The sequence below is a fragment of the Serinus canaria genome, chromosome 2 (assembly GCF_022539315.1).
Source record: "Serinus canaria isolate serCan28SL12 chromosome 2, serCan2020, whole genome shotgun sequence".
Classification (NCBI taxonomy): domain Eukaryota; kingdom Metazoa; phylum Chordata; class Aves; order Passeriformes; family Fringillidae; genus Serinus; species Serinus canaria.
This window is the reverse complement of record NC_066315.1, coordinates 114,273,008-114,831,534: the sequence shown is the minus strand read 5'-3', so window position 1 is coordinate 114,831,534 and position 558,527 is coordinate 114,273,008. Positions and strand designations below refer to the sequence as shown.

Genomic DNA, 558,527 nt, shown 5'->3' with positions numbered 1-558,527 from the left:
GGGTAGTGGCTGTGTATGGAAACAGATGTGAGGTAGAACACGAGTCTAAGAGAAAGTAAGAGTGGCAAGTATCCTGGTTTGCATCCTGCAGGTTGACTCATCTGTGTTCCTGACTCTCAGAGGGTTATTGAAGACTACTGTGGCTGAGGAGATAAAAGTGCTTAACAGCCAGGCAACGTAAAGAAAAAATGATTTTACTGAGAAATTTCAGCTGAATTTCGCTGAGAGTGCAGAAGGAACAAGGAGAGGAGATCCATGCACATGCAGCTTCACAAGAAGTCATACCAATCAGCATTTTCCAGACCATGTCAGGATGCAGCTGCTGGAAAAGCATAGACTCACCTTCACTGAGTCTGACTGGTGGGCACAGCACTTGGTGCAGTGATGGCCTAGGGCAAATTATTCCCTTCATGGTTGTCACATCCTCTCCAATGAGAATGAAAGGAAGCTTCCTTTCTTGCAGAAATGGGGGAGTCTCAGGGGGAATGATGGCTGTAGAGGAAAAGGAAAGTTTTCTAGGGGTTGAGAACTGTGGAAGGAGTGCAGACTTTGGTCTGCTTTTTCTTTCTTGGCTGGGTTTCATGGTGGCATCATCAGCCATGGAGTTTGCTTTGAGATATGTTCTTCCTTGATACACCAGTGCTGCCTGCTGAAATGTCAGCTGGGTGGAGAACCACCTGGAGAACACCTCCTGAGGCTAGACCATGCAGGACGTGTTTGGAAGTGTTCATGTGCACATTTATTTATGAAACTGTAGCAGCCATTGTAAGCACACCTATGTGTAGGTATTTACCTCTTTAGAATACTGCACATTAAAAACTATTTTAAAAACAAAAGCAATTCAAATTGAATTGTAGAACTTCTAATTCAAGTTAATATATTTCAGTAAGAAGACTATCTGCCTAGCATCAGTTCACCAGCCCTTTTGGTATTTGTATGATTTGTTTTCTCCCTTTGCTTAATGAATTTGTGTTAAAGCCCTATTTTTTTTTCCTTTTCCCCCATTATTCATTTTACAGTCCCTGGTCATTTATATTGAATGCCCCTAGTCATTTATATTGAATGCTGTTCAAGACTTGCTTTGAAGACATTATTCACTTCTTCATGAGCCTTTCTCTTACAGTACTTGTTTGAATGCTTCAGATGTATTAAAGAACTTTCAATCCCTTTGCATATGCCTTCTCCTCTCTATCATGTGAGGATTCCTCTTTGATCACAGATTATCTGTAGGATGCCAGGTATAAGAAAAAGACACAGCAATCAACCATGTCAAAGAGTGACTCTTCATATGGACCTGCAATGCATGTAGTCCTTGTCCAGGAGAACTTGTTATACCTTAACTTAGCCTTCTTTGCAAATTAAAAACCCAGCATTGACTTGGTAGTCAGATCACCTCTTAAGTCTTCTCTCTGATTTGCTGGGATAATTACTTCTAATGCAAGGTTTGCTTTTCAGGGCTGGGTAATTTTTTGTGATTCTTCCATTCAGTATCTTCAAAAATTTCTCACCAGTGTTCTTCCCATGCTGTTTACAGAGACAATGGCAGCTTTTTACTTCTGCTTGACCTTCCCCAGAGCCTGACCTCATCTTGATCCAAAGGGGCCCTCCTCTCCCCAAATATCAGAGAAAAAACCTGAAGATGGGGTAAAAGAGGGAAAATATTAGATAAATTTGGAAAGAACTTGCCATATAAAATACACAATGAGCTGCTTAACCCTTGAATAACAAAGAAAAATAAAGTATAAAGATAACAAAGTAAAAACAGCATAAAGAAACTTCCTTCAGTGTCCTTTTCATTAGCAGGGATGTGGTTGGAAATATTCCTTTTCTATTTCCATCTCAACTTGCTTGCCTTGGAGGTGATCCATTCTGGGTTGTGTAACACCAGCTGACTAACCCACAGCCAAGTCCCAAATCAGTGATCAGAAACCACATCCAGCCAGCCTTATTCCCTGAGACTGCTTCTCTCCTGCACCTTTCCCACCAGTGACAGGGAATTGGCTGCTTGTCCTGGGACAGCAAACCTCATCCAAAACCTTGGCTGTTCACCACATTCCCTGTCTTGGGTTACATTCCCATCCCCACTGCATCTCCTGAGATGGAAGATGGTAAAGAAATAAAGTTAAAACACAAACTCCATTCTTTTATGGAGTAAAGCACTCGAGAAGGCCGGAGCTTCAAGTGCATAAACAACTCCAGTGCTTATTATTAAAGGTGATGTTTGTGTCTGAGATGGAGACAAAAACAACATGATCTTACATAGAGATAAACTCTTTTCCTCCCTTAGGCTTTAGTATAAATATACACTACAAAAGGTGCTTTCTGAAGTGCCTCCCATGTAAACATCTGACAGTGGTGAGCATGAAACAGATGAAAGCTGCGATAAGTCAGTGAACACATAACAGCTGAATATGATACATCATGCCAGCAATATTTTAAATAGCAGGTATAAAGCAGTTCTAGAAAAAGTGTGTTTAGCCCCATGTTGTGAAGATACCAGGGTTTTTCTAGTTGGTGCACTATAGGTCAGTATGAAGTAAGTTTCACCATCTTGGATCTTAAGTTGACAATGGCTTGGTCTCTTTAGCTGGGTAATCATACATGCAGCCAAGCAAAAAGAAAAAAAATGCAAACCAAAGGTTTGCTAAGATTTATTCATGGCTTAGAAACATGTAGTAGTTCATATAGAAAAGGAGATGTTTACTCAAGAGAAAAATAGAAAACAAACACAAAAGGGTCTGAGAGCTGTTTGCTCTTAGCAGGGATGCTGCTAATGATTACCAAGAGCATTAGTCTCAGTGTGAAATTATAGGCTGTGATTAGGTGGGTGTGCTGAAGCATTTTGAAACTTTCTGATTTTACATTTTGACCAGCACAGTTCCACACAATTTAAAACAGAACCCCAGAAACACATGAGGCCAGAGTATCTCAAAATACCTGTGACTAGGGCTGTAATGAATGAAAAAAAGTTCTTGCAGAGCCAAAGAATCTCTTTTCAACAGGACCCACGTATCAGGCCTTCAGATGATGATATGATGGTGCAGAACTTTTACAGGTTTCCTGTTATGTTAATTGCATTATATTATCCAGCCACTAGATGTCTGCATACCATAGCTTCAGGCAGGGTTTGTTTCCCAACGTAAAAAGCAAACAAAGAAAATGTGTATGTGCAGATGTCTCTGTATCATAATTTGGCCTCTGTTTTTTTCTGACCTATGCCCCTTGTCCAAGGAGGGATCTGTGGGCAAAGAGATATTCTACAAGAAAAATTGTATGTATGAAAATGACTGTTTTCTGTTAAAACTGGAAAGTAAACAATAGATTAGGCCAAATGTCAAGATCGCATCTATTCAGATAAAATTCACAAATAGCAGAAATTAAATACAGCAGGGCCAGCAGTGATTTTAGGAGCACTGTAAGTCCCGGTGCTGGTTTGACTTCAGTCCTTCAGGAGGTCCCACCAGTTTTTGTTGCAAAATGAAGCATCATCTGTTTGATTTCAGTGAAATCAGAGCTGTTAGGAAGTGGAAAGTGAGCTGTGAGCAGTGAGCCCACAGATACTCCCCCAAGTGCTTGCTTTGTAGTAACAGTGTTGAAACAAGGACACATCTTCCCTGAACTGTAGGACAGCCCAGACTAAGCATGCTCTGCATGGGCAGTTGTTTACAGACTTGTTTGGCATGAGCACTTTTCTCGCAGGGTTTCCCCAAGGCACAGTGATCGGCAGCACTTCCCAGGTGTTTGCTGTGCTGAAATGCCAAGAGTAGGATGGGAAAAAATTCCTGTGCTTTCAGGGCCTTTGCTACTGCCTGGAAAGCATATGCTGCTTGAGTTTAGATACCCAGCTTCAAAGGACCCTCTTATCTGAGTTAATGGGAATAAGTGAAGGCTGTGAAGTTTTCCAAAAATTACTGTTTTACACAAGGCAGCCCCTGCAGTGTCTCAAGTCACCACCACCACAGAGACAGAATAACTGGGTCCTGTAACTCTTCTTCCTCTCTCCAAAGGCCTCCCCACATCTTTAGCAGGTTACTTTTATTTCTTATTCCAAAATTCACCTTCCTCTTGCTTCTCCTGATCTGCCACCTTTCCTTGCTGTTGCGAATTCTTTCCCAAACACATTTAGTAGTGGGTGGCTGCAGACCACAGACATTTCTTGTGTACTGCTTGTTATTACAGTATTCCTCCTTTCCCAAAAAGTTTTAAATAGTGTTCAAGGCTTTCCATGCTTTTTTACATCTCTTGGCTAGTTAATAAATTAACAGTTCCTAAATTCAGTTTCTTATTAACAAAATTGAATCTAATATTAAGGATTCGTTCTCATTTTAGAGTTGATGACCATAATTGTGGTTAGTGTTACATCACAATTAACTTTGTTTTTAATCACTAAGAGGCTAACATGCTCATTTCACAGCACTTTCATTTGGGTTAAAAAAATCAAAAAAGGAAGATCCAATAGGTATCCTGCACTGAAAAACTGCAGAAATTTTCTTTCACTGTCCTTAATATTGAGTGTCAAATTTGTGAAGCTTAGGGACAGATTGAGAGGAAATTTTTCTCTTTTTAAGAAGTGGAGGAATCGATAAAATGTCATTGCTATTTTTTTTTTTTTAATTAGAGCAGAATGCTGTTGCTGTTTATGGGAATGCTAAACTGTGCAGTTCTTCACTGTATTTTTTTTTTTTAATTCACAAAGCCCCTGAAATGACTTTGTGAAGATCATTTGTCATGAGACAAACGTGTGCTGAACCTTAGGGTCTCAAAAGTAAGGATTCAGTGAAGCCCTTGGAAGATGAGTCTTTGTTCCATGAGCAAGAAAAAGAAGTGCCCTTCTTGATATTTTTAGAAATTTTCTGACATCCAATGAAGTTTTACTTAGGTTAGAATATGCTAAGTTACTGAGATTTTAAATTCCAATCAGTTTTAGCAATGTTTTTAGGGCTTCTCTTAAATTAGCTAAAATTATCTTTTCATTGAGCCTGCAGCTCCTGTATAGACCAACCTGCATTCTACATTTGTTTTGTTGTGTAATTGTTTTTATTTCTCAAAGAGAGAGAAAAGAAAAAGGAATGCTTTTTGAGAAAGTATCTGTCAGTTGTCCTGTAAATGAAGAGAGTGATAAAATGTGGTTACATTACCAGCTCTCAATAGGAGAGACTTTGTGATCTCAAATACACACCTTCTCTTGCTAATTAGCCAGTTAAAAAAGAGCAATCTGGTATTACTTTGGGAATATTTTTGTATAGAAAGAACTTTAGTTGGGCATAGATGGAATTGATTTTACTTTTTTAAAATAAGCTTCTTTCTTACCAATTTCTATGAAGGAAGAACTAAAATATGTTCAATTTTGAGCAACAAGAGACCAGGTGAAGAGACACCCCTCTTCCCCTCACTTTCCTTATGCCTATTCCTTTTCCCTGATAGCCAGAAGAATGAAACAAAAGAATCAAAACATGGTGTCCTTTCCAGCAAAAAATTCCAGCTGACATTTTAGCTGTAGTGCATATCTGCATGCAGGGATAAGACTGTTGTCACCCAAATCAAAGAAGTTGTACCTGTAAAAGGAAAACCTTTGGCTAGAGCAAGTAAAAAATTAGAGTAAAGTCTACATCTGCTCTCAAGGACTTTTCAATTGGTAATTTAATGAGATCATGTGGGGTTTTATATCTCCTTGTCTTTCATTAGATTTTAAGTAGATTTTTTTCCACTTCTCCAGACACAGTCCTCCTATTTTGTTGTTACATTTTTCTTGTTTGAACCCAGCAGCACAGCCTTGCCTTCAGAGCTTTAGCAAAAACACACTCAAGTCTGTGTGTGCAATCCAGCCTGCACCACCACAGGGACTGCCAATTACTTATGACCAACCAACATTAAAGTGGAAAGGTTTACTCTGTTAGGCTTGGTCTTTATATAACAGACCACAGAAATTCACCCAGTAGTTCCTTCATCAAGTTGAGAAGCTTGCACTGACCTTCTGCCTCACCTTGAGTTGCCTTTTATGTGTATCCTCAATGTTTTACACCTGGCACTATGTGTAACCATATTTGGACTACCTGCAGTGTTTGCGTGGTTTCAAATATTTTGTTTCACGTGCTATGTTTATTTTGTTTATTTATTTATTTCCCTTTCAAGTCACGTCTCATTTTTTTTTTTTTTTGCTCATCAGCTTTCCTCCAGCTTTTCTACTTTTTACTTTTCTCCTGGATTCGTTCTGTCACATACCATTTCTGTCAACAGGCCTCATGCAGGCTGTGCTTCCAGTGTATGGGATTTGTGTGCTCCTGGATCAGCCTGTGGTACAAATCCAATCTGAATGAGGCATGGGCACATTTCTGATGAATTAGCCAGAGTACAGTACATGGATATATGCCAGGCTTTATCCCAACTATGGGTAAACAGATGATGTGTATTCGGCATAAAATTAGAGTGGGCAGGATGAGCTAAAAACTGATCTGTCAAGACAGATTGAAGTTGTACTAAGAATTCAAAATATTTGGAACAAATTTGAACTGACAGACTGAAGTTGTTTTAGTGCTTTGTGTCATATGGCCACAGGGTTTTTGATCTTGTAATAGGCATCTTAAAACAGGTTTACCATCTTGTCTATTTACAGCCTCAATGACACTAATGTCAGCAAAGTAATGAACTTCCTGCTATTAAGACCAGAAAGAGTCCTTTGGGTAAGTTCACCTGATCCTTGAGTGACCCAGACAATAAAATTTCCTTCATTAATCTACACTGTGTTCAATATCCTTCTGTCATTCTCTAATATCAAAGCCCCATGGCAGAAAATAAGTGAAGCATCCAGCAATATAATGTTGTTTGGGCAATACAGTCAACACATCATCTGGGAAGCACCTGTCTGAGATTTGTACATGGAGTCACACTTCCACACAGAACCTTGGCAAACCTCTTAGCAGAGAAACAGGCATCCTAGCCTGGGTCTTGGCTTGAGTCCCTGAGGAGCAAGGCACCAGCTGTGGATAAGAGAGAGCTGTGGCTGGTAGTTTCCACACTGGCTAACTCCATTGCCTGCTGCTTGCCAGCTGAAATCAGCTTTGGCCACTGGAGTCAGAGCATGCTTGAGAAGGGTTTACAGGCGTGGCACATCCAGGGCTTGTGCCTCAGACAGAGACAGGATGGAGATGGATGGAGATGTGATCTAAGAGAGCACCTACAGCTGCAAAAGAGAGCAACCTAAGGAAAAGCTCCTCCATTCCCACCAGGGGAAATCCAGAACTGAACTCTGAACTTTATCAGATAAAAGTTTTTTCTGTTCATCTCTGTACCTGCAGATCAGGTATACAATTAGAGGGGGGGAGTTGAGTGAGAAAATAAGGAGTAACACAGATGCAGAAATAGATGGAAATAAATCCAGAATTTTCCTGACAGTGAAATCAGATGACAGGTCTTAAGTGAGGAGCCAAACACGACTGCTTCCAACAGGGACACAGGAATCTCCTTGTGGACGAACTGAGAGTGACAAAGATCTTTTTACTTTAAAAAGTTTTAAATAAATTGATAATATCTATTTATTATATAGATAATATTTAGGACTAAAAATACAGAGCACATGAACTTCTTGGGAAAAATATTACTTTCTACCCACTTCATTGCATAAGATTCAGTGTATCTCAAGTTAGAATGATTTGATTTGGCCAAAGTGTTTATGCTTTTCTCCAAAAATTACAAAGTCACATTTTTGATCTAGTAAACAATGTGTCTTTGGACACGTTCAAATATCACCTCCCAGAAATAAGTTTCCTGTGTTTTTTACTCCTGTTTGTCCTTCAGCTCCAGCTACAGGACAAATGTGTTTGTTCTCTTCTCCTGACTCACAGATCTCCAGAATGCAAAAAATATCTTTCTTTGATGTTTTTTAGGTACTGGACAATCAGTAGGGATGGTCCAAATATTTCATGTCTTCAAACCTCTGTTAAGGACCTATATACCCTACATACCACTCCAGCCAAGTCATCTCTGAGCAGTAGGAGATGGCCGGGAAATTATTTATTGCCTGTTTGTCATGTCTGTTGTATGCTTGCACAAGTTTCCCCCTAGCCAGGGCTGTAGTAAGATATCCTAGTACTCAGAGTACCCAATAGTGTCCCCTTTTAATAATGCAGATTGAATAAGTATAGAATCATAGAATTGCTTGGGTTGGAAGGGACCTTACAGGTTATCTTGTTCCAGTTCCCCTGCAATGAGCAGCAACACCTTTCACTAGACCAGGTGGTTCAGGGGCCCATCCAGCTTGGCTTTGAGCATTTACAAGGATGGGACATCTACAACTTCCCTGGGCAACCTGTTCCAGTGCCTCACCACCCTTACAGTGAAAAATTTCTGCCTAATATCTAATCTCAGTTTACTCTCAGTTTTAAGCCATTATGCCTTGCTCTATCACTACATGCTCTTGTAAATAGTCTCTCTCCCATCTTTCTTATAGTCTTTTTTCTGGTAATGGAAGATGCAATTAGATCATCCTGAAGTTTTCTCTTCAGGCTAAATAATTCCACCTCTCTCAGCCTTTCCACACAGGAGAGGTGCTCCATCCCTCTGTAATTTTGTTTGACCTCTTCTTGACTTGCTCCAGCAGGTTGTTGTCCTTCTTGTGCTGGGGACCCCAGACCTGGAATCAGTACTCAAGGTGGGGTCTCACAAAGATGGAGTATGGAGACAGAATCTCCTCACTTGACCTGCTGGCCATGCTGATTTTGATGCAGCCCAGCATACAACTGGCTTTGATATTTTTCCAAATACTTAAATTTTCAAATAAATTAGTCAGTATAAGAGTTGCAGGCACTTAATACTGATTATTCACAAAAAAGTTAATACAAAATGGAATTGCTTCTGCCTAACTGTGTTGTCATTCTCTTAAGAACAGGACTGATGGTATGGCTGGGCCTCAAGGGTCCCGGCACTGAGATCTCACTTTCTTTGGAAGACAAAGGCAGGGCTACCCCAGTGGCCTTGGAAGAGTCCTGAAGTTTCACTGCTGGATCCAGGTGCTCAGGTCTTGATCTAGAAAGACTAAATGAAACTGCTTGGTCCTTCATGATTCACTGAAGGAGAGATGTAAAGGGGTGGGCAAAACGAAGCTTTATCCACCCTGCTATGAGCCCTACTTGGGTGAAGCTCAATGAGGTGTCTTGAAGCAGGCTCAGCAGGAGCATACACTCCCAGAGGAGGTCTCCCTTTGCTGTGCATGAGCCTGTTGGTGCTGTAAAAACACTGGCATGTTGAGCTGCCATGTCCTGTCCTATCCCAGCACTGAGGCAAGAGTGGCTGGTGGGTGTAGGTATAACTTGCTTTAGAGACCTTCCCATGTGAGCCTTCCCCATCTCCTTGGAAAGCTTCTCCTCCAGCCTAACTGCACTCAGCTGCAGTGACTATGTCCCCTGGCTTTGTCCCCATCCCTCATGGGTTCTTCAGGATATGGCAGTGTAGTAGGGAACCACGAGAGCTGAGGGCTCCCTGGGGTGGCAGGGCTGAGCCTGGAAGGTGCTCCTGTCCCACCACCTCATGCAGGAGCAGCCAGGGGCACTGGGGCACACTGTCCTGTATCAGGCACCTCCCTGGGGAGGAATAGCGCTGGAAGTGCCCTTAGGCAATGACACAGAAATTTGTTCTGTGCTTAATAGCCTTTTATCTGCCTTAAAGCTGTGTGTTGCATCTGTGGACAGTCCTGTCCTCTAAAAAAAGCCTGGTGTCCATCTCCACCATTTTCTGCACCAGAAATTTTCCCAGGTTTTGTTGTGCCTGTCATCTCTGCAGTGCAGAGAGGACACCATCCCACCCGAGGATTGAGATGCAGGTGTCCACCACATGTTACTGATTCTGCTGGTATCACCTCCTGGTGGTTGCTGATGTCCCTCTTTCCTCACCTCTGTGGCTCCCTTACGGGGCTTACCTCGCCAGACAGAAATTTAACATTGGCACTGTGAACTCTGCTGAATTGTAAAATCTGCACAACTTAATGTCATGGGCCTCATCAACAAGTATTGGTTCTAAAGCAGCTGATTAAACAGTAACTAATCTCCCCTTTGCTGTTGAAGGGAAAAGTAGAACAGTAAAACAACTTGCATGTTGCCCATCTCCTGATAGTAGAAGGGTGAAAAGGAAGAAAAGTAAATAACTATGCTTTGGATAAAACAGAAAACTTCCTGATTAGAAAAGGAGTGATTTACACATGCTTCTCAAACGATCATGTTATAATCAATTTCAAATCAATATAATTTCACACCTGTTTTATAGCTCTCTCTTCATTCCTTGTGTACATTATTAGTCCAGAAGTGGCATCCAACAGCTCACTGGATTCTAGCAGTGGGGAGAAGTTTTGCCTGAGCACTCTGGGAAGAAGAAGCAGAGAGAGGTGAGGGAACCTCATGGTGCTGCTTCTCAAAGGCCAGGTGCTGCTCTTCTACTCAGTCAGGCTCATCTGTCCTGGTGGAAACTCCTTCAATAGTCCTGTATTAAACACAGAGAGTCACCTGCACCTTCCTCCTTGGCAAGGGGTTTTACCACCTGTCCAAGTGCCAGTGCTTCACAACAGCTGTGGCAGTTTCTTTGGGCATGAGGAAAAAACCCCACAACCAACCTCTTCCACAATTTTGCTTCTGCTCCATAAAAACAGTGGCTTGAAGTGGCAGGATGGCATGGAAGTGTGAAAAAGATGATCATGCCATGAGCCCTCTGAACTCTTGTGGTGAACAGCTCTGTGACCCCATCCTGGGGCAACCCAGCCTGGGATGAAGGTGTCCTGCTCTTCAGCAGCTCCTCCTGAACACTCTTGCCTGCTATGTTTCCTCTGCCTAAACAGGGAAAAAGCAGCTCTAATACACAAAGGCAGAAACTGGAGTCAGTTTTTTTTTGCACATCCGACTGATGTTTCCAAGTGTTGCCACCAGAGGATGTACCAAGCACATTTTTTGCTGTATCAACACATAAACATACAAACAGATTAAAATAGCCAGATTTACCAGCAGAGGTAGCATAACTTCTGTATCAACACAGGAAGTATCAGTGTAAACAGCAGTTCTTGAGAAAGAGAACAGAGAGAGGGGTAAGGAAGTTACACACCGCGTTTTCGGATGCAATTATCCTACCTACGTTGTATTTAACATATTAAATGGTAAATGCATTTCTGATTTCTTTAATGCATTGCTAATACTGGCAAAGTCTAGCCTAAGCCACTTTCAGTATTTCACTGAGTTTCTATCAAGGACAGCAGCCATTTTGATGTTTGAATGTTTTTCATTGCAGTAATTCATCTCCTAGATCTGGGGTAGTCAGCAATTTAGACACCAGACAGAACAGAGTGCTCAAAGAGACAATGGCTACTGGATGAGGCACTGCCTCAAAAGCCATTTGAAAAATGGTTGCTATAAAAAGGAATGGTAAAAGGATCAACTTAGATAATTAGACAGCATTTAAAACTGGTGTTTTAAATGCAATCTTCTCAAAGACAAATTTCAAAGATTTCTTAGTAGTTACACTCTGTGTCAACAAGAAAGTATACACTTTTAACAGAAAAAAAACCAAGTTGATCTCACCCTGGCATTTCCCCCCTTATTACAGGCACTGACTACTTCTAGGAAGCCACAGATATACTTCAAATGTACATTCTAAAAGTGTGTAATGTTGTGAAACATTCAGGAATAGTCACCCTGCATTCAGGAATAGTCACCTTTACTGTTTTTAGACTTCATGAATGATCTGACTCTGACCATTCAGTGTCTGGTTCAGTGACAAAACACCCTATTTAGTGCAAGGGAATCAAGCCTTGAAAAATAGATATTAAAGTTATTTGCCATCATACTCTGAAATAAAGATAATGCATTACAGGAGTTTTATCTTTTGTGGATAAACTGAGTTATGTAGTCATGGTCCCATCCTGGAACCAGCTCATTTATGTCTCTGTGTTTGTTTAGGCACCAAGTCTCAACAAATAACTCAGGAGTTATTAACTTTCTAAGACAACCAGTTTACTCAGCACATGACCCCTCTGTATTATGATAAACAAACATGAAAACAGACGGATTAAGGAAAGATTCACAGCTCTCTGTTGAAGGCTTCTGAGAAGAAATATTCTGGATATGTGGTAAATTGCAGTTATTATTTATTTGAATGGGGCTTGTCAGTATAAAAATTAGCAGAATAATTTCTCTTCAGTTACAGCATTTGCAACATCTGCAATTGCTGTGTTAGAGAGCCATGGATGAACTGATTCATCTTTCATATTGTAAATGTGATCATGTACCTTCAGCTGGTAGTGCACTAGGGTTCATTTTTTGACCAATCATATACCTTTTTTAGTTATTATTACTATCACTAGTCACTTAATCCTGTCCATTTGAACTCCGTTTGCAAGTGCAATATTTGAATATTGTAATAAATTTGTTTATTGATTATCCAATTATAAGACAAGTATTTTTTATTTCTTCCTAGTGGCAAACAAGCAAATTCTGAGGAGTTTTTTATACTCTTGTATTCTTATGGCCAGTATTAAGTATCAGTCCATGACTGCTAGAGACCCTGGCAGACCTGTAACACATCAGGTGCCTGATGATTTCTTCTGAAAGTGGGAAGTCACTCCTCCCTCATCTCTGTGAAAGCAAACAGGGAGCTTGTAGCCCTTGGCAGCCCAAGTCCCTGTCACACTTTGGCCCATGCAGTACACAACCCACCATCTGAAGGTTCTCGCAATACTTTCTTTGAAATCCCTTAGTTCTAAGAAGTTAGGATACGAAATTCCTACTCTTGACTGCCTTTGAATGTTCTGTTTCCTTTATTTCAGTAGCACAAAAGAAAATCAAACACACCATAGAAATCTTATACACAACTGAACAAACAAAACCCAGTCAACATCTAAGGCATAGAGGAAGAGAACAGTTCAAATATTAGTGTACTTTTGGTAGAGCCTGACTGACTCCTCAGTGCCCATTCACTCACCATCTCCAGCATGCTGGTGTGGGGAGGAAGGCATCCTCTGGATACAGGATCCTCTGAACCCAGCTGTGCTCCAAGGCAGTCATTACAGCTAGAAACACCAGAGTAAACAGACACCAGAGAGTTCACAGGGCAGACTGGGGAAGAAGCTACTTCTGAGAGCCCTTTTTATGAAGAGGCTGGAGACCCAGGCATGCCTGGTCAGGTCAAGCCATTCCTTGTGATGAAGTCATTGCTGCTATCATGGACCCAGCTGTGCAGTCCCCCCCACCTCTGGAGTCTGCACCTGAGCCTCAAAGAAGCACAACCTCCAGAGGAGCCTTCAAGCAGGGGTCAGGACTCTTGCAGCCCCCTCCTCTCTCCTGCTGAACTGTCCCTACACTCAATATAGGATCCAGTTCCCTGTCCCCAGGAGCACCTGGCACATGCACTCTTTTGCCCTTCTGTTTTTAGCACGGTGTCTGGAATCACCTGTGACATCAGGTGATTCCAGACACCTGAATGAGCAGCTGAAGTGTGGGCAACTCCCTGATATGTAACAGGTAGGACAATGCCTGAGAAACTCCATCATTCAGTGAGCAGTGTCAGATAGGGCTGGTTAGAGCAGCCTTTAATCCTGGCAGCACTCTTAGCTCTGGTATTTGCACACATGCCCCTAAAACTGAATTTTTGTCACAGCTGTGATGTCAGAAATCTCAAAGGCATTTTTGATTAGCTTGTTGTGGGAGATTTCAGCTTGTTGTGGGAGATTTCAGCTGTACTTCACGTGGTCTTCTCCCCTGTAGTGGACAAATCTGGAGCCAATTTCTGGGGTGCAGCTTCATCCAAAACTTCGCTATAATTACTAGAGCTTCTGAGACTTCTCAGATGGGTGGCTGACAGGAAGCTGCCTGGTTACATGAGTTTTAACACATCTTTCAGCTAACTCTGAGACTCAAATGCAACATCTGCTAGAACACACCAGGATGTTGTGTGGATTTATGATATTTGTTTAAGGATTCTGGAGCCATAAACCAATGAATGGACTACAATGAGATAAATACAGTATTTTTTCTCTGTCAAAGGCAATTCTGTCCCAATACTTTTCAATGCATTATTTAATTGAAAGCAGTTCCTATTTTACTCAACCTAGTGATTTAAAAGTTTAAAAGATAAGCTACATTTCTTTGTTTGACTATACTGTCAAATGCATTTGAAAATGAAATTCTCAATCACGATAATGTTAAGACTGCTCTTTATGTTTGTGGGTTTAAAATGTTAAACCTAATAATACTCCTTTTTTGAAACTGGGCCAATGCTACTTCACTTGAAGTCAGTGGGAATTTTGCCAATGACTTAAATGAAAGCAAAGTTGGGGACTATATATTAGCTTCAGTCTTTAGGACTCCACAGGAGCCCAGTACTTCCACTTTGCGAAAATTAAATATTTCCAACTGCACTGATCTCTCTGACTTTAATTTGCTGCCACATCTCCAAAAATGCATTAAAATTAACACTGACAAACAGGGAAATATTTTGTTATATTGCTGCCAGATTCTAAAGTTTTAAAGCAACAATATACTCTTGCTTTTTTTCCTTCTTTCTCCCCTCCCTGAAACATTTGCATTTCTCAAAGGCATGAGACACAGTGCCAATCCTCCAGGCAACTCTCCACACAAGGAGAATTGTGAAGCCCAGGTAATGTCTGCAAGTCTTCAACAAGCCTGTGCACAGCCTGGGAGCCCACCTACACACAGTGACTGAGAAGCTATAGCTGCTGTAGAGACTCAAAAGGTTTTTTGAAGACCATTGCCTTTTAAAAGATTATTTAGAATATTGATGTGTTTTTCTAGTACTCATCTGTCTTGTTACAGTGGCTCAAAAGGAAGGGTAAGAAAGGTTAAAACATTCTGAGGCCAATTCTAACTAAATTGATTAAATAAGCTTTTTCAGTTATTATGAAATCCTAATGAACTCTGTAGGCAGATGGAAGGTGGACCAGATAAGTTTAACCTGATGTAGAGAATGAATCGCCCTTTCAGCACTCAGTCTTTGGAATGAACCTTTGATGTATCTCACAGAAAAGTTTCTGCATTTGGACCAGTACTCTATGAAACCCATATTATTGGACCAATTATATACTGAGGTTGCAAGTAAAAATGAACAAAAGCAAGAAAGAGACAGGACAAAACTCACTAGCTTACTTACACATCAAATTTGAGATGTCAGTCTCCCCGTACACCAAACTAATCACCTGGCTTAGGAGAGACTTCCTTCCTCTCCTCATTTTGATAGCTCAGCTACAAGTCAGGTGGCTCAGTGGCACAGAGTCACTGACCCTGCTTGCCTGATTTCCTAGAACCAGCACACCTTCCATGCTCAAGCTGAGGGTTTATCTGCAAAGGAATTCAGAAAAAGTGTGAATCCACTTCTGAAATCATAGAATCATGAAATGGGTTAGGTTAAAAGGGACCTTTAAAATTCAACTAGGTCAACACATAAATATAGTAAAAATATTGTATTTTACCCACTATTTCTTTTTCTTACATCATTTCAGTACAGAGGAATACTAAGATTCATGTTGCTGTGGCATACTAGAAGTCATGGTCTGTCTACCCAGCAATTTTGAGGAACTAGTTTATCCATCCCTTGAAAAAGATCCCAGTATTTTACAAGTAACTGAACAGCTCTCCATACTTTACAGGGAAACACACAGAATTCATCCTCTCCTTCCCTCTGCCTGATTTAGAGACTCAGAATATCTACAAGACCCAACAGACTCTGAGCACTTTTGAACAGCAATGCTTCCTGAAAACCAAAATGTCTGCATGAGTTTTTTCCACAGCAGGGTGTTCATTTGCAAGTTCAACCTGAAGCATATTAAAAGTGTGTTATTATGTCTTTCTATAAATTATATGTATGTGGTAATCATTCCTTCCTACTCTGGATGGATAATGACAGATTCGTTTTATTTATCTGAGAAAGATGGAGTTTGGGGTACAATGTAGTGCTTAAATAATTGCCAAGTCACCATAAAGACATTACTCCATCTAATGTGCACAATCTCACATTCAGTCAACTGATGATACAAGCCAAGCAGAACTAATCAAAACATTGAAGGTGGGTGCTTGCTGCCAGTATCTCTCCCGCATTTACCAGACAAGCTATTTACAAACCTAGAATGTGAGCTACTTAACTGTGAGTGAATTGAGTTTTGAAAGTAAAATGTAGCTAAAATTAAATAAAAATGTTCACTTAGAAGAGCTGTGGAGTTGCAGGCTGGCTGCAGATTAGATTTTCAGTAGTCATATCTTTCACCAGTGATGATATCTTCACTTTTAGGCTTTCACTGGCCTTCTGAAACCATTGTTTCATAGAAATGGATGTTATCACTAGATTTCCCAAAATCTTAGGATAAAACACAGCTGAAAATAAGCTCCAGAGATCCCTTTTTCATCTCTTCAAAGGGATCAGCTGTCCTAAACCTTTCCTAAGGGAAGTTTATGCATCCTTTTATCATTTTTCTAATATTGTAGCCTAAGACCCTGAGCTGACGCTGATCTCTTCTTCTGATTCCTCCAAGCTGCCACTGGGGCTTTTCCTGTTAGGTGATCTAGTATTTCAAGTGTACAAACATGGCTTTTTCTCTGTGTTATATCATGACCAAAGGCAAAAAAAAAAAAAAAAGCTAAAGGAAATCAATTAGTGAAACTCACCAAATTAGATGTAGGATTATCAGGCTTAGTTAGATCTATTGACCTATTTTGCTTTCTGTGACAGCTTGTTGCCCTTTCATTTTGATCAGCAATCTACTGATCCCTTGGTTTGTTGCCACCAGGTGCCAGCCAGGCTGCTTGATCACTTCTCCCTCCTCAGCAGGAGCAGAAAAAGTCCATAGAATGAGACAAGGAGAGGGAGATCACTCCCCTTTTACTGTCTTGGGCAAAACATAGTTGACTTTGTAAAACAATATGATTTATTAAGAAGTAATCAACAGAACAGGATAAAACCAAAAGTAAGCCCACTTTTCTCCTGTGCCCCCCTTCTTCCTCAACCATTTTCCCAGTTGCAATTTCACACACAGTTCTTCTGCCTGTTTCTGCCCCCTGAGTGGAACTGGAGGGTTGAGAATGGGAGTTGCCATGACTTCAAAAGTTGTCTTCTTCTTTGCTGCTCCTTCTTATACCCTTCCCATCCAACATGGTGGCCCTTCCATGGGATAGAATCTAATCACCAATGGGGTACAGTCTGCCACCAGCTTCTCCAATATGGTTCCATTCTATGCACTGCTGTCTTTCAAGAACCACTCCAGTATGAGTCCTCTCCTCTGGGTAGGATCTTTGAGTAATGGACTGCTCTAGTGTAAAAATGGGGTAAATAAAATGGGTAAATGGGTAAAAAGTAAAAATGGGATATGAGTAAAGTAGTGCAAGCTATGACTTGATTACTAAAAAAACCTGGATTCCAAAATATCCGTGAAAATATCAAAGTTATAATATTCATAAAAATATGGACATTTTCTCTTCCAAAGTCTTTCGGTATCTTAAAATATGAATAGTAGAAAAGACTTTTTAAAAATTGCATTTGTGTACATCATGCACATTAAAATCACTGTTTTAAAATTGAATATTATGTGCTTATGTGTTTAATTGTAATGAATGGACCCAGAACCACTACTTAGTAGACTTAATTTCAGAATTTTCAAATTTCTGAGTATTTGAAATAGAATTTATTATTCCATTGTCTTATTTTTTATCCAGGAATATCTATTTTTAGTAACAGGCAATATTTAATATGCCTTTACTGCTAAGAGCTAGAAAAAGAGCTTTATCTAGATGAAAAAAATGTCAAGAAAAATGGCTGTGGAATATATATACAGCATTTGTCCAATATCGCTACGTAGACAGGCTTCATAAAGCTGCTAACAATTTGTGTATAAATCTTGACATTTGGTTTCATTATTTGTTTGCTTTTTATTTATATTCCTCAGTGAGCTTATAGATGTTCTCTAGTGTGTACTTTCATCAGCTTTCTTCCTGACCTGTAAAAGCTCATTTTGATTCTCCTAGACAAAGCATCTTCATCTGATATCAGCCTTCTCATATCAGTAATTCTATTTTCTTCTGTGAAAGGTCTGATGATCTGAGTGCCTGGTTGCTACCACGATTATCTGACACACACACTATATCTGTACTGCTACTTCATTGCTTCCCACCATTAAACTGGAGAGGAAGGTGATGTCGGGAGACAAGAGGATGAGCGAATTATTTTGCATTAATAAAGCCCACAACCATGACTGACTGATAAGGAACTAAGTGGTGATTGTGGAACTACAGCTTCACTCTCTTGATGGATGGAAAAACGAAGCTATGTCTAAAAGTCATCACAGGAACTGCAATGGGTCTTAATCAGGCATATCAGTACCTGATAAGTGAACAGCTTAGTGAAATGCTGAGTGAGGAATCTAAATTGTCAACATCTGCCTTGTTAATTTCACTGCATGGTGACAAGCAGTTCAGAAAGACAAGCACTGAAAGACCCTATTTATCTCTTTAGTTTGGATGTTGCTGTCTCCTTAAACAGAGGCTAAGCTGAAAATAATAATAAGAACTAAATTTTTTAACTAAAATGAATAAACCAAGTATTGGCCATATGAGAGAAAGAGGTGCAGGATCCCACAGGTTTCTGATAGGCAAGGGAAGACTTGGATAACTGCTGCAAAGACAAACATATATCCTCTTTGTTTTATATCACCTATAGCAAGATTATATAAGAACAGGGAGCTGCTTGAGAATAAAATATTAGTGTGGGGTTTTTTTCCCTCTTCATATTAAAACCATAAATAAGCTTCACCAAATAGAAATTTTGACTACTCTGACTGGTGATCATAACTAGAGGTTTGGCATTCACACATTCTGTACCTAAATTGGGAGCACAAGGACTGCTTTCAGGCTCACGGGCAAGTGTGTGAGTGTAGCCTGTGTCCTGGATTCAACTAACTCAGCAAAGATGAAGGCAAGAGCACATAGACTGCCCACAACCAATGCTCTGGTTAGGTCCCCAAGCTAGGGACCCACATGCATGTGTGCTCCTCTGACTTCTGCCAGATACAACCACTGATGTGAATCCACCAATACTCATGCTTTTACTCATATTTAAAAATTAAGTCATTTTGGCTGCATGAGTGAGTCAAAAGTTTCTTTTGGTGGATCACCTTTCTTCTGTAGCTTAAATTTGCAACAAGAGTTTAAAGCAATACCCAAAATACTTTCTGATCTATTTCCCTGCAGACTTACTTTTATGTTTACCATTTACTCAATTAATTTGTTTCTTTAGAGATTGTACCAGGTATTGCTTTACTCAAAGGATGTCCTCAAATGAATACTAAACTGGTAATTTGGGCAGTCTCTGCTGAGAGTCTTGGTGAGGGCAGACCAATTTTCACCAGGAAAGAACAGGAAGTAATGAGTAAGTATTTACCTAAGAATAGCATCTAGAATGTAGATGTTTTTAGGTGAGAAAAGCAAAGAAGGAATCCAAAATACATTGTCACAATAAATCTAGCCTTCTCATCTGTTCCTGCTTTAGCATTTTCACTTGACAGATTAACAGAGATGTGTAGCATATGGATTGCTGTGCTATGAATTATTGCATGTAATATTCAGGCCTAAACTACATAACTCTTTTACAATGATCTACAATGGAAAATTGTAAGTAAATTTTTCCTACTTGGATCAATGCTAGTATTAGTGATGGGAAAATCAATTTAAGAGTCAGCTAAACTCTGAAGTTCCTTGACATTCATAACTATATGGCTAATTTTATTAAATATTTTGTTTTGTCATTTCTGGTGATCCTGGTTATAGCTCACACAAAAACAATCAAACAAATCCCCACCACCCCTGCAAAGGACCTCCCAAAAACCCCCCAAAAGCTACAGAAACCATGCCCCAGCCGCCCAGTCCTTCAAGAAAGACTTTCCACATACTGTTTATGGCTAAAATCTCAATGAAATTAAAGTCAGTTAGATACAGATGCATACTGACAATGCTATGATGATAGTTCAATTACCATAATACATTCAACACTGCACTTGTGAATTTGTGACATGCTTTTTTCTTAAATGACCCTACTGAGAGGTTCCATAATTTTTAGCAATGCTTAACCAAGGCCCTGAATAGCTTTTACTAGTGGTTTTAGACAATGAGTAAAATCCAGGCCTTGTGAAGTAAATGCAACTTTTATTATGAGGTAGTGAGTCTCTGCATATTCAACTTACTGGATGTCTGCTGAAAATGCAGTACTGAAGAGAGAAAACAGTCCAGGAAGTTCCAGGGTGTATGGAAGAGAACTTCCTGACACAGCTGTAGAGGCATCCAGCTAGGAGAGGTTCTTACTGGACCTGCATTTTGTGAACAGAGAAGGACTCTTGGGTGATGTGTTTATTATTTAGAAGGTCCAAAGCCCAACTAGAATTTAATCTGTATAGTGCTGCAAAAGAACTAAAAAATATTTCAATAAATACATCCACAAAAAAGGGAGGGCTGAAAAGAATCTCCATTCTTTTTGGATGTGGTGGGGGACATGATGACAAAGGATAAGACAAAGGCTGAGATACTTAATGGTTTCTTTGCCTCAATGTTTAGTAATACCAGAAATAAGACCAGTTAATAAGACCAGTTTTTCTCTGATTGCCCAACTCCCTGAGCTGAAATACAGGTGTGGGGAGCAGGATGAAGCCCTCATAATCCAAGGGAAAATAGTCAGTGACTTTCTACAACACTTAAGACACTGACAAGGCTGTATCAGAATGGATGGGATTCACCCACGGGTACTGAGGGAGCTGGTGGCTCACTGAGCCACTTTCCATCCTTTGCCAACAGTCCTGGTTCATCAGGGAGGTCCCAGGTGACAGGAGGTGACACCCATCTACAAGAAAGGCAGAAGGAGTAGCTGGGGCTCTACAGGCCTGCCAGCCTGAGCTTTGTGCTTGATAAGGTCAGGAAGGATGGAGCAGATTATCTTGACGGCCATCCCACAAAAAGTGCGGAACAACCAGGAGATAAGGCCCAAAAACACGGTTTAGGAAAGTCAACCAACCTTCTATGAGAGTGTGACCCATCAAGTGGATAAGGGAAAGGCTGGGTATTGTCCATCTGGACTTTTGCAAAGCCTTTTGCACTGACTCCCACAGAATTTTCCAGGAGAAACCGGCTGCCCATGGCTTGGATGGGTGTTCCCTCCCCTGGTAAAGATCTGGCTGGATGGTAAAACTCAGGCCCAGAGAGTGGAGGTGAATGGAGTTGAATCCAGCTGGTTGCAAGTGGAGTTCCCCAGGGCTCAGTACTGGGGCCAGTCCTGTTTGATGTCTTTACTAATGATCTGGACAAGGGGATTGAGTGGATCCTCAGTCAGTTTGCAGGCAGCACCAGCTGAGGTGGGAGTGTTGATCTGGAGTACAGGAAGGCTCTGCAGAGAGGTCTGGACAGGCTGGGTAGATGGGTCAAGGCCAGCTGCATGAGGTTCAGCAATGCCAGGTGCTACAGGCTGAGGCAGAGTGGTTGGAAAGCTGCCCAGTGGAAAAGGACCTGGAGGTTTTGGTCAGCAGCCAGTTGAACATGACCCAGTTTGTGCCCAGGGGACTGAGAAGGCCACTGGCTTCCTGGCCTCTATCAGAAATAGTGTGGCCAGCAGGACCAGGACAGGGATTGAGGTGGTGAAGCCGTGTTCAGTTTTGGTCTCCTCTAGAAAGACACTGGGGTGCTGCAGCATGTCCACTTGAGGATCTTGAAAAACTTTTGCAACACATATAATTCAATGATTCTATATTCAGATTCTCTTTCCCCAACAGGCAGTAAAGTGAGATGCTACGAGTTCATGTGATTGTCAAGGAATGTTCCTGGCATGATCCAGAGAGTCCTTCACACTGGATTACCAGTGCTGTGGTCTTGTGCATTATATCATACTTTCTTAATGACTAAAAAAAAAGAGTAGGTGAAATCTTTATTTGAACCCTTAGGGGAATCTTGTCTTTCAGCATTACTCTTTCATTTTACTAATTTCTAAATTTCATTTCACTATGTTTATTTTAAACCCAAAACTAATAAAAGCTATTGAGTGGGTAGTCAGGGTTGTTACAAGAATTTTCCAAGTCTATATTTAAAATGAAGTATGTGTAATTCAGTTAGAGAATAAATTTCACAGTTTTGAAAAAAATTCATTTTTGATATGACTCATGACTATGAAGGCAATTCCTGTCATTAGATGTACTTGAAATAGATATGGTTTTATACCTAAAATCACTGTCATTTTAATCTGCTGAATAAAATAATAATAATAATATAATAATAATAATAATAATAATAATAATAATAATAATAATAATAATAATAATAATAATAATAATAGTAGTAAATAACTGTGAAAACATAAAAATGCTCCCATTTACATCTAGGATTCTTTTAACCCCCCCAAAAAAGATAATGAAAATGTTATTATATTGATACATACTGTGTTTTTAAAACTGTTTGAATATCAGGACAGAGCTAAGGTTGTAGGTTGCTGGACCATTTAATTTTTTACATGGTGAGTCCATGTTGGCTTGTTATAAGACATGGAGTCTATAAAACTTCATTCATGTGCAGCATCTGTCTATTGAGAAAATGCATCTAGACTGCTCTTACAAAGCCTTAGATACATTAATATCTCTATCCAGGTAAAGGTGAGTCTGTTACAAGAATGAGAATTGTGTAAATATCAAATAAACCATGCATGGTTAATTGCATGGTTAATTTGCATTCTAATAGTTCTGGGATTTTCGTTTGGTACTTTCTCATGAACATTTAAGTTTAGCATCTGCTTCTTAAGCCTAATATCTTCAGATAATAATATCTGAAAAAAATTGCTTTTTGGACTATACAGCAATAACAAAAAGGATTATCTCAAGTCAACACTGGCTATTTGAAGTGCTTCTTGCAGTGCAGTACGACATGCCAATATTGTGTTCACCTATTGTATCTGAAGTGTGCTACAAACTTTGGAAATCACATTGCCTCAACCATACAAAGCATTTACTCTTCCTTCCTGCAAAACAACTCAAATAGCTCCTTAGATAATGTGTTTCTTCATTAAGGAAGGAAAATTTGGGATATTTCTTGCCACTGCTGATACCTGCCATCTATAAAAATGTTGCCTGGCTTTCTACAAATTCTTTTCACAGGCTTCATTGCTCCTCTCTGGATAGACATGTTGCCCATTTCTGACAACAGCAGATGCAATGCTTTCAGACTCTACAGAAAGTAATGGTGCCTGACATTTCTAGGGTGAAAGTCTCTCTATGCTTTTAGTGCTAATAGAAACAGACTTTTATTCCTCTTGAAAATCCTAAGCCAGAATGTAAATGGCTATATAGTAAACAGAACAGATTCGTTTTTAATCACAGAAAATAAAGAAACCTTCTTATTGTAAAGTTATAGAAGGTTTGAAACAGCCCAGACTCTTTCTATTCGGAGTTTGTTTTCTTTGGTACCTATTAGATAACATTTATACTAAACATCTACCAGTATTTACATTTTATACATAAGGGAATTTGAGAACAGTTTGCATGACATCACCGGCAAGTATTTATAAATGAGAACAAATCTCAGCCAGATTGGCTATAGAGATTCACAGAACCATTTTAGATTAGGATGGTGTGTTCAGATGGCTTATACTAAATGAAAATCTCAGTTACTTTGAATTAGTCCTATAGGACTTCTGAAGTAGATTCTCTACTTAGCAAAAGACACTTGATAAATAATATTTTGTTTCTTTTCATGGGAGCTAAAGATCCAGTGTAAAGAATTCTCTATGGTCCAAAACAGGCAGAGAAATTTAAAAATATTTTAGAGGATAATTTGAAGGGCAGAGAGTTTTCATAATGGTTGTTTTCCTACCAGTGGTAAATGTATAGGCTTAGCATCTGGGAAATGATATTTTGTGAATAATTAGTACTGAACAACAGTCCTTGAATATCATCTAATATCATCTAATTCATGTAAGAACATATTTTCAGTGTATAGAACAGCCTCTTTTGAGTTCTTGCTTCAGGCCTGAAAATCTGTGATACTCTGTGTTTGGCTACCATCATATTTACATCAGGCTGAAAGAGGTTGCTGTAAAATTGCTGTTATGGTGCTAAAGCCTCAACACCCCAACACACACGTGTCCATTCTGACACACCTGTGTGATGTATGTGAAACCGGACATGATGGGATTCACCCACACTTGGTGTAAACCGAATATTTCACACTTTGTCAGACATTGACCTAAGCCCTTGAAAGTCATCCATGGTCAAGGTTTCAAGCTGAGCATAAAGTCTTGAGTTTGCAGAGGTACTAGATTTTTGTGTGATGCACTCAGCATCATGTGACTGGGCCTTTGCCCATAGTTGTCAGCCTTGTTGTACTGGCTTCTGGAAAATGTAGTTCTACAGAGGCCAGTTCTCAGACTCAAAGAAACTCTTCATGTAACAAAGAAATCAGGTCAATGTCAAGAAGTTTTTCAAATAAAATGTTTTAGGTTCCTTATTTCAGTGAAATGTTTTAATCTGGGCAAAGCAATCTGCAATGATTCTCAATGGGGTTGGAAGACATAAAACCTAATTGAAACAGCCCCATGAAACATATTAATTTACAAAAACTGCATGATCCATCAGAAAATTGTTTTGATGGAAAAAAATCTGTACTGGTCTCTTTGAAACTTTACTTCAGGTTATATAGAAAATATTTCCTTCCAGGTTTTGGCCTTTTAAGAAGCCACATATTGATGTCTTAAATCAGAGTGCCACTGATATCAGGGCAATAGTTTGGTACCATCAGCAATTGTTCAGAGATGTAATTATACAGTCATTAAAGAGGCAGGTTCTGAACTGATTTCTTTTTAGTTTTGCTCTCCTGGAAGGTCCAAAACCACATGAGTTCATTAGGTATTCTTCATTTGAAAGCTAGGAGTGAAACATCTTATTTTAATATTTTTTTCCACATAAGTTTTCTCTGGTTTTGTTTCACTTAGGCTGTTTCCTTCTGGCCCCTATAGGAACAAAAGTCTCCAATGATCATCTCAAAACATTGGGTCCATGATCATCTAAGTCTTCTTGGCCTGTGGAATGACTCTTTAAAAATCTATGTCTTTTAATGCCATGTCTGATGCTATTTGGAGTAATTTTAGAAGACCATGGCCCACCTCCCTATATATAGAAAATAATTGCCCCAGGTATTAACCAGATGCTGAGCCTCTCTGCTGCCTTTAAGTCCCCCATTCACTTGACTGCAGAAGTCAATTTTTTTATGGTAGCCTTGATTATGTCCACAAAGTAAAGAGTTAATCTCAGCTGGGTAACTTCTGATACAGATGTCCACACACTCAGAGTATGCAGCAGAACAAGAAGAGGAAAGTTACACAGATAGAAAGTCATCAAACTCCTGAACACTGTCATTAACACAGATTTTTGTCACCCACAGAAGTTTTGGTTTTGATCTGAGTTACAATGCCCATTTCAGGTCTCAGTCTTTTTGGTCTTATCAGATTGTAGGTGGCAGTTTATTGGTTTCCATGGACTTGGAAAGTTTCCATTTGGGAGTTTTACACTGTACTTTTTTGTTTGTTTATTTTGGTGGTTTTTTTAATTTTTAATTTTTTTATTTTTATAATATTCTGATGAAATTTCAGCAAGAAGTTTCAAAATTCAGTTTTCTCTTGTCATCTGAGCACAGAATTCTTCAAAGTTAGCAACCATCAGCAGAGCAGTTACATCAGAGCTCGCCAGGAACAGTGAGTCAGAAGGTGTCAAGTTCCTGCTCTCTCAAAACTGAATTAAAGGTTAAAACTAGACAAGAGCTTACCAGAAAAAATGAGATATATATATTAACACATATGTATTCCACAAATGGTCACATCACTTTAGTTCAACATGGATCAATGGAACTCATGACATCAATCCAAACAAATTTTGTGTGAAAAGAACATTTTCTCCAAAACCAGACAAGATTTTCTTTTGAATGCAGTGACATTAAGTGGTCCCAGAGCCATGTGAGTAATAAACATTCAAGCATTTCAGTACTTTCAGGGGAAGAGAAAGGGTATTTACTGTGGCAAAACTCTGCAAAATATAGTGACTAGGAGTTAAAACAACTTAAAGTAGAAATACAGCAGTACTTTTTTAACAATGAGGTAATTTATGATACAGGTTACCAAGTGTAATGTGAAATTTTTTAAGAAAGATTTTGTTTCTTTCCAGTCAAAATTTAGCATCAATCTCTGGAAGAACCCTCACTCCAGCACAGGAATGAAGAAAGCATCCATTTTGATCCAGGAGCCAAAACAGGAGTATCCAGTGCCACCTGAGATGCTCTAGGAGATGTGATCTGGTTTCCAGACACTGCGCAAGTACAGGTCTGTCTCTAGAGCAGTGTCACACCTGCTTGTCCTGGATGTGTGTCTTGCACCCCATGGCATCTAAACTGGCTCTAGGTGTTTTTGTGTGAGCAGATTGTACAAGAGGAAATGGAGCTTATTTGCTAATAGTTGGCCTTCCTGCATTATTTCTTACCATTTTCAGATGAAAATGGAAACCAGATTACCTTTAATTTTTCTGTTTTGTAATGTCAAATTTCCAAATCCATGAAGATAATCCTGTAACCTTAATTCTGGAAATTTACAGGAAGGTATATATGCTTACTTTCTCTGAAACGGCTAATTGGGTTTATTCTGTGCTGCCTCATAACAAAAGTAAATTTCAAAAGAACATGCATTGTGAAACTGTTTGAATTTAGCCTTTGTGTTTTGTCTTCCAGGACAGTTCAAAAATCCTTAACTCACTAGCTACCTAATGGCATAACTGACTAAAGATCAAGCAATGGACACATTCTTTTCCTGTTGCATCTCTTATCTGGATTTTTTATTCATTTCTGAGTACTGCTATTCATCCAGGAGAGCTCTGTGAAAATGTAAGTGTAAATGCTACACAGTATGAGCCAGGGATAAAGAGAGAAGCAGTGGATTCAAGGCTTTTGGGCTATAATGTGCTACTTTCTAGATAATGGTCTCTCAGTGTTATAAAGAAAAGCAAACATATCATTAAGAAAGAGCTCCATAAAAACTGCCTGTCAAATATCTTAAGCTTCATTAGTTTAGATTAATGACTCACTTGATCTACATGACAATAGGTGAAGCAAATCTTTGTTTATTTATTGACAATTCAATGTAACTGTGACATGCATAAACAGGCTTCCTCCTGATTAGTTCCATGTTTTAAAGTAACTTTGTGTTATAAAACTTGTTAACTACAGTATCATTTTATTGAACTCTGCTCTGTGAATGATGTGATCTACATTGAAAGGCGTCAATATTGCAGCCATTCCTGGCAGGCATTGGAGCATTATGTACACAGATTGGAGTAGATATCTCATTGTACAAATCCATGGACCCAGAAAATGTCCAGTTATTGAGACTGCACTGAAAGGACAATGTTTTATTCATAGGATCTGTGATGCAAGGTCAGAGAATGAAACCTGAACTAAGTGTAAGGTTCAGATTAGCTACACGGTTTTGCAGAAGACCTCCCTGCAAGTTAGGTCTTTGAAAGCACCAGTCCTTTCCCAAATATCCAAAGCAAGGGTTTGTAGCACACAGCATAGCATTTGTATGAATAAGTGTTTGGGGAGTGATTTCCAGTGTGAAGCTCCTGTAAAGCTCTGCAAGAGGGAGACAGAGTAGCAGAAAGTAAGTTATATAAGCCTTTTATAACAACTTTTCCAGAAAATGCTTGTGGAGTAGCTGCATGAGGACGTTGAATTTTGTCATGTGTTTTTGTTTATATGAAATAATTTATACTTTGTTTCATTTACAGTTTAGAAACCATAGTACTATTGACACCCGGTGGTTCTCCCTTATTCATGCTCCTGAAATCACATAGCTGAAAGTGATTTTCTTCAGCAGTAGCTATTTTAGGCAGAACAGGTCTTGTGCCACTTTCATGTTTTCAATTATAAAGGTCTGTTTTCACTGACTTGTAAATTTTCCAGCTTGCTTGGGCTGATATTTTATAGATTTAATGTTGACTTCGGGTTGCAACTCTTGGAAAAAGCCAACCAAAATCTTTCAAATGAGCTGACATAAAGATCAAGGTCAAGGCAGAGAAGAGGTCAGAGAAGGGAGGAATGAGAAAAAAAGGCTCTGCTCAGTTTGCACATGGCTGGGTGAACACAAGTGTCCTGAGTCTCACTATTGTTCTGCTGCTGGAAAAATTATAAAGTAATGGCAAACTGTTGTCTCAGGGTTCTGCAGCTGACCCGCAAGAGCTACTTGTTGCTACCTTCTCTCTGCTAAAATCTCCAAAGTTCTTCTCCACCTCTTTTATTTTTTGTCACAGGAAAGAATTTCTTCCCTTTTCTTCTTTTAGAAACACTCAAGAGGTCACATGTAAAAACACACATGAGAAAAGCTAATAGGGTAAAAATATTAAAATAATTTTTCCTCCTAAATTGTGAAGAAAATGTCTCCAGTAAAATATGTAGGTCCAACAGTTAATCAAATTATAAAGGGGACATTGACTAAGGTGAGGCTATTGGAGAAAATACCCTCAAAATTAATTCCTTGTGTCACCATTCATTGCAGAAGAGGCCAGAGAGATTCCTACTCCAGAGCCACACTTTGCCAGAACATAAGCTCACAGGATTGCTTCCATCAGGAATTCTTAAGCAACAGGATTAAACAACTACTAAACTATTTTCTGTGAATAACAGTCTGTCATTTAAATGACTAGTGTTACCTGAAGAATGGAAAGTGGCAAATACCTCCCCAAAATTTTAAAAGATTTTCTAGATTAACTCAGACGACTACAAGCCAGTAAATTATATTTATGTAAGAGCAAATCTGTAGGAATATTCCATTTCACAGACTGAGTAATAAAAGAGAAAAACATGATATACTAGGAAAAACCCAACCTAGCCTTTGCAAGGAGAAGCCATGACTCATGTATCAGTCATCTTCAGAGGAGCCATGGAGCATATGGTTCAGGTGAAAGTATAAGAAACAGATGGTAGGAGTGGGTAGCTGGTTTTCAGAAAGAAAGGAGCTCAAACAAATTCTACATGTGAAAAATGTGCCATTCGACATATTCATAAATGGGTATTGCTTGAATGATAAGGAGAGAAATATCTGAAAATTATCCAGAATTATTTGGGATAATCTAAAGCTGATTGTGAGGAGTTGTCATGGAGCTCAGACTTACAAGTAGGTGATAAACAGTTGGATGAAATCATATGTTAAGAAGTGGAATTTAAAGCCTAGGAAAAGAAATAACCTACAAGTATCAGTAAAGGATGGCCATCAGTGTAATTACTACCATTCCAGAAAGAGATTTTGTGGCTGCAAACTGTTCTTCAAAACAACAGCTTAGAATTCAGCAGTGTCTATAAATATATCTAGAATCTGAAGAATAATTAGAAAAATAATTAGGAGCATAACAGCATATATAATCATGTCCCAGTGTATATCACTTAACTATTCATATTTCAAGATTTCATATCTAATTAGGACGGGTTCTAGAAATGCCTGAGCAAAAGAAAAAGGTATAATAGAATTACCAAAGATCCAGACAAAGAAAACCAAAATAAGCAGAGATGTGGATTGACTTTCGCAAAGCTAGAAAGCAAATAAAAATACAAATAGAAATAAAAATAATCTGGAAAAATAGGTTACAGCACAAGTGATGTTTGTAGAATGGAGATGATCAATAGCAAACAACTGACAGTGCAAGTAATACCACCAAATGAAATTGCCAGAGTGCACTTTGAAAGAGACAAAAGGTGTACTTCTCATGCACTAAAGGTTTGATTTTAAACACAAGTGTAGAAGGGGACCTCGGAAATTCAGGCAGGTTAGATCCACTGCTGGCCACCACATATGATGAGCTGTAACCCCCAGAATAAGTCAGTCAGGTCTTGCTGAAGGCTGCCTCACTCTGCTCACTGCTCAAAGGAGAGTGAGTCTGGGCTCACCTGCAGTGCCACCCCTTCTGCCTACACTTACAGTCAGAAATGTGAATACTGGAAAACTAAAGTTCTCTGTGCAACTCTTCCTGAAAATTCCTTTTCAAATATGTGTTGTGACATAAGCATTTATTACTGTTTATTATTATTGTTTTGCCCTTTTCATCTCATGCAACACTCTCCCCCTCCTGGTGGCCATGGCAGAATATATTTTCACCAGCTGCAGTTGTCTGGTGATTGTCACAGGGAACTTCATGGAAATTGCAGATCAAATGAAGTCAAAATCCCTTGAATGCAGCCTGCAGAACCCTCTTCTATCGTACCTTAGCTTGTGTGCCAAGGATGCCTTGCAGGTAGATATCCACAAACTTCCTGCCTTTGGACTGCACAGCATCAGCACTGGAGTTATGGCCAGGCTATGGGTGTTAGCTGGGGACGTGCTTTCCATGCTCTGCTCCCTCCTTGGGATCTCTTCTTAAAGAGGGACTTAACTCCAGGCGGTTTGGTAGAATTCAAACTCCCAGCCAAGAGGACATACAGCCATAAAACATTAGGAAGTCACATCAGATTAGTTTTTACAGCTCATCACAAATTTTTCCTGTAGTACCAGGGAATCTGATAAAGGAAAGAACTATGAACTTGCAATTTCAGCTAAAGTCAATAAGATTATATAAGCTGTTGTATGGTGTTAAGTGCTGTGGGAGGTCTGATTTTCCTGTGTCTCAAATTCTGCTTGCTAATCACTGGAAAGATTTGTTTTCACTCTGGCTATTGCATAATGTTCATGCCACTCTTCAGCTCACAAAAGACTGGTGAAAATAATTAATTAATATTTATGTGTCACTCAGTTGTGGATATAAGGGGTGTCACTGAAAATAAAAATGTTTTCTTCTGCCTTTAAATCTATGTTTTAGCAGCAGATATGGCCAGATGTTGCAGAATGAAGGGGAAAAACAAACCCAGAATATTGACTAAATTATTCTTACGACCATTTTGCATGTTGAATGAGGTAGGTTGCATGTAAGGAATCATTTTGTAATTCAAGACAGCAGTAAAAGACAATAATAAAAATATATGCACACAGCCATACAATGGCAATCCTAATTTTGACATTTCCTAGCTACTGAGAAATTGCATTGAAAACCTGCTTTTTCAGATGTGTGATGTGTGTGTAATTTAAATCATCAGCTTTATATCAGCACTGATTGTTAGAAATTTCATATATATATATATATATATATATATATATATATATCCATCTCACACTTTCAGTGTAAGATTTTTATATTAATTGAAAATAAATGTATTCTAAAGCAATTTTCAGGATATTCACATTTTATGGTTTAGCCTGTCCAGAGTAGTGCTAGATTTATGCATAATAATGTCATCACATTCAAAGGAAATAGAGAGTTCAGTGGTGGATGGGTTATTGCAGATCAGTGAAAACAGAAAGATTGCTTTTCCCCTTCATATAAGGTCTATATTTAGCAGAGTGTGACCATGCCATGACACCATACAGAAAAAGTGATAAAAGCAAGGCTGTATAACCAGACTACTTTTCTTGAAAATAATTCACTTTCTATTATACCAAAGTGGTGAAAATATTGTTGCCTAGGAATTTTTAATATTTCTAGACCATGTTTCCATTTCCAGTGTCATGGGCAGCAGAAGCACATAGTCTGTTTCAACAGGTAGAGTCTGAAAAATTTTATTTGTAATTTTTTTAAAAAATGACAGGTACTAAAACAGTCACAATAGCCCAGAGTAGAACTACAATATCTGATTTTAATTCACCATTCTCCTCAAGAAATTGGCATTCTTCTATGACTTCATAGAATATTCTATGTTTTCTGGGATTAGGACAGAAAAATTAAATATTTCTCCTGTTCCAAGATGTGATGAGAAGAGTGGTCATTTGCTGCCTTTATTTCCTTCATGGGATGTTGGTCTGAAGGAAATTGTATTCTCAACACTTCAGTTTTTCAGGAAGCATAAAAAAATAAAATTTTTATTCTTCTGTCCTTCAGATGGGAATCCTAGAGGAAAGTGGTTTATCTCTGTAGGAAGCTGTCAATGGGCTTGATGGAGAAATGATCATGATTTTTAATGTATTGCATGTATTTTTTCCCCTTAAATTAATAGCTGCAATCTATTCTTTCTTTCTCTAGTCATCTTTTATGTGGTAGCTAGCTACTTTGTATCATGAACTTCTGGAAGAGAAATTTCTGGAGCACGAAACATTCCTTTCATCCTCTATCCATGGTGAAGATCATACATCCAGGTTAATGTTAACATAATACTCTGTATGTAGAGTCAGGGAAGCAATCAGAAGGAGCTGCTTGCAGGTCAGGAACAGATATGTGGAATTTTCCTTGAAATTTGTGTGTGGTGAAGGGTTTCAGCTATGCAGGCTGTGCACAGAGGTTCGGTCCGTGTATTCTTGCCTCTTCTGAATTGCACTGAGTGCTGCCCAAACCTGATGTGCTGTGCTGTTTGCCTGTTAGCCATCCTCTGAGGCAACATCTGAACCAAGTTACTTCACTGAACTCTTGGTATTGCTCTCAGTAGGTACCAGCACCAGCAGGAAGGCACAGAGTTGCCTATATGGCAGGGGCACAGCATCTCTGTTCAGAAGAAAACATCTTTTTCCAGCTCCAGCAGCTACACATTTGCTCATCTCAGAAGCAGTAAGGTTTATATCCCTACCTAACTTAAAACAAATCCTGTTTAACTGAATTTAAAGCACACTTACTGCCAGTATAAATGCATGATCCTTTTCAAATCCTATTAAATCACTGGTCTCAGTGATTTCTCTGGCAAGGAAAAAGCCAATGGAAGCATGGTGCAGATTAGGATGTGGATCCTGCCTGTGAAAGAATGGTCTCATGGATCAGGCAATAGAGAAAGGAGTGCATTAAAAGGTCCAAGTCCTCTCTCTGTCTGGTTGGGAATATTCCCATTCCAGGATAGCACAGAGGAAGAGATTGAGGTAAAGTTAGATGCCTAAGACTTATCTATTGAGTGGTCTGTAGACAGATATTTTGCTCTACATAGCCCAATTCCAGGCAAATAAAACATTTTTCTTCAACTTGATAACCCCATATAACAGGACATCCATGAATATCCTTTACTCTAAAGGGAAGTGAAGATTGGAAGGCTCAGCGAGATGCAGGGGAATATTTTAAGGCCAACTCTTCATCTATTTAAATTAGCATGGCATCATTGACTTCAAGAAAACAATGCCAATTTACCGTAGCTAAGGGTTCAGTATCTAGTGCTGTATTGAAATGAATTTTTTCCCCCACAACTCTGGTGTCTGAGTCAGCTATCAAACTAGGAAAAAGGAATGTCTTCCCCTTAAAGGGTGGCTCTGAATATAAACCTGACCTTGCTGTGCCAAACTTTTGCCCAATGGATCCTATTCCTGTCCCTTTGTCAAATCTCAGGGGACCTACTCAACTTTGTGGGATATAGCAGGCACCTAAAGCCAATGGGCATTGATTTATCCCATAATGAATTTTATCCCATAATTTTTGAGTGGAACTTAGGTAAAATCATCTCTTTGGTCAAAGAACATAAAAATATACATCAGCCAATGACCTGATCTCATAGCCTCTCATCACACGAATAATCATGCTGAAACTTGCAGAGTTCTGTAAAATGGCCTACTGGTTAAAGGCCATTATATTTAATAACATTTATACATGGGGGTTTTTTTCCCATTGAGAAAGAACAATGGAATACACCTAATTCATATCAGTTTTAAATAAAAGAATGACTCAGAAGCCACAGACTGATTAGCAAACAGGAAATGGAGAAAGACCTCTGAGTTGTAGCTTTGAGGCAATATTCTACTGTAATATCTTTCAAAAATAATGGAAACACTCTTTAATATTAACCTGTCATTGCAAGGATGTAGAGAGAAAAGTAAGCAGTATCAATGAAATTAATCTAATGACATTTTATTGTTGCCACAGACTAGAAATCCAGAAATTCGGCCGACAAAAGAAAAATATTCTAGAATTTCTTACTAAATTATGCAGTTGCAACAATTTTTTAGATTATATTATGGGGTAAAAAAAAAAAAAGTCCATATTCAAATTTAAAAGCTCAATTTTCATAAGTCCTCTGCTTATTTTGGTTTTGTGAACTTGCCTTGCTGCAAGAAAGAATTTCAGCAGTGACCTTGGCAAGCCGGATGCGCAATAATTTTCATTGTGCTGTTAAAGCTCCCTACCACTACAACACAGACATGTAAGAAGTGTAAGTTAGGATTCAATCCAAAGCTTTTACACCCTACTTTAGCTCAAGTTTACCTTTATTGAAATACTACATTTGTTTTATAAAACAACAATTAGTGGCCTAATGTAATTTAAATTGCTGCCTCCAAATAAGATGCTAAAAGAAAAAGATATTGTTCCTTTGAGATAGTGAATAAAAAACAAATCTCAAAATAAGAACAAATGGAGGTATTATCCCATGAGGAAGAGACTTCTGAATCGATCTATTATTTCGCAGCTTGAAATGTGCCACTATTGTACTTCCACTTGATTATGAGTCTTGTTATCACTTCCTCCAGTTGATCCAAATTGAGTGCTTCTGACATTTGCAAAGCTACTCTCATATTCCACTGCACAGCAGGGAAAACCTTGCTAATGAAGAAATAACAAGCAGAAGAAGTGAATAAATATTTAGCTGATGGTAAAGAGTTACATTTGCTGGTATGCAAATGATGAAAATAACAAAAAAAACCAAAAACCAAACAACTCAAGCCACAGTAACATGCTTGTTCATGTTCTCTAAAAAAGGGTGCTAGTGGTGTTTTTCTTGGTGCCACAGGGCACTTTCATTTCCTGATTCTATTTTACACTAAGTGGCCACCTGAACCTGCCAATGAACTTGTTCTATTGTGTTTTTCTATTTTTAATCCAAAAGGAGTAAACACATTTCTCATCAGATGTGTCACACACTGCTCTACATTGGTGAGATTTATGAAGGTGTCACCGAGTTATTACAGAGCCATTCATTTATAAATAGTTGTCCATTCTTCAGGAAATCATAAATGATAGGAGTATTGCCACCATTTCACAAAATCTGTATTGTAAGAAGGATGTCCATTAGTGATTATTTTTGACTGCACTACACAGGTGTAATTTGTTTTTTATCCCTCTGCCCTTACTCCAAGGCTTTTTCTCTACTTTATGATTATGTTCAAGCAGATTCCTGCACTGAATGGTCAACATTAGTAGAGCAAGGATCATAATAACTATTTCAATAGTCATCTTTACACAAAAAATAGCACTTATAAAATATTCTCTTTTACCAGGCAGACTTGCAGACCCTGAGTCAGCTCTCCTGCTCTGTACATATTTTTTTAATGGTCTTCAGAAATTGATGCAGAGGTACACTTGGCAGATGCTCTTCTTAAAACACCTACACAGCTGCCCAGGAGTGGATATGAATGCTGCTGAAGCCACATGACAATGACATCTCTTAAAATCTCTTGTCAAGTTTCTTACTAGTGAAGAATCTTTAATGTGTCATTAGTGGCATTTTAAACTAACTTGAGAGAAAAACTTTTGCCAACCATAAGGAAAATTTGCTCAACAAGAGAATTGCTCCAGAGACATGAGAATCAAAGGCAAATTGTAGAGAAAAATATAGATATATTGAAGGGTTCTGGAAAAGCAAAAAAAAAGAGAAAGAAAAAACCAAAGTATCAGCATCCTCTAAATTTACAGCTCTTTCCAATTTCATATGCGATATTACGGCAATGTAATTAAGTCACTTTAGAAAAGAGTGGAGCATATTTTCTGGCTTATTAATCTTCCTTTAATGTTCATTTGGCACATGACACACCCTGTCAGATTTTTCATTATTCTGATATTTCAAATATCATTTTTACAATCACCAGCACCCAAACCCAGAAGAAAAATGTTTGGTTAGTGTGTTGGATGTCACTAGATTTTGAATATGTCACCTGACCGTGTAAGCTAAAATGAAAAGTCACTTTTACACTGTAGGTTTTTGTTTTGGTTTGGTTTGGTGGTTTTTTGTGTTGGTTTGTTTGGTTTTTTTCTGTTTTAAGTTTTTTTTGATTATGTGTGTGCATGTGCTTAATTTGCTGTGAATGAGTGAGGGAAAACCCAGAAAAAACCCAAAACCCCTTACCTTTGCAGATATCATATAATTTCCTTTTAAAAATAGAATAATGGGCTGTTTTGAAGGCTTTGAACTCTTCAAATTTGATTTTCATTTGATATAGAGGGGTAACAATGGTATCTTTGTTATTCTCTTCTATGTCCTCAGCAGAGTTATGATTTTGTTCTGACAGCAGGAGCTTTGTTCCACTTTTGAAGTTCTCTTTCACGCATATAGAACATTGTGTTAGAAAAACAAATGCTTTCACTCTGGCACCAACTTTAACAGCCAAGAAATAACATGAAAAATCCACGTACAGACTCCAAACAGCAAATGGGATTGATTGACATATGTTTAAAATAGATCCCTTTCTGCACTTTAACTGATTTCCATGCCCAATCTTTGGAGTCTAAGAAGCACCCAGGAGTGTAAAGTCTGCCTGGGCTCCAAAATGAGGATTGTGCCTGCGTGTGTGGTGTGTTAGATGAGAACTTTCTACTCACCTTTGCAAGGGACTACCCTTAGATACAGAAGGATTTTCCTCCTTATGCTGAACTGTGTTTACAAACCACTGCAAAAATATGTGTTGGCAAATATATTTCAAAACTGTAAAAGAGCTCCGTGGATCTTCTCTAAACATTTGAGAGGACAGAGGTTTCACAGACTCTCTGATAGCACAACTATTAGCACAAAAACCTAACACAATAGATTTAATGAAAGGCAAGAGAGGAATTTTTTTATGCTTCATCCACTCTCCATCATGAAGCCATGTTCCTCTCCACATATTCCCACTGCTCCCATTCATTGCAGAAGATGTAGGTGTCTTTTTCTCTGCTGCAGTGCTGTGTCCCTGTGTTACCAGTGCTGTGTCTCTGCTTCTCTCCATCTCCACCTTCACATTTTGGTGCAAATACACATTTTTATTCTTCTCCCTTTCATGCATTTTTATTTATACTGATCACTAATAAAGTGGTTTCCCAGATTTATGCATGAAAATATTACCTTTTCTTTGCTCGTGTCCCTCTTAAAACACCCATCTCCAGCCCCATCTACCAGAGTTCTAATTCATCCATTGAAAAAACAAATCAGACTATTCCAATGGAAATGTGCAGTCACATTTCAGCTGTTGGTCAGGATCAAAGAGACAAACCCTACTACACTTGTCTGTCTTTTTCTATCTTTTTCACTGTGCTTTGAAGACAAGAAGGCAAAGCTCCAATAAGTACACTAGAGAGAAAGAACCCAAACAAACCCACAAAGATTCCTAAGCATCATTGCATTAAAAAAGTAAGTCAGCAGTACCTTTAACATGAATCCAGCTTTGCTTAATTGTTTCAGGTTGTAGCAGGGAATAGGTTTTAATAATGCCTACATCTCTTACTTGCTTTTCCAGCTGAACATATACCAAGCTCCTCGGGGCAAATACAAGTTTCTTGTTCTGTATAGATCTGCTCAATAAGTAAATAATAAATGGTTTGACTCAGGGGCAATAACAGCAATCAATTCTACCCTATTTTTAATGTGATGATATTAGCTATGTTGTGATATGGGCAAATATCAACCTCTTACTAGTTATATCTGATAGATTAGACATTGCTCAAAGCATATCTATGGGAAAGGAAACCTAGTTCTGGGGTTTTTTTTGTGCTGAGTGTATGGCATATCTGAATCTTGGTCTGTGCCATAGTTGAGTAACTGGCACCTGTGGTACCACTCCCTGCAAAGGGTGCTACTTTCAATCATTATTATTTCTTCTCTCACCTATACCTAGCACTAGTTTGCATCTAGTAAGGGGAGTGTGATAAGAGGTTTTGTATTTGAATTTTCCCTCTTGACCTTTAAACTTCTTACAAAAACAAATTACTTCCTTTTCTCTTATGGAGTAGCACCCTTCTAACTGACACTAACTCCCTGGGGGAGCAGGATGAGCTGATAGCAGCCCAGGCCAGTTTTCATCATGTGGTGCTGAGCCCTGAATAGAGTATTTTTAGTTATTATAGCAGTATACAAAACCAGTGACCTGAGTACAATAGCTGTGACCCATAGATTGCGGTGTCAAGGAATTTTTCCAGGATACAGTGAGAACTGAGTAACTAGCAGTATCTTATTTTCTGTGCCTGTGTACAGACAAAACCTGGTAGGTGTGACTTAATAGAACTAGGCCATAATTTGGAGAATTAATCCAGATAATTAGAGAGCATAGTGTCACATTCTTCCGTGCAGAGGGAAAAACAATATTTTAAAGGACAGGATTCACATACCAAAGGGTTGCAGGTAATTTAGGTAATGCCTGCCCTTATTTGCAACTTATGTCCACGGGGTTTAAGGAAGCATACAATACATGAATTGTTGGAAATGATGGTCTTGTAATTTTTGGATCATTGCCTGGCCTGAAAAAAAACACAGACCTGCAGAACAGAAGCATCAGCATCAGTATTGATGGTCCAATATTGCTGGCAGCAGATGATCTACTTATATCTCCATAGTGATGGTGTTGGAGGAATCACATAAGGAGGATTGCAGGCCATCTGACTGCTTGTCTTTTTACTTTGCTTTTGCAGTCCCAGACATTTCCATTAAAACTGACATTCAATTGAATAAACAGAGGGCTTTAAATCTGATGTTTGTCACATAAAGAAAGAACCCTGTTTTTTTTTTTTCTTTTTTGCTTACAGACTTTTGCAACTGCACTGAGGCAGAGGAAGACATGGATGCTTTACCAAATAACTGCAGGTTGTGTCCATATGTCTAAAAAAAGGGAAGAGTACATATTTTGTGTTGCAACGTGACCCCAGAGGATACTGCATCATCATCTCAGACTCTGTATGACTCACACAGTGTTTAAGCACATCTGAACTATGTACATTTTAATTTATTGGGGAAGTTAACCATACAGCCTACTGGAAAAGAAAAAGTCCATTATAAGAAACTTGGACTTGAAGAGCATTGGGACAGAGTCTGAGCAGACAGCTGACAAGATAATCCAGTGTTTGGTTCCTTAGGTCATCCAAAATTCAGGTGCTTAGGGCTCTGTAGAAAGTTATGTTCTGGAGAACTAATATATACTGTAAATAAATCAAGGTAGAATGAATTATTTAGTTTTTTCCCTGATATTTAGCACATTCACCATCAAATTTCGTGGAAGCAGCACCTTCTCAATCTTGGAAAAAAACCCCTGACTCTTCTCTAGCCCAGCTGTGAGACTAATTGTATCTGAGTTGTATCCTATATGTAGGATATGTAGGATATTGTACCCTATGCCCTGGACCATTTGAACCCCTTTTTGCTCCTGGTGATTTGAGGGGGGGGGGGGTCCGTGGGGGAGAGGGGTTGATGATATCATACTGCCATCTGGTGACCACTGCCAGAAAACTTAGCCTGGAGGAGGAAACCCCAAATCCCGGCGAGTGAAGGATTTAACTTGTAAGTGGGTGAGGAAGGGGCGAGAGAGCAGGGAGGGGAAGCTGCCAGGGCAGGGACACATCGACAGCCGCCTCTCCCTCCCAGCCTGGAGCACGGGCTGCCTCTCCTCGCCCGCAGCTCCTTACAGTGGTGCTGTACAGGCTTGGCTTTAAATTTAATTATCAGGAGAGCTCATTCATTCACTCACTAAGAGAACCTGAATATTCAGAGCGTAGGGTTTCTCTCTCTCTCTCTCTCTTTTTTTTTTTCTTTTTTTTTTTTCTTTTAAGAGAGGCTTAAATACAGTTTCCATGGCAGTTAATCCAACTTTGACCCAAATTAAATTTCAACGTCTAAAAATTCATTCAGCCAGGGAAGGACAATGCTTAGCCCTATCTGAACGAGGCACAGAGCTGTGTGAGAACATTTCTTCTCCCCTTTTTTGCTCTTTGCAGCAGGAACCTCTGTAATTGTGAAGTTGGTGCTGCTGAAACCCTCGCCTGGGTGCCAGAAACGGCCCAGTGACCTTCCCAGGGATCCTGTTCCTACACATGGTCCACTCAGGATATAAGGATTTGGTGGCATATTGCAGCCTCACAAGGTAGAGCTAGGAAAGGCAACCACTCAAAAATACCTTATTTCTGTTTCAAAATGAAGATTAATCCATTTTGTGTCCTTCTGAGGAAATAATATTCTCATTGATGCTCACTCTCATAAAATACTATTTTATGACACTATCAGTACAAAACAAGTAATTTAGGTATTATAGCAGTATTTTAGATGATACCTGCTATCAAAGATAGTATCAAAGACTCTCTCACCATAATGGTGCTGAAGCACAATAGAGCTTTTATAATATAAAAGAACTTTCCCTACCTCTTATCATGCTGATGGGAACACAGTCCCTGTTTCAGTCCTGGCCCATAGTGGCAAATTACTTTTAACGTGCTATATATTTCAGTGATATCTAGTTAAGATTTCATTATGACATTTCAGTATAAAATATAATGTACATTTCTACAATGTTTTCCTAAAACATTACCGTGGGTGAGATTTTTCACATTAACCACAATTGCAGAAATGACTGATGTTTAAATCTGAAGGCAATTTTAGTCATTATTAAACTTCATTATAAAATAAAGTGCGTGGGTGGAATTGTGGTTTGATGCTTTTGTAATTTGCTCTACCTTTTCAACGTACTTTTCAGTTACATTAACTGAATCATTTTGTCTTATAGATGCAAAGATGAAGGAGAAGAACAAAAACATGCCCATTAACTGAAGCAGTGCAAATGTGCATAGTTAATGGAAACCATTTTGACATTTTGTATTTGATTCCATGGCGTGTCTACTCAAACAATTTCAATGGCATATTAGAACAGAATGCTACATTGTGCTCTTCACTAAGAATGCAAGTAATAGACTTCAAAAATTACCTTTCGACTGAAAGTATTATCTGTTGGAAATGAAATGTTTTACATTATGAAAGGCTAATAGCAGTAAGGGGGAGCAATGGGCTGCAGTGAGAATTGAGGCAGAGAGGGTTTTTTGACCCTGTGCTTCCCAAATGCTTGTGTTTTTTCAAGTTATGTCAGAATTGCTTAGAAAGTGACATAAACTCATCTGTTTAATGGCAATTATTTCACCATGTTGCAATTAAAAGCTTCTTATGCAAGATCATGTTAAATATTGTGGCAGTATTTTTTCTATCACAGATGAGATAAGTCATTGCTTTTACAAAACCAGTTGGTTTTTTTCCCTGTGATTGAATCAATTCAAAGACCAGATGCTGTCTGAAACATATTTCCACTCTGATGCCATAACAAGGTTTACCTCTTCAACAAATTCTGTGTTTCACCACAGGATAATTTATTTCTTGGCAAGCATTCATAATTATGCAATAGGTATTTAATCCTGATTGACTAAAGTATTTTTAATTTCTTGTCATTTTCAGGCCAGGTAAAATCTCTGTTTTAAATTTCACATTTGAAACCTCATAGAGGTACCATTCCACAGATTGCCCTAAAAATATTACCCTATAACCACTTCTCTGTAGCAATACAGCCACTAAACTTACAAGCAGCTGAACTGCAACTCTGGAATGCAACTAGAAAAACAAAAACCTCTGCATGTACATTTCAGGTAAAGTGCTGGTTTTGGCATTCCAATGAAATATTTGGCTACAGATTTTTGTCTCATTCAGATACACAATTGAGTGTTTGGCTGATGGAAAGACTGCAGGCCCCTGTAAGCAAATTCAGTTTTACAAGAGCTTAGGCTATGCTTGCCTTCCTTCTGTCCTCCTGCCTGCTTTTCTGTGTCAGGTTTTCTTTCCAGGTGATGTCTGGAATTCTACAACTGGCATCAAAAACTTGTTATAATTTCTAGTTGTTATCCTGGATTCACTCCAGGGAAGAAGGTTGTCACTTTTTGGCTCCACTTGATTGCTCTACCATATAGGTACCATATCTGGTGACTATTGCAATTTTTCACAAGAATGAGATATCAGAATTTCAGTACTCGTTATGCATTTCAAAGGAGAACAAAACTTCATTCCCTTTAGCTTCCAGGTCTTCTCTAGTACACTGTTCTCCAGCCTTTGCTCTGTAAGTCACTTCCATCTGATAGACATTTAGAAAGTGAAAAGATCACAAATTAAAAAAAAACCAAAGAAGTAAATCCTACTTTTGTAAGCATTGACTTCCATGTAATAAAAAAAATAAACAAGTTTAATGAGGTAAAACAGAGCCAAGAGACAAATATTTAACATTTAGGCTAGCTCTTACCATATCAGTATCAGCTGAAAGGTGTAGGTAGGAGCCAGCCACTGATTGCTATCAGCTCCTGCCTGCAGGCAGAGAGGCCTTTCTTACTAATTAATTTTTTATCACAGCACACATATAATACTCCTAATCCTTGCATAATGGTAAGTGTTTCTACTATGAAATATTTGTAAATGGAAGAGTGAAATTAATATCTTTATAAAAGGGGACTGTTTCTTCTTCTTACAAAACTAAGCATGTTATCTACCCTCTTCTGCCCCATTACCATCAGGATTGGGATGAAAGATTATTAAATTATTAAATAAATTAAATTTTTAAATTTAATTTATTAAATTTTTTTAAAATTTTTTTTGCTAAATACTTAAACTATCCTTCAGCTGTAAAAGGAAGGAAAAAATATATGCTTTCCTTCTTATAGATAAATCCCATTAATTGAAGATCTGGTTCTCTGATTTTACTGGACGCTTACTTCTTTTATACAGTGTAAGACCCAGTGTAAAATAGAGCAACTAAGCAAAACATCACATATTCAAAAGGTTGAGGCAGAGCATCAGTGCTATTGGTGCTTTATAGCTTTTTTCTCTCTATTTGTGCATGTGCAGGCTACTGGAAATATTGCAAATGTTGCATCTTGCAGTCTTAGGTAAAATGATTATAAAAAGATTTGAAGATAGAAGAGTTCCTAGGCAGTGCATCTGCAAGCAGAGTGTATCTGAATCACAGAGACTGATTCACCATGGTGTCACTCATGTCATATGCTACTGAAATTCTACTGGCATAAAACTGGACTATCAAACAGGAAAATTAGGTCCTCAAACTCTTTTTATAGAAGCTGAGCTGTTTTGTTGTGTTATCTTTCTACCCAGAGTATAAAATATGTATGAATAAGGCAGTTTCTGTTGAGTCATTGTGTTGAAAACACTTTGCTAACTCCAGCCAGCTTAAAGATTTGTTTCCTGGACAAAGGGGAATCTTGGGGTCAGGACACAGGTGGACAAGTGGGAAAAAGACTGTAAGGCAAATTTTGTGGGACAGAGGAAATCTGCATTTTTGTTATTATCAAAACTAATACCAAAGTCAAATTCAAGCAAAATTATCAGAAAATTATGCTCATACAGGAAAAAAAAGTTAATTTTACATCAACCTGCTAGGGATAACTCTAACACAAGCCCCAGACAGACCTTCCAGACCCCTAATTGGGACCTTCTAGTGCCTGAAGGGAGCCTGCAAGCAAGATGAAGAGGGATTCTTTACAAGGGTATTTACAAGACAAGCTGGAATGGAAACTGAAAGAGATTGGGTTTGGATTTGATGTTAGGAAGAGATTTTTTACTTTGAAGGTGGTGAGGCACTGGCACAGGCTTTCCAGAGAAAATGTGGATGACCCATCCCTGTCAGTGTTCAAGGCCAGGTTGGGTGGGACTCTGCATAACCTGGTCTAGTGAAAGGTGTCCCTGCCCATGGCAGGTGGGTTGGAACTGTACCGCCTTTAAGGTACCTTTCAGCCCAGGCCTTTCTATCATCCTATGATCAGTACCACAATTCTAGATATTAAATTGCTATTATCTTCTTCATGCCCATGACAAACACATGACAAGCCTTACTGGAATATGAATTTTGGCAACCCAATGGAGTCATCCTGGATTTAGGTCACCCTGTACTGGTTTCACATTTAAGGTTTTGTGTTATCAGCAGTTCATTTCAATAAGCTAGAAATAGGACTTAAAATCCTACATATCAGCTGAAATATTCCTCATTGTTGCAGCTATCAGGGAAAACAAGCATTTAAGAGTTAATGCTGCACAAGACTAAGCTCCAAGAAATCCCATTCTCAATAACACCATGTTTTTCCCTTTGAAGCCCCTTTCTAGCTACAGCATCACTGCAACTTGGCTTTTGACACATTATGACAGCTTTTAGCTGGAGTATCATTCATAGTGTCTGAATGCTGTGGACCTCTAATTGCAAGGGATCCCTGCTCTTGACAAAGATGAATCTGTAGCATCTTGAATCACAAATTTGCTGTAGTGTGAGCAGAATTTTCCTGTGAGGATCCACCTCAGAAGAAATGCACTCTTTTGTATCTTTTAGTGCACACTTATACACAAAAAAAATATCTTTTCATAACTGAAACTTCTGTTGGAATGTTGAGCCATGGTAGAAGGGTATAAGTTTACCCTGTGTGAGTGGTGGGGTAGACTTAGAGTGAGTTCCATGTGGAGAATTCAGATGTAAGCCATGCTAAACAATTCTGAAAGGCTGAAATTCAGCTGGGATGTGTGCTGTGGGATTCACTAAAACCAACACTAATCAGGAAATCATGTTTTGGGCTTATCTTTCCTTATTTGATAATACTTCCTGAGTGAAGATTTTCAGGAGATATAGAGAAGTCTCCAGTTTCTAAAACAACAAGAGTATTCTAGATGTAGAGCTATTCATTGTAAGGCAGGTCTTATGGCCTGGTTTCAAGGGGAATTTATATGCAAGAGAAAGAGAAGGCACCCCTGATATCAAGTGGTAGGTTTTTTTTCAGATCATAATTTTGAGCTGAGGCAATCTTTACTGGATACAGACTTAAATCAGAAGTATTCTACATAAACTTAAAAGGCTCTGCAGCCAATTCTTTAGAATCCATTACTACTTAAAGCACATAAGATTTCTAAAAGACATATATACATATATATTTATTAAAAAAATCCATACAAAGGTTATGTGTTCAGAAAACTTGTATGTGGGGATATGTTTTAGTGGTGAACACAGCAGTTGAACTGGTTGGTCTTAGAGAGCTTTTCCAGCCTTATCGATTCCATGATTCTATGATTCTATATGCTATTAATCTTCACTGGACTAGTTAGAGAACTATTAAAAGCAGTATTTTATAGATACAAAGAAGAAGATGTTAAAAATAAGGAGAAATGTGTGAAATATTGTTCTTTGAGGTCAGACATGCCTCCTAAACTCTATGACTCCTAAATTTAAGAGTTCCTTCATTAAGTGAACAGAGACCAAAGATTTTAAGTCTTATTTCAACTTTTTGTGCTTATGGAATAGACTGCTGTAACATTTCCAATAGCAAGTTTTCCTGGTTTTATTCCAAAACAAAATACTTATAAACCAAACATATAGAAATTCAAAAAATAAATATTCAATTGTGCACTTATGCTGTTACTATCTTAAAACTATGCTGCAATCAATTTTTAAAGAAAAAAGAGAAACATCAAGCATTTTGAAAAAATATTAAGTTAAATATTTGCTCCTGAAATTCTTACAGAACAAATAGAAATGACTTTATAAATTAATAATATTTTGGAAATCCCCATATTTTGGCTTTCCACTTTCGTATATGTAAGAAGCCTTCATCTTCATGGTATTTCATTAGGTAATTTCTAACAAAGCTGTTCCATTTTGGTGATCCAAACTGGCATTTTAAAATGTCTGAGCTTCAGAGTACAAGCTATCCAAGGAGTATTCAAAATTAATCATGTCTCCACCTTAGAGAAAAGATTAACTGTAAAGAGATGCAGTTTTCAGGGCTGTTTGAGTAGAGGTGACGCTCTATGCAGTGCTTTATTGGCACAGTCTTGCTAGTGAGTCAGAGCTTTCATTACCAGAAAAAGGAGAGCAGACATGTTTCTTTCATTCTGCCTTTCAAGCTCTCTGTTTGTTGCTTTGCCTGTTAAAGACTCACTTAGTTTCAAGCTCCAACAGAGATTTCTCATTAGCCAGTGCATCAGAACACCACAATGGTGCAACTTCCATGTCATTAAATCTTTGATGCATCTGTAAAGACTGCTGACACCACCTGTCATAGCTGTGAAGAAGATATTCATCCAGAGGAGATTTAAATAGCACTGTGAATTTCTATCATACAGGTCCTTTTACAGCCATCACTTTTGGCTGCCATCAAAGATAGGTCAAATGGATTGCTGGATGTGAAACCTCTTGGCCTATTACATCTACTGGAAACTCAAATCCAGGTTAAACTACAGCCCTGTCCATAAAAAAACCCAAGTGTGTTTGTGCTCACTACACATCCAAGGCAAATGTCTTCTAATTTAAAGTACTGAACTGGAAGTTGGGTTGACTGGTATTTATACCAGGACTTTTTTATCCTGATGTAGACCTTCAACAGCAAGTTACTCACTTATTTTCTATGTATTTTTCACCTTTGTTTTTGAAGTTCATAAATTAGATTAGCTAGGTAATATGTTTTGCATATTTGCAACATCTAAATTAGGAGTAAACTCGCCTACCTTTTTTTCTTGCTATTGAGTTTCCAAACTCGTAGAAAAGCAGTATTTTATTTCTAATATTAAGTTGTATGTCTTGAATTGGTATTGATTTTGAGATAGCCTCAGAGGCAGCATAATAGAAGTGGAAGTTTTTAATATCTTTAGCACTAGACTATCAGACTATTTTCAGAATATAAAAGATTAGAGAACATAGAAAAAACCTGTATAATAACTAAAATTTACAGGATGTTCACCTTCATCTGGTTCTTACCTGGAAAAATAATGTGGTTTGAAAAATCATATTAGCTGCAAACTGGAAAATGGAACTAGAGCTAATGAAAAGTATTCCTGAAATAGAGGGAGAAATCCACAGCTTTCAGCATTTGAAAATGCACTGTTGGCCTTACTCTGACACGCACTGAAGAAAAACATAAACCAAACAAAGGCATAATAACCTTTGAGAAAAGCAAGATGACTCAAGAAAGGAGTTACTGTGAAGAAAATACACCTGTCTCAGTCTGAGCCCATGTCCCACTAGAGGACACCTTGTGTACAATCCCAAGGGCTCTACTGGACACAGAAGCAGATTCCATGTTGTGGGCACAAGATTTTACTAAACAAGGGCATGTATTTACATGTACTGTATTCATAGTGTGGAGTTGAATTTTGAAGACACCTGAACACCCCTGTCATTATTTCAGTACCTTGCTTGCACTTTCCCCAGTGACTTACGCACCCAACATTTACTCCTACTTTCCACCCACATAATAAACAAATGACATTTGGAAACAAAAATGTTCCTTCATACAGAAGGGTTTCTACATACAGAAGGGTATTTCCCACATCCTTCCCCATGGTTGCATCTGCCTACAGTGGCACAGAAATGATTCCTGTTCACAGAGAATCAATTGTAAACCATTTGTACTTTTTTCATATGCTCCAAATATCTCATCTTCAAGGATGAATCTGCTGTTGATTCAGGATAAGTTTGAGCAGTTTATTAGAGGTTTTACACTAACACTATTCTGTGTTGACTCATACCTGGAGGAGGTAGAGGAGTTCCATTTTAAGGGTGCTGTTCTGCTTCTCTTTCCTAATCTGCCTCAGGGTTCATTTTGATATGCATATATGACACTGACAGGAAAACATTATCTCCATAATCAAGGACTAAATCCATCAAGGTGCTTAGACACCTCACTACCAGCCAGTCTAAACTTAGATTGTTGGAAGTCCATAGATGCCAATATTTCTGGCTATAAAATCCACTACATTTCTGTCATCATGCTATGATCCTGTCATCAGCCTCAGGAAAGGCATCTTCACGTTTGTAGAAGGAGGAAATGTCGAACATAGGTCCCTCAAATCTCTCCTTTTACTGTTTTGCTACTGGGGATTGAACAAAGTTTCTCAGAAACTGAACTCTTAACTAGATTTTTCCAAGAGTTTTCTTCCTTTCCTGTCCCTAATGAAGCAGCATGACTTCATATGTAATAAATACTAATCATCAAAACATTACAATTAGAATTAATAACACAGATAATTCAAATGTCAGAAATTATCAATGCTATAATGTTGGAAGCTCAGTTGCCTGTTGGAAATCAAGCATATGTGAAAAACTGAAAATTACAATAAACAAATTTTTTTGTTTTTCATTTGGTTTGGGAAAAGTAGTAGAATCTTTCTTTAAAAAAAATTTAGTAGGATACTGGGAATAGGCTTTGTAAAAGATTATCACAATGGCAAGCTCCATTTAAACAGAAGAGAGCTCAGTTCCTGGGAAACAACACACTACCCTTACAAGTGCTTGATCCTTGAGATCAGTGATAAAAGTCTTGCTCAGCTCACACTTTGCTTTTCTGTTTGAACTAAGTACCATAAGTGTACCCAAGTGTCTTCTCTCTTCTATCATTTAAGTGTTGCTATAGCTTGCATTATGGCCCTCAGAGTTGGACCTCTTATTTATGAAGCCTGTGACAGCTCTTCCATCGATTTATGGATATGTTTGATTGGCTTTCAAGGAAACATCCTGATAGGCAAAGTAGATATGGTTTGAAATGAACCGACAGAAAAATCCCTCTTATGGTGTACATTACCAATAGAACAATGGACAGTCTTCCTGCCTATCCTGTCCTGCTCTTCACAGATCCCTGTAGTTAAAACCTATTAGTTTTTCCTTTCCAAATACTATTCAGCAGCTTTTACTTATCCATTTTTTGTGCCACTCCAGCTGCCATGACAGATGCTCTGACTAACTACAGGCCTCAGATAATTATTTTAAACATTTTTCAATGATTTTTCAGTGAAGGGGATCCTTGATACATCTTAACATTATTTATAAATTTTCCCTTGTAAGTTCCTCTTCCTTTGCAATAGTAAATAAATTATGACAGTGGGTTGTTAGGGCATTTTAGCAATGTCAAAGATTTCTTGGCCTAGATGGCTGAAATCATCCTCTTGCAACACGGTCTATGACCAGCAGCATCCTATTCCTATGCAGGTAACAGCAAGTCACATGAGAGCACAAAGCTCCAAGGGAAATCTCCTCATCTGTTTCTTTGGAATTGTAGCTGAAAGTGTATGAGGCTTGTACTAAGTGGATTTATAGTGATATTCTCTACAGGGTGGAGATGGAACTGGAAGAAAGAGCTCATCTCTGAAAGGTTACACAGGGTTACAGAGGTTGTGAGGGCTGGCTCAGCTGTTCTCAGGCTACTGAGGAAAATTTTCATCTCTTTCCCACCTTTCCCCTTTGGCAATTGATAAAGAGCATAAAATTCGAGAGTCAGATTTTAATAGGCTTTTTTTTCACTTCTCTCTCTATAGTTTTTAGTATAAAATGTCATTGGCATTGTGGAGTTGGTCCATTTCATTTTTCCACTTATCTTGAATGTCTCTACCCCACACAAGGTGCACTAGAGAAAAACCTTTTGCAAATGACATCTAAACATCATGTTTCCTGAGAGGTTTTCCTGTAGGTATAACAAGTTCTTTTTGTTTGGCCTGAATAACTGGGTAACTCCCCAGAAAGAAAAAGAATGAGCTCTCCAGCTCCTACTGGATCTTCCTGAAAATGTTAGTTTCTGTACCAGACTGAAAGAAAAGGCTTTCCTCCTAAAAATATTAATATTCCTAAAAATTTTACTACCAATATGGACTGCATATCTGGATCTAAAAGTTACTTTTTTGCTCCTAAAAAGTCATACCACATGGATTGCCTTTTGTACTTCCTCAAGAAATCAGGATTGATCTGTTAGCTTTAGAGAAAATTTGGGAGGTATTGGATGAGTGGTAAATACATTGTCAAGAATCCATAGAACATTTGCAAGCCATTTTTAACCACCCTATAACAAGTTTAAAAACAGCTGAAAAACTAAAGTTGGAACTATTGCTGTGTTTCAGGAAGAAGGCAGGAGGGAATTATGTGCTATGTCCCCCAACCAGGACAGTTTTCTTTAGCTAAAGTTCCACAAGGATCCTCCTGTAGAGAAACCCTAAGGTCATTTCCATCTGAATTTGTGGGAAAACTCTCTCCTCTTAAAGCTGGCAGCAGGTAAAGTCAGGAGTGGGTGGGAGAGCTGCTTCAGTTAACATCTGCAAAGCCTACCTGGACAGGTTCACAGGTGCCCTCCGTTCTGTGTCTTTCAGGGGCCCACTCCCAGTGACTCTTAGAAAGGTGTAAATCCCCCCTGGTGGAGCAGACCTATCACCCTCCATATTTCCCCCTCCATTATCACCAGGTGCTGAGACTTTACCCAAGCTGCAACTTTAATAAAAAGGTGTTTCTAGAAAGGGGAGCTAAAGAGGCCACAAAGATCACAAGGGAATTTATTTGACATTAAAGCATGTTTTTCTGTTTTCAAATCTTTGAAAAATCTCATGCTTCCCTTTTCACAGAATAAGCTAGTAAGCTACCTGTTTTATTTATTTTTTTAAAATGGTCTACATTTCCTTTTGCTGAGAGTTCTTTTTCCCCAACGGAAGTGAAACAAAAGCTGGAGCAGTAGATCATTTGGATATTCTGGAGGATTTTCCATATCTCTCACACAGTGGATCAGTACATTTGGAGGTGGTTCATGGTGACAGGGGACCCTCAGACATGGGAATGTTCTCCACAGCCAAGACCCAAGAGGGAGGGAAGCTCTGTGCAGGGATCAAACACTGCACCAGGCTGGCAGCCAGCAGCTCCATGTCTGCTGCTGCTGAGGGTCTTCCCAAGGGCAAAGGGGAGAGATGACTGATACAAAGGATGAGACATCTCTGCCTACAGGCTGCGGAGCAGCCAGGCTGAGCAGGGACAAATCTTGTGTGGTACTAAGTGATGGGGTTAAGGACAGGAACATTATGGGCCATATGGCAGTCATTTTTGATTGATAAGAGGTGTTTATACATGTCATGCTGCCTCTCTGGAGGCATGCCTATAAAGATGAGACGACAGGTCCTAAAGGAATAGAAATTTGGATTTCTGCCTCAGCCTGCCTCTTTATTAAGATTATGATCTTATTCAGCACAAGTATACAAAATACCAGAGAGAAAATGAGTAGTTAGTTAAGTCCATAAAATTACATTGATGGCTCAGAGCCTGGATATAGATATAGACCAACTCTATGTATTTAAAAATATTTTCTTCCTTGTTCATCCTCAGATGTTGGGATATTTGAGCTTTTGTTTTGTTATATTTAGAATTACTTCCCTCATTTTTTAAATATGTTTATCTTTTTTTTTAAACTAGTATTACTGAAGCAGGTAATGCATAATTTATCTAAAGAATGATCTTCATTTAACTCTTAGAGAAGCAAGAAAGTTACATGCAATCACCAGTTTTTCTTTTTGTTAGGCCTTGCAACCAGCAGCTGTGCATTAACCAGGCTTCTGTAGGTGTGTTTCTTCCAAAGTAAAGGAAATGACTAAAAAGGCAACCCCACTGACCTTTGTCTCTGGGTTATCTTTTGTAGCCTTTTCTGTCCCATCATTTAGTGTTTCAGTATGATTGCCTGAAACTGGATGCATCTGAGCTGCCAAAGCCACCAGCAAGGTTACATGAAGAAAGAGTAGTTGCACTGTCTTCCTCAGCCTACACACTGACTCATTAATATGTTTTTTGAAGTCCTGGGAGCTCTGTCAAGAAGTCTGTGAAGGAATCTTCAAAAAGGAAGCTACTAGAGATAACCACTGAGAGAATGTGCAAAGCAAGTACCTATTTGGCAGACTGGCAGAAAGAATAGAACAGTTTCTTACTAATTGCTCAGATAACACAAAGTTATTCAGGAAATGATGCTGGACTAGAATACTGTAAGATAACATGCTTTTCAACTGGAAAATAATTTCTGGGAAAAATAATTTTGGCAGCCATAACAGTTTCATAAACAGATTATGTTCTGTTTATGTCCTGTGCTAAAGCAAGGTGTAAGGAGCAAAGACCAAGGTTTGAAACATAGGAGAAGTAGATAAAATTTCTGTATAGTTCTGAAAATGTTTTGTTGTATCAATTTTGATGGAATAAAGAGGCTTCAAAAATATTTACAGAATGAACACTAAATAACCAAATAACATTCAAATTTTAATTACAGAAGACCTGACCTCTTTAGTCCCATAATATAAAATTGCCATTACAAGTATTTTAAGCAAAGCTAAATATTAAACAAAAGAAGGAACAAGAGACAAAGTATTTGTAACATTATAATTAAGCCTTGTAATAATTCCTTATTCCCACTTCCTTCAAAAGCAGAGAATGTTTGAAGGAAAAATCCTTTGACTTACAGAATTTCAGATGGCTGATAGAAAAGAGAAATGCATTCAGGCTTTGTCTACTTTATTGGTGTTAGAGTCCTGAAGGCAGAGAATAACAAATGCAAAGGTGTAGAAAAGAATAACCAATGCTGTAAAGAGAATATTAGCTTGAAAATCTAATCAGAATAGCATAGGTTTTTGCTAACTGCTCTTATACCTAGCAAAATCCATACCATCATGAGGTTATTTAAAGACCTCATTGATACTGTTTCATTTTTTTTATAGATTTATGCATGCTGATGTATTAGATCACTAAGTCAGACTTATGCTGAACAGTAGATAAAAAATCCCCACAACTGAGAACCAGTTCTATGTTGTGAAGTTTCTTCAGGACTAAAGTCACCAAGAGAGGTGGTGCTGTTCTCTGGATTGTTCTCTGTAGCTCAGGGTGGACAGAGTTACTGTGTAAAGCAGTGTGATGGAGGAATGAAGTTATTATAGTGCACTTAAGCATCTATGGGAAGGATGCTATAATTCACTTCTTACTTTGCCCCTTCCCTAGGCATTATTAGCAAAATGAAATGCACTGACTAAAATAGGCTACTTTGTGTTTATTTCCCCATTAATTATGATTGATTTCTGACATAAGAATTTTGGTCCATGTATTTCCAATTTTAGTCTCTTTTGTTTATGATATATCTTTTGAGAACTACATCAGAAACATTTATGTTTCATTTGCTTAACTCCAGGCTCCCATTTTTAACCTCTCAGGTTTATGTCCTACAGTGTTTTGTGCTTTTGTTGCTTTAGAAAAAGTTTGTGAAGTTCTATGTGCTATGTACCTATCCTTTTGGATCAGCATGATTTTTCTGAAGTTGTTGATTGTATGGGTCCATACAACTTGTTTTAAACAAGATGGGATGCATGTAATCTACATAATCAACTCAGTGTACTAATTAGAGGAGCTGCTACATTCAATATCCCAGAAAAATGATGCCATGCTAACACAAGGATATTGAAAGCATCTGCTTCTCTAATTAGCAGACATGGGCCTTATCTGCCATTTATTCAAAGTGTTACTGTGTCAAAGGATTTTGCTGTGCCAAAGATTAGTGGCATTTTGATCTAGGAAGGTGAAAAATAAGATACCTCAACTAGTAGTGCACAGAAAGGTGTCTTTTGCAAAGAAAACAAGACACCACAATTAATTCCTCCTCAAATAATAATGTACGGGCCATTTAAAGCTGCAGAATATAGTAATAAGAAAATAAGCCACATATGGATGTTTTTGGTGAAGCTATTTAGAAGAAATTGTCAAAAAATAGTCTATTTAGAATTCTGTGATGGTGAGTAGATGACATAATAAATGGTAAATTTACAATTTCTCTTGTTCCAAGCATCTATATGCAGCATATTGAGGAAAAATTGCCAATGTTAATTTCTATGTCAGGAAATTTTGGCCATTAGTTCTTGCTAATCCTTTATTTCTGTATAAAGAAATTCATGTTGATTGCTTCCTCCACCAGAAAACACACACCAAAAAAAAAAAAAAAAAACCATAATTAGGCCACTACAACATTATTACTGTTTTTTTTTTAATCAGACTTTTAAAACATTGACTACGAGACAATTTATCTAGGCATCAAATTTTTTTTCAGTGATTTTCTGCTTCCTAACTAAGCTTTTCAGCATTCTCCAAAACTTGTGGACAACACAGGATTCCAGCCTAAGTTTCAACAAAGTCATATGTAAAGAAAGCATCAACACAGTTTTAAGCATGAATCCCCAGATTCTGCACTGAGAAAAATAACATAATTTGTTCTTGACTTAATATTTGATGTGAAATTCAGATGGTGAATAATCAGCTGAAAAACACAGACTTTGCATAGTGCTGGTTTTGTTTTTATATTATGCTATGCCATTGCTATTTACCAAGTTGCGCAATTTACTGTGCATTTTTGCCTTTATTGGTATTTAGTATTCTGCTCAATCTATGAATTGAGAAGAAAATGTATTGTTTACTTGTGGATAATTTGAGGAAATATGAGTAGAACTGGGTTGGTCTAGAGGCAAAGGGGATATTATACTGCCCATAGAGGTCCTCAGATTGTAGTCAGCCCTATTGAAAATAATGCATCAAGATGTCATTGAATAGTTTGTCTCAGAAGAAAGCTTAAAGACCATCTGATACAAATCCCCCTGACATGGTCAGGAATGTCACTCACTAATAAGGTTGCCCAGGGTCCCATCCAGGCTGGCCTTGAACTCTTCCAGGGCAGTGTCTCTGACTAAAGCATTTCTTCCTAACATCTATTCTAGACCTTCCCTCTTACAGTTTAAAACCATTGCCCCCTATATTAGCTCAGAGAAAATCTTGATGTGGGGTAGACCTAGAGACTGTTACTGGGATGCCACCCTTTTCACCTTGAAGTCACTAGTTTTGTCTCTTTTTTCCAGTGGATAAAAGGAGTTTTCCTGTGGGTGAGTTTGTGTTTCACTTCCAGGCCTGCAAAAAATGTAGTTTTCTGCACTCAACCAAATATTTAAGTTTCTCTTTCAGCAGACTGAATGGGGAGAGGACCTGAGCCTGCCTGGGAGACCTCAGCCTTAGTGGTGGGACAAGGCAGAGGGGAGTGTGTTTGTGAGGGAGTGAGTAGGCACCAACAAACCTCCAGCACTCCATCTGCTGCAATACCTGCTGCAATTTGCCCTTTTAAAGTAGGGAACGATACAAAGATATTTTTGATTTTTCTTCAACCCCTCCTCTGTCTCCTCCCTGCGTCTTATCTGGACTTGGAAGGAGGGAGAGGAGGTGAATGCTCCCTGTCTGCCAGAGCAGTCTCACACTGCTTCCCTTCTACCACGCTGCACCTTTTTTTTATGACTGTTATACAAAGACATGAGACAGACGTTTCTTCTCTGCAAGGCTTTCTGTTTAATTAAAGGCCTATTGTGCCTGAGCTAACTCTGGGTTTTAAGGAGGGCTCTGTTTAAAATCAGGGTAATAGGTTATTGCAATTCTAGAGAAGAGCATTTGAAGAGAAATATTTTGCTCTGGTTAAAATTTTTGTGGAGTGCCACAAAATGCAAAATAGATCCCTTAATCTCAGTGGATATCTTGAAAACTTATTACTAAAATATATATAAATGTGTAAGTAGTATTAATTTTCTGAATGTTGGTGTGTTGTAAAATTCTGTTTTCTTTTCATTTCATGCTGTTGTAAATAAACTGAATCTGTACAGTAGGTTTTTGTCAGACTCCCAGAAAGACAATTTTATTTTATAGCACATCCTAGACTGACAGCCAGAAACTGTTCTGCACCACCTCAGTACAAACAAAATTAGCTTCTCACAATATTTTTGCAGATGTTAGAGGTCATTAATAGAATGAAACCAGATGACTAAAGCAATACATTTGGAATGATTGGGTTTTATTTTTCTCCCCAGCTTAAAGACACAGAGTCCTCTTTTCTTGACTACTTGGCTGCATTTCAAATGTTGATTTTTTTTTTCTCTATTTAATGGTTTCTGAGATCATAAAAGTGAAAGTAGTGGGGATATGTATTTTTTGGCTTATGCAACCTTACTTGCATGAAAGTTTTGGGATTTTTTACAGAGATGAATATAATATTAACTGTTTAAACTACACATTCCTGGAACAATTGCCCAATCATTACATTTTGATCAAGGTCTCACTTTTGTAATAATCAAAAGATGAATAGCAGATGCAAGAAAAATCATCTTCAAAATGCAACTATATTGAGGAATAAAAGGAAAATTCCCCTTAAAAATGAAAATAGTTCTACAGATTTTGAAGTGCATTGTTTAAATTTGAGACAATGTTGATAACAACTGAAAATTAACTTTTTTCATTTCTATGGAATGGCTATGCCATTGTGTGATTACTCTTTTGTGGCTTATCTAGATGATAATGGAGAGTCTTATTTATCTTCTAATTTTAAAATTTTGCTGTTACATATTCAATACTATACCCATCAGTTTGAGCTATACTAAGCTATTTAGGTGCTTCTGAAATGAAACAAAAATAGCAATTAATTACTTGTCAAGCTATGCCAGTATCTTAAATGCTTTTAAACTCATGGAGTATGTTGATTATCTTGATTCTTTCAAAGATTTTTCAATACAAATAAAAAATTGCAAATCAGACCCACCATGAAAGCTAAGACAGATGATAATTCCCATATCCCTACTTTGGAAAGCTTTTAAAAGAGGTGTACAAAGAGAGAAGTGTGGCCACTCGGTCTTTGCAGAAAGGGATGTTATTAGGACATGGGGAAAATGAAAAGACAAGAAGGTCATGCGAGGTAGTGATGTGGTGGGTTTCAAAGGCAAAGTGAAGAAATACTGGTGAAGAAGAGGGGACATTTAAAGGCCCAGAAATCCACCAGAGGGAAGTGGTAGAATCTGCCCTGTTGATAAGGATGCATTAAGAAGCCTTTCCTTAGCTTAATAAAACTAAGAAAACCCTTTCTTAGGCAGAATGTAGGCTACAAGCTAAAGAAAGAATGATCAGTGGTTTCCTGTCTTGATTAATTAATGCAAATTCTTGAAAAAGACTCCAACTCTATATTCAGGCAACAAGATAAAACAGAAATTTTTGAGATACTGGAGAGAAGAAAACTGAGGCTTGAAACTAAGCATGAAAGAAGTATCAAGCAAAAAATTATTTGTGAAGCTGAATGAGCTGCAAAACCATGAATGCATTTGAAATAGGAGAAAAGAGAAAGGGCAGGCTAAGTTTTGATGAAGCAAGGGAAGTAATTTCATTTTAATACAGTCTGTTTTAGATAGTGTTGGGATATTCAGTTTGAAAGCCTGGGGAGACAGCCAGGGAGGCTCCAGTGAATGACTAGAGACAGGATTTGGCAAAGAGAAGTAAAACATTAATTTGACATCAGAGGACTACAGAACTGGTAGTTGAGTCCTGTTACTAGTTAGAAAGGGGGGCTACAGAAGAAAGGAGGCCATGAATAAAAAGCTTTGAAAAATCTTTAAAACCTTATCTTATCAAATTAAGGTAGTTGAAGGTACAAGAGCGAAACACATAAGTTAATAAGCATAGTCTAGTGAAGTAGCAAAAGAAAGAAATAAAAAAAAGCTATGGAAATGCTTTATTCACTTTCGGAAGAATTAATAGAACAATGTGCTATTTATCTGTCTAAAAATAAATAAATAGAAAAAAGTCTTTCCCCATGCTTTATTTCTGGGATGTTGACAAATAGGGGCTAGAGGTTCTGTGCCTTGAAATATCACAATTTGGCAAATTTTCTACACTGTTATTATAAAACAACTCCTTTGAATTTTGTAGCACATACCAGCACCATCCTGATGCAGAGAGTTTTATTAGGAAATAATAAACTTTTTTTTTTCATTTTTTTAGTTGCTTTATTTTTCTTCGACTCTCTTAGGAGAATTGCAAAAAACTTTTGTCTGACTAGATCTGGCAAACAACTAGGCTGCAACAAGGATGAATAACTGAGGTGGGTAGGGGGAAATCTTTAAAGGTTAATGCAAAATATATGGAGAAATTTTATGAGGTAGACCTTTAAATACCATTGCTCTTTAAGCAGTTATGGCAGAAAGCATATCAGGAAATAAACCTAGTGTATTAAACCAGTGGGTACCATTCCCCAGCATGTTAGAGATGGCAGGATTCAGTAGCTTGTCTTGTCCCCCTCAAAGAATGTGTGGGAAGCTGGATGAGCTGTAAATGCAAGCATACTACCACTGTTTTACAGGATAAAATATGATGAGGTCAGTTTCCATTCTACCTAAACAAATTTTGATGGATGAAAACCTCAGTCAAGAGCAATTGAGTTTCATCAAAGTACACAAATTACAGAGAGACTACCTCTAACTCACCAATACAGCTAAGCAATTTCTGAGGGTAGGATTAGAGGAAAGTCTCCTCAAAAAGCGTTTTTTTTCATAGAGCTTAAATGGCCTGAATACTGAACAGAGTGACCTCTTCTCTTCTCTTCTCTTCTCTTTCTCTTCTCTTCTCTTCTCTGCTCTTCTCTTCTCTTCCCTTCTCTTCTCTTCTCTCTGCGTTCTCTATCTCGGTTGGGGCTCACGAACTTCTTTCTCGCTTCTCTTCTCTTGCTCTTCTCTTCTCTTCTCTCTTCTCTTCTCATTCTACTTCTTCTCTCTCTCTCTCTTCTCTTCTCTCTCTTCTCCTCTTCTCTTCTCTTCTCTTCTCCTTCTCTTTCTCTTGCTCCTTCTCGTTCTCTTCTCTTCTGGTCATTCTCTTCTCTTCGCAAGTTCGTCTTCGCTCAATTGCTCTTCTTCATTCTCGTTCTCTTGTCATCATCTGCTCTGGTCTCTTCTCGTTCTCATAAGTCTCTTCGGTCTTCTCTCTTCTCTACTCTCCTCTTCCTCTTCTCGTCTCTTCTCTTCTCTTCTCTCTGTTTCATCTCAGGGAATACTATTTAAATTTAGTAAGGATGCCACATGTCTATTGATCTGCTGGAGTGTTTGTCCATGTAGACTTCTGTGAGTGATGCTTTTCTGGTACCAGTCTTAATCCTCCACATTATCAGAAGACTCATAAACTCCATCTCTTACAGCATTTCTTTATGCAAAGCCAACCAATGAACTTCTCAAGCATTTCCATTTATATTTTCATGTCCATTCTGCAGATCAGCTGCATTCTGGTGTCACATGCCAAGGCCACAAACTGACAGAGCACTTTGAGTCCTAACTTTTCTGGTCCCCTAAAAAACAGCCTGTCAGTGTTAAGTTCCCTGTAAGCAGGAAGTCCATTGCACATAATGCTAATGATGAGGAACAAGTTTAACCAAAAAACCTTGGCTAATGTAGCTGTTTTTTCCTTACTTTGAATTGTCAGAGTGAATCACATGTTCTATTAAAAGAAAATAAAACAAATCTATCAGCTCTAAGAGGCATTAGCCAAACTGTTCTGTTGTGGTTTCCTTTAGAAAGTCCTATTTCAATCAAGATTTCATGTTTTTACAGTAGTTTTTCACTCAGTTCTGAATGGAAGGCATTTGTGTTAACCTTTGGTAAATGTTGACTTGTTAAGTATCTTCTTCAGCTGCCAAACAGTAATATGTGTTACAACATGAAAGTAATTTAGTTGAAAAGGAAGCAATTCAGATATGATTCTTTGTGTGTGTGAATGGGATTCCAGTAGTCAATTATGTAACAAAGTAAATATATTTTAAAGGTATTGAAGGTAGACAGGTTCCATTTAACTCATTTTAAACAATGCACAAAAGATATTGTGTACAATTTTCCTGTACCTTTAGATATATATTCATACACTGTATGTACACATTTATCTTCTTTTAACATTTAGGGCTATTTAGCTAGCAAATTAATTTAACACAATGAGCTCATACTGCAAAACACCATGGAAATGGAGTATTTACATATGCTAATGACTTCCAATTAAGAAGCATGCAAATAATTGGGAGAAAGCAAAATTAAAACACTGAGCTAATAAGCTGACAATTACAAGGAAAACTGTATTATGCAAGACTGCAAACATAATTGCACACACAAGATCTATCTGACTACAAGGGTAGCTAAATCTGTAATACAAATTATGTCCCAAATTGTCACTTACTACAGTCCTTGACAGACTTCTTGCTGTAGCACTACAGCCTGTTTTAGTGCATGGTTTAGTGCTGGGTTACCGTATGAGGGTCAGTGGCAGAGGCAGGATAAGAATCAGGTCAGAAAATTTATCATCATGATGAGCTTTCACAGCTCCCTCTTTGGTGTAAGAAAGAAGTGGGACCGCAGATGGCTTTTTGAGCTGTCAAACTAAGATAAGCTAAGTAGTTGCTTGGTGGCTTGTGATGATTAAGGATTTTCCCTTTCAAGAAGAAAAAAACACAAACAAATTTCCTTCCACCAGAAGATCATATTTTCAGAACTTGGTTTTAATTCAAATTTTGATGGACTATGAAAATTTGGAGAGTTTCAATAGAAAGTAATTCTGAAAACTGCAATTCTGTTTGAAAAGTCAAAGTGTTTCATTTAGTAAGGTAGAAGTCTGTTTCAATATTACCACAAGATTATAATATTTTGTGGGCCCATAGTATATTATTAGCACTGTAAATTAATACCATCTGATTACTTAGATATAAAATCTATGTTATGTAAAGTGAGGAAGTCATTCTTATCTTTCCAAAAATAAAATTTTCAATCCTATTTTACCAAGAAACAAACTCTTTAGAGCAGGCCTTACCTTATCCAACAAGAATTTGGTTGTTGGCTGTATGTAATTTAGGAAGACAAAGTCTTTTTCAGCTTGCACATTTCAAAAAATGAGTGCAGGGACTTTCTTCCCTGTACTTTTTCTGACTCATAGACCCAGTAATCTTTGTGTGCTACAGCTTTGCCCCACAAACACTGAAGTGAGGACGCCTCTGCAAGGACAGAGCTACAAATTCTACTAAGAGTCTCTGAAGGTTGACTCAGATATGAACACATTTTTGCCAGCTGTGTACTTGTTCTCCAGAAATTAAGGCAAATTGGCTCTTAACTTAAGGGATGAACCAATGCAGGAATAGAAAGACTGACTTTCTCCAACCACTTTTGTTACTTCCATCTAATTTTTAATGTTTGTGTTCACAGTGCTTCTAGGTTTGTCATTTATATAGATAAGATTTGATCGTTTCAATGGACAAAACTCTGTATTGCCAGATTCAAACCCTGAATTTTATCTACAAGGAAATAACTTCTAATCATGCAGAAAATGCAGGTAATTTAAGAATTCTTCTTAATGGTAATACTAATGATGCAGAAATAGAATGGATTTTGGGTTAACATATCACTCTTCAGACTTCAGAGACTTTAAATGTGGTGATGATGATGACAGTGGTGACTGTCACCAGTGTTCCAACTGGCAGATCCTTAGCTTGTGTAGCACTTTGCCTGGTACCACCTTCCTTCAGAGAGGGGACGTTGGTTCCCATTGGGTTTTGAACTTGGTAAATCACATATTTTACAACAGTTCAGGCATTTTTGCTCAAGCTTGGGTAGATACCAGAGTTAGGGTTCTTCCCTACCAAACAACCATTAAAACCCCTGTGAAGAAGATTTCTATATAAGATCTACAAAAGACGAGCGGAATAGAGGTGGTCCATGCAGACTCCACTGCACTAAAATCACACTACTCCAAGGGAGATGTGCCCTTTGTATGAATACTACAACAAAGTCCTTATGTGAACACTTGCAACCATATCCCTAACATCTCCTCTGACAGACTAATAATTAAAAGTCAATACTGGTTTATGTGACTACCTCTGCCTGGCCTTAAAGTTTTTGGCATTGCTTGAAGTTGTGGTCTTTGAAAAAGGATCTGTCCTGAGTTAGTGACGGGCAGTCTTCAAAAGATTCAGAGTTGTCATTTATTCCTCTGAGGTGTTTCATTCCCTTTCTTTGCTCTTTTCCTTTCTGCAGCTTACAAATAATTATTGTATCCTATTCCCAATTATTTCTGTCATTTGTCCTTTCCTCTTGTTTTGTCTTTTCAGTGTTTTTCTATCTTAAGAACAATGGAATGCTGCAAAGTGTGAGGATTTTTCAAGCTCTCTGTGTTAAATCATGTTTGGACTTCCACAAAGTTTCTCAGCCCTGAGCAAGATTTGGCAGTGTCCTATTGTTGGTCAGCCAGGGGAAGAGGTCTCTAAAGACTGAGTAAAATTACACAACTGAACAACCCCTATCACATACCATTTGACCACCCTACAAGTTGAAAGAACAAGCAACACAAGCAACTGAAACCAAAATGCATAAACACAGTTCTGAAAAATTTGTTATCACACCATAATCCTTTAGGAAAATAAAGAAGTGCCATTTCCAAGCCTTGACCACTGTAACTCAACTGAGTAGAAAATATAGAATCAAAAGGAAGGTGTTGTCATCCAGTGTTCAGCCTTTTCTTTCCATGTAGTGGTTTACTCATGTGGGAAAGTAGATGAGTTTGGTGTTTGACAGGCAGACAGGGGAGAAACTGCATGAACCAAAGGACTTACACCAGGCAGCACACTTGTGTGATTACAGCTGTTAGAGGAAATGTCTGTAGCCATGCAGTAATCTCCTGGTGCCAGCTGTTCTTCCTACAGAGCACAGACATTTGATTTTGGTATATGAGACAGAGAAGACAACTGTAAATGGAAGATGTAGTGGATGGATGTCACTAAATGTAGCAATTTCACTGGTTGCCGGGTCCAGCTAAATGTATAACCAGTTAGCAGACATGTTATGTTACCGAAGAACCCTGGACACACCATTAATTCAAATGTTTTAATTTCTTAATTAATTTTTAATATTTTGATAATTTTTTTTTCACCCACTCAAGAGGAAGCTGAATGAAAGGATGGTGAAGTGTGGGAGGAGAGTCAGGGCTGGCAGAGTGTGCTCAGCATCCTCCATATTCTCTTATTAGTTTAGTCAGACACATTATTTCACATTATGAGAAACAGATGAGAAACTGCTAAAACATACATTATGAGAAACATCAGGAGAAGCTGCTAGGCTTCATCTAAATAATGTTAAACCAAGCTGAGGGCCAGCAGACTCACCAGGATCTGTAAATCTGAGCTTCCCAGCACTTGCACAGAATGCACATTCCCACTAACCATGGGACAGGTTGAGTTATAATGCTGAGCAATCATTGCATAAATCCTGTGTAGGAGAGATGAAGGAGACACAAATATAGGCAGCACTACTTCAGTGAAAGGAATTACTGACAGCAGCCCCATTGCCTGCAGGGAACAGTTAGACCTGTTCTTCATCAGAATATGCAAATTTCAGCTGCTCCAGACGCTTTGTTGGGTGAACTACATCACAATTCCATATGCATTTCCTTTCCTTGAATTTCCTTCTCAAGTTGCAGAACAGTTAATTTAAGTTCTGTGCAAAGCAATCACCTAGAATGTGTCAAATCTAATGAAGTACTAAAGAAATAAAAAAGGATATTTCATAGGATCATCCACAGAAAATCATCTGTGGCTTGGCAGAACTGCAGAATAAATGCTTGTGGTTGCATGACTCATCTTTGTTTAGAGCTGACCTGTGGAAGGCAGTAGCAGGACTGGTATGATATTCAGCTCTCCTAATACTTTGATTATTTCAGTTAGCCTGGCTTGATGATCTGTTCTCAGCAGAATGGAAAATGCAGAGTGTGTATGAGATGAGGTCACTCTCTGTCACCCAGAATGATTTTTCCATAAAAGTCTTTTGTTACACTTGGATTCAGCACCTCAAGAATTGCCAACCTTTGGAGTATCTTTAGGTAATAAATTTTGCAAACCTTTCAAGTAGGATGGCTCAGATTTGTGTGCAATCCTGACAAAACACAAGACAAGTTGCTCCTCTTCACACAGGCATATTCATGCCAACAGCTTGATTTCTAGGAAAATTCCATCTCTTGTAAGGCAGACTTAAACACAGTTTGCTTTTGGTGTTACACAGAAATTTGCCTGTGACATATTTTAACTGTGTTTTGTTTTGTTGTTTTTTTAAAATTTTACTTTATTGTTGATGTGTTCTTTTTAGATACTTTGGAAATGTGAATAATTTTATGATAACCATTGCCAATAAAGAACTAAAATACTTACTAAAATATAAGATACTACATTTTCCTTGTAAGGCATGAATAAATATAAATATGACAAATGTATAGCCTCTGGTAGCAAATGTTGGGGTTTTAATAATTACTAGAGAGAGAGAAATCATTCTTAATAAATAATGTACGCTATGCAGTAGACAAGTCCCCTAGCAGGATGGCAATTATTTTGAGTGTACACGAGTGTGTGAAATCAGGTATCCTCCTCTTCCAAAGCAGGCAAAATTAGAAAGCAATGCAGGTTTACTCTTCTCCTGGCTTTGGCACCCTCTTTATTCATGATTACAGGCTGTAACTTGGTTATTTTAGCATACTGGTTTTGCGAGTTTGAACTATGTGCAAGATGTTGCTCTCCAGACAGGAATTTTTTTAAGGCTGGATTCTTGTAGCATAAAAGGAGTCTGTTTGTACAATGTTTTTCAGGCAGAGTTCCTCTCAGTAAGTTTTTCCCATCATGCTCAGTTTTCTTAACTTCTTTGGTATCTCTTCATGAATGGATTATTATTTTCTCATTCTTCATAAAGTGTCATAAATATAGCATGGACTGAAATGCCCTGCTGTGTGTCTAAAACATATTGTGCATGAAATTACAGGTGCCTGTTTACTGTTTTGCTATTATAATTTTTTGAAATTTAGTCAGGCTAATATAGAAGGTGGAACTAGACTGCTACTTTTGCCCCACAACTTTTCCTTCACATTTTAAATGGGTTTTGCTCCAGCCATTATTGAACCTCTTCTGCACTGATTTTCCATTAAAACTGCTGCTAATGAGAAAACACTGACACAAATGCAATTAAAACAATTCTGAAATTTCCAGATGCAAATATTTGCACCAAATTTGGTTGTGAGTAATAGGGAAGCAGACAATGACACATGATTTATTTAATAAGTGATGACTAGCTAACATTGACAAAACAGAGGTTATTAAACAGAGAATAATTGCAAACGACTTTCTGTGTTTGATCTGCAGTTAAACAAAATGTAGTCTCAAAATGTGATTGGTTAATTTTGAGCAACAAATGTAGTTGATTGAGAAAAAGCCTTTTGTTTGCTTGCAGATACTGCACAAACAGAATTGGAGGTTAAGCAGGTTAGGTAAATAATTCGTTGTGAAATATTTGCTCAGCAATAATACAGCTCCACATTTTCCTGTTGTTGTTACCTTTAACACTGCCTCCTTTTTTCCATTCTCAATTCTTCTAGAGAGGCAAAATTGATAGCTACACAGGAGGAGTAGCTGACAGCTTAATGAACAATTATTAGAGTCTGTGGCATATTTTCCTACAGTTTTTCATGAAGGGATGGGTGGTGTAATCCACTGCAGTGTTTAAGTGGAACCTCTTTTGTCAGCACCTGCTATTAGAGAGTGTAACACTCCATGGGACTAGAGTATTCACATCTCTTTTTAGGGAATTTGCAGTAGTAGGTGGCTGGAAGTAAGGCATAGCACAATGGGGACCTCGTTTTCTGTCTCAGTGGATACAGACAGGCCATGCACTCTTTGGAGGAACTACACATTGGGTGTGTTTTGGATGGATTTTGTAAGTTAAATAGTATCTCAGTAAATTACCTCTCTGTTTAAAACCAAGGGAAAGTAATGGTTGTGGAGCTGCACAAGATTTATAAAATAAATGATGTAAAAGACGACATAGTCTTAGGGTTCATCTTAGTAATGCAAACCTGTCCTCTACCTATGAATGGTCAAAGCATAAGAGGAAAGTGGAGATTCTTCTCATTTACTGAGCCACAGTCAGTAGGCGTTTCCTGTTAAGGGCTGGGAAGCACAGCTCCATTTTTTCAGTTAGCTCAGGCAGTTAAAAAGAGCTTCAAGGTTACTTGTGAGTGTTATTACCCAAATTGTAAACTAGAAGGGCAGAAACTGCTTATTCTTGTATAGACCCATCTATTTATCCTTCTATTGAATAGCCCAATTTGCAATATAGTCCTGGTTTGAGTGGCACTAATGGAAGCTGTGTGCTCTCAGGATTGTCGCCTGTTAGCCTACAAAATTACTATAGATTCACATTTATCTTGGTCAGGCTAATTTTGTGACTGTTACTAAGACCCTTAAGACAACATAAAGCAATATCCTATATAAATGCGTGTATGGTCTAGGTGAAGCTTTTATAACAAACTTTTATGATAAATTCTTCATTTAAGGCAAGGGCAATTTCTTTGGAAAGGTAAAATCTATGGATTTTTTGCCTTACTTTACAGTCCTCAATTAATACTCAGAAAGTACTCAACAGAAGGGCTAAAGGGTGTGATCTGCATGGTTTTGGCAAGGTTGAATTGTGATGGTCACAGTTATGCTGTGGAGTTGTTAATGTATCTACCATCAGGGGCAATCAGATCTCCAGACATAATTTTCAGAATGAACAGCATAGGAATATTTGGTACAAGTACCTGCTCAGCCACATATTCAACTGCATCAAAGAAAATAGCATCAGTAATGATCACCTAACCTCTAGTGAGCTTTAGTTAAAGGAAACAATATTGTCCATAATTATAATAATAATTCTTGTAATAATATTTTAAAGAAATTCTAGCTATTTTATAAATTATCTTTCTAATCTAAATGTTTATGCTTGGTGGTAATGAGCAATTTTAGTACATTATTTCTTAAATAACATCTCCAGGAAGCATGCTTCTAATGAAACATATTATTTTTTCCTCTAGTAAGAGAACGTGCACTGCACTTTTCTTGGATTAGGAATATAATCAAAATAAATACAATGCATGTAAGTCACAAGAAATGTCATCCTGCCAAAATATAAGTTAATATTTCAGCATCACAGTGATCAAGTTGTCAGTTTGTATGAAATAGTGCTTTATATAAAAGGCACTGTTTGGAAACAACACTGTAGCAATTATAAAAGACAGAAACAGAGTCCTGTCATTTCATGATTTGAAATATTAATGCCTTAACTCAAATACATGAAGAAATGCTAGCTAGTGCAGAGGCAATTAACACTCAAAATATGGATAGCACTTAAGAAATGAAATGTTAAGATGTACCATGTTTTGTCAAGATTGATTTATGCAAAGTAATTGATAACAGTCAGTCAGAAGAGATGTGTCATTTGAACAGCCAAAAAGAATACTAGGAAATTTTCATTGGCAGGGCATGCCTTCTTATTTTGTTGCTCAAATCAAAGATTTCTTTACCTAATTCTGTTCTTTTTAACCTCATCTGTATTTCAACATGAAGGTTTAGAATAATTTTATTTTTGAGACAGCAGAAGAAAAATCTGAGGTGTGGTTAAACTAGAAATCATAAATATTTTGTGCTAACAAGGGAAAAATTCAAAGTATCACTTAAACACTTGTAATCCTAATTCATGGTGCAGTCTGTTTCTCAACTTTCTGATGTTATTTACTTTAATTCAAATAATATATTCTATATTCAGCAAAAAAAAAAAAGCATTATAAGTTCAGAATGGAAGCTTTAATTTTCTGTCATGTCAGTATTTCATTCTAACCATCTGAACTGATATTAATACTACTTTTTTTTATGTTGAGTGACTATCCTTGCAAGCCTCGAGATAGATAGAAAATCATCCCTAATCTCATTTTATATCAAAATCCTGATTCAGAGAGCTGCTGAGATACTTGCTTAAGGTTACATACAAAGAACTAAATCTAGCAAAATAAGAGAAAGTTTGCACAAGTACGCTAACACTGAAGTCATAATCAGATTCAAATTTTAGGGACTGATCAACAGGAATATAGGAAGAGTAGCAGCACTTAACTGGAAACTTCTTATGAAGGGTAAAATGTAGGTACAGGAATACTTAAATTTTATTTTATCAGACTTTTTTTTTTTTTCAAGCTTTACAAAAACTTATGATGTTTTCATGCAATGGCTTGTATGGTTTTTGCTTTATTTGAAAACTTTCCTTAATTTTTTAAAAGAATTTTTAGGAGCTGTCTGATCTACCAAAATTATTTAGTTATTTGGGGTTCCAGGTGATCATTTTTAGAGATGTGCTAAATTATGACTTCTGACCTCCGTATCTCATGTGTGTGTCTTTCATCATGTGCCTCCAGTTTCATAGCCTTCACAGTAGAGATGACAATCCAGGTGAAACCTGAAATATCTTCAGGAGACATGCTTTATCCTCTTCTCTCACTACTGAGATGGTACCTTCTGATGTCAGAATTACCCAGGAGTTTCCATGTGGTTTTCCCTGTTTATCAGTGGTGGCAGTGGTGGAAAGAGGTGGTTGTGCACAGCCTAAGTCAATGTGCTTGCCAGAGGTGAATGCCAAAAGTACACCTTGGAAATCTCATCTGGAAACTGCCAGGCCAAGTCACTGCTTTCTTTTCTTTGTTCTCCTGTTTTGAATTCAGGAACTATGCCTTAAATGTACTCCATGCAGATGGTAAAACCTTACAAGGTGAGATTTGTTAAAGTATTCTTGCTCCTTTTTTATATTGCTGTGGATTAGACTAAACGTTGATGGCTGGCTGCATTACCCAGAGAAATTGTTATTTGATCACTGACAGGCACTGCTGAAGTCTTATCACAATTATAAAATGATTTCATGACAATATTACTAGGAAGAAGTAGAAACCATTGATTTATTTAGCACTTCATTGAGTTTTATCCAAGTTAGAATCAGATGTGCAATAATTCACTATAACACCACTGGAGACTTACACAAGACCTACTTTTCTCCGATTGTTCTGCCAAGAAATAGAGAATTTCTAGTTAAAACGAATGGAAATAAAATGTAAAAGTAGGTTAAAAAAATGGCTGATATTTTTCTCTTGTAAGATTTCCTAAGGTTTTTCAAAGTCTTTTGAACCCCCCCTCACTCTTTCTCGATCTCTTCACCCATTGTTCAGTCTTTTACTCCGTCCTGGTCCCGCCCAAAGTAATAATTTGACTCAGTCTCTGAAAACATGTGTGGAGCCAAATGCATGTAGCTGAGTCCAAATTTATGAGGGGAGCAGGCACAAAAGTCAGATGGAAATTCTATAGGTGAATATGTAAAGTGAGCTCATAGCTTTGTGCTAGATACTGAACAACGACTAAAAGGCTTCTTGAAGTTGCAGAGACCATAGAACAACAGAACACTTGAGGTTGGAAGGGACTATAAAGATCATCCACTTCCAGCTTCCCTTGCTTGGACAGGGACACCTCCCACTAGACCAGGGTGCTCAGACTCCATCCAACATGGCCCTGAACATTTCCAGGGATGGGGCATCCACAACATACCATGGCAACCAGTTCCAATGCCTCACCACCCTTACAGGACATACATAGACTATTCAGAGGGCAACACTTCTTCTTTCTGTAAGGTAGTCAGATCTGCTTTTCTGATCTTCGTAATGGAAATAGCATCTTCTCAAAAGGAAGACACAGAGTAAGCTGGCAAAGGAAGACTGCTGGAGAGGGGGGCAGAAACAAGGCCATGGGGTAGCAAAAAGGTAATCAGAGCCTTTCATGCCTAGAAACAGAGGAAATCTTCAGACTGGTCTCTGGTTTAGTCTGAAATTTTCAGTTTGGGTTGATCTTTTATAGGCTCAGAGAGCAATCACATGACTAGAGTTCATGCTTTGAATGCGAAGAACCATGGTGAAATCTTTTCTTACTCCTGAAACTACCACAGTCTAGGAAAGAGTGTGGTATTTTCCACAAGGGTTCCAGGATGAGGGAAGAGACGAGAAAGTTGACTCCATGTTTCAGAAGGTTTGATTTATTATTATATGATAGATAATACATTAAAACTATACTAAAAGAATAGAAGAAAGGATTTCACTAGAAGGCTAAGTTAAGAATCGAATAAGAATCCAAACAAAGTCTTGTCTCTCACTGAGACAGTCCGGCCAGGTGATCTGTGATTGGCCCGTAATTGGAAACAGCCTGATGAGGCCAATCACAGATTCCTCCTGTTGCATTCCACAGCAGCAGATAAGAATTGTTTACAGTTTGTTCCTGTGGCCTCTCAGCGTCTCAGGAGGGGAAAAATCCTAAGGAAAGGATTTTTCATAAAACATGTCGGTGACAAAGAGTACTTTTGCCTTCCTACCACAGTGTCTTTGAGTGTAAAAAGAAGAATTGCTGCACAAGCAGCAATTCAAGTCTGGTGAAAATTTGATTCAATTCAAGTGAAAATTCAAGTCTTTTAGGGGGGCAAACCTTAACAGGGCTATCAAAGAGAGTGGTCAGCCCATGAGCCAGGTTTGGCATCCATCACAGTGAGACAAGGGGAGCTGGTCACTGGAGCACCTTTCTGTCTCAGGGGTCACAGCCTAGGAGAGTGGGACTCACAGGGGGACACAGGGGATGAGGGCTTTGGGGTAGCACAAGATGTGTTGTAGGTTGTTTAGTGAGGAACCAAAGGCATGGAAAGGGAGGGATCTGATGGAGCTGTGGCAGCCTCATCTGTGTTATATGCTAACAAATAATATGTAAGTAATGAATAGCTTTGTTGTAGCTCTTGGAGGGAAAGGGATTTTTTTTGAGACAAAGTATCATGCTTCAAAACAATTGCTCAAAAATATTTAATTATAATGGAGAACAAACATAAACATGAAGGGCAATTTAGCATCTAAATATCAATGAAATTAAAATAAAAAATTATCAGTTAGTATACAAGGAAAAAATAAAAGCTGATCCATGCCTTGAGTAACCGGGTTTGTGGGAGATCTGTTAATCTTCATGCCAAATTTCTAATACTTCAGTAAGAAAAAAATTTAGTCATACCATTAATGAGAGAAGGCCTACATATTGTTTAATTTCTACTTGTTTTATTTTTGAAGTGTATGGGCAGGTATAAATGTTGCTGCTTATACTGCGGTGAAATTGCATTATACTTGTGAGAAAGTGATCAACTCAGCCTTTACAGACTTAATTTCAAAATAAAAATAAATGCCATCATTATTTTTTATTACATTCTTTATCCTTACATGTATATAATGCTTTCTATAACTGGAGAATAGAAAACATACATTCTGTACTTAAGAGTAAAGGAAAATGACCTAGCTTATCATATATTTCTCAGCTCAACATTTGCTTTATTCCAGCTGTGGAAAAAAGTTTTGCAGAAGACACTCATTTAAAACCATGGCAATGAGATGAGATGTGTTTATAATGAAATGCAAGTTTACTGAAAATATACTGTGTCAGAATAAATTGGCATCTTTCCCTTTTTGAGACAGCAGATTTTTCCAAGAGAGAGATCTCAGCAGTATCAATGCCATGAAGTATTTGATGTGGTACAGTATGGAAAACTATAAGTAACATTGGAGCAGGCAGAGTGGAAAGATCACGAGACATCTAAGGAGCTAGCTAGGAAGGATGACAAGAGTCTGCTGATGAGAGGCAAGCATTGGCCAGAGGGAAATTAGCAGTGGGAGCCCCATCAGCTCAGTGTTGGGAGCAATGTCACATAAAATTTCACTAATGACTTTGGCACAAAGACCAGGAGGTGGCTGATGAAATCTGCTGGCAAAGGTAAGAGGTGCTAGAAAGCATCAGAAGATCCCCAGTATTCGAATAATAGCAACGGGAAAAATCTCATTAATAGGAAGTGGTAGTTTTTGCACTTCAAGCACTGAGAACTAGGAGTCCTCATGTGGAAATGCCTGAGGGAAGGACTGGATAAATTACTTTACCAGATGATGTTTCTCAGTTGCCAAAACTGTGTAATGTAAACCAACAACAGAAATAAATAGAACAGATGCAATTGTAACATTCAGTAATAGAGGTAAATACCAGTAGAAACAAAAAGCTGTGAATGATGCTGTACAAGACACTGGTGGCACCAGATCCAGCATATAATTTTTACTTTACATTTCCCAGAAGAGGTAGTAAGAGTTAGCAGAGGTGCAGAAAACAGCTACCAGGGTAGTGAGAGGAACAGACTTTTTTTCTCAGAAGTTCACTGTATAGGATTTTCCTAGGAGGCTGTGATGCATTAAAAATTGTAAGAAGAAAATAATTTGGAATTTTAAGCAAGATGAACAAAAAATTAAAGTGTTGAAAAATGGGGCAATTTATCACATTCTTTTCATCTTCTTCAGATGGAATTCACTCAGACGATAATGGAAAAGCATCTGTAGGAAAGCTGCACAGGGATTAATTTCCTTCAGCATATGCAGCCTCACTCAGAAGAATATGAATACATTCTAGCATTTTTCAAGATTTCTCCTGACTTTAGAAAAAAGATGTTAATTTATAAATGCCTCCATATTCCCATCTATGCTGCCTGGAAATGCCCAGTACTTTAATATTTAGGCACAGTTAGATAAAGGTGAAAGAAAGCATTTGGGAGGAAAAAAAACAACCCAAAGGACTGAATTTTGAAAGGTTAATTCCAAGTGCTGAGGGTGTAGTGTCCAAAATCATAGAATCTTTTTGACTGTATCTGATATTATCCTTCTTTATAGCTGACAAATGTTAACATTAAAAAAATGAAAATGCCCTCTAGTTCTCTTCCCTTAATCTTAACACTGGATGACTGCTCCACTACATTAATACTTGCTCTGACTGTTCTTTTGACTCCCTTGGTGATTTGATCCATAAATCGCTTCTCTCTGGAGCCTAACAAAAATTACATATTTATTTTTCTTCCTGGAGTTTATGTTCCTGAATTTGCAATGCCATACTGATACAATGGTTCTGTTTTGCCTACTGTCTTATTTCCTGCATGTAAAACTTCTGCAGTTGAGGGTCATCATCTCTGATGAGGGAAATAGTGACATTTACAAAATGTATATCAAAAACATTTGAGCATCCAATTTACAGTTTTGATATTGTTCTGAGATATTTGTTTCAAATGTGCTATATTGACAGGACTTCTGTAAACACACACAAATGACATATTTTCAAATCACTGCTTTTTTTTTTTTCTTTGTTCAGTAAACAAAAAAGAAGTACAAGGTTATGGCTCTATAATCTGGTATTAAATCAAACTAGTGCATCAACCCACACAGCATAAGAGAGCACCACTGGGAGATGTCTACCACTGATCTCCCTGCCTTGGAAGGCTTAAGATTACATAAATGCATTCTCTTTCATTTAACCTACTCAAAGCCTGTCTCTTTGAATCAAAACTCATGTTGGCCACTCCAAATTATCAAGACACAACTTATCTACAATAGACTGCTCCAAAAGATTACTGACAAATTATAAGCAATTTCAGCTGCCTGTAAATGTTTCCTGTGGATCATTTTGACTGACCTTGAGATCAACCTTCAGCAATTCGGGTATTTGTCTTTCATATATTTCCCTAGTGGATATGAATATCAGTTGTATAAAAATGATGGATGGTGGCAATTTCCTATTAATTGCTACTGAAAAAAAAATAAAAATCCTAGCACTTCTGATAGGTAGCACTGACCACAGAGAAAGGGGAACTGTATTTCAGGTGAATATTTTCTCTGGCAATTTTTGTGTAAACAAGTCTTGAATGATGCCTTTGAATAGTAGTGAAAATGTGTCATTGGCAATTGTCCTAGAATTACAAACGGAGTGAGGAAAAGATGAAATCACCTATTCAACAGAAGCAACTGTCAGAAACAAGCAAGAAAATATGCTATTCCTTTTTCCTCTTGCAGTTTGTCTACTACAGGGAATCTGAGTCTGTGACCTAAGTCTATCAAGCTCAGTGATTATTTTGGTTTCTGAATATTGATAGACATATCATCATCTTAAACATTCATAGTCATCATATTTCATTGCCAACATTTTTATCATCTAATTGCATTTTCAGGCAATTCTAAAAACTTTAAAAGCGAAAATTTAGGGACAAATAAAAATGCAGTGTTTCCACTGAAGAACAAGTGAGCCCCAGTGCTATTCAATTTCCAATAATGTTGTTTGAGTGGTCTTTTATTGAACAATGTTATGTAAATGGTTCTCACCTGGTATGTACACACTTCTGGATACAGAGGAAATGTTCTTATGAAATTTGGTGTTATCATGTGCAAAAGTATACTAAATTGTTTAACCTTTGCATTACATGCTGTTTTCTGGAGTGGATTCATTATTTTACGGGTTTATAACAACGAACTTTCCCAATCTATCACAGACCCAAATAAGTATTTGTAGAATATTTGGCCATTAGTAGTACTTGTGACCTAGAGCATAAGACATGTTAGCCGCAGCTTGAAAGTCCAGTTCATATTAAGGGATTTTGTGGCCTGAAGGATGGGAAATGAGGACAGCTTGAAGGAATGTGCTTCACAGTGATGGTGTCAGGGACAGTGTTTTAAGGTGTTTTGATGCCCAAAGATGCAGACAGGTACTTGATAGTACATACAAATAAGACTGAGTTCCTTCTAGATAGGACACTTTAGGATCTTTTATTATTTTTTTTTAACTCAGCTGGGCATCTATTTGCACTCTAGCTCTTCACTACTTTCAACTAAATTGTCATCAGTGAAAACATATTTTCTTCTTTGAAGCCTCTGTTTCTGCTTTTCAAATTCAGTTGCGTGTCTGAGAGTGAGTTTTGATTCTTCCTTTTTGTCCATCACAAGCAATGAAGGTTTTGCAGGCTCAGAAATGCCCCTAGGCCTAGTTTTGGAACAGAGTGAGCGCTTTTTATAGCGCTGCTCAAGAAATAAGATATTGCCAATCATGTTTTGTCTGTGTTGCTCACTCAGATGAAACTAGAAAAGTACAGAGGAGCACAGTACATTCAGATGGTGACATGCTTAGTAACTATTATGCTGAAACCTACTTTAATAGGCAAAGTAAGGAAGTCTGCTTACAGCAATGTAAATCTTTTTTATAAGACACATTTTCTCTCTATTAATTACTTGGAGAGAGACCCTAAAGAGTCGTCTGTGGATTTTAGGGTGCCACATTTCCACACAGGCACTGAAATGGTTTTTAAAAGTGATTTCCTCATTCACAATAAAGTCAGCAGTGAACTTACATTGTCAGGTTTTTTTTAAGATTTCTCTACATCAGTCTTCCAGCTCTTCCATTCTTCTGAACAGAGATTCTCAGGGATTGTTCTCTGCCATGCAGCGTGGATATCTCTGGATTTCATATGGATCCCAGAATCCTTTTCAGCCCACTTATTTCAGCACTTCCTCTTACAGTCCTTTCACAAACTGTAAATCAGAAGCAGAAATGAAAGGTCCAGGTGAGTGAGCAGAAATAAATGCTTTATAGGAGAAAAAGACACAGCAGGAATACTGTGTTGATAGCTGAAGCTGTTAGGTGTGGGAAAACACTTGGTTATGAGTGGTGAGATGGGAGTTTAGCCCAGATTTTGCTCAAGACACTTAGTATGTGTAGTATTAGTATGTTGGCCTTGCCTAGCTGACCTTAATTACATTATTTTTTTTTTCTGTGCAATCTAAATAAGGCTTTTAATAGTTTAGTTTCAAGTAATAAAGTGCCATTCATGTGTGTAATTTATTACTAAGAACATTAATATTTATAGACAGAGCTGAAATTCTTTAGTCAACATGAGAGAATTTTCTCAGTCAAGAAAATCATCTTTGGTCCAATTTATTTAGCAAGTGAAGAACTGTCTAATAGAACCCTTTTCATGGTTCCTGTAGGTCAAGCTAAGCTGATAGAATAATAAAATGAAGTTGCGTTTTACTGCATTCTCATCCCTTTCATAAACCTTTTGGCTCTGAAGTCTGGCATAATGTTTCAAAACAAATCCAAGTCAGAATGCAATTCTTAGAATCATAAAATGCTATGCAACTTAGAATTATCTTAACACGCTAATTTTAAAATTCGGTGGGGAAAATTCATCTGTGCTCTCTCTTCATTCTGGCAGAGATCAGTTTGGGTGAATATTTTTCTTTAGTTTGTTTTGTAAAGAGTGCAACTGTGATTTTTTTTATATATGAATAAGAATTTGAGAGTATGAAAATTGTCTTGCACTCTCTTATGAGTTGCAGAGAGCAGGATGGCTCCTGTGTTTATGTCATTACTTCTATTGAAGTAAGTCAGCATTGACTAAGCAAAGTCACAGCGTGAAAGGACATTTGTTTCTATGCTTTTAATGTACTCAACTGCATAGTGGAGCCTGTGAAGGATTTATCAATTTAAGGAGTACAAGTGACCATTAAGTGCACACATAAAAGATTTCTGTACATTAATTAGGTACCTGCAATTGAGTTAGAAGAAAAATGTCAACTCTTTGTAAAACATGAGAAACATTAGAGAAAAACAGCATGTGTCTCTGCATTAAAATGCCATTAAAATGATTATGACTTCAACTACATTAAAAAATTAATTTTATATATGTTTCTGAAAGATGTTGAAGTCTGTTGTGTACAAAAACAGAATGAATAAATTTCCAGTGCTTGACATTATCAAAGTAGCATCTCCTATTTCCCACTCAATTGCATTCTGTATATATAGTTACTGCAAGGTTCTTTTTCCAGCTTCACTTTGAGTCATGGCTGTGCCTATGAATTTTGCAATGCTTATTGTGGAAGATGTACTCTAAATCCCTGAGTCATAAATGCTGCAAAATGATAAGAGTTTGAATGTTACAATTGAATGTCCAAACAGCTCATAGGTAATGTGGATGAACAGATTACTGCTAATTGGCACAGAAAGGGAGTTTCCCTTGTGTGAGAAACTCATGGTTTCCAAAAAACTGCTGAAAGTATATGTAAGTGCAGGGAATGACAGAAGCTCTGAAACAGCAAATGTGAAGCTCATGCATCACCAAGTTTCTTAAGCTTCCTCTATGTATAAATACATTCGTAGTCTTTGTATTTTTCTAAACATGTGGGATAGAGACCTGACTCCACCCTACAGACAGACCATGTGGCTGCAGAACTCAGAAGGCAAGAGGGAAAATAAACCATATGGCCTAGAAAAACAAACCAGAGCTGGTTAACATAGAAAAAAAAAGCATTGTTAAACATGTTATTCCAAATGTTGGAAAATTAATATCTGATTTCAAATAAACACACATTATTTATCCAATTTAAAAGACAGCTGAAATTCTATGAGCTTGTATCCTTCCTGAAAGGGTTTTCAAAGTCACACTGGTAACTCCATTATATCTAAAGTTTCTCCATGCTGTAGCCCTGTTTTGGGACATGAGATCCACTTTCCAGTCCAGTGGCCTCTTGTCTGCATTCTTTCGCCTTCAGAAGTCACCAGGTGAAGCCCAGCCCTCGGTGGCTCAGTGTACTCAGGCAAGAGACTTGGAGTCTAGAATTCATGTCTTTGCTCATGCAAATTATTCAGCAAATCAGCTGGGATTTGTGCAAGCCATGGCACTGAGGAAGGACACTGCTCAGCAGATAGAGGGTGAAGAGTCATGTTACCTCATGGGAAAACTTTTCCTGTAGGGAGGACCCTCTGTGGGGTGCAGGGGTGCAGGTGTGTGAATGAGGGGTTGGGTCTATGTGGGGAATTATCATATCATGTGGGATGCTGGTGAATGGATACTGTGTGGCAGGGTACTTGGGGTTTATGCATGTAATGTAATTATCCAATCAAGTAAAGGTGTGTAATAATTTTTGTAGTATTTGAGAGGTACTCCAATCAACAGACCTGTGTAGGAATCTTCAGGAATATAATATACCAGTGTGATTTTAAAATAAAGATTGAGATCTTTTTTGTGTGTACAAATAAGGCTTGTAGAATGCCTAAAACTCAGATGCAATTCTTTATTAATTATCCAGGAGTTTCCTAGGAAGGAGAGTGAACAGACATGATGACCAATGGGATGAAGGGAGCAGTAGCTGTTTGCATGTTGCGCAGAAAAATTAAGATCATGTGCTATGGAGTTGCCAGTGCTGGAAAATACCAGGTCTGTGCTGACATGCAGATCTACAAAGGACAATATGGAGGGATAGCTGACATTAGGAGAGCCAAGACTCAGGGGATTTTTGTGTGGAAGGCACTGAACAAAGAGGGAGTCAGAAGGTGGAGATAGCTGGTGAAATTCAGAAAGAGGAATGCATTTTATTTTTCACAAGAATAAACCTGAAGGGAAATATCAAGAATCAGGATGGACAATGTATGATCAGATATGCTATTAGCAGAAAGGGAAAGGACTGTGGGAAATAAAGAGAAAGAGGATTCAACAGAAAGGTCATATACAATGGCAAGCTTTATATAAATGTTTCTTAGAAGACATTTGATCTCAGTATGTTAAGCTAAATAAGAAATTCGGAGGGAAAAAAACTGAAATAAAGATAAATGTGAAGAGTTAGACCAGTGTGCTTGGAGGACAGGGGCCAGTTCCTGCAGTGCCCAAGGCTGGCCCCAGGTACCACACAGCATTTGCATTAGATGGTGAGTTGTGAGCAAACCCATCATTATTTTAGCCTTTAGCTCTTGCATCCAAGAATTGTCATGTCTTTTGAGATGTGTTTACAGCTTCTGACACATCCTGTCATTGTTGTGTGACTTGCAGTAATAGGGGTAATTCTGATCCAGGCCTTTGCTGCTAACAATAATGAAAGTCAATATATGGGCATCTTATCCAATCAGCCAGTAATGCTCTGTACTGAGTAGTGATTCATAATGACTTTGTGTAACATTGGTATGTTTCATGGCATTATTACAGATTTTTAATTGTTATTTGAATGAGTTGTACTGATTTAGACATCAGGAAAAGCTTTGATTTCTATACTGTTCACTTAGGCTTCATGCTGTATTCCATTTTCCTTGGCTTCCCAATATCATCTGTCATTTCAATAAATGTCACTGATCCAAAAGTCATTGACCAGAACTTCCAGGTAAATTGATTGAAAGAGAGAAAAAAACCAGCTGAAAATAAATCCACAGACTTCCTGTAAATAAACACATCAAACTCTTCCATTTTATATGAGCTTCTGTGTTCCTTCTTTTCATTTTAAATGGGTTTTACATGTTGGAATGAAAATGCCATTTGTCAAGTTATCAAATAATATGGAAGCAAGGCATAATACTACTTACTTAAGCTAGGTTGATTTTTCCAAGGATATCTCTGCCCTTCTTTCTTAAATTCTTGATATCTTTCTCAAAATGACTGTTTAGTAGGTAAAATATTGGGTCTAAAAATACTATATGCTCTTTCTCTTGGTATAATATATCCTGGCAAAGGAGATGCTCAAGCTTGTGTTCTAGGAAAGTTTCTCCCTGTAATGTTTGTACACCTGCCTATATACAGGCCAACAGGCTTTATGATCCTTTAGAACTACAAGCTGAACTGCAGCACTTAAACTTTATATGAAAAGCCCTGAAATGGTTTTAAGTGAATACATGTAAGTAGGGGGAGGGCAACTAATCAGTATATTGTTATTCTGACACATTTGGTTGTCTTTTAGAAAATGCATTCATAATTTTCTGTTTGACGTGATCTCAGCATCCAGTAAAAAGCTGAGAATTTTTCATCCTACTGACAGGACTCCATTAATAAAACAACAATCTTTTGTGTGTAGTAATCTTTAATCTTATTTTGTCACACACTTCTCAGTAGCATTTCCACTCGTTTTTACAGTATAATTTATGGCACTGAAACAACTCTCTGCCCTGAAAAAGGTCAGTCTGTCAAGGTTTACTTGTCTTTGAAGAAAAGTAATAGAGCATTATTTATGAAGCAAAGAATCCGCTTCAATACTTTAATCAATCAGAAAGATACTTGCATTATTGTATCTTTTGCCAAAAAATACCATGAGCAAAGGATACATCAACCTTGCATTCCCTTTTATGTCACAAAAAGCCTTTTACCTTTTATGTCTCCTTGTCCTTTTGTGTTTACTGCAGTATGAAAATAACAAGGCTGATGATGTCTGATATCTGGAAACAATTTGTAAATTATGAGAATAGGCATTGATTTTATCTGAGGAGGAGGGAGTCTCCAGACAGATTAACTAGAGCTATCCACTGTGCTCTAATAACTGTGCACAATAAACTCATTTTGGGGATTTGGGTCATCTGCTATAAACTTGCATTTCTAGAGTGAGAACTGCAAAAGTTTAAAGGATATTTATGGTACCTCAAAGATGATAGGCAAGAGGTGCAACCACATGTTGTATCCCTAGGTTTTTAGACATCATTGAGAGGACAAATTAGAAAATGTGGGGAAAAAGAAATGGTATTTCATTAGAGAAAATACTGTAAATTAATACTCTCAAATAAGAATTTAATTCAGGTTTAGTAAGATGTGTGAATGAAATGCCAGTATATTAACTGCTCTGTTGATGTTTAACAAGTGTGTAATAAGATACATATTACCTCTTAGTTTTTAGATACTATCAAGAATTTTTTCCTAATTAGTCCCTATCTGCCATGAAACCTCTCTTACAACTGGGATGAGTTGCTTCTTGCCTAAACCTCTCTGTTTCCTTCCCAAGAACAGCAAACACACTTGTCACAAATCTCTACCAGTACTTGGTTACTAGCTGAAGTCCTCTGCATTTTGCTCTTGGTCAGCTTTACTGACTGAGTTCCTGTTCTGAAGAGATGGACATTATCTCTCTCCTACATCTTATTTGCAGCCTAGACAAGGTTGACAGAAACCTGAACTCTGCCTGAACTCCCATGTTAAGTCAAAGTAAATTAGATGTCTGTAGCACATCAGTTCAGCTGATGATCACATGGTCCTTTTTAACAAGTTTGTACACCTGGACACTTGTAAGAGAAGCAAAGGTCCTAAACAGTAAGACCAGATCCAAAGTAAATGGAAAATATGTGCAACATCATCCTCAAGGTTCCTCAGTATTTTTATAACTTGAGATGATTAAGAGGTAAAAGCCCATGCAGAGACGTGGGTTAATATCTCTACCAGTGTGCTTTATATTGGATTGATATTCAGAAAAGAAGCACTGATAAAGTGTTCTGCTGATGTCAATATTTCTTCATTTTTTAATACTTGGGGGATTTATGGGGTCTCAAGGTGAGCAGCTGGTCCTTTCACAGTTACTGGAAACTGCCATTTCTGTTAAGTCTGACAAGCTAAATTTTGGATGGCATACTGCTTCAATACTTTAATCAATCAGAAAGATACTTGCATTATTGTATCTTTTGCCAAAAAATACCACGAGCAAAGGAAAGAAATCTAGACCCACCATACTCACTTGAGACAGTTGAGTATGGTGGGTCTAGATTTCTCTCTCTGGTTGGTTGAAAAAGATTTAACAATATGACTTCTGATAAGACAGGTTTTAAAGTTTAGCATACTTGATAAAGCATATTATGTCTTTGTAGGACAGCTGACTGCAACTTATTTAAAGTAAGCCAAGTGTATTGTCCTGCAAAGAAGAATATACACAATGAACTTTATTTTCTGCTGCTGATGGTATTTTAATTTAGCAAATTTTGTGAACACAAGGAAGTGGGCAATTCTGGTTGCTAAATAAGCATGGGGCTATAAAGAGCATGTTAGATAAACAGTGTCATAAATGCTTGTTTGACTGTGACCAGGTAACATTTATGAAATAAGAATTATATGAAGTGCACTTTAAGTGCCCCAAACACATGTGTACCCAAAATAGATCTGTATTAGAGAGTTAGAGTCCAAGGAAAGGGAATTTGTTTTTGGAGTATAGCTTCTGAAGTCAGAGTAATATCATGATGAGTTTTAGTAGCCAAATAAAAGTGAGCCAAGAGGGTGTTTAAAGTGTGACATACCTGAGCACTCTCTGGGACAGAAGGACCACAACAATAGTTACCAGATCTCACAATGGAGTTTCATATGAGCAGGTTTGTGAATTATTTTAAAGCACCAGTTGTGACTAAACAGGACCTTGTAGTTAAGGATTAACATGTGTTAAATTGATTTGGTCTAATGATGACCAAATTGATCTGTGCTCTACAAGAACAATCTCTAAAGCCCAGTGCTAATACAGAGAGCTGCACTTTCAGTACTGGTGGCATGGGGCTGAAATGTCATGGCCCATGATTCCATGATCCAGTGGTCTGCTGTTCTTTTTTCACAGTTCTGTATAGTTCCTTTGCAAGCCAGAATCCCCTGCAATGAATGAAAATCTTCTGGAAACTTGAAAGACACTTGCTTTTCACATTCAAATTAAAATGGGAGAGAGAGAGAAAGGGAGAATTAATTACTTTAAAAATCTATTATGAAACAATTTTATAATTATTTTCTTAGGTTTGCCTTCATGTTTGTACACCTCTTCAAACATGCCCATTTAGATCTTCCAGAATATGTCTCTGTGAAGCATTGCCAAACTTGAATTTTCATTTATTTCCAATTACAGACTTTTGCATTTTAAGATGTAGTCTGTAGATGTAATTCAGATCAGGACTACGTGTTAAACCATTTTCATTACGATTTTATCCTTCCTGTCCACCTCTTTTCTATTTTGTACTAGGCAGAATTTTTCTAAGTAAAACCAGACATTTCAAAAGGAGAAATTATTACCCTCTGCAAAGGTGTGTTAGATTTTTTTTGTTCTATTGTGCTTTCTGTTTAAGAAAGATATACCAGGATCTTGTGGAAAAGAAATAAAACTGTGAATGACACGAGCGAGGTCTGCATTCAGTGTGATAAAGATAGTAACAAGAAAGGGTCTGTTGGTTTATACTGTTTCCCAGTCTTGATATAATCATTGTCTCAAGAACAAATTCATATTCTGCATCATTTTCTGTTACCTTTATAGTCTTTCTTATGAGAATGAGGAATGAAAATTTTAATGCCTCATATATTCTTTGAATTACTGTAGGCGAGTATGCTGTACTACTTTGATCTTTCCTATATTCCGTGGTTTGATTGGGTCGTGATGTGAATGGAAAGCAGCACAAAACAAATCACTTTCTGAGAGAACAATTGCAATGCGAATAGGTGCAGAAAAAAAAAGGTACCGGTTCAACCTGTTCTATTATACAGTAGATTGGGTAGAAACAGAGTTCAAATATCTGCTTTTAGAGGTACTAAATATTATCTCAATTTTTGGGTTAACCAACGTATCAATTCCCAGCAAAATTTTTGGCTGAGTGTTCATAATCTGAATGTAACTGTCTAGACTTGGATTCAGTATTGCTTTATTAAAGTCCAGCAGTGCTGTAGCACAGAAGGAAGGGAAAGTGAAGTAATAAAGGAAATTAAAAAATCAAAAAGAAAATTAAGCAGCTGAAAAATTGAACTCATCTTAATAGCCTAAAAATTCTGTGTCTTGTGTCTAGTCATAACTGGAAAATCAGCAAGCAGGAGGAAAATCAGGGGGAGAAATTGAAGAGAAGTGGAAGCTTAGGTTGCCCAAGGCAGAACTAGTGCTATACTTTCCAGTTGCCTTTAGCATAGAAGTTTTTCCCACACCAAATAGCACAGTTGTCCTCCTAGCCCATGCCCTGCTCTCCGTTGGCTGACAGAGGAGTTGGGAATTGTGAAGGCTTGTTATGGGTAACAACACTTCCAGCAGACATCAGAGGCATCCATTCTTCTTTCAGTGGACCTTTTCTCCAGTCAGCCCTGATTTTTTGCAAGTGATATGTGGTTTTGTTACAAACAAATGTGCCAGGATACACCATAATTAGGAAATTTTTAATACTGGGGAAGACCCACCATGAAGCATTGTTTGGGGTTTGCTTGCAGTAAGAAGCAAAGCAAAAGAGGGGTAAGGAGGCAAAAATTCATGATATTCATGGCAACAACCTTGCTACTACTCACCATACTCATGTTTAGCAAGCTACCTTTGAATAGTGCAGAAAGAATACAATGCTCTGTGTTAGAGACATGAAAGAAGCTTTTCCCTCTGTCTGAAACCAGCAGATGGCTGGGCCAGTTTTCAGATGTGGCACTTACAACATTTTTACGTCCATCCCCTGCCACATCCTTGTGCTTACACTCCATATCTCTTTGTGCTCATTTCACTGTTCAGTAGGATTTGCATAAGGACATTTTAAAGATATAAGTTTGGCATCTATATTATAATGTCTAAATCTATGACATACAAAAGCTAGAGCTCTGAAAAGAATTGAAAAAGTTCTTTAAATGTGAGCTTCACCACTTATATTCTATTATATATCAACAAATCAAAACTGTGCCATAATTCAGAACATATAACTCAGACTTGATGCACAATTACTTTACATGGTTATTTTTTAAGAAATCTCACAAACCCTGTTTGCTAGTCTTTGTGAAAATGGTACAATAAAGTCTGTCTAACTCTCCTTGAACAAATATAAAGCTACCACACCTCCTGTGAAACCAGTGTCATGTTTGACTCTTCTCTTTTCACCCATGCACATGTACTTTAATAGTGAAGAGAACGAATGCTGTATCAGACACAAAAGAGATTATTTCTTCAGGATGCTGAATGAATATAACAAATACTAGTGGCTCTGTAGTTGCAGACTAAAAAGCAAATAAATGTCTGTATTAAAGTGATGGATTGCAGACACCATAATATACTACAACAAAGCCATGGGTTTGTACAACATTCCTAATACTTTTACTTTCTTTGCCATGTCTGCTGCTAAAATCTGTGAATACTAGTAGTTTCTCTATTCTGTCTTGCCTGTGACATAGTTTTCTGTATTTCGGCTTTATAATCACCTGTGCATATTGCTATTCATGCAGAGAAATCTTTCCTTAATTACTCTTGACTAAGGCATCATGGCCTAGCAGCTCAACTCATCAGATATCCACATTGTGCCCAGGTTGCTGTTACCAAATAACACAAATAAGGGCTTTTACTGTAGAATTAGGGCTGCTTCCCTGAGGAGCCTGGTCTCTGCAACATTTCTTTCAGTACAAACTGAATGATATTTTCCTGGCACTGTGTTACCTACATACCTTGACGTGTCTACATTTCCTCCAGTTTCCTTTCAAAGATTCCTCTCTTGTTCCTTCATCTCATCTTTTACTTTTTGCATTCTCATGTCTTATTATGCAGTCTTTCCTAACTACCATTAAAGCAGCCTTTGCAATTTGTGTTTGCAAAAACCTATGGAAATTTATATGAGAAAAAAAGGATAAACTTGGCAAACCTTAAACTGAGAGTTTTTTGGCATGATGAAAAATAGATGTATTTTCACTTCTCTCTTTTGTTATGATTCTGTGACCCCAGAGAGGTTCTGACTTTTTGTTTTACTTTTCCCATCTTGTTTCAGTCTTTCCATTTCAATTACTCACCTCAATGAGGTGATTTGCTCTTTTTTCCTCTTTGTTTCAATTCACCCTTGTACCTTTACCTTTTAGCTTTATTTTGACATAGTGATGAAATATTTTCACTACTCCCTCATGCTGCACTATTTTTATTTACCTTTTATTTAGATGAATATACTTCATTTAAAATTGCTTCAGTGTACCCACTTGAAATCATACTTGAACTGAGTCTGTCCTCATGAGGAAAAGCTTATTAATTTCTTTGAAGATATGCCTGGCTGAGGCCCCATATCAGAGAAAAGAACATGTTTGGTGAGAACAATATAGAAAGTGAGAGCAATTACAAAGATTCTCTTTACATAGCAGGCAGGTATCCTCTCTGCAGTGCTGGGCTGATTTTTTTGTGCTGCTTACAAGTCAGAAATTATCCATTTTATTCACTTTCCTATTCTAAAATTAGCTCTTACCCTACTACACTGGAAATATTGCAGTAAAGCAGGACAGCATCAACACATCCAAAGGAATTTTCTTTCTCCTGGTGCCAGCTCCAGCAGCAATGTCAACATCTTGCTTTTCCAGCCACAGCCTGGGTTATAACAGTGGTCCTGAGAAGCAGCTGCATGAAGCTGGGCAGCAGCAGCCGTGCTTAGTGGACTGTCCTGACTGGAAGCTGGTGAAGCAGAAATAATCTGTTGGGATTTCAGGGCAAAATCTGAAAAATGAAGGTACAGTAGATCCAGCAAGTGAAGAAGAAGAAGAGTAGGTGTGGTACAGATTTTTGGGTGCAGCAGATAATTTTGAAGAGGGAGAAAAAAAATAGCAAAAAAAGAGAGTGATTCTCAGCTAGCCAAAAGAAATTTGCTTCCTTAAACCATCGGAGCAGCAAGCCATGGTCTGGGCTATCCAACCACTGGATATGCTTATTTTGGAAAGGACACCTCTATTAGCCTGAGGTCTCATATTGAATAGTCTCACTATCTTTATCTCCAAGGAACATGTTCTTTTTTTTTGTTTTTTTTTTGTTTTTTTAACATGAAGAGGAGCCAGGTAGTGCTTCTATGGCATATTTAACTTTGACACCACCTCTACAGCTTTTCATTGCTGGAGATGCTGGGGAAAAAAAAAGTAATACATGAGTTGTCCAAATGCAGTTAGTGAAGGTTTGTGATCTGTTGTTTGGAGATAACAGAAGTATTAAAACGCATGAAGGGCAATTCCAAGGCAAACATTGTAAAAAAAAATAGCTCAGGAGAAAAATAAAAGATGCACAGAATTTTTTCAAGGGCCAAAACAAGCTTCTCCAACTCTCTCCAGAATTAAAGTCAAAAGACTTGGTGGAAGCTGTTCAAAATGAACAAAAACATCACTGCAAATGTACTACAACCAACTGGGAGCAAAGAACATGGAGGCAGTGAAGTCCAGATCCTCTCGTGTTGGTAGAAACAGGGACCAGATGTCTGTGATGCTGTGTGATCACATGGCCTGGATAAGTGATAACAAAAGGAGAAACAAAAGGGTGCTCTGAATGGCAGTACACATGTGAGGTGCTGCAGCTGTGCAGAAAGGTGTCACTGCCTCCAAAAGGTGGTGCTCAGCCCAACCTTCCTGTGCAGAGCTGTCACTCTATGTTTTCCAGAGCTGAACAGAGTTCATTCAGTCCTAGATTCTGGATCCTGGTGCTGCATTGGGTTGCAGTGTAACTGTGATGTCTGTGAGTTAAAAAGAGCATTACATGATGGAAGGCTGAAGAGAGGTGGGGTGGGAAGCAGGGGTGGTTCATAACCATCAGCAGCCCTCTCCAACCTGAGCTGTGCTAGGCAAGACCAAGGGACACTAATTCTCTTTGCCTGTCCTCTGAGATACACAGGAGACAATGGAATGTGGCTGGGTGCCCTGTGAGCTGCTGCAAAAGGCTTGCACATATCCTCTTGTCCCTCAGACTACTGTCTGAGGGACAGGAGGAGGGCTCATTCCGTCTCTACATTCAACAACCTCCTTGCCTGCTTTTCTGTGCCTCTTCACCTCACCTGTAAGGGATATTACTCTGTATCACTGAGTGAAAGAGACAAATTCTTGTACCCTTCTCACTGTCACCCCTGCACTCCACTGAAACTGTAAGATAAAATGGATACCTGCCAGTTTCTGTATTCTGAACTCAAAGTCAAAGAAATTTAATTGTTAATTTTCCAGTAGAAGTCTTACCTACATACCAATGCTGATAATTAAAGACAATTGAAGAATTAATAAATAATTTCAATATATGAAAAACAGCTAGTAGGGAGACATCCCAGTTTAATCAAAAAATCCAAATTTCTGATTCTTCACCTTCTTTGATACTGTAGCAAGATCACCTTTTTGAGATGAATATTTCAGCTCCATTCTTGGTAGCATACTTCTCCCAAGCATTCTGGAATCATTCATTTATCAAATATAATACAGTCATTGCATGCTACATTTAAAAATCAGCTCTTAAAGAACCTAATTTGCAAACACTTTTGCACTTCACAATTTAGTCATATAAGTAGTACACTTGAAATCAATAATAGTAACCTTGTAAGCCATGTTTGAGATTAATCACCACACCAGACCTGCTGATTTTATCTCAAACATGTATGCTGTTCATGGTATAAGAGTGTTTGAATTAGCCTACAAGCTCCTCAGGGCAGGACACGTGTCTTTGTCTACATCTGCAGAGTGTGAACAGACAGTTGGCTCCTGATAAATAATACAACACAATTACCTAACTATAGGATGCAGAAATTTGCAAGGAAATGAAATTTCAGGTTGCCCGTAGACAAATGCACAGAAAACACATTTCAAGTAATATAAGGTGGAGGATGAGTAAAACAAAAACTTTATGAAATCCTGAGGTGGGAGGTTCAAGGATGAACATTGTCAAAGTAATTCCATTTAGTTAGCATGGCATTAAAATGAGCTGTGCAGATTTCTAGGGATTAATAGTAAAGAAATGGAAATATTATAATTTTTACATTTTTTTTTCTTTTCTTTTTTTTTTTTAAATGAGATTAAAACTTTTCAGATTTGTACCTTTACAGATTTGTACCATTCCTTTCTGCTAGAGATAAGCAGTCTGCTTTACTGGCTGTAATCAAGATGATATGACCTTTACTGGATTAATATCTCCCTCTTTTTCGTAACTAATCTTCTGTATTAGCAAAGGAAGATATTTTGGGGTATAAAAAAAAAACTCAGAGGGTTTGGAACTGGTCATAAGAAAAAGTAAAATCATTATTGCAGGATATATAAGGGTGTTAACATCTTAAACACAAATTCATAATCATGACATATGAAGAAGGTTATTTTTTTCCTACTGATATGGTTTTAACTTTATTACTTTTTTGCTAAATAAACTGTGATACACTGCTGTAAAATTTACACAGGAACCTGCCAAAAAAAAATCATACACCAAAGCCTGCTCATAGGTATATAAGTAATATCTCTCCAAATCAGCTGCTTGACCCTCATATCCCAAGAAAGGACTCATCCTGAGAGAATAGAGCAAATTTCAGATGGTACTGACTTTCAGTCTTTCCTCTGTGGAAAACAACCACATTCCTGTTGGAAATTAAAATATGCCCTCCTGGCAAAAATACAGTGCAGCCTCTTTATCCCAGAAATGCCTCTTTCTTGCCCATCTTTGCTCATTTTTTGACTTTATAGAGTTCTCTCTTTAAAAGTTATCACTGTTTTTATCTTTTGACTAGATCCTCTAGAAATCTTCTGCTCAGAGAGCTCTTTTGTTCTATAAACACCTGTGTAAGATGTCATGGTTCTGGAATTAAGGTAGACTTCACTTTCATTTTATCCTGCCCATTTTTTCTACTTTTAAAGGTTTGCTTTTTTCCTATCAGAATCCTAAGGGTTTGGCTTGAATGGATTAAGGATTTGGCTTGGATGGATTCTATCTATCTAGCTATCATCTGCATTTCTCTTCAGACAGTAAAATCAACACAGTTTCTTCTGATAAGGTCAGAATTAGACAGCTCCTATACAACTGTTTTGGTACCTACTTTCAAAGAGGGATAGAGACCAAAGAGCTGCCCACAGGACAGGGGCAGTGAGAAGATGTTCAATCCCAATCATCATCTAAAAAGGGGAAATAGTGTCACAACTAGTGTTATAACCAGAAGTTGCCAGAACCACGACAACTACCAGCACAGATATACAACACAACTAGCCAGAGTGAAATCAGCCCAAGACAGACTAATTTGTACTAAGCATTCATGGCTTCCTAGGCTTGCCCAGTGCAGAAATTTACCCTCAAAGCACTGGAGGACCCACGTTGTCTTAAAGGCAGGAAGAAAATGGATTTTTGCAAAGAAGTGGTGATTTGTAGCATTTTCAGAGGTTTCCTTATAGATTCATAGCATGTGAGGTCAGAAGGGACTGTTAGATAGTTTAGTCTGACCTCCTCTTCTAAATCATAGGCCACTAAGTTTCAGTCAGCTTTCCCCCATATCAAGCCAAACAGTTCTGTGTTTTGCTAAAATACCTTTCTTGTTCAAGTTTTGGGTATTTGTTTAAAGACACGCAGAGACAGAAAAACACCAATTCCTCTTAATGTTTGGTTTTAACAATTTATAATGTTCATTCAGGAGCATTTGTGCTTTATTTTTAATTGGAATTTTTCTTGCCTTATGCTTTGAGCCCTTTTGTTCCTGTTATGCCTTTCTCTGTTAGATTAAATTACTTTCTAGTATCTGCTATTTTCTACACAGGACTAGGGTCTACGATCAAGAACCTTGAACTCTATTGAAGTGAATAAAACAGACTCTAAATGTCTCACTGTGAGGTAGCTTCTCAAGACCTATAACACTTTTGTATTCCAATCTTGCCTTTTCAATATCAGTAATTTTATGAAGTGTGGAATTAAGGATTAATTTCCTATTAACCTCAGTGTGACTGTACTCTAGGCTGTCACCTGACTACTTTAATTACTTTTCCCATTATTTATCCCGAGTAATAAACAGCCCTTTCTTCCAACATGACACTTACAAACTTATACAAAACCAAATATACACTATATTTTAACAGCTTTAGAGTATATATATATCTGTCCTCTGGCTCCCCCTCTAATTTTTTTGCTTCTGAATGTTCAATTTTGCACTTAGCTATATGAAACAACAATATTTGGGGAAAAATCTTTCTCATACAGTATGTATGAGAGCCTAGATTTCATCTTAACAACGTGTTCTAAGAGCAAAGACAAAATTATGATGATTGAAAAATAACCGGAGATCACATGTTGACTGCTGCACGAAATAAATATTAACAGTATAGTGACAAAACAAAATGTATTAAATTTATAAATTAGAATCACAGTATCACAGGTTTGGCTTGGAAGAGATCCTAAAGATCTCTGGTTTCAATCCCCCTGCCATGGCCAAATATACCTTTCAGAAGACCATGTGGCTTAAAAACCCCTCCAGCCTGGCCTTCAACGCTGCAACTACATCCACAACTTCTCTGGGCAACCTGTTCCAGTGCCTCCGCCTCACCATCCTCACAGTGAAGAATTTCTTCCTAACACCTAATGTAAACCTAACCTGTTTCTGTTTGTACCCAAGCCCCTTAGCTTAACACACAGTTCCTAAAGAAGAGTCTCTCTCTGGCTTCCCCGTTGGCCCCCTTCAAAATGGGAAGGTGCTACGAGGTCTCCAAGCAACCTTCTCTTCTCCAGGCTGAACAACCCCAATTTTCTCAGCCTGTCTGCAGAGGAAAGGTGATGACAGCCCCCTTATTAACTCTGTGGTCCCCCTCTGGACGTGATCTATAAGGTTGAAACCTTTCTTGTGTTGAGGACTCCAGAGCTCAAGGTAGGGTCTCACCAGAGTGTAATAGAAGGAGAAAATCACCTGCCTTGGCCTGCTGGCCATGTTCCTTTAGATACAGCACAGGATATTGTTGTCCTTCTGTGCTATGAGTGCAGGCTGCCAGCTCATGTTGAGTTTTTTTGCCAACAAATTATATTCATATAAAAACAGATGCAGCTGTATTGGGTTTTTGTAGAAAGGTTTTGGTAGCAAGGGTGGCTAGAGGGGTGGTTTCTGTGAAAAGCTGCCACAAGCTTCCCCCATGTCTGACAGAGCCAATGCCAGCCAGCTCCTAGACAGAGCCAATGCCTAGCCAGATCCTTGGACCTGCTGCCAGCCAAGGCTTAGCTCATCAGTGATGGCAGTAGTGCCTCTGAGGTAATGTATTAAGAATGAGGGGAAGAAGCTGCTGTGCAACATCAGTCATGAGACAGGACTGAGAATATGTGAGAGAAACAGCTCTGCAAATCTCCAGGTCAGTGAAGAAGGGGGAGGTGGAGGGGAGATTCCCCTGCAGCTAGGGGTACAACACGTGGTGAGGAAGCTGTGCTCCTGCAGCACATGGAGGTCCATAATGGACAGAGATCCACCTGCAGCTCGAGCAGGTCCCCATGGCAGAGCAGGGGAATGTGCTGGAAGGAGGTTGTGACCCTGAGGAGAGCCCATGCTAGAGCAGGCTCCTGGTTGGATCTGTGCCTCTCTGTGTGAGGAACCTGTGCTGTAGCAGGTTCCTGGGGAGGAACTGGTGGGGAACCCATGCTGGAGCAGTCTGTTCCTGATGGATTCCACCCCATGGAAGGGACTGATACTGTAGCAGCTCCTGAAGAGCTGTAGCCCATGCAAAAGACCATGGAGAGGATTGTGGAGGTTTGTCTCCTGTGGGAAGGACTGTGTGCTGAGTTAGGGGCAGAGAGTGAGGAGAAAAGAGCAGAAGAGGCAACCTGTGACTGAGCATAGCCTTCTTCCTCATCCTCCTGTGCTGCTGCAGAGAGCATGTAGAGAAACCATAAGTGAAGCCAAGCTCTGGAAAATGGAAAGGGTTCAATTGATTAAATTTATTTACCTAAGTTGAGTCTGTTTTGACCCATGACAGTACTTGGTGACTGATTTCTCCCTGTTCTTATCTCTAAGATGAGAGTCTAGTCTTTAATTTTATTTTCTCCCCTCCGTCCAGCAAAGGAGGGGAGTAATGAAGCAGCTTTGGTGAGCACCTGGAGTCCAGACAGGGTCAACTTACCTCAACAACCTCATACTGGAACAAACATAAAAGCAGTAACATCTAAGTGGACTTTGAAATACTTGCAGATTACTGGGAGCTTGGTTGAAGTTGGTTTCAGTGTTGGTTTCCTCTTTCTGAAAGCTTTAGCCTCAAAAGGCAGCAACAGAATGTCATACCACAGTGTATATATCGGGATGTACCTGTGAAGGATGGTGAGCCCAGGAGCTTGAAAACATGGTCAGATCCTCATTTTTGGACATAGAATCACTGAGTCATAGAATGGCTTGGATTAGGAGGGACTTTAAAGGTCTTCTAGCTTTCCAACCTCCCTGCCAAACACTTACAATGCTGTCCAAAGACCCAGGACTGGTCTGCTAGCCTTCCCATGCCTTCCCATGCCTTCCCACATCTGGGATTGCTCCTTGTAAGTGTTGTTTTAATTAGCCATTCATAGCTGTTCACCAAGGTTAAATCCTCATGCTCTGGGCCTGGTTTGTTAGTCGACTTTATTTCTAGCTCTGTTCATTCATTTGAGAAATCTTCAGCTCAGATCAAATTTTTATCATCTTTGAATCATCATTCTCTCTGATACATGCAAGGCAGCTAATTTTACAAACTGCATAATTTGGAAATTGAAATGTACTTAGATAATTCTAAGAACTTGTAGAAGTTCTAGAAAAGAAAGTCAGTCTTGAGATATCTTGGAAAAATAAAAGGAGAATTTCAGTAACACAATGAAAATTTTAGATGCATGTTCGAATGTACCACATGAGGGGCATAATTCTCTGCTTTCCTCTCAACACATCACTAATGTGTCACTTTCTGGATTTCCTCATTCTTTTCCTAATTACCTGGCATTTATCTCATACTTTCTTCCTTATGGGAGTGTCTGTTGTCTTCTGCCCTGTCTTTTCAGCTAAAGACATCCTGTTCAGTCGGTTTCTCCTATTTTCCTCATGCAATGAAACATGTTACCTCTTCTCCCTCTAAACACTGTGCTTGCTTGTTTACTTGTGTGTATGAACATACTGAGAAATGTCTGAGGATAAAGAATTATATTCTGTCTCCAATTCTGGGAAATGATAATTCTTTCAAACTGTAAGCTGATTTTACAACAGATCTGATTTTCACCACATTTTACTTGTAAAAACACCCTTATTTTTAATATTACATTTTTTAGTTTTACATTTTTACAACTTCTTTCCCTTTTAGAATTAAATCAGAAATAGAAAAATGTGAGTCATTATGCACATGAGAAGCTTTTAAAATCTTTGAACTTTTTTTTGAGTGAAATTGCCCAATGTTTCGTTGTGTCCTGAGCAGTCAAATCAAATTATCTGGCTAAACTCTAAAAATCTGAAACAAAGGAAGATACAAACACTGTCTTACAAGTATGTCTGGAAGAATGGGTCCTCAGCTGGCTTTGAGGTACTAAAAAAGAGAACTGTGTTCTAAAGACAGTCATAGTTTTAAACTAATGTGCAGCAGGACTGTCGGAAGGTAACAGAGACAAAGAACAGGAATGAACACAACACCCTCTTGATAGTGGGGCCCTGGAAAAAAGATAAAAAACTCTGAAATGTTAAGCTTTGTGTTTTACTTGCCTAAGTAATATAATTGCTAGATGTGATGATTGTTTAGTAATTAAAATAATTATTGTATAATCATAAGAAGAACAATGAGAAACTGTATGTTCCTAGTCTAAGGTGGCTGTGCTTGGCTGAAATCTATGTATACAACAGAACAGTATAAGTTTAATAATTAACATGAAAGTTATATAACGGTAGAATATAAAAGCATGTTCATCCCGAACTTATGTCAGAGTCAGATTTGGGTTTGTACCCCTGACACCCAGTGCTCTTCAATAAAAGCACCTGCATGTAATCATTTCTTGTGATTATGTGTTCCTGAACGCTAACACTCTTACCTTTCACTGTCCAAAGTTTCTTCCAGTTTGGATCCCTTGCAGCCAATTCATAGCTCAGCCTGTGGAGCCAGCACTGAATTTAGGCCTGACCTCAACTGGAATGAGGGCTGAGCAGAGATCACCTCCAAACCCTGATGTTTGTGCTCCTGCTCTCACTTCAAATCAGCTTCTGGACAGCACAGGGGCTGTGCTGCACTACCCTCAGCACTGGGTTTCACAAGGAGCTTAGCCTTTGGAGGTGATGGCAGTCACTGACTTGGAAATGAGCTGGGTAGTTTGTCAGGGATGGAAGGGTGTCAGCTGTTTGTGTGCATTTTCAGGTGCGTCGATGCCACAGTAATGACATTGTTCTACGTGTGTTCAGAACTCAAGGCCTTGAAATGAAAGCAAAATCAACTGCCTCATACATGTGTCAAGGGGATCTAAACATCCAACAAGATACAGGCACAAAATAAGCTTTAAATAATGCAAAAGCCACTAGAATTCAGAGTTGTGTGGAGGGAAATGGAAGAAAAGGTGTTAAATTTTGTTTTGGTACCTTTATTCAGTTTGTCTACTGCTAAACTTTAACCATTGAGATGACTTTCTTAGAGCCCTTTGTACGTTGTAACAAACTGTTTCTGCCTTTATCTGACTGCTGGAGCTAAGATAAGAAAGAGACTGCCCAATAAATGCATTAGACTTTGAATGTGCTGTCAACCTTCACTCCATTCTGCACATAAATATTAGGATTTTTTTGTTTGCTTGTTTCACTATAGCTATTGCATGTGGGATCTACCAGGTTTTCTATTTTCCCCAGAAATCACTCTAGGACTGTTGGATTGTTTTGCTTTCCTATTAGAAACAGACATAATGTCTGTCTTTGTGTTACTATTTTGGTATATTAATTTTTTCTATATCTGTAAATGTACCACCCATCTAACCCAATTACCTTTTAATTCAGGAAATTCTACTGCAGCTTAAAAAGAGAAAAATTATCCTCACACAATCAGAAAAGCATGCCTTTTTATTAAAAGAAAACAAACAGCAGGCCTATATCAAATGTAATCAGCTATACTACTAAAAATCAACATAACTACTTTGGAATTTTAAAGGAGCTTATACTTCTGCATAAAAATGATTTAAAGTAATTTTAATAAAAATTTTTCCTGTATGGGTAGGTATAGCTCTGCTTGTCAGCACATCTGTATTTTTCTTTCATCTAATAAACTAGCTAGGACAGTGCAGCAGAGGAACATTATAATATTAACAATGTTGCGGAAAATCTCTGTGCTTTAGAATGAATTAACTTTCGCTGCACTGCAGAACATACAAAGTGAAATTGGCTCAGCTCAAAATAGCAAGTTTAACCCCTTAGGAACTGCTGAGCTCTGCTTACGTCTTGATGGTGGTTTTTGAGCAGCCTTGGCATGTGAGTCAGGGAGGTAGCTGACATATTTGGCAAATTCAGAAAACAACTGCTTAGGAAAAAATCTGAGAAAATGTTTTTATGTTATTCAACAAAACAAAAAAGAGTTGCAACTTTGCTTGCCAGGGAATTTGCCATGAGACAGTATTCAGGTTTCAGAAATACCAGGGAGTTAATATCGTGGGAGTAGAACTGAAATATGTGTCTTGTTATCCGGATATTCATTCACAGTGCCAGAATGAATAATCCTTTTCTGTGGTTGCACCCAGGCTTTGATTTTCCTCCTCTTAAAAATTTACCAGCTAAATGGCTAAAGAATGATTAAGTGAAAATCTGAGAGCCCATCAGCACTGTGTCCCTTCTGCACTGATCCATGCAGGAAAGTTTATTGGAAAGATTTCGTCATCCCACTGACTTCCATGGGATCCACTTAAGCAATTTTTTTTCAGGGTGAGAATTCTGCACAGGGTAGCTGCTTTTGTGATATGTACAGGAAGACATAGACTTGGACCACTTAGTGTCTTTTACATAGGTCATAAACCAGATGATAATCTTTTATTACCACCATATCAATGAATATAGTCAGTTTAGAGATCTAAAAGGAAAAAATTCTGCATACCAGATTTTTTTTCTTCTTAATTTAAATAAAATTTTTTAAAAAAGCCCAAAACATAAACAAGGTTATCTTTTCAAAGAATCAAATAAAATTTATTGGAAATATAATTTTTCTGCCTGTATCATGGTAGGAATTTACTGTGAGTTTGGGGGGTTGGTAGGCTGTGGGGTTGTCTTTTTACATTATAATTATTTTTTCCGTTTCCTAGTCAAAAATGTCATGTCTCCAGACTGAGACATATCAAGTGGATTTTTTTTTCCTCTTCTTGCTTTACACTACTAATTTTCTCCACTTTTAAACAATTTCTATTAATTTTAAATGCCATGGGAAATCTGAAGAGGGTGATACACTTAGTACTGTTGAGTCGTTCCTCCTCTTTAAGATATACTATGCTGTGTTCTTGTCTTTTTTTAAATCTGTGGCTTTTGTGTTTTCAAATACAGCAGAGTAAATATATTCTAATGTGATGCTTTTACTTGGTCTATTCACTCAAAAAAGTTAAAGAATCCAGTTGTATATATGAGCAGGAAAAGCAGAAACTTACTTGGTAAAGTGAGTTGCAAAGAAACTCTAGTGCAGTAAATAGTGAGGAGAGAAAAGAGAAAAGTAAGGGTCAATCTTAATCCGTTTCTGCTAAAACTTCCAGTTGGATATTTCCTACTGTGTTTTCCTTTAGCCAGCTCACAGCCCTACTATACTTACAAAAATTCAAACTTCTAATGCTCCACTGATTTTACATCTCCACAATTTCTCACACATCCAATGAAAACAATCTCTCTGCTCTGATTTCCTACCAAGGGCCCAATTAAGGGACCACTAAACCTGCTGTGCCTTTCAAGAAAGCTCTCTAACCCTCTTTGCTGACAATTTCAATCTCACTTTTTCATACTAGACATACACTTTGGTGAAATAATTCCTTGGACAACTTACTTGATTAATTTGATTACTGTTTTAAGATCTGTTCTCCATTACTTGCATAGATCTAATTGCAACTCTATTTTATTCCTTGTCATATACTAATGGCCCACTGCAAAACTAGGAAAGCTGTTTGCTGGATCTGCTCCACTTCCTGGTGGATATGTTCTGCTTTTAACAGCTTGAGAAGTGTCTGTGCTATACATGTACAAGTATATGTGCATGCACAAACACACACATACACACTCAAGCTACAGAATATATGAGTGCCTAATATGCAAAAATAGATGTAAGAATTATTTAATATTTCTAGATTACATATCTCACCCAAAAATTCCATTGGGTCCATAACAATGTGTTTTGCTCAATTTTCTTTGGAAAATATATCTAATTGTTTCCTTCCTCATGCTTTTTTATTCTCTTCTCTACTCACTTCATTTTCTTTTCCTGTTTTTTCTGTGTCATGTGAAAGAAATGGATTTTCTCCGAAAGTAGTACAAATTCTCCTTTATACCTATATCAATGTGCCCTCAAGAAAAGTTCCTTATTTCAGCCATATAAAACCAAACACTGGAAATTTATTTTACATTTAAAGTGTTTTAAAGGCTGTAGATGTCTTACCAGAAGAGTTTAAGCACACGTGAAGTTCTGAAGAAAATACAGAGAAGTTGTATTTTCTCAGGATAATGTTGAGATGAAAGAATGGTCTCTCTTCATAGCTTCTGGAATTGTCTTAAACCGAACAGTTGTTAATGTCATAACTGAAAACTGATGTAAGAATTGTATCAACATTGTATCTTTATTGCAGCATTGCCACAGAGAGACACTAATATAGTCAAATTTTAAAAAAGAGTTGTTGAAAATACTTTGAGTGTACTGTCTCCAGTAACTATCTGTTATCACTATGGTTGCAACAACAAATATTCGTGGTTGGAATGAACTTCATAAGAATAAAAGAATTAAGAGGAATGAAAAAGCTTACTGCATGCATTAGGATAGGACTTCAGCAATTCGAGGAATGATGAAGCAGATGGGATCAGCTCTGATCTTCCTGAGGCTCTGTGATCCAAGTCCTGATTGTGTGAGTGTATGTTCCTAGTCTGCTGTGTACCATTTTATCATACAGCAATTCATTTTGCAAGTTTAAGTTTAGTTTTGAGGAATAAGCTCTGTAACTCAGAATTCAGCACATTACTAAATTTTTGCTAATGACCTTGGAGTCCACGTTGTCCTCTGGTCATGCACAAATAACATGTTTATACACAACAGTATGATGGCTAATGAAAATTGGTTGTTTTTGTTTTGGTTTTTTTTCTTAATTTCAAAAGCAATTTTGTAGTATTTGCTTAATTCTTTTTCTTCTGAGACTCTCATTACCTTACAGTGCAAAACTGATATCAGATAAGAAAGCCTGCAAATTTTTGATCTCAATAATGAAATAATAAATAAAATGATTCTAGATTTTCATCTGTCTCCCATATCTCTGGTATCAAATTTTGTTCTGATCCCATTTTCTTATCCCATGACCTGTTTTGCAGCTTAATTGTGTTTAACTTTGCTCCTAGGAAACTCCAAGATGCCAGTGAACAATAGACTTGAGTCAGTCATGGAGTCACTACTGCATTTGAAAAACATTGCAAGAGCTGCTCTGAACACAATGTACCCTCCAAGAATAACCCTCAACAATGAAGAGTTAATTAATATAGCAGAATGTAGTCAATTGGTTGTCAGATGACAGGATTATCTTGTTTTTTACCAGATACCTGTCAGTAACTTTCTACCTCTGATCCTCAGTGACTTTCTATGTTGTGTCTCAGAAATGTTTCTTATGCTGGTGTCCTAATGGAGCTTATGCTTTTTGGTGTTTACACACTGTGATAATCAGTCACTAGAATTTATGGGTCTTCAAGACACAAAAATCAATTGTTGTTCCTTTTTTTAAAGACTGACTTTTCAGTGGAGTAGAAGATATTTCCCATGTGAATATAGAAAAATACAAATAGAACTGAATCTTTCTTAATTCTGGTTGATTTATTTCAGCCTCAGACAAAAAGCTATTGGGAAATTCATGTGGGTTAAGATGGACTTTTATACTGTAGTTGTGTTTTCTATCTGTTTTCCATGGACCCATGCTATTTCCTAACAGTACTTAACAATTGTATAATATGCACAGATGATTCTTATATACTGCAAACTGCAACTGAATTTAAATATCCCTGTTTTTCAGCTCTTGACACTGCTCACTCTAGTTTTGCTTTATTTATTTTGTTTGGTTTTTTCCCCACCATCTATTAAAAAACCCATTTAAATTTATTTAATATTTCCTAATTTTCAATTCCTCAAAAATAACAGTCAGAAGAGGAAAACAAATAGAAACAGAATTTAAATCTGAACAAAATATGTCATTTGAGAAAAAAGATATGGAAACTGATAGTGCAATTTGTTACTCACCTAGAGCTCATCTAAATCCAGAATCAAATTTTCTAAAAATATCTGGATAGTAATGTTCATTTGGCTGTATGACTTTCTTTTCTTCAATGTAAGATTCAGGGAGGAGAAAAACTGGGAAAAAATGCTAAAGGGATGTGAACACTTGAAGAGCAATAAACTTTATAGTTTGACTCTTTGCCCTAAGGATGCATTGGCATCTGAAGGCTCCTTCCTTGTAGGTTTGATGGCAATCTGCATTTTCATGAACTGTCAGACATGACTGCCAAAGGTGATGATATTACAGCAATGAGATTATGACAAAAAGATGACAAAAAGATTTGATTCTGTGTTAGAAATCTTCATATGCATTGTCAGGAAATTTGAAGAATTTGGTACTATAGGCAATGAGAAAAGACATAAAATTTTGAGCCTAAAAATCACAACTGTGTGACATTTGTTTTGTATTACCATATAAAGCCTCAGCAAAATAAACTGTAACGAGTGGACAGGATGTTATCAGACAGTAGTTTTGAATTTTTCTCTAGCTCAGAGAGCTACTGTAAATATTATGTTTTAAAATGGCTACCTGAGATACTTGGAGCTTAGAACATCTCCTTCCAGTTATGCCTATCAAAGCAAATAATAAGCAGAGCTCTTGCTGTGCCACTTTTTCCATTATGCTTGTCAATGAAGAAGCAGAATAAAATTCTCAAGATGTGAGGAAAATGGAACATATTTAGTTAGAGGGATCTTGGATTCACTTATAAAGTATATATTTTCTTAGAAAATGTTAAATTGTTTGAGAGACGGGAACTGAGAATAACAGCTTTTATTTTCTAAACATCAATTACATATGAGTGAAAAATATGTATCTGTGTGACTCAAAGAATAGGTTTAATTTTTTGAAGGATCACACAGATAAGCACTTCAGGGAAAGGTACAGATGGTTACATGTACATCCTACAAACTCATGGCTGTTATAACAAAGGCTAAATCCTTTGACAGATATTTGGTATATACAGCTATCTTTGTGTTACTTTAGAATTCTGCAGGCATAAAGAACGCAGTTGCACATAAGGATAGAAATAGAGGCATACATTGAAAGACATTGCAGCATTTTGTATAGTAAAATGCAAACTGTGTTACCTCAAACTCAATAAAATCTTTTAAGAAACACCTAAATATTCCTGTTATACTGAGAAAATATTTTTAATACAGGTCTGATCTGTAGCAACATATACTGGCTGATATGTCTGTGTTTTGTTATGGTTTCTTGGTTCCCAATTCTTTTGGCAGAAAACCTGTGCTTGATTTCTGAACTTAGCTACACTGGCAGATATTCCTGCCTAGCTTGTTAAATCAGCTTCTGAATAACAGCTGATTTCACATTTTAAGCATCAATATGTAACCACGTAGCTGAAATCAGAATCAAGTGTCTTCAATCAAAAATGTGAAAAATAAGAAAAAGCAGTCATCCCCCCACTCTTCAGCTTTCTGGCTGCCTGCCATTTTGTAAAGATATTTCAGTCTCTGCAGCTCAAGCCTTTTTTATCTAATGCCTCCTTGTGCAAATGCATGTTCTCATGTGTCTTTCTCTTTGCTGCAGGCATAGTGCACCTGTTTGAAAGGAGCACATAACTTTTTTTTTTTTGCCATTTCCCAACTGCTGGCTCCTTTGGCAGAAATCTGTCTCCAACAGCTGAGAAGGCAGAAAAGTTAAAGCCCTTTTTCTACTTACAAGAGCTACCTACCTTCAACTCTTTGAAGAGCTGTGTGACACTACTGGAACTTGCTTTCCTGGAATTCTTGCACTAGGACTGAAATTTACATAGTAGTGGAGCTTCCCAATTGTTTAATGAGAGGGACACGTTTCTGAGAGACAGTCAAGGGCATGGGTAATCTTTTTCTGGCCTGCTGCTTAGCTTTTCAATGTTGTCAACACTCCTTATAAAAATATGGTTCTATTCCATATTGCAGAATTTGATATACCGATTTCTGTTTTACAGAGCTCAAACCCATATGGCATTTGCTTCCTGCTGAGACCTCCACACCAGGCATCTCTTCAGCAAAGCAACCAAGACTCAAAGAGAAATGTATAACATGTTTTTTTCCCCTTGTGCCCACATACCTAAGCCCTGTTCTCTAAATCAGAGGCCCAGAGAATCTTCTAATGAAGATCAGGAAATCCTACCCCCAGTTCAACCTGGAAGTTAGAGAATTTCTCATTCTGGGAGTCACAGGAATGAATCACTCCTCCATACTAGATGCCTAAAAGCAGTACTTCTCTCTAAATTTATACAGATCCACTTGATGAAAGTCAAGTCCCAGTGCTTCTACCTTCTCTGCCACCAGCAATAAAGAGGGTGAAGTTTGGGTGCAGTTTGCAATCTTGAAGATGATGCACGAGGCAGATTGTGCTGCTCAGTGTCCCACTGTTCTTTTATGCCAAAATGTACTTAAAACTTATTTCAGCCAACAAAAGACGATGTGGTTTTGAGTACACACAGGAAACTGCTCCTTTGAATAAGAAGTTATTATTTGATTTGGTCACTCTCAGCATACACTTGCAAACGGAACAAAGACAAGCTAGATAACAATCATGCCGTTCTGTCAAAGGCATTCATGGAGAGAAGGAAAAACAAAAATTATGCTCACATTTTTTTCTGAAATAACCCAACTTGCTTTCCCTTCTCTCCCAGTTAATGTCTGTCCTTTTGTTCTTGTCCCTGTCAATTCTTTGTTTTATATTTCTACATTAGCTGTATGTTTTTCAGTGTATCTTATTGTATTTTAGCCCATGCAAAATGAATTTTAGGATGATGCCCCCCAAAAAGATTTACAAAGCTGCCTCTGTGAGAGATGGCTACTTCCAGATGTGAGTATAAGGCTAGTGCAGCCACCTCTGTGTTTAAATTTTAGAAACATGTGGTTTCGATTTTGGTAAATTCTATATGTCAGTTCAAAAGATGTGATACATTTTATATTTCTGTTCTTCAGTAAAAGTCATTGTCCTGGCCAATCACCAGCCCAAGGGCAAGAGAAAGTGTTCTGAATATGTTGGGATTTGCTCAGCTCTTCTTCTTAAATCTACAGCACACCAAAGGGCTATATACACACATAGTAGAGTCAAGATTAGTCACAGTGTGATCCTCAGGTACTGAACATCAAAAAAAAAAAAAGTACAAAACACCCAACAATTAAAAACATTAAAAAGGAGAAATAATAAAAGAAAGAAAAAGAAAGAAGAAAGAAAAAGAAAAAGGAAGAAAAAGGAAGAAAAAGGAAGAAAAAGGAAGAAAAACAAAGAAAAAGAAAGAAAAAGAAAAGCCAAGACAAAAACCTACTTATGGAAAAAACAATATGCTTATCCATCTGGGGTTAAATCATAACACCATGGTAAATATGTCGTTGCATCAAAACCTATTCAAATTAGGCATTGCCAAAGGTAATGATGCATTGGAATTAATTACAATTAGTGAGCATTCATCAGGAGAGGCTTTTTAGAGCAAAAATAAAAGAATTAGAAAGAGCTGATTGTCTTTGGAAGAGGAGGGCACAGTGGATATTCTCAACTTACATATAGGGCAGAGGGCATAGTCTCAACTTCTATTTGGTCATAGATGGAAGAAAAAGGGATTATGGTTTGGATGCTGCCTCAGAGGCCTAGTTAGAAACATCTTGTTTACCAAGAACCCCTGCAATGGCTGGAAAGTGTTTAGAACTTGAAAGGCTATTTGGCATAAACATTTATTATTAATCCTTAAATTTTCCTAAAGTACATTTTTTTTGTCTCTAGAGAAACAAATCATATGACTTTACACTTACATGTTTATGATGTTTAAGGTGAAGAGAGATAACTCTTGAAAATACATTGTACATGTACACAAATACCACCTCATGCAGAAGAGCCACTCAACTTGGTTATGGATTTACTTCTTCAAAAATTACATGAGAGATGGACACAGAAAGCTTGGGATTGCTCCCAGATTGAGAAGTGACCATTGCTCACTACATCTAAAACATTCCCATTCTAAGGAAGTATCGGTTTCTCTGGGTCTGGATTGAAGGCACTTGAGATGGTGGTTCATGTTCGGACTCAGGTGTTTAATACTTCTTACCAGTAAAAGTCTCACAGCTATGAGTTTGGCAGCTTTTCATTAGCAAGGCACAAAATGGCTAACTATCTCTTAATACAAGGTCTTTTAAGACCAAACTATCCAATTAAGAAGTGAGACCTAGATTATTTTCCCTTTTAACCCAATAACTGATCCCTGGCAGCCTGCAATGCGGACTTTTCTGTCTAATTACAAAACATCACTCAAACCTATGAAGGAGAAGGAAGAAGATGGTAAAGAGGAACAACCTGCCTCCTCCCTAAAATCTCCATCTTCCTTCATATTTACTTCTATATTCTAAAATCCCAAACTCTAAGTTTTCCACCTTGTGATATCACACACTTCTAACCCACTACACACCCATAATCCCAGCACTATCAATCAATTTTGGAAGCCTTCTTCACAGCCTCAAGTCAAATGCAGTGTTCTCTTGTGGGTCTGTGCCTTTAAGCCCAGAAAGTTTAAAATTCTCAGCATCCAGGGTTCCAACAGGAAGAAGAATGTAGGTATGATGAGCACCTAGTAATACAGGTCGGAGAAGAGGCAGCATCAAGGCAGGATTTTGTTGTATATGGCCCCAGCTGTCTCCAGCAAATGGTGAGTGTTTGGTGTTGCTTACATGCCAGTGACTCACCTCTGCAGTGCAGAATTTTACCTGCTGTGGCAATATAGGCTTTTCATTTATTTAAGCTTGCCTATACCTGCCAGCATGTCCATGCATTGCTCATGGACGAGTCACTCCAAATACAAGCACACAGGTAGATAGCCCAGAGAAGCTATAACCTGAGACATGTTAAAGTGGCTTTTTATAAGCACCAGGAGTAACTGGGGTGTTGCTGGGCATGTGTTTCCTCTGGCATGCCCAATCCAGAACCCTTTTGCAAGACAAAAGTGGCAGAGGAGCACTTTCAGGAAAACACATGGACGTTCCCAAGCATGCTGTGCAATCAGAACCTCTTTACACTTCATATTACACTGCATTATTTACAGCTCTCTTATCCAGTCATTCATCTGACATTCACAGAATTAAAAAAGGCAGGATAATGGGAATATAAAGAGGTGAGGTACAAAGAATGACACAGAATACAAAGCACTGGAAGGAACCCACAAGGATCATTAAGTCCAGCTCCTGAGTGGATGCCCCAAACAGGGATCAAACCTACAACTGTGACATCATTAACGGTCTAACCAGCTAAGCTGGGTGACCATCTTTGGATTTCAAGGTAAGAAAAATAGTCTTCTGAAGACTAATTTTACCTCTTTATTCCTAAAATTGGGGAGTGATATGCATGATAGTGAGCTGGCCAAATATAAAATTATGTCTACAGCTGGATTCTTACGAGGATATATTTATGGACACTGAAGAGAATAGAAAAGAGAATGCAAAAAATGAATTTTGACACAGCTAGAGCAAACCAATGAGGTAATGTTTTTGTCATTTATATTTAGTCATGGTATTGCTGACCTTGTTCAAAACTTTCATTTTTTTCACATTTTTATTACTTAAGGCAGCAAGTTTATTTTTAAGTTCAATTGCTTTGGGTTTTTTTTAAAAATTAATTTTAAAAGGAATGTTTTTCTGTTTTTTTTTTCTTTTTTTCTGTTTTCTTGTTTGTACTCTTGTGTTATATTGTGCCATTTTTTTATTATAAAATCATCTAGGATATATGTTCTTAAGACCTAACACTCTAAGAATATCTAAGAGAACTCACCTCAGATGACTATCACAGATAAAAATAGGATGGCAGCTAAAGAAGCTTGGCTTACTTTTTTGATTCTTCATTAACAAAAAACCCCAAAAAGATCCTTCATTTTTGTGCCATAAAAGTTATGAATTTCTGTTTTCAGACAGAAAGGAAGTTGCATTTTGAATGAAGGTAAAGGTTTTGTAAAAAACTCTTTTAAAAAACCCTGTTTGATCAAAAATGCATCTTTCTGTCAATGAAAATAGGGAGTAGAAAATTCTCAGCCACCTCACTTCTGTTTTCTACACATTCTCATGGGATTAAACTTCTTATTTCAAATAGAAGAAAGAGATCTAAAATCCCCAAATCATATATTTCAACATCCTATCATATGTCAGTCAATTTTTCCCTCAGTTTTCTTTCACTGCAATCAGCTTGTATGTTTCCACTTAGGCAAACAAGACTAAGAAATGGCCAGAAATTCATCATCAATCTTTATTGCAGGACAAAATAATTTTGAATGGTCTGTAATTCCTCACAGATATCTCTCTTTTTATCAGCACTTCAGGATCCCATTACAAGCAACCTGTTAATATGATATCTTCTGTTTTCAGTGGTTTTTTTGGGTTTTTTTTCAGTAAAAAAGCCCAAACATTCCCCAAAATAAAATGCAATATCTTTCCAACAGGGGTAAATATTTCCCAGTCTTTTTCCCAGTAATATTCTTTTATATGACTTTTTCTTAAACTCAGTATAAGTAATGAAAAGACAATCATACTGATTATATATTCTTCAGGCAACTGTAACCACAGAATATCAGGGTATTTGACTATAATGTTTGAATTACAGTCCTTGTTTTTGTGTGTAGTTCTGCTGAGATTTAATAACTAATGGGAAGAGTGGTCATGTACAAAGAGATCTTAATTTTTCCCATTCACTTTATATTTCTTCTGTTCCTCTTCCTGTCTTTACACAATTTTAAATACGTGTGGTTTCACTTTGTCAAGATTATAGGAATGTTATACTTAAAGAAATTGCCTATTTCTTTTCTCATAACTGTAGGTACCAATTTTTGTCTCATAGACCAAAATACTGAGGAGTAAAAATTCCTTCTGTTGTGGTTTGAGCAAGTGATATTCTGTATTTTATTAATTCAGAAGTTCAATACTTAATGAGCTTTCATGGTGCTGCAACACCATGAAAGGTTTGTTCACAAAATGAATGTGATTGAGGGTTTAACTCCTTGCTAGCTTTAATAAAGATGTAGCATTTGAGACTATGCTCTCAAAACACCCCTTTAACAATATCAGCCATTTTAGAAAACAATTTTCTTTAACTAGGTGTCTACTGGATCTCTCGGTTGAATTCCAGGAGCCTGTATCACCCGAGGAATGACCCAAGCATTACAGTCAGCATAACCCCAGGATCATGAAGCCTTGTGGTAAGTTCTCTGGCAGCTGATGGATGTATGACAGGAAAAACACCCTAGAGTAGTTATCTGACATAAGACTGCAAGTACATGAGTAACCTTACAGCTCTTCAATTTTAAAACAAATATTTCTATGAAGTTGCATTTCCCTCAGAGTCATGTTGTACTGGGTTGCTGGCATCCAAGTAACATCAAGTTCACATCATAACCTTCCTCTCCATGGGGATGTTCTCCCCCTCTAGCTGATTGTTCTCACAAACTGAGTCAGAAATTACTGAGTGTCAGCTGAGCTCTGCCAACTGAAGTCTGTTCAGCTGAGACTGAGCAACAGGTTCAAAAGTTAGTATGGTGAGCTCACTCAAAATTCAGCAGGGACAGGTGCAAAGTGCTACATTTAGTAAAGAGTAATCAGCTACCCAAAGGCAAGCTGAAGAACAGCTAACTATGTAGCAAAAGAGGAGCTATAGATTATAATTGATCACAGTGCCTAAATAGTGCTTTGTTACGAAGAAAATCAAACACTTTAGATTGAATAAATAGGAATACTTCCTGTAAAACAGTCTGAAATATTTTCTTCACCTTAAGATGATTATGGAATGTTTGAAAAAAATCTAAAGAGGAAAATGAAGGATCAATCTTTATAATGCAGCCTCCAAGGAAATACTGAGCAGGTGATGCTATCTGAATAAAAAAGGAGGCCCTAAGGGTAAAAAAAAAAAAGGGAAGAACAGAAAAAATTTGTATCAGGTTTTGGGTGGGACAGAAAGCAGTAGACTGAAATTGCATCAAGGAAGGTTCAGCAAAGGTGGTGTGAAATGCTTTCAATGCTAGAAAAATGTAGGACTGCAATAGATTGCTTGGAAAAATTGCCATTAGAGAAAGTCTTTAAGACAGTACTAGACTCAGCTGAATAGGAATTGTTTAAGGAAGAGCTGATCATGCCTTGGAAAAGGAGAATGGTTTACATGAGCTCTGGGTAGCTCTTGCTACCCATATTTTTCTATTGGCTTGTCTTTCTATTGGCTAATCTGTTGCTGATGCACAGACTTGCAAACAGTACAGCTGTTGATCCTCATCTTGTTAGGAATCTGGGATAGAAATAAAAGCTGAAGCTTTCAAGACTGTGTCATCTTCCCTCTATACTGCTTAGATCTGCTCTTTCTTTGCAGTCTGATGTCAGGCAAGTGATTAAACTCAGATTGTTGGGGAGTTTGGTGTTGGAAATAGGGATGGTTTTAATCCAGAAACATGAATGAAGCAGTAAATACAGCTGGAAAACAATACAAACAGTGATTGATTCTGAATATCTTTGTGCTTTAATGTAAGGAATCCTGTTTCATAGTTGTTAAGGGAATTCTTATTTTCCTCTAGAGTTTATAAATTCTCAGGCATGTTGTTCCCAGAGCATACACTAGTTTGAATACAAAGAATTTAATCTGAATTGGGAATTTTTTGGGGGGGATTGGGGGGGGAAGGAGGGGTGAAATGACATTGTTACTGTTTAATTATTATTCATTGTCTTGCCAGGCATCCAGGTAGGAAGCAGGAATCACACAATGTAGTTGATATGACTTTGCTACATGCCATGAGCAATAACTAGTGAACAACAAACAGCTGAAACAATTGTTTGCACAAACCCCCTAGACTGAAATGTGTGCATATGTTTGAAAATAATTAAGACAAATACAAAAGTGAATAAATTTATAAGCCTTTTACAAAACCCAAAAATTATATGCTTTTTCAGCTAATTTAAGCCTAACTGAACAGTGAGTCAGTCCTTATGACCAAATTAGCCAAAAAAATCTTTTGCTGAAGCAACATGTGAAGCCTTAAGTCTGCATTTTGCATTTTCTATCAGCTCCATAGAACAAGAGGGAGCACAGGCAGCGCTAAGGACATAGAGAAAGAAGAAAGGTAATGTCTTCACCTATCATTATTTGAGTGTGACTGCTGCTTTGGTTTTCATCCTCCAATTATCAGAAGTGATCACACAGAAACTAAGAGCTGATGGAACATCTTTAAGCCAGGTGCTGCCACTTATCAGCTCTAGTATCTACTTTTTGCTCCCACACTAATGAAAAATGATTTCAAAAGAAATGAAGATCCTGTTTCAATAAGATTGGGGGAAAGATGTAACCTAAAAGCTGTCTACAGACTCAGGAATAAGTGAAATGTTTTGACAGCGAAAAATATGTGTTGGCAACATTGCTCGACTCAGATTTCAAAAGTAAAATTGAAACCATACTTCTACAGGGTGCAGACGCTGACAACTGGAAGCCTGTTCTGCAATATATAGTAGTTCAGAATATGCCAGCCAGCTCCTCCTCTCTCCTTTTTCTTTCATGTACAGGACAAATACATTTCAAGGAAAAAAACAGTCTGACTTGGTAAATTTTTGAAAACAAACAAACAGAATTCAAATCTGACTCTGATATGACTCTGAGGGGTTCAAAAGAGACGGAGAGCATCTGCATCTAAAACAGCAAGGAAGGCGATATTCTTCAGATATCTGTGGTCATTCCAGGCTAAATCTGGGCTGAGCCCATTTCTGTGTTGTGTCAGCCTGCATGAGGTGCAAAACTGGGCCCATGAAAGGGTCACATCCCAAAAATCCAGGCTTCAGTTTTAAGAGGGGTGGTTTCAAGTAAGATTTTGAGGGTAGGATTTTGTCAGTTCAGTAGATCAATTTGACCAACAGCTGTGAAAAGTGAAGTCCTCAAATTCATATGGGCAGGGAAGTACCCACACTTAAAACTAATAATGAAGCCCAGAAAACAAACATTTCAAATTAAATTCAAAGTGTTTTGTTCTTAGTTTCTTGGCCATGGCCAATGCAATATATCCATGCAGCACTTTTTGCAATGAGTATAACAGTTTTGGACCAGAAACTGAATGACAATCAGCTACTTCACTGGATCATTCAAAAATGAAATCTAAAAGAAAGACAAATAATCCCCTCTGTCTTCTTCTGTTGTTTTTATGTGAGAAGATCTAGAGAAAAAGATTTCCTTTCTTGAAAACTATTTCGAATAAAAACATTAAATAAATCTAGAATTTTGATTTTTTCTTTTATTTTGGAGATATATAAGTTAATTAGATATTTTTACCTCGGTTATTTTTTTTCATTTTTCTCCTGTAACATTATACAAGCTCATATAAGGTCAAACTCCTTGAGGAATTTGTTCCACAGCCTTCCTCTAAGGTTTCCCAACTCTACATATTAACTTCCTGCTGACATCTGAAGCTTTGTTTCTCAGGGCACTTAGCAGAGGAGTGAGCATATGTCTGAATCTTTTTTCAAAGAATCCATTCTGCAGATTCTGTTCCCAAAGAAGTGTATTTATAAGAGATTCTTCGGCACTTCTTGATTTGGTTTGCAACATAGATACTGTTATACTAAATCTCCTGTCTACACTTTTTGCTGCTGCAGTGCACAGGACATTTATATGCACATATGGCTCTTCCCAAAGTATGAACTTGACACGGGAATTGAAATGATGTTGTTCCATGTGCTGGTCTAGTTAGACTCCCCCAGAAACCCTTGGATGATGCTCCTGTCTATCTCAGATACAGGCAAGGCAGAGCAGAGCACCCTTCTGTCTGCTCCAGTCACATCCCGACCAGTTTTGTCCTAGAGGAGCAGGCATGCAGTGGCTCTGGTTTTGCCTCCAGCAAAGGGGACAAAAAGGGCTTCTAGGAGGCAGCAATAACCCACAGCACCCTCCTTTTCAAGTCAGCCATTACAACACCCAGGAAATCCTTTAGTGTGACTCTGAAGACAAAGTGGTGCCACACAGCAGCACCCTGAAATGCTGAGATCAGTGTGTGGCTGTGGTGATGGATGTGCTTAAGAACTACACCTGTGTGAGACAGCAGCCTGGAGGGTAAATGTGCTGCTACATTCCCCACACTCTTTCTCTTGTTTCAATTTCTCCCATGGCTTTGTGGAGTTTAGATGTGTACAGCCTACCTCACCTTTGGCCTTATGCTCTGCATTCAAATTAGGTTAATAAGGTGGATTTCAGGTGCCTTACAAGCCTTATATTCATCAGCCACCAAAAAATGAAAAGTGTGAGGGAACTGGCAGGAGAGAAGAGAAGGATGTAAAAATGAGAAAATGCAGAGCAAACGGAAAGCAGGGAAGAGTCAGGAAGGAATGAGAATATTCTTCTCATTTTAAAGGTCATTTCCTCCCTCTGGCTGGCTTCTGCAACAATAGTAATATATACTACCAACACCAACCCTTCAGGGGTTATTTTTTAACATATTGAAAGGATAGAAACACTTTTGGCTGAAAATATTAAAGCATTTCAGTGAAAAAACCCAAAAATCCTTCTGAAATCATCTGTCATCATGCTCGTTGCAACAGTTCCTTTCACTTTCTCACACTTAACATTCAAGACTTCTGTGGCTGAATAGGTCCCTGGATAATAGGTAGGGATGTGTGAGGGATTGGTAAAAAAACTAAAAATAGGGATAGAGGGGAGGAAAAAAGTATAAAGAAAGGTGAGGAAGAGGGATGGAAAGGATTGAAATAGAGAAAGTGAGTAGAGATAAAGAAGAGTAAGAGATAAATGGGAAAGAACTTGGCTTTCACTTGTGCTGACTTCTTTGTACAAATCTGACACTGAAAAGTTGCTCTTATTCTTTTTTACCACTATTCCAATAAATCTAAATTGCAGATAGACCTTTCTGATTCAGACCTACAAGGAAAGAGAAGGAAAAAAGAAGTGTTAGAAAAAGGAAATAGGAGAAAAAGACAACTAGGTCTAAAAGAAGGAAAAAAATCTCAGAAAAGGCCTGAACTTCAGGCCTTTTCTTTTTTGGTTGTTACCCACAGCTTTTAATAGTTTTCCAAATTTTGAAGTGATTCAATGAACATTTTGAAAATTTTCCCCCAAACTGAGCTAGCGAAAAGTTTCATTGCTGTTGCTAGCTTTCAGTCATTTCCACCTTAAATATAAAAGTAAAAATGTAATTGAAGGGAAGAGACTATGATTTAAAGAAACATCAAGTTTTAGAAAACTGAAGAGAAAGGAGAATAGTGAAAAGCAAATGAGATTTTTGCTTTAGAAGGACCTTAAGTAATAACAATATTAACAATACCGATGACAACCAATCACTCAAGTCAACATTTAAACAAGAGGGTGGCACCTTATGAAAAAATCAAATGTTCTACATTTCACTAGAGGAAAAATCATGAGTATTCTTTATAGAAAATATGAGAAATAGGGAAACATAAAATTAAAAAAATGATGTTACAGTAAAAGCTATAAAAATAGCTGCATATTTTTCCAGCTCTCTGGCTGAAACGAAGACAATATTTTGGATCCAAATAAACATTTTGTTTGAACCCAAATGAAATGCTTTATTTCACTTTGATGTCCTTAGTTTACTTGCAAAATACGTCTAAATGCAAATTTAGATAAATTTTTAAGCAGAATAACATTTTTTAAAGTTTTTAAAATGTCAAAATAAACTACTTTGAATGTTTTGCAAGTCTATTCCAGGGTTATTTTTTCCTCACGTCAAATCAATTCCATAAATTTGACACTATTTACAAATAGTTACAGATGCTCTTGTTTTGCATCTCCTGCCTTGTAAAACAGATGACCTTTTCTGACAGGCACTGGGTACAAAGTTTGAGACTTATTTTAGATTTCATTTTTTAGCCTTTTTTTTCCCCCTATATTTTTCATCATCTTTATTCATCAATCCACTGAAAGCATCTGGAAAACCAAAAGCTTTCCAGATTTGAGACTTTGATTCAAGAGACCTCCCAGACCAAGCCCAGTGCTTTCTTCCCTAAGCAGGCCAGCACAGGCTGGGTGCAGTGGAACATCCTGGTCTTGGAGGACCAGCAGCGTTCCCTGCTCTGACAATGTCCTCATGATGTTCTGCCCTGACTCGATGTTAGCTAGACCTGAGTTAGCCCTGACAAATGTTTCTTTGACCCAGATGACAGAAGCATTAGTCACTGTTTCTCAGATTTGCCTTTGGAACTGCCTAGACAATGTCTGCTACATGCAGAGCCAAAGGTAGCTTGCAGCTGCCTGCAGAGGACTCAGATGAACATAGTCTCTTCTACTTAATGAGGGTGAGGGAGCAGGTACCTCTAGAAAACCAGATTTTATTCTGGCCCTTAAAAAGAGAAAAACATCATTTGAATAGACAGAAACAGTAGGAGAGGTGATTGTGAGTGCCTAGTGATCCACATAGATATTTGGTCTTACTAGAAACTTGTTCTTCTCTGCGAGCTGGCTCAGCTCCACTGGTTACATCCTTATCCAACTGGTGGAACTGATAAACTGTATTGATATAAATCCTTCTGCTCTTTGTCTGTAGATCTGTAAGCTGTTAACATCATCAATATCCTCACTTAAAGTTCATGGAAACAGAGCCTGTGAGAGGGAAAGTGGCTTGCTGAAAGTATTTTGGCACAACTGCAATCAGAGCTGTAAGCCCCACTACAGTGGCCTAAGCACCAGTTAGCCTTTATAGCTCTGCCACAGTCTGTTGGGGGGCTATTATTGCCACACTCAGTTGAGGTCTTCTAAAAAGTATTTTCTGACCTAGTGAGTGGTTTGAAGGTGTCTATCAGTTTTCAGGGCAATTGCTCCTTTAAAATGAATAACATATTTGAGGTTTTTAAGAGGGGTAGGCTCAAGTTTGATTTGTTACCAGCTTTATGCCAGCTTGTATTGAATTTTTAAAAGTAACTAATGATTTACTATGGAGAGAGTGGGTACAGGATCAAACGTACTGGGTGAATGGTTTTTAAATTGCTTGTTTTTCTCTTCCTTGCCTTTCAGTTCTTATTTTGTTAATCTCATGTTTTAAAGTAACCATGTATTATATTTTCTGAAATCCACTATGAGATATATCCTACTCTGAATGTACACACATAGCTTTTCCTAATAGTAGAGGAAGTCATGAACATATTCTGAATAATACAATGCAGTACATAAATCCTATGGGGAATACAAGTCCTGGCTAGAAGAAAAAGAAATCACAGTATTTCAAAATGCCTGTTGTAACATTGCAGTGAGTTCCAGGCACATGTTTGCCAATAATGAATGGAGGAGTGGAGATACAATATTGGAACTGTCTCCTGCAGAGTGGTATCATATATAATCATACATACTGTCAGCTTGCTTGATTATGTTAGGGATTGCAACCAGCATACTCAGAAACAAAGAAGAATTTATTATGTCCCCCAAATTTAATTTTCTTGAGAGATATATGGAGGAATTAATCGGTGATTACAGCACAGGAGCAAAAGCTCCTGTATCTTGCTATATTTACATAATAAACACACATTTGTGGATTCCTTTTTGCAAGATAATCACACATTCAGAAAAACTACTTCCTTAACTCAGGAAAAAAACATTTACAGTGTTAAATTTTTATTATAGCAATTCAATTAATTGCCACAGTGTTTAATTTAATGTACAGAAGCAGCACACCTTACTGATTATCTTAATTTTATAAAATCCAGGATCTCAATTCAGTCTTTAATCAATACATCAGAACCTTACTCCATTAGCTGTTGTTTGTAACAGGGCATCTCAATTGATTATGCTGTAGATTTTTTATGGGTCTTGTTTTATAAATTGAACCTATTCAAGTAAACATAACATTTGGTAATAGTCTTCATAGCAACTGTCAAAATGACTTATTGTTTTTACAGCCCTGCATTCCTTCAGAATTAATAATACCTTTGTGCCCCTTATAACACTTATTATTAAAGTCATAAAAGTTCTCCATATTTAATGAGTGGATGTTTCATTATATGTATGGTTTGCTTGACAGACTGAAAATTTTTCTAATCTGTTTCTCTTTTCCTCTTGATTGAAGGATTGTAAATATGCAATTAGCAGCTGGAGTAGAAGTAAAAGCAGAAAATGTCAACTGTCAAGTAGGTCCATTGAAAGACACATGATGCTTCCAGTTAAGACAGAAAGACAAAAGCATCTACCAACAAGGATGAAGATTGCAAAATCTCTGTTTAAACATTCCATTAATCTCTTCCATGAAACAAATATAGTCAGTACATCCTTGAATGAGGAATCCACTATCAAGTCTGCAGTTTACTCTTGTAACAAAGCTGTGGGTGGTAATGCTCTAGTCCATTGCCAGTAGAGATTGTGGATCCGAAGGCTGCTGGAATTCATAGCATGTATCCCTTTATGTGACATATGGCCGTATCGCAGTGACGCAATCGACTTCCCAAGAATACACACGCAGAAGGGTGCAATGCATCGCTGTACTCTAGAGCATATTTCTCTTTTAGACCAAAACATCTGCTTCCAAACAGTTGACTACTTCTGTGTTCTCTGTATCAATATCTGGATGTGCCTTGACTCTTGTATGCAGTGGCTGAGAGAACACTTTTGTCCAGTACTGCGGGAGAGGAATGCCGAAAGGAGTTAAGAGAGACATATAGAGATATTTGTTTTCACTGACAAGCCAAGAATAACTATTTGCAGCAACATGTTACATTTAAAGCCCCATAAAATCTCTAAATAATTAAAGAGATTATTATCTAGATGTTCCTGGTTATCCATATCAGTAGGAGAGGTTCAGTGTAAGGCACAATGAACAGAATAAGGCTGTTTTTAACCTACAAAGTTAAAGACATTGCCAAGCTATACTATGCAGAGGCATGAATTCTTGACTGGACAACTGGCCTTTTAGACTGTAATATTAGACCAGAATTAACCTTCCTGCATTTTCTTAGCTACCATAGAAGTCCTCAGAGTTTAATGCTGGGAAACATATGGTTGTTCAATGTGTGTCTTAATAATACAAAGTTCTGGGATTAATCTGCTTACCAACAATTACAAAAGCTTTTGATGTTTTTCTGGTCAAGAGGCTAGTGATTCAATCCCTTTCCTCACCTTCTTCATTTATTTTCTTAAGAATTTAAAAAAAAGGGAAAAAGTGCTTCTATTATCTTGCATAGTAAATTTCCACATTTTACTGGTCATACATATTCAAGTTTATCCCAAGTTTTCACAGTTCTTAACATTTTAGTTTTGCCTGTCATATGCTAACTAACATGCTTTATGTATATAATCTAAAAATGGCATGCATATCCTGTCATCTGAGAGGATGACACAGAGAAATATCTCAAAAAACATCTGTACAATGTGAGACAGCTCTGCTATTGATCAAAACAGAAATGGGTCCACTGATGTTGTCCCCATTATGTTACAAGATAAAATTTATTCCTAAAAATCCCACTGATGTTTCTTTGGTGATTCAGCTGTTTCACACAGGTGGGGCAGATGGAACTGCTGAGCAGTCTTGTGTGCCAGTCTCCCATGGGATGGGGCTCCAGCCTGCCCAAGGCACATCTGCATGAAGCATGAGCTCTGTCCCGTGGGTCTGTACAGCAGCTCTGCTCTGCTCCCAGGGAGCCCCACTGGCTTGATCACAGCTTCTGACAGAGCTCCATGGTAATAGATATGTTGGCTTATGGTCTGCTTCTTTTGGAGCATAGCTGACACAACAGAGAACAGACTTTACAAAAGGATTAACAAAAAAAAAAAGAAGCAAAACCCAGAGCAATGAGAAGTTTCTTGACCTATGTTATGTAAAATTTTAAACACCTGTCAGAAAGTGTCTTACTTTTCTCAGAACTTATTTCTCACATATTACTTAAACTCTGAGTAGCAGGAATGTGGTTTGATATGCTAATTAACACTAATCAAAACACAGAAAAATTGTTAATAATATGACACATAGTAAAGAAATAAAATGGGACAGAATCATAATCTAGTTGGGTCCAAGTTCTCCAGGGAAAACTGTCAGAAGAGAAACAAGCAGGAACAGGTTGTTTAGTGGCTGGTGAGGGCTGGCTAGGAAGAGGAGCCAGGCAACTGCATCCAAGTGCCACGATAAGTCTGTCTGAGGCAGTGGCCTCACTGGCAGGGACCCCATCCCACCACCTTGAGTAGAGCAGGGATGGGGATGGCAGCCAGGGTTCCTGCAACAGAAACTGAAGGGTAATCCTGCTTCCTTCACAGGGAGCCATGGAACCACAAAGAGGAGAGACCACTGGCCCCACATCTTGCATTTAGCCAAACAGAAATTAACCTAGTTTATGTTAAAAATAAGAATTAACCAAGTCAAGTCTATAAAGCTGCTTCTCAGTTTCACCAGGGAAAATTTTGCCAATTGGTTAATGAGTACTGCTGTCTAAGTAGTCTGAGAATGTACATTCAGAGACAACTTGGCATTTCTTTAGGACAATGTGCTGAATTATTGGGGTTTCTATTCAAGCAGTGGAAGAAATAGGGGGGATTACCAAGCTGATCAGGGACATGATCACCTGACAAGTTATTAGTAATGAGGAGAAATCATACAAGAAAATTTAAAGGCCTGAAGTAAAGGTCAAACTGGAGGTCAAGAGTATAGGACTTTATAGAGAAATCCTACAAGTTAGATTGATTTGCTTTCCAAACAAATAAAAAAAAGTTCTGTATGTGTAGAGACAACCCCCTCCCCCTCCATCAAAAAATGCCCTTGAAGGATCACTATTTTACCAAGGTGGGATAGAGAACAAACAAGACCTAACTGTACCCCAAACCTATCTGGGTAGCTCCAACTGATCCTCAGTAAGAATGCTGCCATTTGAAAGAAAGGTTTTGGTCCTGATAGTATCTCCTGAACTGTCGTCATTTCAAATCTGCAAGTGACACTAACATATGAGCTTCAAGGTCCAAGTATATTGCTAGGTTAGGAGGAAAATCAGTGCCAATAGGTAGATTACTCTGCATTTGTGGTTCCTTTTCATTTCTTGTTGAGAAGTGTAAGACACTGTCCCTTCTCAAAGCCAAAATCAGGTATAGTTCACATTAGTGTGGCAAATCCCACAAATCCTGTAATTACTTTATTAGATGTTACTTAAACAGGCCTATTAAACATGCAAGTAAAATATTGTCCTGCCTGAGAAGAAATAGGAAATTGCCCATACATGTAATATGTGTAATATGTATATTACATATAAAGATATCTATAGACAGATGAGGGGCTATTTTTGGGCAGAATTATCCTCTTTGTGGTCCGGGACTTTTGTTTTTAAGGAAAGATCATTTAAGGAAAGTGCTTGTGAATAGAAAAATGGATTGGAAAGGTACTCCATTTTTCACAGTTTGTATTGTCTGTTTCCTTAAAGAAAAAAGTCTGCAAAGGAATGCAACTTCCACCAAATTCTCTGAAGACAGTATTCTCCATAAATCAGTCTCCTGCATGTGACACATGATTTTGATGAGATATTTTGGGACTTTTTCTAAGATCTGGTTTTAAAATGTAAAGTGAACAAGTAGGGAAGTGGTCCAAAAAGAATGAGAAATAGTTTGAAATTGTACCAGAGAGGATAATATTTTGTCTTTCAATGCAGTTTTACTTTTAAGGATCTCAGAGAAGGGGCATCACCAGCTGAGCATCTGATGGATGTCAAGGTCCCAGCACCACTGCATGACCACCCTGTTGGAGGTCAGCAGGCTGGGAAGGGTATCCCTCCCTTGTCCAGAGTACCATCACCTCCAGCCTACCCCTTCTGTGCCAGTCAGATATTTGCACCATGCCTCTCTTTTTCTCCTTCCACCAGGATACAGACAAGCAGAGAAGAAATGGTAGGGAAAGGGACAAAGAAGAAAAAATATTTTTTCCTTGTCACAAGAATTTGTTCAGGAAGTAAAAGTTTTCAAGTTCAGTTTCAAAATTCTGGAGTCATTCTCCACAATAAGAGACATTTGATCTGGAAAGCATCCCTTTTTTTCTTTTGTTCTAAAGGAATGCACTTTCTTTCAAGCTACTGAATTTTTTGGCTTTCACCAGTTTATCAGTACAGTGTAAAGATAGGAGGTTATCCTCATTTCCACCTCAGATAAAACATTTGTACAAAAAGTCCTCCTAGACAGCTTTCCTCTCCATCTTTTTTCCTTTTTTTTTTTTTCATTCCTTTTTTCTTTTCTTCTCCCCACCTGTCAGAAGATGGAGCCAGTTTTGGCAACCTAATCAATCACAATTGAATGAGTAATTTTAAGGACATTTAATTTAAAACTCTACTAGATAATCTTGCTTAAACCAGTGGAAAAAGGTGTACAAGACTGGAAGAACCTAATTGAAACTAGCAAGGGAAACACTGTGATTACAGGATTCCAAAATGCCTGACTACAGAAGATATGACTGTGAAACAAAATGCCCTTTGTTTCACTCTCCGCTGAGTGCTGCCACCAACACTGCCAGAACCCCCATTATTATTCATAAACAGAATTCTCCAGAACACCATATAGCTGTCATACAAGCAATACAGATTGTATTGTGTCACAAGCAAATTTTTTTCCTTTATAACAGCTTGGCTCAATCTTTCCTTGTCCTTGGCACCAATGCCCATTTTCGTACAAATATATGTGGAGTAAAAACGAAGCCAACACCTGTAGCCACTCATCTGCTGAGCTTTCACAGCTGCAACATCCATATGCCAACCTCCAGAAAAGGTCTTTCCCAGGAGTGGCTGTGAGTTTGGGGCTGCCTTGTTCCCAACTGCCTCTGCTGTTTTTGGTTAATCCAGTGTTCAGGAGTCCCCACCATCAAAGGCAAACACTACTTATACATTGATAACCTTAGCACTAGACTACCCGAATTCATCAAGCTGCTTACTTTGCAAGGGGGAGAAAGGAAAGTCATTATTTAACTATTTAAAGGCTACTTAAATTAATTCCTTCCCACCTTTCTGAAAAGAAATCAAAAAGCTTAGCAAAATGGATGACACTCAGTGACAGGACCAAAACCATATGAATCTTCTATTTGACACTCACTGAAGTGTTGGCAGCCCAAGCCAGATGAAGTTGTATTATATTTAATGCAGATGTGTCTTTCACTTTAAAAGAAACAGCTGCTTTTAATTTAAATTTCATTTACAATGGAGTCAGAGATTATCAAATGCCATTCCCCATTCACATCCAGCCCCCATAGGAAGCAGTATTAGATAAAATCCATGCGAGGTGGTATTCTTTGCTAATGCTGGCTACACATGAGGGAATGTAAGGAAAAGTAAGAATGATAGACAAAGAATCAGGACACAGTGAGAACAGGCTCTATTTGAAGCTAAACTTTCATAGAATGATAATCAAAGACTGCACAGGCTCATAGAGCATAAGATCAAAGGTCTATCTAACTTGTCTTTAGCAGAGGGCCAGAGACTATGAAATGTCTGTGAAAATCAGAGGTTGTGGGGAGGGATCGTTCCTGTTCTGAGTTTGAAAGACTTATGATTTATGGTCTCCTTGACACAAAGGACCATCCAGGCCATCATGTTTAATCCCATGACTAAATGATGGTAGAAATACTATAGGATTTGTTATTTGAGTTGAGCTATGATAAAGCACTCAGATCTACAATTTTAAGCTTTCTTTAAAACACAAGTTTTTCCCTGTGACCTGCAACTCCAGGCCTTTCTACAAAGAGCTGTTAAAAATAAGGCCACAAAGAACAATAGCTATATATCACTGCTCTGTATATTACCCTACAAAATATCTGATTTCTGCTCTGTCATATTGGCGTCTTTTTTTCTCTGAATATTATTTACTTAGATTGCAAATGCCCGTCACCAAAGACATTTTATTTTCTATTATATCCCTAACCCACTTTTGTGAATATAAATAAAATAATACACCCCCCCTCCATCCCCTGAACAACCCCAAGGAGCCTCAATTCCACTCCAGGTTTTGTTCAAAATTGAGATCTGTTAGAGACTGTGACTGATGTCTCTGGTACACCAAATCCAGAGATACCTGGATCCAGGGCTTTAAATCATTTAATCTGTTCTTTTTTTTCATCTGATCTCAGAATTATAGAGTCACAGAATGGCTTGAGCCAGAAGGGATGTTAAAGACCATCCAATTCCAATCCCCCTGTTGGGGACAGGGACACCTTTTAGTAAACCAGGTTGCTCAAAGTCCCATCCAGCCTGGCTGTGAACATTTTCAGAGATGGGGCATCCACAATTTCTCTGGGCAACCTGTTCCAGTGCCTCACCACCAATTTTTCCATGTTTCAGGATGAAGTCTCACTGTGATTTATATTTACACATTGAAAAATAATAGAACTGCTTGTTAAAGTAGTACTTGTGGTTTACAGAGAATGCTTTATCAAGGCAGTCTTGGAAATGTGTCACAAATCTTTTTGATTGATGATGTATGGTAAATAAATTAAATTTGCTCATCTGAGTAAATATAGGATAGATGCTTTTTTTTTTTTAGTGGGTGCTGTGTGAAAATACATATAGTCCATTAAAAAAGGAAAGCAAAATCTTTTGGATTTGCCACAAGTAAAATGTAGACATTGTAGTAAACTGAGTCAAACTGAATAAATTCACTCACTGCTCCTACCAATGAACACAGAAAATAATTAACATAAATTTCCCAAAAGAGTTTTATTGTAGAAATCTTGTTTTTATGATGAAATTTAATGAATCTAGGAAAAAATATTTTTGCTTTAATCTTTGTTGTAATTGGATTCTTCTTATGCGGTAAAACTGATGACAAAATAATCAGTATGTAAAAAAAATCGAGAATATGGAAAAATGTTTTCAGTTCACTGTTAGCAAGACTGATGGAAGTATAATCGTCAATAAAAACTAGTAGCTTTAAGCCTAAAGGTTTCAGAGGAGCCCAATAGTCTTTGCCTATGCAACTAACTGCTGCAGCATTTCAGCGGGAGCTGTGCAGTCACTCACTGTTTGGCACTGGCAAAAAAATTTTTTGTTGTTGTTGTTGATAGAAACTTGCTGTCCTGTTAAAATGAAGATACTTTTGAATGCAAATCTTTGAGTAGAGAAGTTAACTTTTGTATTTGCCTCAAAATCTGTGTTTTTTCAGTGAAATTATTACATTTTACTTTGGAACAAACATAGAAAATATGCGCCAAAACCATTAAAAACTGTCTCTGAACATTTGCAGAGTAAAAAGAAATTATTGTCATAGAAACTTGGGCCCCAAATTTGCACACCTAATTATACTGATACAACCCAGAGACATTTCATTCTTTGCCAGGTAATGCTTGACATTGGTGAAATGTGAGATCAGAATTTAGCCCAGGGACCTTGAATTAATTTTTAATCCTAAAACAACCTTTAAAATCTCATGCAGGGCAGGATAAGTATAGCTCAACAGAAGTCACATTTTACATTTCACACAAACTTGCTTTAAACAAATCAGAACAAGTAATGTGTCTGCTGAATAAGTTATTTTAAATTTTGGTACATCTTAAGACTGAGTAATATTCAGGGGAGAAGTTTTGGCACTTTGGTGAAAGCTTATTCGTTATACGAGGTGAACAGCATTCAAGTGCAGAATATTCTATTCATTTATTGTACTCCCAAACCCGGGGAGTAGTTGCTGATAATGATTTTAGATGAGGCTTTATCAGCCTCCTTTATAACTGTTCTTCATTCATAAACAACATCCATAGAATGAACGGCAGTGAAAGCTGGAAGAAAAGAAAATATTGCTGAATCCTCAAATTCTCTAATAGTTGTAAGGGTAATAAAATTGAGAACATGGTTCTGCCTTGACAGCACTAGAATAATTTCTTTTGAAAAGAGCAAAACCCTTCAAAAATAATAAAAACAAACCCACAAACAAAGCACAGGTACTTTGTGACCTGATTATGAAACAGCCCTGTACTTACCTGCACTCCAGCTTTCACAAAGATAAGAGTTTCAGCCTTTACAGACTGACAGAGACTGATGGTCCTGAAAGGAGCCTGAACAAGTTGTACACAGAATTTGGAATGCAGCAAGTTTTACATTAATAAAACGAAATCCTTTTCAGAGAATGTACAATGGGCCCTTTGAACACATTGTTGCATATTTTTTAGAAAAGATTGCTAAAGCCATATAAGGCTGAACATGCAACAACTTTAGTACTCGGCACCTAAAGGTAAGATTTAAAAGATAAAGCTATTCAAACTCTCAATATTCATTGAGGATTAATTAAGAAACTCTCATTGCTACATACTTTTTTTCCCAACAATTTACCTCAGGATTTCCTGTATTTAGATAAGAATCAGCTGAAGGATCTGATATGGTTACAACTGGAAATTGAAAGTTGGATAGATGGGCTAGTGACATATTTTGGTGTGCAGTCCCTCTATCCCTGGCTCTCTGTTTCATACCTGAGCAGCATTTACATGCAGTCAATACAGGCTCTTTGTGTGAGTGCTTTGAATCACCATCTGGAGCCTCTGTAGACTCAAATCAGATGTACAGAGCTGGGCATTGCACTACACTCTCATGTTAAACTGAAAAAATGGAAAATGGGCATACTGTTCTTTCTTTTTTTTTTTTTTTTCCCAGAATCATTTAATTTTTGAAATGAAAATAAAGTAGAGAAAGCTGACTAGTTTTCTGCCTTTCTTTCTGGTGACAAAATTTTGGATCAAGCAGAAAGTGAGACATGAAGTTTAAATTAGACACAGAGACACCAGAGCTAGAAAAATTCAGTAACTACAGTCATGATTTGACTTGATATAATGTGTTTTCAAGTTTACAGCCATGGGATTTCCACTTCAAAATAATGAGAAGGGAAGTGGATGCAAAGAAATTTGACTGAAGAAAGCTGCCAGAAGAGCCACAGTTTGATGGTGTTTTCCCCAGAGAGAGAGCTTGCATCAGTGAAAATATAGAGCAGCAGTCCTGTAAATGTCAGCAAGGCCAGATACCATTAGAGATTTATACCAAGAGACGAAGCCGCTTTCCATTTAATTCAGAATTGAATTCAAAAGCAGCCAATTTAGATCTTTGATGTGAAGTGTTCTTTCAACGTCAAATCCCATTAGAAAATTAGGACCTGATTCTTGTTTGTATGAGAATATAAATGAGAATGTAGGACACTGGCAAAGGAGAAACTATATCCATGACAAAGCTAAGGTTTGGGATTAAATCTTTTTTTACTGTTCTGCAGCAATCTAAACTGTACTGCACAGAGATAAGGATCATGCTCCCAAAAAGCCTTAAACACTCAGGAGCAGGAGCAGTGACATACACTATGGAGACTGTGCCAGAAGAGAGGCTGTGCCAGAAACAAGTTCTAGGTCTAAGCACGCGTACCTGTCTCATGCTTTCTCTTAAGAAAACTCCTCTCAGATAAGTAAGATTACTAGTAACAGCCATAAGGGATATCATTTTGTGAAGAGCCTTGCCTTATTCCCGCAAAATCTATGGATATGAACTTGGATTGTAGATGGGGGTCAAACCCACACAGGAAAAAAAAAGTATCCTTTTCTAGCTCAGTGACAAAATGTGGAGAGCTGTGATTTGGCCTAATATAGTGGCCTTCAGGTTTGATGAAACCTTTTGAAGCTAGTACACACTAAAATATGTTTTCTCTATAATAAATAGAATATAACAGATGAGTAAACTTTTTTGAGTGGTACAAACAACAGGAATTCATCAATCTGAACAAGCTTTGTGTAAATTGACTAAGGGACTGAGCTCTGTTTGAAGGGGAATTTCCCATTTTACTGCAGAGAAGGTGGTGGGGGGTGTGGGGGTTGGATGTAAAAGAGCAGAGCAGATACATTGCAGAAGAGTGCAGAGCAGTCAACAGGAAGCCTCACAGAAATGAAGCAGAAACCTGAGGAACAGCTAGGACTGGAGGAACTTCTGGGCAAAGAGCTGTTCAAGAAAAGGCTTGGAAGAAGGAACAAATAATTTGTCTCCCCTTGCTTCATCCCTGCTGTCTGCAGAGGCTTGGACCTGAATAAACAGATGGCACTATGGACAGAAATGGAAGTCCTAACCTGAGGAGGAAGCAAATTTCAAACCTCTTACTTCCCTCCCAGGCCCCACCAGCTACCTTTGGGTCAAAAGGGATACAAATGATGAAAGGAGATGAAGAGAAGTCTAATTATGTTAAACAAATTTCTGGTCTGCTAGGGCTGTATTAGCTGTTTTGGGAGGTATTCATTTTTGAAAGTTGCTGTGTATTTTGGCAGTTAGATACCACTTCAGAGGAAGTTTCATCTCCCACTCAAATTATGTTGCACATACGCACAAAGTACAGCAGAGGGGAAATGCAAAAAGTGTACTGTCTCTGGGAGCTGGTGCTGTGTGTATAATTCCTTCCAATGAGTTAGCAACTTCCTTCAGGACAGACATGCAGAAAGCTTCTTGTATTTGTGATGATAAATGCAGTGATCTTTATTACTAATAAGGATAAGAGTCTTTAACTAAAGTAAAAAGCAAAATCAGTAGTGGAGAGGTAAACAGAATTAGATAAAAGAATAAATTCTGAATTAATACTTTTCTGGGGGTTTTAGAGGTAAGAAATACACCCCTTTTTTTTTCCCAAGGGGCTTTTTGTCGTTGTGGTTTTTTTGTTGTATCTGCTTATGCATGTGATAACACAAATTTTTGGAATCCTTTTTTTACAGGATACATCATTTAGCAGTTAGGCTAAAACAATGTCAGGACCAGGACATCTGTGGTGGTGTAGAACTGTGCTTTTTGAATTGTTTTCTCTTTATTGCAGGCCAAATATCGTGGACCTGAGACTTCCCAATGCCTAGAAAACTGTTCTGAGGGTTGAAGTCATTGTCAGAGAAAGCTCTTTGTAACCAACAGCCAAATTCATCCCTGTTGTAACTTGGTTGGAGTCACTCAGTCACAGCTTATTGTTTATATGAAGCAGAAGTGTAGCTGAATGAGATTTAGGGGTAGAGAGAACAGTTGGAGAAGGTCAATATGAGATGCTCTTTATTTTTTCCCTGGATGCTAGTTTCTCCTGCTTAAAAATACTATTATAACAGTGTATACTCAAGATGATACTGTCAAGTATTTTACTTAATTTCAACACAAAATTAAATCTATTGGCTAAAAGGGAAGAATTCCAGAGCAAACATACTCTGTGTCTAATGTTGACTGTAGCCTGCTTGCTTGTCATCTATCTTTTTAGAGTTTTTTGTGTTCATTATCATCAGAAGAATATCATGAAAAGTGGTAGATGAATGGTTTTCCAGGATAGTAACAAAACTGGCCTATTAGAAGTTATTATTTTTTATTCTAAAAAAAAATCAGTATTTTTTTTAGTCTTCAGAGGATCTAATTGACGACTTCACAAATTGTATTTCAACCACTCTAAATTGCAGAGGGAAATTCTGGCCTCACTGGGTAAACTCCAAAGAGGTCTGTGGGGTCATGGATTCATGTGTGGTGGCTATCGTAAGGCTCTCTGCAATATACAAAGCTAGTAGAGTGAGGCTGCCTGACTTTGAACTTCTTGTTATAAACAGATCCATACAAAACCAGTCATGTTATTGTAAAAACTGCCTTGTCTGTTTGCTCTTTTCTTATTCACTGACATGTCCAAGTGTGAACAGGAAGCTAAATTCAGATGATCTGTGTGTGAAGCCAGCCAACATAGAAAGAAGCTGATAACCTATCTATCTATCTATCTATCTATCTATCTATCTATCTATCTATCTATCTATCTATCTATCTATCTATCTATCTATCTATCTATCTGTTATCAGTGATAGCAAATGTTTAATGATTACAGCTTTTTAAAACATCACACAGAAACTCCTCAATAGCAGTGCAATACCATGTAGCTGCTGCTCCTCAACAATGTTCTGCTTTGAAAGATCAGTCCTTTGATTAGGAAGAGGTCTCAAGAAGAGGTGAAATTGCAGGCAGAGGAAAATACTTTATGCTGGTATGAAGCCGTATTTCATTTTGCCATGGCAAGTGCCGTGCAGTTCATGCTAACAGGAAGTATGTTAAGAGAGAGACGAACAATAAAAATGCTTCTAAGGCATTTATTATAGTAAACATACATGCATTATGTTCAAACACTCAGTATAACTTACTTAATGCCACAGGCCAATTAGATCATCTCCAATTGCATGTGGAAAGAGCTTAAGCTAATCTAATTTGCCCAAGAATGCTCCATTTATTTCTGTGTTTCTAATGTTTTTATACCATTACAAAATGATCACTAAACATGCCCTCCAGTATGGAGCCTCTGTGCAATCAGAAACGTAAGTTCAGAGGGCCATTCTTCTAGCAAAACAGTGATAACTGACTGTACTTCTAAATTATGTTGCTTAATGGTCAATGGACCAATGGATGCCAAAATAAGGAACACTTGGTTCTAACACCTGAAAAGACTGCTAATAGTCAAATGCAAGTGCAGTCAATTACTTAGTTTATCAGAGGAAGAAAAAAAAAAGCAAAACACTGAAAAACCAGTAATTTTCTTAGTTCTGTGACTTTTGTCCTGTGGCAGTGCTGATCTTTTTAGTGGATTGGATGACTCAGGAATTTCAGTTCTCAGGATCCTTTGTTTCTAAATTAGTTTTTTCCTGCATTCAATGTCCTAACTTTATGAAAAATAATCAGAGGCTATAATATTGTAAAACTGCCCAATACCAGCAAAAACAATAACGAAAACCCAACAACAACCAAAAAAACTCCCACAGCCAAATGCCCCCTCTCCATTAAAAAAGTCCCAACCAAACAAGAAAACTCTGCACAAAGAAATGTCAGATCTGATATTTGGTATTTTTGCATGCTTTCTTATAAGAAATGTTTGCTCCACATTAAATAGGACAATGGAGAAGACATTGGTGCCATTTTGCTATACTGTCCTTAAATGAGTGGAAATTTTACAGTTGAGAATTTTGTTATGCTGCATGTAAAATCATAATTTGAGTGATCGTAATTTGACAGACACATCTAATTTATAGGCAAGGGGTACACATCACTGCATAACAAGCTGAAGGCTTAGGTCTTATGACAGGAAACATTTTGTTTCTCCATGTTTCACATGGGTTACATTATCACATTATTTCTATCTACTGGCATCAGGGTTTATCATATGGATCAAGTTAGCCCTAATAGTCTGTTTTACCCTTCTTGTCATCTTCACTCGGAGCATTCAATCTGTACACTCACACAATCTGAACCACTATCTCAAACTTGGATTCTTTTGTCATTTTCATTTCATTTCTCATAACTTTAATGCATGTAATACATTGTATTTCACTGACATTGGGGAGTGTCATAAACATCCAAGAGACTCCTACCCAAATTTCTCTAAATATTTTCTTGGTAAAACCAAGACGGAGACTGCAGCCATCAAAACCCAGAAGTATTCACTGCCATGTGAGGCTCATTCAAGTGTTCTGCAGCTGTAGTTGTAACTGCATTAAATGTCTTCAATAAAACTATACTTTTCCCTGGAGTGATTGAAGTAAAACATAATATTTTAGTTATATACTGTATAGCACATGAAATGTAATGATCTGAACTTACAGTATGTTGAAACCCTTCATCACAGCACAAATTGAACAGTAGGCAAGGTCTAGTGTATGTTACAGGACATTAAAATGAGCATTCAACCAAAAGAAAATCATAAGCTGACTCTGCCATAAATCTTGTGCACCTCTGGTGGCTATTAAAATTCCACCAAAATTCACATGCTAACGATGTGATTCCAATCAATCCAATTTATCAACCTTGCAGGCTGATTAAAGCTTTCTCACGATTATGATTAACTCATTGCTGCTGGAAGCAGGATTTTGCTAAATGTAAAACAAAGTGGAAGGTTTGGCTTCCTCAATACTGAGAAGTTAATAGGAAACTGTAAACCTTAAGAAAAATGTTGTGCCAGTTCATAAAAATATCTGTGTTCAGGAAGGACTGACCACTTTTCCCTCTACATTTTCAAGCACTCTGTTGCTCAAGCAGCCAAATCATTTATACTGTAACCATTTTCAAACACCATTGATTTATACCCCTAAAAGCTGGGAGTTTCTTCTTCATCCCACTCCCACTTCTGCTATGGGCTTCAATCTCCTCTTTAACAAATCAGGGAGGTGTCCGTTTACAGACAGGGAGAAATAACTCCATTAATCACAGAAAAGGATTCTGTACGTAGAAATAAAAGCACGCACCACACTTTTTCCACATAAAGACGTGATATTCATGTGGAAAGGGCCTGAGTTGGTTTTTATGAATAGGGCCCTTGGTGACTAATTCTTTTCTGGGGAGGGTAACAGGCAAATGTTGTCCAGATGCATTCCTCTGGAATTATTCCCAGTTTCTGGAAGTGAAAACAACTGTACCTGTAGTACAATGCAGGGTAGTCAGTGAAACTTGATATCAGCATAAATAGTGCAATACTGCTCCCTTTGCTTCTCGTCATTGCTATAAAAATCAGATCTGTAGCAAACATCTACCAAATCACCTTCCAATCATTCAGCAATACCTGTGCCTATTCACACACTGGTCTGTGTATGGGAGGGGAAAGTAACTCTGTGAGGTGGTAATCCACCTCAACAGTCTGCTCAAAGAAAGATGTTCTAGCTTTGAAAACTTTCGAACTCTGCCCAACAAATGGAATTTTTTCATCTATTTAAAATGATTTTTAGAATTGAAATGCCATACCCATCCTCTTTAAACAATGTTACTGTGGGGATTTAGAAGTCTAATGCTAGAAATAATCACAATGATGCTGACAAAAATACTCCTGCAACATTCTTTTTACTGTTTACTCATGGTGTACTACCTTTCAGCCATAAAGATCAAAACATTTGAAAGAAATAGCAACCGCTGCTACATGGACATGGGGCAGGTGGATGTGAAGGGGCTTGCACAAACCATTCAACAAACATCTCCAGTGGCAGCGTCAGGGATTACAAAAGTTAAGTATAAGAAAGTCCTTAACAAAGAGTTCTAAGTAAAGACCAACCTTTCAGTTATTCTTCACTGTGGTGATAAGTGGGTTCTTGAAAGTGCTGGAACAGTTTGAAAATACTCCTTCAGAACTCACAACAAACAGTGTTGTCGTAACACACTGTCCAGCTATTTGCCAAACTAAATAAGAAAAATCTCACTTTCCTGATATTAAAAAAGCCCATTTTTAACCCTACATGGTGTATTTACTCTTCTGCATTTTAATATTTCTTTGTAACTATAAAGCAAGAAGAGTCAGGTATATGTATTCTATATCTTGTCAGTCCCTCTACTCTTTTTAACAGCTTGTAATTACTTCTAGTAATTTATGAGATATTATATTGAAATTTTAAATATTTTAAAATATATCAGTTGCTCTCCTAATTGTAGCTATTGAAAACTCTTGTCTACCTCCATAATTAGTAGACAGATATAGGGATTTCCAGGTACTGTTTCACCAAATTTAAGGCAGGCATCTAAGATAAATATTCTTTTTGAGCTATGGTGTTTTCCCCACTTCCCATAGAAAGAACATAGGCAACTATTTGGTAATAAAGGCTTGTATTTTAGATTGCTGAAGTAAGGGAAACTCTCCACTAGGGTACACCTTGTCCTCTCTGAGACTTCCTGGTGAGTCATACAGAGGACAAGATACCTTTAACTGACTCACAATCAGAAAAAAGGCGTTCATAAGTATTTTAAAACTTCTATTTACAATTCGTTAATTCCAGAAGAAGTTCTGTTGTGATTTTCTCATTAGGGAAATATTTAAGAGGCTCTATATTTGTGGTAGCATGAGTGGGTAGAGAGTTTATTGTCACTCCTATGAGAAAAGCTTGGTCACCCTGACTCCTTACACCAGACTGGCACTCAACAGCACATAGCCATCAGACCTTTGTAGCAGAAAATCATTCTCAGAGCATTGAATGTTCCAAAGGGCAACAGCAAAGGCTTTGATTCTGATTTGCAAAAATGCTCTACCCTTTCCACAGACAGATATCTACTCTATGTAATTCAGATAAATATGTACATATTTGTGACATGAAAAATAAATCAAAGCCAACCACCTCTTCTCCTACTCTGCCAGATACTCCTTGGCTGGAAATTACCTTCATAATGTCAATGTTCTCCTCCAACACAAGGATAGCTGTTTCTTGAACAAAAGGCAATCCAGGATAGAGGTCAGAGCTCCTGTGATATTAACTGAGATGATGATTTAAAAGCTTTATGTTATAATGTCTTCTCTAGAAACTATTGTACCTAATTATTTTAACCACAAAGCAATTTATTAGGCAGGTTCCAAAAGCTTCTTTTTTAACAAGGCAAAGAGTTGATCCTGTTACTACTCAAACTGAAGATATTTCATAGCCTATGCAAGTAACAAGTCTTGTATTCAGGCACTGTTAAATTGCCCTTTTGTTTAGTGCAATAGAAAAAGTGGAGATTGATCTGTATATCATTATTTTTTCACTAAAACTAATAGATATTTGGTAGGGATAGCAAATATAAAATAATAATGTTTGCTGAAAATAAAGTACTGTGAAATGAATGTGAAAATAAATTTTAACAAAGATGGTTAATCCTGAAAAACCCTAAGAGGTGTGTGTTTACTAATGAAATCACTGTTTATCATGTGCTTAAGTATTTGCAAAAGCTAGATCTTAAGATAGCAAAGGTTGGACTTTCGGTACTTAAGAAATGTGAGAACCCACACTTGTATAAGTTTTTTGAAACACGTAGCCCAGTTCCCACAAATACTGTTTGCTACCACTAGAACAGAACACTAAGGCAGGACATTTTTCCAAATGTTCTTATTTGCTGGAATACTGAAAAAAATCCCAATGCTAAAGGCCACACTAGATATCTTGAAAGAACGTCACAACTTTTGTAATAGCAACAGAAATAAAAGCATAACACATTCTGCTGACTAGAGGAAAATCTGCTGATGTTTTCTTCAGTTCTCTTTCCCTTTTGCCTTGTTCATTTGTTTTATTTATTCTGTTTCTAGGAATAAGAAAGCTATAGACTAATTTCCCTGAGAAGATGATACTCCAGCAGCCGTAGTCATTTGGGCTGGAGAAAATCAGCTGTCATACATGCTGTGAAATGAAGCAAGGGTTTAAAAAGGCCTTATAAATAGATCCACTCCTCACTAGCATTGAAATGGATTCCTCCCCTTCTCTGACTTAATATAACCTGAATTTGACCTGCAGGGCATATTGCAAGGCTCATCTTTTTTCACTCTGTTTGAAAATGGGGGTGTACGATGGCCATTGTGAAAGCAGAGCATTGATTGAGCAGGGAAGGAGGATCAGTATGTGAAGAGATGCTTCTTAAATTGCTCTATCAGGAGGTATTTTCAGATTACATCAATGGCATTTAGGCCATATGGAGAGTCTAAACATTTGCAGGAATTTAAATAAATAAATAATCCTGTTGCAATGAGCTATGAGCTGTGAGTATTAATTTTTCACGCTGCCTGTTACTAGCCTCTCAAGTCCTCCTCCTCCAGCTGAGATTTTTGGGGTCATGAAGTCATCCTGACAGTGTGGGTAAAGTGCTCAGTTTGCCAAAGAATATAAATAGGACTAATTTACCAGTATACTGTCCTTGCTTACAACTAAATCTCTTTCTCTTTTTTCTTTCTGAGCTGTCAGAGAGCATATCCATCTACAGCAGCACACTTCTCTTCAGCGTGTGATGCAGACCTCTCCTGACTGCTATTTGCAGGGCTCTGCCTGTTGAGTGGGTCAGGCAAAGCTCTCACACACCACTCTGGCACTGGCAGTGGCAGACAGTAGCATCCTAGTTATTCTAACTTGTAGAATTGCCCTTGGTATTTTCCTCTTGCACAACAATTACAACAAGCTGCTAATTAATGAGGGGGTAACATTGATCTCATAGTCAGCATGAATCAGAGATCCATGCACAAGGTTCAGTAATGCCTGGACTGTAAGTCACTGTGGAGTATCCTGTGAGGAAATCTGGCAGCTCTTTCCCCTCAAAAATCAGGATGTTCCATCAGCTGCATTGAACTGAGCTATGAATGCTCAGGTGCTGCATGTGCCAACAACAGCACTAATCACTCTCATTTCAGAGTTGGTATTAAAGACTCTATTCATGCCCCAAGGAGTGCTGTGCAGCTGTTCAGTGCTTTCTTTTAGAACATGCGTGTGGGAGGTAGGTTGCATAATGAGACATAGCCCTATATTATGTCCTCATCTGTATGTGGGAGGGTTTGAGCAAGCAGCAGCATATCTCAGTTTAAAAAAGGCCTTGAAGAAACACCTCTTTTGGCTTGTAGAACAGATCACATGATCATTTCAAGATGTTTCTGCAGCACCTCATGAACAGCAAAACCCTTGATTTTCTTTCTTAGGGAAATGGAAGAAAGTTGCTTCTAGGAAACCTGTGCTGCCAAAGCAGAGGTCTTACTGGCCACACACACTGACACTGCTTAGAAATAGCTGCTTGCCATCTGGGCTTGTGCTGATAATTGGCCAAAGATGTTGGTGAGATCAGTTCATCTAAGGGAAAAACATCCTAGTTTCTGTAGGAGTATCAGTGCTGACTACAAATCACAGGGCTACCCTTTTTAGGCCAAATATGTATCCTCTGATATCTCCTTAATATGTCAGAGTGAAGCAAAGCAAGGTATCTGTAGGTATCAGAACTGAAGTTTTGAACAGAAATAAATTCTTACAGTGAACAAAATGAACAAAACCTGCCCTTTGTTTGTGCCTTTTTGGGTGACTTGTTCTTAAAAATCTCTTGGGCAATACCTGTGCCTGAATGTCGTGGTTTCAGTGCATTTTATTTCTTTATTTTATATTTTTTTCTTTGGATGACTCAGAAGCCTGAGAGCTCTCTACTGCACCTCTTTCAACTTCCCTCTAAGTACCAAGCCCCATGCTTAAAGGTGCTCTTGCAGAGTGATCACCTCATAAATCAGAAATTAGCACAGATCTGTAGTCATTTTTGCTCACCATCACTGTTATGCTGGCTCCTGCCTAGTCCTCAAAAACTACCCCAAAAATTTCATAGTAACAGAAGAGAACTTTTTAAAGCATCTGAAGAAATTTACACTAATTCTTCACTTTAATACTTATTTTCTCATTTTGCTGTCTCTGTGAGATATTATCTTGGTATATAAAATGTGTTATAAGAAAATTTTTTTGAAATGTAAAGAGCTAAGTTTCTTAACATCAAAACCACCAAATAGCCAAATTAAAAAAACCATGAACAAGTAACATGAGAAGAAGAAAAAGCCAAAATTATTCCTGATTTTGATTAAGAGATTTCCAGTAGGTTCTATATGTAATCTTTTAACTACTTTGAGATAGGATTAATATCTTAACTTTTCTGAGAGCTTTTCTTAACAGTGTTGCAGAGGTCTGTGTATTGAAAAGTGAACTTTCAGAAAAATTGAAGTTTCTTAATGCAAATCTTTATTTCTCTTAAAATTACCATTTTAATCTTTGGAAAAAAACCAAGCTTTTTCACATAAGGAATCTGATGAAATTTATGACCAAAGACTAGAGCACTAAATGATCTGGTTAAAAACATTCAGGCTCAATATTTTAATGACTTATAACTTCTTCCCTTGGCTGAATAAATTTAGGATTCTAGAAAAAGGTCTTTCTCAGAATGAGGAAGAAAATGAGAAACTAATGATGTTTAAGAGGCTTCAAAGCCTTCTTTATTCCTCTCAGAGCCATACTAAGCACAGGATTTGGACACACAAAACACACTTCCTTCATGATTTTGGGAGATATTTTCTGGAACTTCCTTCATGTTAGTTTCTCCCAGACTATCATGCTGTCCCGAGAAATCCCTTTCCCTATGGACTGAACATCTCTCTCATGTTTCCTCATACAAAATATTCTGCTATATGCCCATCACCTTGGCAATGGGCACAAAGCTATTTCTTCAAGGTTCTGTGATAAAGATTATGATTCATGTCTACAAAATATGGCTTCCAGGGACAGGGAGAGCCATGGGGGTATGCAACTTAAGAGTTAATATGTGGAAAGTATATGAAAAAATGTTCTCTGGATATGTAGCTCTATTATTTGTTTTTATAACCTATTGTGTCAATTTAAAAATTAGTAAAAATATCCTCAGCATTAATGTATTTTTCATGCTGATGTTTTACATATAGTTGTCATAGGATGACTAGAAAATTTTAATTACTGCTATTGAATTTCTAACCAGGCAGTTGATCCAATATACATATGCCATTAGTATGAGCTTATTTAGATAACACTGTCTTGTTCCACAGGCATTGATAAAATGATCTACATTGAACGGCACAACCTCTCAGCTGTCACCTTATCAATATATTGATTTATTTATGAATAATTTTCTATTTATCTCTTCTAGAAGTAATCAGAAAAGAGTCACTTTAAATAAACTTCTCTTCAGAGATGATTGATTATAGAAAATGTAATTTCCTATCCTTTCCAAAGATCTAGTTTCACATACAACTAAACATTTAGCTATATTGGAAGCAAGTTGATTTTACTTTTCTCATGACAGAAGGGTTAAATCAATGACTTATAGCTGGACATTGAATCCTCTCTTACTTTAAGTATAGCTCCCTTTGCAAGGAATAAGCAGGAAAGAAACCATCTGAAAACATGGATATTTCAGTCAAAAATATTTGCGTGGAGAAATTGTGCAAGTGCATGTATGTGTCTCTGTGTAAAAGGATTCATGCTGCCATTTCTAGCCCAAAGCACTGAAAAGTTGCATAACAATAAAATGTGCTTATATTGGACATGATGTGCTTTCAGCTACCCTGGTGCAACCCACAGAAAACAGTGAGGCAGCATCTAAACAAACAAGCAAAAGATGTCCCATTACCTCTTACTCCTCAAGAAGAAAACATATGGATATTCAGCAGTTTTCAATTTGTGAAACAAAGGAAAGTTGCAGAGGTCCCCCTGGGCTGAATGGGCTGACCAGCAGGTGAGGCTCCAGGGGTGAGCCAGCAACTCTTCCTTGTCCCTGCTCCCTGAACCATCCTCAAAGTAGGACGTGTGGCCCCAGGAAGCCAGAATGGGCAGCACTGCAGCCACAGGGACAGCACATCTCATCCAGGCTTGTCAGGCCTTGTTATGGTTTTCCTGCTGGGCAGCAGAGAGCTTACCCTGCATCCCTTCTACTGACCCATATTCAGCGTTTTCTTCTGGTCTTTGAACATTTCTTGGCTTGGTGAGGATTCAAAAAATTTTTAAAAATTATTTAGCAATATTAAGGTCATGTCTTGATCATTGTCAAGTGCACTGAGGCATAATTTCATCTCAGTGCCTAAAAGGTTTATGATTTCAGGTTCCTAACCACAGAAGTTTTCCTGCCAAAACAGAGTAGATTGTAGCTCGGGCCTTTAGAGAAGGGAGGGATAAGCCATGCCATGTGATGAAATAGCGTTTCTTTGTCAAACATTGTTGGTTTCAGTTATGACTCAATATGAAAAGACAGGTTCCTAAAGAAAGTTTCCACATTTCAGTGCCATTCATAAATATTTTAACTTGCTTTTACTTAATGCACGAATGAAAAAACCATAAAGAGGATTTGACCTTAAACCCTTAATTGACAAAGACTAGTTTAAATCCTCTGCAATAGCCGACTAATGCAGTACCATTATGGATCATAAGGAATCTTAGCATGATGCATTCCCATTGTCACTGAACTAGTTAAAGCCAGTGAAGCATGACTAAATTGTTGTGACATTTTCCCAGCCCTACTATTACCTGTCAGATGGGAAAAAATCAAGGCGTCAGGACAAGCTTCCATATTGATGTGCTTGCTGTTGATATTAATTGATGTAAATGGATAAGCTTGTCCATCAACAGTAACAAGCACATCTGCTCATTGTAAAAAGAAATCTTCTTAACCTTCTGTTCTTTTCAGACTCCTTTGATATGAAAAAAATACTCACTTATATACTCAGCAAATATGATGTCTATTGTGTTTGTTTTTATATATTTTTTTCTTCTAATTTGCTGACAAAATGAAATATGAACTATTCTGGTATTTCATGTTTTTGCTCACAATGGATTGAGTTATATAAAGTAGGACATGGACAAATTACAAAAGCCAGAACAAGCAGGGTACCTAATAGTCTTATATAACCACAAACAGTCTGCATCTGCTTTAATCCATCATATTCCTTAGTGCTCTTTGGAAAAAAAAAAAGTCCTTCTTTCTCTTTATTCATTTTAGGTACAAAGAAGTTTTCCCTTGACTAAAATAACAAGAATTTTCCTGAGAAGTACTACAGACATCTATAGCAAAGAATCTTTGGGTTTTTTTCCTTGATGAATTTACTAATTTGTGATGAATACTACATGTTGTGATACAAACAGAATTCTCCTAAAGATCTTATTGGCAGAATAGTACTTGTGACAACAAAGACAGCTCATAGAGAAAATATATTTTTTTCAAATGTCATCCTCTGTCCTATGATTTCTTTTTCTTCTGACTGGTAAAAAAAAAAGTAATAATGATTAAAAGGACAATATAAATAATAATTCTGAATTCCATGTATTTTCATTCAGTTATGATTTGAGTTTAATTAGAAATGTGATGTCTCCTAGCAGAAATAAAGTATGCACTGAGCATCATGTTTGTTTTGAAATCATATTAATGAAAGCAGCCACTGCTGCAGACTATATTTAGCATTTCTGTTGATAGAAACACAAAATAATTCAGAAATATCTTCATGTTAGTGAAATATTTACTGGAAAATAAATTCAAATATTGAGAGAAAGGTAAATGTAAATGTAATCAAGTTAAACAAAAATACTTTCGATACAGTACATAAGCAAATGGGTATACCTTGAAGAGAAGGAACTGTAGTGTTTTTAAAAAGCTAAATATTGTCATTGTCTAATAGAAACCTTTTACTTATTTTTTTAATGTTCTACCTAACATAGCTGTACTATGAAGCTCAAGTAACCTGAAAGTAATGCTGAGATCTGAAAGAGACATGAAGGCTAAAAGAAAGCCAAATTAAACCTCAGCTCATTATCATCTTTGCTTTAAACTCTGTTGGCATATGTCTTTTTCCAGAAATGTCTTCCAGTCCTCCTGAAGCTGTGGTTAGAAATCCAGACTGTTTGCACTTCCTGGGAATAGTTTAAACAAAGGGAACCAGTTAGGCTATTGTTAAATTGTCTTGGGGTTTTTTTGCACCTTTGTATGAACAACACTCCCGCACTAAGTCCCTAGCAAATGAAACCTTATTCTGAAGTCTGCAAGTTGCAGTTAGCCACTATTTATAACCCTCACACTCCAGGGAAAGTGTAGAGATTTCAGTACTGTCCAGATTACAGCCTGGAAGCTTTTGTCTTCCCAACACATCTGATACAGGCGAGTCGCTGGAAGGCTCTTCTCAGCTGTTTAAGAGCTATTTGAAATAGCCAGGAAAATGTCAGCTAATGCAAACACATCACAATGCTTGATGTGATACTTCTTTTGAATCATTCTTCCATTTCAGAACAGAAAAACAAAAAACATGTTGAAATGTAATTTCAGTGTGATATGCCTTTTGATCATTCATTTCAGCTGGATCCTATGGTATATTTATTTGTGAGCCCCAAATTTTCTGCTGATGTAAACAAATGAAAGAACATTGAGGAGGAGCCCCACTGGCTTGTAGTCATTTACCAGAGCAGAGATCATATCCCAAAGACTTCACAAGGTAAAAGTTCATTTCCTACTATTAATCAGTTGTGTTTTCAGCAATTATGCTTGAAATAAAAAATATTTTTATATCAGATCCAAAGAGACAGAAAATTCACTGCAGAGTTATAATTCACATTGAATGTAAATAAATAATGTATTATGGTTTCTATTTTCTCTTTCTAATGCTTTAAAAGAATGGAAAGATTTCCTTATAATTTAAAACTACATCAGCCAGTAACCCTTCATAATATTTTACCTAAGCCAATTTTGGTAACAATTCAAACAAATACTATTGATAGGCAATAATGGAAAAAGTTGTATTAAATGAAGCGGATTTAAAAAAAAATACTTTTTATAAACAAAAGAGGATATAACATTTTTTAAGTCTTTGTATTTACATTTTGTACAGAGACAATGGAAGGTATTTTGTTCTGACTCATCTGTAGGATGTTAACTACCACTTGGCCAAATTTCAAGAATTAGCAGCAATTACATTAAGTTCCCCACAGATACTAAATAACAGCTATGATCTAATCAGAAATTATTCCTCTCAGGATTTGATTTTACTCAAATACAAATCAGATATATTAAGAAATACACGAGGAAATTACAGGCTCAATCTGAGTAATGATTTTTTTATAATCACTGATCTCAATTGTATTTTTACTTAAAACCTAAAATTGAATGCTACCTCATTTCCTTAGCAGTCCAAACAACTCTTTGAAAACAGATATAACATTATGAAAGTATTTAATTTCTAACATAGAAACTATATCATGTAATACAGTACAGAGAGCATTGCAACAATCATTGCAGTAATTATTCAGATGTTGTTGAGCACTCAATAGCTCATGCCATGATTTATCACAGCTTTCTCAATAACTACAATTTCCAATAAGCACAATGATCTCAATGCCTTACAGTCTGGATTCTGAAATAACTCAATCTAATTTAGAACATTTATTCAGTTCTAAGCTATTGTAACTTAGAGCAGAAATTGCCCCTCTCTTTGTGTGTGTTTGTGGGTATTAAAGTGTCTATGACTGTAAGTACTTCTTTTCAGTGAAGTCAGATATGCTCCTACCACATCCATATGGTTAAAGTCTTTGAGATTTATGATCATTAAATATATTAAATTTCAAACAAATTAAAATTCAAAAACTGGGAAAAAAAACCCACTTGATTTCTTAGGCCAGAGACATGATGTTAAAAAAACCCCTAACACTATGAAGGGAGCTGTAACTTTCTTTTAACTAAAAAGCATATTTGAGATGATGAAACAATTCAAAAATTCATGTATAATTTATCATTTTTCAGCAAAAACATTTTAAGAAGTCAAAACACTTCACTCTGACATTTTCAAGTGAAATGTTTTGATTTTTTTCATTTCAAAACAACTTTTCATTTAGAAAAATTTAGCACCTTTTTAGATGTTCCCCTGAATATTTAATATTTTGGTCGATCTGAAAGTAAAGTCTCAGATCTCTTTACTTTGGGAATATTAAAAATGTTCAAATTATTTTCCCAATTGATTATTCCTTATCCAAATGATCAAAAAAATCAGTTTGTCACACAGCTCTCCTCCAACACTCCTGTAAGCCTCAATACCTTTTCAGCTCCATTAGATGCACATGAGAGACATGTCTAAGTTTCCAGCATTGGTGTTACTGCTCTGTAAATGTTAAAGCAGATTTGGCCCAGAAAATATCTGGGGAGGAATGAGACATCAGCAACCGCAGTAGATGGAAGCAGCAGACTAGTCCTGATAAATCTCATGCTACTGACATCTCTCCTTTTGCCACAAGTTTAACAGCAGGAAAAAAAAAAAAGAAAATAAGTAACTACATAAGAGGTAAAAAATATATGCATGGATCTGGTCTATATGGATATACTGAATATGATTAGTGCAGTAAGACACTGTGGGTTACACTGTTATCACAACATGACTGACACCCACCAGGTTGTATTGCACAGGTCATGCTCTTCTCTCTTTGCTATCATGCAAACTTCTTAGCACAATATTCCCAGATAAAGCTGAAGAACGAATCAGAACATGAATTTTAAATATAGAGAAACTGGATTTTGACTTATTCATTTCTTTTAATGAAGTCTTGACTGTTATCCTGTTTGTTTGGTTCCACATCCACCATAAGAGGTCAGTTTTGTGCTCTAAGGATGATATGGAAGTGAAGCTGAACCTGCTCAGGGAGCAAGCATGCTGAAACTTCCATGAGGATTCAGATGGACCTTGGCTTTAGAGCTTTTTTCAAGGGGGAATTTAGCATTGCTGGGGTAGATAGGTAGTGGCACAGAAAATGTGGAAGTAGGCACTGAAAGATTGAATACTTTGGTCTTACTTTTAGAATACATACTTGAAGAAATTGGCAAAATCTCACACATTTCAGTTACCTGTAACTGCAAGTCCCTAATATTGGTAGGTCTATTATAATTCTTCAAGGTGTTGAAAGAATCAGCACCAAAGAAAGCAAGTCTTCCTTTTGTCATGTTTGAGCCTGAAGCACCCTGCGTCATCGTATGAACCTAGAGAATTCTCTGCTTTAGAAAAGCCCTGGGAAGAAGAGCCTTCCTCCTGAGCTTGGGGCTGCAGCCAAAAAGCTAAGAAGCAGCTCTGTGTGTACCAATATCCCTGCATCTCAAGCACTGTCCAGATTTTTACCCACTTTTCTTGTTTGTTTTTTTTTTAAATACTTATAAAGAAATAAAAGCAGAAGGCAGAGACTTTTCCATAAAAGAGAGCTGCAAGAGACAATGGGTTAAATCTTGACCAAGTGAATCAAATGTACAGGGAAACATCCACCTGCACAGGCTAGAAATAAGATAATTTCAAAGCTTATAACTGAACTTGATGCTGTCCTTTAATGTGCAACTAAACAATTCATAAAGTTCATGGTTGGACTTGACCCCTGTTACTGTGCTCCTTCCAGGCAGTGTTCTTGGAAAAAGCTATTGCACAGCTCAGTACAGGGGAACAGAGGTTTATTTGAAGCAAACCAAGGATTATCCTGATCAGATCCCTACAGACATGCTGACCGTGGACTAAAAAATAGGTTAGGTATCAAACTGTACAGACCTGAGATATTTTAGACTGGGAGATCGCCAGACTTATTTTTCCCCTATAATTCAATTTTTCACATGATTTCTTCCTTAATTTTTTATATAAAGGTGTTTAAAATTACATTAAATTATACTCATAGCAATTGAAACAATGTGTTTGCATCTTGGTGTTTTGAAACTAGGTTTATTTTGTGTCAGGGAAAATATTATCAAATACATTTGATTAAGCAGTTAGGAGTTACCAGATTCAGTTATCAATCATCTTCCTTTTTGTGTTTCCTATGCAGGTCCAGCTTACTTATAATTTTTTCTTTATTTGATAACTGGTGGAGGTGGAGGAGGGGGCTTTTAGGTGTTGTGGAAAACATGTAAGACTTTCATGATGCACAGAATACTCCAAGCTACAATAGCTAGAAGAACTCCTGGAGTGCCATTAGATGTCTAAACATACTGAAAAAGACAAAATCTGTCAGCAGAATACTTTTACACTCATTGGAGTAGCCAAGGCATGAAAATTAATGAACACGAGTCATTTTGGTGGCAATTTATGACCTTCATGTTTCAGATGATGCAGCTATTTGTCTTATGTTCTGAGCCAGGATAAGATCTGCAAACACAAAAACTGAAATCAGATTTGAAACCAAAGAACTTGCATACATATATGTAGCAAAAACTTTGCTCTTAACCAGGTCCTTCAATCTGGGAAAAATAAGCTATTTGACAGGGACAAAAAGTATGAACAATCTGACTCTGTCAAGGTTTGTTTTTCAGACTGCCTAGCTTTAGGCATTGAACTAATGTGAATCTTTAAAATAAGAAGTTAAATGTTCAGTCTCTCTCAAGTTCAGCTGAGAGAGGTGGTTTTCTATGAGGTGTGATTTGTCTAAGAGGCTTGAGACACTAGAGTCATATAAAGTTAGTGTGTATATACTCCAAAGGAAATGGGCCAATGATAAGGGGTAACCAGATCTCTAAAAAATATTTCTGAAAGTGGAAAAGATCCTGTTCTGATGTGTACTTTGAAACAGAGATGAATATTCAAATCCTTTCTTTTTAAGAATTTTTAAACTTTATAATGCAGAATTCTTTCCCAATAAATTATAAGAATCAAATAGTAAACAACAACAGACATCACTGAGGTCAGCATCAGGACCAAGAAAAATAGTAAAATGCAAAATAGTCATTTATGAATGTGAAGAGCACATGGTACCTGGAACTTTTCTCATCACTTCTCTGTGAGGCAGAATTATCTGTTTTAAATTAACTTGTCTCTGTGGCCATGAAAGTGTATTTCTTTTTTTGTCATCTAGACACAATCATCTCTTCAGGACAGAAATGACCAAACTAACCAAAGGCCAATATCCACATATAAAATTTCTGTTTCAATTTAACCATATGCAGCAGTGCACTGTACCCATGGTGATTGGTAGTATTGTCAGACACAGTACAGAGCAGAATGATCTGTTGGAGAAAAAAATCAATCTAGAAGCTTTCCTAAGATGTATTTGTCCATTGTACTTGAGGAAGAAAAGAACCCACTGTATATTAATAAAGACAGGTAAAGCTGCATGTGTGGTGCCAGCAGCTCTCTGTCTGGCCTGTCCTGCAGTGAGGGGCTGCTGCATGGCAGGTGCCTGCTGGAGGTGATGGATCCCAGAGCTGGGTCTGGACTGTGAGTGCTGCTGCAGCCCTACAGTCTCTCCTGGCACAGTCAGCATTACTTCAGAGTCAGATCAGGAGGTAAAAAATGTCACAGTACATCTAACAGGAGCATTGCTATTTCTCTTCTTCCTGCTAGGTGACCTGATTTTTCCTTCTCATTTTCCTCTTTCTCTTGCCTTTATTCCGACAGAAGGAGTGGTGTAGCAGCAATATCAATGGTGATGCTGCTGCTGTGACAAAATGTGCTGCAAGCCTGTGCATTTTTAGACTGACTTAAAATATTTGATCTGTTCTTTTCTGGATATGAGGCAACTTCTGCTTCTGCAGAAACTTCTCCACTCAGTTTTTAAGCAGTACCTGAAGTCAGCTGAGAGCTCCCTGTACGGTCAAAGGGAAAAATAAGAACCTCCAAGATATCATTTAGATTTTAGGTGGCTGATTCTTTCTCTACATGAGCTTCCCTCATCTCACTGAATACTGAAGAAGCCTAGTAGAGATATTCTCTCAGTTTAGTTGCCTTGAGAAGATTGGATCAATTCAGGATTATGGGACAATATAATTACTCATTTGAGAGGGGAGAAGCAAATTATTCAGTACATAAGCTTCACTGAATGCATGGCAATAATACAGAACAGCAAACTAATTAAGCAATGGAATATCCCTGTCACATTTACTTTAAACATAATAATGCTTGCATATTTTTGTTTAATTTTACATAAATGTAATTCACCATCTTCATCATGTAGAGAAAAAACAAGTAATAGGCAACCACTAAAGGTCTGTACCCTAAACTACAAAGATATTAGGTGATGGTGAAGGTGAATGAATTTGAAAAGTAATGAAACTAGTGAGAATGTGGTGATGTACACCATCTATCCTCTGTCCTCTCACATCAAACGTATTTTCATGCTAGACATTTCAGCTGCTAACTGATCTTTTTTTGTTTTGCTTCAAATGGAGTTTCAGACTAGGTTAGTATTATCCACCTAAAGTGTTTTCTGATGTCTGGACTAAAGAGAATTGCAACTCCAGCTGTCAGCTTCCAGCAGCCAATAACAGCCCTATTTACTTGGAAATTTTGCCAATTTTAATTAGCTGTTATATCTACTAGAATAAGCAAGCACTGCACTTAACTAGCACTTTGTCTGAGTACGTGTTCTTTACCTTAGAATACCAGTAAAGTCCTATGTTCTTATAGTGGAATAAAGAAAATAAAGCTATTTGTGTATTCCTACCACCCCCCTGGTTTTTCAATATATAAAGATTTGCTCGTTTGCTTGCTTTTTTACCAGGCATGGATCTACTCTGGAAGATAGCTAATTAAGACTGAAAAAGCATTTGCAGACTTACCTGCAATGTTAATAAACTATTTTTATTTTACGTGTGCATCTATGTGAGTATACATATGTACTCACACATATGGCTGAACATATGCTTAGGACAATTAAATTACAATATCAAGCAAAACCAAAAACCAAGACACCTCTCTTTTTTTATGCTTATTTTAACATGTACCTTTGATTTCAAAAGGGAATATTTTAGTGGCATTTTGCAGATAGAGTAGATAAGTAACTTTCCAGTGAGGCAGAGGTCGTAGTCATGCTATTTTAATTACCCAAGTTGGTTCCTTTCCAACATGATTAACACTTGAAAAACCATAAAGGTCGTGGATAGTGAGTTTGTAAAACCTCAAACACTTCTTTTAGAGTCAAAATTAACTTGGGTTAGTTTTTATATCCTGTCATTGCCTGTTCTTTTTTTTTTTTTTTACATCTACAAACAACAAACTGGCAGTAAGAAACAACTTCCATAAGTATGCCTTGACCCTGACCCCTGTGAAACGTATCAGAACAATGGTGGGTATTTCTAATCACACTGTAGGAAACAGCTCTCTGAAAGTGGCTGTCACAGCATGTCACTTTGTCATATTTACAGGCATACAGGTATTTGAAGCACCCCAAGGTATCTGCAAGTAATTGGCGTGATGATTCCAATCCATTGCTAGCTATGAATTAAATATCTAAACAGTTTTGGTTAACAAACTAATTATCCTAGTGGAAAATTGTATCTTTGCTTTATTCAGTGAGCTGGAAACAGAACAGGAGGTAGACATTGCTGTTCCCAGTGTAACTATGATTTTTGATGTGAAAGGAGAAGGCAAACAAGTTAAGATATATCTTACTGATGTACATCGTGGACCGTTTAAGACCCCTCACCTAATCTGAGTCTGTCAAAAGAATCTCTGCATTCAATAAGCAGTTTGTAGCAAGAGGGGTGTAGTACTGAATAAAGAGGATGGTAAGAGGAGTCTGACACTTGAAAGGTCTATGACAGCCTGTGGCTGGCTGCTGATAGTGTTTAGAATAGACTTATTATCAGCCCTGGTGTATCTTATCAGTATGAACATGGTTGTTTGAAAATTAAACAGCGTGGAAAGAAAGGTCTCACACTCGGTATTTTTAATACCTTTGCATTTAAATATGGATTTCCAAAAGCTTAAAAACCCCAACCATTCTTCTAGTGTATTTTTTAAAATAATTTCCTGCAAATAACAGGCACATAGTCAGGCCACAGACTTATTTAAATGCATTGTTAAAGTACTATTTAAGCTTGTACTTAAATTCTTATGAGATCAGAATGAAGCATTTTTATTTAAAATAAGGAGTTTTGTAAATGGAAAGAAAAATACAAACATCTTTTTTTTAACCTCCTTTTGTTTGTTCCTTTGTTAATATCTTGCTCTGCTAGGTTTACAAATCCTAAATAAATAGAAATTAGTGCTCCTTACTTTGCAGTCCATTTGCTTTAGATGTTTGCCTTGAGGGACATTTGTGTATTCTACTAATGGCTGCAGCAGAGTGCTGTCTCATTTTCATTCTGGCAAAAAAAGGCCGTTTCCATGGTTACAGTTTCATTTGCTAGAGAGAAACTGATGGCTGTTAGTGATCCCATCATAAGCAACTTCTGTCAGATTTCTTATCAAGTAGACATATTTTGACAAAGTGAAAGATAACACCATAATAAGAGAACTAAGTTGCTACTCTATGTAATGAACCATTTAACATTAAATGAAATGTGAAGCCATATTCTTAAGGCTGAAGGTGGAGAGAAAAAAATTAATATTTATAATTTACGAAAATAAAAAAATATTCAGTGCTGGAATAATGACACTAGTCACTTTTTGTTGTCAAGGTAAATCTAGTAGCATAACATTGATTTATATTTTAGGGTCATATACAAACCTTCATCTCTGCCACAGAGAGACTGCATGGAGTTGTAATTACTTTGAGATTTTCTTGTGGTACTTAATTTGGCCAGGTATGGTCCAAGCCTGAGATGGGGCTAAATGTGATGGCTGGTAGGCCACACCCCACATACACATCTTCACCCAGACCTAGCTCAGACTAGGTCCAGCATTTTGCCCCACAAAATACATGCCACATCTGTCCAGAAAGGATATTGTGGACTTAGAAACCTGGAAGAACATGCCCCTACCCTTTGTTGCTGTGAGCTCGGCAAGATGCCAGACAACAGACAAGATTTGCCCCAAAATATTCTGTTGTGCAGAAAATGTTCATTGGAGCCCTGTGTACCCTGAGAGCTGAAGTTAAATATGGTTATTGAAGGGAAAAGAAAACAATATACTGTTCAATTTTAGATGTTTATGTTTCAGATCTTTAAGTATCATATAAGAATAGCACCACCAGGTCTCCAGGCTTTCTTGGTTCACTGTCACAGGAAAGCCTAAAAAAGCCCTCCAAAAGCTAACCACAGAGGAGGAGTAGAATACAGGGAAATAAAGGAAACACATCATTGACATATTAGGATAAAAAGAAAATGCCATGAAAATATATATCACAAGAGGTTGTGGAAGAGGAGTGAAATAACAAAGAAAGTAATACTGATACACTTAAATACTAATATACTCTACCTGAGGTGTATGGTCTGGGGTTAAGCAGAAGATTTGAAAAGTATATTTGTATTAATTCATATAAAGGTTTTTCTCCTTAGACTCCTCTATAAATCTCCATCTATATACAGATATTTGTTTAAAATTTAATCTCAGCTGAAGCAGAGTATCAGTTCATTGTTACACTTCACATCAGTAGTTGTTCAGCTCTACAAGTGATGTGAAATGCTAGCAGACTGCAATGATAGTGCCTGATTCTTATCTAAATTGATTTTTTTTAACTTTAGATTTCTTCAGCACATTTAGAAATGGGATGTAACTGTTTAATCAGTTTTAAGTAATTTGTTATCACCCAGAAAGGTACTTTAGAATAGCTAAGAGAGGCCAGTAAAATGGTGTAGATCTACTTTGCACTCAAAATGCACTCTCATGTCAGGGCTATATGTGAATTTGAATTACTTCCAAAAAACTTACAATCTCCCAAAGGTTTTTCTAAGATACAAAAGCAGTTGATGTCCTGTAGATTCACATTTAATTCTTTGTTATTATAAATGCTGTGTAGTCCATGGAGGTTTGAAAGAGTTCACTTGCCTGCCCTGACTTGTGTTATGCTTGAGCAGAATTTTAACTTTAAGGTACCCATTGAGCACTTCTGGTAACTTTTGACATTTTAACTATTACTTACAAGCACAGTGTGGGGTATCTTGAAACGTGGGCAAAATGAATGGCACCGAGCTCATTCTTACAACATACAGCCACAGAATCACAGACTCATAGGATGGTTTGAGTTGGAAGGGACATTAAAGGTCATCTGCCAGGGGCAGGGATACCTTTCACTAGACCAGCTTTCCCAGAGCCTACCCCATCCTTCAGAGCTGAATCCTACAGTAAGACTGTCAAGGAGACAGCACATGTGTTTCTGGAACCTGAACTAAGAAGCCTGTGTCAGCATCTATGAAAGCATGGCTGAAACCAAAGGACTGCTGTGAAGTCCAGTTGATGAGGTCCTGTTCTTTGCACAAGAGCCAGCCATGAGTTTCTTTCATACCCAGGATTCCATTGAGTTGGATCTAGAATGAGTTCCTCTCTTTTAGCCCTTTCAATAAGCTGAAAGGATTGGATCTTCTACAGAAACTGGTGCTGACCTACTTCAGCTTCCACTGAAGTTAATGATAAAACTCTCTGGTTTGAACTCGAGCAGAGTTAGGTCCGTGGTACAGTCTTTTGAAAAACCCCACTCCATATGGTTTCTAAAGAGTTAGTGATGAACAAAAGGCACTGAAGTAATCTATACTTCTCAGATGGGATTTCTAACATATATATAATAACATCAGTGATGCAGGAATTGAATGCATGGCACTCTATTAAATTCCATAAGCTATAATACCATATTTCTAAAGCTGTGGGAATGTTAATATCTGTGTTTGCTCAGTGGCTGTGCCTCACCACAACCTCAGGAATCTATCATTTATGAGTTAGAGGCAGGGTGAATGCCTCCATATCATGAAGAGGAGCTGAGTGGGGACAGATGCAGGGGCTGAACAGCTCAAGAGGTATCACTTCTCAAAAGACATACAGATTCCTCAATGACTCTAATAAACCAAAACAGACAGAAAGACAACAGAAAGGTTTGCATAAGTACTCCAGAAAGGCCTCCCTGGAACATAATATTTTGGGTTGGAACACATTTCTTACTTTTTTCCTTAAACACAAACTTAAGCTAATCATGCTTCTTCATTTGCTGGTGGTGTGAGGAGCATAGATGAATCTCTCAGTTTTATTTTCATTACATACCTGATGTTCACCACAATACCCACAAGGATTGAAATAGTTTTTTTTTTTTCAGAAAGAGTGGCAAAGGTGACTTAACTGCTTTGCCAGTTCTACCAGAAATGTAAACTTAAGATGAGCCTTTTTAGTATTATGATTAAAATATCTAAGTGTTTTAGAGTCTGAGTTGCCACTGCAGTTCAGTTCTTCTCTGAATTCCTAAACAAGAGCACTAATTTTCAGCAATGCTTCACTTTTACAGTTTGTAATTTGAAAAACAGTTGTTATACTGTCAAGTCTAGGAACAGCCAGTCCTAACATTAAAGTGCCTAATTGTTTTATATGTTTGACTTTTAGTGGGATTTGAGAACTTCATTCCCATTGCTCTTTCCAAAAAAATCACAGATGAGGAATTTGTAACCATTACTGATTTTTTTCAAGAAGAAAAATTCTTGTGTAGATATATGTATTTGTTATTGCCTTAGTGAAAAATGCCATGTCACCTCTTGGTGCCAAGGATCTGCTTGGGCAAACTGACAATGTGAGCAACAACGAAAGCTGACAACTTCATAACCTTGTCCAAGCATTAGGAGAAAACGGCTGCTCATTCTGCCCATGGTCCATAAAGGGCTTTTCATGGCCCAATATCCAAGCTGCTGCTCTGTAGGAAGAGGAAAGGTCCTGACTCAAGCTGCTTCCTGTTCAAATAAGAAATAGTAAAAGCAAATCTAGTAGCATTAGCAATATACAAACACACCCTGGGTCTGAAATGTGAGTCAAGAAAGAAAAGCAGAGAAGCTCCTCCAAGATTGCATTGTAAATACCAAGGTGCAATTTGGTGGTAGGGTGTATCAGAGACAGGTATCTCTTAAGAGACAGGTCTCATTCTACAGAAAAGACAAAAACAAAATTTTTGAAATTTATGTTTAAGTCACTCTAGGTGCATTGATGTATCTTCAAAGCAATTTGCCATTCGATTGATGTCATCAATTCAGTTTTCCCCATACATATCTCAGCATTCATGTGACAAATCGAAGGGAGAGCAAATGCAGAATTCACCATTCCCAAAAGAGTTGAGCTCAGATAGATACTATGTAAAGCATTCTACCTATAAGATATTCTTGATTTAGTGATATTACATGAATTTACAATGTATAAATTTCATTTTTCACTTTATAGCTGATCTCAGAACTGATGCCTTCAGAAATGTCAAGAATGGAAAACATAAAAAACAGACAAATAGACATATTCTGTGTTTAAACAGTATTAAAAGCCAAGGCAACATGTATTTTATCTACAAGGATGCTCAGAAGATCTGTTCATACTACACATACCAAAAGTTGGAAATGTTTCCCAGCAGCAGAAAGCAGACTGGGCCAAAGCATAAAAGATTTCAAAAGGTTCCTGCAAAGTCTGGCATGTAAGGTGTGTTTCCTTTTTATTTGGTATAAAGAAACCAAACTTTTGGAGTGAAAAGGCTTTCCAAAATCTTTCTTATTGAAAACACCATATGTAACATTTTCCCATTGTACAAAGAAATCACCTTTTTAAAACCTTTTTTTATTCAGAAGCTTCAGCAAGACAGACTTTTTCCTATAAGTAAACAATAAGCTTAGAATTTTCCAATGAGAAAATGAAATTTCCCAGGCAGCTTTCATGGTTTTTGATTTTTTTTTTTTTTTTCTCTAATGGTTCAACCATTCCTGGAGTGGAAAGAAACCATTTAGCAATGTAAAGCAATACTACAAAATAGTTCAGCAACAGGAAGTGAAAAAGAATGTATCTTGTGGGGAAATTACACAGTCATCTAATTAGACAGGATATTGTGACATGTAATTAGTTTATGTTTGCTGAGTACTTAAGTACTTAAAAAAATGCAAAACTCTTTATAAATGCTAACGATTAATATTTAACCTAGGCATGTATAATTAACAAAAGCCTGTTCTAGGCAAAGCATTAGGGCTAATTAATAACCCTATTTTCACATCACATTCTACATTTTCCTAAGATGCTAGAACCTTGCTTCAAATAATGAAATACTGAATCTGTAGAGTGCTCTTAAATATCAAAATTCAAGGAATTCAAGTTTTTGTTTAGGTTTGGGGGTTTGGTTTTTCTTTTGATAAAAATGCATCCCACATAGTATCATATAGTTCCTCTTTTCCAAAGTACTTGCGGGGTTGTTTTTGGAAGGATTCCACCTAACCAAGTCTTACTTGACTTCTGAAAATTAATGAGATTGAATTACAGAAGAGTTTGGCAGCAGCCTGAGCAGCCATCAATCCCATTTCACTATCATAGATAAAAGTTGGAAATAATTCCACAATGTCAATGTACTCACAACAGCATGAGCCATGGCACATAAGCATTGAACCAGGCCTATCATAGCCGAGGGAAAAGTCAAATTTGGGATCCAAATTAGGTAATGTGATGGAAACAAGTAATACTCTTAGCTGATTGTAACAAAAGTCCAGTTTTTTTATTCAAACAACCAAAGTTCAATTCAAAAGACAGGGAAAAAATAAATCTTGAATTGCAAAAATGAAGTGGCAGAGGTCTGATACATAGCAACCCTATATTTAAGCCAAAAAAAGTCTTTTATGATATAGGATGTTTATATGAAGAATAGTGGTTTCTGCTATTTCCATCCAGCTTCTCTGCATAGGTTTGTACAACTGTAAATTTTTCTTGTTACATGCTTGAAGTTTAGAATCACATTTTAACAACAAATTGTTGTGTATTGACATTTTTGTTTTGCTTTGGTTCTTCAAGCAAAGTTTTTGATTTTTGGTTTTTGTGAAGGAAGTAGAATCTGATGCTTAAATGAAAAAACCCCAAACAACCAGCCATAACAAAACTTTGATTTTGTGGTCTGTACAGTATGAATTTTTCTCAAATAGAAATGCATTCTGCTGGTCAATATGCACCTTAATTCATGCAAGATGAGCAGTACCCATATAATTATTAAATACTTAACTGAGGAAAAATTGAGTTAGAAAAGTCTTCCTAATCAGTAGGATTAAAATAGAGACAGTCTCCAAGGATATACTTGCAGGCTGTTTTACTGAGAAATTGCACAGAACAAACTCAAAGTGGGACAGAAACAGAAGGAAAAACATGGGGTAAGTAGCAAAAAAAATCCAGTCATGACACATATTAGTGCAATGTGAGAAAATGAAAAAGCAATAAACAAAAATAGATATTGTATAAAATCAGTGCCTGGAAAGCTGAGGGAACAAAATGTGCCTAATGACTGTCCTGCAAACCTTTACTGCAGCAAATGTTCTGTGCTCATGCAAACAGCTCTATTTTTGTTAGCTGGACTGTCCATGTAAGGATAAAATTCTGCAGCTGAGTTCCTGAAAGACTTGAGCATACTTATTTGCTTGTTCATGTCTTATGAATATAATATAATCTGCTATCTCTAGTTACTTATGCTGGAGACTCAAATCTTAACATTAATTTCTAAGATCCAAAATCAGCAAAATATATTTACTATATATACACTGAGACAGAATTCTCAGCTTATTTTGAATGAGTACTTATCTAGTCATCTTTTTTCTTCCTCTGAAGCTAGTAATTGAGGACATGACCCTTTAAATTTCTATCCATTAGGTCTAAGAATAAAAGCAATATTTTAAATTATTTCACAAAGAGAATCCTGCTAATATCAAAGAAACCCCGAATGGATTCAAACTTCCAGTTTGATCTCTACAAGTTTTCCTCTCCCAGCCCTGAGGATTACATACCAATGTTATTTTTCAAATTACTGTTTCCTGGACTCATGGTAACTTTAGATAAATACATACTTTCATTCCAGCTGATGCATGATCTTCTTTTAGACTGCAGCTGAATTAATTTAAAATTACAGAAATACACAGAAAGTGGAGACACAAACCAAGTGGTCTTAACAGATGTGATCTCATCAGGGTTCCATTTGTTAAAAGAAATCATTGAATAATAACTAAAAGTTAATTAGATCTAATTGCCAATTAGAAAGGAAAAGTAATTTGAAACTATCCACTGCCAGTGTCTTATTATTAACTTTGAGAAGCTTAAATCTTGAAGAGGTGGTGTTACCTGTTATTGTAGAGCATGCTACCTGCCCACATATTGGTTCTAGTGTGGTAAGTCCATTGCTAAATTCTGGTTAATTACAGGTGATCTCACAGATGTCAAGAGGTGCAGAGGGAAAGACAAACTACTTGTCTTGAAACACCAAACATGCTGAAGGACTCAGAACTTGCTCTGTTTAGAAAAAAACATATGCTTTTCTTTTATTTTTGTTTTCCAATTTTCTTAGCCTTGAGAAGCAGGTAAAGTGAAACCAGTCTATGTGGGGACACAGAGGTAATTCTGAAAGTGAAGGGATTTGTGTCTGTCCAAAAGAAGTATCCTCAGGAAGGAGACAGCAGGCCAAAATGTTTTACACACCCCCTTGGCACTCAGGACCATCAGCTGGTCAGTGAAGGTGACTGAAGTACAGAAACAACTCTGTGTACTTCCTCTAGTAGCTACACTCAGTAAAATAAACCTCTGGAGAGACAAGAATTTTCCAGGGGTCATACACTTCTTACACATATTTAGAGAAATAAAAGCGTACTATGACATACACCATAGCTGAGAAAGAAGGGTTGACAAGAATGCAAGTCCATTTGGGGTGTTGAGGTCAATCAGTGACTCTCTTCTGCACTGAACTATTTTGATGCCTCTTTGAAAACTGATGTGGGCAGTGGTGTGAGCAGGCTGGAAAAATACTCCATTATATCTCCTCAAGTTCTCTCCAAACTCAAGGAAGCTCAAGATATGGTGGAATTGACACAGCAAGTCACAGAAAATAATGCAAAATATAAAATTTAGGACTTAGTTCTTAGGGCCTTGTTTTTTATTATTATCTTGGCCCTTAATTTTTCAAATGAAATATTATTTTAATGATAAGTAGCTCTTTAGATAGCACAAGAAACCACAACTTATCTTTGAACCCACCTCATATCTAAAACATCAAATTCTTGAAGGGCCATCATTATTGTTAATTATTCAAGTTGCTTCATCTGACTTCTAAAATTCCAAACAGAAGAGAGAGTCAGCATATCCAACCAATTCAAGCACTTAGGACAATGTTGGAATAGTCTGAAATTTCTGTGTAGCCTTCAAGCAAGGTTCTGCTCCATAAAAAAAAAAAACCTCATAAGAATTTTAGTCTTGCTGCTTAACAAAAAAATCCAAAAAAATCCAAATACATTCATATTCTGAGCCTTTCCACTTGAGATTTTCAATTGTCTTACAAGTGTTTTTAGGTGGAATTAGTATAACTTGTCTTGGATTTTTTTGATTTGAAGGCATTTGCTCTGAGCTGATATCACCTGTGGTTTTTTTTGCAATTAAAGTATAAATGTCAACTTCTACTTGTGAGCCTACTACATATGTAGTCACTCAGCAGAATCTACTGATACCTTTTACTGCAAAATCCACGTGATGGACTGGATCTTCTTTTCCAGAACCTTTCCCAATGTAGCAAATTTGTCATCACTTCAGCAAAGCATTGTTGTTCCGATCCAACAGGCTGATTTTGAAGATCTTTAAATAAGATAATATTACATTGTCTGAAGTAAGAATTGATGGATATCTCCAGGCACCCTTCACTAAGTTTATGTTCTGGATTCACATTACAGAGCACACTTTTATTAAAAGAATTATTAGACCCAGCCTTAAGGCTACTATGGAAAGTTTTGAAAGAAGAAATAGAAATTCATATCTCAGGTCTCACTATGAAATGTAAGACCTACTGAGATAAAAGTGACATGTAAATTCCTTCCCCCCACTTCTACACATTAATAGTATTTCTGTCTTAGGGATTTAAGGAAGTATTTATTGCTGTTGTCTGTCATGACAAAGAGTTATTTATTTTTTGTTTAAATCTCTTCTTAAACAAAATGTCTATAATCTGGACATTTACCAGTTCCAATATGACCTTTTTGTAGCATAATGTTTATTCTGAGCAAACAATTGTTGTCAGCAGCCTGTGCAACTCCTTAGTAACCACAAAGACATTCTATGGCAAAGTATCTAAGCACTTCTGTATTTTATAGTTTCTGAGCATAAATACAAATAAAACAGCAAAAAGTCAGTAAGAATGAAAGCAACAGCAGAAATAATATTGACAAAAATTGCAGGAGGAATGAAGTGGTAGTAAAAATTCATCTATCAATACATTGCAGAAGATTGCCCCACTGAATCTGTCTGGTTTCATAAATACCAGAAATACAGAAACATATTTGGTTTCTTCTTTTCTACCTTTGCTTCATGCTCTATGCCCTCATTCAGCACATATTTACTTATCTTAGGCTGAGCAGTTACATTGCCCTGTTGATCAAAAATAACTCAGGATATTACAAAGCATATTCTGATAAAACATTTTCATATTATGAAAGTACCTTCCAATTTGTTTTTATTTTTAAAATTTTTTTCTTTGCAAATGGCACATACAATCACTAAAAGGTGGGATGGAAAATGAGGAGCCAGGGTGCATCTGCTTTGTAACAGCAATTTTCACTATGGAGGAAAAACCTAACTCCTTGTCTCTTGTCTTCAGGAAAACAAGGGAAAAGTTTTATTGCTTAACTGAAGATGCTATTTAGAGCACGGAAAGTATTCCTAGTACTTATAAGAGTAATACCACCAGATAGCTAGCAAAGTCACCTACCAAATGACCTTATGTGAAACTCTGTAGCTTGTCTATACTATCAATATTACATTCTTGTTTGTATTGTGCACAGTAAACTTCACAGATATTTTCTAATCTCAAAAACCATGAGGAAATTCTTAACCACATGAAATTCCACAAACACTGTTTTGTTGCACTCGATGGGAAAGACTGACCTTTTTGTTGTCATAGTACAAACCTCTCCCTTGTCAGCAAACAAAAATCCATTATCTCTTAGTAATATAGGGCCTATGGCACAGAGGCAGGACTGGTATTAACCCTTCTGTCTTGGTCCTGCATCCAGCCCAGGTCAAGCTTAAAATGTGACTGTTAAGTTCTTTTGCACAGAGACCACATCTTTTGTGTAAACAGTCATGACAAGTTGTTTAGGGTGAATGATACATAGCAGTACGAGAAGTAAAAGAAAGCAGACATAAAGTATTAATTAACTGATTAACTTATTTTATTCATTCTGATTAAATTTCTACTATCGATAATTGCATGTTCACCTGGAACTTGCTGCATTATTTAGCACAGCAGTTAGATTTCCCACCCCATTAGTTGCTGAGATAAAGCTGAACAAGGCTTAAGAAATGCCCCCCTCATCAGCTAGTTTGTTTTTTTTCATCCTAGTGTTAATTCATAACCTAAATTATCACATTTGCATGTTTTATGCCAGGATTTCCAGTCCTTGAGGCCAAAACTGATCTCAAGTCACAGGCAAGCAGTTCTTGATCTTGCAGACCCCCCAGGTGGTGTGCAGAGTAGGAGACCACAGCCAGGCTGTGGTGTGGGTGGGGAAGCTACACCCTGGGCCACTGATGAAAGATTGACCCTGGTGCTGTCAGTGGCACAGTGACTGAGCTAGGAAGCTGAAAGGCATCACAGGACACCAGGCAGAGCTTTTGGTGTTAAGGCTCAGGCAGCAGCACCGTGAGTGAACATCTAGTTCAAGAAAAATTAAAACAAAGTCAGGAGTTTGTGGCCTGATGCAAAATCCATTAAAGTTGATGGAAAGATGTCTGTGTAGAAGCATTTGAAAACCCCAGATGACAGTAAGAAACAGGAAGGCTCTACAGTTCCTAAGAATAAAAGAGCAAGATCTGTAACTTAATGGACCTTACCAGTGGCAATAAATTTGAAGAGGTTCCACTGAGAAAGTTGATGCAGAAATTACTATGGGATGATTGACAGGATCTTATCCAAGTCTGGGATGAAAGTCTTAGGACAGTCAAGAAGAGAAAAAAATATATATATTTCACTGGACGATGATTATGCATCTTGCCCTCTTACTTTGTCCCTATGTCTCATAAGACAGTAAGTTCAATAGGGGCAGACATTTGATACAGGGTAAATGCTGAGTGATATTTTAGCTCTTTGGGATCTGACTCATTTTCTTTTTGTTTTGCTGACTGAGTAGCCTGTGGCTTTTGTTCTTTAAAGCTTGATATTTGCATTTGATAGACAATTTCAAGTTGCTAGTGTTATTTGCATAATGGGCAAATTTCTCTTTTGTTTAGTGGCTAGTTTTCAATTGTTTTTTAAATTTGGTTTCTTTTACCTATGATACTGGATTTTGACAGCATGATTCCCTCTTGGGGAAATTGGACATACATAGCTTTTAATTTCTTCTGGAGAAAGGGACAGCTAAATTAGAAGTATCAGTATGTTTATCACAGAAGGACAAATTTTCTACTCAGCTTTGAGTAACTTTGAGGGAGAAATCTCACTCCTTTCTGGGGAGCAATTGCCAGTAGTTCAGCACATTCCCAGTAGGCATGTCATTTTATCACAGTTTCCCTAAAATTCCCTTAATTCCATAACAGAGTAACCATGGAGTTACAAGAGGATTCGTCTAAGAGAGAAGGTCTCAGTCATTCCAATGAGGATATTTTGGGTATGAGGATGTTTGGGTGAACAGCTGATGGTTCAAACAAGAATGATCTTTTAGGTAAGATATTAATGAAACTGGGTTTAATTGCAGGGTATCTCATAGCCTCTTGTGAATAAGACTCCTTATTTCTCTGTGTCTTGGTTATGTGCTAGCAATGTTTCCTTCTCTTGCAGAAGTGTTCTGAAGAGTTCATTAATATTTGTGAGGTATTTAAATGAAGAACTTACCGAAGAAGAAATAATTCAGGGCTGCGCGCCTGGGTGCACACTATTATTCCCAGCACAAAAGAAAACAAAACAAATCCCTAATTGATTCAGAGTGTTGAGGAAGTGTTCTTCCGTGTTCCCCAGATGGCAAAAAAATCTCAATGTATACAAAATATCAATAGGACAAGCAATTGTGCTTGAAGCAGTAACTTTGACGCTGTGCCTCAACTTAACTAGAACCATCTGCTCCTGCATGAGCAGTAGTAAAAGACTTGAAAAAAACACAAAGCAGAGCTCCTCCACAAAACCAGGTGATGAGTAAGTACCAGCAGAGTGCAGTTCATTGCAAAGTGACAAGAACAAATTTATCAGATGTACTCAAGAACAGGCAAACAGGTCCAATTAAAAAAAAAACCCAAACTCCTTAGCAGGTCTGACCCTGCAATGAATCACCATAGTTTAGTGATGTAACAATTAACTGCAGCCTAAGTGATAGACCAGCAAAAGGCTTTCTGTGGGATGGGGGCATAATCTGGAAAACAAAATTTTTATGAATTTGATCAATGTTTACTGCAACTGGTATTTCAGGAAATAATGTCTGTAGTGTCTTGCAGAACCAACATGGCTAGCTCAATTATCTGGTTAGACTGAGGTTCCTTTGAAAATCTGGTTTACAGTGCATTTGAAAAGATGCACAGTACATAACCAGAGGGGAAAGCAAGAGATGTGAATGTAAATATAATGATCAAAATTTTGATGTGTTTATTACTATTTTCCCTTAGATTGTCTTCAATGTTTTAAATCTCCAGCCTTGCATTTACAGAAAAAAGTATTTGCAGAGTGGAGGTAAGGGAGCAGTCAACATATATTACAAAATAAAAGTATTTTAAGTTTTAGGTGGATCCTCATGAGATGCAAGTGGCAAGCGAGCTCAAATGAAATGAACACAGAATCTGAATCACATACAATTTACTTCAAGACTCTAGCAATATTGTCAATGTTCTCTGGTACATTTGATTTCAAGTAATACATTTTATACTTCATTATTCTATTACATTAGAACAGTTGCTCTGCAATTAATAAGAAAGGATTACTTTCACTAATGAGTCATTGTTTACATTGTAGACTATTAGTTTAGCATAAGGTTTTGAGCCTAAAAGTAGAATTTTTGCAAAACACTTAAGGCAATCATAAGTCCATAGAAATCTTCCGTATAACCTATTTTACTGACAAACAATTACATTTTAGATTGAAGAGGTGAAATGATTAAGAATATTTGACTTAGTTGCCATGACAGCATGCATTTTTCATCAGGCAGAGTGTAATTACTACAATTTCAATGATGTAAAATCAAGAAAGATGATAACAAACAGCAGAACCATGGAGATATTGCCATTGCAACCAGGTTGCCATGGCAACAGTGATAATAATCTCAGTGATAGATGTTTTCTCTTGCTCTTTCCATTTTGTACGGTTATAACATTCAGAGCCAGTTTTTACCACAGCTTTTTATAGTTTATTAGACTGTCAAAATAGTTTATGAGATGTTGTTGCAAAGGAAATGACTGAGTTCCGCAGCCTAATAAAAATGCCAAATACTCTGTTTACATACTGCTCCAGCATTTAACAAACATTAAAAAATTGTATGAAAAATGATTTGATATTGTATCTGTATTAATCAATTTGCAAGGCATAAGCTCTGTCACTGAAGGTCAAATGAATACCTTCCAAGCATTACTTTTAGAGAGTCCTTTTAAAGTTTATTCTTGACACCATGCTGCCAACTCATTTTACCTGAGCAGTGCAAACCAAGCAGCTCACAGGAGATGCTTCATAATACTAGTAGATAGTTAGTTAGAAAAATCATATTAATGATTTAAATTATTTAGGAACATTTATTTCCTTGACATTGAAGTAGTGGTCAATGCAGATTAAATAATGCTTTATTATTTATTCCATAGGCAATAATGCAAAAAAAGTAAGATATTATGTGCACATTTTTTGTAGGTGTGCATAAGTATACATACAGACAAACTATTTTGTGCATGTGCTATTTTATGAAACATGTTTGAAATGTATATAGAAAGACAGAGGATAAATAACATCTCTCTCTGTTACCTCCTACGCTATAGAGATATCAGAAGGCATTGATTAGTAGAGGAAGCATTGAGATTTACCTCTGAAAAAAAACCAACCCCCCTTTTTATAGTTCTAAAGACTGACTTTTTAAATCTGAGACATTAACTCTTAAGGACCAATGTAATTTTTGATGGGAATTTTTAGAACTGTTCACAGAAAATTAGTTAAATATCTCTTTTTATTTTTCCCTATCTTTTTCTCCCAAAGCTTAGCAACAGTCACTATCCATCTTAAAAAAAAAAATTATATACACATTCTGAGAAATAAACACATTCAAAATCTGAATAATGTCTACAAAAAATTATTGTTCTTCATTAGTTACCCCGGATTTATATCCATAACTAAAGTAATTGCTAGGACTGTAGCTTTTCCTACCACCCAGTTTGGCCAGCTGCTTTATTAATTTGCTCAGAGTCAGACCGTCAGTACAGAACAAAACCCAGAGAGAGGAAGGGAGGGATTCCTGAAATATTGTGGTTAAACAGGTGGATAATGGGACAGGAATATACAAAAAGGACATGAATGATTATGAACTGCTTTGAGGTGTTAATGTGGATTTGGGGACCAACATGGGAGACTGTTGCTATAATAACAAGACAGCAGTGACTGATGGCATCATTTTCGGTCTTGCTGCTCCCCAAAACTCTTGTGTTAAAAAGCACAGCTCCTTCATCATTTGGACCTGACTCTGCTCATCCCATAATATGTAGGGGCAAATGTGCATACTGTATTTCCTCAATGAAAAAGGATATATGTCCTGTTTAGAGAACTTTTAGTAGCTTCTAAAGTTTTTCTTTAGTGTTTGAGAAAGCTACCAGTCACTCTTCAATCTTGGTTATCTCTTTTGAAAGAAAATTAAAAAAGCAAAAAGTACTGAAAAAAGCCAAATATCTTGTTAATAGAACACTGTTAACTTCTACTGACCACTTATTATTTTGGTCCCTATACTTTTGATAAACTATAGGGTTTTTAAATTTTAACTCCCTCTTGGGAGAAAAAAAAAATCATAGATATTGATCTATCCCAAGCCAAATATTAATTTAAATGCACGCATGTCATTATTTTTAATGAATAACATATGTTTACATTTGCTATATTGCTTGGAAACTTTTGCTGCAGATGTTAAATGTGTAACATGCAAGTGTGGGTGAGAGGATGAGAAGGAAGTCTGGTCTCTAAGAAGACTGTAAGAGTTGACAAATTATATGGAATATCCAAGATTCAAAACCCTAGACAAACTCAGAGATATTTTAAGACATACTAACTTGGTTGAGACTACAGGACCAATCCTAACAGCACATTTATATAATTTTTCAGTTCAGTATTATCAGATTCTGAGACTGGAGCACTTTTTTTATATCAAAGTTTTTGCAGTTAGAATTGGGTCTTGGTTTCAAATATAATTCCCTTCTCTCAATTTCATATTATTACCCTTAATTATGGTTCCTTGTAATGAAATAATTTAGCTTTAAGTCTTGTGTTGATGATAAAATATTTGAAGTTCAATTTTGTATTTATTTATGATTTAATTAAACTATATTCTCCAGAAGACAATGTTGTCTCAAGAGAATCTTTTTGCTGGATGTCCTGTCACTTCATGTACTTATTAATACTAAATATAAATTCTACTCCAAAAACCCCCAAAAATGAATTAAATAAAAACAAAATCTAACTTGTAGGGTGAATCAAGTGAAAGAGTGAGAATACTTTAAGCTATTTTAACTCTTTTTTTGAAACTAAACAGTTTTCAGGCTGGTGGCATCTTTTTAAATAAGCTTCTCTAGCCAAAGATGCCCATCCCTCCAGCCAGCTTACCATTTCTGGTGCTGCTCTTTACAGCTCTTTCCAGATTCATGGTATCTTTTCTTGACAATGTGCAGCCAAAAAATCCCATCACCAGGCAGTAGTCTAACTGGGATGATGTAGAAGCTGCAGAGATACTGCTACTTGCCTTCTTTACCATATGATGACTTTGTGCATGCAGCCTAAAATTGCACTGCCCTTTTTCTGGCAGCTGTTACACATTGCAAACTGATGAATACTTTGCTGTCCACAGTTAATCTCTTGTGTTTCTTGCACCACTATTACTTCCCAGGTTTGTCTCCTTCATCAAATGAACATTCTTGCATTATGTCTGCCAAATGTTATTATACATCAGGCCAAAAATTTAATTTTTCTCTCTTTTTGTTTATACAGTTACAGAACACAGGGCTTCTCATATATTTTTTCTTGGTCTCTGAGGTGTTTAACTTCTTCCAGTCTTTGAATTTCACTAATAGACCTGACTACTAACAACTTAACAAAAATTATAAATAACTTCCAGTGATCATCAATCCTGCTTGTGCCCTGCTAGACTTTCTTCAACTCAGTGCATTCCATTTATCATTACTTTGTATTTATTGGTTTTTTTGGTCACTTTTCAGATCTCAGAACAGTCTTTCTTTTCGAGCTTAACTACATTCTCAAGTCTTGTTTGTGTCAAGTGCTAGGTGCAAATGCTAGCTATCACCCACCCGCCAATTTTGCAGTTTGAAGGAAGCAAAGAAAGAATGAAAGAAAAAAAAAAAAATTCATCTGGAAAGCCATATGCTTGAAAGTTGTCTCGTTTTTAAAGTAAAATTTCTTGTGAATTGGGATTATGTTGGAGATTCTCAGATCTTCTGTTTGGAATACATAGGAAATTTCCACTAATCGTAAAGAACATAAATTATGGCCTTTAAGGGTCTGCCTCTGCTTTCTGACATGGCAGAAAATTCAGCACATATTGCCTTTCATTCTATAGACAGCCTCTTGTAAGGCATGTCCTAGGAGATTTTACATGGTGGGAGGGCCTTTTCCTGATTTTCCAGACAATGTATAAATTGAACTAACATGAATAAACAGACGGAAATTTAAACAGAAATTACAGCTTTGACATCTTATTTTTTGCACTTAATTGAAAATTCAGAGACATTCTGTGAGCTTTAAGGGTTCCTGAGTGCACAGATAGTAAATTGGACTGATCACCTACAAAAGAATCTGGAAGAGATTTCCCAAGATTTCCCTGCATGCCAAGGAATGGGATAATCCTCTGCCCCTCTGCCCCTCAGGTTTTGGGGCTGATTGTCAGTTTTGGAGTGGAGATGAAACAATTCCTTTTGCTGGGTGTCTAAGCCATTGCTGTTTTTGAATGGAATTGTATTATAGAATATGGGATCATCACTCCCAGCTTCCCTTGAAAAGCGAAGGAATCGAAAGCACTGAGTCTCAAGAAGCAACATCCTTCTTCAAACAGAGGAAATTAAGATTCCTGAAAGAATGACACAAAGCACTGAAAAAAAAGTTATCCACACTAAAAGGGTGATAACAAATGACAAAATCTGCAGGCTGCTGAGTTGCTCCCACTGTATCAGCCTCCATCCTTGCCTGTGAGAGCCTGTCAGAAAGGCTGGTGATGTTTTGCAGAACAACATCTAACCACCTATATAGCACTGTGAAGGAGAGATGCTGTTTGTCCAGGGCAGTAAGTGACCCTTTGGTGTTGGGCACCATGCTGACAGCTGATACACCTTGAGGCATTTTAATCTTCTGGCCATGTGCCAACACCTTTCTCTGTCTAAATGCAGGACACATCTGCTTATGGTGGGCATGTAACAAAACCTGAGTCGCAGTAATGGAGTAAGATAGTGCTGCTAAAGAGCTTATACTGGATTTTCTTTTAGACAGAATTTCATCTGTAATAAAGTTCCCACCTGTCCACTGTCCCATCTTTTGACAATACCTGATGCCCCTTAAAATGGTGATATATGGAACCACTTATTGTCCCTTAATTCAAAGATTAATTAATTGTTGCCTTTGTGTGCTATCTCATTACTAACACGGCAGGAAAAAAAAATTGCAACTAAGTGTAAATAGAAATCCTAAAATGTTATAGGTGAAGTTCTCTGTTGCACTGAGCTCATCATTATTGAGCAAAGAATTGCTGCTGTCATCTATAATGATTTATTTGGAAAAATATGCGAGCTAAATACATTCAGAAAGAAGGAACCAATATGTTGCAATGTGTTTCAAAGCCTTACTAGATGCTTTGCTATAATTTTCCTGAATGAAATTCTTCTTCCTGCCTGTCTTTTCCTGCACCACTTAAAACACATGAAGGGTGGATGTTGGCATGAATGATAGAAACACTTTGTGATGACCCTCTGCACCTGAGAGAATTCTCCTTCAAACAATATTTGGATTATTTTTAAAATAGATGTGCAAGTCTTAAAACCCTCATCCCAATTGCCCAAGATATAGAAGAAAAACGAATTAAAATATAGATTGAAAATATCTTTTAATATTAAAAATCATTTTCTGAGGAACATTTTGGAGCAATTTTCTGTCTTATGCATTTTATCTTGCCACTTTTCCAATTGACTATTATTTCCCTCGCTCTCATGTGGATATATCCTGAATAACATTCTGGAAGATATTAAGCTATGTAACAGTAAGAAAGAGCTCAAGGAAACTATTGCAGCTTAGTCTGCCTCTCACTCTACTTTGGATCTAAATGGCCATGGTATTTAATTTTCAGGGATCCCAGCTCAACTTTCTTCTTCCAGCTTATAGAAACTTTCCATGCTTTCTGACTGGTAGCCTCTATAAAATGATTCTAGTTGCCAGTGTATTTTCCAGGCATTTTGTCTTTACTTGTTAAGGTTTCTGGAGTTTTTTGTCTTCATCTTTCTATCAGAAAAAATGGAAATTCATTTAATGCGCAGCCCATAGAAAGTCTTTTGCATTGGGATTAAATGCAGTCTGTTCCCTTTTGTGATCCTAAATCCCTGTACACTTGATCAGATCTATCAGTTATGCAATAGGCACTTTTTTTTTTGCAAAAAAATTGTTTAAACTTCTGAATTCAAACAGATTTAGCTGAACCATTCTTTTAAAAGATCCCAAATTAATAAAACTGCTTGCAGTGTATTTTTATATGAAGGTTTTAAATTTTCCATTACTGGTTTTGCAAATGATATATCTCTAAACTCTTTTATGTAGCATGAAAGCTCTGTTATGATTTGATGTGTTTTTCACTACCAAAGGTTACCTAGGACAATGTACACATTGCAAATTCTAAATTACTTTCTTTTGAAACGATGTAAAACAACAAATTTAGAAAAAATGTACATCACACAGGACAGAGTAATCAGCCTTTTAGTAGCACTGCATGAGTCACGTTTGAATTTATTTCAGGGGCTGTTTTTCCTGTTGCTGCTCTACATATATTTGGAGATTACTTGTGCTGTGTGTCAGTAGACCATGGATGCAAGTATGCCAAGGGCACCTAGGGAGCAATTTTCAGTGATCATATATCCTTTGCTCCATTCCAGCAATCTGGGATGTCTATGACGTCTTCTGTTCTCACACTGGAAGTTTCTGTGGGGAAGAGTGAGCACCTCAAATACTTCTTCTACAGTTTCTGTAGAAAGCTTCCAAGCAGTTACACTGGGGAAAAGGACAAAAGAAATACCAGATGAGAAGAAAGAAAAGAAAATGGGTGTGAACCTTTCTGATAGCAAAATTTGCAACACAGAACACACTACAGAAAAACTATAGTAGTAATCAGGTAGCCATGCAACCTCTGAATTACATCATGCAAATTGCTGTGACGATTGTCAGTCCTTGGCTATGTCTAGAAGACAAAACATTTCTGAAATTGTTCTGAACATTTCTTCTACTTCTAAGACACTCAAAATCTGTTCTCATCCACTTGAATTGTACACACTCGTTAGGCTTCTACTGGAAAAATGGAATGAGGTGGATACACCCAGGAAGTGACCCAGGTCACCTCAGACACAAACCATCATTTTAAAGGTCTAGATCTTTCTTTATGTAGGACATTGGGTTGGATTGGGTTGGGCTCATTGCTTCTGGTTGGGTTTTTTTTTTTTTTTTGCCAGCTGTCTGCAGTCTGGATAAGCACTGTTACTGAGGAAAAACTTGGAAGCACATTTGCTTCCAGATTTTTTTGTAACTTGAAGTTCTACACACCCTATAGACACAGAGAAGTTAAAATACCAGCGCTGCCTAAGGAGCAAATCACTGCAAAATAAAAGAGTAAGGCTAAAAGGGGGATGTTCGTCACAAGAGCTTCAATTAGCAACAAATGTTGCAAAAATCTACCACATTCAAACATTTTGCATGCAATCTCCTTACCCAAGCGTCTCCTTACCATGGTCATGGCTTTTTTCTCTTCTCACAACCTCTTCCTTTTTAATGTGCACTTCTCAGAAGCCTAAGCTCTTTCTTAGGACTTTGCCCACAATTATCCTAAATTATTTAACCTGGAGAAGGATAAGCTGTCTTCAAAACTGCTAATGGTTTTGTAAACACTTCTATGCTATTTGCCCAAAAGCAGAGCTATCTGACATCAGCTTGAAAGCCATTTGTTCACAATACATTAAAACAATGCACTTAAAGAGCCTCTTCATTAAAGCACTGGAGAGCAAAAGTTTTATTTAAGTGACATGTTTAACTCTGCCTCTCTTTTAAATCTTCTATTTGTTGCTGATCTCTTCCCAACTCCCACTGTTTATTGCACTAAATAGGGTGCAGAGATAGAGATAAAACCATATTCCACTCTATAGGCTTTTTCTAAGATTTCTACATGCAGCAGGAGGTAAACAGAAGAATTGGATAAAAAGAATTACAATGGGATGTTATTTATGTATTAAAATATGAGGAAGAACAGGGGCACAAGAAGAATACACTTTAAAGAACTGAAAATTGAGCTTGACAAGAAATACATGATTCTTTAAATGTTTTTGCCAATCTAAATGTTGGAGATAAACTCCCCTTTCAAAGAAAAATGATACTTAGAAACATTTTTCCTTCACAATAAAATAAAAATAACCTGTGGGAGGTGAAAAGTTATGGTGGAAAAGCATAACTCAGAGTTTGTAAGGCACAATCCCACTCAGACAAGGAAGAGGGAGGCTATTCATCAGATACCAAGTGGGGGGGAAGCATGAAGAATCTTCACCTCAAAAATAACATAGAATCATGGAATACTTTGGGTTGGAAGACACATTCAAAGGTCCTGTAGTCCAAATATTGCAGCTTCCATAAGAATGTTTCACAGCATTCAGGATGTAATGTAGAATGTTACTATCCTGTTCCCCAATGGCCTATATCTCTACATGCCCTTACAATCTAGTTTGCCAACATAAGACACTAGAAGTTATATACCAGCATATTCAAAAGTAAGCAACAATAAAGAATAACTTCATTTTAGATGTTCTTACTTTTATTTTATTATTTATTTTATTTATTTTCTCACTCAGAGTGTTATCACTCTGAGTGTTTTATCACTCAGCCTCGTTAGCCCAATTCTCTCCATGGGTTCAAGGAGGAATTTTCACTGCCTTTCCAAGTCACTTATTACTATTTTCATTTTTTCTTAGTCACTCACTACCAAGAGAGATTGGGATGAAAACCACTCAATATTGTATTTTTAGTTGTTTTGTTTTTCTTTGATTTTGGCTTTTTGTTCATTGCAACTTCAAACAAAAAGACTTCATAAAGTCCTATACAAACAAACAGGGTCTGAAATTCAACTTCGCAGATTTTTTTTCTAAATATTATCAGTTAATCCATTTACACCAAGAAAGTTCTGAGACCCTGGGGGAAGGAGTACTGAACTCAGTAAAATCCTATCTGACAAAACCACAACTGTTTTTCAAACACATCTTTTTTTTATGCACATCTTTTTTTTAAGCAAAAAAAAAAAAAAATCCATCTACTTGCATCTCTAAATGACTTTGAAAACATATTAACAATCAAAGTTTCTTGTTTTATGAAACTTAAAGGGAATAATTTCTTTTTTAAATATAAGACTTCTCTTATATTCCCTCCCTTTTCTTCTTCCCTCCTTTGCTTTTGTTTTTTTGTTTTATTTAACAGAGATGAGATTTTTCAAAGTCAGACAAATCTCTGATTTTGATACTTTCATGTCTTTCTTGAATCTCAAATTTTGTTGTGGGAAGCCTGGTCTCTGTGAGGTCAGTGGAGGAAAGTTCTTCAGTTTGCTTGGGGTTCAGATTTCTGTCTTCTGCCATGTTGCAGCTTTTTAATATAAACAAGTAAATGCCTTGTTAAGTAAATGAAGGACAAGTTAACCAATTATAAAGACTGCATTGCCAGCATTAACGATTTTTTTAAATTTTATTTTGGTATTAGGTTACATATGAGAAGCTTATTAAAAGAACATTACATTTGCAAAGTCAATTTCTGGAAAGTTGCTCAGTGCCAGGACGAGGGCTGCATACAGAGATTTAGTCATAAGGAATGCTATGTTTTAATGCTGCATTAACTGAGAAATGTTTATAACTCTCAGAATTCAAAGTCCAGCACAATCTAGTTTTTTGCAGGTCTATTACCCTATGCAGACAAATTAAAAGTCTCAAGAATTATTCAAGTAGGCACTATTTCAAGCCTGAATGGAAATACTTCTCTCAAGTGATGGCTATGTCTCAGTTCCTTGACAAAAGAAAAAATGACAATGCCATTTTTTTACTGTAATTTTCCTTTCCCTTGTATGTGGTTTATTGAAATTACAGACTTTGTGGCAAGGACTGTATTTTATTGGTAGGTCTATTAAAGCAGTACCCATAATTTAGGTAGTCCTTTAATACAGATGAACGAATAAAGAGCAACTTGTTACAGCAACACAATTTTTCAAGATAAGAAAAATACAACTTAGACCTCAAGAACTATGTCCCAATTCATGCAGTATATGGTACATTTTCAAAGATCTTATGACTTTTCAATGATTTTCCTAGAAGTCACTAGGTACAAGACAAACCCAAAGGTCTGCTTGCTGCATTAATGAACAAGGGCTCCATCAGCATTTGCTGTTAACTGTTATAAAGTCTTATTCAGTGTGAAACCTCATGAACCAGACACTTAATCAAAGCAAGCATATTAAACAACTATTCATTATTTTAATTCAGTTGGAAATTTCTGAAAAGCTGGTAATGATAGCATACATGTCTATTTATGCTAAAATAAATCTCTGGACATTTCACAGTGTTTCTCTGTGTCTAGTTTTGTTAAAAACAGGTTTTTAATGCCAAACTTCAAAAACTAATTAAAATCCAGGACAAATTCAATGAGCAATTTAATTATCAATGTTCTGTTCAACTAATTGTCTCATGGAGACAGTGTTCTTAGCAAGAGGAGACTGCAAACAGATGAGTACACAGATAGCAGAGAAAATGCATTCTACTGCCTTAGCACCTTGCCTAGATTTTTGGCATTTGACTCAGGTTTTACTTTAAGTGTATCCCTTTGCAAGTTCTAAGAACCACAACCACGCCTGAAACACATCTGAAAATTCAGCAATTCTGAGAAAATTCCGAGAATTATTTTTTTTAATGGACATTCTTGAAATGCTTGTAAAGGTACTTTTTCTAGAACAATACAGAGACAGAATATAATGACCTGAGAGCTAGATTAGAAATAGGTACTTTCAATCTGATTTCTCTTTGCATTATGTCTGAAAGGGGATATGAAACACCTGAACAGTCAGGTGGTTCTGGTCCTTTCTGGACACTTCTCTGTGGACCTAGCTCTTGGCTGTTCTGAGCAAATAAACAAGCATGCAAGGAGACTGATAAAGAGTTAGAGTATCTTTCCTGAGCCACTGTGTTTGACAAAATACAAAGTTTGATGAAATCTGTTTGAGGGCATCAGCAGGTGGGCATGTACAAGCCATCAGAGGAACTGTTCGACCTAATTCTGCCAGCAGATGACAGGACCAAACAAAAGAACAAACACTTCCCAAACCCTTCCTTCCCCCAGCCTGTAGTTCTGCCAGAGCCCAGCACTTGTTGCCTTGCTGGATCTCATGCAGTTTGCCTTGGCCCATGGATCCAGCCTGTCCTGATCCCTCTGCAGAGCCTTCCTGGCCTCCAGCAGGTAGACACTCCCACCCAGCCTGGTGTGTCTGTGACCTCACTGAGGGTGCCCTGGATCCCCTTTTCTAAATCATCAATAACTGATGATATAGAAATCATCAGAACTGAGCCCTGGGGACACCCCTTGTGACAGACTGCCAGCTGGATCCAACTCCATTCACCACCATTCCCTAGGCATGGACATCCAGTCAGTTTTTCATCCAGTGAACAGTGCACCCTGTCCAACTCATGGGCAGCCTGTCTGTCCAGAAGAATGCTGTGAGAGAGTGTGTCAAAGGTTTATTAAGTCCAGGTGTACATCCACAGTCTTTCCTTAATCCACTAAGTGGGTCACCCTCCCCTTAGATTGCTCCATGGAAAGCAGAAGTGGATGTATAATGGATATATTTTGCTGGGAGAATATGTGGCCTTAAGGCTAGGAGGACCTGTGTGACAGAGCAGAATCCTTCAGCATATTTGTAACATGAGAAGTGTTGTTTTCTTGAAAGTAGTATCTCCTGAGAAAGAGTTGTCAGTAGCCAATTTTCTGCTTGGTAAAAAGAACAGGCAATGTTTGAAATTGTCAAAATATCCTATCTGAATTATTTATAAAGATTTTTTTTCTTGTTAAATTGCAAGCCTAAACTGTCACTTTAGAAAACTCTTAGGAGAAAGAAAAAAATATATAAATTCAAATTATTTTTTTTAAATAACCATGAAAATATTTTCACTCATATAAAACAATAGGGTGGGGTTTCTTTTGTTGTAATTCCCCAGAAATATTGAATATTATTCTTTTTTTTTTTTTAATCTCTAATGAGATTGGAAGAACATTTGCCTTCATGAATTTTCACAGGATCAGAAAATTCCTTGTCCTAGAAATCTGCAGATTAGAAGACAGACAGGCTGAGGATGCTCTGTGAGAGGAGGCGATGGTATTTTTCAGTGTCAGAGTTTATTTGTAACAAGGAGGTAGGTATGATAACAGTTACATTTATTGGGCTTTCAGGCAGAGAGATGTAGATGGATGCAGGTAGTGATCAGATCATTTTCCAACTTCTGCAAAACAGGAATATATTTTATACAGTTTACTTTAGAAATAGTAAAAAGAAAATATGTTTCATACCCTGAAGAGCTGGGACATTCATTTCCAAATACACTAAGCAAAAAATTTTACATATAGTAGCTCCAAGAGTTCAATCTCAAAACAGCCTTGAGTGGCTTTGTTTGCTTGTTTGCACATATTATTGGGATGGAGATTTTCGTCATCTTTTTTCTTAGGCTGGCAGTCACTGACAAAGCTTCACAGAAGGGTTTGTTAGGGGGGATTTGCCTCACAGGGAGGCATGCTGGTAGGAAAACAAGGGAATGAGCAAATATAGGGCTGCATGGCCCTAATCCCTCAATCCTTAAATTGAAAAAATAAAAAAAAAAATTTAAAAGACTGAAATAAGGTTTTTTTCTAGGAAAGAGAGAGAAGGGAAAAAGAAGGACGTGGGGTACACTGCATAGGTGATAATGGAGAATATTTATTACCCAGAAAGCTATTTTTATTCTTCTGCTCCTCTCCCACCCTTTACTGTAGATGCTTTTCTTACAACTGTTTTCTTGATCTATAAAATCCCATACTCTTCTTATCCCCAAGAACATTATTTAATCAACTCTTTACAGCAACAAACACATACATTCCTTCAGCATAATTCAAACAGACATTTTGTAATCCACAACACACCAGAAATAATGTTGCCCATTCCCTTGTATTCAGCAGTCATCTTTTTTGTAATTATGAAGAAAAACTGCTGGAAAGAAATTGAAAAATGTAATAATCAGTTTGCTTCCCATGATTTACATGAAGGGTACCCTGACAGCACAACAGCATTACTAATTATGATGATCCAAATCAAATTCCTTTTGAGGCTGGTCTCCATCTCACTGCAGCCAACTGTAAGAGGGATATCAGAGAAAATCACCTATTGTCACTTCAGTGCAACCACAGCCAGCACCCTCCACTGGACCAGTGGCCTCTCTGACAAGCTCCCAGACTACACAAACTGCTGGTCAGCACCATAATAATTCAGCTTGCCGTTGGCTCCCCATCCCACCACTGTAATTCAAAAAGATGGAGTAGCTGTAATCTCTTACAGGAAAACACTGCTCAGGGAAGACATTTCTCCAGGTAGATGTTACAAACTACCTTGCAGTCCCCCTTCTAGATCTGCTGTAATTGACAGGTGTAGTGACTGCCATGGTAAAAAAAAAAACCAAACATCCTGGTTGATGGCAGGTTAAATATGAGTCAGCAGTGCCCTGGCAATCAGGAGGGCCAGGTGTGTCCTGGGGGGAATCAGGCACAATATCACCAGCCAGCCAAGGGAGGGGATTGTCCTGCTCTGCTGTGCACTCACCTTGAGTTTTATGAGCAGTTTTGGGCACCACAATATTAAGCTCCTAAAGAGTGTCCAAAGGAGGGCCACAAGAATTGTGAAGCACTTGAAAGGCAAATCTTATGAAGACTGGCTGAGGTTTGTTCAGCATAGAGAAGAGGAGACGAAGGGGTTGTGGTCTTCAACATCCTCATGAAGCAGAGAGGAAGGCCCTGATGTCTTCACTCTTGTGACCGATGACAGAACTGGAGAAAACAGCATAAAGCTGAGTCAGATGAGATTTAGGTAGGATATCAGGAAAAGACTCTTCACTCAGAAGCCTTTGGGCACTGGAACAGACTACTCAGGGGAGTGGTCACAGCCCCAAACCTGACAGTGTTCAAGAATATTTTGGGCAATGCTCTCAGGCACCTGGTGTGACTCCTGGGCTGTCCTGTGCAGGGCCAGGAGCTGGACTTGATGATCCTGATGGGTCCCTTCCAACACAGCATATTTTATGATTCTTTGAAAACTGAGCTTCTATACCCAGGCACAGACCCAAAGCATGTCAGCAAAAGCTTGGGCTGGCACAGGAATGCAAATGAAAACCACATCAGGTCTGTTTTCTAGACAGAGAAAGCAGACACTGCACACCACAGCTCCCAGCTCTGACATTGTCAAGAACATTTGTTCCTCAGATTTTTTACTCCAGCTCATCCTCTCTGGAGTGCTGCAGAGCATCTACTATATCCATTGTTCTTCCACATGCAAAATTGAGGTTCAATTCTCAGGCTTTTATTTAGGAATATAATTCACAGAAGTCTTTCCTTTTAAAGAATAAATGTTGCAAGATTTGGCTGTTTGTTTGTTTCTGATCTACAGGTTTGCTAAGCACTGGAAACACTTTTTCCAGGAGACTCTAATGGACTCAGGGTGTTCTCACTCCAAAGTGGCACATAATTACTGTTGTTCTAGAAGATTTTTTTCCAGATTATTTCTTATCCATATATGTGTTCATATCTATGCAGTGCAAAGTAACAGGATGACTAGCATTTGAAGAAAAAGACACTATTTTCGGATCAGATACCAGCTGTCAAGTTAGATAGAGACTACTGCATCAGAAATTTTACAGCCCAGTTCACAAAAATTTTATGTGTCTGTAATTCATGTTTTTGTGTGAAATAGTTGTTCAAATATGCCATGCACAGTGTGCCAAATAACTACATGCATAAAGACCAGTCAAGGATTGTCTTGGGTCAAAGAATGGTCAAATACATCCTAAAAAAAAGAAATACATAAAGTTAAAATGCCCTTTATTTCACTGCTGAAAGGTCTGTATTAAATTCTTAAATTGAGTTTAACTAGATCTCCCTTATTTATTTATTTTTAAAAAACCAACCCCGAGGCACACAGACATAAACATACTTTTTCATTTAATTGAGTGTCCCAAAGAGAAATGGAATAGAATGACCAACAGAGAAGTCAATCAGTTTTAAGAATCTCAGATTTTAGGACCAGATCTTTTGTTTATCACATGTTGTCTCTGGAGCTTTCTGGATCAAAAGCCCCTGCTGAACAAGCTTCTCTATGAAGCCCAAATGAAGTCTAAACTCTGGCATATTTCAGGAAAAAAAAAGTTGTTTAAGGTAGTTATTTCTTTGGCAAACTGATAAAGTGTCTGGCTCAAAAACAAAGATATCAAGCTCAGAAAACCTCAGCCACTTTCTGTTTTATTTTTTGAGAAAAAGACATTCACATTATATACAGAAGCATGCAACAGGTTTCAATTAGGAAATTATATATTACTTCTGTTGACCTCAAAGGTTAGAGCAGTCTTTGAATTCAAATCACAAATAGTTTGAGCTTAATAACACAAAGACATTTTGAATGCAGTGGACAAGGAATAAATTAATAATAGGGGGTTTATGCTGAGTGTGATTTTTTTACTATAACCAGAGCATGCATTTAGAGCTACAATAAAAGTGCTGTACCAAACTTTTTTTTTTCCATTTGCAACAGAATAATATTAATCTCATCTGAAAAGTAATGGTTATAACAAAACTAACTGTAGAGCAAGCAGTCAGCATTTTCTAGTCTAGCAGTTCCCAGAAGCACAGTATTTTGGAGGCAGTCTTTGTAGAATGAGATCAGAAATGCAGAGACAACTTCCAAGTTCTGATAAAGGAAGGGTAACAGATTTTGTGGGTGTTGATCACTTACAAGCTCAGCTCTAATGAAGATAAACCTGTAAACTTACATCCAAGCAAACTTGAAACTGGCATCAATATGCCCACATGCATTTTAATTTCAGCTCTCCAGCATGCAAGTACTGGTTTACTTGACTCATTCGACTGTCTCTGTTACTGCCATGGGTCAGCTTTTGTACCCCAGGTCCTTGCTCTTTGCCCAACACTGTTGAATTTTCAGTCAGCTGCTCAGAAGAATTAACCTGACATTTAACCCTCAGTTATGCAATTAAGAAAAATCAGCATTAGAAAATATTGTAAAAGACTGAAGGAAATATATTCCTGGGAAAAAAAAAAAAAGGGTTTTATTGTAATACTAACACTGTATTCCAGTAATGATATTTTTGCTTTTCTAAAGTACTTGAACAAGACAAAGTGAGAGAACTGGCAATTTATTAATTATTCTCAATAGAGAGAGCTCCCACAGCTACAATCTGTAATGGATGCAGCCACATGTTCAAACATGCTGAGCAGTAAGAATTGTAGGTCAAATCCAGTAACACACACTGGTTTACACTGGAAGATGAGGTCTGCTGACAACTGTGAGAGCATGCCTGTGTTTAAAGTGCTTTTCTGGACACCAGCCACCAGTACATCCTACAGGAGTAGCATGCTCTTCCTTTCAGGAGGAAAACGACAGATAAAAGTTTCTAAATATGAATCTTAATGTTAGATGGTATCAAATCAGAGCAGCCCCACTCATGTGAGCAGAGATGTCCTGATTTCTATATTACCAGCTGAGGCACTAGCTCATTGCATCCATCCACTTGATGCTAAAAACTTACCCATATCTAAGCTCAGTTAATTGGATGCAGAGCACTCTATGCATTTAATTTTCTCTCTCCTTTTTCCTTATTTGAAATTCTGTTTTCCCCTTCTCTTTTTGGCAAAGTGCCCTTATTATTTTGTATCCTAAAGCACTGGAAGTTAATAAAGAGAGCAAATGGAGAAGGAGATGGAAAAGGAGTTTGTTTGTACTTCACTCTCCATTGGGCCATTATGTCTAAATCCATTATATAGTTTACCTGATGCTGTGTTCAGAGCAACTGAATGCTGTAGTTCTTTTTAATACTGGTATTTTCTTAACACAATTTAAATTAAACCATTTATTAGTCCAGAGAAGGCTGAACATGAAACAATAGTAGCTCTGGGAGAGTAATCATTTCTGTTCCATTGTCTGAAATGCTAGGGCTTTTGATTAGTTACACTATACAGTACTTAACAGCTAACCAGCCTCACCATGGTTAACAATACACAAGATTTCCCCTGTCCCAGCAGCGCTCCAAGTGCTTCTGAAATGTTGGCTCTGTCTTTAATCTTGTTATTCACAAATACCTCTAATTTTCTGGAGTGTGTGTGAAAACTACTGTACTGCCAGCAGCACAGAACATCATGCGTCAGGCTCTGTTGGGAAGGGATCTCTGTAAAATGGATGCATGAAGCTGTGGGTTGTAAGCCATTAAGCTTTCTCAGTACGCTTCTAATGAGCTTATGATAGCCTCACAAAATGACTGCTTTTACTGCAGCCTAGTAAATTACAGTATGTACAAATTAAATCAGTGGGACCCAAAGCAAGCTGTTCCTCATCAGGTTCAACACTTCTTTTAAAAAGTGAAAAATTATGACATACTAGAACAGCTATATGTTTCAGTCATGTCATATGCTGAAAGTGTGTAGTGTACTCAGCTAATTTCTACAACTATCTGTATAACCCCTCTCACTCTGTCCCACAGAAACCAAGTACTTCCTCTCTTATGCTGTTTCTTCATGTTTCAAAATTGGTGTTGTAATGCACGTGAATAATAAATTTGTCTCGCCTGTTAAAAGTTAAAAGCCAACAAAGTAGCTCTCTGAGGCCTTGATCCCTCTCCCATGGAGGTCAGTGGCAAAATCCCAACTGATTTTTTTTGAACACTTACAAACTTCTGCATTACATTAAAACCACTTTTCTATATTACCTCTTTGGCAGTCACAGGGCACCATTAAAAATGCTAATAGAAGTTATTTCTACATCTTCACATATTGCCTCGATTCTTTCTGCTGTCAGTTTTATTTTGGTGTGACCTGAGTGGATTAGCTCCTGGTGTTCAGCACTCCAAGCAACACCCCTATGAAAGAAACCTTTTGGGGCACTGGTGTATATATTAATGGAAACACGTCTCTCTCTTTCTCCAGCTTTCTCTCTACTTCTCTTTTAGTACCATGGCATCTGAACAATATGAATTATAGTTTGCTAAACAGTCTGAACAGTTTTAAAATTACTACTTAAGCACTGCTGGAAGTGGAACTGACTTGGCCCTGCTGAACCAATTTACCACACCTGAAGACAGCTTTGTGTATATGTTTTACAGAGCAGTTCATGACATCAAGGCATAAATTCCTCAGAAAGTATCCTAAGATCAATGGTGGCACTAATACTCTATAAACATGATGTACAATTGTTAACACTGTGCAGAAAGCAGGATGGCTTTTACTACATGGGCTTGAGTCTGGACAAGAACCACCAGACATCCTCCAGGAGGTGATTCAGAAGTTTTCCAAGAGTCGCTCTCAGAAGCATTTCCCGGGCCCTGGGGCATGTGCCTCAGCTCTGTCCAAGTGTCCACAGGAAGGAACACTGGCTGTTCCTGCCTTCAACACCACGCTCTGGCTTCAGAGAGCTTTTCCATCTGGTCACTCCTGGGTGCTTCTAAATCTTCTGTGGCTTAGCGGAGTGACTGTGTATGGACAAAGCAACGGGAAGCTTGCTGAGTTTCTAATAGTAGCCTCATCCTCAGAAAGCCCTATGTGTGTTTCTGGACTCCTACTAAAGATTATAAAAATCAGCATATATCCCTAAAGAAATTTTATGGGTATTGATGACTGTTTTAATAATGGCAAAAACTGATGAAGTTGTGGATCAAGGGCATCATTAGCAACTTCCAGCATCTGAGAAAGAGTAACAGACCCCTTTTCCCACATGAAGTAATGAAATTTAACTACTCACAAAGAGAATAATGGGTTTTGCCTTCCATGTTTTCAGGTCTTCTGCTGTCCATTCTCAAGTTTTCTCTAAAAGCTCCAGAGTTAGAACTCACCTTTAAAAATCTAGCAATATGTTGTCTTCCTATTCAAGCATCAAGAAAAACAAAAATCACAAGTAACAGATTATCCATAAATTTTCTGAAATAAAGAAGCAAAGTTAGTTGAAAAAAAAAGGAGCAACTAGACTGTGAATACTTCATTAAAGCAGTGCTGACTGCAATGAAAGGGAAAGATAAAATGAATATTGTTGCTACATTGCCCTATCCCCACCACACTCAAAATTAGCACATACACGCCAAACTGGTACCCTGTTTAGAAAACTATTTAAGATTGTAAACAAAAATATCAAACAGCCAACCAACCAAGCAACCAACCAACCAAGCAACCAAGCAAGCAACCAAGCAACCATCAGTACCATTAATAATATCTATACGTTAAATTAACTAGTGAAAAGAAAATTAATGTCAAGTGATTTTATAAACATCTAGGAAAACTTGGCATGATATCAATTTCTCCTCCTATTGAAATGACAGCACTTTTCAGCAACTGCATTGCAGATGGCAGCAGTATTTGTGGCAGCTTTTTAGCATCCACAGCTTTAAGCCAGAAGGATATATTAGGTTTTTTCATTTTTCATTTACATATTGATCTGAATACAAGTAAAAATATTGGAATATTGACTACTGTGTGACTATTTTATACATTTTTGAAAATATGCATGCATATATGCTTATATGCAGCAAATAAGGGAGGGGGAGGGTTTCCTTTTTTTTTTTTTTTTTTTTTGTATGTCTGTCTCTCAGCTACTAGACTATCTCTGGCTATAATTGACTTCTGAGGGATCCTGTCCTCCACCACATATAATGGGACGTCATATAGACACATAATTCAGCCTTCCTGCCTGCCTTCCTTTCTTTTCCTCCTTCATTTCTTCTTGCCTTTTTTCCTTTCCTCCTTTCCTCCTTCCTTCCTTATTTCCTTCCTCAGCTGTGTTTTAAAACCTGGCATCATATACCATGCATATGTGAAACATCAGAGATGATTAGTACAGACAGGAGATCGGAAAATCGCAAAGCACTTCTGAAATCCTGATAGGAAGTGACTCTTCCTGGTTGTTGATTTATTGATGCTGACAACATTAGTTTTTTTCTCATTTCTAAAAAAATGAAAGTACCTTGGTACTTGGAAAAATACTGAAGCTGAGTAAATAATGGAAAAAAACTCACAAGCCTCTGTAGGATTGAATGTCCCTGCTCCTGAAAGAACCTGCATGTGTAGCTTTAAAAAAAAAAACAAAACCCAAACAAGCAAACAAACAAACAACAACCAGAAAAAAAAAAAACCTACCAAAAAAAACTCCAGAAAAACAGAAAAGGTTAAAAATGAAAGGCTTTCAGAGATCCTTCTTTACAAGTATCCAGTATAATTTTCAGATGCTTACAAAGATCCAGCCCAGAAGCTATTTTGTTTCTTTAGAACCAGAGCCAGTATTTTTCAACCTTTACCAAGTCAAGGTCTGGGAATAACACCACCTTTTCAAAAACTGTCTTCCAATAGCCATACACTGATAAAGTGGCTAGTGAGGACATTTGAGTTTAAAGTGTTTAGAGAGAACTGGACACATGAAGTGGTAATTTTAAAGGTGAAAATTTTGTAGATTTTTTTTTTAAAGGACATAAGATAATTGCCCTTTTTTAAACTAGCCCTTTTAAAAATCACTTGCAAACCTGTTTTAAGTCCTGTTAACAAACAGAAAAATAATGAATGTGTCATAGGATTGTGAAATCTACCAAGAAACTAGAAGAGTTTCACAGATTTCCTGTTTACTCTGGTAAACACCCTGTTTACTCTGGTAATTAGGTCCATTCATGAGAACAACACGGACATAAAAAGTATGTAATTTTGCCCTATAAAAAAAGATTAGGAATGAATGTTGTGAAGTAAAGGATTAAGGAAAAAAAAAATCAAGTCATTTGGATAACTCAAGCTTTTATAGTATTTAAACAAATAATATGATTTTTTTAGCACAGACAGAAAAGCTCAGAATCACAGACGTTTGGGAAGGGTGTTGCTATGGCTGCAGTGGTGACAACCATACATGCCTTTCCCAAACTTCATCTCTGGTGGGCTTTGAGCCTTAGACTCTGATTATACCAGCAGTTTAAGGAGTTCCTGACCATCAAAGTGCAGCAAATATTGCTGCATTTTTCAAGTCCTGGCACTGTCCTGGCCCTGGTCAACTGAGTAGTCCCCAGTCAGTCTTCTCAGGCATATCCTGTGAGTTAGGGTGTTCAGGGCAGCTTGCACACACCCTGCTCTGGATAGCAAGAGATTTGTAGTGTGGAAGTAAACCTCAGAATAGGCAGACCTTTGAGCATTATAGAGGCAGCCAGCTGGCCTCCTTAAGAAAAAAAATATTTGATTTGGTAGCACAGACAGACCCTGTAAATAACTGCCACATACTCAGGCTTGAATGCAGCACCAGTTCATTAACAATTTGCCTTAATATACACAGATATCTCATCTGTTTTATGGGTAGAAGAACTGCAAGAGACATCATCATAAATATATTGTCTAGGTTTCAATTATATTCTCCATGAGATTTTTATGACAAAAATAACAATTTCCCCTTTTTTCTGTTCAGGTGTCTGAAGAGCATGTTTAGATTTTTAGTGCAGCCAAAGGACCCAGCTAAAGCCATGTTTGCTCAAACATATGCATATTCTTTAGTTGTTATACTATAGCTTAATTCTGCAGATAGCTATAGCAGCAAAACTGTACAGCTCTCCTGAACCTTCCAAAATGTTTTCCCTTTAGGAAAAAGCCAAGGGGAATTTCTGGTGTGTTCTCTACCTTGCTGATAAAGAATCCAGAAAAAAAATTCCACTGAAATCAGTGCCTGAATTCATTATCTCCACTGGGTCGATGAATTTGCACATGCAGCCAAAGCTGCTGAGAGAGCCAAATTCTCAGCTGGTGTCCATTGACTTTCATGGAGATCGGCCAGGCTGCATTGGCTGGGGAATTTGCCAGAGCTGTTGACAAAAAGACACAGATGAGGAGTCAGTTATGTGAGGCTTATAGTTAACTTGGCAAATTTAGGAGTAGCCAAAGCACCACTACAAGGGATATATTTACTGCAAAGTACAACAAAGAAAAAAAGTGTATTCAGAAGATGAATATTTCTAATCCTCTTAGAAACCATAATGATATGTTGGAATGAGATTTTCCCATGTGGAAACCACAGCAATGATGCCTTGGTTTTCTTCTAAATGACTGTCTTTAAATTGCCGCCTTTCTTTGTGCACTAAGATTAATAACCATAGCAGTAACCCAAGCAAATCACATGTTTTTTTTGGGAAAAATCACACTCAACAGTACAGTAGACCACTTCAGTCATATGAACTTCATGCCTCAAACTCATAAACAATTTACCCTCTAGTTTAAATACACTGTGGAATAACCAAGCCACCCATAAATCCTTGATACAGACAACGCTCATAAGCATTCTTAGTAATGTTTTATAATTTCTTATAAATATATAAATAAAAACATCTGCTGAACTCATAAACTCATAAAATTATTGCAGAATAACTATCACTCTTAGTTGCAATTAAATGTCGTGTTACTAATCTCAAAGACCTCAATTTTTTTTTTAACTGACAGACAGTGCTTTCTAATGGTCAAAGTATCAGACTAAAAAGTGAGACCCACTTACATTTCTGGATAGCTTTGAAGCTGAGTCATTCTTTTAGGAAAGCACTTAGTCCCTTTATAACATTTTCCCCTATATCTGATACCAATTTCTTGTTGATTTCCCAGCAGTACAATTCCATCTACTTGAGTAGAAAGCTTTATGATTTATGCTAACATAAATGAAAATACAATCAGGTTCCTCATTTTAAAGATGAAAATCACAGTTATCATTCTCCCTTTGGGCAATGTAGGAATTAATTAGTATTACTCTGAGCTCATGAGGTGTTTTAAAAATATATAGTGGCAACAGTGATAAATATTATTCCTTTTGTGCTGAAAGTTCATGCTGACTTGCAAAAATGTTTCTAAGTTAGGTCAATGTAGCAGTAATTTGAGAAGGTGAAGGTCTAACTTCTTGATAATGGAGATTTACAGCCTTGTGGGGTTTCTCTACCTTGAAATAATATCAATTATAATAATTCATTCATTAAATTGTACTTATCACTTCTTCCTATTTAAGAAGGTAATAATAAATCTATTTTAAATACATCTGAATAAGAAATAACCATATAACTTAAGGTAACCTTCTCTTCCTGAATTCAAAGGCAGTTTTTATTCCATTCTGGAAAAAAGCCTAAAATTGTGAATTATTAATGCCTGCATCCATTTTGAAATCTCTTTAGAAAAGAGATATAAGAGGTCTTGTTCTAAATGACAATTAGATCTACCACCTATGCAAGATCATAACCTAAGTGGTAGTAATCTTCAAGAGGAGAAAGAAAATGAACAATTTTGAAAATAAATTTTTAAGATACACACAGAATTTATCAATGAATTTTCTAATTACTTTAGAGAACAAAATGTCTCTCGACATAAATTTGGAGCTGGGGTGAGTTGAAAATATAAAAAACTATCAGGATAGCATACAAAATACTGAAAATAGTGGTTTTTACTGTGAGGAGTCCTTACAAGGATTTAAACCTGACTATCTGAAATTAAGAGAAATCCTCCATACTGCAAGTGAATATTAAAAGTCATGAAGAACAAGACACAACGAATGCGGTGGCCCTCAAGCAAGATTGCAAACAAGCCATCAACGCCTACAGTTACCTGCTCAAAATGAAACTCATCCCTGGACACATCATTCATTTTCACATTTAATTAACTTTATCTTAAGTTAAACCAATCAGAGAAGCCATATGCAACTGTGCCTGGAAAATATGCAAAAGCAGTATTCTATTGTAGAGTCTTGTAGTAGTCATTGAAACAGAAATGGGAGTTTTGTGTAAAGACATCCAAAAGAAATAAAGTGAACTTTGATATTGTTTGTACCACGGGATACAGGAGCTTTGTAATCAATTTCCTGGCTTTTGTCCATCAATGTGTCAACTGATGATCAGGTAGGTGCTACTTTTTCAATTTTGCCCCTTTGAAATGGGAATCTCACATACCAACAAAGCTTTGTATTAGGGTTTTGCATTAGTCTTATGAAGATGAGTATTAAGTCAGGAGTCATGCTCTGGGCTACATTCTGCACAGCTCCCAGGTTAGGAACATTCAGTTGCAAGTAATGGAGAGCTATAAAGACAAATTCTGAATCCTATCCTGGTTTCTGAGTCACTGAAAGAAGCTAAAACACACTTGCATAATTTTCCTTTTCTCAGCTGCACAATGCTGAAAAGCTGGACCTGGGCTTTATATTTTTTAAAGTTCTTTACATATCAATCACCTCATTAATTTAAAATTCATATTTTTGCAACATTTTTTTAGTTTAAATGGCCCTGCAGATTTTTATATGCTTCATTAACTAAAGTATGTTTTAAACTTTTAAAATGTAGTAGACATGCCTACAAAAATTTTATATTGATGCATAAACACATGTCATTTATAAATGAAATTCATTCTCTCAAGCAAGAGTATGTGTCCATCATGACTGAGATTAAAGTTGCATCAGGATCGATTTCTTTCACATGCATTGAAAATCTTGGGCACTAATGCAGCCTGAACATTTAATAGAGTGCACATACAAGGAAAAGATGTGCAAAATCAGTTACTGTGTGATGTCTGAACCTTGGTCCAGTTCATCTAAGAAACTCCTCTGTTTACATCCTGCCAATAAGAAACAAATAAAAATAAAGTACAGCATCATGAGAAAATCAAACATCCTCCCCTTGGGAACAGATGTATAGAAGACAGAGTTGTAAAAAAAAAAAAAAATTCTTCCAAAACTCAGAAAGTGTGGTTTATGACACCACTGAGGATAGGTGCAGACTGCATCTTTAATTTAAATTTCATTGAGTATTTCTGTTACACAACTGGTTTTTCCCCCTCCAAATAAAATATATGTATGAAAAAAATAAACACTGACATGTTTGCATTTTATTATCTTCACATTTTCTCCTACGAAACGTTGACTGAAAAAAACTAAAAGCTACAAAATACAATCATAGAGGCTCATGAGGAAGGTAATTCACATGTTGAATGCTTTAGTTTTCTTCCATGGCCAAGTTCATGAGCTGGGCTTTGGCTCCCATGAGCTGCTTATTAAGGCTGGGAAAGGAATAGTGTGGGCATCAGAGCCTCTGCCTACATGTTACCCACAGCCACTTAGAATCGAGTTACGTAACAGAAATAAATCTTAAATCCTAGTGCCACAGAGTGTCATAAGAGTATGTCAGCAGGGAGTTTTACCTGTTAGAGTCTAGGTCTGCACAGCTGTAATAGCAAAATACATGAATATTTGGGAGCCATTGACAGACCCGGTGCTTCTCTGTACTGCCCTGTTGCCAGGGCTCTGCTTCTTGCTGGGAAGGCATTTACACGGTTAGGTAGCTGTACATTCCTCTTTTAGGATTGTCAAACATGGGTTTCATCATACAAAAGAGAAAATTGACCTCCAGATACGGATGATAGAGTAGGTAAGAGAGAAAACAAGCAACAGAAAATGACAGATCTATGAAATAAAACTTTAACCGTATATGGTGTTAAATCATTGAAAATATACATGCATCGTCAAGGAAGAGCCATAAACCTCTCCTGAGTTGCTGAATGTTTTTATTAAATATTGTAATTATTATTCTCTATCCTGTTCTTAAAAGTTTATTAAATAGTACTTCAATCTTTAAGTATTTAATTAAGTGAATAGATTTATTGCACACATTTTTATTAATTGACCAGTGTCAGGTACTCATAAGGAAAAGGCAGGTGTAACATACAGCTCTTCAGTTTTTAAATGTCAGGAGTAGAATGATACATCATTGCAACACTTAGCAATTTTTTTATTAACTTCTGTACTCTACCTTAGCCCATAAATAAAACAGGAGTTAGCCCTAATACATAAGAGAATGAAATTTAACAGTATTATGAAATGAGTAAAAATATAAGCTAAGAATAAGGAAAGAAAAAGAAGAAAAATAAAACAAATTAAAATAACATGATACTCTGATTTATATGACATGTTAATCATCTATTATTCATCCTAAGTGCTTTTTGAGTTCTCATCTAATTTCACTATAGCATCACAGATAGACTTTAGTCACCTTTTCCTGAATGTTAATAATTGATAAGCGATATTTAGCTTGCAAAGTTGATGCATACTATTTGGAAAGCTATGCATTGCACTAGCTTCTCCCCTTGGGTGAAATCTGCTCCATCTGCATAAAATAATTGTATAAAGCTTTGAGGGCTTTGGGAAGCAGAATCCTTCCAACCAATATCTACAGCCTGCACAGCTGATTGTTAAATTTTGTTCTTGGCTTACCTTCTTTGTGGTTTACCACATCCACTTACAGAAAAAGAGTAATGTTTTGTCTCATCCTTTTTGCTTCCAAGGGCCTAGAAAGACTGAACACTGCAAAGAAGACTGTGCTGGATGTTTGCACTAATATAAATTTCACTTCACATTTCACTGTTTGTCAAATGGATGCCCAGAGCACTGCCTGTTATTCTGGGAATCACACTGGAAATTACTGATGAGGATTATGAAGGCTCTAATGAGTAGAAGTTGGAGTTAACAAAGAGCTATCCAGATTCACATCAGCTGAGAATGCACTCAGCAGGTTGGGGAAGGCACATCTATTCTGTGTAGATGTGACCAGTACATTTTACAAATTCACAGTATTCTGATTGAACAACAACGATGTTCAATAAACATTATAACTTCTCTGTTGCTCAAAAGGCAAATTTTCACACTTTGACAAAGTGGATTTCATTAATTTTCACTTTTCAACTCAGAGGCGGTTTTGTTTTCTTTGTTATCTCATCCTGGGTATCAAGGAGAATATAATTACAGAAGTCTTTACAATGGTTTATTGTGGTTACCTGCTGCTAAAGTTCTAGATAATTACATGGTTAGGTCTGTCCTGGCAATATTTCAATAACTATGTGGACAAAAATCACCTCCAGGAATAAAATTTGTAATGCACAAAAATGTTCTGACTTTCTAGCTGAGCTATTACAATTTACACTACAGAACTCCATTTGTGATAAATGCATAATAATAAAATCTTGTGCTTGAATTCCATTTTCCATATATGACAGTAACTACTTAGCCGAATATTTTTTCTCTTGCCTAAGTCTTTTTAATTCAAGTGACTTCTTGTCAAAAATTTATACAGCTTTTTTATAATTCAGTGAAGAAACAAACTCTTCATTATAAATATTTTTTTTCTCTCTGTGTCTCTGTGGATTTACCTTTAGAACTTTCCATTCTGCCTAAATTTTGAGTCATACGTTCACTGATGTTTACTGGCACATTGGCAATACATAGATTAGCTGGCAAGCATATTGATATTACTTTTTTCTATTTTTTTTTTTTTGTAAAGAGGAGGAATGGTTCACTAATTCTGAAGTAATTGTCTCAATTTGTGAAGCTTATTTTGATATTTTACTGACATGATTAGACTGCCTATCAGTTAGTCTTTTATCACCATTCCTCCTACTAAATATATATATTTAGTAACAATGTCCCCAGATAATTTGATTCAAAACAGTCATTGTTGACTCTAAATATGAAAATAACTTAATTTCTCAACATGAACTACTATCATAATGAACCAAACCCAGCTTAATTTAGTTGTATAAGTATTCCCATTCAAATAATTTCATCAGTAATGGCTGGAAATGAACCATGAAATTTAGCTGTTTTCCAGTCAAGTATAATCTAGTGGAATATCTCATGTAGTTTTAGATCTTGATATAGATTTTTCTGATCCAGTTTATTGAGCTGTTTCAAAGTTTATGTGCCAACCCGACAGAAGGATTTGGAGATAATTCCTAATAATACAGATTAAAATTGGGACAGGAAATGTCATCCAGCCCTGTGGAGACTGAGAATGATTCCCAGAGGAGTTAAATGCTTCCCTTTTTTATACAAACTCTTAAAAAGTTATTTGAGTATTACAAAATAATTAATTTCAAAATTTGAAAGGTAATGGTGAGAAATAATGGAGTATTCTAAGCACCATAAATAGTTTAATGACTATTTATAAGCAAGTAGTTAGTAAAAATAGTTTATTATTTCTTAAATTTTAAGGAGCTTAATAAGGATGAATACGTGGATCACGTATTTAGGTCTCAACGAAATGCAATATCTGCTGTTTATAAGTTTATATATGTCAGCAATTACTACATGTAATAACAACTGAGATGCCATAATATGTACAATTTGTTATACAAATAGGATTAGTTCTCATAAACTGATGAAAGGTAGAACAGGAAAGCCAAAACCAGTCACTGTCAAAATGATAATGCAGATTGAATTGATTTCTTCAAGAGGTATTAACTTCAGTTGTAATATTATGAGAAGTTACTTCAACATTATTTTTATAGTTGGCCATAGGATGAGTTTTTTAGTCTCATCATGCATTATTAACAGACCAATTCCACATGAGGAAAACCAGCCCTCTTCATGCCACTTATGTATTTCTGATATTTTACACAAAACCTGTGTTAAAAGAACTTTACCAAAGTTTTAAGTCATTCCTCTTCACATTAGGTAATGCCACAGTTACAGGGGCCCGGACAGCCTTCCTTCAGTTCCTGGTGTATTAGTTGTCATTATTACCATCACATATTGACATATGAACATGTTGGAAATAACATATTTAGTTCCTTGACCACTGTATATCTGAGCTTTCCACAATATTCTTGCCCCCTTCTCTACATAGGTTGGTTAGGCCTCGTTTAATAAGTATTCAATATTTGTTTGTTTGTTTGTTTTTCTCTTTTCATCTATGACCCAAATCTATGCATATATAAATAAACCAAGCACTAAGAAATAATTTTTTTTTTTTCCCTTGGGAGCATTACTATAGGAAAACTTCCTGCATTATCAAAATATCTCTCAAATAGGAATCAACCTGTTTGCAAAAAACCAGAAGAGTTCAGAAGAGTTCATTGTGCAACAAGCAGCTTACAGATGGGAATTTGAGGTATGCAAGTTTATAATCAACAGTGTGACTTAAATTGAGACTAATTTTTAAATTAACTGCTTTTCATATTATTGAACAATGCATAGAGCTGTTCATAGCTGGTCTCATCTTCTGTCGACTTCTTTCATGGATGTAAGTAACATAGATCTTCAAGAAAATATTTGCATCGTAGAAATTCAGATTTCTGGCACCCACATGCAGCTCCTGGGATTTCCAAAAGGCAGGTCAAAACGGAGGTTCATACAGAGGGCAGATGATTCTCAGGTTTTGGGAGGGAAGAAGAATCATAACTCTAGTGGAAGATCTCCAAACAGCAGGGAGAGCTCAGGTCACTGAGAGAGTGAAGACCACCATGACAGAGTGAAGAACAGGATGACATCAATGAAAGCCAGAAAAGGAATGAAGGGATGCTGACAACAAGTGACAGCACAGACAGCCCTAAAAAGCAGACAAAAACATGAGATGAGTGAGATTCAGAACAGCAATCACAATGCTGCAGCTATTCAAGACAGAAAAGGAACAAACTTGCATGTGTGTAGGAGAGCTTTCCAGGAAGGAGGAAAGAGGCAAGGAAAAAGGTGTGACTTTGAGTGCTACAGACTCTCAAGGTTGACATTTCAAACAGTGCTAGGCCATTATTTCAAGTTAATTCAAGCATTTTATATTGCATCATATGCTGTTGTGTTTATATTGTGCAAAAAGGTTGCGCAGAGGACCAGGAAAGTGTTCAGTTTACCTTGTCTGAGCCAATGCACTTCCTGAAGCAGTTTCTCCTGAAAAGCACAATGAAGAGAAGGATTACTTCCACAGTAGCCCAAATGAGCTTGATGGGTTCTGGAAAACTTTCTGGAGTGTTGGTACTGGCAGAGAGAAAATGGGGTACTCAAAAAAAATGTCCCTTCTAAAAACGGAAGCAGTCCCAAATCAGGTCTCAGGAGTTCCAGGTAAGAGACTTTCCTGAAAAGTCAAAAGCATGATCTGTAGTGAGACAAATTGGAGTTTTAATTGAACTGAAAAATACTGATTTTCAATGTGATATGGAAAAAAGGTAAACACTTTAAGGACATAATGGTTAGGAGGTTGATTTGTTTCCAAACATCTTCAATCTGTCTCACTCAGGTCTTCTGGGGCTTCTTCCCCTATTTAGTGAGTGATTTTTGCTGTAGTTTAGTTGGGTTTTTTTTTGTTCTTTAAATAAAACACTAGCTTTAGAAATTGCATGTCATTACTGTTTTTTTGGCAAGCTCACATAAAAAATGAGAAGAGGGGTAAGGGTTTTCACTAGGCCAAAGATGTTTGCCTGGAGCCAGCTGCAATGTGATTCTCCCCAGCAAAATATGAGAAGTAGTGGGCTAGGAAACTCTGATGAAGTGCGCTGTAAAGCAGTGGCAAATCCACCTTTCAAATACAAAAGTCCCAAAACAACATAGTTCAGTTTATGCTTCAGGGCAGCTGAAACCTGGGAGGTCTGGTCATAACTGCAGTGCACAGTGTAGTATTGGAAATCTATTTTTTGTTGAATGTCACATCCTAGTATAGTATTCCAACAGTTTAGTGCTGTATAAGGAGGTAGGCTAAGGAAAGGTAAAAGTGGTTCATCTTTTGATAGAGTTGATTAGGCACAAACCTGATTCCTACACATTAAGTCAGTGACTAGGTTTGGTTTTGCAGTATAAGAAGAAGAAACAAAGGAGAACACAAATGGGAAAAGTACAAAATTCCTTTTCATCAGTAGGATGGCAAACAGGTGAACATTAAAGAGTGGTTTTTGTCCATTGAGTATTTGAGGATTTTAGATGGTCTACAGCCAGACACAGAAATTGAAGACAAGTAAAGAAATACCAAGACCACTAAGGAGTCCAACAATTTCTAGTAGAGGTTGACTATCTTATCAAATGCATAGTCACTAGAATTTTGAAAATACCAATTGCTGAGGCATTGGGAAAGAGGAAATTCTAAGAATGGGCTTTGGACAAGGAGAGATAATAATAAGCAAGGAAACAAGTCAAGAGTGGAGAGAACCAAACAGAGCTGTTTTGCAGCAGACCCAAGGGGACACTGATGTAGGCACTGAGGAAACTGTGTTCAGGTTGTACTGAGCACATAAGGGGGTCTGAAAGGTTGTCCTTAACTGCTCCACACCTGCATGGACAATTTGTCTTTGGGCCATGCTCGGCAAGACAGCAAAAACTTTCCCAGTAAATGACTCACCTTTATTTCAAAGTCTTTATTTGACTCTCCTACCACCTAAGTAGTTGTCAATGCTGGGATCTCACAGAGAAGATTTCCACCAGAGGATAAATCAGAACTGCAGGACCAGTATTTCCTTCATAAATCTTGCTTTCTTTTAGTTACATGAAACGGTCATTAAACTAAATACAACAGCAACATGATACAAGAAATTATTCCTGTCATTTCAGAATGATAATGCCAGGTGTCAACAAAGCAGCTTTTCTTCAAGAAATGTCTCTATAAAGAGAACTAAGAAAATATAATTTTTTCCAAAAATTCTTTCTCAGAAATTACCTTAAATCCTGCATCTCCCCCATCTCAGCCCTCAAACCCAGGAGGAGTGAAGTATTTTCTCAAAGTCAATATGCTATTCACATCAAGAAAACAAACAAACAAACAAACAAAACCAAAACTAAACAAAAATCAAAACCAAAACAAAACATCAAATAAACAAAATGAATGAGGAGGCTATGTATAATTATGTCAACCAGTAATACTTGCTTTAAAAATATACTTTCAGCAGATACACAACTCCCAAAGAAGAGACAATTTAATCACCTATCTAAATACACATTGAGATATACATTTAATATACAACTTTTTCTTAAACACTGTCTTAAATTTTAGTGTTTATTTGGAAGGTATAAAACTGATTTGATGATCTGAAAGAAATTAATTAATATTCTGTATAATTTTAAAAAATCTTGAGAAAAATTGTAGGAGCTTCTTTACTGTTTGAATAGTTTAATACCTCACTGCATGCTCTAGACTTCTTCCTACCAATGAACCTCTGAAAAAGGCTTTATTCTTTCTGTGTTTATTGGGTTTTTATACTCAAATTTAAATTCAGAGCAATTGATTGTCTTGATTGCCAGAGATTCTTGCCCCATGTCAGTATTACCTGATATGACTAATATAGTCTTTATCTTGGAATCTCAACACTATTGTCAAAAGAGCTCAGATTTGGTCCTTTAGACTCTGTGATGAGGCTTTTTTAATATGCTCAAAAGGTAATTGAACAAGATTTGAACAAAAAACATATAGTCTATACTTTCAATTTCAGCAAGAGTACAATGGCTTCTGTTTTCTAATTTTCCTGCTTTGTTCAACATTAAAAATCAACACTCTGTCTCAGTTCATAGATCTCTTTGTTTCATCTTCCCTTTCTTCAGTGTTGCTTATTCCTTCCCCTGTTGCATGCACACGTTTGGTTAATTTATCCAATTTAGCATCCATTGCATCTCCCTTTTATTTAAGTCTCTCCCATGCTGTGCAGAATGACTGTCCAGGTCCATTTTATTTCTCTAAATATTGCTGTAATATTTGTAGGAGCTTCTTTTTCCCCAAAGAGCACTAGGACAGATGCTGTGTTTTCCATAATATCTGTGAATTCTTTTGAGCAGCATAGGTTTCTGTGGACTAGATGACACTTCTAAATTGCAGCTATTCTTAAGGATCTGTTCTTCTACAGTGATATTTTGCTCACCTCTCTTCAATGCAGGCAAAAAGTTAAGACACAGAAAGAAAGGACTTAAACATCTAGTAATTGACTTGTTTGCATTTGGCCTAAAGTAATGGGAGACAAGCTTATCAAGTATTTTGGCACCTACCTCCAGTGCAATTCACAGCCAAGCCTGCCAGGGTGGATGGCTGAGTTTGGTGGGCACCTAGCTCTTGAGAGGGCATTATAAATAGGTCACATTTTTCAGAAGCAGAGTAAATCAGCCATTTTTGGTCAAGTTTTTCTGTGCAGAAAGCATTGTTATGTTTATTCTTCTTGCCCAGGCAGACAGGCACTGCATGCCATATGTACAGCTGACTAGATGAGGGGGCAGGGGAATAGCTCCTAAATTCCTAAAGAGAGGCAGGCTAGGACAATGAGAAAGTTCAGATCAAATTTCATAGTAATGCATGTCTGGATTGGAATTTACCATTTTAGTAGCCTTCCATTAAAGCATGCTTATTGTGTTCCTATACCTAATATTGACCCTGACAGAACAGATAGCAGTAACTTCTTTCTGGTTTATTATAAGCTGATAAAACACAAACCAGAAAGATCTGAAGGTTTTCATGATTAGGATTTTTTTTTCCATCAGCAGCTTAAATTAAAAATTATTTAAAATATTTATCCCAGACAAAGTCATATCTTTTTGTCACTTTGATTTTTGAGAAGTTTCTGGTCCAGTTCCCAGTGGGTCAGTTCCTACTTCAAATGTGATACCTTTGCTACAATTGCCCAAGAAGACCAGAAGATGATTAAATATGCAGAGCTGAAGATATTAATGATCAAGGCTGAGTCCTCAAAAGAGAAGAAGATGTGAAATAGTTATCCACATCCCCAACTTGTTTTTATTACTGATGATGTGGGATTTTAGGGCATTTTCCTGTCATCTTTCAAGTACCAGATTCACTTCAGGAAAACTATATCATTTTTCTTTCTGTACTCATCTTTCTTAAAATATTCTGTTGTTTATTTCTTTTACTTGTGGCTTGACCATGAACTGAGACTTCAGCAAAATACATAGATTATTACCAGGATTAAAAACAAATGGCACACTATGATGGCCATACACATTTCAGAATGCCCATTCTAAGACTTCTGCAAGAGGTTTTGAACAGACTAAATATTTATCCTGTGAAATGGGGTTTTTAGGGTCTTTCAAATCATTGAACACTGTTGTAAATTGTGGTCATATGTACACATTTATCAGCATGTAAAAGTATATTATTGGAAGAGTTTTGATTTTCTCTGACTTTCCTGAATAATTTTCTGAAACATCTTTTCTTATCACATGTAGTAATCTGGATTTACCAAATAATTAAACAAATGGTGATATATTTAGTTATACAAAATATTGTTTGTCCAATTACATGTCCACTGGGTTTCAGTGAATGTTTACTGTATGTCTAGGTATCTAATTAAGTAGCTGATGAATTTCAATAGAGACATTCTAGAAACAATTTGTTTTTTCTAAAACCTGATCAGTTTTAAAACTTTTAAATTAAATTCCTATTTCAGTGGCTATATTTAAAGTGTGACTTGAATTCCCTGTTGTTCACCTCAGAGGTTTTTTATTTTTACTCCTGGCTAATAAACTAAGAGGCATACCATTCATACCAGTAAAACCCCAAGCAAGCTGCCCTGTATCATACTTCACACTTCATCAAGATTCTTCCCTGTGTAGTAATACTATTCATAGGGTTTTATATTTGTTTGCTTTGTTTCTATGGTTATTTTTCCACTTACATTAGGATGTGTGATTGGTTTTTCTCAGTTTCCAATCTGCACTAGAACATTTTGAGTTGTCCAGAAAATCACTTAAAGCTCTTAGTGGTCAAATACAGCTGAGTGAACAGACAAAAGATTTATTTACATCTGCCTGAATGAGGTGAAAACAGTCTTTCAGTCTCAGAGAGAAATATACAGAAATGTTTCACCTCCTAAAATTTTCAAAATTATTTTGTTATTTTCTTTATAAATGGCATACATCTACTATTGTACGTAAAATACATATCTTGCATCATTTTCTAGAAAATACTTACATAGAAAATGTCAAATTGAAAAAGCCATCTATTCTCTCTCACCCATCCCATGTTCCAGTTCAAGCTATGTTATGTCTATGTGTTATGCCTACAAAGCCAGAGGACTCTCACAGCACTGTAGGACTCTGACAACTGAGCAGCAAATTGAGTTCCAAAGGCATGAACTCAGCATGATGGTTGAGAAATGCCACTGCAGCTGTGTCCCTTTCATATCTTCATTGAAGGTCTGGAAACTTTAACTGCTCCAATCACCACAGCATGACCTCTTGTCACACTAGGATTATGACTCAAGTAACAAGGATGCATAAAGGATGTGAAGGACAAAACAACCAGATCACACCTCTTTGAGTTTAATGAGAAATTAATATGTCTCACAAGCAAAATGGAATTTTCCTCTTCCATGTACCACGAAACAAGGCCAATATCCATAGTTAAAGCATGATGAAGGCTGTTCAGTCACAATGAAGTGGACACTGTTTTAGCCACAGGTTTCTGAAGCATTTAATCATTAGCAGACCTCTTCACATCCCTTGGACTGTGCCAACTCCTACTTCTCAAAATAGTACAATGCCTCAGATCTGCAAATGGCTGAGCAGAGACTTTGTATGAGGCTGCCCTGTTTAGAAAGGAGGAGAAGTAAGCATGAGGCAGCATGTGGTGCCACACCACACAGCTGTGGAGCAAGGGAGCAGACATTACGTACACTACTGAGCAACAGCAGTGACATCATGCACAGCAAAGTATTCTCCTGGTTTTAACAAGAGTCCCGTCTTTTCACAGGTTATTTTGCCCATTCCTAAATTGATAAGGAATCCAATACCTATTAAAGAATTAATTAAAATTCTCCTGCCAAGAAGAGGTGAAATATACTTTGAGGCTGCCACCACATGGACAATCAGAAAGACACGGAGATGTTACACTGCAGGAAGTAAAAAGGATGCAGATAGACAAGCTTCTTCAAATCATATGAGAGAGATATCCTCTAATTTCACTACCACCTTTTCAAGTCCATCTTAGACATGTGGAAAATATAATAGAATTGTCAAATCCTAGAATGGTTTTAATTGGAAGGGACCTTAAAACTCATCTCATTTCAAATCCCTGCCATGGGCAGGGTCTCCTTCCACTAGACCAGGTTGCACAAAGGCACATTCAACCTGGCCTTGAACACTTCCAAGGATGGGGCATTCACAGCTTCTCTGGGGAACCTGTTCCTGTGCCTCACCACCCTCTGAGTAAAGAACTTATTCCTAATATCTAATGTAAATCTCTCCTCCTGTAGTTTAAAGCCATTCCCCTTTTCCTATCATTATCTGCCTGTGTAAAAAGTCTCTCTTTTTTTATAAGCCCACTTAAGATATTGGAAAGCCACAATAAGATCTCTCCAGAGCTACCTGTTTCCCAGGCTGAACAACCCAGCTCTCTCAGTCTTTCTTCACAGGTTAGGTTCTCCATACCCCTGAACATCTACATGGCCCTCCTCTGGATTACTCTCACAGGTCTAGTCTTTCCTGTGCTGAGGACCCCAGACCTGGATGCAATATTCCAGGGGGTGTCACATGAGGGCAGAGGGACGGAATCACCTCCCTTGGTCACACTTGTTTTGGTGCAGCCTGGCACACCACTCTTCTCCATGATACCCAGTGACGGGACCCAAGGGAATGGCCTGAAGTTGTGTCAGAGGAGGTTTAGGTTGGATATTAGGAAAAGGTTCTTCACCCAGAGGGTGCCTGAGCACTGGAACAGGCTCCCCAGGGAAGTGGTCACAGCCCCAAGCCTGAGAGAGTTCAAGAAGCTTTTGGACAGTGCTCTCAGGCACACGATGTGACTCTTGGGGTGTCCTGTGCAGGGCCAGGAGCTGGACCTGATGACCTTGTAGTCCTTTCCAACTCAGTTTAACCTGTGATTCTGAATACTTCTCCCAATCTGCACTCATCTTGGTTTAAGACAATTTAAAGAGACACTTAAAAACAATTGACCTCCCCTTAGTTTCAACTGATCCTTTTCCACCAATAAAGAGACATTAAATACGGTTAAAAGTGAAAAAAAATAACAGTTTTCTAACCAGTGAAAGAGCAACAGGCAAAAAATAACAGTGAATAACTCCTGAAATGCCATTTCTGGTAATGGGGCCGGGTCTTAAAAAAACAGTAACAATTTTTGGGGAAGAGGTAAATGTGGACTACAATAACCTTCGTGTTACCCATGACAGTATTCACGCTTGGGATTGCCCTGACCTAGGTGCAGCATCTTGCACTTGGACTTATTCAGCTTCATGAGGTTATCATAGGCCCACATGCCGTTTGTCCAGATGCCCCTGGAGGGCAACCTGCCCCTCTGCTGTGTCAGCTGCACTGCTCAGGCTTCACAGCATCTGCAAACTTGCTGACGGTACACTTGCTCTCATTGTCTGTGTCATCAGTGAAGATATTAAAGAGCACCAGTCCCAGAACAGAGCCCTGAGAGACACCACTCTTATGAGGTAGTTCATCTAAAACCAAATCTTCCACTATTCTTACTCAGGGTGAAAGTAAATCTAGCAATAGCACCCAGAAGATGTGAGGAAATAATGGTAGAAGTGCTTGCATTCAGCACTACAGATCCTAGAATTGTCTCCTCTCCATCTTCTCTAGTGGCGTCCTCTATATCCTGAACAGGTAAATAACAGCTGCAGGAAGTTAAGTGTCACTAACAGCTCAGTCCTGTGTTTGATATTAAATTACTCAAGCCCACAGAGACTTATTTTGGTTCTGATTTTCGACGTGTTGGCTAAATAAATCTCATGTTGACAAGAATGAGACCAAATCGGAAGCTAATTTATTGCTGCCTGACATCAGGAAAAATATAACTTACCCATTGATGCCACACAAAGAACTTTATTCTGAAATAAAACACTTTGATAAAAAGCCATCCTCCTTGCGTAATTAGGAAATACAAAGGGCAAAGTGAGAATTTGAGTTTAAATGGTGAAATGGAATAAATCCTGTTTACAACCCTTATGACAAAAGGTTTACTGTAGCACAAAAGAAATGGAGAATTCTGTTTCAGAAGTATTCTGAAAGCATGCCATCTCAGAGCTATAAATAATGAATTGTTTCTACATGCTAAGGAAGTAAAAAAATGTCAACATAGTTTGGCAATTTCAAACAATGTGCAAGACTTTATCCTTCACAGAAAATGCATAATTAATAACACCCCAAAACATGGTCTACAACCAGAACATATATCAACTACAGAAAATCCCATATGGCTGTGTTTAAAGAAAAGAATAATTTTTCTTTGATTAAGATCTTTAGGGATGTAATAGGCTGTCCTTGGTCTCAGCACAGAAAAGCACTTAAATTTCTACCTGTCTGAAAGTGTGGTTGTCACCCTTTTTGTGTTGAGTTGAGTAACAATTGGCACTATGGCCTACAAGGAATATCTTAAGTACTAGAACAGGTATCAGATCAGGTATTAATTATCAAAAAACAATTACTCAAATATTGATTGGATCAATGCCTCATCAGAAGGAAATGTAGAGAACATTTTTGAATGCAGTGAATGGCTACTCACAAGAAAATTAAGTCTTAGGATCCCGGAAAAGATTTGGTTCTGAATTTGGTGGTAGTAGTAGTAGTAGTGCACACAACACCTCAAAAACTACCAGTGGGATAGCCTTTCTATAATAGGAACCATAATACAAGTAGTTTTAGCACTGTGTAGAAAAGTATGCTCAATACACTATGTGGCTCTGCAATGTCAAGAAAAAATATTATATATTAAAAAAAGGAAAAAAAAAAAAAGAGAACAAAAGTAAGAAACAAACACCAAAAGAAACAAACACAAAGAAAGAGTAGAACCCCAAAATCCAAAAGGGGACATTTCAAAGAGTAAGACACTTTAAACAGCCTGGAGTCTTTAAGAAATATTGTATTGGGAGAAGGGTGAAATACACACCACCATTTAAAGAGAAAAAACGCACCGCAGAAAAAGCTGCCACGGGATCAGTGGGAAAGCTTCAAAGGCAATCACAGGGAAAAGTGTTTAAGAAAATGAGAGCTTGCCAAAATGACGAGAAACCCATAAGAAAATTATAGGTTAAACATAAGCAGGAAATTGAGAGGTCTAAAAATAATTTCAAGTATACCTTATAAAGGATTTTCAAACTGATAACAAAAGTTCTTTAAATACTTCAGAGTGGAACTGGTGGGAATACTGATGACAAGTGTGTAAAGCAGCACTCATCTGACAAAGGCCACAGCAGAAAAACTCAGTGCATTCCTTGTAGAAGGCAACACTTTGTTGGAAACTGTCTTTGATGCAGAGCAGTGAGAGAAGATAGATATGTTTGAAATAATTATAAATCAAGTACAAGACCAAACGGATTACCTGGAAGTCAGTAAGTCACCCAGCCCAGGTAGCATCATCCAAAGCTGACCTTTATGTGAAACTGCAGAATTGCCACCCAGGCATGTGGCCATGGGCTACATACAGCCCCTGAGATGGCTGGCAGATGGATTGCCACCATGAGTTCCTTATAGAGTGAGGGCCCAGAAGGGTATCCTGAAAATTACAAACTGCAGTGCTATCTGTACTAGCAAAGGTGCTGGAGTACACATGTCAAACAATGGGATCAAGGACTTTTCAGTCTATATTAAAGAACAGGAGCACTGATGTGGTGCCAGATATGGTTACTTGATAAGGAATCAGTGTGACTTCTGTGAAGGAAAATCCTATCTCCCTGATGTATCAGAGATCCATATGGATCTTTCTTAATTTCCCCCAAGGGACTTAAAAGAAAGGGGGTGTGAATGTGACAAGTTTCCAGATGAGGTTAAATTCTTCTGGGAAGTAAGGTGCTGTGGCAATGGTAAGAAATTCCAAAAGGACTTCATAAGACTGGATGAGATAAAACATGAGAGATGAGCTTCAATACAGATAAAAATACTTGGCAAAAATACTCCAAAACCGTTTCTAGCACAATGTAGTAGAACTGCAAACTGGTAAGGAGATCTTATAGTCATTCAGAACATTCACTGAAATCATTGGCTAAATGGGCAGAGTAGCCAGAGGAGACAAGATGTTTTGCATCATCCAGAAGAATCTTGAGAAGAAAGAAAATAATTTTACTACTGCATAAAAATCTGATGAATTCATATCTTGAGTTCAATGTGCACTTCAGGTTCTTGCTCTTGCATCTTGGGTAGGAAGATGACTTTAAGAAGGTAGAGAAGGTGTAAGATAAAATGACCAAGGATGAAGAGCAGATCCCCTTACTCAAAAGGCCAGGGCTCTTCAGTTTGAAGACAAGAGGGATGGATAAGAGGTTTATAAAATCCTGAAAGCAGGGAACGTGGAACTAATCTTGCAGGCCCTCAACATGAGAACAAGAGAAGGTGATTAAAATATCACAACATCTATTTAAATCTATTTATAAAAGAGCTTCCTCACACAGGCAGCTTGGAATTTACTACTAGAAAAACAGAGAGTGTCATTGGGATCAAAAGTGAAGTAGGAAAAGTAATAGACCACAGCTTCAGGGCTTGGAGTATGATGTGGTATGGGGACAGGGAGTAGGGAGCTATGCTGTGCACCTAAATTTCATTTCAACATGAAATCAAAATACTGTCAAGGTCCACAATCCCATGCAAAATGCACACCTGGGAACAAGAAAAAACTCCCAGCTTCCCTCTGCCACAGGGAGCTTAAGTAACTTTCTCTTAAATGTTCCAGAGCAGCAGATTTGATCAAAAAATCTCCCGTATGTGAACATATGAAGGTTTGCTTAAATCAGTTTTCCACAGGGGACTTTTAAGCTTGTGCCATACCTACATTTATCTGTCTTGAGAAAGTAATAAAGTTCATTCTGAAAGTAACTCTTTACCACAGCCGTTTCTACACAAGTGACAGTCAGTATAATGCTAAGCATAAATATTATTGCATGGACTATGTTTCCATTACTCTTGAGCAGTACTTTCACTGATCATTTTTCATCATTACTAATAGCATTTCCAACATGCCAGGCATTGCATCAAAGGAACATTTTTAATAAAGTTTCCATTCTGTCCCTATAAACAAATTTTAGGAGTTGTAATAAATGAAGAATTATGGCTACTTTGGTGTTTATAATGTGAAGTTAAGAATTTCCATAGTTCTTTGATGGTGCCCAAAATAAAACCAAATTATAATGCCCACAGGGGAGAGAGAGATTAGTCTGTAAGTCTGATAACTGTATGCATTACACCTATTTCACGTATCAAACTCCTTTCAGGGGCCTCTAAAACTAGCCTTTTATGAAACTATGCTTATCTCTGCCTTATTGCTATGTTCACACAAGATGGGAAAGAAATGGCCTCTATGCCTAATACTATTTTCAAGATTTTCAGCCAAAACCCATGCTTTGCTAGAGGTAAAATAAAGTAGCAAATGAAGCACCACAGACAGGACATGTGAGGCTGATGTTCACTTTGAGCTTGCAGTGATGTTTGCTTTCTGCTACCCTTAATTAGCACTGTTGCCTCTTTCCAGTGGAAGACCTTGGAAGGAAGGGATAGACCATGAACTTTGGAATAGGGTATTTCAAATTCATCTAAAGTTTCCTTGTTGCACAGTTGTTGCTGGGGTTTTTTGTTTGTTTGGAGGTTTTTTTGGTGTGTGCTTGGGTTTCTTTTTTTTTTCCTTTTGTTTGTTTGGGGTTTTGCGGGGGGAAGGGGTGGCGGTGTTGTTTGTGTTTTTTGTTGATGTTGTTGTTTGGGTCTTGGTTTTGGCTGGATTTTTTTTTCCCCTGAAGTGCTTATGTTAGTTAGAATGATGACTGTCAAACACTCTTTATAGTGATCAATGACAATTATTATTGTTGTCTAACAAACCTACAGAGAGACCAAGGGAGGGCTTTGCTAAACTCAGTGAAGTGCAACAAACACAATATGATCCAAGCCTTGCAGAATTACGTTGTACTGAACATGTGGATAAAATAATTTATGCTACACAAAACTGCCAGAAACAGAGAAAGTGTACGGATAAGCACATGCAGTAAAGTTCAATGTTCCTTACATATAATTACACCCACTGGCAGAACAGCCCTGGCTGGTAGAGGCTCCAGCGTATCCTTGATATCAAGTTGACATTAATGAATTTGTCAGTGGACCTTCACGGATGTACAACAGGAGTTTGCCTTGAACTTCCTACATTGGAAAAGTAGGATATAAGTAGTTACATCAAAGTAAAGGCAATCTCCAGCTGTTCTTTGTTTTCTGCTTACCCCAGGCTGCTGTAGGTCTGCTGTAAATCATCCCAGTTTCAGCAGAGCATCTGTTGGTGTTACAATAATGCAGAGTGGAGAAGAGCCAGCCCCAGTGTGTGCCACCTTCCAGACAGCAGCATATTTGGTGGTGGATATTTTCCATTTTGTTTGACTGATCTGTACTGAACTGTGTTGCAACAGTGGCACACGTGTATACGAAGTTGTATACTGAGAAAGGCTATTAAGCAAAACCTAACTTTTTGTTATTTAGAAAATTGGAGGTATGGCAAGAAACAATGAGAAACACAAGAGAAGACACTGGTGCATTTTCTCTTGCTTCCCGCACAGTGCAAAACTCAGAAAATAGCTTTCTATATTTTTTGTTGCCTACTCACAGGGCATTAAGAGAGGGCAGTGCAGAGTTAAGATACAGAGAAGTGTGCTTATGCTCTAAGCATATTTCATCAGGCAGTATCCATTTCCTGTAAACATGCAAGCTTTCTTAAATCATGCCTCCCTTACAACTGTACTATATGTGTTTTGGTGAGACATGGAGAACCACAGCAAAGTCTCTTGCCCTGCCCCTGATTGCACTGCCCTTTTTTCATCTACATGTTCACAGGTGTATGGTTCTTGGAAGAAAGCTCCCTCTCTAAGGAATAACTCGGAGCAATATCTGTCAAAACATTGTAGTGGATGACACTGTTAAATCCTGCTGTTTTATGTCTCCATAATAATTTCACCTTCTCTAACCTATCTAGTAACAAAACCCCACCTGAGAGAGAGGAATTTGCCTTTTGGTTATGATGTTACACATCATATCTCAGGCACACTCTGAACCAGGAAACATGGCAGCTAGGTAAGCCTTGAAGTTTTGTGCCGGTTAGCTCCATCTGGTCCCTTGGGATTATTTAATTTACTTGTGAACTGAACAGCCATTTGTGGCCTTTTGTCAGAGGATATTGATATATTTGATGGCCAATACAGTGATGAGAATAAAGGTGTTTTGTTATCATGTAGTTTAAAGGCTAGATATTTTCCCAGCATGATCTTTGTTTTAGAACCGTGGAAAAGAGCACCAAACATGGAATACAAACAGCAATATTATTGGCAATATTCTACAGTAACTAATATTTCATAGCTGCACTCTTATTTTTGTCTTCAGAAAAACCTTTTCTAATATATGGTTGTCCTCTGGAACATCAGAATTGCCAGCTAAGAAAAATACTTTTCTGGAGCTAATTAATTCTGCTTATGAAGTAGTGCAACTAGACTGAAAAGTGCTGTCCTTCCTGGTGAGCATTCATGTTTCAAACTTGAGAAACAGGGGTAGTGTTCTTTCGAATTCATTTTTGGCACAATGTCCTCACTTAATTAAACTGCACTAGACAAGCTGGATTAAAAATCTTGACTACCTCTCAAACTGTACACAAGCTTATTGTACATGTATTTCAGAGACTGCGCCTCCAAGCAGCTCATAATTGGAGTTATTTTCTAAGATCTTTTCTTCTATTATATCTGATAAATGAAAGATTAGATATTTTGCACATTCCTGGGGAAAAACTTTTTACTTTGAACTTAAAATCTTTAGAAAGTTGAGGAACAATGAAGAAAAAAATAATAACAGCTAACTAAGATGAGGGAAAATAATTGAAATGCTAAACATCTGGTTTTGTCAGAAAATAGAGAAGTTACAACTAGAAAAAAACTTCAGATATCTTATGATAATTACTATGAAAATCTGAACAGAAAAAGTCAGCAGAGTCAACTTTTCTGGGAACTTCAAACACACTTTGAAGAAAGTCTGTTTTCATCCTTGATCTGAGTGAGAGGGAAATCTAGTAATTGAGTTTAAGATTAGGAATGAGCATTACGTTTAGAAATGCTTAAGTGTGTAAACTGTCTCTAGATGATAAAACTTCTTTGGTTGTATAAAATGAGATTTTTTTTTTTAATATTGTATTTTCCTTTAACCTAGTCCATAATGATTACTGTTTAGTCTGCCCACACAGAATTGTTATATCATCGCTAATACTTTAGGAAAATAAAAATGAAGATAAAACAATTTCAGATTTTTTTTTTTTTCTGAGAGGCAAGGAATCACATTTGCAGCTCAGAGGTTCTTTCCTCCTCCATTTCTGTTTCTCTTCTTTTTCCAACATGAAGCTTGTAAGATGAATCCAGTTTAAATGCTTCAGGAAGTATCATCTCATCAGCTGACAAAAAAAATTTCCTTATCACTCATTCTTCTATAGCATAAACTGTCTTTCTTTCCTGACAACTGCAGATGTAAAATATTTTTTTAAATTAAATATAAAAAATCCAAAATATAGAACTAGCTTGTTGATATAAAAATGCTGCTTGATACAAAGTTTTAATCTAAAACTAGGATGCATTCTCCATAGCACCAAACATATACATATGTCTTGGCAAGGCCAACTGCGCATCAGGAAGAGCACATGGAAGCAAATAGAATTAATGCATAGGTAGTAAACTGCTAAAGTCATGAAAAGAACAAACCAAACCAAAACAAAACAAGCAAACAAAAACCAAACAAAACAGCACACACACAGCCCAAAACAGAATAAGCTGAGAGGAAGCATCAAACAGCATTCCACATTTCCAATGAACAGGCAGTGCTTTGCTTCATTTGGCAGAGCCACCAGGAAATTCGGCGGGGTGGGATGGCTTCAAGAATGCACCCACACCACCCAGGGATATTACTGAGAATGTGTTTACTTAACAGGACAGGTATAGCAGAGGAGTGGCAACTCTTATCCTACAACATATCCTCCATGCCCACAATGCACCAGCCACTCCCTCTGCCCCGTTCAGACAAGCACAGGAGCAGAACCATCTCCCCTCCTGCTGACATGCCCTTGACCTCCTGTTTGCACTATCTTGATCCTAAAAAAGTGGCATATATGGTGGTAACAAGGTGCAAATATACCACATTACATACTCTTTTCCTACATACCTGCACAATAAATTTATTTAGATTTTAGAAAGCCTGAAGATTTCTCAATGATTTGTATAGAATGAAGGAAACTGAGGTCAATCTTTGGGTTTACTACTACTAATCAATTATGATTCTTTCTCTTTCTTTCTCATTTCTTCTCTTTGGATTGCCAGTTTGGTAGATTTTTAGGGAAAAAATCCTTTTTTACTTACAAATATTTTTATGTACACAAATACTTCTATGACTATGCTGCCCTCATATTTCATGACTCATTCATCAAAAGCTTTTTCTTGCTTTACATCTCAACTATTTGGTGTAGTAAGAAAATTAAAATGAACAGTGTCTCTGTGGTCTATAAAACCAGTGGGCCATTGGAGATCAGCAGATGATCTAAATACATATGGGATGGGTCAGAGTGGATCAGGTCACAAGTACATTTAGTCCCATATCCTGCTCCAATTTAGGAAGGAGAATGACATTGCTGTAGGCAGATATAATTCATTACCACACTTCATTCTTAAACTTGAGGCTTTCAAAGCTCAATGTTATCTGTAACATATGTCTAATAACCCTGAATTCATCCATTCTCTTCTTGAAGCCATGTAAGCTTCTAAATCAAATCAACAGAGAGAATTTTTTATATGCTCCAATGTCCAAGTGTACAAAGAAGCAAGCAACCAAGTGGGAAAAATAAATATTTAATAAATATTTAATTTCACTTATAAAATATACAATACATAGTCATATACAAGTTGAAAATAAGTCATAGCATTTTTATAAAATCAATTTACAAAATATTGATAAATGTCACTAGTGAATTTGTTTTATGTAATGTTGTTTTGGTTCTGATGCTTCCTCAGAAATCGTCCTGTAATCTGAAATTAGCACCACTTAATACTTAGGGTTAACAAATAAAACCCAAAACAAAGCCTTGCCCAAGCATTTTCAGAGACTTATATCTCAGAAATATCTACAGATGTAGAATTGCAAGCACAATGCATCAGAGCCTGTGCTGTATGGAGCTGGCATTAATGAGAAACAAAGTAAGAGCCAGTGCCTGCTCTACGTGAATAGGATGTTAGAGATTCAATAATGCTACTCATGAAAAAATATCTGATAATAAGGGTGACAATGAACAATTCATGTTAAAATCTTAAAGGGGCGATTCACAGATGAACTGAAAATCTCAGCTCCTTAAAAACTCTTCTTTCTCTCCAGAAAGAGAGAAAAACAAAACTTTTGAACTCCTCACAGCTGTCACAGCCATTTGGTTCAATTAATGCATCCCCCTTCGGGACAGCACATAAAACGTTGCCACACACCCCAGCATTCAGGAACACAAGGAGCTCTTCACAAAGACAAGTTTTACTGTACCTTTTTATCAGCTTCATAAAGTGGCAGCAACTATTTTATTGTTGTTTAAAGTACACTATCAGCTCGAAAATAAATTTATGTGCTTATATGCTAGTACAAATGGTAGTTGTTGTTGTTGTTGTTGTTGTTCTTGCAATTACTGAGGCCTGTTATCACTAAGATTCCAGTTTTCCACATGACAATATTTAACATTCCACTACTTTATCCTTATTCCACAAGTTTTCAAAGCAAGTAGCATTAACCCCTCAGTTTAAAAACAAAAACCTGAAGTGATGGATAAAAAATTTGCATGAGTTGTCTCGAAATTACAGTAGTAGCCAAAAATATCTGAATGTGTTTTTAGGAAACAGAAAATTTTTAGCACATGCAGGTCATCAAATCACTGGTAATAATAAACCAGAGGACCCATAAAATGTAAGAAATACAGAAAAAAATATCAGTTAAAATGTCTTTCAGCTCTTTGAATAATTTTTCTTGGTACAAAGAGGGTAAAAAATTGTTAGACTGCAATAAATTACATGTCAGTACTTATGGATAGTCCATAACTTAGTTAGGGGCAGGAAATACTGGCAAACTGTTTTCTTGCACCAGCCTTCAAAGGACTAAGGAACCTCCTCAAAAGCATCTTCCAGAGGTGACTTCTGTGTGTCCCCTTCCCCTCCTCTTTGTTCCTTGGTGAACCAGCCACTCTTGTCCAATGTGCCTATGTGCAGGAAATTAGTCCCTTTCCTAGAAACCTTAGAATTTTGCTTTTTGAGTCAGAACTGATTTGTTTGGCCCTTTGTTTTCTGTCTCAGTCCACATCAAACTCATCTCTACAGGGGGAAAAAGGAGATAGTCAAAGAAGTGAATTGTGTTGTCTGGGCATTCAGCTTCACATTCCTCTTCTGGTCCATTCAAGCCCTCTGTTTCAGGCAAGAATTTAAAGTGGTTCACATGTGCCAAACCTATTCAGAATGCAACTGCAACACAGCCTGATCTCTTTCTCAGTATTATCTCTTGATCTCAGCCCCTGTATTGTCTCCAGCTTCAGAAGAGTGTAATTTTTCTGCTGACATTTTCATAGAAACTTGAGAGATTGTTAGATTCTGAGTGTTCATTGCCAGTACACAAAAAAGGAGAATGTTGGCCTTGCAATGGGGAACATGACAAAAAGGCAAGCTATTCATGATTTTGTTGGGGGTTTCTGGTCAGAAAATTGTGTATTTTGGGCAAACAGCTCTCTTTGTAAGCTTTAAACTTTCAACGTAGAAGGTGAGGCACTTGAAACAGAGTGCATTCAGAGGTTTTTTGTATAAAAATTATGGGATTTTTACCATTTGGTCAGGTGTTATTTTTAAAAACTTTTTTAAACAGAAAAAAAAGGAAATCTCTCTCTTGTGAAAATTTTTATGCTTATTTAGATTATTATAGGGTACTGAATATATTAGGACTGTGCAAGAGAGTTTTGGATTGAGTTATGTTGTGTAGGCTAAACACACATCATTAGAAAAATGAAGTAAAGTTATGTGAGATTTTATGGTAAAATTGTCTCATGTACAAATATAGTAAGGGTATCTTAAATGAAAATTTGCTACAAATTGATTATGGTAAAAAATAAAAGAAGTAAATATGATAGTGTATATGTCATATTATGCAAAAGCAGTAAAAACAAATTCAATTTCTATCTTTTGGCGCAGTGATTTGCCATATGTTGTCTGAAACCTGTTGAGATTTGAGATTTGACTGTTATAAGTAATATGAAGAGAAAATTAGTTCACCAGAGACACCAACAAAGAGTTTGGCCCTGTATTGCTAATCTACAGTATCTAGCTCTCCCAAACTTTCTATGAAACTGCAGGTGATTCAAAACATTACATTAGGAAAGAGTAAACTCATTGATTTCACTGAATTAATATTTTTCTCCTAAAACAAATAATAAAATGATTGTGTTAAATATACTCTACCTGTTAGAAAATCCTGCCTTATTCATTTTGAACACACAAAAAAGGTTTTTCTAAGGACATGCATTAATATTTTATGCTCTCTGTGCATATCTGGATAAGATTCAAGGCATTTAGAACATCCCATCTAGCTTTTTCGTTTACTAACCTCAAGATATAATAAACTTCTATGTAATGAATTCTGAAAGCAAGGCTTGTATACAACTTTTGAAGTCCAGTGTACAGAAACAATAAGCTGCAAACTAAGATGGTAATAAATTATTGAAGGAGACAAATCCAGAATATATGGCCTGGCTGAAGTTCATCCTCTTTGCTTTAACCAGTCATTATTTCTCAGTAGCAATTACTCAACATGTCATTCTATACTGAGTGAATTCAAATAAATTACAAGTGATTGCATATTACTGTGCATCAATCACAGGATAATTCTTGATTCAATGAGATGCAATGGGTGATGTCAATTATGTTTTGTTGATGTTCTTTGATTGCATATTCTTTTGCAAATACTGTAGCACCTGAATTGTGACATGCTGACTAACCTTGCTATTCTGTATTTCTCAGGTTATGTCTGAAGTTATGAACATGGACAGAACTAGTAAAACATCACCTGTACGGTGTATAAAAATCAGCAAAAATACCAGAACATACTATGACAGATTGCATTAAGACAGAGAGGGATGAAAGGATCTATTGCCATATAGTCTGAGGAAAAAGAAAGAAAATATAATTTCTGCTTTTCTTCTTCTTGTTTTTCCTTTAAATGAACTAAATGTCAAGTTCTTTGCTTCTTTTTGGGCATCATCTACTTCCATAAGCCTGTGAAGGCATTGTTTATATAAGCTTTCCTAAAGGAGTGTGTGTGTGTTACTCATTGAAGCCTTACATGCGCACATTTTATATACTTAATCCCATGATGTTCATCAGCCTAGTGCCAATGGAGGGTAGGCTCAAGCTATGCCAGTCCTATGGGAACAGCCCAAGTGTATTATCCACAGCTCCTGAAAAGGCAAGCCCTAAGTAATGGAGGTGCTGCAGTCTTCTCTCACTCAACAACACACTTAAGGGTTCTTGAGCTAAACAAAGGCTGCTTATCAGGCCAGGGAGAAGTACCACAGTGTGAACGTGCAGAGATGTTTCCTCATTATTTATTTTCTCCTACAAATTCATTGTTTTGAGGACATGGAATTACAGGCTTAACTTAGAGAATTTCTTTGGGTTTTCTCTAGGTACCTTCCTTTGGCTGGATGAAACGGAGCCACAGACATGTCATGGGTTTACTGTTTTAGTGTGACATGTGGGCAACAGAGCTGCAGTCCAGAAGCACAGAGAGAAGAGCCATTATGTCCATTGATCCAGAGGGAAGTGGAGATAATCTGTGTGCTTGAATAGCAGTCACAGCAGAGTAAATGACTACTGTCTTTCTAATCATAACTGAAGGGTAGAAGCAATGCATAGAACCAGTGAGATCTACTTCAGTGCTTATTCAAAGAAAAACAACCTTGAATTGGTGTTGTACACTGGGAGAGTGCTCTTACAACCAAACTGATGGCTATCACCAAGTAATGCTCAAATGAATACAACTTCCTTCTCACAGCAGGATTTATTCAGAAATTAGTCTTTTTAGTGGGTTAATCTTTTTATTTAGGAAAAAATATTCACTTACACAGAGAAAAGCCAAATCAAGTAGATTTTAGACTGAGAGAAAAGCAGAGGCATACAAAAAAGACTGACATGTCAAATGCTGGCATAAAATCTGTGTCTTTATATAGATTAAATTCTGTAAAGAGACAGTAAATTACAAAATGAAATGCGAGATGAGGATGATCAGCAGATGTAAAGGCTTAAGTCCAGAGTGTTCCTAAAAACACAAAAATGACACCTTCTTGCCAGTACAGTTGGTACAGTTTGTACTTCTGTCATTCTGGGATACAGGAACATCACCATAGGCCTTTCCAGATGACTGAAACACAAACATATTATATAACATAATGCTATTAATATGACATAAAGGTTAATGCAGGCAAAAAGGAGACCTCTTCAGATGACTGGTTTCCAAAAATTAATTTCTTTTTGAATATTGAGAAACTCTGGCAGTCACACTAATATTCTTACTCTTGTTTCCATTGTGAAGGGATCCAATGCAACTTCAGGACTGAGAAGCAAATTTGGGAGAGGTCCTCCAGAACCCATGAGCACAAAATATTCTCAGCAAAGAGGAGAATCCCCAATATTTCAGTCTCTAATCAGTAACTTCTATGATGCACAAAAAGTAGGAAATAAAAGTAGTAAAAACATACCGAAATTTCTGGCACAAGAAGCTTGGTATCAGCATCAAAACTGTGGTTCACTGACCCTGAAGCCCTTAAATAGGTCAGACTGGGAGACCACTGTAGCACAGGCAAGAGCAGAGTGAACTAAGCAACAGCAAACCAGGCCTCTTGACTCCATTTTTGTAGCTGCCACTTCTAGCATTTACAAAACTTAATTTATTTCTGCCCAAAATATCCACTCAGCAGGTTGAAATTTCTTTGTGGGAAGACAATCAGAATTGAGCAAGGAAAAGTTTTTGAAGGTCAGTGAGGAACCTGTCCTGAAACTATCTGCTGAGGAGTGCAATGTCTGAGCACTCTTAACTAAATGGCTTCACACTCTCAATCTGTTGCTCTTTCCACCAGTGCATTATACAACATCAAAAAGCAAGAGTAAAAACTGAGACCTGCAAACAATGACAGAAGTCTTTTGTGCTTGTAGGCAACTCATCTCAAGCTTTTGATTTAGACCAAGCAAGTCTTGTCCTGCATGTCTAGTAAATTACAGGATAGCTTGGCATAGCTCATCTCCTTCCCTTTCATTTGGCATTTTGGGAAGTATCTTCAAGCTTTTTTTCTCATTTCAAGTTTTATGATAGATCTTTGACCAGGCAACAGCTATGAAAGATGGTTTTACAGCCATCTAAACACTGCCATGTATCCTATTTGGCCATGGAGAGTGTCTGCAGACTGAGCTGATTATGACCTCCACAAAGGGTCCAAGGAATACAATCTGGGAAAAATGTAATTAATCCTTCTGTTCTCTAGCAGAGTTCTTATCAGATTGGAGTAGTTTTCTTTTTGGCATTGGATGGATGGAGAGTCCCTAGATAGAAGTGAAAGCTAGTGTTATAAAATGAATTAGAAAAATCTAACAAACACTAGGTTTGCCTCCATATTATTAAGAGACAAAACTAGCAGGGCAGGAAAGTTTTCCTCATTTGCCAGCAGCCGAACTGTGGCCAATTTGGATCCTCTTCTTCTCTGGTGGAATCTCTGCAGATTCACATTTCAAGCTTAAAAATCACTTAATTTTTGTTTTTTAAATGCTTCTTTGTGTCTTAAATGTGCTAAATGAAGCCCTTTCAAAATACGAGAAGATTTACAAGCCTTAGAGATAATCACAATGACTGGTGCCTTGCCCAGGAGAGCTGGAAATTCAAATGAGTTGCTGGACACATCAGTTATTGGTCATGACTAAAGAGAGCACAGTCATCAGAGTGACTCCAAATCCTCTTGCATAATGGAAAATATTTTATAGCTAATTCCAAATGTGAAAGGGTAAAAGTCACATTAGGCTCACAAGCATGTGAACACTTGCTCACTTTGAGTTTTATGTTTCTGAAATGAAGCACTGTAATAACAACCAAAGGGTAAAAATCCCCATGTTCCTTTGAAAATACTTTGAAAATAGCTCAGATTTTTAAATTGTATTTGATCTAGGATGAAACTCTGTGTTTGTGTGAAGACATGAGTACTATTTTCTCTGAAAAACAGAGGGCAGATTCAAAATACATTTTCCCCAGGAGAAGATGTCTCACTTTTAAAAGACAAAGTAGGCTTTTCAGCTTTTGATGCCTGTCATTCATATAAAAACTAAATACATCAAAATCATTAACTAAATATGTCAAAAATTGTATTTTGAAGGCAATAGGATTTTCAGCAGATCTCTTAACAGTATCTTAAATGTATCATTTGTCCTACCAGCCTCCACAATACATAGTAGCTGGTATCAAATGAAAAATGTATTTTACATTTTACATCTAAAAGTATGAGCAGCATATAATTAAACAAGTGCCTCTGTCAGCAGGGAAATCTCCACTGACATGAGGATCTGATCACACTAGCAGTTAATTTTGCAACTGTTTTCATGAACAGAAATGTTTCCGGTTATGCAAGCCTCAAAGCTGCTTCTATTCAAGTCTGGGACTATTGGAATCAATGAAACTTCAGCAGGAATAGAATCTAAGTCATTATTTGAGCCTCCAGCAATTCTTGAAATGCTAGTGTCTTTTTCATTTAAGTAAAATGAAATTTTTGGAAGAGTGAAAAGTCAATATTTAGGGCACACAAACTGGACAAAGAGTTGTGTACTACAAGGAGCTGTCCTAGTGGAATTTCATGCACTTGCTGACCCACACAGCTACAGTAGTGTATTTACTTGTTCAAAAAGAATGTTGGTTTTAAGAAGGCAGTACACGAATTTAATGAACATCCACATTAGAAATTCTCTTTGCTTTATAAGGATCAGTTTTCCTGAGATTGTAATGCAAACTGTAAATGTTGATCTGAAAGGGAAAACATCAATATTTAAAAATGGCTGAAGTAGTTTTGTTTTGATGGGGCATCACTGAGTTGAAGAAGGAGAATAGTATTGCTCCCCCCATAATTTCATCTTAAGCAAGTGAGCTAAATTCAGCAAATAAACTGGATACAAGGTTCTCCATGCTTGTCAAAATATGGTGGCAATTAAACAGGCATCTATTCTGTACCTCATTTTTTTTAAGGAATATATTTTTCAAGGCTTTGACAGTTAAAAACTATTTAGATTATTTATGACATTTCCAATGAGTTAGTAACATTTTTTTATTGCGTTGCATTTTGCATAATATAATTTGTCACTACTTCTTTATTAAGCTTGTTTTATATTCATAGTTGTCCCACAACACTATATTTTCCTCTTTGTCAGCTCAGAACTTCATTATGAAGGATGAGGTTTTATCGTTTCCAAGTGATGCAAATGTCTACAGTGAATAAGTGTCATTATGCAGGAACAGAAATTTAGTTTTCCTCCATTAAGCAGCCAGGCTAATGACTCAACAAGTTTATAGCCCACCACAAAATTTGATAGCTTGGTGTGAGTTAAACAAATGATGGTTACATATTTATATGAAAATGAAAGTGGCTTTTTGGAGCCTGATGTTATATTTTTCTCATTTACAGCCTAGACTTCCCTTTTTAATTTAAAGAAGGGACATTCTCAGTTAAAACTTAAGATGAGCATGCCTTCTGTTTCTTATTCTTGACATGACTCCTGTACAACAACACCATCATAGGGAAACAAAAAAAATATCTATTTCAGGGCCAGCTTTCGAATCCCATTGACATCCACAGAAACATCCCCATTTAATGGCTTTGAATTCTCATTATTTCCCATTATACGCTGGGGGAAAAAAAGCTATTCAAAATAAATATTACATCCAGCTGAAGAAGATAAATACCATATCCTAAGCAATGGAAGGTTTCTATTTGGGTATGACACTCACTGAACACTTTCTCGGGGCCAGTGGACAACTATGCCAGCAAAACCACTGCCAAGCTCTTTCTTTTCTTTATACAATCAGGTATTACAAGTAATTAAGAGAATGTGTGAAAATGACCTATTGGCTGGCTAATTCATCTCTCTTCCAGTACAAATTTGTCCCCACAGTATATTTTTTCAATGCTTTGCCTAATCTAATTCCAAATATTCAGCATTTCCCATTGGAGACTGTATTTCAGTTAAAGGTATCGTGCTGTCAGGATTCTTATTTGGATATTTAGCTAAAGTTTAATTTTAGCCTGATTTCAGTCTGTTTCTCCTGGGGCCAGATTCCTGGCTGCCATAAACTGTCAGAGCTTCTCTAATTTCCTTTGAGTTTGGGCAATGTACACAAGCTGACAATCTGGTCAAGGCTTTTTCCCTTCCTACTATGCTAACAATTTTTTTCTCATCTGCTACATTATACTATTAATCATCATGCTCACACTTACTCATTGCAATTTTTAATAATGCTTTCAAACACTGCTTTTTTATACCATATTGCTTGCTGTGTCAATCATTCCATTCCATTCCATTCATTAATAATTCACTTATTAATCCATACTTTATGTTGAGATAAAAACCAGCTGGTAAACTAGATGAGACTTCTCCATAGAGATGGTAAAACAGCCACCATGATCATATGACAGGATTTATACTTAGAGCAATGAGGTAAGATCCTAGTTCTGATAAACTATGCATTTGTTTTCAGATAGAGGTAAACAGAACCAATAGTATGATAAATTGGTTTTGAAGTTTTTTTTTAAAGTACAAAATTTCCTCTGTTTACATCTGAGTATTTGTAAATGAAAATGTGTTGCTATGGATCAACTCCATTCTTCCAGTGGTGCTTCCTACCTGTGATCTGCTGTGTGCACTGACATAGACTCATATTACTAGCTCATATAAAATGACCACATCTCCACTAGTTTGTAAATCTAACAGTTCCACAACAAATGGAAAAATTTAAAATAGTATTGTAGAATCAGGGTTGGAATACATTGGCACAAACAGATATCATTATGGAACTGACCTTAGATTATCATACACATTTTCTTCTTTTGTAGGTACCAATGAAAAAATCATCAAGTTTGGAAGAGACCTTCAAGATCATTTAGTCCAACCAGTGTCAACATTAGCACCCCTAAACATATCCCCAAGTGCAACATCTAGTCACCTCTTGAACGCTTCCAGAAATGGTGAGCCCACAACCTCCCCGGAGGTAGAGAAATTAACTTTTGTGAACTTCTGGACTACCCTATCACTGCAGCAACCCACAAGGCCAAAACAAAACAAGGCAAAACAATCTTTTCCATTGGCAGAGTGCTGTGGTAATGAGGTGATGCTTAAGAGATATTCGAAAACTAGCCAGTGTTTCCTATTCTTAATGAATCATAGCTCTCCTGTGCATCTAGACATGACAAACTGATTTCCCTGAAACCAACGATCCTTGACATTTCCAAATCCAAATCAAAATAGCTGAGTTGTACTCTTCTAGTTCTCAGCTCATTTGGACAAGTAGATACAGGCATTTTTTTCTTTTCAACAATTCTTAGAAAGTGACAAAACAAGAAAGCTTCTGAGTAATACTGAGCACACATTTAGTCTTAGCTGTATCCCTTGTTCAAGTCACTTGACATGCTGCCATGGCCCAGGCCTGCTTGATCTATTATTGCTCATGCCATCTATCATGTTTTATAGTCAGGACTTGAGAAGATGACACCTACTGATCTAGGAGAGTCTAGGAGACTGTCTCATTGAAGACTTCCCACCATGTTGTTAAGAGCCCATTGTCAAACTGACACATTCAAGAAACTTGAGCCCAGCAGTCAGTCACTAGTAACATACTGAAGACTGGATAAATGGCCAGACATCACTGTTGTGATGTGGCCAACCTATTTTGAAAGTCAGATGTAGATTGAATTTTTTAACAAAGCACTGATGCATCATCAAACAACATGTGATGAACTTTTCTGTATGTGATAAGTATTGCTAGCAGGAGCTGGGAGTTTACATTACTTATTAGAAATACTGCACAAGCAATGTCTATAAATGTTAAATCTGTGCAATTCAATGCTGCTGACAATACTTATCTCTTAACTAATATTTACAGAGGTTCATCTATAACAAGAGTTACAGTGGTGGTATCAAGGCAGAACACAATTTTGTGCTACGTTCATGATGAGACCACATACAATTACTCTTTGGTTCTATGAACGTCTTCAGCCATTGTGCCATTAGTGCTGGGATCCCAAATAGTATTTCAAGGGTTTAAACAATGTACCTTTAATGGATATCCATGGCATTGAGAAGTACATTAGATAAAATTTCAAACTATTGGTTCAGTAGCTTCTTGTAGCAGTAGACCATTTGATCATGTTCCAGACTGTAGGCTTAGATCAGTGACATTCTTTTTTGCAAGAGTGGAAATAAATCTCCCAGGTAGAACACATAATGTTAGTTTTTATGGAACAAGAATAAAAGCATGCACTAGCTCACAAGTTCACTTTCAGTTAGTTCTACATATTAACAGTCATGGAAATGAGGTTTGTGGCCTCAGGCACTGAATTCAATCACTTCATCTTTCCGTGTAGCAACCTTATTTTTGCTTCCCTCCAGGCACACACTCACAGGGCAATCATGCTGAATTCTCAATTCAAGTATGAATGGTTAGCTAAGCTCTTCTCTCAACAAACCATATTATAGAAAATTTAGGGAAAATCAGGCAGTGACAGAAAAGCACAAAAGCTGGATTTTGTTAATATAATAGCTCTAGGGTTTGAAATATGAAAATCAAAGAGCAGATCAAGCCTAATCCATGATACAGAAGGCATGCTTGATGTCATCTTCTAACAGATGTTACATACCATGTGTGAAGTGAGGAATGGTTCCACCTCTGTAACTTAAATTCAGGGGTCCAATAATGAAGCTGAAAATGCAATTAGATTTTTTCTTGTAAGTTTTAGAAGATAGATGACAGATATGCTAGAACCAATGAACTGGAGAAGGTAATTCCAATTCAGGTTGAAATATTAGTGAAACATTCCCACTGATGATACTGTCCTGGGCTGGCAAAGATTTCTGTTTCTTTTTTCAGAGTTGGATTTGCTTTTTTTGTATGAATAAAAGAACATATATTTTATCAAAGAGGTTTATCATTCACTGTCGATGCCAAATACATGATAACCAGCTGTCATCTTTAGTGCCAAACAGGTAGGAAAGGAATGTACGATTTGAGGCCCTAAAAAACTCCAGGAAATTTTCAGGAAACCTGAAAAAAATCCTCGCTGACCTTCACAAATGTGCCAGATTCACTTCAGCAGTAACATAATTCTTTTGGTTTTCTTTAAACCATAGTATATTGTAAGGTGAGAATAGTTGTAAAATAAATTCTAGGTGTAATAATGTGAGAAAAAAATGTAACCTTCATAACACATTTTTTTATGCGCTATAACAACATTAAAAACCTTCTACATGTGCTATTACTTAAGTTCAGTGGGTTTTGTTTTTTGTTGCAGAATTATCGTGTCCATTTTATTGATTGAGAAATCAAGGTCTAGAGAGACAATGTGATGCTTTTCAGGCATGCAGAGCTTCTCCACCCAAATTAATTGTTGTCAGTTCTCTTCTCATAGGTCAAGTGTTCAGCTCATTAAAATGTTCCACCATCACAATTCACTGACCTGGTGTGCAATCTTTGAAGAGGCTAATAACTTATTTAACACTAGCATTGATCTGCCAGGTATGATCTCTTTGAGTTAGAAGATCTATAAATACGTTTTAATTGTTCAAAGGGCTTAATTAGCTAGTGCATTACTGCAGTTTTATATTGATGTAATATTATTTGGTTTAATTGAGATTACTAAAAATCACAGAGTGATTTAGTATTACTAGATAGTCTGTCAAGAACCTCAGAATCATCAGACTCTCTTTCCAAAGGTGCTGCTATCTAGTGCCAATGGGCTGCATGAACATCATCTTGGGCTCATGGCTAGTCAGCATTTCAGTATCTTAGCATGCTGTTGTGAACACTGCATGCACAACAGGCCTAGATCAGCATGTATGTGGAGAAATACCAAGGTGCAAAAATAAATCCACACTAGGAACTCGATACTGCTAAACACACATACTCACATTCCTGGAAAACTGACCTACTAAGATGGTCTCTCTTTTTAAAATCTTTAGGAATATGTAAGTTAGGGAGGTCACTGCTCTTTTCCTGCTCCCTCCTGTGTGAACAATCAGAAAACCAGTATCTAATTTACCTTTGACAAAACTAAAAGTATGTGATTGTGTTCATAATTCTCATACTTCAATTAATTTTCATGGGAATATTTGCTACTTAAATATTATGCAAGCTGTTCACAGTTTAATGACTGTTTGCTCCTGCTCACAAAATTTCAAGGTAAGTGCAAGGTCAAGCTGCACTTTACTGAAGAAGCCAGTTATAAATTTTACTAATGTATTTCATCATGTGATGTTTTCCTGTACTTATTGGTGATTGTTCTGGAGTAGGAAAAGGTTAACTGAGCATGTATGATACAATGATTTCTCCTGAATTTATTCTTTTCCTGGATAAAATATATATATTGTTACTTCTCTACATCTCTTTCCTGTTGTTATATTTGAACTAAGTCCTTACTTAGACATAATGAGATATTGATTTAGTCTGATGGCAATTAATAAAATAGATTTCCTTCTGAGAATTTAGGTTGCTTCTGGTGTATCTGTGGTGAGCAGTTTTTGTTACCTCTTTGCTAACAGATAGGGTTTTGATTATTATATTATTATTATAAACTTTTTCTGCTAACCTGATTCTTGAATAAAAAGAATACATCTTTAGTCCTATCTGCCTGCTGAGTAGAGGGTAGCTGAGTGCGGGAGGCTTGTTTACTTAGTAAAGTGGGGGATACAGCAAATTGAGGCTTTGGGATTTTGTGTGGAGGGCATCAGAAATTGCTTCAAGAAACGTGGGAGCAGCAATGGAGCAGCAATGGTGGTTATGGGCAAAAGTGCTCAGTCCCCAGCCTTGAATAACAAAATCAGTCCTGGAAAACCAGAAACCCTGATCCAGGTTTACCTCTGGGGGGGAGGTGCTTCTGCACAGGTCTCAGACAGCATCAGTCTCAAGTATCTATAGCCCTTTGTTATGAAAACCAAAAAATATAAATCCTTTTTCCATTTCACTGAATGGAAGATATCCTGAAAAATCCCAAAAAACAGCCCTTGAAATATCAAAGGATGAGCAGGTAATGATTAATTTGTTAACTCCATCTCCAAATCCGGAGATATGTTTGTATGAAATGTTACTCTTTCTCATGGATGTGACAAGCCAAAAGATGTACAGCATTGCAAAGTACAATAAGTTGCCATGCCTGCATCTTGCAAAGCTAATTCCAAATTAAAGTCTGCTCATGCCATCACCTGGACACGATGAGGACACAATAGAGAGAGGTAGCCAAGATGAAAAATGTCCCTGAGGCAGATCTCTCTCAGTGATGGAGCATGGACAAACTGACTTTTCTTCTAGATTCTTCATGTGTACTTGCTTTCAGGGAGTTAAATCCTGAAGAGAAGCAGGAAACATTAATTTGCTAAATGGCCCTTTGGTTTGCCTGTTTTCCATCTCTGATTCTTGTTCAATGGTTCAGGACCAAGTTAATTATTTTAGAATAGTTACTTTATATGCATGGTTAAATACTTTAAAACATTCTCCAGACATTTTTGGATACTAATAGTAATTTATTTTCCCACTAGCAATGTTGATTCTACTGTCCATTGTGACTACAAAGAGTCAAAATTTTTGATTGAGTCAATAATAGAGAAATTGAAGTATTTCTTAATACTATTCACTAAATAATCAAGGTCAAATTATGACCTGTCTGGTAAATTGTTCACAAATTATGGAGAAATAAAATATTGGGTAGGCTTTAAACACCATCACAAGATACAATGTGGCAATATCATGTCCCCAGCACAAGAAATTACTCAAGTGTGAATAGAAATGTCTGAAGTTTTTAATTACATTCCTGGTTTTTAAATATTTACCTGGAATGCTGCCATCATTTTCACCAAAGGGTTTGCAGGATCTTTGCCTTTATAATTTGTATTAGATGTTCCAGCTCTAGGAAGAAAATGTTGACTAAACTTGTTTAGGAGGCAGAAAGAAGCATGTAAAGTTTAAAACAGTGCCAGTGTCTTCCATGAAGATACACATGCTAGAAGCAGCCAGGAATGGGCCAGATCAGAGATTCCCCTAGAAGAGATGCTGGAATAGCAGCATATGCCTACATGCTCCCTGCCACAGCTCTGTGCAGCAGGTGCCTATTTATACAATAAAAGTTCTGACCCAAATGTTCCCTGAAAGAACTCTTTGAATTTCTTCCCCAGTCACATGAACTGTAGGCTCATGATCAAAAGGTGTGGAGCTGGCCTTGTGCCTGTGAGAGCCTGTGAACCAGTGGAGTCAGGTTGTGAAAAGGTCCCCTTAGAACATTTCACTGACAAGTGCTTGCACTGCCTCAAGCAGAAAATCACTAGCCTAACTACTGGCTCTCTGTCATCATTGCTAAGCAAACCCTGAGAGACCTTTTTAGGTTTGTGTTTAAGGTAAAAAAGGTATTAGCCTTGATGTGAAATGTTGAGGTGTATTCTCTAAAACACAGCAATCTTCATGCACTGCAAAAAAAAGACTCTCATATTCCTAAAATCAAATAGATTACAATTAGATATTGCAATATAAATAATTTCTTCTGGAAATCATTATATGAAAGTCCAAAAGGACCTGAGGTATTTCTTATAAGCAGGTTGTAACCCATGATAGTTCTCATATTAATAGCACCTTATCTCTGAAAGAATATTCACCATCATTAATGGGTTGGGTTCCAGGCTTCTGCGATCATTGCATTTCTGGTTGCTGAGGACTCATAAAGATGCATGTACTCTGAATAATGAACCTAACTAATCTTCAGCCAAATTTACATAGATTGGAACTTGCAGATTTGGGTAGTCTGCACAAATCTCAGTTATCTGAGATTTGAATATATTATTTCAGTTTTTAATATCGTTTGACTTAATTGATAATTGAAACCACTGCACAGTAAAATATATATGAAAATATGTATGTTATGAAGTTTATATATTTTAACTATTTGGTAAGACTTCAAGTGTGGTTTTTCATGCAGTACAAGGCCTTTTGTATCTGGACAAATAGAAGTGGAGAAGACCACAAGCTGTATTTCTCTGAGCCTCACATTAACTTTAGCTAAATAAATAGGTTTTTGCACTAAGATTTTGTTTAACCAATTCCATGGACGATTCAGTTGTGAAATTTAGATTAGGCTTCAAAGCAAACTTTAACTCATCTCCAGGCAGAGTAATTTCCTCTGGTGCTCTAGGCTAGTCAGTTAGAAGCATCCAATAACTATGCCATTTCTTATCCATGTAAACATAGCCTTTTTAATAGAAAACAAGAAAAGCTGATGGGCATTGACTGCTCATCTTTCCTATTAACAGAGAAATACAAGCCTTTAGTGGCTTTTAAAACTAGTATAGTAAGTTTTTCTAAGTCTAAACTAAATATTTAATTTTCTTCAGTATATCCATTTTAAAGAACTAATGATGATTTAATAAATTAATTGCATGTGTCATTCACTGAGGATGCATTACATGCAAGTATATTTAAAAAATAGTTTTTCAAAGTAAGGTAAGTTACAGCTCTAAGTGAGCTGACTACAAAGTTTTCAATTAGTTCCTTTGTGTCTATGACATAGTATTTAATTACAAGATCACCTGTGATATTTCTCACAGAATAGATGCTGTCTGACTAAGGAGCTATTCAACTCTCTTTGCCTTCTTTTCAATGTGTGGCTCTGTTGCCATCTCCAGCACTGTCCCAGGCTCTCAATCACCAGAGAAAGCCTTGACAGCAGTGAAAAGCAATGCCTTTTCCCCAGTCACAGCTTCGGGGATGAAACAGTAGTTTTAGCTATAGATTAAGAGTAGCACATAAGGGGCTGATACCTGTCGTGAAGAAAATTAACCAGAATTCATAGAAGTTGTCAAATAAATAAGCAACAATGTCTTATGACTGTATGGAGTGATTTAGTAACAATCAGGACTATGAGTCCTTACTGCAGTCTATTCTCTGTTACACAATATTTCAGTGCAGAGCTAGCAGGGCCTGCAGTGAGGATGTGGTTTTCTGACTTCCGAGCAGGAAGCCAGGTCATGGCTGAGATAATTAAGGGAAGCCTTTGAATGAGGCAGTAGACCAAGCTAAAGGACAGGGGTCTTTACCTTACTTATTGTGAGTATCTTTACTGGTAGAGGAAAAGTCTGAACCCCAGGTTTTGCCACAGAACATTCACTGGTTGATGTTTAAATAGGATCCAGAGTGTAAAACGTCTTTGAAAGCCAGTTGGAAATTGCTTCTCCCACCATCTACTAGGGGAATCTTTGTTTGCCTTCAAGGCTGTCTCTACTCAACTGGAATGGAAAGTGTGCAGATCAAAATGCTCACCAAATGAAAGACCTTACTGTTGTAGCTCAGTCAATCAGAAATCTGTTTCCTGGAGGACAAGCATGTTTTTTTCTGATATGTTCTTATTACAAAGGAGCTAGGAGTAATGACAATATCACAAAGACTAGGAAGCTATAATTTGAAAGAATTCATGTGTCAAAGATGCATCTATATATAAAAAAGACAAATAAAAGTATTTTTCTGTCCCAAACACAATGCAAGCGGGCTTGTGGGTGCTATTGGTTATCATAGCAGTAACATCTCGTTGGGTGAAAATACATATAAGTCATGTATTTCTCAATCAAAAAGCATGAAGATTGCATTTCTTTGAAGTTCTGGGGGGCAAAAAAAGTAGAAATGGGAAAAGCAACTAGACTTTCACTGAAACTTGTAGAAATAATCAAGAAAGGAATTTAGGTCACTGCTGCTGAATATTACCAGCAAATCAGCCACTTGGGTTTTTTAAATGATACATGGGGGTTGTGAGCCATGGAAACAAAAATTTGCAAGCATTGCATGAGGAAGAGCATGCCTGATACCTCCCAGTCCTGGATCTGGGGTGCCCACAGAGATGCACAGGTTTCACACTGTGTGCATGCAGGTTGGCCAAGACAAGTTCAAGTATTCCACAGATGGAAATAGGCTCAGGTCAGATGAAATGTCCGGAAGACTTGAACCTAGTCCAGAGACCAAAGTATTGGAATAAGCCAGTTAAAAAGTAAAATTATTGAAAAGCACATGATGGGAGGTAAAAAGAAATAGTGTAACAAAGAAGGAATCAAAAAGTACTTCGAATCCTAATTTCAGGAACTAAAAAAAAAAAAAGTAGACAAAAACATCTTGGTTTATATTTCCAAGCCCTTTAAATTTTCTGGGATGGCAGAGCCATCCTCATGCATTTTCACTGTTGTATATGCAAAAAAACTTCTCTTCCTTGTCTACATTCTGGCTCCCCACTACAAAAACTACCAAAAATTATTTATTTCCTGTGTAAAGAACCAACTTCTTCTCTGTTCTTTATGACAATCTTTTGTAGATTTTTGAAGGCAAGGCCATGTTTGGCCCCATCTATGTTTGCAATTTGTCTCAAAGTTTCAACATTACAGACTCAAAGTTTACCTAATAATATCAGATTTAGCATGATAAAATCCAAATGATCACATCTGCCTTTGTGCTCTACTATCACCATCACTTTTTTGGTCTCCATGGCTGCCTGAGATAAGGAACTGTTCAGTCTTATGTCACTCTTGTGGAAAAATGTTTTATTAGAATAATGCAATCTGTCCTGAACTAACTTGCAAGAGTAAGAGCTTTTGATGATGAATTTGCTCAGTGATGGTAAGGAGATGCAGCTGTGACTGTCAATGTATGAAAAAATAACTGATATCTGTATAAATTATTTTTTAAAATCCCACACTGTCTAACTATGTGAAAATACATGATAACACACTCCAAAATTGACTTTGTTCACCTTAAGGTGAAAAATTTCCTGACTCAGCTCAAACACATACAAATTGTTCTGGAGAAGTAAAATTTCAAGACAGGCCATAAATACATAGTCTTGAAAACCCCCAAATGTTTCCATTAACAGCTGAAAAGTTGGCTGACAGTCTTAGAAGGACTGGAATAAACAGTGTATTAATTAATAAACTGTGTAATTAATGTGTAAATGAAATAAACTGTGATTCCTCTGATAGTGTTAATCTGAAACTTATTTTCTCTTTTTTTTTGGTTGATTGTTGCTCAGAATACTCCCACAGAATTGTTTCTTATGATTTCCAGTTCACATATCAAGTTTTGCAGACTTTCCACTTCTGCATCATGTGTATTTCTTGAATCATTTGGTTCCTTCAGTTAATGGCTACCAGCATGCTGTACATGCAAGAGTACTGTATTATAGCTTCATTTACTTCCTTCCATGTCCTAGTCATTTTTAATTTTAGATTTTTCTAAATGCTTTTCTAAATTTGTGTTGATGCCTGGTAAACAAGCTGTGAAGGATCAGTCACCATTAACACAATCTGTCTATCCTGCACCAGAGAGCCCTTGCAGGGAGTTTCCAGTGTGACACTGCAGGGTGTCTTGGCTTTTTGGAATGCTACAAAGCAAACTGTAAACAGTCTTCACTATGCCAGCACAAGCAACAGCTTTGGTACCATTTTCGGCTGAATCTGCTCCACAAAGATTCAGTGAATGACAGTTGTTTAGGAATAGTAGGCACTGTTTACCATCTTGCTCTAACACACTGTAGTTTCCCTAAAAAACTTATATACCAAATTAGTTGTCTTAATCATATTATTCTGGTTTTCAGCCTTATGATAAGAATCATTCAAAAAATAATCAAGTCTGTTTTAACTGTTGTCTTTCCATTTCTACTTCAATAGTTCTGAGAATGGTCCTCAGCAGCAAACATTTTCTGGATACAACAGATTCATCATCAGCCTCAAAGGCAGCAAGCCTGTCTGATCTGCTTTCAAGTAAATGTGGCATAACATATTTCTGGTGAATCCTGTCTTGGCACACTTTCTATTCAGGAGCTGACACTGATGACTCAACCTCACAGTCACTTCTTGGCTTCACAGATAATCATCTTAACCCTCTTCAAGGAAATTGCATGAACATCAGCATATCTGATTTTGTATTGTTCTCCATCACAGCACACGGTATGTCTTTGTTGTATGACTATCAAGGATCAGGTGAGTCATTTTCTGAAGACACACTATTTTCTCCAGATTTTTTCATCAGCCTAAGGTCTAGCTGGAACTGCCTAAATAAAATTGCTGTAGTCATAAGAGAGCCATACAACCCAAGGAAGACGACTGGTTTCTTCACATACATTTTATATGGGACAACATGGGAATGTGACCAACCTATTTCTTCATCACCACCTGAAGAGGATGATTCAGTAACTGAAATCTGTTATGTTTTTACTTGCCACATTTAAATACATAATGCATATAAGTTAGCTGAAGGATCCAGAACTGCTTAGTATCTTTTGGGTCTCTACATATCTGAGCTTCAGCTCCAATCCCTCTCCATCACCCTTTCCCTGAGCTCTGATTGTCTGGATAGGGAAGATGGGTATGCAGGCAGTAGAAGTGTTTTGATACAGTCAGACAGTCCAGACAAATTCTCAGTCTAGATGATCCTCCAAGTCCAGCTCCTGAATGATCAAGATGTGCATATTAAGCTCTGTACAGCTTCTTCTTTTGCTGTCCTGAAATATGTCCCAATTCAGATATTAAAACTGTAGTGGCAAGAGTGCAACATAAGCCCTCTTGCCTTTCACAGTATTTAAGTATTTCTTGCCGAGTTACAAAAACAAGTTTAAAACTTAACAAATGACCCTAGAATTCAAGCTGCCCTTTTAAATTTTTTTTTTCCACCATTCTGTCTAGTATATTTGCCACCAAAAATCACGTTCACTTAACGGTTGTAGAAACCTTTACTTGATTTGGAGAAGTATACCAATGGCAAAGCTGAGCTGGGACCATTTTGCCCTCAATCCTCTGTTCTAGCTGTGCAATATATATAACTCTGACATTATGAAGAATGAGCAGCTTTAGAGAACAAGCAGAATGCATTTTTGGAAGACTGAACTCCTCTCCTTCCACTATGTGTGCATTTGGCTAACAATAATTTTAAATACAGAACAGTCAACACTAAACTAGTGCTCATATTTTATTGTTTGCATTGCAGTTGCATAGGCTTTATGGTACTATTATTCAACATATTCAACTAATAGAAGTTTCAGATGCTTAACCTACCTGTGATTTTGCTAAATTAAATGTAGTAACTCAATTTTTTTTCTAGCTTATAATTTTTCATTAAATCCATACAATTCTTTAAAATTTAATAATGTAAGCTTTTTGCAACCATTTGAGAATTTGGTTTATGTTGTTAAAATACTATGCAAGTAATTTATATGATCACACTAATATATAACTTTAGTGTTATAGGCACTTTTAAAATTTTGAGATTGCAATTCAGCTACCAGAAATCCATAACCAATTGTCTGTAAACGGTTCTGGGTGACTGCTCCTTATATAATGAATTACTCAGTAAATCTCTTGTTCTCAGAATACATTATAGTACACAAAATAAATTAAGTTTTTCCTGAAAACTTCATTAGTACATTTTCTGCTGGAATGTGAAGGCTAGGTTCTGTTTGCAATAGAGTATGTGTTGTCTACAATGCAGGGAGAGGGTTCAACAGCTCTTACATATATATGTTATATTTCACATATAACACAGTTATATATGAAATATCTTCCTGATAGATATGAAAATATGTGGAATTAATTTCATTGACATAGGAACTACCCCATCATTCTTGAGCAGAGCTACACCCAGTGATAATGGGACCATTGTTATCAGGTGAAGATTTACCCTGAGTGCAATATGCTGCCTTTGCTTTTCAGGAACCACTTATTGATTTCAGAGGATATTTCTGAAATATCTGACAGTCTTATACAGTTTCTTCTTTCGAGTACAATTGGCAGCTTGGTGGTATTGAGCACACCGGTTGTCTTGTGAAAAAAATAAGCACAGTATGTTCAGTTTTGGCTATCAGCTTCCATATTAAAATATACCTTATGCTATTCAAAATACTCTTACATTTTGCCTGGATGTACATTATAAACAGACAGAAAGAAGCCGTGGGATGACCCTGCTTTTTAAACATTTATCTAAATAGATACACATGCAGCTGTTGTCTCATGTGCCTGATGACCTGCTCATCTTGACTGAGTAAAACTAAAAGAAGGAAAGACAGAAAGAGAGGGGAAAAAAAGAAGAGGAGGTATGGCTGTGAAGATGAAGAAAGGGTTGTGGGCTGGCTGGATAATACTCACTGCTTTCTGAGTGAGTCAGGAGCTCTCTGAAGAGCCACTTGAAATTGGGAAATCCTTTGATAAAATGGCAGCCCCATTGCTGTGATACCATGCACTATCATGCAACCAAGGACAAGGAGATCAGAACTCCTGTGACAGGCCTGCCAGCCAATTGCCCCAAATTTCCCATTATTAGTGAATATTGGATGGCTTAGGCTTTGAGGACAGATCTTAAGCTCCATCCTTTAAAGAAAGTAGATTTCAGAGAGTTAACACTCAGATACAGTAATAATTGATATTTTGTCTCACCCTTGAAAATCTTTGCTGTAACATGTCTGTCTCCTTTACTTCTGTAAAACAAAACCAGCATTTATTTGATCAAGTTATTCTGAAGATTGCCTAGTGCCTTGAAGGTTCTAAAAAATCTCATAAACAAGAAGCAACCCTGCATGACAAGTGATAGGCAGTGCACCCATATTTTATACCTGTAACTTATTGTTTACAAGTCTGATGATCATAGAATTTTCTGAAATTCTTTCTACTGTGGATTAACCCTGTAGGCAGCCAAACATCACAGAGCTTTTCTCTCTCTCCCTCTGCAGTGGGATGTAAGAGAATAGAAGGGCAAAACTGAGAAAACTCATGGGTTGTGTTAAGATGTTTTATTAGTCAAAAAAGACAAAAAACCCAGAAAGAAACAAGGGGCACAAAAATACATTTTTTGTGCCCCTCACTACTGGTAGATGAACATCCATCCTGAGCAACAGCAATCTGGCAAAACTCCTCCTCATGGCAGGAACTAAAATAAAGAAAATTATCTCTACCACAGCCACAGCTAGTACACTTATCAAAAAAGAATTAAATCCCACATACTTGTACAGTTATCTGAGTACAAATCCATGCAGTATTTGCAAATAAACATAATGAATTTTCACTTAAAGTTGACTATGCAAAATATTTTATTATTAAATTATTATTTTAAAAATGCCTGCTTGTTAAAGTGTAGACTTCTAAGCATGACTTAGGCTTTTAATAAAAACAACCATTAGTTAATTAGGCAAATTTTGCTTTGGCTAAAAGATGTACCATAAAACTTGGCATAAATAATATATTTGGAAGATTTTAAATACATTTCTGAGTGAAAAGAGAAAAAGAAAGGAAAAAAAAAAGCTGGGATCACAATCCCCAAATAAACACATAAAACATCAGAAAAATATACTAACATTGGAGCAGTGAATACTAACTCATGCAAATTCTGAGAAATGCTAAATAATGTTTAGTGGAAGGAATTCTTTACCTTATTTGTAATCACTGATGGGTTCAAAAATATCCTGAAGGAGACGGTGAAGCATAATGACATTTACACCTTACATCTGCAAAGGAATAGAGGCCTAAGAGATGAGACAAAAGTAAGTACCAGAAGATATTTTAACATCAGTAGTGTCTCCTTATTTGTACCACTGACAAATGTCTGGCCTAAAAAATCAAGTGTCAAGAACTTACATTGGGTTTAACAGTAGCAGAATCTTGCTCATTTTGTTATGTCTCTAGAAGAAATAAATAGTGTTCAAAGACAGGTGATGAAAATGGTTACAGACTACATGCAATTCCTAAGTAACTGAGGAAATCAAGATTATTTGTAAAAAAAATTAAATTAAAAAAAAAAACTCAAACAAACAAATCAGAGGAAATATATTTGATTCAGCTAAAACAACAAATGTTGTTCAGAAGGTCAATAAGAAGATTCTAATAATCCTCTAACAATACAAGAACAAAAAGTTTTGAAGAACTAGAAAAGCAATGCACTTTTGCACAGTGTGCAATTAACCTGTGGAACTGTCTGTCATGAAATATCAGTGCATTCAAGAGTTTAAGAGCTTTTGAAAAAGAGATGACATTTTATCTGAGTAATGAGAACGTCCACAGTTACTCTGGTAAAAATATATTAATTTGAACAAGATGCTAGCTTTCAGCATATTAACCAATTTTCATCTAAGGGTTTGAAAAAATTTTTTGTCTGGAAGGATCTTTTAAAAAGTCTCTCTTCATTTCACAGATAATTTTGTAGTGCCCACAGCCAGTCAGACTCTGTAACCACAATTGTGCAGTGTTTCATAGTAGTGACTAGATGGTCCACTAGCAGCGTCTTGCACTCATTGTACCCAGAGATCAAAGATTTTCACACTGTGTAACATTATTTTTTATTAATAGTATTATTATTGTAAAGCACACAGATCCCTTCTGGAAGGCTTTCCAGGCTCTAATTTGCTACTGGTTTTAACTTTCTAGTATTTTATGGATTTCAGATTTTAATTAGACTTCTACATGTAGAATTAGTCTCCAAAAGCTAGAAATTTCTATTCCAGAGTCTTAATACATGGAAGATTTCAGTCTCAGACTGGCTTTCTGCTTACTACAAGAAAAATAATATTTCATTTTTTCTTATCAGTACAATTCACTATTTTACCTATTGTGTCTCTTATATTCTTTGACATGACTTTTTACTGCAACTATTCTTGCTCTAAACTTTTTGTTATTGAACACAATGGAAGCTTTATTCAGTCCACTCTCTCTTTCCATGGTATTTCATTGCCTGGTTGTTTTGTGAGGAATGGCAAATGTGAGAAACTGTTCATTAAAATAATCTTTTTGCTTCCTACATGCTTCAGCTCTACAGATACACACACACATAAATACAGAGACACACATTGTACTTGCAGTTATCAAGCTAAAAAACCCCAAAACTTTCATAAATCTCCTCTATCCCTACATAGAGTTGTTGAGGTGTTTTTTCTTCGTGAAAACTAAGGGTAGGGTAGAGAAGTGAGAAAGGGAACAAAAAAAGATTTTCTACAAATTTCAATATTTTCCTATTGAGCAGGGAAAAAAATAAAAAAAAAGGGTTTCAGAAGTCATTCCTGGAGGTGAAAGGCTTGAACAACAAGCCAAAATTACTGATGTCACACTACTTTTCCTTTTTTGAAACTAAAGTCTTGACCTTTAGCCTTTCACTTCACAAATACCTGACTTAACTCTAACCTTATGAACTGTTCTGGAAATGGTTGTCTACCCATTTAATCCAGTTAAACAATTTGAATAGCTAACTAGCTAACAGAATGGAACCAAGCCCATAAGCAAGGTTAGGACACTTGCCTGTTGCACAGGATGACTGAAGGCTTCTGACTATGATTCCATCTTTGCCTTGTTCTCTAGTTTATTGATTATTGTGTACTTGGGAAAAAGATGCTGAGGTCTTTAAGCACACGTGTTGAGCTGTTGCTCTGACTTAGCCTTTTTAAAAGTCCATTTCTAATGACATTTTATGGAAAGCAGGCTCCTAAGACTAAATTACTATCTTTGTTGCTGTTTCTTAACATCATATTAATTTCAAATCTCAATGAGAGCATCAATTTGATGAAATTATCATTGAAATGGCATGTTCCTTAACCCCATTAAATCTGCATTTGCAGATAAAAATATTCCGTTGGAAAATTCCCAAATGACTTTCCTTGTCGATACATCCTGTTTTATTTTAGAACACCTAAAAAGCCAATACACTGCACTCTGCATTTTGCACACTCAAGAGCTCTATCCCAGTGTCCATAAGCCAGTATTTTCATGTCTTTTTATCTGTAGTACAGGCATTTTAATAACCATTATATAGAATAGCCTTCAAATATAGTATCCAGACTGAACATACTGTGGCAAAATTCTGCAAGAAATTTCATTGCAGCAATGGTCCTAATACTATTTGGTTGTAATGACTTGATTGAAAAAAATGAACATGTGTTCATGCAAGTGATTGTTGAGGACTTGAACTCATATCATGACCAGGCAGATGCTGAGTAATGTGAAACTAGACAGTGGCACGAAGGCATGAGCTGTCTAAATAACACCTCCCCTGTAAGGATTTTCTCAACCTTTAGTTGCACTTTGGACAGTAAGGGAGATACATTACGATAGCGTGATGGCAGAAACGCCTCTTTCAGTAAGAGCTATTTTCCTATTTTGCAATCTTTTGACTGTTATCTCACTTAACACAAAATTTTATTGGTTTGCAGGAGTTAGGTGCTACTGGACATGAATAAAGTGGTAAGACTGTGTCTGGTATGAATTTTGGAAAAAAAAATCCTATGCTCAGCCATTTACTTTGGCATAAATCTGAGTCCTTATGGTCATATGTAAAATTAATACTACATAATTGGTCAGAAGCATCCTTCTTTAGCTTATCATCAAGCCATCTATCATGTAAACCCAACTGGATATAGGGAGATGGACAGAGATTCTCCCCATCCCTGCTGCTGCCTTTATGGAGAGTCTCTCTAGAACAAGCTCCCTGGGGTGCTCCATTAGCTTAAAACATACTGCATAGCTCTTTTTTCCCTGTTCCTGCTTTTCTTTTGTTTTCCAGCCAAAAATCTTCAAAAGCTTTTAAACAACAATGAGACCAGAAGAGATTGTTGTCTGATTTTAAAGAGAATAAAATTCAACAGAGAGCCTCCTGCACACATGATTTCTTTCATTCTCTATTTCTTGCATTAAGCCAATTACTTAATGGACAGAAAGTTATTTTACAATCCTTCAGAGTGTGAGGCAGATTACAGAAAAATCTCCCTAAGCAATGGAAAACAATGTATAAATAATAAGAGCCTAATCATTCCCTTTAATGAAAAACTGCTCACAAGGGAGGAAAGATACTCTTGCATATGCACTAAAATTAAGTCATCCTACTTACATGTTCATGTCCCTGTGAAGCATGCTCCTCAAGCACCATTCTGGAGCTCAAATGCTGCTGCTATGCCTCATGACCCAAGACATATGTAGGGAGAAGACACTGCTGTACTTGTTTCAGCTCATTTTGGCAGCACTCCTGACTATAGAAAACTAGAGGAAACTTTATCATGCTATATCTGTTTTGACAAATTCTACACAGGCCAGACATTTTTCCCACAACCAACCCCTCCCCCCCCCCAAAAAAAAAAAAAACAAAAACCCAACCAACCAACCAACAACAACAACAACAACAAAACCACAAACCATCCCACCAACAAAAAACAACTAAAAACCAGAAAATAAAAAGGAATACAAGGAAACACCAAGCAAAAAATCAACCCAAACCCAAACAAAGAAGACCCAAAACAGCTGAGGAAGCCTGACACATACTTAGGTGAAGGCGTAGAGAAGACTACAAGAGTTTAAAGTCTTCTGATATTTAGCCCATTGTACCATTGTACAGTTAAGGTAGCTTACTGCTACTCATTTGGAGTTTCAACAGTCCAATTTTAAAGTCTCTCTATATCAGATAGGGTAGATTTAAACATTCAGCAGCTTTCCCCTGTGCAGTATTAATAATCAGTTTCTGGCTGTAGAGAAGCAGGAAACAAGAGATGACACAAACACTTTATATGCTTACCCAATAGCACTACTATCTGTCTACCTATCTTCCAGCTAATAAACACAATAATAATTCCTACTGTTATGAAAAATCATTTCATGAAAAACATTCCAATACTAGCAGAGACAAAAAGCTTGGAAGGACTCGATAGATGTTAGCTGGCTATATATATTTCTAGCCATAAAATCTGGATGCCAGTTTCAGAGTCCTTTTGTAGTTTGAGTTATTTACTAAAACAGTATGAGAGGGCAAAAAGTTACCATTATGGAAAAACACTGATCTAAACCCTCACAAATACTCAGAAAGTAGTTCTTGACCTCTTCTCTTCCCTGTACAGTCAAATTATGTCTTTAATTTACACACAATTTATACTGAATTTCAGAATATTTCAGTCAATTAGATTTCACCAACAGCTCTTGTCATTGTGCTTCATGCTTTCTTAGTGTCTAACAGCAGCAGCTATTTTGTTGGCAGATGAGATTTTCCCTAACATCTTTTTGAGTTGCAGCTCCTTCCCAGAATGGGCAGATACTTTCCAAAGTAATTTTATGCAGATCTATCAAACTCTGTCCACATTTTGGCTGATGAAGTGAATTCTTGACAGAAATGCCTTTTCAAGAATGATATTTTGAACCATTCCAACTTCTTTCAGGAGTTGCATCAGAGTTGCTTTTTATACCTTAACAGTATAAAAAGCATGACTAGTGAGCCATGGAGTGCAACCAGGGCATTTTGGTTTTGACAGCTTTAAACACATTTCAGAATATATTGGTCTAAACAATTGATTGTTTTAGTACAAAAAAAATTGAAGACGGCAGGTGGAGTCAAGGAGGTGGAGGAGACAAAACTGGCATCTGTAAGATGAAAGAAGGTGATGTTCTTCAAGAGCATGCTGTCCACAAAAGAGTGAAGGTGTGTGGGAGCTGCATTTCACACTTTAAAAATGTTAAGTATCCTGTTGTCTTGAGTCCTTTCAAACTAATAGGGGAGCTCCCACTTACATCAGCAAGTTTTTAATATTATTTTCCTTTGGTATTTCTAAAATGTATAATTATTTAGTGCTGAAGATCTAAAGGAAGTAATATTTGATTCAAAACCTTTTTCATTAAGCTATTTTGGGACTATTAAATAAGTATTTGGGCTGACAAAAATGAGTTTCTCTTTTATGTCATCATACCCAGTTATGCAGTGAAATTAATTCTGTGTTCAAAAGACCTATTGAACACACCAGTCCACCAGTGTATTTATTTTGTGCGAAATGTCTGGAAGTGATTTTCTATCAATCTGTTTGTGCTATATATGTAATTTGCATTCACTACCACCCCTCTTTTAGGAATGTGAATACAGCACATAATAATGAAGTTTGCAGCTCTCAGAAATTACTCTTTATGGAAGATGGGAAAAAGACTCCCACCTAATTAACCAATGTTCCCTAATGTTCCCTATTTTGTTCCCTAAATTCTCCTTTAATGGTTAGTGTGCATTTATGAAAAGAAGTTGAAGCTGCCATAAGGTATAGTATATTTCATTTGAACACCCTCTGAATTTATCACGTGGTAAATGACACTTTTCCAATCTGAACACAGCTGTAAAATCCCCTCAGCTGTCACTGTTGCCCAAAACATTGTTTAGCCTATTTTCCCTACAGCTAGACTGGTTCCCTATGTTATTCTTATGTCTGATTGTTTTTCTAGCAGGCATCCCACTTTTTGGATCATATTTCCTATTTGCTCATTTGATCATGTACAGTGTGTATTGCATACCGTATTTGGTTAAGGAAACTTTTTTACTATTAGAAAAAGCACAATTTCTTGTATCATTCTCTTTCAAATGTATTGATTATACAGTCATCTAAACCTACGTTTGCTATATACATAATGAACATTTATGGAGCTTGGATAAGAAAACTGTTTTTTTTTTTCTTTTCTGGTATTGCATCTACTTTACAGAATGATATTAAGCTAAACAGAAATTCAAAGACAGCCCTAACATATTTCTAATTGTTATTTGATTCTCTTGAAGCATTCTTATATAAGAATAATTTAGAAGATTTCTTCACAGCTCTTTTCAGATAGCTCTAAAAGACAATTAAGCAGCTGTTTTTACTAAAGAACAAAGGCAAATGCAATGTCACTCAGAAATTCAGGTGCCCTGTGAAAGTTTTTTTGCTTGAGTACTGCTTTGGCTATGAGAACTAGGGTGGAGAGACAGGCAAAGAAAGCCTTTTTCAAGGGTCATTTCTATTAGCATCAACACCTGCTCAGTGGATTCTGCTTCTCTCCCCACTTTCAGCTGTTTTTTCCTGCTCCCAGATGCCTCCTCAGCTCATTGAATCATAGAATTTCTTGGGTTGCAAAAGACCTGTAAGATAGAGTCCAAGCATTGACCTGGCACTGCCAGGTCCACCACTAAACCAGGTGCTTAATTGCCACGTCTAAGTGTCTTTTAAATACCTCTGGTGACAGTGACTCAACACTTTCCCTGTGGAGCCTGATACAATGATTAAAAATCCTTTTGGGGAAGAAATTTTTAGTACTATGCAATCCAAGTCTCCCCTGGAGCAACTTGAAGTCTTTTCCTTTTGTCCCATTGCTAGTACTGGGGAGAAGACAGAGGCCAGAAACTCCCATCTCAAGAGTTTCCACAGTGAACCAGACCAGAGACCTGGTGTCTGTTAAAATTAGCAGGTTATTTTTCACCTTTTCCACCACGTGATCATCTTGCTATGTGGCCTTCCAGCTATGGTCCCCTTAGAGAGGGGGCAGTGCAGGAACAGAGGATGAGGGGCAAACGTGGAGGACAAACGTGGACAGAAAGAGCTTAAGCTGATGTTGCTGCTGATGTCTGTGGAAGTTTGGCCAGCCCCAATGCAGACAGTGTCATACCACTGAATTTCCAGCAAAAAGAAGGTATTGGCTAAAAGAAACCTGAGTACAAAACCTGGAAAGTTTGTCAAGAGTCATGTCTTTGTCAAAAGAGTCATGTCTTCAGTCACTTTTGCAAAGGAGCCGACCTGCATTGGAGAAATTTCCCTCTGCTATCAGTTTCTGGTGATTTTAATTAATGAAAACTCAAATCGATGAAAATGTCGGGAAAACAGTTGAAATAAGTACAAAATTTAGAAGCCCGAAAGATCACTTTGTCCATTCTTCTGCTTTTCTTCATAAAGTAGCATGAATCAAAAAATGAGATCAGCAAATTATGCAATTGAAAACAGTGCCCCTTACCATCTTTCTTAGTAGGCCAGAACACCGTCACACTTGTTTATGAGAAATCTTCCAGGGGATTCATTTAATTATACAGCATACTGCGTAGTTCATTTGGCCAGTCTTTCAATATTACATTTTCCAGTAGCCAACCTGATTTAATAGGTGGCAACTGCTAGTGGCAAGAGTGTGCTTACATAATAAAGGTGAATGCTTTGGTAGGTGGTTCCTCCTTTGAGAACTCTACCTCCTTCAAAACCCAAGAGCTGTATTTCAGGCATTAGACACACAAAGCCATTACTGCAGCTGAACACAGGGCTATGCAGCAGCTGACTGTTAACTGTTAGAGCAGTTTAAAAATAAAAAAACAAATGTGAACTGATGTAATGCATCTTTGCACTCCTTAATTATCTGCAAAATAATGTTAAAATAATTTTTCATGTCCTACCAAGAGCTGAAATCTGATTTCAATGGGAATATGAAAAACTCTGCATTGATTTTTTCATTATTCTTGCCTGGTAACCCCTTCCTCTTCTGTCAAAATATTGCTTGATTCCTTTTATTTTACACAGCTGTTATATCTATTATACATCTTAAACAAAGGCATGCTTCTGTTCTATAAACAGTGAAGCACATACTTAACTTTAAGTTTGCAAGCTGGCCACAGAATTCCAAGTTGTTGCAGTTTAAGAACCCGCATAACTATCCCAAGGATTGGGTCCATAACCATGTAAAGATAAATATCAGAAACACAGATGAAAATACTTGAGCATATGCACAGCTTACTGTGGCATTACTAAGTCATTAGGGGTGATTGCTTGTGCCAGGAACCTAATATAAACATTAGATGATTTTGCATCTCCCTGATTGATCATACATTTGTTAGAGATGATGAGATGAATTTCATATTTCTGTACAGCCTGAGAAAAACTAATAAAATGGAATAGGCAGCTATGAAACAGAGAAGACCTTCTTCCAAATCCTGAAGGTCATTTCTTCATGAATACAGAAATATACCGTCTCTTGGTAAAAAGTACAAATATATTCTGTAGCATAATGCTCTGTATTTATATTTTAAACAATATAATGAAATATTAAACAGATTCAGTTTGAGATCCTGTTATTAAGCTATAGGAAAGGTCATGACAGTAAAAAGACAGCAATAGCTACTCTGCACAAAGTATCTTGTTATTCCATAATAACATGAAGTTTTTAACCTAGAGCTGATATGCAGTAACTAAAAATCATAAAATCATAACTTTTTTCTTTCCTATTTTCTATCAGATATGTTTTTCTCAGTGGGGGAATGTGTGTGCGAGGGTGTTGTTTCTTTAAAATGTTATTTTCTCAAGCTCATTTCTTTCTTATCTTTTCCTTTATTCTTCCTTTCTAGCCCCTGTTTTTTCCTCTGCATTCTCCCCTCCCCCCAGTTCTTTTCAATTTGATCTCATCCATATGGTCTTAGACAAATTGGCTGCAAAAGATCTGGGTAAGGTGAGCAGATGTCCTGTGAAAAAAAGTCATCAGGGTGTCCATTTTTTCCCATTTCTTCATATTACACTACTCAGTTGCACAGTAGGGGAAAAATAATAGGCAATTTACATAAGAAATCCTTGGATAAACCTGTGTTAAAATACTGGAAAATAAACTTTTGCAGGAGTTTGTCAAAATTAAAAAAGAAAAAACAAAAAACATTGTTCATTCTTTGCAGTTATGCCAGCAGGTTGTCTAAAACATCTGCTCTGGTAATATGTCACAAGAAATAGCCTGTGCAGGTTAGGCCAGTACATAATAGAGGTAAATGTATTTTTAAATGCCAGGTTTTAAAAGAAGACAGATCTGCTTGGTATCTCATTATAAGGGAAATGGCTTTTCATGTCACCCCATCAGTAGTTGTGCAGCTTTGGGGAAAGTTTCAAAGGTTACGATCCATGCCTTTTAACTCTTAACTAGCTTACAATTTTTGCAGTGAAAAAACTCTGGTTGGTTTTATTTCTCAAGTAATAAAATTGACTCTTTGTTTTTCTTTAAAAAATGAAAGGGAATTTGCATTTTATCTGCATATGGAAAATATTCTTCCTATTTCTGGACTGGAAATATTCCCCTTAAGGGAATATCTTGTGGGGTTCTTACTGCAGGTATTTGCTGCTCTGCATGTTCATGTCCTTATACATACATGGCTTTCAAAAATCTTTTTGGGCTGATTTTGACTTAATGGCAGCATATCACTGAAGTAAAATTACTGATTTCCCTAGGAGTGCCTAGTCACATAAATGAAGCATAAATTCAGCTTTCATAAAGCTCTGGCTTTCTCTGAAAGGTGCAACACAGATTTGTCAGAAGTCAATAATTCTTGCATAAACCTGCAAATTTTGGGCCTAAATTCAGTATGTTTGCACAATTTTGCAGAAAAAGAAATATTTATGGATTTATGGATATTATATTTCATATAATTTCCTAAATAATGGATTATCTAGCAGAGCACAAAGAACTTTAAGGTGATACAAGGTTCCTGACTGAATTCAACATTTGTATACTCAACTCCCTTGGAAATACTTTGGGACTTGCAGTTAGGGAAGTAATTAGAGATTTTGTGGAATCAGATGCATATCCTTATGTCTACAATACCAATAGAAAAAAATTTCCTTTTGCTTACACTGGTTGTAAGCATATAATGAAAAATAAAATACAAATTATACTGACCCAAGTAAGAAGGTGATATCTTCATGAGTGGACTATGGTTATCTCTGAGGTTAAAGTGTTGTTAAACAATTGCTCATGGGGAAACACACCGATTCTTACCAGTTTTAACTAACTTTTTAGTGGGAGGTCATGTATATATTTGTTATTAAACACTTAGAAAAGGCTGGCTCAAAGCAGAATTAACCTGCACAAAATTTAATTTATTACAAAAAAATCCTTGCTCTGCCCATTTTGGAAAAGATTTTTAAGATATCCCAGTGCACTCTTATTGACTGTTGTGGAGGGGTTCCAACTCTAGCTTTTCAAAGGAAAAAAATCCTACATTGTAAAAGATTTTTCTCTTGTAGGTATATACAAAATAATAAAACTCAAAACATTTTTCAGAATAGGATGACTATTTCTTCCTTGCTTGATTGAAACTGAAGAGAAAAATCTTCCCTATATTTCATTTGTATAGGTTAATTCTAACATTTCTTTTTTTTTTTTTATACAGCACCATTTCCTATGTTAAAAAAGTTGAACATATTTTAAAACCACAAATAAGAAGTGTGAGAAATAAGGGAAATGAATCATGAAGTACAAAAATGTGTCAGAAAAATAGGACCTGATTATCTGGGGAGGCTTCTGCTTTGCATTGATATTACATAATAGTACTCTGGTCTGAACTACTCTCAATTTCTTAACCAAATTACCCTTTAAATTACCAAGCAAGGGCCATATGCTTTCCTCATTTATGCTGCGCATATCTCAGATTTTCACTTAATTTAAACAAGAGAGACATGATAATTGTCTCTTTAGCTTAAAGGAAAACCATGTGCTCTTCTTTTAGTGTAATTTTCTCAAAGTTACCATGGTGAGAAACACTATTTCACAGAGTCCTCCTGATCTCTGACTCAGTCCTAGAGTTGTTCCTTTTTAACTTCTTTACACCATCATCTTTCTAGTTAGGGACTAGTAAAGAGTTTTTCAGTACTTCACAATGGCTGCTTTATCTTTCTAAGGACAGTTATGGTTGGATGAGTAGCATTTGAGAGAAGAAAAAAACCCAAGTTTTAAAAATTAACTTTAATTTGTTCCTCAATTCAAATACATTGATCACTTAGCAAGAACACAAAGATTAATAATGTGCCTAAAATTATGCCTAATATTTAGGTAACTCACTAAATCTGGGCTCATTTCCTTGAAAATGTTGTAACTGCACAGGCATCACAATGCACAATTTAAGACTGCTTATGTCCATACGTCTATAATTTGATCAAGTGAATTTTTTTTCTCAGTGTATTTTCACATGATTTGTGGTACTGAAACGTTTGGTCCACTATTTCATAGGGTGCCAGGATTGTTTTTCTAGTGGTGCTGTTTTATGTGAGAGAACCAAAATGGTGAAATCTCTAACAAGAATGGATGTTAGCACCTTGCATAAATGATATTAAACTGTTGGGCAGTATTAGGTTTGTTATGCTCCATTTCTTGCCTCTACAGTACAACTTCCAACTTTAATTTCCAAAACATTAATAAATGTAGTGTAAAAGGAGCATGAATAAGCTGAATTAGGATTTAGCTGCAATGGTTTATGGATAGCTAGAGGTTTGTCACAAATAAGCAGGCTTGAGAAAATAATTACTACTACTGGGTGTAGGGAGAGGGAAACAACAGCATCTACTTCTTGACTTCCAAAATTTCTCATAGGATAATATATGAATCCTATTAAATTCAACCAAAGTGGTGACATGGAGCACAGGTCGTTCCATACCTGTACCTCCCTTATGCCAGGTCAGAGAAAGCAGAAGGCCATTATATCATGAGGGCTTCTATCTGAGTGTGAACATGGGATGGTCATGCTAGAGGTAAGACCAAATTCTCCAAATATTTCTTTGGGGAACTGACAATTCTCTTTCCAGAAAGACTAGATTAACATGAACTAATTAATTAAGGTTTTATAAGACAGAGCAAGTCCTCACATTTTCCCCTCTAGTATACAGATCTGTCATTCATCTATGGCACTGTAACAGAAATATCTTTTGCTCTACAGTACCACATGCCACCATGCTCTGGGGTCTGACATCCAGCTGGACCTAGAGCTTTGGTGCAATTGCTTTGCTGTTAGCAACGTGCTCCCTGGTAGAAACTCACATTTCAAAGGATGGTTTCCATCCATTCCTTCCCTTCTACTGCAGCCCCTCCATGGGCAGCACTGACCTACTCTCTGAGTTATGAAAGGATCCACCTCTTGGCTTCTCACATGCTGGAAAGGAAACATGTCTCTCAGGGACAGACAGCGAGAGGAGAGATAGAGACAGATGATTTTTGAGCTCAATATCTCATTTAAATTTGAAGACTAGCCAAACAAAATGTAAACTGTAAGATCAAGAGAAAGACTGAGAAATGGAGGAGAAAAAAGGCATTCAGATGGGTTGGATTTGCAGGTGTTTTGTTTTTCTGCCTCAGTGTAACTTTTCAGTAAGCTAAAGCAGAAGGATATTTTTCAATGATACATTTAAAGCTTCAGTGCCCCTGAGTTTTAGTTATCCATGAGCAACAGAGTGTATCTCTATGGGATTGATAATAATCTTGATGTCACAAGTGATGTTTCTAGGTTTGTGTATTTTGCAGGGGGTGGGGGCAGGGTGGAATAGGGGTGGAACTGTTCTGTGGGCCTGAAACAGTTGAGTCCCCCATTTTATACCAGGCTTCAGGAGGACAATCTGTGCTCATAAATGTGTGGCAGAAGTCAAAGGATGCCAGCGTTGCATCCTATTGAGCAAAACCCTCAGTAAATCTTAAGAGTACACACAGCAATTTGTTGGCCCCCAAACTGAATCCACACGAAGAAAGAGATAAGGGACAGTACCATATCTGTGTGATGAGCAACTTAAGTTGTATTAGAGCTATGGCTATGAGGGCAAATCAGTAGCAGAAGTCTGAGTTTAAACAGAGCCAACAACAGGGTTTTGCATCAATTTTTTCTTTGTCTCTTTCACAAACTACATATAATTTCCTACTTTTCTGTCCATTCATAGTATCCTTTGTGCCCACTATGAAAATCTGATGGCAAAGGGCCAGTTCAGTGTAACACCTTAAAAATATCCTCAACAATAATTTATATTTTATCTTAATTTTTTATCTTGCTTTGGGTTTACTAAATTCAGTTGCCTTGAGCAACACTTTGGTAGATAGCAGAGATCTCCATGCCACATCTAGAGAGACTATCAGAGTGCCATTCTTATTTCCATCCTCAACAATCTTCAGCTTTCCTCTTTCATCATGTGTGTTCAGCCCACACATGAGGATAACATTGTGGCACTGTTCATGCAGTGATGTGTGTGTTTGTGCTGTTCATGTGACAGTTGAATATGTCTGTCATAGTTACTCAACACAATGCAAAAAAACCACTAATTCAGTTTTAGAATTTGAGTGTCAATGGCTGGCAGGGAAAAATTACACTGAAAGGGTTCAAAGAGAGCAAAAGGCAGCAAAAAGGATTTATATGCTTCATTTGGTGCAACATACTAATTTCAACAATCAGCAGGTTCATTCAGTGTGGATCTGTGGCACAGCTGCAGCACCTGTGTAATTTACTTGGTCTGTCTTTGGTGCTTCTTACTTTCTACCATGATACAGCAGCCTTCACCTTGTGTACAATAGGCCTTAACTGCTCTTTTGCATGTGGTCAAAAGGAGATAAACTCCTTTCACTCTTTGTGAAAATCAATATTATGGCAAACAAAATGACATTGTGTGACTATTCTGTATAGTACTCCTATAGTAATTATTTTGTCTTCTGATTGCCTCAAGTAGGACATAGACAAACCATAGGATGGTGGATCTCCAGCACATGCTTGTCACACACACACACACACACACACACACACACACACACACACACAGAGAGAGAGAGAGAGATGACAGCATTATCAAACTGATGGCAGAATTAATTTTGTTAACTTTATCTGTGGTGGAGGTGGAAAATATGCAGCTGGTGAATAAATAGCATGAAGAGATAATAGAATTACTCAGCCTCATTAAATGGCTACACATTGTGCTATTTAGTAATTCATTCAATAGCAAGGTGTCTTGAAGAGCAGGTACAATAGATTATTAACTGTAGGGGGACTGCACACATAAAGACATAACTGTTAAGGGGAATCAATGCATTCTGCTCAGCACCATATGCATAGAGACATAGAACAGTTATTATTAAAACATCGTCTCAGCTTGTTTAACACAGCTATCCCTGTCCTTTCACTCTGTCCTCTTTTCTCTGCTTTCCTTTTTTTTTCTTTTTACAGAATATAACTCTATAAAGGAACATAACAAAATCTTTCAAATAGAAATCTCACACCTCTACACCCTCCTTAAGGAAGGAATGCATGCTATCAACAATACACATTAATCAGTTACAAATGAAAGTAATAATAATCTGCCATGCTCTTCTGCCTATTATCATAAGTAGCATGAAATGATAATTTAATAGTATGCAGTACTTCACTTCATCAATAAAAGTATCCAAGCAGCAAAGCACAAACACTAACAAGTGTGCAGCACAGACAATTCTCATCACATCCCCGGAACCTGGTTCATTTTTCATCAGCTGTAATGCCAGCTTGCCAAGTCACAGAGGGAGGAATGAAAGATGCTACTTCAGCCTCACTAATGTGTGAGAGGGAAGAAGGCTGCCACTTCCTTAGCACTGCCTACCTGAACAAATGTAAAGGCCCCATGGTGTCACCAGCAGGAAGTCTACTATCCCCTTCTACTGCTCCTATAGTGGGTTTTTTCCAGATCTGTTTAGAGAACAACTAGCTCTCCCTTTTCTCATGATCTTACCTCACCTTGAAAATGATGATTCTTATGTCTGTCTCTCACTGCATGGAGGTGCAGTGCACCAGTCAGCAGCTGGCTGACACACCATCACTGCCTTGCTGGGTCCCCATTTGCAGCTTGGGTGTCCCTCTGTGGAATTGCCGCCCTTGGAAGTGGTCAAAAGGTGTGTGGATGTGACCCTTGGGGACATGGTGCAGTGGTGAACACAGTGGTGCTGGGTTAACAGTTGGAATTTATGATCTTGGAAGTCTTTTCCATTTTAATGATTCTGTGATTCTATGAATGCTCGGGTTTTTTAGTGGTTCCCACTCACACAGGCTGTTGTCCTGGTGAAAACTTTCATCCTGGTGAAGCTGGATGGAAATCCTCTCCCAAAGTGTTCTGTGGAAATTGTAATTTCCACAACAAAAATGTTTGCCACAATAAGAGATGTATTTTGCCCAAAGTGAAACAAAATAGAAGTATTTTCTTACAGGGAAATTGTGACTTGTATCTCACCCACCTGTCTCCTGGGGGAAGACTCTGCCCCTCAAGGCTTATTGCAGTCTCTCATCAGCTTGTGCTGATGGTGCCCTTCTTGTAGGTGCAGACCAGGCCACAGAGCCACAAAGCAGAAGGCAGTTTTTGTCACACAGCTGCTATGCAGCGCCCTGGCAGCTGCATTAACTCTGAATCAACTGAAAATATTTACACATTCCAAAACTGAAAATGATTTTTATGCTGACAGCCCTGCAAATGGTTTTTCAGCACATTTTCATTTTTTTAGGGTTATCAAGACACTTAAAATAATAATATAAGAAGATGAAAAAAAATTTAAAAATTGACACTAGAGTCCTGTGTTTATTTTACTTTTGAGAAATAAAACCATGTCAACTTGTCCACTCCTGTAGTAGTTTCTAAATATGACACAGACAGTTCCTACATACGCAGTAACATTGTGGCAACCAGCTCAGAAGAACAATACTTTTGTTTATTTAATTGTTGGGATTTTGGCTGCCTATAATCTTTTTCAAATAAGAAAACATAACACCCAAGGGTGAGTTCATGTCACCTCTGCCATTTACATGTGCCTGTAACTGAGCCATCTAGGAAATTCCAGGCAAAGATCTTCCCTGTAGTCCTACAAACAGGTTGAATGTCAGATGTAAGAATAAAAGTAATTTAGGAAGACACACTCATAATCCAAAAAAGTTACAGGAAGTGGATGAAAAAATTTAAGAATATTTCCTTCATAATTCAAGGCTCTTCCTTCCAACTGACCTGTAAAAGACCCTGTTAGCTATCAATCCTATAGTCAGTTAAAAATTATGTTGCAGGAGTTAGAAGAAGCTTTTTCCTCACCTGCTTTTAGTGACTGGAAACCTGGAAAAATTAATAAAATTTAAAAAGCTTGATGCTCAAAAAGCCAGATTTTTTCCATTATTAATTTCCAGTAAAAAAGGGCTTTTTAAATGCAAAATACCTAATTGTGTATATAAATGTATTTATATAAAAATGTGTTAGTCCAGGTTTGGTAAGACTGAAAAATAGCATTAACCTCTACACAATTACTAACAACACTATATATTTTCAAGTTATACCCTGAGTGAGCCAAACTACTGCAGCTCACATATTCAGTTAAAAGTTGTTGTGTAGACAATTGGACACAGCCTGTGCTACGTTCACATCATGCCTGTGACATGATTTATGGGTGCCTTCCAACTCGAGATATTCTATGATTATATGATTTCTAGCTGTGCTGAGTTCCATGATTGGTGCTCAATTCTGATGCTCAGCACAGATTTGCAAGGCCTGGAGCTCAATGACACTTTTTCAAAAACTCCATTCTCCTCATCCTGTATGAGTACTAATAGCTGCAAAGAATCAAATCACCATGCTGCTTAGCCATTTGGCCAGTAAGGAGAGCATATTTTGTATTTGCTGCTTGAAAGGAAATTCTCAGAGGATTTTAGTCTGTGAAAGGCTGGGCACCAGTGCTCAAAAATATACGAATTGGTTTAATATGCTTGGAAAAGGGCAGATGTGATTATATTACTCCATTACACATGGAGGAAAACTAAGGCATAAAGATATAGAATGACTTCATAAACCCAGAAATAAGTACTGTGAACATTTCAGTTCTTTTTGTTTATCACTTCAGCCACCTGGTTCTCCCGGCAGCTAACCCAAACTTTTGGCTAGATGAAGAAAAAGTATTCCTTCTGGAAAGCCATGTTAGATTAAATGCCCAATATGTAACCAAGTGGTTGTGTCAAGTGGAAAATAACAATTTTATGACAGCTTTTTCTGTACCATTCTCTCATAGTGCTCAACAATTTATTATATGTAATATATTAAATACATAATATTGAAACACCAAACGTCTTTTCAATAGCCACTACAATTACTTTTTTACTTTCCATCTCCATCATTTGGCTTCAATTTTAAAGTGAGAACTTATAGCAGACAGTTCTTGTTTTCACTATGTTGGTTTAACACATCATGCCTTGGTTACTTTCAAATTAAACAATCTTAGTTAATTCTATTAACATAATCATAGCTAATACTTAATATTGTAGGTTTTCAATATTTTTAGGGTTCTTCTAAAAAATCTGGTTCGTACTGATATAGAAGTAATTTTCCAGATTCCCCTGGGCAGAACAACTCAGCATTTAGTGCAGATTTCAATGCCTGGGTTCTAGATGAAACCCATCTGTGGTTTACTGAAGAAGTACCCTGCCAACATAACTTTGTTTTAAATCAGAGTATTATGGGGAATTGCACACCAATGTCTCAAATCTACGCCATGTTGGTCTCTGACACAATTAGGATCATATAGTAACTTAGGCTGAAAAACACCAATGATTACTACAAACAATCCTTGTAAAGCTGTCTCTTATCCTGATAATAACTTGATGATTACCCTTAGCCAGTCACCTAAAGGAAATTTTCTGCCAAAGTTAAAGCAATCCTTTTGCAAACAGATTTCAAGTGAGAATATTACCACTGTAATATTGAACCCAATATATAACTGAGGATTTTCTGTGCTGAATGCATGCATCGCCATAGCTAATTTGTGGAGATTTTGACATCAACCAAGGAAGTGGCACAGAAACATAAGTCTGAAATAGCATATCCATAAGACATAGAAGAGAAAAAGGAAATCTAATGATGTTTTAGTATTCAGCTGGGATCCACACATTTCCTGTGGAATAGGTTAGTGATGTAAAAATGCCCCCTTAACATCACTTTTCCTCTCCAGCATGCAAAAAGAAAGTAAAAAATTATATTTTGAAAACATTGCCAAGGTAATCTGAGCAAGCAGAATTGTAGCAGAGGTACTGTTATGTTTATCCTGACTCCTGCTTTTATAATAGCTGCAGTGGGCCTATGTGTGTTTACACTGGTCTGTTCGCAGCGCAGACAAAGAACAGTTTCCAGGTACTGTGTCAAAAGGAAAAACTACACCATGCCTTCTTTACAGTCTCCTGCAATTGTCATTGTCACGAGTTAGAATAAATTTTAAAATAGGGCTAAGAATTTATAGAGGCTCTGTGTGGCTTCCAGTAGTCCTTCTGTATGAATGAGAGTCATTGGAAACCTCTGAGAATGTCAGGGCATATAAGCATATATGAGTGACAGTTATCTCTTAATATTTGATGGTGTTGGCATTAACCATCAAAGCTTTGCTGTTCTGCTTGTACTTCATCACCTCACTTTGCACTGAATATTCTTCTTCTTCCAAGACAATCAGTTTGTCCATAAAGTCCCATTTTAAAAGTCCACGTGCTCATGAGCACAGTTGCATGCTGCTTTCACAAAAGTGCCATTTAATGCTGCTGCAAGCCTTTGGCTGTTTAGTTCTTCTGATGGCTTTAACCCTTTTGTCCCCATGCTAGCTCTTCACAATGGATTGCACTTCTTCACATCTGGGGGCTGCAGCCATAGGCATAAGTTCATACAAGTACTGATGCAAGTGGAGTTTCCCACCATGAAATACAAAACTGGGTGTTTTGGCTTCACCGTCGAGTGTCTTATTGCACATAATTCTCACTCTTGCTAAGCTTTCAGTGTAAGTTTTTTTTTTAATGCTGCCTTGAAAAATATCCTGCAATTTTCAGCTAGACAAGAGTTTTCAGTAGAAAGGATTCCTCTGTGTCTTTCTGTGTTGCTTTTACTGGCTGCTTTGATTTTCTGCTTTTTTTCCTTGTTTTCCTGGACTACCATCAGGGGATGGCATTGATAAATGTAATGCTTGGCTCTCTCATGACATTAACACCATTAAAAGTAAGTTCTCATGAGCAACTCATTGCTTTCTCCTGGGGAGTATTGTCACAATATGGATTTTCAGACTCTATGTCAAAAGCAGAACAAACAGAAAAAGAAATCAGGAACAAAATAAAAGCTTAAGGGAAATGCTGGGGGCAATCAGAGACTCTTGTTTACACATTACACTCTAGTGTTGTAATGAAGCTTCATTACAAACAAAAAACCTAGTTCTGTAATAAAATTGAGGGGAGCCCTCTGCAGCACAATGCCTTTTTACCATCCCTAGCTGTCCTTGGTGCACCAAAAAATTAGAGAATGAAGGTTTTACCATGTTTGGCTAAAAAGTAAAAGTAGGTTCAATGATAAGGTCATAGCTTCTGCCCTGTCCTGTTCTAGCTGACAGAGCAGCAAGAGAAAAAAGTAGCCACGTCTGCACTAGACTAATAGGAAGACTGATCATGTTAAAAATCTGAGCTCAAGTGAGAGAAGAAAAAGAGCTGATAGTTTGATAAAATAAAGCCAGTACTTCATTATTTCTTTTATCAGTCTTCCTTTTGACTGAACTGTCAATAAAATGCTCTGAGCACTCTGAACAAAAGCTACTTCTTGCAGAATGCTCGTCAAACTATTTTTTTTATATGGTATCTCTAAAGAATAAAAGAAACAGTTTAAGTGATACAATAGCAGGCTGGCAAACAGAGTAAAGTTCATCATTCCCAAACAAGCTCTGAGCTGCTGCTCTTTAGTTTTGATGTCACATTTCTGTTTCTTCATTACAAGGACCCTTTCCTATCACATGTGGATGTACTGAACAGTAGGGTGGTATAAAGATTTTCAAAATGGTTTTTACCAAGGGCTAGTGCTGCCTTTCATTTTTAAATCTCACATTGAAAGCTAGTTACAGACCACCTGCCTAGCCCAAGTAATCAGCAGCTTTTCTAAGGAACATTGTCTCCAAAGGAGTTCAATCTACATTGTTGTACACTGCTTTTTACATTTTCTCATGTGTCTGGGGACATGTTTCTCAGCTCCTTACCCAGAGATTTTCAAGAATTCCTAATAATAAATTCTCTCTGCAAAGCTGTTCCCCTACCATGAAAAACACCATACAATTTTTGGGAGACTACTGACACCTAAGTAATTTTTTTTTACTGTGAGGATTGTCACAATCATGATTAGAATGAGGTTCAGCTATGTGAAAATAAAACCATGTTTAAAACTACTCTAAGAACCTATAGCCATTCCTCTGTCTACCTAAAATGGGGCTGGACTGAAAATCCCATTCAATTTGGATTAACCGTGTAGTAAAGATTTATGCTTAAGTCACAGCTTGCTTTTAACTTGTTAGTTTGCATGGGGGTGGCAGGCCAGCCACAATCTGACCACCTGGAACTTGGTATCATGTGCAAAATCTTTCCAAGAAGATTTAAATACTTTGAAAATCTGCCTCTGCTGAACACTGGTTATCTCAACTAGATAGAAGCAAGAGTGTTAATTATTTGCAAAGCTGAAAGCAAGAAGCTTCTATATTACACTTGAACCACTGCAACTTCTGCAGAAAGCATATTGAGTCAGAACATGAACAGATATAACTTTACAAGATAAGTATATATAAGCAATATAAGATAATTAAATTTTAGACTAAGAAGTCACTGGACTCATCAGTATCTGTATATTTAGCAACATTCAAAAATCTGTACTGTTGCAGAATGCAGAGTGCTCCACGCAATTCTTAAATTTCTGTTTACATTGAAAGATAAAAAAAAAAAAAGAAATTACATCAGAATATTTATATGTATTATTAAAAAGTTATACTTATTTATTTTTTTCAAATTCACATATTAAAGAAAAAAAAACGGTGCATCTGTTATTGCAACAGTTTGTTTTGGACCTGTGACTTTGATAGTTTATTTCAGTGATTCTCAAACTCTGAACTATACATGTTAGCCAGCACGCTTTTAATTCTGAACAATAGAAAGGTGGTATTCTTCTGCAAACCACTGAAGACCATTTGTTGTTACAGACCATCATTTGAGAACTGATGGTTTAGTCTCCTGAAAATAACTTTGTTGTACTAATGTAGTCTGCTGGGATATGGAATTGATGGCTTTGTTAATGGCTGTCTCCAGATGTTTAGTCTCCGTGTTTTCATACATTTTGTTTTGGAGCTAATTACTTACAAGATAGTTCAGTTTTACAAGACTGCTGACAACAAACAAAGAAGGGAGTGCAAATGATGGTACGCCAAAAGATACTGCGCTGATTGGAGCTTGAAACCAAGCTTTTAGTGAATGCAGCACCTGGACTCTTGGAGCATCAGCCTCTAACATCAAAAGCTCATTGATTCCAAAAGCACTTTGGTTCAACAGAAACCACTCCTCAAAAGTTAAATTTACAGTGAAACTTATTCTTTGTCCTAGGATATAATTATTGTCCATGTTAACAATTATTGAGCAAGAAGGAGGAGACCTTCTTTTAGTTGCCAGTGTATTTTGCAATTTGAAAACTAAGTTTATGTTAAGAAGAAAATGAACTCTCTTATTTATTGCCTGACCAGATTAAATGAAATGTGTATGTAGATGCACCTTTGATGTGCAACTTATTCTTGTATTTATTTTATGCTTTAAAAGGTTTCAAAATAAAGGACTACACATTAATTTCTTTCATCTTTATTATTTATTTTTGTAAGCTGCTAAAGCTGTGCTTTATTTATTGCAATTCATCCATACATAATTCTCTGTAGTTTAGAAAACTGGATCTAACATTTTCACCCCAACTTTATAAATTGCATTGATTTATTTTCTGTCTCTAAGGCCTACGACCATTTATTACAACAACAAAACATCCTCCATTTCTGGTGATCAAGGAACAAAGTCTACTCATTTACTGTGTAGTGAGAATTGACAGATGGCCAAATGGGGTGATAGATTTGATTTTAATGTGTCTTAAGAGAGTAAATGAACCAAAGGCAATCTTCAACTCATGTGAAAAGTTGGATTTTTTTGTGGCTTTTCTGCAACAGTGAGGTACAATTCTCACAGCACTTCATTGATTTTCCAATCAACCATGAGCATTCAGTTGGCAAAAAGCAGGGTCAAAGAATTTTTATAAAGGGTTTTTTTTTATTGTTTTTCTAGAACTGCACAAACAAGACCAAATGTAGATAATATAAAATACCCTTCAGTGTTTGGTGGTGGTTTTTTTCTCGTGAAAAATCTTTGCGAGTTTCACAAGGTTATACATTTTTAATTTTGCATCAAATGAAAAGATTTTGTCAAGAGAATCATCTGCACCATAAAGTTAATGAGAATAAAATTTCCTCATATCTCTCCACCTGTTGTTTTAGCATTTATCATTGATAAGAAAGCACTTTTCGGTTCTCCCTTTTAATTCTGAGTTAATAAATTCCCTATTTCAGAACATGAAGTAATACACAGAGCAATGCAATAAAGCCAAAATGCAGTAGATAACTAGAGTTTGTCACTATGCTCAAGCAGCAATATATTTTTAAGTCCTTACACATAATTAGGGACACAAAAAGTAATTACACCGTGTGTGTCACACAGTGTGTTAGATGGACCTCAGTTTGGTTGGGGTCTGGTGAAAAATCTCTAAGGCATCCTTGAAAGTTGTCATATGAGAGGATTTCCAACCTCAGGCAGCAATATCTGAGAACAAGTGCATATAACACCATTTCAAGATCTGAGTGTTTACCAGAAATGAAAATATTTACAAACTGCCCTTGAGATAATTGGTCACTTTGTAACATCACTGCAGGATTTGTGAAATATTTTTAAGTCAGGTGATCTATCCCATGGTACATCTTTACGAGATAATGCCACCTGAAATGGTGAATCATGAGCACATGTGCACTTGGCTGAGAACTGAAAGCCTCTTTCTTTTTCATTTTGTACACAAAGCACTTCACAGTACCTTCACCATGTGCCTTATACAGTGTGTCATACACATTTGCTGCTTATTTAGCAATGCCTAGTATTTGACTTCTGTTTGGTATAATCCAGTATTTTGTCACAGCTTGTGCAGCTAAGATGAAATCTTCCCTTTCTAAGAGAGAAATTATGATCCTTTTACTAGCTGGACAAGCAGGCAAACTACTTTTTTCTTGGTCTGTGGAAGGAATTTAGACATTTTCTCATGTTTCATATATGAAAAACTTGCTTTATAAAAATTGCCTTTGCATTTCAAAATTGAAGGTTGAAATTTGGGCTTTAGAGATGAGAATTCATATAAAGAAATAATTTTTCTCTAATTATCCATCTGCAAGTGGGATCAAGATACTTAAAGAACAGTTCATAACCTTTTCTAATTATCAGCTGAAAGACCAGAGCTGTCAAAGGGTACTTGCTGAATTAAAGTTGCTACATATTTTGTCATCTGGTCCTAATTTTCCTTTTCACCCTTATGTAGGAATATTCATTTTTTTTCCTCTGAATTTTTAAAGGAAATTATGTATGCAAAAATAAAATTCTCTTTGTGTTGAACTCTTTAGAAACACAAACTTTAGAAGAGTTTTGGATCAGGTTCTAAGTGGTTCCAGCGGGAGATGGAAAGAAAGCATGAAAAATTTGAGATTAAATTCCTAAATAATTTATTATCACTGAAAACAACAGAAGGAAGTCTGTTCATTTCCTTAAATACTACTTTGTTACTGTGCTGTACTGAAGAATTTGTAGGAGGTTCAAGTCTTCAAGAATAAAATGGCAACTCCTCCTGCCCTGCCTGTGCCTGTTTTATCACTGATGAATCAGAGTAAGCTGCTCTTTAAAAGGAAAAAAATGGGTAAGACTGGGTAAATTAGAAGAAATAATAATGGCTAAATAAGTCAGCTGGACCATGAGAAAAAATACTTAGGACTGGATTTAGCTGACCAAATCAAGGCACAACTATAGACATGGACAGTAAAGATAACTCCAGACATTTCAGATTCCTTTTGTCAACAATGTAGAAAAACAGGCTTGTCTACAAAGTAATTTATTGAATCTTCAACTCAGCATTCTGTATAGATGAGAGCAACCATCCCCTAAACTATCTTGTCTCTCTCTTTTACCTATGAAGATATTCTGGGTCTATAAGTTTCCATGTGGCACTAGTGGGTTGCCAAGATGGAAACCTACTGAAATCTAGTGACGATCTCTGGAGTACGGGATCTCAGGCAATAAATTGCAGTTACTATGTCTTTCTAAAATCAGCTTTGCTTAGGTTGTGAATTTTTATGGTAAGGGTTAAGTCTTACTGTGCTCTATACACACCAAGAGGCAGAACTTTGCATCAGACAACTTACGAAATGTCAATATTTTTGCTATGTCTACTTGGTTACATCCAATCCATCTTCCAGTTTAAAGACTGTGCTGTAACCATGGTCATAACGTTCTTGAAAAATTTCTAGACTCCACCATTCTTGAGGCACTGCCACAATGAAGACAAGATGCTATTTTGTTCTGTAGCATATTTTATAGTTACCTGCTTGTGCTTTTCAATTTGTCTTGGAGCAAGGTTTTGCTACTCATTTGGCAGAATTCACATATAGTTTGGAACAATGCACACTAATGCCATGACATTCAGACTAAGCAAATGGCAATAATTTTCAACCTCACTAGTTATTTGGATATATCCAATTATTTGCATGGGCAAATGTGTCCATGTGTATGTGTAATAGTGACTAATAATCCCTATATTCTTATTGACCCATCATACACACTGTGATTAAACTCAATAGGAAATGTTCATGCAGAATAATTGTGAAATCAGAATAACCATATAATTAAAAATAATCTGTAAAAATTAGAAATTTAATTACAGAAACACATGTGTGAGTTGTATTTACTGAAGTAACTGTGCTGTTGACAGGAAGAAGAATGGTGGTTCCAGATGATTAATTTTGAAAACTCATGTATGAGTCCATCTTCCCTCGTCCCTTTCTTCTGTCTGTTGCTGTTTAGTGCCCTGAATATAAAAATAATTTTCAGATCATAGTGTAAGCAATCTTCCTAAGAAGATAGTTTATGTCACAAGGCATTTTTATCTCAGATAAACTTTCTCCAAATGCTTTGGAAGCATTAATGTGGTTGTTGTTAATGTTTATTTACCCAACAATAATCTCTACAAATCTTTAAAAGCTGGGTGTTACCAGTGTGTAATTTCCTATTTGTTATTTAATCATCCTGATAAAATATCTAGCCCACAGAAGCTCTAATAAATGAGTTATTAGCTACAGTAAATGCTGGCTTAAAAGGAAACATCCTGATAATAAATGGAAAACCCCACCATATTAATAAATTGTAAAACCCTCAAATTATTTTATTTTTAAAAAAGGGAAAAGAAAAAAAGGACCAGCCTCATGGATCTGTGATGCCCATGTATTGCATCATCTGGTTCTCCTGTTACGGGTTTAAAGAGAGACAAACATGTAAGGGGGGAGCTGAATCAGTCTTAACTGATTGAACTCAGTTTGGACTGGTGGGATGCTACCATCCCTCTTTTGGTGGACTACAGCCTATACTTTCATATAAAGGATTTTGGCTTCACTTGACCCACATCTTCACCAAACCTGTTTGATTTCAAGGACAAAAGCTATTGAAGAGGTTGCTGCTGCCAGAGCTGGAAGAATTTGATGAGCCTTATTTAGAGAAGTGAAGATTCAAGAGAGGATAATAGGCCTCAAATGACAATGAGATAACATTACGAATGAAGGAAACAACTCAAAAAAGAGCAAATGGACTGGCACTAGGAAAGAAGAATATTGAAGAGAAATTGAGAAAATGTTTTAAGATAAAAGCAGGAATGGGGAACATGTGCTGAAGTATTGTAACCTTGTTTAGACAAATTATTAGTGGCCTTACATTTTACAGGACTGTAAGAGAGTTCTGCAAAATGCAGAGAATTAATCAAAGTCACACATACACAAGTCTGGTTTTTTCCTCTTTAAGGTTAAGACAATAATTCCCTACTATTTTATAGGAAAAGGAACAAAAAAAAGTTGTGTAAATGCTAATCCATCTAGTTTTGTTACTTTTTAGCACGAGGTAGTATAAATGAAGTCAACTCACCAAAAAAATTCTCTAGGAGGTATAAATTGATAAGAAAACCACATAAAAATATTGGACTCATTTTTATTGGACCTTCGTGTGAAAAGGTGGTATTACATATTTCTTCATCTGCAAGGGTTTGCAAAATTGAAATTAGTATAGGTTTAGGTCATATACTAGCTTTCTGTTGGCTTCTTCCATTCACAGTACCAAGTTGTCTGGAATACAAACATATCTAGAAGGAAAAACAATGTGTTTAGTAACTAAATCAAATTAAAAGCATCTGAAAAACAGAGGAACGTATCAGGAACAGATCAGCTTTTTTTTTTAATATCTCCCACAAACACAAACATATGATACACTATGCATAAATTTGTAATAGGACAATTTTAAGTTTGCATGTTATTTACACAACATAACTACTCCATTGGAAACATTAGGATTTCTCAAGTATGTAAGTATTTGCATCATTTAAAAATTGTGTATTATTTACCCAATAGACCATAAAGGCTCCATGCAGAGCAGTTACGGAGATTCAGGACATAATAATGTCTTGGATAAATCTAGTTTGGAGTCATCTGAGTGCATTAGATGATTAAAGAAAATATTTACACATGGGCATTCGTTTGGTTTTTAAACAGCAGTGGGGGAACCATTTTCCTTACCCTTCACAGCCACCTCAAAACAACAGAACAGACTATGCTAAATTATCTCACCACATGCTTAAGGGAGTCCTGCATGCAGTGTAGAGAAAATGTTATTCTTCATTTACACTGTAGACTTATACCCCAAAATAAAAGACCATTTTTAGTCATAGGGACACAGAGTCTCCAGAACTACTATCTTTCTTTTGCTCCCTGCTATTGCTCACTAGCTTTAAGTATGAATTTCTGTAGAGTTTGCAGTGAGTGTTAAAAACTTGATGATTCATTAGGTACTGTTCAAAAGGTTCCATGAGATGCAGGGCTGTCTGTGCTTGACTCTCTTGGGGTGAACAGTTCCTGCAGATAACTGTTAAGAGAGCTGACTTAATATATTTCAGCCATTAAATATTCACACCAAACTACTTTCTAAAAATTAAAAGAAGTAGGAATTGTCCACAGAGTTTGGTAAATAATATTTTTAAATAAATTTAAAATATTATTTTAAAATAATATTTTTGGCACAGTTAAGTGCCACAAAAATTGCAGTTAGCTCATTTTTTAGCAAAGATGAAGAATGAAATGTATGAAAAAAACTAATTCCAAATATGAAAATAAAAAATCAAGATTAATTTTCCCAGTTACAATTAAAGTCACTGAAGTACAAAAAAAGCTCACTAATAACTGTACCAAATGCATGCTATCTGAAATGCAGAAAATGACTGAATTCTTTGTACTCCCACAAATGGATGTCTTCCATTTAGTTCCCATATGATGAATTCTTATGACTTCATGTTGGTTCTTGTGGGATTTTTTTAAGGCCTTATGCTATTAAGGTGTGCCTTCAGACAAATATTTTCTTTAATATTTTGTTAGCTGTTAGCACAAAACTATGCTTACTTCCCACTGCAAAACAACAGTGTTGGCATCAGAGTGATGTGGGAGCAGTTTACCCCTTTCACAGTAAGAAAGAACAGGTCAGAGCATTTTCATTAGAGCACAGCTGAGATATGACTGCCTTTTTTGGTAATCTCTGCCACAGCACACGCAGGTCAACATTCAGAAAATGAATAATGATCGTTGTCTACTGGTAGAAAGATCTTCTCAGCAAATCAGAACAGACCCCTTTGTGCCTCTTAAAAAAACTACAATAAAACCAGAGAAAACCAGAAAAACATCAGACGCACAATATTTTGGCAGCATACTCAGAGAATTGTAAGATTGGCCCTTAAGGGAATTCTTATTCTCAAGTGGATGTAAATGTATTCATCAATGCAAAGAAATGCATAGTGTGTTATATACACAATACATTAATAAATAGCCATGCATTAAAAAATAATGAGATTTTCTACAAAAAAACATCCTGTGGTGTTTAGGGTCATTAAAAAAGACAGTAAAGGAAGGTGGGGGGGAAGATTATGTGGAAAATCTGATTAAAATACAGAAACCTCATCCTATATATAAGATAAAATAAATATTTTATTGGCTAATTGTAAACCAAAGAACAAATGCAGTAAAATGTAATTAAAAATGTAAAAGTGTGGGGAGTGATTTATCTTACCACAGTGATATTAATATTAGAAATAGTATGTAAATACGTAACAAGGTTCTGCTGCAGAAACAGTGGAAAATGGCTGTTCATTTTCTGTAATGAGCTTTCATCTTTTTGATTTCCCCTTTAAGTACTTCCAATGATTTATTAGTAATGATGCTCTTAGCTGTTGGAAAGCTCGAGCAAAGCTTCAAATTCTGGTACCACCTAACAGATATTACTCACAGCTTTTATGGTTTTTTTCAAGCCCGGTCAATATGTTTAACAGAGCACATTTTGACAGAAATATAGACTGTTTCACACTTCTGCCTTGTCATGTAAAGATCAGGAGGCTTCTGGGTGGCTTGTGAGCCACAGGCCACAAGATCAGAAGGCAGAGATGTGCTCTGGCTCAGCAGCAGCTGGCACTCCACAGGCACAACAACAGCTCTTAACATGCTGCCCCCACAGGCGTGGCTTTTCTGCTTTCATTTCACCATACTTGGGTCCATCAAACAATTTCCTAGTGAAAAATACTCTCCATGTGGCCTGTACCTTTGAAACACATGCTACTACTGGTGAGAGCAAGCTCTGGTTTTGCATCTGGGCTGGCATTGTTGCCGCTACAGAGTACCCCAGGCCTTTCCTGACAACTAACAACAAGCTGGCTTAATGAGTTAGAGAAAATCATAGGGAATTGTGGACCATGGTAAAATAATTGCATTTCTGCCAGCCCAAGTGTTAGGCCACTTATCCACAGCTTCAGGGTTGCATAAAGTTGCAGAAATTCAGCACCTGACCCCTGTGTTTTTGAGATGGTTAAACAGAGATCCAGAAGGTGGTATGTGACTCCAACCAACAAGTGTTGTCTGTCAGTTTAGACATTATAGTTACACATTTGGATAGAGTTCTACATTTATACTGGAAAGGATTCATAATTCCTATGACTGTGCACATTATATTTCAGTTAAAAATGTATCACAAATAAAGTCTAATTATAGAAACGCAATTTCAATATAACCACCACTGCTGATAACAGGCAATTTAATACATCAAATTCCTTCTTTTTCCAATAACTTCTTATCTTTTCAGCTCCAACTCGTTTTCAAATACCCAAGGGAAAAAAAGACTACACAGCATGACCTGGAAGGGTACAAATCTGGGCTATTTTAGAACAAAGTAAGGTGAGAGGAACAGTACTTTTCCTATGAAAATGTACTTTCATTGAAATCAAAGTACTGGAAGGGAAAAATGTCAATGGGAGACTGCTGAACTAGATAATTTAAGTTTTCTCACTTCATTATAATTCTTTGACACTACTGAAATAAAATAATTCAACACGGCAAATATGCAGTCTCTTGATTCCAATTGAATTTTAAAAATATTTTTATTCCACAAGAGGGAACTTACAAATAATCTTATTTTTTCTGTTCTAAATATCTTCTTTAAGGTACTCCTACTTTATTTCAAAATACTGGTGAAATTTCATCTCCAGCTTCTTTCTTGATACCCTCGATACCATCTACAAGTTGGTTGTATCTTGCTGTTACCTTCTCAATCCCCAAATAAGCAGAACTAAACACGGTAATTTTCCTACCTGTTGTAAGGAAAAAATATAGAGTTTGACCCACAGACTTCAACACATTTACTAGAACTCCTTGGAACTCAAAGGCAGAGAATTTTCAAGGCATGTAAGGCTGTAGGTGAGGTCATTGGGTCACACTAACAGGTCACATGATGAGACCAGGACTCTGAAAGCCCTAATGTCCTAAAAATGTATTCTGCTCTGGTAGAAAAGACTGAAATATCAAATTCTTCATAACATGCCAATTACTAGAAGTTACTTTAACATTTTCTTTAAAAAAATGGGAACAGCTTATGGGTTTTAAAAATTTTACAGGCTTCATAGCAAAAGTTGGTAGAGAAACTAATATCTATTAAAGAGATACTTTTTGTTTTGCTACCTTTTTGGTACCATAAGTATAAAACATGATAATTGCATTAAAGTTTTAAAAATCAAGAAAAGGAAGGAAGGAAGGAAGGAAGGAAGGAAGGAAGGAAGGAAGGAAGGAAGGAAGGAAGGAAGGAAGGAAGGAAGGAAGGAAGGAAGGAAGGAAGGAAGGCAGGAAGGAAGGAAGGAAGGAAGGAAGGAAGGAAGGAAGGAAGGAAGGAAGGAAGGAAGGAAGGAAGACACAAACATTTTGATAACATACAAGATGTACAGCTTGCATTGCATTTTGTTAGGCCAAAGAAAAAAAAGAAGATTGCGCAAGAAATTTCCCACAATGTTTTCTTCAAAATAAGTAGTAGCAGATAAATATCTATCAGTGCTTATAATCCTCCTGAAGACAATTCAGGGTATGTTTGTGACATGCTACCATGCTATAGAATGCATAAATTATCTAGATGGTTTATAAAAATATGATACATTTTGTGCAAAATCTGTTATTATAAAATATTTGCCATATTTGGCTGCCAAAAGCAGAAAACACTGGAATATTTTTCAGGAAATTAATGTCTCTCTTGGAATAAGAACAATGCCCAGTAAAATCCATCAGCTTGTTTCAGTTGTACCACCTAAGGAAGTGGTTGTTCAAATGATGGTTACAATGAAAAACTCAGTGAAATAATTTTCTTCCATGTGTGTTTTCATATTATGGCCCTGAGATTAGCTCAGCTGGTCAGAGCATGCTGCTAATAGCACCAAAGTTATTTAATCCCTGTATGGGCCATTCACTTCAGAGCTGGATTCAGTGATCCTTGTGAGTCCACTCCAACTCAGAATATTCTGTGATTATAGTGCTTTATCACTTTGCAGGAGATGCATTCCAGGGCAGTACTGCATGTGAGTGTCACTCTCCCTGTTGTTCCCTTGCCATGACAAAGAAAGGCATTCAGTGTTATATTCTGGTTTGGTAAGGTTCTTGTTCTTCTTGCTTTGTTTTCAATATGTGCTTACTGCTGTATGTCCATAATAGAAAAAGTAACATCTAACACAAGTTCCTGGCACTCATTGAGACCGATGATAATACTCAGCCTTGTGGACAGAAAACCCAGTGTCAAGGGTGAGCTCCCAAGACAGTTATAAGGTGTCAGCCATTGTGTTCCTCTCTGTCTCTGAGTCACTTTTTGCAGATTTGTAAAGCTGAGGCAACTGAGTGTCTTTAAAGAAAAAGCCACAATCTCAAATAGAACAGATGTTGGTTTTTTTTTTTTTTTGTTAGAAGCAATGAAAGTTTGGTTTCAGGGATTTAGACTGAACAGTATTGAGGGGAGATGTTCAAAATCACAAAAGATAACACCTTTAAATATGAGTATTTAACTCCTCTGCTTATTTATTTTGATATCCTCTTAGAAAATCACATTTCAATAATTGGAAAATATTTAACTAATGTTTAGTTTGTCCAAAAGCATGCAGAAAAGAGAATGGTATTTTAAATATCTAGATTGACATGTAGACCAGCTAAGAGTTTTATGAGAGAATACTATGCTTAGTTATTTCAATGTAATTGCAAAAATATATGGGCACTATGTAAAATAATAAATTTACAATTGCATTTTGAGTCTTTTATTGCTTTATCTGACTCCCATCACTACCAAGGCAAATCTATTAAATGTCACCAATGGTATTATGCTGTTGTGCTAATATGAAAAGAATTGGTTACTACAAATTAAGATTGTATTACATAACAAAGATCTCCCTAGAGCAGACAGTCAACATAAAAAAGGCTATAGTGTAAACCAGATGTTTTGATATTATATTTCAGGGAAAGCATTTTGGGGAGGGGAAAAAGGAAAGAAAGAAACATCATTCATAATATATTTGCATTAAATTAGACAGGGAAAACAAACAGATAACCTCTTTACTAAAGAAAAAATGTCCTCCAAGTACAATTTGTTCAGTCTTTTACTTTTTGTATGGGTGTTTTGATTTGGTACATCGTATTTATTGCAGAGCACCAGAGCAGCAAGAGCATCATGTTGTGGTGCTCTTGTCCATTTTTGCAGTGTCACCTGAAGCTAACCTGTGCTACTGTTCTCTTTTTTTAGCAAATTTTTATATATTTAGAGTATTTTATAAAATGTCAATATTTCTCATTTCTAGAGATTTATGTGGCAAAAAAAAATATCTTTCAATTGAAGAATAAATACAATTATAAAGAATGGGAACAGTGAATATGGTGACCAAAGATTTTGAAGTTTTATATATATATTTTATGTATATTTGTAGTTTTGTAGACTGCTAATACATGGTTGTAGCTTCTAGTATTTTTCCTACCCTTTTTTCCTAGATTTTAGAGCAATGTGCTAACCTTCTAACACATTCCTACAACACTGCTTAGTTTTATTTTCAAGAAGAGAACCTACTACAGGGACGTATTTTTTTCCAGCCAGAATCTAAGACACAAAGAGAAATGGGACAAAGAAGCCCCTGGACCAATTCCAATGGGGCAGTACACGGCGGGAAAATCACCTAACCATCTGCTGTAGGGGGATACAGTATGGGTAAATGAAGGTGATATAGAAGGTAATATTATCCCCCAATGAGTTGCAGCTGGACCAATTACTAAAGATTAGAAGCAGGTCTGATCTTAGAAGGCCACACCTGTAGCCAATAAGGACAAATGGTATAAAAGAGTAGATTGGTGGGATCCGGAGTGAGAGGGGCTTGGTAACTGTTGTAAGGGCCAGGAGCAGTCAGTACTTAGAGGAGCTGCCTATGAGAAACATGAAGGCAGTATAAAGCTCTGGCAATATGAAATCCTTGTACTATAATGATATTAGAACTTGTGCTATCTAAGACAACATCTACTTGTCTACCTGGACAATATTTTGTAGGTATACTAATCAACTGACCTTACAAAAATTGTAGAAACACTGCATCATATGTGCATACCACCATACTGCACACTTTGAAGGCTTTCAATTTAAGATTTGCTTTTATATTATTGTCTTAACACTGTTTGGAAAAGTTTTGTGCTTTATTCCAGACAACAAATGTTTGATCTTTCGCATATTTTTGGAATGACACTTTTTATGCTTGAAATGCTTATTCATCTAGAATCATAGAGTGGTTTGGGATGGAAGGGACCTTTAAAGGTCAACTAGTATATATACATCACGCGTATAACTTTGTCCTCTTAGAATCTGAACTCAGGTTTACTTACAAGCTTGTAGTAATGAGCAGTCATAAATATTTACAGCATCAGAGCTTAGTGATAAGTGGCTGAATTGTTAAAAAATATAATTTTATTGCCTTTAAAGAGTGTTATTAACTTTTTTTACCAGACACTTACTTTTATCTTCCAAGGAGGCATAGAGTTTTCTTCCCTGAGAACTCATGCAATGAGGCTTTCCTTGACTACTACCCTCTACTAGGACAGAAAAAGAAAAGGCAAATTCTTAAGTTACTCCTGTCTGAAAGAACCTCCAGACACTTCCATCTCTTTAAAGGGGCAAGAAGTAAAGTCAATAATTGTTTCTATACTTCTGTAATGTATAAATCAAATTTCATATATGGACGAATTTTATGATTTCTTACACATTCTGTTTGACAGAGTGGTCTATGATATCTGATAGCTAGAGCTTCCCAAGAGCCTGAAATGTCCACTTCTTATGAGTAAAAAATATATTTAGAAGTAGCAGGGATCAGGTAATGCTACTTGTAATTCCTCATGATTTACAGTATGATATTCTGCAATGCTACAACTCCTTACAAAATTCCTACTGCAATACTCATTAAGCTGCAGGTTGTTGCTCCTGCACAACTTTCAATTTGGACTATATTCTAGAATTTTGAAATTAAGTATGTAAAGTCATGGATTATAAAGCAAAAAGAAACCCCTCAGCCAAGACAATGGCCAAGCTACCCAGTCACCTTGAACTGAATTCAACAGGCAACATTTGAGCAAAACAAGTCAGGAGGAAGAGAGTTTAAAAGTGTTAATTGTCGACCAGTCAAGGATGCATGGAAATGATTTTCAAAAATTTTACAAAGGCATAAATATGTGAGAGCACAGAGAGCAAGACATTCATGAAGCTGGTGATATTACAAAGAGAAAAAAAAAGAATATGTAGAAATAATATTTCAACATCTTTGTTGGACAGGTTCTACCATGAAATATAGCACAAAGGAAGCATTGCTGAACTTACTCTATTAAAGGCAGACACTTTAAAGAGGTGCCTGGGGCTCATGGAAATTTTTACTATTATCATTATAATCATAATTGATCCAATATCTTCATGTCCTGATATGTTTTTAGCTCTGCAACTTTTGCCCACGTAGGCTGTAAATGTGAAAAGTCCCATACTTGCAGCAAAAGACTGGAATAAATTTCACTACCTTTGCCCTTTACTGTGCTTTGCCATTTGATTATCTGTCATTCTTTGATTCCCCTGTACAGGCCCAACAACTTTGGGGAAGGAGGAGGAATGCCTACTGGAATGCCTTGTCAGTCACAATGCTAAGTCTATAAAAGGTTAAAGAAGACTGGTGTTCAGATGTCTTCATGGGCATGGGTAGCTACTCATACTTTCATGTTTTTCTCTTGTGACAGCATCTGCAAGGAGAATACCAACTGCCACAACATGATTCTGTTCTCATGACAGCAGCTGTAACAAAAAAGAAAACTAATACAAACGACTCATTCCAGACTTGCCATTTTTAGGCGGTAATCACTCCACCAATCCTTTCTTGGATTCTGTAGTCAAGAACTGCCTGGCCTGGTCTCTCACAGAGAATTCATGCCCTGTCCTTAAAACTAAACAATCACAGTTCAATCTGTTCTCTCAGGATTCGAGGTTTCATCAGTCTGGTCTATAAAAGGCGACTGTTTTGTAAAAGAAAAAGATACAGTGCAAGACTTTCAATATGCATTTTTCTTGGCTTACCCTGAAGACAACTGTAAAAGTAGTTGTACAAAACAGAAAGGAACCAAACTGACAATTCACGTTATCAGTTACCATTACTGAGCAAATGTTGCTCTGGAGAAGACTAAGTGTACTTTTTCAGTGCTACTACGCAGCAGAGTATACAGCATAAAATAGAACCATACTTTTAATGACAAAGGAAAAAAAAATCATAATTTTAAAGAATGCAATGCTCATTGAAGCTGTGAAGCTTCTGTGTTTTTGGATTCTTTTAAAATAGACCCTCAATCTGCATGGTAAAGTTTCAGACATCTTTAGGTCTGGACAGTGCATGTCTCTTATATTGATTTTCATTAATGGTATCCATACATTCCCAGTAGTGCCTTTTGCAATGTGACTAATGTGAAAGTGACAATGTGACATTTGTGAAAGTTAGTTAATCTCTATCTTGTATTATTCTGTAACAGCGTGTTTTACAGATGGATTTTAGAGATCGTGTTTTAGCAAGAGCAAGAGACTTTAATAGTCTGTTGTTAGTAAGACTCAAATTTTGACAAGTTTGTTTTAAGGTTTGAAAGCAAAACAGAGAATTGAACTTAAATTTGATATTCAAACAGTCCATCTTTGGAAATCCAATGCCTAAGGTCTAGTCAAAGGTATAAACATTATTTATTTATATATAAAATCAGGGTTATTGGGTATTAAAAAGAGGGTACTGCCTGCATGTAGTTGGTGTAGCACAACTAATTGTACAAAGTGCAAAGCAAGGGGCAGCTACATCACAGGTAACCTAGTTATAGTTGTAAACTACCACAGGGAGCAGCACCACGGAGCCAAGGAAAAATATACTTCCGAGGCTTTTTGTATATCCATTACGGTGACATGATAAAGAAAGAACTAAAAACAACAGAAATTAAATGGAACTGAGTAATGTCTAGATCAGATAAGTCAGTGCAACATTTACCGGGTTTGATTGGATATCAGTAGTAAGATGTAGCCTTGAGAAAGTTGCAGTAAACAAGAGCATTGTAAATGAAGGAATATGTGGCCTGAAGTAATTCTATCAGGACTGTTTTAAAGACTATTTTTATATTTGTCTTAATAGACCTAAATTTTTGTCTGCATACAAATTCAAGCAGGCAACGAAAACAAATATTTTCTCATATTAGTAGAAAAAGAAGAATAGGAAAACAGTTGTAGATATAACAAATCAACAAGCATTTTTGAGAGGAAATCATTATGACACAAATTGTTGGCGAATTTACAAAACAAGCAAAGATGTATTGTTAAATTATTCATGGATACACAGGGTTTAAGGCCAGACAGTCAATTGTACCAGTAGCTTGACCTCATATGTACCATGAGCAATCAAATTTCATACTTACACCAAAGTGAACTCAAAGCTTGTGTTTGTGAAAACATTCCTCTCAGAGACACCTAGTTTTGATTTAAAAACGCTTCAGGGGTGGAAGTACTTTAAATATTCCTTGATAGTTTGTTCCAATATTTAGCTATTTTTCCTGTTAAAATAGAGTGAAATGGGGTTTTTTTCCTCTGAATTTGCATATTTTTAAAGACTACCAACTGGCTTTTATTATGCTGTGTCTTTTCTGCCCCAGACTGAAGAGCCTTTAGCATCAGTTATTCTTCCTCATGTAGATACTTGCACACCATAATCAAATCACTTCTTGATCTTCTTTCTGATAGTCTAAGCAAGTTGAACATCATAAATATTATACTGCAACACATTTTCAACTCGCAATCATTTTAGAATACCCTCTCAGCAGTTATAGGAACCTTATGTATCACTGGGTAAAAATTTCTAAGCTATTTTACTTCAAATAAGAGAAATAGGATTTGGGCAATTCAATCTGTTGACTTAGGACAATTTCAACTGTGCAATTTAAAATAGGATGAGAACATGTCATGCTGAATACATTGACCTAGAATTACATCTCTATTCTAAAAAATATTCTGTGTGTATGTTATTATAATGTTAAATTTCACAAGTCAGACAGGTAACTCTGAAAATTACATTACAAGCAGACCTTTAAAAAGAATAAAATTCACAGTGTGGAAAAGAAGGAGACAATAGCTGACTGTGCAAGGTGACAGATAACCTGTAAGTGCTAGCTCTTATGTGTTGTCTAATTCCAAGGGGAATTTTTAGACAAGGAAATAGATCCAAATGTTTCTAATTCAGGATCATTTCCACACAGTCTGTTCCAAGATAATTGAAGCAGGTGGTCTGTTGTATATTCTCATCAGACACAGGGGGTTTTTTGTGAGCTGTTAGAAGCAAATGGTTATCAGGCAGGTACAGTAGCTTCACATGGCTTTGCAAACTCTAGACGGATGTCCGATTAATAAAAGCATTCTCCTCACTTGTGGGTGGCCACTGTGCTTCCATACTGAGTCTCGCACAAGTCAGTCAGAAGATGAGGCCCCTGAAGGCAAGGGCCCTACAGCTGTAAAGAGGAGAAGCACAACAAAACTGTTTCCTTTTGTTTTCTCTCTGGTATTATTTTTCTCCTTAAAAGTGCCTTCTTCATTAATGATAGTGATTGGAAATTTTCCCATCAGTCATTGGATGCAAGAATAAAGTTCTTGTGTATTCAGCTAAAAGAATGTTAACTAAAAAAGTTTGCTGATGGTGTAATTCTGATTTGAGAAGAATCACAATGGATCAAAAAAGAATTTATTTTTAAAGCAGGAGGAGGTGTGCCAATAAAACTGTGAATGCCCTAAATAATGTAATACTGAATTTATAACTGCAGTTCCATTACAGATATGTAAGAGTGTCTAAGGAAAATTTCCTGACAAAGTTGTGGGGAAAAATTGCAAATTAATTGTCCACCATCCATTCACTAGAAGTAAATTATTTCAATATGCAAACACCTGCTTTGTCTTTTGGTGGTTAATTTGTGTCCTTGGGTTTTTTTCCTATTTTGTCTCACAGGATTACAAAATAATAAGCTGTTCTTGAGACCAGCTTATAACAGTATAAGAATTAGATAATTTTAACAGTGTTTAGAAACAAAGGGCTTCAATACAAAAAAGATGAGGATCACTCAGTCATATTCAGAAATTAAATCCAGTCTGGTCAGTTTTCCTTAAAATTTAGTTGCTTGTCCCCAAAAGCCATTCCTCCAACAGACTTTCATTTTAAATGGACATGCATATGTCAGAGCAGAACATAACCTAGTAGGATACCTTCCACTTAAATTTATTGTCATTTTCCAAATATCTTAAAAATCAGTAATATCAAGAGTTAACAAAAGGGATTTTGGAGATTATACCACTTCAAGAAAAGCAATAAACATTTTAACAATTTACATATCCTATCCCAAAGAAAGGGAAAAAAAACCCAACAATAAGAAAGACTGCTGTGCTATGACAAATTAAGGCAGCTATTGTAAAAGCACTGTTAAGAGGTACTTCCCTCCTCGCTCACTAAGCACAATCAACTTCAGGGGTTCCTGGATAATCTCTTGGTTTAGGACAAAAAGATTCTTAGTCCATTAATTTACTGTCATTATTACTGGCAGAAAATTATTTCAGTCCCTACTAGTGAGAGAGAGGCAGAGATTACCAAGAAAATATCCCACCAGACAAGTTCTTTTTCTTAAAATAATGATATAAGTGATAATTACAACATTTGAAGTAAATAACTTTACCTCTTACCTGAAAGGTAACATTTCATGAGTGAAATGATACTTTAGTTTTTTGGGGGTAGATATTAGATGATACTTTTGTACCTAAGGGTATTTACAAGGGCTCCTCCCTTCTCATTGAAGTGAAATATTTGAGTGGGATTGTTTAAGAAGCAGTTGCACTTGATTAAGAGTTATCAGGGTGATCAGATATGAAGTGGGAATATGAAGATATTAGATGGAAACTTGATTTCCTTTATAAGAAAAACATGGGGAATCATGGTGGCTATAGAGTTGCAAGAGTAATTATTGGCAATATAAACTAACTGGACAGAAAAGTGCCCCAAACACATATTGAGTGTAATATTCTTGTTCCCCTATTATCTGTTTCATAAATAATGAGTCACTGGAGCACACACAACATAGACAACCCTGAGGAGAACTCAGCAGGGGTAAGTCAGGTTTCATAGGATGTTTTTTTAGACCACATGGTGGAAGAAACACTAAATAGCTCAGAGAAGAGAAATAAAGCAGAACTGTTCATGCACAAGTAGACTCCCTGAAGACACTCAAAAGCCTGTCACCACCAGGTCTTTTTTCTGGCTAACATTGCAGAATATAACAATTTCTTACTGGCATAACTTGCAATGCGTATTCTTTACAATAAATATTTCGCCCTGAGGCAATACCCTGGACTTCAAGAAGCTAACAGAACGCCAGAGAAAGTACAACAGAGTGGTGAAATCTGTTGAAACAAAGAGTGCTTGTTATTGTATTTAATTTATTGTGTTTAATTATGTCAAAATATTTCATGGCACATGTGCTTTCAAATGTTTTTAAGTTTATTAAAGAAAATCAGAGTTCCTTATATATGCATGAAGTATTTGAGGATTTGCTAAACATGTCCTCAGGATACCTACCTACATAAATACATAGGTATACATTCAGTATATAGTTTATTTCACACATTGAGAAATAAGCTACAGCTTAACACTTCTCTTAGATTCCTCTGAATCTCACAAAGACAGTAGCATTATTTTTCGTAGAAGGTTGTCATAGCCAAGAAAAAGAGAACTACTCAGCAGATTTGTTTCAACTTATTTTCTCAAAAGGGGCATCCAAAGGAAGGCAATGAGGATGGTGAAGAGCCTTGAGGGGAAGCCATAGGAGGAAGGTCTGGTCTGTTCAGCCTGGAAAAGAGGAGACTGAGAGGAGTCCTCACCACTGTCTACAGCTTCCTTGTAAGGAGGAGAGGGAGAGAAGACAATGATCTGTGGTGACCAGTGACATGACCTGAGGGAATGGCCTAAAATTGTGTCAGAGAAAGTTTAAGCTGGATCTCAGGAGAGGGTTCTTAACCCACAGGGTGTTTGGGCACTGGAACAGGCTCCCCAGGGAAGTGGTCAGAGCCCCAAGACTCATAGAATTCAAGGAGTGTTTGGACAATGCTCTCAGGCACATGGTGTGACTCTTGGGGATGATGATGTGCAGGGCCAGGAGTTGTCTTGATGATCCTTGCGGGTCCCTCCCAACAGGTGCTTTGGTCTGAAATGAAACTTTCCTGGGTTTGCCCTTCCTGATTCTTTGCTATGTCTTTCTTAAAAACATACTTGCAAGTAAAAGAATTATTACACTCCCAGTAGGCACAAGTAGACTCCTTAAAGCAATAATAGCACTGGAAAACAATTTGGTTTTGGGTATCTCATCATAAATTGCACTGAACTTCATCCTTATGAATAACTTGTCTTTAAAATGGGAATCATATTCCAAAACCTAATTAATACAGAGCGTATTTCGCTTGGCTGTGTTCAAAGCACCCTGCCTCAGTAAATTAACACTGGAATAGCAAAACATTCAGCCGACAGAAAAAAGTCTCAGATTTCAGGAGGGGTGTCTTGCAGGGATGTAATGTTCACCCCATCCCCCAATTGATATTTTCTGAAAAAGTAAAACAGACTAAAAGAGATTTTAAAAGCTTGAGTCCATTGCCAAAGCTGTAATTCTTTTTTCCCACAGGACCAAGATAGTGCTGCTATGAAAGGTGTTGATTACACAAAGGTATCACCTCTTGTGCATCAGCTTGCCATACACAAAAACCATGACAGTCCCTCAGATAGATCTTTCAACTTCTTTATGTCACAACTATCAACAGATGTTCCTCAAAATGATTCAGGGAACAAACCTAGAAAATGTACTTGAATTTTTTCTGTATGCATAACGATGAAAACAAAGTATGTAAAGCAAGAAGAAGCATTCTAAGTTTAACTTACTTTTTATTTGATTGTACATGAGAAATATCCTGAGAGAAATAGACTGGTGGATTTTTTCTTAAAAGGTCAAGCAGTCTTTGAATGGAAACACTGCAGCAACAGTCTCATATGACTTTCAAGAAGATTTGGTAAGTAGTTTTTTTTCCGCTGTTGATCTAAACCAGGTATGGCACCAGCATATGGTATGTTTTTCCCAAGAAACTTTCAATAGATTTTCATAGTAGGATTGTGCAGAACATGAAGTAAAACACTAGCAGTGCAAAAAGCCCTGTTAAATCTGTTAACTTTTCTGCGATTTATTCTTCTCACAGAAAATCATTCAGCATCTTTTGTACTTAAGTTTTCTTTCCTACTGTAGATTCAACTGCTTGCATCTACCTCTGACATGACTACCTCTCACAATGTTTTTCACAGCTTGCTTTTTGTTTGAAATCAATGGAATCATTACTGCTACACACAAAAAAAAAAATTAAAAAAAGGAACATCACTTTCATGAAATGTCCCCTCTGGATACTTTTCACTTCTCTGCCTAACATTTGTAGATGATGCTTTGCTCACATCTGCTGAAGTAATTTTTTACCACTTTTTCAGCTCAGCTGCATTTTCCCACGTTCTCTCATTCAAATTTCATTGGCTGGTTTGCCTTCCACAGATAAAGCTTCCAACAGCTAAACTCCTATGTCACCAGCTGAGAAGCCTGCTGATTTGATTTTTCATGAACACATGGCACATACTCATTTGCATTGAGTGCAAATTAAATACATTCTTATACACACTGGTAAGACTTCAGTTTAAATTCAAAAAGACTGTCAGTGTAAGATTATAGCTTTACATATAAATATGTCTCCTTAAAAAAACCACAGGATTTGGCCTTACCCCTTCAACTAGTATATTAACAATTCACAATTATCCAAGTGTTGTCATGTCTTACCCAAATATGTCTTTTATTTTAAGCACTTCCAATTTAGACTTTGACATGTCAATTTCTTTTAGGGATACATTTTTTTAAAAAATTGAAAGTCCAAGAGAAAAAAAGTCAAAGGTAACAGCAATGTTGCACTTAATGGTGGCTAATAATCTTGATTTCCTAATTTTACTGAACTTCCTCCAGTCTCACAACTGCTCTAGGAGGTGGTTTTACAGCCCTTTTGCATATCTCACCTTAAAGTACAAGTGACTAGCAGTCATTTAATCTCATTTTCTAAAGTACAGCAGCCCTACATACCTCCTTAACTACTTCAAACTATTCACTCACCTAATAAATTACCTTAGCAAGCTCAGGTCTCCCTGTGCTGGTTTTGGCTGTGATGGAGCTAATTCTGTTCATAATGTCTGGTGTGGGGCTGTGTTTTGATTTGATTTGAAAACAGTGTTGATAATTCAGAGATGTTTTAGTTTTTGCTGAGTAGGGCTTACCCAGAGCCAAATCTTTTCTATTTTTCATGCTGCCACGCTGGTGAGGAGGCTGGGGGAGCTCAAGGAGTTGGGAGAGGGCACAGCTGGGACAGCTGACCCCAAGTGAACAAAGGGATATTCCACACCATATGGTGTTTTTTCTCCCTTCATGAAGACATTTAAAACAGAGGTCTTCAAACATTCCCTGATGCTTCTGAAAAGTTTTGTGGAAAAGCATCTTGATCCCCACCCACTTCAGGATATCATCTACTATATTCTAGCTCAAAACATTTCTTTCTAAATATTTAGAGGGACATCTGATGTGGAAATCTTAACATGAGGCAGACCATGTATACATTACAATGTCACACAAATCAGAATGGCTAAGAATTACTACTGATCCTCTTTAAAAAGGGAAAAAGAGTAAGAATTCAGGATGTACCTTCACAGTTTCATACAACTTTGCAGCCCTTGGTTTCACTTTCATTGGTTGAGAAGGTTGAGTTATTTTTATTTCTTGAGGCTTTCCGGCTTCTTACATAGGTGAGAATTTACTGCTGCACATCAACCAAAATGTTTTTAATTAGACATGTTAGACTGCTTTTTCTAAAATAGAAGCTTTCATAATTTTCTTTTAAAAAATGGGTCTAAGGCTTCTACACAGGTCATCATTTGTTTTAGTCACACTTGCTAAGATTCAGTATTTTAGAATCATTTTTTAATCTTTCTTCCCAAGATTTCTTTATTGGCAAGTCACAACAAACTGTAAAATTTGCTACATTTACCATGAACAGCTTGTGAAACATGTCAACTTTCTCTATAATTTTCACAGGGCTTTAATTATGAATCAATGTGATGTTATGAATAGGGGTATTCATAGTTAATGCTTTCAACAGGCAGTAAGCAATATTTCTATTACTTAAACATTGCTCATATCCACAGGCACTACATTCTGGATTGCTTCTTTTGTGAATGCCCAGGCATGTGCATTTTACTCAGTCCGATGGTCAGGTTAAAAAGGAAATGATGCATTTTCCTTGGAATTTTACATTGCAAATAAGGATGAATTTTCTAACTGGAGAGTTGCAATTCCCTTGGGACAGTTTGTGACTGACACTATATTTTATCTGCACATTGAAACAACACACTTATCATATAGAAAAGAAGAAGAAAAATTACAAGAGATTTGATCTTCTTTACAGCTTCTAATAGTAAAATACACTATATGATTAATGAACCTGTCAACTGTAATGGGAAGAATATGTAACAAGTAACTGTGCATTACTTGTTTGTGATTTTTATCTTTTATAAATGCAGCCATGTGTAGGATGATAAGATTAACTCTTTGTGCTTTTAAGTGAACATTATATGCAAGAATAATAAAACCTCTGCTGTTTCTTGTCTTTCTGTCAGTTTTCAGTCTTTAGAACTGGAGCTTTTCCTAATTCTAAAACAACCATATTATTATTTCATTTGGCATGTCTACACATCTACTGCTGGATATATTACTCAGAAGGATGAAAGACAAAAAAAAGCCCACACAGCCTACCTGTCTCTTTCCATTTAGCTTCTTATGCTTTGTACCCTGCAGCTTTTCTGTGTCAAACAAAAAGATTTTAATAATTACTTCAGGATTTCTACAGGGCCTACAAGGGGAGAGCCCTGGATGCACACTGTAACCTGCCTGGCATTGAGACAGCATGACATGAGGGATATATATCCTACAGGTCTACATTATTTTTGAGATGCCTACTATGTAATTTTGTATCCTTATGTCTTGTACTCCAGGAATAACATCAAGAAAAAAAAAAAATCTTTCATGTCCCACTAACTCAAAACTTGAAGAGTACTAATATTGTTTAAGTTTATTGCAGAGGTATGGCCTTGAGATGGGAAAAAATCAGGTATTTCTGGCAGTTTTCTCACCAGCTATCAGGAGGGAAAAAGAAGGGCAGGGGTTTTGCATCTAAGACTCAGAAACTTCATCAAATGATGGTAGTCAAATATCTCTAAGGAGGACATTAAAAAAACAAGTTTATGAAATTTCCATGTTATCAGAACATCTTCATTAAATGTCCAGTGGCATTAAAGTAATAGGAAGTTATTTATTGCCCTTAACTTCATTTTTTATTTGACTTTCAACTATCTCATTGTCTTTAATTGCCTTGGGTAACTTGTACCACTGAAAGTAATACTCATATGTTCCAGATGTACAGAAATTCTGAACTAGGAATATGGGAAGTGTTTGCAATTGTAATCAAATCTCAGTCAGTCACTTTGTTGTTCACAAAAAAAAATATTTTAAATACATTTTAATGAATTTTAAAATGGGAACACAGTGTAAGAATATAGTCCATTTACAATTTAAGAAAAGAGTCCATTTCATTAAGCATTTTGGAATTTGAAGTTTTATGTTTCAAAAGAAAGTTCAGAACTGAAGTTCATTTTGAAATCAGACCTGGGCATAGAGAAAAGCATTTGGTGTGGTACAAAAATTGGGAAAATTACTTGTCATTTAGTTGAATGTCATTAGGAAAATAATTTGTCACAATATACATCTTTTATTGCAAGACATTATTTATTGTAATATCATTCCATCAAGTTAGCCTACTAACATGAAAAGTGCAGTATGATCATATCAACTATATAAAAATGTTTAATATCAGTTCTTATTTTTGTGCTGTCTTTACATTGGTATTGGGAAAACAAGAGTCCTATCAAGTTAATTACATGTTCAAGGTGCAGTAATACTTGTAGAGAAGAAAGGAGAAAGTTGTCATCAGTACCATGATATGTCCTTTATATATCTTAAGCAAACTTTCTGCAGTACAAACTAATTACACTATATTTTTATAGCTGTCCCATCTCTCTGAATTCAGGCAAAATATTAAGCAGAAATGAATCATCAAATATGATTTCTCCTGGATCTCCTTTCACACATTTGAACATCTCCAATGAAATTTTAAAGTCCTTTGGAAGTTAAAGAAAAACACAGGCAAATCAGGTCCATTTGTTAATAGAAAAGTCACCTTATGAAGAAGTGCAGGATGTACTACCCAGTGCCATTTTGTCCAGACAAGAGGTTAAATTCGAAAAGATACCCAACAAAACTTCAACAAATGAAAAGGTATCAGGACAGAAAAGGAAGGTAGTAGACTAAAACCAGAAAAGTTAAGGTTTAGTAAATGCGCTGAAGTTCTATACATAGAATACTAGAATTATAAAAGAAACCAAAACAACTATTAGAGATGCAGAATGATTCCACTTGGGAGAAAATGTGCTCAGTAAAATGAAGTACTCAACTTGCAAAGGGAACAAAGCAGTTTTAGGGTGCTGCTCGTGTGTAGCTATGATATTTTCTGAAAAATCTTTTTGCTAGGATTTTTTCTCCTGAGAAGCTGAGAGGCTTCAAGAACAAAATGTAAAGAATAACTATTTGCTGCTGTGGAATGCAACAAGTCCATCTTTGATTGGTCTATATTAGTTGTTTCTAATTAATGGCTAATCACAGTCAGCTGGCTTGGACTCTCTGAGAGTTACGAGGTTTTGTTATTGCTTCTATTCTTTTTTTTTTGCTTTCAAGATTTCTGATGAAATCTTTTCTTCTATTCTCTTAGTATAGTTTTAATATAATATATCATAAAATAATAAATCAAGTTTTCTGAAACATAGAGTCAACATTCTCGTCTCTTCCCTCATCCTGGAATCCCTGTGAACACCACCACACTCATGAGACAAACTAGTGTCCACAGTTGTCAGAACATATACAACAACCATTGATGCTACCATTATTCTTACAAAATATCCATCCAAAACTAAGTGTTGAAAGGATAAGTTGACAAGAAACACAGATTTTGAGGAAGTAACATGTCAAGCCTGTATAATTTTCCTCTGTGAGAGAAAAATTGCTCTTTTTGTTGGTGGTAAGTAATAGATCTAAATTAGTTTGTTATTAGTAAAGCTTTTAAAACTGTCTAAACAATGCATTAATAAACACACAAGAGAAAAGATAACCCAGACGAAAAGACTATGAGACAGAAAGTAATAAAAATTTGACTCAACAAATTAAACTGCAAGGACAGACCAAGGATAATTCAGCAATCTCATCACCCATTAGAAAAGAAAATTAATAAAATATGAATCCAGCAACCAAGAATTATAAAATAAGTAGAAAGTATAACATAAAGAAAAGTTGAAAGAAAAATGATTGCTTAGCCTGAAAAGTGATATTTCTTTTACTAAATATAAAGAAGACAGTGATCAACTTTCTATATATCCAGTGAGAGCAGTAGAAATAATAATCTTTGTAACATGAGACATTTATGGCAGCTCTTAGGAGATGAAAAAATTGTTCCACCTAGTATTAAAATAGTTGACCAGCCTTTAGCAGCGAAACACTGTGATTTTAAGAGACCTTCTGTCCTTCACAACCTAGTTTCAGTAAGCATCTGTCAGCAATGGTCTATGTGTGCATCTCCAGGCTAGAAGGAGGAGAAGGAACAAGATATCTTCAAGGTAACTTGAACACACAGTTTTTTGCATTCTGCCTAACTCCAGATTTATCAATACCAAAAGAAAGAGTATAAACCCTCCCTTGGTAATGTCTCTTATGAATTAGGAGAATCTTGGACAACCTTGAATAATGACTATTACCCTGTGGTACCTGTACACCAAAGAGGGCAAAGGAACTTTTTTCTTCCAGAACAAAGAATGGCAATGGGAAGTTGTAATTGACCTCTACCAGTCTACTTTTGTGCTCACTTCTTAATTCAGAGCGAATTTTGAAGGGCTCAACCAGTTTTTCATGCAGGAAGTTTAATTTATATGCCATTCCAAGCTCATGCAGTGGCCGCTTACGGAGTACCAACTGTATCAGCAGCAAAGGTATTTCATGTGACAGAATCACTCAAAAGCAGTCCCCATTGCCTAACAGAAGATGCAAATATCTGAATCTGTGCTCCTTGGTCTGGGTCAACAGGCAGCAGCTCCCCAGACTGATCTCAGCCTCCTTTCAGCAGCACATACTGACACCGGTTGCCTTCACAGGATGTTAAATTTGACAAGATATCACTGACATGATTTGTCTGCTGCAAATGTCCTGTAGCCAAACTGTCCTCTTCTGTGTAAATGCTTACTGAAAGAAATGTCTTAAACTCTAGACTAAGTGCTGATGTAGCACTTGAGAGGCTGAGGGAATCAGGCATTTACCAAGTTGTCTGAGTTGGTAAGTAGCAGTTTATTTTTAGTGCCTTCAGAAGTGGCGTGAAATGCCTTCCCTGGTTAACATCCCTGCTCTGACTATGTGAGCAGTCAGTTAATATGTTAACATATTACACTTGCCAAAATAAAACTCCTAAACCGCACCCACTGACATTAATGATAGGCTGTGGAAAGGTTATTAATAATCTGAGTTCAAGTTTTGCTACCAACTGTCACATAAAGTGTTATGCTACTGAATTAATAACACAACACTGGAGTGAGGGAATTCTCTACATTTAAAAGATTTATTATTGTAACTATATTAGTTTTCCATTGTGTATTTTATGTCAAACAGCAAAAAGTTCTATTCTCATTTGTACAATTATTTACTGTTCTATCTATTATCCCTGGAAGAACAAAAAAAAAAAAAAGACGATGAACAACATCTAGTTAATCTTTTTAACACTTCAGTATGTAAGGAAATTGAAAATGTGCTTTTATGCAAAACGAAGAATTAGGGGTGAAATGCACCAGTTACCAAACATTTAGATGGGAAATTCTGCAATGTAATGCTTGGCTTCTTAGCTTAGTCACTGATACATGAATTTGAATTTTCCATCTGCACCACCAGTCCAGATATTAGCTTGTTTTGAAGCTGATAGTTAATTCTTGTCCAGTACTCCTCCACTCTGGAGATCACTGACCAAAGTGATTGTCATTACAATTCAGGAGCCACTCTGTCATTAAAAGCTGGACTTCATAGTTTGGTTTTCCACACACCAACTCTTCCATCTTTGGATTTAAGCACACAACCACTACTCTGTTTGGAACTGTTCATCCTTTTGACTATCTGACAGTGTCAGTAAATGGTTTTATTCCATCTAGCAAAAAGGCTTAGGTATTCTTATTATGATTTTCTATACTCCTCTGGGAATAAAGCATGAGGTTTAGGGAAGGAATGAGCCATTTTTCAACTTAGAGGAAGGGTAGAGAAAATATTTTAAGACTCTTTCTGTTGCATCAAAAACTTTCTTATTGTATTTTTTCTTGTTTTATAGAAGTTGCATTTAATTAATTGAGTAAAAGCATCCTCTTTGTTTTTCTCAGCCATTTACAGCTTTTGACTCTGAGAAACTCCTTTGAGGAAATGACAGTAGACCTTTGTTTCTGCTCTAGATACTGAGGCTATTCCAAAATATTTTTCTTATTGATACTAATGGAAAATCCACCACTACCTGATTCCAACACTGTCTTGGGTTTATTTCTTAAACAAAACAAAACCAAGCTCCCTACCTCATCTCCACAGTACCTGGGGGCCTGTCAGCTAAAAGAAGTCTGTGGAGATATTTGTAAATCATAAAAAAATTAACAGAACATTAGCTAGAACAATGAGGACTCAAAATACTTCAATTTTACAAAATTTGTCAGTGCTAAATCATTTTCAGTAATGCAGATCAGATGCAGGAGAAATTTCTGCAGGGAAATGTCAAGGTTGGAATTGCCGAGGACGATCATCATTTAAAAGTCTGCCACAGCATTCCTCACCTACTGCACTACAGACGTGGTTAGTACTTGTGGATATTGGCAATTGTTACATGCAATTACTCATATTACTTTATAAAGTGCTCTGTAGCTGCACTGTAGTGATTCTGACAGTGTTTTTGTGTCCCTTGGCTGTTTCAGTGTCTTATTGTATAACCTCATGGTGTTGTTTTTGGACCAATCTGTGTAACTGCAAAATGCAGAAATGTTCATGTACTTAAGGTGACTCTGATGAGTTTGTTTAACTTTCAACACATCCCTTTGAATACAAAACTCAGGTCTCAGGGCTGAATACTCATCCACAGCTGTAATAAATTTATTTACTCTCCTGATCATGGTCAAGGCTGCAAATTAAAACATCAGAGAAACAAGTTATTTAATAATTTTTAAGCTGCATTTAACCCCTCATTGTCATCCTAGTTTGAGATTTATAAAAACACAGAGTAGAGCGTATACAACTTTGTAACATTCAACAGCAGAGCATTGGCATTAAAAGGCCAAAAATCATACCATTGGTAATAAATAAACATATTGTTAATATAGAACAAGTACTGCTTTCACAACTTTGAAAGGTTATAAACATAAAATGTGGATTTAAACAAATGGGCAATAAAACACTTCTGAAAAAATGCATGTATAGGCTACATTTATTGCATATGATGAAGAGATGAGAGCATTCTGGCGGATGAAAATGTCCAGGTGTTTCCTAATTCTCCAAGTGGGCATTTTCTGAGCTTAAGAATTTCACACTTGACAGATGCAACTTCCTGAACCTTCTGGTAACACTGCAGATATACTAGGGAACCCCAAGAGGCAACACTGACTTTTTTTTCTCTGCACTCCATGCAGGGTCTTTCAGGTCAGCTGCCTGCTAAGTGCCTCCTCCAGACAGACTACCAGGTCTGATACTGTGTACATACAAAATTCAAAAAGCTATCTGGGGGTGGAAGACACTGTGTAAAATTGTAAAGGACTATTATAGTTCAGAGACACCAACTATGAGTGCCAGGCTTTTGGTAAAAAATACTGATTAGTTCCATGGCAGTGGCTGCTGACAATTGCAACCTAATTAAACAGTATTATCATAATTTTTTGCTGTGCTATGAACATGTACTTTTCTGGAGATTTGATGTTCCAACAATGGGTCTCTTTGTAAACCTTATTAAGAGAAAATAAGGATCATCATCAATGTACAGTCTACCTTGTAGAAACTCTTGCAAGCTCTTCTTTACTCCACCAGGGCTGCCATTCTTTCCTCCTAATATAAACAGATCATTTATAGAAAAAAAATCTCTAGTTTTTTGACTTTAGTTCTGCTGTTACAGCAATAAGACATACATCTTTACACTTAAATTAAGGTTTATTTTGCTCCCAAATTTTCCCCTCAGGGGCACAGACATCAAGAAATCAAAAGGAGAGTAGTTTTTCTGTACTCTCAGCTTAGACAATATACGGTCTCTAATAAAACATGAGCAGAGCCTCTACTTTCCTACCATTGTCTATGAAGCCAAGATGAGCAGGCATTTCAGATTTGTCACTTTGGAACATTATTTCACCTATTTTTTCCAATTTTGTCATCTTCTCTTTTGCTTGTATGGATCCATGTCCTCTCCTCCAGTCAGTCATTTCCTTTGGTTGGTTTGCTTTTTTTTCTGGGGGGGGTCAGAATTAATTTAGTTTTTTCAGTCATAAAGACGTAATGTTGTCAAATCTGTGCTTGGGGATATTGAAAATGCTCATTCTGTAAGAGCTATAGCAAGCAGAGGGCAGCACTTTTGTGACTGTCACCCTCATTTCATCTTAGCAATGGCTCAAATCCAGAAAACTGCTGCCTGAGTACACCAAAAAAAAATTCCCTTATACTTCTGCACACTGTTAATAATTTAAATAGAAACGGTGGCAAAATAATAAAACTTGATGCCACACCCTCTTCAGTCCTGAAAGTTTTACACATGGCAGCTGCATTACAAAATCAGGGAGTATGCAGTAAGATATCTACCCTTTTTAATGTATATCTTTTTAAAGAAATGTGTGATTATATTCTGAATAGGTCAGTCTCTGTGCCTGGCATTTCTTCTCTTTTTCCTATGACCTTTTACTAAACAAGTGGGATATTTGCAATCTTTTTGGAACTGTCCATCCATTTGAGACAGTGAATACGAGAGGCACAGTTTGACTATATCTGAATTACTGCAGTGGGTTATTGCAAGGGCAGAAACCACCTACTGCGGGTGGAAATGTTTCTTCCATAACAGCATGTCTCCAATTCAGGTTTAACTTTACTTTGTCTTCTGTTTGTTCATCCACATTTCTAAAGATTTAAATAAATGTGCAGTCACATTTGTTCATGGAAAGTAACAAATGAATAAAACTGCACTGGACAGATTTGAGTTTCACAATGTATGCTGAAACAGATGTCTTCTTTTCAATGGCTCTGGAAAGAATTATTAATATGGACCTTTCTTGGTTATGAAAGAGACAATTAGGAGCTTTAATCCAATCTCTAATAGTTCAAAAATGTTATTTTTTATTAGATTTCAGCAGCAAAGAATACCATTTAGATAGATCACCAGAGTAATAAGCAACATGATGCTGGGTTCCACCCCATCTGTGATATTTTAAAAATACAGGCTACTGGTGCCAAACTTCAGATTTCCCATGGGAACATTTATAAGAATACAAAGCTCAATGGGCAGCACTGATGCTGTATTAAGGATTTGTGTCGTTTCCCCTACAGAATAAACATGTGCTATAAAGAGGCATGTAGGATTTTATTAGTAGAGAACTGAAGTTTGATTTACATGAAAGATTTTATTCTGTTCAGTGCAGCACAGAGCTACCACATTTTCAGAATTTTTTTCTGCTGCACCAAGACAAAGGCATGGGGAACATTTAAATCTTTTGTTAATGAACCCGATTTTAACCCATGGAGAAATAGCTTTAAATATGGTTTATAATCTGTTCAATGAATATGATAGCTTTAGCTTGGTCCCTACTGGATACTTTTCCATATTTCAAAACCTACTCTGCTTCCCAAATTTGGCACAGTAGCAATTTTTGGTGATACAAAGCCAAGAACTGAAATTCTAGGGTGTTGGAGATTGGGTTTACGGACTATTGGAGAAGCTGTGAAGAGGAGAATATACAAGGTCTGTCACAGCCATCTGTCCCCACCCAAACAATTTAAGGAGCAGAAATGCTAAGTGATTTGCTCAGAACGAGCAGGCCTATTCAGGCTGCCATAGAGGGATTCCAGAACTAATCCTGATCTGAGAATGTGCACTCCTATAATCCAGTGTAGGACAACACTAAAGCATCATTATTCAAGACACACAAGGTTTTATGCTCATTCTTTTTCAATAGGGCCAAATGCTTAAACAGTCATTTCTTCATGGACATGGATCAAACAGCTGCAGTTAAGCCAAGGTTAGGGAGAGTTGGGTTTCATGAGTTAGATTGAAATTGTAATCCTGAAAGCCACAGATCTAACTGTCAGCAGAGCAAAACACTTCTTCAATTCTGTGTCTCCTTTGGATCAATGAGTATTATAAAATCCTTCAGCTCGGTCTCTGGTGAAGAGAGTGCCAAATACAATGTGGTGTGAGGACAAATCTAAGAAATCTTCATTTCTAGAGTAAGTGCTGCTCCTGATGGGAAATATCCCTTTGTAAGTTCTTTGGCACAAATGACTTGCTCATGGGACTAAGATGCAATGACAAGGGTTTGACAGAGCAGAGATTACAGTCACTTCATTGAATCACAGTGACAAAAATGGTCCTCAACTAAATTCTAGCTCTTAACAGCTAGCTGGCTCCAGCTCTCATCCTAGTTTCTTGCCTCCTGAATGCAAGGAAATAAATCTCTTGTTTTCCTGAAAGGTGAATCTAGCACAACTATAGACAGTGATCCATACATAACTCTCATTTGACCACAGGTCATGAGCAAGAGCCCCCTATCAGTCAGGTTTCATGTTCAGAATATCAGAAATCGGTGACTTTGGATGACTTGTGGATGGATGGTCTGAGACTGGGGCCATGGTTAGTTTTCAGAAGACCAGAGATGAAAGATCTGGACCTGCCATTAAGTTTTTAAAAGACCAAAAGCTTGAATGCAGGCAAGAATCACTTCACAAAAAGGTTTATTGATGAGAGCTCTGATAGATGTGGCTTTGGCCTGTTAAGTAGTTAAGTGACGGGTTTTGGCAATTTGGATAGAAAAACTGACTTTATAGTTTGACTCTATTAAAAGAACTACAAATATTTCTGATGAGGACTGAGGAAATTATATTCCTGCAATACCTGCAGCAAGGAGGATTGTTGAGAACAAAGTAGAATTTGATAGGATGCCCAAAAAAGTTGAAGTCCTTGGTTTTTCTACATTTTCTAGGTCTCTTGTGGACTAGGAAGAGGGCTTAGCTTAGTAACGCTGAACAGCATCTAAAACAGAGCTGTTTGTCTTATATCATGCAATATAAGTCTAGGAGTAGGCTGGGGGTCAGGCAGGTGCCAAATAGTTCTGAAATGTGTCACTGGATCTTGAAAACACACTATATTTAAGATGATCATTCTTAGCAGACAATGAAGATCATTAATTCTAAGAGGCATATAGATCACAGGGCTACACTTATTCTTATGATAAGTTGATATCAGGGTGAGTGTTTAGGACACCATGTGAGAAGAACTATATTTATTGATAGAAATTGATGAGAACTATGTAAAAACTCACACAGAAGAAAATGCTTACAAAGAGGTATAAAATATAATTTTCCTAGATCACTGATAATGCACTTCTGTCTTAACTACCCAATTTGGTATCACAAGTGGTCTAAACTTGCCACAGTTCGTCAGAGCTGCCCCTCTCCTTTGCTACTTGTATTGATTAGTCAGTGCTACCTCCATATTTGTAGACAAAGAAATTTGGCAGTATTTACAGTACCTTCCTGAAACAGAAACAAGAACATATTACACCATATAATTTAGAAAAACATCCCCGTGGCTTAGATTGGGTCTGTCCTTCCCTCCTCAAATGATATTAGGTTATACCCTTCACCCTTAAAAGCTATACCTCATTAAGGTTGCAATAAAAATTATATAAGGTTAAGAAAAGTAGTCTGCCACCATGCACCATTATGCAGATAAAAACTTCTCACATGTATCTGACCTTCTATATTAGGCAAGTTTCCATTGCCAGAAATCCCATAGTTGCAAGTTTTTTTCTCAATGCACAGTAGAAAATTGGCTGTACATGCTGGGCTCATAAAGCAATTTCTGTGTACCTAGGACAACTGTATTTTAAGTCTGACTGCCTGTTGCTTCTCTTCTTGTTTCTATTTAGTCTACAGCCAGATTTACTGGTTTTCTTCACATGAAAATTGCAGTGCTTTCTGTGCACTGCTGAATGTGTAATGTCCTACAGGTTGGCAGACACGGTAAGAGCATTTCCCTGGAACAGGTCTGACAAAACAGCTGGGGGTATTTGTAACAAGGAAGGGCTTAAAGGCTATGGTCAGAACCATGGTGGGCTTGGCTCTTTGTAACTGTGCCTGTATCCCACACTGAAGACAAAGGGAGCCAAATTCTCTTTCCTAAAGCCCATTTAAGTATTTGTGTAAAAATATTAGACACAGGAGAAGTACTAGAGTTGGAAGGCCTCCAAAATATGAATTTTTGTCAGGACTGATCTATGCCTATGTTCATCAGTCCTCCTCACCCTACCAGTTACTTGCCAAAGCTCACAAATACACTAGAGTCTTGTAATGTATTTAAAACATCTCAAAAGTCAGGAGAGGAGAGGGAACTAGTACCAGCCTCAGGCTGCCCTGCACAGAGGAAAACAGACAGCTCTACACAGGGAGGTCTGCATCATGTGCATAATACAAAGTCCAAGTCTGGGAAATGCGCTTGGACTGGGCCACATGCACTTCAGAAAAAGACACCACAGCTACTAGGGCAGAACAGTGTACAACAGTGCTTGCTAATAAAAAGAAAACTGGAGGTTAGAGTGAAACTATTTCTCTTTTAAATCTCATTTTAGCAAGGGTCTGGCTCCCCTGAGCATGGTGAATTACGTGTGACTGTGTGCACTGATGAACAAAAAACACATTGAGAAACACACAGGAATCACTTGTAACTGCCAAGTCCCACTTAAAATTAAACACATGCAGTGGATCAGTAACATTAGATTAAGATTTTTCTCTGTCCTCCATTTCAAGCCATATACACAGTATATGGTTTAGGAATACAGAGTATAAGCAGTTTCTTTCATGTATTTTGCAGGTACTAAATGGCTCTAAGAAGAAAATTGATTTATGTTGGAATACTAGATAAAGATCTTGCTGAAGCTTATACATATAATCTCTAGTGAAATATTAATTATATATATATATAAATAATATTAATTTTTATATATGTATATAGATAAATTTGGATTTCTGTCTAAAAGTTTTGCAGAAGAGTACATTATACCCAACATTTTACACCAAACCTTTAATGTGAAGGCAAATTCATTACTCTCAAAAGTAAAGTAAGCCTCAGGAACATCTTTTCAACAGCTGAAAGTTGCTTCTTGAAAAATTCTGGACTATGTAACTAATTTTTCTCCTAATATCCATTTCCCCTTCACTGATGCTTGACTCAGAAGGGAGTTGTGAGTGTTTTGTGTTCCAGGAAAGAGCAACTGACAGGGTCTTGACTTTTGTAGCAAGAAAACAAAATTGAATGAACTATTTTGAAACACCTGAATGCTTTCAAAGTGTCAATCTGTATGAAAAAAAACCCATATAAATTACAGAATGAATGTTGTGTTTATTTCAATACTGTGCACACATTTTGGATGACCTTAATAATTTACCAGCAATGTAAGTTCTTAGGAGTGACCCTTTTTTTCAGAGTCAGGCTACTCAAACTTTTCACAGTAGGCCCAGTAAAGCAAACAAAGCAGAAAAGGCATTAAAGGATATCCTTGAAACTTATGTTGAAGTGATTTCCCGAATAGAGTGAACCTGGAGACGTGCTTGAGGTCTTTCTTGAAAAAGGACTTACATCATACTATGCAATCATGGAATCCCAGTAAAAGGATAGTGATACACAAAGAGAGACAGATAAATTTCTACATTATTTATATTAATGTAATAACCATATCATTAATCAATGAACAACTGAACATCTCAGACTTTCAGTCCACAAGTTTCATTTCTAAGCATATAATTGCATTTCTTTCTTAATGCCCATCATATAAAAATTCCATGCCCTTACGATTTTAAAAAAGAAAGTAATGTACTGAAAGGAAGGAGAAATATGCTAAATTCCACACTGAACCTCATGTATTTTCTACAATAAAATAAAAGCTTTATGGTAAACTGAAAGGAGAAGGAAGTGAGTAAAGTGGGGAACATATAGGTGTTCCCAATGTGAAGAGTGGAAAAGGGCCAGGGATTATAAGGAGATCACTGGACAGATGCACAGGGATGAGGCAGGTCCAAAGTGGAGCCAGGAAGTCATTGGCAGTAGATCCTGGGTTCAGAGGTCTGTGGCCAGCAGACATGGCCACAGCACAGCTCAGGTGAGAACCATGGTCTGGGGCCTGAGTTAAAATGCAGGTAAATGCAGTTAAAATGCAGTTCCTGAGCAAAGCAGGAGAGGGCCTGAGGAGGTTTTTGAAGGCTCTTTCACAGCAGGCTGATGACAGTCACAAGTCCAGGAGTGGGAGCTGGTCCTCACACTGGCAAGCCAGAACTCCTGCGTGCAGAAGAGGCTGCTGAGCTTGTGGGGTACTCAAGTTTCTTCCTGGATAGATAAGGATGGTTTGGTGCCAAGGAATGGGATTCACCTAATTACCCTCCACACCTCATCTAATCAAAAGGAAATGCCAGTGACTGGATGAGTCTGAAATCTTGCAGAGTAGGCATCTCTCAGAAATTCTGAACTAAGCCTGGTGTATAAAATTGAGACTCATACTGAGCCCCAAAACCTTATTTTCCTGGAAGGACTCACGTAACTTCATGGCATGGTGGCAGTGGTGCAATCTCCCTCATATTAAATTTTGCTGCACATGCTGATTATTTTTTACTTCATCTGTTTAAAATGTACACTATTTCCCAATGATGCCTTTACTGCTGGTTTAGCAGCACATTCCCCCTGCAGTCTAACTGGATTCTCAGATCCTGAAATTCCTCAAGAAACTCCTCAATTTTGATTGAAAAGTCTTCCATTTGGACTGAAGAGAGATAGTAGACCTTTTTTTCACCTCTACTGCCTTCCAGATGGCCCAGGAAATAGCATAAGCTTTGAATTCCTGAAGGACAACTTTCCAAGGGAGGGGCAAAGATAAATAAACGCCAACATATCCCTCTCTAAAGCAAGGTCTAGAAGCAAAAACCAGCTGAATAAAAGGTAGTCATCACTGACCCAATGGCTTCCCTTTAAGCAAAAATCTATCACACAACTTTTACACTTTATTTCATTGTGAGAAGAGTGAAAAAGAAACCTCTTCATGTTACAAACAACTCCTAGGAAAAAAAGCCACCAAAAAATGTTTGGTAATTAATGATTCATGATGAAGCCAATCTAATAAATGTGTGAGTGCATGGAAAAGAAACTAGGACACTGACAGAAAGGCTTTGGTAGGCCACTTAAAACAGAAGACAATGCATTTCAGAATGCAGGAGCTCACTGGAGACTGTCTGAGATGGGCAAAACTACTGCTGTCAGAAGAGCAGAATGAAAGGAGTCAGGCACAGCTGGTAGAAATACACAGTAAAATTTCTTGAGGATAATTAAAAATTATATTTTGACGGTCACAAGAGAGAGGCTGAACTCCTGTCCTGATGGAAATTGATTACCCTCCACAAGGTGTCCCTAAGAGAGCCTCCAAACAGAGCCAATGTTTCAAAAGGCAGTCTGGCTTCTAGTCATGGCAGGTTAGCAATGTCCTGTCCTTCTAGCAGTGTAAAAGCCAATCTAATCAGGTGTGAAGCATTTGATGTATGGAAAAATTAACCAGCATCTAGAGAGAGAACCTGGCACAAGATGAAGAAACCTGGCAGCTTAGACGATAGACCTGGCAAAATCTACAGGAGTTTCATTCCAGTTTTGTTGAAGTTAATTCTTTTCTGCTTTCTATTCTACATAGCTTTTCTTTCATTTTCATTCTAGGCTGTAAATCCAGACAAGTAAGCAAGCTTGCTGTGTGCCAAGACACCATTCTGTAGAAAAGCACAAAAAACCTTTCAATTTATTTATCTCTAAACTCTTTGTTTCAAAACATGGCTCTAAAACTAATTTTACAAGCATCTTTTTATGGAATGCAAATAATATGGGTTAGAATATCTGAGGATATATTAATAACAAAGTAAAAGCAAAGTAAAGTCTTACTAAATTCAGTAAATGTTCTCACAAGCCAATGGAAAATAGTGTTAATTTTTAATAAGCACTTAGCTAAAATCAGTGTCTTGCATATTGGAGAATTGCTGAGGAAGTCAGGCAGCTCTTCCATATAATTATTTGTCTACCTCAAGAATGTGTGCAATATTTTGTTTCAAACAAAACCATAACCAAGTACCCACACTAAAGATTTAGCTCATGTTTTACCCAAATACACTATTTTTAGCTCTTTTTGAGATTTTCGCCCCTTTCTGTCTGTCCTTGGATTTCCACCTTCTTCCTTGAAACGTCTGGGGGTTTTCTGTTGTTGGTTTTTTTCCCTCTATGTGCAATGCTCCTTCAGAAAAAAGAAAAGAAATTACACCCATATCTCTCATCCCAAACTCTCCTCATACCTTTCACCTTCCTGAGTATGGCCAGAGTTTTGGGAAGGACTTTGTTCTGTGTTGTCTACTTCCCACTCCCCAAAGAAGTTAATTGCATTCTTCCTGACTGACTAGTGGTGCTACCATAGCGTGGCCTAACTGGGATTTTCATATAAATCCTAGAATAAGAAGATATATTTAGAGAAAATAACCCTTTCTTCATTGCAAAGCTTACCACGACCAAGGTGCTCAGTGATAAGTAGTTTAGTTTTATAAACACACAAATGAACATCCACACTGCAGACCAGCTTGATTTGTATTCATGTATTTTCCTCCTAAAACAATGACCAACATGCACTGGTAATTACCATCTTTAACAGGATGATTGGAGCATCATTTTTCACTCTCTACTCTAGAAGAAGCTGATGTCCTTTCTACAAAAGCAATAATATAAACTCCAAACTTCTCTCAGATACTGCTCTCACCAAAGGAGAATTGTGTTGTACTATATTGATCCTCCACTGACAGTAATTACAGCAGCTGGCACAGCTGGTCCCACACATGGTAGATGTGCATCCACGTGTGCACCTCATCATCTTCTGTCACAGAGGAAGTGTGCTGCTGTATTTACTTCCAGGTATTGAGGATACAGGGTAAGGGGATTGTCCCTGGGGGTGCATGTGTGCCCCTGCCACTGGACACTTGTATAAGAATGCCACAATGTGGATCCATTGTGGAGCAAAAGTGCATGGGAGAAGATAAACATGTGGAAAATGCTGAGAAATCCGAGTATATTGCAATCTCTGCATTTTCTCTATTCATATGCCAAGAGAAGGTTGTGGCAGGACAATTAAAGGCATGATGATATCATAACATCATTTTGACTAATAAATAGTAATAAGAAATGCTTCCAAAATTTCTGTGAGACAGTTTTAATGAAGTTGTGTGAACAGCTGCCTCTAGCCCTCTGCCATACTGGCACATGAATACTCAAGGATATGTCCACCTACTCACGAGCTAGGGACTGCTGATATCTGAAAGCAAATCACTACAAGGCAGCAGCTGACAAATTCTACACTAACAAGGAAACTGTCAATATTGAGATAACAGAAGGTGGAAGACAATTGTTGATGTGGTTTAATTTTGAATGCTGAATTTAGCTTACTTTGTCCAAATTAAAAAAAAAAGAAAAAAAAAAGAAAGCAACCATCCCATTTCTGGTTCAAACCTGAGGCCCTTCCCACCCCTGCCATTACTCAGGGTAGGTTCAAGGCAGAAAGTAAGAATTATGTACATTTCCTTTAATTATGCACATTACCTTTAATGAATCCAGTCATGGGCATGGAGATGTGTGATGTTACAATGGGGCAAAATGATGCTTTGCTGTTTTACCATTAGACTATGTGTTTGAAATTATTTGCAAAAGAAGCTCTTTTAAATGTACAGGTTTTCAATGGCATCATGGAATTATAGACTGGTTTGGATACATGATTTAGTTCCAACCTTCCTGTCGTGGACAGGAAGACTTTTCACTAGACCGGGTTTCTCAAAGCCCCTTCCAATCTGGCCTTGAAAATTTCAAAGCATTTCTTCTTAATATCTAATCTAAACCTGCCCTCTGTCACTTTAAAGCCATTGTCCCTTGTTCTGTCATTACATGCTATTGTAACAAGTCCCTCTCCAGCTTTCCTGCAGCCCCTTTAGGTACTGGAAAGTGCTCTAAGGTCTCACTAGAGACTTCTCTTTTCTAGGCTAAACAACCCAAATCCTCTCATACTATCTTCATAGGAGAGTTGCTCCATCCCTTTGTGGCCTCCTCTGGGCTTTGTCCAGCAGATTCATGTCCTTCTTATGTTGGGGAATCCCAGATGTGATTGCAGTACTCCAGCTGGAGTCCCAAGAGGAATAGAGGGAGGGCAATCCTTTTCTTCTGCTATTTTCTGCTGCTGATTGGTACACAGGTCTGTGGTGGGAACTTCATTCAATTCACTGAATTTTTTTGTGACTCTTTCATTTCTTTCTGTGTGGATTGTTATTGCTTTACATTATAGGCTGGGACAGAATGTCCTACCAAAAGTACAGTCATTTCTTCCACAGAAGAAAGAAAAGTTCCTCCTTGACATCTTGACAAAGGCAGACATTGATACTTGTTCTCATTTTGTGTGCCTCTGTTTCATTCCTGTACAACAACTTCTCAGATACCACCCTTACCAGTATGGTAGATGCAATTAATTGAAAAGAGGCTGGGATCTGCTGCATTTGGGGGAACTGGGTATCAGGAGAATGAGCCTCACTGTGTTCCACTGGTTATATTTTAGTTATTTCAGGCTTGAGATGCTCCTTGAAATGTCACATAAGCTGGAGAAACTTGGGCAGGTCAGGCAACAGTTTCCAAGGCCTTCAATTATAAGGACACTCTGTGAATGAACAACTGGAAAAAGACAGCTATAGGAACAGTGGGAGGGAGTAGGCAAGAATCTCTGAAATCTGGAATCTAATCTGTAGAAAAATCCTGAGATTTGACAGCCAGGAAGGAGAACAGACATTTTGTGGTAAAAAGAAATAGGGTATTGAACCAGTACAGGGAGGTTGTGGATAATAATGCCTTCTCTGTTGCTTGGGCTCCATATCCTGGACAATGTCATGAAATACAGTTATTGTGCTACCAACAGAAAGTGCCAAGAGGCCCTGAAGAGACCTTTTCACTTGATACTACCACTGGGATTTATAAGTCAAACCCTTATCCCACCTGCACAAGCAAACCCAAATTCCAAGCAGAGATAAGCCCAATTTTAAAGAGCTTGTGGCTGACAGGTACAATCCAAGGAAGATTCCAAAAGGAGCATGAAAGTAAGTCATAACTGAAGAAAACTTCCTTTCTTTCAAATTTCTACTTGGAATATACTTTTTAAACTTGGATTTTCATTGCTTAACAGTTTCTCTGCTTGCATTGTCCTTTTTCTTCCTTCTTCCCCTAAGACTGGCTGGGAATCCAGAGCGCAGCTCAACAAAAGACAGTAAAATTAGATCATACTTAAGCTTGGTGTGAAAGTGTTTTAGAACTCTATGCACATCTACGAGAGTACTTAATTAAAATAAATTATACTTTATTGCTCATTACAATATCTATTAAAAAATTAGTAACAATAAGGTTGTGATATCTTCACAACTGCATTTATGTGAGGATTATTGTTAGGTACACTCCAGACAGGGAAGCTTATCAACAAGGGAGAGAGGTGTCAGTCAATACCTTTCATGTAAGAAGTAAAAAGAAGCAAATGCAAGTATATAGTGTTATGTTTTGTTCTGTTTTACTTAAATTTTCTGGGAAGTAATTTTCTGGGTGAAAACTGGCATTCAAAGCTTCCCTTTCAGAACACTGGAAGTGTCATTGAGGCAAAATGAAATTTTACAGCTCCATGAAGGCCTAAATGTGTCAGTCTGTGTAAAGTAAACTGAGCATTGCTGGGTCCTTGATGGGGAGGACTGCTGAGTAGCACATCTACTCCCCACTGCACTGGGTGCTGAGTACAGCTATTTGGGAAGGGCATGGAAAGAAGAAGGTGCTGTTCCCTTTTTTGGTTTTTCACCCAGATTGCTTAGATTTGAAGAAGTCCTCTGAGCATATTACATGCTCAGTGTTTTTGTCAGACAGACACAGTTCCTTCAGACACTTGCAGAGGCCCAGAATAGACCTGGATCAATTCAGAGCCCCCATATTTGCCACACTCCTGCAACAAGGGTACACCAGGGTGGGCCAAAGAGGGGCATGCAGCCCCACAGAGCTGAGGAATTATGTGTAAGGAAGCTTGGGCTTACACTGGGTTTATGTTCTTCAGCCTCCTGCTGTGTGAGCTCCAGAGTGATTTTTAAGGGCTGCTTCATGGGAATTGTGTTGTCATGGCTGGAGTCAAGGTATGCAGCACTCATCTGTTTGAAGAAACAATGAGGGAGAAATCTCTAGTAGATGAAGCCCTTGAAAGAGAGTTTCTTTTGACACTTCCTAGGCTTTTTAGAACTGAGAAATCAAACTTAATTGGAATTTAAAGACATGATATGGTAGGAATGACCGATGACACTTGATAGTTGATCCTGAATCAAATTTACGGAAAAAGTCTTTTATAGGAAATATTTCAAAACAGGGCACTTCAATATGTTTAAATATTTTTTCTTAACCCCTCATCTCTTTAGATCATTATTCATAGTTCATAATAGTCTAATGCCCACTAAAATACATATGAAAAAATGTGCTTTTCCATGGGGTTGCAAAACCTAATGTATTTTTACATCTAGGTATATTCCTAGAATAAATCAAATGTTGCAAAATGCCATTTAGTTTAATTTAATGTATAAACATAGAGATCAAAAGAGAAAGCAACTGATTTTACTCATTATCTTTATCATGACAGCTGTGGGCAAAAAGATCATAATAGTAGAAGGGTAGTCTTACTTTATTGATCCTTAGTAGTTTAATTTTATATGTCGAAACTAACTTTTAAACTACAAAAAATAGTATTAGTAATTAGTAATAATAACTATACTCTTTTAAAAAAACCTATTTTTCTTTTACTCCAGCTAGTCAATTTCTGACAGGTAGTGTAAACACAGAAAACTGTTCTGTAAACTGAGAAATAGCCAGCCTAAAGAGTACAGTCTTATATCAGACTTCATCTGACAAAACTCACTTTCAAAAGACTTAAGCAATCATCACAACCTCAATGAGGTACTGAAAAAAAGGTAAATAAAAACACAAAAAAACCATTTCCACTGTGGATTACTTTATAAATTCTGTCAGTCCACTATGTATTGTATGTTCTTCAGAGATTATGACTGATCCATGACATTTCTGAGACAGCCCATTGCAGTTGCAGTATTATGGCTTTAAATGTAATATCAGACATCACCATGAGAAAAGAATACCCCCAGGAGTCGAGGACAGAAGGTAATACAGTGGCTCTTTCAGTGGTGTGGGAGACATGGCAAACTGCTGCATAGCTGAACAGTTCCCCTTTGTTTTCTGTTCAGCTATGGATCCGATTTCTCTGAATTGGGCTTATTACAATAAATATAGATGCACAACATGATTATTTATGGGAAGAAAACAGACAAAAGAGGTTGAGTTGCTGGTACCTAAAACCTCATTTTCTGAGCTTCTCCCCTTGAGGCCCTTTTCATTTGTTGCACCATTGTATTTCTCATTGTTGCTCAATGATACAAGCCTAAGCTGTTCATCAATTTACTCACTCCCCCAGTCTCTTTCTCTCTCATGTGTGCTTCCTCTCTCTTCCCATGTTAATAGTTCCCCTGAAATCCTATCACTTTGCTGGAGGATTGATGTAAGTCTCCAGCAATTAACATAATTACAAGCCTGATTATCTTCTAATTGCATTATGAGTATTTGGTTATTCACTACACAAATTAGAGAAAATTAAAGAGGAGCAAGATCCTGTGGTGTGGGCGGTATGCTTTCTAAACTGTTATGATCATCTCAATGCTGTGAGATAACAAGAAGGTGAACACGTTTTATATTCCTATTGGTTCACAGTTCTTCTTGTCATTGTGTAATTTCTTTTTCCTCTTTCAATTGTGTTTCCTGTCACTGAAAGATGCAGTCCTACTTCATTTGTTTACTGACAACATGCAGTAAGCTACAGTAAATGCTGTATTTTTCTATATAGATTTGGCAGAGTAAAATGATAGAAATTCAAATAAAAGGCACTCAGATGATAGGGTTCTCTACAATTGAGCAGCACCAATAATTCAAATACATAATTGAGGGATACTCTTTGTGGTGGCAGAGGAACATAAAAATAAAAACCATCAAGAATTGCACATTATTAACTCTCTCCTTGAGTTTTTTTAGGTTTTTCCACCATTAGTTAAAAAGTCAGGGATAAATTCAAATATTGAGTAATTGCTAGAGGACAGTTTTAAGTCTGAATTAGACTTTGATACAGCATAACCGATATAGGACAAAAGTCACTTTACTGTCACCAAGGCCAGCAATGAAAAGGTGTTCTTGAAATGAACAGAATGGAATTTCATTAAGAAATAATTAGGTAACTGGATGTATTTTAAAATTTTATTTTAAAAAGAAAATAATTGGAGTTTGACCAAAACATGGAGAGAAAAACTTATGACAGGGAAAGGGAGAAGGCTTACAGAAAACATTGTCACTTTTGCAGTTGTTTGGGTTGAAAATTGTGAATGCTGCTGGAAAAACAGCCATCTCATGCCTCATGCAGGACTAACCACGCTGTTACACACAAAAAAACCCAGTGAGGTAGGAGGTAAACCAGCTGAACTCCCCTAAGCAGGACTTTGAGCATCATTTGCTGACTTCCACCCTAAGTAACTGCCAACTCTTCCTGTGTTTTGGGATAACTCGGTACCTGTCTGGTTATGAGCCAAATCCTGCTAATGTTCTTCATCTTACAGATGTGCTGTCAATATAAATTAACTTGGCAACACTCAAAAGTGGTGTCCCTGAATGAATTTATAGCATAATTTACATATTAGTGATCTAATATCAGTGAATATAACTTTGTCTTCTGTATCAAGGGACTTGTAGTACCCTCTTGGTCATAACATTCCGAGATGCAAATGGCACTCAGACACAAGGGAATAAATGGATGACATTTGCTTATTTCAAAAGTGTCAGCACACAGTCTTTGGTCAGGAATTTTTCCTTCTGATCTAGGAACTGCATAGCATAGAATTCAAAAGTATGACTTAAGGCTTTGTCGCTGTGAAGTGTTCACTATGAAAACACATTTCTATTCACATAATTTCCTTGAGTATACCTGAGGCATTCAATTGCATTCCCCTCTGGGTTTGGCTGGAGAATTAGGACCTAATGAACATAACTTTCTCAGCCAAGCAAAATGTACACTGCAAAACTCACTGCTATTTGCATGCAAATGGGAAATTTTAGCTTTGATCTCTTCCCTGTACCTCCTTACGTATCACCATATGATTTGCTGTCCAGACTATTCCCAAAGACTTTCCATCAAAAAAATTACTAATAATACTCCCTGTCTGCAAACATCACCTATGGCTTAGACAGAAGTTGCAAAACTAGAAGTGTGGATCCTAAATAGGGTCACAATGCTGCAAGCAGGTCTTACTGACTTATTTGTCTGTCTTATTCTAACTTCTCTATTCATCCTGCCTTAGGTTGGGCAGGAAAAGAATGCTATTTTTCCACATCCTTTAGGACATAAAAGTATGTCTTTCTTTGTAGAGCTCTTAAAGTCCTTAACTTCTGGACATTTACTGATGAAAGAAGCTGGCCATTATTATAACATCAATCTAAGACAAAATTTAGGGAGAAAAGAGAACAATCTTAATTATCTATCACTCTATTATGGTCATTAAAAAAATCTCACAACAACAGAAGAATTTTCTTATAAACAGATGTATGGATATTTTCATTTGATGCTGCCAAGTGTATACAGAAAACTCTGGGAACCAATCACCATGGGTTTCATCTGATCCATCCAGACAGAAAATAAAGAGAGAAGCCACACATCATATGAATCCTTAACAGGATAATTTAAAAGTGTTTTTCAAGTTGGTTTAAAATAGATTCAATATTATACTGAACTTTTTCAAGTACATTACATTTCATGTAACTTCTTAAATCTCTATAACTTTAATAGGTGTAGACAGTGGGCACAATTCAGCCTTAATGTAAAACATGCTGAATTTAATGAAAAGCGTCACTGAATTTACTGGCAATTTGCCCAGTTGCCACAGAATTCAGTTTTGCACCGTCTTTCACGTTCCTCCCACTGCTTCTCAAAGCTGTCATATGTATGTAGTCTAGAAGTTTTCAGAAGTCCAAGACTAGTAGTGAAAGTGGATTTAGTAGTCTAATATTAAAGGGCCCATGGAGAAAAGCCACCTGCAATTTTGCCAAGGATAGTAAACAACAGACCACCATTTTCACTGCTGCCTTTATAAAAGGCCATTTTTAAAATTCTACAAATACTTTGCTCTGAATGGCATCCCTAAAATTTAAACTGAAGCCTGGATTCCCAAGTGAAACAATGAATTAGAAGGAAATAAATGAGGATTTTTCTTTTTCTTTTGCACTTGACAGTCCCACTTTAACAAGAAATTCTGAGGATCTGCTTATGGAGAGAAGACAGAAGACAAAAGCATTTCCTGAAAGAAATCCTGTGTAGTACATAAATAACATTTCCACTACAGAGTGAAACTGAGGCCCAAATAAATTCTCCATATGTGTTCTTTACATGTAATGCAAGCAATTTCTAGGCGGCAATACTCATGACAGGATAGTCTAGAGCCATTTCAGATTTTTTAAAACAGAAAGCAGGACTTGACTTAGAAGGCAGACAGCAATACCATGCCACAGCTATCCTCAAATTTGAGATGTTATCTTCCTTTTTAATGCAAAACTCCTCCACCCCAGTGAAAAGAAAACAAAATATTGTTTCCTTGCTTCATTACTTTAGTAAGAAGGATTGACGATATGCTTAGCTGGCGGGAAAAAATAATTTATTTCACTGTCACCTTATTTGTTCACCTGCTGCAAGGTAAATAAAAGCTAAGTCACTTTTTATTTATTTAGCTTTTGCAAGACACCCATACTGAAATAGCTGGCATTATCTATTATATACAATCACTCTATTATACTGATCACAGAAAATAAAAACAGTGTGAGACAATCTATAACTCTTAACTTCACTCTTAATAGTTAATACTTGGTGAATGCCTTATTTTTTTCACTAACCACTTTTCCAATTTATAATGTGTTTTGGAAATAACAGCAATTTAACTTATTTCATGTTCAAAATGTTCCAGGAAAGTACACGGTCCACATGTAACACTTTCCAGTGTCTGGCTTTTATCTGTTATCACAAACCTATTAGTATTAATTAGTAAAATCTCTTTGCAATAATACTACAAAAAAACCAATAAATATATTTGAAAATGCAGTTAAAAGGTGATTCTCATGTTAATTTCTCAGAGAAATTTCCCACTGGGGTGTGGCTGAAAGCAGAGAAAGTGAGTTGGGATTGTACAGAGATTACTATGCATTAGCGTAAAGCGTATCTTTCCTGTGAAGTGAAGAATGGTATAAGCGCCACACTCAAAATGAGAGTATAAATTTGACTCAACAAAGCAGCCTGCTTGCAGGAACTTGCTTCACTCTCTCATTTCATAGCACAAATAAAATGCTTTTTTATCCTGCCTTTTCAAATAGAGTAAAACATTTTAAATAAACTAAAACGTTCTATCAAGGGGACAAGCAAAGAAATAATGTTTCAGGAGATTTCCTGATAGTGAAATGAATGCAGGGTAAGAAGGTAATATGGCAAACTCAAACGAGGCCACAGAAGTAAATATAGCAGCTTCATTTTTTTTCTCCTTCATGTTGTCTTTAGCCCATGCAGCCCTGAACTCTTCATTGCCACTTTGGTGGATTGGCAATTGGCTTTGACATTTGGCTGCCTGCTGCATGGGCGGACCTGCCAGAGCTGGCATAGTGGGGTGTGCTTTTCCAGAAGTCTGTAGAAAGTATTGAATTTGTACTCTTCTTAGCCACAACAAGAAGAGTTGTGGAGACAGTGACAAACATGTTGCCCATGTTTGTCACTGTCTCCACAGATTACAAACATGGGCAACATTCTGGTATGCACTGCTACTTCCTTTACAGTAAATAACGAGGTTGCTTACTGTTGCAGTGTTTATCTATTGAAATACTGCTATTTCAAATGCATGAATATCTTTCAAATTTTCCTTTTTTTTTTAACTTTCAAACCCTTGTTACTTTCAAATTTGTCAGAACTCTGATTTTGGAAATATGCAAAAGTTTTCTGAGAACATGAACATCATTTCCTCCCCTTGAGTTCCCCTGTTGCTGTGCTAGAACTGGTCTGAGGCTCCACCTTTCAAATGGTCACTTACGTATTTAAAATGATGGGAACCCATTTGGTGGGGGAAACTGAAACTACCAGGAAGAGGGAGGGCATTCACCTATGTGGAAAATCCAGGTTCAAGCCTCTTATGTAAAAAAGAGAGAAGAACAAACTGACCTTTGTTCCCTCTTGGTTCACACACATCCATTGGCTGGTTTTCCGTGTTAGGTTTTATTCAGGCTTAACCAGAAAATCCTTCTTGAAACTCAAGTTTTGCTGAAATTGGTATATTACTGGTAAAAGAAAAAACCCTTCTCATTTCAGCTAACCAGCATTTTCACTGAGAGTCTGACACAGTTCTCATGGTAAAGAGGTATTTTTAAATTTATATTATGATTCAGTAGTGCTATATTTATGTACAGTACATTACATTCTGTGTTTACTTAATCTCAGAAGATATAACAGTAATATATGGAACAGTTATGCACAGTGGGAAGACTTTATGTATACATTTGATATATTAACCTGCTATTATTATATGCTTATGGAAAAGCAGTGTAAAAATATAAAATACTATAACACTTGATCTTTGATGACATTATTATGCTAATAGATCACATTTTTTGTCTTCTCAAGAGATTTTTCCTTTCCACTGTAAAAATATCACCACCTCCCATTATTTTTTTAACACTGTTTTATACACTTTTGGCAATAGCAAATTCTTAATTTACCATAAAATTCTGAGGCCAAAAAGGCACGATATGTTCTGTGGTAGACTTGACATCATACTAGACCACATTTATGTGTGCACTGTGAAGAAATATGAGCATCCTCAGCTTCTACCAGCCATGTTTGAATGCTGGCTTTGCTATATTTTGCAGCTCTGTACCAGCAGCCATGACTTTGGTCTATGCTTTCAAGCTAAACCAAACATGCAGAAAGCTGTCTCCAATGTTTCTGTTGGATAAGTATATAAGCTTGCTCTCAGTATTTTTTAAGAAAGACTGGATTTTATTATACCATAGTTCTGGACTTGCTGTTGTCTTTCGGGCTAACAGTAAAGGACAAAAAAAGACAAATTAAACAGGGTAGTTGAAAATATTTTGGCATGAGGTCCTTGAACAGGAGACCAGGAACTTGAAGTAAGAGTTTGATGTTTTCCTCTCACTCATAATGTCTTTTTTTGTCAGGACTGAAAATCTAGTTAGCTGTCTCCAGAGCAGTCGTGTTGGAGCACATTTACAGAAAACACCAATGAGCTAATGACAGCTGGGAAATAATATCCTGGCACCCACATTTTATCTCAGGACTGCAGCAGGTGGCAGTCACTGTTGTGCCATAATTTTCCTCTATTTTCTAGAAAGGTTGTTTCTCCAGCAATCTGCAGAATTCAACTTTAGCATCAGTAGTTCTGAGCAGAAATTCAGTTTTCTCTGTTCACTGCTATTACCAAGAAACTTCCTATAGACTCAAAAATGCATCTTGCATTAATGCTCATTCTAAACCACTTCAGGCATCTTATTTGTACACATTTTCCTCATCTCCAGCATCTGGTTGAAATGCAAGGGAAAGCCTGAGCAAAGTACTAAGAAAACCTCTAATTTATTTTTTTTTTAATTTTAGTTATTTTAACATAAAGGATGGCTGCAGCTTTTTTTGTAAGTTTAATTTTTCTGCCTTCATTTGTTTTCATGCTGTTTACACCTTCTTTTTGGGTACTTTAGTTGATGTTTGTCACCTCAGTTGAGGATCTTTAGAGCTGCTGAAACCCTGCAGGAAAGGCTTATGTAACCGTGGTTGACTCTTTACAGTTTGGTGAAGGAAGCATAAATATTTCTCACTTGTAAAATTCTGTTTTTCCATTCCACCACTTCAGTGGACAAACTTTCTTTCTGTGACACACTTGATAGATGTTGCAAGAGATTAGATGAGGCTTATGGAGGTTAGGACTACAAGAAGCAACTGCCAAGCATACGTGGACATATCAAATGAAAGACCATGCTGTACTCACAGTGTTTGCTGGAATCTACTGCTACCGTCCATGGGTTATTTTCAGAGACAAAGGGGAAGTGTGGTCCAGTACAGGAATTCTTAGAAACTAAATTTAATATCCAGAAATTTCTTTTCTGTATTTTGAAATTAGCTAGCAAACTTTCTGTCTTACTAACTAGACCAGTATTTTCTAAACGGCATCAGTTTGCTTCACTTTCAAATTTACTTATGGAGAATTACCTAGTGCAAGTGCTCCAGTATATTTAGGTCCCTGCTCACTACATTTTCTTTCTAGTTATTTTGATAAATGGACATGCTGACGTTTCCTAACCACAGTAGATGATTTTACAGAACATCTTTGAGGTACAGACCAACAATTTTCACATATGGTAAAGTTCAAGTGAAAAACACTGCATATAATTCATTTATCCTTTGGAGAACACAATTTAGTGGAACTCTGGGCAACAAAAATACAAATTTATTTGGAAAAACAAGTCACTAGCCCAACTTATAACTACCCCACTGTGATAAAACACATCCTTTAACAAGAACAAAATGCATTTAGGATTACTGACAAAAGCCAGTGATAATTACTTCCATGTATTTCTTTTTTTCCCGCTCTAAATCTCAAAACAATTTTAAAACTGTATTGCTGCTTTCTTCTAGGTACTGTGGTCCTAAGGGAAACTTTAATAATATAATTGACAAAAAAAAAAAATTAGAAAGGTGAAATGTACCCTTCACCATCATACACTCATTTTTATGTCTTTCCTCCTACTTTAAGTCAATTTTAATCACACTGACTAAATTCACTTGAGTCCATATTTCATTCAGATAACTTTAGAGCATCTCTCTTTTCTCCTCTCCCCCAAAATTCATTTTTCACCATAATTTTTGTCACAGGTCTTTATTTTTAAACCCCACCATTTTGCCTCATTTACCATAGTAATATGCCTGAAAAAAATCACACTAACATTTTAATAATTATTAATAAATTAATAATATTATTATACTATCATTTCTGATCATCCACTTTAACTTGTCTGACAAAGAACTGCTGTAATGAAATAGTCAATAAGAATGAGGCTTTATGATGGCATAGTCACTAATTTGTCTAGAAGAAATGGCATTGGAGGGCATCTTGTGTCTTTCCCATTTCATTTGAGATAAAAAAGATTATTTTGCTAGCACAAGATCTTACAATCCTTAAATGGCTACTGGTCCATTACGTTTGGAAGCACTTCCATAAATAGGGCATGAAATCATATATTCATTTTTTACAGAGACACTAATGGCGGGCAAACAATGACAGCTGAACTTAACACTACTCAACATTTAAATTTAGCTGAGGAATTTCCATCCTAAATTCAGAAAATATCTTTTTAAAGATAAACACTGAAATATATTGAAGATGCATATTATACATGAGCTATTTTATTATTAACCTTGTCTGACATCTAGTAAACACTTCAGAAAAGCTCTTTTGGTCTCTCCTTCATTGATTTTAATGGAAACCAGAGACCTCTTCTATAAAGTACATATAGAAGGCCAAATACCACAATGCAAGTAATTTGGCATACATCCATAAGTCTTGAAAGGAGAGGCACTTAGAAGTGTGAATGTGAATTGCTTTGCAATCTGCAGTGTGGTAATATAGCTGTCAACCATATTTCATGTTGTGCAGGACTAGGGATAGAAAGCATCTCTGAAAGACATGATTTTTAACTAGCAGGGACTCAATGACTGACATCCAAATACCTTTTTTTTCCCTACTGGGGTCTAAAAAGCCCTGTGAAGAAGTGCAGTAAAGACTACCTTCCACAGAATGTGAGGAACTTACCTAAATTTTGGCTGAAATATGAAAAAATCCTTCTACAGAGTGTGCCTACAATATTAAAGAAAAAGAAGATCAATGTACTTGAATACAGCCAGAAATGTGAAAGTTGGTGGTTTTGGAATGGAGGGTCTGCGACTCCCTAAAAGGTTTCAATTCCTTCTGAGTTTGCACCCTTGAGTTTTACTTTGGGTTATGGGGTGAAAAAATTATACTCAAAACAATACCTATCATGCTACCAAGATGCTCCTTTCTTCAAGATGAAATCATTAATAACCACCAAGTCTTGGCACCATTTCTACCTGAAATTATCTGTTCTATAAGATTCTCTGGCTATTTAGCTTCACAGAAAAGTCTACAAATTTTGGTATATCTCATCTGAGTTCTAGTTTTTTACCAGATCATGAACACATGAAAATCTCTACTTGCTTCTGCTTTCATTATGAAAGTTTCCCCACTATTTATATATGGCTATCTAAATCAGAGAGTAGTGCTGAATTAATGCATTACAATAATCTGTAATGTGTTAATTCATTTGTAATGTACCTACATTCATCTAGAAAAATATAAAATTGACTTCTGTAGCAAAATAATATGAATTATGTGAAAACCCTTATTTTCTTGTACAACTGGTTATCTCACTTTCAACTACTCTTTGATATGTTACGTGTTCTGAGCAAGCCATCAGATTTCTCTATGGTGCAGTTTCTTCCTACTCTGTAATATCAGCACAGCATTTACCTACCTCTGTAAAGATGCATAGACAATTTAGGACAAATGACTTAAATACAATTATTACTTTGTGTTCCAACCACTGTACAAGCCAGATATATAGGAAAGGGTATAGCATTCACAGAACAGGCATTTTTAAATGAAACAGGTTTTAAACACTCTGATTCTGGAATGAGGGGAGGTTTTGTAGTTATATACCCAGTAATGCACTGAATGCAATCTTGCTGCATAGATGGAAGTAATCTTTCAAAAACCTCCTCACCTCTAGAAGCCTTAGAATTTAATAACCAGTTCAAATTAGTCCAATTCAGGATGTAATCCAAATTAACTTTCCTCAAGAAACGATAAAGAAAATACTCCTGCATGTTTGGTGTCCTGTAGCTTCTACCACACACTCATTACATGCTTCATTTTATATGTCCCTGCTTTTCAGAACTCAATTATAATTTAAACAAAAAAAAAAGTTTCAAATTGCTAAGAAGGAACCCAATGCATTTGATAGTGGATAAAGCCAGGGTCAGTTTCTGATTCACTGGCGCTTTCCCAGGCACGAGACATGTTTTCCCCTGGGGTCATCAGGTCCAGGCAAGCTGCATTCTTTCTGCCAGGCACTTTGTAATGTGCAATGAACAGTGTCATTTATTTTCATTTCCTCATACTTAATTGCATGCTTCTTGCTTCCAATATTAAGTCAGAAGGCAGGTGGTAGAAGCAGTAAACTAAACTACTACTAGCTGTCGGAGTTACGGACCATGCTACTCTCCCTTTGAAACAACCTGATTGTTTACAATTCAGCAGAAACTGCTGAACTGGAAAAAACATTTGCTTCCATTGCACATTCAATAGAGATTTTTTTCTTTTATTCTGAAAAAAAAGAAAACCAAAAAATGCTTAGCAAACACATGCTACTAAAATTTTTCAACACTTTAGCACTCTAGCAGGAAGAAATATATAAAGTTACTAGTTTTTGTAAATGTATCAAAAATACTTTTAAGGTATAGATGGATGCCTGCTTTAGCCAAATAACATGTCAGTAATGATACTTCTGGAATTATTAATTCAGTAGTAAGCTAGTTAAAAATTTAATGATCATGCCTGAATATAGAAAGACAACATTAATTAGGTCTGTAAAATTTACGGTTATTTTATTTGGAGTTAAATTATTTCATTCATTGCAGAAGCTAGCATTTATTTAATTTTCTGATAATTAACAAAATAAACTTTAATCAAAGACCTCACTACAAAACTTACTTAACTTCTCCTTCATGATGCACCCAGAGTTTATTTCTGATGTATTTTACAGATGGGTATTCCACCTAGATTTAGGGTGATTTAGATCAAGTCAGATTTATTGGCATATTTATGTCACTTATTGCATTCATAAGTAGCACTTTATAAAGTACAAAAACTTTTTCAAGTAGTAACTTTTGCAACAAGATGTGTGTTATTGTTGAAATATTCTGCTGAAACAGACACTGAAATCACTCCATACTGCTATTAAAAAATGACATAGGGGAAAAACTAGAGTAACAATAAATATATGTATGATCCTTAAAAAAATCATTACATTATTATTTTCTTTGTTTTTATTTCTATTTATTTTATTTATTAATTATATTATTATATTTATTATATTCAAAATCCTTAAAATAAATTATCACTCCAATGATTACACAAGTGTTTTTATAAGAAAGGAGGTGCCAGCTACTCCTCCTGAAATTATCTAATAATGCTAAATCATAAATATAGGATTTCGACAAATATTTGCTTATTTGCATAATAATGCAAGTGTTAGTAACATAACCAGCAAAAATTCACTATATCAGAACACACTCTCCATTTTAGTTCATAAGTTTTTTATGTACATATCCTTCTATACTAATTAATTACTCTAACAGTATACAATTTCCTGTTTGTCATAAACATAGTGCTGTTCAGTTTCTGTAATACCCTACTAAAGGATTACTGATGCTGTTATCACTAGATAGCATACTTCAGCTGCAAGAAATACAAATACAACCAAGTTCAGGCCCAACCCTGCTAAACTTTTCATGCAAGGTTCAACATGGAAGACTTTACACCTTGGCACTACACCCTCTTGATGTCAGTGGAGCTCTGAGCTAACGAAGGATTGTCTTGCTTGCCCAATAAAATGGAATAGTGGAGCTTCATATTACGAGGAATGAGACATCCCATCTAGAAATAGCAGCAACATCACAGCAGGCACACTTTATTAAAGCAAAATCCTTAACTCGCATGCCTGAAAAAAAGATATAAGCAGGTGGGCAAAAATTAAGTTACTTTTTAAACTTTTCCTACTACCAACAAATCTTGACTGATTTTGTTTATTTTTATAAAAAATCTTTTTCTTCATAGAATCTTATGGTGTATCCAGACCATCCTAAAGAAACTGAAGAGACAATTACTAGGAAATGAGTAGACATAAGTTTAATATTTTGAAAACGACTGACCTGTCTAAAACATCAAATTTTGATTTTCTTATATGATGTAACTTCTAAAATATTTAATTTTATTTCTTTTCAGCGAAACTCAGGTTTGCAGACATAGTTTCTCAAGATACTCAGGAACATCATTAAGTTCCAAAGCATTCATATAGTCCCATTGAAATCAATGAAAGCTAAATGTCTTCTGAAAATCCCAATCAGTCTTTTTTCTTTCCATTCTTTAGCATTAAAATATCATAGGAAATATGATTTTTAAGGCCAGAGTTTTAACCTTATCAAAATACCTTATCAAATTTTCTAAGTGGCAAGCTCATTTGTTCTGCCTTACAATCAGGGGTGAAGGACCAAGAAAATGTGTGGTGGGGTGAGCAATTTGGAGTTTACCACCACTTTCAATATACAATTGGAAAAATTCAGGGTGACCCCCTTTTTTCCCCTTACCAGGGGCACCTGAAACTAGGTGAGATGCATCAGACCCTACAGACTAAAAATAATTTCTTTTGGATGCAACTTCAAAAAATGGAAGATCTTTTTCCAATCACTCTGACCAATGTTTTTTGCTCCACCTCCCAGCTCCTCTCTTATGACCTGTACTTTATGACAAATTAAAGACAAACCCAGAAAAAAAAAAAAAAGAAAAAAAAAAACGGGGAATCCCAACTGAATATAAGGAAAGCTTTTAAATTCTGAAGAATAAAGGGATTAAGATGTTTCTCTGCCCGCAGGATTCTCTGCTGCCAAGTTCTTGCTAACAAGACTTTTGAATGATTTTGCATTACCAAAGTCCACCCACATAATGAAGAATGAACATAAGTAGCAGTTTCAGTCTTTCCCTACTCCAGTAATGCACTGTATAATAACAACTTTTAAAACATAAAAACATACCTTTTTTTAGTGGGGAGAGGTGGGGTATGAGGAAGAGGGGAGGAGAGGGGAAAGGACAATTTACCACTTAATAGAATTCCTGGCATCCAGTTTAGCTAGCAAAATTTCTTAACAAGTCCTGGGGAGACCTAGGTATGGTAAATGACAGAAATTACCTAGGAAAGTCAGTGCACTCAGGAGAAACTGGAAATATCAAAGGGAAGGGACTATTAAAAGTCTTTAATCTACAAAGTTATGTTGCATTTAGTACGCATAGGAGAATAGACCTCCATCCACTGAAGAGTCACAACATACATTTTTATTATAAGCACTGTTTTCATAATCCAAAGGGGAATGAGTCTTTCCTTACAGCTCACACTTTGCACAGTCTTTCCTCCCAAAGACAGCCAGGTGCAAAAGTATTTTCCAGCTGCTGTCCTGCCAAAAAAATTTCATTAGGAGAGATGGAGAAAGGAAGATGGTAGCAAGGTGAGTGACATGGATTACAGCCTGAAGCAGGAGAGATCCATACAGGATCCATCATTTGATTAAAAAAATAAAACAGTAAGCTTTTCAAAACTAAAAGCCTTATACCGAAAAGACAACTCCATTTCCCTTTCTGCAAGAGAAGGCCATAGTTACTAAGCCCCTAGCATTCCCTTATCCCTGCAAACTCAGGAAACCATCAGTTGGGAAACTTTCTGAAGTGGGAATGCTGGAGGGCAAAATTTACACACATATAATTGACAGACAACTAACAGCTACCAGTTAAGTTATATAGGTTAGTTGGGGAAAAGAATGCTTACTTTGAGAATTCAAATAGAGTTTGAATATAAAAGACTATGCTGCTCTGCATGGTTAATCCATGGTTAATGCATTTGCATTTCTCCTGGCACTATCTAAAAAAGACATGTCTCTGTACTGCAGACATTGATAACTCAGGATGAAAATGCTCCTGGCCTTATCCTGCAGCTGATCTGGGGTATTTTGAAATTAGGCAAGATAAGCACTCAAAGTACTAAGCATAAAAGTCTGTCTGTTGAGTCCAGCCTGACATGGTTTTGGAAATTAAGGGCCTTTCCCAAAGGACTGCACTGTTTTTATTTTTAAAGTCAATCAAAAGTGTTGATTTTTGCAGACTCAAGACCAAAGTCCTCACTGAAAAAAATCATACCATTTAGACAAAATATGATCGTCCAAAGATGTATTTATCAGACTTCAGCCAAGAAGACTGCTGACCATAACTATGACACTAGCAGTGACATGCTGGCCTGCCTGCAACACAGATTGGTTAGCGCTAATAGAGCCAAACCATCCAAAAAAAAAAAATCAAAAGTGCAAAATCCACTTCCTTATACCTTTGTGGACTCACTCCATATTTTTTTGACTGCCATTGTGATACTGCATTTGGAAGCATCCAGAAGTGTTTATGGGCTGTCTCTAACTAAAGGTATCTTTAACTTTAAAAGAGACATCTAGCATTTATGCACAGAAATGCCTTTCATGTTTCCATTTAAAGAACATCCAGTTTGTAATCTTGCAGATCCCTCATTCACAGGACATGTCTATGTATCTACAGATTTCCAAACTGCACTGTTTTCTTTTCGTCGATCCAGATGAATACCCCAAAAAATACCACTTACTCTTTGACATGATATTTATTGCTGAGATGCAAAACTCTGGACAGTCATGCAATCTAATTAGTCTTTTAGATGGTGAAACAACATTCAGGGGAGAGATACTTTACAAATAATATTATCAGGATTGTCTTTTCCCTACCTCTTCTCTAAATTTTCTTCATAGACATAGATATACACAAATACACTGCCATACACTATCCAAATGACTGTCCTGGATAAGATCATTTCTACTTAGACAGACAATTGTTTTTTGCTGACTTTCATTTAGAAAGGCTTTTTGAGTTGCAGACAGAATCTTTGCAGAATACACATGGATGAGTACATGTTGAAAATGCAGGGAAAAATAGTTTTAAGTTCTGTCATTCCCTATACTCCATTTCAATTTCATTTTTTATGAAGGCATTTGAAAGCAGTGGAGAATCTAGTTTGAACCTTTATTTTTATTTTACTTTTCTCATGTCTAAATTATAAAAGGCAGATCCCAATTCTTTGGGTACTGCAATTTCATTTACCTCCAAAGATGCATTTTTTTTCTGCTTTTTGCTGTACAGTTGCTCACAGCTGAAATTGTTCAGTCATAATGAAAACACACTTACTGCATTCCAAATGCTTACACAAGTATGCATATGGGGAATAGTTACCTTTTATTTAAAGTTATCTGCAAGGAAAAATATTGGTAAAATATACCATTCTTGAGAGAGTTTTCAGAAAACGTTAAGCAGAGTTAAAAAATATATATTTCAGGTGACTATTCTATTGAGCTTAAATTTGAGTAACTCTAGTGTAATACTGATGTCTAATTTTGCTATCATTTCTTCTCAAGATTTTCCTCTACCCTCTTATGGAAGCTTACAAGAGTACCATGCAGTTCTATAAGAGGGCTGGATATGTTAACTCATCCCTAAATTTCTTACCCTTGCCCCTAGCAAAAAGATTGCAAATTAGGTAAAGTAACTACTTTTTTCAGACTTATACAGAACACGTTTCAAGCCATTCACTCATCAGAAAAGAGTATTACTTTCTTGAGCTGTATTATCAGAGCCAAATGTTTCATAAACTACAAAATGACATGTTTATTATGTTTGGGTACTTAATTCTTAAATTTGCTTATTCATTCATGCCTAACAGAAAAACTAGGGTATTGCCTGCTCAGTCAGAAGCAACAATTGAAAAATAATTACACTGCAGCAAAGGCACAAAATTCTTAAACTTTGATGTGCCTTCCAAAAAGTTACCATGAATTTCTCAATTTTCTTCTTTCTTTATCTCCCCTAAACCCTTTTCTCAGTATTGCAAGTTCATTTACTAGAAAAATGTGTGCTGAATGGAAGCAACCACTTATTCTTTATCAACACCTTTGCAGCTAAATTATACTGAGGGTAAGTATACTTACTAAAACACATCTATTGAACAAAATTTGGATTAAGTACTTTTCTGTATACTTTAAAGTTATATAACTACAAAAGATAATGTTAGTAAATGAAACATATACTTGGCTAATTAATGCACGCAATTAAAAGTACATAATTGTATTTTCATTCCCATTTAGGTCTCTATTCAAAAAAGCACTTAAGAATATCCTGCTCTTTAATGTGCCTACTGTACTCCTTTAGGCATATGACCAACCAAATATTTAAGGATGCACTTAGGCATGTGTTTAAGAGGTCTGCTGAAACCAGATGTTAGCGTACAAGAGCATGCAAAAGAGAGCACTCATCCCCCTTGGATTGAAAACTCTATTAAAAATGCTTCTGAATCAAAAAGAAGCACAGTAAAACATGAGTTCAGTTCAGTTCATCCCAACTGAAAGGAAACGCAGGAAATGCTCTCAGAGGCTGACAGAACCTGCTGTTTCTATCACTAAGTCCAAAGAAGTAAATCAAAGTAAGGAGTAAATGCAGAAATTCACAGCACTTGCTGCACAACCCTCTTCAGAGTTTCTTGAAATCAGTGTTTAAGATCTTCCTAAGTGAAGAGGACAGAAAAAGCTGTCATTACACTAGCTGTTATCACAACTAACCTCTACATAATTAAAGCCTTTTTTCATATTCACTTTGTTACTTAGAAGACTGTCTGCTTAGTAAACTCATAATGTAGTGTAGACTGTTTGTTCATAGTTTTGCTTTTTTCACTACCACAACACCATAGCAACCCAAACACCAAATATTTATTTTCTTTCTCAAACACTGCGAGTTATTTTATGAAAAATTTTATGCAAATTGGGCAATACGTTGATTCATTCTGTTTGTCTCTCTTGCTTGTATCTAAGGCACCTATCACCACGGTGCCTAAATGCTATGGCACCGTAGTTATTTGCCAGCTTTCTTGTATCATAAGTGGTGTCATCATTTTTGTCCACTTTTATATAGCCTTTAAATATAAACTCTAAAAAAAGTATCAGTTAGGACAGAACAGTCATGGATTAAATGCAAAGAGATGCTTTCTGTAGCAATAAACAGAAATTAGTAGTAAAATTAATCATCCTGTTTCCTTCCGTCTTCATTTACTCTGAAAATACAGTAGCTACTAGTAGAAGGGGCTCTTTAGATGAAAGCTTCTCCGATTTCACAAATCCTGGACTCTACTTAAAATCACTTGCATTCCACCTCCAAACCAGCTCTTATAACCCACATCTGCCCACACAACACTACACTGTCCTAACAATTTTTTGTAGTACATAATTCAACTTATTTCCCTCCTTAGAACTCATTCAGAGTGTATCATCCCCTAAAACATACTGTAATCATTTTAGCTCTAGACCAATGTCATCCTACAAACAAGTTATGTTATTGTGAGACCCTGACTGTGTAAACAATCCTGCAGAGCTTCCATGCTACTACAAAACAGACGAGGGACGAGAAACAGTTATTTGTAAAGATACACCTTCTGCTGATGGTAAAAGATCTGTTTCCCCCCTCCTCCTCCTTTAACAGCAGTCAAATGGAGAGCACAGGAAACTGCAAATAAACTTTATATTTGGAAAAAACCTAACATGGGCCAAAACCTTGTGATGGTGTATTTGGCTCAACTTAAAATAGAATGATTTTTCTCCCAAAATATTAAATGGAAAAAGTGTAACAAGAAAGAAGTGAAATAGAAAATTGCTAAAGATGAAGAACATTACGAAGAAAAGAAAGCAGCATTTTTTATAACAGCTCTGAGATTACATGAGAAAGAGAGAAAGGATGTGGAGGAGGGGGAAAGGGATAGAGAGGTAAGAGAAGGGAACATGAAGCAGACTGAAAACAGAATAGAAATAACTGTTATGAAAAGACTAAAAAAAAATAAGAGAGAGCACAAAATCAACAGAGGCACATTTAAGACTAAATATTCTGTAGAGTAGATTTTCCACAAAAAACTTAAATGTAATTGGACTGTTCATCATTTATACAACTGGATTTTTTGTAGTTCATCTTGCCACAGGCCAGACTGCTTCCACTTCTCTTACCTACAGCATGTTTTACTCTGCGGAGTTTATCTTACTCTCTGCAATTCTACATCAAAAGATATCATAAGACATAATTTTTAGCCAATGTTTTAATTTAAAACCTTTTTTTAAAACCATTGATAAGACAGGGTTATTACTGGAAGGCAAGTGCCTCCAACAGAAAAATGTCTCACTTTTTAGTTGTTCTCAGGGATGGCAACAAAGTTTGACAGCTGACATTTAGGGAAGCAAAAAGAGCTTGAAATACTACATTAATAAAGCATATTTTGTCTTTCTTAATGAACATATACAAGGACATTTTAAAAATAAAATACTCTCCTCTAACTTTAATATTCAGATTCTTCATTGATCATGATACTTTATCACCAATGAAATGTACTGCACTTTTAGCTCATTAAACTCCTATGAAAGTGATGAATTATATATATACAGCACCTTACATCTTCAAAGAGTTTCTAAATAGCAACACCTTCATTCTCATCCTATTTTACTAATGCAAAATGTAAGAATTGACATCAGAAATATGTAAAACAAGAAAATTTAGATTTTTCAAAGTACAACTGATATTAGAGAGATCTAAAATTTCCACTGATATATGAGAAACTCTGCCGAGATAAAAACTAGGTCTCTGTGAATTTCCACTCTGTGGAGGTGGGCACAGGCATGAAACCTCTTCCTTTGCAGAAAATAAATTAACAACACCATTTCTTTTCAGTATTAAAAATTTTTTTGTTGACTGAATGTTCACAACCTCTGCCTTCCAAGGCATCAAATAATATCATTGATCAGATATAAATGAATCAGTCAAACCTGTTCTGCTCATAACTGACCCTTTTTCTATGTTCTAGAAAAGAGTGGCTGCATTTTTATCTAGCCCATGGCTATACATACAGCCATATTGCTAAGGCATGGCTTAAAATCCTGCCACATATTACAGTTTTATATGACTGCATACGCTATATTTCAATATATTTTTGAAATTACTTAACTTGATGTATCTTCTTGCAGCTGGCCTACTGAATTTCAAGATTGCTAGCACAGCCAGTTGCTACGAGTGTTCAACCCTTTTGTACAACTCACTGATAACTCTGTGACTGCTGTTAAATTCCTGGACAAATTAAATGAAGCTCACCTCCCCCTAGATCTGAATTCTCTTCAAGCTGCTTTTTAAAAGCCACATAACAAGTGTTTTGTCCTGACATTACCGTTCCACTTTTTCTTTCCTGTGTTAAAGGAATTTTTGTTCTTCTAGTTCTCATGGGAAATTGTGTTAAAATTCAGGAACCTGACCTTAGGTTGCATTGAATATTCCCATTGACTTCAGGCCATAAAAAAGGAAAACTGTGAAAAAGAGTTATATTCTGTCAGGAAGAATATGGCTCCAAATGCTGGAATCATCCTGACAGCTCTATTTCAGAAGTTAGCCAAGGAGAAAGAAAGGGCCAGATCTCTTGAAAATTACATACACATATCTCACACACATGTATACACATACAAAGCATAAAGGAGAATGGAAAAGAGAACCTGGAAAGAAACCCTGCCAATTTATCAAGTGGCAGATGAATTATCCCCAAGACTTTCATAGAAGCAGCAGCCACCCCATTTTAAGGTGAAATTTTATTTCAATCTCAGCTGCAGCATAATCTCAGATCCACCCATCCATGTTTCGCCCACTCCCCCTCCTTTCCCCTCACAGTCCCCTGGCTCCCTTCCCAACTCACATGTTGAGTAACTTTGCAGCATCACTTCCTCTCCAGTACCACAGGTTTCATGAGCCTGTCTAGGTAGGAATTGCAGGAAGAAAGATTGGATTGCTTAAAAAAAAAAACAGATTAGTAAAAAAATTATTTCAGTAACTTTTCATCCCAGTTGAAGCTTATGAATTGTGTGTGCCTTTTTGATAATTTTTGGTGTGTTTCAGAGTATTTTCAGCATTCTCCCCACCAAGGAGCATTTTAGGGAAAACTAGTGGAGTTATACGGAAAAAAATTGGAAAACTGGGCTTATGTGAGGTGTCTAGCTCTTACTATTGTTCCACTCAATATCTACTATTTATTTTTCCTGCATGATGGCTCTGCTTCAAGCTCTCTGAAAATTACACTACACAAAAAGTTAAAAAAAAAAAAAAAAAAGCATTGGAATTTTCCAGTGTTTGATCTTCCCTAATACCAGAAGCACATTTCACCTCTGAGTTTAGCAAGCAGACTCTTAGGTGTTGTTTCATTATTGGCTTAAGCTACCCTAAGTATGGACTGTGCCAAGAGGCAGGCCCACTCACCACCTCCCTCCCCCTCCTCTCCTCAGAGCTAGGTAAATACTCCTCTCATTTCATCATCAGTTCTCATGCTGCCTCAGGATCAGCCAGATCAAAAATACAAAATGATCCACCTAAGATCTGAGACACACACTAATTTTCAGATGGTTCCTGACACAGCTGACCTTGAAGCCAGAAGTATGCTCATTCTCCCTAGGGAGACAGCAGAAGATGCAGCTGGAGCAGGAAGGGAAAGAGAGCTGTACGATCATCTTCAGCAGCAGCACAGATTTAAATTTGCTGAAGCCTACTGCAAAACCACAGCTTTGTTATGTTAGGAACAACTCCCAAATGAACCAAACTGTACAAAAGAGAAAAGCAGACCTTGACCCTTGATTTAAGTGTTCAAGGAAGACAAGAAAATACAGATATTCTCCTGAATCAGAAATGCCAGATGGCAGAGAGGCACACTTGAGTATGTTTCCAAAGCAGAACCAGTAATAACACCCTACACCTGGATGCTGTGCCTGCATAACTCCTGACTTACAAGCAGTGCTAGTAATTATGGGAGTATATGCCTTAAGCTGTGTGTGAAAACATGTGTACCTCAACAAATTTATTTCCAATAGGTTAAGGGGAAAATTGTCTGGTCTTTTTAGGTGTGCATGGAGAGCACTTTGAGAAGCTGATGGAAGACACACAAAAATACCCATGGGCTGTAGTCCCAGTATTCAGCAGTAGAGATCTCATGAGACCAATTGTACTAACACTGCTGGTTTATGCCTTTTGATGCCCAGTCAGCTCAAGTTTACTGCACTGCAATGTTTGAGCTGGAATGTTAGTAAACAGCATCTATTAACAATTTGCATAACCACTGCAGTACATTCAAATGTAAGAAATGCCTTTTTACCACCTAAGACAGGCAAAAAGTCTAGGGAAGTAGGGCAAACACAAGCCTGGTCCAGCCTGATTTTGTTGCCTTAAATTGTGCCAGTGAGTTGTTTGGCTTCTGGGGCAGGAGGAAAGCAGTTAATTACCCTTGTGCATTTCAATGCCACAAGAATACCTTAGTCTGATGCACAACTATCCAGAGAACCTGAAATGCTGCAGAAATACTTCCATTTTTAACAGCTGACAACAGCAACTCTAAGTATTCCATTTATATTTCTGCTATGATACTTCAGAAGATCTTATCCTGGAACACTTGTGTCGGGTGACTAATTACATAAGAATTGTTCATTTTTGTCCTTTCTACTGCAGGAGTATGTTCACAAAGTTAGTCCTTTATCTGTGACGCACTTCTGAAAGAGAAAAACAAAAAAGACAGAGAAGCCTGGGGATTTGATTAGTTTCTTCCAAGATATTTAATTGCTATTACAGCCAGAAATATGTAATACACTATAATGTAATTTTCTTTTTGAGAGTAAAACTTGGGTTAAATACTAGCACAAATTCCATGTCATAGCAACGTAATCTAAGGAGTTTCAAAAAACAGAACATGGCAAGCGGGACTTCCACTGGTTATTGTGGTTTGCTTTATAAATTTTGGGCACAGAATCAAACTTTAACATTCTATATAGAAAGCCAGAATCTTTCTAAAAAATCTTTTACAAATCAGCAAGACTGGAAACAATTTGATAGAAGACTTACTCTGCATGCTCTTTCAGCCATTTCACTAGAAACTCATTTTAGCTTTCTCTGAGGTAGAGATAAACCACAGCTAAGAGACACTTATTAAATTTTCTTTATACATTCTGTGTGAAATGTATTCAACTAAAAAATACTATATTCAAATAAGGTTAAGGGTCTGATTTAAACGCACAAAGACATAGAAATTCAGAAATTTTGTGTCTTCCTACCCTTTACTCTTGTCAGTGTGGCTTTGTATTGCAGCAAAAATGACTTGTGCTCAGGTTCTTTAAACCTCTTCCTTATGTTACATTTCTCCTTAAAGGTACTTTCTATTTTAAGGTTATTTCAGTTTGCATTCTCTTTGTGGGTTTAATTCTGCCCTGGACAGTCTGGGAGGTTTTTTGTTTGTTTGTTTTTTGTTTTTTTTTTTTTTTTAATAGTTTCATTTTTTAAGTGATTACAGAAACACAGATGTGAGAAAAATGAAGCAAAAGTATGTATGTATTAGTCTTGGCAACCAGATATTCTTACTTTTGTTTTTCAACACATACCTAACAAATCACACTCATGAGAGACAGGCAGGCAGATGTAGGACATGCATGACTCTCAGCAAGTGCAAGCACATGCTTCAGCTCTCTCCCTGCCCCCCATGCAGTTCCACTTAAACATATGTAAATACCTATTACATATTTCTCCAGTGAACTAACAGGAACCTTGCAGTTGACACTGCAAGACTTTGTGCCATAAAATGCCTTGGGGCCTTCTTCCATGATGGACTTTGCCCCCTTTTCCTGAATACAACAACGACCAGTGGAGGTCACACTTTATTCAAAAGAAAGAAAGATGCTTGCAGATCCTCCTTCTAGGGGGCTGTCAGCCTTGAAACCATCTCCTACCCTGTGGTACAGTAGTTTGGGCCTGCTGACCTCTTGGGCAAATTGCAAATTGTGTCTTCTCAAGAAAACTTCAGAGCAGGGAAATTCCACTGTGAGGAGGGGGAGGGTATCTTAGGAGGATGGTGGGGTTTTTTTTCCTATATTCTACAACTGTAAACAAGCCTGAGTTTCTTTTAATTCTCTTTTATTTCAAATTAATTTTTGTTTTTATTTAATTATTATCAGTGTATTATGCAGCCAGGCAACTGTCTCCATGCAGCTATTATAAATCTATATGCATTCAACCAAATGTTAGCAACTTGATAATTTCAAATGTGGTCTGGGAGATCCCCTCCATGTGTTTCATATCATCTGATATGTGTATTTAAATATATATATTTAATTCTGTTATACTTACACATGCTACTGAAGAGTCCATTTTTAAAGATGAACAGCTAACACAGATGATTCATTCCCTTCAAGCGGTACTCCTGCCAATTGCTAAAAAAAAAGGACAATGGCCATTCCAACAAGAAAACAGTGTTGATTACACTCTGCTAGCCAGAGTAAAGGGAGATGATTTGGAGGATGTCCACAAACATTAATCTTTGCAGCCTGACTGTGATAAAAGTAAACCATTCAAAATCCTCAAACAAATAATCCTCTACAAAATAGTGTAAGACTATAAAATAATACCAGTGATGTAGATTTATCCTAAGATACCATAGAACAAGACACAGGAGATTGAGAGAAATTCCTTAAACAGATAATACTTGACAGTAGTAGACAATCTCTGTTAAAGAGCAAGAGAAACAGAAAGCAGTAGCCTTGACCCAGAAAAGGTATTTCTGCCTTATACAGCATAAAAGACAGACATTCAAGAAAAGCTCATCCATGAGAAATGGTGATCTCCTATTGCTGCCAAGGTCAGTCAGACCTGTTGTGATATGTTCTGTAAATGCTGACTCTATCACTTACAGTTTTCCAAGGACTTCCTTAACACCTAGAGCTTTTTTATTTTTATTGTGGAACAAAGTTATAACATGAAACTGTCAAACTAGAAAGCCCAGAAAAGGAAGACAGAGAGTTTTTATTAGACTTAAGAGTGACAGCTCCATTGAGGAAAAAAACCCATAACAGTTATAAGGAAGGGGATCTGATGTTCCTAGAGATCCACCAGAAAAATGCCAAAATCTCAGCAAGGAAGTAAATTTTGCTCTCAAGTCATCAGACCCAACAGTTTATCATGCCCCTTAAAAACCAACTGCAAATGACATGCAGATGGCATACCTTTTTCAGCCTATCAAGTGTGAATGGGATGGGATTTATTTGCTACAACAGGAAGCTCTAATGGAAACCCCCAACATACTTATACTATACCTCAGTCACAATCTTTTGCACTTGAAATGCCAACTGTGCCCGTTGTGTGGTGCTTTTCTGACAGCAATCATAAATCCCAAAGAGAGAAAAATAAATTCAAGCAAGTAATTTTATTTTCTCTAGCTAAAAAATTAAAAGAGATAATAGATAAACTGTAATACCTTCTAGCCCTAGAAATAATTTTTTTACTCTGTGAACTTTACTATATTTATATGTATTTGGAGAGAATAGAGTTTGGACCCCTCTCTCTACTAACGTCTATAGATCTGAGCTTGAATTAAACTACTAATTTAACCCCCATAGAAGAATGTACTTAGACTACTTTTTTGCCCCACTGCTTTTGGCTGGGGGCAAAAAAGTAGTTGAAACACTCCTGTTGAAACACTTACCTTGCCTGGAGATTTAAGAAACATTCCTCTCTTCACAGAGACGTTGTGAATATAAATAAAAATGAAAATTTTCTCTAGCAAAAGACATCTGAAACAGAAAAGAGGTTTTAAGTAAGCCTGTAATGATCCCCTCATGTCAGGGGAGCTCATGCAGAAGCAATTCAGCTCTGTTTGGGGGTTTATCAAATAGGACAACGACAACACCACTGTTCTGAATTGAAAACTGATTAATAACCTGCTTGATATCTTGTCTTGCAGATGAGAATTCCCTGTTGAATGCTATGGATAAACTGGTGATACAGACCCTTTCTCTGCTTGTGACCAGTCCTCTGTTCAGTCATTTCTTTCTCCTGACTAGTCAGCTGATCTATTAATATGTACATCTGTAAAATATCTGCAAATACAGATGGGTATTTTTAATGGTACCAACTATGAATACAGATTTGTTCTCAAGACATCTGTATATGATGCAGTCTCCAGATAACATTTATACAACTTATATGAATCCTCAATTTTTGAAGGAGAAACCAAAATGCCTTTAGACAGCTTTTAAACTGCCAAAAAAATTGTTGAAAACTAAGCTTTCCTTTAAAAAAAATCTAAGTTTCTGAAATCCAAGTACAGGCCTCCAGTACACTTCAGAAAAAAAACAGCATGAAACCAAAAATTCCTGATTCTTTATACTTCTGGATGTTTCATGATTGACCTAACAAGATAAGTGGAAGAGTGGAAAACTGGCAACATTAGCAGTTGAGTACATCTTGCAATTGAGAACTACCATACATCACACTGTGATGTATTTTTGAGCCTTCCCTCCTTCATACCATGTGGACAGTGTAGCTCATATAAAAACCTCGATAAGACAGAAAATACAGGAAGAGAATAAAAGGAACTTCATGTTTCCATTTATTTCTCTGACCACGTGAAATAAACTAAAGCCCCGTAAAATGTTTCCTTTTGAGACTGGCCTACCTTCCTCATGTCTACAAGGCCACATTTAATTTGGTAATTTGAACTGAACCAGCTGGCAGTATCTTTGAGACATATGGGAATGGATCAAAGCTGCAAATATGCAAGGTGAATGTCAGAACTCAGGACATCCAGAGGGATGTCCTGAGTTCTGACAGGTGAATTTTACATTTTTATATTTCTTTCATGGTAATTTAAGTTCTTGATTCTCTGAGATATTTTGTGCTTAATTCCTACTGTGGACAATGGCAGATAAATTGTAAGAATCCTTTCTGAGATGCAAAACACAGTTTGGTTTCAACCCATGTGTCAATTTCTCCTCCAGTGTTACATTGTCTATGTATCTTTTTTTTTTTTTGGACTAAGAAGATATGGCAATACTCAGGTTTTCTCTCTACTTTGTAGCAAAGGGAAGTCAGGGGCTTTCTTTAACTTTTAGAAGTGATTTGTACTTTAATATAGAGAACAATCTATTTTCATACAAGTGTGATAATTTGGGGCCCATCATTTTCACCACAAACAAATTAAATAGGACAGGAGCAATAGCTAAAATAATAAAATAGCCAGCTCTTTCATTACACGTTTGATAACACTTTGTTTGACACACTATCAGGTAGCCTTACAAACTGTTTAAATACTCTGAAATATTTATTACACCTGTTAAGTTTTTATACTGTATTGAAGATCTCTTTTTTTCACATTGATTTATGCTCACTTATAAATGCACACACAGAATGTCAACACTTAAAATGAATCAATTTTTTAGAGGATTTGAGTTCATTCTGATGAAACAACCAGATTAATTACATTGTTTAAAATATACTGCAATCTTAATATATTTTCATTTTCATCTTCCCAGATCCAAGTGTCATATCCAGTTTAAGAACATGAAATAGGACATCCACACAAAAAAGACAGACCCTTTGTCCTATTATTATTTAATTAACTATTATCTAGAAATGGATGAGGGCTGGCCTTTGTTATGAATGGTAAACAGTCCTGTGAGTTAGTCAGTAAATCAAAAATTTCAGCAGGAGGGATTTTCTTAGCAAAATCTTATTGGATCCCTTTTAGCTTATCTGTTCCTCCTGGCTACCAAAGTATAGCACACAAAGCAAGAAGCAAAATGATTTTCCAATCCAACTCTTTTTAAAAATATGCGGCAGAAAACTTTTCTTTAAAAAAGAGCCAGCCTCATGAAGAGATTCTTGTGGTGCCTAGCCTAAGTATAATAAATACTAAGCCATCATCACAGTCTCACATTTCCTTCTTTCCAGGAAGACCAGGAAGTCTGCTCTTTGTAATAGATGATCAGATATCTAGTGCTCTCAAATAAAACTGGGTATATATGTGTGAGATTTAAACAAAGAGATGTTGGACTATTTTTTTTTTTTTTACTAAAATACTTTATTTCTCTTTGGCTGAGAACATTAGTCATGTCTGTGGATGGCCCCCCAACACACTAGACAGACCAGCTGGGTCAGACAGTAAGATACACAAGAAATAACCTGTCATATCAGACACAGTTACTTGTTACACTGAATTCTGCTCACCTGACCACTGCAAAAACTGTGCATTCTCAAATGAGAACGTGCCAATGGCCAGACTGGTTCAGACCAATGGTGTGTCCTAGCAGTACTCTGCCTCCAGTGATGGCTCTAGGCGTGACAGCCCAAACTGAGGGTAAATACTGCCATTACCTACTTCCACGTCCTCTACCTCCAGCTGTTTTCAGCCCAGAGGAGTGATGGATCCATTTATGGTTTGTCTATCTAATGACCTTCTTAGGTCTCCAGACTGCTGTGTAAACCTCCTGCATCCACAATGCTGTTTGGCAAGGAATGCCATACAAGTTCTCCATTGCATGGAGAGTTTACACTGCACAGTCTAACTCCAGCAGACAGCATTTAAAAGAATAACTTTTTTAGTATTGGCAGATAAAGATCATGTTCCTCAAGGCATTTGTTCCTATTTATACGAGAAAGGCAATAACACTCTTCTCATATGCTGGTATAGCAACCTCTTTCAAGACTTATTTTGGAGACATTCACTTGAATGTTGAATGGCTTTAAAAACTCAGTGCCCTTCTGAACAAATGTTCCTTCCTTTTGAGCTTCTAAAAATTGATTCATTCTTTTAAATCTGTTTCAACTTTTTTTTTTTTTTTTTTTTTCTGGAAAATGCACTTCCAGCTAAAGTGGCCAAGTTTGATATACCATTGAATTATCCTGCAAAGGCCCTTGCTTTCTCAGTCCATAAAGGCAAAACCTACAATATTATTAACAATTTCAGTTCTGGTCTCCACAAATGCATTATTCTGAAAACCCTAGAGAACATGTTCCCTACAAAACAAAAGAATGTTTTAACAGATTAATATATATATAGGCCTTTAATTTTTACCAATTGTACAGATAACTGCCACAAATCTCAGGTGTTTTACCATCTCAATGATTAAATCATCTCTGTAAGTAGCAGCAAAAATTTTATAACTCTCAGGGCCTGCATCATTAAGTGCTGAAAATAACCTGAAGTGCTGCGCAAAGCAAACGGTACAGTTGTAAACTCCTACAGACTCCAAGGAACCCGAAGCCCGTCCTAAGGCAGTAGTCAGTAATATTTCACATAAATAAAAAGCCAATTCTCTACTTTTTATTATCAGACATTCTAATCATTCTGGTTTTGACATCTCCAGCTCTGTATTAGCATTTCTGTACCTGTATGCACTTGTATGCACCTGCACACACTGGTTGCCCAGAACAGCTCATCTCAAATTGCTGTATTTCTACCACCTCTCTCCACAACAGGCTGAAAACTAATCCACTGTCCGTGAATAACAAGTTTCTCAACAGCAGCTTTTCAATACAGAGCTTGCAATCTGTTTCTCATTCACTTTGTCAAATTATGGTCCACATATCAGCCATTTGCAGCAGTGATATATCTGTCAGGCGTCAAGTACATCTCTTGCAAAGGAAAATCTTTTTTAGGATTTTTTAACTTTCAAAATGTCTAATCCCAAGCATGTAAATTAATGAGTCAGATGCCAAAAATAATGAGGGTTTGGGGTTTTTTGTGTTTTTTTTTTTTTTTTAATATGTTAATGTCTTTTCCTTTGCTTTCTGGAGCTTTTTCTAGGTCATGTTTTCAAGCTTTTCTCCAAGGCCAGAAGGGTTTCAAACATTATTAAAAAGAAAGCAACCGAGATCCTTTTGTAATTGAATGTTTAAGAAAAACATTTATTGCCATCAAACTTAAATTCTGTTGAACTGACAACCAAGTATCTTCAGAGATGTTTTTGATCAAATAATCTTGAAATGGGAATATTGCTTCAAACCTGTTTTCTCTAGAGTTTCATTTGCATTACTTACGTATTTTTTCAGATAATGAAGCTTTAATGAAAGCGGGTTGTTAGACATGGAAGAAAGCCATGACAACACAATCTTGAAGGACTCTACAATATCAAAATATCTGAAGTGCAGATTATATAGCTTTGTATATGTATATCCTCACACTGTGATTTTTTCACCTGAAATTTGCAATTTGCTCCCCCACAATACTGAGTTGCCTTGAAATCTTTACCGTGGAATTTTTTTTCAGTGATGAGAAGACAGTTTTGTGTGACAACACGCTTTACAAATCTTCTTAGATTCTAACTGGTTTGTGATGGAAATGTTCATGAGTATTGATAAATGTAACCATTCCTGTTAATCATCATAATCTCAGCTTGTTTGTGTGGCACTCAGTAATTCGTTTTCATTTAAAGAAGGAAAGGCATTCCTTTCTCTTCATAACACAATTCCTCTGTTAGGCATTATCTAAGCTCAGCATAGTGTCCTTCCTGTATTCTTTCTCTTCCATCCTTTCTGCCCTGATTAAGACTACTGAACACTCAGCAGGAAACCCAGTGGGATTGCTCATGGTGTCTTGAAGTCACCTTTTCTTTCATTGTTTTTGCCTGTTAAACCTTGTTATGCTCATCAATCCCTCTCCCGCATCCCACTGGATTCCGAACTTTCCTTTGTCAGCACCCTTGTTTGCTCCTAATTGAGCTCCTCTTAATTTCCCCTACCCCATTCGCTTGTCCTTCCTTCCTCCTCTCACAGTTAGGCCACCTCCTCAAATCTCCCTCCTTCATCCCGTGCCTGGTGTCACCCTGTGCGGCCAGGCCTGAGCATCACGATTAATGGGGTAGAGCCCAGATGACGAGGTACTCCACGGGTGCGCTTTACTTTCAACTTGTTTCCTGTTTTCAGGGACACGATCCTGGATCACAGCCTATGTGAGCCACCACAAACTCTGGGCGATAGCTTCCACTCTGCCGGGACTGGAGACGACGGGCTCTGCTGACAGCTCGACCCACACCAGCCTCAGAGGGCTGCCAGGGCAGAGGGGACGCCGGACCCCAACTTTGCCAAACGTCCGCGGAAATGGCTCCGAGGGTCTCACAGAGGCACCTCAAGAGACCTGCCCGCGGCCACACCGCCAGTCTGAGCCCGACCCACCCCAGGCAGCTCACGGCGCTCCACTCGCCGCCGCCCCCACCGCCTCCCCCTGCGGCCCGTCCCGGCCGCGCGGAGTGAAGGGGGTGCCATAGTAACGGGCGGGGGCCGGGCGGCGCCGGGGGCCGGGCGGAGGGCGCTGCGCGAGGGCGGGGACGGCGGCGGGATGGCGGGCGCGGGAGCGCCCCCTTTCCGCGGCTCCGGGCCCCGGCGGCCGCAAATGGCTTTTCCCTCGCCGGCCCCTTTGTGTGAGGCACACTCGGAGCGGCGGCTCCGCGGCGGAGCGCGGTGCGTCCCCTGCCGCCGTCAGCCCAACACAGCCCGGCCGGGCCGGGCCGAGGCAGGCCGAGCAGAGCCGAGGCGAAAGAGCCGAGCGGCTCCGAGCGGCCATTCCAGCGCCTGGGCGCCCCGCTCCCCTCGGGAGTGCGCGGGGGGCCCGGCTGCTGCCGCCACCTCCCCCTCACCGCCCCCCCGCCCCCCAAGGCCCTCGGAGCGGTGGGCGACCAAAATACAACTCCACAAAACCAAAGCAAATAAATAACAACAATATTAAAAAAAAAAAAAAAGAGAGAAAAAAAGAAAAGGAAAGAAAGAAAGAACGGGAAAAGAACAGAGGGAGCGAACGAGAGGGAGGGAGGGAGAAGCGAACCAACTCCGAGACTCCCATAAAGAGCGGCACGCACGGAGCGAGCGCCCCGGTGCCGATGCGTGGGGGAAACAATAACTACTCGAAGTTACCTGCCCTGCCGTAGAAGAAGGAGGGTTCGTGGGTTCTCTTGCAGACATCTGCAGACCGGTGCTTTTTTGGAAGAGATTTTTTTTTTCCTCTCCTCTCTCTCTCTTTACAAACCACAAACGGATGTGAGGCAGGGAAGGTGTTTGACTACTGAAGTCGGGCACCTCTTTTTTTATTCTTCTCAGTCTTGTGTGTCCCCCCCCCCCTTCCCTCTCTCTCTCTCTCATACACACACACACACACACACATACACACACACTCTCACTCACACCCCCCTTTTTTGCACCTACATTAACGACCAAAAGAAAAGGAAAGGAGTTTACTTGATGTTTTAGTGAAATGGACGTAAGATTTTATTCACCACCTCCTCAGCCTGCAGCCGCTCCTGATACGCCTTGTTTGGGACCTTCCCCCTGCCTGGACCCCTACTATTGCAACAAGGTGACTCGTGTTTTGTGTCGTCCGAGGTGTTTTATCTGTGCTGTCGGTGTGTGCTGTTGTCGCGGCGCGTTGCATGAGCGGGCGCTGCGCTCTGGCGAGCCGCGCACCAAGTTCTCCGGCGAGGCGGAGGGAGGGCAGCGGCACTTGCCGGGCTTTGGGGTTTGGGGAGCGCAGTGCCGCCCGCCGCGGAGCGCTGCCGCCGGGACACACACCGGCTCCCCCTCAGGCACCCCAAATTAAACCCCCGGAGAAGTCTGGGGGCGGGCGGCTGGAGCGGGGGGGGGGCGGTGGTGGTGGGGGGTGGGTGGGGGAGGCATTTTCCATAACATCTTTTCGGAGAAACAGGGTGGACGGGGATGTTGGTGCGGGGGACTTGAATTTCCAGGGCGCTTATTAATGAGAAAGATCGCGTCCGCCACAAACCGGCAGAAACTCTGCCCCTCAGTTCATGTGTCAAAGAGCCGAAAAGCACATTTGTGTACGTGTGTGTGACATATGTGTGTGTATACACACACACACACGCACACACACGCATACACCCCTCTCTGTGTGCATAATAAGTCTGCATAGTGTTTACAAGTCGGTTCTAAACATCGGCTCCACTTTGTCCCGGCTGTGCAACTGCCTTACTAATTTCTCTGTAACTTGATTAAACCTCTACAAATAGGGTCAGTATATGAGGAGAGCCAAGTTTTAGGTCCCCGAGCCTTGGGGAAGGCGGAACCGCAGAGCATACGTGCGCTAGCCCAAATCCTGAGTCCGGTTCCGAGAGTTTGGTGCTGCGATCCCGGAGCACTCTGCGTGACTTTTGCTGCCGAGAAAGGGGGTTGAGGTTCCTGCATTGTTACTGCCGCTGTAGCCCGAGCCAGCTGGTGCTTTATGTATGAACTGCACTTTCTCTGCTGTTACGGAATGGGCTTTGCACGTGAATAAAACGCTGGCCGTAGGAAATGATCGGAAAATGCGAGTTACCCAGAGTACAGCCCGGCCAAGGGGAGCAAGCCGGGAGAGAGCGATGCGTTCAAACCTGCGCGCTCGGGCTCTTGTTCAGAAGCCCGCCGTGGCAGCCCGTGGCGGGCTGCAGCAGCAGATGGCTTTTCGGAGGGCAAACCCCGCCGTGCGCAGGCTCCGCAGGGCCGGCCGCGGGTGCGGAGGGCGGCGGCGGGGCGCGGTGGCCGGCGGGGCTCTGCCGCGGAGGAGCAGCCCCCAGCCCAGCCCGGCCCGGCCCGACCCGGTCCGGCGGACAGCCTGGTCCCGCGCCCGGCTATTGTCGTGACGGTCTCACGTGTCAGAGAGACGTTCCGAGCCGTCCCTTTCATCCCGGGCAGCTGCCTCGATTCAGAGATAAACAGCAAAATAGAGTGTGCTTGTGCTGAGGCGCGGAGGCTGCGGCGCCCGGGTGAAGCCCTCTCAGTTTTCAGGAAAGGTTTCCCACATGGTCGCATCTACCAATCACAACAGAAAGGACCAAATTCATCCTGGCTGCATTTCACATATACTCAATGGAGTTATAGAATCCAGGGATAAATCGGGCCCTTTGTGGTGGATGCCCCAGGATATTTCAAGAGAGATCCCAGAGGTATGCCTGTTAGCGTTGTTTTAAGTAACTATTTTGCAGCATCTGGCAAACGTGCGCTATATTTCGGAAGTTTGTGCCAGGAGTGAACTTGGTTCAGCAGGAAGAGTTCAAATGCAAAGGAGCATTTATGTGTTCATTAATTTTCTGTTAGTGCTCTGAGTAATCATGAGGCTACCGCTAGTTTTCATCTGTGGTTTGCTGTTATTTTCTCTATTGTCAGTTTTGTAAATTGTTGAACGGTGAAATGTTGCCACGTGAAAAGCTTGGACTGATATTAATGCCATAAGAACCAAAGTGTTTGAAGACCTGTTTGGCAGTGAAACTGGACAAACGTTATTAAACCTATCAATGATTTAAAGCTTCAGAAGGAAGGTAATGACTTGAATACACATTTCACTCATCAGTCTTGAGATAGTGGCCAGATTTAATTTAAAAGTTAAATGCTTTGGAAAATCAGGAATTACTTTAATATATTAAATCATTTTCCAATTAAGTTCCTTAAATAATTTTTGGTGTGTTGCACTCCAAATCGAATAAATTAATTTAGAAAGTCGTTTTCAGAATTTCTTTACTAGCTGGTTAAAGCTTCTTTCAAGTCATGCCATGTATGAGGGAGCAAACTGTTCTTTTCAAATGCAAATGAGACACTCATTCTGTAGACAAGTTGCAACTCTTCTATTTCACTTTGCCTGAACTGATAATGTGCTTAAAAGTGCACAGTCATAAGACATATGTTTTATGCTTGGAAAAGACTTACCAGGAATGTTTCAATATAAGATATCGAGTACAGAACAATTGTCTTTCTCAGATGTCTTTACCACTGACCATTGATAACATTAAATGGACAGAGTAGATGTGCCAGGCCTCTTGGAGGTGTACATTTAGTGAACATTTCGTTTTTCACCCCTTCACTCTGTCCCTTTGCCCAGCATGATTAACATTGCTGTGAAAACTTACCTGACTTCTTCTAAACATGCCATCATGTTACAGTATTGCTCTGTCACTCATTTTCAGGCTGTGTGCATTAAGGGAGTTTGAAGGGCGGGAGGCCTGCAAAATTTTCTGTTCACTAGGTTTGGTTGAGTGTTTGCTTTTAAACTCTCCCGGGAAAGAAGATGATGGCTGGAGTGTGATGGATTCTTGTTCTGCGCCAGAATGGTGGTCTTCATTAAGAGTCTACTTGCAAGACTCATTCAGAACTCATTCAAGATCCTCTGGGCTCTTGTTTCTTGTAAAGTTAGTTAAAACTTACTTTTGGCACCTACTAGCGGATTTGGCCCTATTTTTCATATCTAGGTTTTGGTGGTGTTATTCCTTTTACAAAATTGCCAGACTGTGATTCTTCTTTCTTTGAAGTCTGCTTGAGCTGCTGGTAATTTAGAATGTATTCCACAAGTACTTAGGCTTTTAAGTTTTCTTGTTGTTCTGTTAGCATTAGTTGTTTTCCCTGATCAGATGGTTGTTTGTAGCATACGAGTTCCCAGGCACATGCATGGGAGTTATTGACTGTGCATTTTTCATTTCTCTGTAGCCAGAGGAAAATAATGTAGATTCAAACAATCACTTCTAATCTTACATTTTTCAGTTGGCAGGCTTTGTTTCAGAAGACTGCTTAGATCTTTATTTTATAAACCTAAAATAGCATTCTAAGCATCTTAGCCTAATATTTCTCTATCTGCTGTGAAAGCTCATTATGCTCTGCATATATTGTTATGCAGGCTTTTCCTTGTTTCTCTTGCATTACCCATGGAGAGAGTAAAGTGAAGGAACAATGCAAACAATGTTGGTTATGACAACTGTGAGAGGTATCTCTTATACAAACAGACAGAATGGACGGTATGCTTTGGTATATAGGTCAGCCTTTGAAATAACATAGTGGAGCTCTTATGCTGGACAGATTTAGGGTTGGGGTTGTACTGTTCGCCCCTTGAAACTTGAAGCATAATTGCAGTTCAGATATGTTCAGGCTAATGTGCGTAGTCTGTTCAGTTGAAGTTTATTTTAGGAAATGTCACATTCTGTAATTGAGTTGAATTACATAAAAGAAATAACTTTGATAATCCAAGTGTCTTAATTTGATAGAATATGGCCAGTGATTTCAAGCTGCCCGAAGAAGTCGGATAAGTTTAAATGTTTAAGTAGAGAGAAGTAAATAACAGCCTCATGGCTTTCCCTATTGAAGTGTCACCTGCAAAGACCACTTTGATCAGTACTGTAAGAAGGATAGGTATATTTTAGTTTTCATATTTGCAACTTCACGGTGTTATCACTTTATGTGATATCTGCTCACATAAAGTGCAGTTATATAATTGTAGTTTGACACAGCTAATGATAGGGATGCTGACCTATGCCATCAGCAGGCAGAAAATAATGGTCTTTACTGCTCCCAATGGTTAGCCTTGCAGAATTATGCACTGGATTCTTCTGTGATTTGCTACCTTGTTCAAAAATACAGGAGGCTACAACTCATCTTTCTTGTATTCACTGGTAGTTGTCAGTGCAGTGGAAAAATACAGCCAGGCTGCAGAGGTAAAATGATAGACTGTAGCTGTTTTTAAAAAGAGGAATAAAGAGGTGAAAGGAGGGAGAGGGAAGCAAAACCTTTCAAATGAAAAAAGCAGAGTGACATTGGGTAGAAGTGGATAAGGAGATATAATACAATGCTTTGTAAGCAGGTAACAATCCCGCTTGTAATCAGAATTCCATGGAGCAAAAGTGCATTTATTTATACTCAGCGTTTAGAGTAATTTATTGTGTAAACTTAACCCTACCATAGAGACTACTCTAAATAAAATGTTCCATGGCTGTTTACAAAGTGTACATTATTTCCAGGGGCTTGCTTCCATCCAGTCTCTATCTCAAACTCAGAGTTGTGGCAAGCAAGCTCTCTTAAGGACAGCTCTGAAGCTGAAATGCCATGTTACTGTTTTGACAGCGTTTTAGATTATGCTGATATTGTTTATCCTGAACATATTTCCCCTCCCCCAAAAAAATACCTTGTCCTCTACTGTGTTAGAATCATACTTGAAATTTGTTACTGTTTCATGAAGGAAAGATTAAACAGTTCCATTAGGACTGACTGTTGATTTTCAAGTGTTAAGTCTTTTAGTTTCAAAAATACCACATATGAAGAACGGAAATGGTCTTTTCTTTCATATCTTAGTACGTATTCTCAGAATTGTGGGCAGGTCTCAAGTGTGCCTCCCTAAATTCTAGTATTTCAGAAAAGAAGTGGTCCCAATTTTAGAGGAACATAGAAAATTATTTATGTATGTGCTTTTGAGAAATCTTACTCAAAGATTTCCATAAACCAAAGCATTTGCAGTAATTTATTTTTTTTCTTTCTGCCAAATATCAGTACCCAGAGAGGAATTTTTATTCTTATACCAGAACAATGTGTTTCATCTCTTGAGCATTACCCTCAATCAGCCTATCATGAGGTCTTATGAAAGAGAAGTGAAACCAGTAAATTATTCAGAATGCTGAATTAACTAAACACTACAGCACATGCAGTACCTTTGGTGTTTACATTAAACTAAAGAGGAACTGGAGCAGATTTTGAGAAGCTGATACTGTGAAAGACTGGGCAGTTCCATCTTCCATTGAGTTTGGGATGTGTTGGAGATGATCACACTTTACTGTGAAGAACTGAGTACCCTCTGGCCCTCAGATTCCCACATTAGCAGGACTTTCTTGTCTTGCTAAAAATGTACAGAAGCATTTAAAAAATGGACTGTGTGTAAAACATAACTTCTATTTAAGCAGAGAATTGTCCTAATCATGGTAGGATTTAGATTAAAATTCTTGTATATATAAATCCTGTATTGATGGTAGATAGTAAAAAAGCTTCCTTTGAATTCGCTCTCAGCACTGCTCAAGAGTGACCTGAAAACACCACTTTGTGTGGTGAGAGGGTAGTCCCTGGATCAGTGCAGACCTTGGCTTCTGGAACTGACAGCAGAGGCAATTAGTGGCAGCTTTGTTTATCTTTTTGAAGAGGACACATGCTCTTTGAATGTCTAGCGTGGACTGCATACAATAAAAAGACTTATTTTAAATATAACCTAAATTTAAAGGTTTTGTTGTTGCAGTTGGACTGTGTGATTGTTGTAGATCCCTTCCAAATGAAATAGTCTATTCTGCTGTTTTAGCTATGCAACTACATACCAACTTTCTGCCCAAAGAATGATTTCTCATTAAAAGCATTGAGTTATAAACTGCTTCAAAACATGGTTTATAGCAGATTCGCCAAATGACTCCTAATTATAGCAATGCTTCCAAAATACTTTCAGGCATGGAATTCACATAAGCCCAAATGAAATTTTCTTGATCATAATGCTTTTCCCTACAGTGTTCAGTTGGAAAATGGCAGCGTTGCCTTATTCTACGGTTAGGCACAGATTGTGTAGCCGTAGCAGCAGCAACAAACTCTGCCACTCCAGCGGTAAGTGCACATAAGGAACTCTTTTACCCCCTTCTAATGGAGTATCTGCCATTTATGTTCATTGGTAGCAATTAGTTTTCAGTTTGCAAATCATCAAATAAAATGTTTAGCTCTTGATTTAGACCTTCAAACTTAAAATTGTTTTTCAGCAGGCATCTTGGTGCATCCCACATTTGTAATGTCTGTGGTTTTGTTTTGCTTCTTATGTTTGCAGCAATTTATTTTTAGCATTTGAATTTCATATGGCTCTAATAATATTTATATCTTATCCTTCAATTGCACATATGCTAACACTGTTCTTGAACTGTTCATTTAGTATTTCTCACTGGGCTGCTATTTGATTTGCTGCAGACCCTTGTTGAATGGTTTCCTCCCAAGGAACACGCTGCTTTCTAAGTTGCAAAACATACTTGAATTTCATGAGCATCTGACAAATCCAGGTTAGTGGAAATGTCAGAATGTTTTAGCATTCACATTCTTGACTGTTAAACCACTCTCTACCAATCAAAAGTGGCACAAGTGGGTTTTTTCAAAGGTACTGCTGGCTAAGCATGGAAATTGAGCTGCTGTGGTAGTACTTTTGTCTCCTGCCGTTGTTGTTGATGATTATATGGTCTTAAAGGTTAAACAGAAGTTACTGTAGCCGGTATGTATTTTTGTTATATTAAGAAAATCTGCAGTGAACCCCAGTTCTTATTCTATATGCAAGAATTCAGAACTCTGAAATCAGGCAGTGATAACCTGTACTTAGGGAAATGGGTCAGTAAAGGAAGTATGAAGCCTGCAATGTAAAAGAAAAGACTTATCTAGACAGTTCCTGCTAGAAGAGAAGATTATGTAAACATGTTAATGTCTGTTGTATCTATGCTACTGTGTACGTATATACACACATGTAGATTTCTGCTTCATTACATATATTGCTGACTTTGAAAGAAGTGAACTTACTCTGGGAATGCATAATTTCTATCCTGTACTGTAAGTAATTGGCTTTGAAGTCTTGTTCTGGTCACAGTTGCCAAAAGTGGGTAGGTTTGTGTTCATGAATAAGAGAAAACATTTGTTTCTCTTATGACCATCGTGTTTGCATCGATCTGAAATAATAATAAATAGTAAAAGGAAAAATAATGGTAAAAAGGGATGATAATCTTTCAAAAACATATAATTGATCGTTTGGCAGACAAAGTTGTGAACATTAGTCATAGAAACCTGCAGATAGTAGAGGCTTAATATCAAAGCTAATGATTTATTTTATGTTAATGACTTTCTGCTAGGGCATAAAAGACTGCTCATAATGGACTCTCAGTGCTGTGTTCAGTTGCGAAGGCTAATGGGATAATCTTACCCAAAACTAAGCTTTTTGAAGTAAATTATGGTGCTGTTTTTTCAAGTTAACTCTTGAAGATGATTCTTTAAGAACTGCTTGTAGTCTTTATAGGGAAATGTAAGGCAAGTTCTTTTTTCTTCACCAGCAGTTTTCTTAATTGTATTGGAAATGTCTGTGCTTTTTTTATGGTTCTGAAAAATAATATTCAAGATATGGAAGTCATTCAGTCACTTCAGTTTTTTTATCATAGCGCAATAGGTTTTTGTGAGGCACAGTTGTTTTTACAGGTTGAACAAAGGGAAAGAAGAATTATTTTTTTAGTGGCTTAGCCACTTATTAGGTAAATGGCAGTAAAACTCTTAGTTTTGCATTGAGAAGTTTTTAAAATCATGTTTACAATTAGTTATGACCAACATTATATTTCAATAAGAGATAATTTGCCTACTAAAGTTCACATAATGTGCTAATCATGTGTAGTGGTTAATAAAGGCCTCCTATCTCACTCCCCTGATGGCTATAAAAGGCTATTATGTTCATGGCAGCAGTTCAGGTACAGCTGCTGTGTGTTAATAATGCATCATTGTCCCACTAATAAACACAGCAAAGGTCAGCAACCCTGAGCACCTAAAACACCCATTCTCTTTCCAAAATATTTATTAACACCTTAATGGTGTATCTATTCATTTTGGTTTGGATTATATCAGTTAATGACCCTCACAGAATACTCTGTGCTCAGGTTTTGCAACCTACATGCTATTGTGGGCTGCTGCACTCATTTTCCTCCTAAACACTTTTCATCACAACTATGTGTTGTTTTTTGAAGACTAGGATGAAGACTAACACTTCGTGGTCACCTTAGGATTAACTTGCTTTGTTACTTAGTTTGGCAGTTTTCTTTTTCTTTCCTCAGCTTATTTAATATTCTGTCAAGAGGCTGAGTTTTCATGACTTAAGACACTTTGTAGAAAATTCTGTATGCTAAAAAACTCTGTGACTGTGTCACAGACATTGATGCATGCACAGAGACATGCATGTATACATACGTGTGTGTACATGAGCACTACTTCCCCTGGGTTCCATGCATAATTTTGTACTAGTTACTTATGTTTTCCTTTTTAGCATAGATTGCTCTATTCATAAAGGTTTTTTAAAATGCATTTTCTACAGACAAAGAACATACTCACATGGGATTTCCATTTTGCCAGGGAAACATGCAAATCAATAGGCCAGCACTTATCTACATTAAAATTAGGTACACTGTAATTTATGGGTGTAGTGATATTGTATTTGTCTTGCATAGCCTCAGATATTATTTAATGTAGCCTAGTTCTGTGTCTGTAAAGAAAAGCAAAAGTGTTAATTGAACAAAATCTCATTTTCTCATCTTGTAGTATTGTCTTTTGTTATCTGTTACTCATTTTTGAAAACCTGATTTTTTTTCCTTGTGCTGTGTGATTTACAAACAAATGTTTATTGGGCAGAAAAATACTACTACATTTCCATCAAGAGCAATGAAAAAGCTTAACTAGCTGAAGGGTTTCTTTTTGGGGTAGCACATAGCTTCAATGACACATTTGTCATGCTTTAAATATATAATACATACAATAAAATATGTACAGGCACAGTTGTGATATATGTAGTGTTTGGCTCCATTGCTATTGTTTGTAGTCTCTACGGTTGTCATACATTGTTCTTTGCACATCATACCATTACAGCAGAATTTGACACAATTTCTAGCTTTCAGTCCTGCACCATTTTCATTGCACAATATACATGAGTTTGACAGGGTGTGTTGAGGACAACTCTGGCAAGCAATTGATATTTTGAAGTGGCAAGCGTTTCAGCAGCTGCCTGCTTGTGAAAAAGGAATGATAAGGTATACTGTATTGTTAGTTTCAGGCAAAGCATTAAGGTTTAAGCTCTGTAAAAATGTACACATTATTCGTCAGTGGTGAAGCAAGCCTTTTATGTTTTTTAGAGCTTAGCTCTCTGGCTGATGTGAACTAGAATGACATTGGTTTAATGGTCAGTAAATGAATAGGAGTACTTTGAATTTGAACCACTGCCAATTTTGCACCGACAAAGAGACTGACAAAAGAAAGATTTTATGTGAAAGCAAAGCACAAGCAATGTTTGGGGAGGTGGGGAGAGGGGCAGAGGAGCCCAACAGAAATATTCTCTAACACAGCCTTGTAATGATTCTAAAATTGTTAAAACACATCCATTTTGCATGGCTCATCGGCTACGAACCTAAGCTGTTTCATCTAATGTTCTTTAAAACCTGTTGTATACACATAGTCTTTTGGAATATATTCATATGGAATTTACAGTGTGTTTTTCTAAATACCACACTGTGCCCTGAAGGCCTGCTGGCAGAACATCAGAGTTGTCCACCGCTGGAGTTCCCAAGTCTCTCTCTATCTGGTAGTGGAAAATTGTAGTTTAATCAGTTATGGCACTTTCAGTGTGTAACATTCATTAGTAAGGCAATTTGTCATGACTGTTAATAGTCAGGATGCATCTGCTCTCTCTTCAGTTATGGAGTGTGATAAGCAAGAGGGCAAATATTTCAATATTTAATAATATTAGCATATTTGAAAACTGTAATTCAAGGTTAGTGCTCAAAACACAAACATCATATTATTGACAATCAATGTATTTTTACTGGTTTTACCTTCAGAGAGTGGATTTGAAACTACCCTAATGCTCTTACAACTTCTGTGTTATGTGACTGGGTATTAGAAAGTAAATGTTAGCATCTTCAATGTTTATCAAAGACTTTTCCTCTGTTTTCCTCTGTAAATTGAAAGGTAGGATATTTTCACGGAGTTGCAAATACCTATAATTATTTTCCAGTATATCAGTAATAAATTGTTCACAGTATCATTTTTGGCAGTAGCAGACCTTTTTCAGTGTTAGTTTTGTGTCTGGGCAGCTTATAATGTCATGTTATAAAAGATACTCGATGCCTACCAAATAGACAACATGCAATTAGAATAATGTTCTCTTCTCACTAAAAAACAGCTTGTAATCATTGTTCATTGTTCTAAATATGAAAGGATAAATTGTTTCCTACAGCTAAGAAAGGTTAGGGGTTTTTTTTCACCTATATCTGATAACCCTCATGTATTACATAATATGATAGCTTCATACACAATAGCTTTGTGACAGATTTTAATTTTTAATGAAAAGCCCCCAAAATTTTAACATAATTATTTCTTTAGAAACTGAGCCCAATCTTGGTAAAATCCGTTCTTGCTAGTAACAAAAGCTGTTACTGTTTAAGTTCCTGTTCAGCAGTTAGTTGGTACGCTTCAGTGGTTGTTGTCAAAAAGGCTTTTCTCTTGATTGACAACCCTGTAGGAATGTGAATGGAGATTTTAATTGCATATCATGTGTGCATATCAGAGTGAGTGGATTCACTGACTCTGCTTAGCTCTGTATCTCTACAGGTCAGCCATGCCAAAACACTTCTTTTTTTAATAAGCAATTGATATATGTTCCAATGTGAGAGAAGGCAGTGTAAAGCAAAAAGGTTCCTGTGAATTTTGGGAGAAAAATGTGTGCAATAAATTTTTAACACAATTAAGAGGTGTTTTGATGAAGTAAATTCGTATTAAGTCTACACTGACCAAATACTGCTAGAAGTGTGTTTATCTTTTTCCTTTTTTTTTTTTTTCATTTTTCAAGAGTACTTTGAAGAAAATCAGTTTAAAAAAAAAAAAGTAAAGTGAGTGGAAAAATTTACTGAGGCAGGCTGACCTTGAGTGTTGTCCCGTTATAGAGACAAGGGGAAATGATGGGAGTTTTCATTTATATTTAGAGCTAGTGGGGTTTCTTTTTCATACTGTATTTGATGCACACTTTCTGGGCAACACTGTTAATTTAGGGGGAGATTTATCTCAATAAGGACCTCAGTTTTAAGTCTGATACTAAAACAAGTTCTGATATGAACTGTAATGCAACTTTAATAATTTTTTCCTTAAGAACAGTAAATGATACATAACTAAAAAATAACTCTGCTAAACAGAACCCGTTAGGTTTTCCATAACCAAGAACATAAAAATATCCAAACCAAATACTTTTGTTATGAATAATAATTACATGTCAATATCTTAAATTAGATTCCAAGTTTCATTTTGCTTTAAAAACTACACCACTGGTTGTATTCTTTTTAAAGCTCATAAAGCATCAGTGACTGAAAGCACAGCTCTAAGACAGTTGTGAAGAACTTTTAGCTGAATTTGTGTTTTGTTCCAGTACAGGGACGTGAAAATTTAAAGGAGGATGACAGTTGCATTTTTTCTGTGAGGACCCCTGGGAAGAAATTTTTACTTAGTAACAAAGTTTCTTTCCTCTTTTCTCCTGGTTTGTTTTGAATGAAAAGCAGAATTGGCTCTTTCACCCTTTGGCCAACTCTGACTTTCAGGTTATATTTGTGTAAAAAGTGTAGGAAGGAAGGATGCTCACCACTTGTTGAAGGCACATCAGATGGTCTGAGAACACGCTGGCACCTTTATGGAGTCTGTTTGCTCCTGTGTTGGATTAAAGTGTATCTCACCCAACTGCATCTTGAACATCAGTAAACCTGCAAGAGTGCTTAAAATAACTGAACACCTTAAGTAGAAAACCAATGAGATTTACTTTATTTCTAATGAAGCAGATCACGTCTGACTTAATATATGACATTGATGTATGGTTGGATCTACTAGAATCTGACACTGCTATGGGTTGTCAAGATTTGTGAGTTAAAAATAGAGCACCAGTGCCACAAGACTCAAGGGAAAATTCCAGATTTTGAAACTTTAAACCTGAATGAAATGAAGAATTTAAATTTTTTTATCAATGTTGAGGAAAGAATCTACTTAGATTTTGCAACATTAAATACCAGAGCCATTTTTGTAAGTCACAATTGTAGCTCTTGAAATAAAGTTAAAAAATTGCAACATTGGATGTCATGAGAACTTCATTTTTCAGGACTTTGTTAGGTTACACTAAGGATGTTAAGGATGTCTTGATTTTGCTCTTTAGTATGTTATAATTATCAGGAATTTGAGCAAAACAGTGGAATGAATGATCATGCCATTGCAACTTTATCATTAATGCAGTTGCAGATTGCATCAGAGTAAGACTTTTGGGCAGCCTCAAATGGGTATTTTTTACATTTTGATCACATGACTTTCTAACCCAAATATTGTTTAAAAAGAATTTTTGTGTGTGTTTTGCCCATTCATTTGATCATATCCATGTCATTCATTGCTATTGTCTCTTAAGAGTGTCTGAGTCTTTTCAGCATTGCCACACAGATTTTTCTGCTGCAGATTTAACTCCTTTTTAGTAGCAGAGAGAATTCTGTCATGGTGAGTGAAATGAGGACCAAGTCTTGGTGTGGCTAGGAAGATCTTGGGCTCTCTCTTACCAGTCCTTTCTTTCTGATACTTTGGTGCAGGCTGTCATGACTCATGCATTGCATTCTACAGGTTTTGGATTGAACATGAGAATACCTGTTATTATTTTGTCACAATGCCCCCATTTTGGGCTGAGGAACTCAAGCATAAGTTAAGGCCTTAGTATTTTCTGAACTTTATCTCTGAACAAAAGGCACTTCTCTATCTCAGTATCTTTTCTTTTCCTGAATTCAAAAGATGTCCTGCAGATAATGGAGCCGGTTGAATTTCCTTAAGGCTAAAAATTCTCCAACTCTACAGATACTGTGACCAAAATTGTGGTCACATATACAATAGTCAAACCTAAAATTGTAAGTAAGAGAAAGCCTATTGTGCATGTATTTATTATCATATATATATAGTTACTATGCTTATGGAAATAATTAAAGAGGTATCTGTTAAATATATGCTTATAGTAAACTTTCTAAATTTGTATAAATTATTTCAATTCTAGTAAAACCAGGGGATTTAGTTTAAAAATCCTTAGGGTTCATCCTATAACATTCGTCTTTGGACATAGAAAGGAGTCCATGTATATAATAATAAAAGCTCAGAGAAAAAATATTTTTGAAAAGGAAAAATATGTTACTCAGCAGAATCCAATGCCCTTTTTAGAATGCTTTCTCAGACAGAGGACTTTCTCAAACAGAACACTACAATGGAAATACTAAAGTAGCATTCTCAAACTTGGCTGTGGTTTTATTAACTCTTTTCAGAAATTCATAATTTAAATGTAAATATGTACTGCAGAGTAAAATAGTTCTGATTTTAGGAGGAGTTTAGAAGGTTTTGGCTGGAGCAGGTGACTGCAGACTTTCTAGGTAGAGGTTTATTACAACAGAGCCCTTAACCTGCTGCTTTCTACATGGTTGTCTGGGATTCTAGCAATACTGGAAGCTCTTTGTTAGATGTGTAAGCATATTCTGAAGCAATGGAGCCTGGAAGGCCTGGAAGTTAATTTTCTACCATTTTCCACTCATCATGTTTCCTTATTACTGCTGAGCTTGTAATGGACCTGTACAAAGATTAGTAGTTAAAAAAAAAAGAAAAATCACATAATCACAGAATATTCTGAATTGAAGAGTGTCATAATCTTCCGGTCCTACTGTCCTGCATAAGGATAAAATGTTTTGAGGAAACCTGAGCTTTTCACACACACTGGTAGTGAGTGTTCAGTCACGTGTGGGAGAAGAAAGCAGAGAAGGAGAGCACTGATTGTTTAAGGAACTCATGTAAGAAAAAGAGCTGAATCTGTGGTCCTTCATGCTGCTTCAAGAATGTGTTTGTATTTCACCATCACTGAACACCAGTTTCTGTTCTGCCAGGACCCTCATTTCTCCCTTTATGTTTTGAGTATTCACCCTACAGCGAGGCTGAACTTTGAATAGACAGGTGAATTGCAGCCTTAGCATATCTGTCACTCGGAGATTTAGGAATTTATACTAGAACAGAAGAAAATATGGAGATATTCTGTAGAAAGAAGATTTTCTGACTGGTCTTGGCTAAACCTGGATACCATTTCCACCAGTATGGACACCTAAACTATTTCCAGGAAAAACTGACCAGCTGACTCTTAGATGAATAGGGACTTCACCAGAGGGTCCTGAAGCACCTGTACTGACAGTGGAGAAGGGGTGTGTGGAATGTGCCCCAGACGGACTAATTTTCACTCTGAGTCGTTTGGGATGAATTGAAAATCTCAGGTTCACAGACCTAGTGTGACAAGATGTCTGCTTTAAGGAAAACAGCCAAATTCAGATTTAAATGACAGCAGGGCTATTAGGACCAGGACAGATCAACTGAAGTAGTGCTGAGTGATGTTAAAAGTCATGAGAATGTAGGTTTGCAGTAGTCTTCGTGGTACAGATATTGCTTTTTCTGCAAACTTGCATGATTCTAGGCAATATTTGCTGGCTCATGAGAAGAACTCCCCATGCTCTTGGGGTTTCTTTGTGAAGTGCTTTTTGTCCTAGTCCATGAAATGTCATATTAGCTATTCCACTGCCGCATTCATCTGCTACTTTCCTCACTCATGTTCTGTAGAAAGTCCTGACCTCCTGCAACAGAGACTGATTTACCACTTCCTACATGGAACTTTCTTTTAAGAAGATAAAATCCAAAAAATCAGGAAATCATTTTTTTGGACCATTATATAGATGAGATCTCTTAAGAGAAATGGGGAAAATTAGTATAATCAAAAATAGATCATTGTGAGAGAAAGAGCAGAAAGATCAGTCTCCAAAAATGGATGTAGAGATTCTTCAACACAAATTTAATTGTGGAGTACAATTAGAGAAACACTGTGAGATGCTATGTCATCTCCTGTCCCATTCCCCGCATCCCTTCCTCCTCCATTTCTGAAAAAAAATCACTCTTCTCCACATCACAATTTGTTATCTTGTAACTTGGATGAGAACCTTGTTCTTCCTCAACAGCAGATCTTATTTCAGTCCTTATCTGGTGGTTCAATAACTTATGCCTCTAGCACTTAAAAAAAAATTCTGATGAGTTTGAAGTACAAGGAGCAGACTGCTCAGATATGTGAATTCTTTTTCCTTCAGGGCCACTCCACAGTACTCCATAAAGATAATTATACTATTTGGATTTTGGTTTGCCCTTTTCTTGGGGTTGACTATTTAGCTGAGTAACTGGCAAAAAATTCTGCTATGCAGAAATAGTTAAAAAGAATTAGCCTAAGATTATTAACCACACAAGTGCTGAAGGATTTGAAAGGACTTGTTTATACCCATAAAAGTAAGGAAGAGAAAGGTAAGAATTAGAGCTGGAATTCCATATTTAGTTTATTTCTAGTGATGGCAAAATATTTTGTATATAGGATTATTACTTTTTGGCAAGCCCTGCTATATTTAAACACTTTTGGGTGGGCTAAGGATGAAGTTTCATTTTAACTCTTAACTTAAAGAATTTCCTTGCTTTGTGGATTTAGATTGTATTAGCATTTAATGAATATCAATTTTTATGGTACAGTTCCTTTGTAGAAGATACTTTTTTTACACAGAAAAAAAGTATCTTCTACAAGTCTGTTGCATTAGATTTTACAAGGTAAACTTCATTATATTTGTCTTGAAAAAGATATGTATAATCTAGCATATAGAACTGTGACAAGATGTTTGTGAAAGAATTAAACAAATCTTGTATTTTCTTACAATTTTTTCCCATTATCCTAGGAAGTAATGCCAGCATGTGAAAAACTTTACCCTCTTGGTGCTTTATTATATGGGCTGAAATACACTCGTGAATATCTCATTACATTCTGTGTGCACCACTTGTATAGGACTGCCAGTGTCTGTCACTAGTCCTGCCCTTTATACAGCTCCCCATTCTTAGTATCTTGTGTTTAGACTCAGTGCAGCACAAGTACAAAGCTGCTGCCTTTTTAGTGTCGAATTTTTAATATGTTTCATCCTTTTTAATGATTTTGTTACTGAACAGAATTGGACTTTATTTTTGCAGATACCACTATATTTGAAAAAGTCCCCAGTCTTTCCTGCCTTGAAGTGTTTATAGTACATTGTGTACTTCTACATGTATCCAAGTCTCCAAATTAGTTCTCTGTGTGTCTGACTCTCCAAATTAGTTTGCATCACCTCTGTTTTAAAACTCCTTTTCTTTCACCACTAGTCTGAAATTGCCTTTCATACTCAGTGTAACCTATGAATTGGTCCTGCAAAGGAGTCATTCCAAGGTTGTTATTCTTCCCTTATAACTATATTTAATAGAAAATACTGTGCTCTATGTTATGTCCATCTTGTTCAGATAGAACAGTGTCTGAGATGGGAAAGCAAAATGCAATATCAGAATACATTTAAATGTAATAACATCTCTGGAAAATTTCTTTTTATGGTACAGAAATAACAGCTCTTCTGCCATTATCGCTACTTTGGCTTTTAGAGCCTTGTGGTATCAGAGTATTTCAGTGACTGGCTTGGCCTTGCAGCTTTTACCCTGGGAAAAAAGCTACTAATGTTCAGAGGAGTTTTGCATTCTTCAAGGACTGTGATTTGGCCTCTGGTGGGCTATATAGCCCTGTATTAGGAACCCTTTTCCCCTGCATAAAACATTACATAAAATTTAGTGGTTTATCTATCCTGCACATTTCTTCTATTAACAAAATGATACACCTGGGGTTAATTTTCAAGATTACTGCATTTTATACTTACTGACCCTAAAGAAATCTTACTGAGAACATTAAATTCATTTTTTACTGAGTGTTGTTTTTCCTATAAGTACATTAACCCAGTATTAGCTATCACACTTCCAAGATCACATTTTATCTGGCCCTCCTGCAGTTGCAAAACTGTGACTGAAGTTCATTTGAATTATTCTTTCCTCAAAACATAATCAGTTAGTTTTATTTTCCCTGTGTAGTGGGTCAATTCAAAGGGAATTTCATTAGTAAGACAGAGGCCCACACAAGCTGTGCATCTGGGGTAAGAAACAAATGCACAAACCCATAAACCTGCTGCCTCTCTGCAGTAGTCCCTGTAGGACTCCCTCCAGGTCCTTTCCCTGTTAAGTAGGATAAAGAGTGTTGGTAGTTATAAGGGAACTTGCACTTAACTTCAATAGCTGAGGAAAGCTCATGCCAGAAATCTTGTTTTTGTTGTAAAATAATTACACATCTTTCCATCCACATGTTCTCACCGGATCTTTTGGAAACATGTGACTCACACTAAGCTGTGATGCTCTCAGTGTGATTCAGGCTGCTGCCTGCCTGGGACATCTCGAAGACCAACTGTTACTACTTGTAAAAATTTGCTTTTAATGTTTCCTTTAAATCCCCATTTCAAAATTCAAAATCCTTAGTAGATTAGTATCTACATGCATTAGTAGATACATGTAATTAAGGAATCAGTGTATTTTCCTGATACAGGGAATTTGTTCACTGTTCCTTTGATCTCTTTCTTGACCTTGTTCTATGTTACAGTTTTGTTGCTGTGATCTACAGCAGACTGTGGGTGTGGTTGAGTGCTGGGTAATGTGAATTTGTTCTACTCTGCCTGTTGTAGGGTAGCATTCCATACAGATACTTCCGTGCCCACACAGGATGCCTTTATGGAACGATACTCTGCTTTGAAAGCAAATGGGCATTACAGCTCTCTAGTCTTTCATACTAAGTTCTTGTTGTAACTGGTGATCTGCTCTGGTTTGTCATGTGTGTGCAGGAAAAATGCCAATCAAAAAGAGAGGGCAGAATTCACATTTAGTTACAATTTTAAATGGGGTTTAGTCAGTTCTAAGACTGCACCCTAAAGTTACATGGGGATTTTTCAAAATGGAAGACGTGCTTCAAATTCATATAGGTGCTAATGTGTTTCTGTGTGCAAATCCCATGTATATGTCTGTCTTAGGCATATATTGAAAATAATCTATATATGCACTATTAGTGCAGATAATTCAAGAATGAAACATCCTAAAATTCACCAGTGGATGTGATTCCAATGACAAGCAGTTCTACTTAAAAAGTGAGATTGAATATGGTTCGGCGTTGGCAGGCTTGGCTAACTGGAGTGTGTAGCAACCATTCTAGTTTGCAGTAGTTCTAAGTCTGGCTTTAGAAGTGTTTCAGGAATCATTTTGAAGTAGAAATCTGAGAATATGAGATACACAGAAGGAAATGTTTCTGTCTGTCATGAAAAATCTGTATCTAGCTAGAGGCTGCAATGATTGTGAAGAATGATAGTATCTCAGATATGCAGTATGCATTTTTGACTGTCAAAATTTGCATATATTTAATGCATTGAACTGTTTTAAAAACAGTATTCTTAGAATACTTGTCAAAATATTTTCTATAATGGATGAATTTAAATCTAATTAACATATTCATGTTTTAAACTTATTGGCTTTTTTTTTGTCCGAAGAAGTGCATAATTCTACTCATATATAAATATCTTATACATACTATATTCAGAAGTAGTATATAGCTCAGGTTTAAATTGAACTTGGATGATGTTCAGTCATAATACATCTTACTCATCGATACAACTTTCCGTGGTTGTTCATCAATATTCTCTGAAAGAAGAGGATAAATGTTTTATACCTGCAACCTATCTCTTATAGTTGGGGATTTTAATGGTGGAAGAAAAAAATTGAGGTAAAGCTGCCTCAGATACTTGTTTTGTGCAAGACTTGTTCTGTGTGTGCAACACTTAAAAATAAAGGTGCAAGAGCAAATAGTTTAGATGTCAGGTAAGATGACATCTGTATAAGCTCTCTGCTGAGTTCTGAGTAATCTTTTGTTAGTTCCCCCAATAACTCAGTCTAATCTAATACAGGGATGTAAGTGATATCATGTAATAGGTTTTTGGAATCAATAAATATGCCAAGGGTTTGAATTACTAGCAGTGTAGATGTGGCTGATAAGCTCAATTGTTGGAAAACTGATCCCATAAAAGTGAAAAGTGAGATCTTTAAAAGAAAAAAATCAGATGAAAGCCAAATCTTATATGAAACAGGAATAAAATGTGGCCAAGTTCTACATTGCACAAATTAGGCAAATAAGTAATGAAATGATAGAAAAAAATATGCAAGTTTAGCAGTGATATTGTTCAGAATCCAGGTTGTTAACAATGGATAAACAAGAATTTTGGGTTTAAGAAAGGAGATATCAGTTTTCTCAATATTGACAACATCTTCAAAAAACTGCCTTGGTGTTAATATTTAAATTAGAGACTTAGATGTGATTGTGCCAAGGGTCTGTTTACTAAAGCTTAAATACAGGCAAAGCTTTGGGATAGGAATCCTCCATAAAACTGGCATGGATAGTTTAGCAGTAGAGATAGGTAACATATGTTTCCTCAAAGTATCCTTTTCTTTGTTCATCTGGCTTGCTTGTGTGCCTTAGTTTGTGACTGCCAAGCATCTAAAATTAATGTAACATCTTATTAAAAAGATGGTGAAGTTTATGCATGGTATGCTAAACTTGTGCATAACCACTGGTACATAAATTCCATATTGAAGCCATCTACGTGCAGCAAAGATTTTTCTAATGGTAAACACCTGGGGTTTCTGGTGTGTGCTACTTGTCTTCCTAGGCTGAGGTTCCGTGTTGTAACATCCCATTCTTTACTGGATATGGATTGAACTGTGGGGCTTTTGCCCCACTCTTCTCCAATGAGTTCTCCATCTGTTCCATGGATGCTGGTATTTCTGTGTTGATGATTTTATTTCTACCAGTGCATGATGTGGAGGCTAACTCAAAGGAGAGCTGTTGGGGTTGAGTGTGTTGTCAGTGCATTTGTTGTGGAGAATGGATAAGAGTTCCTCCAGAGTATATATTTTACTGGAAACTCTGTGTAAAGTGGCATTCGTAGCACTGAGACATATTTAATGAAGATAATATATTTTGTAACTTTGGCCGTTTTGGTTCAGTACTCATCATTTATTTATATGCTGGTAGCATCCATATTTAGTGCTGTATAAATTAATAGCACTATATTTAGTAAATATGAACTATAATCATTGTGCTATTTAATTTGGGTCTAATAAGTACTTGCCAGACTAATGTGTAGTCATGTAGTTGGGCAGATGTACAAAAATGTCATTAACTTGTTTTGATTTGCGGACAGTGATGTATGTGGCAATGTCTGTGAATACTCCTGCTTTTCTTACACCACAGCTACCTCATTTGCCAAATATGGCTATGATCCTTTGTCCATGTTAATTGAGAATGGCATCCTTATTCATCATGTGCAGGGGTTTTTTTCAGCCATTAAAATGCTGTCCAAAGACTACTCAACTGAGGAAAACTACAGAATAATACAGAGTGCTTGTTTATCTGTTGTTGTAAGCCTTCTGTTTTATCCCATTGTAATGAATGGGAAAAGGAGCTCACATGTGAATGCAATGCTGTTGCCAAAGAGTACAAATTCCTTTTGGAACATCAGCATTAATAATTGCACTGGGACTTGCTTGAAATATTTTCATCAGCCATGTCTCTGTTCAGTGTTTCTTGTTCTTTTCTTTGACCTTCTGAAAAATAAGTGAAAAATGGATTAAGATAATTTACATTAGTTGTCAAAAACTGTGTTTATTTCTTTGATAATAGGAGTTTCCATTCCTTGATTAAATTTATGTTTATATTTGACATTTTCCAGGGATGCATAAATTCATATGACAGTTAAAGTCTACATACTTATAGTACCTAGTGCCAGGTTGAGTTGAATTTGGACACTTCACATAAATAAAAGTGGTTTTATGTTTCACCTTCATCTGGTAGGTGAGCACTCCACCTTTTCTTGTGAAACATAATCGGTTTTGACATGGCAAAATTAGATCCTGGCTATTTATTATCTGCTGAAATCAAAAACCATAACTGGGAAAGCATGTGGTAAGTCCATTGGAACAGCTTGCATGCAGAGAAGAAAAGAGGAGGCATTCCAATTTTATAAGCTCAAGGTGATTTTCTCTAACACCTAAACCGTTTTAATTAATTACCCTGAAAGATTGAGTAAATTATTATTTGAATACTTTATGGCATTACATGTTAGCATTTCAAGGACAAAGTGCTGTACTTAGCTTTTCAACAATGCTTCATCTGTCAGAATATATCTTCTGAATTTATGTAGTATACTGCAGTGTAAAGGGTAGTCAGAATTTGAGTACTATGAAACATTACAAGGAACTGAAATAGGAAGCCTAATATTTATGGAAACCTGATAGGCACCTACAAATTAAGAAAACCAGGAATTAAGATTTTTTAAAATATTTTCCCTGCATTTTTTTTAATGTGAAAGTAATAATGGAATGCTATTAAAATGTTGATAGTATTGCAATTATAGGCTTTGCTGCTAACGTGTGTCCATGGAGTACAGCCTTGCATATTTTCAGGGTGAGATGCTGTTTCAATTGCCCTGCTTACACAATACGCAGAGCATCTATGTTTTCTCTTCCTTTATGACTTCCACTTTTGACACTTTAGCTTTAGAAAGAAGGTTTATGATATGAAACCAGTACCTTCGTGGTGGATATACCTACATGTTTGATATAGTCTTTTTGAATCAGAGGAGTATGTAAAATGTGATAGGTTCTTTAAATGGTGTTTGTAACCAAAACATCAGCTGTACTCCACAAATATAATCCTTTTTGCACAGGAAGAGCATACAACCTTTTAGTAACTTCAGCCTAGCATCAGTAGATTAGATCAAATCCCCATTTACTGCATTATATTAATATTTTCAATGGCACACTAATCCAAGAAATAAATGTGTCAGTTTCTATGGCTACCCTGTAATGGCCATGGCCATAAGACTGTGCCTTAAGGCCACATAAAAGACTTAATGTACAGATTGAATAGAAGCACATTATTTATTACTAAGCTATCAAGCTGAGAAAATTTAGTGATCTCATTTTTTAGATTTGCTCATTTGACCTGGGCCAATTTGCTTGGATGATAATACTGAGTATTTAAAACCACAATGTTTTCTCAGTTTTAAGGATAAAGCGATTCACACTAATCTTTCAGAACAATTTGGTGGAATTAATGATTTTATGTTCCTATGATACTTACTGATGGATCTTTGCATTTTTTGTGGTTTGAAAATTAGGCAAGACTCTTTCAGACTTTGAATGAATGCATTAGAATTCAAGTGTACTGCTATACAAAGTAAGGGAGATGCTTCTCCTCTCACATCTTCCCCCCAGCCCCATGATTTGTTGAGACATTTGAGCTGTAAATAACTTGAAGTAAGATGGAGTGATCAGCAAGAGTCACAGGGCTTTCCCCGACCCAAGAGAGTCTTTGCTTCTTCAAAGATGGAGCTCTGGAACTGCAATGTGCCGATTTATTTCCCTTGGTGACCCACACATACAGCTTAACTCCCTGAGATGTGTGATGCCAATCTCTTCCCCCTCTGCCTGGGATGACTTTAATACATTGCTCATACGGTAAAAAAAGCCCAGTTACCCTTGGTGTACATTAATCCCCACCCCAACTTGGCTTCCAGAAGGAGTGATGGTATGCACAAGTGAAGGGAGAAGGTGCAGTCCAGGGCAGTTCTGTGCTCATTCATACTAGAAGGATCAGAGTACTTGGAGGTGGATTACAGGACTAGAACACTCAGGAGACTCTTTGGCTGAAAATGAGCATAAAATGACTGGAGGGGCTGTTATTAGAGAAGATCTGGGGTCAGAGCCCTCAAATACTTACCTAGCAGATGGGAGATGGTGGGAGAAAGGAGGCAGAGCTCTGTGAGAGTGGTTTCCTTCTCAGAGTGTTACTCCCCTTTGCAATACTTTGGGCAGTGGGGATTGTATCAACTTGAATTGAGACTACTGAGTCACCAAATAATATAACTTTTCTAAAAAATTGTTTCTTAAATATGATTTGAGGAATCTACAGTTTATTTTCTTTCCTGTGCAGAATTTGTGGTTATCACATAATTTCCAAAAGGTTTGTTGAAAGACAAAATTGTTCTTATAAAATACTCTTTTACACTTCCTAAGAGAACTACTAATAACACTTTTAGACTGTGACACTTGCCAAGAGCTGACATTTTCAGAATTTCAAATGTCAATAAAACTACTTAAAACCTTGTAAGGAGGCTGAGTGGAGACAAGAGAGACTTAGCAGAACATATTAGTGGTTTTAACACGTGTCTGCTTAAGCCTTAAAATTTATGTTCTGAAAAGGCCCATTTCTAGCAAGTCACAACAACCTTCATGACAAGTTTCATCAACATAAATGCTAAAGATGAGTGACAGATATGTATGGCATATAGCTTACATGGAATGTAAATAAAAGCTTTAACCCATTGCAAAAAAAAAAAAAAAAAGTGTTCATGAAGTAATATAGACCTAGAAAAGCAGCAGGTAACATTTTTGTCACCTCATAATGACTAGCATTTACATAGGGTTTTTGGTGCATGTTTGCCATTACAAACACTACATTTGCTCTTAAGTGTGTTTGTCCGTTCAGGCACACCTAGCATAACTAACAAATGGTTATTACAAAGTCTCACTTGAGGTTAGAATATCTGATAGGAAAATATCTGGAAGTATTTACAGTGTAAATGTTAGAGGAGAGAGGAGACTTCTGGGCCTATATGTGTTGAGCAAAAAACCTAGTAATGTGGTAGTTTGTGTTATAAAACAGCCCCTGCACTGTGTGAGATGTAGTGTTTCCAAACACTAAATTTACTAGAGACAAATGTTTTGTCCCTCCTGTGCAGCACCTTTATGCAATGTATTCTCTACATGGAAAGCACCTGGTGTGCTGAGTAGGTCATTATGTTAGGGACAAAGGCTTATGCAGCAATGCAGTTTAAACTGCTGTAGCTTCTCAAATTTTGTTCCTTGTCTCAAGAGAAAAAAATATTCAAGATTTCATCAGCTGCCTGTAAAGAACTAGCCTTTACATTCAGTCCCAGTAAAGTGTTATTACAAGGGCAGCCTTTCTGAAAGAGTTCAGGTACAGAACCAGTCTGTGGTCACAGCCATTTTGGCGGCGCTTTTCACAATTAGTTCAGATGCTGTCTTCTGCTTTCTAGTTTAGCAATGTTGGTAGAGAAATGAATGGCAAAGAAAACAATCTCAGTTAAGGCCTTCTGTTTGAAAGAAATGTAGTGCTGCTAGGAACAAAATTATTTACCATGTGGACTAAGTAATCTTGTTGTGTTAGTGTATTCTGTAAAATACTGTGTATAGCATTATTATAAGCAAATGAGACTTTCCAAGTAACAAGTGCCTTCTGTTTAAACAAACAATTTTCTATGCAAAGGTTAAACACTGAGATGTTTTTCTTGTTCTAGTCATGCTCATGACTTTGGAAAGTCACCAAGCAAGTATGCTTAAAAAAGAAAATGTGAATGGAAAATTCTGAAGCATTTTGCCCTTTTGGTTCCTAAGAGTGAGCTATCGTTTCTCTCCACTATGGTCATTAATAATGACAGATGTATGTGGTGCAGAGTTCACCTACATTATTGTCAGTAACAGGGATAGAGAGGGAATATTTATTACAGCAGAAGGAGGGAGGGGAAAGACATGATGTTGAACCAGAAGACAAGAGCAGAGTTCAGTGTTTTTTGTTTGGGCGGGGAAGAGGGTTAGCAGAGAGCATGCGCAAAGGTTTCTTAGAGACTGTCACAGCTCTCACTGAAATCAGCTGAAATACTGCTACAGGCTGCTGTGAGAGGTGGATTGATTGAGTCTTTAATATCTTGTGCTTTACAGTACTTCAGTAGCAGATTTATTTCACCTCAACGAAAGCTGTTATTGCTTTGGGTTTGCAAACAAGTATGGTAACAACATTGTATTTATTTATTTATATATGGTAAACTGGTCAAGCATTAAATCATGATCATAAACTGATACAAGGACACTCCCAGCTTGACCTCTATTAATTTTGAAAATATAAAGAAGTATAGTTTTGGGTTGTACATCTGTTTTGTAGCACAACTTACTTTTTTTTAATTATTATTATTACATTGTGAAAAACAAACATGACATCCCCCAGACTGGTGGGGAGACTCATGAGCTTCAGTGTGTGGGCATCATTACATGCCCACTGGCCTACATTTCATGCTACCTGTCTTTTGTCATTTAACTGTGCCTTCAAGAATACTTGGAAGTCAAGGAAGAGAGGTTGCATCTCCAAAGTGGCCATTTAAATATTAGGAGCTTGAGTTGGTGACTGAACTTGGCCTGCAGGTTGGCATACAGTTTAAAAATGCATTGAGGAGGTGGGCAATAAGTCCAAAAGTTCATTTGGTAGCAAATGATGTCTGGATAGAAAGTTTGAGAATATGAAAGCATGGTGTAATTTATTTATCACCTGAAAAATTATGTTCTACTTAAATTATTCACAGATGAACTTAATGTAACATGAAAAACAGATGAAACTGGGATGTCTGACTTCCTGCAGAAGATCTCACCCTTTAAAGGATTCATAAATTGACCAATTTTAATACAGCCTTCAACTAATGACTGTATCACAGTTTTGGTATAGTAAATAACAATATTAAGTTACATCGGGTCTGGTATTGTTTTAATATGCAGACATAGAGTTTTGGGCCTATAAAGGAGGAAAAAAAATCCTTAGGACCCATTTTCCTGATGGTAAACTGTTACTCAATGTGTGAAAGTTTGAAGAGACCCACAGGGATGATAGAAGTCCAACTCCTGGCCCTGCACGGGACTACTTCAAGAATCACACCATGTGCATGAGAGCATTGTCCAAACACTTCCTGAACTCTGGCAGGATGATTCTGTGACCACTTCCCTGGGGGGCCTTCTGGATGAAAAATCTTTAACAAATACTGAATCTAGATCTCCCTGACACAGCTTCATGCCATTCACTCAGGTCCTGTCAGTGGTCACCAGAGAGATGAGATCAGTGCCTGCCCCTCCTTTTCCTCTTGTGAGGAAGTTGTAGACTGCAGTGAGGTCTCCCCTCAATGTCTTCTTCTCCAGCCTGAACAAGCTAAGGGATCTCAGCCACTTTTGATATGTCTTCCTCTCTATGCCCTTCACCATCTTCAGATCCCTCCTTTGGATGTTTTCCAAGGCTTTCCAAGGCTTTACATCCTTCTTTTATTGTGGCACCCAAAACTGCACAAAGGGCTCGAGGGGAGGCTGCCCCAGTGCAGAGTAAAGCAGGACAATCACCTCCCTAAACCAGCAGGCAGTGTGGTGCCTCAGGACCCCCAAGACATGTCTGGCCCTCTTCATAAACAACTTGGATGCAGGACTGGAAGGGATACTAAGCAAGTTTGCAGATGATACAAAACTGAGAGGAGCTGTTGAGTCCCTGAAATCCAGGGAAACCCTACAGAGAGACCTCAAAAAATTAGAGGCCTGGGCAATCACTAGCTGTATAAAATTTAACAAGGATAAGTGTCAGAGACTGCACTGGAAATGGGACAACCCTTGATCTATGGACAGACTGGGAGTGAGAGGCTGGAGAGCAGCATTGAGGGATGGGATCTGAGGGTCCTGGTTGATGGCAAGGTGAATGTGAGTCAGCAGTGCCTTGTCAGCCAGGAGGCCAAATATTTAAACTAAAACTTTTCAGTCTTTTAAACAGGAGTCTGGGTCCTTCTTCAGACTACTTTTTCACTCTCTCTAGGAAAATGACTTATGTCCTAATGGTGCTTTCCAATGTGAGACTGTTGGTTGAGGTGAATTCTATGAATCAGTTCTCATTAATACAAGTACTTCAATTTGAGTATTTCTCAAGCTATAGTAATACATAATTTCTGACAAAATTGATGACTTTTGAATTTTCTAGTGACTATTTAACAGAGAATAACATAGGAAAAGAAAATGAAATAATTATAGTGCTTCATCTTTTATTAATGACAGTGTAAACAACACTATAATTGAAAACAACATTCAGAATAAATAGTAGAAAGGGGCTGCATGAAAAAATAAGTAGGTCTGTTACATAAGAATTCTCTAAAAGAATTTTGAACAATCATGAAATATTTCTTATACTTCATGCATTTAAAAGAACTGTCAGTAGTTCTAGAAATTGAAGAAGAGCAAGAATCAAGACATGCACTTCAAAGATTGAATTGTACTCTGGTTTGTAAGGAAGCAGGAAGAGTAGATCTTGCCTATAATGCAGATGACAATAGTTGGGGATCTTGAATTTCCCAGGGTAGGTAGCTGAACACATCCTAAAACCTGTCACTGACACTGCTGTAGACCTTCTCCTTGTGAATATTCTTACTAAAAACAAGGCTGGTGAGTGTGTGGGCTGGGAGATGGATGTGTCTTTTCATACCCTAACAGGGCCCCATCAGGTCTGAGTAGTAAATGCAACTTTTTCTCTGTTTCTCTGTCTCTGTTTCTCTCTGTTTCTCTCTGATCCAAGCTCAAGAAGGGACTTCTGCATTCAGTTCTCAACTTTGTGCCCTATCAGCTCTATCTTCAGGTACTAGGGCAGCAATGGATCCCTGTCTCCTTTTGTACCTTTTAGCTTGTGTTCACTGTGTGGTTGAGCCCACTTCTTTTCATTTATCTTAGTCATGTTTTACAATTCAAAACATTTGCTTTTCTTTGCTGCTGCTTGACAGTCAAATATTAATTCCTAAGCTGAGTGAGTAATGAAATATTGAGTTGAGAGTTATGGTGATGATATAAGAAAAGTTAGAAGATGATTACAGTCATTGCAGAATCAGCTTTGATGTAATAAGCTTTGTCATTTACATAGTTCTGATAAATCTGGAAACACATGAATCATAATTTCTTTTTATTTTGGAGAAAGATCTAATGTAAAGATTTTATCTTCTTTATATTAAAGAAGCAATACAGAGGTCAAGTAATTCTTCAAGTTGTGTACATGTTCTTATATTTTTCTGAAGTAAAAAGGCATTGTTTTCTTTCACTGTTAAGTGAAAACCTGCTCTAAGCTGTCTTGCCAAGCTGTACTAACTTTGGTAGTAGTTCTAAAAGCCTATCATCACAAGATTTTGCCAAGAGTAGGCATAGGGCAGATCCAAATGAGTAAGCAGATCTTGATTTCAGTAGCTTAAAATATCAGAATAGATACAGAAGAGTTATCTGACCTTCTCTATGTTTTCTTGGTTAAATTTGTGTACTGACGTATATTTACACTGCATTCAAAAGGAAGCATCAAAAGGAAGCATCTCCAAAGTAATTCAATACACAGAAACCCATATAAACTGTAACCAAACATTGTGTTACATTATGTCTACAAGGGAAAGGTAGTGAGTTCCAATTCTGGAGGAGTCACCTTCTATTAGGGTTTCTTTCTATCCTTATTCTGTATGTCAGATGGATCGCTACATTTAATTAAGCAGTAACAATTGAGGTGCAGATTATTTCCTGGGGATTAATGACCAGCTGGACAGAGTTGATAGCCCAAGGTATTGGATAGATTATGCTGCATAGCCTCATGGATTAAGTATGAGCTCTATATTGTAGATGTAGTCACTTTGAATAGTGTGGGAGAAAACATCACATTGAAGATAAACTCTATATTTTTAACTTTTATTCTTTCAGCATGAAGTAGATCAGTACATATCCAGTTCTTGATCATGGCTTTTTTCTGAAATAACCTGTGTTTAAAATGACTCTTTTCTCAGCAATATAAGCTACTGATTCAGTTTCACATTGTCCTGTTGTGGCTAGAAGTGACTAAGGAAGTGATATAGAAGCTTTTTGGTGCAGAAGTGATTTTCCAAGTTTATTCTGGTTTGCAGGTGGCTTAGGAATAATTTTGTCCTTGTTTTGCACTAGAGAATAAATTTAAATTAGGTTTTGTAGATGTTATTTCATTACTTTTTCCTGTACATTTTGACAGGGCTGCTATTTTCATAAGAATGTTGTATCTTGACTGAAACTATACACATCTAGATGCTTTTTACTGGCCACCAATGTTTGAGGGTGAAAACTTATACTGAATCCTTTAATTTTTGTTTGTGTTTTTAGTTTGCCTGGAGTTTGGGAGAGGGGTCATTCTGAACATATAAACTGGAGAACCAGTGGCAAAATCACTACATGCTGTTTTGTGCCTCCACATGCTAAAGAAGGAAGAGCATATCTAAGGATGGCCCAAAGACCTGGTTCATGCTTTAGAGACCTGATGGAAGATCCAGTCCCCTCTTTTATCTAGATTTCCCTATGGGTTCATTCCATGAGCTGGGAGTTGGTGACACTCATCTGTCTTTCCATCTTGAAGCCAGGACACATTTGAGGGCCTGCACTGAGATGAACACTGGAGCACACTTTCTTTTGTATTTTGTTGTACCCAGGAAAAATTTGCCTTCTGCTATTTGCAGTTGTACCCCAGATTAAACTGATCAGATCTAGGAGTTTCTGGACTGTTTGTTCTCCATGATGGGCTCATTCATCACCACTTCTCCTGAACCGTACTTTCTTACTTTTGTCAATGGTTAGGTATTTATTGCTGCTGTAGAGAGGTAGTTGAATTCTCAGGGTCACACATACCATAGTGCATGTAATTTTGTGTCTACTTCCTTGGTAGAATTAACAGAAATGGAGGATATAATAAATTGTCAGAATGTTGATAAAAACAATTTTTCCATGAATACTTTCCTCTCATTCCTTTCATATTACAGTTGTACTGTCAGCATGATGTCTGGGCTCAAAATGCAATATGTAAGAGAAGCACATCAGTTGCTGTCTGTAAATTAATGATTTTCTTCACTCATTTCTTGATAGAAAATGAAAAATTAATAATGTCCTAAATATGCCATAAAATATTCGCAGCACTTTTTCTGACTTGCAAAAAGGAGTATGGTATATAGTAGTTCTTGTCAGCTGGTGTCTGTCCTGATCTCTTTTGTGCTATAGTGGGAGCAATGGTGTGGAGGCCTTAGATGGTCCAAGGCAGGGTCAGCTGTGACTCCAGCTCCTCCTCATGCAATATGCCTGGGACTCTTCACATCCAGGGTGCTCTGGAGACACTGCTGTGTCCTTCTGCCAGCACATTGCCATGGAACAGGGAGTGCCTCATGTACTGTGACTCTCAATCTCTGAGCGCCCAAGAGCAGTTGAGACTACCCATTCTCAGGGCATAAGGCCATTTATCTTTTGTTGTGCTTTCTGTAAAACACCACACTTGAGCCTATGTTACATCTGAGTAATTGGCTGTAAGGTGCAGGCTTCTGAAGTGTGCAAACGTGAGAGCCTCCGTCTTGCCAAGCAGTAGGGATTGAACTGCAGATTGCCAAAGCTGGAAAAAAATACTGCTGGAGTGAATCAGTCAGGATCTGATACCACATACAGGCCAATGTTCAGAAGAAAATTTCATTAAAGAAAATACTTTAAAAATGAAAGGAAAAGGCTTTATGTGACTTAATGATTTTCTCCTGTGCTGTTTTTTTTTCACATACAGTATATAAGCCACTTTATTTTCTTTAATACATGGTAACTTAATTAACCAAAGTCTTAATTTTAGTTTACTAAGTGCATACCTGTTGGGGAAAGCCGCACTTTTAAAATTACTTTTTGTTTCTTTACTAAATAAACATTGGACATTGCATTATTTACTTTAATTTAGTGGTAATTCAAATAAATAAATGAAGCGACTGAGCACATTATTTCTCTGGATAGAAATGGAAGGCAACTTGCTGTACAGAGAATGTGAAGTATGCTCATTCAGGCATTAAGAGACCTTATGTAATCTTATTTCATTCTCTATGTGAATTTGTATAATTTGATTTTCTTTGTAGTTTATACTATACATTTCAAAATCCAAAACACATCAGACAAATATCAGATGGATGTATTAGCTAATTAAAACATTCCTCTGTCTGAACATTTGAATATTCAGGCATGGTTTAGTTTAGCAGTGAATAAATTAAACATATCATTCTGAAAAGTAAGGTCCAAAGGAATGAAAACTCCTAATTGTAAAACCTGTGAAAGAAAAGAGATGAGGAATGAAAGTGCATGCCTGAGTGCATGGCAGGTCAGATGAGGATGTGAAGGTGTGATGAAAAAAAAAGGGGAGAGAGTTAAGTTGCATGAGCATCTCCAGATCTGCACGTGTCTAATGGGCAAATGCATCTGGAGGGACCAGATTTTCTGGTTGCAAAGAATGACCCCTTTGCAAAGCAGAGGAAGAAATCTAATAATGGGGAAGAAATAAAACTAAGATAGGGACTTGGTGTACTGGAAATAAAGAAGAGAAATGAACAGTCAAAAGATAGCTGCTCTGCAGCAATTTTTTGATATACTATCTCTAGAAAGCAAGACTGAGATAATAGGGGGGCTGGGAGCCAGAAACAGCTAGAAATTGCACAAGATAGGAAACTTTAAACTACAGACTGCTAGATGATCTCCACCAGCATCTGAGAAAGGCATGAGATGCAGTTGGATGTTCCTTCTCGAAAAGAATCAATGCATTTGGCACCAGAGGAGCTAAAACCAATCTACAGACTAGCGTTCATTTTGAAACAGGTAATGCTGTCATCTGCCATAGATCCCTGCAGTGGTCTAGGGAAAAAACTCAGAGAAGACAATATTTCAGTAGATCAGCAGTATTGACTGGATGGTCATTGGTGGAGTCAAATTTATTGAGAGATCAGAGACAGAAGAGGTTTTTTTCTTGAAGAAACTTTGAAAATCCCAGTGAACCAATGAAATCTTGCTGCAGAATGAGATTAAACTAAAAATAGCCTATATTTGTGTACAAATAGTAGTCTGTATGTACACATACACATACACCTAAAGTACCTCTGTACACTTATTTTCAAGTCTTATTCCTGAAATTTTTTTTCCAATTTGGAAATGGGAAGATTGATAAGAAAAGAAATCAAACCATGGCTAAAGAACAATTGCAGCCAGGAGCAGTAAGGAAAATCCAGAGAAGCCAAATCAAAGCAGTATGTTGAGCAGTTATAAGCTGGTAAATTGGATTGCTTGGCTTTTTTTCTAAAGAAAGAAATACTGTGTTATTACAAGGATTTATTTGAATAAGAGAAGTATGTGGAGACAGTAGTTCTCATTTCCCATTTTGATAGGAGAAAGATAGTGTTTTGTAGTGTCTTTAAAACACATCTCAAAATAAAGACCTGTGAATTGAAAAATTAAATAAAACAGAAACTGGGACATTTTTGCAGTCAAAGATGTAGACATTGAGCTTTATTTCTAAAGCAGAAGCTAAAAATAAAAGTTTTTAAGTTCTGAGAATTCCAGGCCTGACTGAGGAATCATAGAATATCCTGAGTTGGAAGGCACCTACAAGGATCATCATCCCCAACAGTCACACCATGTGCCTGAGAACATTGTCCTAATGCTTCTTGAACCCTGTCAAGCTTGGGATTGTGACCACTTTCCTGGGGAGCCTGTTCCAGTGCTCAGCTACTCTCTGGATAAAGAACCTTTTCTTGATGTCCAGCCTAAACCTTCCCTGATGCAATTTCAGGCCCTTGCCAGGGACCCTGTCACTGGTCATCACAGAGAAGAGTTCAGTGTCTGCCCCTCCTCTTCCCCTCACCAGGAAGCTGTGGACTGCTACAAGGTCTTGCCTCAGTCTTCTCCAGGCTGAACAGAACAAGTGACCTCAGCCACTCCTTTTATGGCTTCCACTCTAGGCCCTTCCCATATCATCCCAAGAAGACTAATGCCACTAGGAGAAGTAATAAGGTTTGTTAGGGGGAGAAATGGTTTAAAAATAAAACATGTTTGACTTTGCAAATTATATTAAGACCAAGAGTCAAGGTTTTTCAACTTTATAAATGAAAACAGAACAAGGAAAGAAGTATAGCAGCTGTGCAGTACAGATAGGTATAGAGCAGAAATTGTTTATAAGCATCTCAGCACTTGAACAGAATATGTTATATTCGGTCAAGAAAAATAATGCTGAGTAGTTGTGGGGAGGAGTATGAATATACACTGCTGTGCAAAATAATCTTAAGAGAGGTTAGGGGATTACAATCAAGTCAATAGGATTCTGAAAGGACTGGTAAAAGAAATCACAGGACCTGTTAGATTGATTTTGAGATCTTATTTAATATTTTCTTGTTGAATGCTGTGATGATTCATACAAATAAGAGTGCCTAATTTTGCTGATAACCAGAAATGGAGAGGCAGCATTGCTACAAAAAGTTCCAGGATATCAAGAGGTGTGTGGCACTAAAGGTTGGAGTGTGAGGGGTGCTGTGAAAGGGTGGGTCCGCGGAGTCTCTTGCACCCAGCTGAACAGCAGAGCTGGCTGCAGGGAGCAAGGAGAAGAGCGAGCCACCTGCTGAAGGATGAAAGCTGGCAACATGAGCCATGGCAATAATTACAGCAAACATACACAGATTTGTCTGGGGACAGATTTCTGGTGGAGATGTGTAAGATGCTATGCTAGACACTGGTGTGACCACCTGTATTTGATCAAGTGAGACAAGATTTGAATGAAACAAGTATAGGGAAGGTCTGTTGGGATGGTCATAGAAGGAACAGGGTTCAAACAATGTCTGGTTTTATGCTGACAGCTGTGTCTAACAAGGGTGCTTTGATCCAGTCCCCAAGAGCAGGGGACCTGTCGTAGTTCCTGAGCAAGGCAGTGTACCCTGAACAGAAAGTGGCTGAGGTGCTACCACATCTAGACTGAACCTGAAACTTGAGCTCATGGGGCATGCAGGAAACATCTCGGTTTGTTTAGTCTGCCAAAAAAGAAGGATGAGGGAGGAGATTATTTTACCCATAACTATCTGATGGAGGAGAAAATAGAGAGGGAAAAGAGCAATTTAAGTGAAAGGACAATATTGATGTAAGAGCAAATAGTTATCAACTGCTAGTGAATGAATTTCCAGTCATCAGAACAAGGATGTCTGACCAGCTTGAGTAATGTTGAGCAAATTAACTAGGCCTTTACAGATGAAATTGAAGACACTGGCTTCTGTGCCTCTGTTTCCTGAAGTTTTGCGTGCCTTCTCTTTCTTTCTGCAGGCAGTGAACTAGTTAAATTGCTGAGTAACTCTAGAAACAGTGCAAACAAGCAGCAGCTGCACTATTGTTTCCAAATAAATGTATATTTGAATGACCTGGTGAAGGATGAGATTGAAATGATAATGCAGTTGGATGGTGAACATGTAAAATAGAAAGTGTTACTGTAGACTTTGTAATTTTTTCCATTCCAAAGGTTTCTTAATAAGTATTAAAACTAATCAGTGACACATGCCTAAAACTGATCTGATATATTTTATCCCCATGATGAGGACCTCAGGAATGTAGGCATAGGTTTTAAACTAAGGTAGCTTGCCAGCACGCGGATTGAATGATCATGACCATTTCATGGAAGGATAATTAGCTTTTTGTTCTGTTCTGTTTTTAGCTGCTTCTATTATTTTAATTGTATGTCGTCACCCTTGTGTTGACAGTGAAACCACTTCCCTGTCTCTGACCTCATTGCTACCCGAAGTGCTAAGAGAAAACCTTCATAGACAGCCTTTGATTCCTATGATGTAGTGGCCAGTGACAGGGGTCTTACAAGAAAGTGTCTTTCTCTTCTTTCTCTTTACACTTTGAAGAGCAGAATGAAATAAATTAAATCTTCTTTTCCAAAGTACGGTCCAGCACTTTTGTTGATAGGTGGACTTAAAGAAAAGACATGCTTGATGGGAGCAAGAAATTTTATTTAGAAGGAAAAAATGCATCCAATGCAACCACAGTTGTAAACTCTGTATGGGTTACAATGATTTCCAAACAGAAGTCATTTTCTTTGAGTTACTGTGACTGCATTGCATAGGCTTGCCCAGCATAAAAAACAGACTATCGTTTTTTCCTGACTCACGTCCCATGTTAGTCAGACAGATTTATTCACACAATTACATGTTTTCTCCATATATTTTAGCTTGCTGTGCTTTTCATAGGTCTTTAAAATGAATTGGTTATTTTTTCTTAATTATGAAAATGTTATTGCACTAAATGCAATTTAATTAAAATAAGAATTTCTGCCAAAGCGTTTAAATAAATACAGTATTCTTTTACAAGTATGAAAGGAGTTACTATTTGCTGTTTCATTTCCTCACTAATATGCTGGCATGTTTGGTTTGAACCTGAGCTTGTGGAAGTTTATTCTTAACCAAAGCAGTTCCTTTTTCATGTAAGTAGGTTAAATGTGAGTTGTAGAGCCCTAGGGCTCTTTTTGTTCAGTTTTAAAGCCCCCTCAAGTGGGCCTCTTTTAGAAACCTGGAATCATATGTTTGTAAGGTTGATCCAAATTACCATTAGAATAGCTCTTTTCAACTTTTTATTTATACAAAGAATCGTAAGAAATGCACCAAACTGACAAGGTATTAAATCAAACTGAATGAAGACAGTTAATTTTCTTTTTGCTCAACAACTTCTTTTTTTTTTTTTTCTTTTTTTTTTTTTTTTAATTTAATGGAAACTCTCAAATTGAAAAAATTGTCTGTACAGTATGTTAAGGTGCCATGCAGTATAATAAATTGCTATTACTGTCAAAAAAGTACATGATAAAGTGCATTTGCACAAAAGGCACATATTAATGTCAATCATTTTTGTGTGATTTATATACTGACTGCAGTGTTTTAGGAAGATCAATATTCTTTGTTTTGACAACATTTCAGAGCCTTGAACGTTCCTGACAGTATTAATATTTCTACCATAGTACGATAGAATAATTTTAGTAGTTAGTGAGTGGTCAGTTTAGTGAAAGGTACTCAGTAAGAGTGCATTTAAATATAACCAGGTAAAAAGCATAATGCTTTTTGAGCAAGATAAAAATAGTAATAATTCTAATTTTAGTGGAATAAAATGTCATGTAATTAGTAAAACCTATAAAAGTGGTGATATTTTCCCATCCCCTTAAATGGATATTCTGTGTATGTATAATAATTACTCCCATTACAATTCTATCAGTGTCCCCTAAGACATAATAATAGACAGAGTTACAATAGTTTGACATGTAATTTTCTGGTCTAATTCTCAGAACAGCTCAGAAACACTTTTAAAGTTTTTCTTTATTTTCTTTCTTTTCCTTGTTTTCAACTTCTATGTTTTTATCTTTTTATGTTTGTTTAACCCTCTTGTTTGTCATCATGTTTTCCTTAAAGTTATTTTTTTTCTTTTTTTTTTTTTAAGTAGTAGACTGGCTAAACAAAAAATATGTCCTTTCTTATCTCCTCTTGTGAAGAATTATTAGCTTTTCCCTCTGCTTGTAAAAACCCATCACTCATTCTTACTTGTTTAAGAAGGTCCACAGCTCCTGGAGAGCTCTCAGAAAGTTGCCTCCACAAAAGAAGAAATCCTGAAGGTATTTTTAGAGACTTCTGAAGAGGTACTGAAGAATTGTGCTTTTACTACAATCTGCTTTCACCATTACTTACCTGTAAGGGCCTGGCCCAGCTGTCTTTCACATCATATACTTCTAATTTATGCAGGATGCTCAGTATCTGTACCACTAAGGCACTAACTTCAAAAATTGATAGCAGTAATTTTCAAGACTTTTCATGACTTTTAGTCCTACTCTGTTTTAAAAATAACTTGAGACACCATTTGGTAAGCATCTCCAGTACTGCAGTTATTTTCTTATCTAAATAACTGAAGTAAAAGTGTGGCAGATAGCTGCTGTCCAATGATTTGGTCTTTCTGATAACAGCTGTAACAGCTTTGGAAAAGCCAGGCCTATGTTCTGTATTGCATAACCTAGCATTCACTCTTAACATTCTGGATATTTTGTAAATTTTTAGTAATAATACTAAAAATATTTCTAGTAATAAAACTCATTGTAAACTATAGCAAAGGCTATGGAGTTAATAACAGCTAGCAATTATGTGTTTTTCCCTTGAACATTTCTTCCTATTACAAATAATTGCAAATTAGATATTATAAATAACAAAATGTACATACACAGACTTTCATCACAGCCTTGATGGCCAGGCTTAGATTGCCTACCCCACCCCGTGTGTCCTGATTCCTGAAGGACAAACTCTTTTGTAGTTTGCAGTTCTATGGCAGCACATTAACAGGGAGACTGATAGCTGCATTTTAGGGCTTATCTTCAGCATGCAAGTTCCCCCTAGGCTGGGTCAGAGTGGGTCTTGGTCCCTGTGCTGCAGCAACTCAGCCTCAGTGCAGAGTAGAGGGAGAGGAGCCAGAGAGAGCAAAGGGTGTCTGTGCATTTGGGGAAGAAATAATCCTCTGTGTGCACAAGATAAGTTCATGCTCAACAGCAGTTTGTGTATTTCATCAGTGACTTGTGGAAGCAACTTCTGCCTGTGATGGAAACTTCATAGATGGAGAATTCATAGAGAAGAGTAACCACTCATAGCATATTAAATGTGAGCAAAGTTGCCTTTTCAGCCCTGAGAACCTAGCACAGCTTTTGTGAAGTGTGATGACTATTATAGATTCCTACGATGAGCTACTGTGTTAGGATGGGGACAACAAAGGCAGCAGAGTTTGTGTGGAGCATGATGCTGCATAGGAATTCCCATGGGTTTTGAAAGTTGTACCTAGATTGTTTGTGGTTGTGATCTCACTCTACCATGTTTTATTGTTTTCTAAGGTTTTATTTCTCATCTTGGAGTAAGAAAAGTTGTAGGATAATCTCTTTGGTTTTCATAGTGAGTTCTGTAGTGCTCAACGGAATATGATGAACTGGTGATGGTAATTCAGGCTTTTAAAATTATTGGGGGAAAACAGAAAACATGAATACTTTCAATTGGCAGCTAATGCCCTATCTTAAAATAATTGGCTTTTATGTTACAAAACTGGAAAAATATCATGAATCATTAAACAACTACATGCCTTTATAATTTTCCTTTAAATTCTGCTCATCAGCTTCCATATGCCTGTGAACAAATGAAAGTTGATGAGGCTATAAAACTAAGTATACTGGATAATATTATTTTTAAACATTTTATCTGATAAGCAAAAATTCACTACATGGTAAAAGTCAATCACTGTAAATATGTCTTGTTAGAGTTAAAATCTCTGTCTTACATTTAGTTCATTTCTTTAGCTGAAGAAGATTAAAGGTTAAGTTTTAGACATTTTTATGACTGTATTCATGGAAGTTTTTCTCCTTTCTGTTTGAATTCTGGCAAGCAGAGCACTTCAACAGCACTTTTCACAACCATGCACCTGTTCATTTGTATGGTTAGGAAAAAAAGCTTAAATTAGCACTGAACTCTTTGGGAGGGTGTTTTCTTTCTAATTTAAGGTTGGTGTCCTACATATAGCAGTCATATCATTTAAATTTTCATATCAGGTATAGCTGGCAAATTATTTTTCAAGGTTATCTGCTACTGTCTAGTACTGCTTATTCCAGCCTATTCAGTAATTCCAGAAAAGACTGTGATTTGATTGGATTCTGTAAAAAAAGCTTCCTGATCTCATTTGGATTGCTGGGAGCTAGAGTACATCCCTGCCTTTCTAGTTAGGCTTGTATCTTCTGTGCTTTGGAAGTTCTATTTAAGTCCTTTGCAGGAAATTGACTTTTTTGGGTTTTTTTTTCCTTCTAATAGAGGTACAGCTACAGTATTATTTATCATCTATCTATCTATCTATCTATCTATCTATCTATCTATCTATCTATCTATCTATCTATCTATCTATCTATCTGTCTATCTATCTATCTAATCTATCTAATTTTTATTTGGGTTTCAAGTCTTGGCTCTTTTCCTGAAAGGTTGATCATGATTTTTTTCTGCAGTAAAGCCAGTGCTGATTGCTTGGTTAACTAATTGCTTGGTTAGCTAGATAAGATCAGCTGAATTGAAGGAAAGTCACATGTTCTAGGTACAATACAGTCTAAAAGAACATTTTAACTTCAGGCTTATTATGTGGGAAACAAAAGAGTTCTGGAAATTACCTGTTGGAATCATTGCACTACTACTGAAGTGTAGTCACATTTTGTATGATGTTGGTATTGTATAATAATGTCACCTGAAGACACAAATGCAGTCCATGTGCGTTTTAAGCTAACAGTTTGCAGAACCAAAGCTGAAATTTGTCTGCAGTAGTATGGACTGCTTGCTTTACTAAAATTATTCACATGAAGGAATCTGATTTAGCCCTTGGATTATGAGCTTTGTTATGTCACACTTTGACAGTATCAGTTTAACAGTGATGTCTCAGTGGTTTTCTTTGTTGAGTAGAAAATCATATCCCAATGTCCTGGTGAATTTAGAAAAGTGTATTCTGTATTTCTGAAATGAACAATATGTCTTCAAGTGCAGATGAAATTCTTTTTCATATTCATATTTATGAAATTCATATTCATGTGAAAATTCATATGCATTCACATAACTCAAGCTTGAAAAAACACACAGAAGTCCAAGGATCTGCTGAAGACTTGAAAAGCAGCTTTCCCAGATAAAATCAAGCCCCTGACTCCATCTTATCTGCAGTTTACTTCATTTGCAGAAACACTAGTTAGAACAATATTTGAAACATGCTTGCAGAAGAGGTTGCAAGATTGAGGCCCCAGACAAATCACCTTCAACTGTTAAAATTTATCACCAACTCAAGCAGCAGAGCCTTCATAATCCACTACCCTGCCACCAGGGCGTCCATCAATAAAGGACAATGCCTTGAACACAAATGAAAATTTGTCACCATTTGAATCATTATTTCATAGAGCTCTGGCATTTTCCAGATTCTGCAAATTACAAAGGCCTGATTAGTCTGTATAATTTGAAAGTTAATGTTGGAAAGGGTGAATGTACTTAGGTTGGTTTCAAATTACTTGTTCATACTAGACTTTTTTTTAGAGTAAACTTTATCAGAAACTAGCTGCCTGAAGAGATATGCAGGCACAGAAGAAATAAGTCATCAAAGACAAATGCCAGTCTGAAGCTGACCAGACCCAAGTCTCCATTATCAGGTTTAAAAGAGGCAGCAGACAATTGGAGAAAAAGTCCTTTGAAATGGAGCCCAGGTTTAGCCCTTCCAGTACCACGTTTAGATTTCCTGCATTTTTCTTAAGTGCTCTAATTTGACATACATTTAGAGATGACATGAGGGCATGATTATGTGTAATTCAGCTTCTGTTTTCTTCCTCTGCTTAAGTTTCTAAAAATTTCTCACACTAATTTAATTCTATGTATCCTAAATAGATCCTCATGTATTTAGGTAATTAGTGAGTAGTTCTTATGTTTAATTTAATTTGAGGTGTTCTGTTTACATTTGTTGTTTTTTGCCTACTTTTTTGTTTATGTGATACTTCACTTTGGGATAGTTTACAGAGTGAAGTAGGATGTTTTTTGCTTGGGAGCAAATTGGGTTTGCTGACAAGAAGAAAGAAATGCAGTGTATTCCCTCCCCTTTCTTGGCATGAGTGTTTATCCATTGCACAAGGTTGTATGTGAAAGCCATTGAAGTATGTGAAAGCAAGCTTCCAGGAGCCATTGTTTTTCCCCATCCTGTTGGAAGGAACCAGGGCTGCCCCACTGTGGGGAAGCAGGGCATAAAAAGTTCCAAGTTTGCCTCTCACTGATTTCTATCCCACTCTTAAACTGTGGGAGACACAGGAAGGAGCTGCAATTCTTGAGTAAGCATTTATTTCCTGGGCATCTCACAGCTATGCACTATGCTTCACAAGCAGAAAGAGGCTGAGTTAATTTCTAGTCTTAATTTGAATTCAGTAATCATAAATAGCAGCAAATGTTAAATTCATAAAACATACCCAGTGAACTTGTAGAAAAATAATGTCTCTGGCGTGTATTCACATTTTGTAATGAACAGGGGTGTGTAATGTCTGTAGGTCTATTAAGTCCTCTTGCTACAATAATTATAGATATTTTTAAATGACACTTTTTTTTTCCTCCATCAAATACATGCTAATTCCTTAAGGTGCTAGATCTCTTACATATGGAATCACTAATTCTGGAAGGCTGGAGAAGACAATTAGGTAGTAGAAGTATCATCAGTGCTTTGAAGTCAATGTAAAGACTCCTGACAAGTTCAGAATCCTATGCTTGGATTTTATAAGAGCACCTCTCCAGCCTTCTGTGCAGGCAAGCTGCCTGCTGCCAGTGGATAGAGATGGGTTAGTTGTTTTTTTAGATACCACAGCTGGTAACAGTAAAATTTTCATGCTCATACTTAATATATAATATTGTACATAACTCTTGTCATAGAAAGCAATGTCATGGATGTTATTGGTTTTTGAAATTTAAAGCCATTTATAGTATTCAATACTAACAGACTGAAAACATGAATTCCATATGTTTTTAGAACAAAATACAGTGTGAGTGAGCAGTTTTCATAATGCCTTTCATTTGCTGTGCACTGTCCAATATTGCTCTTTTTCTTATGCTGCCATTTTTTAAAAACTATTTTTGGTGTTGTGGTCATGGTTTTTCTTCCATTTTTAACCTGCTTCTCATACTACCTTTTTTTAACTTCTTCGTTTCCTAGAAATGATTCTCTTCCTTCCCTCCCTCTCCTGAAAATATTACTGAGGTCTTTTACTGAAACAATAAGTCTTGTGGTGTCCTCCCCTTAGCATTAAAGGAGTTAATTAACTTTAGTTTTAGGCAATAAAACTTTGTAATAAATATGTTGATCTTATAGTTGCCAGAGTTGCACTATGTAAACCAGAGAAACTTTGAAGTCAACAGAAATATTAACTGAGAAAATTGTAGCTGGGCTTTTGGAGATAATTTGAGACTGAAAATAGCTCATAGTATATCAAAGCAGGAATTATATGAGCTATAATGATAAGATTGCTAGCTGGGAAGACTAAGTGAAATAGAAGGAATATCCTGATATCATTGTATTGGCTTTCATGAATTCTGGATAATATTGTGCTTTTTGGTTTCAGCAGTTAAAAGTCTTGTTTGAGTGTATTTATAGACCAAAACTTGTAGTGGTTTTTATATGCTAATGAATTTCAATCTTTTATATGTTTATAAGAAATGTTATAATTGAGTTAATTACATCTGAGATCATTTATTGCTATTATAATACAGCTATTTGATAATTTATTAAAATAGGCTTTTTTAATAGTCACCTTAAAATAATACTGGCATATCTGCAAAAGTTTGTATTTTTGTCTACTTGTTTTTACACTTTTTTCAATACTTTGATCTGTAATCATGATATTACAAATATTCTAATAACCAAATGTCTCTGGAAGTAGAGTTATTTTGTATAGTTCCATGTCAAAGGAGGATAAAGAAATAATGTTTAAAGTAGGAGACGTAAGATTTTAAATCTTGGACTTGTCCTTTCATGGTCCTTCGTGTAACTCTCAGTAACTCATAGAAAATGCACAAAAGCAGTGATTGTTGGCTTACAGCAGTTCTTATATCTCAGCCCCAGAACATTTATTACTCCATCTTTGTAAATATGCAGAAGTTCATGCTTTCAGAATTGCTTGTAGTCCAGGTGAGAGAAGAAGGCTGTATGTTTGGGACCTACATCATGCCATTAAGGCTTGAGTTAGAATTGTCTCAGAGCAAACTTGATTAGGTGACATTATATTGTTACAGATTTTATCCTTCATTTAAACCATCTCGCTGGGATTTTCTTTCAGTTGGTGGTTGTTGAGTTCCATATCTGAAAACTCCAAAGGTTAATCCACAACTACAAACAATCATGTTCCTTCTCTTATTACTACCTACAGATTGATGCATGTGCTTCATATCATACTGCAGAAATGCTTGTTCGAACACAGTAATTCATTCTGTAAAGCTGTTTGAGATACATGACACCTGAAGAAAAATGGTCCAAAAATGCCAGTACAAACCAAACTATGTTATAAAGGCTGCATTGCCAGATATAAGAAAACTGAGTTATTGGTCAGTATAAAAGGAATGAAAACAGCAGCTGAAATTATGGTTTATATGTTTTCTAGTCAGGACAGGCCAATATATTTTCCTAGACAAACCTGCTGAAATTCTCCAGGCAGCGCAGTAAGGCTAAGAGAATGGTTATTTTAAAGTGCTTGCAAACCTATACCAAGTTCTTAATAATTTTTTGTCCTTTTGTTAGCCTAGTGATGAGAATTTTCAGAAAATAGATGCCTTGTTATCTTTATGAATCAAACATATTAAGAAATGAGGAGGAACAGGCAATTGTCCCAGTTTATACGGAGATTATGTGATGATATTATGGTGTCTATATTTCAGCAGAATTAAAGTTACTCAGTGTTACAGCATTATGTCTTTTAATTTAAACACTGGGAAAATCCTCTTCAGGTTACAAAGCATTTTTATTCAAGGCTTTTCTGGGTTGTTGTTTTTTGGTTTTGGTTTTTTCTCTTACCATCAATAGCAGCTATGTGTATGCAGCAAGAGTAAAACTTGTAGTATTAAAGTCCTGTTTGGTCTTTTTGCAGAAAAATACTGATATTAATATGGAAATACTATATTTGTGCATCCAGATAGATTTATACATGTTCCTTATACATACATTTGTGCAGAAATATCTTACATAATACTCAGAGGAGGAAGCACTAGTAAAATATTCAGTACAGTTAATTGAAAAGGAAAGTGTTGGTTTTCACAGTGTTGTGTTTTATATGTATTTATGGGCTATAAAATACAGAGTTCAGATCATGTAGCAAAGATAGGTAAGAAACATTTTAAGTCCTAGAGTTTCTCTGAAACTTTTTCTAGAGCTGTCCTTTTCTGTCTATTTCAAGTGCTCCATGTAATCATGTAAAACCAAAATTTTATTTTCTGTTATGATGAAATAAAAAGCCAACCAAGATAGAATGTCAGTTGTTATGAGCTATATAGCATTTCATTTTAGATTTAAAGAGCTGATATAGATTTTATTTTGAAAGGTTGACATCATTCTTGGAACAGGTTATGGAATGTTCACATCATACAAAAAAAATAATAACCTTTAGATTCACCTAGGACTCAATTTTACCTATATAATATTTTTTGTTATGACTCTATACACTGCAACTTCAGAAAGTTACAGTAAGTATCACTGCAAGTATGGGAAATTCTGAATACCTCTTTGGATTTTGTAAATATTTTCACAATTTGCTAGTGAAAAGGGGTAATTATTGCAAAGCAAATAAATTGTAAAATATTTTTAAATAAGTGTAAGGTTTAGATTATGTAACACAAGTTTCTTGATTTAATGAGCTATATCTCATTTTATAGTTAACTTAGTGCGCTTTTATGTGTGTGGTCTTGTGTGTGCATGTATGTGTAAAACTGAGGCAGTACAACACATCAACGACAAGTTCATGACCAGGCAGGTCACTTGAGAATTTATGACATGACATAAGAGTTTAAATAGGAATCATATTAGAAATACTTTTGGAAGTCTTTTTAAGACTGTTGTGCATTACAGAGGTGTACGTGAGAAATGCTTCAATGTGATCTCTACAATACTGTAAAGTTTAAAGACACTGATACGTGGGTATGTTCCGTTGCCTTGAATTTTTTCCCCAGTTGTCACCAGAATTGCTTGAATTCCAGTCTGCTATGGTCACTTTAGTCAGATTTTATCTATGCTAGGGTATAATGCCTAATAGAGGGGTTTGTTTTTAAGTCTAAACTGTACACATTGTCAATGTCATGGAGTCCTTTACTCCATGTCAGAAAGGGAAAATACCTTTTTGAGCAGTACACTGAAGATAAAATAGTTTTCAGTAAAGAAAATTCACTTTCAATGAAGAGTTTTCACTTGTCATGTTTAGTTTTCCAAATGGACTGGTATTTTGGATCTTTGTACACATTGAAAAGGTGCTTACATTGATCAACTGCTTAATTACCATTGATTCTCAGTGTGAGTACATAATCTCATGGCACAGCCTCAGTAACAATTGTTAACATTTGACTAATCAATTAATTATTTCAGTATTCATGAAGGCAACAGATAAGACCGATTCTCCATTGAAAGCTAGCACTGCAGGAGAAATGCAAGTTTTCATAATTAATAGTAAGCATGTAATTTTCTTTAGCTGAAATACATGAAGACATTTTGACTTTCTGTGTTTGTATATAGCCATACCAAATACTCCAATCCTCATGGGGAATCTGTAGTTCTAGGGAAATGTTAAACAGCACCATGTGCTTAATATCATCTTTCCACATGTATAATATCTTCATTATAACACCCCATGTTCAAATATTGCAAATATTCAGCATTTCTGATGAGGTACATTTAGGGTCTGTAGATAATACATTTTGATTGACCGAAATGGAAATTTAATCTCACTGCTTGGCTGCTAAATGCATGACCATGGGCAAACCTAGACAAGAACAACAACACATTTCTTCCAGTGGTGTGTGTGGCTTAGGAGGAACTCTGCAACAGGCCATGAGTAATTTCCAACTGCTCCTTGACATACATTTACAGCAGATAACAGATGCTGCTCGAGAGTGTTTTGGCCACTTTGGTGTCTGTTTCTGCACATACCTTTTCTGGACATTTCACACATCTGTTTCTACCCCGTGGAATGGGAAAAAAGCCATATTTGAGGTCTACCTTGAGATGCTACAGTGATCCTGCTGGGTGGTCTATAGCCATGTCAATGGTGGGAGCACAAGCTCTTGATATGAGAGCTCATGCTGGACGGCGCTAATGGGGGCAAAAGCCTCTTACTCCCCTGTCAATTCACAGCACAACTTCCCTTTCATCTGTTAACCTTTCTGTACTGGTGACCTGGAGATGGCCGTGCCTGCCATTTCCTACCAGCTTCTTTGTTCATTTTGGTTTTTTTGTTAACAAGTTCTGTAATCATGCATTGTGAAAATACTACAATAACACTGCCTGTCATGAAAGAGTTGCTGGGAAATAGGATTTCAGTGAATTACTGAAAAATATTTTTCTGTTTAACATAACAATACCTTCACTTTGTAGTAAAGTGGAGATGTGGGGGAATTATCAGTGCATACAATTTTATCAGCTTATATACAGCTTGTTTTCCTCAATATGTTTTAAGAAGCTTTGCTTTTCTGAAGTTAAAACTTCAACTGTTGTTTAGATTGCCTTGTATCCCCCAGAGTTACCTTTCTTTTAAGCAGTTAACTTAAAAAAATCCAAAACAACATGCAACCAACAACACTTCTGGAGAGAATCAAAATTCAATTTTTTTCCTCTGAGCCGAATAAAATGTATTTTGTTGTTTTCTCTGGCTAATGGTTCATTAATTTTCTTGATAAATACTGCACATAATGTGTTCATCTTCAATTTAATATTTCAGTATGTTAAAGTTTATGATCGCATAAACATTTTCTTGTCAAATAGTGCCTGTGCGGCTGAGGTCACTAAAACAAGGGTCCAGATCTCCTTCACAGTTTTGTAAATCAGGGAAATTTTGTTTTGAGTCAGTAGAATTAAAGTTGCATGAGATCACAGGGAAGTCCAAGGATACTACTAGCGATCATTACACAGAATATAGGCTGCAGAACTGGATCCATCTGTGCACCAAGGAGCCATATGCTGAGACTAATACTTGGAAATGATGGATGGATTGTGCAGACTTTAACATGTAATAACTAGTACATACTTAGGTGCCAGTGGATGTAGCAGAATATGAACGGGAGTGGCAGGCATAGCCAGCTGTTCCATAGCCATGCTGTATTTGGCCGAGTAGATTTATAGTGTCCTCTCATTCACTGGCATGTCTTCATTTACCTTCATCAAGTATGGGACACATTGTTCCTGCCTTTACTCCCTGGCTTCCTCTTCCTCCAAAAATGAAAAATTCCTGCAGGTGCTGAAATCCTTTCAAAGATGATCTCATAGCAAAGAAATAGCTTGTGAGGGTTGACATCCAAGCAAATCGAAGCATTTACAACAAATTTTGCCCATCACAGTTTCTAATCCTAAACTAAATGATTTTAATAGTATTGGAAGTTTTGAAATAAAACATCCACAATACATAGACTACATTCTACCTTAAACAAGGATCTTTTCTAAGTCATTAGGTAGTAATAAATTGAAGCTTTTTTGTAAGATGAAAGCTATGTTAAAGAACCAGCAATGGAAAGAAATACCAGCTGTAGAAAAACACTACCAATAAAATAGAAGATTTGTTTGCTTGTTTGTTTGTTTTTCCCAAGAATAGTAAATCTGATCTTGAACCACATTTTATTGTAATTCAAAGATCAAGTTCCCAGAGATGTTGGAAAAAAAAATATTGTTAATTTCTTTTTGTTCTCCTTGTGGATTTATCATGAAAGCTTTTTTAACAAAATACTTTTAGGGCCTCCATTTTACATTTTATTTCTGAAACTTTATAGCTGAAAATACTTCTAATGCATGATCTTGTAAATTTATTACTTTTTAACTGCATTTGGAAAAATTACTGGAATACTTGTATCAGGCAACATTTCTGAAAATAAGTCAGACAAATTCCTACAGTAGAAATACATTTTGCCATAATACATGATTTTGAATTTGCTTTAGAGCTTAACCTGTTGTCAGCTCCTGAACTGGGCAAGAAAAAGGTGTCATCTGTCAGATATTTGTGTTATTCATTCAAAGTATTGCTGCAAGCACTTCTATTTATTTTCTCCATGCTGTCAAGCTGTGATTTCTTTTAGCAGTGACACTTTTATCTATTTATTTTGGAATGCTCAGACTTGAAGTTACTAGTTCTTCAAAATTCTCGGTTTCACATTTTAAAATAATTTCTGTATCAATGTAGCTACAGATGCAAAATGAGTGTTTTTCTCATTCAGATTGTAAATTTTAGTCTCCAGCAATTCTTTCTAGGCATTTTTTTTGTTGTCCAGAAACACGGTATGTGTAAATATGAAGTAGAAAAAGGTTGTTATTTAGGGTGATTCAGCCACTGTAAATAGAAATGAGAGTATGGTGAAAAAATGGAGTGGTACCTTTAATTTCTTCTTGCATAGTGCATTTGGATGACAAGGGGGACATGGATGCAAAATTCTGCAAATGGCTCCAACCAGGAGCTATTCTGGTCTCATTCCCAGGGATCTGATAATGGGTCTCTCGCTGGCAACTCTGTGCATCAGACTGGCAAATCCAGAACTGGGAAGCATATCCTGGGATTGAACAGGGCAGTGTCTTCAATCCCTATTCATTCCTAGTGGAAGCTAAGCCTTTGTAGAACTCACCCCCATCCCTCTGGTAATGGAGTAAAGTTATTTTCAGTGTGCTTTTATCATTCTGCTTCTGGAGACAAAATAATTTGCTTTCTGATTTAACGTCTCTCTTCTCTAATTCAGAAATGAAGCTACAGGCTCAAAATAATGGAATTTGGTAGTTACTTCAACTTCATGTTGTTCTTTGAACTTTTGCCTTGTATTTCAGAGATGTCACATGTTTCTTTCAAATGTTTTCAAATTGAGGCAATGCCTAAATGGAGACTCGGCTACCCTTTGCATGGGTAGATGGATGAAGTATTGGTTAGTCCACATTCACTGAGAAGCAGTGAACTTCCAAATATTTAGTTAAGGAAATTGTCTATGGTTTTCTTTCTCAAAAGGGAATGTTCTCATTTGTGGTCCAGATCCCCTCCAAGGTGGTGACAGCAGTATCAATGTAATTAAGGGAAGGAAGGGAGATGGTATGACAAGCTCACCTAGTTTTGGCTGAGAAAATTTTCTTCCTAGTAGCTGGTACAGTGCCATGTTTTGGATGTAGGGTGAGTATAATGTTAATAACATAGTGATGTTTTAGTTGTTGCTGAGCAGTGCTTCCCCTGAGTCAAGGACTTTTCAGCTTCTCTTATCATTCCACCAGCAAGGCGGCCAGGGAGTCACAGGAAGCTGGAAGGAAATGCAGCCAGAACAGCTGATCCCACTGAGCAGTGGCACTGTGCATAATTTTTTTGAGATTCATAATTCTATTATTCTCTTATTATATTTTTTTCCACATCTATTTCTATTAAACTAGTCCTATTAAACTATCTTTACCTCAACTCATTTTATGTGTTTTTTTCCACCAATTCTCTCCCCATCTCTCTGGGGCAGAGGAGTGAGTGAGCAGCTCTGTTGTGTATAGCTACCTGCCAGTTAGTCTTACGAAACTTTTGATAGGAATGTACATTGTCCTGCTGCTCATATGGATGCCCTGACCTGCCCTTCATCCATGATATTAGCAGAGTTCAAAACTGCTTTTTCTGGCCAAACTGGAACACTGAGTGAGGATGCAGTAGCCAGGTAACACATGCAACTGCCAAATATGTGGCTGCCACCTTTGCCAAATGTGTGCGATTGGCATAAGCTACTTATATTTTCAAATCTGTTAATTATTGACACTTCTGGCAGTGTTGATGGCTGCAGTCCATCTTTTTTGATGAACCTTATGTAAAAAGAGAGAATGTTTGCTTTGTGTGCTTTAAGACTGTGCCATGTTTTTTCTTAAAACATTCAACTCACTATTTTTCATATAATCTCTTTGAAATTTGCACCAAAATAGTTAGATCTGTTTTATTTTTCCAACATGCTACTTATATATTTCCTTATGGTATAAAAAAATTTTTTGCTAGTGCTGTGCTGTAAGCAATTGCATCATAGAAAATAGAAAAAAAATGAAACAATCTTCCCTCTTGTAAGCAGTGTTTATTTACAAAATTTATGTGAACTCAGGAAACAAAGGAGGAAGAAGAAGTGTAACACACTCCCAAAACAATGTAGTGTTGTGTAAACTATGGCTTACTGCAACAGGTGTTAGGTCCCATGTTTAGCACAGGAGAAAGGAGGTAAGAATACAGGACTAAGGGCTGGAAATAAAACATTGCTCTTCAAAAAGTCACACGATTTCCAGCATAGGCATTTTGGTAAATGTGTGTTTTGGTAAAATGAGCACTCTTGAATTTTAAACTTGCTCTGATAATTAAAATATTTGTATTTATTCCTGTTTTAGATTTTGTTCTAATGCTACAGTGGGGGTTTTTTCCTGTTTTTTTTTTTTTTACAATATATTTATTTTTCCATTTTAAATGTATTAGCATACATATAAACCACAGTTCATACTTGAAAATAGAAATATGTTTAAAATTAGTCAATCATACTCCACTTTTAACTGGTCCTACTGTTTGTTGCAGGTGTTTTATTGAATCTAAAATAAATGCAGACCTCTTTCTGCACATCCAGTTTTACTATTCCTTGAGATGCCTCAGCTAATAAGTGAAAGTGGAGTCAGGTCAGTTTAGGAACTGGGTGGTAAAAACTCTGTCCTACTACTGAATAAGTTCTGGATGGAACTTACAGAGCAGCCATTAAGTCTGGAACTGGAGATGCTATAGCCACAATAATAAAAGTTTTAAAAATTATCTGGGTAATAATTCTGATAAATGGGCATATATACTCAAAGGATAGTAAGGTTTCCTCTTGAGTTATCTCAGTCAGTTTTTCAGTCTTTCAGTTGAATTCATTCACCTTAGCTATATCATTCAAGGGTGCAATTCATTGATCTGCTTTTATGATTTCTTTACAAAGTGAGAGTTTTCTCATTATTCCTTCGGAAATATAGATCTATGATTATGAAGTTTCAGGGACCCAGAAAAATTCTTGAGTGTCCAGTGCTAGCAATAAATCTCACCCAAGCACAGACTTACCCCATGGACTATCTGATTAAACACTACAGTCTTCATTCTTCACAGCAGTGGCTGCCTGTCACCTCCTTTTTCTGAATGCCTCTATAGACAGGGATGAGTTGTGCCAGATGAAGCATGAAGGCAGAAAACAGCCAACTAAATGACACAAGACACACTTGGATGTCAACTACCAGGAGCACAAGAAACTCTTTTATGAGTCTGTTACGTCTTTGATGTAACCCAGAAATCCTTTACTCTTTACAAGAGAAGCTACAGAATAGTCAGTGATAATATATCTTAAAAAGATTTATGCAGGATAATTCCAAAGCAGAGAACTGAAATTATCTTAGCTGTAGGATTCATCCAGGATATTTTTTTTATAAAATTTGACATTTTAGAACTCTTTTTTGACTAGTTCTGGCTAGACCATGGGAAAGGCACTAGCTATACAAAGTGAGGCCTTAGTCATGTTCACGTTAAAGCATTGATAGTCATTCTACCTGGGGAGTTTTCATCTCTGAGAGAAATATGTTATTTATTGGCTGTCTACCACACATGGTTCCTGTAGATCACAAGTTGGCTTTACCATCTCCTTTCAGAGAGATCTAAAAAGGTGAGATCTTCACAACTACAAGTTATAATTCTACTGCCAAGTATTTTCTGATTCTTTAACAGTGACGAAAACAAACTGCAATGGTCCAGCATATCCAGTAATGTTTACATTATGTGATCTGCAGGAGTCTCTTACACTTTTGGATCTGATGTCTTTATTAAGAAGGTATTATTGATGTTACTGAAGTCCAACATCAGATTTTGCTTTTTTTTTTTTTTAAATTTACCTTTAAAATATAGAAACTGATTTGAGAAGAAGGTTGCCAAAGTTCAGCCAGATAAAGGCAGTGGTGAATTAAAAGATAATTTTGAAGAATCTGAGTAAGTCTTGGTTACTGGGAAATGGTTCCACAACTGAAGAGCTTCCTTGCATAGTCCATAAAGGTAAATGCCTTGAAGTACTCAGATCCATGCATCTAATTCAAGCAAATAATGACCTGGATTACTCAAAAGTTACTAAAATTATCCCCAAAAAAGAGTATAGAATGGAAGTAAATCTCATGATTTTTGCAAATAAACATTCTTCCTATGCTTGGACATAGTGTTGATTTAGGTTTAGTCAACCTTCACATTCAGGCCAAGGTTACATTCCACATACTTTCCTTGTCCACAAGTTCATAAAGAATATCACTTCTATCAACAGCAGATCTTAGGTAGGCTTTAACACATCTGTGGCCTTAAAAAAAGTAGAAAGAAACAAATGTACCACAGAAGAATCTGTTCTGTAGTGTGCTTTCCAGGTAGTGAAAGTTTGACCATAGGCATATGAAGGTTGCTTAAAATACCTTTGTTTCTGTGTATCCACACTGGAGAGTTATATGGAGTAAGTCCAGTCCCCAGGGATGGCTATGGTTCGATTTACATACAATACAAGTTTTTTTTGGCTCAAAAGGGGCTCTAGAGATAACACTACTTAGAAAAAGAGTGCTAGAAAGCTGACTATTCTTCCTTTGCTCCCTTTAGCTTGTATCCATGTCCTCCCAGATGTCCCCTCTAGCCTTGGATGGCTAGAAAACCACCAGTAACAACAGTTTGTCCATGCTTCTTTTTTGGGCAGTTTTTAACAATGCTGCTATAATTTCTGGAGGCCCAGTGAGCAGAGCTGAAGTTTCGATCCATTCTGAATTCTGCATGGCTTTTAATTTTTCAGATTGTCTATCAGCCTGACTAACAGTCTTTCCCAATAAAACTTAGCCTGTTCCAAGCATAATGAAATTTCAAAATCATTAACTTAATACAAAGGTTTGCGAAAGTACACAGCGCTTTTGTGAAAAGGTTTGTTGGTAGACCTGATGTACTGTAGAAAAATGTAGTGATGAGGGCACAAACATACTTTTGGTGCCTGAGAATCCACACAGACCTGAGCTGCCAGAAATCGTGTTTCAGAAGTTCAGAATTGCTGGGACTAAATTTTTTTGGGTTTGTACCATGTTCTTTTATAGTAAATTGTTGACATTTACAGAGTGATGACATTTCCTTTTTCATAGTCACATATTCAGGAGAGTATATTTACACAAGAAAAGCAAAATACCGAATCTTTAATGGGTCGCATGTACTAATATTTTTGACTTTAGAAAGAGCAAGTTTTACAGCTCAGTCAATACTTAATCATGAACTTTTAAAATTTACAGGGGAGCAAAAATGAAGTAAGGGGTCTGATCTGTGTTTCACTGTTGTTTTTTCACACTAAGGACTTTTCTTTCATGATGAAGTCAGGATCTGATATCTCAGTCACATGGGTTTTGACTACAGGTTACCTAGGAACAGTAGAGCAATTCTAAACATAAGAAAGATGAACTTCGACCTTCTTTGTAGCAGATGGAACATTTTGTGAGCAACTGGTCATGTGTAAATGTTAACTTGTTTGCCTTTCTTAGTAACCAACAAATGAACAACATATGCCTTTATTTTGCAAAGGCTCTTTTTTTTCTTTTTTTGTTTTTTTTCAGGAGGGGGGTGGTGGTTCGTTGTGTTTTGTGCAGAAAATACTATTTTCCTTAGAACAGAGCAAAATCTGACTGTTTGCTTCTATATCAAATGCACAGCATGTTTGGAAAATTAACATTAACAAACATTACTTATATCTGAGTTCATCAACGCTTAATTAAGAGGGCCCTCTACATTTTAGGAAGCTATTGTTTGCATATATATTATAAAAGGTTCACATTTAAATACTGTACAATTAGTTTCCATGAAAAAAAAATGACTTTTGCAGACCCCTACAATGGACAGTTTAAAGAAATAACTATTCTCTGTTTAAATTGTGCTCCTTAGTATTTTAAACAGATGGCAATGGCTTTCCTCTTGATTATAACTTTGAGGCATGCTTTACTAAATGGAATCAGCGGGGTTCATTAAGGTCCCATTTGATGTATCAGTATTATAAAAATACCATGTTAATTATCCTCAAACGTTGCAAGTTACCTCCATTTTCCTGCAATCAGAAGATGAGAGAAACCCTGTGAAGCAAATTAGTCCTAATTGAAAGAGGACTGATTAATATTTAAATAAGGCATTGTGTGAGGGATTCTGCCATGAGAAAAATAGGCTGAACATCTGAATTAATTGCATAGCAGGTTAAATTAAATTTCTTATAATGGGTTGGAAGATGAGTTGGCACAGTGCTTTAGCAGGGAGCACAATGGCTGAAATACCAGTCTTTTCTTTCACTCTTGGCTGGATTCCACTGAGGTCCTTGTAGCCCTTACCTCTTTGTTGTCTTTCTTTCAATACAAACAAAGGTACTAACAGAAAATTGCAACTACATTTTAAAAAATGTTAATCCTTTTTGGGAGACAGCACCTGTCTACATTTGCTCAATTTTTCTTCCACCTTGGCTGCAAAATTGGGAAACATTAGTATCTTTTTCCTTGCCAGATTTAATGAGAATTGATGTCATAAAATGCTAATGGCTGGAATATAGTTAGAACTGTGCTATTAGTGGGTTATCACTGTCTGACATTTTCACTGCACAGGAGCATACATGTGGAGCCTGTTTAAAGTGATTGGGTTACTTAAGGGTCCCTGTTAGGGATATTTAATCCAACATAAATTACTTATGCACTTTGTTAGTGTTCAAAGGAAGAGTGTCACGTTGTACATGTTGGCAGTTTTCCAGTCAAGAGCTGTTAATTACTGTACAGCTAGTGAATACATTTTGTGGCAATGGAAGCCAAAGGGGGGAAAAAAAACTATATCTATATTCCATCTAACTGAAAATGAATAGATGGGAGTGCAGGGGAAAAAGTAGACTGAAGTCATTTTCACCCTTAGGAGTTACAGTGCCATTTGTTTTCATTTTGAAAATAAAAACAAATGACAGTATGATTCCCTGAGGGGGAAGTACTTTAGCTATAAAGAATCCCTGCCAAAAACAAGCTATTATCTATTTGTATGCTGATAAGAAAAAAGCATGTTCTTCAAAGCTCTAATTCATCTACATCTCTGCAGAGTTCAGGGTTCACTAAGATACTCTTTGCTTATCATATTGAATGCACGTGATAACTAGGAAAATGGCTGATAACTATAGTACTCATTCCTTTTTGACATGCAGTTTAGTATAGTCAAATTACTTTATATTCCCACTCTTATATTAACAACTGCTGTTCTTGCCAAGGCTGGTGGGATTTTAGTGGTGGAGAGACACAGTAAATAAAAGTATCTTTTGATATTATCATGTGGTTCAACTTTGGGAACTAGCCATAAGAAATAACTTTGAAGAGCTAAACACATTTTCTATTTGGAAGCTGGTGGATCATGTAACTGTGCTAGAGGAAAAATGCATAGTTCAGTTAGTAAAGTTACTGTATGGTCTACAAATAAAGAGCCTGTTATACCCTTGATCTCTGCAAATGGAAATAAGGTTTGAATATGGCCTAAAGTGCTATCTTTATTTCATTTTATTATCTAACTGCAGTGCTACTTATGAAGTTGTCCATATGAAGTTCATAACGAAGATAACTCCATTTTCTGTCTATACTATTGAAATTGCTAAAGGCACAATATATGCATGATTGTAGTTATGTAAACATTCCATTTCTCAAATACATCATTTATGAAGCTACAGGGGGAGAAAGAATATCTTGCTTTTGCATAATAATACATCCTACCAAACTTTTTTTTTTTAAAGCTAAATCCAAAAGTTTTACTTTAAGTGTTCTGCTAACATTTTCAGTATAGGCATTGTGCATTTGACTAAACTTCTCTCTCCTCCTTGGACATCAATAGATCTTGAGTTTGTGATTTCTATGTATGTACTTAAATACTCCAAAAGCCTTGACTCTCACGTTTTCCAGGTGAGGGCTGATACTCGGAGATAGAGAGGTAGATCTGGAGACTGAAGTGTGTTTTGGGGTTTGAGAAAATGCTCACATCTACAGATTGCTTTTCATATGATGGCTCTAAGTGGATTTGGGTTTGTTTGTGTTAGATGCAGATTATTATCACAATAAATCCTATATATGTACAAATAAGAACACATCATTATATAAGCAGATAGTTTATGTAATCAGTCATTGTCACTAGTGCCCTTTGCTCTTCCTCAACTCTTTTGATATTTTGCAACACCACCGCTTTGTAGTTGGTCTTCATAGACGCTGCAGATCCTCAGGCCCAAGACTTTCTTAATTGTTTGCACCACACTTCTAAGAACTGAACTGCTTTGGCTTCCTGGTAGGGGTTACTAGAATAAAAATGCTAGGTTATATGTTTTGTACCATGCTTATCCCACAGTCAGGCAGAGACTTAAGTAACTACATTTTTCATGAAGAATCTCTGAATTGTCACCCAGACACTTTGCATCTTCAGCATCTGAAAATGCACAGGGAGATGCTCCATTCTTGTCCTATTTTTAGCTATAAAAGCAACTATTTCTGTGAAAATATCACATTGTTCCTACTTAAGGTTGCTCAGGGTTTGCAACCTAGGCATATTTTACCCATTAGTTCAATTTTAAGGATAAAAAACATATTCCTGGCTGAAGGGACAGAGTCCAAGGTTCACTCCTGGTCACATCTGTAACCATTAGGAAACAGAACAGAAACTTTTGGATTCAGAAAGATAATTTTGGGTGTCATATCCTATTTCACTTTGTACACCGTGACTTCTGTTTTGGAAAGCTTTGCTGTAGGGCATGATAAGAAAAAGCTGGCATAGCCCCACCATTAATTTAAATATACTCAGAAAAAAAAAATGGATGCCTGACCACAGGTGCAACTTCTAAACTGTAGACAGGTCTTAAAAAAAATTAAATTTCTGCTTAATCTATGAAAATGCTGGTTTTTTTCTGAATTTCATCCTTGCATTCCTGACTTTCATAATTTTAGGAAATGAATAGGCTACTCAGTTGAAACTTGGGGTTTCACTATGGGACCTCATTCTGGGTTTGGCTGGGATGGAGTTCATTTTCTTGCTAGTAGCTGGTACAGTGCTGTGTTTCACATTCAGTGTATGAAAAATGTTGATAACACACTGATGTTTAGGTGTTGCTAAGCAGTGCTTACACTAAGTCAAGGATATTTCAGATTCCCATGCTCTGCCACTGAGCAGGTGCACAAGAAGGGAGGGAGCAAATCCAGGACAGCCAACCCAAACTGGCCAAAGAGATATTCCATTCCAGTTTAATCCCCCGTATACAAGCTGGGGCAGTGGGTTGGGCATTGGGCAGCAGATGGTGAACAAGTGTATTGGGCACCATTTGTTTTTCTTGAGGTTTATCAATCTTTTTTCTTATTTCTCTTTTCATTAAAATTATTTTTATTAGTATTAGTAGTGGCATATTTTATTTTGTTTCAATTATTGAACTGTTCTTATCTCAACCCACAGGTTCTACCATTTCCAACTCTCCTCCCCATTCTACTGGAGGGGAAGAGGGAGTGAACAAGTAGCTGAGTGGCACTTAGGTGCCAGCTGGAGTTAAACTACAATAGACCTGTAAACCCATCTTTTTCAATACTCAGTTACATTTCCTAAGCATAAATTTGAGAAGATTAAAGCTTAAAATAGATGAATTTAAAGTGAATAATTAGATCATGCATTTTTATTAAAAGCAGATTTTTTTTTTGTTATATAGTTCCAATTCTGTTATTAAATTCAATCTTTGTAAACAAAAGAAAATAATCTAATTAAATAAACATGACAATGTTCAATATCTCTACTGGTTAAAAAAAAAATCTTATGAATCACTCTTCCAAATCATTGATACCGATTATTTTCATGGCTGTGAAAATTGAATAATGCTTTATACTCATGCCATTAGTTAATTTGATTATCAAAATATTTTCCCAAACAAATAACTGGCACATTAGTCTTGCTTCTTTAAATACAAAATTAATAGTAATTGTAATTATCTCAAAATCAAATACTTCTTTTACAGGATTTATTGATATTTTTCTCAAATCAATAGTTACATAGAAGCAAATTATGTACTTTGGTTTTATAGTTCTTTCAAGTGATCTTTTATTTCAAATGAAGGTACAGTGAAATACTTTAAGTGAATAGCAGTTTTTCCTTAAAGCCTGTCTTGCTGACAAATGCAGTCCTGTGCCTAATAATTTTCAGTTTAAGGAATTGTATTAAGATGGGCTTCATATTTCAGTTTTGGCTGTCCAGGGCCTCTGTCTTAGGTACATTTTCATGTGGGTCTCAGGGCTGTCTCTGGGAAGGAGGAAGCACTAGGCATGGTGGTAGTCAGGTTGCATTTGGACCTTGGATATGAATAAGCTGTTTGAAACCTTGGCAAGACCCAGCTGAACCTGAACAGACGAAGGGTTCTGCAGCTTTCTTTCCCTATTCTATTGTACATGCAACAGGTACATATAGATAGATTAGGCAGAACCTGTGACATCCAGGAAAGTGTTTTCCTATTTAGGCTACTTCTGTTCTTTCAGAATGTGAGAGCAAAAATGAACTCCTTCTTGAAGTCAAATGACAAGACAGGATGCTTTTAATTGTTGATTCTGTGTAACTGACTAATGTAGTAAACTCAGATCTCTCATCTAATAAAATGGCCGTTAATGACTGTGTGCTACTAAACAAATAAGGAATGGCAGCTTAGCAGTGTTTTTGTCTCATACAAAATAGTTTTTGGTTTAATCCAGGAAAAAAAAGTGAAGTGATGCAATGTGTTAAGCAGAGGGACTTATTGATTGTTGACTTTTTAGAACTACACATGAATTATCAGATAAGCTGTTCTCTTTATGAAACTTAAGAACCTCTGTTGTATTCAGAGATGGAGTACTACACATCTGGGTATTATCAGAAAATAAATAGATACCTGAACTCTCATTGTCAGACATGAACTGAGTAGACATTTCTCAATGGCATATCTGTTTTAAAACCTATTAAGTATCATTTTAGATACTTGATTCATGATGTTCCAGCTCTCTGAACATTTTTTCTCAGATTCTTTTTAAGCAGCAAAGTAGAGACCTAGTGAAGGAATATCTGAGAGGAAAGACCATACAATATCAAGATGAGGATGAGGGTCTATGTGTGTGTTTCAGTATCTGGAAATTAATAAATCATCATGTCTCAAAAGGAATCTTAGAAAGAAGTGCAGCTTTGACTGGGAGCAGGTGGGCTGGGTTTCTGTAGAAGTAAACAATGCTTTTCAAATTACCCCCAGATTTCAAGGTTAAATAAAGCTAAGAGTAAAATCAAACGTTTCCTGCTGGACTTAAATGAGCTGCATGATCCTTGCCATGTTTTTCCTGCCAACAAAATAAACCCGAGGGGTATTAGCACAGTCCTTAACTATGATCAGGCTATTGATCCTCAAAATCTCATTTCTCACTATATTTTTTTCCGCAGTTGACAATTACATCATTAAAATAGTATCTAAAGTTGATTTAAGGATAACATGTCAGTTAGACAATGAAATGTTAATATCTCATATTTCAAGAATACATACAGGACTCTTTTTGCCAAAGATGCTTGGATCTTCTTGATGGCATTCAATCTTTTTCATGGATGATAGCACATCATATTATAAAAAGGTTTTATATCTGCATTTTTAATCAGAAAACATGAAATCAGCTAAATATGTATGTTACATGAATCTTAAGGAGTATTTACATTGTTGTGATTAGTGCATTTTAGAAGTGTTACTATGTAGTTTAAAATAAATTAACAATCTGCTCAAAAAATGTTGGTATGTAGATCAGATGCTTCAATCTGTCATTCATATTGTATCTATACCCATATATACACACATTTATTTACATATAGGCTTACATACCTTCAGCAACTTTTTGTTTTCAGAATTTGGGCTATAATTTCTCAAACTGTTTCTACTTTTTTTTTAATTTTATAGTATCTTTTTATAGTTCTTTAATACTATCACTCTCTTTACAAACTTCAGTATTGAAGGCTCTTCTGCCAAATGTGTGAATCTCTCTGCAGGCTGTCCATGTTTGTTTCTGAGAAGCTCCAAACTGGTAGGAATCAACTTGAAAGTGTGTAGTAGCTGTCAAATCCTCAGAACAGGCTGCACATGATCTTATAACTGATTTAGCTTGCACTGGGAGCCAAAGTAATGCAACATAATTGGTTGTTCCACCCATTCATGTTTGATGGCTAGGAACCTGATCATCAAAGACAATGGCTCAACTGGGAGAGTCTAAACACTTCTGACTCCCAGAGCTGCTTATGTGCTGGGACTAGTCCCAGCTCCATCTCAGAGCAAGTCTGGGGGACTCAGCCTTTTCTCTGGCTCACTGCAGTCACACAGGAAGGGTCAGTGCACAGTCCAGCTAAATGAGTGGCCTGAAAATTTGGTAAGCAAGGCAAAAGCCTGAGGCGAGGTGTTCATCTGGGTTTCAGTTGCTGATTCTTGGCTTTACCTAGCTTTCCCTAAATATGCATGAGATGCATGAACTCTCTAGGAGTAAGATTGATCCCTTGACTGTGCCACACAACCACTGTCCTTTTCCCCGTCGTGGTTCAGCAAGTGAGGGAGAGAAGGGCTACTCACAGAGATCACTGGGTTGCACTGGAGAAGATCCCTGGAGAAGAGGTGGCTGCAGACATGTCACTGCCTGCTGCCTTAGTGAAAACTGAATCTGTCTCTTAATGAGCTCCATCTAGGCTGCATAGCATGTGATAGTCCTCCAGCCCAATTCTGGGCTAGCTCTGCTAAAACCAGTGAAGTTACAGGTGGAGGTTCAGGCTTCACCTACACATTTCGTGATGAGTAGCTGTGTCCTGATTGTATTTGGTCTTGCAAACATAATGTTAAATGGCAAAAGGAAACTAGACAGTTCATAGACAAATCAGGAAAACCTTACTAATTCCTGTCTGCTTGTGTGGTTTAACCCCAGCTATCAACCAAGCCCCACACGGCCACTTGCTCACTTCCCCACCAGCAGGATTGGAGAGAGAATTAGAATGGTAAAAGCTAGAAAACTTGTGGGTTGAGATGAAGACAGTTTAATAAGGAAAAAAAAAGACCATACATACAAAGAAAAACAAGGAATTAAGTCACTGCTTCCCATGGGCAGACGGGTATTCAGCCATCTCCAGGAGAGCAGGGCCCCATCAGTTACTTGGGAAAAATGCCATCACTCCAAGCCTCCCCTTCCTTCTTCTTCCCCAGCTTTAACTCCTGAATATGATGCCTTGTAGTGTGGATTATCCCTTTGGTCAGTTGGGGTCACCTATCCCACCTGTGTCTGCTCCCAACCTCCCATGCCCCCTCACCAGTGTGGCAGCAGGAGGGAGTGGGAAAAAAAGGCCCTGGCTCTGTGTAAGCCCTGCTCAGTAACAACAAAAGCATCTCTATATTATCAGCTCTGTGTTCAGCACAAATCCAAAACACAGCCCTACACCAGACACTGTGGGGAAAATTACCTCTACCCCAATCAAAACCAGTTGTCTGTTAGTTTTGGGTATGGATGATGAACTGTGGTAATTTTCTGAGGCATCAAAAAATCAAGCATTATCCATAATGAGTCTCAGCCTCTGTTGAAACAAAGTAGTAATCTATAGCAACTTATTTTGGTTTCTGATGCATCTGAGGCTCTCCTATCTAAAGAGGCATGTGGTTTGGTTATGCAGGAGATGGTCTAACTGAAACTTAGTAAACTGTGGGTGATTCATTGTGTGACAATGACTATAGGCACACTGTTTGAGGCTTACATCCTGCAAAGTGCAGGGAAAGAAAAGGGTAGAGAGGGCCAAGGACCCAGCAGACTGTCCTTTGTGGTGTGTTGACAGGTGGATGGTGCAGCCTGCAGTAAGCAGCTGTGTCTGGAGAAGGAGTGTGATATGGAAACCAGGTGTGAGTTCATTCCATGCTTCTGTGGAGCATACACCACCACTTTAAAATCCTTTTCCCTGGCAGGTGTTTGTCTCCATCAGGTTTGAACAGAACCTCCCTGACTAGAGTAAGCTAAGTCTTTATTAACATGTAAATATTTGCCTTGTTGTTAATGCATATCTGGAGACTGGACTGTCTTCCAAATAAAAACAATGAAGGAGCAGGGCAGAAATTCTGCTACTCTTGTGCACCACAGAGAAATGTCTAAAACATTCAGCAAAGCATTTTCTTTGTTAAATCAAAGTGCACAGTGTTGACCCTTTGTAAGAACACTGTTATGCATTTTTAATGGGAATATTGTGAGGAGTTGAGAAGCTGCATAATGAATTTCATGCATTTCACTATGTGTTTGTTCTAGTTTGTGCCCTCACAGTCAAAAGAGGGGAATCACATACCTTGAAAATAATGTTCATAAGTAGTAAGGAGCTCCAGTATGCATACTGTATTCTAATTATACCTTGTATATTAGCATTTAATTTCTGCTAAAGGGCTCACTCAGAATGAGCCATGGAATTTTATGGTGAAAACTTGTTCTGATCTCTAACATAAATTTAAACACCTCTACAGAGAACATTAAGATTTGCAATATGACAATAAATAAAGAAAAGATAATTTTAAGTTGTCATGTAGCTAGGTTAAATATAATGCTCATTTCCCATTCAGCATTTTTGTATCTTCTCCAAATAAGTAACTTATGCTACCTTTTTTTTTTTTTTTTTTTTTTGGCACTTCACAACAAATAGCAAACGACTCTCCCTCTCTTTTTCTTGCCAAGATGTAATGTGATTTGGTTACCTCAGGTATTTTCCTACTGGGAGGAGCAGTTTATACTGTGCTGAAGCAAAGTATGAACAGGCAAAGACTGTTGGGTGCATGCCTTCCTTGGAATGCTGCTGCACTGCAGGGTGGAAGAGCCATAGTAAAATTGACAACCTGACCAGCAGTTGCATAAGGACAAGAGAAGTTGTTGTGGCTTTGGTGGCTAGCACGTACAGTAGTTCCTGAAACAGCAGGATATGGGCTGCTAGATATGGACTGTTAGTGGTATAGAGCACTAACCTTGCTCATAATGATCTTAAAACACATTTCTTTTTTAGTATAAAATAGCAGATTTTAATCTCTAGAAAACAGTAAGTGTTGTCATTGAAATCTGCAATGTATAGAGGTAGTTTAAATTATTTTTAAAAATACTTTCCATATTTAAATAAATGCACCAAAGTCTAAATGTTTAAAAATATTGAACCAAGCAGGCTGGACTTTGAAACTGGCATTTGGCATAGACATTAACCCCCATCAGGAACTGCAGCTTTACTTACTGTGCAGAGAAACAATAAAAAAATATCTCTGGCATGTTTGTAATCTCCACCTAGTAGAATTAGGAGAGCCTAATGAAGCCATTCCTTTTGCAAACTTACGTCACAATTAAAATTTCTTAATTCCAGCTATGACAGTAATGTGACATACTTCTTTCTCTCCAGGAAAAGTAAATGGAATGGCAGCTGTCCTGAAAATATTTCTTTGTCTCCTTTTATGTGTGAGACTGTTAGTATTTCCTCTCAACTGGAGGGAAGAGAAGGGAATGGATACCGCTATGCATGAAATGTTGAAGATGTAAATAAAAGATTGTAGTGTTTCTGAAATGTTTTTACAATTGCATTATGCTGTGAAGCATTCTGTCTAATTTACCCTTCCCTCACAGCAGCATTTACTCTCCCTATCTGCTGGAAAGATATTTCTATTATAATGACATCTAGGAGTCTGAGTTCTGTAAACTGGGTATTGCTTTCAGTAGCTTTCAGTAGCAGCCCACAATGCACAGTGTGGTTTGAGGCATCATTTACCTTTATCTCATTCACTTTCGTAAAAGACATTTTACAGATTTCTTTGTGAAGGTGAAGAAGGCTCACCATAGGTTTATGTCAAAGCATTGTTGAGGTTGTTTGATTAAAAAAAAAAAAAAACAAACTAATTCTAGCCCATATAGGGGAAGACAGGAAAGGGGAAATAGCTAGTTTATTTTAGGGTTGTATAGTATCTCATTTTTCCTGGAAGAAAGGAAGCATGAGGAACATGTCTTCCTGTTCTTTAGACCAAAATCTCATTGTGTATTTTGCAGCATGTGGCAAGTAATTTGTACAGAGCCTCCACACCCCCTCCCTATTCAAGTTAAAAAGAGGGGCAAGAAGAGGCTGATATCTTAGATCTCTTAAAGTGAAGCAGTTGCTGTCTGTACCCACAACGGCTTCATCTAATTCAGCTCTATAGAAATCATAGACTGGTTTGGGTTGGAAGGGGTCTTTAAAAATCCTCTCATTCCAATTTCTCTGTCATTGTTAGGGAAACTTCCACTAGACCATGTTGCTCAGAGCCCCATCCAACCTGGCCTTGAACACTGCCAGGGATGGGGCATCAACAGCTTCTCCAGACAACTTGTTCTAGTGCTTCACTGCCCCCATAGTCAAGAATCACTTCCTAATAACCAGTCCAAATCTACCCTTCCTCATTTTAAAACTGTTGCCCCTTCTAGCATCTGAAGCCCTGGAAAAAACTCTCTCTATCTCTTTTACAATGGAATCACACAGAATCAAAATTAATTAGGTTAGAAAAGACCTCAAGGCCAACCTATGGCCCAACCTACCAGGTTCAACTAGACCATGGCACCTAGTGCCACATGTCCAGTCTTTTCCTTAAACACCTCCAGGGATGGTGACTCCTCCACCTCAGTGGGTAATTAATTCCAAAGTCTCATCACTCTTTGTAGGAAGGAATGCGTCCTAAAGCCCAACTGAAACCTCCCCTTCTGCAGCTGAAGACTATGTCCTCTTGTCCTGTTGCTGGTTGCCTGGAGGAAGAGGCTGAACCCCACCTGGCTGCAGCTTCCTTTCAGGGAGTTGTAGAGAGTGATAAGATTTGCCCTGAAACTCCTTTTCTCCAGGCTGAACAACCCCAGCTTTCTCAGCTGCTCCTCACGAGACTTGTGCTCCAGACCCTTCACCAGATTCACTGCCCTTCTCTGGACTTGAACCATCACCTAAAAGCCCTTCCTGAATTGATGCGCCCCGAGCTGGACTCAGGACTCGAGGTGCAGCCACACCAGTGCCAAGTTCAGGAGGACAATCACTGCCCTGCTCCTGCTGGCTGACACTAATTCTGATCCAAGCCAGGATAGCCTTTTTGACCACCTGGGCACACGCTGGCTTCTGTCCATCTGGATGTTGATCAGCACTCCCAGGTTCTTTTCCACTCAGCCTCTTTCCAGGCACTCTGCCCTCAGCCTGTAGTGCTACAGGGGTTATTGTTGCCAAAGTGTAGGACCCACCACTTGGTCTTGTCAAACCTCGCATAATTGGCCTTGGTCCATCTGTCCAGCCTGTCCAGATCTCTCTGCAGAGTCTTCCTGCCCTCCAGGAGATTTACACTCCAACCCAATTTGATGTCTTCTGCTAATATGCTGATGTAGCCTCAATCCCCTCATCAAGGTAATTAATAAAGATATTAAACAGTTTTAATTAAACAATATATTATTATATTGAATGGCTGAAAAATGTCTCCTCAGAGCCTGCTTGACTCTGGCCTGAGCAACCTCAAATCTGTCAGTCCATCCCAGGGTGGAGAAGTCACATTCTGCTTTCCAGTCTACAGCAGCAATGTCTTTATTGCTTTGGCTTGTGGCAGAGCTCCTCTGCGCCATTAAGTTTTGTACTCAAAGCCAAACAAATTGTAAAGGAAATTGAAAAGTTAAGTTTGCTATAGGTTTGCCAACTTGGGCACATACTTCTGCATCCTGTAGCTAGCCAGATAGCTGATCTTTTCCTCTCAGTGTGATATTTGAATATATCTGTGTGTTTTCTTCTGGTTAAATTTTGAAAACTTCATTAATATGGATTTTAAATCTCTGCTGAATATACTATGGACAAGATACAGAATAGTTAAATGGCAAGATTCTTCGGATTTTAAGTAGGTACTTTCCAAATAGATTTCTTATTGACTTTTCAATGTTACAGGTTTTTTTTTTTTTAAAGTGCCAATTAGGCATGGAAATAAATTTTAAAACATTTACTTGTCAGGAATGTGGATTTTTTTTTTCAATTTTATTCCAAAGATTCCTAAAATTTGGTAATATAAAAGAGATTTTGACTGCTTTTGTGTCAGTAATCATTTTTGTGTTGTCTTCTACTTCTGACGGTCGTTTGTATGCACTAAGTAAAAGGTAGGATGAATGGCCTATTTCTGTCTGTTTTCATTACTGTGCTCTTTCTGTGTGCTCCATCTTATTCTCTGTATATGCCTACTGGGACATTAAAGATTCTGTAATTATTTCAATAAGATCAGGGTTATAGATTTTTTGTTCCACTTAGTTTTGTTCCATTAGTTGTTTGCTAATAAACCTGCCTCTGTGCTGAAGGCTAACAAATTTCTTATTTAATACTGTACTTTTTTTTACATGATATATTAGAGAACATTTTAAAAGGTCAAGATTGTGAAATTTACTCTTTTCCTTTGCTGTTGTAACAGTCTCAAGGTAGCTCTTTAACTCAAAATTTCAAAGTCATCATCATCCTTTTGAAAACATAAATATTAAAGCTGTTTTGTTTCTTATTTCAGAATCTGAAGGAAATTGAAATGGTTTGAGATATCACAGTGCTTAAACCCTAGAATGATTTTCTCTCTAGCAAGTTTGTTTGTGGTCTCACAAATAAGAATATGCTAAGGGAGCAACAGAAACTGGATAAATTGGAGCAGTGCAAAAATAAATCCTTCAGATAAGTGCACAGGGGTTTCCCTGATATCAAGTTCTTTGACATCTGTGGTGTAAACCAACATCTTTTACGCTTTTCACTACATGGTTTCAGCCCAGAGTAGGACGGAGGCCTGCACAGGAGGAGTTCTTCACATACTCTCCCCTAACACTACAGACCCATGCCTGAAGCTGGGATCCAGCTTGACACTGCTGCTATTTTCAAATTTTTCTACCTACTCTGGAAAATTAGTTCCCTGGTGCCTAAAGTGATACTTATTCTTACATTCAGAAGGGTTCATTTTTTTCTAGCGTGGAGTACACCATTGTCTTTCTCAGGCCTAAGTACCATGAAATCATTCTTGGAAGAGAGCACCTTTTCCTGGTGCCACTGGTATTTCGAAGAGTGATCTCAGGTATCAAGTCCAGGGGTGTTGATTGTCATGGTTTTTCTGTAGTTGTTCAGCCCTTGTGTTAGGAGGCAATTGAAAGCTACTCAGTCCGTGTAAGTCTGATTATTTATTTATTAATTTATTTATTTATTGCCTGCACAAAGCAAAACAATTAACATTAAATCTGTCAGTTGTACAGGGCTAAACCCTTTGTTTCTCAGGCTCTCTAACTGGACATTTTCTCTGACATTTTCGCCTGCTCACAGTGACAGCATAGCAATTACCTTCTTAAAAGATTTTTATCCTGTGTACCTATGTAAAAACTGTTCCCAATATCGGCCTTATAATTGTCCTGAGTGTATTTTTTACTTAAAGTTTGAATGAACAGAGGACCTTGTGAACTGGCCTTGTCAAACCTTTGGGAGATTTGTGGTGAGTTTAGCATGTATCGTATGCTTTATAGTGTAAGCTGTTATTAGTTCTACTCAACAGCTGAAGCAATTTAGCCAACTGCTCTACAGATAAATTGCTTCTTTGCACTCTGGTCTTTTCTGAGACCAGATGGAATTCTGGGACTTGACCTCGAAAGGAATATTTTTACTACTTCTTGAGACCAAGCTTCACATACCCTCGATCTTCAAATTATTAAGTGTCCAGTGCCAAGAGACTTCAGTAAATGTTAAGTTTCTTTGGAGGATTCGAGACTCCACGTTTCTGTAATTCTTTAGGTATTTCCTATCAAAAACTATACAACTGTAGTTAGCACTTCAAACACATCTGGAGTATAGGGAAGGATGAAGACAAATTTTACACTGTCCAGGAAAAAAAGGCAAGAAGAATGAAAGATCTAGATTATTAACTCATGAAGATGAGAGTTAATTACCACTCTCAGCTTGTAAAAAGGATGAAGATACAATGCTGGAATAGGATACTTAGAAATATTGTGATAACTCCATTATTACGGGGCATTTTCTTTTAGAATAGGTTTGATGGTAATTAGTGGAAAACCACGTACTTAGCTCTGCTTCAGTGAAAGAGGTTGGAAATCGTTTGAGACATGGATTGCCATTACTTCTGAGCAAACAGTTAAAGTACTGAGGCATTGTCATTGGTCATATAATTATCTACCCTATGATGACATAGGTGTTTAAATCAGGCACTTAAAAGACTCACTGAATTCACCCCTACACATGTCACAGGGAAAAAGCAGATGTTAGAACTTTTTAAGATGATCGATTGCTAAATAATATCAGGGCTTTTATGTGCAGTCTCAAAGGATGCAAATTGCAACTTTTAACCCTTGGCTTTCTAACCTTGGCTAAGGTTCTGTCTACCTGACCAAACTCTTGTTGTCTTGAATTTGTTACGCTCAGCAGTACAGATGAGCTGCTGTATATCACCCTGGATAATAGATCAGCTTTTGTTGGTAACTCTAATCTGTGGTTTAGCCATAGACTTTTAGAATTATAAAGTGCTGTTCTCATACATAGGCTGACCTCGAGCTCACACAGAGGCCAAGAAAACAACCACAATGGGAAACTTCTGCATCAGAACTTCTGCTTTGTACGTATTGTCTGAATTTAGAGGTTCTATTTATGGAAAATATTTCACTTTCCTAGATAAGTTGCTTCTGTGAGATGTTATTCTCAATCAAATATTTGTGTTTTCTCTTTGGCATGAATTACCTGTTCCAAACATTCAAGTGTTTGTCTTCCTCTGTTGGTCAATAAAAAAATCATCAGTAGCACAGATTTCTTGAGTTGATATTTGCAGTTTGTGTTGAAAGCATCTCATAACCTTATTTCAAGGTAAATTATTGAAAATTAGATTCATATGGTCTGACAATGTGCTATTCTTTTGGCTCCCAACTGTTTCTTAATGCTTTTGAAGCATAGACGTGTCAGAATTGGACATGGGATTCTAGTACTGGTCTTGCTGGTGACTTATTGCAGAGCTACCAGCATTCTTTACTCCCTTTCTACAGTAGACTCTTTGCTTGCTCTTGACTGCTTGGCTCTTACTTAATTTACACAGGCAGTTCATGTGCAGGTGAATTTACATGTTAATCATTTTCCAGTATGCCATTGTTCATTTATGAATGCAGCATGTACAAAACTGTGTTCAAATGCAGTTCAGATGAGTGCACTGTTCAGATGCTTTTCTATGGCTCATCTTCCCCATTTGGTATCTGTGACTTCATCAGCTCTTTACATTTCCTCCAGATTTTACTGGGTGAAAGATAGAGATACTTCAGAGCATCAGGTTGAGAACTTCATGCCTTAAAGCATTTCTCACAATGATGTTTCCACAACTGCAGTTATTTTTAGTGGTCTGTCAGCAGGGTTTTGCTGTATATTATGGGTTATATTGAGTTTGTACACTATTTAAAAAATGTGGGCTGAAATCTAAATGGTACAAGAAATACATCTACATTATGTCAATTTGGTCCTTTCTAGTCAGGCTTGTGGGGTCATAAAAAACAGATTTTCTGGGAAGACACTTTTTCTGTAAAATAAAATTCAATGTCATTGGTTCACTTGCTGTTTTACTATTTATTGTTGTATTGTTTAATAGGGTCTAATGATTCCAGATTCAGGGTAACCTGCTTTTTATCTTATTTATGCTTCTGAAATGCTGATGTATTATGGTTTTTGTCCTGAGTCCACTGGAACTTCTCCAGTGTTTCAAAATCTAGTAAAAAAATAAGTCAAGGAAGGGCTCAAGATCTCCTGAGCCAATCCTTTCTAAACCCTTGGGTGTAAGCTCTCTGATCCACTATCATTATATATTTTACTTCACTTTACTTTAATGTTTAGTATCCTACATATTTAGAAAGAAAATCACAATTTTTTGGTTGTCACTGCAAATGAAGACTGTATCACTTTTTGAAATATGTATTAGATTCCCTTATCTTCTGTACCACAACAGTTAATCTTATTATCAACGTTTGGGACCAGAGCTGTGCTATTGCACAGATTTCATTGGTTACTGGCACTGTTTGATCATACTAGAAATTACTTTTCTTCTTCTTTCTTTTCAGCTTCCCTTATCAATATTCTGTGTTTGTAAACTGATGATTTTCATTTACTTCTATAAGATTCCACATTTTCACTTTCACCATATCTGAAAGAAAAAAATTGCTCTAACTGCTTTTCCTCTCAGTTTAGATGGGTATTCACCAAAAATTTTCCTACTTTCATGATACAGAATTTCAAAGGTTTTATAGTTTTATTTTCAGATTTTTTTTTTTTTGCATTATAATAACTACTTTGTTCAGTTTTGTTTGTAAATTTCTTTTAAATTATTTTGGAATACTGAATTCTTTCAGAGAAAGAAACCTATGTCACAATTCCTGCATGTTGTAATTGAAATTAATTTGTGAATGTTCTAACACAGGCAATTGCCAGTTAGAGGCAATGATCTTTTATCTACCACAATGAGATCTAGCACAGAATGATTTTAAGTTGCCTGATTTGCTTTTTATGTTTGGAATAGATGTGTTATTTTTAGCGATTTCAAAAATGCTTTATCAGTAGCATCAAAAATATGTCTTCAGAAACCTGTGTGAATTTCTACATATTTATATGCACTTAGAAGTACTTTTTAGAGGCTTGTTCCTTCTATTTTGTCATCTGTGTTGGCAGCTAAAAACAACACAATATTTTTGTCAATCACGCACAGCTATCCTGAATTAGCCTGTAGTTTTTAAGCTTGTAAATAACACTTTTAAAGTGGAGTCCCACATTCCTGGCTCCTGGCTCCTCCTGGCTGTCTTTCCTATTAGGTTTTACTGATAAGTTTCTGTCATGTGAATTGTCATACCAGGTTTCAGTCCTACCAAATCATGTCAAATTTTATTTCACAAACATATAACTGTAGGTTCTAATTTGTCTTTGTTGCTCACAGAACACTTTATAGCTCTCCTCACTTTGATTTGTTTTCAGTGATTTTCCATCAGGTCTTCACCTTATGGCTAGGTATTAAGGGGCCCTTAAGCATGTATTTTAGATGGTAATTTAAAGTCCTTAAGTCTCTTGTTCTGAAGTTGTAATGCTTAGAAAAATGACAACTGTAGGAGTTCAATCATGAAAACAAAACTGTTTTATGGTGTTGGGGTTTTTTTTGTTTGTGTAGCTTGTGATTGTTATGTAATGAAGAATATATACAGGCTCTCTTCTCTTTGCTGAAAACAGATCAAGGTAAACAGTTAAAACAGAAGGAAACTAACTGTTTTTCCATTCATCTTATTATTGAGCTGTGGTTAAAAGAACTTCCTTTTTGTTGCTATCAAAAAGATCTCAACTATAGCTTCAGTTGAACATGGAGAAGAAATAGATGCTTTCAGGGATGGGAAAATACATAGAGACACTTGCCTTTGCCTAATGAAGTCTGAAAACTAATGTTAGTTGTGATTGGATAGTTTTTCTAAATTACTTTTTGGCATGGTAGAAGACAGAAATGTTCCTTTTTGTTCCTTAGCTTGATTTAATGTTGAAACTTCGAGCATACAAAATATTTTACATCATTGGTTATCACAGTTTGCAATTTTAGCAATAGTAGTTTAAAATAGAAATACTAAAGGAACTGAAAACGGAGTATTTTAGAAACATGAAGTGTGAAGCCCTGCCCTGTTCTAGTTGAGAGCAAAACTTCTGCTTACTTTATGGAGGCCAAAATTTTGCACAAACTTTACAATAAAATAAGAAAGAACAGCCAGCTGAGTATTTTTGGGTAGCTGTTACATGTTTCAGGAAGAATTACAAGACATGAAACTAGAAGAAGCATGAATTTAACCACCTGAGATGTGTAATTATCACCCAGGGGTGGGAGGAGGGCAAAGCTGAGTTCAAGTAAAAAGCTGATTTTTTCACCGTAAAACAAATATCCATTTACTGAAAAATGTGGAGAGAAAATAACATCACATAAATTCTAGATTTTTGCTGGTGCTTGGAGTTCCTGGGTTGTGCCAGAATGCAGGAGACAGTGAATATAGAGGTGGGAGACCGGGACCTGGCTCCCAATGAGATGCAGAGTTACCCTTTTGCAACTCATCTATGGCCTTATTAATCTTGGGGATTTTTTTTTTTTTTTTTTTTTTTTTTTTTAACACAGCTTAAGCAGTGAAGGAGGAAAGTCCCTTGTCCTTTCTTCCCTTTTCCTTCCTCTTTCCCCAGGACCTAAGTAACAATTTCAGATGTCAGCTGCAAATTATTTCATGCTATCAATCCTGCCTTTTTTCACATGTTTATTCAGACAGTAAGGTTAGGAGCTGAGGTGTCCTGATCCCCTTTTTCTTGCTGGATAGAGACATACCATTTGTAGAGGAGCTGGGGTGGAGCCAGTAGTGCAAGGGAGGCCAGGTATCATAATGTTCGTTATGACAAAAATAGGCTTAAAACACCCACTTTCAATCTGACTGCAAAAGTTCACTTGTAGAGAGAGCTGCCAGTATCAACAGGCTTTGGTGTGTGTGGAGAGCACGCAGTCAATCTGAGTTGGAGCATCCAAATGTAGTCATGGTTGCATAATTTTCTTGTCAGGTTCAAGTGTTACATTTGTAGAACATCTTCAGCAACCACTCACTTCATCATAAGGTTTTAAGAGCCGTATTCTCCATTATACTTTAAAATGTGAATAATCCTTTCATTATTGAGGAAAAAAATGCCACATTGGTTCAGAAATAGGGGAAATAAGATACTTAATTTTTGAGATGTGCTTGATTTAACATTACTCAGGAAAGCCTTACATAATATTTGTAATATGCTGTGGCTAATATCCATAAGTACTTTCTTAAATAGAGGTGCTTCCTTATTTCTTAACAATAACCACCTGCTTACGCTCTTAGAAGTGTTTCATACATTGATACATATTTACTAGATTTTTGTTCTGTGAATACTCTTGGGGAGGGTCATAAAACTGTTTACAGGTTTAAAATCAAGCACATGCCTATGGAATTTTAGGTTTAATTTAAAATACATAAATTTAAGTCTAAATTAAATTAGAGAGCTGTATTCACACCATCTCAAGTGATTGGTATGTATGTCTGTACTACTAAGAATGTATCTGAAGCTGTAATTTTAGTATTTTATACAAGCTTTTATCAAGAATGATGCTAGCATGTTCTTTTGCCACTTGGTGACCTCTGTTCAAAAAATGGTCCAAAAAAATGACAAAAAAGTAAAATCCAATTCCTATTTTAAAAATGCAGGGTTTTTTTATTAGTGTTATTTTATATTGGTTTGGGTTTTAGCATAGAAAGAAAACAGCTTTCCTGTTTAGCAAAGAACAGCCTAAGTCCTGCATATTTGATTGCTATGGTTATACTGTGTAAACTAAAACTATTCATAGAACTGCCTCAGTATTTCCATACAGATACCCTCTGATTTCTGCTTTCCCTGTCATAGATAGTTGTCTTGAGAAATTACCACTAACAAATCCCAAAATATGTTGGCCTGGAATATTTGAGAATGATGGCTGGTAAGTCCCATGATGAAATGACACAAATTTGTCAACAGCTTCCACAAAACCCAGCATGGTTACTATTTTATGGCTATGGATGTAATTAATTAGTAGGTCATCAAAATGAAATGGTTTGGAAAAGACTATTGTCATTTTTGTAAAAAGCTATCACCAAGCTGAGAAATTGCAATTCTCAGCTGTATTCAGCATTTTCGGTATTGTATTAGCAGCAGCATTGAGAGTGTGGGGGCTGGTTAGAAGTTAAATGACTAAGCCCTTTAACCTCATCCTAGTTTTGGTCATGTTTCTGGTTTCTGGTAATTGCCTTAGATTGTACATTTTTTGCTCAGGTTAGATTTTCAGATTATTTCATTTTAGGTGTCTCCCCAGTTTTTATGTTTCTACACATTCTCTACAATGCATTTTCTACACATTCTCTACAATGTCTGTTTTTATTTAGGGGTTAGTTGGCTGTTTCCTTCATTAGTAAAGAGCAAGTGAAAGCTGTGGATATAAAGCTGCCTTTCTTAAATCTATGCCTTTTGTTATTTTTTCTTTAGAGTAATACATTTACATTTCATAATCATAAACATGAAATTGAAGAGGAAATCAGTTCTTGAAAGATTAATTCAGTCCTGCTCACAGCTGCGAAGACTGTGGAAATAAATATCATTTTGCAGTAACATATTCCTGACAAAGGGCATAACAAAAGACTGATTTCTATTCAGAGATAGTGGGTATATTTATTTTGCATGTTGGGGGGAGGGGCTGTGGTTGACTGCTTGAGACCCTGACCTAGTTTTGTAGCTGCTTATTATTCAGCTATATGTTTGAGAAATCTCTGTAATTTAATTTGGCAACCTCTTCTGCATGTCTGCACGTAGCAGTAGGTGCTGTTAATATTAGTCGTGCCCCATGCTGAATCATATTTATTTAGAAAAAGGAAAATCCTAATGCACTCATAACTCAGAAAGAAACTGTTAATTGTTAGCAGAGAACTGCCTGATTACAGACTGGATGTCTCGTCCAGGGCCCTGCCATAATTAGTAACCACTGTTGACATTTAGATTTAAATTGAATTTTCTTCTAATTAAACCCAGAGGGGGTTGATCCTCTCAGATGTACAGGTTAATAAAATTAGTCAGAAACTGTTAAACAGTAAACTGAATTCTCCAAGAGAGCTTTCCCAGTGTATTGTTAGGAATTCTGTAATTAATATTCAAAGGATTCATTAGATTTGGAGTTGTCCTTTTTTGTTTTGGGTTGCATCTGGGTTTGTTGCAGTTATTTCTTTAATTAGGTCTGTTTGCTTTTGATATCTACAGTAATACTAATTTCCATCATGTTTGTGCATGTGTAATTTTAAGTGCTGTAGCACCATTCATCCATACAGTGCAACTGTTACGTGTAATAACAAGCTGCCTTTTTCTGGGCATATTCAGCGAATAGCAAACCCAAAAACTAAAAGTGGTGTAAAATATATTTTAAGAATATAGCCTAGATTAACTGGTGTCTATTTCTCATCATCATACAAATGTTATATCTGCCACAGGGTCGTTTACTTTTTTATTCACTACTGTGTTTTGCTGATCCTTCCCAAGCTTTTTGTTTAAATAGGATTATTTTTCTGATGAAATGGAGATGTTTGTATTTTTCCTATTGCTTTTTCAAGTACCATCAGTTGGATTGAGATCTCAGCGTACTTGAAATTAATCTGTGGTTTTGCTTTCTTGTCCTGCTCAAAGATTAAGAAGTTAAGAGTAGGAAAGCTATTAAATATGTGTGCCAGGAAATCGCAAGAGTATCAGTGATGTAAGTAAAAGTAGAGTCAGAAGTAACACAAGGCGATCTTTGAACATTAAACTTTGAGAATATCACAGATTTTGCAAAAGTGCTCTATGGGAGTAAAGTTTCTCTAACAAATATTTCATAGCTGAACTCACTTGGCTTTTCTTTGTAGCTTATAAAGAGAGGAAATCCTGTAAAATATTGGTGGGCTCTGAGAACAATTTAGTACCTGTACTAAAAACTTAGTATCAGTTTTACAAACAAGAATGAAGAATGCATTTTACCATTTAATGAGCCTCGTGAAAGTTATGGGCTTGCTTTAAATCAATTTATGCCCCAGTGTAACTTGAAAAAAAAGGGTTTAGAGAAACACAAAATGATAAATGAAAATGTGTAAGGAATGCTTTCCTGGAAGATACCTTGAAAGCATAGAAGTTGTTCAATACTATTGAATTGAATTTACTCCCAAAAGGAATATCATTTCTATTCCTTTCTCCTTAATCATGTAAGCCAAACAAACACAAAAAATCTAGATGACTTCATTTTTCTTGCTTAGTCTGACTAAATAAATTGGATTAGGTAAAGAATGCTTCTTACTCAGAATTGGCTTCAGATGGTATAAAACCACTAAAAATGCATGGAACAATTCACTGCACTGGTGCACGGGTAAATTCCTTTCTCCTGCAGGTTTGTTTTGTAGAAATCACAAGACAGATCAAACCAGAAGTGGCTGAAACTATCAGGTCAAGACTATGAAATTTTAAGCCATTTAAAAGTGTTGTTGATCTAAATGAGTCTTTAATGGGAACATTTTGTATGGATAACAGCTTCCGGATTCCGGTACAGTTCTCACAGAAACATCTGAAAAAATCTGAGTAAGAACAGTGAAACGGAAAACAAACTTCTTTAGCCCGCAGTCCAGACCTTACACTGAAAAGAGACTTAATATTGCTATTGATTTTACACAAAAGATGTCTGCTATGATGATGGGCAGCAGTTCTGCTGAAATCAATAGGTAATTAAACCCCCAATGAGAACGCAGTCTGAAACTGAATTAAACTAAACTTTTGCAGTGGCCAAATCATATTACCCTGAAAATATACCCCAAAGTCTCAAAAATTATCTGTAATCCCATTAAGAGCCATAAACTCAATTCTAAATTTGGCAGCATAGTAACCTTATTGCATGGAATCAGAGTGTTCATGCATGGATGAGAATATGCTGATGCATGATCCTTTCATGAGACTGGGAGTGTCATTGAGAGCCCCTAGTAAGTGATCTTAGATTTTTCCTCAAAATCATATACAAGCCTAATCACTGACTAATAATGTAATATACATACAAAACGTAAATTTGTTTCTTGTGTGATTTTTAGATTATGAATAAGGAAGAGCAAGTTTTTGATGTCTTGACAGCTAGGCAGAGCTGTTACAGCAGGCGAAAGCAGATGTGTTATCACCGTGCTTTTATTAAACTACATGCACCTCATTGGTGCCAGCAGGATGCCAATAGAGAAAGGAGAGGAAACAGCAGTTGCCAAAGAAGCCACAGCGTGCCCATGTACTTTGGCGTGAAATACTTCAGGTCAACCATCAGCAGTCAGGAAATGTAAAAATGTCCATGTTCCTTATTTTACAGATGAATGGAGCAAAATGCAGACTTGGTAAAGAGCAGAAGGTTTGGACTGTGTTAAAGACTTCTGCCACTGAGCAGGGAAGCTCTTTGCCCAGAAGTCTGGAACCGGCGTCCGATTTCGGGCACTACAACCTGGCCTAGCTCAGTGTCTGACAGCCCTTTTAGAAACAGCTACAAGGAGAGCCAAGGAAAGTTTAACTGGGCTGGTTGGTAAAAAAGTCCAGGTCTTTGCACACACAGTCACAGAACATGGCAGATTTCAAGGAGAGAAATATTCTGTTTGCATGGCCATATGTGGTTTCATGAGCAAATGTGATGAGATGATGACAAGGCTTTTTGGAGTAAAATGGGCTAGAAATTGCAAAGGACAAATAGCTGAGGTTCTTTCAAGAGAGTCTGTCACTGGAAGCCATAATCTTTTATTGCTGCCTGTACAAGTAAATTTTTGAGCCTGTTGCAGGGATACAGAGAACAAAGAAATACTTTTCTTACTGTTAGTTGTTCTTAGTGTCTCACAATGTAACTTTTTACATCTTTCATTTTTCCACATGGTTTTGACGGTGAACTAAATAAGTATTCAGTACTTAAACTTGTTAGATGTAGGACGTAAGCTTTTCTTTTTTCTTTGAGATATCATTTAAGACACCTAATTTCTGAAGGAAGAAGTATATTTCTGGAAAGCACATAATTCCTGCCACATAAACATAAACTCGAAACCTTCTTCATTTTATCTGTTTCAGTCAAAACCCCACATTCTAAGTCACCTTGCCAAGTATTTTTATTGTGAAAAAATAACCAGTACTGACAGTATTCTGTATTATCTAAAAAAGGGGTGAAGTCACAAAAATCCATTTTAAAATTGTGAATAATATATTGATAATATTTCTTTTTGTACGTAGTGCCTATGGCAATGCATGTGTTGTGAATGGGAAAAAGAATAGCCATTATTTTGCATATGAACTCTTGTACTTTAGGTTTGAGTTGTCTGTTCCCCAGATGCTCCCAGTCAGCTATTTCCTATGTTAGGTAAAATATTTCCTCTGCTGCAGATTTTTGCATACAAACTGAGGAATGCATTCTGTACTTACTCTTTGTGTAAAGCTTTCATTTGTGTCAGTGGGAGCTCAGTGTATAGCATTAGGATTGTATATAACTCTAGGTACTTGTAAGAAATATCTCCCTTTATACTCTAATAGATTTGCCACTAGTAATTTTTTTCCAGTTATATGCTAGTTCTACCAATTCAGCAACAAAATGAAAATAATAAAGATAACATGTAAAGCTGGATAAATTGCATTTTATAAAGCTTTTGCTTTTTATCCTCAATTTCCCATCACCTGTATGTGATGGCTCACTCTTCAGCCTTTATTTTGTCATTGAACAAATTACTTGTGCAGGTAAGCCCCAGTGAGACTGCTTGCATTGGTTACTTTTCATGGATAGGAGAGGGCTACCCCGTGGGCCCTTTGTCAGAAGGTGCCAAGTTCTCCTAATGAAGGTGGTGGGAAGTTTTCCTCAAGAACTGGGCTCCAAGAATTCATGTAGGAGAAAAAGTAGTGAGTCTGTTCATTCAGTATTTCTCTGACACAACTGTCCCCTCTCCTGCAAAGTTTTTGTTAAAACTAGCTGCAAATAGAACAGCATATGGAAGAATTTCTCATCCACTTTATGGGCAGAAGGATTTGCCACAGAACTGTTAGCAAGTGATGAGGGACTTGATAATGCAAAGTACCTTTGCCTTACTCTGTGAATACAGTAATTTTTAGAATAGAGATAATTTTTAGCATTGTATATTAGGAAGCAACTATGGAAGCCAGTGACGTTACAGGATTTATTTTTGTAGCCTAAGTAGGTGAATTCTTTGATGCTTTTGCGTGTTCACAGATCCAGTGTTAGGTGGAGATTTCCAAAATCACTGGGACGTCTAAGGACTGGTGTTTCTAAATTCACACAGCCCCTATCAAAGATATGTACCAGCCTTTTACAACTTGAAGCAGCTAAATTTTGGTAAATCCTGGCTATTTATGGCAATTGGTGAAGCTGATGTATAAACTTTTTCAAAACTCATCCATCTAAGAAAACTTTTTGGAACTACAAAACTGAAAAAACATGGATGTTTTACTTTGAAATGCCATTGGGACTGTCCCTCGTGAGAGAGGGTTATTAATATGCATCACTGCCATCCAGTCAAAAATAGAAACAAATATTCAAATATACAGTAAATTTTTCCAATTAAAGAAAAAGAAGTTTTACGATACTCCTACTAGTTCTGATAATGTTAAAGTTAGTATTTTAATGTTTTTAAATATCCACTTACAAATTATAAGACATCTCTTTATTCTTAGCATAGAGGCATAGTGTGTATGGGGGGATAATTTATGGTTTGGAATGGATTACATAATTATATTGGATTTCAAAAAACAGACTATTCATCAGGTTAATAAATATTTTTAGGTGCATACCTATCCTGTTCCACAACCATAAATTACACTGTTCTTTCTCTTCCATGTAGTTATACGTGTGTCCGTGCCTTGGATATTTTGAAACTGTTGAGTGTCCCCATAGTTTTATTGAGTTTCAGTGAGAACTGAGAACACTTTGCATGTCGTCAAGTAGCATTCAGCAGAGGAACAGTTGGAAAGAAAAGAAACATTTCAGTGGATAGAGATAAGATCTGCTAATCTGCTTTTATGTGCATGCGTGTGCACACACACACGCCTTCATTTCCTCTACGTGTATGTGCGCACGCACATGACAAATCAAGATTTTATGTGGAAATGTGTGAAAAAATGTTGCCTTTCTAATCTTGCTATGAGCTAGACCATATGACTATGTTAGAGAGTTGGAAAGAACCGCTGGTGCAAATGTCTGAAATCTGATTTAACTTTCTAGGCTTCTTGGCTGACAGCAGACTGTATTTTGGGAATGTGCAAGCAAGTATTTAGTAAGAACAAAACAGTAAATGGGATAACTTCTGGACACCACTGCAGCCAGATCTCTGAAATCTGGTTTTGGAAGCTGGGATTTATAAAACCAAAGTGCAATGGCTGTAGAATTTACAGACAGGTTAGGGAGACAAAGTCAGCAGATGGTGTGTATGTGCATGATAGCACATGCATGTAATAGTGCGTTTGAGTATTGATTAAAACCTGAGTTTGCTATCAGGTTTTAATCAATAATATACCTTATAACTACCAGTATATGGTTTGAAGGAGAGATAGTGCATTTAGCCAGAAAATACAATGAGTTTCCCTGGGGTTAATTGCAGGTTCACTGAACAAAAAAGGATAGCCCTAACAACAGGTTGAGGCAGGCAGTGCTGCTCATGCTGTACTGGCTTTTGGGTGTTTTTTTCAGGAGCACTCCTGAAGGAAACTTTTGAGGGCTGTGATTCTGCAAGTTACCAGATGTGTACATCTGACTTGTAATTATTAAATTTGAAACTTAGGGATGGCTTCCCCGCTTCATTCATGTGTGGTGAATTAAGTGAGAAGTTATGTTGACATCTAGAAAACATCTTATGGAATCAAAATTCAAGAAACAGTGCATTACATGGGAAAGGAAGATGATAAAATTCTCATAGTCTGCATACTTATCTCACAACACACTTAGACTGTTTTAAAAACTAGTTGTACTACCTGTCATTGGAAAACTGTTCACTTATTCACTAGTAAAACAATTTTTTGCATTAGTATTGTTGCTTGGATGAAGTTCTGTGTGAGAAGGATTCTTTGATACTTTGGATGAGTGCATGCTTGTAGAAATAGATTCTGGAGTGACTGACTGGTAGTTTAAACGTGAGATTCTGGACATTGGTCTTCCAAGGGTAAAGCTCATGTCCTTCCCAGAAAAGGGGTTGTGCCCAGAAAAATAAGTCTGTAAGTAAAGTAAAATAAAATTGAAAGGAATGTGATTTTGTCTTCGTGTACGTTAGGAAGATTTTACAACCTGGAAATGGAAAAAGCTATTCCTGGCTCGTGCTGGACTTACGGATCTTTAATGTGCTGCTCTGTTGCTTTCTGCTTGCTGGCAGTTACCCATGTGTGGTCTATTGCAAGATCATTGTGTCACTTGTTGTGGTGATGGGCCTATTCTTTACGTTTTCATTAGCCATATAAATGTTTTATTTCTATTGCAAACACTAAGACTAAATACTTGTGGTTAAAATATTTCACCTCCTTGGGCTTTTTCTTGTTCAAGAAATATTTGAATCCTAATGCATGTTGTGATCTCTTAGGTGCTAATAATAACAAAATATGCCACTTGCAATAGTCATGTTCTCACTTCATAATTAAATGAAGTAAATCACTGAAGGTTTGAAAAACTGTTTTAGTACTTTATGCAAATTGAATATTGGTTTGAATAATAATTAGGTTGACAAAGTAGCTATAGGAAGCAATTTAACATCTCTTTCAAGGAAGGATCAAGATACTTGATACTGCTTTCTTTGGTGAGGAATGGTGCATGTTAAAAGTACCTTGTGCTGTGATCCCTGCTATCAGTGTTGAAAAATGCATGCATACATTCTTTATGAGTGTGAATGCAGATGTGGTGTAACACAAAAAGGATTTTACAAGTATTTGAAAACCATTTAATATGTTATGCATTTTTCTTGTATTTTTACACTTTAAAATGATGAATTTAAGTCCTCAGAGTCTCCACAAAACACTGCATGGAAAAGGGTGGGTTTGGGAGATCACTTAAAGTCAGTGCAGTGAGGGGTAAAAAAGATAAAGCTGGAGAAAATTGCTGTTGACTGGAATCAAACTACACTAGTTGCTTACAATTGATTGTGTGTTGTTCAACCAGAAAGATAAATCAGAACATAGAATACTGCAGTAGAAAAGTGGTTTAGATGTCATAGAGACAGTATGACTATTTTTATCTCAGTTGTAAACCATAGCTTACAGTGGCTGAAATGACATTGAACTGTTTTTCTCTTTGATGATTTACAGCCTGTGTAGTGAGTTTGTAGGAGCAGATGTCACGTTTTATGTATTTGAAAGTGTCAACACTGATGACTTATGTCTGAAGATTCTGTGCATGAATCAATAGAATGTAGTGATTTCCATTTCTTAAAAGGGTTTTTTCCAACATAATAAAAAACACATAGTGAATTTTGGTCATAATGCTACTCTTGAACTCTCGTTGCTTTTCCCTGTATTTTACACTACCAGGAGATCATTATTTTGCAAAATCCACTTTCCTTCCCACCCCGTAAGCACAAAAATCTACAAGTAAACTGTCTTCTTTTTTACTTTACCTGGAAAGTGTACAATGCATTTCATTTTCTTTTCAAAAATGAATGAGAAAAAACTTGGATGAATTGATAAAAGAAAATGCACCAACATTATCTTACTAAGAATTATACCAAGCAAATCTAGACAGATCTCATACTGCCGACTCTCTCCCATATTTCAGAATGTTACTGAAAAATTTTGGAAATAGTACTTATTCTATTAAAACCAAAAGTCAAATTTACACTTAAATGAAAAATCGATCAGTAATTTAGTATCTACAAACCTGGAATTTTTATTTTATTATTAAAAAAATCCACGTAGACTTTAGCTTGCATATTTACATTATGTGTATATGTGGAGGGGCTCCTTTATATAGTCATACAGTCACAAAAGCATGTGGGAAAATATTAGCCTCCTTTAACATTTTTAATTCTCTGTGTGGAATGTCTATCTGTATAAGTAAGATTTGGTGTGTAAACAAAGGACAGAAAAATGCTTTTTAGAATTTTAATACTACTTCTTTAATAAAGGAATGACACAGATTTGAGATGTTCTGGTGGTGTCCAATCAAAATTTTGATTGTAAAATATACTTTTAAAATTACTTTTTTTACATCTTCCTAATTCCATATGTCCCATCTAGAAAAGCCTAAGTTGAAGAGCAACAAAGCCTGAAATCTTAAAAGATCCTTGACTTTCTTCAGTAGGATTCTCAGTTTGCATATCACATACTTCCATCCGAGCAATGTCTTCACACTGAATGTAAGTGTCTTGCTTCATACATGTGAGAAGGGCTGATATGGGCCTCAACCTTTGACTTTGTCTGCATTTGCTCAGCCAGTCCACTCCATGCTGCCCTGGGTTTGGAGAGCTCTAATGGATGATTCTGGAAAAGGCAGTATGCTTCTCCTCTTTGTATGCACAGAACGAAAGTCTGAGTATAAATGATGCATTTCATGCCTAGATCTCATCTGGGGACTCCTATCTATATTAGTCCATCAAAGAGTTGTCTTGCATGAGGGAGAAATGGAGCAGGGAATTGTGATTTCAGTTTGAACTGAAGGTGGTTAAATTGCATGAGGAAAGATCTGGTGCTTTTAATTTTGGGAGCAAATGTGTTTGCTTTTTAGTCATAATATGCATGGAAGCTAAGAGTTTTCCTGATGAGTGATTCCGTGTGATGTCACATGTTAATTGTGTGAACACATTTTTTCATTCTTGACAGCAATGGGGCCGTAGATTATTGGTGTCAAAAGTGCTGCCTAGCACTGCAGGAGATCAGGAAAACTGATAGAGCATTTCCTCACATTTCCCAAACCTCTCTATTGAATTCAGTATAACATTATTATACTGACAGCCTTACAGAAATAAGAGGGTAAGGCTACTGAAACAGCTATGCCACAGTGTATTTAATAGCAACGGTAATTATTAACTCAGAGCTCCTGTGTTGTGCTAAGTGTTTAACAGGCTCCTGCCCTGAGGAACTTGCAGCCTTCATGGTGCTCATGACAGACGGGCAAAAATGTGATTCAGCTTTACACAGAAAAGTGTCAAAGCCCTACAAGCACAACATAAAAATTGTTTCCTCTGCTATGCTAGGCATTCCCCAGTCTGCCTAAGGTGTCTGTCATTAACTGGGGCTTGATCCTGGCCAGGCTGAGCTTATAGAGCAGCAAGCACTGAAATAAGACCTAGCTGAAAAATTACTCTTCTGATTCCAGACTCATGTGTGCCAATTTTAGTGCCTGACCTGGTTTCAGCTGGGATGGACTTAATTTTCTTCCTAACAGCTGATACACTGCTTTGTTTTCACTTTCGTAAGAGAATGGTGTTGTTAACACTGAGGTTTTAATTCTTGCTCGTAGTGCTCACTGTAAAGCAGTGAATTTTTCGTTTCCCATGCACTGCCAGTGAGCAGATGCATAAGAAGCTTGGGAGGGTAGGGTAACATGGAAAGGACATGTGATTCAAACTAGGCAAAATCATATTCCAAATGACAGAACATCGTGCCCAGTGTGTGAACTGGGGGGAGCTGGCCAGAAGGGGCTGATCACTGCTTGGGGATGGGCTGGGCATCCGTCTTTGGGTGGTGAGCAGCTGTACTGGGCATCATTTATCTGTCTTGTTCCTCTCTTCTTTCCATTACAAAAACAACAACAAAAATAATAATAACTATTGTTAGAATATTTTGTTTTGCTTCAATCTTTAAATAGTTCTTATCTCAAACCACAAGGTTTAATTTTTCTTTTCCAATTCTCCCTACCAAGGAGGATGGGGGATGAGTGAGAAGCTGTGTGGTACATAGTTGCCAGCTGGGGTTAAACCATGACAGCGCCATAACACAGAAGGTCTTTCATGGTTTTATATTAGTCTTTATAAACATAGCTAACTATGTATTCGCATAATTTTTTTCTGCGAAAGTTGTTTTTTCCTATCAAAAATGTCTGCAAAAGAACTGAATGCCTGGAAACCCTAATATGGTGCTCTAGGGATATTTGAAAGTTAAAATTAATGAACTTTGAATCCGTCTTTTTATTTCTGCATTTATCTTAGAATTCTGGAGTCCAGAGTTATCATCATACACTTTCTGTTGTCACCAACGTTGGCTCATGCTGGAAGATGTCTTTCAGCTAAGATTGTCAGTTCTGTACCAGACTTGTGAAACAGTATCTCTGGCAATCACTGTAGTGATTTTTGCAGTTCACAATTTTTTTAATTTTTTTTTTTTTTTTTGGGTAGTAATTCAGGTTTTCTAAAGGGAGAGGCATCGGTCATTCTGCATGACAGCAAATCTCTGGCAAAATATGGGTGTACACCTGTCTCAAATGGGAGAAAGAGTCTTTGCACAGGAGTTAGCAGGGCTCATTGAGAGAGTTTTAAACTAGATTAGAAGGGTGAAAGGGCTAAAACCTTCCTCACTAAAGCTAAATCTGGGGGCAGCCTGCTGAAGTTTGACAGACAGAGGGCTAGTGAGATCCTTTGGTCTGCTGTCTGGAGGTAGGGAATTTGGCAGCAAAGACACAAGGATTACTTTATCACTCTCTAGAACTGCCTTAAAGGATGTTGTAGTTAGCTGAGGGTCGGTCTCTTCTCCCAAGAAACAAGCAACAGGCCAAGAGGAAATGGTCTCAAGTGGCAACAGGGGAGGTTTAGAATGTATATTAGGATAAATTTCATCACTGACTGTGTAGTCAAGCATTGGAACTGGCTGCCCTGATGGTGGATTCACCATCCCTAGAGGTACTTCAAAGATATGTCTTAATGGAGCACTTGTAGACATGGTATAGTGTAGATGGTTTAGTGGTGGACTTGGCAGTGTTCAGTTAATGTCTGGACTTGATCTTGAAGGTCTTTTCCAACCTAAACAAGTCTATGAGTCTATGATTCTGTTACTACTAAAAAATAGGCATTTTGGACAGTTAACTATTTTCCCTCTGTATTTCTGTGGAAAAATCTCACATAGTTTCACACAATCCCCAATAAAACCACTCAAAATATGATTAAAATATTTGAAAATAATTGTTTAATGAAGGGAGTGTTTAAGCCTGAGTGGGACACAATTCTTTTTTACTGATCAGGCTCCATCCTTAGGAAGCTGTTCCATATGGCAATTAAGTTGAAAGGGTACTATTTAGTCACAGATCAGACTATGCCAGAACTATAGGTTCACATTCAAACTTTGTGTTCTCTCTTCTTTTCCAAGGAGAGGGGAGACCTTCCAGTGACTCCTGCTAACAAAGCTGAGCATTTAATGAGGTTTATTATTAATGTAGAAAATAGAAAACTGTAATCTCAGCAGATGAATGTATGAGACAACTCAGTATTTGTGCAAACTGATTTTTAGCAGAGCTGCAATTGCAATTCATCCACTTAAGCACAGAATACTTGCAAGGCTTTGATGAATATGATCAAACTAAATTTAAGACTAACCACTTCCCACAAATTCTTGTCTTCATCATTTGGCAGATAGTATTATATAAAGTATTATAATGTATATTTCACTTCTCTTTTCAGGTTGATTAGCATATAAAATAAGAGCTATTAATTTTTGCAAGATAGACGTTCTCTTGGCTTTTACTGTGTTTTTCAAATTTCTATTATGGTGAGGAAGATTCAGACAAGGCTCTTCTACTATTAGAGCTTAAAGATAGCTATGAATAATTTCCTCTTCTTTGCCTTGTTTTGTTCATTAATATATCATAACTAAGTAACTGAGTATTATTTTTCTGCCTTGCACAATGATAAGCTGTTCAATGAACTCAAAAAAAAAATGCTGAAGTTCATTAAATCATGGTAGTTCTGTATCTTCTCTCAGGATCTGCTAGAACATGCCCAACATGTGTCCTAACAGGACTACAGACTGCAAAAGGGAATCATCATGGATATAATTTCCAACACCACTTTTTTCCTTCTCAGAGCTTGTCAACAACATTATTCTCATATAATTAAAAGAAATATTGTGATACCAGCTTTTAAACCAGCTGTAGCATGCTGATTAACATCACCAACATTTATTTCTTTTCCCCCTTGACAAAACTTCGAATTGTTTTCTTTATTGTGAGTCTAAACCAATAAATGAATCTTTGCTAGCAGTTGCAAAAGCTGTTTAGAAGTGAGGATCAGACATTTATATGGGTCACATTCAGAGCAACTGTAGCAGCAAGCTCCTGTATTAAACTGGGGAATTGCATAGGTCCTTCTACCTGACTCTAACTAGAATGCAAATGTGTGGCACTGGCAAAAGTACAAAGATATTGCTGTATATGAGCTGATGATAGAATGAGCATGTTGAATTTACCCAAACTGTAATTTAGTCCTGACAGTCCATTTTGTTTAGCATCCAGTTTCCACTTGCAGTGAAAAGTTTCTTCATGGTAAGAAAATACTATCTTTTCAACACTGTACTTGTAGATTCTTGTCATTTCAAACTTTATATATTAAAAAAAGTCAAAAACATTTTAGTCTCCCAGAAAAATAGAGCTGAAATACTAATATCTGTGTGTTTTATAGTACATAGTTAATTTCAATTTAAAATTTATTACATGTGATGAAGCTAATTGTATACTTTTCAAATTGAATAAATAGAATTTTTCTGTTCAGAAAAAAGGACCTGAAAATGTTATAGTAGTTAATGCAAATTTAGAAATCTATACAATTTGCCAAGAGTATGTCCATAAGATGTTATTGCTATGGAATTCCTATTTCATAGGAATAATTATGTGAAAATTTTAAAACTTTTTTTAATTGGGATTGAGGATATAGTGTCAAATCCAAGACCTATTTTATATTATTGACTCCCAACATCTCAAATTCATCAAATCTTTGGGACGTGTAATGAGCTGATTTATAGGGTTCTGCATTTTATTAAATTGTATGTGTACTATTCTGTGTTTAGGAGTGACCAATTGTCATATTGCTATTTCTAAAACTTAACAGGAAAGGCTCTATTTTTATCATAGAAACAAAAAACAGAGGTGATATTTTAACATAAATTTTAATATTTTCATTCCTAGCAAGGCTGTGTTTCAGAACAATGAAAGTGTCCATTTTCATTGCCCAAAATGACACTTAACAAAGGTACAGGCTTTTTGACATCAGAAAATGTACTTCAAAAACTTAGTTTTAAAACATGAATAATTGCATGGGATGCATATTTTCTAGGAATAATCTTGAACACTGAGATGTTTTAAGGGAAAATCCATGTTTCTGTGATAGCATATGACTTCAGAGTCATCGGGAGTGGCAAGAGAGTGCCTTAACTTTACTGCTCTCAGTCTAGAGGGGTAGATTAAACTATTAGAGCTTAAAAAAGCCCTGCAGCAGCAGGTTAACAGGTCTGTGGAATTAAACAGATGGTGCTCAGGACCAGACATGGACTTGCTGCATTTTGTTGTTACATATGTTTTTTGGAGATGTGTGACTTTGTATCAGCTCAAATTTGGCTGGTCCAAGGGATCTAACACTCATTAACAGTTGCAGTACATCTGGCAGTTTTGTTTCATCCAAGAGTAATATGTTTGTGTACTTTCAATACCTTTATGCTGAGCAATTGCTATGAAAATACATTTCTCATTGGAGTTAAGCAACAAAGTAAACAAATCCTGTGCCAGCTTGTGGAGAGGGCAATGAAGATGAAGTAGGAGCTAAGGAGAATGGCATAATTAATGTTCATCTTCTTTCTTTGCGCTGAAAAGGTTTGGGAGCAGTTCCTGATGCTTTTGGTGGAATTGCTGCAGACTGCCTCTGTAACCTGCTGCTTAACACCAAATTGTGCCTCTGTGTTCCCATGTACAACCATTGCATGCAGGGTGTATTGATCAACTGTGAGACTTGCAATGATGCATTTGCAAGGGAGATTTGTTGGAGAACTTGCTCCTGTTGAAAAGTACTTCTTCCACCGGTCATTTATTTCAATTGTTGCAGTGTGTTGGTGTTAAAGGGTTTGAGTTTTTCAAGAGAAAAAACAGTAATACAAGTTTTGATTCAAGAGTTTTATCGGAACTATCTTGGAACTATCTAAGCTTTAGTCATTGAATTTCATAATGAATATGTTATGGATTCTTAATGCTTCCTAGAATATCTCTGGCATTTGGTGGATACTTTTAGGAGCTTATGCTGCAAATCTCAAGAGGTATTATGAGTGAGGTACTGAGAAAAATTTAGTACACCTAAAGTGGCAAAGAGTGACAGCAAGAAGAGCTTCTGTCATTGCAAGAACAATAAAAAAGAAAAAAAAATTGAAAACCCAAGGAAAATGTGGGGGTGCTGCTGGATCCTGATTGTGAAAGTGGATAGTAAAAGTGAAGGAAGATGAACCTGTGATCAATGCTACCTTTACCTCAGTGTCCATTGACAAAATCTCATTGCCCTTTGAGGCTAGAGGCAGGATTCAAGGAAAAGAGGATTTACCAGCATTAGAAGAGGATCAAGTCAGGGATCTCTTGAGAATTTGGATGCATAGAAGTCCATAGGATTGGATGGGGAGCAGTCAGGACACAGAGGACTGGCTGAAAGCATTGCAAGGCCATACTCCTTTGTTGTTGCGGGGCTGGAAGAGGTTCCTTATGACTGGAGACGGGAAATGTTGCACCCATCTTCAAAAAGGACAAGAAAGATCACCTAAGGGACTACAGGCTGGTTAAAGCTGATTTGATTCCTGAGACAATCATTGAGTATGCCCTCTCAGAAGTTGTTTCTGCACACATGAAGGAGAATAAGGAACTTTGGAGTAGCAGCATGGATCTCCTAAAGACTAATCATGCCCAGTCACCTCTCTGCCATCTGTGGTGAAATGACTGAATCTGGGAGTGAAAGGAGAATTCAAGATTTTTGATCTTGACTTCATGAAGGCTTTGACGTGATCTGACTCAGCATCCTTTTACTTGAGTTGGAACAATACAGTTTAGATGGGTGGAATGATAGATCTGTGAGGAGCTGGATGGCTCATCAGACTCCACGTGTAGCAGTTAATGGTCCACATAGTACCTTCAATTTCATTAAAAGCAGAGATCTTCACAAGTCTCTTCTGGGCCCTAGTCTGTTCAGCATCTTTTTCAAAGAGCTGGAGGGGTTCATTGGCACAATCTTGTCAGGTATGGAAATGGCACAGAATTGAAAAGGCCAGTTGATATGCTTGGGGGCAGCATCAGGTTGGAACAATCATCCAACAAGAACCTCAGGAATTCAACAATAGTAAAATGCAAAGTCTTGCACTAGGACTGAACCAGCCCCTGCATTGGTACAGGCTAGGGACTCATAAGCAAGGATCTGGTTGATTGGGATGCTGCTGAAAATGATCTAGGGGTCCTGATGGGCTAAACACTAGCCAGCAATGTGCTGTAAAAGTGGGAGAGGCTAACAGGTTACTGGGCTGTACCAACAAGTCTGTTGCCAGTAGATCAAAGTGTGTAATTATTTGTTTTTCTTCATAATCATTAGAGCACAGCATAATTTAATAACTTGTCCAGGTTTGGGCTCATCAGTATAGAAACACTTTGTAAACTGGAACAATTTTGATGAAAAGCCACCAAAGTTGTAAGAGAGAGATCTAGAGACCAAGATTTTTTTAACCCAAATAAGAGGTAGGTTTGAGGTACCTAAGACCAGCCCCCCCCAAGAATCCACAAAGAATTTCCACAAAGAACAGTGGGTTGACAGGGTGTTTATAAATTGAAACATGGGATATTCCTATTGGATAGACGAAAGAAAATTCTCTGTGGGGATAATTAAGCCCATGCAACCAGTTATTTGGAGATACTCTGGAATCTTGATTGCTGTAGGTTTTCAAAACTGAGCTGATCAAAGTTCTGAGCAACTTCATCTAAGTAGTGTTGACCCTGCCTTGGGCAGGAGGCTGGACAAGTTGCCTGCTGAGGTCCCTTCCAACCTGAATGTGTGTGTGATGTGAACCCAGACAAGTCTGTACGGATTCTGGGAGCTTGCCATTCATATTTTATATTGCCAGCACTTCATGAAGCTTACGTTTTCTTCAATGGTTTGTAATTAAACATAGTCATGAGAATTTCCAAGGACTACTGTGGACATTCTTGGGACTAGTGACAACAAAATACAGTGGATTTGGGTGTTTTCAAAGATATCTTGCTTTAGTCAAATAGTCAGTCAGTAAATTTTATGCTGAGTGTCAGCTACAAATCCAGAGATTCTTTGCACACTTTTTAAAGTGATCATTAATAAAAGAAGCTATTGCAGCCTTATTCAGTATATGACATGAGTAAATTGCTGACTAAATAATTGCTGTGAACATTCTTCAAATAAAACTTATGACTGGATGAATATTTGATTTAGTAACTTAATACTGTTTAACTTAGGTTTTTGAGTATGGCTTTTTTCTTTAAGAAATGTTTCATTTTACTGTTCTTTCCTGAAATCATTTCCTGTTCTTTATAACTGTTAGAGCTGATTAGTGTGGGTACCTTTGCTAAAGGATTATATGAAATGGGCACGTTTCAGGTGTGCAGTTTGAGTGAAAAATGTAATGGAGAAGAGAATCTGACTTGGAGGTGGAGAATGGCCTGTTCAGCAAGCAAGGTTTCTGCTGCTAAGTAGTCCTTCATATGCCTGCTGTGCTTGCCGCTGTTGTTTGCATTGTAGAAGAAGGTGGTAGGATGGGAAGCAAAGCCCCTCTTACTCCAGGTGGAGTTGAAGAGGAACTGCAGTGAAGTTAATGTGAACGCTGTAGTCTGTTTGTATTGCTGCCAAATAGCATTTATTACTTGCTACCCATTGTTCTTGCAGGTGTAAGAAACCTAAGAAACGGCTTAGACTTTCAGCACTACACTTTCTTGTTTGTTTTGGTTCTCATTCTATTCTCATTCTATTTTGAACATAGTTATTTCTCTTTTGAAAAAGAAAATTATATAGGATGATTGTCATTAGCAGTGATTCAGGAAGGCAAAAGACAGTTTACTTTACACTGACTCTGTTAACCCTACAGGCTTGAAATTGCAGAGATGCTGTTTTGATTGGTAAATTGAGTAAATGTGACATGGGAGTGAGAACAGAAAATTCCATACAGCTTTTACAGTGGCTATTTTTGTGTGTGTGTAGTTTTATATACATACATACATACATATATACATATATATACATATATATATATATATATACACAAACATACAAACTACAAATAATGTATGTATTAGCTCTTTGTGGACAATACTCTTAAAAGCCAAGGGGTTTTTGGTTTATGTCAAGTTGACTGATAAACAGAACCTCTGTAAGATTTTGAGTTAATTGCCCTCAAATCTGTGGCTGAAGCGAATGGTGGTAAAATTCTGTCTGAATTTGACAATGTTGAAATCTATAATTTGAAGCCAAATGTTATAAGCAGAACTCACTGGAAGATTAAATTTACATTGATTTCTTAGTTTTTATGAGTTATAAATTAGCAAAACATTTTCCACTTTTTGTATCCTTTTAATGATAATTTTCCAGTGAATTTACTTTCCCCGCTCTTCACTGCATAACTATAAATTCTCACTGTTTAATTTCTTATGTCATCCTTTGAACAAATTGCTGAGAGTCCATTCTTCATAAGTATTAGTTTAATTTTGTTTCCCTGCAAATCTGGTTAACCTTTTTAACATTCAAGACTTTATGTTAAGTCCATAGAAGTAAATGTGGGAGTCTTTCCAATCATTTAGCATATGCACTAGATGCAGAGATATTTTCTTCTCACTGCTGTAGCATTGAACAGATTCATGATCTAAGAGTACCCTGGTAGCATTTGGCAGCAGATTTGAACACTTCTTGCTAAAAAAAGGTTAAAATATTTTTGTAGATTGGATGATCCAGATCTCAGAGGCCTTATCTGCAGTCATGCCAACAAAGTTAAGCTTGACAAAGTTGGAGATGACTATTCCTCGATATCATCAAATGTTACATCTTCAAACACAAGATGTAAAGGAACACTTTCTAGCTATGATCTGTAGAATAAATTATTGGTAAGTGCAGACAAACAGAGAGGCTCAGGGGCCATTTTGGAATCTGTCAAAGGGCATGATGCCAACTACTTTTCAGGAGCCATTATTATTCCTTTTTTCAGGAAACAATCCTTGACATTGTTAAGCCTCTCCAATCTTTTTTCTGATCTTAATGTTCCCTTTTGTGGAGACTATAATCTATCTGTCTGTGTTTAATTTTGGAAACATTAGTCTTACAAACCCAGAGTGAAGCTGGCCTTAATCTCAATGTTATATGAGTGCATATGTGGGGTGATGGAGGCCTGTTCTTCTTCTGTTTTGAAAAATGCTCATGGTATTTTATATGTTATAGCCAACTACTGCCACAGCCCCTGGTTGTGCTACAGTCATGACTGGTCCTTGCTTGGGTGAATCCTTTGCTTGTTTGCCTGCTCTGTACCATAGAGGGAAGACACCCATTCGAGAAAAGGCCCATGTTTCACCTTCTGAGTCACTTCCCTGGGAGAGTGATACTGCTTTTCTTTTTATGTCTGTTGCAGTTTTGCTGCTTTGTCTTTTACAATACATGTTTCACTCTCTCAGTGAATGTTTTCTTTGCCACCTAAAGTTGAGTTTGTCCAGCTTTAATTAGCCAAGCTGGATCCTCAGACATTACCTCCAGTGCACTCACCTGTAATGATTTACAGATGTTGCTAAATACTAGCAGAATAGATAAATACACCCATTTTAGACAGTGCTAACACCAAAGGAAAACTAGTAACAGGGTATTTTTTTGGCATTTATTTGGCTTCTTTTCTGACAGCTTGGCACTGGAGATCAAAAAGCTTTCAAAAGACATTTAAAAATACGTCTTCCACAAAGCACTCAAAATAGGGATTGATGTTGTGTTTTTATATTATTTTGCTGACATTGGCATAAAGAAATATTTAACCTAAGTTCACACTGGGAAATCAAAAACAGGATCAAGAATGGAATTTCCAAATTTTTCACTGGCTGTCCGGTGGCAGTATTTATCTCTTTAGAAAGAAGGAGCTGAGGTGCCTTTTAAAGCAACCAGAACCAGGTGTACAGCAGTGTAACTCAGCAGACCAACAGTTTCCACTGGAATATTTAGATTTCTGATATATGCCATCATTTTTCTATAAAATATTTGACAGCTTGTAATTTATTCTTAAATTGAAAGTGCACTTACATTTATCGCAGAATATCTAAACTGCATTAGAGGTAATTTATGGCAGGGGTCCGAACCAAAATTGACCATATCAAACTATGGCTTTTATATAATCTCTCAGTGAACAACAAGAAAAAAAATATTTTTTCCTCATGATTTTATTCTGAAAGAGGTTTTTTATCGTTCTTGTTTCGTATGAGAACTTTGTTTCTTTTGACGTCTTTTTCAAATTCACACACCTAGTAGATCAGAAAATACTCATTAACTTCTTCTGTATTGTGAGCAATAAGAGCTTATTAAGTTGTAATAAACAGACATTTTATGTACATTGTGCACATGAAGGCTGTAGGGTCCATTTTGTGTTTTGAATCTATATGCATATAGATCATGTGTCCTATACTTGGATACTTTTTGGCTGTTATTTTTCCAGAAGTGTTTTAAAGGAAATGCAAAGCTAATGATCTGTTATTGTGGGAAACTCTCCTACTACATTGGAAATCTGCTCTTACAAAATCAAGCATATGGTAACATTGCACCATATGTTGACTTTTATATTTAGTAAATGCATAAATATGATATAACCTTTATAAATTTCATTTTATTTTGACTGATAGGGCTTCATTTTCAAATGGAATTGAATGCACTCCTTCCCAAATGTGTCATATTGTTGTATTTGCTGAAAAAAATCTATGAGAGTTATTAGTAAAATGTGAAAAATATTTCCTGTATTTTTTGTATGTACACATACCTCCTAAGCTTGCACAGTGATGGACAGAGGGAGAAATGCATCAGATCTAAGAGCCACTGAAATGTGCACTCCTAGAATGTGTCTTTTTCTAGAAGTAGAATCCTAATGACTGTATGGCAAAGATTTAAATGAGATGTGTGATATGTGAAAGATCAGTTTGAATGTCTGATCTCCTTTTTTATTGTATCTTTCTTAGTGAACTTCTGAACCCATTACATTATATCATAAAAATAATTTGCCTTACTGTTATCCTTATTATTAACCTTCCACCCTATCCCGTAGCCCGTTTTGGGCTTTTTTCTCATGTCTCTTTAGAATTTATGGACATGTTTGTCCATGTTTACTAGTTCATTTTCAGTGTTATGTTAAGACTTGAAGACCTAACTATAGCTTAATGTGTATTCAGTTTTAAGTCCTTATCTGAATGTGTTCTTGTGGAAATTAGTTTTCCCAGAAAATGCAAAGAGTTACATGCCTTCCACTGAGGAATGAAGAAAAAGACAAGTCAAGGAAAAACTTGATTAAAAACAATGGTTTAGATGTGTCAAGCAAAATAATTCTCAGTTCCCACTATAAAACCACACCATGATTCCTTTCTCATTTACTTTACTTAGGGTGTGTAATGGTTCACACAAGGATGAACACTGTAGCAGATACCACAATTCCTATTGTGCAAATTCCATACCTAAGTACTCCCTGTGGTTTCCTTCAGAAAATGTTAACCAGATTAGAAGAGAATTTCACCTCCTCTCTAACAAGCCCTTATCCCATCATTCAGAATGTGTTGCTTAAAATCCTAAGATGTATATTATCTTTTTTAGTAACTATCTTTGTAACCATTTCTAAGTTATCTCCTGCTTTGGAATTTCTTCTGCCTTAAGTGATTTCACTGCTTGATTTCTGTTTTTAGCTGAATAATGGAGCATGCAAAGGTTATAAAGGGGAGTTAAATGACCAAACAGACACATAAAACCTTCATGGCAGCCTTTAGATTTGGTTAAAGAGTAACAGATACACTGCAGAACAGTTAAATATAAATATAGTGCTTCCTTATAGTTAGACTAAAATTTTTTGATCACTTAGATTGGCATAATTCACTGACTTCAAGGTCATTAATAGGAGTTGCTATTTGTTCAATACAAAATAATGTAATTTCCAAGTGAACCTTTCTCATGAACAGTATCTTTCAATTTCTTGATACAACTTTTCACAACAATATTATTGTCTTACATAAGTAGTTCTGCATTCTGGAGTGACAGGGAAAAAATTGTTCTCCAGCCTCACATGACTTTCTAGAGATAGACCTTTTCTGTTTGTATGGTGTGCCATGTATTTTATGGGTTCAGTATGTTAGCTAGCATAGGCACGTAAAAGTATGAATGATGCAGCAGCTTCAGGTAAGCTAGTCAGGCTGTGAATAAATATCTGCTTTACCTGTATTGCAATTTGGGCAAGTGGTCGTTTGTGATTGCAGAAGTTGTCCAGAAAACACAAACTGTGTGGACAGGTTTCTTTTTTTTTTTTGGTAGTAGAGATGGGAAATGGATGAGCTCTGTGAAATACTTAAATTATTTTAAATGCCATTTTCAAATCAGGGAACTCGGTCAGTCATTAGATACACTGTGCTTACAGTAGTAGTCCTGGTCTATAGGTACTGAGTGAAAGGAGGCAGGAACTTATCAATTGCCTGTAATCTCTGTTTAATTGTAATGATCTGAGAGACTGAATTTTTTTTTTCTTAGGTTTCAGTAGCATAATTCTGAGGTAACCCATACTTGTCAAATTCTGTTTTAATTCCATTTTACTTTTGTGAAAAAAACTATTTTTACATGTCTTTGGTGAGCTGTATCCACTAGTTTGAGCATCAAAGATGGATAGCCTGAGGTTGTCCTGCAAGTTTTAATTTTATCATTGCACAGGCACAGCATGGTTTGCCAGGCACAACCAGCGTAAGGAGGATTCCAGCATCTCCATCATACGGTAAGCTCCTGTCAGCAAAAGATCTTCTGCAGCGATACACTGCTTAAATTTGACAAAGAACATAGATTGTGTAAATCACACTGTTTTCATTTATTAGAGTCTGAGAGTGCATTAACCTTCCTTAAGGCTCCAGAAATCACTTTCATAAAAGTGACTAGTACAAGAAAATGTTTACTGAAGCTTTTCATGGATTAGCTCTTTGTTAGAGGATAAAGTATCTTTACACATACAGATATGAAAGTGATAGTTCTACATGTAAACTTTTTTTTTTTTTTTGCCTCCATTGAACATTTGTTTACTATAACCCTGTGAACTTTAATTTTCATTTACATTTTACAGGGATATAGGGACAAGAAACTTTGCAAGATATCTTGTCTTATGCCAGCTATTAATTAAAGCTCTACTTTGACTGGGGTGAATTTTCTGTGTAGGAAAGAGAAGTCCAAGTTTAGAATTTGAAAGTGATTCCCACAATTACTTTAGGCTTATCACTGTTGGGGTCTAAAGAAATATGTTTACAATTTAAGGGGTTTTAGAACTGGTTTTGTTCACTTTTAATGTGTATCTTCTGATTAGTAAGTTGGACTTCTGTGTTTTAACATTTGTGAAAGTTTTTCCCCATGAAAAATGAGACTCCCTTTCTGCTTGAGGAAATATGTGATTTAGTTTGGTTTTGAGCTTCAGGGCCAGTGCCTAATTTTCTTTTTATCGCATTCTTAGTTCCATAGTAAGCAATTTCCTTTGGCTTCACTGAACTGAAATTCTTTGGATATTGTAATTATAAACTATACATTATGACTTCCTACATTTATTTTTAAGGAGAGAGATTATAGCATGTAATTTTAGACTGCTTTTACTTTATTGTCTGTGAGTTTATTAATGTTTGTGTGTGTAGAGTCTTCAGCTGATAGACTATCAACTGAAAAAGAGCCAAACTTTATATATACTGGAATTCAAAGACACAGCATAAAGTTGCCAAAATAAAATTGCTAGAACACCTTAATCACATTTTTATTGCCTCATACTTCACTCTAAGAAACATATTTTCAACCAAGTTTTATATGAAACAGATCAAAGCATCTCATAGCTCTGCAAAAACTCATAAATTGAGTGCAAATTATCCTATAGCAATTCAGAAGTCCATTTTACTTCCAAGAATTGTGCTAAATTGTTTCTTCTTCCACTAACAGTCTGAACTAATAAATAATGGGTTGTGTTTGCAGGCAGGGTTGCAATATTTTCATGCTGCAGTACCATTGGCCTGTCCATAGATTGACTGCAACTATGAAAATTTTTCACTTCATGACTTCTTTTTCAAGTTTGAGTCTGCAGGTACTGCTGCAAAAAATGCCTGCATCCATATCCCACAATCCAACCCACTCTTTATTTTTTCCTGCTCTTGGGAAAAATGGCACGCGTATAAAACTGTCCCCCTCAGACAAGGGAATCCTTTAACACAGTAGGCAAAACCATCTCATGGATTCGTCATAATCCCTAGCCCTGATCTCCAGAATAAGCAGAGAACTGGATTCTGTGTGGTTCTCAATGCCTCAGTGATGCCATTTCAGCTCCTCTGGGATGGAGGCCACAGAGGACACCTGGTCCTAGAGACAGTTAATGCACACTTTACACCATCCCATTCAGTTTGTCATATGCATTGTTTGGGGTTTGGCTCCCAACTTTTACACGTCTGAATTTTGATACATTTGCCCTAGAGTATTTTTGTACTTAGCAGAAGAAAAATATGCAAATCATATAGACAGTTCAGCTGGTCTTTCATGGAAACCTGCTTCCAGAGATGGAAAATCAGCTCTAAATCAGCTCTGTCTTCCTTCTCTTTTCATTTTTTGTTTCACTCCCCAGGAAAGATGTGGTCTTTCCTATCTAGGTGTGCATCCTCCTTTAGTCCAGCTTGCATGCCAGTCTTTCTGCAGGCACTGTGCTTGCATTAGCTGTCATCTGCCTACTTTGGGGAGGCCCAGCATGAACACAGGAGGAGGTTCAGGAGCCCATAGGGATGATGTTCTGGGTCCAAGAACTAGTTTACCCTGTAAGCAGGAGGGGAACATTATTCTTCAGGCTCTGCCTATCTTTGTACAAGACATAAAAGTGGATTTTTAAAGGTACTCAGATGCAAAATGGAAGGACTCTTCACTCAAATTAGTCTGGAGTAAAATGACAGTGAGAATTGTTGAAATTGTCCATGTTGTTTAACAGAGGCACAATGGCCATGGAGTGAAGTCATCACAGATTTCTTCACTTCATCCACATTACTTTTCCATCTGGCAAGGATATTTATAAATTCCTGAATATGTACTGCTCTGGAGGGTATTCTGGGTAATGTCCCCTTTTCGCTACAGAAGTGGCTGTGTTTCACTGATAATTTACATTTCCATTAGCAAAGCATGTTAGGCTTTAACTCATCTTTTCCATATATCCCTGAAAATGGCTACTGGAGTCAAGGGATGCTGAACACAGAAAAAAAGGCAGAATTTTGTCAATATTTGCAAAGCACTTTGGGGTACTTGAGCATGAAAAACATCATATTGGGTAAATATTTGTTTCATTCTGAGTTAAATCCTGAAATCTGTACTTCAAATGTTCATGATTTCTGAGCCGAGGCAGATATGTGCATATGAAAAGATTTTGTTTGGACTAAGTTTGCTTGATTACTTGTTGATCCTAAATGAAAAGAAGACTTTTTAAATTTTGTTTTGCTTGGCTGAGGGGGAAAAAAAAGCAACAGTCCTTCTTACCTCTGGTTTTCTTGTTTTCTGTCTGAAAAGTGCAGGGCAGCACAGAAAAGAAAATCTAATTTGAGTTTGTTGATAGTAAAGAAGGACCAAATGTTCTACATTTTGATATTTAACACCATGGATTTGCCTTTTAAGACCTCTTGGTGTTGTTGTGTAAACCAGATGTAAGCCTGACTGCTTTCATCTACCCTTTTCTAGGAACTGATGCATCTAAATAGTAGGACTGTACCACAGCAATGCCCAGTGGTGACGTTACACACTGGGAATTACTGTATTTATGTAATTTTTATTACCTAAAACTTGCAGATTAAGTTGAAGTTGAGGCATTGTAGCCATTATGGAAAAGTGATATATATTTTTCCTTAGACAACTGATCAAAGAGCAAAGGAATATATTTGTGTTTCGCTATCAGAAAAAAACCCAGGTGATTCCTGGTAGAAAAGTGTTGCTGAACCACCTTTGTCTAGACATCATAGCTCAAAATGGAGAGTTGGAGAGAATGATCAAATCCACAAACACACTGAGGAGTACAGTACCTTCCTCTCCCTTTTCAGGTCTTTCCTATCTTTACATATCTCCCCTTTTTACATTGTCTGCAGTGAGTATATCATTTATCGGTTAATAAGTTGTCTGACAAGATAGCCACTTTGTACCTAATTGTTCAGTTTATTTATGTATTATTGATGAGCCTAGACTTGAACTCTGCTTTCCTTAGAGACTGCTTGATAAATCTGTTGGCTAATCCTATCTAAGGAACTGAATTACCTGCTGTAGCATAATACATGACATTGCTTTTGCTGTGTATCCTTAAAAAGGAGCTGGTTATACATTTGCAATAAGATGTGTTTAACAGTAAGAAATAAAATCACATGCATAATTCACATTGCTGTCTGTGTTAACAAAAGATCTTCAACGATGCCCTGTAATGCTTAAAGTACTTCCCCAGCCTTCAAGTCAATGTTCTGACTATTTTAGCTTGTAAGGTTCTGGCTCATGTAGCTAAAAGAATTTCTGAATGGCAAAAATCTTGATTATGAGTACAACTATTAGGCATGTCAAAACACTTGTGTATTGCTAATATGATCTGAATATATTGGAAATTAATCACCTTATACTTTTCAAAGCAGTAGTTACTATTTCAAACAAATGAATAAAGCACCAAATTAGTTTTCTATCAAAACACTAATCTAATGACAGCACATATCTGTACTCTGTTATTATTTCTGAACTTTTGACTTGTAGGCACTGACATAAGGGAAATTGGGGAGTATTAAATGATCTCTAAAGCACAGGAAGAAGCAGTGATACAGTATGGCTAGCAATTTATGAATACAACTGTTAAGACTCAGGAGCCTCTGCAAAACCCTGGAGCCTCTTAATACTTCTCCTAGAAGAAAATCACAAAACAGATTGTTGCTGACACCAAAAGAGGCTGTGTGCTTAATGCATGAGCCCATGTAATGGCTTTCCTAAAAGTGAGGAAAAAAAACTTCACCTCAATAAGAGTTAAATTTTCTGAGACTGATCAGTTTCAGTCTTGAAAGCAATTGGATTATACCAATATAGACCCAGACCAGTGTCCTGGTACCGGCGCCATCTGTGAAAAGGTGTTTAATTCTGAATTGCATTCAAATCAAGGACATTTTGCTCCATCAGGAAATATGTGATTATTTCAACTGGTGCTGTATTTGCCTTTTAATGTGGGAGGGAAGGAGCCAAATATGGGTTTGGAAATATTTATGCAGCTGTTGTGTTTCTGCTGGAGTTGTATATCTGCAAATCTGAGTGCAATGTGCCCATTTGATTTTCTTTGTTCTCTCTTTACTGGTTGGCTTGGAGGGTTTTTTACCTAATAAACACAGAATTAGGTTATTCTAGATTGGGAAAGTTTAGTTTGGAAATGAGCTTGACTATGTCAAGAAAGCTAGTCTGTGTATGTGCAGCAGAGACATAATCTTGGGCATGACCATTGAAGCTGTAATTTTTAGTAGGTTCTTCCATAAAGTTAAAACCTTCACTATGCATTTTAGTCTTCCAAACAAAAAGAACACACTTAAACAATTACTGAATAAATTTATTTCAGGTTTAATGTGTGCTAATTTAATGGTCTTTAGGCATAAAACATTATGATAATTTTCATCACACGTTTTATCAAATCCTGAGGCCAGTGTATTAATATTTCAGTAGCTTGTAGAGAAAGGTGAGAGAATATAATATGGAACACTAAAAATGATAAGGCATGTTTTCCATGGCATTACTGTTATAGAGTATTTCCATTGATTAATCAAATGGCTAGAGTCTGACTAGGTTATGAGTTTGCTGAATTTAAACAACAGTTATTGCACAATTGGGTAAAACAGAAGCAGATATTGTGATGCTGTGGGGAAAATGAAACATCAAAAGCTAATAAGAAACTATTTTATATCATAAAAGGATAAGAACAGCTCCATCAAGCTTTAATCACATTGTTATAATACACACTTTTAAAAAAATTATGTTAGCTCATTAGCAGGGGTTATAACATAGATTGTTATAATTAGAGTAGGATTAACAAATACCCAGTTCTGCTTCTATTTCAGTGCACTGAAGCACAGGCTGCACTGGATGAATCATAGGATTATCTGTATTTCAAGAGGTTTGTTTTTACATTGGTGTCATGGCCCAGTTCAAAACTACTGGCATGCATATTGCAAGGGATGGCTAGTTTAATTTCAACCAAAATGAGGGAAGGCTGTGTCCACCTTGTCCATAACTCCTCTTCTAGCCATGGGGTTTGGAATACCTGTGTCTCTCTGGGCAGCTGCAGGTGGAGAATCACTGCCAGTGAATCAGAGCCCTGGCTGGCCAGCAGTGAGCCCAGCCTGGTGCTCCCTTCATGGTAAGTGGTAAAAATGAAGCACTTCCCTCATGTCTCTGCATGGCCAGGGTAACAGAATTCAGCTTGTTTCAGTGTACTCAGGGACTTCTGAAGTAAATCACACTGCAAATGTTGAAGTGACAGAGTCTTGCCAATATTAATTTGACAAGATGATAATTGCCAATTTATTTTCTCTTCTTAAGAGGAATTTCTGAAGGCCTGAAATTATTTCTTCTGAAAGCTGGAAAGACTGGTACCAGTAAATAATGTCCTGTGAGTGAGAGGACTGCACTAGATGGGAGAGAGATTAATTCAAGTCTTCATCAACAGATATTTCTGGGACGTTGACAGCCACATAAGTGGTACGGGAAGACCGAGCCCATGGCCTTGGTGTGCAGGTGATGTGTGAAGGAGTGGCAGAGTAGGACTGAAGCAAGGTTTCCCACAGTGCTACTGTGTGCTTGAACTGCCACATTCTTCTGATGACAGTGTCTTTTTTGTTTCTCATGTAAATGTTTAAAAGTCATCATAATCATAAAATTCATCTTGAAAATGCTTTATTTGAAAAATCCATAGAGCTCTGACTTAGGCCAAAATCTATGGGGCTTAAGTCTTTGCCATTTGTCATAGATCATGCTATGTACCCTAATTATCTGGCAACTTTCCATACTACTGTATAAATCAGGATAAGCTTTCAAAGATTTCATTTATTAAGGACTGGCAAAAAGCAAAGCATTTTCTAAATAATAACATGTACAGGAAGAAAGAGGCTGATGAATTCCCAGGGTCTGGATGAAGCCTGGGAATGAAGAACCTGCTCAGGATTATCCATGTCTAACTGAAGCACTACATTCATTTTGGACAGCACATGAGATGGTGAAATGGACATCAGTAAAGGGAAGCACTTAAGCGATTACAAATGAAGAAATGCTTGGAAAAAAACATGTTTCCAGAGAAGGTTGAAGGAATTTAAATTGGTTTTCTGGAGAGAAGGACAGAGTATCTGTCTTTGTGCTCACAAGGGTTAGTAAAAGGTAGAAGTCATTCATCTCAGCAGACTGGAGGGATGGAAAAAGACCTTGAGATAAAACAGCAAAATTACTGAAGAGTTTGAACCAAAAGAGGAAAATGTATGAAAGTGCCATTGCTGGAGTTGTAAGGCAGGAATAGACAATAAGTTTTTGTGGATGGTCTGTGAAACTTATTCTGCTGTTCATTCAGGGGATGGCTTTGCTTGCTTGAGGAGCTTCCTCCCAGCATTAATGTGACTGTCTCATGCTGACATGCACAGCCTCTTAGAAGGACCACAGCCATGGTGCTGGCAATGCCAGGTTTGAGTAACTTTCTGATTTGCCACGAGGAGTGCTCAACACTAATAGATTCATAGCATATTGATGGGGAAAGTAGCAGCCAGTGCTGAGCATGGTACCTCTTCTTCAAGCAGGAGGGAGGAGGAGGTGGGACATTTTTTGTCTTTAGAGGGTTTAGATAACAGAGTGGCAGGCACAACTGTAGCTTTATATTTTAGCTCTTTACCTTCAAACCTTAGAAAAATTAAAATTCATTTCCATGGACTTGTCTTCTTTTCTGTTAAAAAATATATCAATTGTGTAAAGGAAACACTGCAGCAGACTCTTTAAAAAAGCTATTATGAGTGCAACTTGGCAAAATACAAAGAAAAGATGAAAACAGTCATGGAATAATTTAGTCATAAAGTGAACTTGAAGGTCAAGTTTTATCTTAAAAGGTGTAGAGAACACTTAGAATTTTTGAGAACAGATAAGTGATCTCACATCAAGGAAATGTCTTCTCTGAAGTTGGTAAGAAAAAAAAGTAAACCAACTTTTCCTCGTCTGCTTTTGAGTAATATTTTGAACATTTCTAACCACATCTACTCCCAAATGACCTATTTTAGGATAGAATACTGCTAAGTTCTCTACATTGCTCTGCCAGGGTATCTCAGTTTGATCTGTAGACAATCTTAGCAAAGGAGTAAGTTAAGCTACAAGTCTTGTCAAGGTTCTGAATCTGTTGAAACTGTAAGTGTAAAAATCCATGTTGGTTCAGATTCTTCTTATGAACATTCATGGGGCTCCCTCTTCGTATTTAATGCAGACAGAGAAATAAACCGGAGTGACATTCTTAATGAAAATAATCCTGTTGAAATTAAGGAAGTACCAGAGTAACTGTGGATGGAAGTGGGATTGTCCACATGGCTGCCATAGTAGCTGTTTTGGTAAACTATGATTGTATATCAGCCCTACAACACTCTTGTCATTTAACAGATGTCCATGTTTTCCTAAGTCCTTGCAATTAGTCATTTCTGTTATCACTCTCTCCAGGTCTGAATTAGTTCTATCTAATGAGATCCCATCAGAGTGTGCTAAATAATTTGGTCTGTCAGAAATTTAAGCTGATTTTTTCCATCTGAGTTTGGTACATACCTAAATATTTTATTCCTGCTTCTGTAAATGTCTGAGTTCTTGGGTCCAATTTTATTGCATATTTGAATAAGTGCTTGATTTTAAGTATTTTTGCATTGTCGTTTCTTTCAACAGGATAATTTTAATACATGTTGTACATGTGATCCAAATGGCCTGCTGCATTAGTCTAGAGCACTTAAGTTCTTAGGTGATACTATTTAAAATTGGATTTTTAAATATTGGCATAGGTAAAAATAATTTCTACATATGCATGTGTTTTTTCCCACATACTCTTTCAAACATGAGTCATTCAGGCAAGGTTGTTTATTTATCTGGCAATGTCACCTTTATTTACCTCTCAAGATCCTCTTTCATGGGACTTTCAGAATAGTAGTGGAATTTTACTTGTGCTTTTTTGGTTGATGTTGTTCTGTCCCTTTTTAATTCTAAAATTCTACTGTGCAGAAGGAGATGTACTTATCCTTAGGAACTATATGTATCCCATTCACTATAAATAACACAGTAGATAGAACTCTTGTGGATCCCTACAATATTTCAACTGTACTCATGCAAGGCAATGGTGACCATGGTCCATGGAACCTCTTCTGCTCCACTCCAGTACAGGGGTTCTCTATGTGGATATATAAAATCTGCTTTTTAGTAATCTCTTTGCCCTCTGTTGATCCAGTTTATTAGGCTTTCAATTAGTTTCATTACATAATCTACCACTTTACATGATGAGGCAGAGATGAACATTGACAAAAATTACTCTGAAACTCAAAGAAGATCCCTCTTCCCTTACCAGTCTACTGGTTCATGATCCAGTTCCTGTCCAACTGGCAATGGCACAATTCCCTTCACCTTCCATGATGCAGGATCAGACCTTGTAATGAAATTGACCAGGTCTGTTGGTGTTGGAAAATGTTACCAGCCTACCAGGTTAAACCAATTTCCTCAGCTGCTATGGGCAGAAAAAGAAGGGTCTTATCTTAGTTGTTCAAACCTTTGCACCTTATCACCCAATTTTCCCAGTGGGTGTCTACATCTATAATTTAGTGTGAATTGAGTAAAATAATAACAAAAGCACTTGCTACTTTGATCTCGGTATGTTTATTTAATGAGTGTTCAATATGCAAAAAATAGCTGAGCATAGGAGTCCAGACCACAGTGTGCTGAGTTTATTTTATTTTACCTCATTTCTTTTTTAGTTTTTTATTATTATTTTATAATATTTTATTTTATTTACAGAGCCAAGGTTAAAAGGAGCAGGAGCCCAGCTGAGAGAGTTCAGAGTTCATCTCTGCATGTTCACTGTCTTCCATTTAAATGTACACAAAGGACTAATACAGTACCCGCTCTCCCCTGGGCTGTCTTTGATACACTCTGCTGTGCCTGGACTCTGCCACTCCTCCTATCAGTCTGATCCTACTTCTTTCAGCCCGCTGTGCTCAGCACTGTAACCTCATTCAGCTAGTGCTCTGCATGCAGGCTAACAACTTCAAGGCTCTGTCAGGCATTGACACATGCAGGCTCCAAGCGGGAAGCTAAACACTCCCCTTCACCTTTCCTGCAGTTTCACATTAACCTCTATTAAGTGCAGGGAAAACACAAATGCTGTAGTGCCATTATTCAGGTTTTAACTACCAGTGTATATTTAGATATTCAGCCAGCTCTCCACCTATGAGGACATACTCAGCAAACATTCTGTCTCCTTCCTTTCTCCCATGAGAGAGAGGTGAATAGTGAGTGAGCTTGAGGAATGCAATGGCGGATTGGGCATTTATGACTCTGGCATGAAAATCTGAGAGAAAACTTTGACAGCACTGTCTGTACTTTTTTGAGGCAATAGCAGGTGTTATAAATGAAAAATGAGAAAAAAATGGTCTTATTTGAGGAGAATCAAGCAGTGTATTTACGAAACATTTTGTCTTTGAAAGTCAGGTGGTAGAAAACGCAGTGCTAATCTGCAAGCCCTATCACACTTGGATCCAAGCACCAAATGGGTCCAAGTCTGTTGGGTGTTGTGGGCAAAGAGAGTTTCGTGTCTGTTTCTGGCTTTTTCTAAGATAGGAAATGTCTGACAGCTTTTCCTTGTGAAACTGCTCCCTCACTTCCTGCTCTGAAGCTGCTTCCAGTGCTCTCACACACCTGGTGGCTGCCCTTAAGACCGGGGCAGATTCCTTCCCAACTCCAATCTGCCCAGTCCACATGTCACTGTACTCAGACCACATAAAGGCAGCATACCCCATACTCCTGGTTCAGAATCTTCAGCAACCTGGACTGGAGACATAAAGGATTTTCCTGATACTTTCTGTATCCTGGAGGGGTCCTAGTGTTCCAGATGGGACAGGACTCCTCCAGGTCCTGCCAATCTGCACTGATCACCTCCCTTTGGCCACAGAGGGACATCCAGCTCTGCAAAGAATTTGGCTTCTTTTTGCCATTCAGGCATTTTCAGCCAATCTCGTGGTTTTTTTCAGTACACTCCTCTGCTGATAAACAAGGTTTATGAAAGGAGGGAGGGAAGACAGTAGAACAATCAAAGTTGATAGTACTATATTGTTTTTTGACAATTTTCCTGAGATAGTCCTTCAGTGAGGTGTCAAGCCTCTTTCCTGGGAAGGGTGCCTGTCTGGAATGCATTACTGTAACCTGTCTTGGGCAAATTTAAACGTGTTCAAGTACAGAATACAAAATGGAGTTTAGGAGACAAAATGGAGTTTCAGTTTAATACAAATGTACCGCTTTGCCAAACTGTGTCAAGAAAGGGATTTTCCACCGTGTATAATGTCTACAGAGGATCTCTGGTTTTATCTTTAATGGTTGCCATAACAAGATCAACTGTTTCTTTAGCATAGCAATTTGATGATTTATGTTGTATCCCGTTATTATTTTAGTGTCTTTTCAGCAGCTCTGAGTAAAACAAAATATCACTCTTTGTCATCAAGCAACATGAGACAATATCCATTCTTGGCATTTGGTTTAAAATAAACAAAATTACCTAGCTTTAAAGATTTTTCAGGATTAGTGGCTTTTAGATAATGTAAGTTACAAATTATATATATATAACCTGTAAGCAGTAAAATCACTAAATCACTAGAAATAAATAATCATTTTCCACAATGCTATTGCAACTTCTTAAAATGAAACATAAAAAATTGTGCTGGGGCGCCATCAGAATAAGGTAAACTGTGGTTTAATGATATAACTAAAGTTTACATTTAAACCTAAATCTATCTTCCAGTTCAAATCTAAGATGGGAGAAATTTGTATTTAGATTATGTGATTAATAACACATGCTTTGGAGATCTGTAGGATCCTTTGAAGAAATTGGAATGTCAAGTCCAAGTTGCTTTACTCAGAAGATGAACTTATTAAACATAGCACCTTTCACCAATATCATCATCTCTCCCCTTGCTTCTCCTCCTTTAATGTTTCTATTTTAGGATACCACTTTTGGCATATATTTGTGCACAGAAGATTGTCCAAAGCTGCTCCCCCTCCACACCCCTGTCCCAAGCATTCTTTGGCATCAAAAGCCATTTGGACTCATGTCCCTTGTGCTTCGCTGCCCACACTGCAGCTGGATGAGATGCGGTACTGGCACATTGTGCTCCTCTTCAGTATGAATGGGAAAAAGCTCTAACATTCATGTGCTTTTCTTTCCCAAAGCTCATATAACTGTGCCTGAAGAATTTAGGGCACACATTATATATATATATGTATAGAAAGAGAGAGCAGTTATGCAATACCCTCAGAAGTCAAAAACTGGATGAAAAAGGAGCAAAATAAACCCTCATTTCACAACAACAGCAAAGAAATGTTGCAAAGCAAGAAGAGAGAGGTAGAGGGGCGAAATGTAATTCTCCCTGTAATCCAGATAGCACAGGTGATCCTGGCAATGAAAATCGAGTGACTTGGTATAGAGAAAGTCAGTTTAAGTGGAGGAGAGAACTCAAAGCTAGGCTGAAGGCTTGTTTAGCATATGTGTCTATGTGGTAGCTGTCACCTGAGCAAGCTATATGAAGCTAATGCAGATATTCATCTGCATTTGTAATCACTATATGTGCACATAGAGTTACCAGCATATAAATATATTTTATTTCCAGTTATCCTCTTTGGTTCTCAAGCCCTTCTAGCTTTTCTGCCATCTTGCACCCTTCTTTTTGTATTCCAATGCTTTCTGTCTAGTTAGGTGAGCAAATAAACATTCTCTACATTGGTGTTACCATGAGAAATTTTTTTGTCTGTTCAACCTGTTTATAGTATCTTTGTGATATAGTTCATGCAGAGTGTTTTTAATTTAAAAGACATTAAGAATTAATTTAAAAAATACCGTTTGTGCAAGCTTTGCTACTTCATAATTGCTATTATAAATGCTGATAAAGTTTGCTGCAATTTAAATGTGAAGATGAAAGCAGGTTCCTGGCCATACATTGTGTGACTCTGGTATGATGCCACCTTAATGGAAGGCAGAAGCCAGCCATGGATCCCTTAAAGCACCTTTACCACTCTGGGCATTTGCTAAACTCTGTCATACCTCTTACATCAGTTTTGTAATTACATCCCTAACTTCTATGAGTAAATTGTATTTAATAACAGCATGTGGGGTTTTTTTGCATATTGGTTGCTGAACAGAACAATTTGTCTTACAAAGGGTCATTGTGAGGGGGCTTCTAACTGGCCATGCCATTATTTATAATATTTATTTAAATGAAGAATATTATGCAATCCTAATTTTATATTAGAACTATTTCCCAGTTTATTTTCATATTACCATGTGGTCATATTCTTCATTTGCTCTCACGCAAACTTCTCATGCAGTTACACTTTAATGTGAAAAGAAATGTTGTCAAGAGTAATTATTATCACACACCAGAATATTGTATTAGCATTCACATTTAATAGATTAAAATGAAAGATTTTGAAATCTGGTCTTAATGATACTGAGGGATCTTGGTGACACATTGGGAAAGCTTTATATGAAATGTCATATGATATATATACATCATACATAGGTTCATAAAAGACAGTTCATTTAACTGCCTGCCTTTGTGTTTCTTCTGTTCTGTTGGGATGAATCATCCGCAGGTTAAGTGATGCTTGTGCAGTTTCTTTGCTTGAAATCAAGCGCAGTGAGTGGCAGGAAAGCTTAGGGAATACAAGCTGAGATTGCCAACCTGAGAATGATGAGTACCATAAGACAATTTTGGAGGCATAGTGTATAACCTGGAAGGACACACTGGTAGCTGAAGACATCTTTGAGCCATATCTGCTCCTCTTTAGACGCACTGTGATCCAGATAGTTTGCTTGAACTGTTGTTGCATATAACACCTTACTTGGAAAGCTGAATTCCAGGTGGATATAGCATGAATTAAAGGGTGCAGGTGGAGACTTGTTGAAAAGTGCCATGCTGCAGAGCCTGAACGTTACAAAGCAGTCTATTAAAGGTGAAAAGATTCAATACTCATTTCTGGGATTTAGGGGTGCATTTTGGAAGCTTCTAAACAGATGAAGAGAAAATATGAATAGAACTTTCCAGCTGATCCAATTGTTGGCATTTTTTCTTCAGTTTATTGTTTTGATGTGGGATTGTCACATTTGGGCAAGGTGAGCATTGGATATGTGCTGTATCAGATTTTCTGAACTTTTTGTTATTGAAAGCTTGTGTATCTTTTTTGGCTGGGGTGCGATGTACAGGTCATCTTTATTTCACACTGCTTTGGTAGTTGGGAAAGGGAATGATGAATAAACATATCAGCATTGCAGTAAATATTTTGTTTTATTCTGGTGTACAAATATCATATTTTCACTCTTTTATAAACATTTTACTAAACATTGAGAACGTGAAGGAGGTATCTCCTGGCAATACCTGCTGTACAATATGCATGTGTATATGCCTCATCCATTGAGTTTATGGGTGTTTTTCAGGCTCATATCCAAAGAGTTAGGAACTGCCAAGTAGCCTTGCACCACACTACACTGGACTGAGGGCAGATAATAATTTAAACAGCAGTAAATGTAGTACAAACACTGACATGGCAAGAGTGTTACTGTCAGCTGATGCATTACAGTCCACAATCTGCATATATAAACACTACAAAAAATACACATCCCATCAAATCTTGCTGACCTATATAACCTATTACACAACATCTTGCACATATTTCTGACAAGCAGATGCTAAATATTTCAGTGACTAAATTCCATGCTTGAATATTAAAGAAATTAATTAACAAATCAGACAGCTGCCCGATATTTTTAGATGTTAACAGGTCACTCCGATTTTACAAACATTATGCATTGATTTATTTGTCTGAAAATTTACCCTAACAAATTAATCCAAAATGTTGGAGAAGGTCATTTCTCATGTAAACATCAATCCCCTTACATTTCTCATGTAAGGTCAAAAGGCCACAAAGTTTAAATTTACACATATTTTTTCTGGTTTTGTTTCTCTGAAACATGCTCACATAAAGCCCACAGACTATGGCAGAAATAAAAAATATTTCAGAGCTAAATAGAGGGCCACAAATAACAAACAGGAGAGGCTGAGATCCAATGTCCTATCATGCCAGGGAGATCACTAATAGCAAGGCACTGATTAGGTAGGCAGATAATCCAAGAACAACACACAGAATGATAAAAATTTCAGTATTCATGGAAAAATACCTTAGGGAAATTATTCAAAGAATGCAGATTTGATGATTGTGAGCTTGGGAGCAAGGACAAATGACCAAACATTCAAAAGAGGGAATTATGTGAAAGACTAGTTTACTTCATAAAGATTCTTAAATCATAGTCTCATGCATTATGGAAGGCAAAATAAATTGAAATAATCCTTGACTGTATCTAGCCAGTAGGCAGAAAAGAAAAGAAATTTCTTCATATTCACTGCAACCAAACACATGCAACACAGTATTTGAATTACAGCAAAGCTTGCGATGTATCACGACAAATGTATGAAGATAACGAGGGAAATTCAAAAGAAGAAACTCAAGGAATGATGGTTTCCAGGGCAGATCCCATTCCCAGCAAGTGTAACTATCCTGTCCATGGGATTTCTTATAAATTTGATATGGATTGCATCTGTTCCAAAAAAGATATCAAAACTCATTCTAAAATGTCTGAGAAATGATGAGTTTGCTGTTGACATAATGCTTAATTACCTCCTAAAGTAGGAACTTGTATCTTATTTCAGGGCTGAATTTCTGTAACTTCCATTTCTCAACACTAGATCTCATTATACCACTGTCAGGAAGGCTGACATCTTGCTATCAGACATCTTTCCAGGGTGTAAGTACCAATCACAATGATCAAGGCACCTTTCAGCCTTTCGTCTGACAAGCTGAATAAGTTGAGCTCCTGTAGGCCTGGCACTGGAGTGCTTGCTTTCCAAATACTGGCTGTGAAATCACTCTTCAGAATTTCACTTCTTCATTTGAGTAGAAGAAACAATGCATTTTTTTCCAATCCAGATACTAAATTTTTTTCTCCAGAGCTCTACTTTGAATGCTTGAGAAAGCTAAAAGAAAAGAATGTGCCAAAAAGAAACAAAAAAGGAACAAGCACCAATCTCTATATTATGATTTAATCTAACTATCTCTAATCTGTCAAAATTTGGAAATACTCTATTCCCTATGGCAGATCTGTGGCATAATCCTTTCCCTCCCATGAAAATGAAACTAGGACTTCTGACAGATAGTCTGCGACTATTAAATAGCTCTGGCCAGGCAGGGCAGACCATCAGCTGCTGTGCCAGGAGCTGGCACTTGTTCATGTTACTGCTGCTGTTACAAGGCTTGTAGCCTCTGGCAGAGAAAGAGGATGAACAGCTGGAAGCAGAAACCTTTTCAGCCACCTCAGCAAAAATTGGTAGAGCTATCTGCCAAAGACACAGTTTACCTTTGCCACCTTGGGCTAGTAGAATATACTGCACCTTGCAGGTGGAATATCCCCTGAAGCTCAACACTGATCAGGAAATGTCCATGGGATATTTCATGGGCAACTTCTGTGGGAGCAGAGCAATCTCAGTAGTAGGGACTTCTTAAAAAAGCTGCTGTGTCATGCAAAACAATGGCTGATGTCCAAAATATGTCACTCTAGGCATTCACACAAGGGGTCAGGTGCAAGTTATTTCAAACAGACCTCGTAACAGCTGGAAATTTGTGGTTCATGACTGGAGATAGGAATTCCTGCTGTTGTTCATTTCTGCTTAAAAGGTTTGAAAAGATTTTCCCTAGCTCCTGAGCAGACACTGGGACTATCAATGCCCTGTTGGTACTGCCACTTGAGTGGGTGTGATGAGAGTTCTGTGGGGACATTTTCCAGACTATGTAAGAAATCAGTAGTTTTACACTTCTTTGTGCTGGTACAGGATGAGGCTTCAGATCTGACAGTTTTTCTCCATCTAGACCTTCAGATTTTAATCAGCTCCTTTCTATGACATTTCTGTTACTTCTCAACTGCAGTTGAGAGGCAAAAAAAAAAAAAAAAAAAAATGGAAAGGAGAAAAGGAAAGAAGCTTTTTATATATTGTATATATTTCCAGGAATGGTATTTATCATTTACAGATGGTTATTTTTGCAGTTCTGATTATGAACGTTTACTTTATTCACACATCAAGCAAACTATCCTCTTACACCATACGGACGGGAGGTATACTCTTTCATACATTCAGATGTCTGAAAGCTGTCTGGAAATGTATTTCCTACTTTCTGACATGGGAACATTTCAGTTGGAGGGGGTTTAATTTGTTTTGAAATTTCAGCTCTTGTTCTGCTCAGAAGCTAAAGTTGGAATCCATTAAGATGCATTTTAGTGCAGATTCTATTCTCATCTTTCTTTTTTCAGTAAGTGTGCAATTCACTTAGTACTTCATTGCAACCAACAGCAATATGTATACATGGTGCACAAAATGAGGCATTTTGTTTTAAAACAGATTGCAGATGAAAGGAAACCATTCATTTCTTCCTTGGTAGCTGTAATTACTAGAGCGCTAATTACTCCAAATCACTGACATCCAGGGTCAATAAGGATGACAACAGGAACATCAAAGACAAGATGCACACATGCAATTACAAGTCTCTAAAACCAGGCTGTAATATTATTTTATAGCAACTGTTTTTTTCAGTCAATGCTAAAAAAATCGAGTTTGCTGAATGTTTACTATTATTTCCTTTGCAGTTTGACGGTGAGAACATGTATATGAGTATGACAGAGCCAAGCCAGGACTACGTGCCAGCCAGCCAGGTGGGTTAATTAATCTTCTCTGCCTTGTTTCAAATTGTAATTAAAAAAATTCAAAGAGTTGCATTGCAAATGAGTGGCACTATCAGTAACTGCTGCAATCAGGAATAATCATAATTTATAAACAAAGCATTTAAGCCTTGTTTCCAGTTAATGAGATAGAGCTGATAAAACACCAGAGTTGGCGTTTGTTGAAAGATGCTACCTTGTTTCCTCTCCAGAATTCAAGCAGCTGTTTTGCCAGCATGATCTTTCCTGAACAGTTGTTTTACCTTCAGGAAATAAAGTCTTTACAGGTGCAGGTTATTTGTTTATCTGACTGCAGACAAGTTAATCATTATAAGCTATACATGTCACAAATATCTTTAATTATCACTCATAGAACAGTTGAAGAATTGCATTTTTAGCACTAATCCTGTGTCTGAGGAATGTTGCTGTTATTACACAATTAGCAGTGGGGTTAAGGCAATGGCTTAGCCTTCTGTAGCCTACAGGCCAAAAGGCTTAATGTGATGTGTATTCTTTAAAGGTATTTTTGATCCCTTTTCCTTTTGGAGAACCATACACTAAATTTTGATACTGGATGTATATTAAAATATGTTCCACCTTTTCACTTGACTTTAAAGATTCTGTAGATTTCTAAGAATTACAATTGTAATTACTCCTTAAAAAGCAAAAATAGTTTTGAAAGTTTTGGGTTGTCTACCCGATGCTACATCTATATGTAGGGGGGAATTTTTCATTTAACACATCACATGTTTCAGTTTAACTTTGCACCAGTAAGTGGTGGGAATAGTGCTGCAGATCAATTAGATTGTGTCAGAAATTGCCATGAATAACCAGACTTGTGGTCTGTGTCATGCAATATTTCAGGTCAGTGGTGTCTGGTCTCACAAAACCAGGAGGCTTATGTGTAAAACTCTCATTAGGTGGGAAGTAAGTTTGAATGAATAGTAATTATGTTCAGATAAGCTGGATGTAACTTAGGGATCAACAGCTTTGGAAAGTGTGCATTCAAAACTAAATGTCTTCATGAAGTGATGCTCTTCAGGTACACAGGTTCCTTGGGGGCGGAGAAGCAGGAGTTTGTGTGAGATGAGTACATGGTTTAATCAAAAAGACCATCTTTAAAGTGTTCCACCATGTTGCTTCCCAGCTTTCTGTTTAAGTCATTCTGAAATACCTTTAGAGACCAATAGTACTTTGCATTTAGGAGTTGTGCATGATTGAACTTATTCAGCTAAGAAGCCTCCAAGATCCAGAGGTAGTTTAGAATAGAACTGTTTGATTAAAAAATGAAAAATTATATTATTAATTTTTCTCTTACCATTAATCCAAAAACTGTACTGACAAGTTTTAGTATTACTATTAGATTAAAGCAGCCTAGTATCATCTCATTCTTGCCTTAAGGGTTTTGAAGTGCAAGGGCTAATTGAATTTGTTTGAAACAGTAGAAATACAAACTCTGTGAATGATTGCTGTTATCAGGCAGCTGCTACCTTTCAGAGAATCATTATGTCTGTCTTAAATCGTTTTGAATAAAGAATTGCAAGTCCACATTATACATCAGAATTATTTTTCTTCTGTTGATATTTTTGTACTATGTATGCATGTAGTTTAAATAATTTAAATGGGATATTGAAAAATTAAGAGTATAAGTTTTAATCTTTTATGTGGTTTCTACATGTGCTAACAAGGCCCAGATTCTCAGCGATATTTATTCATCTAACACTCACTGGTTGAAGTGAAAGTAAGGTTCTTAAAGTACCTTTAAAGAGCCAGGCTTAGGTATTTTAAATGCAAATTACTTTGTCTTCAAGGAAAAAAAATCTATCAAATGTGACATTTCCAAATTCAGAGATGTCAGAAAACCCTGAATTCTTACAGAGGGCTGGAATCAAGAAAAGGCTTATGGACTTAAAATCTGACCATGGCAAGACTGAACTCTGGGGTGTCTGGCTCCCAGGTGGAGTTCAAAACCCAAAGGCAACCTCTGTCTTTTGCTGGGGGACCCATGTGGCAAGAAGCATCTCAATTGCCAGCCAGAGTGTTTTAAGTTGTTACCAAGTGTGCACAAGTTAACCAGCCTTCTGTGCCTGGTTGAGAGTAGCTGTCAGCCTTGGGCTGTCACAACCTCCCTTCTCTTGCTGGGATTTTCTCCTGGTGCTTACACTGTTGCTGTGGTTTTAAGTGAATACACAGAATCATAGAATGGACTGGGTTGGAATGGACCTTAAAGATCATCCAGTTCCTTCCACCATGCCATGGGCAGGGACTAGCCCTGGTTACTTAGAGCCCCACCCAGCCTGGCGTTGAAAACTCCCAGTTGTGGGAAGTCCACAACCTCTCTGGGCAACCTGTGCCAGTGCCTCACCACCCTTATAGCAAAGAGCTTCTTTCTAATGTCTAATCTAAACCCGCCCTCCTGCAGCTTTAGGCCATTCCTCCTTGACCTATCACTGCAGGCTGTGGTGAAAAGTCCCTCTCCAGCTTTCTTGTTGGCTCCCTTTAGCTACTGGAAAGCTGCTCTGAGATCTCCCTGGAGCCTTCTCTTTTCCAAGCTGAACATCCCCAGCATTTTTAGCCTGCCTTCTTGCCTTCGCAGAAGAGGTGTTTCAGCTCTGTGTGGGCTGGAACATATGGGAAAGCCTGATAATACCAGTATTTAAAAAAAAAAAAAAAAAAAAAGAAAGAAAAAAAAAGAGACAAAACAACTTCTATGAGAACAGGAATATGGGGTGTGATGGAAACCTGTCTCTCATGTTTCATCAAGAAGAACCTGCAACTGTGAGAGGAGCCTTCCCAAACCTGTTCCTGACACAGACAGCTGCTAGTCATTCCTCAAAGGAGCTAAACAGCTCTTCATTGGCAGTGTCTGTGAGGTCTTCACTGACTGTAATGGGATGTGTTCCTTTCTTGGGCATGAGCATTTGGTGGTCAGCCAAAACTGGTGAACTGACTACCATTTCAAAATCCAGTCTGGTGGTTAAAATGGGAAAAAAATACAGTATTTCCTGCTCTGAAAACAAAGCACGAAAGACTGTGTAACATACAGGGCTAGGGAGAGGAACAGTAAAGGATGCAATTATATTTTCTGACCATAGTTATAGGATGATTTGTTCATTTTCCTGTCACTGTTACTGGATGTAAAACACATAAGGCCATAAAAAGAGAGGAGGAAATGTTCTTTCTCAGATGACAGCATAGTTACTCTAATCATAATTTTGTCCTATGTCTATTTTGCACCTGTGCTCATGAGTCTTGCCATTGCATGACCTCAGTGTGAGGAATTCAGGCTCCTTCCCACCCTTAATAACTTGGCTGTTCCCTCACAAGATCAGAGATAGGGGTTGAATCCTGTCAGAATGAGAAGTGAGTTAATTCTGAGAAGCAAGTTAATTCTGAGTTAATGAGAAGTGAGTTAACTCTGCTTTTCTTGATGCATTCACATCTGCTAACTAAAATATGGATCCCACATGTAAGGAGATACATAGTCCTATCAGAAACTTTTATTGAAGCTCTGGCCATGCTGACTGAGTCAGACATGAGCATCATTTTTTAATTTCAGAGTCTGACATAACTTATCTGGGAGGTGGGCTGGCAGACTGAGTCATGGTATGTAACAACAAGGACCAAGGGGTTTCCACTTGGCTGTCTTCAGGATGAGGTGACCACAGAGGCAGGCTTGCTGGAGTCCTGATACATGCTGACAAGCACCTCGGTTCTTCTGTTTACTCCAAAGTATTCCTATCCAGAAAAACATCACCTTATATTATTTTCCAGGTTTTAATCAATTTATCCCCCTTAGGCTAACATAAATAAAAGCTCAGCCATTGGACAGGAAAAAATATAGTTTTGTTCCTTTTGCTGTATAACATCAAACAGCTGCATAGTTTGGTAATTCAAGACAAGTTGCCTCACAGCATCCCTCAACAATAATTATCATTTCTGTTCAATTTTCAAATCAGTACATGCTTTGGGACTTACAGACCAAGTTGCTAAGTAGCAACATATGGCTCACTACTGTTCCTGTGATGTTGCTGCAAGCAAATAGCATAATTCTATACTTGAAATGATTTTTACAGAAAGCCAGTGCTGGAACTGAGCCAGAAGAGTAAGTATACAGTAAAAATTAATGATATTCTTTTAAAGCGTCCCAAAAGGCTGTTTGGCAATGTTGTCTCTGTGTGCATTTTATATATATGTGTAAGTACTGCATTTTTGGTTACAATATATGTAGTACAGGACTCTACACTGAAGACATCTCCTAAATTAGTTATGCCAGCCATATTAACAAACATACACAGTAAAACTGTAACATTTTCACTACTAATTGCACTTGGATCTGAAAGTATTTATCATTTTAAGATAAAACTATGCCAACTGATCTGCATTTGAGATTCCCACCAATTATTGTTTTCTCCCCATACCTATAATTGAAACCTTGGACATGAATTACTCTTTATGTTATCCCTCCTCCTGTAATTTGTGGGTCCCACAGAGCACAGTATAAAATTATATTGCTTGTTTTACATTTCTTCCTAGTCACAATATGGAATGTAATTCAGGACTCTGTTGCACAAAGCTTTAACACATTTGTAGCCTTCCTGAGGATTGATAAATGTTAAGGTTAATGAGTGCAGCTGCCAGATTCCCTGCAAGGTCCAAAGGGAAGGGATGAGAACAGGCCTGGAGCTGATGATTTGGGGGAGTACCCCTATTGTCCCACTGGGAAGAAAAGATCTGAGGCAGAGGAAGGAATACTGATTGCTCAAAGGTGGTATTTTCCTTCTTCCCAGAGCTATACCAGGGAGATCTATCTAAAATATATCTGCATGCTCTTTGATAGAGGGGTATCAAAACTGTTTTGTCTTTTACATCTACAGGGTCAAATAGAATGGATTGACATCCAAAAGAGAGATTTTTTTCATATTAATATTGCCTTATGCACATGGTCCTACACGTAGCCCTTATGTATTTTTTACATTTTTATACCATAATTTTTAGGTTATTAATGACATAACTATGGCTCATGTGAAGTAGGGATGGATAAGTGCTATGTATTAGCTTCCCTCTCTTGGTCTGTATTGGTCCTTCCCTGTAGGTAGGCTAGAATTCCAGGGTACTGCCAGAAGACACAGCTCTTCAATCTTGTTGCCTGCAACAGTCTCCCTCAGCAGAGCAGGGCAAGAGTTGGCTGCCTTGGAAAGGATTCAGAAAAAGCAGCATTCTCAAATGGAGAATCATTACATGGCCCAATGCAGTCTCATGGGTACTCACTACCCTGACCTGAAGTCTAGCACAATCCTGCCAAAAGTTGGAAAGCTTTTGCTTTGGGAAAGCTCATTATTTGAGAGGCTGCTCCACAGTGAAGAGACATTGCTACCTGGGTAGTCTGCTGGCTGGCTGCAGTCCAGGGCTGTTTTGGACCATGTTCCATCTCCCTCTTCCTGATCCACTATCTTTTCATTTCAAAAATAGGTTATCAACAGAAGGGAATCTACTTCTTGGTCCTCCATTTCTCTGAATTGGTCTCTAAATACCACATAAAAAAAAATAAAAAATAAAAAAAAGAAAGAAGAAAGGGACATAGGTTAAAATGGCCTCAGGGAAAGAAAAATACCAGGCAGGACTTTCAGATCCTGAATGAGCAGCTACAGGTAGATATAATTATACCCTGCCTTTTACTTTTGAGTAAAACATAGTCTTTTAATATTATCTTAACATCAGGCAGAGTCTAGAAAGAACAGAGTTCCTGATAAAAATACACCAACAGTTGCATTAACAAGGCTATGTATTTATAGATATACATCTTTAGAATCATAGAATGGTTTGAATTGGAAGGCATCTTTGAAGATCATGTAGTCCAGTTCCCTGCCATGAGCAGTTGCATCTTTCACTAAATCAGACTGCTCCAAGTCTCATCCAACATGACCTCAAAAACTTCCAGTGATGGGGCACACACAAATTCTCTGCACAATCTCTTACAGTGTCTCATCACCCTCACAGTAAAGAATTTTTTCCTATGTCAAGTCTAAATCTGTCCTCTCTGTTTAAAACTGCTTCTGCTTGTCCTAACACTGCAGGCCTTGCTATAGGGTCTTTCTCCATCTTTCTTATAAGCCCCCTTATATACTGAAAGGTGTTATAAAGTCTCCTTAGAATGTCCTCCAGGCTGAAAAACCCCAACTCAGCCTTTCATCACAGGAGAGGTGCTTCAGCCCTTGGACCTCTGTGGTCTTCTCCAGACCCAAACTTACAAATTCATATTTTCCTGTGCTGCAGACCCCAAAGCTGGATGCAGAACTCCAGATGGGGTCTCCCAAAATCAGAGCAGACAGGCAGAATCCCCTCCCTCATCCTGCTGGCCATGCTGCTTTTGATGCAACCCAGAACAAGGTTGGCTTTCTGGGCTGCAAGCACATTGCCAGCTTATGTCCAGCTTGTCATCCAAGAGTGTCCCAAGCCCTTCTTCACTGGGATGTGTTATATTATGTATGAATGTCTTTGGCTTTAATGCAAAGTGTATGAACATGTACTGCGTATATATTAAAGGATTTTTTTTTAATCAAATGCCTCTACTTCTATAAAAATATAAGTCAGAATTAGGGCCTGTTGGCTGGAATTTAAGAGCTTTTACAAATTTCACTTTAAAGATGTAACTCAGGTGAAATACCTTTACCCTTTCTTACTCAAAGTCATTTTAGTCAGTTATGTTCAGTAGGTATGGAACTTGTGCTCTGTCCAGAAGAAGAAATGTATACGACCTTCTTATCCCTGAAAAATGAGTTTCTTAAACATGCCTAAACTTAATGCATCTTTCATTTAATGCCTATTCCATAGCACATGCTATAAAAACACTAAAGAGGGCAAAATCTAGTCCCTAAGGTTCCTAAGCAAACATCCCCATAATTACAGTTGTATAAACAAAAGTGTCCCTCTCCAGCCTTCAAAAATCCTTAGCGTGGATCTGTAAAATTGAGATCATATCAGAAACCTCAACAAGTATAACAAATTTTTCAGCATTCTATTTGTCTTCTGGCTGTGAAATCTTACACTTATATTTTCTTTGCAGGCATGTGGGCAGAAAACTTTTTAATGAAACAGGTTTGGAAGGGAATTGCATAGCTACAGAATTTTGGGCTTTAGGAGTAAATGTCAGATACTTTTAGAGTAATGCTAAAATTGTAAACTTGGCCCTGTTGAATACACAGTGGTTCTGCACATCAATTAAAAGTATTTTTCTTAAGAGTTGCACATGAGAGGGAAGAAAGTAAGCATTGCATCTTGTCTTAGCTGTGGCATCAGGATGACAGCAACTTTAGTGATAGGCCCACAATAAATCAATAAAGTAAAAACAACAAAAGCTATTATTTTACCATGAAAAAGGTAAACAGAAAATCAATCATCACATGATGAATTCTCTGTCCAAAAGCCAGAGGTATTTTTTCACATATCACAAGAGAAAAGGCACTGCCTTTCGCTGTGCATATCATGAGACAACTTTCTGTTTAATGAGCAGCCAGTATAAAATATCCTTCAAAATGTTTCCCTCTGCTCCTTCATGTACAACTTTTTTAGCATGTGAAAACAGATTACAGACATCATATATTTTAGTTATGTAGTTTCCTTTCCAGGAAACACTACAGGTCAGCAGCGTGGATGAATTATGGGATGTAACCATGGGAAATGTTAAAGGCAGTATTTTTCATCTAAGCTTCACATAAAATGAACCTTTTTCGGTCCATAAAACGTCTGGAAGAATTACATGAATTTGAACTACAAATTAGAGCAATTACTATTATACTGTCCCTTTTGGCAAAGGCTGCTGCAGTAGAGTCAGTTTGACCTGCTGACCCCTGACCGAATAAACCGATAAGATGCCAGTCTTTGATTAATCTAGTTAGTTTTACAAAATCTGGCATCTTAACAAGCCCAAACTAGTTGCTCAAACCAGTCTTCAATGTAACATTCAAATGATCACTCCGTGGAGTCCCAGAGGTATTCATTACAGACAAAATTGCTCTTGTTGCCTTGCATACAAGCTGAGTTTTCAATGGGAAATGAAAGGCTGCCTGGAAAAATAGGCCACCTAATTAAGTTAAACTACTCTAGCATTTGGCTTGACATCTTCATTACTCAAAATTAAAAAGATGCTTCACTTGAGCACGCAAGTTACTATTGTTTATGTTGTTTTCCTCTTAAATTGGCTTCTTACGTAGAAGTCTGTTTTTCAGAATTATATCTCATAATAGCTTGCATATTTCTTGCAGTTTATAAAAATGTCTTAATAGGTACTGTGCTGCTGATAGTTTGTGTGACATCAGTAGGCTTGAACTTATTACTGGGGTCCCAGCAGTCCCAAGCTTACATGACACTTTATCAAGAGAGGGCCAGATCCTGCCACTTTTACTTGCTTATAAATAATCTGTACTCATTCATATACTCAGCACTTCCTTGGTCTTTTTACTGAAGGTGCTGCGTCGAAATCTAGATGTTAAAGCCAGGGGGACCACTGGAAGGAATTGGGAGCTCTGATCTGCCTCAGCTTTAAGCTTTTCCTGTGATTGTAACAAAAGTTACATCATAATTGCAAAGAATAGCCATGCCTCTGTTTTGATCCTCCTTTTCTCAAGTGGTGACATTTTGCATTAAATCAGATATTTTTCTGGCAATTTCATCAGTCATTCAGCAGAAGTGTAGCACAGGTAGGACCCGCTATCCTTTTGAATAGTGAGAAGCAATCCATTGTTTCTGAGCTTTTCTAAGGAAAGAAAAGAGGAAGAAGGAGAAAAAAAATCCTGAACAAAAAATAAAAGGATCCTTTGTCCATCATTGTGTGCCCTGAGTACAATATTGTTTCATCTTTGGGTGTCTTTCTCAGAAGGGATATGGAAATTTAGGCAGAATATTTGCCCCCTAAGCAGAAATACTTAAATGTAAATCTATACTACTGCTATTTTAAGAGCATTTAAAAATGTAAACATGTGAAGAGCACACTGTCTTGATTGCTGGTTTAGAGTCTATGCTATGATGCTAATGAGGCTTCTGACAGGTTAAATGTGGTGTATCATCTATATTTTCAAGCAGCAGGATTTGTGAAGATGTGACTTCTATTTTTTTTTTTTAGTTCAATTCTGCTTATTAAATATGTATATTGCTGGTTTTATTACCCAGTGCTTTGTACTGAGCATAATTTAGGTATGTTTTCCAGAGAGGGTCTCTAAAAAGATTTTTATTTCTAATATGCCTTTTATCTCTAGTTGAAAAAGATTATTTAATCCACATTAAATACTTCTGCAAACTGATTTGCAGAAGTATGTCCTGTAGTGCTGAGTTTAAGATTATACCATACATGATGCTGCCTGCATTATAGTACAGACCAAAGCTGTCAAATAGAACCCTGAGTTACCTTAAGAATTTTAGCTTTCATTAAAATGTAGTAGTAGTAGTGGTAGTAGCAGCAGCAGCAGTAGTAGTAGTAGAAGTATAGTAGTAATAGTAGTATTAATAAGAACAATAATAATAATAATAATAATAATAATAATAATAATAATAATAATAATAATAATAATAATATAATAATATTGTTATTGTTATTGTTATTGTTATTGTTATTGTTATTGTTATTGTTATTGTTATTGTTATAGGAGTAGTAGACATTGTGGGAGAGAAAATACCTTTCTTTTCAGGAGAGAGAAGTGGCAAGGGTGTTGGACAATGACCACACTTGGATCCCCACTGAGGGCATGCTAAGGAAGGTGAAAGATTGTCACAGGTTAGAGGGACAAGACTCTACTTTGGGGACTAAGGATGCTCCATTTGTGCCTAAAGCTCTTGTATATTCTTAAAGAACTGCTTTGGTCAGTTGGTCAGTAATTCATAAAAGACTTGTACTTTTAATTTTATTCAAAAGTTCTAAATAGGAAAAGTGCACAGCAGTGTTCTTGTCTGAAGGGAAGTTTAACTGCTTCAATAACAGTATTGGTGTTTGCAGGCCCCAGATCCTTTAGCCTCTTACAATATTTGTGCTCCTACCTATTGTCATCTTTAAACTGTGTTTCAATTTAAAGCCTCCATTTAAAACACATTTCCCAGCAAACTGCTGCACTATATGCATAAAATTAATGTAATTAATGAAAAGACTCTCAAGAGTGAAATCTTAAAAAGACTTTGTTGTTTTACATAGTTCTGTGCACTTTGAAAATTATGATTGTTTAAAATTAATAATATAATTGTCAGCACGTTCTCTTTCTTGAAAACAGAATTCATCTGGAACAGGAAAATTAATGTTTTGCTTGGGGCTTTGGCCTTTAACTAATGCAAATTAGAGAAATTGATTAACACAATACAAAAAAGTTATACCTTCCCCTGTAATACATTTTTGATAGCTGTGGCTTGATAAATTAGTATATTGTGTGTTTTTAAATGAATATGATTTATTGCTGTTGTCTACCATATGAAGAAACACAAAAAAATTGTTTTCAGGATCATTGACTTGAACATATCAATGGCACTGTTGGACAATTCTTGCTGAGTGTTAAGATGATTTATGTAACAGACCGAAGGTTTCCACAGTAATGTATTATAGTCTCAAGCTATCAAGCCTTGTTCATGCAGAGACAAAAGCAGCTAAAAAACACTTGCTTCTGAAGGTCTTTCATTCAGAAATTAGAGATAAGGTTGATCCTATTAAAACTCCTGGAAATATCCACTGTCAAATATATTATCCTAACTTTCAAATTTGTATAAGGTACGTGGCTGTTTTTCCCTTTCTAATGAGCTCATTGTTTTTACATGACTCTCGATTCATAAGTATTTCAGTTATGTAACAACGTGTTCAATAATAGAAGAGGAGACAGCCTGAAGCATCAATCTTTTAAAAACTGGCATCTTTCCACAGTTCAGACACAGAAGCCTTGGTGCAAATGAAAAATTAAGACACGCTCTACGTAGTTGGCAGTACCATTCATATAATTTAAATTAAATATCTATAGGCAAATTCCCAATTTTTAAGGAACTGTTGCTAATATAAGATTCTGTTGAGTAAATGCGTGATGACTGATGCAACCACTGAACACACGAATCAGACTTACTTAGTGAATGTTGTCTTCTGTGCTGCCATATAGGAAAAATTTTGCTCTTTCCAGAGGGATTTACACTAGATGTTTGAAAGCTTACTTCCTCCTGTGGTCAGTCTGTGTGAGCCTCTTCCTTTGATTTGCCTTCTTTGATCACATTTAAAGTTCTATTAAAATTATTTTGAAACTTAAGTAAGTTTTGCTGGCCAAGATGCAGTTATCACTGTAGAGTACTTAAGGACAGGGGCTGTATTTGTATCTTCTGCCAGCATTTCCCTTTTTTTAATAATAAGTAACCTCAAAAATAAATACTAGATTTTTTTTTTTGTATTTGCGTTATCAGCACAGCTGGATGCATAGCCATAATTTGAGTTATGTGTTGCCAAAGTAAAGAACTGATTCCTGACATACACTTCCTCTCAGTGTCCCAGTTTTTCCTCTCCTTCCATAGCTTGTTGCTGGATTTGACCAGGCTAATTGGCTTAAAAAGTAAATTTAACAGGACCAATGGGGTCTTTTTCAGAAACAAAAGCTTGGGTTTGGGCTGGACAGTGAGTCAGGGTTCAGTGTTCATATAATTTTATTCTGGCAAGCTTTTCTCATAAAATGATATGCCAAGGTAGCATATAGATAAGCCTCCTGATCTCAGAGTGGGCATATTGATCATCTATTTTATGGAGTTTACATAATTTCAAGCAGAAATGTCACAAATATTTAGCCAGAAACATGAAATATAGTCCTCTAAATTTGGGAAGACATTCCTAATTAAAAAATATTTCATATCATTGTGTCTATAGATAGCTCAAATGTAAGGATAATCAGTTCCGAGGTTCCCACTGTGTAGATTCCATCTGAACTAGACTGAAATTTGTTTATAATAAACACAGGTGCAATGAAAATGCTCTTTAAAATAAAGAAAAATTTAAGCCTGTGTCTGTTCAGTGTTATGCAGTTGGCTTAATGGTGTTAATTTGCTGAGGGCTTTCTCTCTGGAATGTAATAAAGGCCTAGGAAACTCCCCTAAACTGAAGAGCTGATTGACACCTCTTTCACTCCTACAATCATGAGTTGAAAGTGAAACCACTGGCAAAGTTCCTAGTGGAAAAGTGGTAAAGAAAATAAAGAATTTCTACTACTTTTGTTTGTTTGTTTGTTTGTTTGTTTTGGGGTTTGGGGTTTGGTTTTTTTCTGTTACTCAAAAGTGAAGAGGTGAGCTTGCTGAGGTTTCTGTGACCAGTAGAATAAAAAGGAGCTATTCCATAACTTTCTGAATAGAGCAAGTCCAGCTGATAGGAAAACCAGCTATGAAGGAAAAACCCTTGGAGTGGAGGGGAAAGACTCTAACCTTCCCCATCCCCAAGAAAAACATAACAGAGTTGAAACCAGGGGCCACCATTTATTATGCATAATATATATGAGCTATACTTATGACTTGTAGTTGGGTACAGGGAGTACAGCCTTCTCTGATGCTCTGGATGCTAGATAACTGCTTTAATTAGAAATTCCAGATAAACAGCTTGTGTTGGAAGAAGTGGTGCTCTCAGGAAGCCCAGAGGCTGGGACAGGATGATGACTGGTGTGGGAGTGGGAGTTCTTGCTGCAGGGTTAAGCTTGAGACTGCCTTTTTGGTAAATTTCCCTAAAATTTCTCTTTACAGAAGAAGGTGACAATACAACATTCCAGGAGAGCCCATTGCCAGCTGTGGATCAGCTGCATCAAGGGGACCCCAGATGGTTACTAAAATAGGTTTTCCAATGGCAAGGAGAGAGGTAGCAGGAAAGTAGGAGTGGGTGTTTGCAGCTTGTAGCTGCTATTCACAGGACAAGCACATGTCCCATTCCTCGTGCCTTTCCTCCAGGCACAGTTGCAACAGCCTTGTTCCTGGAATATGCTAGGTTTGCTGCAGATGATTCTAGGAATTTTGGGTTTGATATGTCAGTGTGCTAAGTCATCACAAGCATCTGAACTGAGCTCTTGGACGAGACAAATAAATACCAGCAAATCACTGTTGGAGCAACTTCCCTAAGGAAGTTACATCTATATGCCTTTCATGCACACAGTACTGAGCATGGAAATATCAAATTGGCTGAAAATGTAAGGTGAATAGGGTGCTCTGCAGATTCATTTGAATATCTGTCCATCCCATTAGCATGTAACTTGTATGCTGCCTAGCATTACTGAAATAGTACAATAGTTTATGTCTTAAGAAAAAACTTAAAAATAGAGAAACATAAGGTGATACTATAATTTGAATTATGTGTTATTTGGTGTATCATTACAGCTTTTGCTAATCTAATCCTACTTTTAAGTGTAGGGAACAGCGATATTGCAGGTGATGTGGAATCAAATACACTCTTAAATGGTTCACAAGCAACAACCACTCTGTGTTTTGGGTTTTTGTTGTTTTTTTTGTTTTTTGGGGTGTTTTGTAATTAATCAGACAACAAGCATTTATTTAAAATTCTTAACCTGTATAATATATATAACATTATTATATACCTACACATGACACACCTTGGATTGTGGAGCTGCTAGTGCTTCCTTCTTAATAAGTGAAGCTAATGTCCTACTGGCAGTTAATTGAGTCCACCATTTTTGAAGTATTACTTGTTAAAGGCACATTTGAAACACAAAGGATCAAAAGTAAAGCCTGGCCTATCCATATGACATGCAAAAAGAGGTGTAAAAATAAGCAGATATGCTAAGTGCCTCCAATATCCTCTCAATATTTGATTTAGGAATATTTGCTTTTAGTAGCAAACTTAAGTCTCACAGGATTGTGCGGGAGAGAGGAAATAGATGTTAATAATTCCTACCCGAAAAATCCAGGGAGAGAAAACTCTTTTGAGGCCATAAGTCTTTTGGGACAATAGAAAAGACACTGTTGAACATAAATGCCATCTCTTCACAGCTAATAAATCCCTCCTGGAAGCTGTAGGCTACATGGATCCAAGCTCACCAGGATTACAGTTACCAAATCTAAGTGTACCTGCAGGGACAGCACTGGTCCAGGAGAGCATTATGGATGTTATCCCTTCCTTCATTTCTCTTCTCTGCTGCTTATTTATTGTGGTGTTAGATCTTAAACTCACTTTAGACACCTTTTCCTTCATCATGGATTTTATATAATAGTAATTAGGAACTAGCTAATGTATGCATTGTCCCTAACACTTTTATTTGGTTTTGCAAAATTTGTACATTGCTATTAAGTAGATGTGATGTTCTCTTTGCCATGTTTAAGCCTTCTCTCCATCTAGTGAGAGTCTATTTTACTGTATTTCCCCTTGGAGAAATGGCTGCATCATGGCTTGTAAAAGTGGGGGAAAATGCAACTTACAGAGGTCAGTAGACTTGCACCAGCTTGCCATTAAGAAGAAAGCAGGGGCAGAGGGAGAGCAAACTCCTGTGCTGGAGGTGAGAAACACAGCTGGAATGCGTGGGTAGAACCAAAGTCCTCACACATAACAGTGGTGATACCACTGTTAAACCTTGTTCTGTTGTTTTCATTTTTGGGGATTTTACTTTGGCCTTTCCAGTCTAGACTTCCTGTTCTATTTTATACTAAGATATTTGGTAAAGAGGTTAAAACCTTTTTGGGAAAAAACAAAGCAGCCAAAACCATGACAATGTGCACTAGAGGCAGTTTTTCTGTGTTCACCAGCTCACTGAAAACCTTTAATACTGTTTGGTTTTGGTCTGATTTAAGTTTATATATACATGCTCATAGAGAGGGTAACCTCAGGCACCAGGAGAACATTATTACTGTGACGACTAGTGAAAAATCCCTTTGTTTATAATTGGCCATTGATTCTCCCCTTGTCTTTCTGCATGAATTCATACACCCTATTATCCTCCATTTGGAAACTCATAGTGGGGGAAACATTTTCTTCCAATAGCTGCTCTTTGAAACTGTGCCCTCATACTCATCCTTTCTGGTGATACTTTTCAGGAGTAGAATATATTTAAATCCTTGCATTTCCAGAATTAACAAAAGCAGCACTCAGAGCAGGACTGCTGTGCTGAAGAGGGGCAGGAAGGGTGGGAGTAGTCTCTGTGCTATAAATCTCCTGACTGTGGGCATGGGATGTGCAAAGACTGATCACTTTGCAAAGGAGTTGGCTGTTCTCAGAAAAGTAGAGCAGGCTTTCAGGCTGAGCCATTGCAACTGATCTCTTTAACCCTTTATTTTGCTCACCTTTTCCTATTTAGAAATACACTCATACCCACCCTACCCCACAAATGAGCCTACCTGCTGTACAAAAACTGTAGATAAATAATAGCAATTATCCACCTTGGTGCATTACTCTGACTTTGCCTGTGGCTTTTCCTTGGATCAGATTGAGTTGGATGACTTAATGGCAGCAGACAACAAAAGACTAACAGTTCTTTGGTGGAATTACTAATTCAGATAACTGACAAAATGTATATATAATTCAGTTTATAGATTAAGAAAGAAAAAAAAGTGATTTTTTAAAAAAACTTCAAATGCATTTTTATAAATACAAAGCATACTCATATTGAGTATGTACTCTTTCTTTCTAGCTGAGTAAATGCATGGCTCTCCCAGAAGAATAAAAGTGGTATCTTTCTTCACTATGTAATTCTTGGTCTGAGTAGCAGGAAGCAAAATGAACCATTTTGTGCCAATATTAATTTTATAAATTGCATTCCCTTTTCCACAATTCCCATGAAAAAGGTATTCAGCTAGATGAACACTCTTGGAAAATTTTAATAGGACCCCTGAAATCTGTTTGAGTTCACCTTCTTTTAGAAAAATATTTCTAAGGGAAAAATATCATAGATTCTTATGCCTTAGAGGCATTTTTTCCTCCATACATAATCGTGAAACTTCACTTGTATAATATATGGTTCTTGAAAATATTCTTTATTAAATTGTAGATTGTGCTTAGAAGTTTTGCTCTTTTTCTTTGTTTTGTATGACTTTTATTGTTATTATTGACCAGTGCTCATATGATTTTCATTGCAATTTCTGTTTGTTTGTTTGTTTGTTTGTTGGTTTTGGTTTTTTTTCCCAGTCTTTTCCTGGCCCAAGTCTGGAAAGTGAAGATTTTAACATACCTCCTATAACTCCTCCATCATTGCCTGACCACTCCCTGGTGCACTTGAATGAGATAGAGTCTGGGTACCACTCTCTGTGTCATCCCATGAACCACAATGGCCTCCTTCCCTTCCACCCTCAAAACATGGATCTACCTGAAATTACAGTTTCCAACATGCTTGGCCAAGACGGGACACTGCTTTCCAATTCCCTCTCTGTGGTAAGCACTTTTAGTCTTTCCTTTCTGTTCGGTTTTAAGTGCAAAATCATGGAAATACAGACCTGTTTGAAATCCTTCAAGGGGGCCAACACCTGCCCACTCAAACTTTGAGTGCCCTGGCCTGACTCTGGGTGTTACGTTGCATCCCTGTGTCAAATCTTCCCTCCTGCGGAGGTGGGGGGGAATTTTCAGCCGGGTTTCTCAAAGCCAGAGTGTTACCTTCCACCACCTTGGGTAGAAGGTTATCCTTTATTGAGATGTAAATAACGACAGAAAGAGGCTCAAGGCTGTGCCTTCTGCTGGAGCAGGGTTTGGATCCAGATGGCTGTTGTTCTCTATTTGTCTGATGAGGCTCTTTCCATTCTCATTTGCATGTGCTGAGAGATGTACAAAAATTTAATATCTCCTTTCTTGTTTACCGCACGTTTGGAAAACAGCAAATGTTATTTCTGATTCTAGGCCAAATCTTACAGCCTTTTTACAGTTCCCAGTCCTTAGCCAGCCAGAATCCAATTGAAATGACTGGACAACTTGCTTATAAAGTCTGTCAGATAGTCATTATGGTCATAATCTTGTGAAGCCTGATATTATAAATCACTTATTTGAATGTTAAATTGCTTGCAACAACTGCAGAGCGTACTTTACACGTTACGTTTTCAAGTGGGCTCTACAATTAATTGGTATACTTCTTGCATAGAAGCTCCAGACTAGATTATTTCATGTTGATGTACAGTTCTAACTCAAAGAGTTCAGAGTCCCATGAAAGAGGATGGATCCTGACATTGTGTGTATCCCATGGCACTTCAAGCACTAGTGGGCTAAATGGGCTGCCCAGGAGCTGCAGATCCCAACAGCCAAAGATAAGAATCTATTGTTCCTAGAGATGAAGGGTCTGGGCTTCTCACCAAAGTTCTGCACTTAGGGACTGAGGCTGTTTAGGCTTCCCAGCTTGCTAGCTCCCCACCACATTATCTAAAAAACATAAATCAGTCCTGGGAACCTGAGAGCTGATACAACACATGAAGGTTTGGGTAGTGAGGGATCCAGGTTCAGCTCCCATCAGCCTCTCAGGCTAACAGCCCCAGAGTCAGGGGACATGGTGACTTGAAAAGACTTAGTTTACACCAAAAATCTGCTTTGTCACATACCTTCATTGCAACTCAATTAAAATAAAGCTACCTTGATTTTGAGGAGCTCTGCATTCCCTCCGAGGATGTCCAAAAAAGTGGAAGGCACGAGTATAGGCTTCTTATATGTTGCACAGTTGTTATTGATTTACTAGGATGTTGCACACTTTGTGTTTGAGGTCAGAATCTGACCCCAGGGTTATGTTCAATAATGGGAGGAGTGGAGGAGAGGCAGACTTATATAGAGAAATAGAAATATGCTCTGTGGAAAGAGCCTATATTTTCCTTGCTTGTCTGCAAAGCTGATGGCATGCATTAAAGAGCTCGAGTGAAATCTTGTGTGGGGTTCTGAGAATCAGAACTATGAAAGGACTTGAAAAAGTAAGAGAAATGTTTGACACTCTAGTCAAGACAGGCAGTATTTCATTGAACTGACCTCTTTTGAGCCATGGTTATGGCTCAGAACTATGCATTCTTTTAGGCTGTGATGTTTCACATTAACCTTTTGCAACAAGCTCTGAACAAAGGGCCTTGAGAGCGTGTAGATCATCGCAGTGAATAATCGCATTGAGGGAAAATACAAAAAAAATTGAATAATATAGCTAGGCAGTTTTGCTGTTGGAACTTAGTGAAGATCAGAAGAGATGAAAATCAGATGTCAAGAAAATATGTGCTGAATTTTGACAATAATTTCTGAGGATTTGTTCAATAAATAAAGCATAATCCTTGAAGTGTCATGTGCTAAGTCAGCTGTTATCCCTAACTTGCATGCCCTTTTTGCACAAGAGCACCTCTTACCTAGCAATAGTTTGAACTCGAGCTGGCTTGTCTGTGCAGGGGATGAAGCTACAGCTCATGTTAGTACAACTGGTATGATGTTAACACCTCAATTTCGTACAGTTCAAATGCTGTTTGGCAGTATAGCTCCTCTGATTTGAATTTGATAACTTGAGAGAAATTAACTTGAGGGAAGTCATTTAACTCTTCAGTGAATTCAGTGACTTCTTCAGTTAATAGAATGACCCCATTGTTCTTTTGGCTTTGCACTGATGAAGAAAAACAGGGGATTTTGTAGAGTTAACATTCTTTACTTAGTTTTGAATCTTTAAAATCCAGAACATTTAACTTTTTTTTTTCAAGATGACTCTTTTCTTGTGGTATTACTCATCTCCAAGTTTCCTTTTTACTATCTCATCAAACTCTGATCCATTTAACAAGTTTTTGTCTAAATCACTCCTATATTGCCTCATATAGAACATAATTTATAAGTTTCTCCAATCTATTTAAACCCTTGGTTCCATATAATTTCTAGTATATCAAGTACCATTTAGTGTACTTGGAAAACATGTGTCTCACTTCATTTTTCAGGGCACTAATGGGTATTTTTAGAAAAAATATTCTTAGAAGCAAATCTGTTGGCTGTTCTCTATCCCTAATTAATTTCACATCTTCAGCAAATTTTCCTTACGTTGGGACAAATTCAGCTGCATTGCAATGTGCCTCTAATAGAATTTGGTTATTTTTTTCTTTACCTAAACATCCTTCTTTTTAGCTGGTTTTTAACCCATGTTGGTATTTTAGCAATAATACCTTCTATTTTATCTGTGTTAGAACCAGTGAGTGTTTTTCAGTTTGTGTTCTTATAGACAAAACATAACTTAATACTAGCCAAATGTGAGAAAGGAATATCAGTGAGCTCAGAAACAGTTAGAAAATAGTTCATGCACTAAGTATTGTGGTTTTCTTCCATCTCAACGACCAGGTGTTTTCAGATGAGGATTTCTGTGATTTTGGATAGATTGAAAATTGAGGATGTACCCTTCCTAAAACCCCTTCAAATCTCCCCCCATCAGAAGTCCCTGTTTCATACTGTGCAGTACTCCCTCGAAGCTGCAGATAAAATCCCTTTCAGTAAGGATGGCAGGATTTACCCCAATCTCTCTAAGAATTCTCCTCTGCAGAAGTGCTTAAATACACAATAAGAGCCCACTACCAGCTCAGTGAATTCATACTAGGGATTGGCTTCTTACAGATTCTTACACTGTGGGAATTCTTTCTAAAAAATTTTGCAGTGCTGGGAGATAAAAATTTCTCATTGCCATTGACAGTGTCTTAAATTTGGAATTAACCTTCTTTGAAGTTTTTTTTTGATTGATTGGACTTTCATACTGCATGCCAACTATTTAAAAAAAAAGTAATCAAACAACAAAGCCACTAAAATTTTTCCTTCTCATTATTCTGCTGTCAGTTCACATATTTACTTCTGTGTTTGTATATTTCTGTATTCTTAGTTGACATACAGAATACACAGTGGCACATGCACGTTAATTTCTATCATGATGTCAAATACAGATTTCTTCAGGCACTCATTATATCTGGATATCAGGGCTTCAGAAATCTACAAAATTTGTGCAGAATGTGAGTCAGGATGGTATTAACCCACAGTCCACCCCCATCATGGGAGCCCTTAAAATCCTCCTTCAAAATGGATATGACTTCTATTCCTGCTTCTTAACTGGATGTAGTTTGATATAGATTGAAGTGTTTTTTTAATGAAAATGTACTTATGGTCCTGTTAACATGTTTGCTTCTGTATAATGCAATAGGGATCCCTTCCTGGTTTCCTACCAGTTGAAGACTGTGTGGGTTTGGTTAGATCCCAGCGGGGGCTTGACCTGCCAGCCTTTTTCTGTTGATGTGAGTTTTCCTGAAATATCCCAAAGGATATTTTCAAGGACTACAAGAATTACCCTTCTAACATTTGCAAAAAATACATGTTGTGTGAGAATGTGGATGTCTTGGATGTGTTCTATAAAACACATAGTTTTATAGAGTTTTTCTTTGTATCAATAAAATTATAGACATTCTAGCTTCTTTAGTGTATCCTATAGATAGTTGGTTCTTCTGCAGGAAACCAGGGTTAAAAATCACAGTGCTGTTTTTACATAGTTGGGAAAAAACCCCAACCTATTTTTGGAATGCTTTAATTTGTAATATTGTGCTGATTTTTTTGAAAATGTGGCTCATGATGGTATACCATAGAAAATTTACAAGAAAGAAATAGAAGATTTATATTTCTTGAAGTGCTTCAATTTTTTGGGTTTTAAGTTTAAGGTGGAAAATATGTTAAAAGACAATAAAATCAGGGATTTGATTTCCCAAATGCTCTACTTGTGCTGGCAACAAAAGCCACCATAATGTATATACTTAGGTTTATTGTCATTTTTAGTATACAGTCAAGGCACACTTTGAATTCAAAGACTGCTGTACAACTGTTTTGACAACCACCACATCAGTAGGCAATGTGCAGGACATATGAAACTGAAGCAAAAATATTTCTTTAGGTCTATAGGGAGTGCAGTACATCAAGGAATTCAGATATATTAGAGCAGCATGAATTTCTAATATGTTGCTCTTATGGAAAAGACCACTGGCATAGTGAATAATGCTGCTTTCAAAGCAGAGCAGAAAATGTGATTACAGACAACTTCAATGCTGTTTTTAAAATAAATATTTTTGAAATCTTGAGGTGTTTTATTTCATGTAATGCATAAAATATGTAACAGTGTGCTAGAGCTAAAGATCTTCTAGGTCACGGAAGAGTAGATGATGTCAGCTATAATTATTCAAATGTGGAATAATAGAAGCATTAGTTTAAAATAAAATGCATGTCACAAAGGCCCATGTCCTTATATAAAAAAAGCAATAAAAAGCTGCTTTTTTTTTGCACACTTAGACAGAAGAATAAAGGCAATGAATAATTATTTAACATTATGCCCCAATTCATCAAAGCCTGAGCAATTACATTATACTTTTTCATTATTGTATTTTTAGATATACAACCCATGAGAGATTAATATCTTAAACAAAATGTGGCATTGTATAACAAGGAAGAAAGCAGACAGCTTCTTTTTTTTCTTTTTTTTTCCATTTTTAATCTCAGGTAGAATGAAGTTAGTATTTCTTATTCACAGTACAGTTGCTAATAAATGCAATTAAGAAAACTGTTGCTTTACCTGAGGTGCATTTAAGAGATTTTGTTTTACTGGTTTCATACATGTTAGTTTAAATTCAGTATTCATGACTCATCTTGAGGCTGACCTATACAGCTGATTCTTTTTTCTTGCAGCTTTAAGTGTCAGTGGAAACTACTGAGTCAAACAGAAATTCATTATTTCTGATAAACAAGATTAATGACTTTCATAACCAAAAAAAAAGGAAAAAAAAAGAGATTTGTGTCTCCTAACCTAAGTGTTGAGATTTGAATCATGTTTGGATACTTTTTTCTAGCTTGTATTGCATGCCAGTGGTAGCAGATTCATTCTGTCTCTGGTGAATACTTCCCATTTGTGCCTCATTACCAGTCTCTGGTCTTCAGTTTACATCAAAATTTACTGTTATGCTACACAGACCTGCTGCTACCCCAAATTTTATTGCAGTGAGTTATTGCCATCAGAACCACCAAATCATAAAGCTAAGGTCATGGAACATCTTGTGTTAAAGTTGTTCGGGTTTTTTTCTCTTACTGAGCAGCTTTGTATGCTTCTTTTCCCTAAAAAAAAAAAAAAAAAATTAAAAAAAAAACACCAACACCTGCCAAAAACCCCCAGCAACAAAAAAAACCAACACCATGTTCTCTGAGCAGTTTTTTTTCCTTCACTGAAATAAGCCTTGCATGGAAAAAGGTTACAATAGTTAATGTCTATTTTGCCAAACACCCTGACCAGCTCATGTCCATCAGCATGTCACTTATTGTCTCTACTAGAATTATGATTACTTATTCCATCAAGGGCTCTGAGACATAGTTTTTATCTTTCCTTCCTTCTGATGTCTGCTCCACCCTTTTGTCATCAGACAACAGACAGGATATGTAGAGGAACTGATTAAGATGTTATTTGATCAAGGTTTCATAAATACCTGAATATTGCATATCTGCTGCTAGAAGGCTCTTTACTGTGCTACAAAAACCTTATGATGTCAGAAATTACAGCTGTGTAAAATCAGAGTGGAGCAAAGCATGCATTTTTAGCAGTGATAGAGATATGCCATTTAGCTATAGTGTTCTGTGGCAGGTGGTTGGTTCTCTGTGCCTCAGGATTATTCTCAAATGGGAGATCTCTCAAAAAAGATGTGCTCTATCTGGAACTGGACTTACAGATCCCACACTACAGCAGCAGGACCAGAACCTTCTCGTGGGTCACCTTGTCCCTGGGGTCTTTGGAGCAGAAAACATCAGTCTGTGCATTCATGGAAGGGCAACATTGCTGGTACCACCTCAGCTGGCAGCACGTCTGCAGCTTTTGCCTCCCAGGAGAACATCAGCAGAGTAAAAGAGAGCACTCCCTGGATGCAGGCCACTGATCAGGTCAACTAGGACAAGAATTTCTGTGAAAGTATTTGTGGAGCATTTTTTTCTGGTCCTTCAGTAGTATCTGGTAAAGTTATAGTCTCAGTCTCTAAGAGCTTGCCTTAAAGATAGAGCAAGTAAATATTTGCACATAACTGTAGGAAAATATTTGTACACCAATGACCAGGACTCTTTTTAGAATAATTCCAGGTCTTATTTTTAAAATTGAAAATGAAGCTGTTGATTTACTGTCATTTGGGAAACACAGCATCCTGCTTATTTGAATGTGGTTTTTGAGAATTCATTTGGCTCACATATTTCACAAACTCAGTAAGAAAACAACTTCAGTATAATTTAAAGAAGAAATAACAAGGTGTCATGTATCTTATTTTTAAAAACACCCTTTAATAGAAAGAACTTTGGTGATCTTTTTCACAGTGGTTACCCATTGTCTGATAGGAATCTATTTGCTACATATAAAAAGTAAGAAAAATAAGTTTAGTTGTATTAATTTTTTTCTTGGACTTTAACCAGATAGACACAGGCTAAGACAAGATGAATGTGGTGCAGAGAGAAAGACTTCAGTTGTGGGTGGTAGATTATACAACACCTCACATGTGAAGTACTCACAGGAGTGATTAATGCATAAGCAGCATCATAGCTGTAAGTGTCAAACAAAACAGATAATAGAGTATGCAAATAGAGGAAACATAACTCAGAAAATGTCATAAATTCAGGGGCTTCTGCAGCAGAGATTGTTGACTTTAATCTGCTGCTTTTAACATTGCATGTAGTTGTCGAGAGCAGCACGATAATGAAATGTTTCTGAAGACTCACACTTTGGCAAAAAAAGTCTTAGTGATCTCAAGTCCTGTCTATGGAATAGAAGTGAAATGTCTTTTTCAAAAACTGTGAACATACTTCTATGAAGACAAAAATGAAGGAGAAGCCCACAGTGCAGATGAAAGGGAGGGCTTTGTGCATCAGGTGGAGTAGCCTCTATTTCCACCTGTTTCATCATTTAAATGCATGAATTTGCATTCTTTGAAACTCAAAAGCAGCTGAGAAGACTGCACATCCCTCATGGATTTGAATTGCATTTACCATCTCATCCCATTTTGTTCAGTGCTAGAAAGGTGTGTGGACAAAAGCAGCCCCACTACAGAATGTTCTGTCTTAACTCTTGGTGCCATGTGCACGCTGGAAATTCAGCAGTCACCTGCTAGAGTGTGAATTCTCCTCCTTAAATCTTGCATATATAGAGTCATAGATGATTAGCAAAAATTTTCCTGCATTTTGAGGGAAAAAGCACATTCTTGACTTTCCAAGTTGAAGGAATTTAAATGGTGCAATTAATAATCTCAGGAGGTATTTATCTGTTTTAGTGGTTTTTTACAGAGTTTTCAGTATCGTTGTTTGAGTTTACCAGAGACTTTTTACATGAGGAATGGAAGATAAGTATTCTAAATGTTTGTGGTTTGAGATTTGAAGAAATAATCAGAAGTAAAAAGTAACTCATTTGTTATTTTTATCCCTTCTTCTTTCACAAGGCAATTAAGAAATGCTAAAAGTGTAAAAGATGTCTACTCTTCCCTAGTCCTTTAAATAACATAAAGATTCATTTCAGATTGATGTTTGCCCCTCTGTTCCCCCTTCCACCTCCTCTTCATTTGTACAAAGCCTGTTCTATGTAAATGCCAGGTTGGGATTGCCTGTGGGCAGTGTGTAAAATCTTTAACCTGTGATGCTGTACTTCAGACACATGCATGTGACCCAGGATCTCTGTAGCCTCACTCACACACCTTTGAACTGCACTTTTGGCACATTGTACATGCTGATGATTCTGTATTTGTACACTAAAGATACAAAAATGAATTTCCTTAATTCATTTTCTGTGTATATCATGGATGGATGCAGTCAGAAAAAAGGACTTAAGGTATAGAGTGGCAGCACGAAGCATTATGGAGCGAGGAACACCTCTAAGGCATGTTTGTGCATATCTTCCAGCTACAAAATCCCCACAATGAATGCTTTTCATCTCAAGTGAACAAAGAAATTTCACTTTATCTTACATATTATCAGGATGTATCCAAAATTCCTCTTTCAACCAACGTGCAGGGATATAAAAGACTGGAAGGAGATGTTTTAGGTGGTGATGGGCATTCTGTGTGCCTGCTCTGACCCAGAGCTGAAGTGGAGTGCAGTGCTCAGAGCACATCCACACATACACTTCTATACCTGGACGCACATTTATACATAGAGATGGACATCTGTATGTCTGTGTAGGTATATACAAGTACATACCACACTGTTCATCACTGAAGCCCTCTGCTGGAATTGGGAGTGGAACAGACAGGATGTAGCATCTGCAACATCCCCTTTCTCCCCAGATGGTGGATCCATGTTGTTGCTAAACAGAGACTGGAACCAGAGCCAAATTATTGAACTGGATTCAATGGATTTAATTAATGTACTGCACATGGCTGCAAGATACAATTTTTTTACCAAATCCCTGAGTTATAAGTGAGGTTACAGTGCATGAAAGTAACTTTGATAATGGGTACTTTTGCTAATTGAGTTAATGAAAGAAGTAGCCTAGCTGCTAAAGTGAGACATGGCATACCTTATGGGCAACAAGATGAAACAAGATGAAATACATTCATATCACATCTTCAAAATTCTGCTTCTGGACAGTAACAATGTTGGGTTATAGGTACCTTAACTTCATCCTTACAAAAATCATCTAAACTGAAAAAACCTTTAAACTGGATATTCTGATCCCTCAAACAAAAAAAAGCCTGCTCATGGAGTATTTACAGGATCAGGCCCTTGATGAGAATGCAGTGCTTTTTTATTTGGAGATGCAACTTCCTTCTAATACATTTTAAGATTACCTTCATTCACACATTAAGAATTTCAGAGATTAACTCAGTAACTAAGCTTTAGTTTCCAAGACATGCCTTAATACTCAAGTATGGGATCTCATTTTAATGAATTTTATGATGCTCCCCTTTCTTATGTGGGAGCATAAAAACTGTTTAGTGCAATAGGCTTAGTCCTTATCTGGTTATTAAGTTCAGTTTAAGTTACCTGACAGAAAGTATACAGTGTAAAATAACTTTTGAAAGTTTTTTTTTTTTTTTTTTGTACACAAAACAACTGACAGCATTTGAAAAATAATGCCATTGGCACTGTTTTGTTCTGAAGCACCTTTCTTGTGCCTTGGAGTGCTTTGCAGTCACTAATTAGCTGAGAAGGTAGTTTACTCCTAAAAGTACAAGTAGATGTTCACAATATCAATCCCTCCTATCTGTCAAGTACTATACTGTAGGAGAGAAAAACACTTACTTTATTTAAAAGCTAGCAAAATTTAATTCACCATATACAAAGACAAATGAATCCCAAATTGAAAAAGAAAGATCATAAAGGAGGAGGATGAAAATAACTACGTAGGGGGACCTGTAAAAATGAAAGTGTTACCAGGAGCTCATTTCATGTTTGATGCTCAGTAACACAAAGGTGGTTGGCAGTGTGGTGAGAGTCAGCTTTCAATATGAGAGCTAGCAGATGTCCTCACATACAGTAAAACAGGACTTAACTGCCATGTGCTGCACATCTAATATGAAGTTTTTACAGTGACTGCATATTATGGTAGCTGAGACTTTTAAGCTCTCAAGCAACCTGGAAGTGATACAACAACCTCATTTAAGAGACATGAAAAAGATGCAGGCATTGCTTTGCTTGTCCTTGAAATGCAGTCAGCTCTGGGGAGAAGTGAAGTATCTGTTTAACCACAGAGTGTGGTGCTCCACTGCCCCAGATTTCCAGTCCAAGCCCTTACTGGCCAGTTCTATAGCACATGTGTTTCTTCTCACTTGTCATCAGCTTTGTGAATGCAGGGAGAGGAAAACTCAAAACAGGGGAGTTCTCTGCCCAGGGCCTGGCCTATGTAATTTTAATTGTGGCTGGCACTGTTGCACTGATTTCATCATTTGTGGCCTCTGCCTCTGAAGTACATTTTAGGAGCTCTGTGGCTGACTGAAAACATCAGTGGGATTTTCAGAAATATTCTGGCTTAATGTTGATCCTGTCCTACTCTAGCTATCCCAGAGTTTCAAAAGAAATAGAACTAGCTCTATAACAGATGCTTTCATTTCTTCATAAATTGTGAGAATTTAGATTTCACATTATGTAAGAAGGTGTGTCAACAAAATTGTTTGTCAATAATGATCCACACTCATAATGCCGTCATAATTCTGAAATGTTTTTCATGTAACATTTAAAATCAGTGCAGGGTGCAACAAGACTGAAGAGAAAAATCATGATCTAATGTCCTGTTTGGAAACAATTTTTATTGCTTTGATTATTATATAATTAAAGACAATATAGGAAAGCTGTGCAACAGAAAAAAGTCACATGAGTAACCTGACCTCTTAGATCCTGGCTCAGTGCAGCCATAATGTTGTGTTACTTACCAAATCTCCAAAATTGGTCCAGAGGGAACTGTAATGTCCCTCATTTAATATAGTCGAAGATAGGATTTTAAAAGGTCATCTCACTGAGAGCAGGATACTCCATAGATTTGTCATTCCTGACAGATCTAACTTATTTTTTAGAGAATTCATCTAGACTCCTCATGCAAGCTCTGGATAGAGGTTCTCACCATTAAAAAATCACCATACATAACATCCAGCAGGCGGTAGAGGTTAATGAAGATCACTTAATATTTTCAATATTTGTTAATTTCTAAATGTATATTATTTATATTTATATTTATATTATATTTATATTTATATTTATATTATTTTTTATAAAGGAGATTTTGATCTAAGAAGGCGTGATAGGTAATAGATGTTGACGGAACAGCTAGGAAATAAATAATCAAGAAGATGGATATTAACTCAGACTGGTTTGGTTCATAGCTGACTTGACCATTTAAGAAACAGTAGAAAAATAATCAGCTTTCCCCAAATCTTATTAGCATATAATCATGATCCAGACTGTATTAGCCCATGAGCTACACTGAGCAAAATAACTCTTCTTGAAGGTTCAGCTATAGTGTTATTTTATGAAATTGTTTATGTGCACATTTTAAATATTTTATTTATTTATTGTCATCCATTACTCAGAAAGTTAGGCTGAAGGAATGGATGTTTATGATTCCTAAGGAATGTCACTCAAGTAATGGGATAAAAACAAGCAATGGGGAAGGTTGAGAAAAAAACCCTTTTAATGGCATCAGAATAGTCTGCCAGGTAGTGTTAAAGCACTGGAACATGTATGTATGGAAAAATCCTGCACTGGCTGAGAGATGGATTGGATTATTTAATAGACCTTTCTTTGAGATGTAATTCCTGTAACTGGTTGATACATACACTAGTGCTCAGATATTTGGACTTGTTTCTTGTTTGTCTGGCAAATTGTTTCTTGTGAAAGGTTATAAATTACAATAAATAGACTTTGCAGAAGATGAGCTACATGATATTCTTGGAAAGAGTTTTTCAGCTGATATCCAGATGTTAATGCCAAAGCAGAAAAAACCCAATAGAGTCCTAATCCCATGGCTTTGCTTGAGCACAGTGCTAGGACAGTGCACTGCCATAAATAATATTTACATTGAATAGAGTTTTCTGTATTCTTACAGCAATTTGGGATAGAAAGGATAAAACAGAAAAAACAAGTGTTATTTATGTAGAAGAATTTTTTTTCTTCTGATTTTGCAACAAAGATTTCACTGCTAGGGAAGGACAGGGAAAGAATGGAAAGCAAGCATTTATAAAAATGTTGATGTAGTTATAATTAGATCCATTTTAGAACCAAAAGTTTTATGCAGAAACTGACAGAAGGATACACAGTAATTATAGTTTGCTGACAAACTGAATAGTTTCCTTTTTTTATCTTGTGGTTTTAGGAAACCAAACTGTAAATAAATATGCAGTTTGACAGATTGTAATTGCAATCAGCAAGGCATCTTTTCATTTAATCAGATAGTGTTATTAAAATGGGGTTACAATTAAACATTTTATAGTGTGACGTAGAACTCTATTAAAATTCTCCAGCAAACAGTAATTATCATTTGATGCTTCTGCAACAGATTTCCATTTGCAGAAAAGTTATTGGTTGTGACCTCCAGTGGTTAGGTCTCAGTTTGCTGTTCCCTTCCTACTTTGATACATGATATTAAGTATTCTCTTTTTTTTAACTCGCCGTGAAGCTTAAAACATTAATTTTGCATTATTTTATTATACTATTTTTACCATTGTTAAAACTGCATGATACTGGCCAAAGCAGGTTTTCACCAGAGGAAACGAGGAGTTACCTAAGCATGAATGTTCTTAAATTTAGGAATTATAATTTTGATCAACTCTAACTGTGTAGAAAACCACCATTTGCTCCCACAGTTTTGATAAACTGCATAGAAAAATATGAAATCACAAGTAGTTTAGCCTCTTATGACTTTTTCAGGCTGTGACTTCTCTCTGACATCACCACCCTCTAAGAAATAGAAAAGAGCAAGAAGAATCATTAGGAGACACAATTTTTGGGCCATTCTTCAGGTTAATGTAACCCCACTGATGAAACTCCACACAGAAAATATTGGAATGAAGGAAAGGAGTGATTTGCATTAGCAAAGTGTGAAAGTCTTTGAAAATGAGTCAGCAAAGCTACTGCTCGTTTTACTCTGGGGAGCATTTTAGAGGAAACATCAGTGATTTGAGGAAAGTCAACATTTTCCTTACTGAAAAATAATCAGGCAGTGGTAGAGAACATATAGTCTTGGTTCTTTTCACTAGTAGTTGACAAAGATAAAAAGGGAAAGGGAAGAAAAAAAGAGTAAGAAAAGTCAAGTATTTTCTATAAATCCATTTCCTACAAAGTATGCTTTCTTTTAGTGAAAAGTGAAGTTGTATGAATACTCAAGTAAAGGAGAAAAGGAAAGAAATAATTTGTACTGACATACTGTGCATTTGTTTTAACTTTGCATTATCTTTGACTTGAAACCTCTTTACTCTATATTACTTTTCCTGTTACGACTGTGTGTTGGTTTCTCTTGTGCTTTTCAACAAGTACAGTCACTGCAGAGCAGGCTGATGCAGAGTCTCTGACTCCCTACTGCATGCCCAACAATTCTCCTGTCTTCATTTGTGTGCATATATGCTTTTTCCTCCAGATCATTTTTCTGAGGATCAGCTTTCAAAAGGTTTGTCAGAGATGGAGGTCATCCACCTTCACACTGTATGGTTAAAGAATTGTATTGCCAAAACACTCAGAAATTCAGTGGTCTCATAAAAATACAACAGATTAACAAAGGAAACTTAAATTGCACCTCAGCCACTTCTGATAGGGTAAGCAAAAGGGTTGACTTTGCTCTTCCTTTCCAACATCAAAACAAGCAAGGCTATAAGAGTTCCCTGACTGGTCCTCTCTGGACAATGCAGGTTTACTGCCTGTGCAGCTACAACATGAGTTTCAGGTCACCATCCTCTGCTAGGTTGTAAAAGATCAAGGAAGAGAACTTAAAATGCTGCTTGTCACTGAGCTTTTCCAATGACAAGCATACACATGTAAATAGGGAAGCGACATTAAAAAGTGCATACAAAAATAAAAAGTAACCAGATTCTCCCCAAGTCTGACTGTATTTTTTTCTAACATGAAGGAAATATGTATCTGAGGTTAATGTTTAAAACAAGTTAAAAATGATCCACATCTGACCTGCGTATAGTGGCTTTTTTAAGAGCACGTCACATGGTGTATGTAGGTGTGAAGGAGAAGATAATCAGGATAAGAAATGCAGGTTGAAGCCAAAGAAACAGATCCATCTTAGGGTCTTGTGGTGCTATACATCATTGACACTATCTGAACACTCTATCTTACCTTATAATGTCTTCACTATGTATTTGAAAAATGCAGGTCTAATTGTGAAATCATGCTCACACAGGGGCCCCCTTGCTTGTATTAAGAGGTATTTCTCAGGAGGAGGAGAGGTCCAAAACAACAAGGTGGCAAATAATATTGAACATTTGCATTTGGCTGAAACCTGAGGTTTGCTTTAATAATGCAGAGAGAGATGCCTGGTCTAGCATGTGTCTGTCTTTGAATGTCATGTGTCTTAAAAATATGGAAGTTGCACAGAATATATGGTTTCTTCATCACGCTTTTTGCATTTTCTGTTGTGTACTATATATTCACATACCACTCTGTGTTTCAATCAAGCCTGTTTGATTACTTTCAATTTTTGCTATAAGATTTTGTCAATCTTGCTGAAAATTTTAAGACATTTTCCTCCAGACTCATTCTTTTTTTCCCCCCTCAGATTTATTTACTACCTTTAGAAGTAGAAAAGTCCAATTTCAATCATGTTAGAAATAGCTCATTTTAGACAAGTACGTGCTGCTCTGCTTACAAAACATATATGAGTGGAATATGCAATTACCACAACTCAGTTTCCTGCCACAGAAACATTTCAGCATTATAGCATTACAGAAATAGAATGACATGCATAATGAAAGATTTCAAGATTCACCCAAGGCATTTATTCTCTTCACCTTAATGTTCTCAGCAGTAGCAGAGTATCCATTAAAAGGTACGATGAATTATGGTTGCTTAGCAACCGCGGGGAGCTTGTAACAGCACCAAAGAATGAAATGGCTGGTTGATAAAATGAATTTTCTCTGAGCATTAGCCTGTTGAAACTGCCTTTTCTTGTGGAACATAAAGTGCATTTATTTGTCTCATGCATTTTTTATTAGAAAATTATTTGAGTTCCAGAGACTTGAATCGTTTTGCTACAGGAGATATTTGATTTTAATGTGTTGTACTAAAATAAGTAATAAAAGACATTTTCTTCAAAGTAAAGACACCAAGGAAACCTAGGTAGCTCCTTTTGAAGTTGGGAATAAAATCTTATATAAAGTATGTCGTTACTCATTTCTAATTAAGAATGATATTAGCTAGGACTTAAACTTCAAATTTACCTTTGAGGGAAAGTTTGAGACAGTTGGCCAATATGCAGTGACAAAAAGGAGAGGTTTGGAATTGATCTCATGGATTCATCATGAGTGAAGTAAGTTTTCTTCTCTCTTCCCAGACAGTATGGTAGTCATGTCTCAGAGAAGGTCAGAAGTGGTTGCACATTAATATCTAGCATTCACTACTTATTTCTGTGCTAAAAATGTGCTCACCATAGGCTTCTTTCCAACAGTGAGGAGATGCTTCACTTTCCCTTGAGACTCTCTGGGTGTTCAACAGCAGTCAGAGTTGGATGAGCATTTTTGGCAGAAAAGGGTTTTGTTAGAAAATGCCAGAGCAGTTGAACCAGAGTTGAGGCAAGGGGAAAGTATCAGTTGCATTTAATCTCTTACTGTTAATATTTTCTGAGAAACAGGTCTGCATGGTCAGGACATGAGACAAGGGAGATCAAAACAGAGTGAGACCTGCTCATTCTAAAATACCCAGAACATCTGACTGGATATATGAGACCAAATCTTGGGCTTCTACACAGCTTTATTTAGACTAAGAGTTTAACCTTTTGGTTTTGTACTCCATAAGAATGGCCAAATGATTAGTTATTATCAGTTAATAGCTTAGTCTTTCCTGTGAGACTCAAGACAATGTCATAATTGCTCTTACACAATTTAATAAAGGTCTTTCAAAAGGCTTCAGACTTTACTGTTGAAAATAGCTGTTAAACACCTGAGTGAGAAGAGACCATAACCCTGCTCTGCATGGTGAGTTGGTAGAATGTGGCCTGTTGAGAGTGTCCTGAGCTCTCTGTGAGTCCTTGGTGCAACCTGGTCTCACTGTTGACTTTTCTGGCAACCCAAACAAGGTTGTGTGGGTGAAAATTGCATGGTGAGTCCAGGTGGCAGCTGAGAGGAATATCTGGGAAGCCAGGGAGGTAGAGAAGGCCTTCTTGTCTTAGAAGCATATCTTTAATTCTGGACTGAGGCTAGAGTAAGAAAGCAAATCTAAGAATCAGGATGAGATGACTCATTTATGTCTTACCTACCTGTCAGGAAAGAATCAGTGTGAGACAGCACTGAAAAAAATGAAGAGTCTTACAGAGAGCTGCCTTGTCATGGAAATTTTCGACCTGTATTTTTATCTCCATATGGATTCTAGTGATGCTGCTGAGTGTACAGCTATCAACTGCTCTTGGGAAAGGATGGAACTATTGCAGTTAACATGATAGCAAATGTTGGCAGCCTAACAAAAAACAGATTTTAGTTATGTTGACAACATGGCAACATTTTTTACAGCGCGTTTTTTACTGCAAATTAAATGCCCTGGGAGATACATAACTACAGACAGTGATAACCTTTTTTGGACTAAAATATAATTTTGCTCAAGTGAAAATGAAAGGAAACTGATATTAAGCAGTAAGATCTTGCCTCTTTAAAGTATGTGCTAATAATCAAACATTAAAAGTGAAACTCCGGTCATCTACAAAGGTGCAAATTAAAATTCCAGAGAGAGAGCTTGACTGATTTGTTTAACAAAGGATTTAATACAGCAGAATCCCACTTGAACATAAAACTATTACACTCACAATAATCCTGTCTAGCTGTTGGGAGATCCAAATTAAAACTCTCACTGATATTTGCTTAAATCTCATAAATTGCACAGAATTAGAGCATATTGAAGTTGTGTATTTACTGTGATCTTACTGTCTAATAGGTTTATAACAATTTAAAACGATGACTGAAAATAAGTATTTTCCCCTCAGATGATTCAAGTAGTGTATATTTTATTCCTGTATTCTAATTTAATACCTACTTGTTTATTAACTTACTAGTGTCAACATGACAAGGCTGCATTGAATGCAGACTAAATGTTCCATTTAAACAGATAATTTATTTTCTTATTAGTATTAAGGTGTTATAAGAAGATTATTCAGTTGAAGTTGGTGGATTAATACTACTTCTCAAGGAGATATTTTCATGCTCATTTACTATGTTCCATTGTTTCCATTCATATGTATAGAAGAACAGATGTTTGTTTCTTTTCCACTTGTGATTTCAGTGATTTAGTAGCAATATTACTTACCGTGTTCTGTTCCACTCCTCAGTACCCTCTGGAGGATTTAATTTATGGATTTTTTTTTTGTATGAAAGTCTCAAAATTGTATGAACACATGAAATTCATAGCAGCTTGGGAAAGGAATTGCAGCCCTACTGAACATCTCAAATGACTGGCAAGTATTACAAAATTAGAATTGGTGACCTCTTTTCTCCAGCCCAGCTGCAGTGACATATTCAAGTCTTTTAACTCAGGTGGGCAAGTAGAGGTTTTAAATTCGTTCCTGTCAGTAAGATTCCCCACATTTTAATTAGGACACACTGCAGATGTTGACTTAGGAAAAAAAAGAGAATAAATCGGGAGTGATAAAGATAAAATGTGATCATTTAGTAGCCTCAGATAGCCACTGCTTTTTCCAGGTTTTGATAGTATGGTAAAAATAATCTTGGCATTCACAGTGCAGTCCTTCTTTTGTGAGACTGATTTAATAAAACTGGAATGTGCTCACACCCACCTAAAAAATAATCATTATTCATGCTTTGTGGAAAAAGGTAGAGTTCCATGTCTGCAGTTCTTGCTCACAGCTACATTATATAAGGAATTATATTTGCGTAATTTATGAATATGTACAGTTGTGCCAGCTGAAGAACATAGAGTCAGTCCTGCCTGATGTTGCGCATCAGCAAGAATTATTGAACAAGGAACTAACCACTCTTGCAGTAAAGCAGTGAGCAAAGTTAAAGAAGTAGAGAAGGCTTATTTTTTGAAATGCCCAGACATAAACAGCACCCAAATAGGAACCAAAGTATATATTCCTGTGTGAATATAGCTGTAACCACAAAACTGTTGCCGTGCTTTGGCTGTGGCCCTCTTCCAAAAGAATTTGTTATATCAGAGCAACACGCCTAATGCATTTTTTTGCATGAATATAATAAAATCAGGATGTGATTTGACCAAATGCACTGACATAACTACTGCATACATTTATGTGAATCCATCAAATGTGAAGCACGTTGCATGAGAGCACTCTATTTCATACAGCTTGAATAAATAATGTACATAAGCCTCCTCAGAAACAAAGTCAATAACGAGCTGTCTGGTTACATGTACTTTTGTATGACTTCTGTTTAACTCAAAAAGCCCCAAATATGAGATACAGAGCTCTGGAATGTGGTGTGAGTTTGAGATGCTCTCTGGGGAACATTTATCTTCATATAGGGTCCTTTTTAATATATGACAGTTTTATATCAAGGATAATGATCTTTATTTAATAAGTAATCTAAATACAGTCAAACACATAATGAGTGAACATGGTTTATTTGGTAGAACAGTTTCATAGATCAAATTTTAGATATCTTTTTAGTGGCTACATTAAAAGGGATGTTTGTGCTGATTTCTGGCCTGTAATGTATCTGTCGCTTGTAGTGGAAGGCATGTCACTCTGGTTTTTTTGTTGACACATGCTGCAGTCTGTTGGGAGTGTCATAACCAAGAAAACCACTCGTGATGTTCTTCTCACTTTGCACAGACATGCCAAGAAATGCTGCCTTGCCGCATTACCAAACAGAAAACATTGGTAAATTCTGGGCAGTGACCAGAGAGGCAGCTAATACATTCTTACTGTTCTCACTTGTAAATGAAGAATCCTTAGAAATTTCTATTCAGTGCAATTCTTGAAAACATATATGCTGATTCAGGTCTTAATGCCTCCGGTTTTAGTCAAAGACAACTTTCTCCTATCATCTCTTCAACTGCTATTTAGGTTTATGCCAAGTCCTTTAAAATATTGGCTTAAAAGACTAGCCTGTTTAGCCCTCAGAAGGAGACATATGGTAAAACAAAATCTCGAACTTGGTTCAGAGTATGTCAAAAACTGACATAATGGCCAGCAGCAAGGAGGCGGGGAAAGGCAAAGGAACTGCCCATGTCAGGTTTTGAAAAGCAGCTATTCCAAAACATAGAAAGCAGTTGTGTGTGGCAGAATGTCCCTTTACCTAGGGAGATATTTCATTTCCTTTTAAAATAGGACTGTCATTTCATTTTTCAGCTTAGTATCAGTCTGTATATGTTGTGTGCACAAGAGTAACAACTTTTCTGCATAAGTTTGTTAGTTGCCCTAACAGTTAAACGTGGTGTTTTGGTAGTTTAATGGACATCCAGCTACTAGGAAATGTAAATCAAAGTGTTCATCAGTACTTATTCATGTACATGCAGAGTAGGAGAGTATCACAGTTAAATATTAATTTGCAAGTTTAATGATTGATTTAAATTCTGCCTTCACACGGACATTACAGTCAACGATAATGTGTGCACATATCTGAAAGGAGAGATGATTCCTTGGGTGTTAGTATAGAAGATCAAGTAAAAATCTGTCAGTTACAGTTAAAGATGAAAAAAATAATGAAGTGTTAATGTGAAAGAAGGAATGAGGTCTTTCATGCCTCATTTCCCAGCCCTGAACCTTCAGGTTTCCAAGCATATGCAATTGGAAAGCTACCTTTAGCTGAAAAATCCTGTTAAGATTCCTTCAGAAGAGGTGTTTATCTCCATCTTTAGCTTTAGTGTCTACTGCACTAAGTACAGAATTGAGACATGATGTCTCTGGTGAGCTGCTGAAGGATCCTTCAGAGAACTTCTCATGCCTCCATTGCATTTCTTGATGTCTTGTGAAGGCTGACCTAGAACAGAGGTTAGATGGAGCTAAAGGAACAAGTAGGTATTTATTAAAAGGTCTCAGTGGATACACCTTGGGCAGTAGAGTCCAGCCAGGGCTACACCCAAGATGAACCCAAAATGGTCACAAAATGGACGACTGGTCACAGGGTTTCACACTTTTATAAGTTCTGGTCCATTAGTATATTGGAGTTAATTGGCCAGTTTAGGTTGTTAAACATTAAGTTATGAAGTCCCATCCTTCTTGTTTTTCTCTCTTCATTCTGCCTTTGTTTATACTCTTGGGCTGAGATTTGGATCAGTTGTCTTTGGTCCCCAGCTAGAGAAGGAATTGTTTTGTCTACCTGCTCTGTGAAGAGAGCTTACTATCCCTTAATATGAAGCTCAGAACTACACACTAAAGCAGTACAGAATGTGAAAAATATAAAAGCTAAAACCTGAGGCATCATTCTCTGCAATTCACATAGTTCCTCTGACAGGATCACAGTCCAAACTACAGACAGGTTAAAGTGGACAAAGGAAGAAGAGATCAGATTGAGGACTTAATGACTCACAGAGAAAGCTACTCCTATGTCTTCTGGGTCATGATTCAAATCCTACAGAAGTATTTGGAAAGGCTTGCAATACTTCTGATGGACTTAGAGTTAAATCATTGTTATGCATAGAAGTACTCTTATCTTGGTTTTTACTTTTGCTTACAGAAAACTCCATCTGTACCTCTGTTTCTCTGTCTGAAATGGGAGAAAAGATGTCTATCTGCATTACCAGCACATAGTGTTTGGAGGGTGCAGTAAAATAGAGTGCTGGAATTCAAAATGTTTTATGTAAAAAGTCTTTTGTACCTAAAAATCCTGCATTATGGATCCCTTGTACAAATAAATTATCTGCTTTACCTTTCTCATTGTGAAGTTAATGCATTTCCTTAATCTTAAACCTGTTTGTTTTGTTAGAGAAAGCAGAAGATAGTCTGCTTCTGTATTCTTCCTCAATGCAGAATTTGAGTTGAAGGATTACATTTATTGTATCTGAGTACAGGAAAAAAACCAAACCACCAAACAATACAGATATTATAAAAAAACTCATAAATTTGTGTCAGTCTCTGCTTCCCAGGTCTTAATCGAGGATTTCTCATCTTCATTCATTGTCAGTTTTTCCAGAGCAGATTGAGATAAATGTCTTTTATCACCCAACAATTGCAGGTGCACATTCCACTTGGAGGAGATGGTGGTGTCTGTATAAGATAGAAAGAGTATAAAGGGCCAAAATTTTCCCCTGTGGAAAGAATGGGCTATAAAAGCAAGCAAGAATTTATGCTGTGTCTTTGTGTATCTGTGCAATCTTGTGTCCTGATGTATGCCTATGCACTTCTGCTCATGGGCCATCCCTCCTTTCCTTAGGCTGAATGTGATATCCAGAGAGTCCTCCTCAAGAGGTGTGCTGGCTTAGGACAGCATAAACAAAATCCTCCTGGTTACTGGCATGGTTCAATAAGTGGGGCTACAGGTCTATGGTGGCAGCAGTAAGGAGCACATGGTGGTTAAAAAATGCCTGGGAAATGTGGAGATCCTTCAAACTGCTTCATGAAGGAGAAGCATAGTGGTGACCTGCAGGGGAGCACGCTGAGCAGCTGGAGGGCTGTCCAAAATCTATCCTGTAATTCTCAGACTCATTCCTTATGCCAGGAGATGATGTCTTGTGGTGTCTTTTCACTTGGATCTTCATACATATGTTTGCTGGAGGAATCAAACCATACTCTTAGGAAATCATTTGCATTTCATTAGGTCTAGAGTCCATAATTTGACATTTTATCCTGATGGTAGCATTTCACTGGGCCCCAAAAAACTGCAATAAGTAGCATACCTTCGATGTTGTCCTTCATTGATTTAACTTTATTAAAATCGTGATAACACAAGTTTGACATGGATGAGGATGGAAAGGCATTTAATGTCTTTGCTTCCTTTTAGTTTAACTGAAGAGTTTGCAACTTCAGTCCATAGCAGAACTTTTACATTGGCATGAGAATCATTTATTTATTGTCTTGATTTTTGGAAGGCATTTGTGCAGTGAGCCAGATTGTTGTCTGTTTTGCCACTGGGATTTTTTCTGGCATGAATAGAGATGCTTTTGTGAAGATTTTATAACTCACATGGTGAGACCAGTACCCGTTTTACAGTCCCTGTATGTTTTTATAAGCTCACTAAACCATCCACTCCTAGCTGGAGGAGCAGTCCAATAGCAGGAATTGAGAACAGCCACAGACTCATTTGCAAAGACTGGACATAAGCAGAGTGCCAAGAAGAAAGTTTGTTTTGGTAGAATTGTATCTGGATGTAGCAGCAGCACAGACTTAGGCAAATTTTGGATAGTGTTCTTGCCAGATAGAGACTGGTGTGATTTGCACTTTCCTTTATCATTCTAAAGGAAACCTGGCCAGCAAGTCATGGGCCATGTCTTGAATGGGTGAAAATTCTCATTATGTGCTATTAAGCTTGTGTTGGCCACTACTAATTGTTCTGTTCTATGCCAATTTATGCTTATCAAGTATTAAAGTACTGCCTTGACTTGGGATACTTCAAGGAGTCTTTGTGAGATGTAATTTCATAACCATGTAAAAGACCTGGGGTTTGTTCCAAAACATACACATCAACTGAATCCAACTAGAACCAGCTAAACATTTTCTACTGGCATTTCTAATAGGAATACTCTCAATTTTAGAAGTTTTTAAGGATATTTTCATGACTTTTGGAAGACTTCTGTGCTGGTTACTTAGTTGGTGATTTCTTCGTTAGCATGTGCAAGTGATCATTTACACTTTTGGCATCCTTATTTTATCATTTGCCTCTGTGGAGGAATAGCTTTTTAAAATACACCATTGAAATGTTAACTAAGAGTAAAATGATCGTATTTTAAGGTTATATTTTCTGGTTCTCACCGAGTGCTTACTCGGGATGAAATTGCCAGTGGGATGTTTTAATTCTACCCATCCCTGTTGGCTGGTCTGAGAGCTCCATTTTGTGCTAAATGGCATTTTAATTTGCAATTAAAAAAAATCCCCCAATGTTCTGTAAGTTTGACTACATGCCCGCCCCTCTCTTTCTGCATTCAGAGGAACCTGTCATCCTTCTATGGGGGATTTCTTACAAATTAGAGAAAAGAGAATTAGCCTGTAGAGATTCCACTGTAAATACAGGAAGAGAAATTATCTTATAACATTGGTGCTGTTAACTATACTATTCTAAGCTATTCAGATCACCTTGTTCTTTTCTTTGTAGGTATTCTTATTTCCAAAGTGCTTCTACCCCAATGATACCTTAAGAGAGCCAGATTAGTTAGATAGAAGCCCAACTCCTCCCATTTCAGACTGCAAACACAAAATTGAGCTTGTAAACATACAGACTTGGCCTTTTGAATATCTAGTCCTAAATGTTTCATGACCCTTATGCAATGCACCCTTATAATTGAATTACAGAGAGAGGATAACGTGTTCTTGTGTTGTCTTCTGTAGGGTTGGTAATAATTCTTATCATGTGTTTCCAGAAGACGTTATTTTATTTGATTCTTGGCATTTCAGACATGCCTTTAATATATTTATTCTGGAAGGGCTTCTTGTGTACGAGCTACTTGCTCAAGCAAGGATTGTTCAAATGGGTAAAGGCAAATCACTTGGGGCTTATTTCTGAAACTTAGGCACAATATAGTGCAAGAAGAAGAAAACGAAATGGAAATAGCTTTTCATGGACACTCAGAGCTCTGGTGGCGTTTGTGTCTGTCCAAGTGCTGTCTTTACTCAAAGGCACCTGGGTCAAAGGAGCAGCATGACCAGCTGTGTCTCTCCCAACTCATCTTTGTCATCCTGGGCATGGTCTCAGAGGGAAAGAGGGCAATGCCTTTGCCTCTCCAAATGATGGGGCTGTAGTCCTGCATTGTCCTGTGTGGTAGAGGGTCTTTCCACACACCTCCCACACTGTGTGGCTGTGCAATGCTCACAGCAGGCAGCAACGAGAAAGAACACGAGGTGCCAAGCCTGCACAGCCCTTGGGAATGAGGCAGTGGGTGGCAGACAAGGAGGGAATGGTCACGTACCCTGGTTAATACAGGGAGCCATTAGCATGGCTGCAGGAATGTTGCAGAGGAACCTGTGAGACTGAATGTTGGATTTAATGTGGAGTTTGCTGAATAAATTGTTCAGTGTTCAATGGGTATTAATCAAAAATGTGTGTGAAAGTAAAAAAATTTGGAGTTGCATATTGATAGGTCTGAGCTGTAGTTAAGCTACTTAAGTAGTAACTAGAAGTAGTGTATGTGATATAGTAAAAGATTTGCATAACATAAACATTGTGAGTATCAAGTTGTGGCCCATATACTTCCTGTGATATTATCATTGCTAATCTTATGGCTTAGAGCTGCATGCCTGACAAGCTACTTATACATTATAATAAACTGTTATTACACAGGCACCCGTGCAGAGTAACCATAGTTACACACACAGTACCTTTCTTTTGGTTAAAGTAAACACAAATATAATCATTGGGGTAAGTACTGGAGCTTTGTAGGTTAAGAGTTTGCTGCCAGCAGTGAATAAAAGGAATGTATCCAGCAGTTCAAAGTAAAATTCACTCACCCTTTTATGAAGATTGAAACATACTATTAAAGTAAATCATTACAGTGATTTGTTTTATTTTTGTCTTTGTGATATGATTACTTTGAGTCATCACCATTTTTGTTAGAGAACCTGAAAAAAATCTTTAGTACCAACCTCATCATCTCAGTGGAGTAGCTTGACAGTCCATTCTAATGCATTTTAACCAACTTATAAATCATTTTCTGGAGGCTAATGATTTATTACTGCTGTAATGAACTTCAGAGGCATCAATACATTAGTATCCACTGTGAAAAAAAGCCATTGTCAAGTCCTATTGGAATGATGATCAGTTTACTATTGTTATTAATGACCCTGATCAACTCTTTGAATCTATGGATAACCCTGTTAGATGACAGAGGTCTTTCATTTGGGCAAAAATCAATGCATATGTAAAATAAAATTATGTGGCTTTCTGGACCTTTTATCAGTGCCTATGTTCCCATTGTCTGCAGAGATTCAGAACTACTCGTAATATCACCAAAGCTGGGGTGGTTCAGGAATAGGAATCCCTGGAAATACTTTTTATTCAAAGTTAGGCAATGTCATAGTTCGAGGAGAGACTGCTTGTTGCTTTTTTTTCCCTAAACACTTTCCAGGTGTGGATATGCACTGGCTACTTAATAGACATGTGGTGTCTCAAATGGAGTTCTCGTTGCTATATTCTGTATTTTATTCCTGTGATGGAAGGAGTCTGTAATACAGGGAAGTTAAATGTTACAGACTGTATGCACCAAGTGCTGGTTCTCAAGTTTCTGAAGTATAGTGCTTTTCCCCTTTCTTTTTGAAATACAAAATAGACTTCAGTGGCTTGACCAAAATAGTAATTACCATGTTAGGGTTTTTTTTTTTCAGTGTTCAGAGATGTCAGAAATTTGACCTTTGAGGCTTTTAAATCTGACCTTGTTGCTTCTTTCCATTCATTAAGCTACAACCTTTGCCCTCTTGTCATAAAAGATAAATGAAGATTCACGACAATCTTCATTTTAGAGAAGATTTATTATTTACATTAATGTAGATTAAGTAGGAGCAAACCACTTATTTATTGTGCCAATCATGTCTTCTTGAACTTTAAGTTAGTTATCACAGTTCTATAATTACCATTTCCAAATGTTCATTGCAAACTGAAAGCATTAATAGATTTTGTAAATGTCTGTGAAGATGCTATTTTGTATGAATAAGTGGAAAATTATATCTAACCTCTCATGTAATGATCTAGAGAAAGAAATTAAAATTCAAAATTCAATAGACAAAATTTAGTCTTCATTCACATTACATTGTCTTAAAATGATTCTTTTACTGAGTATCTCCTGCTCTGGAAGCAAAAAATATAATTTTCTGCTGCCAAAGTACATTTGTTGACAAATTAAAAGCGAGGGAAATGTTATCAACTTAGGAGTTGTTCAAATTAATCTTTTTGCTTATATAGCTTTTGATTAAGAAATGGATAGGCAAGACCATACTGGTGAGAATTTGTACACTGAGGTAAAAACCTGGGTTTTGTTACTGGGTTTGGTTTCATTTTCAGTTTTTTTAATGTATCCATCTGAAAGGAATTTGTTTGAAATTGCACATTTAATGCTAAATTATAGCTTACACTATGGATTCACAAAGTGACAGGAAGAAAAGAGGCAAGAATAACCTCCAGCAAGTGTGCTACCACATCCCCTGAGGTCTGGCTGAATCCAGTGTAAATGTTTCTTCAGACATCTCGAGGGAGGTGTGTATTGCACCCCCAGGAGCAATCACCTCCCTCCTTGCTTCGGGCATGACAGTGCAAGAGGCAGACATGGTACCTCTGGAAATGTGGGAAGACTCTTGCTCTTCCACCATCCATGTGCACCATGACCTGTAGTTGCTCACTTTCACTACAAAGCTCAGTGGTAACCGGTGATGGTTTCCCTTCTAGCATCTCATGTGGGCTGTAATGTGTGAAATGTATGTGAAACACAATTTTCCAAAGAGGCAGGAAAATCAGCTTGGGAAAAAAAAAAAAAAAATCGTCTTTTTAAAAGGTAGTGAGAATAAGGCTGCTTTTAAACAGAATTCTGGAGATGGGCATCAGTGGCAGCAGCTTGGAGTCCAAAACACAAGGGTTCATTTTGCAGAATGTTTTAGACTAATATTAAAGCTAAGCAAAGCCATATACAACGGTGAAATCAATGCGTACGTTTAAATGTGAGTTATGTTGGGGGATCATCTTGATATGTTGTAGCATAGCAGTTCATACATTTCTGATCCTGACTTTCTGAGGCCTTGGAAGCCAAAGTATAGCTTAGCTCCTTGATTCATATGCAGTTCCGTGAGGCTTTGCTTCTTAAGCATGTCAGATGAGATCAAGCTTTGCAAATGCTCACAAGTTAACTAGCCAGACCTGCCATCTCAGAGCTGCACTGGAAAATAACCCGAAGCCATGTGTCATGTATCCACACCTCTGAAAAGGACACATGGATAGATTGTTCAGGTCAGCCTACACACTGCAGTTTGGGAGGAACAAATTAGGTAACAGTGGGATAGCAATTAGGAATAGCTGCTTCATTCAGCGGTTTTTAGAAGACTAAGTAGCATGGCACTGATTTCAGTGAACATCTGCTACATAAATTAAATAGTTTCCAGGAGTTATCACCGAAATTGAAAGCTGTGTTCTAATTCCACCTTCTGTATTTTACTGTTATTCCTAGTTTAAGTGGGAGCTTAACTGTACAAAATTCTCTCTTTAAAATGTACATCTATATCATACTTTCTGAATTATTTGTTAAAGTCAAGGCTTAATTTAGTTATTAAAAATTTTATTAAACATTTTTTTCCTTACATCTAGGTAAGTTGAATATATAGTTGAATCATCTCTCATCTTGCTATCAGTATATATTATTCTACACATAACTTTTTTAAAATAGTCTCTTGTTTTGGTGATCTCCCTAATTTAATTACATTAAGTACTGAAACATTTATTTCTCCCATAAGAAAACACTGTAACTTTATTGTTACAAGAACTGAATTCAGAGAATGTATTTACAGCGCTTGTTCTGCTTCTTTAAAAAACTTCATTTATTTCTCTGTGTGGGAGAGCACTTTGCATTTCACCAATATGTTTAAGAAAACGAGATGTCCACAAGATAGTGTGCAAATAACTCATTAAGATTGGTATTTCTAGATATATAAGAAACCATAGCCCTGGTTTATATCCCTTCAGTGTCAAAAGAAAGAAAAAATGCTGGGTTTTTTCTGTCCCTGAATCAGAATCTCCATGCTAAAAACCATTACAGACTACTCTAAAGAAACATTCTCAAATGCAGGGCTACCTGATTTTATCTTTTTTTGCAGATTCTGTAAGTTCCTTCCAGAAAAAGGAGAGAATTTCCTGTTGTACTTTCTACAATATTAATTACAGCATCTGGTTTTGCTAGAGGCAGTAACAGAAAGATGTCTCTTGTTAAATTGTTGACAGTAAAACTGAACATTTTCTTTAAAGTCAGTAAAGATTTTCACAGTAGTTGCCAGCTACAGTGGACCAGTCAGAATTTAAAGATTATCACAAGTGACAACCACTGAGTAAGTGTAGAAATTCCATATAACTCTGAAATAAAGGGATGCTCTGATGATTCAGAATTTTAACCTACATGTTCTAAAATTTCAGTATTAGAATGCTGCCGTTATATCAGTGTCAGTAAATAGCATGGAATGAGGTGTAAGGAAAAAGAATTAAAGCAAAATAATTAGGAAATTGAAGAGCATGAAAATTGAAAAGCATGGCTTTTATGTGGGCACAACTACTCACCTATAGTTCAGCTGAGAAAATCAAAATTATCCAATGAATTTTAACACCTTGTAGAGTTCTTGTTTGTCCTTTGAGCATGCTTATTTTTGCTAGTCCCAAAATTTAAAAATTAATTTCAAGCTTAAAAATTTGAGCATCACATTGATATAATTCAAAAGTACTTCCAGTGTGTTCAGTCTATCAACACTGTTTGCAAACATATCAAGATTAATCGGTCACAAATCTGCTGTCTTTTTCTAAAATTAAGGAAAGCGTTTTGGATGCAAGGACAGCTTGTCAGACTCCAGACTGCAACAGATAAGGAGGATGTTAGGCCTCAGTGCAGAAGGATGAAGGCACTACTTCTTTGTTTCTTTTCATAATGTTGGGTTTTTTCTTTTTGTTGTACTTCCTAACTAGCAGTGGCAGATACTTACATGCAAAATATTTTTCATTCAAACATAAGATCTAGCATCTGTTTTGTTAAATACTGCAAAGTGTAGTTATTTTTCAGATTATTATAGTACCACTGATACAGTATGATATAAAGCAATGTTAATCATTTTTCAGTAGCTTAGAAACTAAGTTATTTTGGCGATACTTTGAAGAGATAGAAGTTTTATTTGTTTATGAACAGGGATTTGACTATTTGTTGATTTTCTTGTGTATGTCAGCCTTTATCTCTTTTTTGTGCTGGAATGGGATTGGTTTAAGTGGCAGAGAAATTATTTAAGAATTCATTTTACTATTTCTTAGAATAATAGAGCCCCACTTACTATCCTGTGATTTTGTTGACTTTACAGTTCTGGCAGGAGTAAAATTTAATAAGCCAAAAAGATTAATTGGAGTTATCAAAGGGAGTAAGTATTTTACATATGACCATATCTGAACAATCTTTCTTAAAAACCCACACTTCTTATAACAGATGTTTTTTGCTCAACTTTGAGAATAAAAGTGGTGTTTTCAGGAGCCATAAATGCCAACCATATGATGTTCATGTGCATTGCATAAAAACAGTTAAGAATTTTTAAAATGAATCTCTAAATTCTCTACATTTAAATATACTTTTTTTAAGTTTTCAATGTATTTTTCCTAAACATTGTAGACATAAGAATTAAAATTCTGAAAAATAAAATTTGCTTTATGAAAGAATAGGAGTAATTAAATGCATGGGCTTGATTTTAAGGTTTCAATAATGGGATGCAGTTTTTACACAGTGTTACAGAAGGCACTTTAGGATCCACACTTCTACATGCATATTTTATATTTATTTTGGTACAGCTCTCCTTGAAATCCTAGAATGTAAATGTAATCCAACGCATTACATACATAACTCTTTTATAGTTAATGATCAAGGCTAACAGAAACATCTAGGTATGATCTTCTTTTATTTGCTTGTCTTCCTAAAAAGCAAAACAAACAAGCCAAGATTTTCATTATTCATATGGTTTTAAGTGTAGCAACAGATATATAATTTGTTGAAATGCCTCTCAGTTGAATGCAGTATATTTCCTTTATTCTTCAGAGAAGGAGGACACTTGCAAACTCATTCAATTGCTTATCTGTAAACACCACTGGGACCCTGTTTTGGCCTTACATTCATGAGGAGCACGTCTGCCTTTCTCAGATGAAGAGTTAGACACTTAAAATGACAATTTCCCTCACTGCAAATTGCACTACATATGTATGTCTGTCTGAAAATCATTTGGCTTCTTGACTACCAGAAAGGGTATGTTGCATATTGAAAATAGGAGGAGAAAGGATAATTGAAGGAACTTGACCTCCCTAGTTACATTACTCATATCCTCCTCTTTGAAAATGAAATGTACAAAAAGGCAAATGTATATGCTGAAGTTGAGTGTTTTCCATTTGTGGTTTTTTTTCCCATATGCTCCTAATTTACTTATTCCACTAGTTGCTTATGCATCCTTCATCATTCCTTCTTTAGTTATTAGTTATTAGTATTCATTAGTCCCGAGATCTATGTACTAAACCTGGGAAGGTAATTATGAAAATTGCCCATGCAAATTGGGTAAAGACACACATAAATTACCAGTTAGAGACTTAGCTAGTAGTCTGCTTGCATATTTTCCCGAATTGCATTCATAATTGCAGCAATTATGTGAACAGTCATGGATGCAGTTTTGCACACACGGCAATTACGTTTTAAGATTTCTTCATGGAGTGACTAAAATCATTACTTTGCTGAGAAAATCATGAGAAGATAAGGTAGTTACAAAACTCATGATTACTAGTAGAGGATGACCCTATTCTAGGTTATTAATGAAATTTAAAAGAGCTGTGCTAATGCCACTGGTTGAATGGCAGACTGGCTTGAACAGCTCAGCTAGTATGAAGGCAGCCAGTGGCACGAGAAAGAGACAAAAGACTGCAGAAATGCCTTTGTGTTACTTGGGATGTTCCTCTGTCATGTCATTTTAAGATTATGCGAATTCTAAGCTTTCAAATTGTTAACTATTCTCTTCCATAGCATGTGAGTACTTGACTGGTCAGAGAAGTTTCCAGGGTTACCTTCTGGCAGTGAAAAAGTTTGGCACATAGATCCCATCTCATATTTGGGTTCATTTTATCCAATTACACTAATCTGGATTGGACCTGTTACTTTGAAAATTAGAACCAAGGCCTCTGTCAACAAATCTGATTTATGGGCAGCAGAAGAATATGGGGATTTCAGAACAAGCTTGATGTGCTCACAAGCCTGGGAAATGTAAGAAGCTCTGTTTTGTGCTGTATGAATGTTATCAGCTATCAACTTGTTTGCTTCCAGATAACAGTAGGATAGATGGTCCATATTATACTTCTAACTTCTAACAGAAGTTAGAAGTATAATATGACTATAGACCATCATTCAAGAAGAAAATGAAAGGTCAAATACGTCCTGGAGGTCTTCAGATTTTTTTATAAAATGAAGAAACTGTTAATCCAGACTAAAGCATTTCAACACTTTGATGAGCTTGTGAGGCTACGCTGAGAAAGCACCAGGGCCATTTCTTTGACATGTTGTCATCTCTGTGGACAACACCACTCTGAACACACAGTGGTTACAGCCTTCTCTAGCTTGAGGGATCTAGGTAATCTGTCATGCTATCATTGTATCCATCACTTTCTTCACCATGAAGTCATCATTTCCAAACTTGAAATTCTTGTATTTCAGGGTGGCTTTTTTTATTGTCCTGAGCTCATTCTGTATTCACCATTTTCTACCTTGCAGACAGCAATTGATTCCTCCCTAATTTTCACTGTGAAACCTTTCTGTATTGTAGTGGATTTCATACAAAACAGGTGATTTTCTTTGATTTTTTTCTATTGTCTGTGTTAGGATATGCAGAACAAGTATTATATCATATCACATTCTTACCAAACACTCCACTGTGCTTCCTTGGCATTCAGGGATGGAGTTAAATCACTGTATATATAATCATCAAATATTGGTTTCCCAGGTGTTGGTGGCTGCTCAGCAACCAGTTGAAAGTACAAATTTGTTAGATGAATGAAAAAAAGAGAGTTTCTCAGCCAAACCAAGGTTGCTGCTTTATTCTAAAGAATAATGGGAAAATAAGCGCTTCATAATAAAAAAGAATAGACTGAATAATGAGTTTAAAAAGAAATAAGAAGTTGTGATTGCCCAAAGTATTTCTTTTCAAGAAGTTATGGGTTTTGCTTTTTTCTCTAAAGTTGTTTTGGAAAGTTAATCAGGCTTTATTAAGTAAGATATCCACATTTAGAAATTTTAAACCAGCAAAATAAAGATATATTCTTAATTAAAAATATGATTCCCTGGATTATCTTCAGTCACATGCCAATATAATGGACATTAAGCAAAATAAATTCACTAATTTTCAGCTTTTGAGACTGCTGGATATCTGTTCATCTTCCACATAGTTGAAAATAAAATAATTGAGATTTTTCCTGTTTCAGAATTATAATATTGGACTTGGCAAGATGCAGATGGATAATTACACTGGAGATGTTAAATAGGTTTTAGAGACAAAATTGTAAATAATACAATACAGAAGAATGATGGACTTATTAGCATATCATTAAATTGCTTTTTCCCTGAGAGCCAAGCATATTTTTCATAGCTTACAAAAAGTGCCTTGCCCAGCAGTAACACATGTGCTTAACATTTGCAAAACCCACAATATTTGACAATGGCATTAAGTTTATATTGCAGAGGAAATTATGACAATACAATTACAAAAATCAGTGAGTTTATCACTTGATAACAAGATCATATGTATGAAAAGCAATCTTTTCTGAGTTAAACATTTTGCAGCCCTTTCGTTTAACTTCCATTAGTTCTATCACTCATGCTGAGAATTTACAGGGCTGCAACATAGCAGCAGAAATATTTGTTAAAATATTTCTTTCATTAATGTAATTTAAACCATTAAAATCATTTTTATTAGTCTAAATTACTTTTTTTAAAGATTATGTACTCAATGAAAAGTAGATTCATGTGGGATATGGTGTGGTTTTTCAGAGCTGCTGGTATCAGCCAGAAAAATACCTTGGTCAAGGAAAATGAACTTAGTCCAGAAACACTCAAATTGTACAAACAAAACCTGGATGACTGTGGATTTCAGGTGAATGATGAATAATGTGCACTCATCATTCTGTGCAGCTTAGTACCAGGGTGGCAGGGAGTTACAGGATGGTTCCTCTGGTTCCATGCAACTGCTGCATGTGGGAATGCAAGAGTGAGCACAGCACCACGGATCCTACCCAGGACTGCAATGGCTGGCAGAACAGCTTGCTTAGACAGAGGTGGAATTTATCAATGGGCCTTCAGGGCACTGACCTGTCTCTTCCTTTAGCCAGCCATGCCTAGAGTTACTCACCTTCTCAGACTTTGCTTAGTGATTAATGCTGTAGGAGCTTTTGTTGCAGTCACAATGCCTTTTTGTAAGTTACAACCCCAGACAGGACCCTATGGCTCCAGGAAATAATTTCAAGATGCTCCACATCACAGTGCCCAACAGGAATATAGAAAATGGCATACTAGATCTGCCTGTGTGACTTTGGGTTCAAAAGTCCAGCTTCATACCCCATTGGAGTGGAAACAAGATCCATGAAATGCTTGTGCAGAATGGCAGGAATTCTCATAAACTTAATGATGGGTGTGGTGAGAGGACAAATATTTTCTAGAGCACATAGAAGGACCTGCTTTTAGTTCTTTCTCTGCCTTCTGTGGGACAGAAATTTTAATTTGAGGTTCCTTCTGCCCTGTATTTCTGTTCAGTGCCTAAACAGGTGGATGACACTGAAAAGACAGCCACTCCTCCCTTGCAAAAACTTCTTCAGAGAAGTAGCAAACTTAGAATAAATCTAATTGACAGTATTTTAAAAATTGCTTGTTCTAGTTGATGTGCTGCTCATTCGGGAAGGAACTGGCACTTCTTGTGTCTGAGATAAGAGATCAGTTTAGATCATTTAGGGTTTTCCTGTAGAGATAGGAGGCACAAGACACCCCAGTATTATACCAACCTTTCAGCTGTCACAGCTGGTTTAGTGTGATTTTCTAACCAGAAGAAATTTTTTGACTCTTCCCACATGGACATACATTGCTATACATTACCTGAGATGTACCCAATGCAAATTCCTTTACTTGGTGATAGGGAGGGTTGGGTGGTGTGGTCAGGGTACCTTGGTGTGTTAAAGCAGACCCAGCAAACAACACGTGACAGGTAACAGTCACACTGCCCAACTCACTGCAGGAAGAGAGTTTGTCACTGCTGTGCTGAACAGTAGAGGGAAAAACCCAGAACAGAGCAGAACAGGATAGAATGGGACACAATGGAGCAGAAGCCAACGAAGGTTACAGCAGGCTCACACTGGTGACTCTGTTGTTGGTCAGGCACAGGAGCAAAGCATTGCAAAGGCAACAGTAGCTGCCTGCATCCCCTTTTCTCTCCTGCCCTACACCGAGCACACTATTAACATTATTTCCAAAGATCTAGTTTGTATTCCTAGACTTTATCATTTCATGTGCCCTGGATGCCTCTATTTTTATTGTATAAAAGAAGGGGAGACAATATTGTGTCTCTCAGGCATCTTTCTGAATTCATTTCTTTTGATGAAAGGCTATTGATTCAGGTGTGTTTGAGTGAATCTGTGAATATACTGCTTACTCAGGAGTTCTTTAGCATCACTAAAATAAGTGTGAAATGCATGAGTGTTTGCCTTATGCAAATAACAGCAGAAATAGAAAATTGTTCTTTTGTCATTGGAAAAAAAAAAAACCACCAAAAAACAAACAGAGCAACAAAACCACTTTAGTGATAATACTGTTATCAGGAGTTGTGTGGTAGAATATTTGCCTTGTACCTTCTAATGTAGATTCCATTTGTCTGCTGTCAACCTATACCTGCTGTTAAGCATTAGACACTTTAAAAAAGAGAAAAAGATAACACAAATTATTCACCATTAATTCTTTAAAATGAGTCACTATTAAAAGCCTAATTGTTTGCTGAGAGAGTCCAAATTAGTGGACTTCACAAGATCAAACAAAATTGAAGATATTTGTCTAAATTAAAATGGAAACATGCATCCAGAATATACCAAATGAACATGGATGCTCCTGTAATAATAATTTTATTATCTTCAGCTTCCAGGCCAGACTTTTAATTATGACCCTTTATATCAGGGAAAACCATGTACTCAGGATTAAAAACCTATTTCTTTAACTAGTCTAGTTTAAGACTGTGGTTTGATATATTCTATGCTACAACTTTTATAAAAACCAGAGAACACTTCTAATAACACTTTTCTAATTTCATGGTTCAGTGCACAGTCAGTAAAGATTTAAATAATTCAGAAAGAAAGCCTATTCTGTTTCTTTATTAGAAGTTTGAGTCAGGCAAATTCTTTGACATTTAATAGGTTTTTAACCCTTTTAATAACTTCTTATAATGAAATTTATTGGAAGTTGTTTTAAATAAAGGGTTATTATATCAGAGTGAATAGCAGTCGGTAGTTTTTTATGATTAGTTTTGAGACCTTGGCCCTGTGTGGCTCAAAGGATATTAAAACATAAAGTAGAAAAGAATGTTAATAGTCACCAAATTAACTGTGTACCAAGAAATATAGAAACTGTATATGACTGCATTTTTGTCATTATGTGATCACACTATAAAATTTTGCAGTCAAATTTTGAGTATATAATAGCTTTAAAGGGACTTAAGATCACTTACAGATCCAGCACTATATAAAACGACCTGAAGTGGTTTAATTTTTAACATAATGATTTTGAAAAGATTAGTGCAGCAGATTTAATAGGAGTAAGGGGTTTTATTATTTTTCATTTAGGGTTCTCTTTACATGTGAGGTTTCTGCTGTTTAATTTTAAGACTGTTTTCCTAATCAACAGAATTTTTGAATGATCCTTTCAATTTATTCTAAAAATGCAGTGGGTATAGTATATAAAATACTCCTGTGTAAAGCACTAGAATGTTCCCCAAATACCCACTTACTTTAAAACTTAGCCTTTCATTATACAGTTAGGTGATACAGAAGAGAATTATAAAACTGAGATGATGAAAACACACCTCCCCTCCCTCTGTTAGGTGGTGCTTTGAGTTATTCCTTTTAATGTGTTTTGAATGGTTCTCTGTGGTCATTTCACAGTAACCTTGACTCTCATAAAAAATCTTTCTTTAGCACTTGTTCACTTATAGGTGTGCTAAAGCAAGAATTGGTTGGAAATATGATTTCTCCTTTAACTTAAATGGAAACAAAGACCTGATAAATTGTGAATCTTGAGGTTTGATCACTCTTTGTTCGTGACAGGACATACATACCAAGTACCAATTTTAGTCACTCTAATCAGTAACCTCAAACTTCCTGTCAGATTTCAGACCTCCAAATATTTGGGTCACTTTTTTGTTTTTCTCTGGTGTATAAATACAGATGTTCAAGTTATCTCAAGTTTTAAGCTCTCTCATGAAAGAGTATTACCACAGTGGAAAACAACAGATAAAACTGCATGATTTGCTTTTGATTCCCTTGCCATTAATCTGTGATCCTGACCATCAACGAGCATGAACTGCCACGAGGTACCACTGCTTGATCACCTGTATGAACTAAATGAAAGGTGTCTAAAATTGACATTGCTGTGGTTTTAGACACTCTTGTACAGAACTATAGAATATCCTGTGTTGAAAGGGACCCACAAGGATCATTTAGTCCAACTCCTTGTCCAGCATGAAACATCCCCAAGAGTCACACTGTGTGCCTGAGAGCATTGTCCAACACTTTTTAAACTCTGTCAGGCTTGGTGCTGTGCCCACTTTCATGGGGAGCCTGTTCCTCATTTTTATGATGACTATTGCTTGCATTCTGAAGCACTAAATAAATAAATAAATAATAAATAAATTATTTGGTCTTTTTGTTTTATCAATTGTCTTGGTCCTAAATTGTATCATTTCCCAAATACAATCCCTTCTCAGTATGCCTGTTCTCACAAACTTGGATGGCAACTTTAATGTTATCTTTTCTTCTCTTTTGAAGCCTTCACTTACAGAATCAAGTGATTATGTAGGAATTACCTTTTTCCCCCTTTTTTTTAATGAGCATCTCTGTGTCACTGGAAAACATCTTGCAGATGTGCATTGGCTTATGGTAGAAGATAATTAAAATGCCTGAAATAAAAGCAGTAACATTTCTAAGCAAATTTCACGGCTTTTCAGGGGGTTGGCACAACCAGGGCTAATACTGCCTTTAATGGAGTGTGATTTGGGAACAGAGAAACGTTCAGATCTAATACAGCACAGGGAGTAGCACAAGTTTCCTGGGAATATAAATGAGAATACTACTATTAACAGAAACCCCCTCTGCCTACCAAAGAATGTCCAAGACACCTGATGACTCACGTGGGTCATGCCAGTGAAGAAAGAAGGACACTGTGAGTATCTTCATAGAAAACCCTTAAGATCCCCTGGGATTTTCTCCTACTTTTTTTAAATTAGATGATTGAACCATAGCTTCGTATAGTCTGAAAAGTTGTTACTCTCTAACTTACCTTGACCATGAAGACAGGAAGCAAAGAACTGTCAGCCCCTTCTGCAGTGTCCATCAAAAATATTCACAAGAGCATTCAACTTGTAGAAAACTATGCAAAAATCATTTCAAGAACTGATGGTGGTAACAGTAATTATGTCTGTCATTCCTTGATACGAATTTTGTCACAGCAGTGAGATATGTGAACTTTACTTGCTTCAGTGAGTAAGCCCTGTGTATTTCTCCTTATGTTTTAATGTTTTCATCTCCAGTGAATTATCTCTAGTGTTTCTTGCATGTACTTAGACCTGTTGTGTTTACTTTGATCTGTTAAGGCAACCTGTCTTTCTGCTTTCATTTAGTGATAACATTTATTATAAATGAATCTAAATAGGGAGGGACAATTGGGACTTCTGCAGCTTTTCAGAGAGATGTTGCCTCACAGTTATTAATTATAACTAGAAAAATAATGTGAATTATTTTGCTTACAGCACATTCCCTTTGAAACTGCCTGTCTGATGCTTCTCAGAAAAAAAATGTTTGCTTCTTAAAGCTACATTCTGGGACATTAGTAAAGAGTCCTGAAATTTTACTCTTTCTGCCTCTTGCATATGTTAACCAGCTTGTATCAAAAAGGCTGATAATTCATTTTATAGTTTTTTATAGCTATGTGCTACCTTCTGTGAGAGATGAAGGATTCTATCTGAATGCTGTGTCAGATGAAAATATCTGTATTTTGTGGACTTCAGAGCACAGTCTTTCAAGAAATATGAAGGTTATTGGATATAGTCCAGAGGAGAGCAGAAAGAATTATAAGAGGTATAGAAAACACAGCATATGGACAAAGTCTTTCAATCTTCAGGTTTTGATGTTTAGTCTAAAGAAGAAAAAACTGAAAAGAAATTCATAATAGCCTTCTAGTGTGTACAACTTTTCTGTAAAGAAGGAGAAAAACATTCCTCATGTCCACTGGGAGCAAAGGAAAAAGTAGTAGGTTTAAATTACAACACAGGAGATTTAGGTGAGACATTATGGAAAAAAGCCCTTTCCACTGTAAGGATAGTTAAGCACAAGAATTGCCTAGGGAGGTTATGAAGAGGTTAGACAAACATATGTCAGAAATGATTTAGGTATAGCTAATCCTGCTGTGAGATAATGTTGGACTAAATAACCTTTTGAGGTCCCTTCTAGCACTATTTTCTGTGATTCTGTGATGAGGATACTGTACTCACATTGTCCTGCTGTGAGGTGTTTCCTCACAGGGATGATATCACTGTATTCTGCACTGTATGCTTTGCTTTGTTTTCACTGCAAGCTGATGGGATGAACAATACTCTGATGTTGAAAGCTCTTTAGCCTTATTCTTAGTACCTCAGGAACTTTGAGCAGGGCATTAGGAGCTCATCTTCAATCAGACAGCCCTGTTCTGGTTTTGCACTACCCATGTGTCAATAAGGGACTTTGGTACACACCTTAGATTTAGGGACTTGTACTGTCTTTTAACTTGCCATCAAACACTTATTTTGCTAAATGCTCAGTTTCTGCTTATAAACAAAATGCAAACAGAAAAAAATGAAAACAGACATGAAAAGAAATGTATCCTAGCTTCCCCATTAGTAAAACCAAAATAAAACCAGGCGTGTTCTAAAGCTGAATATTACTCAAGTTGTGAAACATCCTGGAACTGACAGATGGAGAATGATATTAAAGTGCCAGATATTATGATTATTACCTCATCACAGAGACCGTCGAAGATGTCAGTTTAAGACTGCCCTTATCCTCTGTAACATTTGAAACTCTCTAACTTTGTTCTTCCATTTGGCATTCTGCCATCCGTCGGGATTTCGGTTCAGCATTCGGCAGGAGCGTGTTCCCAGTATTGCCTCTGCATACTGAGTATGGCTCAGCACAGCCACACAGCCCTGGGCTTTGTGAAACTCCAGCTGGAGGAGCAAGGAGTATGAGGTTTCAGATTTTGAAGTAGTTTAGAAGAAATTGGTCATACATTTTGACAGGGTGTGTCTGATTAGTGTTGCTATTCTGCAGAGATGAGGTTGTCACAGCACCTGTGACAGGGACACACCATTATGCCACAGCAGTGACCCATGTGTGTAGTTTTCATGGCTTAGTGTGTTCTTGAACCTACAGAGGAGGTGGGGCAGTTCTTGCTTTTCTTCGTCCTTTAGGAACATGAAAGTTCATGTTTCCCACAGTGTGATCTCACAACTTTTTACATTTATGTGATTAGTTGCCCATTCTTACTGAAGGCATGAGCATTTTCCATTTTCATAGACAATCCCACTTTTTCACCAGGTAGAGGCAGGATGGGAGAAGGCAGGCTCTGCAGTGCATGGTAAAGAGGTGAGCCAGAAGCCTCATCAGCAGATGTGAATCATGTCTGAGGATCCTGAGTGCCACAGCTCTGTGAGATGGACTTAGACTAGCTTGTTCTCTGCAGGCAGGTCCCTTAGGTGAGGGTTTCTGGCTTAGCATCTGAAAGAGAAAATTTACTGTTAAACAAGCTTATTTGCTGCTTACACCTGGTTTTCTGCAGGTAGCCTGGTATTCATCTGATTTAAAAATTCAGGAGAGAAGCTGAATTCATGTGAAAAGTACTGGGGCTTTTTAACTCCACCACTTCATTTGCAGTCCTCAGAATTTCCCTGGTGAGGGGTTCTCTTGCAAACATACGTACACATGTATTTTGTACGGGGAAACATTCAGTACTGTTCAGTTGCTAAATTATCTGAAAACACAGCCTATGTTCAGTACTGGAGCTAAAATTGTATCACAGACTGTTTAAAAATATATGTTGTTTAAAGAAGACAAACACAGAATGTTCTGTATTATCTATCTGATATTTGAAGCTCTTAAAGGAGAGATCTTTTTGAATAATGGCAGAATCAGAGAATCACAGAATGGGTCGTGTTGGAAGGGACCACAGTGGGTCATCTAGCCCAGGCTTCCTGCTAAGGCAGGGTCATCCCAGAGAATATGGCACAGGATTGCGTCCAGATGGTTCTTGAGTATCTCCAGTAAGGGAGACTCCTCTCTGGACAATCTGTTTCAGTGCACAGTCATCCACTCACTCACTCACACAATAAAGAAGTTCTTCTACATATTCAGGTAGAGCTTCCTGTGCATCAGTTAAAGCAGTTGTATCATATTTTATTTGAGGGAAAGTTATTTAAATGGTAGCCCTTGCTCTGCTTTTAGACATAGATAATTTTGGAGTTCATTCAAAATAAGAGTTAGGAGTTTCATATGGTGGTTGCTACATTTCTACAGTTCATGAAATCATTAGGATGCCTACCCTTCCTAAAAAGCAGTCAAGCCTTTCCAGCTTTTCCTGGAAGGGTTTATTCTGCACCATGAGATGCTGCCCCATGAAAACCCAAGGGCTCAGCCCCTGCAGGATGAAGGGTGCCTGGGGAGGGCACACACCCACACTGAGTGCTGCAGACAGGGTGAAGGGAGGGCTCTGCTGGAGGGTTTTGCCTCCCTGTGTCTCAGGGAGGCAAAACCCTCCAGGGACTGTGTGGGCTCCCATCCCCTTACTGTTTGCCCCGTGTTGGCCAAGAGAACCTGGAGACCCCCCCAATGCTGCTCCACTTTCCCCAGCTGCTGCCCAGCTCAACAGCTGGATCCAGAGCAAAGTATCTGAGCAGCAGTTACAGCTTCATGGGCACAACTGCCTTGATACAGATTGCCTGCTGGAGGCAGAGATAATGATAGCTTTCAAGGCTAATATGCTTGGCAAGGAGGGAGCTGATACTGGAGGGAAGGGACCAAGAAATCAGTGGTAATTTAAAAATATAAATGTCTACCAGGATTCAAATTTCAGCCTTCAATTGATTTCATTCACTGTGCTCTCTGTGCTCATCTCCTCCGGTGCTTTAGTAGTCATTAAATGAACTTGGAAAACAAGTTTGTATCGATAACTCTTTTTACCAAAAGCTATTAATTTCTAAAATAACATAAATACAGGTATAATTGTGATGTCACATTGTCAGAAGCCAATTCAAATACCTTTCAGAGACACAAGTACATGTAAAGGGGTAATTATGCCATAAGTAATGGTATTATTAGCTTGATTTACTGCCAACCAGTCACCTTTATGAAAATCAATCCCCAAGCTCATAAAATAAAATATCTCCCAAAAATTGATACATTTTTACACTGTCAATAATAAGAGAAAAGGTGCAGTTATGGGTTTATCTTTACTTTTTCCTATGTGTTACTGATTGAAAGGTATCTTACAGATTGCTATGATATGTGGGAGTGTGTACATGAGCAAGAGATAGGTTATAGAAGTCATGAGCTATAAAAAGATTTTTAAAAAAATAAAATCTGAGTGATCTTTAGACAATTCAGATGACATGTCTAACAAAGACTGTCAGTAGAATAAATGTGGCTATGTTAATATATTGAACCACTAACACATGTCCTTATCATAATGGAACTTACACAATGGTAGCTTCTGTCAGATTCTACTTTATACATACACACGTGTTTGTCTGATGCACAGAAAGACAACTGTATCCATTTCATTTCAGCTCTGAATTGATACTTCCATTTTAAATCACCCACAGAACATCTTAGCTTAAATCTGAGCTTCTCTCTGCTACTCTTTGCTATTTGCCGTGTTTCTGTATGAGTATACTGAAAAGAGGTTGCAGGCAATCTGCTGAGGTCTGTGTGTATGGTGCATTTGACCTCTGGACAAGAAAGGAGCTTCATCCTCCAGTGCTTTTAATTCTTATCCTTGCAGAGGCTGAATCTGTTGCTTGCATTCAAATAGTATGTCTTGTTAATGCTAAGGAGCAGTGACCCACATAGCACAATGGATTCATTTGTCAATCCTGTGATTTCTGAGCTTTCCATTCATATATGTCTTAGCAGTAAATCGACTCAGAAATCATTTAATCAGTCTGTCAATGCATCCTTCTTGTCAATGGTCTGAATCCTGAAAAGTCCAGTTTCTTATTGGGCTGCACCAGGTAAAATAGATTTGGACCCAATACTAGATATTCTGACTCCAAAAATTCCCTGCAGCTCCCAAATTGCAACTCAAAACCACCAAAATCCTAAGTTTAAAAAGCAGGGTCTGGAAATTATCTTGAATTTTGAGGATGTTATTGTTCTGGTCTAGGTCTGAACTTCAGAGTGCAAAGCTGTCCCTGTTTGTTAGCATTTCAGAAATACTCTACACAGTTACAGAAAGCAGTGCCCTTTTGTTCCCCCATGAAAAAAACCTGAGCTTTCATTGCTTTTTTTTGCTATTTCCGAGGGCTGCAGCTAGAGCCTGAGTTCTTTATAACTCAGTGTTCAGTGTTTTGCAAATGTCAATCATATCCTTACTATGTTTATTTTCAGTATTTACATGTTTATTTAAGTACTTGCCATTTCCTTTAAGCCTTACATAGCCAATCAGGCCAACCGAGGTCTAAAGGAACAGAACACTTGATTAGTGATATGCTAAATACAGTTTTTTTCCTCTTGTAGATGCAAGATTTACGGAATACAGAAGGAGCCCAGTATAGTTCCCATCCTCAGATGGCAACCATGAGGCCAAGGGTTCAACCTGCAGATATTAGGCAGCCAGGAATGATGCAGCATGGGCAGCTGACTACTATTAACCAGTCCCAGCTCAGTGCACAGCTTGGTTTGAATATGGGTGGAAACAGTGTTCCTCACAACTCGCCCTCTCCACCTGGAAGCAAATCTGCAACTCCTTCACCATCCAGTTCAGTCCATGAAGATGAAGGAGAAGATAGCTCTAAGGTAGGCTTAGATGCTAGGATTGCTATGTAAATGGTGGATATTTTTAGGACCTGCTAAATGAATGATATGGCCACAGTTATTAAGGTGATGCTTTATACATGATTGGTGGTTCACTGAAGTGAAAAAAGGGTTATGAATACAGAAGTTACAATATCCAGGCAACTCTTCAGGCAGCTTGAGTAAATTGCATCATTCCTCTTTGTGAGAGCAAACTGGAATACTGCTGAACACTGAAAGGATAGTCATTCCTTTAGGACTTTAATATAAGGGTTGAGTTTTCTCACTTGCATAGCAGGGATGTTTGTTCCCAGTTAAAGATCAAGTTACTGCTATAAAAAGTATGAACAGTCTGTGCAATATGCTAGTCTTTGCCACTTGGTCACAGGATGAGTAAACAGAACATCATAGCAACCAGAACAGAAAGATCCTATGAACTTTAAAAACCTTACCTTGAAAATCTGGAAGACCCTGTATGCATTCATACTTTTGAGAGGTGCTGACACTTCATCATGACATGTTTAAGCTTCATTTTCATGTCAGTGCAGGAATGAAGTGATAAGAGAAATTTACATAATAAATTTCTTTAAAGGATAAATGTCAATCTATATAGCAGGTTTTGCATACAAAAATCTCCCAAATCTCCCAAAATCCTGAAAACCCCCCAGAAATACACAAGTCTATTATCTTAATTTTGCAGACAGAAAAGCTGAGACACAGGAAGATTGGGACTTTATACTAAGTCATCCCTTAAACTAGGAATATAGCATGTTGAAACTGGGGACCTCCTTAGCTCTGTTTTGTGGTCACTAGAAGAAAGCAGTCCTGTTAGAGCACTCCTGCAGTGCAGTGTGTGCCACAGACATGTCTGGTGGGGAAAAGCTGCAGACTTGCAGAGAATGTGAAGGAAACATATTGTGAGTCACTGTGGAGGTATAATCCAGTCAAGAAATGTGAGTCTGATTTGTTTTAACATTATATTGTTTTTCATGCCTCGAGCTATAAAATAATCATGTAATTGGAGACATATGTTTTACTGCATTTTGAATAAATTCTGATTCAAAAGTTTTATTTCAGGACATTCACCTGATTTCACAAACTTTAGGTTTTAAAAATTACTGAATAATTCATACATTTTAAATGAGCACTTCCTTACTGAGGGACACTTTAGAATACAGCTATGTAAAAATAATTCCAGGCAGCCTTTACTTTTTCAGAATAATTTATTTGCTACTCCTCTTGCATTGCTAATATTTTTACATTGCTGGGAGTGTGCAAGATGCTCTAAACTTCTGGAGAAAATATCCATTCAAACAATTTGGATTTCCTTTCTACTTCTATCAAGTATTTCAGTTATTTAATCTAAATTTTTCACGTACCTTTTCACTGTAGCACTTTGTGCTAACAAAAGCGTAGGGCTGTGGTTTAAAGCAAGCAGTAGTTATCTGGAGCTAATGTTTTTAATAGAGAAATACAAAGCACTGCAGACTAAGTAATATTGGTATTTTCTTTGTGAAAACCAGTTTATATAGCATTCAACTTTTAATAAGGATGTTTCTCTCCTTAAAATTCTCTCATGCTTAGTCTAAGCAGAAAAAGATGACAAATGGTACAGTGCATGACACAAAACTAAATCCAGTGTGCTATAGTAGATACATTGCCTTAAAATTATAATTTATAATTTCACTGCTAAGAGAAAAGTTTGAAAGGATATTACATTTGGTTAATATTGACAGAGGGCTTAAATTCTTCTCTATCAAGTATAGTTTAAACAGCAAGCTTGATGGGGAGCAGATAATGCTGTACATGTCTTCTGTGGGATTTCTTAGGGCTTTGTGCAAACACCTGGGGCTGGCCAGCAATGGGGACAGGACATGGGCTGGCACACCTGATCCCATGCAATGATTCTGTAGCTCCCTCTGTAAAAGACAAAAAGGGTTAAATAATTACCCTGAAAGTAAAGTGTCTTGTTGTACTTCAAGATTTAAAGCTCTCTACTGTGTATCTTTTTGTCACATTGCTCTTCCTGGAAGCTGCCAGTGAGTGGCTTAGAATACTCAAATCAGTTTTCTGTGGTGATCTTTCTCCCCAGATACAACAGTATTACATTTTATCAGAGTTGCTTTGGAGGGGCCTGTGAAAGTTCTCTCTCCAGAAATCCTCTTCCAAGTGAAAGAAGGCACTGGATGGGGACAGGAACAGATAGACCAACTGTTCTATCTCCTGTGAGAACACTTGTCTTTTAACTGAATATAACTTTGCAAAATTTGGATTCTTCTCTTTGATTTATAAACTATCATGCAGATGTGTTGTATTATTTAATAGATCAGGACCAGAGCTCATTAGCCAGTCCTTTGGTAGGAATGCACATGCTGCAGTGGTGGGGTTGCTGATGGAGTTCACTTTGTGCAGTCAGAGATGTTTCTGCCATGAGTGCTGGGTAAAGTCCTCTCTCAGTTTCTACCAACTGAAATGTGTGAAAGAGAAGCCACTGGTCTTTTCATAGCATATTTGGTAGAGAGGTCCCTAAAAACTATACCTACTTCTATCTAGAAAAAAACAAAAAATGCAGAGATATCAATATCCTGGTAATATTTATATGGATTTATAGAAAGAGCGTGATGGAAGGTGCAAAAAATACATACTTTATGTACCCATTTGGACTAAAACTATAATTGTTGCCCTATGAACCACTGATTTCCATGAATGAAGGAAATGACCATTTCAGCTCAATATGCATATTCCAAATTCCAGTATTAAGCTTTACAAACTGATGTAACTGTTCACGTATTGAGCTTTGTGTATGTTCATTCCATGATAAGTATTCAAATTGTTGTAAGCCTTATCCAACATACACAGAACTAATGGCAGCAGCTGCTAAATGTTATTTGGCAATACTCATTCTCAATAAAAACTCTTTCATATAGGCTGTTCAGGCTTCAACTGTCCTATATTCCCTTGCTCAAAGAAAGGGAAAGGAGCTGCATTCTAGAGGGCTCAGTTTCCCTTCATGCTGTTACTCTAAAAGCAGGACAGCTGAGGTTGCTTGACCATGAGATCATTGACAACTATAGCATAGTTGTAAGGTTGGATATGCATTCAGGGAGCTGCTAAGACCATGGCACTGTGAAATGTAGCCTCAGACTAAGGGTATTGTCTCTGCAAAGAGTGCCCATCACTAAGGCTCCTCAATTCTTACAAATCTCATATGTGGGACTATTGTTAGAAGCAGGAAAAAGGGAGAACTTAAAAATTAGTAGTTGTAAGTAACTATAAAAACATCCTAAACAAAGTTACCACTTAGCACATGCCTTATTTTGACCACCTCAACATTGAAATATTGTATTTATGTAATTCTTGCCATAATTCACACTGTTGAATCGTTAAACTTGTACTTTGTTATTGCCAAGCATAATTATGAGCTGCTGGAAGCATTACTGGTTTGTAAATAAGTATTTCTTCATAGATGGATAACAGGGTCTTCTTCCATGTTAATTTACATATCACTTATGAGAGAAATTCATATGATGTATTTTAGAGGAAAGATAGCAAGAGGACTGCAAGTAGCAAGAATTAAATAACAGAAATACAATTACTAAAGAACTGCTGCAGCATATTCTCCTTATGCGGCAGAGGTTTTACAATATTTACTTTATATGATAGGAGTTATAAGTGGAATTCTGTGTTGTCTGTTCAGCCTATTATGCAGATGGTGCTTGATTAAAATCTATTTTAAACTACGGCGATTACTGCAAGATAGTGTGCATAAAACAGCTCTCCTAGCTCCATTAAAGGCTTTGGTACTATTGCAGTTTATTTTAAATATGCTTATAGACATTTTCCAGGTTCTCAAGGGACATTTAGATATCAACGATGTGCCTGACTTGATAGTTTTAAATCCTGCACTAGATATTCTTGTGATCTATTACGTGTGCAACATGGTTAATATACACTTTTTTAAAGTGAAAGATTATTGCTTTCTTGTGATAAATAAGTTAAATACATCACCATAATTAAGCAATAAGCCATGACAGGAGGTGGATTACCATGAGCTAACTACACCTCCAGGGATTTTGAGGCACAAGTCTATGCCTAGCAGAATATATATGGTTTTTATTTTATTTTCCATCTGTCTCTGCTTTGTTGGTTAGAAGTGGAGTCTATGAAACTGATAGACTGATGAGAGCATAAGGCAGACCATCATCTCAGCCATTTGCAAGGTTATTAGTAGTGGAATTCTGGTATTCTTTTTATTTCGTTATTTTCATATAAGACAAACAGAATTTCCCCTGTGAGTACTCTGGTTTTAACAGTGGGTTTTTGAAGTCTCTTGATCATTAAGGTTGGAGAGTAAGTTTTTAGAGCTGTTCACAAAACAGCTTACCAAAAGGCACTTACACAAGTTTCTGTAGTATATCACCTAGTTTAAGGGTAGTTGAAGTAGTGGGGTATCCTAACATACAGAGAACTTTTAAATCACATTGGTTCAAAAATAAACTGAAAAGAGAAAAATGTTAGAGAATCACAAGGGTAAAATTTTAACTATAGAACTAATTATTTCAAAGTCTTCTTGCTCATGGAGTTCCAGTTGCACTGGACTTCTGAAAAGTTTAGACTAATGTTCTCAATTTAGAGCCCTAGTTAATTGCACTTTAACTGCTAGTTTTGTGTATCCTGTAGAATTAAAAAATAGCGAGACAAAAAGCTGGATAACTTAATAAAGGGTAGCACAGTTTTGTTTTTCCATATTTTCCAAATGCTGACAATAGGCTGCCTGTCTATTAACTTTGAATTAAGGTTGCAGCTATTGTAACATAATGCTCAAAAAACCAAGCAACTTCATTTTCAAGGCCTGGTCATCACTTTGTTGCTGTTTTTAGTAAACCACAGAGATTCAGAGTGTTCACTGTAGTCACTTGGGTTCTGTTGGACACCACATATTGAGGCATATAGGAAAATTAAAAAGTCATTTTTCTCAGAATGTGAATTTCCAGCCATTTTCCTCATGCAGTTCAATGATTTGAACACCTGTGTCCTCCTGTGCCACTTGATACGTATTATTAAAAAATAATAATAGAAGGAAGTGAAAGAAGTCATGCCTGGTAGATCCTTAGCCTAGAGCATACCATTTATGCTCTTGATCTTCTCTTCTCTTAAAAATGCTTATGATGCACAGTGCTTTGGTCACGCCGACAAAAGAAAAAAGCCTTTGAACCCACTTGTAAGATCACACACCATTTCTACAGTTACAGTAAATTAAGTGATCATATCAAGAAAAGCTACTTTGCCATGGAGCTCCAATGTGTTGGAGAATCAGGTTATTGTCCCTTTATGTGCTTGTAAGTCATAGAATCCTAGAATAATTTAGGTTGGAAAAGACCTTTAAGATCATGGAGTTGAATTGTTAACCTCATATTTCCAAGCTCACCACTAAACCATGTGCCCAGGAGCCTGCATCTAGACATCTTTTAAATGCCTCCAGGGAGAGTGACTCCACCACTTCCCTGGGCAGCCTGTTCCAATGCTTGACAATCTTTTTGGTGAAGAACTTTTTCCTAATATCCAATATAAACTTCCCCAGGGGCAACTTGAGGCCATTTCTTCTCATTCCTGGCTGGCTTGTAACTTGGGTCAAGAGACCAACGTTTGCCTTGCTACAACCTTCTTTCAAGCAGTTGTAGAGAGTGATGAGGTCTCGCCTGAGCTTTCTTTTCTCCAGGCTAAACAAACCCTGTTTCCTCAGCTGCTCCTCACAAGGCTTGAGCTCCAGACCCTTCACCAGCTTCACTAGGAAAGTTGGGTGCTTTGGCATTTGCACAAATGCTCACGTGCAGGGTTTTTTTCAGGGGGTGCATAAATAAAGCACATGCGCTTTCCTCCATACACCATTCCTCTTTCACTCCTTTCCTCAAACCATTTGCTTTTACGTGAGCAGATATAAAAACTACTCAGCCAAATCCAGATAGGTCAAAACTGATCCTTTAAAGGGCTCTAAACTGTCTATGCTGGTAAAGGTTTTTTTCTGCAGACTTTCATTAGAAAGTGTATAGGGGAATGTCTGTATCTTGAATTTCTTGGCTCACAACCAGATTTTCTTCAAAGTCCCTGGAAGATGTACCACCAGCTGCAGAAGAAATTGATTTGAACAGTAGTCTGGGGTCATTCTGGGGAAGGATGAGAATAAGCAAAAGGTAGAAATGACAGTGTTCTGATGTCTGCAGATAGTTTATGTTGAACTGATACTCAAGCTATAAACTAATTTCATTTGAATTTTTCTCATTGTTTTCATTAGAATTTTCTCATTATTTTCTTGTTATAGCCACTAGCAATAAAACTTAGAAAAGGTGAAAAGAAGACCAGACAGAGATTATAGCAATTATAGGAAAGAGAAATAAAAAGCATTATCTGAAATACTAACTGAATTTTATGCATGTGACTGATGCAGATAGTGTCAACATTTGGATTATCAAAGATAACAACAATAATTCCATTTCTGCATTCCAGATCCAAAGTTTTTGCATCACAGAGGCTGTAACAGTGGTTGGAATTAATTAAACTGGCTTTTTTAATAGTACTTTCCTAATTTTATGTTACAGGTCAACGGTGGCGAGAAAAGACCTGCTTCAGATATTGGAAAGAAACCTAAAACTCCCAAAAAGAAGAAGAAGAAGGACCCAAATGAGCCACAGAAGCCTGTGTCTGCCTATGCATTATTCTTTCGAGACACTCAAGCAGCCATCAAGGGCCAAAACCCCAACGCTACTTTTGGTGAAGTCTCTAAAATTGTAGCTTCAATGTGGGACGGCTTAGGAGAAGAACAAAAACAGGTACAATATGTGCTGTAGCTCAGAGGCTTTGTTTCAGGAAAGTGTTATCAGGGTCATCTGAGCTCTGCAGGCAGCTTCTTTTGTTAGCCAGGATGAAACTTGAATATGTGCCATCTCAGGAATATGATTTAAAGAGACTGAGATAAGGAGAGTATAATTTTATTTTATCTGTATGAAACCACTAAAAGAGTTTACCTTGTTTTGGGATGTGGCACAAGTTTTAGGATTATATTTAGGAGTGTTTTATGCTGAAATATGTGGATTTTGCAAGGTCATTGCCCTGTATGTGAAACTGCTGTGTAAGGGGGCCTTGCTGCCAAAGCTCAGATCTGTGCAATAGGAGCTGACATATATCTGAGCTCCCACTTGCAGATGTTTCCCTTCCCCATGATCCCATGATGCCAAGAGTGAAGCTGGGCTCACATTTGCTCCCAAACCACCTGGCTTTGATGAAAGAAGTTGGTCATGTGTTGACCCAAAGAGACCTAGGGTAGGTGCTGGCAAAGGGCATCCTCTAGCATATATGTGGGCTGTGGAAATCACTTCCCAAGGTTACTTCTGTCTTCCATGGAAGGCCTTGGTTCTGCAACAAGGCCAGCAGAGCTGGACCTGAAATGTTGCAGAAATCATTCCAAGTCAGGCAAAGCTGTGTAAAAGTGGGCAACTCTGGAAGCTCATCATCACATTGAAGTGGTGACAGCTGGCAAATACCATGGATCCTCACTGTAGCATTACTCTTCTTCTTGTTGTAATTGGTTGCATTTTTACTAACTGACAACAGAATGGATTGGATTGATAAAGGAATGGAAACTTTAAGAAAGAAACAGATATGGAAGGGAAGGATGTGCTGGATGAGAGTTATATCGGCTAGAGGAGACCTGGACTGGGGTTGATGTTAGCACAGAGAGTGGAAAAGTACTGGGAATTAACTGAATCCCCTTCATTCATGCACTGGTATTACAAAATTACAGTTAAAAAACCAAGAACCTAAGAAAACTTTTTAATGATTTCTTGGTAGGTAAAATTAATTGGGCTTGGAAAAAAAAAAGGGTTACTTTGCTAATAACTGGGTGGTGTAGGTACATCTAGATCCTTGCTAAATATACCAGTGAAAAAAGAATCAAGATTTGGCACTCACTGACTAACTAAAAGAAAAAAAACAAAAATAAAACCCCTTATTATCTACCTCTTGTTATCTAGTATCCACCACTGAATAAGGCTAGAATTTGGAAGGTTTAGCTGCAGAAAAAGTAACTTTCTGAATACAGGTATCAGAGAAGTCACTTGGACTGGCACATTAGAGTTATGTTCTCGTGTTGCATCTTTCTTTTCCCTTTTTTAATATGCCCAGCAGAGGCCAACCTAAAAGACTGTAAAATGCACATTTCCTTCAAGCTTGTCATGTGAGTATTACCACCAAAATATTAAAGCTGTTCCATAGAAATGTGTAAGAAAAGTGCATGAAACTCTAAATTTCCAGCTTAACTTCAATTTCCTGTTCATGGTTGAGAGCAAAATTTGAATAAGTTCTCTGCTGTAAGAACGAAGCAAAATTTATTTTCCTTGTCTCTGTTGCTGTTAATGTAATTTGAAACACAGATGAATGATGCATTATGGAATCCATAAGACACATGCATGTAAAAATGGCTGCAACTATGTTTTTTAAGCCAGTTCTTTAAAAAGTTTGGGTTAGCAAATCTTCATTGCTTTTTTATTCATTTTGCCTATTCATTATCATCTATTAAGCACATTTTTAAAATTCCAGGCCCAAGCCCTTTCTAATCTAGCACTGTACAAAAATGATAAAAGATAGTTCCCATTTAAAAAAGTAAAATTGGTAATCCTGTTTTCTACAATAAATTTAAAAGAATTTTTTTTCCATTAGGGATCTAATAGTAAAAAGTAATGATTACAAGACATCTTAACTAGCTAGATAGTCTGTGTTTTAAAGGCCTAATTTTTCAGATCCAGAGCATTAGTGACTGCTATGAAATCTATGTCTCTGGTAGGAAAATTGGACTCTAAAAATACAAATTATTAATGTAGCATTTGGTATTTGGCATTGAAGAAGCTTCAGAAATTCAAAAATAGTTAAATAAAAAAACAATAACATCATTAGAGGACAACTTTATTGATGAATTATACTTGCTGAAAAGGATTCAATTATCATAAAGCTTCTGGCTTATGTTTTGGAAGCTAATGCTTATTCTGGAATTTAAATAGAAATATATTTCCAAATTATGTTTCCTGAATTGGAACTCCTTTTCCTATTTAAATAGTAAATATAAATGAATCAGAAAGTAGAACATAATGCTGCTATTGAGAAAGAAGAATAGCCTCATGTTTTCATGCTAAAATGAAATCTTCTTTGTTGCTGTGATCTGAGCCATTTTTTTCTGAAATGCATAGAATTTGTCTTGTTTATTCCTGAAGACTGACCAGAGAATAAATAAAAGTATAGAAACTCAGTACAATAATGACCTAAGGGCAATATATGTCCAAGACTTTGCAACAAAATTTTGATAACCTGGCATATTGAAAAGCTTTGTGCTATAACCACGTATATTTTTCAAACTGTGAAGCACTAGGAAAGTGTTTTTGAGAAAATAGAATTCGAATGACAAAAAAGGAAATGGTGTTATGAACCACCTGATGGTGGGTGCCTTACTGAAGTTAAGGGAGGGTTATGCTTAAAATGGATTGCACTCTGATGCTCTCACCATGAGAATTATGGAATTCCTTAGACTAAAGCAGATACCAGTGTACTTCCTTCTTTTTTTATCATATGAAGATATTTGATTTTTTGAATCATAAGTTCCCATTTATTTCTGTGTGTAAAAAGCCCATTTGCAAACAATGCTGGTGTGTGCCTGTATTCTATTTGTCCTACTCCATCTACACAGAGTCTACAAGTTAAAGGGAGTTCAGTGGTCATGGTGGACTTTGTCATGGACTTCTAAAATTCTGGATAGAGTACAATAATTATACATGATCAGAAGCAGGCACTCTGCATTTTCCTTCATTTTTCACTGTAAATGCAAATTGTTCAGATTAATAAATCTGTGAACAGTAGGTAGTTGTAGCAGTGTGCTGAGGTACATTCTCCTCAGTGCAGTAGCCATAGCACTGGGATATTTTTTTCCAGTGACTTTTCCAGTTCCTCTCTTATGATCACAAACACCGTTTTCTCTGTAGTGCTATACTTCTGTGCATCCCATTTCTGTAGCTTATCTATGTACATCTTTGCCCTTTGCACACTTTTTTTACTGCAAAGGGGAGATAAACAGCCCCTAGGAAAAAGGGATCAGCATGCTAAATGCTCGAGTCACTGGCTTTCAGACAGAGCACTGGTTGAAACTGGGTAAAAGGGCTATTTAGGTCATTTTCTGTCCTTAGATGAAAAAGGAAAGTAATTTTAAATCAGTACCAGATGTGCATGTACTAAATGAACCCTAAGTTTCTAATTGGAGTCCTAGTAAAGCTGTAATAGATGTGGCAAATTACAAACAAAATGTTCTTGTTTACATTAGTGTAACTTTAAAACTTCAGCCAAAGACCTTAATAAATGTTCTGTTATTCTAAAAATGGAATTGAATGTCTATTCAGCATTCAACAAAATTAATATCTGGTGTTACTTCAGTGACTTAACTGGAATTCTAGTAGGAATTAATTTGGCCTCCTATGAACAGCTCAGTGTGCATACTTGTGTGTGTGTATGTGTTCCTGTGTGTTTGCTTCAACGTTGCCCTGGTCCTACAGCTGGGAGAAGGAGGGATTCACCCAAAACTTAGCAATCAGAAGAAGCAGGTGAAGTGACTGTTGGAGTGCTGTGACAGATGCTTTCTTTCAGGCTGCATAATTCATAGACAGTAATATTAGCTGCAACAGTTCAGCTCAATAGCAACACCTCATTATTTTATCCCTCAGTATTTATTCCTATGGTTGACGCCTCATGAAATTACTGTTAATGTGTTTATATAAGGGCAGATCTGACACAAGTGGGAAGAATTTAATTTCCCACTCATTCTTTCCTGCTGATGTGTTCCCTTCCCCTGGTAGAAGTGGCAAGTGTAAATAGTTAATTTGCTTCAATTATGAGCCTGTCCTGCTAAATTAGAAGCAGCAGGAATATGAAGAGCCAGAATTATACATATGAGGCAGCTGACAAATCCTCTGAGCTCACAAAATCAAATAATTTACTCCTCATTGGTGCTCAAAGACCCACTAGATAAAAGCTGCAGTTTATTCTTCAGTATCTGATGGAACTTGGCTTGCATGTTACCAATACTTATGTAAAACTAAGTCCCTGTGCATTAGAGTCAATATTTTTGATGCTGTTACCATTTTCACTATAACCCCCAAGCTTTCAGGGGTTTTTATTTTGTCTCTAAAAGAACCCAGAGTGATTTGGGCAGGAAGAATAACAAAGAGTGTTTTGTAAGTTTCTCTTTTGACCACAGAGATGTTTTAGACAAAGCAGCACATTATCCACTGCTAGGATGACCAGGTAGATCAGGAGGGGATTTACAAGCAATGCTGGCCAACGCCTCAAATCTCCACATCTTCTGTCATGATGTGAGACACCACAAGTCAGATCAAAGTGGATCCAAGATCAGTGTTTCAAGAGGTCTTGACTCCATCTGTCCTTTGGGAACACCCAACCTAGATCCTCCCTCCCAGGGTGGAATGGCCTCCCATCCCTTGACATGACAGATGAGATCATCCACCCCAGGGCTGGAAGAGCCATCGTGTCCCCATTGCATTGCTGTGCATGTGGGGTGCCCTGTGTCAGGATGTCAGACAGTTCAGGGGACTGCCTGCTGAAACAGCTTCAGAAGATGTGCAAACCATGAGGTCAAAGTAGTCAGTAGCATTTTTAAAACAAATTTTCAATTTCTTCCCTTAAACATGCAGATGTACTCACACAGACATTTGTTTATCTATCTCTTGTTCTCCCTTTAAAATCCCTTCCTTGCTCTATGCTAATGAAGCAATCTCCAAGGAATAACTAACACAATTGTAAGAGGATGAGAATGTACCTCCAGTTTAGTAGATAAACAACCACACAAGGTTTAGCTTTGTTTTATTTTTGTAAATGAGAATAGGAAGAGAAGGCACATCTGTGTGTGCACACTGCCAAAGTGAATTATAAGCAGAATGGATTCTGGAATAGGCACAACAGACAGCAACTTTACATCTCTCCTCCCTGCTATTTGGACCTGTGTGCTTTCACCAGTCTTGCATCTTAGGAGTGTTTGGGAGATACACTGTTTTTCTTTACACATTCCTATATTGAAATTGCATCTCTACCCTTTGAAGATCTAGGCTGGGGTGTCAAAATTTCAAAACAACTGATCCTCATCCTGGTGTATTCTCCTTCTCCCTTCCCCTGAAAGCATCTGGGCTTAATGAGCTGGAACGCAAATGGGCCAATAATGGGCACGTACTATGTGCAGATACAACTCATGTCTATTTACACATAAGTAAATTTATATCTTCAGGTTTTTCTACCCTGGCTTCTACATGGCCAGTCCTTGAACCCCTTAACTTCCATTGATGTCAGAGGGGAGATGTATCAGGCCCTCTGTAAAGTCACAGGGAACACCAGACACCCCCTGCTCAGGGCGGATTTCTAACATCCATTTGCAGCACAAAACAACCTTGGCTCCTAGGGAAATATTGCACAAGGCCCCTGAGTTATGAAATGTTGATTTTAACTCCACTTTCTTATTGTACTTGAAACCCAGGGTCAAAAGGACCCTGGGTTTCAAATACTGCTGTAGCAATGTGCATAAATAATAGCCTTAATTTTCAGCTTATTCTTCTTCCCCATCTTTTAGCCATACATTTGACTTCAATAAGAACAGGACTTTTATGTCATTTGCATACAAAACTGGATTTAGGCCCAATTATTATATTTCCATTCAAGCTCAAATCCTTAAAAAAAAAAAATACGTGTACCAGCAGGTGGAAATAATCATCAGATAAATCATGTGTTTAATGTCACTTGTTTTGTACTCAACTTTGATCCAGCGTGCTTCTGATAAAGTGTGCAGTCCTGCTCCTGTGAGCTGAAAGCATCAAGACTCTAAGGTCAAATTTAGGCCTGGCACAAATGGCTGCAATTTCCAGTGTTCTCCAGGAGTCTCCTTGTTTGTGCTAGAGTTGGATTTGGCCTGTGATCTTTCCCCCACATGCCAGAAAGACAGAATTCTTTCCCCTAAGCCTCTAATATGTTATCAGTGTCTTTTCCATGGTCTACAGTCAAAGGGACTACTGAGCCATATAGCCAGCCCTGGGCCTCTTTGTTACTGTATGTACTTAGATTGAAAATCAAATGGTAATATATGCCAATGTCCATTAAGCAATTCTGAGGATTTTTTTTTTCTGACTGCTGTGGGAATATCTTTCTCCATATTTTAGATGAGTGTGTGCAGCTCTAGGTGCCTTTGCTGTAAAATCAGGAGATTAAAACTAGAGATATGTCTCCCACTTGGAAAAAAATACAAGCTTTCTCTATGAGCCGACATATTTAGGGCCAGGAATGACAATCTGAATGTGGAATTTAATTCTGGATTGGAGCCTACTGTATTTTATCAGATGACATTCCTGCAACTGTAGTCCGTGAAAATGACACTCCCATGGGATATAACACTGTGGAGACCAAGAATTCAGGATCAGTCACGTTGCTTTTTGATTTACTGTTTTTGCATATAATCTTTTGTGGGGTTTCTGGAACACTTCCACCAAAACAAATGTGGGCACTTTTACATCATTTTAAAAAGACAAATATAACTTGCTTATCCACAAGATAAAAAGAAAATTTCCCTTTCTTTGTCATCCTCATACCATCTATTCAGGCAAAGTCAGGGAAGTAGCATGGTTCTTTGTAGTTTGCTTTGTCATCTAGGAGACAGAGCTTTTGCAGACTTCCATAAAACACAAATTATGAAAGTCTCTTTTTCTCCTAAAATTATGAGTCAGTTTAGTTCACTGTCTCCAAGTCTAGTACAATCTCTAGAATCAAAGGGGACTGTAGTCCCAAGAAATAATTTTCCATTGTCATCTGATAGTCAAAATTTTGGATGTTGTTGCAGATGTTTGAGTGCCTGTTTGGGCTCTTGTGATGACTGGGGAAAGGAGATCTGTTCCCCTCAGGCAATAAGGGTGGAAGCCACAAGTGATAGGGTAGCAATCCCACTGCTTACTGTGTTGTGACGTGATGATAATCCTTCACAAGCAAGCTGGGAGGAAGTTCTTTGTGAAAAAATGGCTAACCAGAACAAAATCCTGGCTTAAGACATTACAGGTATATTTCAACTATATATATATATATATATATATATGTAATGAACTTCATATTATAGAACACATAGAAAAGCACAGGAGACATAAAGTCTGCCTCAAGGAACTTATGATCCAAAAAGACAAGAATTAAACAGCAGTTAAAATATATAAAATAAAACATGACCAAAATGTGGCAGAATAAAGCAAAAGTTCTTAAGTACTACTGTGGCTTTAATTTGGTGAATCTAGTATTTGTGAGTGGTTGTCCTATAACTTGCCACCCCTCTATCTCCAAGTGGAATTTTGGTGCATTTAGTTTAGGGATCTGTATCACCGTTAATAAGAAGAGTTCAGTCCTTGTCCTTGCTGTAGGCTGTAGTAGCTCTGGTGGCTCACATTCCTGGTCAGCCCAGGAAACCTGAGGTTGCTGGTGCAGTGGCCTGGGGGCTGGTACCAGCCTGGGAGAGCCCAGGGCATTCATTTTCCCTGGTGGCCTAATTAAAATTTAATATATTATATAATATATAATATATAATATATAATATATAATATATAATATATAATATATTATATATTATATATTATATATTATATATTATATGTAATATATAATATATTATTTATAATAATTATATTATAAATAATAATATAATATATTATATAGTATCTAAGCTGTTCTCTAGAGCACACTTGAATGATGACACAAGTCTTTCCTCCCCAAAAGTGCTGCAAGGATACAAGTCTTATACTTACAACAACACAAAACTATTTAAGCCTGAGGGCTAAAAAATTCTTACAGCTGCAGAAAAAAAAAAATGTAAAAGAGTTTGAGAGAGGCATCTGACTTGTTCATACCTGTTTGAGGCACTGCTGCACATGCTGAAGACACTCCTCACTTGCCCTGCCTTCATAAGCCCCCAGTGCAAGTCCAGCACAGAGCCAGTGAATTGGTGCCACTGCCAGGGCCACATTCATTTGCCTTCAGAGAAAATATTGATGGCCAGACCAGGCTTTGTTGCCATTTATATTACCAAGTGTTTACTCCCTAGAGAGGCAGAACTTAACCAAATTTTTAGTCTAGGCCATGACCAATCAATTTCCAAAACTAGCATGAGGATCATCACCCTACTTGTATGCTAACCTAAGCAGCGGGCACCTTGGGAAGGACACAGTGAGAGCTCCACCTGTTGTCCTCAGAGGACACACCAGTGCTTTTCCAGAGACAAACTGGGGTGACCTGTTAACCTTCCAGACCAGCTAGCCTGCAGGAACCATTCTTGCCAATGCAAAAATCAAAGCAGACTGGGGTAATCTAAAACTTTTTCCCACCCAGTAAGAACTTTTTTACTATAATTATTCCTGTTAAATCAGTAAATTTTATTGTGCCAGGGAAGACATGGTATTCATGTGGTTATTATTCATTTACCAAAAGATTCAAGAGAAGAGGGCAAGGCAGTGTGTACACTGAACATGGTAGATGCATAGGTAGGACATTATTAAATAACAACTGTCTGATGATTTTTCTATGAAGTAGTGATAGTTTAGATGGAAACCATCCATTTAGAATTGTTGTTAGCTTCATATTATTGAGTTAACCTTGTGCAATATGACTATTTGCAGGAAAAGTCAGGTCCCAGAGGGCTCTTTCAATTATGCTGTGACTGTAAGAGCACAGCAGGAGTGTCTAATTTTTATATTTGTGTAATGCAAAAAAAAACACAATGTGGAAGCAGTAGATACATGATCTTTTGAAGAACATCCTTCTGTGTAAAATTCGTTGTTCAGCTCTGTTTTTTAAGTTGGCTATCAGAGTGATGCAGAGGCATTGCAATATACAAAGCAGTATAACTTAGTCTTTGTTCTGTAGGTCAAGCTGAATTAATTTTAGCAGCTAGGAACAGACTGCTGACTAATTTCTTATTTGTTTTCAAAACAAATGGTAATTCCCCTAATAATCACAAACGATTACAACTTAAGAAGCAAATTGCTACCTTTTTTTTTTTATTTGCAGAGCAGTAGGAGATCAACAAACACTACATATTTATCTTAATCTGGAGAAATTACAAGGGTGCAAAGATACAGTTGCACAGCTAAAACCAATCTTTTTCCCTCTCTATCTTTATATTTACAATTTTAGAAGCCTAAGACTTCTCTGTTTCCATTATGATCTCTTGCTTCCCTGGGAAGCAAAGTCTTTAATCCTTTTAGGCAGCCTCTGAGTTTTGCCAGCCTCTATCTGAGATTTGTACCGTGTCTGAAAGTAAAGCGTTAGTGAAACAAAAAATTGTTTCACAAGTACATTCTTTATAAAAATGGTTTTGTACTGGATCCTTCCAGCCTGACATTAGCACTTTGTTGTCTGCAACTGCATTGTCCTCTGTGTGTACACTCTGTGCTGCCAGGTCCTCTCCATTACAGGACTGCAGGTTTTACTGAAGCATTGGAAGATCAAAAGAGAACACTTTAAAGTTCCATAAAGTTTATCTTTCTAGGGAGGAGATGTTCATGTGTGCTTTTAGCTGTGGAATTCAGAAGAACACCCCAAAATTGTCCTCCTAAATAGCTTTGCCTGTCTTTTAGCTTTGAAGTAATAGCCCAGTTAAGCAGGCAGTGAGGAATGGGAGGGGGAAGTTGGACAGTCTTTACTTTCCTCGTGGAAGCTTTCCACAGGTGCCCAGGTTGTGCATTTGGCTGGAGAAGTGGACAACAGATACACAAAGCTGCAGTTTCATTTTGTGCAATATCATGAACCCCAAATATCTGTCCACATGTGGATTAACCTTTGGCATGTGACTTAAAATCATTAAATATGACAACAATAAAAAAGTACATTTTCTTTCCCTTTATTTTTCTCCCTCTCTTTTAACCTTTAGATGTTTTCTAAACTTCTCCATTCAACAAGAAAGATGAGGAGTCAGTCCTGCTCAATTACATGAAGCCCAGATGCATGCATGACTCCTAAATCTACCCCTTCAGGAAAAAAAACCACAAACATGAAGTAGTGAGAAACTCATGACAATATTTGCAAACAGAAATGTTGAGTTGTTCCTAAATGTGTCACTGACATGGCTAACAGCAAGTCATTTGCTAGGCTCCATGGGTCAGAATCTGGTTCTCCTCCCAAGAGCTTTCAACCCTAAATATCTACACATGCTTTTGTAACATCACGTTACTGTAGTGCTATGAGGTCCTGCTTAACCCTGCAGATAGTCCTTGGTCCTGCAATCTGGGCAAAACTGAAGTGATTCTCCAAGGTCTTTAATCTATTATGAGATTGTGCACATGCCACATTTAAAATAATTTGGTGAGTTGAGAGAAATGTACAGAAATAGATCCATGCTTCTGAGAAGTTAATTAGACCGATATGGGATCAAGACTGGAATAATGACCAACATTTATTATCCTTAGCAGCTCCTTGGGCTTCTTTGACTGCCCCCAACAGTTCACCCAGGGAAGAGAGGAATTCTTTTCTCTAATCTATGGTGCTGTCATCTCCTCCTTCATTTAGCTCAAATGTCTTTCTGTAAATTCTTGTCTTCCCCAGAGGGTTTTAACTGGTCTCACGAGTGGAAGCCAGTGGAGAGGGTCACACCCACCTTCCCCCATCCCCAAAGGTCCCATTTGAAAGTACGTCCCACACTTCACTTTGAGCAATTAAACCTGGGTGCTATGAGGGATATTGTTTTTTCAGTACTGCTGGTTAGTTAAATGGTGTTTCACAGTTGGAATAATATTTTCTTTAAAATATTTGATGTTTATTATTTCACTCTTTAAGCAATATGAGGAGGAAAGGCTGTTTACTTAAAGAGATGTAGAGACACACCAGTGATGTATAAAAACAAAAGCAGATTAATTTACCAATGTGCCACTCTTTGTTTTTAGGTATACAAAAAGAAAACCGAAGCTGCCAAGAAGGAGTATCTGAAGCAGTTAGCTGCCTACAGAGCAAGCCTTGTATCCAAGGTAACACATGATGTATATACATACACACATCTATATAGTGACATATTGCAAACCATCTTCAGCTGAGCACCGCAGTATTTAGTGCAAATAGCCTTGTTTATTGTCACCTTAAGCTTGTGTTTAAGTTGCAAATGCTCAATAAACACAGTCATCTGTCCACATAAAGACATCCTTTCCCTCCTGGTCATCAAGACAGCAGTTTGGGAGTGACATGTAAGTTCAACAGGGAAAGGAGGTAGTGGTAAACAGACCTCCATATAACAAACATGCCAGGCAGCCACTGTGCTGCCTGTAAGGGAAAAAAATACATAAGGGAAAAATATATATATCGTGCACAAAATTCCTGGGTTTGGTTTTGTGGTTTTTTTCAGTACTGCTTTTTACCTTGCAATCACAAGACAGAAATAGTCAAGCTCAGATGACATTGCAGATTTTCATAAGAAATGTGTGAATTTCCATTTTACGTCCAGCAAACCATTGTGAGCATGGCATAGGTCACCACTAAGGCAATGGTGGAACATTCTTTACTGGAGCACATGAATTATACAGCCAGTAGCAATTTTCTAAATAGATTTATTAAAACATTCTCAGTGCCCATAATTTTGCAGTAGACTCTTTAGAATTTGTAATAGACTTTTAAATGTCTATTACATTAAATGTCCATTACAATGCAGGAGAATGTGAAATAACTATACTATGTCAATGTGAAAAACCCATTGAGCAACTTCAGAGTCATACTAGTTAGAACCTCTTGTTTTGGGTCTGTCAAAACAGATTTAGATAAATTTTGTGTTTACTTAAATAAAATCAGTTTTAGAGGTAAAGTGCACAGTATGAAGGACTGGCATATGGGGCATGAGAAGAACTTCTTGGTTAGTTTCAAAATATTTCTGGGGCCCTGCACACAATGCTATTCTGTTTATATTATATTAATTTTTCAGGGAAGTTGCAATATGATTAGTCATGCAAGGACTTTTCATGCATGCTTCTGCATTATCTCTGTATTTGGTCAGTGTTTGCTCTGAATTTAAAAGTCTGAACTATGGCTGCCACCTAATTCATTTTTGGGGGTTGTGTCCTATAACTTTCCGGTTTTTAGCTGCTATTATAAATACTCCTGCATTTAGTTAAAGCAATTTACAGTGTACCTTTCATTTCTGTATTAGGACTGTTTGGTTCCAAAAAGAATCACTGCCTCCAGAAATAATATTTCCTTCAGAAAGAGTACCATGTGAACACAAGGAAATCTTTTTGAAGTACCTTGCTTATTGGCAAAAGATAGGTCTAAAAAGCTCCAAATATTTCAAGTTTTAACCCAGCTTTTCACTTGAGAAGATAACTTGTCTGTCATTATTCAGCACATCATGGACTGTTTATGTAACACTCTATGTGGCCTAATTTTTAAATGCATAATACAAAAATATGTGTTTTTTTGGTTTTTTTAATGGTAAAAGAGTATATTATGGCATTTTCTGAAATTTTTTTTTTTAGAAAAAATTTGGAAGACTGTTGATCAGTTCAGTGCATGAATCCATTAGTGCAAATATTCAAATCTGTTGTTAGTCAGAAAAGCAGTGAAGCATTTTCTTAACTTTTAAGCAATTATTTAAATTCTGCTCATAATGTAATGTTTTCCTCTAGTGTGGAAAGTATAAAAATATAAACCTAATGAAGCTGAGTACTGATTGCTTATTCCCATGAACACACTCAATGAATCTAAAAGAGCTGGCATGTAACTAAAGCAAGTCCATTTTGGAGTAAGGATGTAAAATAACCATTTGTAATATAATATCAGCATATTCCACATTATCATTATTAAATATTTACATGGCACCAGAAGATTTGTAGTTTTTTTGCACAGGCCTGTAAGTATGAGAAAATATATATAATACATAATTAAGATTATTTGGAGTCAATGGGGTCTTTTATGTCCATGTTGTTACATTACCATCCATAAAAACTCCTTTTAGATGGTATTATTAAGATTCCAAGACCTCATTATCAAAAGCTTAGACATGCCAAAAGTAACACACTTTTTCCAAATATTCTTTATTACCATATTTATGATTTGCTCACAGATATATTTTGTGCTTTGTGCCTCACTCTGTGGTACCTCACATTTACAAGCAGGTGTTCACCCTGGATCCTCCTGAGTTATATTTACTGCATGTTGTTTAACCTTGCTGCTTTATAGAATTTTCTGTGCTGCTTGTCCCAGCAGTGCTTTGGTGTAAAGAAATTCTCACTAATACTTTTGAGCAGGAAGTTTATATAATCCATATTTTCAAACACAGTTAAATAATTGTGAAATCAGGTTCTCATTATTTTGTGTATTCTCCTTGGAACATCTTTTCTTCAAAGTATTTGAACAATATTAAGCCCTTCATGTTCATGGTGGGGCTCCAATGACTTTGGGGTGGCAGCTATGGGATACTCAATTATGCTTCATATCCCTTCAGGATATGCTTTGGCTATCCAAATGTTATTCAATTATCAAACTTTCTTTCCTATCCCCTCCTAGAGGTCTCTGTCTGCAGGAAGAGGCAGGCACAAGTAGGCAAGGGCTCTCTCTGCTCATGTCCCCTCTGTCCAGCTCAGCAGGTGCCTTACACCTCCCAGAGCAGCTGCTTTTCCTGTTTCCCATCTTTTTGACCCTGATTCTGCTGCCTTGTTCCTTAAGTACTACTGGTTTTTAAACTAGTGAGCATATGAGAGTCTGTGCGTGTTTTTTCTGCATTTATTTGCAACTCTTCTCTTTTCTGAAAAGCAAGCACTGGACATATGCCATGTTCTACCTCAGTGGTCCAGACTTGGAACTGAAGTCATGGCACCCACCTTGGCCATTTGAGATTCCAGAATAGTCAAAGTAGAAGATTACAGAGGAGCAGGGTAGAACTCCTACTGCCAGGACACTTCCTAGTGTCTCTGCCTGACAGCAGAATAATGAAATTCAGACACACTGGTGTTCATACCAAGCTCTGGGGTGGAAGTGGAGCATCAGGTAGAGAGAGTGTCCTTCTCCATGGCACTCAGCTCCTTGCCCCTTTACTCTCATTTTTTCCTCCCCTCCCCTTCCCATTCATTGTTTAGAGAGCTGAGCAGTTCTGTCTGGAGTTTGGCACACACATACAGAGGTCACACACACCCATAGTGTGTCTCATATCAGACTGTGTTATTTGACAAAATCATAGCTGAAAAGAGTGGAAGTGTCACCAGCAGCTCTGGTAATAGGGCTGCCAACCCATTTCTAGTACACTTTTAAGTGCTTTCATGATGTCTTTATAAGGCATGTGTGGCTACCACCCAGTAAATAGGGTACAAATATGATTGTATAAATTTGTCAGCATGCATTAATTCCCATTCATTTACATTTCCTGTATTTTCTCCTTTTTTATATTGCTTAAAATTATCAAGTGTGTTGTTGAATTTGTTCATGTGTGTAAGAATTGATAGGTAAAGTAAAAACACGTAACAAAGCATTATATCTTCTGCTATGCAGATTGCCATATTGCTTATAGTACTGACTAAGCCTTTGCATTGTAAACAAGTGTCTTTATATTTGCCCTTAGTTGCAACTTTTAGTACTATTCAGGTCCAGAAATGCAGTCTCTGGTATCTGGTTATTTGTACAGCATTACATAAAATGCTGTGAATTGCAATTTTACTTTTTTTCATAAAACAAGCACTTTTTCTAGCTTAACAAGCCTTTTTTCTAGCTGACCTTAGAGGATTTGCTGCATCTTTCAAATATATATATTTAATACAGATGTATATGGGTAAATATTAAATACTTTCATATATTACATAAGTTCATCTATGAATATTTGAAAAACAATGTATACATGTTATGCATTCAATACAGATAACATATTTATATGGGCATATAAATGATATGTTAATTATATGTTAATTAACATATCATATAAATTATATGTTATATGTATGTTAATTATAACAGTACAACTGTATCTGTTTCAATAGTACAAAAAAGATTTCTCATCCCTTTTTTATTCTTTTTGACTAGATGAATCTTTAATTCTCTCTGTGTAGTGCCACAATCTCAAGTTTCATGAAGATATATATTAGAGACTGTGGCTGAAGCTAAAACCTCTCAGCAAGGGGAATATTATTCAATATCAAAATACTCAGGCATATTTCAAAACTCTGCTGCTATATCTAATTCAAAGTGATGTCCTCATTTGACTTTGATGTGAACACATTGGATATTTTTCAGTTTTGTGGACAGTGCAAATCCTTTGGACATGTAAAATTGCTTCTTGAAACTTCTGGCAGACTTAGCTTTTCCTAGTCCATCATCTTGCAATTGTGGTTCATAAGAAAAGTAAAGGTCATATTCTGTAAGGCTGACATTGCCTTAATGCCATTAGCCCAGCAATTTGTAACCAGAGAGTTCCAGGGACCCAAAGTATCTGTTACATTGCCCATGTTGTAATAAAAATGATCAGCCTAAAAATGATCAAATCTCTTAAAAATGCAGTGGACATAAATGAAAACATTTGACCTTCTTGTAAAAAGCAGTATGGAGACCTTGATAAAGAAAAAATAAATATAAAAACCAACAAAACAAGCAAACAAAACCAAAACAAAAACAAAATCAAACCCCAAAAATAGCCCATAACTAAAATGATAAAACTGGTATTAGTTTCCAATTTCATATATGTATGTGTGAGAGCACTTGCCTAACATATAAAAAACCAAAACTGATTGTTCATTTCCCAACTCCTAAATAAATGTGTGTGTGCAGGTGTGCTCTTTCCACAATTTGCTTTCTGTAACTGCATAGCATCAAAACAGCCAAGCTTCAGATGTATGGGGGCACTGTATCCCATCTCACTCCTTCCTGAAATAAACAGCTGCTGGGGTTTAGGACATTTCTTTGGGAATAAAATCCTTAATATCTCTTGACAAGAGTTAGTGACTGAACTGTCTTGTCTCCTGGTCAGTGCTTTAACAAGTTGCCTATTGCATGCAAGGAGAGCAGCATCCTTTCTGCTCTGCTGGCAAAGAGGCACCTGCTTCTGAGAACAGCTTTTCCTACATTATATCTCGACCTAGACCATGCAGGTGTTTTTGGAATTTCATGAACCAGTTAGGCTATTCTCAGTGAAAGCATAAGAGAAAGAATAAATAAAAAATACATTTCTGTTTGATGCAGGATTTTTTTTCTTGGTACCTACAAGTGCTACAAGGCATATGGCACTATTTCTCTTAAAGAAAAAAAACCAGTCCCAGAGTGAGGACATACGCATAAAGTTTTACTTTTTTCCATTAGAATTACTAGATAGAAAAGCTATAATGAAAAGCCTCCAAAGCAGGTACTTCTTGCTTCTGTGATACCTCATTCTTTTATTATTTCTGGAATTATTATGATGTAGTCAGAAATTTTCAAAAAATCGTAAATTAAATCCTTTATGTGCAAATATGTGATGTATCAGAGTATCTGCTAAGTAAATGTGTGTTTATAAAAGAATTGTCTAATCATAACACAAGTCCAAACTTTATTTTTTTGTCCAGCAAGGAAACTAATGATCTACTGCAGCTGAAAATAAAGAGCAAACTATATTTAAGTTAGTGCCATGAATTTGAATTGAGGCTAAATCATGTGATGCTTTACATTCAGCCGTGCAAAAACTGAGAGATGCTCTCACATAATTTCTGCCAAAAAGTGGCAGAAATGTCTTGATCTTGATAGAAGCCAGATTTTGATTTGAAGAGGAACTGTGTTTGTTTTTGAAGTGAGTTAATAAAACTAGATTTCACGATTAGCCTAGTGCTTCCATTTGGGGAATTAAAACACTTGTATCAAATTAAAGTTGCATATCCTTTATCACATGTACCCCGGTTACATTCATAAAACATCCATTTTTACTTACATATCCTAAATGAATCCATGACAATCCCCTGTAGATGATGACAAAATGTATATTTAGATTTGAAGATATTCTTCTGAGCCACCTTGACTAATTATAGATGACAACCCATGGCTTGCTCCTTTGTTTCTGAAACATCAAGAATGTGTCAAAAAGCTTTCTGAACTCTCTGGGGTCCCAGATGTTGTTATTGCAATAGGTGACTGGAATTAACAAAATAGGAAATGTCATTTGATAAGATCCTCTTGTGACTTAGGTAGGAAGGCAGCTGCACTGCAAATATGCAAGTGAGTTATCCACTGGAGTGGATAGAGTTAAATCAAAGGGATCTCTGCAGGAGTTAAAGAGCTAAGCAGGAAGAGAAAGCAGTGCTGGAGAGAAGTCGTTCTCTCGTAAGCATCTTCACAGGGGTATTAATAAAATGGCTGAGCCCACGCAGGCTAGGAGAAGGGATTCTTCTCAAGGACAGGCTTGGGGCTGGAATTCACCTAAAATGTCAAAAATGTTACAAACAGACAGGATTATGTGAACACAGAAAAGCTGAGAGAAGGAATAAACAATTCAAGATGCTCTTTCCACCAAAGAGACAGCAAAGACAGCAGATGCAAACATAAGCTTAGGTAAGCTTTGTGGGAGCTGCATAAATAAGCAGCCAATTTCCTTCTATCTGCTTCTTTAATGTCACAGTACTGAAGATAACTCATTTTTAAGCTGAGTCAGGCCTGCCTAAGTTTGATCACAGCCTGCACAGCCTGGACCATCCTGGTACCAGCTGACATAATCACTGCTGTTTCCTGAATGTAACCTTCATTCTGGTCACAGAGTCTGAAGATTGGTGAATTCCTCAGCATGGCTCAAGGACAGACACCAGTCACCAGGGCAGGGGTGAGCATGGCACTGTCATGGAAAGGGACAGTGTGGCAACCACAGAGGTTCATGGTACATATTCATGCAAAACCTGAATTAGGTTTAGCTCTTTTCCAGGCTTTGAAATCCTCACATAGTGCATGTTCTGTAGAGAGAGGAGGCCAGACCTCCATTTCTTATTTAAAGAGAAACACCTGTTCCTCATTTAAAATAGAGCTATGTCACGCCATTATGGCTTTGTTAAAAAAAAAAAAAAATTCTGAATTTGGAATATATTGTGTTTGCCCACAAGTAAAGCTGCTTACACTGTGAATTGTTTGCATGTTGGCCATAAGGCTCACTTTGCCCTTGAGGAGGTCTCTCAGCATATATTTAAAGGACACATCAGTAGTACCAAGAACATTTACTGAATGTTCTGAATGTATTTACTGGGTATTTTACTACAAAGGAGAGCTTAATTGGTCTTATTAATAAAGAAGCACTTTGATAATATCTCTTCTGTAAACAACTGAAATTATACTGCTCCAACTGAAAAGCTTTGATCATTAATTTTCTGAAATCAATAGAACAAGAAAAAAACCCTTTTTTCTCTGCAAGTAGATCTCTGGTTTCTTTGAGACAACACTGACTTTTTAGTTTCACATTGCAAGAAGCAATATTAGTTGAGCACTGCATAGTAGAGTGAAATTATTGTAAAAATCTGTTTAATTCCCACATAATATTCTATGGTAGAAAAGAATTCTGGATATGAATGTATAAATTATGTAAGCTGAAGATATCCATATACATCATCTGTGAATACATCTATGAGTCCTACTTATTGGCAACATTTCTAACAAAAAACTGCATTAACATGTTAACAGTGGAAATAAGTATAGGCACTTGTACATTCCAGGCATGCTTCTTATGGTTCAGAGGTCAAAAGTAGTGATCATCAACTGGGAATGATTCTCAGCCTCTGTTAGTCAGATCCTACCTGGTTTTCATGAAAAATAAAATGGACATACAGACATTAATACTTAAGTAACGGTAACAGTGTTGGGCTGTGATCCGAATTCTGTTTGAATTAATAATAGATTTTCTTTTAAATTCAGTAGTCTAAGGATCAGGCCCTTAGAATACTGCCTTGTTAAAACCTGTCCTTGCTTTACTTTCAACCACATGGATGTTTATGTTCCAACAGAAATGGGATTACAATCTCCAACAGTAGCCAGAAGGCAGGCACAGTTTAGAAAGAGAACCAAGACCCATGTGTAGGTTTCAAGAGCTCTTTGGTTACACAGAGAGTGAGAGTTTAAAGTGTGAGTTTTCAAAGTGCTTCAAAGTTTTCAAATTACATCCCAAAGGGAGCTGTGGAGATGCCAAAATGGCATCATCTAGGCTTTTTTTTTTTTCTTTTCTGTAACACAGCTAAATTGGGCAGGATGTCTTTACCAAAAATAATTGCTCAACCACAGGGGTGAGTTGAATGGGGTGACAGAAATCCCAATGTTGCTTTCCTCTAAGGAACAGACACGCTCCCTGTGCTGAGTGCAGTGTGATAAAAGTGACCACTAGTCCCAGGGCAATTCCCTTCAGGAAAGAATAGCACAACAAAGTGAGCAATGCCTAACCCCTTATTCCTAATTTAATTCTTTAATTTGGCAATAGAGCATAAGGAGTTTTGGCACACAGTAGGGGAATAAAGGTGCATAGGAAAGCACTATTTGCACGAAATTGGAAGGGAAGTCATGAGTTTGGTGAAAATCATGGGGAAGAACTTGATTCACCTTAATTTGTGCAAAATTATCTACACTAAACACTTTCTGTTAAGAATAGCACTCCTCTGCATCATCACACACTACCTTGAAAATATTATACAAATAAAATAATTTTGTGGACCAAAGGTCATGCACCACCAGTAATTTTAGTGAGTATAATTATACTTGTTATCATCAGAATTACAGTAGTACTTTTTTTTTTTTTTTCCTATATCTCTTCTATTTTCATTATCTTTCTGTTGGGATTTCAAAATGTTCTTCCCTTTTTTCTTTGTGTTTCAGTAAAACAACAGATTCTTTTGGGGGGAGGGGATGGGAAGGGGATTTCTGTTGTGCCTAAAGGGCAGTCATACTTTTTCTGCACCATCCATTGCCTTGTCTTCACCTTTTGAGTTTAGTCTTTTTTTTAATTTAATTTAGACGATAGTATTAGGTGTTAGAAGGAGAGAGAGGTCCAGAGGAAATCCTTCTCCTAGACTATGAAGAATGTTAAGATTTACAGTAAGGCTTCAACTTGTTCTCCAGAACAAGTATAAGCCACTCAAAGAGCATAACGGACTGTTATGAAAAACTAATTTGTCACTCTAGTGTATGTTCACTAATGGATGTGTAAAATACCACCACCTGCCATCAACTAAATGTAATATTCTGTCACCCTCTAGTGGTCGGTGTACACCACCATTCTTCAGCTAGTTGTCATGGAAGATGTCCTCACTACATGCCTAGTAGAAGACTTTTTAGGATTTGCTAGGCTCCAGTGTTTGGTGGCCTGTGTATATGGATTCGTAGTTTTGGTCTCCACTGCATAAATCTGAATTTTGTCCTAGAACTTAATCCTATCAATTAGTGATGTAAATAGTCTGTTTTAGTTTGGGCAAGATTAATTGGATGTTTGGGAGAGCTTTTTAAGTTGTGTGCTCTTCTCCTTGGATAAGTCAGGAGAATATTGGCTGAGATCCAACCTGCAAAGTAGGGAATGTAACTGTGCATTTGAAGCCCTTATTGGACAGTCAAATCCATTCTTTCTTAATTCCAGTTTTTACCCATTATAAAAGTTCTTGTCTAAGACTGTTTGATACTGCACTGGGCCAGTGCAATGCCCATTCTAGTCTGTGAAAGCAGCAATTGGGCCCAAAATCATAGTGTGACCTATGTGTCATGCATGCTTCTTGTTATATTTCACAGCAGAGTGATATCACAAAGCTGAAATACTTGATATCACCTATTTTATTCAGTCCAGCAATACTTACAAAATATGTGTTTCTGACCTAGCTGCAGAAGAAAGCTGAAAGTGCAGCATGCTGGAGAATGGCATTTAATGGGTTCATTTATCAAGATTCCAGTAACTGATAATATTGATGTGTTTTCCACTGATATTGGACAGTTTGGTTTCAGATCACATATGACTTAAAACATCCTAAGTTACAGCAAAATACTTGGTCTTAAACTGAAGTGTTATGCTTTTTACTGGCTCAGGAGGTGGTGAAACATATAGAAAGCTGATTCATAGCTTGAGACAACTGAAACTCTCCCTTTTGATCACTTTGCAGAGCTCTTCTCAGAGCTGTTATAAGTGTTATTCATCTCTGACCAAAGACTCTGCAATTCCTCTTAACATAATTCAGCCTTTAAAGTATCAAATTATACTATCTATATGTCTGTAATTTTTTCAGTGTGGGCCATGCATCCACCACTTATGTGTGAACTCAGAATTGTCCAGTAATTAGATTGGTTCCCTATTTCTTTGTTAAAGGGGTGAATGGCAGCATCTTTGTAGTTAAAAATGAAATAGAAGTGTATCAGTATCAGTATGTCAGCAAAGGCTTTTTGCAGCACTCACCTCTCCAGGAGGATTAGTTTAGCCAATCTGCCCTTAGACACTTCAGGAGCAATTATCCCTGCTCAGACCACAGAGACCCTGCCAGCTACATCATGGAAAGACAAACTGTTTCCATGAAGGGACTGTGCTCTCAGTAAAACTTCCAAGTCTCTCAAGAAAAAACACAGCCTGCACCTTCTCTAATGTGTAATAAGCATGGGACACCCAAGAGGAGTCCTGACCATGCTGCTAATTAACAAACCTTCTGAATTGCTGAAATTTCAGCAAATCTGCCAGTCATTGCTTCTACACTCAGGAGTGTTCTAAAAATATAACTGGGAAGAGGTGGGGGGAATTCTTCCCATGTTTTCATGAACATTAATTCAGTGTTTAAAAAATAATATCCAAATAATGGCAGATTTTTCAGCTACTTTCAGGCTTTTATGTCTGCATCTGAATCCTGGAAACATGAACATAATATATATTGCACACGTGTACACCCACATGCAAGCAGAGCTAGGCAGATCCACAGTGACAGAGATTTGCATTAGTTTTTTCATATTCATTTAATTTTCCTTCATTTACTGGAGAAAACAAGGGGATTTTTGCTAATGGAACTGCAGTTACACATAGGGAGAGGGAAGTTATCATTCTCATCTTCATCATCGCATATAATGAAGCAATTTCAGCAACGCTCATGTCAACGGATTGTTGGGGATGGTGCATCCTTCAAAAGGAATACAAATAGACTTCACTGACCCTGGAGTGCTGAGAGGAGCATGAAACTTACTCTGACTTGCAAACTGAGCAAACATGACATGGAGATCACAGAATAAGGGCTTGTATTCCTCTTTAAGCCTTGTTTTGACAAAGTGACTTTCTCCAGAGGGACGTTTTTGCCATTTTTTTTCCAGCATCTTTCACCTTTCACTGAGTATCAATTCCAGTATGACTTAAGATTCCCACCTGTAAGCATATGTGAGTTAATTCTTATTTTTTTCTCATTTATTTGAGCACACAGTTAGCACTCCAGATATCTACAAAAACAATTGAGTAAATTGTATTTAACCAAATGTAGCAAGTTATAAATATTAGAAAAAAAAGTTATTATTAAAATTCATATTCATTAATGGAGAAGTTTTATTATTAGTAACTTTAAGAAATCAGAACAGTCTGAAAACTGCAGTTTCTCATATTCTATGTAGTATTCTTCTAGCTTTAGATTAAAGATAACTTCCCTATATCTAGTGCAGGCTAACATTTACATAGCTATAAGTCTTAAACAGAATTTTTGGATTAATAAAATATGTTTTGCTAAAAGAGAAATTATTCAGAGTAGTCCTATTTCTCTTAATGCATGGCCTATGTAATATGTTTGATGGCATGGGTAGCATTCCAACACAAAATATTTAAAAATAAAGGTGTTGGCACAGCAGCTACTGTATTTGTTCCATGCAGCAGAACAGCTGAGGATGGGGTTTAGCCTCTTCATCATGTTAACTAACTGATAAATAACTATTAGCAATATCAATGTATGTGGTGAAAGACCTTGAAAATCTTATCCATGGTTTACAAATGGAAAAACAAGGCATGTCAAAAATCACTAGAGTTTTTCTGTAACACACCCTCCTAATTCTCCTTTTAACTAGGCCATGAAATCTGAGGACAATAATAGTGACTGCTTATGTGAAAAAATGTGTCAGGCTTGGTTGCCTTGGTTGTGTAAGATATTAGATCAGTGATGGCAGTTTCAAGTTTGGATAAAGAAAATGCCAAGCTAGACCAGGAAATGAAGGACCAAGGACCTAAATTACTTTTTTTTTTTTTTTTTTTTTTTACAATATTGAAGGCAAAAGTGCAAGGTGAAAAGGTATTGATTATTTTTCTAGAGTAATAACCAAACTCCATTTCAAGGAAAATTTGATGGTCCAGATAAATGTTTGTCTATGGTGTGGCACTTAGACTTCAAGGGGGTAGAACAGCCATATTTGGTAGCTTCTAAGTACTTTCTGATTTTATTTTTCCCCAACAGAGCTACAGTGAACCTGTTGATGTTAAAGCCTCCCCACAACCTCAGCTGATGAATTCAAAGCAGTCAGTGTTTCATGGGCCTGCCCAGGCTCACTCTGCACTGTACCTCAGCTCCCACTACCACCAACAACCAGGAATGAATCCTCACATCACCGCCATGCATGCCAACATCCCCAGGAACATAGCGCCCAAGCCCAACAACCAGATGCCAGTGACTGTTTCCATAGCAAACATGGCTGTGTCCCCTCCTCCACCCCTTCAGATCAGCCCCCCTCTGCACCAGCATCTCAACATCCAGCAGCACCAGCCGATCCCAATGCAGCAGTCCATGGGAAACCAGCTACCAATGCAGGTCCAGTCTGCTTTACACTCACCTACAATGCAGCAAGTAAGTTGGGGCTTTTCAGTTCTCTGGGGAATTGTTTTATTTTTGGGGAGGGCTTGGGGAGGGAAGTCATCCAGAAGGTGGCATAGTGAGAGATATTTAGGTTAGCTTTAATTTTGCAGGTTCCAAAAGCATGGTAGTGTTCCAAGGGCAAGAACAAATGAAGGAGTTTAACTGGATGATGGAAAACTGCAGTAGAAGTGTTTGTGCTAGCAGCAATGTCCATCACTGTCCACAGATCCGTCTGCAAATCTGTGACTGCCCTGAAACAGTGAAATGCAAAGCTTTCAGGAGTCACACTTTGCAAACAAAAGGCAGGCATGTCTAGAAAAAATATGATTGTAGTTTATGCCATTATCCTTTTGCTGACTGTGATGTGGAGCTGTCAGAGGAAACATAAAGCAGCCCAGGTTGCACTGAACATGCTAGATTAAGTGAGCATGAGTGTGTTATGTTACTCCACATTCACAGCTTCATTTTACTAAAATAGATATACCTTCTTTTTACTGGAAATAAATGGACTGTGTCCACCATCCCAATATGGGATTTTTTTGTTTGGTTGGTTTTTTTCCCTACTCTGAATGTTTTAGATAGTTGATTCTCAATACATTTCCTACGATTTCTGAGTTAATGCAGACCATCCATGGTATTGTGCCTTCCAGGCTTACAGAGGAATACAAAGAGAGCAGATAAACTGTTGATTGCATGAGAGAAAATTTCCTTTTGTATTGTATGAGATCTGACTATCAATAATAATATCTTGCTTTGCAAAGGAGCATTAAAATGAAAATTTTTTGAATGCAATTGCAAGAATCTACAAAATTTTCATCCACAAAAGTTGTCAGTACCAGCTGATAATACATAGTCATGAACTTGCTCCATGTCCTAAATTTCTCTAAAAATTCACCTTTGCTAACAAGGCATTTGCATTTGCTTTCCAAGCCAGAAACATTTCATCTCAAGATTGGTCTTTAGAGTTGGGAATACTTGAACACAAACCATAGCTTCTTGCCAGGAGAACAATTTAAGAGGGGAAGAAATTTTCCAAAGCAGAAAAAAACCCAGAAGTTGAAAGGAATTTGAACTAATAAACATAGTTGTTCAGGAGATAAATCAAGATATATTCAGGATTATTTGGATTTATTCAGAGGCTTTGATCTTAGTCTCAAGAGTGATTTGGAATAATCAGGAAAGAAAACTTGTGAAGTGCTCACGGCTTTTTCCTAATTCAGTCAATTTTTCACTATCAGAGAAAACAGACTCAACAGACTGATGGCCACACATATGTGGAGTCATGTATTCATGGAGGTTTTCCTGCAGTTAGTGAGAGTGTTCCAGGAGAGCCATGCTCAAGTCTCAGAGAAACTCAGGAGCTGACCCCAAGCCCGGATAGCTGGAATTAGCTAGAGGAAGTCCTTGGCAGGTGAGCCAGGAGAGTCTGTCTGGAGATCCTAAGCCCAGAGGAATCCTGGTTGAACCTGAAGTCTCAGAGCAGTGAGAGACAAAGCAATTCTCTGGTTCATTTACCAAACATGAGGAATTACATCTGTGACGGCCACCTGTTGAGATCCTATAGCTGCATTTCAACGAGGTTTTATTGCACAGTGACTCAGTCTTCCAAGTTCAGATTGTCTGCCAGCTTCAGTGTCACTTGTGTATTAGCTGTCCAATGCAGAACTCCTCATGTCTTTTCCAGAATTGTTAGGCATAATTTACTGAATAGATTTGAAAATCTGTCTCTATTTGGTGGATTAATAGTAGAGTTGGGGATAGCAAAAGATGTCATGCAGATGTTAGGTACTTACATATTTATAGATAAACTATCATTTTTCTATGAATAAAAACTTAGGCATTACTCTAAACACTCTACCAAAGAAAAGGTAATGTAGTATGAATCTGCTAATGTTTTATTTTGTCAAGTTGCAGACTTGTAGCATAAGGTGTGTGCATCCAAGGTTTGAAAGTACTTTCAGTCATCTGTGAGATATATGGCACACAGCTGACTTGTTTCTAGCTTAAGAAAAAACGCAGGACACTTGGTTGTAGAAAACAGGTCTCTAGAAGTCAGAATGTAGACCTTTATCATGATGAGTCTTTTTTATTTAACTAAGGACAATTACTGTTAAGTAAAAATGCTGTACCTCTGTGCTCCTGTTAAACTCACAAAATTTTAGGTCAAATGCTTTTTACCAACTCATATTCCTTAGTCAGAAAGGCTGATGCTTTTAATGAAGATACCGTGGTGTGATATTTCTGTTTCACTCAAGGTGCTTGTTACTTGTTGAAATGCTTCACTGCCATGCTTCACCTACATGTCTCTTTAATCACTGTGTAATATCTACAAGCCAATTTGTATTTCTTACACTCCTGCTTTTGCTTTACAGTCATGCAGGTTTTGAGCTCTGTAAAATCTATGTCATTTCACTTTGGAATATTTGTTTGGGGTTTTTTTAACATACAACAGCTTATAGAGTTTGTGAATTTAATTTAAATATTGCAAAATATATATGGCATTATAGGGCTAGAGGTGTACTGACAATACCATGATTTGCCATGACAGAACAGAACAGAACAGAACAGAACAGAACAGAACAGAACAGAACAGAAGTATCCTGCTCAGTTTCTTAGCTATGACCCTTTTTAGTCAAGAAATGATAGAAAACAAAACACCAGGATTTCCTACTGTGTTAGAATGTAGAAGACAGGTTGGTCACCAGGAAGCAAATAGCAAGAAGTCAAGAGATTACAACCCAAGAAGTCAAGAGATTACAACCTAAAAGTAAGGCCTTATCTCTGACTCAATTGTCAAAGGACTCTGCTCTCCCTTCTGGCTGAAATAGAGCAAACACTCTGCTGATCACAGAGCTTGTTCAGGAGGAAAGGATGTAGTGGAAGAAAAATGGAGCTCTCCCAGCAGCTCAGAGTCAGCAGCAGTAAGGAGAAGGAGGAGGCACCACACTGTCTGTCTGTCCTGTGGTGAGGAGGGAAGGGGAGGGCTGAATGTGATGTTCAGTCCCAAACAACACTGTGTAAAACACTCTCCTACATAAAGAGGCAGCTAAGAAGAATTGAAGAATATGAATTTTGAGAAAGCAGAGCAATAGTTGCTTTCAAAACAACTTTTTTTCACTTCCTCTTCCCTCAAGTTGTTTTATTTCCTCCCTGCTTAGGTATGGCCACCATAAACCTTTCCAAAGACTCCATGAAGGCAGCAAGAAAAGAAACTAGTGAACATACCACTCTCTAGGGAGTGACTTGCAACAGGAGGAATTTTCCTTTTTGGAAGCCTCTGCACTACTCATACTAAATAGACTAATACACTATAAGGAAAAAAGAGGCAAATTTTGTCATGTCACACTGCAGCATGGAGCTTAATAGGCAAGAGAAGAGTAAGTCTGCCAACAGCTTCCCAGCAGAGCAGTTTCCTGCTGCAGGTGTTAGCTCACCTGGCTGGGCACCTTCATTGCAGACTGTGCTGGAGGCATGGTAGAAGTAGAAATTATCAATTGTGGGTTCTTTTTTTTTTTTTTTTTCTATTCTTCGTGGGGGGGGTTGGTTTTTTCCTTTTTTTTTCTTTGAAATAGTTCATGGCTCACCAGTGTGACACTCTGCAGTAGGAGGCTCTGCAAATCCTTGGTCTCAATATATCCCCTGCTTGAACTCTGGCTCTGTGACATTTGGTCAGTCATTTTCTCCAGGAAAAGGAGGATAGTTTCATATCAAAGGCCATCTTGTAGAATGTCTGAAGGACTGCCAGCTCCAAGAAAAACCACAAAGAGATCCAGATTTCAGTCCTGGCAGGCAGGAATACAGTTTTCCAAAAGACATTGTGTGTGAAATTCACAAACTCTTCTGTGCAAACTATGAGGAGGGTCTGCTAAGAAGTGCTGACCTGAGGAGAGAGCTCTGTTCCCACTGCTTCCAGGACAATGAGCTGATCTTCATCAGCTCTACAGGGAACAGCATGTCCTTCTCCATATCCAGCACTCCTTGCCTGCACGTGTGCAGCTGCCAAATCCAGAGTGACTGCCAGCTGGAGAAGGGCAGTCTCCTTTGAGGATCCACAAAAACTACAGAACATCAGAAAAATCAGAAGTGTTGGTAGCCAAAAGTGCTCAGTGACTGCACAATTTCTGTTATTTTTAAAATCAATTAACTCTGTGGACTATGCAGCTGATGAAATGCATCCAAATTATTCTGAAATGAAATGTAAAATTTTGGTGTTAGAATTTTAGTCATATGCCTAGTATTATTAATTATTTTTTAATTTCTTTTAAACAATCTCTATTTTGAGTTATATAAATTGTAATTTCCTGGAAGTAGATTATTTTGTCTTTTTTCTCTTCTGTTCCAACAGTTAATGAATAAATTTTAAAAGGTCACTACTGTAGACCTTTGGGATGCTTGTTTACAGCGATAATCCTTTAAACTATAAAAAAATTACCATAACCTCTATTCTTATACTTAGTTTAAAATTAGATCCTGACTTTTATTAACTTCTAATTCTGAAATTTATTATATTTTTCTTAAATAGCATTAACAGGAGCTGTGTTAAAGTTTTACTTTTCAAAGTCAAAATCCACTCTGCCAGTTTTTCTTTTATCCACCTTTGACACATAGGTATATTCACAGTAGATTTGAAGATTGTGATTTTTCTTTCATTAAATGCTCATATGAGTGTCTTATCACTGTATAATTTTTTGACTGATACAGAATTGTTTCTCTCCAGTCTGTTTCTTAGGTTTGAAGTGATGTTTAATTTTTACTCAGTTGGCCTTAGATGATCTGATTATTAACCCTTGTCATTCAAATCAGCACAATTTCTCCAAAGTTCAGGCTGAAACAGCAGCTGAAGCTGCAGCCTGGTTTCACTTGCAAGGTCATTCTTTCCTTTCTCTACTCACATGGACATTTGTGCCTCTTTCTGAGCATACACCTCTACTCAGCCTGTTCACTGTGCTCTTTGGTGTGAAGAGTGAAGAGACTGAGGATTCACCCCCTCCTTAATACACCCAGATCGTGTTAAGGAGCCCTTTTAAGTAGCCTGACTGGAAGCATCACCTTCCCTGCTCAAAATCCTTCACCCAAGCATTGCATAGGATGGTGAGTCCCATGTCCAACTCTGTCCCACTTCAGCTCACAGGCAGAGGAAGCAAAACTAGATTCCTAATGTCTAGTAGCCATGGCTGCAAGTACCTATGCATAACAAAGCACCAGAAGATTAATGTATGTAACTTTTTTTTTTAAATAATAACTCATTTCAGTCTACTTTTAGGTATTTCTTTTCCTTTAGAAAATAAATGTATACAGCAAGATTGCATAGCCTGCCAAAAATAATAACCTCATTTTTTCTGGTATATATTTTATATACAGCAAACTCAGGAACCTGCTGTATTTGTCCAGATTTCTTCTTCTTTTTTGTTAAGCTTTGTCTTCGAATGAGGTCAAGAGAAAAAAAAATCATTAATATCTGTCAACTTCCTTTATAACCTTAAGGAAAAATCTTTGTATGATATCACACAGACAGATTTTCAATTTCCTTGTGTAATAAACAGATGCTTTAGGATTTGGATGTAATTTAAAGGTTTAAAATATCACATTGAGATTGATGAATAAATCAGTTGTGAAGACAAAAACATTGATGCCTGTTGAAAATACCTCTCCAGACAGGCAGGAAATGAAATTAGTTCCTAGTAAAGTGTGGAGATGAGGATCACTCTTTAGTTCTGCTGCAGGCTTTTTAGGACTTGCTACAGTGGCACAATGAAACTGCTAGGGCTACAGAAATCTAATTAAAGAGCAAATGTCCCTCCTGACATCAAATTAATCTTTATCAAGTTCTCTATTTTTATTTCAATCTGGGACAAGAAAATGAAATTTAAAATTCTAGGCATGTTGCAAAACAGTTGGTGATTCTCTCTTGAGCATTACAATGCAAAAACATTCAGCATTGTTTAATTAGACCTCGAAGCACTCATTTTCTGAGCACTTTTTATTTCATCATTGTTTGTTAAGAGCTTACATAAATAATACCCAAATATTTACCACAAGCCTCGTACAAGGCTGTTTCCCTCTGTTGTACAGATCTATATTTTCAGAGCTTTTTCTGTTGACGAAAAAGCAGAAGTAATTTTTGTTTACATCTTAAACAGTAGCATACTTTATCAGTCCTTCGTTGAGGTTGAGTTGAGGTTGCTTAAATGATTTGGCTTTAAGAAGCATGCTTTCCATCACCCACAGTGCAGGTATTCTGGTATCCCTCAACCCCCCCAGAGGGACCACTGACACCCTTCTAGGACTGGAGCCTGGCACAGATACCCCTACACCATGTTAGCATTTATCACCTGAGCGTGCCCTAGGAAAAAGAGCCCAATCCCAGGCAGCTGTAAACTGAATAGAACTTGTCAGGTACAAGATGAAAGTGTTGTTACGCCTTATTTTGCAGGTAGAAGAATTAAATTTGGCTCTGCAGCCCCAACCTTAACATGAGAGGTACCAGTTCAGTCCAAACACATATGCACAAGTACTTTGCTGGAAGAGAGCCAAAGAAATTTGGCTGTGGTCACACAGAAAACCTGAAAAAATATGAGAATGCATCCGCACCCAGTTCTTGAGTTAAAACCCAGGACCATTCTCTGACACCTAAGTTATTTATTTATCCTAATTCCAAAAAAAAATTGAATGGATATTGTACTGGTGGTCTCTTCCTCAGATTTGGAGGAACTGTCTCCTTTCTGCATGAGTGTTGTCCAGAGAGTTTGTGGGTGCTCCCCTTCCCTGGAGGTGTTCAAGGCAAGGTTGGATGGACCTATGAGCAACCTGGTTTAGTGGAAGGTGTCCCTGCCCACAGATGATCTTTAGGGTCCCTTCCAACCCAAACCATTCTGTGATTTTATGAGTACTTGAGTCTCTGTGCCTGCTCAATTGCATGCTTTGCTGCTGGCTAATGTCCCTATATAGTGTTTTTCCTGTATGTATGATAGATCAGGGGATTTGCTAGCAAAGGAAAATCTGGGAATCTGGGGGTAGGATGTGTTTCTGTGGTTGGTTTCCTCTTACAACTAAATTAAAAAGGCCTTGTGGTTGATATTTGGTATAAAAATGATGAAGATGGTATACAAACCCAAATTTTCTGCCTTCTAATTACACAAAACTCCAATCAAAGTCATTGGGAAATCTGCTCAATTACCGTTTCCTCTGGATCTGTTGCAGGTATGGGGGTTGTCTCTGCAGCTCGCTGCACAGATTTAGAGCCTGGTGAAAAGGCAGTGCATGAGCATGGGGGTTACAGTCCCCATGGGTGTAAAACCCACCATGGGAAGGCTTTATTTAATCTCATTAACAGGGCAGTATATAAGTAACTTGGCAACTAGATGCAGAATTCAGCTGTGAACTTGCTCACTACTAAGGGTCTGTTTCTTGGAGTCAACAGGGACAAAGCAAGGTTTCCAAGAGTTTTTAAGGTACTGAAGTGTTTCTCAGGGTATTCTCCATATGGAAAAGATTAAGAAATAAAATTGCAGTCATTTATGGCCTAGACTAAAACCCACGATCAGGATGAGTGGAGCAAGGTGGCAGTGCTCATGAGAGGAGGGGCAAAACACCTGAAGGACCTCAGGGAATAGCCAAGGAAGAGAGATGAGAAGAAGGAAGTGACATTCCATTTGAAGGAAGGTAATTTCTGTGGATGAAGGGGGCCAAGTGAAAGCTGAGAATATTCATTTATCTTGACAAAGGGTAGGGTGGCTGCCTTCTTAAGCCTGCAGAAAAAAAACCTCTGTCCACAAAATTCCTGTCCTAATGAAGGCTGTGTAAGAAAAGCAATCATACACAATGCACTAGCACTGAATTAACAAAAATCTATGAGAGTTAATTCTATCTATTCTGTATGTGAGCTTTGGGTGGAAGGAGTGAGTTTCCAAACTAGGCATCTTGGTGCAAATTCCATTTCTGATTTAGTGGCTCTGCATTGAGTTAACTTCAGTGGGAATTGTATGCCCTTGCCCCAGGAAGGAGTTTGGTCTGGATTTTTTCAGTAGACATTGATTGCTTTAATACAACATTCCCATATTTTACCCAGTACAGCTCTTCCTACTTTACAGGAACATGATGTACAGGGTGAACCAGATACACTGGCCTTGAAATTTCAATTGTTCTCCTGGGTTTTAAACACAATATTTAAACATCAGAATATATCAAAAGAGCTAAAAATGATTATGACTTTTCATATGACAGAAAATTCAGGGAGCAGGTTAGATGTCTCTTTGTAACTTCCACTCTTTTTTCTCATCTCCTTGGTTTCAAAAGCAAGTTATTCTGTGCTACTTTCACTACATTAGTCCAACAACTGTTAAAAACCTTTGGTTGAATTTCCGTTTAGTTGAGAGAGAAGTGCAAATAAAAGAAGCAGCAGATGGTCCCTTTGTGACTGAATGAAGAAAAAGGGTTTTGAGAACAATATGTGAATAGGTGTAGTCTAATAAAACAGTCAGCCACCTGCTGCCTACATCCTTCAAAAAGATTCTGTTGCATATTCTGGGAATTAGTGACTAGTGTGTATGCTTACGTTTAATCTAAATGGAAGCTCTAAGGAGCAAACAGACCTTTTTGTCCCAGTGCTGATTGAGTTGTTCTCTTGGTTTTGAATTGTTTCTGCTCTGTCTCCTTTAGTTCCACTGTGTAAAAGCCAACAACGCTTTGGCAGTGTTTCATTTCTCAAACCGAAGAATGATTTAAAACTTAGAAAGCACCTACACATTTTGGCCTCTTTTAGGTTTTATAACCAAAATCTCACCTGGAAAAGAAGTATTCTCTAGCATTGCACAGTACAGTCAGTGTTTTTACTTTTTAAGGCACTTAACCTGTTACTCTTTTTCATTCTTTGTAATGTACTTGTTTTCTCCTCTAGGGATTTACTCTTCAGCCTGATTATCAGAATATCATCAATCCAACATCAACAGCTGCACAAGTTGTTACCCAAGCAATGGAGTATGTTCGTTCAGGGTGCAGAAATCCTCCAGCACAGACCGTGGACTGGAATAATGACTACTGCAGTAATGGGTAAGCAGCCAGTGAATGCCACCTTGTGTTGAGCAACATTCATGACACAAGTATATGATAGAGGACTTGGGAACAGCACTGCTGCCTGTTTCCCTACAGTGTTTCTGAAGTGTATCTGTGATGGCCCTGTATTTATTCAGTAGTTAGTCTGCTGTGGGGGAGCAATTATTCAATACATACATTTATTAGACTTTGTTGTCACCTTATCATAGCACATACACTTTCTAGGTCTCAGAGAACTTGCATTCCATAGAAGATCAGAACTGAAATCTTAGGGAGAATGAGTAAGAAAGAAGTTTTAAGATCACTGTGTATCAAGGAGAGACAAATGACGTGAACTATTTTCTAGTCTGGGTCATGAAAATAGCTAGCTTGGGTCATGAAAAACCACATCAGTGAGAAGTAGGGCTGATACATGGGATACAAGATATATGGAAGAGAATGGCATGAAGAACATATCCAGAAAAAAAAAACCTCATAGCTGTAGGAACCCTATGTCCTCAATATAAGGTTAGTAACCCCTTTGAACCTTCAATTTCTGGCAGCATGGTTCTTGTGGACCCATGTTACTGTGCCACAAACTGCCTGAAAACATTTAAGACTGAGCAGAAGGGATCTTTTCAGTTTTAAATTATAGATGTTGTGCCTTGAGAACATGCCCACCAGCCTGACCTCCCCTTGATATAGCCTGAATCCCCAAGGCAATGGCAGATAAAAGCTCTTGGTTGCTCCCAAAGTGCCAAATCTAGCCCAGACAAATGAACTGAAAGCAGAACTAAAGACCAGTTTCATCCATTACATTTACTTAAACCAAAAATTTCACTTGCCTTATTATTTTAAAGTGTTTCTGGAACTCAAATTAGAACTGAATAAAAATAATTTTCTGGCTACTAGTTCAGAATAACAACTTTGCTACAACCTGCTGACACTGAGGCAGACTTTAGCAAGTCTGAACAGCAGCATCATTCTTTCCCATACCTATCACTGTTGCCCCAGAAGTAAAACTATTCTTCTGAACTTGCCCACTTGTTCAGAAGAATAGTTTTACTTCTGTGCTCTACCACCATATCAAGATGTGCTGCAGGCCCTAGTTGAAGTCTATCCAGCCCACAGACTTTTACAACCACTTATACTGAGCTCTGAATAGACTGTCCTCTGTCAAACAAGCCACAGCCACCTGTGGATTTGATTCCTGGTCTCTTCTGGAACAAAGCAATGTGTCATTGTTCTCAGAAGTGCTCTCCAGGTGTGCAGTGGGAGTAACTTCCCATCCCCAGCAGCTTTCTGTGAGCACATATGCCTGTAGATAGTCCACCCTCTGTAGATAAGACTTTGTAAATCCATGTGAACTTAAACTATCTTTGCTAAGCTTCTGGTGTCCCCTTGCAAATGCTTACCTGAACCTGCCAATCCAGCACGTTTTGGCTATACCTGTACCAGTAAATCAAAAATGCCAGAGGCTCAATTGGTGGCTGACAGCAGTGTTCATGCAATGAAGCTCTCCTGCCACTAAGGAAACTGGCTGCTTCTTATAGGGCGCTTATGGAGCATCATTCCAAGACCTGTGCTAAATCTGGAGCTCCAAGCAGTTTTTGATAGTCAGTGCTACCAGCCCACCAGTGCAGGTTACCCCAAACCAGTGCTCAAACCCACGTCCCAGTCTTGTGCAGTTTAGCAGACAGATGTGGTCTCCAGGTTGCTATAAGCCACTATGACTTTTTCTTATTATTACCATGGCAATGCAGCTGTACTTCAGTGATATGCTTGGAATTAATGACATGCAGTGGGGTTGTGGGGCTGATTCTTTTTTTTTCCTTGAAGACTAGAACTAAAAATTTTTCAAATATAAAAAAAAAAAGTCACATTTGTTCTTTTTCTCTTTGAACAGGGGCATGCAGAGGGACAAAGCACTCTACCTTACCTGAAAATCTGAAACACCTCTCCTTTCCTTTCACTGAGGAATGCAGGGAAGTCTTTTCATCATGGATTGCTTTATGCAGTCAGGGCAGTTCTGCATTTTATTAGAAAATACGAGTTGCTAAGCACTTAGGACTATTTGAGCTTGTGGGTCACCCACTCTGGAAAAAATAGTCTTGCTTCTTTCCTTTTCTTTGTTTTTTTCCCCATTTTTTCTCTTTCTTTCTCCTTTCCACCCCTTCCCTGAGATCCTATAACGGACATTGCTTTTCTTCTTCCCTGAAGGAAACTTGGACCATTCAGTTTTTATGTTGGTTTTTGCTGTGAAGTGCTGCGGTAGTAACTGCCTTAGCAACTGTAGATGTCTCGGATAAAAGTCCTGGATTTTCCATTGGTTTTTCATAATGGGTGTTTATATGAAACTACTAAAGACTTTTTAAATGGCTTGATGTAGCAGTCATAGCAAGTTTGTAAATAGCATCTATGTTACACTCTCCTAGAGTATAAAATGTGAATGTTTTTGTAGCTAATTGTAACTGAAACTGGCTCATTCCAGTTTATTGATTTCACAATAAGGGTAAAATTGGCAAACATTCATATTTTTACTTCATTTTTAAACAACTGACTGATAGTCTATATTTTCAAAGTATTTGGAGAAAAAAAGTAAAGTAGTCCCAAATTATATTAATTAAAAATATTGGCTTTGTCTCATGAAATGAATGCAAAAAACTTAGGAGAAAAAAACTAATGTTGATAAAGAGCAAACACATTTATTTTGTACTGCCTAAAAAAAAGCTTTTTTTTTAAAAGAAAATCACTTTATGTGTACTGGTTAGTAAACGTCATTTAAGTCCTTTTATGTATAAAACTGCCAAATGCTTACCTGATATTTTATTAGATGCAGAAACAGATTGGAGACAGCTAAATTATAACCTCTACATATGGCTATGTATTATTGTTTCTTCATACTGTGTCTGTATTTAATCTTTTTTATGGAACCTGTTGCGCCTATTTATGAAATAATAAATATAGGTGTTTGTAAGTAAATTTGTTAGCATTTTAAAGAGGTTTCTTTGACGCTTTAACTTTTGCTGGCACAAATTGTTCACAACTGATGATGTGAATACTTTATTTAGTTTTTACAGTGACAAATATAACAACAAACCTGCTTTAATGGCAGAAAATGAAGGTAACCAAGAACTATTTCTCTATTTCTTTGGTTATTACGGAAAATAAAAAAAAAAGGTATTTTAAGTAATTCCCTTTTTAAAGCATTGTAGGAGGAAGTTGCCCAAAACTAAGACTTGAACCAACAAAACTAACTGAATAAAACTGCATAACACTGCTTCTTGAAACTTCATCAAGTTTTGTTAATTTGTCAAGTGGAATAAACATATTACCAAATATGCTTCAGCCATTTTATTATATATGCAAAGGTCCCGCAGAATTTTAGGGAGTATATCAGAAATATATCCTAAAATGAAAGGTAAGTTCAGCAGCCACAGGGAAAGGGTTAAAAATACCCAAAAGAAGGTATTTAGTCAATGTTTGCGGTCAGGGATAGCTCTGAAAATATATTTCTGGATGATTTTGTCCCAGATGCCTTTCTCACTAATGGACACTACCACTGATTTGTATTTTCTATATGAAATAAAGGAAGGATTTCAGATAGAATACACATTTGGCAATGCCATTGGTTTTTCTTTATAAAACAAAACAGAAACAAAGGCATGCTTGCTTCTGAATGATTTCAGGCAATGTACAATCGAAATCACTTGGCATGTAATAACTAATAAATAATGCAGATCAGATGTGATTACTCAAATAACTGTAGCTGAGAGCTCTAATTTTCCTGTCTTGAAACTATATGAGAATTCGTGATTAAATTCACAGTTTATTGTTTGTCTGTTTAGTACTTTAGAAATATACCAGCACTACTAATTACCCAATGTCTTCTATTTATTATATTACAGTAAACTACATTTTCCACTCATATTAATTCTAAAGAGAAAAGATAATTACTGAGAATGAGAAAAATCAACTTTGATTTCGACAGGCAGTTTTGTTTTTTCTTTTATGGAAAGGAACTGTGTTATCTTCATTTCTTTTAGAGCAGGTGCGCAGTCACATAAAGTTGTTAATTTCGGTATCCAAGCAGAGTTCGAAATACAAGAATACTTTAATGTAAATAAAAAAATACATCATGAATAAAATACTTATTCTGTATGAACCTCTGGCTAGCTGGTGTTTCTCAGTCTGTCAGCATGGGAAAGTGCTGTGTAGCACTTTACCCATCCAGTGTGGTTCCGGTACCCATCCTCTGAGTGTGGTTCTGTGTTCAGTCTCTGCTCAGATGAAACAACTGTGCTGGAAGAACAGAGGTTTTGGCCATGGATATACTGAAACCATTTTTTCTCAAAAGAAAGATCCAGCTTCAATCCATAGATGTCATTCCTTCATGTCTGACCTCAGAAAAGTAAATGGTTGCCATCCATGCGCAGTCTGCTGCTTGGTTTCGGCTGTGTATTGACAGATATAAATTGCCCATAGATGGTTGGGATCCTTCTGGAAGCAGGTGAAACTCCACTGGAATTGGTAAAGATGTGCCCCATCCTTCACTGCAGTGCTGTGCCTTAGGCACCACAGTAACACAGACACCCCAGTCACTGGTTGTAAGTCACCATCTGGCCTAACCACAATAATGAGAAAGCACACAGGAACTAAACAACCTGCACATGGAAGCTACACAGTAACAGCAAGAAAATATAATAAAAACATCTGTCAGAGTGATAGAAACCAAAGGAAATAGTCTGCCGCTCATTAAAAATAATATACTTTAAAATAATTTTTAAAACATGGTGGACAAAATGCAAAGTTGGCAACATATACACTCTGCAGGTTGTAAATCCCATCTGCTTGCACAAGGTAAGCAGAGGTTTTAAAAAGGAAAAGCTCTTTGATTTTACTGCTGCTCTCAGTGTGCCGTGTTCTGGTGACAGGAGATATCCTGGTCTCTCTATCCCCAGACTCACATGTGTTCCAGGCAGAAATCTCCTCCAGCTGCTTCCTCTGACCAAAGAAGCCAAATTTTAATTCAAATGGGCCTGCCATAGGATTTTCCCCTCACACTCATCCACAGGCAGCAAGTAAGTAATGTATTCATAGAGGGCCCCAGCCATTCACAGGGAAATGTAATGTATTCATGCCCACTTCTCTCTCTCTCACCAAATACCAGCTCCTGATTCCAGTGGCGTCTGCCAAATATTCCCTGTGAGGCTCCTCTGTAAACAGGCAACCCAACAAAAAAAGAGCTCATTACTGGAAGGTAAAACACGTTCTTACCACCTTCTTTAGCCTTTTGAGACATCACCCCACCCTGAACTACCATCTCCAAACCTGTTTCTTCCCCAGTCCTGTAAACATGGCAGATCCACAGAGATGTCTTTCTGTGCTCTGGGAAAATGGAGTGGGTAAAAATCCCCATTTTGCACATACTGTGAGGATTAGCTAAAGAGATGTTCTACAGCCCATACAGGAGTTACTCCCCTAGACCCCCATTGATAGGTGAGCATAGAGGTACAGATACAGTCAAAAAGACTAGATAGATAGGCAGGCAGGCAGACAGATAAACAACCTGTTAATTATTTTTTCAGGTGTTTTCAAGCCCTTTTGCATTGAAATAAAAGATTATTTTGTGGGTATAGCAGCATGCTGGCAGTGCTGCAGGAGGTGCTGAGCACCTTGGAGAACAGGAGGTGCTTTGTGTCAGGTCTCACAGACACCATTTGTTTTCCTTTGCAAACCTGTGTATTTTATTATTACCCAGCAGCACATTAAATCACATCTCAAATGTAGCTCTTACTTCACCAACAAGAGGACAAGTGAGAACAATGACTTGTAACATTTCAGAGTCTGTCACAGTTACTGCCTAATTAGAGAAACCCACCAGCAAATGTGCATCTGCATGGATCCTGTGACTGTCATCATTTCACATTCTATTAAGGACTTGCTGTGATAGACACTTTACAAAGAAATTTTGTTCAGGCTAATACCAAGCTGGCAGTCATGTAATCGGCCTGAAAATAAAATGAAAGAGAGGGGAAAAAAGAGAAAAGAGAGAGGAAGAGGAAAAGAAAAGGAAGCCTACCTATTTGGAAAACAATGTGTGCAGAAATCCACAGTATACTGCAGAGAAGATCCTTACCCTCTGACAATTGTGTGTTTACAACGAGTCTGAGTATAATTGCTCTGATGGGCTGTCAAGGAAAAGATTAATTTGGCAAAGATTAGTATTGACTTGCTGTTTATTAAGGCTTTTAAACAGCTGTATCTGGCAACATTCCTATAAGTGCTTGTCATGTCTGAAAATCAGGCTCACACCCGGGTGCTTGCCAGCTGTTGCTAAACAATCTTACCACTTAGAGTATCTTTCTCCAGGCCAAACAGCGGGAGCAAAGTATTGCCAAATCAGTCTCTTTCATCCTGTCACTTTTCAGGGGATCTGAGAGCTCAGCTATCAGTTGATGGCTGAACAGCTGAGCTGATAGCAGCTGCCAGGAGAGGCAGGGTAGTTGGAGAGGTGTTACACCATGCCTAGGGGAGGGGTGCTGCTCTGAGTCACCTCACTGACATGGAAGAGCACAGCTTGCAACCGGTGTAATGTGAAGGGGCTTTAAACCCCTTAATGTCTGGGATCCAAACTGGGTAGGAGGCAGAACTTCGCAGCATGTGGTTCATCCCCTCGGGCTCTCATGGATAAAGCCAACAGGAGAGGAGGGTATAGTAGCCACCATTAATCTGTATAAATTGATAGAACTTTTTCTTCTATGACTTTTTTACCCAGACTGCTGATAAATAAAAGTCATAAAAGCCATGCACACAAAATACCCTGGGTCAGTGGAAACCTGTAAAAAGAAAAGATGTCAGCTGTTATTTTTGTTACATTACTTAAAACATTTCAGCTGGCATTGTAGGCTTTAGTAGCAAGCTCAGAAACAAATAATACCAGTGGAAGGAAGGATAAACGGCTGCAGCTAAATGCCAATACAAATAGCCATGTGTTACAATTAAAGTTGATTTGGCCTTTCAAATAGAAGTCTGATTTTCTGGGATTAATCTCGACCTTTTCAAGTTGCATCAGGCTGAAATAAGTTGTCAGAACAGATGTGAATTTTGTTTGCAGAGAACAATTGTAATCCAGTAACCCTTGGAACATCAGCATTTTCCAGACTGCCGGCCAGCTGAGCAGTGAGGATGCGGACGGCAGACAGCGAGCGCACACAGCAGGCAGAACCAGAGAACTCGGGGCCATGTCCAGAGGCTGGATGTTTAGTTTAAACTCAAACCAAAATACTTTTCCTTTTAACTCTGAATTTGCCAAACAGCAGGGTGTATACACAACTGCCCAGTGGAAAAAAAAAAATAAAGTCAGGTCAAGGATGGATGTCTTCGTTATCTTTATAAACCAGGTTCTTTAGCTAAATTAAACACACAAGTAGGTGATTCCATGCACCACTTTTTTACAGAAGGCTGGGCACACATTTTGTAATGCAGAAGTCTCTGAAGGCTCCAAGAATCACACATTTCAGAGTCTGCTCTAAACTGCTTTCTAAGAAGTTCTGCCTTACAATCTGCCTGGCTCCAATACCTTCAAAAAAAAACAAAATAGAAAGGAAGATGAAGAAAACCTCCACTGAACATTCAAGTTTCTCATACTGTGATACATGGAGTCAAAAATTTCCCAGCTTTATGCACAGCATATATACTGACCTTGGTGCTCCCATAGTACCAAATTTCAGTGGAAAGTAAAAAAAGTCCAAAACCTCCAATATGGGCTGGGGGTGGGAGCTCACAGGGTGCTAGCACAATACCTGTGGCAGCATAAGCCTCCTGCAGACACAAAGCCTGCAGGCTGCTTTTCTAATTCCAGCTTTCTTCTGTGAAACACCTGGATCCATGTTTGTGCCATCAGTACAGTCATATTTTTAAATACTGAAGATGCAAGAAAGATTTTTTTCCTGCTGTCTATGTAGCACTGCTTAGATAGAAACATGAAGATCCAAAGTTCATTCAAAAACATGTCACCACTTGAATAAATAAGGCTGATGCCCTAATTAGCAGAGGAAGCCTTCATGTTTTGCTCTGAGTTCAAAATAATGAGCAGAGTCTCTCCTCTCCTCTCCTCTGGCATACAAGCATGTGCTACATGGTTTTGTTAAAAAATGAAAATGAAAGGACGCAAGTGATGTGCCCAAGGACACAGAGTAATTTAGAGGAAAGGTAGCTGAGATCTGAGAGTTTTGAAAAACAGTCTTCTGCTTTAGTCATAACTAAAGTTCAAAATCTGTGAAGTGGTGCTCCGATCCACAGGGGCAGTTTTAACTTAAGTGAGATTTTACAAATAACAAATAAGGGAAAGTTGCCAGGTTTTATTTGTCTTCAGCAGTTTTCCACATTTAAGTCATATATGGAGAGCTGAGTGCTATTTTCAAACTTAAGTCCTCTAAATTAATTTTTAAAAGCGAAATAAAAAGAGAGAAACATCTGAGTAATCTCTGGTTAAAGGTTCCTAGAATCTTTGATTAAAATATCAAAGCTCAAGAGACTGGAATTTTGACTATATCATTCATATCCCTGAAACTCATTTATTTCTCTTTTTTTTTTTTTTTTTCCCCCAGAATTTCTGCCTAGAAGCCAATGAAGCTCTTTACCTACCTTTCTGCATCAGACCTGACAGAGCACAGTACACAAACATGTATCTGCCCCCAAGAAAACTGATTAGAAAACTCACCAGGAGAGAGCCATGACAGCTGAATGGGACTGTCCTGCATCTGAGCCCCCCAGCAGAAGTTGCCCTCTGCCAGCAGGCTGGGAGCAGCCCCAGTGTGAGCTCCTGGCAGGAGGGTTGTGCCTCTGCAATACAGGCTGAGTATTTCAGAACTCTCAAGGGAGAATTTTTTGAGGACAATTTGAACAGAAGTCAGAAATAGGCTATCCTATCTTCTTGTATTGTTGTCACCTTCAGACTAAGGAACATGAGTCCAGAAGTGGGAACCTTCCCAGAAGTGACCCCAGTACAAGGAAAACATTGACATACTGGAGTGGATCCAGAGGAGGCCAGCATGATGGTCAGGAACTAGAAGACAGGGCTGAGGTGGAGGGCTGAGAATGCTGAATCTGGCTAGTCTCAAGGAGAGGAATTCCTTCTGCAGTCTGTAACTGCACAGTGGGTCTTTACAGAGAAGACAAAGCCCAAATCTTTCTGGAGGCATACATGAAGGGCATGAGACAACAGACACATAAGGGAAGTCCTGATTGCACATTGTGGTAAAAATAACCACTGGGGGAAGGTTGAAAACACTGAAACAGGAGCCCAAAGAGGCTGTGGGATTTCCATACTTTAAAACATTCAAAAGTCAACAGGATAGCACTAAAGAGCCCTTTTTAAGTTGTACCAGTTTTGCCTCTGGGCGTAGGATAGACCAGAAAACCTGCAGAGTTCCCTTCCAGTGCTAGTCTGAGATTCAGTTTCACACAAAATCCCCTACACATGGGATAGAAACCCAGCAGAACATGGTTGTTTGGCCTCAAATTGTGGAAGGGAGTGAGAGTTGGTTGCTTCCTGTTACACATCTCATGCTACAGTAAATTGTGCTATTTTAAACTGAAGTTTCACGGTCTGGTTTTGCATGTACAGAAAAAACAAAAGTGAATGTAATTTCTACCTGAGTTTCCTGTAGAGGTTTATTTTAAAAGACCTCCCAAGCAAATCATAAATGCTAATCCACTAATCACTTTTCTGAAATTTAGTTTGCATTATTGGGAGCACAACTTTCAGCAAAGACCAGAAGGAGTGTATTGGTTTTGCCTAAGCAAAACTAACTGGTTAAAGCTTGGACTCTGCAGGGCAAGGCCTCAGAAAAATGAAGAAAAATATACACTTTTCCTTTTTTATATTTTTGAACATATAGCAGTCAGAATAAATCTCTTTGGGCTCCAGTATGTGTCTTTACATTTTAATGCTTTTCCTCCACCAGATGGTTTAGATAAAAACCTATTAGTTTCATTTGTGCAAATAGTTTCATACAAGAAATGTCTATTTTAAACATTTTTGCCTCAAGCCTTAGATAACTTTTTTTTTTAATAAGTGTAGACGTTTTCACCAGCGTCTAATATTTTAATCATCAGCATTACATAAGATTCATATCAGAAAGTGGTTGATGAGTCCTCTAAAAGAATTAATGTCCAAAAAAATGCAATAAAATTACTTCACAATCTGATTTATGCATCTGTTCGTACAACCTTTATGTGTTTGCAATTTTCCATGAGCTTAGTTATGATTATTTTGATCTCTGCAAAAGTAGTGTATATTTTCTGTCAAACATAATGATGCAAACTCTTAATCTTCCTTTTTTGTTGTTTTTTGTCTTGGTGTCATTACTTTGGAGAATACATTCAGTGTGTGAAAACCAGAGGTGTTTCACTACTGAAAACTCTAATTGCCATTACACACAAAATCCTCTCCAGTTTCTGGGGATAGGAAATTACCCTCAGCATTGAAATTAATGTAGCTCTGCTTTACACTTGCTGGGGGGAGGTTAGAAGGGCATACCTGAGCAATTTTAAGTGTGTGAGGTCTTCCTATATCATTCAAAGAAATCTTTTGGGACTGAATGAAGCAGAACATGGGAAGCACCAGAATCTTTTCATGGTCATCATGGCTGGTCCACCTGAGACATTCCATGCAGTGTTCTCTTATTTCAGCAGGGCTCTCCAGGTGTTCAGGGGTGTCCAGCACCCAGCCCATTGGTCCTGCAGAACAACAGAACCTAACAGTAACACCTGATGGAGTGACACTCTTAGGAATCTGGCCTCCTTTTGCAGCCTGAGAAGGATCAGTACCTCCATGGGCCATATTATGTAGGAAAAAAAATCCTCTCTCCTTTGCCTAATTTTCTAAAACACGTGGAGATCTTAAACACCTATGTCTACACTGGGAAATAATTCTGCTGAATAGAAGTTGATCAGCTGGTTGGAGAAATGTAGGAGACCAAAGCTCTGGCAGCTCCTCTGCATGAAATCCAGGTGTTTCACATAGGACTAAATCCACTGGTGTGTGGATTGCTGAGTTACAGGCGATGAGGTGCAGTGCTGTCTTCCCCTACACTGCACCTCATCGCCTGTAACTCAGCAATCCACACACCAACAATTAGGTGGATGAACTCACATTTATATCCTGACAGGTATTTAGATATTTAGCAAGCTAAATGCTTTAACTGTTAACACAGAGATTTAAAACAGACATATAAACTTTCCATGTGTTTTCCTGGATTGGGAACTTCAGGTACTGTGCTAGAAAAAATGTTGACAAGTAGCTCTGGGAAGATGAAGGTAAGGGAGTCAAAAGCAATTTTAAAAAAGGGGTATAAGAAAGGAAATAAAATCCCCATCTCTCTTCAAGATGTGGGTTGGTGAAGTATCAAGTTCTGTAGGACATTCAGAGAACCTGAGCATATGTAAATAGAAACCACTCAGAAGAACAAAACTCTCCATGCAATAAAGGGATTTCCAGCCATGAGTGTATTGCTTGCAGGGTTTACACCACAGGGGCAATGCATTGACAGGCCATGACTTCATATACACACCAGTGTATTATTATAGCTCTTTGGATGTTCAGGAGGTTGTAATTAGTGAGCACCAGGGTGTGTAAGCCCCCTGCATGGTGTTGCCAAGGTTAATCCATGTCAGTGCCTACAGGCAATGGTAGAAAATAAAACATTTCAATGAACAGCACCAGGAAAATCTAAGCCAGGACAAGACAGCCACAAGCCCCTGTGATATGAATCAAAAGCAAATAAAATATCCATGGGTCAGAAATAGCTGCTGATCCAAGACTTATTTTATGGTGTGCTTCCTGAATCAAGATAAAAAGTTAGATTGGAAAATGGCAAATGGGCATGTTTTGGTGTTTATTTCCTCACTAAATAATCCAAACAGATATAAGCACATCTCTTATACTGAGGTCTGGATGAGACACCTCCACCCCACAGAGATTTTTTACACCAGGAATAGGTTGCTGTCTGATGCTCCTCCATGGACTGTGAGATGTGGATCCATTGGCCAAGGTTAAAAGTTAGTGAATTCCTTTTGTTATTGATGACCCTCAGCTTTCCATTTGACAACAGGTAAAGGTTTCAGGTTTTTATTTTCTTTTGGGTCAATCTCTCCCTTCCTTGGCATCCCTGCTCCACCACAAGGCCTTGGCCCCACTGCCTGTCCTCCTGGACACCAGCCCCAGGAGTACAGCAGACACTTAGACCATAGGAAATATCTCTCACAGGCTGGTAAGGAGTCTAATAAGTGCATTTTGGGGGATTTCCCCATCTAAAATGCTGCATCAGCACACCAGCACAGCAGCAGGTGGATGGGCAAAGCTACTGAGTTACATCTTCATTTATCATTCTCCTCCAGCACTTTTCTGATCTTATCTCCACTCCTCTGTCTGTGCTTTGAAGTCAAGTGGGTCATCAGCCAGTGAAACTGGGTCATCAGCCATTGCCAACTCTTTCAGTTACACCTGAAAAATTTACTGTTTTGTGCCATGTAAGACTGAGGTGGACTAAGAACCATCCCCATGGCTGGTATTTTATGGAATTGTATTCCAATTATACGGAAAATTTTCAGCACATTCCTTTGGGTGAGCAGAACTTCCCTTCCTCCCTGTTCTCCAAGGGAACTCTCATCACAGCAGCAAATAATCATGGCAGTGAGTCTGTGATGATGAATGTTTATACCAGGGAAACAGATTCCAAAGGAATAATGTGCATCCAGTCAGAGAAAATGGACCTAAACCATGACCTGTGCACCCTCAAAAGAGCTATGAGTTGAGTTACAATGAACCATTCAGGAATGGGCAGCACATCCAGAAACAGCCAGCTCATCACTTAAACACCAGGCTCATGGTACATATTTGAAATAGAAAAACAATGTAACTCATCTTACAAACAATCTATTGCAAATGATTTGCCTGTATTGGTTACCTTCCAAATGGTTCCTCTTATCTTGTTTGGAAAAGAAATTGATCTTGAGATTTTCATGCCCTTTCCAAAATAAAGCAGAAGGTGTCCTCCTGAGAGACACATGCAAGTGAAGAAGCCTAAGAAGGTGTTCCTCAAGTAAGATCTCATTCTCTACCATCAAAATTAAAGGGATTTTTGCCATTGTTTTGAATGCAACTGAATAAAAAAGTAGAAAACCAATATACCAGTGAAACCAAGCACTGAATGGTGTTAAATGGATGTCTTAATTACATAGTATGCTGTTTTTCAAAAGGGAAACAGATAAAATAGGTAAAGACACAGAAGTAAACACTCAAAATGAATGAAACTCTGTTTCAAGAAAGAGACAAAATTCTCTATTGTCCTCAAATTAGAGTCTTCCTTCCTTGTCCTTAAACAAGCTAAAGATTTAATTTGCCTCACACAAGGGAAGAGCTCCCAAAGGAATAAGCATCTAATTTGCAATACGACATATGAATGCTTCACCTGCTTTGGGCCATGCAGAGAACCTTCCTCCTTCCAGAGGACACTGCTGCAGCAAGATCTCCAAGTGGATTTAAAAATTTACAGCCTGTGATGATTTTTAGATATGAGCAAGTTTGGCCTGAACAGTGATTAAAAAAAACCACAAGTAAAAAAATCTGTATTACACTTCAGCATATTTTTGGGATTTAGAAGGTATAGCAACACTGCCAAATAACTTATTTCACCAGCTCAGTCTTGGACTCTGATATCTGTGTTTCTTAAGTTAAGTTTCTCCTTAAGCCTCTCACTTTAGGGTTCTTTCTTGGAATCATAGAATCTTTGAATAGCTTGCATTTTAAATGTCACGCAGTCCAACTCTTTTAAATGTCATCTAGTCCAACTCTCCTGCAGTGGGCAGGGACAAGTTTTCAGACCCCATCCCAACCTAATCCCTTCAGGGACCCATCAAGCCTGACCTTGAATGTTTCAGGAATGGGGTGTCCAACAAATCCATCATTCATCAAGTAGTCCACCCATCAAACCCACATCTCTCCAACTTAGGAAGAAGGATGTTATGGGGAATCTGTCAAAGGCCTTACAGAAGTCCAGGTAGATGACATCTGCAGGCCTTCCCTTGTCCACTGCTGTAGTCACTCCGTTATAGAAGGCCACTAGACTGGCCAGGAAGGACCTGTCCTTGGTGAAGTCCAGAAGTTTCTCTTCGCTTCAGGCTTGGTATGGTTTTAAGCCCATTTTCCTACAGAAACCCCTTGGTTTTGTCATTGAGGATGAACAAGACTGCACTATAGTAAAAGCAAGTGACCCCACCGTCTGGGAGAAATGACACATCTGACTCCATTGATATCAGAGGGCTAATTAATTACTGTATTATAGTTTATTATTCTATACTATATTACACTCCATCTAAACTGGATCTGCAGAAGCACCCAGCTCCACTCAGCTGCCCAGAATCTCTGGCTGTTTGCTGACCGACAGTCGGCACACGCGTTTGGCCCTGATCAGCCAAGGACACAAAACCCCATCACTTTGGGGAAACAATCGCCATACTGCATGCTGCTTTGGCACAACACACAAGTACCAAATGAGATAAGAATTGTCTTTTCTTTCTCTGAGGTTCCTCTCTGCAATCCCCAGACTGCACCAACCCAGCACTATCTGCACAATGGCCATCATCCTAAGGAGTCTGTTTCCTTTCCCACACACAGCCTATCTTTCCCACCATATATTCCAACAGGCTACAAAATCCTCATCTCTTCATGCAAACCGATCTGTGTGCTGTGGCACTGGGATAGGAGGGAGCACGGGTGTCCCTGGCACTAGGGCTGGGAGGAGCCAGACTGCCTGAGGGTAGTGGGAAGGGGCTGGACTGGGTGGAAAGAAGCCAAACATGGGTCCAGGGTCCTTCTGCTGTGTGTAAATAGACACATCCATCCCTTTCACCCTTCCTGTGCCCCACGCAGGGACTCACTGGGACTAAATGGCCCAGCAGAGACACAGGCCAGCACCATGAGCAAGGCATCAGCCTCACAGCAGTGCTGGGCTCTGCACACCCTGCAAAAAAGAGACTGCTAAAATTATCCTTTCTCACCCAGCTGTACTATGGTCCCTGCCTCTTCTGGAGTTGTATGCAGACATAAGGGCAAAGGAGTTTTACTTTCAATTTTGAGGTTGCAAGCTACCTCTCTGAGATAGCAAAAATAATTTTGTAAAAGCAATATAATTTTTTTAATGTGGGTTGTGACAAACATAGCATGCAAATTGAAGGAAACTCCAGATGGAATAAAATAAAACAGCTAATGGGAGAATATAGTATAAAATAGCAATGGTAAGTATTTGATAGTTTCTCTCTAAGTATTATTACCAGTAGCACTATATCCAGCCATGTGAATTATTATCCTGAGTCATGCTTCATCTTATAATATGAAAAAGGCCATGTCTGAAAACCCCGATCAACATAAATTATGCAGTTTATAAGTAATTTCCCATTTAGGTTTTGTTTCATTTTGTGATTCATGGCAGTAGTGATACCTCAAACCCAAAGCACTGAAGGGCCTGCTATATGCCAACCAGAACTGCATCAGTTCTACAAGCAGCAAATGGAGTGAGATGGGCAGGGTGCACAGCCAGATCTGGAGCTGACTGGGAGGTGAAGAGGTTCACTACTAAGTGAGATTCCTGTCACTATCACAGATGTTTGAATAAAAGCAGGAGAGTTCTTATATTTGGAGAAGGAGGAAGTTATCTGCCTAGGTAGGCAGGGATGGAATGGTCTGAGAAGATGATCACTTGTCAGCAGTGATTGTCACTCACTTTGAGGGTAAACCCAGGGGCGTAGTTGTTCCTTGCAGTTGAGTACCACAGGACATACAATCCTGAGTGATACCCTCCTGTTGGTGGGGCTCTTTTCAGCTTCTATACCTGGGTCAGGTGGCATTACCACAGGCCTTTTCAATCTCCAAGCCATGGAGTTTTAGCCCAAAGCATAAGAGCAGTCTTTTCCAATACCAAATGAGACAGAGAAGCAGCTGCACAGATTGTCCCACTGTCACAGAGCAGCACATTACCATAATAGCAGCCAGATGGCCAGGCTTTGCCTTTATTATTGGAATTACCATTCATATCACAGGAGTGCTGAGATTTCCCAGCCAAAATTGGCACTTGAGAGACACATGATAAAATGCATTCTTCACCTACAGAGGTTCCCATCTAAAACATCAGGACGGACAAAAAGGAATAAAGAAGCAGGTGCACAGAGAAGTTAATGGTTGACCAGGGGTTCTAAGCAGAGCAGTGGCAGACGCGGAGAGCTGGCGGGGGCTGTGCTGCCCTCCTGGCCACACTGACCACCCCACACCTGCAGGGGCTCACAGCTTCCCAGCCTGCCAGAGACCTTCACAGCTCCCAGTCACTTCCTAAGCAGGTGCTGGGATCACTCCTGCTGTGCCATAGTAAATACTGGTGTGGCAATACCAGAGGGCAAAGTGAAGTTTCAACATGTTAAAGACAGATTGTTCCTGGAAACCATCCTATCCTGGCCACCCCTGGATTAAAAATGATGACAAATAAGTTTTCCCAGCATCTCCTCACTATGTTACTGATACAAACTGAGATAGATTTTATCTTTGTCCACTCCCATTAGGGGAAAAATATCTCAAGAGTGGTTAGTAAGAGTGCAGAGGAAGATCTACCTTTAGATAGTACATGTGCACTGGCGTTGTCTATTGTAAACCCACAAGGAATCACATGCCTTTTTGTTTTTAATTTTGCTGAGATCAGAAAAATCAGTTTAACAGAAGCAATAAAAACTTACCCAGAAAGGTAAAAAAGCCCTGGGGTGAAAGATAACCATGCAGGGGATTATCGAGGTAGGTCACATTTTTCTCTCAAGTTGAGTAAACACCTCGTACTGATAAAATCTTGCAGCTACACTTCATTTGATATGAGAAAACATCTGTGGGAGGGAAGCATCTGTTCATTATCACTCATGGGTTTAATTGTAGGGTTCTTATCACCCAGTGGTGCTTTCATACTTACCACAGGCACTACTGCATGTCCAACTACAACGAGAGAGAACATTGCAGTGATGGGCGGCTTGTTTCTAAATGGAAGATAGTTCCAAATTACCTGTTTTTCTTCTGAGAAAAGGGAAAGGAGCAAAATTTGGGCAGTGGTGTATCCTATAGCAGTTAAACTGATACCTTGGAGTATAATAGACTGTTTTGAAAGACCATTCAGCCCCAATGAGTTTTCTATTACTCTGCCTAGCAGTCACTGGAGTTAGTGCGATTCCTTTATCACCAAAGTGGAAGACTTACCCTTTCCCCTAACTTCAAAATAAATGAGTGAACCAAAACAATTTTCTATTTTTTTGGAAAAAGCATCTTGGAGTTCAAAAACAAAAAGGAATTCAGGGTGAGGCAAAAAGCAGTAGGAATACAGAAAAGAAATATAAAAGGGGAACAAATTGATACGAGGGATGATGTTATTAGAGAGATTTTGTCCATGTTTTCTTGCAGTGATGGCCCTCAATGCTTGCCACCCCTCCTCTCATGCTCTGTTCCCAAACTCAGGTTTGTGCTTCCAGTTCCACTCAAAGCCTCCAACACCAGAAAATGAAAAAAAGGGTCACCAAATTCTTTTCAAATCACTTTTCCTACTTTCCCATGAAAAAAGAAATAATCATTGCAGGGCTGAAATAGTCCTCTCAGTGTGAGTTTAATTAATTGAAGCAAGATAGTCCCCAGGAATCGAGTCATAATGCCCATCAAAAACACTGTAGTAAGTAACCTCATAGCTATAGATGAGGGATTTTTTTCATTACTGTTTCAATCTCAACCCTTCAGAAATCCTTTTTGTATTTCAGCCATGACTCAGCTGATTTAGGTACTTTAATTCCTCCTTTCTTCCTTCTTGCTTTCCATATTGTTCTGTACTCTCTAACAATACGAACATGAAATTCACACTGTGAAAGATGAGAGGTAATCTCTGATAACTACTTGAAAGCTCAAGTTCAAAACAATCTTGTGACACAAAGGGCTGCCTTTCCTTGTTCTGCAGATTTATACTCTGTACTGGTCACATGCCAAGGAGTTTACCAGGATGTTTATTTCCCCACATATGACCATCTCAGCATGCCAGTCTATTGAACTACCTTCAAGAGTAGCCATACACTGCAACTACATGATATATTATATTAAAAATTTTTAAAAGAGCAAACACATTATGATGAAATCTGAGGATTTCTTCTCCCTAATGCTCTAAGCTTAAGTTCTCAAAACTGTTTGTTTATCCAAAATCTTGTTATCACAGACACTGAGATTTGGATGGTTCAATGTCTCTTTTTTTTCCCTTTTCTTTTTTTTTTTTTTTTCCTTTCTTTTAACTAGAAATCCCTAGATTTGGCTGTGGTCAAGGCAGTAAAACAGAGAGTTTTGAATGTTCAGCTCCTTTTGGCTTTCACCCCTTCTGGTGCCTTTAATGTGCTCAGAGTCCTGCTGCTCCTGTCTGGTCCCAGGGTTGCTTTTTTTGCTGCCCTGCAGGAAGGCACTGCCTCCGGCTCCCCACCTCCCTTTCAGCCCCTGCCACAGGCAGTGAGCTGAGCACAGGTATTGAGAACCCTTTCTCCTCTTTCCTTTCCAGGATCAGTCCACACCCAAGCTTGTTGTGTTGATCACTTTTTAAACTGCCCTGACTGACATTACTGCAAATCCTTTAGAATTTGAACACAAGGAAGAAATTCTCTAAAATCTACTGAGCATCCATGTTACCCAACACTCTCTTGTTGAGGGACTGCCTTTCTTTTTCTCTTTTCTCTGTCCTTTGAGTAAAGCAGTGCTAAGTGTCCTGCACATGCTGACACTGGCTCTACCATAGAGCCCCATGACTGCAGCTGTGCCCCCTCCCCTCCCAGGCCTTGCTGCTGCCAACCAAAATTATTTGCAACTGGAACTAGCAGAGTTAAGTATCTTTTAGGATAGAGCAAACCCTTCATTCAGCTGGTGGCCCTGATCCCAGTGGCACTTTTGAACTCAAAATTAATCTAAATTCCCCAAATTAGGATTTTCAGATCTTGTGCTCCCCAACTACTTCACATTTCCTTTGTCTGTAAGCTAGATCAGCACCACTCAGAAGGCTTTGTCACAATTCATCTGATTCGGTGTCATTTCAGATCTTTATTAAATCCAAGCAGTTTTAGTAATATTGTACTAGCTTTCCACTGTTCATATTCAAATAGAATTATGTTTCCTATAGCTGTTGGCCACAAAAAAACAGTACAGCATATCAAGATACCACTGGAAAAAGAGCACACAGAAGAGTTTGTATATGTCTTCTGCAGCCAAGGCTTCTGTAAGAAATGTAATTTTCACCCCTTTCAAGTGTTGAAGTTTTTCCTATGTAGATTTTATAGGTTTGCATTTTATTTCCTGGGTTGGGTTGGATTTTTTAAAATTTAAAAAAAAAAAAGTGGGGTAATTTGATTTGAGAAAATTATTGATTCTCTGGACATGAACTCCTAAGTTAAGGGGCATTTTTATGGTGCCTATACTTTCCTTACCTCATTAAAACACTGCCCTGGAAAAATAGAAAGCACTTTCTTCCAAGTTTTTTTATGTGTGGTCTGACATTTTCAGTCAAAAACCCAGAATTTAAACTTAGAATGCATTTTTCGAATGCTCTTTCTACCTTCTACTTTTCCTTGAACAGTGACTAATGTGGTCCCTTGCTTACAGTTCTCAGTTCCCAAAGAAAGAGGGCAAAATTATGCTTGGGGAATTTTTCCTGTACTTCCCTTCAAAGGGCAAATTCCCATTATCACCAGGTGCTGGTCAACTAAATGATGGATGTCATTTACATCAGGGACTGTGCAGTCTGGTGGGCAGTGCCTTCACTCCCTCTGAAAACTTGTCTCCTGGCAGAGCAAAGACTTTCACTCCCATTGCTAATGCTTTGGAGGATTAATCCACAGATCTACCACACAAATCTGTTTCTTTCTTCCAAAATGTAATTCAAGGGAAAAACCAGTCCCCAAACTGGTTTTTTCCCCCCTCAACAGCTACTTATAAACGTTGGAAGCACAGGGAAGCCATTCTCCTACCGACATTCAGAGCCACTTTCAGCACTGGGAAAGCCCAGCAGGGGTTTGGCTATTTACCCCACTGTTACCCAGTCAAGGTGCCAATGCCCTCTCTCCTAAGATATTAATAATTATATTCCTCTGTATTAAAATAATAGTAAGAATTATCAAATCAAATCTTAAAGGTAAACAAGGAGCTAATCAGAACGGAGATTTAGGAGTTATAGTGTAATTCCCCCAAAGCCCCCAGCCTAATTAGTGAAGAAGATAAACTGGTTGACAGATTGCACAGCCAGAAAAAACATAAAGCAAAGAAGGTTATAATATTTATTATTACTATATAAGACAGTGATTAGACCCCCAACGTATGTACAGATCTAATCACCATCCTCTGGAAAGGATAATAGCAGCCCTGTGAGTCTAGCTTGACAAATTAATCCAAGTCTGATCCAAATAAAGAGATTTGTAGTTTTCAATGAAAAATTAACTCCCCGGCTGTGCAGTGGGAACATCACCACATGCACTAATGGCTTTGTTACTGAGAGATAGAGCTGCACCATGTCTGTGCTAAGGGTCTGTCACACAGCACATGGTTTGGTACTGCAGCAAGGATAAAGAATTCATGCAAAAAATCGTGTGTTTGTGAATCATCATTGTGTTTAAACATAAAACCTAGTCTTAGGAGGTAGGCAGTAGTCTAAAAAGTGTGGGCTGACAAAGCTGGTAATTATCTATTCCATGGCCTTCTTGATGGACATCTATATGATCCTGAAAGGTTACAGAAAGGAAATTTCTCACACTGAGAATCCCTCCCACAGTGTAGAAAAAAAAATCACACAAAACACATTTCGTTACATGTTTGTACTATGATGTGGAAATTTGATAGCAACATGAGAAAGAAGCAACATGAGTAGCAGGTGAGATGTCATGTGGACACCCACGTTTCATCCATAAAAAGGAAGAGAGCATGGAGGTTGAAGAACTTAGGAAGCTTCAGAAAAAAACTGTTGGAACAAAAGAGCAGAATTGGAGCAAAGAATCCACCCAGCTGAAAACCAGTGGGGACAGGGAAGGCCTGATTTTTTTTCCAGGTCGTGAAGTAGGTTTGTTGGTTTGTGTTCTAAAGAGCACTAAAGATTTCACACACTTCCATATATTTGAGAAATGTCGTGGCCATTTATTTTAGTGCTGTGGTCATTCCCTTGCAGAATATGAACAAATGTTGTCCAGATTACAGGCTTTACTTTATTCACCTGAGCAGTACAAAACCTACGTACTGATATATCAAGCAAGCACAATTTCTGCTACAGTGCTTTTAATGAGATGAAGAGGAAGACTGAGACTACAAAGCTCAGCAGTTTGCAAAAGAAGGTTCCTACTTTTTATGTGTCTAGACTCCTGAAATGAAAGCCTTCACGTGGAGTTAGCAGTAAGCACTCAGTGTGATCACAGGGCAAGCTTTGTGTCTCAGAACAACTCCCACAGCAGTCAGCAACCTGAGAGAGTTCAGGCAGTTACTGGGAGAAGCTGAGGACAGAGGTACATCCTCCCATCTCCTGCCCCATGGCAAATGGTTCTGTGCTGCCAGAAGACACTCACTGATTTCCCTGGGATTTCTCCAAACAGCATTCAGAGGGGACCAATTTCTCTTCTCATGTAGCAGTGGCAGCAACAACCTTCTGTCCAGAGAGCAGAAAACCTGAGTTCATTTCCTGCTGTCTCCAAAGAGGACACCAACTCATTGTTGCACAATGTCCCAAACACAGGACTGAAAGATTTCCTTCAGTGGAGAGGATGGTCATGAAGGAAAGTTCTAAGAAATATTTGTGGTAAGATGTGCAGGTACCTTTGAGATTAGACAGCATTTTCACAAAAACTGACAGCTGTGTTTTGCTTGGAAATTAGGCTGGACTGTGAATGTAATGTAATTTTCTTCCTACCTCTAATCTTCCTTCCCAAACTGTGCAAAATTCAGTGTCATCTTCCTTTTTGATTTTCACTCTGAATGCTCTTTACAGTTTTGGCCAAAGAGCAGAACTTTTCAAGAGATCCCTTTCCAACCTTCTGAGATTAAAGCCTTTACTAAAGCAATGAGGTGTGTTTGCCATTCTTTGTGGCTGTATCTGAGTGATTTAGAGAAGCAACATTATGTTATTTTCTAGTGTCATTTGAACAGCTGGGCTTTACAACAGTTCAGACAAATAGTTGAGGAGAATTCAGGCTTTTATAATACTATGAACTCAATATTCAGAGAATAGCATTTTTTTAAAATCTCCTTTTATTCCAACAGCTAAGTGTTTCCCTGAAATTTGTATTTGATGGGACTAGATAACTAGCAGCAATTCTTAATCTAAATGCCCAAAACACTACTATGCACATGCTGCACAAAGATCATATGTGGTGATAACTGGACCCAGACACTGAGAGAGGAAAACTCACATAAAACACTTTTTGGAACTAGTAAATGAAAAAAAAAAATAAATTACAGTGGAAGTATAATGATAGAAGTGAAGAAGATTTAAAAGCAGGGGTTTTTTTACCAAGGAATGGTTTGTCCACTGACTCTAAATCATCTCCCAAGGTCTGATTAGGTTAGGGAAAAGTTATCAGGAAAAATGTATTCAAGTCACTAAGTCTAGCAAGGGCACCTAAGACCCACTGGTGCACTCAGATAAATATGAAGCATTTTGCTGTGTGTAGGGTCATTTTTCTGTTAGACTGTCTAAATAAGGCTGCCTCTGGTGCTACTGACCTAATGGACCTTAACTCACTATCCACAATCCTGCTAAAGGGTTATACTAAAGAAAACCACACAGTCTCATTTAACTAGACTGAAAGATTATGCAAGGAGGAGACAGCACTATGATCACCTAACCTGCTTTCCTGCCTGTGTGGTACAAGCGTGTTTGATCTATGCTCCAAAGCAGGCACAGTCCTGAGTGCTGAGCCATGAGCAGATGGCACAGGAGATAACTCCAGTACTGCTTATCCCATGCAAATATAACAGCTCCTGGCTCTGAGAGGCTCTCTGTGTGCAGGAGAAGGTACTGAAATGGCTGCTGTTCCTCTCCTGACCAACAGTGAACCAAGTACCCTTGACTGGAAGAGTCTGAGGGTAGGATTTGACTCAGAGATCAGCATTCAGATATTGACCATTGGGCTTCACACAGCTGGTTCCTGCCTGTATTTAAAAACACTTTAAAGAACATATGATCTCAACTTAGATATTTCCAAATGACTTCATCATGGATTTTGGTAAACAATTAAAGTCTTCAACTTCCATGGGGTGTTTGTGTCCTCAGTTTCTCAAAGCTGGACATTTTCATGCATCTACATCCAAACCAAAGAACCCTCTATTCTAACCTATTTTCCTCCTGCAGTCAGCTATAGTCTATGACCAAAGGCATCCTCCTAACTGCTCCTTGTTGAACTAAACAGACAGAGCTCTTGCATTCCCGCTCTCTCTCTCTCTAAGGTATGTTTACTTGTTCTTCTGTATCTGTCATGACTCTTCCCGGAATGCTCTCCAAATTGCAAACATTTTCCTCAGGCTGCAGAGAAAACATTAGCACAGGATTGCAGTAACAGTCAGATTCACGCCAAATGAAGAGGGAATATATTTTTCCAGCTCTTAAGATCACTCTGTTTACAGTCCAAGGATCACATCAGCAGTGCAGCCTGCTGTCATACAACAAGCACTTCTGTTGGGCTGACCTATTTCTTCACTACTTGGTGATTTCACTTGCACAAAGAGGGCTAACTTGAGAGACATTATATGTGACTGTCTGAAAAATAAAATTTTTACAACGAGCAGCTCACCCCTTTCTCTTTATCAGCCCTTTCTCTTCATCACTCACCTTTTCCCACAGCATCCCTTACTTCTGCAAATCCAGTCTGCAATGAGAGACACAGGAAAGGTTCC

The 558,527-nt window shown here is 37.3% G+C and overlaps 1 protein-coding gene and 1 long non-coding RNA gene across 3 annotated transcripts; one reads left to right on the top strand and one right to left on the bottom strand.

Moving 5' to 3' along the window:
* Positions 1-310,011: 310,011 nt before the first annotated feature.
* On the bottom strand, positions 310,012-321,113 carry LOC108962107 (uncharacterized). Its single transcript, XR_001990631.3, has 4 exons — positions 321,026-321,113; positions 314,823-314,910; positions 313,474-313,554; positions 310,012-310,106 (listed from the first exon to the last, which is right to left on the bottom strand). It is a non-coding gene; the product is annotated as an uncharacterized LOC108962107 (long non-coding RNA).
* Positions 320,977-538,718, top strand: TOX (thymocyte selection associated high mobility group box). Of its 2 annotated transcripts, XM_009085557.4 has the most exons (9): positions 320,977-321,464; positions 434,898-434,963; positions 451,078-451,320; positions 494,406-494,684; positions 501,278-501,508; positions 512,678-512,758; positions 525,128-525,514; positions 534,420-534,571; positions 536,460-538,718. In XM_009085557.4, exons 1-9 carry the CDS (start codon positions 321,363-321,365, stop codon positions 536,494-536,496), a joined length of 1,578 nt encoding a protein of 525 aa, XP_009083805.1. In that variant the 5' UTR covers positions 320,977-321,362; the 3' UTR covers positions 536,497-538,718. The 2 variants fall into 2 exon arrangements, with proteins under 2 accessions (XP_009083805.1, XP_030095566.1); XM_030239706.2 differs by lacking the exon at positions 494,406-494,684.
* Positions 538,719-558,527: the final 19,809 nt, after the last annotated feature.

Excerpts from the sequence above, each read along its gene's own strand:
- TOX (XM_009085557.4), top strand. The coding sequence starts at position 321,363 with ATGGACGTAAGATTTTATTCACCACCTCCTCAGCCTGCAGCCGCTCCT. Across the intron at positions 501,509-512,677 it reads TAGGAGAAGAACAAAAACAG|GTATACAAAAAGAAAACCGA; the intron begins GTACAATATGTG and ends CTTTGTTTTTAG. Across the intron at positions 534,572-536,459 it reads AATGACTACTGCAGTAATGG|GGGCATGCAGAGGGACAAAG; the intron begins GTAAGCAGCCAG and ends CTCTTTGAACAG.